The 540,447-nt window shown below is 45.7% G+C and overlaps 11 protein-coding genes, 2 long non-coding RNA genes and 1 pseudogene across 34 annotated transcripts; 10 read left to right on the top strand and 4 right to left on the bottom strand.

Moving 5' to 3' along the window:
* The first annotated feature begins 58,292 nt into the window (after positions 1–58,292).
* On the top strand, positions 58,293–169,083 carry LOC105495838 (serine palmitoyltransferase long chain base subunit 2). Its single transcript, XM_071099802.1, has 12 exons — positions 58,293–58,508; positions 77,004–77,198; positions 95,685–95,839; positions 98,238–98,386; positions 103,624–103,748; positions 111,108–111,201; positions 116,827–116,932; positions 118,745–118,964; positions 122,089–122,215; positions 153,784–153,919; positions 156,963–157,092; positions 162,707–169,083. Exons 1-12 carry the CDS (start codon positions 58,383–58,385, stop codon positions 162,824–162,826), a joined length of 1,683 nt encoding a protein of 560 aa, XP_070955903.1. The 5' UTR covers positions 58,293–58,382; the 3' UTR covers positions 162,827–169,083.
* A 6,642-nt stretch (positions 169,084–175,725) lies between these two features.
* Positions 175,726–198,416, top strand: LOC105495839 (isthmin 2). Of its 2 annotated transcripts, XM_011765691.2 has the most exons (6): positions 175,734–175,909; positions 187,374–187,616; positions 189,255–189,600; positions 193,790–193,930; positions 194,190–194,270; positions 196,704–198,416. In XM_011765691.2, exons 1-6 carry the CDS (start codon positions 175,769–175,771, stop codon positions 197,219–197,221), a joined length of 1,470 nt encoding a protein of 489 aa, XP_011763993.2. In that variant the 5' UTR covers positions 175,734–175,768; the 3' UTR covers positions 197,222–198,416. The 2 variants fall into 2 exon arrangements, with proteins under 2 accessions (XP_011763994.1, XP_011763993.2); XM_011765692.2 differs by lacking the exon at positions 193,790–193,930 and having other exon boundaries at positions 175,726–175,909.
* A 4,940-nt stretch (positions 198,417–203,356) lies between these two features.
* Positions 203,357–215,146, bottom strand: LOC105495840 (activator of HSP90 ATPase activity 1). The gene is made up of 9 exons (XM_011765693.2): positions 214,924–215,146; positions 213,397–213,587; positions 210,973–211,055; positions 210,460–210,577; positions 208,547–208,635; positions 207,256–207,384; positions 204,680–204,781; positions 204,350–204,401; positions 203,357–203,752 (listed from the first exon to the last, which is right to left on the bottom strand). Exons 1-9 carry the CDS (start codon positions 215,001–215,003, stop codon positions 203,580–203,582), a joined length of 1,017 nt encoding a protein of 338 aa, XP_011763995.2. The 5' UTR covers positions 215,004–215,146; the 3' UTR covers positions 203,357–203,579.
* A 97-nt stretch (positions 215,147–215,243) lies between these two features.
* On the top strand, positions 215,244–248,133 carry LOC105495843 (VPS33B interacting protein, apical-basolateral polarity regulator, spe-39 homolog). 2 transcript variants are annotated; one of them, XM_011765696.3, is made up of 20 exons: positions 215,244–215,698; positions 219,387–219,479; positions 220,084–220,186; positions 223,103–223,249; positions 224,697–224,735; positions 225,089–225,153; positions 225,892–225,948; positions 229,809–229,901; positions 231,027–231,060; positions 231,530–231,632; positions 233,087–233,114; positions 236,290–236,363; positions 238,246–238,321; positions 238,808–238,942; positions 239,867–239,908; positions 240,237–240,326; positions 245,037–245,123; positions 245,711–245,800; positions 246,337–246,441; positions 247,173–248,133. In XM_011765696.3, the coding sequence occupies exons 2-20, from the start codon at positions 219,387–219,389 to the stop codon at positions 247,191–247,193; spliced, it is 1,482 nt and encodes a 493-aa protein (XP_011763998.1). In that variant the 5' UTR covers positions 215,244–215,698; the 3' UTR covers positions 247,194–248,133. The 2 variants fall into 2 exon arrangements, with proteins under 2 accessions (XP_011763998.1, XP_024653059.1); XM_024797291.2 differs by lacking the exon at positions 215,244–215,698 and adding an exon at positions 215,857–215,875.
* Positions 247,299–285,595, top strand: LOC105495841 (NADP dependent oxidoreductase domain containing 1). Its single transcript, XM_024797292.2, has 7 exons — positions 247,299–247,437; positions 251,811–251,982; positions 262,648–262,841; positions 269,295–269,475; positions 270,063–270,214; positions 270,809–271,031; positions 282,082–285,595. The coding sequence occupies exons 1-7, from the start codon at positions 247,401–247,403 to the stop codon at positions 282,254–282,256; spliced, it is 1,134 nt and encodes a 377-aa protein (XP_024653060.1). The 5' UTR covers positions 247,299–247,400; the 3' UTR covers positions 282,257–285,595.
* Positions 285,590–299,694, bottom strand: LOC105495845 (sterile alpha motif domain containing 15). 2 transcript variants are annotated; one of them, XM_071099804.1, is made up of 4 exons: positions 297,874–299,694; positions 296,508–296,606; positions 290,953–291,023; positions 285,590–285,880 (listed from the first exon to the last, which is right to left on the bottom strand). In XM_071099804.1, the coding sequence occupies exons 1-4, from the start codon at positions 299,539–299,541 to the stop codon at positions 285,781–285,783; spliced, it is 1,938 nt and encodes a 645-aa protein (XP_070955905.1). In that variant the 5' UTR covers positions 299,542–299,694; the 3' UTR covers positions 285,590–285,780. The 2 variants fall into 2 exon arrangements, with proteins under 2 accessions (XP_070955905.1, XP_011764002.1); XM_011765700.3 differs by lacking the exon at positions 290,953–291,023.
* A 46-nt stretch (positions 299,695–299,740) lies between these two features.
* Positions 299,741–346,699, top strand: LOC105495844 (transmembrane p24 trafficking protein family member 8). 3 transcript variants are annotated; one of them, XM_071099805.1, is made up of 6 exons: positions 299,741–300,025; positions 326,199–326,280; positions 334,775–334,904; positions 337,661–337,802; positions 338,020–338,325; positions 339,755–346,699. In XM_071099805.1, exons 1-6 carry the CDS (start codon positions 299,908–299,910, stop codon positions 339,970–339,972), a joined length of 996 nt encoding a protein of 331 aa, XP_070955906.1. In that variant the 5' UTR covers positions 299,741–299,907; the 3' UTR covers positions 339,973–346,699. The 3 variants fall into 3 exon arrangements, with proteins under 3 accessions (XP_070955906.1, XP_070955907.1, XP_070955908.1); XM_071099806.1 differs by having other exon boundaries at positions 337,676–337,802; XM_071099807.1 differs by lacking the exon at positions 299,741–300,025 and adding an exon at positions 316,241–317,844 and having other exon boundaries at positions 334,773–334,904.
* Positions 346,700–350,169: 3,470 nt separating this feature from the next.
* LOC105495847 (glutathione S-transferase zeta 1) lies at positions 350,170–361,312 on the bottom strand. 3 transcript variants are annotated; one of them, XM_011765706.2, is made up of 9 exons: positions 361,198–361,312; positions 356,830–356,881; positions 354,859–354,926; positions 354,211–354,291; positions 353,728–353,853; positions 352,521–352,599; positions 351,909–351,961; positions 351,299–351,348; positions 350,170–350,593 (listed from the first exon to the last, which is right to left on the bottom strand). In XM_011765706.2, exons 4-9 carry the CDS (start codon positions 354,259–354,261, stop codon positions 350,467–350,469), a joined length of 486 nt encoding a protein of 161 aa, XP_011764008.2. In that variant the 5' UTR covers positions 354,262–354,291; positions 354,859–354,926; positions 356,830–356,881; positions 361,198–361,312; the 3' UTR covers positions 350,170–350,466. The 3 variants fall into 3 exon arrangements, with proteins under 3 accessions (XP_011764008.2, XP_011764004.2, XP_011764007.2); XM_011765702.2 differs by lacking the exon at positions 361,198–361,312 and adding an exon at positions 360,552–360,767; XM_011765705.3 differs by lacking the exon at positions 361,198–361,312 and adding an exon at positions 357,128–357,390.
* On the top strand, positions 360,850–408,592 carry LOC105495846 (protein O-mannosyltransferase 2). Of its 5 annotated transcripts, none has more exons than XM_011765701.3 (21): positions 360,850–361,297; positions 370,396–370,480; positions 376,318–376,422; positions 377,958–378,066; positions 379,815–379,923; positions 381,511–381,670; positions 383,200–383,306; positions 383,986–384,068; positions 386,812–386,921; positions 392,215–392,281; positions 394,771–394,840; positions 396,799–396,877; positions 397,965–398,116; positions 398,556–398,647; positions 399,717–399,793; positions 403,142–403,213; positions 403,515–403,574; positions 403,667–403,772; positions 404,732–404,872; positions 405,049–405,163; positions 406,061–408,592. In XM_011765701.3, exons 1-21 carry the CDS (start codon positions 361,050–361,052, stop codon positions 406,164–406,166), a joined length of 2,253 nt encoding a protein of 750 aa, XP_011764003.2. In that variant the 5' UTR covers positions 360,850–361,049; the 3' UTR covers positions 406,167–408,592. The 5 variants fall into 5 exon arrangements, 3 of the variants coding, with proteins under 3 accessions (XP_011764003.2, XP_024653061.2, XP_024653062.2); XR_011625681.1 differs by lacking the exon at positions 406,061–408,592 and adding an exon at positions 404,010–404,059 and having other exon boundaries at positions 360,853–361,297; XM_024797293.2 differs by having other exon boundaries at positions 360,854–361,297; positions 406,198–408,592.
* A 3,497-nt stretch (positions 408,593–412,089) lies between these two features.
* Positions 412,090–417,731, top strand: LOC105495848 (neuroglobin). The gene is made up of 4 exons (XM_011765707.2): positions 412,090–412,463; positions 413,893–414,004; positions 414,634–414,753; positions 416,549–417,731. The coding sequence occupies exons 1-4, from the start codon at positions 412,375–412,377 to the stop codon at positions 416,681–416,683; spliced, it is 456 nt and encodes a 151-aa protein (XP_011764009.1). The 5' UTR covers positions 412,090–412,374; the 3' UTR covers positions 416,684–417,731.
* Positions 417,732–423,698: 5,967 nt separating this feature from the next.
* LOC105495851 (transmembrane protein 63C) lies at positions 423,699–508,848 on the bottom strand. 11 transcript variants are annotated; one of them, XM_011765708.3, is made up of 25 exons: positions 508,700–508,848; positions 485,527–485,686; positions 467,853–467,915; positions 462,397–462,559; positions 461,775–461,854; positions 461,242–461,323; positions 455,036–455,073; positions 451,942–452,084; positions 450,178–450,226; positions 447,217–447,325; positions 445,347–445,420; positions 444,624–444,704; positions 444,390–444,513; positions 443,504–443,637; positions 441,677–441,799; positions 441,089–441,242; positions 439,384–439,490; positions 437,812–437,898; positions 437,164–437,229; positions 435,313–435,475; positions 434,952–435,057; positions 434,365–434,532; positions 431,596–431,705; positions 430,131–430,202; positions 423,699–426,658 (listed from the first exon to the last, which is right to left on the bottom strand). In XM_011765708.3, exons 4-25 carry the CDS (start codon positions 462,544–462,546, stop codon positions 426,455–426,457), a joined length of 2,424 nt encoding a protein of 807 aa, XP_011764010.1. In that variant the 5' UTR covers positions 462,547–462,559; positions 467,853–467,915; positions 485,527–485,686; positions 508,700–508,848; the 3' UTR covers positions 423,699–426,454. The 11 variants fall into 11 exon arrangements, with proteins under 11 accessions (XP_011764010.1, XP_011764012.1, XP_011764016.1 ...); XM_011765710.3 differs by lacking the exon at positions 508,700–508,848 and adding an exon at positions 501,208–501,441 and having other exon boundaries at positions 467,853–467,912; XM_011765714.3 differs by lacking the exon at positions 508,700–508,848 and adding an exon at positions 501,208–501,441 and having other exon boundaries at positions 467,712–467,912.
* Positions 439,627–443,343, top strand: LOC139364234 (uncharacterized). The gene is made up of 3 exons (XR_011625685.1): positions 439,627–439,765; positions 442,218–442,369; positions 443,218–443,343. It is a non-coding gene; the product is annotated as an uncharacterized lncRNA (long non-coding RNA).
* LOC105495849 (uncharacterized) lies at positions 504,414–506,135 on the top strand. The gene is made up of 3 exons (XR_011625684.1): positions 504,414–504,549; positions 505,598–505,680; positions 506,000–506,135. It is a non-coding gene; the product is annotated as an uncharacterized lncRNA (long non-coding RNA).
* A 1,309-nt stretch (positions 508,849–510,157) lies between the features above and the next one.
* LOC112429201 (protein FAM204A pseudogene) lies at positions 510,158–510,831 on the top strand (annotated as a pseudogene).
* Positions 510,832–540,447: the final 29,616 nt, after the last annotated feature.

Genomic DNA, 540,447 nt, shown 5'->3' on the forward strand with positions numbered 1-540,447 from the left:
AAAGAGAATTAAGTGCTCCTTTCTAGAAACATGTGCCAAAATTGTTTTATTATATGGGCTCTTTGAAACATCCTAACTTCCTTGTGTGGAGGACTGGCTGGAAGCCAGTTTGGTACCTACTGTTTGCAATGCATATTATTAAATTTACATGTCTCCTTTGTCCTGCCCCCTTTTTAAATTACTGGTATTGAATATTGAGTTCATATGGTAATAGGGTTTTTTAAATGAGTGAAAATTATGGATTGATCTCTTACATGTAAGCTAGGTTCTTTTTTTTTTCAGACAGAGTTTCACTCGTTGCCCAGGCTGGAGTGCAGTGCAATGGCACAATCTCAGTCTTAACATGACTGTCCGACAGGTCCTGGCCACAGACCAGAATTTCCCTCTAGAACCCATCGAGGATAAAAAAAGAGACATCAGTACAGAAGGTTTCTGCCATCTGGATGACCAGAATAGCCACTGCAACCTCCACCTTCCGGGTTCAAGCGATTCTCCTGCTTCAGCCTTCTGAGTAGCTGGGATTACAGGCATGCACCGCCACGCCTGGCTAATTTTGTATTTTTAGTAGATATGGGGGTTCTCCATGTTGGTCAGGCTGGTCTTGAACTCCTGACCTCAGGTGATCTGCCTGCCTTGGCCTCCCAAAGTGCTGGGATTACAGGCATGAGCCACTGTGCCCAGCCTAGGTTCTAAATTTAATGTATAATAGAAATCTTACATAATTAAAAAATACCACTGGGTAAGATTACCGCTGTTAACCTTAAATTTTCTACAATGTATGTTAAATGTGACCTACAGAAACCAACATACTGTCATTTGGTAAATCCAACAGACAGTCTAGCATTAAGACAAATTATTCTTTCTTCAGTTGCTTGTCAGATAAAGGCATTGGTCTGTGTATAGGAACCATGTTGTGCAAAAAACACATATCCAAACTGTAGACTCACACTCGATGAAGTGAGACGTTTATGCTATGAGAAGCAGGTAGGAACAGGCCAGCCAAGAGAATAGCACATTCCTGTCTCCTGGGATGGTGAACAGATCATTCTCACAATTAAATATTCACGCTCTCTCTCCCCCACCCCATCTCTCTCCTCCCTCGAGCAGTCCCCACTTCCTCTGGCTCTCTCTCTACTTTTATTTGCATATTTTTATGAAGCACATGTGATTGAAGATGTATATAATGTAACTCAGTCTCTGGCAGTAAACAGAAAATTATGTAATCCGGTAAAAAGGAAAAATTGGTTGTTTTTTTACAGGAGCGTGATTGCCTAGGGTTAATTGTCTAAAATACATTTTCTAAGTTAGAGGTCATCAAACTATGACCCACCTCCCATTTTTGTAGTGTCCATGGGCTAAGAATAGTTTTTACACTTCTGAACTGTTGTGGAGAAATCAAAAGGATATTTTGTGACACATGAAAATCATAAAATTTAAATTTCAGTGCTGATAAATAAATTTTATTAGAACACAGCTGCATTGATTGATTTCCATATCTCTGGCTGTTTTCATGCTGTATTTTAATAGCAGAGCTGAGTAGTTGCAACAGAGACATATAGCCCACAAAGCCTAAAGACATGATCTAGCCCTTTATGGAAAAAGGCTGTGGGCACCTAGAAAGGAACCTAGACCCCTAGAAAGGACTCTAGAAAAGAACCTGAAGCCAAGAACTGGGACCAAGGGAAAGATTTTCTTCCCTCTGTCCCACCCCTGTTGAGACAGGGTCTCAGTCTGTCACCTAGGCTGGAGTGCAGTGGCGCAATCACAGCTCACTGTAGCCTTGACCTGGGCTCAAACGATCCTCCCACCTCAGCCTCATGAGTAGCAGCTGGGACTATAGGCGAGCACCACTATGCTGACCTTGGCCTCCCAAAATGTTGGAATTACAGGCATAAGTGTAAGCCACTCTGCACCCAGCCTTTTTCTTTTTTTTTTTTTTTTTTTTTTTTTTGAGACGATGTTGTTCTGTCACCGAGGCTGTAGTGCAGTGGCATGATCATGGCTCACTGCAACCTCTGCCTCCTAGGCTCAAGCAGTCTTCCTGCCTCAGCCTCCCAAGGATCTGGGACTACAGGCGTGCACCACACACACAGCTAAGTTTTGTATTTTTTGTAGAGATGGGGTTTTGCCACATTGCCCAGGCTCGTCTCAAACTCCTGAACTTGAGCGATCCACCCACCTCAGCCTCCCAACATGTTTGGATTACAGGCACGAGCTACTGTGCCAGGCCTTATTATTTTATACTAAAGGAAGAAAAAATGTTAGGTTTGATCTAGGACGTATATATATATAGCGTCAAGAGTAGGCCAGGCTTGCCCGGGCACGGTGGCTTACACCTGTAATCCCAGCACTTTGCGAGGCCAAGGCGGGCGGATCACGAGGTCAGGCGATCAAGACTATCCTGGCTAACACGGTGAAACCCGTCTCTACTAAAAAATAACAAAAAAATTAGCTGGGCGTGGTGGCGGGCGCCTGTCGTCCCAACTATTTAGGAGTCTGAGGCAGGAGAATGGCGTGAACCCAGGAGGCGAAGCTTGCAATGAGCTGAGATTGCGCCACTGCACTCCAGCCTGGGCGACAGAGCAAGACTCTGTCTCAAAAAAAAAAAAAAAAAAAAAAAAGAGTAGGCCAGGCGCAGTGGCTCATGCTTACAATCGCAGCACTTTAGGAGGCTAAGACGGGAGGATCACTTGGGCCCAGAAGTTCAAGGTTACAGTGAGGTACGATTGTGCTACTGTACTCCAGCCTGGGCAACAGCAAAAACCTGCCCCTAAAAACAGGGCTGGGCACTGTGACTCATGCCTGTAATCCCAGCACTTTAGGAGGCAAAGGCGGGTGGATCACCTGAGGTCATGAGTTCAAGACTGACCTCACCAACATGGCAAAATCCAGTCTCTACTAAAAATACAAAATTGGCCGGGCGTGGTGGCTCACACCTGTAATCCCAGCACTTTGGGAGGCCGAGGTTGGCGGATCACTTGAGGTCAGGAGTTTGAGACCAGCCTGGCCAACATGGTGAAACCCCATCTCTACTAAAAATATAAAAATTAGCCAGGCATGGTGGCTGGCGCCTGCAATCCCAGTTACTCAGGAGGCTGGTGCAGGAGAATCGCTTGAAACTGGGAGGCAGAGGTTGCAGTGAACTGAGATTGTGCCATTGCACTTCAGCCTGGGTGACAACAGCAAGACTCCATCTCAAAAAAAAAAAAAAAAAAATTGCATAATTATAATTAGCTGCGCGTGGTGGTGGGCACCTGTAGTCCCTGCTACTTGGGAGGCTGAGGCAGGAGAATCACTTGAACCTGAGAGGCAGAGGTTGCAGTGAGCCAAGTCGCGCCATTGCACTCCAGCCTGTGCAACGAGCAAAACTCCATCTCAAAGTAAAGTCACAGATGTTAGGCCCGGAGAAATGGGTTCTCTTTTTTTTTTTTTTTTTTTTTGAGACGGAGTCTCGCTCTGTCGCCCAGGCTGGAGTGCAGTGGCCGGATCTCAGCTCACTGCAAGCTCCGCCTCCCGGGTTCACGCCATTCTCCTGCCTCAGCCTCCCGAGTAGCTGGGACTACAGGCGCCCACAACTGCGCCCGGCTAATTTTTTGTATTTTTAGTAGAGACGGGGTTTCACCGTGGTCTCGATCTCCTGACCTTGTGATCCGCCCGCCTCGGCCTCCCAAAGTGCTGGGATTACAGGCGTGAGCCACCGCGCCCGGCCGAGAAATGGGTTCTCTAATACTCTGTTAGTAGGGTTGTAAATTGCTATAGCCCCTAAGGCACAATTTGGCATCATGTAATGTGTGACTTTTTATCCTACTTTGACCAGGGTGGTCCTGGATCTCCTTTTCCACTCCGAAGTGGTCTCTCGTTCAATGATAATTTCTGTGGTCATCCTAATAATGTTTTCAAATGTGTACCCTTTGTCCCAGTAAATTTCACTTCTAGGAATTGAGTCTGTGGAAAGTAATCAGAGCTGTCCAGAAATCTTTTTGTGTGAGAATATTTATAATAGAGAAAATTTGAAATATGCTCAATATCCAGCAACAGGGAGTTAGTTAAATTCATGTACTTTTTCAGCACATGGCTACTAAGCACTGTTCTTTAGCTGCACAAGTACTTGCCTTTGTGGAGCTTGTATACTGGATATGCCATAACCCTATGTAGCCTTTAAAGGCCATGTTTTAGTTAGAATAGTTAGAGATAAGTGGAAATGTTTATACTGTATTTAGGTGAGAAATCCAATTATAAAACTGTCCTTAGTAACCTAATTTTGTATAGAATGTTGATATTTTTATTTTATATTTTTTTGCTCAGACCTCTCAGGGGTGAAATGTTTACATTTTTTTTTAAACTGGAATCATGTGAATACCAAAACATGAATGATGGTGGAATTACAGTTGATACTTATTTGTGCTTTTCTGTATTTCTGATTTTTAATTTTTTTTCTCTTTCTGCATGCCCCCCTCCCCCACCCCATCTACTGGGCACCAGAGTTATTTGATTTTTTTGTTTTGTTTTTTTGAGACAGGATCTGACTCTGTTGCCCAGGCTGGAGTACAGTGTACAACCACGCCAGCCTCAATCTCCTGGGCTCAAACAACCCTCCCACTTCAGCCTCCCAAGTAGCTGGGACTACCGGCACCACCAGGCCTGCCTGGCTAACTTTTCTGATTTTTTTTGTAACGACAGGATTTCCCCATGTTTCCCAGGCTGGTCTTGAACTCCTGAGCTCAAGTGATCCACCTGCCTGAGCCTCCCAAAGCTCTGCGATTACAGGCATGAGCCACCGTGCCTGTCTGATATTTTTGACATTAAAAATCTTTTTATGGCCGGGCGCGGTGGCTCAAGCCTGTAATCCCAGCACTTTGGGAGGCCGAGACCGGCGGATCACGAGGTCAGGAGATCGAGACCATCTTGGCTAACACGGTGAAACCCCGTCTCTACTAAAAAATACAAAAAACTAGCCGGGCGAGGTGGCAGGCGCCTGTAGTCCCAGCTACTCGGGAGGCTGAGGCAGGAGAATGGCGTAAACCCGGGAGGCGGAGCTTGCGGTGAGCTGAGATCCGGCCACTGCACTCCAGCCTGGGCGGCAGAAGGAGACTCCGTCTCAAAAAAAAAAAAAAAAAAAAAAAAAAAAAAAAAAATCTTTTTAAAACATTTTTTTTAAGGTTGGGCACAGTGGCTCGTACCTATAATCCTAGCACTTTGGGAGGCCGAGGCGGGCGGATTGCCTGAGCTCAGGAGTTCGAGACCAGCCTGGCCAACATGGTGAAACCCCATCTCTACTAGAATACAAAATAATTAGCCAGGCATCATGGGACGTGCCTGTAATCCCAGGTACTCGGGAGGCTGAGGCAGGAGAATCGCTTAAACCTGGGAGGTGGAGATTGCAGTGAGCAGACACCACGCCACTGCACTCCACTCCAGCTTGGGTGACAGAGTGAGGCTACGTCTCAAAAAAAAAAAAAACAAAAATCTATTTTTTTTTTTGAGACAAGAGTTTTGTTCTTGTCACCCAGGCTGAAGTGCAATGGCACAATCTCAGCTCACTGCATCCTCCACCTCCCGGGTTCAAGCGATTCTCCCTCCTCAGCCTCCCAAGTAGCTGGGATTACAGGCACCCGCCACCACACCTGGCTAATTTTTGTATTTTTAGTAGAGACAGGCTTTCACCATGTTGACCAGGCTGGTCTTAAACTCCTGACCTTGTGATCCCCCCACATCGGCCTCTCAAAGTGCTGGAATTACAGGTGTGAGCCACTGCATCCCAAAAGAAAAAGCAACTTTTTTTTTTTTTTTTTTTTTTTTTTTTTGAGACGAAGTGTCGCTCTTGTCGTCCAGGCTGGAGTGCAGTGGCGCGATCTTGGCTCACTGCAACCTCGGCTTCCCGGGTTCAAGTGATTCTCCTGCCTCAGCCTCCTGAGTAGCTGGGACTACAGGCACGTGCCATGACGCCTGGCTAATTATTTTGTATTCTAGTAGAGATGGGATTTCACCATGTTGGCCAGGCTGAAGGAAGAAGTTTCTCTGCACTTCCTCTTATTTTAAAATATGTCTGGTTAAGGTGGATCCACTCACTACTCTCTACTTATTATTTCGGTAGAGCCTCTTGCCTGTTGCCCATTTTTTGCACCCCATGTCTGGTTTTTCCTAGAAGGGTGCCAGGGCCTCAGACATAGATGTCCTGCCAGACAGGACAGACTCAACGAGACTTGGCTTTCCAGTGTTTCTCAGTTCTTTGGTCACTAAGATAAGCTGGTCTTACCCCATTTCTCTTCTCCCTTAATGTAAAATCTTGGTTTATTAGAGTAAAAAAAAAAAAAAAAAAAAAAAAAGCTACCCTAGGTGGATCCAGTAAGGCAGATTAGAATAGTAATGAGGCAGAAGGGAGCCCTTGGGGTGACTTGATCTCAACATGATTGACAGGAGGACCTAGACGAAAAGACACCTCACCTGTTTTCTCCTGTTTCCAAGGTCACAGGAGAAACGATGCAAATCTAATGCCGTAGCCTGAATGGTAAATTTCTACTGATTTTCCTTTTCATCAGCTACCTATAGAAATTTGAGCCCTCCTGGAGATGGGTTTGTTGGCTCTAATTTTATTGGTAAGACAGATTTCTGGCCGGGTGCAGTGGCTCATGCTGTAATCTCAGCACTTTGGGACTTCGAAGCAGGTGGATCACGAGGTCAGGAGTTCAAGACCAGTGTGGCCAAGATGGTGAAACCCCGTCTCTACTGAAAATACAAAAATTAGCCGGGCATGGTGGCTGGTGCCTGTAATCCTAGTTATTCAGGAAGCTGAGGCAGGAGAATCGCTTGAACCTGGGAGGCAGAGGTTGCAGTGAGCCGAGATCGGGTCACTGCACTCCAGCCTGGGCAACAAGAATGAAACTCCATCTTAAAAAAAAAAAAAAAAAAAAAGACTTCTGATTAAGATAAGATGGTACAGTAGATGGAAAGTAACATTGAGTGGTTACCAGAAAAGCTAATTCCAGTAAAAATTCCAACACTTAGCTGTGTGACCTTGACTAAATCTTCAGCTGAGCCTCAGTGAACCTTTTTGAGCCCCAGTGATCTCATCTAGAAGGAGCTTGCCAAGTAATTCTTGTGTTACCTACCACCTCTGCAATGCTGTATTTCTAAAATGAGAAGTTAATCTCACAGAGGTTGGATAAACAGCAAACAAAAGTTACCCTATGAGCAGCAAGATTTTTGGTAAGGAAATGAAGTATTTTTTTGTTTTTTTGTTTTTTGTTTTTTTTTTGAGACGGGGTCTCGTGCTCTCACCCAGTCTGGAGTGCAGGGACCGGATCTCAGCTCACTGCAAACTCCGCCTCCCGGGTTTACGCCATTCTCCTGCCTCAGCCTCCTGAGTAGATGGGACTACAGGTGCCCGGTACCACGTCCGGCTGGTTTTTTGTATTTTTTAATAGAGACGGGGTTTCACCGTGTTAGCCAGGATGGTCTCTTGATCTCCTGACCTCGTGATCCGCAGGTCTCAGCCTCCCAAAGTGCTGGGATTACAGGCTTGAGCCACCGCGCCTGGCCGGAAATGAAGTGTTAACCAGGTAAAACTAAAGGAGAACTAAGCAAAACTGGAAGTTTTCTGAAGAAAACAATACAAATAGCCAATAACCATCTAAAAAGATGCTAACCTCACTAGCAGATAGAAATGCAAATTAAAGTAATAGATGTACACTTGTTCCCATTTATTTGGCAAAATTAATTACATTATCTCTTGACTCTCACTCACATTCTACTTCTTTTTTTTTTTTTTTTTTTTTTGACTCTCGCTCTGTCACCCAGGCTGGAGTGCAGTGGTGCTATCTCTGGTCACTGGATCCTCTGCCTTCCGAGTTCGAGCAGTTCTCCTGCCTCCACCTCAAGTAGCTGGGATTACAGGCGTGTGCCACCACACCAAGCTAATTTTTGTATTTTTAGTAGAGATGGGGTTTCACCATGATGGCAAGGCTGGTCTTGAACTCCTGACCTCAAGTGACCCACCTACCTCGGCCTCCCAAAGTGCTGGGATTACAGGCGTGAGGCACGGCACCCAGCCCACTCACATCCTACTTCTAATCCCACAGGAAATGTTGGCTCTACCTTTCGAGTATCCAGAGTCTAACCACTTGTGTTTACCTCACTGTTACTGCCCTGGCCCAAGCCACTATCATCTCTCAACTGGGTTATTACAATAGCATCCTAATAGCTCCTCCTTCCATGCTTGGCCCCCTTCTCTTCCCCCATATTTTATCATCAACATAGCAGCCAGAGTGAGGCTATTAACACCTGAGACAGATCATGTCACTCTTGTGCTCAAACTCTTATGTTGCTCCTCACTCTAAGTACAAGCCAAAGTTCTGTCAATTGCCTACAAACCCCTACCCATCTGGTCCCCCATTTTCCTCTTGGTCCTCTCACCCACTCTGTCTCAGCCACAGAGTGAAACTCTGTCTTGTTTCACTTCTGAAGATGCCAAGCACATCCCTCCCTTGAGACTTTCACACTGAACTCTTTCCTTTGCCTGGAATGCTCTTCTCCCAGAGATCTGCACCCTCACTACCTTCCAGTCTTTGCTCAAATATCACCTTGGTGAGACCTTCCTTGACTACCCTCATTGAAAGTTTCAATTCCGCTGCCATTCCTAGTTTTCTTTACAGAGTATGGTAAATACTGTGTTTTTTCATAGCATTTCTGATAGAACAGTCTACATAATTTACTAAATAAGGAAATAATCCTTTTAAGGAAATAATGATAAATAATTATTGTCCCCTTCCACTAGACTGTAAGTGCCACAAGGGGGAGACGTGCCCTGGTGTGTAGTACAGTTCCTGGCACATAGTTGTTACTCAGTATATGTTGAATGAATGGATATTCACTGTAGGTGTGGATGTGTGGAAATGGGCACTCATGTACTACTGTGGGAATGTAAATTGGTAAAGCTCTTTGGAGGCTAATTATCAGTGTTCACATGAATTTTGACCTAGCAATTCTACTTTCTTAGTAACTTCCCTCTAGAAATACATGGACACAATATGTGTAAAGAGATATTTATGGCCGGGCGCGGTGGCTCAAGCCTGTAATCCCAGCACTTTGGGAGGCCGAGACGGGCGGATCACAAGGTCAGGAGATCGAGACCATCCTGGCTAATATGGTGAAACCCCATCTCTACTAAAAAATACAAAAAACTAGCCGGGCAAGGTGGCGGGCGCCTGTAGTCCCAGCTACTCGGGAGGCTGAGGCAGGAGAATGGCGTAAACCCGGGAGTCAGAGCTTGCAGTGAGCTGAGATCTGGCCACTGCACTCCAGCCTGGACAACAGAGCGAGACTCCGTCTCAAAAAAAAAAAAAAAAAAAAAAAGTTATTTATCACAGTGTTGTTCATAACAGTGAAAACCTGGAAACAACCCAAATGTTAATCAGTACTAAAAAGATTAAATTATGGTTCATACACACTATGAAATATTATGAATATGTATTCCTTCACAAGAATGTACTGACAGACATCAACAAGACTCCAGGATATTTTGGTTGGTAAAAACAAGTTGCAAAATAATAAATACAATGTAAAAACATGTAAAACTATTATATATGTAAATATATATATAAACTAATATGTAAAAACTAAACAAGTCTTTTTTTTTTTTTTGAGATGGATTTTCACGCATATCGCCCAGGCTGGAGTGCAATGGCACAGTCTCGGCTCACTGCAACCTCCACCTCCCAGGTTCAAGCGATTCTCCTGCCTCAGCCTCCCAAGTGGCTGGGATTACAGGCACCGGCCACCATGCCCAGCTAATTTTTGTGTTTTTAGTAGAGACAGGGTTTCACCATGTTGGCCAGATTGGTCTCGAACTCCTGACCTCAAGTGATCCACCCGCCTTGGCCTCCCAAAGTGCTGGGATTACAGGTGTGAGCCACCGTGCCCGGCCTAAACATATGTGCATATGTTTGTAAATGCATGGGGAGAAAGGATATGTCCAAGGGTAATAGTGGGGAGGAGAGAGATTAGAAGATTATAGAAGATACTTTCTACTATGTGATTTTTGGCTTTTGATTTTTTTAAATTTTTTAAAATTTACGTTTATTTATTATTTATGAGACAGGGTCTCACTCTTTTGCCCAGGCTGGAATGCAGTGGTGGTATGATCTTGGCTCACTGCAGCAGTTCTCTTGCCTCAGCCTCCCGAGTAGCTGGGATTACAGGTGCACACCACCATGCCCAACTAATTTTTGTGTTTTTAGTAGAGACGAGGTTTCACCTTATTGCCCAGGCTGGTCTCAAACTCCCGGGTTCAAGCAATCCTCCTGTCTCAGCTTCCCAAAGTGCTATGATTACAAGCGTGAGCCACCATGCCCAGCCCAGTGTTTATTTTTTTATGAGAATTATTCACATGTTACTTATATATTTTTAAATTATTTAAGTTATATGTAGCAAACTTTAAAGAATCATGTGCAGTAATAAAAAATTGAGGAAATTTATCTTTCTCCAAACTCTTAAAGTTTTTGTGTTGTTATAAATAAGATCTGATAGTGGCTTAAATCGTGGCTTAAATCCCGGGAAAAGCAGCTGATTTTGGCTGCGATCGTAAACATTAGTTCTGGTCTCTGAGTTGGATTTACCATGGGCTGGCCAGAGAATGTTCGATTGTACCTCTCCAGGCAAGAGAAGCAGGCCCTTACCTTGTTTTTCTATATCCTAAATTCATGTTCATTGCTGTGCTCAGAAACCCTAATAAAAATAGGAGGCCTTTGTTGCTAAGGCAATAGACAGTCAACCTTAAGGTTGAACCACTTGTGAGGGCTATAGTCCTCTGAAAAAGGTTACTGTATTCTCCTAGGGACATAGCTGAGCAGATAGCATTGATATCCACAGGGCCCTATGGTGTATTATTTCTGTTTTCTCTGTGGCGATGGCACAAGGCAGGAGTGGTGGAATCTGCTGTTTTTGGCACACTGAGAGGTGTTTGTGCAGATGTACACTGTGTATTCCCTTTTCTTATTAGGTATTAATTGTCCTATCCCCCAAAGTGAGCGCAGGCCTACAAGTGTGGTCACCAGTGGCTGTCTGCTTCTGTCTGCTCTCATCCACAATAATCAAGCACTTCCTGAGAGCCACTGGATACTGGACCTACAGGCTTCACATATTCATTTTTAACAGGTGCTCAGCAGAAGGGCTCCAAGCTCAACAACAGGAAAAGCATGAACAAATTGCGTTTCTGGCTGTGGAAGATTTTTCTCTGTCTTTTATGTCTGTGTTATTAAGCAACTCTTCTTGCCTTTGGAAGGTCACATAGCGTAAGAATTGCCTAAAGGAGTGAAATACACATCAGTATTGCTGCTGTCAGTGAGGTATCAAGCCCTTGTTATTCATTCAGCAACTACTGAGCATCTATGAAGTGAGTCACTGTGTTAGGTGAATGTAACAGGCATTGTTTCTGCCCTCGGGTCCTTCCATGAGTGGGAAAAACACCTACGTAAGTAGGGTTGCCATAAAAGTATGCTCCCTTGGGCCAAGTACAAGGTGCAGTGGGAGGGGCATTTAACCCAGATCTGGCAATGACAAGCTTCGTGTAGGAAGTGACATAAAAGCGGATGAAGAAGGAGATAGACTTAGCTTCACTACCCTCCTATTTGGATAAATCCTCTATTGTTTCATTGGTCTTGTGGGAAAAAGAGCATCTGGAAAATTTTGAAGACCTTTTTAGCCTTAATAGTTTATGATTCTGTATGACTCACATGATAAAAATTATTTATTTTGTTCATAGCCCTTAGCACTATCTGCTATTGTATCTTTTGTTTACTCTTTATTATTTGTATCCTCCAAAGAAAGGCAGGCTTTTTCCTCTTTTCTTTCTTTTTTTTTTTTTTCTGTCTTGTTCTGCACTATTTCCCTGACACTTAAAATTGTTCTTGGTACATAGTAGCTGCCCAATTAAATATTGTTGAATGAAAAACATTTCATCATACTCTTAATGTGACATATATATATCACAGAAGTCCTTTGCAAATAATTGGCTGGAGAAGGGGGACAGCATCATTTTAAGCATTTGCACGTATCTAAGCAGCCTTTTTTTCTAGGGATTCACTGTTTATCCTGAGTGGGGATGTGGCTCCAAAAGGCACTGCTAGCATCACCAGCCAAACCTAACCCAAATACTCCTAATGCCTTAATCAGGAATCATTCCACTACAAGACACAAACTCACTAAATTACAAAAAACAACCAAGGGGAGGAAGTGCAGCCAAGCCTCACTGGGAACTGAAATTGGTAAAAACATCAGGACCCACAGCAGCTGCCATATTCCACTCTCCCCCACTCTCCCCCACTCTTCCTCCCTCTCGGTCTTAGTTTTTTTCTGCCTGCATGCTTCCTTCTTATTACAACCCTCTTTGTTAATTTTACTTGCACAGGGCTGCCCCTACATGGCACCTTCAGTCCCCAGTTTTCCATGTTGCTTGCATATAGATGACCTAAATCCAGATTGCTGGAAGAAAATCAGCTTGGCATTTTTTGGATCAGTTGTCTACCCCAGATCAGTTACCTGTGGCCCTGATGATACAGAGGACTTAACTCTTCAAAACCAAACAAAGAAAAATGGATGGATGGAAAGGAAGCAATTAGTGGAAGAAATGACTGGCAACTCTAATGGCATTATTATACACATTTTCTTCTGGAATGAAGTGCTAGGTCACTGGACCAAGAGATGATAAAAGTGGAGTGTGTCGGTCGCTCTCTCCAGCCCCCTTCACCAGACACTACCCTCAGGTCCCAGCCCACCCCCAACAAACAAAATTCACCTGTGCCCCCCGTGCCATCTCCCCTGCTTATCAAGCCTCTTGGGCTTTGTCAAAAGGTTGGAGACAAGGGTGAGGCATCTGGTGCCCCCACGGTCCCATTGCTTTGGAGACCAGAGGCAATTGAGGTGCTTTCAGCCAGAAAAATATAATTTAAGGGCTTGGCATCTGGCTGGGAGCAGAGAGCTATGTTGCCATGGCAATGCCTCGCTTCATTTAACAGCAGCATATCCCCGAGTTTGGTCACATCCACACTCAGGCACATATAGCACCCTGTCAGCAGCCTCTGTGACGTGCACACACTCACCTCGGGCAGAAATCCCTCTGTAAGATGCAAAGCCCATTCCCTGCATCCTCCTCTCATCATAGACACCCACACTCCCTCATGTCCTTTCCTACAACACCTTGGCCACTCAGGTAGATTCCAAAAACACTTCCAGACAGCACACAACGCTCCAGGGAATTTTGTTTTGTTTCGTTTTGTTTTGTTTTTTCGAGATGGAGTTTTGCTCTTGTTGCCCAGGCTGGAGTGCAATGGTGGGATCTCAGCTCACCACAACCTCCGCCTCCCAGGTTCAAGCATTCACCTGCCTCAGCCTCCCAAGTAGCTGGGATTACAGGCACCTGCCACCATGCCTGGCTAATTTTTTTGTACTTTTTAGTAGAGACGGAGTTTCACCATGTTGCCCAGGCTGGTCTTGAACTCCTGACCTCAGGCGATCCACCCACCTCAGCCTTCCAAAGTGCTGGGATTACAGGTGTGAGCCACCACGCCCAGCCACTCCAGGGAATTTAGAGTGCTCTATGATTGCAAACCCTCTTAAACAGGCCCACACCACGAAGGCTGCCGGGGCCCACGTTCTTCTTCAGCATCCATAACTGCAGCTGTAGCTCCGTCTTCCTTTATAAATCGTTGTGTGTCATCTCCAGTCCTTTAATAATGCCCAAGAGGATGGTAACGAGGGAGAGGAGCAGTGGTGGCCGGTGGTGCACAAATCTCTGTTTTCTTGAGAGCAGAGGTTAGCCTCTAGGAGTCAGGTACAAGGATCAAATCCCTGCAGTAATTACCCAGAAGCCTCCAAGAGCCTACTGATATTCTGTTTCTGCCCCTCCCTTAACCCAGGCAGTGATAAACAGGATGGATTAGAGCAGAGAGTCTTGAAAGCATGAGATCATTTATTACAATGCTATTTATAGTAGTGAAAAAATAGAAATTGCCTAAATGTCCATTAACAGGAACTAGCTAAATACAGTGTGGCGCATCTGTATAATGATGGACCCTATGGGGTTTAAAAGAATTATGCAATCCATGTATATCATGTGAAAATATGTCAGTATGTAAAGTATGATCTCACTGACTATTTATTTATTTATTTATTTATTTTTCAGAGATGGAGTTTCGTTCTGTCGCCCAGGCTCGAGTGCAGTGGCGCGATCTCAGCTCACTGCAACCTCCACCTCCCGGGTTCAAGCAATTCTCCTGCCTCAGCCTCCCAAGTAGCTGGGACTACAGGCACACGCTGCCACGCCCGGCTAATTTTTTGTATTTTACTAGAGACAAGGTTTCACCATATTGCCCAGGCTGGTCACAAAACCCTGAGCTCAGGCAATCCTCCCTCCTTGGTCTCCCAAGATTTTTTTAACTTTAGTATATACACATGGATATTGATAATGTGAAGAAAAAGGTCTGAGAAGGCTGGACACAGTGAGTGGCTCACACCTGTAATCCCAACACTTTGGGAGGCCCAGGTGGGAGGATCGCTTGAGCCCAGGAGTTTGAGACCAGTCTGGGCAACATAGCAAGACCCTGTCTCTACAAAAAAAATAATAAATAATAAATTAGCCAGGTGTGGTGGCACACACCTGTGGTCCCAGCTACTTGGGAGGCTGAGGTGGGAGGATTGCTTGAGCCTGGGAGGTTGAGGCTACAGTGAACTATGATCATGCCACTGCTCTCCAGCCTGGGCAACAGAGCAAGACCCTATCTCAAAAAAAAAATTAATTAAATTTAAAAAAAGAAAAAGGTCTAAGAAGAGTGGGATCGAGAGAGGGGTGATGGTGACAATTTCAGTTGTCTTTGCTGCATGACAAACTTAGAGGATCAGAACAACAATAACTTTTTATTTTTCCTGATTCTGTGGGTTGGCTTGGTCGCTCCTCGACTCACTTCCCCCGAACTCACAGATGCAGCTGCGTTCACCTAGTGCTGGCTGCCAGCTGGGCTTCCCCAGGTGCCCACATGACCTCTCATCACCCAGGCGGCTAGAGTGGCTTCCGTGGTGTCCCAAGACAGCATTCCTTCTGAGACCACCAAAGCAGAAGCAGCAAGAGTCCTGAAGGCCGAGGCGCTAGAACTCAACAATATCATGTCTGTCATGCTCTGCTGGTCAAGGCAAGTCAGAAGTTAGCCCGGTTTCAAGGGATGAGGAAACAGACGGTACCTCCTGGTGACATGCATGGCACAGGTACGTTGCCAAAGGGCCTGTGGATTGGAATAGGGAAAATCTGTAACCATGAAACACACAACCATTGCGAGCACCTCTCACTTTTTACTCTGTGCAATTCTGTACTTTGTGTTCAGGGTTTCCTTGTGTAAATTTGAAGAAACAAAAATAAGTGGAAGAGTGAATCTAAGAGAGATAGGGAAGAATGGTGAGGACTTTGTAGACACATAATTTAGACAGAAATATCAAAGATGACCTAAAGGCTACCGGTCTGGAATACTAACTCATAGCAAGCTTTTTGTTTTTTAAATCAACCGTGAAGAAGAGAAGATTGGAATATCCAAGGCTGGAGATGTGACAACATTGACTAGTGATTCAGTGTGTGAGAAGCATGAATTTTAAAGAGCAGAAGAAGAGAGTATAGCTATTTCACTGGATTCCCATTTTACAGGAAATAAATGTAATCAGCCTTTGAAATAGCTATACATATGCAGAATATGTATATATTATCAGCAAGCTATCAAAATGGATGGCAGGTTTTTCATTTTGTGCTGGCTCACTGCCTCTGCTTACTGGACATTAAGTAAATTCCAGAACCATGTTCCCACCCATAAAACGAAAGCATCCTCCCTTAGAAAGTATTTGGTTTTTTTTTAAGTGAAGATTTCACATTTATACAATATTCTTGCAAAGTTGGTTTGTTCCATCAGCATGGATGATTTAACAAAACAGTACCTCAAAGGCTTGGACAAAGATGGCCAGGAAAAAAGAAAATGAAACCTTATTCTCAAAATAGCAAGTTCGTTGGAAGCATCGTGATTCTCCCTGTGCCCTGAGTGAGGGCCTCGTCTACATGCAGCACCATGGAAAGCCCCAAGTTAACAGAGAGCTCCCAGGACACAGTAGGGACAGGTAGAAGAATAAGACTATCAGAAAAACACCGCGGATGCCGAAGTTATCTGGGCACTGATCCCACAGGGAAGAAAGATGTCGCGGGCAGAGGACAGGACCACCGATGTAAGGAAAGGATATGATGGGGGAACCGTCTTCCTCATTTCTGATGTTTCCTTCCTGCAAAGAAAGCTTAATGAGTGGAACTTCTGGAACTGTCTCTGCCCCACTCCTCCCTCCTCCCCTGGTGGATGTGGTGGGGAGCAGTGACTGCTCCCACTGGTTTTTTGGTGGGGAGGGGAGGAAGGTTGTTTGTTTGTTTGTTTGTTTGAGAGAGGGTCTTGCTTTGTTGCCCAGGCTGCAATGCAGTGGCACCATCATGGCTCACTGCAGCCTCCGCCTCCTGGGCTCAAGCAATCCTCCCACCTCAGCCTCCCGAGTAGCTGGGACTACAGGCGTGCACCACCACACCCAGTTAATTTTTCTATTTATTGTAATGACGGGGTTTCACCATGTTGCCCAGGCTGGTCTCATACTCCTGGGCTCAAGCAATCTGCCCACGTCAGCCTCCCAAAGTGCTGGGATTACAGGTGTGAACCACCACACCCAGCCTGTTCCCACTGTTAATTTTCAGAAGAATACCTGGGTATCTTTGGCTCAGATCGATACTCTTGTCTCTGTTGGGCATGATTCCACCTGCTGAGTAGAAGTTTTTTCCCCTTCTTCATGCTTCTACTCTGCAAGAGGAGGTCTCTGCTCCACCCAGTGTTCCTTGGGTCTGTGTGGGTGTCTACCTAAATTCTGGGGTTTGGGATTGTCAGGCTCAATTGACTTAAGCCACATCCTGCAATTTGGTCTCTTATCACCAATGAAAGTGATATTTCACCTTCCACATTTGCTTTTTGTTTTATTTCTTGGCTGCAAAACCCAGGAAGAAAATAAGAGCGTGTCCTCTTGAAGCCTGTATCAGTTGTTTATTGCTGGAAATATGGCCAAATTTACTCAAAACGGTAAATCTTTATGTTCTCACACAGTGTCTCTGGGAGCAGTTTGCCTGAGTGGTTGGTGAGGCTCAGGGAGGCTCAGGAGGTTACAGGGAGGACATTGGTCCAGGCCCCAGTCGTCTGAAGCTTGATGCGGCTGGGGAATGGGCTTCCAACCTGGCTGAGGGCAGAAGGCCTCGGTTCCACACACGTGGGCATCTCCACAGAGCTGCCGCGTGTCCTCATGACATGGCAGGGGTCTTCCCTGAGCAATGATCCAAGCGAGAAAGAAGAGGAAGTTCCAGTGCCTTTTGTGACCTAGTTTCTACAGTTGCACACCATCACTTTTGCTTTGTTTTTAGAAGCCAGTCTCTGAGTCCACCCCAGGGGAGGAATTAGGCTGCCCGTCTTCAGGAGAGCAGCAAAGAACTTGCAGATCTTTCTTAAAACCACAGAGACCTCGATAAAGGAAAAGTAACTGGGCTCTCATACAGGAAGCCGGTCCAGAGTTGGAGAAAGAGAAGCCATTATTCAAACAGCTCTTACTGAAAAGCCACTAACTGCTCAGCTTTGAGTGGGACGTTGCCTGTGAAGGCAGAAATACTACAAAATTCATTTGCTTGAGGTCTAAGCAAGAGAGCACATCCTTGAGAGACACTCTCCTTTTCTCTAGCCCTCCCTATCTGCACAAGGGAAGTGCCTGCCCAGAGACCTTGGCCCCCTTGTGCTCTGAGGACCCAGGACCCCAACCTCCTCTTCCCGAGTGACCCCAAGCCTGCTTCTCAGCCTCTGCAGCCTCATCCTCCAGTTCACCTTCCAACCCGTGTACACACCCCTAGGCCCAGGGCAGCTCTTGGTGGGAATTGGCCAAAGCTTGGCCCTGCAGACTGGGCTGTGGAGTGTGCACACTCATGGTGTGGGACTGAGGCAGGGCAGAAGGAGAAGGAGGCCTCACCTCCCGGAAAGGAGATGACACATGGAGGTCTAGGTCTCCACAGGACATCGGGGTGTTCCTTTCCTTCCTCCTCTCATCTGTAATCTAGCAGGTGTGCCCAGCCTGCTGTGAGGGGCTGCATGCCCCCTCACAGCCCAAGAGTAGCAGCCCCTCAACAATAGGCGGGTGTGGCGCCACTTCTGAGCCCAGACCTCCCTCTAGTGACCAGTTGGGAGACAACAGCCAGAGGGTCTTTGCTACTCTCCTGCACCTCTTCCAGAACCTGCTTTCCAGAACACAGATCTGATCCTGTTGTTCCTGGCTTAGAAACCTCAAAGGCAAAGAGCGAAATCGCCCAAGCTCCCTGAGTTCCCACAGCCTTCAAGCCCCTTAGCCTGCTTTATGTTACCCCAAGGTCAGCCAGGAGGCCCTTCTAGGTTTAAGCCAGCCTATATCTCCAGCTCAGAGCCAGCTTCCAGCACACACACACACACACACACACCCCTCCCTCCATCACCTGTTAAACACACCCCTCCCATTACCACCTGTTACACAGATATACACACGTGCACACACCTCCCTCCACCACCTGTTACACACACACCCCACACCTCCCTCCACCACCTGTTACACACCCACCTCCCTCCACCACCTGTTACACACACACACCCCACACTCCCTCCACCACCTGTTACACACACACACCCCACACCTCCCTCCACCACCTGTTACACACCCACCTCCCTCCACCACCTGTTACACACACACGCCCACACCTCCCTCCACCACCTGTTACACACACACCCTACACCTCCCTCCACCACCTGTTACACACACACACCCCACACCTCCCTCCACCACCTGTTACACACACACCCCACACCTCCCTCCACCACCTGTTACACACCCACCTCCCTCCACCACCTGTTACACACACACACCCCACACTCCCTCCACCACCTGTTACACACACACACCCCACACCTCCCTCCACCACCTGTTACACACCCACCTCCCTCCACCACCTGTTACACACACACGCCCACACCTCCCTCCACCACCTGTTACACACACACCCTACACCTCCCTCCACCACCTGTTACACACACACACCCCACATCTCCCTCCACCACCTGTTACACACACACCCCACACCTCCCTCCACCACCTGTTACACACCCACCTCCCTCCACCACCTGTTACACACACACACGCCCACACCTCCCTCCACCACCTGTTACACACACACCCTACACCTCCCTCCACCACCTGTTACACACACACACCCCACACCTCCCTCCACAACCTGTTACACACACACATACACATCATCTCTGTTACATACAAGTGCACACACACACGTTTGAATTCTGCAACCCCTCTCCCACCTGCTCTGCTACACACACACACACAGCCATCCTCCACTGCCACACTGCTTGCTGTAGCGAACACACCATAGATTCCCTGCCTCTTTCTTTTTTCTGTTTTTGTTTTTTGTTTGTTTGTTTTTTGAGACAGAGTCTTGCTATGTCACCCAGGCTGGAGTATAATGGCATGATCTTGGCTCACTGTAACCTCCGCCTCTTGGGTTCAAGCAATTCTTGTGCCTCTCTTTTGCTGACAATAAACCACCCACCTTTGTCCGTCAATCAAACAAACCTTGACGACTCCACAAAGACTCACGTAACAGCTTCCTTGTGGCTTGCCCCAGCCCCTGTGAGAGTTAACAGCGGCTCCTTGCTGGTTCCTGAAGCACTTTTGTGCAAAACAATCACTAACATCTTTTGACCCCTTAACGCCAGCTGAAGGCTCCACAGGGATTACTTCATGTGGTCTCAGTAACCTCAACGCCAAGCGCTGCTGTCATCCTCGTTTCACAGATGTGGCAAAGGAGAAGAGAGGGGCTAAGTCATGGGCCTGAGGTGACCCGGAGAGCAAGAGCTGTGTGGTGCCCACGTGCTCCCTGGGCCAGGGCTCTTCAGCAGGCGCCTTTGCTTCCTACCCACTGAGAGCCCCTTCAGAGAGAGGCCTGTTCTCCTGCCTCTGAATGCCCAGCATGAAGCATCACAGCCCTGCGCTTGGAGCCTACTAGACCCACCACGCATTTCCTGAATTGAATGGCAGGCAGGAAGGGCTAGCTCTGCCTACTACCATCTTTCTCAGGCCCTTTAGGTCTGAACCCTGATTCTAAATCTCCCACCAACGGCCAAAAATCTTGTTTCCCTGCACAGAGCCAGTCAGATATACTTAGCAAATGAAGGCAGAAGATGTGGGCACAGTTTGCAGTGTAAGGACGGGGTATAAGTTGAGGCTAGTTATCAAAACAGATGATCCTCCATTCCCCACCTCTAACCTCATTCACCCCAAACCTGCCAGGACCATCGGAGGTGGCGCTCATCCCCAGGTGCTCCCTCAGGACTCCAGCGTGTCCCAGAGGGCTGCCTCCCTGACCCAGGTCCCTGGTCCCTGCTGCCCTTCCTCCTGCCACTGGGGGGACAGCCTACCTTCATCCCCCGTCCTTACTTCCTTTCTCGCCGCTTTCTGTCTTCTGTCTTCACTCACTTTCCTTTAACTTAGGCAACACGCATTAAATAAACTCCTTTTTGGCCCACCTGGAGTGCTCATTTGCTAAGTTGCATCTGTTTCCTCCTTTTCTTTTTATTTATTTATTTATTTACTTTTGAGATGGAGTCTCGCTGTGTCGCCCAGGCTGGAGTGCAGTGGTGTGATCTCGGCATGTCAATTCTCCTGCCTCAGCCTCCTGAATAGCTGGGACTAGAGGCGCCCACCACCACGCCTGGCTAATTTTTTTTTTTTTGGGTAGAGATGGGGTTTCATCATGTTGGCCAAGCTGGTCTTGAACTCCCGACCTCAGGTGATCCACCTGCCTCAGCCTTCAAAGTGCTGACATTACAGGCATGAGCCACTGCACCCAGCCCATTTCTTCCTTTTCTTCAAAGTGAAAATATGAGGTCTCTTTGTTCTTCCTGATTGTGAAAGTACTATGGTCCACTTGTAAAAACTTCAAACACACCGTCCATTTTCCCATCAGCCAGGAAGGACGTTGTTGTTGAGGCTGGCTTACCTATCAAGGCGCTGTTGTTGAGGCTGGTGTACCCATCAAAGACAGTAACTACCACAGCTTCTGGTGCTTTGACAAAACCCCAGATGCGTGGCCTTCTGGCCAAGCGCCTGTGCTTTCATCTTGTTTGAGAACTCATTGTATCTGTGGGGGTTGCAGCTCTCTATAAGTTTGCTGTGACTGAACCAAGAAAAAAGTCATACACAGATTTCTTTTCTTTTTTTTTTTTTTTTTTGTTTTTTGAGACGGAGTCTTGCTCTGTCGCCCAGGCTGGAGTGCAGTGGCCGGATCTCAGCTCACTGCAAGCTCCGCCTCCCGGGTTCACGCCATTCTCCTGCCTCAGCCTCCCGAGTAGCTGGGACTACAGGCGCCCGCCACCTCGCCTGGCTAGTTTTTTTGTATTTTTGTAGTAGAGACGGGGTTTCACCGTGTTAGCCAGGATGGTCTCGATCTTCTGACCTCGTGATCCGCCCGTCTCGGCCTCCCAAAGTGCTGGGATTACAGGCTTGAGCCACCGCGCCCGGCCTATACACAGATTTCTACAGTAATTGTGAGTTCAGTGAAAGATTTTGAGGCGATGAGGAAGGCTGGTATCTTTCAGAGTGTGAAGTGATTTGGAAATATAAAAAATTTATTGGGGTTGAATTACCTAGAAGTTTGTCACTGACTTGTGTTCTTGAACTAGAAACATGAATGTGTGGGCTAGGAAATAGCTTCTCTTGATAAAGAAACAATTAACATTTTTTTTAGAAATCGAAACACAGGCGAGATGCAGTGGCTTACGCTTATAATCCCAGCACTTTGGGAAGTCGAGGCGGGCGGATCACCTGAGGTCAGGAGTTTGAGACCAGCCTGATCAACATGGAGAAACCCCGTTTCTACTAAAAATATAAAATTAGCAGGGCATGGTGGCACACGCCTATAATCCCAGCTACTCAGGAGGCTGAGGCAGGAGAATCACTTGAACCTGGGAGGCGGAGATTGCAGTCAAAGAAATCGCACCATTGCACTCCAGCCTGGGCAACAAGAACGAAGCTCCGTCTCAAAACAAACAAACAAAACAAAAAAAATCCCACAAATGTTTAAAGTAGAAAGTGAAAGTGGCCAGCCCTCCCACTAGAAGATAACCAGTGTTTTCGCTTTGGTTTATAGCATTGCAAATTAGCATGTGTGTGCATGAGTTTGTCATTTTACGGTTTTTGTTGTTGTTGTTGTTGTTGTCGTTGTTGTTGGAGATAGAGTCTTGCATTGTTGCCCAGGCTGGAGTGTGGTTGCAGGATCTTAGGTCACTGCAACCTCTGCCTCCCAGATTCACACAATTCTCCTGCCTCAGCCTCCCGAGTAGCTGGAACTACAATCATGTACCACCAGGCCTGGCTAATTTTTGTATTTTGGTAGAGACAGGTTTTGCCACATTGGCCAGGCTGATCTCCAACTCTTGACCTCAAGTGATCCATCTACCTCAGCCTCCCAAAGTGCTGGGATTACAGGTGTGAGCCACCGTGCCCAGCCTAGTTTGTCGTTTTACTTTAATTTGAATCATAAATGAAGATCTGTCTCTCTCTCTCTTTTTTCTCTCTCTCAAGGTAATTTTATTCCAGCAGACCTAGATTGAAATCACAATGCCGCTACAAGGTCTTGGTCAAAAGCCACCCAGATTCATTCCGACAGAACGCTCTGGCTTCAGCTGGGGAGGAAAAAGACAAGGGAGTATTGGAACCTTTCCTTCCAGAGGGCTCCTAAGGTCCTTAGAGCAACTAGTCATAAAAGCTCTACATATAGGCCAGGCGCGGTGGCTCATGCCTGTAATCCCAGCACTTTGGGAGGCCAAGGTGGGTGGATCACCTGAGATCAGGAGTTTGAGACCAGCCTGACCAACATGGTGAAACCCCATCTCTACTAAAAATACAAAAATTAGCCAGGCATGGTGGCAGGTGCCTGTAATCCCAGCTACTCAGGAGGCTGAGGCACAAGAATCGCTTGACCAGGGAGTCAGAGGTTGCAGCGAGCCAAGATCGTGCCACTGCACTCCAGCCTGTGAGACAGAGCAAGACTCTGTCTCAAAAAAAAAAAAAAACTCTACGTATAAAATGACCTTTACTAACCCATGGGAAAGTCTTTTTACACCATTTCCCCAGAACAAAACTTCTACTTACTCATATTTACCAAAACTAAGAGATCCGCTGGCATCACGTTTCCCCCTGTAATAATGAAATATCACCACACTCAGGTAATTTGCTGGCTTCCCTTCAGGATGAAGCAGAGGATGGCAGGGAGGCAGCGGGAACTCACTTTAGCAGGCGTTCATTTATTCATTCCACAAGCATTGGCTGAGGAACAATGATAATACGCGGTTCCTGCTCACAGTCTATGGGAATAATCCGTCTCCTCCACAGAGTGCTGGCAGCATCAAGGGTAAAGTACTCAATAGAGGGTAAAATGCCAGACATGGGTAAAGCGATGATTACTGCGACACGCTTCTAGACTCATGAGAGCTTGATGCATAAAAACCGGGGGAGCAGTTACATGGTTTACTAACAAGAGATACAACTTTTTTTTTTTGTTTTTTTTTTTCCAAGATGTAGTCTCGCTCTGTCACCAGGCCTGGAGTACAGTGGCACGATCTCGGCTCACTGCAACCTCTGCCTCCTGGGTTCAAGTGATTCTCCTGCCTCAGCCTTCCGAGCAGCTGGGATCACAGGCGCCTGCCACCACGTCCAGCTAATTTTTGTATTTTTTTTTTTTTTTTTTTTGAGACGGAGTCTTGCTCTGTCGCCCAGGCTGGAGTGTAGTGGTGCGATCTGAGCTCACTGCAAACTCCGCCTCCTGGGTTCACGCCATTTTCCTGCCTCAGCCTCCCGAGCAGCTGGGACTACTACAGGCACCCACCACCATGCCTGGCTAATTTTTTTGTATTTTTAAGTAGAGACGGGGTTTCACCATGTTAGCCAGGATGGTCTCGATCTCCTGACCTTGTGATCCGCCCGCCTTGGCCTCCCAGAGTGCTGGGATTACAAGTGTGAGCCACCTCGCTCGGCATAATTTTTGTATTTTTAGTAGAAATGGGGTTTCACTATGTTGGCCAGGATGGTCTCCATCTCTTGACCTCGTGATCCACCCGCCTTGGCCTCCCAAAGTCCTGGGATTACAGGTGTGAGCCACCATGTCTGGCCTGGAGATACAACTTTATAAATGGGCCAGGCATGGTGCCTCACACCTGGAATCCCAGCATTTCAGGAGGCCAAGGCAGGAGGATCGCTTGAGGCCTGTGGTGGGCCAGCCTGGGCAACATAGTGAGATCCCAACTCTACAAAAAATTTAAAAATTGGCTGGGCATGGTGGTGCATGCCTGTAGTCCCAGCGACTTGGGAAACTGGATTGGGAGGGTCACCTGAGCCCAGGAGCTCCAGGATACAGTGAGCTATGATTGCACCACTGCACTCTGGCCCCGATGACAGAGTGAGACCTTGTCTCAAAAAAGAAAAAAAATATTGGCTGCTTTTGTTTACTGATCATATTCTCTCCCGCAGGTTTATAATTACAAGTGAGAATAAGAACGTATGTAATATAGTGATAATAAGAGTTACTTTTCATTGAGTGCACACTATGTGCTAGGTACTGGGCTGAGCCTGTTATCTTCATTTTCTTGTCCAAGTCTCTCTATAACACTATGTGGTGGGTACTGTTTCTTTTTTTTCTTCTCTTTTCTTTTTTTTAAATATTTATTTATTTATTTATTTATTTTTGAGATAGGGTCTCACTCTGTCACCCAGGCTGGAGTGCAGTGGCACAATCTCGGCTCACTGCAACCTCCATCTCCCAGGTTCAAGCAATTCTCCTACCTCAGCCTCCCAAGTAGCTGGGAGTGCAGGTGTGCACCACCACGCCCAGCAAATTTTTGTATTTTTTGGTAGAGACAGGGTTTCACTGTGTTGACCAGGCTGGGTGGGTACCGTTTCTTCCCCACTTTGCAGATGGGGTTCAGAAATGTTTAAGGCAAATAAGTTGAGATCCAGAATTCAAACTGAGTTCTGCCTGCCACCAAGACCCAAGCTCTGAATTGCTCACTTATTGTAACTCTCTTCCCTTCTGGGAAACCAGATTGTAATCTGGACTTGGAAGAAGGGACATTAAATTAGGTAGAGATTCTTAAACACAACTCAGATGTAACTGAGCCTTTTTGGAGCCAGTCTCAACACAACAATGTACCACGAACAAAGCACAAATCTGACTCCCAAAGCCTCTGTGCCAAAAGTCTATTTTCCCAAAGGTTTTATGAAAGAAAGAGCCAAGAGGTTACACATCACAAAACATCCTAAGCATTTCGTTTCAACATGTTTTCCCCCAAAGTCCTCCTTCTTCTAGCAGCTGTCCACAAGCTCTTCCTCTACTTTCTCTCTACTTCATCCCACTCATTTCTACCCTTTTTTTTTTTTTTTTTTTTTTTAAGACAAGGTCTAGCTCTGTCACCCAGGCTGGAGTACAGTGGTGTGATCCTAGCTTACTGCACCCTCAAACTCTTCGGCTCAAGCGATCCTCCCACTTCAGCCTCCTGAGTAGCTGGGACTACAGGCATGTGACACCACTCCTGGCTAATTTTCTAATTTTTGTATTTTTAGTAGAGAGAAGATTTCGTCATGTCACCCAGGCTGGTCTAGAACTCCTGGCCTCCTGTGATGCTCCCGCCTCGGCCTCCCAGTGTGCTGGTATTATAGGTGTGGGCCACTGCACCTGGCCCATTCCTTCCTTTTGAACTCTTCCTCTGCTGCACCTGAGACTTCTCCTCCCTCCTCCAGAATTTTACCCTTGTTACTATCTCAGAGATTACAGACTGATAACTCGAAACACAGCCCACAAAAGTGTTTTGTTTGGCTGTTACCGCTCTTGGAAGTGGGGCAGGTGCTTCAGTTAATCACTGGATCACTGTCCTCCCTTCCCTATAGCCTGTGGACTGTGTGGCTGAGGGTCACTTGCTCTTCGTCATCCTCCTAACCCATGTAAGTAATTGGCCTGACCTCTCGGATCTCGGATTTCCAATTATTGGCCTGACCTCTTGGATTTCCAAGCCCAAGCCCTTTTTCTTCCTCTTTCTTTTCTTTCTTTCTTTCTTTTTTTTTTTTGAGACGGAGTCTCACTCTGTCGTCCAGGCTGGAGTGCAGTGGTGCAATCTTGGCTCACTGCAAGCTCCGCCTCCCGGGTTCACACCATTCTCCTGCCTCAGCCTTCTGAGAAGCTGGGACTACAGGCGCCCGCCACCATGCCTGGCTAATTTTTTGCATTTTTAGTAGAGACGGGGTTTCACCATGTTAGCCAGGATGGTCTCGATCTCCTGACCTCGTGATCCGCCCGCCTTGGCCTCCCAAAGTGCTGGGATTACAGGCGTGAGCCACCGTGCCCGACCTCTTTTCTTTCTTTCTTTCTCTTTCTCTCTTTCTTTCTTTCTTTCTTTCTTCCTTCCTTTCTTCCTTCCTTCCTTCCTTCTCCTTTCTTTTTTGATACGAAGTCTCACTGTGTTGCCCAGGCTGTAGTGCAGTGGCACAATCTTGGCTCACTGCAACCTCTGCCACCTGAGTTCAAGCAATTCTCCTGCCTCAGCCTCCTGAGTAGTTGGGACTACAGGCATGCCCCCACCATGCCCAGCCAATTTTTGTATTTTTAGTAGGGATGAGGTTTTGCTGTGTTGGTCAGGCTTGTCTCGAACACTTGACCTCAAGTGATCCTCCTGTCTTGGCCTCCCAAAGTGCTGGGATTACAAGCATGAGCCACCATGCCCAGCTCTCTCATCTGCTTTCTTGAATAGGATCGTATTTCCTTGCTTGTTGACATCAGGCTTTGACCATGTGATTTGTTTGGGCCAAAAAATGTGAGCAGAGTGATGTGTGTTAATGTTAGAGCCAGAGCTCTAAGAGCCAGCAGTGGTTTTACATGGTTCTCTCTTCCCTCTGGCACAGCAAGGACAGCCAGGCCCTGGCAGGAGGGCGACCTGTAGCAGAGCTGTGGCTGCCCCACATGGACACAGGGCATGAGTGAGAAATAAACCTTTGTTGTTACGTGGCACTGAAATGTTGGGACCATTTGTTATAGCAGCATAACCTCACCTATCCTGACCAAGATGTATACAAGCAAACCAAAACTATTAATGCTGATGCTGAAGCTGACAGGACAGGAGATTGCGATAAACCCAGTTTCATTTTTCCCTACTCATTAACATGATCTAATTGTTCTCATTGATTGAGAAGTAAGTGTTGTAAATTTAAACTTATGAAATAATTATAGACTAACAAAATTATATATATAATATGATACATAATATATTCGTACCTACATACATATATAGTAGTCCCCCCTTACAGTTTTGCTTTCCGTGGTTTCAGTTATTCATGGTACAGTTACTCATGGTACAGCATAGTAAGATATTTTGAGAGAGAGATGAGAGAGAGAGATGGAGAGAGACCACATTCACTTCACATTCACTATAGTATATTGTTATAATTGTTCTATTTTATTATTAGTTATTGTTGTTAATCTCTCACTATATCTAATGTCAAAATTAAACATTATCAGAGCTATGTATGTATAGGAAAAAACATAGTGTATATAGAGTTTGGTACCATAAGCAGTATGAGGCATCCTCTGGGGGTCTTAGAATGTAGCTCCAGGAGATATGGGGAGGACTACTGTATACACACATATACATATATACAGTCTCTGCAAATTTTTTTTTTTTTTTTTGAGATGGAGTCTCACTCTGTCGCCCAGGCTGGAGTGCAGTGGCGCGATCTCAGCTCACTGCAACCTCCACCTCCCAGGTTCAAGAGATTCTCCAGCCTCAGCCTTCTGAGTAGCTGGGACTACAGGCATGTGCCGCTGCATACAGCTAATTTTTTTTTTTTTTTTTTTTTTGTATTTTTAGTAGAGACGGGGTTTCACCCTGTTGGCCAGGCTGATCTCCAACTCCTGACCTCAGATGATCCGCCCTCCTCAGCCTCCCAAAGTACTGGGATTACAGCATGAGCCACTGCACCCAGCCAGTCTCTGTAAATTTTTGAAAAAAAAGTTCTGCTTATAAAAATCATAAAATTCTCAGGACAAAATTCTGGTGTTTATGGGGCAGATCACCCCCAAGACAAAGCTCAGATGAGAGTTGTCAATGTTGGCTTTTTTGGTATCTCCTTTTCTAAGCATTTGTTGCCAGTCAACCCCTTGCCAATGAACTTCTTTCTTGAAGAAGGTCCATAGCGTTAATTCCCCTACCATGTCAAGTACTACAAACCTGGAAGCCATTCTACCTCTTAAACATAGATGTGTATCTCTGCTCAAATCCACTATGAGTGAAATATTTTAAAATTATTGCAGTAATACATGTACATAGCAAAAAAGGCATACCAGAGATACATGATAAGTAAATTATCTCTCCCTTCCCTAACCCGCAGTGCCACTTCTCAGAAGTAATTATGTGAGGAATTTCTTATCAGGGCCGGTTTCACAGGAGTGTTACCGATACAGTCATACAGGCGCCCCACTCAGAAGGACCGTGCGCACTTCATTTAATGCTCTGCCATATCCATCTTGAATTTTTTTTTTTTTTGAGATGGAGTCTCACTCTTGTCACCCAGGCTGGAGTGCAATGACATGATCTTGTGATCTTGGCTCGCTGCAAACTCCACTTCCCAGGTTCAAGGGATTCTCCTGCCTCAGCCTCCCAAGTAGCTGGGATTACAGGTGCCTGCCACCGTGTGCGGCTAATTTTTTTTTTTTTTTTTTTTTTTTTGAGACGGAGTCTCGCTCTGTCGCCCAGGCTGGAGTGCAGTGGCGCGATCTCGGCTCACTGCAAGCTCCGCCTCCCGGGTTCATGCCATTCTCCTGCCTCAGCCTCCCGAGTAGCTGGGACTACAGGCGCCCACAACCGCGCCCGGCTAATTTTTTGTATTTTTAGTAGAGACGGGGTTTCACCGTGGTCTCGATCTCCTGACCTTGTGATCCGCCCGCCTCGGCCTCCCAAAGTGCTGGGATTACAGGCGTGAGCCACCGCGCCCGGCTTGTATTTTTAATAGAGACGGAGTTTCACCATGTTGGCCAGGCTGGTCTCAAACTCCTGACCCCAGGTGATCCGCCCGCCTTGGCCTCCCAAAGTGCTGGGATTACAGGCATGAGCCACTGCGCCCAGCCAATTTTAGAAATGTTTTCATCATACAGATGTTGAATTCATAATTTAACTCATTGTGAGTGCTTGGTAGAAAATCCACATAGCCTGTGAGTTATGACAGCCTGAGCTATGGGTGTCACTTATAGAGCTGGAGAGCTTATTTTTTGCTTGTTTGTTTGTTTGAGACAGAGTCTCACTTTCTTGTCCAGGCTGGAGTGCAGTGGCACAATCACGGCTCACTATAGCCTTGACCTCTCAGGCTCAAGGGATCCTCCCACCTCAGCCTCAAGAGTAGCTGGAACCACAGGTGCACACCACCATGCCCGGCTAATTTTTGTATTTTTTGTACAGATGGAGTTTAACTGTGTTGCCCAGGCTGGTCTTGAACTCCTGGGCTCAAGTGATCCTCCCACCTCAGCCTCCCAAAGTGCTGGGATTACAGGCATAAGCCACCACACCTGGCCCTTCTCAACTTTTCTGTCACTAATTCACTGTATTAAATGTCCTCTGTTTCAAGTGCTCAAAGTGGTTTCTTCTTTCCTGGTTGACCCCTGAGTGATTCTCTATATCATTCTCGCAGACATTACATGCACTATGATATATCTAGCTATAGTCACTGCTAATACAGTGTGCTGCATATGAAACTCATTCTAAAAGTAGGCTGACTGGAGTTTGAATCCTGACTTCAACCATTGCCTAGCTGTGTGACATTAGTCTTTCTAAGCCTCAGTTTCCTCATCTGAAAAATCAGAATAATACTAAAATCTACCCCGTAGGGGAAATCGTGCTTGAAACATACTTAGCATAGTGCTTGACACGGAGTAAGTGTTCAGTGTTAGCTAATGTAACAGGAGAAAGATCAGAGGCCTGTGAGAAGCTGACAGTGTCAACCATAATTCCTGGACTGTCCTCATAATTTATGGTGTGTGTATCGTACCGCATTGTAAGCTCTTGTGTAGCATCCTAGAAACTTGTTTATAATCCCCCACCATGCCCAGAACAGTGATTAGAACATACGAAAGCCTCAGAAAGTTGGCTTGTTCTTGATTTTGTAATTACCACAGAACACCTTACATTAGGCCTCCCCTTTTTCTATACTGCTTAAAGCTGACCCTGATCTTTTCCTTAGTTTCTGGGCCTTTGTTTTTGAGACAGAGTCTCGCTCTGTCACCCAGGCTGGAGTGCAGTGGCACGATCGTGGCTCACTGCAACCTCTGCCTTACATGTTCAAGTGATCCTCCCGCCTCAGCCTCCTAAGTAGCTGGGAATGCAAGTGTGCACCACCACACCCAGCTAATTTTTGTTTTTTTAGTAGAGATGGGGTTTCACCATTTTGGCCAGGCTAGTCTCAAACTCCTGACCTCAAGTGATCCACCCACCTTGGCTTCCCAAAGCACTAGGATTGCAAGTGTGTAATCCCACTGCACCTGCCAGTTTCTGGGCCTTTAACCAAAAGACTCCAGTATCTGTGGAGTCCTGTCTCCTCTCCTCACTCACCCCTCACATACCCGACTCAGACCCCAGCGTTTAAAACCAAAAGAACTGCTGAGAACTCCAGACCAGAAATCCGCAAACTTTTTCTGTAGAGGGCCAGATAGTAAAGATTTTGGGTTTTGCAGGCCACTTATAGTTTCTCTTGTAACTACTCAACTCTGCCTTTGCAGTATGAAGCAGCCATTCATGCATGAATGTGGTCGTGTACCAATGACACTTTATTGCTGAATACTGACATTTGAATTTTATATAATTTTCACACTTCATGAACTATTATTATTGGTTTGACTTCTCTTTAACCATTCAAAAGTGTAAAGACCATTCTTAGCTCTCAGGCTGTATGGAAACAGGCAGCAAGCAGGATTTGGCTGGCAGGTCATAGTTTTCGGTTGGCTTTTGCTCAAGTCCCTGTCTTCTTTTTGTTCCCCTCTTTCTTTCCTTCTTTGCTGTGTGACACTAAGTTACTTAGCCTCTCTGGGCCTCGGTCCTTTGCCAGTAACTCTGGAGTGGCAGTAGATGAGTGTTTTTCAAAACCAGATCATCAGTAAGAATGGGATGGAGAGAGGAACAGGAGGGAAACTGTTGGTTTTGTAGTTTTATTGTTTTTCATCTCTTTTATCTGTTTAGGCTTACAGGTAAAATTCTGTTCTTTTTTTTTTTTTCTTTTGCCCAGGCCGGAGTGCAGTGGTGTGATCTCGGCTCACTGCAACTGCCTCCAGGGTTCAAGTGATTCTCCTGCCTCAGCCTCCTGAGTAGCTAGGATTCCAGGCACCTACCACCACACTCGGCTAACTTTTGTATTTTTAGTAGAGATGGGGTTTCACCAGGTTGGCCAGGCTGGTCTCAAACTCCTGACCTTAGGTGATCTGTCAACCTCGGCCTCCCAAAGTGTTGGAATTGCAGGTGTTAGCCACCGCACTCAGCCCAAAATTCCATTCTTACACACACACACACACACACACACACAGAGATTTATTTATTTATTTATTTATTTATTTATTTATTTATTTGAGACAGGGTGTCACTCTGTTGTCCAGGATGGAGTGCAGTGTCACAACCACAACTCACTATAGCCTCAAGTTCCTGGGATCAAGTGATCCTCCTGCCTTAGCCTCCAGAGTAGCTGGGACTACAGGTGCACACCATCACACACGGCTAATTTTTAATTTTTTTCTAGAGATGAGGTCTCCCTTTATCACCCAGGCTGGTCTCTAACTCTGGGCTCCAGCAATCCTCCAGCCTTGGCCTCCCAAAGTGCTGCGATTACAAGCGTGAGCCACCGCTGCCAGCCTTAAAATTCCATTCAAACAAAAAGTACCCTTCCTACAAATACTTTCGGAAAATTGCCAATCGGTCCGGGGGTTCAACCGTTTTTCCTGCCTCCATCAGTAACATTTCATGGGGCAGAGGTGAAACAGGTGTAAAAGTTACTGTCCTCCTTGAGCAACCCCTTCCTGACCGTCAGCGCATTTGTTTGTGTCTTGAGTCCTGTCAGCTCCAAGTTTCATTCGCTTATTCATGATGGAAACGTTTGCTGAGCGCCTCCGGTGCGCGGGGCCGGGACTGGACGTTCTGCTGCGGACGGCTCAGGCGCAGGAGTGGCTGAAGATGCCCGCCCCGAGCGCCGCGGCCTGAACCACCCAGGAGCTCGGGGAATGGGGGGAGGGAAAGCTGGATCCAGACAGACCCCAGCTCCTGGGTTCCCAGAATTGTCCGGCTATTCCTCCAAAGCCCCCGCTATCTTGCTTCCGACTTCCTTCCGGCGCTTTCTGCAAACACATCCTTCACTTTCCCGGGCTAGCCTCTCGCCAGCGCATCCTCCCCGCCCTTGGCTCTTCCCAACGCACGGGGAGCGGGGAAAGAGGGTGGAAATCACGCCCTTCCCGTGCTTACCCCGGCTCCCGCTCGCCCTTCTCGGAATGGCTCCGTGCCCACACCCTCACCTCCCTGCGATCCTCCTGCGATCCTTATCAGGGTCGGCCGCGTGGAAACCCGGCCATCCTCAGGGCAACGTTCTGGCCTCCAGTAGTTTTCTGATCCCCGTGGGGAACAAAGATCGAGGCCGACCCCAATCTATTTCAGTGACCTTTTTCTAGAGAGAAAGATTGTTGCCAGCGATTGCCGGGAACACACACCAACACAGTTCTCTTTGGGACTTCAGCCTAAAATAAAGCAGACGGCCTGATTTTCACTCTTTGGGCGGAGAGAGGAGGGAATGGGGGATGGTCTAATCCTACCCAGTGTTTCCTCAGTGACAGCTTTTCTTCTCTAGGGCCACTCCTTTCCTTCCCTATTTCTCTTCTCACCACTTCCTCATTCCTCATTCAAGAAAAAGCCTTAGGAGATTGACTTTACTTTTTTTTTCTTTTTTCTTTTGTAATGAGTTAGGGCCTCACTCTGTTGCCCAGGCTGGAGTGCAGGCGCACGATCTCGGCTCACTGCAGCCTAGAACTCCGGGGCTCAGACGATCCACCCACTTTAGCCTCCCAAGGACGAGCACAGGTGCACACCACCACGCCTGGCTACTGTTTTGTTTATTAGTTTGTTTTGCTTTTTGAGACAGGGTCTCACTCTGTCACTCAGGTTGGAGTGCAGTGGTGCTGTAACTGTCCAAGGGTTTACCTTGCGCGCTGCCTACAGCAGAGCGGATTCATCAAGACAAGGGAATTGCAATAGAGAAAGAGTAATTCATGCCGCGCGCAGGCTGTGCAGGAGACCAGAGTTTTATTATTACTCAAATCAGTCTCCTGGAGCATTCGGGGAGCAGAGTTTTTAAGGATATCTTGGTGGTGGTGGGGGCGGTTTGGAGCGGGAAGTCAGTGAGCCAGGAGTGCTGACTGGTCAGGGATGAAATCACAGGGACTGGAAGCTGTCTTCTTGCACTGAGTCAGTTCCTAGGTGGGGGAGCCACAAGATGAGATGAGCCAGTTTATTGATCTGGGTGGTGCTGGCTGATCCATTAAGTGCAGGGTCTGCAAAATATCTCAAGTACTGATCTTAGGATCAGTTTAGGGAGGGTCAGAATCCTGTAGCTTTCAGCTGCATGACTCCTAAACCATAATTTGTCTTTTTTTTTTTTTTTTTTTTTTTGAGATGGCCAGGCTGGAGTGCAGTGCTGCCATCTCAGCTCACTGCAAACTATGACTCCTGGGTTCAGGCGATTCTCCTGCCTCAGCCTCCCGAGTAGCTGGGATTACAGGTATGAGTCACCACTCTTGGCTAACTTTTTTTTTTTTTTTTTTGTATTATTAGTAAAAACGGGTTTCACCATGTTGGCCAGGCTGGTCTGGAACTCCTGACTGCAGGTGATCCATCTACCTTGGACTCTCAAAATGCTGGGATTACAGGCATGAGCCACCATGCCCGGCCTAAACCATAATTGCTAATCTTGTGGCTACTGTTAGTCCTAAAAGGGCAATCTAGTCCCCAGGCAAGAAGGAGGTCTGCTTTGGGAAAGGGCTGTTACTGTCTTTGTTTAAACTATAAACTAAGTTTCTCCCAAAGTTAGTTTGCCCGCAAATGAACAAGGACAGCTTGGATGTTAGAAGCAAGATGGAGTCAGTTAAGTTAGATCTCTTTCACTGTCTCAGTCATAATTTTGCAAAGGCAGTTTCAGTGCAGTCTTGGCTCACTGCAACCTCCACTTCCCGGGCTCAAGCAATCCTCCTGCCTCAGCCTCCGGGGAGCTGGGACCACAGCATGTGCCACCACACCCAGCTAATTTATGTATTTTTTATAGAGATGGGGTTCTGCTGTTGCCCAGGCTGGTCGCAAACTCCTGAGCTCAAGTGATCGACCCACCTCAGTCTCCCAAAGTGCTGGGATTACAGGTGTGAGCCACATGCCCAGCCTATGGCTACTGTTTTTGGTTTTGTTTTTGAGATGTAATCTTGCTCTGTCTAGCTCAGGCTGGAGTGCAGTGGCGGAGTCTCCGCTCACTGCAGCCTCCGCCCCCCGGGTTCAGGCAATTCTCCTGTCTCAGCCTCCCAAGCATCTGGGACTACAGGCATGCACCATCACATCCAGCTAATTTTGTATTTTTAGTAGAGACGGGGTTTATCATGTTGGCCAGGCTGGTCTCGAACTCCTGACAGGTGATCCACCTGCCTCTGCCTCCTGAAGCACTGGGATTTCAGGCGTGTGCCGCTGTGCCCAGCAGCCATGGTTTTTGTATTTTATTTTTTGTAGAGACAGGGTCTTACTATGTTGCCCAGACTGGTCTCGAACTCCTGAACTAAAGCAATCTGCCCACCTTGGCCTCCCAAATGGTGGGATTATAGGCTTGACAGAATCTTGACTATTTTTTTCTTTCTTTCTTTTCTTTCTTTTTTTTTTTTTTTAGATGGGAGTCTTGCTCTGTCACCCAGGCTAGAGCGCAGTAGCGCGATCTCAGCTCACTGTGCTCACTGCAACCTCCGCCTCCCGGTTCAAGCGCTTCTCCTGCCTCAGCTTCCGGAGTAGCTGGGACTACAGGCGCCTGCCACCATGCTTGGCTAATTTTTTGTGTTTTTTGTAGAGACTGGGTTTCACCATGTTAGCCAGGATGGTCTCGATCTCCTGACCTCACGATCCAACCTCGTGAACCGCCTGCCTCAGCCTCACAAAGTGCTGGAATTACAGGCATGAGCCTCTGCGCCTGGCCAGAATCTTGACTTCTTAATTGAGGAATTTCTTAGCTACCTCCTACCTACCTCTTACCTCTCTCAGCTTTCCACTTGCTGTTAGAATCAGTTCCTTCTTGCCAGGGGCAGTGGTTTACGCCTGTAATCCCAGCATTTTGGGAGGCCGAGGCAGGTGGATCACTTGAGGTTAGGAGTTCAAGACCAGCCTGGCCAACATGATGAAACCCATCTCTACTAAAAACACAAAAATTAGGCCGGGCGCGGTGGCTCAAGCCTGTAATCCCAGCACTTTGGGAGGCCAAGGCGGGTGGATCACGAGGTCAGGAGATCGAGACTATCCTGGCTAACATGGTGAAACCCCGTCTCTACTAAAAATACAAAAAACTAGCCGGGCGTGGTGGCGGGCGCCTGTAGTCTCAGCTACTTGGGAGGCTGAGGCGGGAGAATGGCGTGAACCCGGGAGGCGGAGCTTGCAGTGAGCCAAGATCACGCCACTGCACTCCAGCCTGGGAGACACAGCGAGACTCCGTCTCAAAAAAAAAAAAAAAAAAACAAAAACAAAAAAACCCACAAAAATTAGTCGGGCATGGTGGCATGCACCTATAATCCTAGCTACTTGGGAGGCCGAGGCAAGAGAATCGCTTGAGCCAGGCAGGTGGAGGTTGCAGTAAGCCAAGATCATGCCACTGCACTCCAGCCTGGATGACAGGGCAAGACTCCATCTCAGAAAAAGAGAAAAGAATCTGTTCCTTCTTCTCAAGCTTAATGTCCCCTTTCCACCCACTCCCTAGCATTCCTAACCTGACTCATCTCCCTTCCTCTCCGCCTCATGAAATATAGTAGACACTTTAGGGTTATGTTTGAGACCATGCATGCCTTTTCTCTGAGAATTTCCTACACACAGACGCATACCCTGCATGGGATGGGCCCCGGGCAGCTATGTTTGGGCGTGTGACTTTGCCCCTATGACATTAACTGGGACAGAGTATACATGACTCACAACTGGGTCAAGCATATTCTCTTTTGTGGAATTTAGAATTAGGCTTGAGAAGCTGGCTGCAGCCTGAGTTGGTTGGTCTCTTGGATGCAGGAAACGTAGATAGGGAGGGATTTGCCATGTGAATATTGGATTGGTGAAAACTGGTCTGTAGAAAGTCCAAAGGATCCAGATTCCCAGAAGCAGAGATGAGGCTGGAGGAAAGAGGAATTCCTTAGGGGTATGACTGCTTTCTAGTTACTGCCTCCTGATCTTCAGGAAGAGCTGCCCTTGGGTTCATTGAGACTCACAGTGAATGTGTTATAGTCTGTAGGAATTAAGATGTACTTGCCTGAAAGTTAGAAAATCTAAATAATAGTGACTTGAACCACTAGCACATGTTGTTTCCTTAAGAAGTCTGGGCTGGGCACAGTGGCTCACACTTGTAATCCCAGCATGTGGGGAGGCCAAAGCAGGAGGCTTACTTGAGCCCAGGAGTTCAAGACCAGCCTAGGCAACATAGAAAGAACCTGTCTCTACAAAAAATAATAATAATAGTAATAGCCAGGCGCAGTGGTGGGCACTTGTAGTCCCATCTACAAGGGAGGCTGAGGCAGGAGGATTACTTGAGCCCAGGAGGTCAAGGCTGCAGTGAGCTGTGATTGCACCTTGATTGCACCACTGCACTCCAGCCTGGGCAACAGAGCAAGATCCCATCTCAAAGAAAAAACAGTCTGGAGTTAAGTAGAGCCAGGGTTTCTTCAGCTCAGTTATGTCATCAAAGACCCAGGCTCTTTCCATCTTTTGGTCACTCAGCATGTTGACTCTTCATTCTTTTGCTTGTTGCTTCATGGTCTCAAAATAGCTGCCATGGCTCCAGACATCATGTCCTCCATTCATTGCATCAAGTCATTGGGAAAGGAGCAGGAGTAAAAGGACTCAATTTTTGCTAAAGAAAAATCCCTCATTTTCAGAGACCCCACAGACTTCCTTATCTCACTGGATAGAACTGTGTCACTTATCTACATTACCTGCAAGGGAGGTTGGAAGAGTAAGTGCCTGGCAAAGGAAAATTGGGTTTCCATGATTACCTTAGACCAATTATGATTCATGGGGCTGGCAGGACATCTGCTTCTCTGAAATCAGTGAATTTCCTCCCTGCCCCTGAACAAAATCAGGAGGGAAAGAAGGGAGAGGGGAAGGGGGAGAGGAGAGGTGATACATAGAAAACAGTATCTGCCACACCTTTCCAAAACTTTCTATTCCATTTAAGCTAGTTTACTTGTATTTGTCACTCTTAACCAAAAGAATTTTGACTAAGGATTCCGGTTAAAGAGAAATGACTCAGCCAGGCACTGTGGTTCACACCTGTAAACCCAGCACTTTGTGAGAGGCCAAGGCAGGTGGATCACTTGAGGTTAGGAGTTCAAGACCAGCCTAGCCAAAGCAGTGAAACCATATCTCTACTAAAAATACAAAAAGCAGCTGGGCATGGTGGCAGGTACCTGTAATCCCAGCTACTCAGGAGGCTGAGGCAGGAGAATCGCTTGAACCCAGAAAGGAGAGGTTGCAGTGGGCCAAGATCACACCACTGCACTCCAGCCTGTGTGATATAGTGAGACTGTCTCCAAAAAATTAAAAAAAAAAAGAGAATTCCCTCTTTCCATGTTTCTCAGGCTCACCTAATCACTCTTGACCTCTGCCCAATGCCTTTCTTCTCACCAGAGAGTTGGGTGGGGTGCCTGGTTGGTGTGGGACACATTCCTCCACTGGATAAGAATGATCTATCAATGATCCTGGATTGGAGGATCTGGTCTCTTTCTTCTTTTCTACCAGGACAAGTGGAAGAGCAGCATATGTACTTGCTGGGTTTCAAATTTTCTTTTAGATGTGCTTCATCAAGGTCTAGTCTGGAGATCAGAAAGTAACCTCACACTCAAACCACCTTCTCCCAGATCACTTATACCCATAATAAAGATGACATTTTATCAGGTGACATTTTTGTCTGCACTTAATTTGGGGAATCCAGTGCAAAATAAAAATTACAAAGAATTTCAAGATGGCAACAACAGAGCATTAAACCAAGTGCAGGGCCCTATGCAACTCACACAGGTCCCATGCCCATGAATTCAGCCGTGCAATTTAGTTCTGCATATGCTGATCCTTTTGTCTTATTTCTCTCTCTCTCTCTCTCTTTTCTTAGTTGCAGTTAAAGCCTATGTCTTATTTCTCAATTGTTTCATAACTATGGTTGTTACAGTAGGTAATTGGTCAGACATGAACAGGGCAGGAGAGGGCTTCTACCAACCAGTAATGTCAGGAGACCATTGGATGTTGGTTAGGCAGTTGTTAACTGTCTCTCTAAAATAATAATTGGTCAGAGCCAGCCCAGGGAAAGGTAGTCTCCGGATAGATAGCAACACCTGAAACTGGTGATCATCAGCTTCCCAATAAGACCTTGGGAGTTGGGTGAGCAGGCTCAAGCATGTGCACACATGTACCCAGAGGCAAAATGGTGGAATTTAACTGGTATATGACCTTCCTCTAAGAACACTTCTAGGAACAAATCAGACATCATCATCAATAGGAGAAAGCCAAGGGAAACTCCAGAGGTGGCAAGTGAAATTACAAATTTCCCTTTTGGGTTCAAAAACTTCCTACTCTATGCTAATCTCCTTCTCTGAGCAACTCTCCAAATTCTGTCGGGTAATGGGGACAAATGGCACACCCCCTCCAAAAGAAAAGATTCACATTTATTTGGAGCAAGATGGGTGCCTACTTAATACTTACCCAACTTCTGAATTCATCTTTCTCTTTAACAGCCCTATGTCTCATAGAAAAGCTACCTAAATCTTTAACCGATAACTTTAACCTTGTCAGTTCTACCTTTGGGGTTTAAAAACAGCCCATACTTACTCAAACAAGCCCGAACAATAAATCTAACTGAGCAATTACTTTAGTAGGGGATAACTTCTACCATATATAGGTAACCTCCTTATCTGCTCCCACTTCACAGGACTTGCACAGCAACAAACCATAACTTCCTAACAGAAAGAAAATGATTTTTGTCTAATTCAAAATTTATAAAGGTAAAGAGGTATTTCTGGTAAAGAGTGTTACAAGAAAAGAGATTCTGTATGAAAAAGGATCTTGTATGGTAAATTCTTGTCCTAAAATAAAATAACTGGTTGTTTAAAAAGACAGATATTTAGGACAAGTCAGAAAGTCCAAGCATGTCATAGATGGTCTGTGTAAGCCATGAAAAGATTCGTGAAAGGAATTTACAACTTGCCTTCTTTAAAGCCATTAAATTCGGCTGGGTGCAGTGGCTCATGCCTGTAATCCCAGCACTCTGGGAGACCGAGGCGGGTGGATCACAAGGTCAGGAGTTTGAGACCAGCCTGGCCAACATAGTGAAACCCTGTCTCTTCTAAAAATACAAAAAATTAGCTGAATGTGGTGGTGGGCACCTGTAATCCCAGCAACTTGGGAGGCTAAGGCAGAAGAATCACTTGAACGCTGGAGATGGCAGTTGCAGTTAGCCGAGATCGCGCTACTGCACTACAACCTGGGTGACAGTGTAAGACTCTGTCTCAAAAAAAAAAAAAAAAAAGAAAAAGAAAAAGAAAAAAGTCATTAAATTCTAGGTAAGGCCTGAGCACATACAGAGTTAGTCATGCCCCCTGACTATGCTGGAAAACGTCAGACCTTATCTGCACTTCTGTTTAGTGTCCTAGGCTCCAAATCTAGTACGTAACTAGAATTGTTTTCTTACTAGGTTTTTCAGAAAAAGTAAATGTTGCTAGGAGTTAACAATGTAGGCCAATATGATGAAACCCCGTTTCTACTAAAAATACAAAAATTAGCTGGGCCTGGTGGCATGAGCCTGTAGCCCTCGCTACTCAGGAGACTGAGGCAGGAGAATCGCTTGAACCTGGGAAGCAGAGGTTGCAATGAGCTGAGATCATGCCATGGCACTCTAGCTTGGGTGATGGAGCAAGACTCTGTCTCAAAAATAAAAGAATAAAAAAGAGTTAACTGTGTAACATTCACTTAAGACTACTGGAGAACACAGTTTTTCATGCAAGTTGTATAAGAAAAGTAGAATGTGCTTTTAGTAAAAGATTATAAGAAGGCACAAGAGCCAGGTGCAGTGGCTCACGCCTGTAATCCTAGCCTTTTGGGAGGCCAAGGCAGTTGGATCACTTGAGGTCAGGAGTTCAAGACCAACTGGGCCAAATGGTAAAACTTCATCTCTACTAAAAATACAAAAAATTAGCCAGGCATGGTGGTGCACACCTTTAATTCTAGCTACTCAGGAGGCTGAGGAAGTAGAATCACTTGAACTTGGGAAGCAGAGGTTGTAGTGAGCTGAGATGCTACTGCACTCCAGCCTGGGCAACAGAGCAAGACCCTGCCTCAAAAAAGCAAAGCAAAACAAAACAAAATAAGTAATAAAAAAAAAAAAGGAGGCATGAAATGTGGATTTTTTTTTTTTTTTTTGCCTCGTTTAGAGGGTTAAAGGATAGTTTTAAGTTGAAATAAAGCTGAAGGTTTGAGCAAGTTGTGGAAGGATTGTAAAAGATTAATCTGTATGTGAACATATTGGCTAAAATTAAAGGGGTATATTATTCAGTTTATCTGTGAATTGAACATTTGGAATAAAAGCATAGGCCAGGTGCAGTGGCTCAAGCCTGTAATCCCAGCACTTTGGGAGGCCGAGACAGGCGGATCACGAGGTCAGGAGATCGAGACCATCCTGGCTAACATGGTGAAACCCTGTCTCTACTAAAAAATACAAAAAAACTTAGCCGGGCGAGGTGGCGGGCACCTGTAGTCCCAGCTACTCAGGAGGCTGAGGTAGGAGAATGGCATAAACCCGGGAGGCGGAGTTTGCAGTGAGCTGAGATCCGGCCACTGTGCTCCAGCCTGGGTGACAGAGAGAGACTCTGTCTCAAAAAAAAAATAAAAAATTTAAAAAAAAGCATAACATAGTTTTCTTAGAGCATTGTTCTGCTCTTTAACAGAAAATTATAAAGGGTCATAAAAGTTTTATGATAATCTTATCTATGGTTAAATGGATTAAGATTGGATAGATTTGTCTACAAGGTTTTATTAAGAATTGGGTTTGGCCGGGCGCGGTGGCTCAAGCCTGTAATCCCAGCACTTTGGGAGGCCGAGACGGGCGGATCACGAGGTCAGGAGATCAAGACCATCCTGGCGAACACGGTGAAACCCCGTCTCTACTAAAAAATACAAAAAACTAGCCGGGCGAGGCGGCAGGCGCCTGTAGTCCTAGCTACTCGGGAGGCTGAGGCAGGAGAATGGCGTAAACCCGGGGGGCGGAGCTTGCAGTGAGCTGAGATCCGGCCACTGCACTCTAGCCCGGGCGACAGAGCCAGACTCCGTCTCAAAAAAAAAAAAAAAAAAAAAAAGAATCGGGTTTAACATCAATAGTACTCTAATGCAAAGGTAAATTTTGGCTTTCTTTGAACTGTATTTGTATAAGCAAGTTGTTGGTATGTGTTCCAAAACTGTGTGAAACTCCTGTAATTCTGATATAACTTAGTATATGTTATCAGTAATAATTATAATTGTTATGTTAAATTATTGTGTACCACAGAGGTAACACATTTCCTTGTCAATTGCATCTTTGACTGTGGTGGCCTTAAGACTTTTTGCCATCCACAGACAATCATCATCTTGTTTTAACCCTTTTTAAAAGGTGGGTTTACAGGCTGGGCATGGTGGCTCATGCCTGTAATCCCAGCACTTTGGGAGAAAGACTGAGGCAGGAGGATTACTTGAGTGCAGGAGCTTGAGACCATCCTGGGCAACATGGTGAAACCGTGTATCTATAAAAACATAAAAAAATTAGCTAGACGTGCTGGTGGGTGCCTGTAGTCCCAGCTACTCAGGAGGCTGAGGTGGGTGGATGGCTTGATCCTGGGAATCAGATGTTGCAGGTTGCAATGAGCTGAGATCACACCACTGCACTCCAGTGTGGGCTACAGAGTGAGACTTTATCTCAGAAAAAAAGGTGGTTTTATAATAAGCTGTGGAACAGGTGCTCTTTGGAGATTTTGACATTAAAATGAAGAGGAAAGAACTTCCAAGACTCTCTTGGAAAACTAATGTGTTCATAAATATCAAGCAAAACTGGAATTGAGTGAAGTAATCTCTTTTACCTTTTTGCTTAAAACATTGCTAATCCTTTGTTTTTCAAAGCCAAGAAAACTCTTCTTTTGAGCTATTTACAGCTTTGAAAATTGAGTACTCCTGTAAACAAAATGTGGAGCATATTTGTTTCTCTCTACCTGATTTCTCCAGAATTTGGAAATGATTTGTGAGTATTCTTAACTTATGGCAATATAATTATTTATATAAGTGCAGTAAGAATCTGTTTCTTTTGCAACAGGACACAATTGGAGAAACTAGTTATTTTATCAAGGGTTTGACTGGAATGTCATGCTTTCCTTTAAGGAATCAAAATTGACTTAGAGAACCAATAAAGCCCCTTGGTAAAACAGGCCTCATACCTTTTCTCACAGTCCTTGTACAGGATTCTTGACCTGTGGTAAGTAAAGAATGTCACTTTCTAACAGGCCCAGGAGCCCCAAATTATCTTGCAACTTCAAGAGGAGAGAAGTTCACCCAACTCACACAGGTATTTACTGTCATCAACCCATGGCTGTCTTAATGCTTTAAAAAGTCTTATCTGAAGCTGGGCACAGTGGCTCACACCTGTAATCCCAGCGTTTTGGGAGGCGAAGGCGGGCAGAGCACTTGAGGTCAGGAGTTTGAGACCAGCCTGGCCAACATGGCAAAACCCCATGTCTACTAAAAATACAAAAATTAGCTGGGCATGGTGGCGCACACCTGTAGTCCCAGATACTTGGGAGGCTGAGGCATGAGAATCACTTAAGCCCTGGAGGCAGAGGTTTCAGTTAGACAAGATCATTCCACTGCACTCCAGCCTTGGTGACAGAGTGCGATTCTGTCTCAAAAAAAACAAAAAGTCCTATCTGAGATTCCTTATGGAAGGAAATTCCATCAAAGTCAATTTAAAAAGGAGCCTATATGTCAAATAATTATTCTTGCTGTGCTTTGTGCAAATAATCTGGCTGAGTATAAAAGACTAAAGTTTATTTTGCAAACAAATCAGTCATATCATGATATGTTATTAATGAAAACAAGAACTGAAGAGAGAAAAATTATGTTTCAAGAACTATGGTACACCTGTTATTATATTCTAGTGTCATCAGTTGCTTTTGAGTTTTTGTCTGTAATTTAGTTTAACTCTGCTTATTCCTATGAACCAACCAGTGATCTCTGGCTGTAGCTCAGAAAAAAACAGAGGAATGGGTAATGTAAAAATCTTGATCAATATTCTAATTCTGGGCTGGGCACAGTGGCTCACACCTGTAATCCCAACACTTTGGGAGGCCGAGGCAGGTGGATCACCTGAGGTCAGTAGTTTGAGACCAGCTTGACCAACATGGTAAAACCCTTCTCTACTAAAAAATACAAAACTTAGCTGGGCGTGGTGGTGGATGCCTGTAATCCCAGCTACTTGGGAGGCTGAGGCAGGAGAATCACTTGAGCCTGGGAGGCAGAGGTTGCAGTGAGCTGAAGTCGTGCCATTGCACTCCAGCCTACGCAACAGAGCGAGACTGTCTCAAAAAAAAAAAAAAAAAAAAAAAAATTAGGCAAGCATGGTGGCAGGTACCTATAATTCCAGCTACTCAGGAGGCTGAGGTAGGAGAATTGCTTGAACCTGGGAGGTGGAGTTTGCTGTGAGCCGAGATCACTCTACCACTGCACTCCAGCCTGGGTGATATATATATATATATATATATATTTTTAATATATATATAAAAAATATATATATATATATAAAATTCTGAGCACATATTGGAATTTGTTAGCAGTCCCATGCAACTAAATCTTAGCAGGCATGACTATATCCTCCAGTTACCTGGGCATGTCAGCAATCCTGAGATATTTTGGAGCTGTCCACACCCCTTATTTCCATTTGACATTCTTCTAAATCTAATAACCTGATTTGTCTCCTCTGGCCTTCAAGCCACCAAGCTCCAGATGATCCTCAGTGAGGGATACCATCCTCTCAATAGTCAAGAGTCACTGTTGGCCAGACTTGGTGGCTCACGCCTGTAATTCCAACACTTTGGGAGGTTAAGGCAGGCAAATCACTGAAGGTCAGTAGTTTGAGACCAGCCTGGTCAGCATGGCAAAACCCTATATCTACTAAAAACACAAAAATTTAGCCAGTTTTGGTGGCAGGCACCTGTAATCCCAGCTACTCGGGAGGCTGAGGCAGGAGAATTGCTTGAACCTGGGAGATGGAGGTTTCAGTGAGCCAAGATGGTACCACTGCACTTCAGCCTGGGTGACAGAGTCAGATTACATCTCAAAAAAAGAGTCACCCTTCTACAGAGGACCCCTTGATTGCCCATTAGTGGGACACAACAGAGGCAAAATCCTTCCCCTGTCTCTCTTGAACCTGGATGGACACTGCTTTCATTAATCCACGGAGCCATCCTGCCCTGACAGCTAGCAAGAAGCCAAGACTCACAGAACAACCACCACCATCCCTCTGTCAGCAAGAAGCAGTTACAGAAGACTGACCTTCATTCATTTTCCTCAAATAATTGGGGTCTTGGACTCTTGAGGGGGGAAATGTTATAGTAGGTAATTAGTCAGACACGAGCAGGGTAGGAGAGGGCTCTTCCTGTGACCAGGAATGTCAGGCAACCATCAGGTAATGGTCAGGCGGTTGTTAAACTGTCTCTCTAAAATAATAATTGGCTGCAGCCAGCACCAGGGAAAGACAGTCTCCCAATAAATAGAAACACCTGAAACTGGTGATCAGCAGCTTCCTGATAAGATCTCAGGAGGTAGGCGAGTGGACTCAAGCTTGTGCGCTAAGAGGCAAAATGGCAGACTTTAACTAGTATATGACCTTCTTCTAGGAACAGCCAACTGGTAAGAGAGGAACACCTCAAGTGAGCATGTATACAACTTCAGTAAACACACCACACATTTGGCCCCTCCTAAGTGCTAGCAGGCCACTGCAATGTGGATGGCTGACCCCAAGGGAAGAATCAGGGGAGATGTAACTCAACCCTGGAAGCATGCTAATATATAAGACTCCAAGTCAAAGGTCAATTTGCGCACTTGAATCTCTCAAGTTGCCCACTTGGCCCTCTTCCAAGTGTACTTTACTTCTTTTTATTCCTGCTCTAAAACTTTTTAATAAACTTTCACTCCTGCTCTAAAACTTGCCTCAGTCTCTCCCTCTGCCTTATGCCCCTTGTTCAAATTCTTTCCTCTGAGGAGGCAAGAATTGAGGTTGCTGCAGACTCATTTGGATTTGCCGCTGCTAGCATAGTGAGGAAGGAAGTGTTATTTATTTGGTCCTTTTGAACCCCCAAAATATCATAATCATATCAATGCCTTCCTTTTTCATCCTCCTTCCCTCCTTCTATTCCTTTTGCATATCTTCTTTGGTGTAAGGTCTATTCAATTCTTTTGTCCATTTAAAAATGGGGTTATTTATCCTTTTATTATTGAGTATTGTAAGAGTTTTTGTGTATCCTGGATACAAGACTCTTTTTCTTTGAGATGGAGTCTCGCTCTGTCACCCAGGTTGGAGTGCAGTGGCGCCATCTCGGTTCACTGCAAGCTCCACCTCCCGGGTTCACACCATTCTCCTGCCTCAGCCTCCTGAGTAGCTGGGACTATAGGTGCCTGCCACCGCGGCTGGCTAATTTTTGTATTTTTAGTAAAGACTGGGTTTCGCCATGTTGGCCAGGATGGTCTCCATCTCCTGACCTTGTGATCCACCCGCCTCGGCCTTCCAAAGTGCTGGGATCACAGGTGTGAGTCACCGCACCCGGCCCCGGATACAAGACTCTTAACAGATATATGATTTGTGAAAATTTTCTCCCATTCTCTGGGTTATTGTTTCATTTTCTGATGTTGTCCCTTGAAAAACAAATTTTTTTCATTTTAATGAAGTCCCGTTTTTCTATCTTTTCTTTGGATACTTATGCACATCCAAAATTGCATTGATTGGTGAAATATCTCAAAACTATTGTCCAATCCACAGTCATGAAGATTCATACCTATGTTTTCTTCTAAGGATTTTAAAGTTTTAGCTCTTACATTTAAGTCTTTGATCCATTTTGACTTAATTTTTTTTGTGTATGGTATGAGGTAGGGGTCTAACTTTATTCTTTTGCATGTAGAGATCCAGTTTTACAAGCACCATTTGTAATTAAGATCATTCATCGTCCTCTTTAATTTTCTTGGCATTCTTGTCCAAAACCAGTTTCATATAAATCTTAGGGTTTATTTCTAGATTCTCAATTTTGTTACATTGATCTATATATCTGTCTTCATGCTAATAACATACTATCTTAATTACTTCAGCTGTGTAGTCAGTTTCGACATTGGAAATGTGAATTCTCTAACTTTATTATTTTTTTATCAAGATTCTTTTGGCTATTCTCAGTCCCACATTTCCATATAAATTTTAGGATCAGCAATGTCTCCAAAAAAGGCAGGTTGGTTTAGATAGAGATTTCATTGAATCTGTAAATCAATTTGGGTAGTATTGCCATCTTACAACATTAAGTCTTCCAATCACTGAACATGGAATGCTTTTCCATTATTTAGATCTCCTTTAATTTTTCAACATTATTTTATACTTTCCAGTATACAAATCTTGCACTTTTGTTAATTTTTTCCTATTTTATTATGTTTGATGCTATTGTTAATTGGATTGTTTTCTTACTTTCATTTTCAGAATGTTTATTGTTAGTGTATAAAAATATAACTCCTGGCTGGGCACTGTGGCTCATGCCTATAATCCTAGCACTTTTGGAGGCCAAGGCGGGTAGATCACCTGAGATTAGGAGTTCAAGACCTGCCTGGCCAACATGGTGAAACCCCTGTCTCTACTAAGAACACAAAAATGTTCTGGGCATGTTGGTGTGCACGTGTAATCCTAGCTACTCGGAGGCTGAGGCAGGAGAATTGCTTGAACCTGGGAGGCGGAGGTTGCAGTGAGCTGAGATCGTGCCATTGCACTACAGGCTGGGCAACAGGAGTAAAACTCCATCTCAAAATAAAATAAAATAAAAAATATAAATATAACTCCTTTTCGTTTATTAATCTTGTATCCTTTAACCTGTTTAATTTGATTATTAGTTCTAATCATTCTTTTAGATTCTTCGGGATAGTTCATGTATAAGATTATGTTATCTGTGAGTAGAGATCATTTCACTTCTTCTTTTTTAATCTGGAAGCTTCTTATTTTACTTTCCTCCTTACTAGCCTAGTATAATGTTGAATAGAAGTGGTCATCCTTGGCCGGGCGCGGTGGCTCAAGCCTGTAATCCCAGCACTTTGGGAGGCCGAGACGGGCGGATCACGAGGTCAGGAGATCGAGACCATCCTGGCTAACCCGGTGAAACCCCGTCTCTACTAAAAAATACAAAAAACTAGCCGGGCGAGGTGGCGGGCGCCTGTAGTCCCAGCTACTCGGGAGGCTGAGGCAGGAGAATGGCGTAAACCCGGGAGGTGGGGCTTGCGGTGAGCTGAGATCCGGCCACTGTACTCCAGCCTGGGCGACACAGCGAGACTCCGTCTCAAAAAAAAAAAAAAAAAAAAAAAAAAAAAGAAGTGGTCATCCTTGTCTTCTTCCTAATCTTAGAAGAAAGCATTCAGTCTTTCACCATTTAGAATAATGTTAGCTGTACATATTTTGTAAATGTCCTTTGTCAGGTTGAGGAACTCCTTTCCCCTCCTAGTGTGTTGAGCACTTTTATCACAAAGAAGTGTTAGATTTTTTTTATCAAATGCCTTTTTTGTGTCTGTTAAATGACTGTGTAGTTTTTGTTCTTAATTCTATTAAGATGACATATTAGGTTAATTGTTTTTGGATATTGAAACAATCTACAGTCTCACTCTGTCAATTTGAGGTTTTTAATTATTATAATTATAAACAGATACCTCATTTAAAAAACTGGGAAGTATCAAAAGGCAGGAAGACATCGAACCATTTACATCCTGAACACAAGATTTTCGGGTCTGATTCCTTGGGTTACAAATATCAGGTTCGTGCAAATGTAATTGTGGTTTTTGCAGTTGAAAGTGATGGCGATGACTGCAAACACTTTTGCATGAAACTAATACATGAAAAGAAAAGATACATAAATAACCCCACGGGAGTAACTGAGCATGTTTCACTAGTTCCTACTTAGTGTATGAGAAAACAAACACAATCAGGTACACTAACAGCTTGAATATAAAATAGCACATATTGAGTGCTATAATCTCATTATGGGACTGCAGAAAGTGGACTCCCCCTCTAGGACTCTGCTCAGGAGTGGTGTGCTGTCTGCCTACTTTTGAGGTTGTTTTATTTCTTGGTCACTGCTCATCCTGTTCGCCTTCCCTAAAATTTTCTTTTCCTTTTTTTTTTTTTTTTTTTTTTTTGAGACGGAGCCTCGCTCTGTTGCCCAGGCTGGAGTGAAGTGGCACAATCTCGGTTCACTGCAATCTCTGCCTCCTGGGTTCAAGCGATTCTTCTGCCTCAGCCTCTGGAGTAGCTGGGATTACAGGCGTGCGCCACCGCACCCAGATAATTTTTGTATTTTTAGTAGAGATGGGGTTTCACCATGTTTGGCCGGGATGGTCTCGATCTCTTGACCTCATGATTTGCCCGCCTCGGCCTCCCAAAGTGCTGGGATTACAGGCATGAGCCACTGTGCCTGGCCTACTCCTAACTATTTAACCAAGAGAAATGAAAGTTTACGTCCACAGAATGATTTGTATACACACACACACACACACACACATATATATATTTTTAAGACAGAGTCTTGCCCTGTTGCCCAGGCTGGAGTGCAGTGGTGCCATCTTGGTTCACTGCAAGCTCCATCTCCCAGGTTCACGTCATTCTCCTGCCTCAGCCTCCCCAGTAGCTGGGACTACAGGCACCTGCCACCATGCTTGGCTAATTTTTTTTTGTAATTTTAGCAGAGATGGGGTTTCACCGTGTTAACCAGGATGGTCTTGATCGCCTGACCTTGTGATCCGCCCACCTCGGCCTCCTAAAGTGCTGGAATTACAGGCATGAGCCACAGCGCCCAGCCTGTACACACATATTTATAGCAACTTTATTTGTAATAGCTCCAAACTAGAAACAATCCAAATGTCCATCAATCAGTGGATAGATAAACTGTGTGCATCCATACAATTAAAACTACTTGACAATGGCCAGGCGCGGTGGCTCACGCCTGTAGTCCCAGCACTTTGGGAGGCCAAGGCGGGTGGATCACGAGGTCAAGAGATTGAGACCATCCTGGCTAACACGGTGAAACCCGTCTCTACTAAAAATACAAAAAAATTAGCCGGGTGTGGTGACGGGTGCCTGTAGTCCTAGCTACTCAGGAGGCTGAGGCAGGAGAATGGTGTGAACCCGGGAGGCGAAGCAGGCAGTGAGCCGAGATCATGCCACTGCACTCCAGCCTGGGTGACAGAGCGAGACTCCGTCTCAAAAAACAAACAAACAAACAAACAAACAAACAACAACAAAAAAACTACTCGGCAAAAAAAGGAAGAAAGATACAAGCAACAACATGAATGAATCTCAAAATATTATGCCAAATGAAATTTTCCGGACAAAGAAAGAATATACTACATTATTTCATTTATATAACATTTTCGAGAATGTTAACTAGTCTATAAGACAGGAAGTCTGGGAGAACAGTGAAGGAGGAGAGGGATTCCAAAAGGACACCAGGAATATTTTGAGGATGATGGATATGTTCATCATTCTGATTGTAGAGATAATTTCACAGGTAGATATATATATATATATATATGTCAAAACTCATCAAATTATACACTTGAATATATGCAGTTTACTATTAATTATACTTCAATAATGCTGTGAAAAATATTGTACTGAAGGATTGTAATAGTTAAGGTGCTTTAAGTTCCAATTTTTAAAAAACACAAAACTTCAACCAGCATAAACAACTAAAGAGAATTTCTTGACTTAGCGTAATTGAAATGTCTAGTGTGGGCCTCATGCGTGGTTTGATCAGAGCACCAGCTCCGTGTGTCTGTGAGCTTCTCTGCTCACTTCCTGATGTTGCTTTTATTCTTAGTAGGGTTTTTCTCGTGGTAACCAAATGGCTGTAGCAGTTGTAGGTCTCACATTCACATACCACACCTTCTGGGAAAACAGATAGGTTTCCTTCCCCCAGTCATTGAACCAAAATCTCCAGTCGTAAGTATGATTGAATCAACTACACTCTTGTGTCTGTCCGTAAACCACTCCCTGTTGTCAGGGCCTGGGAAATAGTCAATCCTCTAATAAATGACTGCTCACCAGTGAAGGAGGAGTGGAATAGATGCTGGAGAAGCAATCACCTGAAATATGGACCAGTAGATAAGGATGGGGTGGTCAGCATGGGAAAGGCCAGTTTGGATTAAAATAAAAGGTGACTCTAAAGTTGTCATTTATGCCTTAAAATATGCTGTTGATATAATAGAGAAATGTACTATATGTTGAAATATTCAAAGGTCAGGCCTTAAAGTCGATACAAGAAAGTTCCTGGCAGGGAGGGGTGGCTCACGCCTGTAATCCTAGCACTTTGGGAGGCCGAGGCAGGTGGATTACCTGAGGTCAGGAGTTCAAGACCAGCCTGGCCAGCATGGTGAAACCCTATCTCTACTAAAAATACAAAAATCAGCCAGCCATGGTGGCAAGTGTCTGTAATCCCAGCTACCCAAGAGGCTGAGACAGGAGAATCGCTAGAACCCAGGAGGTGGAGGCTGCAGTAAGCCAAGACTGTGCCCACTGCACTCCAGCCTGAGCAACAGAGTGAGATTCTGTCTCCAAAAAAAAAAAAGTTCCTTTCCCTGTCAACTCTTTTTGGCATCCCTGTTGCATTCCCATTGCCTACTCTAATTCCCATACTTTTCAGGACATTTATTGAAAGAACCTGTCATGTGGCTTTAGAGTCATTGGGAGCATAAACATCAGAATAGTCTTCTTCTAGATATAGGTTAAAATGACCCCCCAAAATATTAGGCACCAAAAATTATTGGTTTTGGAAGTGGTACAAGATAGAGAAAAAATGTGAGAAAAAGTTAGCAAAATATTGAGGGTAGAGGAAGAACCCCAAAGACCATTTTAAAAGAAGTTATGTTGTCCATGAATATGTAACATTGCAAAGTAAATATAAAGAAAGTGATGGGAACAATAGCTAAATCTTCTAAGGGTTCTATGATGAAGTGGAAAAGAATGACAGTTTTACCTTCCACTTACTCTGTTTAAATATGCAAATTCCATTACACCATTGAATGCATATGTCACATTGCCTAGGAACATATGCAATTTCTTATTTATGTCTTCTTTTTTTTAAAAAAAAGCAATTTTTTTTTATGGAGATATACTTCACATTTGGTGCAACTCAATTTTTGCCATTCACAATATATAACATTCAGAGTTGGTGGTATATTGTCTTACGAGTCCTTTATTGCTCTTTTTTTGGGGGGGTGGGGACAAAGTCTCACTCTGTTGCCCAGGCTGGAGTGCAGTGGCACCATCACGGCTCACTGCAACCTCTGCCTCCTAGCTTCAAGTGATTTTCCTGCCTCAGCCTCCTTTGTAGCTGGGATTACAGGTATGTGCCACCATGCCTGGCTAATTCTTTGTATTTTTAGGGAGATGAGGTTTCACCGTGTTGCCCAGGCTGGTCTTGAACTCCTGACCTCAGGTGATTCACCCACCTCGGTCTCCCAAAGTTCTGGGATTACAGGCGTGAACCACTGTGGCCTGCCCTTTATTGCTCTCTTAGAGAGTTAATTCTCTGTCTGTATTTCTATTTTTCTTATACAACTACATATACAAAGAATGTTTATTAATGGCTTTAGGATAATGATTTGATGAAGATGAAGATATCAATCACTTAAATCAGTTAAGTAAACACACAGAACAGAGAGTGACCATAGGGAGGGATTAATTTGAGATACATTTTGTAGGTCGGATTTGTGGAGAGGGAGAGTTGAAATGCAGTGTTCCTAGTAATATCATCTGAAAATGTTGAGACTGTCCGAGGCATTCCTACTTCCTGCTTCTTACTGTCGTAATCATATATAACATGATCAGTGCAATGGACATCTGTGACTTATGCCTACTCAGTACCGTGTTTTCTGACAACAGCATCCATCTTCTCCCATTGGAAAACCATTGGTCTTCCCTTCTCTGAGCCTGTGGCTCAGAAATGGTGGAATGGGTGGGCACAAGATTCAGGCCTGGCCAATCAATTCAACACTCACCTGATGCATGTGGCCCAAGCTGGGCCAACAGGAGTCTATTTAGGAATCTCGAGAAGACTACAGAAAACAGGCAGTGTCTTTCGGCTGAAGTTTTAAAGCTGACTGAATGGAAGCTTGCCCACCACAAGCCATCTTTGCCATCACATGGTGGCAGCCTTTCTGGGAATAAAGCTAATTCAGAGGGACCCCAAGCTGGGGATGGAGATAGATTTCTTTCCTTTTTTTTTTTTTTTTTTGAGCTAGGTTTCTGATGATATCATTTGAGTACCTGGTCCAATCAGATCTACCCTTAGTTTTTGGTTATGTGAGTCAGTAAATCATCTTTATGCTTAATCCAATTTAAATTCGGTTTCAAAACTTGCAACTCAGAGTCTTGGCTAACACCACCACCATTACCATAATCTACATCACCATCCTCTCTCCTCCCTCTTGAAGCCAGAAGCAAAAGTCCACTTGCTTCCTGAAGCAGAACCTGAAATGACTGCAACATTCAGTCAGGTGAGTGCCCACAGGAAGTCCAGGGTGGCAGTGTGGGGTGTGGTGGAGGAAGCTCTCAGGTGCTTCTGGAGCAGAGGTAACTCAAGGCCAGAGACCTGCCATTGAGACATAGGCTCTGACTGCCTATTCCTGGAGTACTCATCTGTATTATTGCAGAACTCCCATTGCAAATGCTTTGTTGGGTACAGATTAAAATCTCTACTAAGTGCTCAGCTGGCACCCTGGAGGTGTATAATCAGAAACCATCATTCCTCTTAAAGCTTCATGTTTGCATGCAAACATTCATTTAAATAGCTCAGGCCTCAAGATCATAATGCAATTCTAAACTCTTGTCCCAGGACCTGCCCAGTTTTGTGGATGCAAATATTGCCACTGAAAATAATCCAAAAACATTATCCAAGATTTTCCAGCAAAAGTAGGGTCAGAAACCCAGGGAGAGAATTAGTCTATTTCACTTACTCTATTAGATTAGGAATAATGAAAGGGGAAAGAGCAGATGCATTTCTTGTAAATCAAGACTGAAACCTCCACAAGCGCAAAGACCAGATTTCTTTCTATTTATCATTGTATTTGTGACACCCAACATGATGGCCAGCAAAAAATACTTGTTGTGCGATTGGCCTAATAGATAAATGAATGAATGAAGCATGAAAAGTTTGAAAAGGAAAGACCAGGCCAGGTGCGGTGGCTCATGTTTGTAATCCCAACACTTTGGGAAGCCAAGGTGGGTGGATCACTTGAGGTCAGGAGTTTGAGACCAGCATGGCAAAAACCCGTCTCTACTAAAAATACAAAAATTAGCTGGGCATTGTGGCAGGTGTCTGTAATTCCAGCTACTTGGGAGACACAAGAATCACTCAAACCCAAAAGGCAGAGATTGCAGTGAGCTGAGATTGCGCCACTAAACTCTAGCCTGAGCAACAGAGTAAGGTTCCATCTCAAAAAAAAAAGAAAAAAGAAAAAGAAAAGGGAAGACCAAATGATGCTCTCAGAGTCGGGTTCAAATAATATTCTGCATTGTCTATCTCTGGTTTTTGTGCAAAAGCAGATTACTTCTGAAGGGCCCTTTCCATTCCATCTTGTGGTTCTTCTTTTTTTGTTTTTTCTTGAGATGGGGTCTTACTATGCTGCCCAGGCTGGTCTTGAACTCCTGGGCTCATGTGTTCCTCCTGCCTCAGGCCCCTAAAGAGCTAAGATTACAGGTGCATACCAAAATACGCAGCTCTATCTTGTGATTCATCTGCAGCATTAACTGATATAAAGGACATTGGCCATTTTTGCCTGCCCAGTGTCCATTCCCTTTTTCTATTAGGTCCCCCATTTCCTTTTAGGAAATCATCTCTTCTCATTTAATGTACTCTTCTTAAGAGGGTGCGTCTTGGTAGGCACCTCCCACCATGAAAGGTGAAGGAAACTTTTTTCTTCTGTTTGCACCTGTAAGGACCAATGCGACCTAAACTCAAGTGAGCAGATATTCTCTCCAGTATTTGACTCTCGACCAAGTGACCCAAGAATGGAAGGGATAGTTGGAAGTCATTTATTTTGGCAGGGGTGTTGCTAAGAGAAAAAATTCAAAGAAATTAAATTTAGGCGGGGCACAGTGGCTCGCGCCTGTAATCCTAGCACTTTGGGAGGCCAAGGTGGGTGGATCGCCTGAAATCAGGAGTTCAAGATCAGCCTGGCCAATGTGGTGAAACCACACCTCTACTAAAAATACTAAAATTAGCCGGGTGTGGTGGCAGGCACCTGTAATCCCAGCTACTTGGGAGGCTGAGGCGGGAGAATCGCTTGAACCCGGGAGGTGGAGGTTGCAGTGAGCCGAGATCGCGCCATTGCACTCCAGTCTGGGTGACAGGAGCAAAACTCCATCTAAAAAAAAAAAAAGAAAGAAAGAAAAGAAAAAAAGAAAGAAATTAAATTTAACAGAATTTAACTGAGCAAATAATAATCCTCAAATTGGGCAGCCCCCATTCAGAATCAGAACGTTCAGAGAGATTCCAGCACTGTCACATGGTCAGACAGGAATTATAAATAGAAAAAGGAAAGAAACATACAGAAAACAGAAGTGAGACACAGAAACAGTTGGAATGGTTATAGCTTGGCTTTTGCGTTATTTGAACACTGAACAGTTGGCTGTCTGTTGAGTGGCTGAAGTATGGTTTCTGTGATTGCCTGAGGCTTGGCTACTTGTTTGGGTTTTTTTTGTTTGTTTGTTTTTGTTTTTGAGACGGAGTTTTGCTCTTGTTCCCCAGGCTGGAGTGCAATGGCACGATCTCGGCTCACTGCAAGCTCTGCCTCCCGGGTTCACGCCATTCTCCTGCCTCAGCCTCCGGAGTAGCTGGGACTACAGGCGCCTGCCAGCATGCCTGGCTAATTTTCTGTATTTTTAGTAGAGACGGGGTTTCACTGTGTTAGCCAGGATGGTCTCGATCTCCTGACCTCACGATCCGCCCACCTCGGCCTCCCGAAGTGCTGCGATTACAGGCATGAGCCACCGCGCCCGGCCCTAAATGCTTTTCTTAATTCTCCAACTCTATGAGGTATATCCCATTTTACAGATGAAGGAACTGAGTCATGGAGAGGTTAGGCAGCTTTGCCTAAATCATAAGGATTCTAAGTGCCGAAACTGGTCTTCAATTATGGTATATCTGACTGCAGAGCTCTTGCTTCTAAGCATTGTGTGTAACCTCCCTCTCAAAGAATCTCAAAGCAGTGTGATATATGCTTACACAGGTGTGTATAAAGTTCACAGAGGAGAAAGCAACTAATTTTGTGGGGAGGTTGGGGTTCAAAATAGGCTTCACAGTTGAAGAGGTTTGAGTAATCTTGAAGGAAGAGAAGGGTTGTCTTCCTGGTGCCTAGCATAGAACTTTGCATATGAACACTGTAAAATGATGATTAAGCAGCTTATGCTTCTGGAAGGAGTTGTTTTCCTGTTTACATGGAGCCTGGGGTGTTTCCTACTGCCTACTGCAGCATCATTTTTGTGATTTAGCAATGGCATGTGAAGTAATCAGATCATCTGTATATCACCGATGCTCACAGAAGCCTGTAAGGTAAGTAGTACACGTATACACTTTGTAAGATGAGTGAGGAAACCAGGGCTGAGTTTGCATGATTTGTCCAAAACTATACATGGTGAGTAAGTGGTAGAACAAGACAAGGGGCCAGCCCCCTGAGGAGGGATTGGCTAACAGGATTCCTCTAATCTAGCCAGACTCCTTTACTCCTCTTAGCCTGCAGTTCAGGCTTTGCTCTTTCCAGACTCGGCATCTGAGTTTCTGAAGGTTTCCTCAGAATACCTTCCCCATCCTTCTCAGTTCCAGCTCTCCAAGTACCACTCATCTTCCAAGATCTATCTCATTGCGCATCTTCCTCGCAAGCCTTCTCCAAATTCATTCAGCTCACTCCTTAAGCTTCAGTTAAATCCCTTAGCCTTGCTTCCATCCAGATTCCTGCTCTGAAAACTTTCTACATGGTTAGACTCATCACTGCCATTCAGCTTCCCTCATCAGAACTCCTGTTGCCAAATCTCTCCAGCCTTAGGTTGGTCTTTAACTGTTGTTTTCTTGTCTCTCACTGAAATGTAAGCTCCATGAAGCACAGCCACATGCTTCTTTTTTAGCCTTATACACTCAGACGTATATTCACTTTAGGATCAATAGTGTTTGTCAACTCAAATAGGGTGTGTGGGATGCATGATCCCACCTTCTGTTAGATTATTCAGCTCCTAAGTCATGCAAAACCGATACCTTGTGGACCTCCTTTCTAAAGCTCCTGCAGGGTGGGGGAAGAATGCACGGATTCTCATAGGTGCATTTAGCAATTACTAGTAACCAGCACTTAATGAATGCTTACTAATTGCTAGGTCCTGTACAAAATACATTACATACATAAACTTATTCAATCTTCATGACAACTATTATTATCCCCACTGAACAGATGAAGACACATAGAGGTCACTCAGCTAGTAAGTGGCGCAGCTAGGATTTAAAACCCAGACCGACTCCAGAGTCCATCCTCTTAATTATGACACTAAATTCTTTATGGGTAACAGAAAGCCTCTAATTGTAATGTAGATCAATTTCTTTGCTTTCTAACCCAATGGGAAGATGCAACTAAAAGGGTGAGAAAATAATATTTATTATACTCCTACTATGAGTCAAGTATTATAAGAGGTGCATAATGGGTTAATGATATAATTCTTGCAATAAGTCTAGGAAGCAGGAAGTATTAACTCCATTTTAAAGAATTTGGCTTCTAAAGTGGTTAAATACAGTGCTCAAGTTTTAGCTTCCAGTTATGGGCAGAGCTGGAATTAGACCAGGTTTTCTAACTTTGAAGGAAAGACTTTAAAGGAGACTGTATGGAAAACCCTGCCAAGGGCAAATGTGAAGGGCACGTGAAAAGACATCTGAATTATTACTTATAATAATTCAGAAATAGTCAATGTGTGGCGCATATTGAAGAATGGTGAGAGATTGTCAAAAAATCTATTCTGTAAATACTCACAGAGGAATAAGCTAATTAAATACGAGAGCTGCGGGTCTTGGGCTAGGACATAAAGCCCAGAACTTCCCGTGAGGCAAAGGCACCGACTGCGCCACCTGTCCTGGAGAACCTGGGAACCCGCTCTAGAGACTTGGGCTCAGCCCCTTTTCTTTCCTCACACTCTAATTGGCTACTTTTCCCTGGGCTCCGCCTCCTTCTCTGTCTGGACCATTAAACAGGCAAGCCCTACCCAGGACCTGGAAGCGGCCTCCAATCAAGTGCCAGGCCCTGGAATCCCTCTAGAGAAGCCCCCTCTCCGGCGAGGCGCTTTGCTCTCGTCCGTGATTGGCCAGACAGCAGCATGGGGTCCGCCTCCTTCTCTTCCAGATAGGTCAGCGGTCTTCAGGACCACATCCCTTTCGGCCGGTCCCTGCCGCTCTTTCCCTTCGCTGCGTGGCCTTGGGCGAGCCCGGTCCTCTGCGGAGAACGCCCCGCCCTCTGTGAAGGCCCGCCCGGGAATTGGCGGCGGCGCTGCAGCCATTTCCGGTTTCGGGGAGGTGGGTGGGGTGCGGAGCGGGACTTGGAGCCGCCGCCGCTGCTGCCGCTGCCGCCGCCCACAGAGCCTGCCTTGCGCCTGCTGCTTCCAGGAAGATGCGGCCGGGGCCCGGAGGCTGCTGCTGTCGCCGCACGGTGCGGGCGAATGGCTGCGTGGCGAACGGGGAAGTACGGAACGGGTACGTGAAGACCAGCGCCGCAGCCGCAGCCGCCGCCAGCCAGGTACGAGGGGCCCGCGCGGCGGGGCCGGGGTGGCGGTGCGGGCTGGCGGAGGGGCGGCCGGGCAGGGCGAGGTCTCCTGGCCATCCGCTGGGCAATCCGCCGGGTGGGCGCCGCTCGCAGGTGTGGGCGGCAGTGTCCGGCCGCTGGCCCGACCTCCACGAGCATAGAGGCTCAAGGACGACTCGGGGGCTCCTCCACGTCCACCGCGCCTGGAGGTCTTCCTCCCTTCCCCCCGGAGCTCTGGGTTCTGCTCAGAGCCCCGGGTACCTTTCTCTGACCCATCCTGCCAGAAGTGTATGCCACCCCCAGGGGAAGCAACGAGGGACCCCTCGGACCCCAGTGGGAGCCACCCAAGGGCTCCCGAGGGTCCCTTCAAACCCCCGAGGTTGTTGCTTCCTCTTAAAGTCCTGCAGCCTTCCAAAGAAAACCACCCATGGGGTCCTTAAGAGGCAAAGAAAGTTAGGCGGTGGTGTCAGATGGAAACACACCCAGCCTCTCCCAACCACATTCTGGACTACCACGTTCGCTCCCCAAGCAGGACATTGGTCCGTAGATCTGGCAGGGAATCCAAGCTGGTCCCTCGAAAGCATTATTCTCTTAACTCTGCCCGTGGTGTGACTCTACCCCCGGCTCCAGATTGAATTGGGTGGCCCTTTCGACCCTTTTCTGAACACGAGTGCTATCACACAAGGGGATTGTTTAGCTTGGTGGTGACTTGCGATGACTCTGTACTAATTAACCATGCTGAATCATCAACCAAGTTCAGGCAGTTCTAAAATATTTTGAAAAGTTCTAAATTCAAGACAGTGCTTATTATCAACCTTACAGTGCTCTAGACTGACAAGTATTCTGTTGAAATGTGTTTTTAAAGATGAGCTGGTTAAAAAGATGCAAGATCGGTGTTCCTGGAAGAGAGTGTTGGGATAATTTCCAGTTGACTTTAATACGTTTAAGTCTTGTACAGATACTCAGGAACACTTAGAAAGTACCCTGTTCCCCTTTAGCAGGAGTGTGATAGGATGGTGATCTTCATTTGGCTTTAACAGAAATATCTGGCAGGCTCCACCCGAGATGAGTAGTTATGATGGATAGATCTGTTACTGTTTGGTGTGAAGCAGAAAATAATGCATTTTTCCAGGTCATGTGAGATATTGAGACTGAGAGTTGAGGGGAAAAATAAGTAAAACAGACGACCTCCCCTGAAGTTGTAAGTTGTCAAAGCGAAGTAATACACAGATCAAAAGATTTGTTTTCACTTTTAAAGAAATAATTGTGTGAGGGAGGAAGTGATAACAATGAGCTCATTATAAGCAGTGGAATAGTTTGTCGTTTTCCTAGCAATGTAAACGACTTATAAGACAAAATTGTTGTGATATAGAATGTAATAGGGAAATTTAACGGGTAGGAGTTAGAAAATACATTGTAGGTGAATGAGTGAGGTATGATTTTTTTTTGAGATGGAATTTCTCTCTTGTCGCCCAGGCTGGGGTGCAGTGGCACGATCTCGGTTCACTGCAGCCTCCACCCCGTGGGTTCAAGCGATTCTCCTGCCTCAGCCTCCCGAGTAGCTGGTATTACAGGCGCCCGTCACCACGCCCGGCTAATTTTTGTATTTTTAGTAGAGACCATGTTGGCCAGGCTGATCTGGAACTCCTGACCTCAGGTGATCCGCCTGCCTTGGCCTCTGAAAGTGCTGGGATTACAGGCGCGCCCGGCCGAGGTATGATTTTTTTTTTTTTTTTTTAATGAAAAAGGAAGTCAAGAGAGGTGTTCACGCTTCAGAGGTGCTTTATGTTAAAATGCTGCTTTCAATCCCTGTGAGTTATGTTCTGATTTAGTAGGAAATCAAGGACCTTTCTCCCATAATCTCTAACAATTTAGCATTTGTAGAATGATATTTCTTCAGAGCTTGTCAACTAATAAGGTGAATAAATATCAAGGTACTAACATGACATTTTAAAATCTGTATAAATAACATTTGATTGACTTTTGGGGACATGTTTTATAAAAGTTTCACTCAAGGCACATTGGTGGCATTTAAAAGAATGGTCTGTTGGAATGCTGTGAGGGCTGCAGTATCCCTTCTAGAAAACTTACTTCTCACCAGTATTTTTTAAACAGACTTCAGATCTGGAGCTTTCTACACTCTCAGATGGAGGAATATTGTCTGTGAATTTTTTTCTTTCTTTTTTTATACAAAAGAGAGATCTTGGTAACTACATGAGAGCTATACAATATCTTAACATTTTTTAAAAGTTGTTTTCATTTTAATTAAAGCGATGTGCCTGTGCTCCAACCTCTACCTGTCTTTCCCATTTTTCTGAGGGAAATGTTGCCAACTGTGCCATCAAAAATACGCATACAGCTGTGTGTCATGCTTTTACAAGAATATGAATTTAGAGTATAACATGGTTGAGATGTAAATTATTTTCCTCACATCTCCCACCATGTCTTTTAATGAGCAGGAGAGAAGTCAGAAACGTCTAAGATCACTTTACATTCTTGAGTATGTTTCTGTGCTTGAAGGGATGAATGAATGTATATAGTAAAAGAACAACTCTTGGATTTGGGTTTAGAATTTGATTAGCTAGATGCTGTGTTAAGGAGTTATGAAACAATCAGACATTGCTGTTTAGTGATGACAGTAGACACAAAGTTTTCACGATAGTAGCAGCTGAACAATAAAGCAGTAATTTTTCCTCTTTGCTATTCAGATGAGTGGGAGGAGCACAAACCTTTATTTGAGGTAAAGTGTGGCAATTTGCCCAAGGGAAACTTTTACATTAGCATTGGAAAGAACCTTTGAGAGTTTATGTAATTCAGTCCTTTATCTTTTTGTAGGACTTTATTAAAATCAGCCCTGATAGAAAATTCTATGCTGTTTTTAAAGATCTCCAGGGGATTTGCAGCAAGTTTTTCTCTATAGCAAATTGCATTATTCCGTGATCTTAATTACCAAATTTCTTCCTGTGGATTTAACATTTGATTAAGTAAATGCCATGTTTTGGTTGTCCTTGAAATACAATAGTTTGTTCGTGTGTGTTTTTTTTTTTTTTTTGAATCTCAGCTCACTGCAAGCTCCGCCTCCCGGGTTCACGCCATTCTCCTGCCTCAGCCTCCCGAGTAGCTGGGGCTACAGGCGCCCGCCACCTCGCCCGGCTGGTTTTTTGTATTTTTTAGTAGAGACGGGTTTTCACTGTGTTAGCCAGGATGGTCTCGATCTCCTGACCTCGTGATCTGCCCGTCTCGGCCTCCAAAGTGCTGGGATTACAGGCTTGAGCCACCGTGCCCGGCCTGGGTGTAGTTTTAATGAGATATTAGAAGGATGAGAGCTCTCTGGCTGTCAGAATAAGAAATTCTATCTCGAGGAATTGGGGCAAAAGTTATGTTCTTATGTTGAATAATAAGACAAGCAAAGTAGAAAGAACAAAGTGTTAGTCTTGCTTCTTAGGAGGAGGCAAATAAATAACTAATGAAAGCTGGTTTACTGAATAGCTACTAGCTTTTGTTTCCACTGAGGGGAAACAGTAACTGGGGATTTAATGTGATAGTTAAGGAAAAGGAGAAGATAGTTATGAGGCCGTAACAGTAGAAATAGTTAGAATGGTCATATACCTGTTTAGATTTAGCAGGTTCTGATAAGATACCTCAGATTCCTCAAGGCTTTTCAGAAATAATGTAATTACAACTTGCAGGACAACATTTTCGTTTCAATTTTTGCTCTGAGGGGAAGCATATCTTGATTTTTACATAACTGCAGCTGAAGAATTCCAGTTATTTGAGGTACTTAGGAATTTTCTTTAACAGGAATTCTTGGGAAATGTGTAAGCAACTATGTTCTTAAGATAGTATTTTAGAACTAGGATGTTCAGAAAAGTCAGACTTGCCCACTTTTTAGGGTTTGCCCAGGTGCCATAGAAACTTGCAGTGCTTTGAGCAAGACAGTTAATTGGTTGATTTAATTAGATTCAATTTTTGAAAGAAAGAAGCAGTGTTTATTGGTAGAATAGGCAATTCAGAGGGATGGGTAGAGGCAGTGTTTGCATTCTGAGTGGGTGTGCCACACTTGATTAAATAAATGGTTTGTGGACTCAAAGGCAGTTCCCTTCTGGGTAGTTTCTGAGAAGCTTCTGTAATATAATTCACAATTTGTGACCGATTAAAAAGTAAATCCTTTGCTCTTGACCCATTTACTGTTAGAAAATTTATCTTAAGTTTGTCTTTAAGACTACTTTTTATTACAAAGCTTGACGCGTCTATTTTTCCTTTTTTTTTAAAAAAAATCATTTTTACTTCTCATTATAGAAATAATACGTTTAATGTGGGATTGTAAAGCATTGGGATAATCTCTGTGTTAGGTTTTTTTTTTGAGACGGAGTCTCGCTCTGTCGCCCAAGCTGGAATGCAGTGGCGCCATCTCAGCTCCCTGCAACCTCCACCTCCGAGGTTCAAGTGATTCTCCAGCCTCAGCCTCCCGAGTAGCTGGGATTACAGGCATGCACCGCCAGGCCTAGCTAATTTTTGCATTTTTAGTAGAGACAAGGTGGAAGTTTCACCAGGCTGGTCTCGAATTCCTGACGTCAGGTGATCCACCTGCCTCGGCCTCCCAAAGTGCTGGGATTACAGGCGTGAGCCACCGCGCCCAGCTGGAAGTTTGTTTTTTTAATGTGGTCTATTGTAAATCGGTCTGCTGCTTTCTGATAATTTCTTTTTTGTTGTTTGTTTGTTTTCTTTGTTTGCGAGACAGGGTCTCACTCCAGCCTGGCCTGTGATGGCGCAGTCATAGCTTACTGCAGCCTCAACTTCCTGGGCTCAAGTGATCCTCCCGCCTCAGCCTCCCAAGAAGCTGAGTCCACAGGTGTGCACCACTACAGTGGGCTAATTTTTTTATTTTTATTTTTTGAGATGGAGTCTCACTCTGTCACCCAGGCGGCTCATACCTATAATCTCGCTCTGTCACCCAGGTGTCTCATATCTATAATGCCAGCTACTTGTGCAGCGGCACGATCTCGGCTTACTGCAAGCTCCACCTCCTGGATTCACACCATTCTCCTGCCTCAGCCTCCCGAGTAACTGGGACTACAGGTGCCCACCACCACACCCGGCAAATTTTTTTTTTTGTATTTTTAGTAGAGATGGGATTTCACCGTGTTAGCCAGGATGGTCTCGATCTCCTGACCTCGTGATCAGCCTGCCTCGGCCTCCCAAAGTGCTGGGATTACAGGCTTGAGCCACAGCGCCTAGCCTTTTTTTTTTTTTTTGGGAGAGATGGGTCTTGCTGTGTTCCCCAGGCTAGTTTCTTTTTTACTTAAAAAAACAAACAAAAAATAAATAAATATAAAGGAGAGGGAGACAGAGTCTCACTGTGTTGCCCAGGCTGATCCCAAACTCTTAGGCACGATCCTTCCGCCTTGGCCTCCTGAAGTGCTGGGATTATAGGTGTGAGCCACCACACCCAGCCACCCAGGCTGGTCTCAAACTCCTGACCACAAGCATCCTGCTGCTTCAGCCTACCAGAGTGCTGGGATTACAGCCACTGTGCCAGACTATTTTGTGATAATTTCTAAGTGCAGTGAAATATGCAGTTGTACAGAGACTATGGATGTGATCCAGTCTTACTCCAAAAGATACATATTAAGGGCCAGGCACAGTGGCTCACACCTGTAATCCCAGTACTAAGGGAAGCCAAGGTGTAAGGATTGCTTGAGCCCAGGAGTTCAAGATCAGCCTGGGCAACATGGCGAGACCCTATCTCTATTTAATTAAAAAATATTAAGGTATATGACCAGACACCGTGGCTCACGCCTGTAATCCCAGCACTTTGGGAAGCTGAGATGGGTGGATCACTTGAGGTCAGGAGTTTGAGACCAGCCTGGCCAACATGGTGAAACCCCGTCTCTACTAAAAATGTAAAAATTAGCCGGGTGTGGTGGCACATGCCTATAATCCCAGCTACTCTGGGAGTCTGAGGTAGTAGAATCGCTTGAACGGAAGAGGTGGAAGTTGCAGTGAGCCGAGATGGTGCCGCTGCACTCCAGCTTGGGCGACAGTGAGACTCTGTCTCAAAAATACAAAACTAAACAAAACCACAGTGAGATACTATTTCACACCACTTGGATTGCTAAAATAATAAACCAGGTATTAAGTGTTCATGAGGATATAGAGAAATTAGAATCCTAATACATTGCTGGTGGATTTATAAAATGATGCAGCCACTTTGGGAAACAGTTAAACATAGAGTTAGCATGTGGACCAGTAATTCTACTCCCAAGAAAAATGAAACATATGTTCCGACAGAAACTTTTATATTAATTCTAATAGCAGCATTATTGATTGATTGATTCAGGGTGTTGCTGTTACCCAGGCTGGCATGACATGGCTCACTGCAGCCTCCACCTCCTGGGCTCAGTCAGTCCTCCCACCTCAGCCTCCCAAGTATCTGGGACTACAGGCATATGCCACCATGAGTGGCAATTTTTTTTTTGAGACAGAGTCTCACTCTGTCGCCCAGGCTAGAGTGCAGTGTGACTCACTGCAACCTCCACCCCGCCGGTTAAAAATTCTCCTGCCTCTGCCTTCCGAGTAGCTGGGACTACAGCCACACGCTACCACGCCCAGCTAATTTTTTGTATTTTTAGTGGAGACGGGGTTTCACCATGTTGGTCAGGCTGGTCTCGAACTCCTGACCTCAAGTGATCCACCCACCTCGGCCTTCCAAAGTGCTGGAATTACAGGCGTGAACCACTGTGTCTAGCCCAGCATTATTTATAATAGCCAAAAAGTAGAAACAATCCAAATGTCTGTCAACTGATGAGTAGATAAAATATGGTATATCCATATAAAAGGATATTATTCAGCAATACTATTGAAGGAATGCAGTACTAATACATGCAGGAGAATACTACCTTGTTTATGGCCATATGTTTGTATAGTAAAAGTATTTAAAAATGCGGGAGAATGATAAACATCAAATTCCCAATTCCTCTGGGGAGGAAAGGAAATATAGTATTTCCCCAGGACAAACTTCTTAAAAGGATTGGAGAACTACTTAAACATGTCAGATCTTGACACTGTCCTGATGTCCAGGATGGCCTCCTGTCACTGATAACAAAATACAAATTAGGGTTTACAAGGCCCACCATGAACTTTCCCATCCCTCTCTGACTTCATATCCTGCCAGGTCGCTGCTTTTTCGCCAGTCTGGGCTTTCTGATGTTCCCCAAACACGTTGCCATCAAGCACACCTCCCTGGGGCCTTATTATTATTGTTATTATCATTATTATTATTATTTCGAGATGGAGCCTCAATCTGTCACCCAGGCTGGGAGCGCAGTGGTGCGATCTCAGCTCACTGCAATCTCCATCTCCTGGGTTCAAACGATTCTTCTGTCTCAGCCTCCCAAAGTGCTGGAATTACAGGTGTGAGCCACCATGCCTGGGGTCCCTGGGACTTTAGCCTTTACAGTTACCTCAGCCTGGAAAGCTTTTTTACAGAGTTCTCTTCCCTACTCCAAGTCCATCTGCTTACACCTTACCTCCACCCTGTTTAAAATGCTCTTTTTCCACGGTTTTATTCTCACTGTAGCAGTGTGACCTGATACGGTGTATCTGTTTGCTTATCTAATGTCTGCCTCTCTCACAGGAGTGTATTTCTAGTGCTCGGATCATGCCTAGCTCATAGCAGGGACTCAATAAGTGTTAAATGAATGAATGATAACTTCAATGTTTTATTTAATGGAAAAAAGATCTAAAGCATATAAGCTAAATCTTAAGTTTTGATAAAGCTAGATGTTGAGTACAGTTTTATTTCTATTTTTTGATGATAATTTTTGTGTCGTATTTCATACATACGCTCCTGGTTGACAAAAACTAGCTCCCTAAAATAATGTTATAGACATAAGAAAGAAATGAATTGTGGTGATACATAAGCCGTTAAAGAAACCCATAGCCTCATTTATGGTATATCAGGTTTGCAAGTGGTTTAAAACGATAGCGGTTTGTTGAATGTTCTTACTAGCATGAGGGGACAGCTTGTGAGAAATAGGAAGAGGCCAGAGAAGGTCCCGGGGGTCTGGCACACTCTGGTATACTTCATCACCTCTCCCTGAGCTCTCCCTACAGGGCAGTGGGGCCAGTGGTGACTTCTGCAGCACCCTCTCCACTGTCTTACCAAGGGCTTCAGCTATGAGACGCCGGCTGGTGCTACAAGGAAGGGGAAATGCGTCAGCTCTTTTCTCTGCTCTTTTCTCACATTGATTTCAAACGCCAAGAAGCTGGGCTGAGAAACCGGGCCTGTGATCCTGGTTGGACTGCAGTCCACCACGTGCTGAAGAACTCCGCGGGTTGTGCTAAAGGGTAGTGTCTTTATTGCCTCCTGTATAAGCTTGACTTTTTTATAGGCAAGCAGGTTATTTCCAGGACAACTAAATTAGTTGGTGCCAAACCTCATTTCCTAGAAACAGACATTTTCTTAGTAGAGGAAACCCATATAACCGTCTGTTTCCATCTAAGTGTAGCTAATAACATGAATAACAAAAAGAGCTAATTATTTAAATAGCAAAAATAAGTATGGAAGATGAAATGTGAAGTAAAATTCTAATATTAAGCCACTGATTATTTTAAAACAATCCGATTAAATTGTTGTACCTCTGAAATAATTAAAGGAAAATTTGATTCTTAGAACATCTCAATTCATTGGAAGGCCATGGAATTAATAAAATAAAAAAAGAAAATCTCAGGCAATATAAACTAAGGAATGGCAAATGGAATATGTATTGGTTGGTGCAAAGTAATTACGTTTTTTGCCATTGAAAGTAATTACTTTTGCCGTTACTTTTAATGGCAAAAACCGTGTAATGTCAGTTACTTTTGCACCAAACTATAAATAATTGGACTCTAGTTCCAACTTCGGTATTTAACTTTCCCACAACTGTTGACAAATTGCTTGATCTACTTTCCTTGATTTTGTCAGTCAAGTGAAGAGGAAGAGACAGCTTGAGAAACATTTGTAAGAGAAATGCTTATTACTTTGTATGTGTTTTTCATCTTGCATATTAAATATAAATTCCTTTAAGCGATATTCTTTAAAATGATTTCCTAACTCCCTTTTATATTTACGCCCATGTTCTCTTTAAAAAAAGAAATACTGCACAATTCTTGAAGACAAGGATTACCTCTTATTTGTATCATCAAATATAGAGTACAGTTTTTTTGTTTGTTTGTTTTTTTGAGATGGGTCTTGTTCTATCACCCAGGCTGGAGTGTAGTGGCGCCATCATGGCTCACTGCAGCTTCAACCTCCTGGGCTCAAGAGATCCTGCCACCTCAGCCTACCCAGTAGCTGGTACTACAGGCATGCACCACCACATCCAGCTAATTTTTAAACATTTTGTGTAGAGATAGGGTCTCACTGTGTTTCCCAGACTGGTTTTAAACTCCTGGGAGCCAAGCAGTCCTCCCGCCTTGGCCTCCCAAAGTGTTGGGATTACGGGCATGAGCCACTGTGCCCAGCCTAGAGTACGGTTCTTGACGTATAGATAGAAATTAAGTATTTGTAGAATGAGTGAAAAAAAAAAATGAAATGATTATGTTGATTTTGAGTTTCTTAGTGGAATAGGGCTTTGGGCTCCTAGAGAAACTTTAATGTCAAAAAATTATTTTGTAGTTTTGAAAATGTTAAAAAATTGAACATGAGAAATCTCCACTTCTCTGGGCACGTGAAATTAAAGGGAGGGATGATCAAGTTGTGAGAGATTGCCTAGACTAGCAGTGGTGATGCAAGAAGGTGAACGTGTAGACTGCTGTATTCTGTACCCCCCCCCCCCCCCCCGCGCACACACACAGAGTCCCCTACCTCCTGGGAAAGCGAAAGTTGTTACTGTTTTTTGAGACAGAGTCTCGCTCTGTTGCCCAGGCTGGAGTGCAGTGGCGCACAGTTTCGGCTCACTGCAACCTCTACCTCCCAGGTTCAAGTGGCTCTCCTGCCCCAGCCTCCCGAGTAGCTGGGATTATGGGCATGTGTCACCATGCCTGGCAAATTTTTGTATTTTTAGTAGAGACAGGGTTTCACCATGTTGGTCAGGCTGGTCTTGAACTCCTGACCTAGTGATCAGGAGTTCAAGGGAGCCCGCTTTGGTCTCCCAAAATGCTGGAACTGCAAGCGTGAGCTACCGCGCCCGGCAGCAGAAGTTTTTGAAGATTTCTGGACAATGTGTGTAAAGACCTTTAGACTCTAAAGTTAATGTTTTTGCCTTTTGCAGTCTTAGGCAGATACAGTGAGGTGTAAAACACCTCTATCCAAACACCTGAGTTGGACTGGGCTGAAGATTTAAGTCCTTCAGTTCAGTGTAGTATCTCAAGGGTGGGATCCATTGTATGTTTGTTACAGGCCACTCCCTCTAGCTTTATCTGCTAAGCACTGTGAGATTGTGCTTGATTTCACTTTGCCTTTCTAGTTCAGGCCTCCAGCCTCCCCAGCTGGAGGAAAATGTCCTGTGTAGAAAACTGGTCATAAATGTAGGGCTCTTACGGAATTTAGTCTGTCATACCAACCCATACAGCTGTCAAAAGTTCTGCTGGTTTTTCTTTCTCTTGGAGTTCTGCCTATGGCAAGCCCCAGTTATCATCACTCACGCTGAAGCTCTGCAACTACCACAAGGAGAGAGAAAATGGCTGGCACTTTCAGCTCACCTAGAAAGGGCTCTTCCCCTGTGGAATTTTAATTCTGCTAGTCCTCTTTGCTATGCATAGAAGACAGCTCTTCAATCTTTAAAGCCATTTATTTATTTGAATAATCTATATGGTTTATCTCGTTGTTACTGTGAAAGCAATAGCTTTCCTCTTTCTATTAAAGCTAACCTAGAAGTGGAAGTCTCATTGTTTTTTGAATTTTTGTTACCACAAACATGACATAAGAATAAGTTTGTTCTGGGCCAGGCATGGTGGCTTATGCCTGCAATTGCAGCACGTTGGAAGGCCAAACTGGGAGGATTCCTTGAGGCCAGGAGTTCAAGACCAGCCTGGGCAACATAGGGAAACCTTATCTAAAAAAAAATTACCCAGGTATGGTGGCGAGCACTTGTATAGTCGCAGCTACTCTGGAGGCTGAAGTGAGAGGACTACATGAACCCAGGAGTTTGAGGTTACGGTGAGCAATGGTTACGCCACTCTACTCCAGCTTGGGCAGCAACAGAGTGAGACCTTGTCTCAAAATGAATAAATAGGCCAGATGTTTAAAGTAGGAAGTCAAGGTGGCCAGCCATTCCACTACAAAATAACCAGTGTTTTTAATTTGGTTTGTAGCATTCCAGATTAGCATGTGTGTACATGAGTTTGTCATTTTACCTTTTTTTTGTGGGGACGGGGGAGACAGAGTCTTCCTTTGTTGCCCAGGCTGGAATGTGGTTGCAGGATCTTGGCTCACCGCAACCTCCATCTCCCAGATTCAAGCAATTCTCCTGCCTCAGCCTCCTGAGTGGCTGAGATTACAGGCATGTGCCACCACACCCGGCTAATTTTGTATTTTTAGTAGAAATGGAGTTTCTCCATGTTAGTCAGGCTGGTCTCAAACTCCCGACCTCAGGTGATCCGCCCGCCTTGGCCTCCCAAAGTGTTGGGATTACAGGCGTGAGCCACCGCATCCGCCCGGGAAATATTTTTTAAAAATTTCTTGAAGCCCTTAAAGTTGACAGGCTCTGCTAACATGACAAATACCCAATAAAAATGTAGAAAAGAAGTTCTAAGAGATTTTAATATAGAATCTCTGTCTGTTAACTTTTTTAGTTGAGAGTAACAGCAACTGACTCTGGTTAAACTAAGCAAAAAGGTGATTTATTGGAAGGACAATTGGTATGCAAAAAAGGGATGGGGGATGAAATTGAACTGGTCTCAGAAAGGCAGGAGTTGCCACAGCTCTTGGGACCTCAGCGGCAGGAGTTTGTGAACCCTTTCTTCAGGACATTGGAGACCCACTGCCCTTCAGACTCTCTCCCCACTGACATTTTAAATCCCCATAAAAGAGGGTTGTTGGATTTCTTTTGGCATAGGTGTCGGTGCTGTGTCCATCAGTTATGGTTCAGGAAATATGATCACAAAGCATACACGTGACCACCAGGGGCCCATCCCTGCATATCAGGGAGTATTTCCAGAGAAGGGAAATTGACACAAACTGGGTTGCCTCTGCAGTGGTGTGCACCACAAAACCAGATTGGAGCATGTGGAGGGGGCAGAGTGGAGGGTATGGTATTACAGGCTCAGAACATGTCAGCAGTGGAGGAGAGCTCAGATGAAGATGCAGAATTTGTGGCAGAGCTGCACTTATACTCCAGTCTTCCGGCTCTTGCATCTCTTACAGTGCGATGCTTATCTAGAGATGGAAAAGTGTTACAGCAGAGGCTTGGGTGGCCAGTGAGTGTGATAACTCCTGGGCAGACATCAGTGCCCAGTGCATACGGGATGCCACTGAACTGAAATGGAAATGTTCCACTCCATATATGCTTGAAGATCTCCTTTTGGGGGTTTTCAATAGGAAAATGATAATGTCAAAATATAAATGTGTTTCACAGCTAGTTTTGGAAACATTTTTCATTCCATTCTGCATGAGATACTTACTGACAAAAATTAAGAAATTTATGCCGATTACAAGAAAAACTGTGGACTTCCTCCTTTTCAAAATTTCCTTGCTGAAAAAAGGAGACACTTCTGAACATACACATTCAGAGCATGGTATAGCCTATGTGATTTGTGTAAAGCTCCAAACTGTTCTCTTTAATATGTGTGGTATGCAGTAGGGAGAGGCCAGTACATTTCAGTAAAATTCCAAGAAAGGACAGTTTCAGCAGAACGGATTTTAAGGAGCAACAGGAACACACCACTTGAAAATGAGTAGGGTTCGTTTAATGGACAAAGCATGATAGCAGTTCTTTGATTGCTGAAGAATAATGGGTGGTTCACATTAGACATTCAGTTTTTAAAAATAATGTTCCAAACCATTCACCAGCTAGGCAGGTTCTGTTACCCTGCTGTAGCATGCAGCTGGAATGTGCTTATTTGCTTAAGGAGATCATGCTTTTGTGATTTTGTATTCATATCAGAAATGTGTGCTTCTGTTTCCTAATAATTACTTCGCCGTTACCGCATGGTAACATAGTTACTCCCTGTCCTTTCGTGGGATTCTTGAAACCTTTACTCAGGATCATTTCTCCTAAGTCAGTTTACAGTGCACTAAAAACTTTTTTATTTTAATTGTTTAAAATAAATTTTTCCTGAGACTTGAGAAAGACAGAAGGCAACATATAATCCAGGGTTTTCTTTTGCTATAGAGGATATCATTAGGACGTCTGGCAAAATCTGAATAAAGTTGTAGACTAGGCTGGGCACAGTGGCTCATGCCTATAATCCCAGCACTTTGGGAGACCAAGGCAGGAGGATAGTTTGAGCCCAGGAGTTTGATACCAGCCTGGGCAATGTAGTGAAGCCCCATCTCTACAATAAATAAGTAAATAAATAAGCTGGGCATGGTGCCACTTGCCTGTGGTCCCAACTTCCTGGGAGGCTGAGGCTGGAGGATCACTTAAGCCTGAAAGGTAGAGGCTGCAGTGAGCCATGATTGCACCACTGCACTCCGTCCTGGGTGGCAGAGTCAGATGCTGTCAAAAACAAAAACAAAAAAACAACTTTCTACCTCCTTAAAATTCTCTTGTGCCCCACAAGAAGCTCTTGGACTGAAGCACAGAAAGTCATTACTAATTCTATCTGGAAGCCAGAAAATAAGGTGGAGCCAAAGATGACTCCAAACTTGGGAGACTGGGTAGACTGGATAGTGATGCTGTTGACCAAAATAGGTAATAGAAGAGGAGTGTCAGGTTTTCACTGAGAGGGAGGGTTAGGATGGTGAGAAGTTCAGCTTTAGATTTGTTGAGTTTGAGGTGCCCATGAAGTCTAAGTGGAGCTATATAGGAGGCAGGTAGAAATGTGAGTGTGGAGTTCTGGAAAGGAATCTGGGATTGCAGTGTAGGCTTGAGCTTACTCGTAGCATGGAAGGTCTAGCTGAGAACTCATAAGTAGATGAGAATTCACTAGAGAGGCTATCGATAGTGAGGTGACTGAGGTTGTGATAATAGGCATGTTTTGCTTTTATTAACTCTGTTTTAGTCCAAATGGTGAATTAAGTCAATGACAAAATTTAGTTTAAGCATTAAAAAAAAAGGCAAGTAAAAATTCAGTAATACATACTCGTAAAAAACAAGAAGAAGAAAAATCAAACCAGTTTAGAAGGTTATGAACAAAAAATATGCCTTCTTTTCCCACCCCACTCCTTACCCTAGTTTCTGGTGTCTCCTTCCAGACAATTTTAGTCACATGGAAATATATGTATTACGCATATGACTTATCTTTTATTATACTTCCCATTATTGCTTTGGTTAGGAGTACCTTTTCAGCTGCTTAATAAACATAGTTGACAGCCCACAGGCATGTGGACAAAATGGCTCATTAGTTTGATTTTTTTTTTTCCTTCTCTTGTTCTGTAAGGTGTTTTACGGTGGTGTGCTTGTAGTCTTGTCTGAAAAAAATTTCTTCCTTTGTGTTTGTATTTTCTTCTACAGTAATATTACCGTTCAAGCAAAGATTTCTTGATATTCCTAAATCTTTCCTTGATTAATTGTGCTAAGATAGTGTCACATTCTTCTTTGCTTAACGTGAGCAGACTGTGAACAGACTGATACGAAATGTTATTAAGTGTTAACTATTTATTAAGACTTCATAAATACTACCCCGGGTGCTAGATGTGCAATGATGAGCAAAACAGACCTGGTGTTTTTCCTCAAGGATTATTACCTATGTATAAGAGAGCAATACCATTATTATTGTTTGAATCATGTGAAAGATACGATTTAGCATCAGTTCTTAAAGGTGATTTTATTCTCTCAGAGTTTAAAGACTTTTCACCTTTGAGAGACCCGTGTGTCAGTTGGCGTGCCCATCTGCGCCCCCCCACCCCCCCCCAACATCAGTCACTCTGTTTTGACTGAAACCACATTCCAGAGTCACTTCTTTTCACAGGTTCTAAAGGTGGAAAAAAAGAAACCCCACCCACTTCCTAGTTGAACCTTAATTCTTTAAAATACATTTAATTTTGAATAAGGCTTTGGTAAAATCACACCGTTCTTCATAATGGTTTAGCATCCTCCTCCCTAGAGAGTCCAGCCTACGGTATGAATTGACTTGATCCTGCCCGTGTGAGTGTGCCTGAAATTAATGCGAATATCTTTCAGAGACCCACCCACAGCATTCCTGACCTGTAAACTCGCTGCACGTTGGTTAGAGACTGCAGGGGGGCTCTGTGATTTCCAGGCTTTTTAATGATGTGTACAGTTGAGAGTAAATAGTTTAAATAATTTCATAGTTAGGGAGAGTTTGGCACTGGTATTAAACAGAGTTCTTAAGGCAAAATATTTTCAGATACAGTTTTTAAAGAGATGATCAGAAATTTAATTTTTTTTGTCTTTTAAATTGCTTTTCATTTTGCTTTGTCTGGCTTAATAACTTTTTTATATTGTTATGTTGTTAATTTTTAAACAATTTTCTGTCTTCAGATACTGGCTCAATTTTAGCTATTCTGTTCTAAACACATTACAACCTTACTCCCACATAAATGTTTAAGTATTAAATATTGACACCAAACTTTCTCCTGTGTGGAAGAGATTGATGAAGACCTAAATAAGTTTGTGAATAGTTTTCAGAAGTTATTTAGATCATCAAGTTGAACCAGTACCAACAGATTCCATCCATCTGCTGTGCCTATCTGAGTGCCTGTCCTTTGTCACATACAACTGTGTCTTTCCAAACTGTTCCAATTTGTAACACTGAAGCAGCTTTCCAAAACTAACATTACCAGGATAGGATACTCTAAAATATCTTTACCCCTTGGATATGTATAACAATTGATTGTATAGTTATGTAAATTTCATTAATTTGTTTTTATTTGTTTATATCATATCTCTGATCAGATTGCCTGAGAGGGCAAGAAAGGATCTTTTAGTTCTTTGGGACTTTTCATGATGCTTAATTGACAATATGCCTCCAGTAAATTTTGATTAACCATCCTCACTGCAGTTGTTCCAAAGTTAAGATTAAAGTCAACACACAAACTTGTCTAGCAGATTTCTTCTATAAAGCAAGATTTCCATTAAAATTGACCAAGAAGCAAAAAGTTATCATCTATGAGATCAAAAGTAAAGTAGCTTGGTTTTTGTATATTAAAGTCCAAGTGTCCCAAAAGTTAAAACAAGGGATAATCTCACAATTTTTGGGAATGAATACTTAAGATGAAGGGGGACAGAAGAATTCACGACGGTTACTAATAGTTTTTCCCCTTGTTTTGTGTTTCACTTTCCTTTTACTTTTATATAATGCTGGACCACACTTTGTGTTTTGTTTTTTTTTTTTTTGTTTTTTTTTTTTTTTTTTGAGACAGGGTCTCACTCTGTCACTCAGGCTGCAGGGAAGTGGCACGATCATGGCTTACTGCCGCCTCGACCTTCTGGGTTCAGGTGATCCTCCCACCTGTCTCCTGAGGAGGTGGGACTACAGGCATGTGCCACCATGTCCAACTAGTTTTTTTTTTTTTTTTTTTTTGTAGAGACAGGATTTTACCATGTGCCCAGGCTGGTCTCAAACTCCTGGGCTCAGGTGATCTGCCCACCTTGGCCTCCCAAAGTGCTAGGATTACAGGCATGCGCCAGTGCACCCAGCCTAGACCACACTTATGTAATATAACATCTTAGTTTTTTGCATGATTTACTTGTGTTATCACTACCGACAAAGGTTAATTTGAACTACGTGTTTCTACAGGGGCCTACTGCTGATAATTATTTGGAATACTATGGCTGGGTGGCTTTGAGAATGTGTGGTAGTAAAACATTTACAAATATTTTACATTCTAAAGCTGAATTTACTTTTGAACTTTTGATCTCTTCGTCTGTAAGCTAATATAGTACTTTTCTTGGGATAGGCTTTCTCCTGTTGATTTACGTTTTTTGCTTTTTTTATTAGAACAAAAGAAATTACGCTAGCATTTTAGGATCTATTTAAGAAAATCAAATAATGGTAAAGATCAGTATTAGGTGGTGTTCTTACACAGCCCTTCTTGCTCCCCTTCCTTTACTGTTCATCTGAAATGCATGTAATTTATAAATTATTTCTATTGAAAACAAGGAGCCCAGCCGGGCTCAGTGGCTCACGCCTGTAATCCCAGTACTTTGGAAGGCCGAGGCGGGCAGATCACAAGGTCAGGAGATCGAGACCATCCTGGCCTTGATCCAAAAGAAAACAAGTAGCGTTTTCTTTGGGATCACCTCTTAGTGTTACATTTGACTATCACTTACAAAATTCTTTTTTTTTTTTTTTTTTTAATTTTTTTTTGAGATGGAGTGTTGCTCTTGTTTCCCAGGCTGGAGTGCGATGGCGTGATCTCGGCTCATCGAGATCTCTCCTCTCTCAGGTTCAAGCAATTCTCCTGCCTCAGCCTCCTGAATAGCTGAGATTACAGGCATGCGCCACCACACCCGCCTAGTTTAGTATTTTTAGTAGAGATGGGGTTTCTCCATGTTGGTCAGGCTGGTCTTGAACTCCCAACCTCAGGTGATCCTCCCGCCTTGGCCTCCCAAAGTACTGGGATTATAGGTGTGAGCCACTGTGCCTGGCCTAAAATTCTTTTTTTTTCCCTTGTTTCCAGTGAGGTTGGAACTTAGAAAATTCTTTTTTTTTTTTTTTTTTTTTTTGACGTGGAGTCTTGCTTTGTCGCCCATGTAGGAGTGTAGTGGTATGATCTTGGCCTATTGCAACCTCCACCTCCCAAGTTCAAGCAACTCTCCTGCCTCAGTCTCCCAAGTAGCTGGGATTACAGGTGTGTGCCACCAATCCTGGCTAATATTTGTATTTTCAGTAGAGACAGGGTTTCACCATGTTGGCCAGGTTGGTCTTGAACTCCTGACCTCAAGTGATCTGCCTGCCTCAGCCTCCCAAAGTCCTGGGATTACAGGTGTGAGCCACTGTGCCCGGTGGAACTTAGAAAATTCTTAAGGTGGCCGGGCGCGGTGGCTCAAGCCTGTAATCCCAGCACTTTGGGAGGCTGAGACGGGCAGATCACGAGGTCAGGAGATCAAGACCATCCTGGGTAACACGGTGAAACCCTGTCTCTACTAAAAAATACAAAAAACTAGCCGGGCGAGGTGGCAGGCGCCTGTAGTCCCAGCAACTCGGGAGGCTGAGGCAGGAGAATGGCGTAAACCCGGGAGGCGGAGCTTGCAGTGAGCTGAGATCCGGCCACTGCACTCCAGCCTGGGCGACAGAGCGACACTCCGTCTCAAAAAAAAAAAAAAAGAAAGAAAAGAAAATTCTTAAGGTATAATTCAGCAAATCTCTGAGGACCTAGATTTTAGGTAGGAATGTTTTTCTTACCATGATGGAAATAAACATATTTAACCTCTCTTTTAGATCCATCATGTTACACAAAATGGAGGACTATATAAAAGACCGTTTAATGAAGCTTTTGAAGAAACACCAATGCTGGTTGCTGTGCTCACATATGTGGGGTATGGCGTACTCACCCTCTTTGGATACCTTCGAGATTTCTTGAGGCATTGGAGAATTGAGAAGTGTCACCATGCAACAGAAAGAGAAGAACAAAAGGTAATTATTAGGGAGTTTTTGATTCTGTAAATGAAAACCTTTTATAGAAATCTTAGTATTTTTGCACAAAAGTTTTTTCTTGGAAATTTGGGTACACATAAAAATTAAAATATTCCAGATGTAGTTAAATGAAAACATTCTACAAAGAAAGCTGAAAACAAGGTTAAAGATATGAAAGCATTCAACATGTGTTTAATCAAGAAGAACCTAAGGAGGTAGGCAGCAGTATCCCTATTTTATGGATTAGAAATCAAAAAGTCACAAGTTAAATAATATTTCCTAAGATGCCTGGTGTCAGAGCTGCTGTGTGGACAGAGGACTGTGAAGTGAAAAAGCCATGCTCTTTCTATTCGTACCCCTGTGCTGAATCCCAGGTTGTGTTTACAATTTTCTGAAAAGGTTGTATGATTTGGAATTAATAATGTGTTTTCTCATAGATACATTATACATAGTTGGGTGATTCACACATCAACTCCTCTCCCCAGACAAACAAGCTGTAATACAGAATATGGCCAACCAATTCTATTTACAGTAAAAAACACTCTTATTTTAGGAATGGTAAACCTATGAGCATGGTTGTCTCTGGTGAAAAGGGCTTCATTCACTTCATTTTTCTCTGCATGTTCCTTTGTACCTCTGAAGGGTTTTTTGTTTTTTTAACTTGTTATTGACTTGAAGTTCACTTCTGGAGTTTTATACATTATTGTTGTGTTACTTAATCTCCAAAAATAAATAAAATGAGGGTTAACGATGCCTGATTTTACTAAAAATAAAACCTCTGTGTTGTTGGCATGTCCCCCATGGCAAAAGGTTGTCTTTTAGCCCAGGGGAATGTACCGGATTAGAGAAGGACTTAAGACATTATAGTTTTTTTGTGGTCCCTGTGTGTCTGAGGAAAAGAGGCAGGTGTGGGGTGAGCACAGTCACCGCTGAGATGAGCCAGTGAACATTGATTGTAGAAGAAACAGTTATTCAGGTAATGGATAGTGGTCATGTGGAAATGGGAAGAGTGCATCAAGAAAACATTGTCAGTTACTAGGAAGACAAAACCAGTCAGGAGATATATGGATTCAAAAGTAGCTCCTGGGAGAACTCAAGACTAGGCATTCTTCCTTTCATCTCAACCATCTTGTACTCCATCTGAGCCCCAGCACAAGTTGGCCATCCTACTCATTGCCCTGCAAGTTAATTTACAAACAAGGTAAATAAGTTTTTTGAATACCTAATGCAGGCAAAGCCCTGCATTCAGAAATTGGTCCAGTGGCCCTAACTAATTTTTATCTTTTAAAACCCAAACACATTTTTAACATTTTAAATTTTATTTTAATATTGTTATTTTTTAGACAAGAGTCTTGCTCTGTCACCCAGGCTGGAGTATAGTGGTATGATCTCGGCTCACTGCACCCTCTGCCTCCTGGGTCCAAGCAATTCTTATGCCTCAGCCTCCCAAGTAGCGGGAATTACAGGCATGTGCTACCACTCCCCAGATAATTTTTGTATTTTTGGTAGAAACAGGGTTTCACCATGTTGGCCAGGCTGGTCTCGAACTCCTGACCTCAAACGATCCACCCGCCTCGGCCTCCCAAAGTGCTGAGATTACAGATGGGAGCCACTGTTCCCAGCCCACATTTTTAACACTTTTTGATCCCCCTTCTACCCCTGAGCTTGTCCACCCAGAGTGCATCTACAGTACGTTGATTTTGTATAGCCCTCAGTGACAGCTTACCATACCCTTCCTAGGTTGTGTAGTATTACAGTTACTTGTTCACAGGCCTATATCCTCCTACTAGATTGAGTTGATGGCAGTTACGACCGATGGTAGCTGAAGTTTTATTTATATATTCAAACTAAAAACTCCATCTGCAAGGACCTCTCCTAGTGTAGATGCATAGTCGAAACTTAATAATTGACATGTATAGCTAGCTGGTGGTGAGGCAAGTGCTGATTGTGGTGCAGACAGCACATTCCTGGATGAGGGGATAGGCAAAGGCATGAAGAATGTTTGGGAGAATCTAGAATGCAGATAGAAGAGAAATTGTGTTTTGAAAATCAAAGTAAGAAGTTTGGTAGGCAATGAGTAGTTTTTTTGTGTTTTGTTTTTAAATGGAGACAGCTCTCGCCATGTTGCCCAGGCTGGTCTCAAACTCCTGTACTCAAGGGATCCTCCTGCCTTGGCCTTCCGAAGTGTTGGGATTACAGGAGTGAGCCACCATGACCCCAAGGGCAATTTTTGATCAGGGGATTGTCCATAGAGCTTGCACAGCTGGTGCTCAAAGTGTGATGAATGAATGAAACCAACAAGATGCATCTGAATTACTTTGTTTGTGAGTACATTATCTTTGGAACTTGTTTCATGTTTACAGAAAGTAAATTGGTGGTTTAAGTGTTGGGAGCTGCCTGTGTATCCTTTGTGTGAAAGAATTAGAACGCACAGATTTCATTCTTAAGTAGTTTCTAATTTTGTTGAGGAAACAAACATTTTAAAGTTACGGGCCTTTGCAAAACCATTATACAAGTAAATAATGCTTAGATTATATGAAGATATAGAACAAAAAAATATCTGAGTAGCATAGGGTTAATCAGGAAACAGTTCTTGGAGGAAGTAATACAAGGAAATGTGGGGGTGCTGAGGAGAGCATTTGCCTCTGCAGGTTATGGAGAGGATTGTATTAAATTATTCAAATTCATTTCAATAGAATATTCCCAGTAGATAACATTAGCAGTTAAAACAGCCAGCTTCTGCCATTTTCTTACAAAAATTCAGCTCGTAGAGGAAAAGGGAATGTCATTCCTTTCCTGTGACAGATCATGTTTGTTTTCTAATGCTGGATTAGGTATGGCGAAGGAGGGAGGCAAATTAAGTGTTAAACTGGAAAGAGGTGAGGGAAAGTGGTTGCTTGGGATCATAAAATGCAAATATAATGTTGCTACTTCCTCATTTCACCGAGAGAGTGGTATCCATAACCACATCCTGGTTTTCTTCCTCATTTCATTCTAAAAGAGAGCCCAGTTTAACTATGTTAATTCTTTGTTGCAGGGAAATACCGTATGTTGCTTTGAATACAACTAAATCACATGGTCATACCAATAAAGATGAGTTACCATGAGTCTGTTCTATTTTATATAAATTGCATACAATTCTTGGAATTTTTTACCCCTTAATCCTCTGTTATTCGTGGTGTTTTGGATGAGACTGTTGTTTTTCTCAGTCTATGGTTTATTTCTTTGTGATGTGAGGTGAAGCTAGTAGTTCAGAAACATGTACGTGACAGATAACAGCAAAAGCTTGAATTAATAAAAATGTTCCAGGCTGAGGTAGGAGGATCACTCAGGGCCAGGAGTTTGAGACCAGCTGACACAACATAATGAAACATCTCTATAAAATGAAAAAACTTAATTCAGAAAAAAAATTCTAATATTTAGATAGGAAATTGCTAGGAATGTAAGGAGTAAATTATGGTAAGTAGTTACCACACACTTACTACATTTTAAACTAACATTTTGCCTCCACAGCTTGTTCATGATCAGATACTTAAAAATGGGAGGACCAAATACCATGCTCTCACTTATTTTTTTATATTTATATATATGTATGTATATATTATATATGTATATATGTTATATATGTGTGTATATATTATATATATATATATATATTTTTTTTTTTGAGATGGAATCTCACTCTGTCACCCAGGCTGGAGTACAGTGGTGTGATCTCGGCTCCCTGCAGTCTCCGCCTCCACGGTTCGAGGGATTCTCTTGCCTCAGCCTCCCAAGTAGCTGGAATTACAGGCACGCACCACCACGCCCAGCTAATTTTTTGTATTTTTAGTAGAGACGAGGTTTCACCATGTTGGCCAGCCTGGTCTCGAACTCCTGACCTCAGCCTGCCTTGGCCTCCCAAAGTGCTGGGATTACAGGAGTGAGCCACCGTGTCCAGCCTGTTCTCACTTGTAAGTGGGAGCTAAATGATGAGAACACATGGATGCAAAGAGGAAAAACAACACTTGTGGTGGGTAGGAAGAGGGAGAGGATTAGAAAAAAGTAACCCATTGGATGCTAGGCTTAGTACCTGGGTGACTAAATAATCTGTACAACAAACCCTTGTGATGCGAGTTTACCTGTACAACCTGCACATGTACCCCTGAACCTAAAATAAAAGTTACAAAAAATAAGTAGATAAAAAATGGGAGAGATAGGATACAGGGAAGGGACATTATATGTCTATATCCCAATATGCTTATTTTCAAGATACAAAAGAAAGAAATTAATTGAAATACATTACTAGGAATTCCCAGAGGGATTTTATTCTTGACCTCCTTCAAAAAGTAGCATACAGCCGGGGCAGTGGCTCACACCTGTAATCTCAGCACTTTGGGAGGCCGAGGTGGGTGGATCACCTGAGGTCAGGAGTTCAGCCTGGCCAACGTGGTGAAACGTCATCTCTACTAAAAATACAAAAATTAACTGGGCATGGTGGAGGGCACCTGTAATCCCAGCTACTCAGGAGGCTGAGGCAGAAGAATCGCTTGAACCCACAGGGTGGAGGCTGCAGTGAGCTGATATCTTGCCACTGCACTCCAGTCTGGGCAACAGAGCAAGACTGTGTCTCCAAAAAAAAAAAAAAGTACTAAGAATATTCTGGTACCTGTCATTTTAGCAGCATCCTAGTAAACTATTAATGTAGTATAATTGCTTGGTGCATTAAGCTAGGGGATGGATCATTTGGTTTGTCTTCTTTAATTCTGTGTGTGATTTAACATTTAAAAAGAACACTACTGGCCGGGCATGGCGGCTCACGCCTATAATCCCAGCACTTTGGGAGGCCGAGGCAGGCAGATCACCTGAAGTCAGGAGTTCAGACCAGCCTGACCAATATGGTGAAACCCCGTCTCTACTGAAAATACAAAAATTATCTGGGGCGTGGTGGCACATGCTTGTAATCCCTGCTACTTGGGAGGCCGAGGCACGAGAATTGCTTGAACCAGGGAGGCAGAGGTTGCAGTGAGCCGAGATTGCACCATTGCACTCCAGCCTGGGCAATGGAGCAAGACTGTCTAAAAAAACATAAGAAGAATAAAAAATAAATAAAGAGCACCACATTTGTTTTGTGTCAGTTGAGCTCAGGACAGCAGTAGTGTTTTTAAGTAATTGACATATCATAAAAGTTACCTATTTAAAGCGTACAATACAATGGTTTTTAGTATATCTACAGAGTTGTGCAGCCAGCACCACAATTTAATTTTGTAATGTTTTTCTCTTCTGAAAAAGAGAGAAACCCCCTCTCTTGAGTTTTTCTCATGAACCCATTAGCGGTCACTCCTTCCTCATCCACCCTCCCCACCCTTGGCAGCCACTAATCTACTTTCTGTCTCTATAGATTTACCTATTCTGGACATTTCATGTAAATGGACGTTTCATATAAATGGGCTCATACAGGGTATGTTCTTCTGTACCTGGCTCCTTTCACTTGGTGTAATGTGTTTGAAGTTCATGTTGTAGCGTGTATTGGTACTTCATTGCTTCCTATTGTTGAATAATATTTCATCATATGGAGCAGTCATCTCTATTTACTGTAGGGATTTCTCACTGGTACGAAACGATACTCAAACCTTTCAAAGAAGTTGTGTAGTAGGTTTACCACTGTATCCATTTGGACTAGTGCCAGTGTTAGGTTTGCAAGAGTTTCCCTGTAACCTGTTTTCCCTGTTTTTCATGCCAGGAAAGTTTTTCCTTCAAATAGTCCCTGGCTAGCTCCCTCACTTGCGTTTTGTCCTCTGTTCTACCCAGGGCACCCCAGCTGATTTGCAGCATGACTCCCCCTTTCCTGCTTGCTTTTGTTTCTGTTAGTATTTGTCACTGTCTAGCATACTTTATTTATTTTTATTTTTATTTATTTTTATTTTCTTGAGACAGAGTCTTGCTCTGTTGCCCAGGCTGGAGTACAATGGCACGATCTTGGCTTACTGCAACCTCTGTCTCCCAGGTTCAAGCGATTTTCCTGCCTCAGCCTCCAGAATGGCTGGGACTACAGGCATGTGCAACCACACCTAATTTTTGTGTTTTTAGTAGAGACAGGGTTTTGCCATGTTGGCCAGGCTGGTCTTGAACTCCTGGGCTCATGTGATCTGCCCACCTCGGCCTCCCAGAGTGCTGGGATTACAGGTGTGAGCCACTGAGCCTGGACTAGCAAACTTTATATTCTATATGTTTATCTCTTCCACCAGAATACAAATTCCAAGAGGGCAAGGATTATTACCTTTTTGTTTACTACTCTATACTACAGAGTGCTTGGCACATATTAGACACTCAGTAAATGTTTAAGATATGAGGCCAGAGGCCAGGTGTGATAGTTCACACCTGTAATTTCAAGCGCTTTGGGAGGCTGAGGTGGGACGATAGCTTGAGCGCAGGAGTTTGAGACCAACCTGAGCAATGTAACAAGACCCTGTCTCAACAAGAAAATTTGAAAACTTAGCTGGGTGTGGTGGCCCACACCCATAGTCTTAGTTACTTGGGAGACTGAGGTGGGAGGATCACTTGTACCCAGGAGTTTAAGGCTGTTGCAAGCTGTGATTGTGCCACTGCACTCCAGCCTGGGTGACAGAGACCCTGTCTTTTTTTTTTTTTTTTTTTTTTTTGAGATGGGGTCTTGTTCCATTGTCCAGACTGGAGTGCAATGGCATGATCTCGGCTCACTGCAACCTTTGCCTCCCAGGTTCAAGTGATTCTCATGCCTCAGCCTGATGAGTAGCTGGGACTGCACGCATGCACCACCACACCCAGCTAATTTTGTGTGTGTGTGTGTGTGGAGACAGAGTCTCGCTTTGTTGCCCAGGATGGAGTGTAATGGAACGATCTTGGCTCACTGCAACCTCTGCCTCCTGGGCTCAAGTGATTCTTTTGCGTCAGTCTCCCAAGAAGCGGGGATTACAGGTGTCCGCCATCACTAATTTTTGTATTTTTAGTAGAGACGGGGTTTCACCATGTTGGCCAGGCTGGTCTTGAACTCTTAACCTCAGGTAATCTGCCAACCTCGGCCTCCCAAAGTGTTGGGATTACAGGCGTGAGCCACCGTGCCCGGCCATTGTCTCTTTAAAAAAAAAAAAAAATTTTTAAGATATGAATGATATTGTGAGTGGTGGTAACAATAACAATGTAAAGGATTTTGAAGTATTTGTAGTTGAGGTGGGTGTGTACGTACATACATGCACATGCAAACATGCAAATGGCTGTTTTAGATGTAGGAAAAACCATTGTTTTTTATCTTGAAATCTCATTCTACACTTTCATGGACAGCACAGAAGTAGCGAGGAAGTGGCTTCCTGTTTTTAACATTAAAAACAGGAAAAGACAGACAGTGGTATGACCAATATGAACAGTAAGGAAAGTCGTTAATTAACCATGGTTCAAGGGTTTAAAAGTTGCAGTCTGAAAACCTTTCACTGAGTATTTTACCTACTTTTCCTCATTAAGTAGAGGTAAAAACAGAATTGTTGGTTTATAAAATAAATACTTTTAGAATTTATAATGCTTTCTCTTTTCTTTTTCTTTTTCTTTTTCTTTTCTTTCTTTTTTTTTTTTTTTTTTTTTTGAGATGGAGTCTCACGCTGTTGCCCAGGCTGGAGTGCAGTGGCGCGATCTCGGCTCACTGCAAGCTCCGCCTCCCGGGTTCCCGCCATTCTCCTGCCTCAGCCTCCTGAGTAGCTGGGACTACAGGTGCCCGCCACCGCGCCCGGCTAATTTTTTGTATTTTTAGTAGAGACGGGGTTTCACTGTGGTCTCGATCTCCTGACCTTGTGATCCGCCCGCCTCGGCCTCCCAAAGTGCTGGGATTACAAGCTTGAGCCACTGCGCCCGGCCTTCTTTTCTTTCTTTCTTTTTTTTTTTTTTTTTTTTTGAGATAGGGTCTCACTCTGTCACCCAGGCTGGAGTGCAGTGGCACAATCTCAGCTCACTGCAGCCTCAACCTCCCTGTGCTCAGGTGATCCTCCCACCTCAGCCTCCGGAGTTGCTGGAACTACAGGCACGTACTACCATGCCCTGCTAATTTTTGTATTTTTTTTGTAGCGACTGGGTTTTGCCACGTTGCCCAGGCTGATCTTGAACTCCTGGGCTTAAGTGATCCGCTTGCCTCAGCCTCCCAAAGTGCCGGCATTATGGGCGTGAGCCACTGTGTCTGGGCCAGATTTTTTTTTTTTTTTCCTTTTCTGAGACAGGATCTTGTTCTGTTGCCTAGGGTGTTGTGCAGTGGCACAATCTCAGCTCACTTCAACCTTTGCCTCCCACGCTCCAGCGATTCTCCCACCTCAGCCTCCTGAGTAGTTGGGACTAGAGGCGCACACTACTGCAACTGGCTAATTTTTGTATTTTTTTTGTAGAGACAGGGTTTTGCCTTATTGCCCAGGTTGATATTGAACTCCTGAGCTCAAGCGAGCCACCTGCCTTGGCCTTCCAAAATCCTGGGATTGTAGGCATCCGCCACCACGCCCAGCTATAATGCATTTTAACCATGTGATGACTCCATTTTCAACACTTCCTCAGGTGGGGATTATTTGGGATTTTAAAATGCTTAATTTAAGTTTTGAAACAACTTTGTCATGTTTCAGTTATTTCTAAATCTATCTCATGAGGCTGTTTCCTTCTTTAGTAGAAAATACATTTTCCAGCTGGGTTGTGGTGGCTCATACCAATAATCCCAGCAGTTTGGGAGACAGAGGCAGGAGGATTGTTTGAGCTTAGGATTTTAGACTGGCATGGGCAACAGAGAGAGATCTTGTCTCTACAAAAAATTTAAAAATTAGCCAAGCATGGTGGTGTGCACCTGTATGTAGTCCTGGCTACTTGAGAGGCTGAGGTGGGGAGATAGCTTGAGTCCAAGAATTTGAGGCTGCAGTGAGCTATGATCATGCCACTCCTCCCTCTCCAGCCTGGGTTACAGAGTGAGACACTATTTCTTTTTTTTTTTTTTTTTTTTTTTTTGAGACGGAGTCTCGCTCTGTCGCCCAGGCTGGAGTGCAGTGGCCGGATCTCAGCTCACTGCAAGCTCCGCCTCCTGGGTTCACGCCATTCTCCTGCCTCAGCCTCCCGAGTAGCTGGGACTACAGGCGCCCGCCACCTCGCCTGGCTAGTTTTTTTTTGTATTTTTTAGTAGAGACGGGGTTTCACCGGGTTAGCCAGGATAGTCTCGATCTCCTGACCTCGTGATCCACCCGTCTCGGCCTCCCAAAGTGCTGGGATTACAGGCTTGAGCCACCGCGCCCGGCCGTGAGACACTATTTCTAACAACAGCAGCAACAACAACAACAACAACAACAACAAAAATAAAAATGTTGCCCAAATAAAAAATTCAAAACGTTACAGATTTTTTTTTTTTTGCTATCTTGTCTTTGGTATGCAATATTATGTTTATAATGAAATGTCTTGAAATCTTTCAGTAGTACTATAGTACCAGCAAACAGCATTAGTTGTTATTATTATTATTATTTGAGACAGAGTTTTGCTGTTGTCGCCCAGGCTGGAGTGCAATGACATCATCTCGGCTCACTGCAACCTCCACCTTCCGGGTTCAAGCGATTCTCCTGCCTCAGCTTTCTGAGTAGCTGGGATTACAGGTGCCCACCACCACACCCGGTTAATTTTTTGTATTTATAGTAGAGACGGGTTTCGCTATGTTGGCCAGGCTGGTGTCGAACTCCTGACCTCAGGTGATCCACCCGCCTCGGCCTCCCAAAGTGCTGGGATTACAGGCATGAGCCACCGTGTCTGGCCTTCCTTCATTTTTATAATAATGGATATTGAGGCTTTTTTCATTTTATGTCAGTGATGAATAAAACTACTATAAATGTTCTGATAGATGCATTTCCTGCATGTAAATATGCATTTCTCCAGGGTTGGAATTATTGGGTTACAGAGTTATAGAGTATGCATGTCTTCAGTTTCACTAGATAGTGCCAAATTGTTTTCCAAAGTGATTGTACTGGTTTGTACATCTACCAGCTGTGTTTGAGAATTCTTTTTTTTTTTTTGAAACAGTGTCTCGCTCTGTCACCCAGGCTGGAGGAGTGCAGTGATGCAATTTCAGCTCACTGCAAGCTCCGCCTCCTGGGTTCACACCATTCTCCTGCCTCAGCTCCCGAGTAGCTGGGACTACAGGTGCCTGCCACCACGCCCAGCTAATTTTGTTTTTGTACTTTTGGTAGAGATGGGTTTCACTGTGTTAGCCAGGATGGTGTCGATCTCCTGACCTCGTGATCTGCCCGCCTCAGCCTCCCAAAGTGCTGGGATTACAGGCGTGAGCCCCCACACCCAACTGAGAATTCTTGTTCCACATCTCTTTACCAACACTCAGTATTGCCAGAATTTAACATTTTTGCCAATTCCATTGGTATATATGTACTAGTATCTCATTGTGGTTTTAATTTGCAATTCTGTATTGCCCAGTGAAGCTGAACAGCTTTTTATATGTTTAATGACCATTGGAAGTGCTGATTTCATGAAGTCCCTGTTCAAATCTTTTGTCCGTTTTTCTACTGGGTTTGTGTATTTTTCTAAGTGGTTTTTAGGAAATACTTATGTATCCTAGAAGTATTTTGCATCTGCAGTCCCTCTTTTGTGACTTGTCCTTCACTTAGCGTAATGTTTTCAAGATTCATGTGCCGTTGTAGCAAGTAACAGTACTTCATTCCCTTATCACTGTATACTATTCCATTATGTGGATATACCACATTTTGTTTCCACCTTTTGGCTGTTGTGAATAGTGCTTCTATGAACATTCACACACAAGTAACTTGTTTGAGTGTCTGTTTCCAATTGGTATGTACCTAAGAATGGAATTGCCGGGTCACATGGAAAGTATATATTTACCTTTAGAAGAATTTTTTTTGGCTGGGTGAGGTGGCTCACACCTGTAATCCCAACACTTTAGGAGGCCGATGTGGGTGGATCACTTGAAGTCAGGAGTTTGAGACCAGGAGTTTTCACCAACATGGTGAAACCCTGTCTCTACTAAAAATACAAAATTTACCTGGACGTGGTGGCACATGCCTGTAATCCCAGCTACTCGGGAGGCTGAGGTATGAGAATTGCTTGAACCCAGGAGGTGGATATTGCAGTGAGTCTAGATTGCACCACTGCACTCCAGCCTGGGTGACAGAGCAAGACTCCATCTCAAAAAAAAAGAAAATTTTTTATCAGGTTCTTCATTGTCAAAGTCTACATGTACCTTTGAGAAACCAACACACTTTTCCACCTTGGCTGTGCCATTTTACATGTCCACCAGCAATGTATTAACGTTTTTCTGAGTCTTATAGTTTTATATTTTACATTTAGGTCTGTGCTCCTTTTGAGTTAATTGTATAAGGTATGAGGTTTAGGTCGGGTCATTTTTTTGGCCAGTGGATGTCCAGCTGCCTTAGTGTCTTTAAAACAAGTATAGCATTTAAAAGTAATCTGTGAAGGTTTATAGTTTTGTAGATTTTAATTTTTCTCCCACTTTTTCCTTTACTTAGCAAGTTTTGAATAGAAGTAAAGCTGAAATAAATTTGTCCCTTAAAGACTGCTAGAGTTGGTTTACTTGTCCCAGTTTTTTTTCCCTGCACCGGATGCATAAGTCAAGGGTCGAACTTTAAATCATCCTGACCTTGAGAAGACGCTGAGACAGTTCTAAGCATGTTTTCCAAGCTTTTTATCCTAACATCAAAGCAGTGATTGTTTGCCTCAAATGCTCATGTTTGAGAGAAATTTTGCCTTTTGTTATGTTGAGATTAGTGCCCCAGACTCTAAAATAAGTAAAAGTTATTAAATTAGAACTGACATTGAGAATTCTTAATGGAATTAGTAGTAGCACTACCTCTAATAGTGTTAGTTTGGAATAATACTAGAGTTTCAGTTTTGGCTTTGTCACTGTATTGTTATGTGACTTGGACAAATAATTTAAATTTTATTCAGTGAATCTGTAAAATACAGCTAATAAGTTATTAAACATCTGTTTCTCAACAATAATTACAATGACCGTGTTGTTGAAATCGTCAGATTTTTGGTAGAGTTACCAAAAACACTGTAGGTCATTCAAGCAAACAGGGAATTAGGCATTTATGGCTTTGTGGAGGGGCAAGAGCAGTGAGGTTAGGGCCTCCCTCTCCTAACTAGGCAGCTGCCCCAAACTAGGAAACTGCTCCTGCTGTGAGTACTCTGAGTGCTGGCATCACAACTGTCACACTGCCAGAGGCTGGTGAATAGGCAGTGGCACATAGAATCGCGCTGGTGCCAATCCAGCACCAAGGTCTGCGGGGGCTTGCCCTCCTACGCTGGTGCAAAGCGTGGCCCCTGCCATCCAGCTCTTGTGTGTGCTTCTCACTGGTAGACACTGCATCACATCTACAACCCGATCACAAGGGTGTCCAGGAAATACAGTTTTTAGCTTTCCAGCTCCTAAGTGTGTGTGTGTGTGTCTATGTGTCTTGTAGGGGGTTTGTAATGTGTGTGTTGGTCATATGCAGAACATAGGAAAAGAATGGGAAGGACAATAGCACAGTGGTCTTGAAGTGCTTTGAACACTATCAAAGTATTTCAGATTGATTTAGTAGCATCACCAAATGAGAGGCAGTGTGGCATTGGGGTTAGGAGCACAGAGTAAAATTAGAAGGCCTGGATTATCAGTTCCTGGCTCTACCTCTGGCTGCTTTCCTAAGTGGGAAAGCCATTTAGCCTTTCTGAAAGTGTAAGAAATGATATCTTCCGTAAGAATGTGCAGAGTATGTATATTTACATACTTACATATATAAGTATATAAATATAGGTGCATATAAAGCACTTGGCAAGTGCCTGTTATGTCATAAATACTCAGTAGATGGGCACTCTTGCTGCTGTTGTGATTATTCATCATCTTTATCATTATCATGTAAACATATTTGGCTATCTGTATTGGACCAGAATGATGCTTAGCAAAGGAACAGTTGTTAAAAAGTGGACTTCAGAAAGTGATAGCATCCAGCTTTGCCCCCTGTGTTCTTAATGCCTGTATAGGCACTAGAATAGGTGGTACTCATGTATATTATATTAAACAATATAGGATATTTTCTAGAAGGCTCACCTTAAATAGGCTTAACTAGTAAAGAATATTTATTGGCTTGTGATTGAGATGTCCCTAGACTACTTTTGGTGAGGTCTTCATCAGTCTCTAAGCAGCAAATCCAAGAGTTGGAATTGTTCTCTTCAGTTGAGAAGGCTCTTAAGTGAGGAGTGTTTCAAGCCCAGTGATACAGCATTTAGTCGTAAGTAGGTGTTGTTTTTCCTCCACTTACATGTGCTAGGATATGGGAGTTGTGAGGATCTTCAGGAAGAATGTTTATGAGTATATCCTTAAGGCTGCTTGAACTTGACTTTATCGTTGTCACTCCCTTATCAGTTAGGTATTTGCTCCTTCTCTGGACAAACACCCTTTTATAGTACTTACTATATTGTATTTATTTGTGTGTTTCTCCACTACACTTAAGAGTTCTTAGGGAGTGTAGAGGTTGTTCTTACTCATTTTTATTCCCAGTGCCCAGTTTAGTGCCTGGAAGGTACTGCTCAGTAAATGTTTGTTCAGCGACTGAGTATTAGGTCAATGATGATGAGTAAGCCTTAACTAAAGTCACTTCACAGTGACCAAACTGAGGAGGAGGAAAAGAGTGGTGGAGATGGGGGAATGAGGGTTGGAATCGTGGGGGTATTACTCTGCGGAGAGAACTGTCTTATTCTTTAATGTATCCTGAAAGTCTAGCATACAATCCGGTATGTATCAAGTACTTAGTAAAATATATTTGAATGAATGAATGAAAAGATACCTGCGCGCCCCCTCCCCCCCCCCCCCCCCCCCCCCCAGTTTAACTGTGGTCTTAGAATATTTGAAGTTAACCTGATCTTTTTGGAAATACACTCCCATTGCCTAGAACTGGAACTGCAAGTAGTGACGCCTCCCCTCCTTTTTCTCATGGCTAAGCTGCGGGGAGTTTGGTTTGCTGCCCTTCGCGTCTTTTTTTAAATTATTTATTTATTTATTTATTATTGAGACAGCTTTTCACTCTGTTACCCAGGCTAAAGTGCAGTGGTCCGATCTTGGCTCACTGCAACCCCAACCTCCTGAGCTCAAGTGATCCGTCCACCTCAGCATCCTGAGTTGCTGGGCCTACAGGCACGTGCCACCACACCTGGCTAATTTTTGTATTTTTTGTAGTGACAGAATTTCGCTACATTGCCCAGGCTGGTCTCAAACTCCTAGGCTCAAGCGATCCATCTGCCTTGGCCTCCCAGAGTGCTGGGATTACAGCATGAGCCACTGCACCCAGCCATGCCCATCAGATCTTTCTGCTGAACCTACTGACTGAGATCAGAGCTACCACCCTGGAGCTTAGCTAAGGAGTAAAGGGGAGCGGAGACTTCGGCCATGAGTCCCTCTCTCCTACCATTCTATGCCACCTGCTTTTGGTCTCTAACATCCCTCATTGTGACAGCTTCTCCTCCTTTACCCTGTGCTAATGTGACTTAAATCATTTGTTAAGGAGAGATGGAAATGCGTGACCATGACAGGCACAATTCTTTGTTCAGGAAATTGGAACCCATTGCTTCCTTCCTAACCTCAGACAACTGTGCCTCTGGTTTTCTTTGTTTAGCTCAAGGCTGAGGGGTGAAGCTCTACTTCATTCGGTCCTGCAGCCTTTTCTTTATCTTGGGGTTTGATAACCCCTCTGGCATTTGGAGCAGACTCTAAGATTTTTCTGTTTTGTATAGTAAAAACAAAAAAATACTGCTTTTGTTGCTAAATAGAAATTTGTCTGTAAGGAAATATTTCTCTTAATATTGGAGTTAATACTTCGAACATTAATGTGCAGTGTTTAGAAAGGTTATAAAGAAATGAGATCAGCCACACGCCGTAGCTCACGCCCGTAATCCCAACACTTTGGGAGGCTGAGGCAGGCAGATCCTTTGAGGTCAGGAGTTCAAGACCAGCCTGACCAACATGGGAAGCCCTGTCTCTACTAAAAAATACAAAAATTAGCCGGGTGTGGTGGTGGGCACTTGTAATCTCAGCTACTTGGGAGGCTGAGACAGGAGAATCACTTGAACCCAGGAGGCGGAGGTTGCAGTGAGCCGAGATCACACCATTGCACTTCCAGCCTGGGTGACAGAGAGCGACTCTGTCTCAAAAAAAAAAAATTAAAAAAAAAAAAAAAAGAGAGATGAGATAATCAGTACTGTCATTTCCTTCGTTAGAAGGATTACTACTGTTATCCTTTTTGATGTGAATGAAAAGGATTGAAGACTACTTTTTGGTTTTCCTTTGGGAAATAAATGCATGGGTAATAACAGCCAAATAAAAAGTTTTAATTAGAATTGGATGTCTCTATTCCTATTTTAATTCAACCAGTATACTTGTTGGAAGGCTATCAAAACAGACATACCATTTAAATGAAAAATTTCCAATTGTGATAGACATGTTATTTATGGATATTTTCTGTCCTGAGGAAAATTAACTATTAGAACCAGTTGTAAGAGAGATGGCGGCTGGGCGCGGTGGCTCACATCTGTAATCCCAGCACTTTGGGAGGCTGAGGTGGGTAGATCGCCTGAGGTCAGGAGTTTGAGAGTGTCCTGGCCAACATAGTGAAACCCCGTCTTTACTAAAAATACAAAAAATTAGCTGGGCGTGGTGGCGGGCACCTATAATCCCAGCTACTCAGGAAGCTGAGGCAGGAGAATAGCTTGAATCTGGGAGGCAGAGGTTGCAGTGAGCCGAGATCCCACCATTACACTCCAGCCTGGGCAACAAGAGCGAAACTCTGCCTCAAAAAAAAAAAAAAAAAAAAAAAAAAAAGAGAGATGGTATCAGGTACTGCAGATTCTTAGAGTAGCTTCTGACTTTGCTCAGCCTTATTTATAAGATTTATCTACTGGGAGGCTCATTTAGTAGGCGCTTGAGAGTCTGGTGTCATAGAAAGTGGTTAATTTCAGAGTTATATGTAGCTTTCTTTAGCAATGAAAATCTTTTACAGAATAAGACTTAAGCTTTTTCAATGTTTTTGACTAATTTAGTTAACAGGTTAATTTATATTGGCACCAAGCCTAGATCTGATGGCTGTAAACTCAGTAGTTGGCTGATATAGTAAAACTGTAGTTTCGTTTTCTTGTTTGGTTTCCCCTTTACATTCAAGAGTTTAAGTAGATCTCGTGTGGTCTGGTCACATGTGTTCTGAGTAGTGGTCATACCACACCAGGCATAGCATTTCTTCTCCACTGTGACTTGATTTTTTACAGACTTAAGTTTTATTTTAGTACAACTTAATCTCTCAGAGCCTTTAAGTTCCTGAGCATAGGAATTCATTTTGGGAATGTGTTTTCTTTTCTTTCTTTTTAAAATTTTTTTTGTAGAGACAGGGTCCCACTATGTTGCCCAGGCTGATCTTGAACTCTTGGACTCAAGTGATCCTCCTGCCTTAGCCTTCCAAGTGTTGGGATTATAGGTGTGAGCCACTGTGTCCTGCCTTCTTTTCTTTTTGAGACAGGCTCTCGCTCAGTTGCACAGACGGAGTGCAGTGGTATAGTCACAGCTCACTGTCACTTCAGATTCCGGGCCACAAGCGATCCTTCCATCTTAGCTTCCCGAAGTGTTGGGATTACAGGCATGAACCATTGTACCTGGCCTCTTTTTTTTCCTTTCTTTCTTTTTAAAAAAATTTCTTTCTGAAGAGAAAAGAGCCTAAAGTGGGTGGCTTCCTATAACCCTTTTTTTTTTTTTGAGATGGAGTCTCACTCTGTTGCCCAGGCTAGAGTACAGTGACCACGGCCCACTGCAACTTCCGCCTCCCGGGTTCAAGCGATTCTCCTGCCTCAAGCCTCCCGAGTATTTGGAATTACAGGCCCACGCCACCATGCCCAGCTAATTTTTGTATTTTTAGTGGGGACGGGGTTTCGCCATGTTGGTCAGGCTGGTCTTGAACTCCTTAGACTTCAGATGATCCGCCCGCCCACCTGCCTCAGCCTCCCAAAGTGCTGGGATTACAGGCGTGAGCCACCACACCTGGCCCCTATATCCTATTTTATAGTGTTTCTTGTTTATTATTTTCTCTTTGGATTTGTTTCATTTTGATCCTTGACGATATGCAAAGGATGGAATCTTAATTTGGGAATTATTTTTCTTGGTTGAAATTGGAATTATAGTGGTTTTTAGGGCATTTCTCCTAATCTTTTAATGTGGGGGGAGGCTTGTGGGGAGGGAGGAGTGGTCTTTTTGAGATTGTTAGGAAGGGAAACCATTTAATGACAGAATGGTACATCTACATTTTATTTTTATGAGGACTACTTTGTTAATTTACATTCATTTGCTCTACATTCATGAAGTCAGTTGTTTGAAACCATGTAATGTATGTCAGCTATCAAAGTTAAGTGACTTTTATCTGATAAGAGTTGTGTTAAAGTAAACAGAATTGATGCCTTTCCAGATGTTTTCGTGATACATCAGGGTTTTTGTTGTTGTTGTTTTTGTTTTGAGATGGGGTCTCTGTTATCCAGCCTGTAGTACAGAGGTGCCATCATAGCTCACTGCAGCCCCAACCTGCTGGGCTCAAGGGATCCTCAGGCCTCAACCTCTCTAGTAGCTGGGACTACAGGTGCACTGCACCTGGCTAATTTTTGTTGTTGTTGTTGTTGTTGTTGTTGTTTTTTTGAGACAGAGTCTTGCTCTGTCGCCCAGGCTGGAGTGCAGTGGCCGGATCTCGGCTCACTACAAGCTCCGCCTCCCGGGTTCATGCCATTCTCCTGCCTCAGCCTCCCGAGTAGCTGGGACTACAGGCGCCCGCCACCTCGCCCGGCTAGTTTTTTGTATTTTTTAGTAGAGACGGGGTTTCACCAGGTTAGCCAGGATGGTCTCGATCTCCTGACCTCGTGATCCACCCGTCTCGGCCTCCCAAAGTGCTGGGATTACAGGCTTGAGCCACTGCGCCCGGCCACCTGGCTAATTTTTAAAATGATTTTGTTGAGACAGGGTCTTGCTATGTTGCTTAGGCTTGTCCCAAACTCCAGAGCTCAAGCAATCCTCCTGCATTGGCTTTCTAAAGTCCTGGGATTACAGGTGTGAGCCACCAAGCCTATCCTGATTTAGGAGTTAATTACCTATAAGTGGCCTCTCATTCTCAGGTGCTCTTACAGTATGAAAGTGGAAGTTGTAAAGATTGTTTTTAAAGTAACTCAGTGGAATGATAGACAGTGGAGACTCAGAAGGGTGAGGGAGTGAGGGTGGATGATGAGAAATTACTTAATGGGTACCATGTGTGTTATTTGAGTGATTGATACTCTAAAAGCCCTGACTTGTCCATTACACAATCTTGAACATAATGAAATTGCTCTTGTGCCCCATAAATTTACATAAAGAAAAAGTCATGTCATCTGTTAAAAATTTTTAATAAAGTAACTCAGGTAAATTTATGGTATGTCAACATTTCTTGGCAGGACTTTGTGTCATTGTATCAAGATTTTGAAAACTTTTATACAAGGAACCTGTACATGAGAATAAGAGACAACTGGAATCGGCCAATCTGTAGTGTGCCTGGAGCCAGGGTGGACATCATGGAGAGACAGTCTCATGATTATAACTGGTCCTTCAAGTGAGTCTTGGTTGGGAAATTATTTCTTGACAACAACTACAAAAGGGTTTCTTCATTTGAGAAAATATGTTATTGTAAATTGAGTATTCTCTCAAAATAGGAGTAGCAGCTGAAGATACAGTACGATTGGTTTCCTTATTCTTCATTGTTGAGCTTTTAAAGATACATCTTTCTATTACATTTGATACTGTGTTGGATTATAGTTCAGAACAAAATTTGGCTTATTTATGTATGTATGTATGTATGTATATTTTGAGACGGAGTTTTGTTCTGTCGCCCAGGCTGGATGGAGTGCAGTGGTGTGATCTCATCTCACTGCAACCTCCGCCTCCCAGGTTCAAGCAATTCTCATGCCTCAGCCTCCCAAGTAGCTGGGACTACAGGCACACATCATCACACCTGGCTAATTTTTGTATTTTTTTTAGTAGAGATGGGGTTTCACTATGTTGGCCAGGCTGGTCTCGAACGCCTGACCTCAAGTGATCCGTTCCCCTCAGCCTCCCAAAGTGCTGGGATTACAGGTGTGAGCCACCGCGCCTTTCCTGGCTTATTTATTTTTAAAAATAACTCCTGTTGATAATAAATAGTGTACAAAAGCTTAGTCTGTTTTATTTTTGGTCTTATTTTTTTTTTAAAAAAGGAAGAAAAGCTCTCCTTTCCATTATGCCACTTATCAGAATTAAGTATCTGAATTTATTTCTGGATATTTTGATTTTTCAAATGATTAAGGATGATATGTGGAGTGTTTTTACTTAAATGGATTGAATGGTTTGGAAAACTTTTTGTATTTTTAACATTGTATTGGTTTGTTTGTTTATTTATTTGAGTCGGAGTCTCACTTTGTTGCCCAGGCCAGAGTGCAGTGTCATGATCTCAGCTCACTGCAACCTCCACCTCCCAAGTTCAAGTGATTCTCCCACCTCAGCCTCCCTAGTAGCTGGGACTACAGAGATGCACCACCACGCTCAGCTACTTTTTGTATTTTTAGTAGAGACGAGGTTTCACCATGTTGGCCAGGCTGGTCTCGAACTCCTGGCCTCAAGTGCTCTGTCCACCTTGGCCTCCCAAAGTGCTGGGATTACAGGTGTGAGGCACTGTGTCTGGCCTTAACATTGTATTGTTTAGATTGCACAAGTATTACATGATTGAATTGCCATTATAAAAAAAAGATAAATAATACAGATAAACTGTTAGTTCCCATGACAGCTAACCCCATTTCCTCTGCACGTCCACCCCCTTGCAGATCCTCCTTCACTCCCCAGAGGTGACTGTTGTTATCACTTTATTTTGTATTGTTTTTTGTATTGTTTTTCAAGATCTTTTCTGTGGGGATAGAGTGACACTCTATGTCAAAAAACAAAAATTTATTTTACAGCTTGCCTTCTTTTTTTTTTTTTTTTTTTGAGACAGAGTCTCGCTCTGTCGCCCAGGCTGGAGTGCAGTGGCGCCATCTCAGCTCACTGCAAGCTCTGCCTCCTGGGTTCATGCCATTCTCCTGCCTCAGCCTCCCGACTAGCTGGGACTACAGGCGCCCATCACCACGCCCAGCTAATTTTTTGTGTTTTTTTAGTAGAGACAGGGTTTCCCCATGTTAGCCAGGATGGTCTCAATCTCCTGACCGCATGATCCGCCCGCCTTGGCTTCCCAAAGTGCTGGGATTACAGGCGTGAGCCACCGTGCCCGGCCTACACCTTGCCTTCTTAGCTTGGTCACATATTGGTGACACCCCTTCTCATGTGTATATTCACAGCACGTTTACTATTTGTAATGACTACATCGTATTTTACAGTATAGATGTGCCATGGTGCGACAGGTTGGGCTGTATTAATAATCTCAGAATCTCAGGGAATTAAAACAGTGACAGTTTATCCTTGTCCATACTTCATGTTCATCCTAGATCGGTGGGGCCCCTGAACCATTTAGTCCTTAGGGGCCCAGGCTGCCTCAGCTTCCATTGTATGAAATGTCACTGGTCCCTGTACCTGGGGAACAGATGTGGCAAATTGTGCAGTGACTCTCAAAGGATCCTCATGTGTATATATGATCATGTACGGGAGTCACTGAGCCAGAGTATGTATATCTTTTAATGGATAAGTACTGCCAGACTGCCCTCCAAAGAATGAACAAGAGAAAACCTGATATTCTTATGTACAGTGTCCTGTAAGATAAGTGATTGTCCTGGCCAACACTGGATATCATTAGTATTAAAATCTTTATCACTATTAATAAATGAAAATTGGTTATTTTAACTTCCATTTCCATAATTGGTAGTGTATTTGAGATTTTTTTATATAGACTTTGTTCTCTCTGCTTCCTTTTGTGTTACCAGTGGATTTGCTATTACATTTAAGTATTTTTTTGCTCATGAGTTTCATTGTTTTATGCCGTTGATACACAGGTATACAGGGAATATAATAAAAGGTGTTATAAACATGGGTTCCTATAACTATCTTGGATTTGCACGGAATACTGGATCATGTCAAGAAGCAGCCGCCAAAATCCTAGAGGAATATGGAGTTGGAGTGTGCAGTACTCGGCAGGAAATTGGTAAGTGAAAGCTATATTTGGCCAGCTGCTGTTTTTGACCTTGTTTTAGTCAGGGACAAATAATAGTGATATTTACCTAAAGTATTAAGTATCCACACTTTGTCATGTCATTTAGATAAGGTGAAGAATGCTTTGTTTTTCTGAAGTGTGATGGATGATTTTAATGCTTTCAACACATTTTGAGATGTGTTTATCTTTCCCAATGTGTTATACATATAGATTGTCCCTTGAAAAGTCCTGCCACTGTTTGTTTCATTTATAACTTTGATGTTGATTTCATTGGCTTTTGCAAATGTTAGTGGTTGAGTGCCACTTATTAGGATGTTGGGCATATGAGAGTTAATCTGCTTTCATACTGGTAAATTGGGGCTAATAATAATTGCTGCCTGATAGAGCTCTTTTAAGACTTACGTAAGCTAATCCATGTAGAGCACTTGGCACATAGTAGACAATAAATATAAACTCTTTTTATTATTGTTTTAAATTTATAAAATATAGAGTAATAGCTTTATATAAAGAGATTCAATTTATTTTACTTCAGAGGAAGATTTCAGATTTTTCTAATTTGTTTCAGAGAACTGATAACCCTAGAAGTTACGAAAACTTTCCAAATGCCTATTACTGTGAATATCCCTAAGCACAGTAGATTAAAAGGACAGTTCATTGTTAGTTATTTCTCAGGGTTCTAGGGATTGGCAAGCATAGTTGGGTGGTTCTTACCCAAGGTTCCTCTCACGGTTCACTCAGTGGTGGCTGTATGGCTGGAGACATATGAAGCCTTCTTCATTCACTTGTTTCACCTAGGCTGGGGTGGCTGGAGCTCTGTGTGGCCTCTCCATGTTTCTTACTTGGGCTTCTTCATACCATGGTGGTCTTGGAGAGTTGTTCATCATGCATGGCAGCAGCCCTCTAGAGCAAGCATGCAAAGATACCTGACTGAGGCCAGGCACGGAGGCTCATGCCTATAATCCCAGCACTTTGTGAGGCCAAGATAGGAAGATCAGCTGAGGCCAGGAGTCTGAGACCAGTCTGAGCAACATAGTGAGACCTGGTCTTTACAAAAAATAAAGATAAAGTAGCTGAACATAGTGGCCCACGCCTGTGATCCTAGCCACTCAGGAGGCTGAGGCTGGAGCATCCCTTGAGCCAAGGAGTTTGAGGCTGCAGTGAGCTGTGATCGTGCCACTGCACCCTAGCCTGTGACAGAGTGAAACATTGTGTCAAAACAACAAAAACAAGGAGACCTAGTTGAAAGCTGGAAGGCTTTTTAGGCACTAGCTGTACAGGTCCAGAATATCGCTTATGCCTCCTCCTGTTGGTCAAAGTGTCACTAAGGTCAGCCCAGATTCAACGGTTGTGGGGATTGCCCTCCTCCAACTCCGAATGGGAAGAGTAACAAAGCATTTGCATCCTTATTTAATCTTCCACGGCAACTCTGTCAACTCAGGAAATTTAAAACAAAATGAAGAAAGGAAAAAGGAAAAATAAAATTGTGCAGATTTTTATATCTATTTATTTAGATAGATGGATACATGGATTTATAGATAGATAGATGCAGGGTCTCTGTTGCCCAGGCTGGAGTGCAGTGGTGCAATCATAGCTCACTTCAGCCTCAAACTTCTGTACTCCAGCCATCCTCCCACCTCAGCCTCCTAAGTAGTTAGGACTATAGGTGCACGCCACCGTGCCCAGCTGATTTTTTAAATGTAATTTTTGTAGAGCTGGGGATCTCTTTCAAGAGGCTGTGTTCCCCAGGGTATTCTTGAAATCCTGGCCTCAGGTGATTCTCCTAACTCAGCCTTCCAAAGCACTGGGATTATAAGTGAGTCACCATGCCTGGCCCCACCATCTAATTTTAAATATTTTCATTCCTCCTAAAAGAAACCCTATACTCAGTAGCATTCATTGGATACTGTTTCCCTTCCCCCTACAAGTCCTTGGCAACCAGTAGTCTACTTTTTGTCTATGTAGATTTGCCTATTTTGGACATTAAATATAAAAGGAATTCTATAACATTTGGTCTTTTCTGTCTGGCTTCCTTCACTAGCACAGTATTTTCAAATTCATCCATGTTGTAGCATCTAACAGCACTCCATTCTTTTCTATGACTGAATAATAATCCTTTGTGTGAGGGTGCCACATCTTGTTTATCCACTTATCACTTGATGGTCATTTGAGTTGTTTCTGCTTTTTGGCTATTGTCAACATTGCTGCTGTGAACGTGGGTGTACAAGTTTTTGTATGATGTATTTTTGTTTCTCTTGGGTTTATACTTACTAGCGGAATTGCTAGGTCGTATGGTAACTCTGTGTTTGACCTTTTGAGGAATTGCTAAACTGTTTTCCAAAGAGACTACAGTGTTTTACAATCTCTCCATCAATGCGTGAGGGTTCCTGCTCATTTTTATATCGTCTTCCAGTCATCTTGTATGTAGCCCAACTTTAACCCTTGCTTACTTTGCTGCCTGTTCCCTCCAGTTTTTAAACTTCTCTAGGGTTCCATACAGTGAATTTGCTTGGTTTTCAAAGAATTCCACTCTATAAGGGCATAGATATGACCTTCTTCTAACTCTGTCATTTTCCAGTTGTATTAGTTTCCTGTGGCTGCTGTAACAAAATATCAGAAACAGAGTGACTTAAAACAAAAAAAAGTCTTGTCTCATAATTCTGTGGGTTATAGGTTTGGGGTCTAGGTGTCAGTAGGGCCATGCTCTCTGACACTCTGGAGAATCCTTCCTAGCTTCTGGTGTTGCCAGCAATCGATGACGTTCCCTGGCTTATAGTGCATCACCCCACCATATGGCTGTCTTCCTGTGTGTCAAACATTGTTGTCTTCTGGTTGGGCACAGTGGCTCATGCCTGTCATCCCGGCACTTTGGGAGGCCGAGGCGGGCGGATCACTTGAGGTCAGGAGTTCAAGACCAGCCTAGCCAACGTGGTGAAACCCTGTCTTTAGTAAAAATACAAACATTAGCCGGGCATGATGGAAGGTGCACGCCTGTAATTCCAGCTACTTGGGAGGCTGAGGCACGAGAATCACTTGAACTTGTAAGGCAGAGGTTGCAATGAGCCGAGATCACACCACTGCACTCCACCTGGGCAACAGAGTGAGACTGTCTCAAGAAAAAAAAACAAAAAAGCAGCATTGTCGTCTTCTGTGTTCCTTCTGTGCATGTCTATCTCTGTGTCCAAATTTCCCCTTTCTATAAAGACATTAGCATCCCCCTAATGGCCTCATTTTAATTTGATTACCGCTGGAATGTCCCAGTTTCCAAAGAAGGTCACATTCTTCTGGGAATGAGGACTTCAAAATATCTTTCTGGTGGGACACAATTGAACCCATAACACTATCCTTCTATATATTTTCCATTTTCATTAATTGTGTTCAGAATTATAGATGTCTACTAATTAATAAAAAATTGAGCTTTTTGCTTTTATTTCTTGGTTATCCAGCTGTTTTGTGATGATTTTCAAGAGGAAGATGGGAGTAGAACATTTTTATTTCCCCCATCTTTAAAACAGAGTTTCTAACTGGCACTCCAGAAATGACAAGCCTTTTGATCTAATCCTGTGGTTAAAGGAGCATTGTGCAGTGATGACATATAGTAAGAATACCTTATACCTTTATGGCATTTTATATTTTATAAAGTACTCGGCTGGGTGCAGTGGCTCACGCCTGTAATCCCAACACTTTGGGAGGCCGAGGTGGGTAGATCTCTTGAGGTCAGGAGTTCGAGACCAGCCTGGCCAACATGGTGAAACCCTGTCTCTACTAAAAATACAAAATAGCCGGGCATGGTGGCGTGCACCTGTAATCCCAGCTACTTGGGAGGCTGAGGCAGGAGAATCGCTTGAACCCAGGAGGCAGAGGTTGCAGTGAGCTGAGATTGCCACTGCACTCCAGCCTGGGCAACAGAGTGAGACTCTGTCTCAAAAAAAAAAAAAAAAGCTCAAACATATTATCTCTTTTGATCCTCACAACAATGTCATTAGGTAGATAGGGCAAATTATTACTGCTATTTAGAAGTATTTAGCCCAGAGACTTCCTAAGGGCTTTGATTAAGCAAGCCGTAAGGGCACATAGCATCCAAGTTTAGCAGTCTTCTTTCCCAGCGTCTTTTCTCTCTGTAATATCATTTAGTCCTTAAAGATTTGAGTACCAATATAAAATTGCAGTACAAATTTACCAGTCGGTTCACAGTGAGGGAAGAAACTTTTTTTTTTTTTTTTTTTTTTGAGTCAGAGTCTCTCTCTTTTGCCTAGGCTGGAGTGCAGTGGCACAATGTCAGCTCACTGCAGCCTCTGCCTCCCAGGTTCAAGTGATGCTCCTGCCTCAGCCCCCGAGTAGCTGGGATTACAGGCACCAGCACCACGCCCAGCTAATTTTTGTATTTTGAGTAGAGACAAGGTTTCGCCATGTTGACCAGGCTGGTCTTGAACTCCTGACCTTAGGCAGTCCGCCCTCCTTGACATCCCAAAGTGCTGGAATTGCAGGCGTGAGCCACTGCACCCTGCCGGGAAGAAACGTTTTTACCTATCTCTTGCTGTATAAAAGCCATCTCAAAACTTAGTTGTTTAAAACAGCAGCAGATTTATTTGCTCATGATTCTGCAATTTAGGGAGGGCTTAATGTTATCTTAGCTCCATGTGGTATTGGGTAGGCAGTTATGACTGTGTACAGAGGATCCAAGATGTCTTAACTCACATGTTTGACACCTCAGCTGGGTGGCAGGAGGGGCTAAAGGCTGGCTGGGCATCTCTGTTTCTCTTTCTCTCTCTGTCTCCCCCTCTCCTTACGTCTTTCTCTCCTCCTTCCATAGTCTCTTATCCTCCAGTTCCCACCCCCCGCCCATGTTCTGTTTTTGCAACAGGCCAGTTAGATTGTTTTATGTAGCAGCTGACTTCAAAAGTATAAAAGCAGATTTTGCTAGGCCTCCTGAGGCCTAAACCTGGAACTAGTATGCACAAACAGGAATGGGAGAAATTACTGGCAACCCCCTTTGGGGAAATTCCACTGCAGGTGCTGAATCAGATTTTATTCAACTATTGTGTTCTTTATGAGCGCATATTACTCTTCACAATATTTTGAAGAATATTACTCTTCATAATATTGACTCCTTCATAGATCTTAGTCTGAAAAGGACACAACACATACACTATGATTTCTTTCAATAAAGTGATGAGTAATTCTTAAATTCAGGATTTTGTGATACTGACTTTCTTAACTTCTTCACACAGGAAACCTGGACAAGCATGAAGAACTAGAGGAGCTTGTAGCAAGGTTCTTAGGAGTAGAAGCTGCTATGGCGTATGGCATGGGATTTGCAACGAATTCAATGAACATTCCTGCTCTTGTTGGCAAAGTAAGAACTCTGTGATTTATGAAAACTCACTCATGTATATCTTCTTTTGTTTTGAAAAGCATTCAGAGTGAGCTAAAAGCTGTTGTAAACTTTAGACTAAACATAGTTGAGCCAAAGATATCTCTACCACAAATTGTTTTTTTTCTTTTTTTTTTTTTTTTTTTTTTTGAGATAGAGTCTTGTTTTTTTGCCCAGGCTGGAGTGCAGTGGTGCCATCTCAGCTCACTGCAACCTCAGTCTCTCAGGTTCAAGCGATTCTCCTGCCTCAGCCTCCCAAGTAGCTGGGACTACAGGTGTGTGCCATCACGCCTGGCTAATTTTTTGTATTTTTAGCAGAGGCGGCGTTTCACCACGTTGGCAAGCCTGGGCAACATAATGAGGCCTCATCTCTATTTTATTTTTTAAATGAAAAACAATTTGTGGCTGGGCGTGGTGGCTCACACCTGTCATCCCAGTGCTTTGGGAAGCCGAGGTGGGCGGATCAACTGAGGTCAGGAGTTTGAGACCAGCCTGTGTTTATATATTTATATATACGTATAATATACATATTATATATACGTATAATATACATATTATATATGATATATATAATATACATATATGTGATATACATATTATATATGATATACGTATTACATATACATATTTTATATATATATCCCCAAGTGGGTAGCGTGTGTGAGAGGGCACAATCTGTATGTAAATGTAAATTATGTCTCAGCAGATTGGTGCTCTCATCCTGAAAGGCCCTTTGAGGTTATTTATTTTCATGTTTAACATGACATCTAGGAATGGTATATTGAAAATACGGTGGATTAACTCGAGCAGGAGAATTGAGTTTTTGTTTCTTGGTTGTTTATATGGTCACTCTTAGCTGTGTGACTGTGAGCATGTCAAATAATCTTTCTGATCCTCCACATTTCTTTTGTAAAATGAGGTGGTTGAGCTAGATTAACTCTAAAGTCCTTTTTAGTTATGCAATGTATGGGTCTGTAAAGTAGAGGTGGGACAAATAGAAAACAAACAGCAAGATAGGAGATTTAAACCCATCTGTATTGATAAACATTAAATATAAATGGTTTATACATTCCAGGGAGAATGGACAAAGATTGTCAGATAAAATTAAGTAGGTTTCCTAATATAAAATAGCAACTTATGTTAAATATGAAGACACAGGTTAAAAGGAAAAGGATAGTAAAATATACAGCATGCAAATAGTAATCAGAAGAAATTTGAAGTGCCTGTATTAATATAAACAAAGATTTCAGAGCAAGAACTATTTCTGGTGATAAAGAGGAACATTGTGTAATGATTAAGGTTTTAATTCATCAAGAGAATGTAATTTTAAATGTATGGGTGCTTATCCCGTTTATGCCTAATGTTCCATTATTGGAACACTAAGCATGTGGGAGTTATTTATATCCTACTGCTCAAGGTCATCGCCAAGGTCTGATTTTGCAATTCAAAAAATTGTAACCTCTGGCATAAATGGTTTATGAACAGAGCTTCAAAGTACATGAAGCAGAAATTGATGAAACTAAAAGAAGTAGACAAATAGAAAGTTGTAATTACAGACATTAACCCCTCTCTCTCTTTTATTTTTATTTTTATTTTTGAGACAGAGTCTTGCTCTGTTACCCAGGCTGGAGTGCAGTGGCGTGATTTCGGCTCACTGCAAGCTCCGCCTCCTGGGTTCACGCCATTCTCCTGCCTCAGTCTCCCAAGTAGCTGGGACTACAGGCGCCCACCACCACACCTGGCTAATTTTTTGTATTTTTAGTAGAGACGGGGTTTCACCGTGTTAGCCAGGATGGTCTCAATCTCCTGACCTCATGATCTGCCCACGTCGGCCTCCCAAAGTGCCGGGATTACAGGTGTGAGCCACTGCGCCCGGCCCTAACCCCTCTCTCTTAATTGACAGAGGAATGAAACAGAAAATCAGTAATGATATAGAACATTTGGAAAACACTGTCAACCAGTTGACCTAGTTGAGAGTCTTGAAACACTTCACTCAACAACAGCAAAACATTTACTACCAAAGACCATATTCTAGGCCATTAAGCCAGTTTTAGTAAATTTTAAAGTATTAAAATTATTCAAAGTATGTTCTGTGATCACAGTGGAATTTAAATGAGAAATTAATAACTCAAAGATACCTGGAAAATCTTTGAATATTTGAAAATTAAACAACATACTTGTAAATAACCCATGGGCCAGAGAAGAAGAAACAAGGGAGAATAAAAATATTTTGAACTAAATGGAAATGTAACCTGTTACAATTTGTTGGATGAAGCTAAAGCAGTGCTCAGATGGAAATGTATAGCATTAAATGTTTATACAGGTTGAGCATCCCTAATCCCAAAATCTGAAATCTAAAATGTTTCAAACTCATAAATATTTTGAGTGTCATCATGACAGCTCAAAGAAAATGCTTAGGGGTGCTAAAGCAGTAAATATAATGCAAATAATCCAAAATCCACAAAAATCTGAACTGAAACACATCTGATCCCAAGCATTTTGAATAAGGGATATTCAACCTGTATTAGAAAAAAGTAAAGCTTGTAGCTTAAAAAATTAGGAAAAGAAGAACAAATTGAACCCAAACTAAGCAGAAAGAAGAATATAATGAAGATAAATGTAAAATCCAGTAAATTAGAAAATAGGTAATAGGGAAATTAGTGAAACCAAAGCTAATTCTTTGAGAAAATGAATACAGTTGATAAATCTCTAGCCAGAATGGTCAGGATAAGAAGAGAGAAGATTCATATTACCAGCAACAGGAATGAGAGAGGGGGACATCACTACACGTCCTATGGACATTAAAGGATAATAAGGGAATATTAAGAACAACTTCATGCCAATAAATTCAACAACTTAGATAAAATACACAAAATTCCTTGTAAGACATAAATGTATGGCTCCGTGACTTCACATTATAATACGTTGCTGTCCTGCATTTTGAAGTACAAACCTGAGATTCTTTTTTGTTAGAATTTTTAACACTAGAGGATTAGAAGATCTCATCTTGCTCTTCTCTCTGTATGCCTACAAACTCTAACAAAGGATTATCTATAATTAGATGTTTTCTACACAGACCTGAAAGATACAACCATAAAGATTTATATTCCAAATCAGACTATAGTTGAAATATTATTAAATATCATTTAATCTGTTAAAGACAGTAACTTATCCAGTTTAAATGATCCTTTGAATCTGATACTGAATTTCCATGTGAGGTGGTTAATTGCTCAGTTTAATGGCAGGATGGGGCAGTATATTGATTAAAAGCAGACACTTGTCTTATTTAATAATTATTTTGTGGCCGGGTACAGTGGCTCACTTTGGGAGGCCGAGGCGGGCGGATCACGAGGTCAAGAGATCAAGATCATCCTGGCTAACATGGTGAAACCCCATCTCTACTGAAAATACAAAAAATTAGCTGGGCGTGGTGGCAGGCGCCTGTAGTCCCAGCTGCTCAGGAGACTGAGGCAGGAGAATGGTGTGAACCCGGGAGGTGGAGCTTGCGGTGAGCAGAGATCGCACCACTGCACTCCAGCCTGGGTGGCAGACCAAGACTCCATCTCAAAATAATAATAATAATAATAATAATAATAATAATATAAGTATTATTATTTTGTTACTGTGCTTGTGACCTAGAGCAAGATTTTAAACTCCTGAACAAGAGTTTCCTCATATGTGAAGTGGGAGTGATAATAGGGTCTATTACATAGAGTTGTTGTGAGGATTACAAGTAATAATGCTTTTAAATCTTTTAACATCATACCTGAAACATTTAAGCACTTAGATGTTAACTACTAGTGTGAATATCTATTTTATTTTTGAACCAAATATTTAATAAAGCTTTTCAGAATAAGTTCTAAAGGAAAAAGACAGATTGATACATTGAAATGGTGAATAAGGCTGTCTAAAAGAGACTGTCTAAAAAGAGTTCCTTTTTGCCAGAAGAAAAGAACATAATGCTTTTGCAGGTTTGCCAGAAAAATATTTAGCTGGAAAGAGGAGAAAATAAAATTTTGTGTGGAGGGGAAGGGAAGGGAGGATACCTTTTCAGATAGAGTTGATTGCCAAGAGTGGTAAGTAAAGAATTTGAAGACTTGCTGAAGAGAAATCTGACCTCTCCTTATTTCCTCCCCCAGTTTCACTTTTTCAATTTTAACACGTTTTTTGAAACTTAAATTTAGACTTACAAAAAGAGTTACAAAAGAGTACAGAGAGTTCCTGTATACCATTCATTCAGCTTCCCTTTATGTTAACATCTTGAATAACAGTGGAACCATTTCTTACAGCTTAGAAATTAACTGTGATACAATACTATAACTAAAGTACAGGACGTATTTGGTTTTCACTGGTTTTTCACTGATGTCCTTTTTCCGCTTCAGGATCCAGGTGAGGATCCACATTGCCTTTAGCTGTTGTAGCTCCTTGGTCTCCTCCAATCTGGAATAGTTCCTGTCTTTCTTTGTCTTTCATGACCTTGATACTTCTGAAGGGTACTGGTCCCTTATTTTGCAGAATGTCTCCAATTTGGGTCTGTCTGCTGTGTTGTTATGGTTTGATTGAGCCCATGCATTATTGAGAAAGCTACCACGGAGGTGGTACCCTTCTCAGTGAATCATGCGAGAGACTGTGGTTTCAATATGTATTACTGATGATGTAAATCTTAATCACTTGGCTCAGGTGTCAGCAGGGATTTTCTGCTACCAACGTACTGCTTTTCCCTTTGTAATCACCATATATTGTGGCAGAGATACTTTGGGACTGTATATAGCATTTTGGATTAAACTTTCACCCACTAACTTTAGTAGGCGTCTCTGATCTTGCCTGTGGCAGTTATTACCTTGGTGTTCTAATGGTGGTTTTTCTATTTTTCTCATTCCTTCTGTACTTACTAGTTAGAATTTTTGTGTAAGGAAGAGTTCTTGCTTCTCCGTTATTTATTTGTGTAATTATGGGTTTGTGAATATTTTTATTATTTGGCTTATAATTCAACACAATTGCTTCTTTTTTGTTGCTGGACTTTTAGTTTTGGCCATTGGGAGCTCCTTCAGGTGGGTACCTGTGTCCTTGGACTATATAATAACTTTTTTTTTTTTTTTAAGCATTCTCATACTTTCTGACATAATAAAATGCTCCAGGATCATCTTATGTTTTCCCTATCCCAGTTTTGGAATTAACCAGTTCTCCAAGAAGCCCTGATTCTTTTTATTGGAGAATGGTATTTAGAAACCAAGGTCTGGGAACTAGGTGTGTGTATTGCTGCAGGAGTGTCACTGCTTCTCACCTCTCAGTGACTAGAGCTAGAAAATGTATGTATGTATGTATGTATGCTAACTCATGCATACACGTGTGCGTGTGTGTGTGTGTGTGCACGCATAAAGATTTGAAAGCCAGGAGTCTATATTGATACTGCCAACTCTGCTTTTCTTTTCCTCCTTCTCCTCCTCTTCCTTCTTCTCCTCCCATCTTCTGTCTTCTCCTCCTGCTCCTCCTGCTCCTCCTCCTCTTTTTTTTTTTTTTCAGACAGAGTCTCCCTCTGTAACCCAGGTTGGAGTGCAGCAGCACAGTTTTGGCTCACTGAAACCTCCGCCTCCTGGGTTCAAACGATTATCGTGCCTCAGCCTTTTGAGTAGTTGAGATTACAGGTGCCCGTCACCAAGCCCAGCTAATTTTTGGGGGGTTTTCTTTTTGTTGTTTTTTTTTTTTTTTTTTTTTTTAGTAGAGATGGGGTTTTGCCGTGTTGGCCAGTCTGGTCTCAAACTCCTGACCTCAAGTGATCCACCCACCTTGGCCTCCCAAATTGCCAGGATTACAGGCATGAGCCACCATGCCTGGCAACTTCATTTTTAATCTGTATATTTTTAACCAGGGTAGCTTTTTTATCTTAATAAATACTATGTGCTTAATAAAAATTTCAAACACAACTACTGTTACAAGTTTCTTAAGTATTCCTTTAAGAATATTCTGTAATAAATAAGCATATATATATATATATATATATAGTTGACCCTTGAACAACGTGGTTTGAACTATGCAGGTCCACTTATACGTGGATTTTTTTCAACCAAATATGGATCAGAAATACAGTATTCAGCCAGGCACAGTGACTCACGCCTGTAATCTTGGCACTTTGGGAGGCCGAGGCGGGTGGATTACCTGAGGTCAGGAGTTCAAGACCAGCCTGGCCAACATGGTGAAACCCCATCTGTACTGAAAATACAAAACTTAGCCAGGCGTGGTGTCAGGCACCTGTAATCCCAGCTACTTGGGAGGCTGAGGCAGGAGAATTGCTTGAACCTGGGAGGCAGAGGTTGCAGTGAGCCAAGATTGCACCCACTGCACTCCAGCAACAAGAGTGAGACTCCGTCTCTCACACACACACACAAAACATAGTATTTATGGAACACAAACTCCAAGTATATGGAGGGCCTACTTTTCCTATAAGCAGGTCCCGCGGGGCTAACTGCAGGACATGAGCATGTATGGATTTGGATAAGTGTGGGGTGAGGCAGTTCTGGAACCGAGTCCTCCTGTAGACTGAGGGATGACTGTGTGTCTGTGTATCTTCTCTTCTTTTTATTCTTATGGGAGCATGCTAGATGCTTTCTGCACCTTGTTCATCTAATTGGACATTTTGAGGCCATTTTTGACAGAGAAAAACCTGTTTCTGGGTTCCGATCTGACAGGTTGAAGGGCCCCCTGAGAGATGGAAGAGTAAGAACTGCAGTGAAAAAAAAAAAGCTGAGACCTTCAGCCTTGTTGCCTTAGCAGAAACTGATGTTTGTGTGTTAAAGCAAAGCTTGTTTGGAGATTTTTAAGATAAAACTGAAGCCTACAGTCCGTGTTATGTGGGGAAAAGGTTAATAAGTAGGATCTTCCAAGTAAGTTCTTCCCTGGACTCTGGATATGAGTAGTAGTGAGAGAATGCCCCATTTCCACAGACATGACCCCATCAGCTGCCATTTCCCACAGATGAACAGAACATCATACTAAAACTACATGGAATTCTCTCACGTAAAGAAACCAAAACATTTTAGAGACTGATGTGTCATGTTTTAAATATGAATAAAGACCTGTTGCCATATATCTGACTATTTACCTCAGTCATGGGACTGAAGATATTAAATTAAAAGGCTAGAATTTTGCATCTACTTTTAAGGTGTCTTTACAAAAAGCAAATGATCATGTATACTTTTTTCCTCTTCTTAAAATTGATCACTGTGCTGTTGTGCACGATTTCCTTATTAAGATACAGCTATTAGTGCGTGTGGCATTTTGTGATTTGTGTAACTAACCCTTTCCCTCCCAGCTTCTTACCTTTCTGTTCCTGTGATATTGCAGGGTTGCCTGATTCTGAGTGATGAGCTGAACCATGCATCACTGGTTCTAGGAGCCAGACTGTCAGGAGCAACCATTCGAATCTTCAAACACAACAGTGAGTTTGCTGCGGAATTCACTGCTGGCCTTGGTGTTTATTATTCTTTGGATCCATGGTGGGAATTAACATGAGTTATATTAGCAGTTGAAAATATAAATGAAGCCAAAGTAGCAACTTTTAAAATGTTCTTCTGGTCCAGTCTTTTAAAATTAGAGGTTGAAGGAAGCCTCTTGTACAAATATAATACCATTCTTTTATTTGACCATTAAGTTTTCCATCCCATTTCGTTGTTTACAAATCCCTTACTCAAATACATTTACTCGATGTCTATAGTGTATCTTGCCATAAGACTAGCGGTGTTTAGATGAATAAATCAAGGTCTCTGACTGGTTAATGAAGAGACTTAATAGATAAGCCAGTGTTTACAGTACAGCAGACAGGTGCTGAAGTACAGCCATGAATAGATGCTGTGGGAGCACGGAGGAGGGTGCCCCTGAGCCAGACCTTTCCTCCCTAAGTGGAAATATCTTTGCGTGTTATCAAAATGATTATTTAGAATAAAAATGTATAACTTTCATAGTTAAAACACACACAAAGGCAGAAAAGATAACCCAACAGTATGTTTAATATCATCTTTTCCCAGAATGGTGTGCAGGCACAGACAGGTTTGGAAGAATGTATACCAAAATGTTAGGTGTGTACCCCTGGATGGAAGGATCATAGATGATAACATCATTTTTGCTTTTGTTTTTGTTTTTATCTTGTCTAAAATGTTTTACAGTGAGAAATGAGATCTTATTAAATATCCCTATGTAACCTGTTATTTTCTTTCTTTCTTTCTTTCTTTCTTTCTTTCTTTCTTTCTTTCCTTCCTTCCTTCCTTCCTTCCTTCCTTCCTTCCTTCCTTCCTTCCTTCCTTCCTTCCTTCCTTCCTTCCTTCCTTCCTTCCTTCCTTCCTTCCTTCCTTCCTTCCTTCCTTCCTTCCTTCCTTCCTTCCTTCCTTCCTTCCTTCCTTCCTTCCTTCCTTCCTTCCTTCCTTCCTTCCTTCCTTCCTTCCTTCCTTCCTTCCTTCCTTCCTTCCTTCCTTCCTTCCTTCCTTCCTTCCTTCCTTCCTTCCTTCCTTCCTTCCTTCCTTCCTTCCTTCCTTCCTTCCTTCCTTCCTTCCTTCCTTTCTTTCTTTCTTTCTTTCTTTTTCTTTTGTGACAAGAGTCTCGCTCTGTCACCGAGGCTGGAGGGCAGTGGCTCAGCCTTGGCTCACTGCAACCTCCGCCTCCCGAGTTCAAGCGATTCTCCTGCCTCCACCTCCTGAGTAGCTGGATTACAGGGGCACGCCACCACACCTGGCTAATTTTTAGTATTTTAGTAGCGACGGAGTTTCACTGTGTTGGCCAGACTGGTCTTGAACTGACTTCAGTTGATCCTCCCGCCTTGGCCTCCGAAAGTGCTGGGACTACAAGTGTGAGCCATCACGGCTGGCCCCTTTTTACAATACACTGTGATTGTTGTTTGTCATTACATGTGACTCTACCTCATTCTTAAATGCCAGTGTGGCAGTCAGTGCCTGCATGTGCCTTCATTTAATTGCTCCCTCAATTGGACATCAGGGTGTTTCTAAGTTTTTCTACTGGGAATAGCACTACACTTACAGTTTTGTACAGTCATCTGGTTAGTGCCTTAGGATAAATTTTTAGTAGTCTCAGAATGCGTGGTTAAAAGAGTATACATTTTTAATAGTTTTCCGAATTGCCTCTAAGCATTATATGAACTCTTTTTTTCACTTTTATTTTAGGTTCAGGGGTACATGTACAGGATTGTTATATAGGTAAATTGCATGTCTCGGGGGTTTGTGTACAGATTATTTTGTCACCCAGGTAATCAGCATAGTACCTGATAGGTAGTTTTTCAAACCTTACCCTCCTCCTCCCCTGCCTCATCCTCAGGTAGGCCCCAGTGTCTGTTGTTCCCTTCTTCGTGTCTGTATGTACTCAGTGTTTAGCTCCCACTTACAAGTGAGAACATGTGGTATTTTGTTTTCTGTTCCTGTGTTAGTTTGCTTAGGATAATGGCTTCTAGCTGCATCCTTGTTGCTGCAAAGGACATTATCTCATTCTTTTTTATAGCTACATAGTATTCGATGGTATATGTGTATGTGTGTGTGTGTGTGTGTGTGTGTGTATATATATATATATATATTTTTTTTTTTTTTTTTTTTTGAGACAGAGTCTTGCTCTGTCACCCAGGCTGGCATGCGTTGGCATGAACTGAGCTCACTGCAACCTCCACCTCCCCAGCTCAACCGATCCTCCCATCTCAGCCACCGTAACAGCTGGGATTACAGGTGTATTCCACCATGCCTGGCCAGGGTTGGTTGGTTTGTTTTTTTTCTTCTGTATTTTTTGTGAAGATGGGGTTTCACCATGTTGCCCAGGCTGGTCTTGAATTCCTAGGCTCAAGCAATCCATCCACCTTGGACTCCCAGTGCTGGGATTATAGGCATGAGCCACTGCACCTGGCCCCACATTTTTTTAATCCAGTTTACTGTTGATGGACATTTAGGATGATTCTGTGTCTTTGCTGTTGTGAATAGTGCTACAATGAACATACACATGCTTGCATCCTGTATGAATTTTACTCAACAGTGTGAGATTGACTGTTCCTGCTCACTGGCCATTCACTCAGTGAATCATTTTAAATCTTTCCAAATCTAATGAGGAAATATTATGTTAGTTTTTATTTCATTGCTTATTAGGTATAGAGCAACTTTTTACATTTTTATTGTATTTTTATATCTGTTTTTTAAACCCTACTTGTAAGTTAATGTGTTTGTATTTCCTTATAAATTGGCCATTTTCAAATTGTTTCTATTTTTTACTGATTATAAGAGCCCTTTATATGAATTAGCTTTTCCTTTATGTTGCATTATTTTATTAATTTTTTTTTGAGACAGGGTCTCGTTCTGTCACCCAGGCTGGAGTGCAGTAGCACAACCACAACTCACCACAGCCTTGACCTCCTGGGCCCAAAGGATTCTCCTGCTTCAGCATCCCAAGTAGCTGGGACTATAGGCATGCACCACCATGCCGGGCTAGTGTTTTTTATTTTTTATAGAGACAAAGTCCCTCTGTGTTGCCCAGGTTGGTCTTGAACTCTTAGGCTCAAACGATCCTCCTGTCTCAACCTCCCAAAATTCTGGGATTACAGGAGTGATTCACCATGCCCAGACTGCACTATTTTTATATTTTTGACTTTGTTTTCAGTGTCTTCTCGTGCAGACTCATTAAAATGCTTTTGTTGCCACACTTACTGTCTTACAACTTTTGGATTTTACACAGTACCCTCCTCATTCTCAGATCACAAGATGATTCTTTCATGTTTTCTTCTGGAAATTTTGCGATATATTTTTTATTTAAATTTATGTGGAATTTGGGGGCATAACATTGGAGAGAGGTTGAATTTTTTTTTTTTTCTGAGTAGATAATACGGTTAAGCATTCTGCTGTAGATATTTCTTTTTTTTTTTTTTCCTGATACAGAGTCTTGCTCTGTCACCCAGGCTGGAGTACAGTGGTATAATCTCAGCTCACTGCAACCTCTGCCTGCTGGGTTTAAGCGATTCTCATGTCTCAGCCTCCCAAGTAGCTAGGATTACAGGGGCCCACCACCACACCCGGCTAAGTTTTTTTGTATTTTTAGTAGAGACGGGATTTTGCCATGTTGGTCAGTCTGGTCTCGAACTCCTGACTTTAAGTGATCCACCCACCTCGGTCTCCCAGAGTGCTGAGATTATAGGCGTGAGCCACCACACCTGGCTGATATTTCTTTTATCTAAAATTTTGACCAGTATTATTTTTCTCCTCCTTCTGTATATAAGCATAGAAAACTAAAATAATTCATATGTTTTTACTTGTCTTTAACTGATTGCCATACATTGCTCTCTGCCTAAGAACTGGAGGCTTTGCAGGACTTGGGGAGGCCGAGGTGGGTGAATCACCTGAGGTCAGGAGTTAGAGACCAGCCTGGCCAAAATGATGAAACCCCGCCTCTACTAAAAATAAAAAAATTAGCTGGATGTGGTGGCACACACCTGTGATCCCAGCTACTCAGGAGGCTGAGGCCGGAGAATCACTTGAATCCGGGAGGCAGAGGTTTCAGTGAGCAGAGATCACGCCACTGCACTCCACCTTGGCAACTCTGTCTCAAAAAAAAAAAAAAATAGAAGTTTTGAGTCAGAACATAATTTACTTCTGTAGGGTACATGTGCTGAATCTTGATTAGGTCATATGCAGATTTTTTTCTTAAAAATTACTGAATGCGTAAGCACAATCACAACCATAGGCTATCTTATTTGTGTTTGTGTTCTTTGTTTTTATTACCTTATTTCTTTTTCTGTCAAAATTGTTTTCTGCAAAGAGCAAAATCATATGCTTTTATAACCCCTTCCTCCAGTGACAAGCAATACAGAATACAAAATCAGATTTTATGATGGGGCCCGGCTTGGTGGCTCACGCCTGTAATCCCAGCACTTTGGGGGGCTGAGGCAGGCGGATCACTTGAGGTCAGGAGTTCAAGACCAACCTGGCCAACATGGTGAAACCCATCTCTACAAAAATACAAAAATTAGCCTGCATGATGGCGGGTGCCGGTAATCCCAGCTACTTGGGAGGCTGAGGCAGGCAAATCGCTTGAACCTTGGAGGTGGAGGCTTCAGTGAGCCGAGATTGCGCCATTTTACTCCAGCTTGGATGACAGAGGGAGACTCCATCTCAAAAAAAAAAAAAAAAAAAAGATTTTATGATAGGATGTCTCCCATCCCTATTAAGTATTCCCCAGACTTAATGTTGCTTAAATTTTGGGGAGTTTTTTTTAAGGACTTCATTTCAGGGCAGGTAGTTTAAGTATGAAATCTGTAGTGTGGCAACAATGGTCTTCAAAGCAGTTGTCTTTAACAGGGAAATTGTGATCATCATTAATGGCAGTAGCAGCCAAGTTGTTTCCAGGCCCATTAACCACCATGAGAACCACAAGAACTTGGTTGTTAATAGACAACTGATGAAGTCAAACATGGAACAATTTCAACCAATTGTCAGGCTTGCTTAACACTATAGACTTAAACATGCCCCAGACGGGTGTATTTGTAACCCAGTACCAAAACAGAGCTCTTTAACAAGCATTTATTGAGTACGTCCTAGGTGAAAGGAAATGGAGCATACACTGTGAAGTTTTTTTTACCCCTTGCATTTGTTTTTTTAGGAGGTGTATGTATCTGTGATGGTTTATTCACACTCTCACTCTGTCTTTTTTACGCATTTATTTCCGAATGACTCACTAGGATTAGAGATACAGTTTGATTCTATATTTTTCGATAAACACAGAGAAGCTAACTTAATGGCAGGGTACTTAACATGAGACACCGGTCATTTCATAAGCAAGCTAACGAACTGAATCAACCACCACAGTCCTTCAGTCACGTTTCGATGGTTTTGAACATTTGTCACGTTTTGGATTTCAATTCAAGGTGGCAATAATGCACAAATTTTGCCCTGATTTTTTCTGCCTAACTCTAATTATGTCCTTTGCTATCTGAGGAATACTTTCCAAATGAGAAATATATCTCTGCATTTCCAGAATAAAGTTAGGAAAGAGGAAGATGTGGTATGACTCTGTTCTTTTTTGTGTGTCATAGATATGCAAAGCCTAGAGAAGCTATTGAAAGATGCCATTGTTTATGGTCAGCCTCGGACACGAAGGCCCTGGAAGAAAATTCTCATCCTTGTGGAAGGAATATATAGGTAATCCTACTTTATTATTCTTACCTTTATGACTTGGCCCCATGAAGTCATAGAATTTTTTAACTGAAGGCAACATTAGTCTGTCCCCCTCTGGAAACTAAGGAGACAGTGTTTATAAATCGCTAAAATACCTGGAAACAGAGTCAGTATTAAAACAGAAGTCTTTGTGTCTGGTTCTTCATTCTTCTTTCCATTATACTACATGGTCACCAAATTCCCTTTCTATTTGGGTCTTTTATTTTTCTAGTTTGTAGAGGGAACGTATACGTAAGGGCAAGAATTGGAATATATATTTTAATATGTCAAAACAAATTATACATCATTTAATTTTAATAAATATTTTGTTTTAGGCTGAGTGCAGTGTGTCACGCCTGTAATCCCAACACTTTGGGAGGCCAAAGTGGGAGGTCGCCTGAGGCCAGGAATTTGAGACCAGCTTGGGCAACATAGTGAGAGCCTGTCTCTATAAAAAATAAATAAAAATTAAAAAGAAATATTTTATTTTGGTTAACATTTACAGCTTTTGCACGTATTTTTACCACCTAATTTTTTTTGTTCTTTTGTGTCATTCTCATTGCCTGTGCAATGTGATGCAAAGTCTCTTGTTGCCTGTAATTACAAGCTTTAGAAGAATCTGCTGTGATCTTAATTCTTTTTGTTGTGAATTAAGATCGCTTGTGTTTGGTGCTTGTTTTTTGTTTTTTGGTGGTTTTGGTGGGCTTTTTTTTTTTTTTTTTTTTTTTTTTTTTGAGACGGAGTCTTGCTCTGTCGCCCAGGCTGGAGTGCAGTGGCCGGATCTCAGCTCACTGCAAGCTCCGCCTCCTGGGTTTACGCCATTCTCCTGCCTCAGCCTCTGGAGTAGCTGGGACTACAGGCGCCCACCACCTCGCCCGGCTAGTTTTTTTGTATTTTTTAGTAGAGACGGGGTTTCACCGTGTTAGCCAGGATGGTCTCGATCTCCTGACCTCATGATCCGCCCGTCTCAGCCTCCCAAAGTGCTGGGATTACAGGCTTGAGCCACCGTGCCCGGCCGGTGGGCTTTTTTTTAAGATGGAATCTCGCTCTGTCGCCCAGGCGGGAGTGCAGTGGCATGATCTCGGCTCACTGCAACCTCTGCCTCCTGATTCTCCTGCCTCAGCCTCCTGAGTAGCTGGGATTACAGGTGTGCGCCACCACGCCCAGCTGATTTTTGTATTTTTAGTAGAGACAGGGTTTCGCTGTGTTGGCCAGGCTGGTCTCGAACTCCTGACCTCAAGTGATCTGCCTACCTCAGCCCCCACAAAGTGCTGGGATTACAGGTGTGAACCACCGTGCCCAGCCAGTGCTCATTTTTAAAGTCCAGTTTTCTTTCCCCTAGTCTTTTGCCTTACCATGGCTTCCTCTGCCTTTGTCAGTTTAAACCACAGATAAACTCGGCCGGGCATTTTGGCTTATGCCTGTAACCCCCAGAACTTTGGGAGGTCAAGGCGGTGTATCACTTGAGGCTGGGAGTTCGAGACTAGCCTGGGAAACATGGTGAAACCCTATCTCTACCAGAAATACAAACGTTAGCTGGACGTGGTGGTGGCAGGCACCTGTAGTCCCAGCTACTTGGGAGGCTGAGGCACAGGAATCGCTTGAACCCAGGAGTCAGGGATTGTAGTAAGCCGAGATTACGCCACTGCACTCCAACTTGGACAACGGAGCAAAACTCTGTCTCAAGAAAAAAAAAAAAACCAGTAAACTCAATAATAACGAAATGCCAAACTCCTAATTTTGATTTAAAAAGTCTCAGTGTACATGCGTATATATATTTGTTTCATGTTTTGCCAGCATGGAGGGATCTATTGTTCGTCTTCCTGAAGTGATTGCCCTCAAGAAGAAGTACAAGGCATACTTGTATCTGGATGAGGCTCACAGCATCGGCGCCTTGGGCCCCACAGGCCGGGGCGTGGTGGATTACTTCGGCCTGGATCCTGAGGATGTGGATGTTATGATGGGAACATTCACAAAGAGTTTTGGTGCTTCTGGAGGATATATTGGAGGCAAGAAGGTAAACGAGCCGTGAGAATGAGCGATTAGAGATAAAATCACTGGCAACTAGATTTGGTACCTCAAGCCTAGCAGATGGGGCCCTGAACTGGGATGTCCCCAAATTTGCCTGTGGTTTAGGCTCTAATACCAGTGAGTGATTCTGATGTCTCCTCACTGAACTAAAGGCTGGTTCTGTTCATTGTTTGTTGTTTTCTTATTTGAGCTTCTTTCTAAGCTACATGCTGATCTGAGATATAGAATACCCTCTTGTGTGAAAGAACACACAGTGGTGCTCCCTGCCTGCCCCAGCCTTCTGTTGGGTTTGCATTGTGCTCACAATTTCAAAAACAGTGGGGTTGTCATGGGAGCGCATGGGAATAGCAGGTCACCTTGCTCTTGGACACAAACGTATCATGAGTGAACATGGAGACAGGAAGGAAAAAAGTTGTGCCAGCGGTGGGGTACTACAAAGCATTGTATTTTCAATTTTTTAACGACGTAATTGCCTTTGCTGGGTCTTTGTAGTCAGAAAAAAATCATATGGTGAATTTTGATGTAGGTAAGAATCTGTGGTGTGGTGGAAGTGGTCAACCATAAGGACACAGGCCTGGGTCTGAATATTTCTCTGCTTACTTTGTTAGACCTCAGGGAAAACATTTAACCTCCCAGTTTCCTTGTCAGTAAAGTAGAAGTAAATATGCCTAGCTTGTAAGATTGTAGTAAGGGTTTAAAAAGTAATATATGTCCATGCTACAACGTGGGTGCACCTTAAAAATATTATGGTAAGTGAAAAAAGTTAGTCACAAAAAGTCACATATTGCATGTTTTAAAATATGTGATATCTAGAATAAGCATAGAAACAGAAAGTAGATTAGTAGTTGCCGGAGGCGGAGGGGATGGGGAAATAGAAAGTGAATGCTAATGGGTATGAGGTTTCTTTTCAGGGTTATGGAAATGTTCTAAAATTAGTAGTCAAAGTGGCACAACTCTGGATATACTGAAAACCACTGAATTGTACTTTAAAACGGTGAATTCTGTGATGTGTGGCTTATATCTCAACGAAGCTGTTATTTTTGAACACTGCAGTGTTAGGGAAAAAATAATGTATGTATGTCAGGTGTTTGTATATGACACAGAGGAGGTGCTCATAAATGTTCTTAATTTTGCTTCAAAACTCAATATTGGGAGTCTTAAAGAATGTTTATGCTGGGCACAGTGGCTCACACCTGTAATCCCAGCACTTTGAGAGTCTGAAGTGGGAGGATTACTTGAGCCCAGGAGTTCAAGACCAGCCTAGGCAACATAGTGGGATTTCATCTCTACAAAAAAGTAAAAAAATTAGCTGGGTGTTGTGGCACATGCCTGTAGTCCCAAGTAGGCTGAGATGAGAGGATTGCTTGAGCCAGGGAGATCAAGGATGCAGCAAGCCGTGAGTATTTATACCACTGCATTCCAGCCTGGGCAACAGAAAAAGACCCTATTTCAGAAAAAAAAGGTCATTCGTTTAATAATTGATTGTCTTTTAGAGAGAACTCATTTTCAGTAACTTTTAATCAGTTTTGATAGAGTTTTTTTTTGTTGTTTTTTTTGTTTTGTTTTTTGTTTTTTTTTGAGACCAAGCCTGACTCCATTGCCAGGCCAGAGTTCAGTGGCGCAATCTTGGCTCACTGCAACCTCCACCTCCCGGGATCAAGGGATTCTCCGGCCTCAGCCTCCCAAGTAGCTGGGACTACAGGTGCGTGCCACCACACCCAGCTAATTTTTTGTATTTTTAGTAGAGACAGGGTTTCACCGCCGTGTTGGCCAGGGTGGTCTCGATCTCTTGACCTCGTGATCCGCCCACCTTGGCCTTCCAAAGTGCTGGGATTACAGGCATGAGCCACACCGCCCGGCCAGGTTTGATAGATTTTTTTATCTCAAATTTTCCTTTTTGTTAATGAGACAAGGCTCACTTTGGAGAGTTTGTTGTTTTTTAGTAAACTTTGTGACTGTGAACCAAAGGATAGAAAAATAATACTCTGGGAGATCATTTAAGTACAATATATTTGTGCTTTTGGTTTTTTTAGTACAATTTTTAATGTTTTTGAGATAAAACTGTTTTATATCCAAATTTGCGTCTCCCTAATTTGTTCTGGTACATAAGCTTCTTGTACGTACATTTTAAAGATTTGGTGAAATAAAAAGATATCAGAGAATAGGGATATACAATTAATTTTTTTTTGAAATCCTTGTAAATGACAGTTTTACTTTATTCGTGAGATGTCATTGGCATTTTAATGAAAGACTTTATACATTTCTGTTTTATTTCACATTTGTATCATTTTGTACATTTCTGCATATCTGGAGGAAGTTCTAATGCTCTTAAAGTTGATGTTAGAGAACTGTTACTTAGAGTTGGAAGGATGGGCTTTACAGGCACAGAGAGCTGCAGATGACATTTTCTATGATACTTGGAATTAAATCATTATATGTAAAAAGCAATCCAAACACATCAGCAATCCAAACAAAGGCTGTTTAACTCAGCCTTGTTCATTTATTTTTAACTTTTTTTTTTTTTTTTAAGATGGAGCCTCACTCTGTCCCCCAGGCTGGAGTGCAATGGCGCCATCTCAGCTCACGGCAACCTCTGCCTCCTGGGTTCAAGTGATTTTCCTGCCTCAACCTCCTGAGTAGCTGGGATTATAGGTGCCCGCCTCCACGCACAGCTGATTTTTGTATTTTTAGTAGAGATGGGGTTTCACCATGTTGTTCAGGCCAGTCTTGAACTCCTGACCTCAGGAGATCCACCCACCTTGGCCTCCCAAAGTGCTGGAATTACAGGCATGAGCCACCATGCCCGGCCATATTTCTAACTTTAAATGATACATTCTCCAAATTTAGAAGGATTGTTTTAAAACTAGTTTTTTTCCTATGTTGTTCCATGTTTAAAAAACAAAACCAAACCTAAGAACTTTGCCATGTCTCTGACCCAGTTGTTGCCAGCGGTATGCTTCGACCATGTTGGTTGACCTTGCATCTCAGATTAGTGTCCCTGTTCCAGTGCCATTGAAACAAGGAGTCCTCTAGAACTTAGAAGGAAAGCACTGACATTGCCAGTGAATGCAAGAATTGTCTTTATTTATCTGCCTCTGTGAACTTCCCAGGAGCTGATAGACTACCTGCGCACACATTCTCATAGTGCAGTGTATGCCACGTCATTGTCACCTCCTGTAGTGGAGCAGATCATCACCTCCATGAAGTGCATCATGGGGCAGGATGGCACCAGCCTTGGTAAGTCTTTCTTTTCTTGAAACATTGCATAAGTCCACCTAGCGGCCAAACATGCTGTTTTTCTTGAGCTTTTTTCCTAAAATAAATAGTCAGGTTTACTGATAGGCAGAGCTGGCTGGTATGTGGTTTCTGTGGACACTTTTTTTTTTTTTTGAGACCAAGTCTCGCTCTGTCGCCCAGGCTGGAGTGCAGCAGCACGAGGATCTCGGCTCACTGCAAGCTCCGCCTCCCGGGTTCATGCTGTTCTTCTGGCTCAGCCTCCCGAGTAGCTGGGACTACAGGCGCCTCCCACCTCGCCTGGCTAATTTTTTGTATTTTTAGTAGAGATGGGGTTTCACCGTGTTAGCCAAGATGGTCTCGATCTCCTGACTTCATGATCCGCCCACCTCGGCCTCTCAAAGTGCTGGGATTACAGGCATGAGCCACCGCACCCGGCCTCCGTGGACACTTTTTTAGTGCGTTTGATACATATGCCATGAGAACGACCCTGGCTCACTTCCTGTGGAATTTTCTTGTTTATAGATGGGAGGCTTTACTCTTACTATCCTACATACCCTCTTAACTCAGAGGTAATATGCCTTTGGGGTTTTTCTTGAATTGCATAATTTTATGTGATGGTGTAATTCACTGTTAGTGATGTTTCATTAACAGCATGGTTTAGAGCTGCTGTTTTCATAAATTAGTATTCCTGATTTAATGCCTTTATAAAGAGTTTCTAATTTCATATACGGGAGATAATAAATGACATCCTGAATCTGTTTATTTTGTCTTTGATGGGATTTGTAGTCCCAACTAGATGCCTTGATTTAAACATACTACTGTGAACAATAAAGTGCAGTGTTCACTTTCTGACATTTGACTTTTATTCTGCAACACCAGAGGGCAGTATTGACTGCAGAACAGTGATACTAAAAGGGGAGCAAGTGGGTGTCTGTTTTTACTTTAAAAAATATTTTCATTGCATGTATAAGACAATAATTTCACTTGTTGCTTTTTTAATGCTTATAAAGTCAGTTTGGCATTTGTAAAAGATTTCACATTATCAGCCATGAGCTCTCCACTCTACAGTTATGTAATACTTTATTGTAAGATTGATTTGGCTTGCATCGAATAAAGTGGCATGTCTGATTTTGATTGGTCTAAGACTGTTTTCTTTGTTTTTTTGGTTTTTTGGTTTTTTGGTTTTTGTTTTTGAGACAGAGTCTTGCTCTGTCTCCCAGGCTGGAGTATAGTGGTATGATCTCAGCTCACGGCAGCCTCCACTTCCCAGGTTCACATGATTCTCGTGTTTCAGCCTCCCGAGTAGCTGGGACCACAGGAGTCTGCCACCACACCTGGCCATTTTTTTTTGTATTTTTTGTAGAGATGGGATTTCACCATGTTGCCCAGGCTGGTCTTGAACCCCTGGGCTCAAGCAATCTGCCTGCCTTGGCCTTCCAAAGTGTTGGGATTATAGGTGTGAGCCACCGTGCCCAGCTAACTGTTTTCTTTTTTTTTGAGACGGAGTTTTGCTCTTGTTGCTCAGGCTGGAGTGCAATGGTGTGATCTCGGCTCACCACAATCTCTGCCTCCCAGGTTCAAGCAATTCTCCTGCCTCAGCCTTCCCGAGTAGCTGGGATTACAGGCATGTGCCACCATGCCCGGCTAATTTTGTATGTTTAGTAGAGACCGAGTTTCTCCATGTTGGTCAGGCTGGTCTCAAACTGCTGACCTCAGGTGACCCACCTGCCTCAACCTCCCAAAGTGCTGGGATTACAGGCGTGAGCCACCACCCCCAGTCGACTGTTTTCTTAAATCAGAATTTTACGTTAACATTTTTTCTGATCTGTGCTAGATCCTTGTTATCTCTAATGAGAGATTTTTGGAAGTAGTGAAATGTGATCATTTTCAGTTTTGCGAATTAATTTCTTGAAGAAGTTGTCTTATTAATGTTGCAAACACATTGTGGAGCCTGCGAGTAGCTCCCTGTTGATAACAGCTATAACTATATCTGCTCTCCTTCTGTTGTGGTGTTAGTGGAAACTGTGTGTGTGAATCTGAGAGACAGACATATACACACACATATGTATACATATAGCTATCATTTCTCTAGGTACTTCACATAGGCACACTTACCTTAACTGATTCAGCACACAGGTTTAGGTGACTAAGAAATGGCTAAGAGCTATCAAAGTTAACACTGGATAATTTATTTGCCCTGTTCTAGAACATGGATCTGTGTGACACATTACCCCCAGATAAATGACTTACCTGTACTAAATGATAAAATCTGGGCTGTGCTGGTAGTGAGGAAATGAAACATGGTGATTATATATAGACTTTGGATCAGCACCCGTTTTCTAGTTTTTGCCTCTAGCCACCCCCCAAGCTTAGTGGTGTGACACAACAGCCATCTGATTATGCTCACAGGTGCCACAGGTCAGGAATTCGGTCAGGGCACAACAGGGATGACCTGTCTTTGCTCCGTTGTCTGGGGCTGGCCTGGAAGACTCAAGTGTCTGGAAAGATTGAGATAGCTGATGGTTGGGATCACCTGGAGGCTTCTCCACTCGTCACCTGGGCTGGAGTGACTTGGAGCCAGCCTCAGCTGAGGCTGTTGACCAGAGCACCTTCATGCATGTATCTTTTCCATGTGGCTTAGGCTCCTCATAACATCGTGACTGGGTACCCAGAAAGAACGCTTCAGAGAGCAAGCATTCCAAAGAACCTGGCGGAAGCCGCATGACCTTTTCTGACCTGTTGTTAACAAGCAGGTCACTAAGGCCATCCCAGATTGAAGGGGTGGGGAACTAGATTCCACCTCCCCAGTGGAGGCATGTCAAAGAATTTGTAGCCTTTTTTGTTTTTTTTGAGATGGAGTCTCATAAAAGGGGGAAGTACCATGCTCTTTTAAACAACCAGATCTTGGGAGAACTCAGAGCGAGAACTCACTCATTACCCAAGAATGGCAGCAAGGCCTTCATGAGGGATCCTTCCCCTGACCCACACACACACCTCCCACCAGGCCCCACCTCCATCACTGGGGATCACATTCCATCCTGAGATGTGGAGAGGACAAACATCCAGACCGTGTCAGTGAATGTATTACTTTTATCATGAAAACTTTGTTATTGTTGGGATTCCAGAGTACATTAAGCACCTGGTATTGAAAGTAAGGCTTAAACACATACATAGACAGTATGTGGTTGCTTATTGTTAAATGTTTTCATCTTTTTGTGTGAAGAAATGTTGCTCTTTGGTGAGAGTACAGAGCCTTCAGAAAAGCTGCAGCATGCAAGGGAAGGTGAGAGCCAGTTTCCACGCGACTTTGTGAGCGGAGACTCCTTTCCCCTTCCTCCCAACTTTTTCCACATTTCTCCTCCAGTTTCTATCCTTTTCTCAAGGAAGAACAGGACATATGACTAGGTTGACCAATATTGCAAGGCAACTTCAATAGGATTCCAGGTGAGGTAATAATGAATGGGAATTGTGCTGCCCGGTTGCCTGTACCTGGAGTGGGAATACTGAGTTAGCATAGGCCAGGGAGTAGAAATAATGAGGCCTAGGAAATTCTGGTAAATTCCACTAGACATTTGAAATTCTGACTTTTACTTTACACATCACTAATCCATATCCACTAACGGAAATTTAGCTGTAATATCTACGTACGAGTCAAGGCAAAATGTTTGACCAAATCAACTAAAATTTTGCTTTTCCATTTTCCAGAGCTGTGCTTTGATGCATTTTATTTCTGTCCAAAGGTGTAGTTAATAATAACATGCATAGCACCCAGCTTAGTGTGTGACATCTGGGATCCTTTCAGTAAATTTATTGAATGACTGAATGAATGCACGCATGATTGGAAATACCAGAAAATCAGTGGGTTCTTCAAGTACTTTATTGTAACATTGCTTGAATAGTTGAATGTTGAGCCAGAATGACCAAATTACGGAACCAAATTAACTAGATAGGTATATTTTAATAGATAAATTTTTAAATAATGTCAGGACACTTTTATAGAGTTTTATACTTCCTTGTTTTGAAAGGAACTGGGCCCATGCAGGCAGCTACTGATACAGGAGAAAAAAGACTACCCTGAGCAGATTGAGGTTTAATTAAAACTAGGTTTGGCTCATTTGAACTAATTCCAGTAATAGACTTGTTAATGAAGTGTTAAATGATCACCTTGAGAATACCAGGGAACTGTCAAAAACTAAGAGAACTGAGATACTTAAAAAAGACATTCCAGGACAGTGCGGTGGCACATGCCTGGAGTCCCAGCTACTCGGGAGGCTGAGGCGGGAGGATCGCTTGAGCCCAAGAGTCCTGGGCTATAGCACACTCTGCCAGAGACATGTCTGCACCAAGTTCAGCCATCAGTATGATGACCTCCCGAAAGTAGGGTACCACCAGCTTGCCTGAGGAGGGGTGAATTGGCCCGGATTGGAAATGGAACAGGTTAAAACCTCCCCTGCTGATCACTAGGGGGATTACGCCTGTGAATAGCCACTGCACTCCAGCCTGGGCAACATAGTGAGACCTTGTCTCTTTGGGGAAAAAAGAAAAAAGCTTTCCAAGATTCCCGTGCCGAAGGGTTAGAAGTGTTGAGAAAACGCAGCCTTTCCAGGAGGGGGTCATAGAGACTTCCCTGCCTGTCTTCGGGCTGACAGCTTTTAACTCTCCCATCAAGCACCATGCTTCCTGAGCCTAGGAAGTTTTGGGTATTGACTTTCTTCTTTGTTGTGCTTTAAAGTAATTTATTTCACTATTAGAAATTCATCGGAATGAAAATTAAGTTTTCTGGTAAGCACTGTTTTGTTCTTACCCACAGTACAGTTTAGCAGTTTATCTGATGCCATGAATCAGACTAGATTCCTCCTGTTTTGTGACTTTCTGCTTAGAATGCTGTTGTTTGGGGAAAAAAAAGAAAATACTTGTTTTAGCCTGGCGCAATGGCTCACACCTGTAATCCCAGCACTTTGGGAGGCCAAGGCGGGTGGATCACCTGAGGTCGGGCTTTCAAGACCAGCCTAACCAACATGGAGAAACCCCATCTCTACTAAAAATACAATAATTAGCCAGGCATGGTGGCGCATGCCTGTAATCCCAGCTACTCAGGAGGCTGAGGCAGGAGAATCGCTTGAACCCAGGAGGTTGCGGTGAGCTGATGTGCCACTGCACTCCAGCCTGGGCAACAAGAGCCAAACTCCATCTCAAAAAAAAAAAGTGTGTCACCATTTGTTAAACATTTATCAAGCAACTACTATACGTAGTGGTAGATATGCTGTGTGGGAGATGCAGAGTTGAACAATAGTTGTTCTCTGCCTTTGAAAAAACAGTCCAGTAGTAGAGGTAAGATTCCTGGGAAGAACTAGTCTCAGAGCCACAGATAAATTCTTCCTTTGTTCAGCTTGTCTTTTCTCAGTTTCCTCTTCCATTCCCTTCTACAGCCTCCTCCTTCACTCACTCCCACTCCCCTAAAACCTTCAACTTCCTTAAAACCAGCTAATTTTTTGAAGCAAACTCATATTTTAGGTTTCTTATATAATAACTTTCTATATAAATGAAATTTTTCTGTGGATACTGTCACTCTAGTAAATTATCAGCAATCAAAGAAAAAAAAAAAGATTTTCCTTTTGTGAAGTAGCTGCTTCATTATTGAGCACAAAAGGCCTTTTAACCAATGGCTTAAGCCTTCTGAAATCAGCAAGCAATATGACCACTTTACAAGTGGAGAAGTTTGGGCTCACGTATGGGACACGTTTCCTCAATATCTTGTCTCCAACTAGAATGTAGCTTTTCTAACTCCATCTGCTTCTTCTGAGGTTGCATGATGATAGTTAGCATTTTGTTGAAACAAGACTATTTTATAATCTCTAATTTTTGCTAATTTTCCAAATCTGCTAATTTTCCAAAGTTTAATTGTGAGTAATCAGCCCAAAAAATGAAAGCCCTTTTGGGCATTTGCCTCCAGGTTTTCTCTCCATGGATCAGAAATCGATTCCGAATACTCAAGAGCTTTTGCAACATAGGTATGTCTATTTTTTCTTCCACTGCTGTCTCTTTCTTCCAGATCCAAATGCTATTAAAAGTTTCTTGCAACAAGAGCATTCTCTCCTTTTGTGTCTTGTTTCAGAGTTAGTTTGAAGCTAGCTATTAGGATGCCCAGCATCTATTGTTTGTTGAAGAATAATTCTAACTTTCTAAACCTTCACATGATTGGAATTGCTTCCCCCCCTCCCCCCAGAATTATGTCTGAGGGCTTTATTTTTCATCAGATAGACTTGATCCTAGCTGTTCCCCAACTTTATAGCAGGTAGTTAATATGTATAAACAAGTGACCTAATAGATGGAATCTGCTCTCAGTAAGAACGTGATACCCCACCGGGCGCGATGGCTCACGCTGTAATCCCAGCACCCTGGGAAGCTGAGGCGGGTGGATCACCTGAGGTCAGGAATTTGAGACCAGCCTGACCAACATGGCGAAACCCCGTCTGTACTAAAAATACAAAAAAATTTAGCCAGGCTTGGTGGTGCCTGCCTGTAATCCTAGCTACTTGGGAGGCTGATGCAGGAGACTGGCTTGAAGCTGGGAGGTGGAGATTGCAGCGAGCCAAGATCATGCCATTGCACTGCAGCCTGGGAGAAAAGAGCGAAACTCCATCTTAAAAGAAAAGAAAAGAAAAGAGCCTGATCCTTCTAAGAGCTTGCCAGATTAGAAAGCTTTCCAAAAAGGAATTGATTTTTTAAAATTGTCACCTATGGTTTTTCTAATTATCTAAATATTTTATTTGTATCTATCTCCCTGCCATCTACTTTGGCAGTAGAGTGAGGTGTTAAAGAAAAAATTATTCCTGGCACTTGTGAAACATGATAAGACAGACTTCCTTCAAGAGGGCCATGATAATAAGCATAGGGACCACTGCAGTGGGGTCTTCCAGTGGGGGAGAGGGTGGGCTGTAGTCTGACTCCAGTAAGGACAGGTGAGAATTTACAGCCAGGGAACAGGGTGTGAGTGAGTGGATAGAAAAATACTCAGACAAAACATCAGGGTAAGGGGGATGGTTGCCTTCAGCATTCTTGTTGAAGGTAGGCCAGGGTGATAAGATACCAGGGGTAGTCATACAGGGGATTTTCTCTAATCTGACTTGGAAGGATTATTGCTCAAACTGGATTCTACAAGAATGGAGAAGGAGGCCCAAGGTCTCCTTCTGATAAGGAGCCCTTACCAGAAAGGACTCCAAGAGGAGCCTGACTCAAGTTTGGTCAACGGAGAGAGTCTTTGTCAGAGGTTCAGAAGGACCTCATTAACATGAACTCTTTGAAGCCCTGGTTCTCAAACTTTGTCCATGGACCACCTGCATCAGCGGTACTTTTAGTACAGTGGTTCGTACCTTGCTTACACATAGGAAAGCTTAAAAAAATAGTGCCAATGTTAGAGACCTTCTGCAAACCCATCGAATATCTCAAGGCGAGGCCTCCCTGCCATGGCATGGTATTATTTAAAAGCACCTCGGATGCTTCTAATGTAAGGCCCCAGTTCAGAACCATTGCTGCTTGTTAAAAATGAAGATTCTAGTTTGTTCCACCCACACTACTGAGTCTTGGTGGATGAGGCCCTAGAATATGCATTGAAAAGAAAACCTTAGGCTGGATGTAGTAATCCTAACATTTTGGGATGTAATCCTAACATTTTGGGAGGCTGAAGCTGGAGGATCACTTGAGGTCAGGAGTTTGAGACCAGTCTGGATGACATAGTGTGAGACTCTGTCTCTACAAAAAAATTCTAAAAATTAGCCAAGCATGGTGGTGCATGTCTGGAATCATAGCTACTTGGGAGGCCAAGGCGGGGGGATTGCACAAGCCCAGCTATGATCACGCCACTGCATTCCAGCTTGGATGAGGACTAGAAGAAGAAAAAGAGGATTGTCTTTTTGACAACTCTTTTTTTTCTTTTGTTTACCTCAGAGAGAACCAAAGCAACTCTACTGATTGATGGTAATTGAAAAAGGAAAATAAATTGGATGTCAAGATATAAATGAGGGAAATGTTTGGCTTGTAAGACAGGCATTTGGTGGCAGAGCTAAGTTGCTGGTTGTTTCTGGAACTCTAAATGCCTGGGATGCTGACACTCCCTTCCGAACAACTGATGATTCTTGCTGATTGAATCAGTGGCATAGGTGGAGAAGTTAGAAACCAGTTAGGTGCAGGAAGAAAACAGAACTAAGGATTCAGAGATCTGTGGTCATGGTTCCTAAGGCTAGTTGGAATATAACTAACAAAATAATTATTTTGTTTTACTTGTTTTTTTTTTTTTTTTTTGGCTACTTGTATTTTTATAACCTATTAATCCTCAAATTCTTTAGTACATAACCTACAAATGGCCCTGCCCACTATAAAGTTGTTAAAATGTTTAGTATTAATCGTTTTGTGAAACTCTGATTGTCTTATTGTCTTGCCTTCTACCTCTAAAACTGTTCATTTAAATCCAAGCCAAGCCTTTACCAGAGATTACGTTTATTTGCTAGCTGTCTTCATCTGTGGGTAGATACATTACTACAGTGTTCACATTCCTTATCTCTTTGTCTCAGAGTAGCCTGTGATATGTTCCGGCCCCAACAGAGGACAGTAGAATAGTCTATTAAGACTTTCTGAGGCCAAGATGGGCAGATCACTTGAGATCAAGAGTTGGAGACCAGCCTGGCCAACATAGTGAAACCCCGTCTCTACTAAAAATACAAAAATTAGCCGGGCGTGGTGGCGCACGCCTGTAATCCCAGCTACTCAGGCGGCTGAGGCAGGAAAATCACTTGAACTCGGGAGGTGGAGGTTGCGGTGAGCCGAGATTGTGCCACTGCACTCCAGCTCGGGCGACAGAGTGGGACTTGGTTTCAAAAACAATCAAAAGACTTTCTGTCCTGCCTGTGGGTTGGCACCCGTTAAAACTCAGTTCCTTGATCTTTCACAGGCACTTGGTCTCTTTTCTGCCCTTTATAGAGGGCGCTCTGTTTCTGGCTGTGCATTAGCAACCGTTCTTTTAAACTTCTGATTATATTGAACCAGCAGCTTTAAGCTTGGCCCCTGCTGCTTGTTGTACATCCTGTGGCAGTCCTCAGGAAATCCTAGTTTTTGGCATTGAAATGAATTAAAGGATTAAGCCACAAGAGGGTGGGGGTGATAAACCGTGCTTTTGAGAGGAATTTACTGTGCAGTACTTGGTGTTAGCAAAAGCAGTTCTAGTTCTTACAGGGAGATAGGAAACCAGGGGCTGCTTTAGAACAGTATCCCTAGGATATGAAGAGGCAGATCTGTCGGCTTTGATGTTCTTTAGCTTGACAGTGGCCCTGGCTGAGCACTTTGATATTTGTCGCCAGTCTAGCAAAATAGGGGTTGTGTCTTGGAGATGGTAAACCTAGTTCCCATTATTTTGCTTCAGTGTTAGAAAATTACTGAACTCTTGCTTCCTGGAAGTCCCTTATAAATCTCCCTTTTACAAGACTGTTCACTGGGTCACGAAAATGCCTTCGCTTGTAAAGAGCCCGTTGAAGGTCCATTTATTCTCCTTTTCTTAACAGAAAGATTTTCCAGTGCCTTTTAATTAGGACTTACGGGAAATGTGTTGTTAAAATCAATCTGTCCTGTCTTTAACTAATATTTCTTTTATTTTCATTTTGAGCTTTTAGATAAGATTATCTTTCTCTGAGATAATGTGAGAAAAAAAAAAAAAAAGAAGAAATAAATTCAAATACCAGTATACTCTGGTTTTTAAAATATCTTCATTGACTTTTTTTTTCTTTACATGCTCTACTCTCCCTCTTACCCTACTTCCTTCTTCACTTTTCACTTGGTACTTTAAGATATTCTTTGTGGGGTGTTTTTTTTTTTTTTTTTTTTTTTTGGACACAGAGTCTGTCTCGCTCTGTTGCCCAGGCTGGAGTGCAGTGGCACAATCTTGGCTCACTGCAACTTCCGCCTCCCGGGTTCAAACTATTCTCATGCCTCAGCCTCCTGAGTAGCTGGAACTACAGGCGCGTGCCACCATGCCTGGCTACTTTTTGTATTTTTGGTAGAGATAGGGTTTCTCCATGTTGGCCAGTCTGGTGTCAAACTCCTGACTTCAGGTGATCCACCCGCCTTGGCCTCCCAAAGTGCTGGGATTACAGTCATGAACCACTGCACCTGGCCTAGATATTCTTGGATATATTCATGATACATCCCATCTAGATACTTGCGACGAGTATATAATTTACTGATCTGGAAAGTATAATGACAAGAGTTTAAAGTGTTATCTACTGCCTTCTCCCCCCACTTTAGAGCTGTTCAAAGAAAGTGACAATTGATCATTTTAAAAGATGATCAAAGGAAAGACTGCTTCTTTTTTAAAAAAGAAAATTTGGCGGCCAGGTGCAGTGGCTCATGCCTATAATCCCAGCACTTTGGGAGGCCAAGGCGGGTGGATCACCTGAGGTCAGGAGTTCAAGACCAGCCTCAACATGGAGAAATCCCGTCTCTACTAAAAATACAAAATTAGCCAGACATGATGGTGCATGCCTGTAATCCCAGCTACTCGGGAGGCTGAGGCAGGAGAATTGCTTGAACCTGGGAGGCGGAGGTTGCGGTGAGCTGAGATCGCGCCCCTTTACTCCATCCTGGGCAACAAGAGCAAAACTCCATCTCAAAAAAAGAAAATTTGATTACTTAGTGTTAGAACACATTTCCACATGGACCCCACCCCTTCTAAATGGGTGGATATCCAGATCATCCAGTCTGTGTACATAGAGTCCTTGCATTTCTAAGTTCAAAACTGTAATTTAAATGAAAGTAGGCCATCATAAGGCATTGTTAAGAAGAGGTTACTGTTGATAGATGAATGTGCTGCTTTTGGTAAGAATTAGTTTGTTACTTATATTTAAACTGTTTTGTAGGCCGGGCCTGGTGGCTTACGCCTGTAATCCTAGCGTTTTGGAAGGCCAAGGCGGTTGGATCACTTGAGCCCAGGAGTTGAGACCAGCCTGGGCAACATGGTGAAACCCTGCCTCTACGAAAAAATAAAATAAAATAAAATACAAAAATTAGCCGGGCGCGGTGGCTCATGCCTATAGTCCCAGCTACTTGAGGTGCTGAGACAGGAGGATCACTTGAGCCTGGCAGGTGGAGATTGCAGTGAGCTGAGGTCGCACCACTGCACTCCAGCCTGGGGGACAAAGTGAATAAAAAAATATATATAATGTTTTGCAAACATACCGTCTCAGTACAGTTACACTTTGCCTTATTCTTAGATTTTATATGCTACACATATTTTTGGTTCTGTGAACAGATTATCTATGGCCCATTTGTAATTCTAAACTGCTTCTGCAACTAAACATGCGTTATCACTCATTTCCCCTCTCAGTGGAACTGGTTTATATGGACTTGTGCCAGAATTAAATGTTAGCAATGAGAGAACTCTACCTTTAAAATAATAAAGTGTGCTGGGTGTGGTGGCTTACGCCTATAATCCCAGCACTTTGGGAGTCTAAAGCGGGCGGATCGCTTGAGGTCAGGAGTTCGAGACCAGCCTGGACAACATAGCGAAACCGCATCTCTACTAAAAATACAAAAAGTAGCCAGGTGTGGTGGCGGCTGTCTGTGGTCCCAGCTACTCGGGAGGCTGAGGCACGAGAATCGCTTGAACCCGGGAGACAGAGGTTACAGTGAGCCAAGATCGCACCACTGCACTCCAGCCTGGGCAACAGAGCAAGACTCCGTCTCAAAAAATTTAAAAAATTTAAAAATAAAAAATAAATAAAATGTATTTCAAAATCAAATGGAGACCATTTCTTGATGATCTGGGCTGCTGTGCCTTCCTCTTCCCACATATGCACAGCTAATTGAGAATGTAGTATTAAATTTGTTTTAGTAGCAGATAAGAACTCTGCCCATTAATTTTTTTTTTGTATGTTTGAGACCTTTTAAGGTATATTATTCCTTTATTGCTATCTGATCTTCAAAACATATCCAGAGGGACCTTCTTATTACTTTCATTTGATTCTGGTTTGTTTTTTCGTTTGTTTGTTTGTTTTGTTTTGTTTTGTTTTTGAAACAAGAGTTTCACTCTTGTTGCCCAGGCTAGAGTGCGATGACATGATCTCAGCTCACTGCAACCTCCGCATCCCGGGTTCAAGCGATTCTCCTGCCTCAGCCTCCCAAGTAGCTGGGATTACAGGCATACATCACCATGCCTGGCTAATTTTGTATTTTTAGTAGAGACAGGGTTTCTTCATGTTGGTCAGGCTGGTCTCGAACTCCTAGCCTCAGGTGATCCGCCTGCCTCAGCCACCCATAGTGCTGGGATTGTAGGCATGAGCCACCTTGCCTGGCTTGATTCTGTTCTTTTATTAGTTCAAGCCACAATTAAGAAGTTTCTTCAACCAGCAATCTTTGACTACTTACCATGTGCTAGCTACAAAAAAATGACACAGCTTCAAAAGCCTCTTAAGGGGCTGGGCTCGTTCCTGTAATCCCAGCACTTTGGGAGACCGAGGCTGGCAGATCACTTGAGGTTAGGAGTTTGAGACCAGCCTGGCCAACATGACAAAACCCCATCTCTACTAAAAATACAAAAATTAGCCAGGCATGGTGGCGGGCGCCTGTAATCCCAGCTACTTGAGAGGCTGTGGCCAGAGGATCACTTGAGCCCAGGAGCCAGAGGTTGCAATGAGCCGAGATCACACCACTGTACTCCAGGTTGGGTGACACAGAGAGACCCCGTCTCAAAAAAAAAAAAAGCTTCTTAAGGTAAAATGTTCATTTTTTTGAATTCTCAGAGTAAACGAGTTTCTTAGTGCTAGATTCCAATTATTTCTTAATACCACTTAGATCCTTCTATGTTTTTTATTCATTTTTTCTCTTTCCTTTTTGGTATCTGAGTGGGCCTTAGAGTTAGAAAAAAACTGTCTCCTGTTGGCTTGCCTTTTCTCTTTTTCCTCAACGTCTTTAATATCTCCCTAGAAGATAAAAAGGATATATGCCCATTTAGTTCTGTTTTTTCCCAATTTGATGATAGAAGAATAGGCCTTAAAATAGATAGGTCTTGTTATAGGTAAAATAACAAAAATAGAAAATAAAAATAATAATATAAATGATCTTACATATGTAAATATAAAATAATGAGTTTTTAAAGACCATGTGTTTAAACATTTCAATAAGTGCTTTAATGGAGTATCCCATTTTCTTAAAACAACCTTGTCAAGTAGGTAGTTATCATCGTCATCGTCATCATCCCCATTGCCATTCCCATTTTATAGATGAAGAAACCAAACTCAGAGGTTAAGTGACTTGTCCATAGCCATACAGTTACTAGATGCTCAAGCCAGGATACAAACCTGGATAGTCTGACTTCGGAAGTTTATATACCACAGGCTGGGCACGGTGGCTTATGCCTGCAATCCCAGCACTTTGGGAGGCTGAGGCGGATGGATCACGTGAGGTCAGGAGTTTGAGACCAGCCTGACTAATGTGGCAAAACCCCATCTCTACTAAAAATACAGAAATTAGCCAGACGTGGTGACACATGCCTGTAATCCCAGCTACTTGGGAGGCTGAGGCACAAAATCGTTTGAACCCGGGAGGCAGAGGTTGCAGTGAGCCAAGATCAAGCCACTGCAGTCCAGCCTGGGCAACAGAGCAAGACTCTGTCTCAAAAATAAATAAATAAATAAAAGTTTATATACCACCAAAGAACCAAATTAAAGTTAATAATAAGTGAAATCCAGGAAGATAGTGGAATTATTAGTTCTCTCTTTCTTTCTGAGAACTGCCTTACTGCTTTGATGTATGACATCCAGAATGACTGTCTTATTGTTTCAAGTTAAAAATGTCCTCCGTGCAAGCATATCTCTATGCCTATTCTAGATTATTAGATGTGAAAATAAAATTAGCTCAGGTAGAGATGGGGTTCCATCCCTGTTATGATGGGGTGTGCATGAGTGGTAGTTTTCAGAAAAGGAGGATGTCTGCTTTCCATCTTGAACCCTCAGATTTGCAAAGGTAATTTGCCTCACCTGGGTGATAATTACTGGGAGATGTGATGGTAGAGATATTCTAAATTGGAGAATAAAGGAAAACCTCAAAAGCTTTGGAAAGTTCGTAGCATTGTAGAGGGTAAAATATATGAAGCTTGTTTATAAACTGTAAATCAGAGCGTTAGAGAATGAAGTGATTATATGTTAGTAAAGTTAGCTGTGTCCTTGTGTTACGTGTTAAAATTAATAAGAGTGCACAGGAAATAGAAAATGGAGAACTAGAAACAACAAGGGAAGTAAGATAGTTGTTCATTTCGTTTTTCAAAGTTAAAGCTAAGCCAAAGGGTCAGAACATGTTGTATGGAAGATACGAATAGCTTGATTTTAAGGGAAGAATACATAAACAAGTGAAATAACAGTGGCCATTTATTATCTGCTTACCATGTAGTTAGCACTGTTCTAACTGCTTTTCATTAAATTCTCAGAGCAAATATTAAACATTGGGCCGGGCGCGGTGGCTCAAGCCTGTAATCCCAGCACTTTGGGAGGCCAAGACGGCTGGATCACGAGGTCAGGAGATCGAGACCATCCTGGCTAACACGGTGAAACCCCGTCTCTACTAAAAAATACAAAAAAACTAGCCGGGCGAGGTGGCGGGCGCCTGTAGTCCCAGCTACTCGGGAGGCTGAGGCAGGAGAATGGCGTGAACCCGGGAGGCGGAGCTTGCAGTGAGCTGAGATCCGGCCACTGCACTCCAGCCTGGGCGACAGAGCGAGACTCCGTCTCAAAAAAAAAAAAAAAATATTAAACGTTGAACATTATTTTCCTTCTTTTACAAAAGGAGGAAACTGAGAGGTTAAGGAAACAAAGAGGTTAAGTTGCTTACCCAAGGACACATAGTTACTAGTGGTGGAAACAGTTTGAACTCTTGGATCCAGTTCCAGAATGCTTTTTGTGTACTTGATATTTACTAATGTATTAGATGATTGTTTGCCTTAATGTAATTGAATATATAGGTCATTTTGCTTTGTAATTTAAATTAGTTTGAATACATAAAGTGTTTTCATTTTCCCAGCATATTTCAACTTGGCTTATCTGCTCAGTATTCTTGGGGGAGGTACTAGGGAAAAAAATATAACAGTATTTGTCCTCAGAGTTTGCAGTTTGTTCTGGCAACACTAGACCACACATAAACGGCATAAGTACAGTAACAGGAACTTATAAACAAGAGCAAGTTAATGAATTACAAAGTAGAGACATGTCTTAAAATGTGCCATAGGGAATCTTTCCATAACTTTTTTTTTAAACTTGTGCCCTTTGTCTTTCACAGTGCTCTTTGGTTGCTTTGGGGTTTTTAAAGATAAGAATTACATAGGCCAGGTGCAGTGGCTCACGTCTGTAATCCCAGCACTTTGGGAGGCTGAGGCGGGTGGATCACGAGGTCAGGAGTTCATCACCCTGGCCAACATGGTGAAACCCCATCTCTACTAAAATTACAAAAATTAGCTGGGTGTGGTGGCAGGTGCCTGTAGTCCCAGCTACTCAGGAGGCTAAGGCAGGAGAATCACTTGAACCGGGAGGCAGAGGTCACAGTGAGCTGAGATTGTGTCATTGCATTCCAGTCTGGGCAACAGAGTGAGACTTTGTCTCAAAAAAAAAAAAAGGAAATACATAGACATTGGTAGAAAATAACAAAAACAAAATTAAAATTTAAAAATTGCTTGTGCTTACTGATTTGCATGATTTTAATCTAAACTGCAGAAAATTGTCCACAGGAGTTTTTACTAGTAGTATTTTATCTTTACCACTGATCTAATGGTAGAAAAATAAATAGAGCTCTAAGAGAAGTTTTTTTTTTTTTTAAAGTTATCACTTGTCTTTTGTTTACACAGAAAAGTGTGGCTTTGCAATAAATTATTTTACTCGCCCTGCCTCCCACAAAAGTTTTGCTTAAACCCGGCCTATAGGCTAGAAGGACTGGGGTGAAAAGGGGGATTGCTAATGGGTACTGGTTTCTTTTTGGGTAATGAAAATATTCTAACATTTATTGTCATGAGGGGTGCAGAACTCTATACTAAAAAACATTTAACTGTATGCTTTAAATGGGTGAATTTTATGGCGTGTAATATATATCTCAATAAAGCTATTTAAAAAAAAACACCTGGTGACATGAATCCATTGGTCAAAAATAAAGAGAAAAAAAGCTACCTGACTTACAGTGAGCAAACAGTGTCACCTATAATAGATAACTTTAAAACTTTTTTATTGTGGTAAACATATATAACAAAATTAACAATTTTTATGTACATACAATTCAGTGGCATTACATACATCCAATGTTGGGCAGCCATCATCACTATCCTTTTATAGACCCTTTTCATCATCTCAGAAAATAATTTTTAATATTCTAGTTCAAGTTTGGAAGCAGTAGTCTTGACCTACTGCATTTCAAATTCTAGGCTCTAGAAATACTTGCTCCACCAAAATTGAGTTGTGTCTCCACAGTTTTTAGCCTTTCTGCTTGTTTCCCCTCAAACCAACTTTTTCTTTCGTGTTTCCTATCTCAGGTAATGGCATTACTATTCATGAAGTTGTCCAAACAAGAAATCCCTGTCATCTTTTCTCTCTTTTATCCCCTGTATTTAGTCACCAGTGCCTATGGATCATGCCTCCTTAGTCTCTTTGAACCTGTCTACTTCTCAGTATCTCATTGTTATTTGCTTGACTTAGATTTCTGTCTACTTTCACCTGGTTTTAATAGCCAGCCAATCATAATAGTAGAGGAATCAGTCAAGCAAAAATGCTTTGAAAGATTTAAATAAGCAATGCTGAAAATCCAGAACTGTAGATATCCATGCAGAGAGTTCCAGTAAAATTTTATGAGTCCACGACCCCTTTCCTAAGCAGTCTGATCCATGTTGGTCTCATCCCTCATATGCAGGATTCATTCACTCATTAAATATTTATTTCATACCTTGTTTGTAACACTTCTGTCTGCCTTCTAAATGTATCCTCAGTCCACTTTCTATCACTTGCTACCATGTTCATCCAAGCTACCATCTTTCCTCCTGTGGTATCTCTGCTTCCCTCTTTGCATCTATTCTAAATATAGATAGCTCTCAGTGTGATCCTGATGGGAGATCCTGTCTATCTTCTGTTTAAGAACCCTCCCAGAGGCCTTCTTACCTATGGGCCCTTGTTGACCTCCTCTGTCCCACTCTTCCCCTCACTCACTGTTTCATATTTCTTGCATATGCTGGGTGTGCTTATTGCTTAGATATGCTTGAGTGTGCTTTTTGCTTCTGGGCCTTGGCACTTTATAGAAATAGCACTTGGGGCTGGGTGTGGTGGCTCATGGCTGTACTCCCAGCACTTTAGAAGGCTGAGGCGGGCAGATCACCTGAGATTGGGAGTTCGAGACTAGCCTGACCAACATGGAGAAACCCTGTCTCTACTGAAAATACAAAATTAGCCGGGCGTGGTGGCACATGCCTGTAATCCCAGCTACTTGGGAGGCTGAGTCAGGAGAATCGCTTGAACCCAGGAGGCGGAGGTTGCAGTGAGCCAAGATGGCGCCACTGCACTCTAGCTTGGGCAACAAGAGTGAAACTCCATCTCAAAAAAAAAAAAAAAAAAGAAAGAAATAGCACTTGGCTGCATCAGGTCTTTCCTGAAACATTTCTTTAGTGAGTATTAATTTTGTTTGTTGTCCGTCTCCCACACTGGAATGTAAGCTGCGTTAAGTCAGGAGTTTTGTCTGTTTCATTTGCTGCAGTATGTCCAGGGCCTGGAGTAATATCTGGTGCATCGTGAGTACTCAGCAAAGGTTTTTTTGTTTTTTGTTTTTTGTTTTTTTTTTGAGACGGAGTCTCGCTCTGTCGCCAAGGCTGGAGTGCAGTGGCCGGATCTCAGCTCACTGCAAGCTCCGCCTCCCGGGTTCACGCCATTCTCCTGCCTCAGCCTCCCGAGTAGCTGGGACTACAGGCGCCCGCCACCTCGCCCGGCTAGTTTTTTGTATTTTTTAGTAGAGACGGGGTTTCACCGTGTTAGCCAGGATGGTCTCGATTTCCTGACCTCGTGATCCGCCCGTCTCGGCCTCCCAAAGTGCTGGGCATGAACCACCGCGCCCGGCCCTCCGGAGAGGGGTCGGAAGGTTTCACTTCCACGGAGAGACGTGCGTGCTGCCCACGACGGGGCGAGCGCGGACACCCCACAGGCGCCTGGCTAATTCTTGTATTTTTTGTAAAGATGGGGTTTCGCCGTGTTGCCCAGGCTGGTCTTGAACTCCTGGGCTCAAGCGATCCTCCCGCCTCGGCCTCCCAAAAATGCTGGGATTACAGGCATGAGCCACTGTGCGTAGCCTATATTTATTCTGAAAGAAAGTAGAGGTTATAATGGGAATTTAAAATTCAGTTGGCACCAGCAAACCCCAGAGACTTAGGAATATTTTTTGTTACTTTTGGTATCAAATCTAAACGTTCATTTGCCCAACCCACTTCCCCTTTCTTGAAAGAAGTAAAAATTACTTTTGGAAATCTGATTTCCTCAATAAATGGAGTCGGGAATCCCAGCAGTTCTTACTGTTAAAGGACATGCTTGCACACGTAAAGAATGGTCTGTTTACCTAAGGTTTATTTAGCTCAGGAACACCGTAAGCCCTGGTACAAGTCCAGCCTTCCCAAAACTGTCTGCTTGCATGTACACTCCCTGCTCAGCTTCGCCCCTTTTAAAATGAAAGTCAAACATTCTAATTTGGTAAAGGTGTTAGGTCCTGAGAAATTATTACTTTGTTAATATTACCATATTTGCTTTTCAGAATTTCAGATTCCAGTCATCCTAGAGAGCATATTATTTCTACAAAAACTGTTTTAGGAGGACTTTGTTATACGTTGCTATTATACTCACCCAGAGACATTTGCTTTTCTTTTTTGTGTGTGTGTGACAGAGTTTCGCCCTTGTCCCCCATGCTGGAGTGCAATGGCACAGTCTTGGCTTACTGCAACCTCCGCCTCCCGGGTTCAAGCAGTTCTTCTGACTAAGCCTCCCAAGTAGCTGGAGCTCCAGGCGCATACCACCATGCCCGGCTAACTTTTGTGTTTTTTTAGTAGAGACGGGGTTTCACCATGTGTCACGCTGGTCTCAAACTCCAAACCTCAGGTAATCTACCCACTTCGGCCTCCCAAAGTGCTGGGATTGCAGGCGTGAGCCACTGTGCCCAGCTGACATTTACATTTTTTAATCTGAAATCGACCTTTTCTGTTAACACGAAGCATTTGTTCATGCTTTGCTACTATGGTGGTGTCATTTTAACGTTTTCTTTGCTGAATAATTTTGTACTCCATTGTACCCTCATAATTTCAGTTGTCCCGTAGCCCTCCAAAAAAGGCAGTCAAAATCAGATTTTTATATTAAGTTGCTAATTTTTTGTGCCAGCCGTCCATCAGCCTCCCCATCTTGGCAGGGTATACAGAAGAAAAATCTAATAGCAAAATATCTAGGGAAAATGTCTTCGTGGGAATTAAAGCAAATGCACAGATAAAAAATGGATATTTTTATTACCAGGATTTTCTATTCTGTGTATTCATTCACATGAGCATTTAAAGAGAGAAGGGAAAAGAAAGGAAGGCCAGCTTTCATTTCTCGCCTCAGGACATTTAAGTTTGAAGTGCTGTTTTCCTAACACTTACCCCATCTTACAAATTCCTGAAATACCCAGCACCGAAAATTTCAGTATTTTTCCAGATTTGTCTTAAAACCGAAGGCTAAGAGGAGAGTTCCCGAGCCCACACCTGTACTATTTAGATGGTTCTGTTTTGTTGTTGTTTTTTAGTAAAAGCAGTATTATTAAGTAGTAGTTGGCTCTATTTAAAATCTTGAATAGAGAGATGAGAAATTTAACCTCAATTCCATTTTTGTTTAACTTTGGGTGATTTTCCAAGTATTTTAAATTTTATTTTTATTCTTATTGAAGTATTGACATTCATACAATGAAGTGTACAGATCTTAGACTTACAATTTTCATAAATAAATATACTCATCTAATCACCACCCAGATTGCAGTATAAAACATTCCAGGCTAGGTGCAGTGGCTCATGCCTATAATCCCAGCACTTTGGGAGGCCAAGGTGGGTGGATCACCTGAGATCAGGAGTTCAAGACCAGCCTGACCAACATGGAGAAACCCCGTCTCTACTAAAAATACAAAATTAGCTGGGCATGGTGGCGCATGCCTTAATCCTAGCTACTCAGGAGGCTGAGGGAGGAGAATCGTTTGAACCCAGGAGGTGGAGGTTGTGGTGGGCTGAGATCGCGCCATTGCACTCTAGCGTGGGCAACAAGAGCAAAACTCCATCATCAAAAAAAGAAGAAGAAGAAGAAGAAAAAGTCATAGCCCCTGTGAGGAAATAACTTTCAGGGCCTATGGTAGTTCTCAGTCAACCAGGAAGACTACCGCCTTCCTGAGAAGCATGTGGAACAGGCTAGAGGTATTTTTGGTCACAGACTAGATTGCTGTAGCACTATTGGCATGCACAGCCCAGAGGCCAATGATGCGAAATGTTGTGCAAGGCACTAAACAGCCTAAACAACCAAGAACTGTCCCGCCCCAAATGCCAACAACAACCTTACTGAGAAACACTGGAAATGGTTGACTGAAATTTTGCAGGGTGCCCTCTTTTGAACATGCAGGATGGAAGGAAATCTGTGGGCACCACCTCTTTCCCTGGAATGTTGCACGATGTAGTAGAGCCGGAGAGTGAAGGAGAAGCAGTGTGATGTGGCGGAGGCAGTGTTAGGAAAGAATTCACAGTAGGTAGATGAGTCTCAACAGGGTGAGCCAACATGCATTGTCGATTATTTGTAATGAAACAGTTTCTCACTTGTTCCTCTTCTAAATTCCTATGTTAAGTACTTAACATCCCCTTTTAGTCAATCCTAGCAATACAGGAGCTAGAGTACATCATTGAGTCATGGTTAAGAGTCCAGTCTTTGAAACCAGAAGAACCAGGGAGTCAAGTCTTGGTTTCTCTACTTTAAGATATGTAACCTCACTGGGCATCAGTTTAGTTTCTTAGCTGTAACATAACTCTGAAATATGCCTTGTTTCTAAAAGGGAGAGGTGGAAAAGCCTACTAAGTCTGTTCTTCCTCTCAGAAGTTACTTATATGGTGTATTGAAAGATCTTGCGGTTTAGGCCTGGTGGCTCACACCTGTAATCCCAGCACTTTGGGAGCCCGAGGTAGGTGGATCACTTGAGGTCAGGAGTTCGAGACCAGCCTGGCCAATGTGGCAAAACCCTGCCTCTACTAAAACTACAAAAATTAGCCAAGCCTGGTGGCGTGCACCTGTAATCCCAGCTACTCAGGAGGCTGAGGCACGAGAATCACTTGAACCCGGGAGGTGGAGGTTGCAGTGAACTGAAATCATGCCACTGCACTCCAGTCTGGGCAACAGAGCAAGACTCCATCTCAAAATAAATAAATAAATAAAATTAGAAAAAAAAAAAAAAAGGATCCTGTGGTTTAAATGTTGAGCGTGATAGAAATTTGAAATGTTTTTAGCCTAGGTTTGGTTATCTTTTTTTGAAAGTGTTACTTGATTTCATCTGAGATTTTCTACTATGCACACTATTTGGAGTTCTTGGAAATGATGTAGTAACAACAGTCACTCCTGTCTCCTCCTGCACGTAAGTCCAAGATACCTCCAGTTAAGATGAGATTAAGCTGTTGTTCTAACTTGTGGAGTTAGCTGTAGCAGCATAAATACAAAAGAATGCTTAGTTAATTTAAATTTAATATAAATCAACATATTCTTTCTTTTGTTTATGATAGACTATAAAGTACCATCTTATCAGGAGATAAGGCAGGCTAGTAGTTGACTTAGTAATATTTAGAGATGTAGTAACCAAAGCAAAATGTAATAGTCCCCTGTTTAGAAATTGCTTTATTGGGCCGGGCAAGGTGGCTCATGCCTGTAATCCCAGAACTTTGGGAGGCCAAGACAGATGGATAACATTAGCCCAGGAGTTTGAGACCAGCCTGGCCAACATGGTGAAAACCCATCTCTACCAAAAATAAAAAATTAGCCAGGCATGGTGGTACACATCTGTAATCCCAGCTATTTGGGAGGCTGAGGCACGAGAATCTCTTGAATCCAAGAGATGGAGGTTGTGGTGGGTGAACATTGCACCACTGCACTCCAGCCTGGGCGACAGAGTGACTCTGTCGCAAAAAAAAAAAAAGAAAATAAATTGCTTTCCTGGAAAAAGTGAAAAGAACAAACATTAATGGGGACTAGCACTGTGCTTTCTATTTTCTTTACTCACTTTGCTTAAAGGGAGTCAGTACTAAGACCTTCCATAATTACTTTGGTAATAGCCTTTGAAAATATAGTTTGCTTTGACTTATCTGATGTTATAAACACTTGTATAAGAGGTCTTTAAGATACAAGTTCCAGTTTTAGATTTCAATATGGACACACTCACAACACAGGCGAAGTTAAACATCAAGGTTATGTAAGTGTATTTCTACATACTTTGTCATGTCCTGGTTTCAACTGTCCTAGAAAAGGCATATTTGTTAAAAAAAAAAAAGTTTTCAAAGAGAAACATCACAGGAATGAAATGTGTTCCTTTTCTCTCTATAGTATAATCCAACCAAAGTAAAATATGAGAAAAGGTATAGAATTCTAAATAACAAAAATAAGTCTGGGCATGGTGACTCATGCCTGTAATCCCAGCATTTTGGGAGGCTGAGGCAGGCGGATCACTTGAGTTCAAGACCAGCCTGGCCAACATGGTGAAACCCTGTCTCTACTAAAAATACAAAAAAATTAGCCAGGCGTGGTGGCAGGCACCTGTAATCTCAACTACTCAGGAGGCTGAGGCAGGAGAATCTCTTGAACCCGGGAGGCAGAGGTTGCAGTGAGCCAAGATGGCACCATTGCACACCTGCCTGGGCGACAAGAGTGAGACTCTGTCTCAAAAAGCAAACAAAAAAACAACAAAAATAAGACCTTTGAAACAGATGGTTAAAGTAAAATGTTGACAGTTAGCTTCAATTCTTATAATAAATTATTAAATGAGAGAGATATGAAACAGCCTCGGTTTGCTATTATATATTAGAGCTAGATGATGGGTAATATTTTTCCATATTTTATCCTGCTTTATATCTGTAATTCCTAGTTAATGCTGAAAACTAATCGAAACCATTCTTGGAGCTATCTGTTTGTGGGACGCTGAACTGGTATAGAAAACTTTTACCTGCTTTGAGAATATAACCTTTAAGAAGAAAAGGGGGGTGCTGAGTGTCATGGCTCACGCCTGTAATCCCAGCACTTTGGGAGGCTGAGGCGGGCAGATCACCTGAGGTCAGGAGTTTGAGACCAGCCTGACCAACATGGAGAAACCCCGTCTCTACTAAAAATACAAAATTAGCCAGGCGTGGTGGTGCATGCCTGTAATCCCAGCTACTTGGGAGGCTGAGGCAGGAGAATTGCCTGAACCCGGGAGGCGGAGGTTGCAGTGAGCCGAGATTGCACCATTGCACTCCTATCTGGGCAACAAGAGCAAAACTCCATCTCAAAAAAAAAAGGAAGAAAAGAGGGACGGGGAAGTTCTTCAATTTCTAACTCTTTCAGTGCACCGTAATTAATTGGAAAGTATAAGTTGGAGGAGTAGCAGTGATTTTATTTTCCCCTGGAAGACAGATGATATCAGCATATTCAGAAAATCTAAGATTAGAAGCGTGTAATGAAGTATAATATGAGTTAGGGGATCAGCTCTGGCCTACATCCTTAATATTTGTGTCCTTTATTTTGAAAGATTTCAGTTAACACCAGAAATGTTATTTTTGAAGCTGCAGGCTCAAACATGTTTTTGTTGGTTATGGTATAAGTTGTATAAAAGCTCATCAGCTAAACTGGAAATCATATTACTACTTAAGCAGGTGAGTACACGCTCTATTCTTTGAAGTATAATGCTAAATAGTACTAGTTTAAGACAAAAATGTCTGCTGCCTTTATATCTCTTACTTTATTACATGGATCTTTTCCTGGTTTCCAAAAAAAAAAAAACAAACAGTTTTGAGCATACAGAAAATTTATAGAACACTGTCTGTTCTAAGTGATACCTATCTAGGAGGGCGTATGGAGTTTATTTCAGTAATACTGTAGTAGTTCCTTCTAACTTTAAGATTATATGCATGGCTGAGAATCTTGAGAAATTTGGATTAAGACTTGATAAAGTATTCCTTTTAAAAATAACTGAAATGCAATGGCTACACCTTAAATCTGTTTGGCAGTGATTAATAAAGATAGTTCTCTAAATCTAACTCTGTTTTGTAAACGTGATTGAAGGTTATCAATATCTAGTGGTGACAAGTAGGTAGATAATTGTGGTGCTCCTTCAACCTTTACCCTCCATCCTTTTTAAGGCCTTCTAGTTCCTTAAAAGAACTAAATCTAGGCCAGGAGTTCAAGACCAGCCTGGACAACAAAGTGAAGCCCTGTCTCTACTAAAAATACAAAAAATTAGCCAGGCATGGTGCTGTGTGCCTGTAATTCCACCTACTCAGGAAGCTGAGGCAGGAGAATCGCTTGAGCCTGGGAGGCAGAGATTGCAGTGAGCTGAGATGACACCACTGCACTCCAGCCTGGGCAACAGAGTGACACTCCGTCTCAATTAAAAAAAAAAAAGAGGCCGGGTGCGGTGGCTCACGCCTGTAATCTCAGCACTTTGGGAGGCCGAGGTGGGTGGATCATGAGGTCAGGAGATTGAGACCATCCTGGCTAACACGGTGAAACCCCATCTCTACTAAAAATACAGAAAATTAGCCGGGTGTGGTGGTGGATTCCTGTAGTCCCAGCTACTCGGGAGGCTGAGGCAGGAGCATGACATGAACCCGGGAGGTGGAGCTGGCAGTAAGCCAAGAGCGCACCACAGCACTCCAGCCTGGGTGACAGAGTGAGACTCTGTCGGAAAAAAAAAAAAAAGAAATAATCTAATGATGCTGTTACAGCCTATTGATCTTTTATATCTGTTCTTTCCTTCCTGAGAATAAAATTTATTGTAAAGAGGTTGAAGACTAAAAATGACCTATTAAGGTTATCTGCATTTTCCAAGAAATTAACTACATATTTACTTTTCTCTCTCTCTTGCATGCCAAGCTGTATATTTTTTACAGTAGAGTTCCTAAAAATAGTTGTATTCTAACAAACCATATTGAAGAAGTCCAAAAGGACAGCCACACAGTAAGTTTATTTGTAAAGTTCAAGAGTCAGTACAGATTTTTCTCCTCCAAATTGCTTTTATGCTTTTTATCACCCTTAAAAGTAAAGATTTATGTTTGAAAAGTAGGAAAGAATTCTGACCTCTTATATTTCCATCTGTGTTCTTTCTGAGCCAAAGATAAAAACCTTTTAAGAGTTAGTATTTTTTTAAACAATGCGAAACTTTCTTCTTTGTTTCAAGTCTGTATTAGACCAGATACTTGCTGAAACTCTGCAGTGAAAAATCGTTAGGACTGAGCTACTAGATTGGCATTAAATAGCAATTGGTCTTCTTGCATAAATATTAACTGGTATTTTATACGATATTCAAGTCAAAGTGGGTAACTGTGTTGTCTGTTAAGATTCAGTTTCACTTCAAGAGCAAGGGATAACTATTTTCTAACATGTGTAAATGCCAGGGTTTACTGATTTGTCTATATTTATTTTACTACTTTTATTTTCCTGTTACTCTCTTTGAAATTAATAGGTTAAACTGTAAGAAATTGCCTGTTTTAAGGTCAAAAATGGTAACATATTGGCAGTTTGATGGTTCAGCCTAGCAATTTTAAAGGATAACAGACCACTTTATTTATTTATTTATTTACTTACTTACTTACTTACTTACTTACTTAAGAGGGAGTCACACTCTGTCACCCAGGCTGGAGTGCAGTGGCATAATCTCGGCTCACTGCAAGCTCCGCCTCCCGGGTTCACGCCATTCTCTCGCCTCAGCCTCCCGAGTAGCTGGGACTACAGGCACCCGCCACCGCGCCCACCTAATTTTGTTTTTGTATTTTTAGTAGAGCCGGAGTTTCACCATGTTAGCCAGGATGGTCTCAATCTCCTGACCTCGTGATCTGCCCGCCTCAGCCTCCCAAAGTGCTGGGATTACAGGCGTGAGCCACCGAGCCCAGCCCTTTTTACATTTTTTTAAATTTTTCTTTTTTTTTTTTTTCGAGATGGAGTTTCGCTCTTATTGCCCAGGCTGGAGTACAGTGGCGCGATCTCGGCTCTCAGCAACCTTTGCCTACCAGGTTCAAGCGATTCTCCTGCCTCAGCCTCCTGAGTAGCTGGGATTACAAGCATGTGCCACCATGCCTGGCTAACTCTGTATTTTTAGTAGAGATGGAACTTCTCCATTTGGTCAGGCTAGTCTCAAACTCCTGACCTCAGGTGATCCACCCACCTTGGCCTCCCAAAGTACTGGGATTACAGACATGAGCCACTGTGCCTGGCTAATTTTTCGTAAGTGACAAGAGTCTCACTATGTTACCAAGGCTGGAGTGCAGTGGCTGTTTACAGGTGCAATCATAGCTCACTACAGCACCGAACTGCTGACTCCAGAGATCCTCCTGCCTCAGCCACCCAAGTAGCCAGAATCACACCACTGTGCCTGGCTTTCCTTTTTGTAAAAATTGATACATAATAATATTTATGGGGTACGTATGATATTTTGATACATGCATACAGTATCAAATACTCTGATCAAATCTAGTATTTAGGATATGCATCACCTCAAACATTTGTTATTTCTTTGTGTTTAGAACATTTCAGCTCTTCTAGCTATTTTGAAATACACGATAAACTACTGTTAACTGTAGTCATCCTGTGCTATCAAATGCTATAATTTATTCCTCCTATTTAACTATATGTTTGTACCCATTAACCAACCTCTCTTCAATCCTCCTTTCCCTACCCTTCCCAGACTCTGGTAACCACTGTTCTACTCTCTACCTCCGTGAGATCAACTTTCTTAGCTCCCACATGAGTCAGAACATGCGACATGTGTCTTTCGGTGCCTGGCTCATTTCACTTAACATCATGACCTTCAGTGCCATCCATGTTGCGCAAATGGCAGCATTTCTTTTTTTTTTTTTTTTTTTTTTTTTTTTTTTTTTGAGACGGAGTCTTGCTCTGTCGCCTAGGCTGGAGTGCAGTGGCCAGATCTCGGCTCACTGCAAGCTCCTCCTCCCGGGTTCACGCCATTCTACTGCCTCAGCCTCCCGAGTAGCTGGGACTACAGGCGCCTGCCACCTCGCCTGGCTAATTTTTTTTTGTAGAGACGGGGTTCCACCGTGTTAGCCAGGATGGTCTCGATCTCCTGACCTTGTGATCCGCCCGTCTCGGCCTCCCAAAGTGCTGGGATTACAGGCTTGAGCCACCGCGCCCGGCCAAATGGCAGCATTTCATTCTTTTCATGGCTGGATAGTATTCCATTGTGTGTATCTGCCACATTTTCTTTATCCATTCATCTGCTGATACTTAGATTGATTCCGTATCGTGGCTATTGTGAATAGTGTTGCAGTAAATACAGCTGTGCACATATCCTTTTGATACACTGATTTCCTTTTATTTGGATAAACAGCAGTAGTGGGATTGCTGGATTGTATGGTAGTTCCATTTTTAGTTTGAAAAAACTTTTTTTTTTTTTTTTTTAACAGAGGCTAGTTAATTTGTGATTAGATAGCTAAAAGGTTTGTGATTTTTTTAAAAGGTGATGGCTGGGCGGCATGGTGGCTCACACCTGTAATCCCAGCACTTTGGGAGGTCAGGCAGGTGGATCACTTGAGCCCAGGACATCCAGACCAGCCTGGGTAACAATGGTGAAATTTCATCTCTACAAAAAATAAAACAAAAAATTAGCCGGGCGTGTTGATACATACCTGTAGTCTTAGCTTCGGGAGAATAAAGCAGAAGGATCCCTTGAGCCCGGGAGACAGAGGTTGCAGTGAGTCAAGATTGTGCCACTGCCCTCCAGCCTGGGTGACATGGTAAGACCCTGTCTCAAAAAAGAAAAGGAAAAAAAAAAAAGGGTGGTGAGTTGTAAAATGGTAAATTGGATGCAGAAAAAATTAATGTACACTCAACTAATAAATTCCCTGAGTTTTGACATATATCCAGTCTTTTTATATTTTATTTTATTTTAGTTATGTTATGTTATGTTATGTTATGTTATGTTATGTTATGTTAGAGACAGAGTCTCCCTCTGTCACCCAGACTGGAGTGCAGTGGGGCGATCTCAGCTTACTGCAACCTCCACCTCCCAGGTTCAAGCAATTCTCCTGCCTCAACCTCCCTGGTAGCTGGGATTACAGACGCCCGCCACCACGCCTGGCTAATTTTTGTATTTTAAGTAGAGATGGGGTTTCGCCACGTTGGCCAGGCTGGTCTCGAAGTCCTGAGCTCAGATGATCCACCTGCCTCGGCCTCCCAAAGTGCTGGGACTACAGGCGTGAGCCACCACGCCCAGCCCCATGTATCCAATCTTATAACCATGCCACAATCAAAGTTAGAATATTTTCATCGCCTCTCCTGAAAGTTCCCTCCTGCCCCTTTGCTATTAGCCCCCTTCCCATACTTTCTGGCAACCATGAATCTGTTTTCTGTCATTATAGTATGTCTTTTTAGAGTTTCATACAAACAAATTCATACAGTATGCAGTCTCATGTCTGAGTTATTTCAATGAACGTTATATAAGTTTTGAGATTCATCAGCATTATTGCCTTAGTAATCATTTGTTCCTTTTTATATATTTCTCTCCTCATGTTTCTTCTACCTTTTTGAACATATAGATCATATTTATAATGGCCTTTAACATCCATATCTGCTAACACTCTGTTATTTCTGGTCAGTTTTTATTAACTGACTTTTCCGCTGGTTGTACATCGTATTTTCCTGTTTCTTTGAATGCCTAGAATTTTAAAATTATATGTTGGACATTGTTAATTTTACATTGGTAGGTTCTATATCTTGTTGTTTCCCTTTAGGTAATGTTGGACTTTGTTCCTGGAATCAACAGGATCCTTGCAAGGCTTGCTTTTAAGGTTAGGGTGGGTTCAGACCAATTTTTAGTCTAGGGTTAATTTGTCTCCACTACTAAGGTGATAGGAGTGGAGTTCCCTTCTGAGGACTCTGTTAGATAACCCACATATTATAAGATCTTTACATTTTGGTGGATAAAAATACAAACTATTCCCAGCTCCATGTGAGTGCAGGATTGTTTGGCCTATTGCTTTCTGATGGATCTTTTCCCCAGCCTCTGCTAGCTTCCCTTCGTGTGTATACAAATCAGTACTCTTCCCAAAGTTCAAAGGGACCCCTCTGCAGATCCCTAAAGTGCTCTCATCACACCCCCGCTCCCTGCTCCTGTACACTGCCCAGCAAATTCTAGCCCCCGCAGCCTCCCCAGCTCTGATCTCAACGGACAGCTCTCCACTCCAATCTCCGATGTCCTCAGTTGGCAAGACTGGGCCCTCCTTCCCTGTGCAGCAGCCTGTGGCCTGCCTTCAGGCAACGCAGTCTGGCACTCCCCGTGGCTCAGTGTCTAAAAGTCATTGTTTATGTACTTTGTCCAGTTTCCTATTGTTTACAGCAGGAAGGTAAATCCAGTCTCTAGTACTCCATGACTGAAAGAAGTCTCATCTTCTAAATGTAGATTAAGCAGGTATTGATATTTCTAGGGGGAAATTAGGGTACTTGGCTCATCAGTTCCCAACGTACTTAAATATAACACACTTTAATATCTGCTTTCTTCTTTGTAACTTAAACGATGACATAAATGATGCTCTTCAGTGTTCACACGAGGCTAATCTAAGCTTGAGTGTTTTTCTCTGATCAACTTGAAATTATCTGCATAAAGAGTATTAATTTTGACTTATTTGTGGCCAACTTACCTAGAGTAGCTTCCCATGAATGATGGATATGTTAGTATTCCAATTCTAAGGACATTTGTTAGCTATCTGTATGTCTGGCTAATTTGTCATAAGAACTTATGTATCATGTTTGGATTTTTAAAAATAAGAACTTTGGCTGGGCATGGTGGCTCGTGCCTGTAATCCTAGCACTTTGGGAGGCCGAGGTGGGCAGATCACAAGGTCAGGAGATCGAGACCATCCTGGCTAACACGGTAAAACCCCGTCTCTACTAAAAATACAAAAAATTAGCCGGGCGAGGTGGTGGGCGCCTGTAGTCCCAGCTACTTGGGAGGCTGAGGCAGGAGAATGGCGTGAACCCGGGAGGCGGAGCTTGCAGTGAGCCAAGATTGCGCCACTGCACTCCAGCCTGGGCGACAGAGCAAGACTCCATCTCAAAAAAAAGAAAAAAGAAAAAAAAATTGCTGATTTTATAATCTATATATGAAAATTACTGCAGCCTTTTTTATTCATGAGTATTTATGGTTGAGAAGATTCTAAAATAGTTCTTAGCCTTTTACAAGTGGATCTTTTAAATTTATTGCATTGCTCTGTATAACAGAACAATTATTTGGATATCTTTTCAAAGATCAATTTACCATAATGTCAAAACCTGCCCAATTATTTAGTCAGTTCGCAGTTACAGAAATGTGCGTTTTAATCCATTTGTGTTTTAGGGAAGATGAGCACAATAGGATTAAAGATACGACTTTATACTGTTACAAATATGCTACTGCTGTCTGATAAGAGTTTTACGGAAACAGGCAGGGTGCAGTGGCTCACGTCTGTAATCCCAGCACTTTGGGAGGCCAAGGTGGGCGGATCACTTGAGGTTAAGCGTTCGAGACCAGCCTGGCCAACATGGCGTAACCCTGTCTCTACTAAAAATACAAAAATTAGCTGGAAGTGGTGGTGTGCGCCTGTAACCCCAGCTATTCAGGAAGCTGAGACAGGAGAATTGCTTGAAGCCGGGAAGCAGAGATTGCAGTGAGCTGAGATCGTGTCGTTGCACTCCAGCCTGGGCAACAGAGCGAGATGCCGTCTCAAAAAAAAAAAAAAAAAATTGTAAGGAAACAACAAAATGAAACTCAGAAGATGAAAATTTGAGGGACTAAATTGCTTCATCTCTGGTCTCGTGTGTAAAATTTATTTGCATCACAGTTGATTGGAATGAATCTTAAAGTTAGAAGATGTAAATTCTAGTTGAAGCTGTGCCACTTGCTACTTGTAATGTGGCACCTACTGTTGTGCAACTGTAGGCATGTCACCACCTTGGTGAGAGTCTCCTGACCTATCATATGAAGATAATCATAAATACCCTGCCTACTGTCAAGGGATTTGTGGAGTGCTCAGTGAGGGGGTATGGCTGAAATTCTTTGAGGATGCTAACGCTCCATTAAACGTTTTTTACATTATTATAACTTCTGTTAACAGGTAGAATGACAGAATACAAAATGAGACATTTTACATTTATAGTCCTTTCAGTTTACTGTGTAAAATATTTTATGGTGAAATGGGAAAAAACGAAACAGAACTGATTAGGTAGAATGGAGATAGAGGAGATTGCTGTCTTTTTTTCCATTCCTTTTTACTTAATATTATTTTGTTTTCTCTCACCACGACTTTGCAGGTAAAGAGTGTGTACAGCAGTTAGCTGAAAACACCAGGTATTTCAGGAGGCGCCTGAAAGAGATGGGCTTCATCATCTATGGAAATGAAGACTCTCCAGTAGTGCCTTTGATGCTCTACATGCCTGCCAAAATTGGGTATGTTTTGTTGCAGATCACAGACTAGTCTGTCCTTATACTTATCTGTGATGTGAGACTAGGGCTTATGTATTTCGTTAGGGAAAACGGTCTTGTCCTTATTGTGTTAACCTTCATTTGGTACATATGCCATAGATCAAATAGTGAATTCCAAATTGTTAGGTATGTTAATTTGTTGTTCTTTCATTAAACATTTGAGTTTCATGTACTCTCTAGGGGCCTGGGATAGATCAGTGAATAAAATACAAACATCTCTGTCCTTGTGGAGCTTACAGTCTAGTAGGGGCAACAGTCAGACAGACGTAATAAATGAACTGTGTACTATGTTAGAAGGTGTCAAGTGCTATGGAAAAAAATAGAGCAGGACCTATATGGGGAGTTGAGAGTGCCCTGTGGGCGGGCAGATAACACTATTAAATAGCGTGGTCAGGGTAAGTAAGCCTCCATGGGAAGGAAAAATGATTTGAAGGAGCTGACATTAACCATTGGAGAAAGAAGCATCTGTGCAAAGGCCACAGTGCAGGAGCGCGCTTGCTTAGGTGACCTAAGAGTAGCAGAGAGGTCCCTAGAATTGCAGCACAGTGTCCCAGGGGGAGCAATGGGCCATGAGGTCAGAGAGATTTTATCAGAGTGTGTTTGTTACTGGATACTTGCCAGGTGTGCAGATTACACCAGCTTCTTTGGTTTGTACGAGGCATACATAATGGAAAGTCTTGCCCTACGATAGCTTTCAATGTATTTGAGAAGTCCAGATATATAATGAAACCAGAAGACATTTGAAAAGCAAATGAACAGTAATTATACTGAACAAATTTTATTATATGCAAAGTGGCCCTGCAGATGTAGAATAAAGGAGTGACCTGCTGAGTACAGGCTCAGTAAGAAAGGCACATCTCGTTGGATGGGTGAGTTTTGAGCTGGATCTTAAAGCATTTCTCCAGTTTGAACTCATTGAAGGAGCAATTTTTTAAAATTTTTTAATCCCCCGTGTCCACCACAGTCTCCAACACTCAGTAAGTGTTTACTGAAATGAAAAGGGGGAGGAAATTAAATCAGGGAGCCTGGAAGTAATGTGATTCAAAGAAAATGAAAGGGAAGTAAGGAAAAGGTCCTCCCTGAGAGAAAAAGAGGAATTTGGGTTTCAACATGAAGTCATATGGGTAGTTAGTATTATGGCTTCAGAGGGGATATGGGGAAGGATTTTCTTCATTCTTCTTTAAGTGGAATTCTCATAAACAAACACGAAGAGTTATCAGATCCAAAGGACTCAGTCTGGAGCTCTCTCTTTAAAGAAGGCTGTGTCTCCTTTATTCTATATAGGTGCAACTGACTGTGTATACTTTAATTAGGAAAGATTTAGAGAAGGTGAAGAAGAATTAGAATAAGGCACTAGACAGTTTGGGAGCCTGTGCTGAAGTTACAGGGCACCCAGGTTCATGCTGACACAACGGAGGTATGTTGAGGAAGATGTACTGGTACTACAGAGAGTGGGAAAAGGCTGAAAAGGCTGGCATTAATGTAATGCCAAATGTGCAGGATCTATATTGCCCAGGCTGGAGTGCAATGGCGCGATCTCGGCTTCCTGTAACTTCCACCTCCTGGGTTCAAGCAAATCTTGTGCTTCAGCCTCCCCAGTAGCTGGGTTACAGATGTGTGCCACCACACCTGGCTAATCTTTGTATTTTTTAGTGGAGATGGAGTTTCACCATGTTGGCCAGGCCAGTCTCCAACTCCTGACCTCAGGTGATCTGCCCAGCTCGGCCTCCCAAAATGCTGGGATTACAGGTATGAGCCACTGGCCCGGCCAGATTTTTTAATTCTCAAACAAATGCTGTAAATAGCTTAAAGGAGAAGTTAAAACATAAGGGAGGTCAACAAGAGGAAAAGACAAAGAACAACGTAATTTGGGCCTGGTGCAGTGGCTCACAAGGTCAGGAGATCAAGAGCATCTTGGCCAACATGGTGAAACCCCGTCTCTACTAAAAATACAAAAATTATCTGGGTGTGGTGGCGCACACCTGTAATCCCAGCTACTCGGGAAGCTGAGGCAGGAGAATTGCTAGAACCCGGGAGGTGGAGGTTGTGGTGAGCCAAGATCGCACCATTGCACTCCAGCCTGGCGACAGTGAGAGACTAAAAAAAAAATAATAAAATAAAATAATTTAGTAGACAAAATTAAATAAAAGTTAGAATGTGTTATTTAGACAAGACACAGATGTGGAGTAAGGCCACAGGCCTCCAGTTTGGCTTCTGGTAGGGGTGGGGGATTGTGAAACACGAATTGTGTGGTCTGAGTAATCGGTTGAAGCCAGCAGGTGAACTGGCCTTACAGACACCAAAGGAAGCCCTGAATTCTGAAGCAGTGTTATTCCCAAGACAATCAAAGAAGTGCGTGATCTGGAGAGCTCATGCCAGTCAGCCATTCTGCTAGAAGAAAAGATGTGCCATGTTATAGCAGATCCCCCACAGCTGCAGAATCCTCAGAATTTGAGGACTCATGTTAAACTGCCAAGCTTAACATTTCAAGGACCAGATTTTAATTAAATACAGGTTCATTTTGAAGCCTCTGAACCACTATTATATATATCAGGGATACTTTTTTTTTTTTGAGACAGAATCTTGCTCTGTTGCTCAGGCTATCGCTCAGGCTCAGTGGTGTGATCATGGCTCACTACAGCTTCCGCCTCCTGGCTTCAAGAGATTCTCATGCCTCAGCCTCCTGAGTAGCTGGGACTACAGGTGCATGCCACCGCACTCAGCTAATTTTTGTATTTTTGGTAGAGACGGGATTTCGCCATGTTGCCCAGGCTGGTTATTTCAGTTTTGTGAAGGACACCATATAGGAGAAGACTGCCTCAGGATTGACTTTAAACGTATTTGTGAGCTATCCATTTTAACTTTAAAAGAAGTTAAAAGAAGCTCTTATTAGAAGTCTCCAATGCCTGCATCACCAAAAAGTTGAAATCATTGGGGACAGCAAGTCGTCTGCAATGAGTACTTTCTTACTCCTCCTGGCTTCTGTTTCTCGTTTTCCCCTTTGCAGCGCCTTTGGACGGGAGATGCTGAAGCGGAACATCGGTGTCGTTGTGGTTGGATTTCCTGCCACCCCGATTATTGAGTCCAGAGCCAGGTTTTGCCTGTCAGCAGCTCACACCAAAGAAATACTTGATACTGTAAGTAGGCACTTTCACCTTGATAGAAATATGCCTTTTATTAAAAGGGCCTGTATATTAGATGAAATTCATAATATATTGACCTTGATGTTCTTGTGAGCACCTAAGATATTTACTAGTAAGACAAAGGAGGTGACAGTGCTACTGAAAACGTTGGCATTTACAAAAACACTGTCACCGGAATCATCAGAGCTCTGGAGAATTTTCCGGCTGTGTCTTGCTCCACTGTCTCCCCCACTGTGGACTCCACAGTTCTCTTTCCACTCTACCTATTTCTACACGAAGCTTTCTCGTATGTTGTTCTGTCTAAAATTTTCTCTCTTGAGCTTTCTCTCCCCTCTGCCTGGCTGACTGCCACTCATTCTTCAATCTCCACGTAAAGGAAAATTGCTCAGGGATGCCCCACACTTCTTGCTCTGTGTTCCCTTGGAATCCTGAGAGTCTCCCTTACTAAATTCTTCATACCTATAATGACTTAATAGCAGTCTTCTCCATTAGATAAATATTGAGGATAGGAACAAATCTGTTTTACTCATTCTATATCCCAGCACCCACCACACTGCCAGGCATCTAGTTGGGGATCATTATTAGTGAGCTTAATTATTTATGATCTCAATATATTCTCATCGCTATATATTCTCTTAATATGTTATTGTTTCAAATCTAAGATTGCAGAGTTTAAATCAGTATTGCCCTCTGGGAGTTTACAAAGTTTTAGAACATGACATTTGCATAAAATTGGTTGCTAGAAATATCTATTAATGAGTTAGAAAACTACTACTTTTTTTTTCTTTTTTTTTCTTTTTTGAGACAAAGTTTCACTCTTGTTGCCCAGGCTGGAGTACAATGGTGCGATTTCAGCTCACTACATCCTCCACCTCCTGGGTTCAAGCAATTCTCCTGCCTCAGCCTCCCGAGTAGCTGGGATTACAGGCATGTGCCACCACACCCAGCTAGTTTTGTATTTTTAGTACAGACAGGGTTTCTCTGTGTTGGTCAGGCTGGTCTCGAACTCCCGACCGCAGGTGATCAGCCTGCCTCGGCCTCCCAAAGTGCTGGGATTGCAGGCGTGAGCCACCGCATGGCAAGAGCTACTAATAAAGAACATTATGAATGCTTCTTTATAAAAGTTCATTATAACAGTTTGATGGACATTTTATATTCCTGAATAGCCGAAGACTTTTGACTTTTTCTCTATTTCTACACAGCAAAATTTCTACGACTATAAGTGTATTCCCTTTTAAAAAACAAAATTGTGCTAAGAACACTTAACATGAGATCTATCCTCTTACCAAATTTTTCCATGTAGAATACAGTATTGTTAACTATAGGCACAGTGTTGTCAGCCTATTCTTAATCACATTCTGACAATATCCAATTAGATTTGGCTTTTTGATATCGTTTCTTTTTTTCTTTATTTTGATTATGCCTGTCAGATTTTTCCAATAGATTTTTCTCATTTCTCAGAAATGTTACTGGTGAATTTCTGCTTTTTTTTTTTTTTTAACCTAGAGGTTTCAGCTTTTCTTTCCCTCCTACTCTATTGATGTTTTAAGAGTTTTCTTTTTTCTTTCTCATGTTCACCTGTTAACTCAGAGTTTCAACGTGCCTTTAAAAAAAAAGTTCATGTAACTATGAGCAGCGTCTATGGCAGTAATCCATGCCTTCTGACAACAACTTTGACTCCTGAGAACTGTACACATTCATAAAGGAATTTAGATGGAACCAGGATATCTCCTTAGGATATCTAAGGAGATTTCTGTTGCCAACAAATATGTTTGCCAACTGAGAGTTCTAATCCTTTTCGTAAGATTCACTTGAGGGATTGTTGGGCTTTGCCTCCCATTTAGTTTTTAAAGCATAAAGTGCATTTTTTGAAACCATGGATTTGTTAAAGTTATTTTGTCTTATGATGTTTCATGGAACTAACATGAACTAGACCATTATGAAATACAAATTAATTTTCATTTAATAATGGGCCCCATGACATGATTCTGTATATAGAAAGTGCTATAAAATACACACGCACGCGCGCACACACACGCACGCACAGCTAGAGCTAATAAATGAATTCAGCAAAGTTGCATGGTAAAAGATCAGCACACAAATAGTGATTTTGTGCACCAGCAATGAAGAAATGAAAATTTCTTTTACAGTAACACTCAAAAGAATAAAATACCTAGTAATAAACTTAATCAAGAAAGCCTTTCCGGGCTGGGTGCTGTGGCTCACGCCTGTGATCCCAGCACTTTGGGAGGTCAGGCATTTGAGTTCAGCCTGGCCAACGTAGTGAAACCTCATCTCTACTAAAAATACAAAAAATTAGCCGGGCGTGGTGGCAGGCGCCTGTAATTCCAGCTACTCGGGAGGCTGAGGCAGAAGAACTGCTTGAACCTGGGAGGCGGAGGTTGCAGTGAGCCAAGATTGTGCCATTGCACTATAGCCCGGGCAACAGTGCGAGACTCTGTCTCAAAAAAGAAAAAGAAAAAGAAAGCCCTTCCCTTGTCCACTGGCTAATTTACACTTGCACACTGTATGTTTAGATGTGTATATTGAAAACTATAAAACTTTGCTGAAAGAAATTAAAGAAGACTTAAAGAAATGGAATGACATCCTGTGTTCATGGATTGGAAGATTTAATATTGTTAAGATGGCAGTATAGCAACCTGCAGATCCAGTGTTCAGCATTTCTCAGAAAAAAATGGACTGGGAGACCCTAAGCCACTGGCCCTTTTTTGCAGAAATTAAAAGGCTGATCCTCAAATTCATATGGAACTGGGAGGGAATAGCTAAAATAGTATTGAAAAGGGAAACCAAAGTGGGAGGTCTCACACTTCTTAATTTTAAAACAAAGCTAATTACTACAAAGCTACAGTAATTACAACAGTCGAGTACTAGCATAAGGATGGACATATAGACCAGTGAAGTAGAATTGAGATTTCAGAAATAAAGTACAAGCATCTATGGCCATCTCCCTTTATTTTCAACAAGGGAGCCAAGACCAGTCAATGAGAAAAGAACAGTCTCTTCAACAAACAGTACTAGGTCAGCTGGATGCAGAAGAAGGAAGCTTTGACCTTATAGCATGGATAAACCTTGAAAACATTAGGCCAAATGAAAGAAGCCAAAACAAAGACCACGTAACTTACGATTCCATTTATGAGAGATGTCCAGAACAGGCAAATCCATAGGGTCAGACAATAGATTGGTGGCAGCCAGCCTGAGAGGAGGGAGGAGTGAGTATGGGGTTGCTTTTTAGGGTGATAAAAATACTCTAAAACTAGATAGTGACAAAAGTTGCACAACTCTCGGAATATACTTAGAAGCAATGAATCGTATACTTTAAAAGTGAATTTTGTTGAATGTAAATTGTATCTCAAAGCTGTAATTTTGTTATTTTTTAAAATGGGAAGTGCAAGGATATTGGCTCAGGGGAGCGGCAGGATGGCTATCCTAGAGGATTGGGTTACTCAGCTCTATAATGAATACATGTTTTTCTCCTAGGAACCCACCTTACCTGTGATCTAGAGGTTCTGTATAGATTATTTGTTAATGAATGGTGATGCATGTACAGGCTCCCTGTCCCTAACATACCCACACACCCCACACAAGAGTCAGCACTTAAGAATGGCATCTTTTATTCACATGATACTGATTTGTCTGAAATATTTGGTGTGGGATCAGAGGAAATCTTGTAATCTAGATCCCCTTGGGCTACTGAGGAATTATTTTTTCTAATGATTACTTTTCTACATTGATGAAAAAATTCTAGATTCTTCTGAAGTCAGAGTTTATAAATGCCCATTCCTTTGTGATCTTAGTCATGTGCACTTTTGTCTTATTATGATTTTGAGGTAGGGTCTCGCTCAGTCACCCAGACTGGAGTACAGTGATAATGATCTTGGCTCACTGCAGCCTCCACCTCCCGGCCTCAAGGTATCTTCCCACCTCAGCCTCCAGAGTAGCTGGGACTATGCCTGGCTTTTTTTTTTTTAATAGATGGGGTCTTGCTATGTTGCCCAGGCTAGTCTCAAACTCCTGGGCTCAAGCGATCTGCCTGCCTTGGCCTCCCAAAGTGCTGTGATTACAGGCTTGAGTCAGTGTGTTCAGCCTTGCCTTTTTTTTTTTTTTTTTTTTTTTACAGAGTTTTGCTCTTGTTGCCCAGGCTGGAGTGCAATGGCATGATCTCGGCTCACTGCAACCTCCGCCTCCTGAGTTCAAGCGATTCTCCTGCCTCAGCCTCCTGAGTAGCTGGGATTACAGGCATGCGCCACCACACCCAGCTAATTTTGTATTTTTAGTAGAGACGGGGTTTCTCCATGTTGGTCAGGCTGGTCTCAAACTCCCGACCTCAGGTGATCCGCCCACATGGGCCTCCCAAAGTGCTGGGTACTGACATAAGCCACTAGGCCCGGCCAGCTTTGACTTTTGTCTTAAATTAATAAATCTTATCACAGAGGTCAGGTGAATAAATGGTCAGTGGGTTTTCCCAGCTTAATTTCAGACTTAAATTGTTTCCATATGGAGCTTTCACTTACACCTCTTCTCAGTGGTGCCGCTGTTGTGATAGCGCATTGAAGTTCAGCTCTTATTTGCTTTATATTTTTCACATTTCGAAATGAAGAATATTTTTTCTTGTGCTGGAATATATCAGTAATACTGTTGGTGGTTTTCTCTCTCCAAATACTGATTTTTTAAAAAAATGAAGTTTAAGACGCCCAGTGTAGTGACTTATGCCTGTAATCCTAACACCTTGGGAGGCAGAGGTGGGTGGGTAACTTGATGCCAGGAGTTCGAGTCTAGCCTGGCCAACAAGGCAAAACCCTGTCTCTACAAAAATTAGCTGGGCGTGATAGCACATGCCTATAGTCCCAGCTACTCAGGAGGCTGAGGCAGAGAATCTCTTGAACGCAGGAGGCAGAGGTTGCAGTGAGCTGAGATGGTGCCACTGTATTCCAGCCCAGGTAATAGAGCAAGACTCTGTCTCAAAAAGAAAAAAAAGTTGCTGGGCTCATTTGCTCACACCTGTAATCTCAGCACTTTGGGAGGCCAAGGTGGTGGATCACTTGAGGTTGGGAGTTTGAGACCGGCCCAGTCAACATGGTGAAACCCCATCTCTACTAAAAATACAAAATTTATCTGAGCATGGTGGTGGGCACCTGTAGTCCTGGCTACTTTGGAGGCTGAGGCAGGAGAATCACTTGAACGTGGGAAGTGGAGGTTGCAGTGAGCTCGGATGATGCCACAGCACTCCAGCCTGAGCAACAGAGCGAGACTCCATCTCAAAAACAAAAGGGAGAGATGACAAATTTTAGTCGGTTTTGTGTGTTCGGAGTGCATATAACTTTTTCTACCAAGCATATCATACTTTGAATTATAGCCTTTATTCTGCATACCTGGCTATTCACAACCCATTATTCATGGTGAGCTTGAAAGCCTTGTTCAGAAAGCAGGTCCTTCCACAGCTGTATTGTAGTCTGATCGTGTAAATGCACTAGACCTAAGTCCTGCTGAAGGATAATCTTGCCATGATTGTTTTTAGCAAAGTAAAACACCAGGCATGCCTGCATCCTACTGGCTCTGACAGACCTCTACTTTGTCTTGCATATTTTAGGCTTTAAAGGAGATAGATGAAGTTGGGGACCTTTTGCAGCTGAAGTATTCCCGCCATCGGTTGGTACCTCTACTGGACAGGCCCTTTGACGAGACAACATATGAAGAAACAGAAGACTGAGCCTTTTTGGTGCTCCCTCAGAGGAACTCTTCCTCACCCAGGACAGCCTGTGGCCTTTGTGAGCCAGCTCCAGGAACCACACTTCTATGGCCATCTCATGTGAAAGACATTGCCTCAACTACTGAAGGTGGCCACCTCCACTCTAAATGACATTTTGTAAATAGTAAAAAACTGCTTCAAATCCTTCCTTTGCTAAGTCTCACCTTTAAAAACGAAGGTGACTCACTTTGCTTTTTCGGTCCATTAAAAAAACATTTTATTTTGTAACCATTCTACTTGTGAAATCACACTGACCCTAGCCTGTCTCTGGCTAACCACACAGGCCACTCTCCCCTCCCAGCACCTCGCAGACTTGGGCCCATCAAGAGCTACTGCTGGCGCTGTCTCCACAGCCTGGAGACTTACTTGGCCCTCCTCCCTAGGGAGCAAGTGCCTTCCACTTACTTCCCATCCAGGTCTCAGAGGTGGCCAGCCTTGAAATCCTTATTTAACCATTCAAGTAATCAATAGAAGTATTCACCCTTTAATCTTAAGTTTAGCCTTTTAAGAAAAACAGTAAGCGATGACTGCTGAAAGGCTTATTGTGTAATCTCCCAAGGGTTTGGTCTTAATCCATTTTGTTCTGGTCACCAGATGATTTCTTCCTTTACCATCAAATATTTCTTCATAATGGTCACAGTCTGAGGATGTGTGCAAATTCTGGTTCTTGCCAAGCTCCAGCCATAACACGTCCCACCCCGTTTTTTTTAAAGCACTTACTGTTTTCAAAGCATCCACATGCCGCGCTGGTTAGAAGGCCACTCTCACATCTGAGTGTTGGGTACAAAGCCGCTCCGTAGAGTGATGTGCACTCCCGGTGGGTGAGGGGCAGGGGCAGTGTGGAAAGAATTGATTACTCCTTGCAGAGTCTGTGGCTTGCATTTCCTACTGATTTCTACGTTTGAAAATTATGACAGTCTCTGGCTGGGTCTGGGTGCAGATTAGGATTTAAACTGATAAAGGAAAATGGTGGTAAATCCTCTGCTCAGAAATCATTTATCATGTTCCTATTTAAGGATTAGATTTATTAATTTAGGCCTTTTGGAAGCTAACCCACTTAAATATTACTCTTCTGAATGCTAGTTCTCTTTTATTCTTGATGCCCTAAGACAATTGAATCTGGCATCTGGGGCTAGGGTCTGCCTGTCTACATTTTTTTTCTTTTTTTTCTGAGCAATTCTGAACACATAGATCTCTTTCCTAAACTGACATTTTCTATTTTGACTGTTTTCATACTATAACCAGGTAAAGGGACTTTTTTCAGAGAGCTTTATACTGCCTGACCAAAGAACAAATCTGAAAATCACCATTTTAAAGTTCTTTTTTAGTTGAACCAAAGTGTAAGTGAAGCGGACTTTTGGCATGGTTATACCCAGGATCCGCTTGTCCTTTTGTATCCATCAAGTGTTACAGGAGAAGGATTGGGAACAGAATGGAAAAGCAGTGTATGAAAGTCATGTTACATACAGGCTGGGTGCGGTGGCTCACGCCTGTAATCCTAGCACTTTGGGAGGCTGAGGCAGGTGGCTCACTTGAGGTCAGGAGAATCGAGACCAGCCTGGCCAACATGGTGAAACCCCGTCTCTACTAAAAATACAAAAAAATTAGCCAGGCATGGTGGCAGGCGCCTATAATCCCAGCTACTCGGTAGGCTGAGGCAGGAGAATCGCTTGAACCCAGTAGGCGGAGATTGCAGTGAGATGAGATCATGCCACTGCACTCTAGCCTGGGTGACAGAGTGAAACTGTCTCAAAAAAAAAAGTCATGTTACACATTTTAGTTTTTGAAATTGCTCCTTTTATTGGTAAAGATTATCAATCCAAATTCTCCTGGGTGTCTTGTCATCAGCTGTGGTATGTTTGTGTACATTACATGTAGCAGAGGATGTAAGCAATATTATTGTTTGTGAAGTTTTGTTTTTAATGTCTTGAGTATAAATTTATTCACTGTCAGCATCCGCGAGCTTTAATAAGCCCCTGAGATATTCCAAAGTTTTATTTTACTTTTTTAAAGAACAGAAAAAGATGAATGAAAGAACCAAGGAGAGATGCAGAGACTATATTTAGCATGTATAGGTTAAAGTAAGAAGGAGGTCGTGGTAACTAAATAAGGAGTACTATAAAATCAAATACATTGTCAACCGTTCCTGCACATCTAATTTCCTAGCATAGAATCCCACTGGAATACCAGATAGCCTTTGCACTGCAGTTACTATTTAATAATGTAAATGTAGGGTTTTTAAAAGTCACAGAACTTATAAGCAATGAACTTACCTGCTGGTCTTTTTATTTTGGCTTGCATGAAGTCACTGCAAAACTTTGTTGGTACAAAGTTACTTCAAGATAAGTGTGATTTTGTTACAAGTTTATTTTGAAGAGACAAACCTCCTGTGATCTATCCAGGATCTCTGTACTTTCTAAAGAACAAAATGTTATGTATACATTATACATGGTTGGTTGTCTTTTCTTGAAACTGTAATATAAATCTAGGGTCCAGTCATATCCTAGGTATCATCGTTTATCCAAGTACTTGGAGGAATACAAGTGTATATATAAATACAGTCATTGAGAATAAGTCGAGATTTGGGGCATACAAGAATAGTTTCATACACAGTTTAACATGGCCTGATTCAAGACTCTGGTAGGATTCAAACAGATGTCTGTTAACCATAACTACCAAAACCGATCATCTGAGTCGATTATAGAGGTGTGACTAGTTCTTAGCACTTTTTCTCATTCCTCTTTTAATTCAGCATTGCTGTTACCTATTTCAGGTTTATAAGACCTCTTTCAGCAGATCACATCAGAAGCCAGGAAATGTATAGCTAGGAGACATCAAAAGCCCACATGAAGAGTGGGCCAAGCAGCAGTGGCGGTTTCTTCTTGCATCTTTTTTTTAAAAAGCTTTAACTTAGCAGGGGAATGGACTTTATAGCACTTTTTCAACTTTTTGCTTTGCTTTGGATAAGACATCCTTACCTTTAAAAAAAAGCTTCTAGTCTCCAGAACCCCCAAAGTACTGCTCATTTGTTTGAAGAATCCAGCCATCATAGTGCTTTAGTCACTATCTTAAACATTCATGATAGGCCGAGGATTTTAAAACAGGATTCTTGCTTCTGTAGTCAAGGTGAACAGAAGCATCCTACACAACTACTAAGGGCTCTATGTTTGTGTCATGCCTCTTCAGACACCAAGGAGTTGAACATGTTTCCAGTGATTTGTCTCCGTAATGCCTTCCTCCTTTACTTGGCCTTTCATTCTTTCTGTACCTTCAAGTTCTTGATTTTTAAAATTCCAACTCTAGAGAAAACCAATATATGGTGGTGCTGGGCTTTGAAGATAGCATATCAGACGCCTTGGTTCTGTTTGTACACTTAGCCTTACATTTCAGGAGGAGGCTTTTCATTAGGGGCTTAAGCTAGCTCCTTTGGCTTTAAAAAAAAAATTTTTTTTTTTTTTTCAAATTTCTTCATTACCTGAGGGAGCCTGCATCTAAATTCCTCAACTAGTTCAGCCTAGCTGAATGTTCTAGTGTGTAATACCCTTTGCTTCCTTCTTATTGGTGAAAACCAGGGGCATGAGTGGCTTCCATGGAGAGATTTCCTGATTTCTCAGGGAGGAAAAAGTGATGACATTTACCACTACTTTTCTGTTTTTCCCCTTTTTCCAAATTGATAAGGATTTCCGGTTCCTAGTGATCCAGGATTGGGTAACAGTGCAGAACTGCCGGTCATGCCGTAGGCCATGGAGAAAGAATATGGGTAACTGTTGAATAAGGGTAACTGTTGTTTTGCAAGAATTTGTAGGGTTATGGGCAGTTGTTGTCTTGTTTGAAGCATTGCTATGACCTAATTCCCAAGGTGTCTTTCCTCTCTTGGTGTTCTCAGTAAGCCAATGAGTTTTAATCTCTACTTGCTGTAATCTCTACTTGTGCTTAGAAAAAGAGATGAGAGTAGTGGTTTTCCTTCAAACTGTCCACATTCATGAAGATTATGAATCTTCATGATAGACCTTGTCTCTACAAACATTTTTTTCTAAATTAACCGGGCACGGTGGTGCCTGCCTATAGTCCCACCTATGTGGGAGAATCACTTGAGCCTGGGAAAGTCAAGGCTGCAGTGAGCCATGATTGCACCGCTGCATTCCAGCCTGGGTGACAGAGTGAGACCCTGGCTCAATAAGAGGGGGAAAAAAGAAGAAGAAGAATTGTTAGGAGCTGGGTGCACATGCAGCCTGCAATCCCAGCTACTCGAGAGGCTGAGGCAGGAGGCTTGCTTAAGCCCAGGAATTTGAGCCTAGCCTGGGCAACATAGCAAGACCCCATCTCAAAAAAAAATGTTTTTAAAATCAGCTTAGCCCAAAGGGGTTGTGAATGGGGGAGGTATAAAAAGCAAAGATTATTTTTTGGCTACTAAGCCAAAAAGAACTTAAAGGGATTTTTTTTTTTCAGTCCCAGAACCTACAGATACACTGCTATTTGCTTCATGTGGATGCTCAGTGCCCAGCAGCCATCTTAATCCATTAAGCCAGTTTAAAAAATACCTTCTACGTGGAGAAAAGCATGTCTTTCTTGCCTCGACTTTATCCACATGAAATATGTGCCCGTGGCTGGGCGCAGTGGCTCATGCCTGTAATCCCAACACTTTGGGAGGCTGAGGCGGGCAGATTGCTTGAGGCCAGGAGTTCAAGAACAGTCTGGCCAACATGGCGAGACCTCATCTCTACTAAAATTACAAAAATTAGCCGGGCGTGGTGGCACATGCCTGTAATCCCAGCTATGTCGGCAGGCTGAGGCACAGGAATTGCTTGAACCCAAGAGGCAGAGGATGCAATGAGCCAAGATCGTGCCACTGCACTCCAGCCTTGGTGACAGAGGGAGAATCTGTCTCAAAAAAAAAAAAAAAAAAAAAAAATGTGTGCCCAGGCCCCTAGCCATTGCCATGTGCCCAGCCAGAGAGCCAAATTAGAGGGCTGGCTTCCCTTATCACACAGAAGAAATGCTAGTGCTAGCCAATGATCCCTTTGCTTTTAATTGTATAGAAAATGCTGTTGTTCCTTTTGTCATTTCCAGTGACATCTGTTTTCCAAGCAGCTCTTTTCTAGGGAGGAAACCAAGGGGCTAGTTTCAGCCCCTAATAGAAATGTTTTTTCTAATATCTGGTGAGTGTGGAAGTGTCACATTCACAGTCCACCCTTGGGAGTGGCTTGGTGGTGGAACTGTGGACAAGGTTTTGTTTACTACATAGTACACATGATAAATGGCCTTAAACTGTGATTCTTTCTGGTAGGATAGGTTATAATAAACTGACCCTAAAGAATGCAATGGCTTTTAAACTGCAGTTACTGTATTCTTAATGAAGCAATACCCAAAGCTCTGTTCTTTTGGAGCACTTGAGGGGAAGTTAAATGAAAGGTGCACGTAAGAGCAGTACCTTGATCTTACGCTTTCTGAGTGTCCTGCCTTGTTGCCATCTGCATGGATGAGTGAATGCTTCCATGCACGAGGAGACTTTTTCCAACACTATTCCCAGGTTTCTTGTGCAAAACTTGTCATTTGGCCCAGGTCTTCCTGGAAAGTGGAGTACACGTCACTGACTAGGGTGGCGTGGTGTCTTTACCCTTAAGTCTTGTTATCTCAGTGATGTGAAGTCGATGATTGGAGTTATAAAAAGCATCCTTGCTGGTTCTTCACAGGACACTGGAAGCCACCCTGTCGCTTCAGCCAGTAGGCCCACACAGTCTTGATGATCCCTCTCTGTAATAGCCAGCTAACATTAAGAGAAGGGGGAAAGAGAAGAGAGCAGTAGCTTATAGGAGAGCTGAGATCTTATTTCATTGGCCCATATTTTCCCCTGACCAAGTTACCTGTAAACGGGAATTTGCAAGGGGGTGCTGTGATGATAACCGCTTTCTATTGCTGTAATGTTCATATAACCTGGGAAACTGAGAGAAGGGGATGTGTAAATAAAAGCTTAAACATTTTAGTAATGTGTTAAAATGCCACTCTCTCCCTTTTCTCTTTTTTGCCAGATGATGATTTTTTTTATTTTTATTTTGTACTTTATTGGATGACTGAAGCGATGAGTATTGGGTTGGGGTAGGTGTGTTGATTTTGAGAGTGCATGTTAAGAACTGAAGGGGAACTAACTACTTGAGATGACTTAAGAAGCATCCCATGCAAATATCTTGTTTTGCCCTAATAAAATATTCAGAAAGATACATCTGCCTTTATTCATTCAACCAATACATATTGAGTGCTCTCTCTCTGCCGGGCAGCACACTGTGCTTTGTGGTTCCTACTTGCTAGTAAACAAGCACATGAACATACATGTCATTTTACAAACTGTTAAGTGCTGTGGAGGAAAAGTAAAGAGCTTGGTAAAAGTAACCAGGCTGGGCGCGGTGGTTCACGCCTATAATCCTAGCACTTTGTGAGGCTGAGACGGGTGGATCACTTGTGGTCAGGAGTTTGAGACCAGCCTGGCCAACATGGCGAAATCCCATCTCTACTAAAAATACAAAAATTAACCAGGCATGGTGGTGCGTACCTATAATTCCAGTTATTTGGGAGGTTGAGGCACGAGAATCGCTTGAACCTGGAGGCAGAGTTGTAGTGAGCCAAGATTGCACCACTGCACTCCAGCCTGGGCAACAGAGCAAGACTGTCTCAAAAAAAAAAAAAAAAAAAAAACAGTAACCACTATCTGGTTTAGACAGGGATGAGAGAGAAACCATCAGTGGAGGATCTGAAATAAAGTATAGTTGGAGCTTAATTAAAAACTCTATGGTGAGGTGAGGTAGTGGGAAGGGTGTAGAGGCAGACTCACTGGGCTTTGTAGGTCTTGGTGAGGTCTTTCTCTTATGCAGGGGGTGGGGGTCAGACCAGTGAAAGGGTTGGGTTTTTAAAATTTTTTTTCATTATTACTTAAAAGTGGAGACAGGATTTCACTGTGTTGCTCAGGCTGGTCTCAAATTCCTGGCCTCAAACAATCCTCCCATCTCAGCTTCCTGACATGCTGGGATTACAGGCATGAACTGCCATACCCAGCCCAGTGAGGAATTTAAAGTATGGAAACGGGTAACTCTTAGCATCTTTTTTTGTAGACATGGACAATTTGATAAAGTTTATATGGAAATCTAAAGGACCTAGAATAGTCAAAACAATTTTGAAAAAGAATTTACACAGCCTGATTTGAAGACTTTCTGTAAAGCTGCAGTGATCAAGACACTGTCAATGGCATTAGGATAGTCGTGTAGACAGTAAAACATACTAGAGTCCAGAAATAGACCCACACATAGAAGGCTGGTTGATTTTCAACAGAGTTGCCAAAGTAGTTCCAGTGAGGAAAGTACAGTTACTTCAACTAATGGTCCCAGAACAACTAAATATCCATATGGGCAGAAATGAATTTCAACCCTTAACTCACAGATATACAATAATTCAAAATAAATGATACATCTGAACACAAAAATTAAAACTATAAAACCTCTAGAAGAAAACAGAAAAGAAAATCTGTGACTTTAGGAATGATTTCTGAGGAAAAAAAAGCATTATTATTGATAAGTTGGACTTGATCAAAATGAAAATTTCAAAAGACTGAAAATGAAAAGCAAACGCCAGGCTGGAATAAGATATTCAGAATACAGGTATTCCATAAAGGCTTTCTATACAGAACATCTAAAGAACCCTTAACACTTAGTAATCTATTCATAAAAATAGGTAAAAGATGGAAACGACATTTCACAAAAGAGGTATACTAAAGTCCCATAAGCACATGAAAAAATGCTTAACATAATTAGTCGTCAGGGAAGTGCAAATAAAAACTACAATAAGATTCTACCACCCCAGTCTGGGCAACATAGCAAGACCCCATCTCTACTAAAAATTTGAAAAATTAGCCGAGCATGGTGGTGCATGCCTGGAGTCCTAGTTACTCGGGAGTCTGAGGTGGGAGGATCCCTTGAACCCAAGAGTTGAAGGCTACAGTGAGATATGCTCACACCACTGCACTCCAACCTGGGAGACAGCAAGACACTGTCTCAAAAAAAAAAAAAAAAAAGGCCAGGTGCAGTGACTCACGCCTGTAATCTCAGCACTTTGGAAGGCCGAGGCGGGCAGATCATGAGGTCAGGAGATCGAGACCATCCTGACTAACACAGTGAAACTCCATCTCTATGAAAAAAATACAAAAAATTAGCCGGGCCTGGTGGCGGGCGCCTGTCGTCCCAGCTGCTTGGAAGGCTGAGGCAGGAGAATGGCATGAACCCAGGAGGTGGAGCTTGCAGTGAGCCAAGATTGCGCCCACTGCACTCCAGCCTGGGCAACAGAGTGAGACTCCGTCTCAAAAAAAAAAAAAAAATTCTGCTACCACTCCCACCAGAATGGCTAAAATTGAATTACAATATCAAGTGTTGGCAAAGATGTAGAGCAACTGGAGCTCTCACCGGTTGCTGGTGGGAATGCAAATGGTACATCCACGTAAGAAAATAATTTGGCAGGTTTGAGACAGCAATTCCACTCATAGATAAATTTAAATTTTTTATTTTAAAATATTTATTTATTTTGAGACTGAGTTATGAGACTGGCTAATTTTTGTATTTTTGGTAGAGACAGGGTTTCACCATGTTGGCCATGCTGCTCTTGAACTACCAGGCTCAAGCAGTCTGCCTGCCTCAGCCTCCAAAAGTGCTGGGATTACAGGCGTGAGCCACCACACCCAGCCCACTTATAGATAGTTAAGAGAAATGAAAGCATGTCTGCATGAGGACTTACACTTGAATATAGTCACTAGTCATAACCAGAAACAATTCAAAAATCACAATGGTGAATGGATAAACACATTGTAGTATGTGCATATAATGGATATTACTCAGCAATGAAAAGGAACAAATTACTGATACCTACGAGATGGACGAATCTCAGCCACATGCTGATGCTAGTGCACGTGGTGTAAGGGGGAAAGAAACAAGAGAAAGAAGCCAAAGAAAAGAATACATAAATATTACTCCATTGATACGAAATTCTACAAAAGGCAAAAATATTCTATGGTAACAGCAGCATCAGTGGTTGCCAGGAGCCAAGGATAGAAGGAGGTAGGGATTAACTATACAAAGGGACTATTAAAACGTAATTTTCCAAAAAGCATGAAGTCGGCAGGGCACAGTGGCTCACACCTGTAATGTCAGTGCTTTGGCAGGCCGAGGCAGGTGAGTCACCTGAGTTCAGGAGTTCAAGACCAGCCTGACCAATATGGTGAAACTAAATCTACTAAAAATAATAAAAATTAGCTAGGCATGGTGACGTGTGCCTATAGTCCCAGCTACCTGGGAGGCTGAGACAGGAGAATCACTTGAACCCTGGAGGTGGAGGTTGTAGTTAGCCGAGATCGAGTCACTGCACTCCAGCATGGATGACAGAGCAAGAATCAGTCTCGAAAAAATAAAAATAAAAAAATAAGCATGAAGTCATGTCTCTCATGGATATAAAAATGAACACGTTTTAGGCCAGGCCCTGTAGCTCACTCCTGTAACCCCAGCTTCTCAGGAGGCTGAGGCAGGAGAATCACTTGAACTCAGGAGCCGGAGGTTGCAGTGAGCAGAGATTGTGCCATTGCACTCCAGCCTGGGCAACAGAGCAAGAATCCATCTCGAGGGAAAAAAAAAAAAAAATGAACACCTGTTAAAGATTTTACTTATTAATGAGGAAACTGGCATTAAAACCAGTTCAAAGGAGATATTGAAAAACCAACATGTATAAATCAGGAATATTGAAATTAATGTCCAAATGAAGGCAAACTTGTTTCTTCCATACTGGGAGAAGGAAGTCAATCGAACTTCTACAGGACAGGCAGACTGCATGTTTCTCTGGACAAGAATTTTGTTTTTACTACCAGTTACCTACAACCTATAGAGCAGTAGCTCAAAGGCAATGAAAGACTAGACTCAAACAGCCTAGAAGTATCTGCACTATGTACACAATGCAGTTTTCCACTGATGCACAATTTTTTTCTACAGCACACAGAAGGAAGTTGGAATGGTGGGAAAGTTCTACATCATGATTGTGGTGGTGATTACACAGATGTACACGTTTATGAAAACTAAATGGCTCAATTAAAATGGGCATGTTTTATTATATGTAAATTATATCTCAGTGAAGGTTATTTTCAAAAGGAAAAATAAGCCGGCCAGGCACAGCGGCTTACGCCTGTAATCCCAGCACTTTGGGAGGCCGAGGTGGGCAGATCACCTGAGATCAGGAGTTCAAGACCAGCCTGGCCAACATGGTGAAACCTTGTCTCTACTAAAAATACAAAATTAGCCAAGCATGGTGGGGCACGCCTGTAATCCCAGCTAGCTCAGGAGGCTGAGGCAGGAGAATTGCTTGAACCCCAGGAGGTGGAGGTTTCAGTGAGCCGAGATTGCGCCATTGCACTCCAGCCTAGGCGACAACAGCAAAACTCCATCTCAAAAAATATATATAAATAAATAAACATACAAATAAACTAGCTGGGCGTGGTGATGAGTGCCTGTAATCCCAGCTACTAGAGAGGCTGAAGGCAGGAGAATCGCTTGAACCCGGGAGGTGTAGGTTGCAGTGAGCCGAGATTACTCCACTGCACTCCAGCCCGGGGTGACAGAACAAGACTCCATCTTAAAGAAAAAGAGAAAAGACAATCAGCTTCATGGAGAGTTGGGGAGGGTAAAAACAAGAGTGGCTGCAGCAGGACCAATTAGGCTATCTGTAGTTGGGGGCGTGGCTTGAAGTCCAGTGGTGACTGCTGGTCATGGAGATAGGTGCTCATGAATGAAAGAACTCATTGTCTTCCAAGTCTCCTTTGATCTGGTGGAAGGTGCAGGAGTGTGATAAAAAGACAAAATAATCAGCAGGATGTAAAAATATTTATAGCCCCCCCAAAAAATCCTGAAAAAGAACAAGGTGGCCTTGCATTTAGTCTAGTAAATGCAATATGGTCTAGCAGGTGGTCATAAACAGGGTTTCTTTAGGCTAACATTTGAGTATTTACCATGTACCAGGCACACTATTAGGTTGCACCATATGAAATTGCCAATATTCGACCTTTTGAACAAAACATGGCAACTTCATATGGTTCATTCTAATACAAATTCTCAACATGGAAACATGGCTTCTCATTTACTCACATTTACTTCTCATTTACTCACACTTCTCACACTTGGTGCCCAGGTGAGATGGGTAACCCCTCCTGCTCCCGGGCCCCCACACCTTTACAGAGGACAAGAGCACGAAGACGTCAAATAATTTGTCCAATAATATCCCCTACTTGGTAAATGGTGAAAGACTCCAATCCCCATGGCCGAATTCAGACCCAGGTTGTCATCCCTGTGAGGCCCCATTCAAAACCCTGCAGCTGTGCCCCTGGAAACAGCAGTAGTTCCAGAAAAGCACAGTCCCGCCCCCAGTCTTACTCTAACTTGACCCAGACCCAGCAGTTTACGCCAGTAGCTGGGCTTGCTGTTCATCCTCTCTAACACTCCTGGGGATCCACTAATCCTGCCCTGAAACTTGAGTCATCCTTCGTGCGCCCTGCTATGGCCCCTGGGTGGGCATGTCCCCAATGCCTTGTGACTGCTTCTTCACCGACCTGTCCCAACCCCTCCCCCTACCTGGCGTCGCTTCGTTCACATTCCCTAGCTGCCCCATGCAGGCTGTAAGATTGGCACTGCCTCTCAGAGTTCCTGATCTTTGCCATAAGCTAAGGTTTTGTGTCGGTTGCTCAGAGGCAGGCCATCTTGGTGACCCTGCTGGCCTACGTGAGGATCCCTGCACCAAGGGTCCCACTGGAGGAAGTGGGCAGTTTCACTCTTTCACCCAGGATACCACTAGGCGACCCCAGACTCCTGGCTGTCCTTTTGGGACTTTATCCTCACATCTGAGTCTCAACTTTCTCCTGTTTTGTTTTCTGAGACAGGGTCTCACTCTGTCGCCTAGGTTGGAGTGCAATGGTGCAACCTCGGCTCACTGCAGCCTCGCAGATTCAAGCGATTCTTCCACCTGTGTATGGGCCAGGGGCCCCACCCGCTGGGACAACGAGTGCGCGCCGCCACGTCCGGCTAACTTTTGTATTTTTAGTAGAGACGGGGTTTCAACATGTTGGCCAGGCTGGTCTCAACTCCTGACCTCAAGTGATCTTCGTGCCTCGGCCTCCCAAAGTGCGGGGATGACAGGCGTGAGCCACCGGCCGGCTCTCCGGTTTTCAAAAATGCTCTGAGAACATTCCGAGGACACTGGGCGCAGAGTGGCAGGTGCTGGCTTGTGCCTCTGCTCTGGTCTCCACCTCCGGCAGTAGACTGGGAAGAGCCCTGGCTTCCCCCCAGCAATCCTTCCTCGTGGCGCAACCAAACATCTGCCCGGCATCCGAAGACGCGCACCACTCTCGCGTCCGGCTGCGCCTCCCTCGCCCGCGCGGCACCGCCAGTCCAGGTCGCAGTCGGAGCGCGGTAGGGGAGGGCAGAGGTGGCGTCGGACCCTCAGGGCCCCGCAGGTCGCAGGGAGGGGCCGGAGCGCGCCGGGCCGCAGCTTCTCGCCAACAGGAATTCGCTGGGGGCTGCGACCGCGACAGCAGCGGGGACTGAGGGCGGGGAGGCGGCCAGATCAAAGACAGCCGCCCGCAGGGCCCAGATGGGTCGGGGAGCGCCGAGGGTCCCCTCCGAGGACAGCAGGGGACGTCCAGGTGGGCTGACCCCAGAGCTGTGCGGACGCCCACGCGAGGTGCAGGGGCCGGAGAGGCTGTGCGAGCTGCGCGTCCCCCGCCCCGCGCGCCCCTCAGGATCCCCAGGTCCCGCCCCCGGAGGAGGCGAGGCGGGGCGCGACTGGGTTCGCGGCCGCGGGCAGAGGCGCAGGCAGAGCGGCCTCGGGACCGAGACGATGCGTGCGCTCCGCGACCGAGCCGGGCTGCTCCTCTGCGTGCTGCTGCTGGTGGCGCTGCTGGCCGTGGCGCGAGGGCTCCCCGCGAGGAAGCCGGGGCGCGGCGGACCCGGGCCTGGGAACCGTACGAGGCTGGCGGAGGTGAGGGGCGGCGGCACCGGGCTGCGGCGCGGGCGGTCCCTCCTCCCCGACCCGCCGGCTCTAGCCGTGCGGGAAGCGGGACCGGGACATACACAGGCTGCGACCCCCCGAGGGAGAGAGAGGGGCCAGGGCCGGCCGGAAGCTCCCGGACACCGAGCGCTGGCCAGGTGCGCCGGACCTCGGGGCTCCCACTCCCTGCGCATGGCCGCGAGACCGGCTGCTGCGGACCAGCCGGGGGACAAGTTTGACTTCTGTGCGGAGTGAGGTGGCCGACCCTCCGCGGTGGCCAGGCTTCCTCGTCCTGAGCGAACCTTGCCTGCAGCCTCCTGTCCAGGTGCTCGCTGGCTTGGAGGGGAGTCCCGCCGGTGCGAGGAAGCTGGCGCTTTGCGGAGTGGCGGGCGGGCCGGGGCCGCTGAGGTTCAGACGGTCAGGTGAGCCCCTTCCATGAGACAAGCGGAGGCACAGTGGGGCTCTCCAGCTACTGGCAGGGGTGGCCAGCCCGAGACTGGCGCTGTCGTCGTGGACTGTGGGTGGGCGTTGGGGTATAAAACAGTAATGAGATGGAAGAGTGGTGTTGGCCATGGAGAGGAGCCATGGTCTGTCAAACCCCGTGTCTTCCAGTCACTGAGGGGTCTACAGTCCAGCTTATTGTCCCCTGGAATGCAGCGGACGTTCATTCCCATGGGCACAAAGACAGCCAGACTTGTATTAGGGTCTGCAGGAGCAGGCCTGTGTGGCAGGTGGCCTTCGGTCTTGGGTCCTGGGTCCTTCCATCTACTGAGCTGTGGGAGGCCAGAATAGTTCTTCCCATCTTGCCATTTTTCCTTCCTTCCTTCCTTCCTTCCTTCCTTCCTTCCTTCCTTCCTTCCTTCCTTCCTTCCTTCCTTCCCTTGTTTCCCTTCCTTCCCTTCCTTCCTTCCTTTTCTTTCTCTCTCTCTCTCTCTCTCTCTCTTTTTTTTTTTTTTTCCAGACAGGGTCTGTCTTTGTCACCCAGGCTGGAGTGCGGTGATGTGATCATAGCTCACTGTAGCCTCAACCTCCCAGACTCAATCGATCCTGCAGCTTCAGCCTCTTAGGTACCTGGGACTAGAGGCATGCACCACCACACCTGGCTAATCTTTTTGGTTTTTATTTTGTAGAGATGATGTCTCACTCTGTCTCCCAGGCTGGTCTTGAACTTCTGGGCTCAAGCAATCCTCCTGCCTCAGCCTCCCAAAGTGCTGGTATTTCTGGCGTGAGCCATGGTGCCCGGCTATTCTTCCTTTTTTTTTTTTTTTTTTTTTTTGAGACAGAACCTCACTCTATCACCCAGGCTGGAGTGCAGTGGCACGATCTTGGCTCACTGCAACTTCTGTCACCCGTGTTCAAGCTATTCTCCTGCCTCAGTCTCCTGAGTAGCTGAGATAACAGGCGCCTGCCCCCGTGCCTGGCTAATTTTTGTATTTTTAGTAGAGATGGGGTTTCACATCTTGGCCAGGCTGGTCTTGAGCTCCTGACCTCATGATCCACCTGCCTCAGCCTCCCAAAGTCTGGAATTACAGGCGTGAGCCACCATGCCCGGCCGAATTTTTTTTTTTTTTTTTTTGACATGGAGTCTTGCTTGATCTTGGCTCACTGCATCCTCCACTTCCCAAGTTCAAGTGATTTTCCTGTCTCAGCCTCCCAAGTAGCAGGGATTATGGATGCCTGCCACCACGCCCAGCTAATTTTTGTATTTTTTCAGTAGAGATGGGGTTTCACCGTGTTGACCAGGCTGGTCTGAAACTCCTGACCTCAAGTGATTCATCTGCCTTGGCCTCCCAAAGTGCTGGGCTTACAGGCATGAGCCACCACGCCTGACTTCCCCATGACATTTTAATACCACAGATATATTGTCTGTTTATGTATTATGGCCCTTTGGAATGTCACAAACCATTGTAATATCTTAAGACTTTTTGGTCTCTCACAAGATCTGCTTATTGCCCCTATTGAAAATGCATCCTTTAGGCCGGGCGCAGTGGCTCAAGCCTGTAATCCCAGCGCTTTGGGAGGCCGAGACGGGCGGATCATGAGGTCAGGAGATCGAGACCATCCTGGCTAACCCAGTGAAACCCCGTCTCTACTAAAAAAATACAAAAAACCAGCCGGGCGAGGTGGCGGGCGCCTGTAGTCCCAGCTACTTGGGAGGATGAGGCAGGGGAATGGCATAAACCCAGGAGGCGGAGCTTGCAGTGAGCTAAGATCCGGCCACTGCACTCCAGCCTGGGCGACAGAGCGAGACTCTGTCTCAAAAAAAAAAAAAAAAGAAAGAAAATGCATCCTTTAGACCGGCTCTTCTCAGCCTCAGCACCCTTGTCATTTTGGGCCATATAATTCTTTGTGGTAGGGGCTGTTGTCTTACGCATTATAGAATGTTTAGAAGCATTCCTGGCCTCTACCCACTAGGTGCCTGTAGCACTCGCTTCCCCACCAGGACCAGACACTCCATGTGCTTCCTGTAGGACACCCCATCCCCACTGCCCATAGTGGAGAATGACTGTTGTAGACAGATGAGGCCTCTCGCCAGTCCCTCCTCCCACAGAGAGATGACAGTGATAATAAAATTAACTAAATTGGCATTGTTTCTGCTCACTTGGCATGAATACTTTCTATTTTAGTACTTACTGCTTTGTATTGTAATTATTTTTAGCATGTTTGCCAAATCTTCCCCTAACAAGAACACCCTAGAGGATGAGTTATTTCAGAGCCAAAATCATCTCCTCAACTCCAGTACAAAGCCTGGCAGAGTCATCAAAAACATGTGAAAACAAATTAGTGTCACAATGAAAAAGCAGAGCTTGGAGTCTAGGGCTTGGAGTTCTGATCCCAGTGGGTCATGAATGCACGTGTGACTCACCTCGGATGATTTCTCACATTTAAAAAGAGGGGCCTGCGCGGTGGCTCACACCTGTAATCCCAGCACTTTGGGAGGCCAAGGGGGGAGAATTGCTTGAGCCCAGGAGTTCAAGACCAGCCTGAGCAACATGGCGAAAACCCATCTCTACCCCCACAAAAATACAAAAATTAGCCGAGCGTGATGGTGCGCCCCTGTAGTCTCAGCTACTCAGGAGGCTGAGGTGGGAGGATCTCCTGAGCCCAGGAGGCGGAGGTTGCAGTGAGCTGAGATGGTGCCACTGCACTCCAGCCTGGGTGACAAAGCAAGACCCTTTTTCAAAAATAAATAAATAAAATGAAAAAAGAGAGCCAAGAGAGCCTAAGTCGTCGTTGTGGTCCTGTCCAGTTCTGACATCGTTCCATGAGTCTGCATGATTTGTGTTAAAGCTGTCTGTGGCAAAGGTGTTAGTTTAAGGAGTCATGTTGAGAGAATGCAGATTGCTATTCTAGGGACTTGGGTGGTGTGTCACAAATAACTGACCAGGCTGGGCGCAGTGGCTCACACGTGTAATCTCAGCACTTTGGGAGGCTGAGGAGGGTGGATCACTTGAGATCAGGAGTTCAAGACCAGCCTGGCCAACATGGTGAAACCCCGTCTCTACTAAAAATACAAAAATTAGCCGGGCATGGTTGAGGGCACCTGTAATCCCAGGTAATTGGGAGGCTGAGGCAGGAGAATTGCTTGAACCCAGGAGGCAGAGGTCACAGTGAGCTGAGATTGTGCCACTGCACTCCAGCCTGGGAGACAGAGTGAGTCTCCGTCTCAAAAATAAAAAAAAAATTAAACAAAGAAAAAGAAATAACTGACCAGCCCAAAGACCTTAATGAAGAAGCTAAAGAACATCAGACCCCTGGATCTAAAAGTAAAGGTTGCTGAAAGGGTAGTGAGCATTCTCTGGGCCTTACAGAGTCCATATGAATTTCTTAACATGAGAATATTTCATTGTTACACCACTTTGACATGGGCATTATCTCCATTTTCCAGATGAAAAAATTGAGGCACAGAAAAGTTAAGCCTAGCCAGGAGCCAGGTCTGTCATTAGAAGGAGCTACGCCGGGGACCTTATTGTACAGCTTTGCATGTCATGCTCCAGTCTGCTCATCTGAAGTCTTGAAAAGAATCATTAGGCTGGGTGCCGTGGCTCACGCCTATAATCCCAGCACTTTGGGAGGCCGAGGTGGGTGGATCACCTGAGGTCAGCAGTTCGAGACCAGCCTGGCCAACATGGAGAAACCCCATCTCTACTAAAAATACAAAAATTAGCCAGGCGTGGTGGTGGGTGCCTGTAATCCCAGCTACTTGGGAGGCTGAGGCAGGATATCACTTGAACCCAGGGGGCGGAGGTTGCAGTAAGCTGAGATCATGCCACTGCACTCCAGCCTGGGCGACAGAGCGAGACTCCCTCTCAAAAAAAAAAAAAAATCATTAGCCTTGTGAACAAAATGTGGCCCTCGCCTCTCTGGGCAGGTCTGTTGCTGAGCCTCAGTTTACTCCCACAGTAAAATAAGAACCCGTTCTGTCAGATGCAGTACTGGATGAAAAAGCACCAGACATGTGGATAGTGACAAAAAGAGGCTGGGGGCCAGGCACGGTGTTTCATAACTGTAATCTCAGCACTTTGGGAAGCCAGCGCAGGTGGATCACTTGAGCTCAGGAGTTCAAGATCAGCCTGGGCAACATGGAGAAACCCTGTCTCTACTAAAAATACAAAAATTAGCCAAACATGATGGCACGCACCTGTATTCCCAGCTACTGGGGGCTGAGGTGGGAGAATCGCTTAAGCCCAGGAGTTTGAGTCTGCAGTGAGCCATGATTGATTGTACCACTACACTCCAGCCTGGGTGACAGAGTGAGACCCTGTCTTCTTTGTTGAGATGAAATTTCGCTCTTGTTGCCCCGGCTGGAGAGCAATGGCGCAGTCTTGGCTCACTGCAACCTCTGCCTCCCAGGTTCAAGCAATTCTCCTGCCTCAGCCTTGCTGAGTAGCTGGGATTACAGGCATGTGCCACCATGCCTGGCTAATTTTGTACTTTTAGTAGCCATGTTGGTCAGGCTGGTCTTGAACTCCCGACCTCAGATGATCTGTCCCCTTCGGCCTCCCAAAGTTCTGGGATTACAGGTGCGAGCCACCGCGTCTGGCCAACCCCGTCTTCAAATACATAAATTAATTAAATTAAAGATGCTGGGCCAAGCCAGGCATGGTGGTGCATGCCTATAGTGCTAGCTAGTTGGAGGGTGGGTGGGAGGATCACTAGGAGTTTGAGGCTGCACTGAGCTATGAACGCACCACTGTACTCATCCTGGGCAACAGAGCAAGACCCTGTCTTAAAAAAAAAAAAAAAAAAAAAAAGGCTGGGGCCAGTTTGTTGAGTGCTGGTCAGGCACAGAGTGACCCAGCTCTGTCCTGGGTATTTTCTGTTCTAGTTAGGATGAGAACACCACTCAAACAGCCGCCATGTGTGTTCCTTGTCTTGTTATCATTTTAGAGATGAGGAAACTGACAGCAGGCCCAATAACTAACCCAAGGTTAGTATGTGGTGAACCGGGATCCCCAGTCAGTTTTGCTTAATTCCAGAGCCCCTGGGCACCTAAACCTGGCACCCACCACGTCCCTGGCAGGCAAGGGAAGACCTTGGCATGGGAGAAAGAAGAGCTGGGGACTTGGTGCCACAAAGGGGTTGAGGGGGTAGAATTAGGCAAGAGAGGCTAGGCGTGGTGGCTCACGCCTGTAATCCCAGCACTTTGGAAGGCCCAGGTAGGAGGATTACTTGAGACCAGGAGGTCACAGCTCCTGTAACCTATGATTGCACCAGTGCTCTCCAGCCTGGGCTACAGAGTGAGACTCTGTCTTTATTTAAAAAAAAAAAAAAAAAAAGGCTGGGCGGTGGATCACACCTGTACTAGCACTTTAGGAGGCCAAGGCAGGTGGATCACCTGAGGTTAGGAGTTCGAGACCAGCCTGGCCAACATGGTGAAACCCCCATCTCTACTAAAAATAAAAAAAATTAGCAGGGCTTAGTGGCAGGTGCCTGTGATCCCAGCTACTTGGGAGGCTGAGGCATGAGAATCACTTGAACCCAGGAGGTGAGGTTGCAGTGAGCCGAGATTGTGCCACTGCAACCCCAGCCTGGGTGACAGAGTGAGACTCCATCTCAAAAAAAAAAAAAAGCCAGGCGCGGTGGCTTATGCCTGTAATCCCAGCACTTTGGGAAGCCAAGGTGGAGGTCAGGAGTTGGAGACCAGCCTAGCCAACATAGTGAAACCCTGTCTCTACTAAAAATACAAAAAAAAAAAAAAATTAGCTGGGCATGGTGGCAGCCACCTGTAATCCCAGCTACTTGGGAGGCTAAAACAGGAGAATTGCTTGAGCTGGGGAGGCAGAGGTTGCAGTGAGCCGAGGTCGTGCCACTGCACTCCAGCCTGAGCTGCAGAGTGAGACCCTATCTCTATTTAAAAATAAACAAGCAAACAAACAAACAGAGGAGAACTGAGAGAGGACTGCTGTTCCAGTCTGCAAGGACTGGCCCACCTGGGGCGGGATGGGGGTGGTTCATGCTGCCGCAGCAGGGGTTAAATGGCCGTGAAAGAAGCAATTGTTGAGGGTATGGGCTGAGACAGAACTAAGGGCAGAGGAAGGAGCCTGGGGTCCCTGAGAAAGCTGAGGCAGTGTCATGCACATGGTGGGCGTGCCTGCCCAGCACTTCAGTCCTGGTCCGTTGTCCAGCCAGTTGCCTGGAAGCAGGGGCTGGATTGTAGGAGAGGTACAAGGTCTCACCTGCCAGGTGGGTGGCAATGAGAAGGATGTATTTCCTAAAGGCTGACTTTATTTGGTTGCAGGGTCTTTCTAGCCCAATCAGTGAGTGAGTGCCCGGGAGAACTAGAACCTAGGTCTGCGTGGTGCCAAGCCTGTGGCCTCAACTGCTAGCCTTCTCCTGCAGCTGACCGCCTCCCTGGACCTCAACTATGGCCTTCCTTATACCTCCAGACCATTCTGTCTCTAAAGGGTTGGAAACCCCAGGGAGGGAGAGAGGGAAAGACAGGAATGGGGCCTGGAAGCTTGGCTGCTCAGAGGCCCCAGGCAATTCTCCAGCCTCTCCAATCTCAGTCTCAGGTTGTTATGAGGATTAAAGGGAAGGATGGATGTGGAGAGTTGAACATCTGTATAGTGTTTTGTTCATCCAGCACATTCAGCACTGCAAAGCAGCAGGCAGCAAACCAGAAGGTGCAGCCACTGCCTGGAGTTAGCAAAGCACAAGGCTTAAGAGCACAGACTCCAGCCAGACCACTGACATCAAATCCCACTCTGCCAGCCCCTAGCTGTGTGACTCCAGGCAAGTTACTTTACCTCTCTGATCCTTGGCTGTATTGTCTATGAAGTGATGATGATGCTCATAGCTACCTAAAGTGTTGTTGTGAGAATCCAGTGAGTCTGTACATATAGGGTGATCGGCAAAACTGGCTACTTTTTTTTGGTTTACTTTTCTTTCTCTTTCTTTTTTTATTGCCTTTACCTTGGAAAGCCAACTGGCCTTGTTTTTTGTGGGGCCCAGTACCGAATGAAAACATGGGGTTTCTTGGCTGGGCACGGTGGCTCACACCTGTAATCCCAGCACTCTGGGAGGCTGAGGCGGGCAGATCATGAAATCAGGAGATCGAGACCAGCCTGGCTAACACGGTGAAACCCCGTCTCTACTAGAAATACAAAAAATTAACTGGGCGTGGTGGTGGGCGCCTGTAGTCCCAGCTACTCAGGAGGCTGAGGCAGGAGAATGGCATGAACCCGGGAGGTGGAGCTTGCAGTGAGCCGAGATCACGCCACTGCACTCCAGCCTGGGCTACTCAGTGGGACTCCGTCTCCAAAAAAAAAAAAAGAATAGTACTTACCAATCAGGAAGGTAGTTGAGGGAGAATGAAATCCAGCCCTATTCCTCTGCCTGTGGCTGAAGAGGCCTGACTACAGAGGCAATTGCTGTTGTATGCGGGGTCTCAGGCCTGGCTAAAGAGGCAATTGCTGTTGTGTGCTGGGTCTCCAGCACCTCCCGCCAGCATGACTTAATGTGCAGCCTGGCTGTCTGTGGCTGGCCCCGGGCTTCAGCAGCTAGGGCTACGGGACCTGCATTTGGTGACTGAATTTAATTATCCAAAACAAGTTTCTGGCCCCTGAGGCACAAAGGAGAAGGGAGAACGGGGAACTGTGAAGGGGCTGAAACAGGTTGGCAGGCGGGCTCGTGCAATGCAGTAAGGGTCTGTGGGGATCGGGACTCTGTCGTGTTAACTGGAAACATATGGGTCAGGGGCTGCCTGGCCAAGCCTGGGAAAGTAAGCTTAGGGGTGAGAGAGAGAGAGAGAACTGGTGAAGATGTGCCTCAGGATGTATCTCTATTTGGGCAGTGACACCACCACCCAAAAGAATGGCCTTGTGTGTTTGGACATGCATGCAACTCCACATGTAAGCTTAGAAGATGGAGAGAGGTGATCTTGTGAGATAGGGCTAGAGTTCTTCAGCAACCTGGAGCCTCAGAATTCCCCTCAGAATGTCGTGAGAATACACCTGCCGAGTGATTTTGCAGCAGTGTTCGGGGGATCTGAATGAGGTGTAAAGAACTGGCACATTGCCTGGCAAGGGGGGTGCCCCCGATGGCTCCTGTCTGCCTTCTGAGTACCATCTATTGCCACCTCTGGGTAACGTTCTTTGCGTGCTCACTACCTACAAGATACTATTCTAATTCAACAAGCCTATGAGACAGGCGCTGGTGTTTCCCTAAATCACAAAGGAAGGAACTAAGGCAGATTCAGTAACCTGCCTGAGGCCACGCAGCTAGTAGGTGTATACGTTGGGATTGAACCCGGTCATGTGGACTCCAGCCTGAACTCATTTCCACCACATTCAGCTGAGATGATGAAAGTGGAACTGCTCTGTGAAGACAGAAGGTGGTGGCCCACGAGGGGTTACTGTCCCCAGTGTCTGTCCACGCATGCATGGTGTGTACCAGTGCGCAGGTGTTGAGATCAGGCCAGGCTGAGCTGAATCCTAGTTCTCTTATTGTAACCTTTAAGACCTTACGTAAGTCCCCTACCCTCCCTGAGCCTCCATAGCCTCATTTTTAACATAAAGATGATCACACTCGCCCCTCAGGGTTGCTGGTGTTCATTTGTTTACGTGGCAGTGATTTCTTGAGCTCCTATAATGTATCAGGCACAGTGCTCAGCACAGTATCCCACAGTGAACAAAGCAGACAAAATTCGTATCTGCACAGAACTTACCTTCGAGTTGGAAAAAGTGACAGATGGTACAGAAATTGCGTAGGAAGGCCTGGTGTGTAAGATGTGCCCGGAGGTTGGCTATGGGCTGGGCCTCTGGATGCCGGGCCCTGATCCCTCAGCCCTGCTGGGAGCTGTACGTGGCTCACTTGAAGTGCCTGGAGAGCAGATCCTCCCTTCTAGCCCCAGAGCCTTTAACCCAGGACTGCTGGAGTTGCCAGATAAATCCCCAGCTCTGTCCCTGCTCGAGGGGTATCAGAGGAGCCTGGGGGAATTGGCTGCAGATGCCCATCAAGGTCGCTGCTTGACTGCATCCTTGACTGTCACCTCCCCTTCCCTGTCTCGCTTCCCTACCCTCTTCTGGCATCTCCTGGGGCCACTTTCCAATGTCCCCAGATGAGAACCACTGCATAACCACTGTACCACCTGCCACAGGCAGGCCCAGCCACCATCAGGCTAGGGTGTCCCGATCAGCCAAAAGGCTGCACAACCCTGAACACCTGCTGCTCTGAGACTGCCTGTCTCTATGCCCCAGAGACTGCAGACAGTGGAGATGCCGAACAAAGTCACAGGCACAGTTAGGGCTTTGGTGGAATTGTGGGTGGGAGCTGCCAAGAAGCCAGCACTCGGGGATGCTCCAGGCCTCCCTCATTGGTCAGTGAAGGGGCTGAGTTGTTCCATTACTCACCGTTCCACCTTCCACTCATCCACCCTGCTGTCTAGACTAGAGGGCTTTGACTCAGCAAGAGACTCCAGGCTGGGGCTGAGATGGGCCCACGGCTGCCCTGGGACCAGGCGTTTATTGCAGGGTCCCTGGAGCCAGATGTTTGGACACCGCAGAAGGGGAGGTGAGAGAGGGAGAGACAGAGGATTCTGAATCTCTTTCCAAACTTTCAAGAAGAAAAAGTCAGTGACAGTGAGAAACTAGGCTGATTAAGCCCCTGATTTTTGAAGGGGATGCAATACTATCACTTTATAGCACGCAGGTTAAGGGAATGGGCTTTAGGCCCAGACTGCCTGGTTTAAATCCTGGCTTTATTGCTAAATGTCTGTGCAACCTCAGGCAGGTTACTTGCCCTCTCTGTGCCTTAGTTTCCATTGTAAGACAGGCATGACCATGAGGATGTAAGACAGGGAGGATGAAATGAGTGACGAAGTGTTTAGAATAGTACCTGGTGTGCAGTAAATGCTGTGGAAATGTTTGATAAATAAAATTCTCACAGTCCTTGCAGGGAAGAATGATTATCCTCAATCTGCAGACGAGGATATTGTCAAGTTGAAGAAGTTAGTAACAGGCAGAGCTGGGATTTGAACCCAAGCTTTTCTGGCTCTCAGAACCAGTGTTTGTCAGCCATACCATACTGCCCAGGTATGAGACGGGAGGGGTGGCAATGGTGTGGCCTGAGTGAAGCAGGGTCCACAGGTGCCAGGCCCCGGAGACTTATAAGGCAGCTCTGGGAGGTGCTCCTTCTGCCCTGGCATAGAGACCTGGGCAGTGGCTATAGCCTGGAGGCAAGTGGCAGCCACTGAGCCCCTAGTGCTCCACTGTCTGGGCAGATGAATGCTGGAACAGGAGTCAGAGATGACATGGATCTGCTTTTCCCTTACCATCTGATCTGAAGCAAGGACTGTCCCGGTGAGGACACCATGGCCAGTGGCTGTTGGAAGGGATGAACTGGCTGAGTCAGCCATGCCAGTAGCCTGGAGTATAAACAGGAGCCAGGCCCCAGGCAGGCAGGCGGAGGAAGGTAACTGTGGTCAGAGGCACCGAGGAACGCAGCCCTCATGTGGATGGCCTGGGCGGGGCTGAGTGGATAGGAGCGGGCTGAAGGGAAAGGCCAAGGCCTGCTGCCCACTCCCCGATAGGACCAGGCGCATCCCTGAGGGCCTTTCTGCTCTGGCCTGTGAGGGCCCTGGGGAGTGGGAGGCACATTGTCTGCAAAGGGCACCATTCTCTGAAACAACTGTCTCCCCTTCTTGGGCCTCCGTTTCTTCATCTGTGAAATGACCCTCCTTTTCTTGCCTCACACTGGCATCTGCTATGGAAGTGCTTTGTGGACATGGTCCACTGTCTGACCAGCTACACCCTCACTTACCCATTGAGGGCCTTAAGGCAGGTGGTGTGAAGATTTTACATGACAGAGACACACTCCAGAGACGTGTAAATCACAGGGTGAGTTTATGACCCAGTCAGACCCCAGGGCTCCTGGGTCTGCCTGGCCAGCCTTTTCTGGGTCCCCATGGGGTGAGCCCTGACCTGTTACCTCACCTTCCCCTTCTCTCCCTCAGGCCTCAGCCTCCCCAGATCCTAGGCCTCTGAGGGAAGAGGAGGAGGCACCACTGCTCCCCAGAACCCGCCTGCAGGCAGAGCCACACCAACATGGACACCGGACTGTCACTGAGCCAGCAGCCCTGACCCCAGGCAATGCCACCCCTCCCAGGACCCCAGAGGTTACTCCCTTGCTGCTGGAACTGCAGACACTGCCGGGATCGGCCAACACAACCTTGAGTACCCCTAACCCTGATATCCAGGTGAGAACTGCAGAAGGGCCAGCAGCTCCTGCAGACACCCAGAGAGGAGCAGGGCTGATAAGGTGGGCTCAGGGTACCCTGCATCCTGGACTCTGTGGAGGGTGGGGCTGCTGTGTGGGGTGAGGGCAGGCTCCCCATGCTCTCCCTGTGGTGTAGGGGACAGAGTACCTGCCCCTCTAGTTTCTAGCTGTGGGCCTTGGGCAAGTCTTTTGACTCTTTGAGCCTTTGTTCTCTAGACCATGGCAAGAGACAAACAGTACCAACCTAGCAGGGCTGTGTGAGCACCAGTGAGTGGGAAATGCTTTGTAGGCTACAAGGGATCCCAGGAATCTAAGGAGGCCTCCTGGAAAAGACCTGCATGTCTGATCCCCTAAAGAAGGGGTTCAGTATGGAATGGAGTGGGCTGGTGGCATGGGGTACAGCCACCTGAAGGGCTTTATAGGAGAGGAAATGAGAGCAGCTGGCAGAATTATAGTTTCAGGCTCCACTGCCTGGGGTGAGTCCTTCATGATAATAATCCTGCATGTTTGTGTAGCAGCTACGGTTTACAAAACACTTTCGTCAGAAGGGGAAAAAAGTATAAAACACAATTCTAAAATTATTTGAAAGTGTCTGTCTTCTTTTCTCTACTTACCTACACATACACACACACACATACAGACACACAAAAAAAAAAAAACTGGAAGGTTTTCTGCCAGTGATAGAATATAGGTGACTTTCTTTTTTCTTTGTTTTTTTTTTTTTTTTTTTTTTGAGATGGAGTCTCACTCTGTTACACAGGCTGGAATGCAATGGCATGATCTCAGCTCACTGCAACCTCTGCCTCCTGGGTTCAAGAAGTTTTCCTGCCTCAGGCTCCCAAGTAGCTGGGTGCACCACCACACCCGGCTAATTATTGTATTTTTAGTAGAGACGGGGTTTCACCATGTTGGCCAGGCTGGTCTCGAACTCTTGACCTCGTCATCTGCCCACCTCGGCCTCCCAAAGTGCTGGGATTACAGGCATGAGCCACCGAGCCCAGCCAGAATATAGGCGATTTTCATTTTCTTCTTTCTAGTTTGCTGGTTTTTTCCAAATTTTGTTCAGTGAACCTGATGTTACTTTATTGAATAGCCAAAAATAATGTTTCCGAAGTTCAGTTTCACATAAATGATTTTATTTTACTTATTTCCCATCCATAATGTGGTGCAAGAGAGCTCCTCCGAGGGCTGCTGTGTCGGCAGCGCTCAGCTTCCAGCCCTACCATGACGAATTGGAGGCTCAGAACTGCCCAGGCCCAGCAGCTGCATGCTGGCAGAGCCGGGATTCAAAGCCAGCTTCTCTTAAGCTAGTGAGTGTCAACCCTGGCACTTGTTAGAACCACCATACCTGGCCCCAGCCCAGACCAGTTCAGTCCATACCTGGTGTCTGGGAATTAGGAGTCCCCAGGTGATTCTAATGCACCTCCAGGCCGTAAGCTGTGATTCTTGTGCCCTAAGAGGCCAGGAAGGTTAGCCAAGAATGTCAGCCAGTAGAAGACAGCTGGTTTGAAGGAAAGATTGGGCCTCTCGCCTCTGACCCTGACCCCATCATCCCCCCTCTCCTTGGAATGCAGCTTTAAGACCTCCCTCACTGGCCGGCCTGGCCTGTCTCCTGCAGGTGACCATCGAGGTGGTGGAAGACCCCCAGGCCCAGGTGGAGATAGACCTGTTGGCTGAGCCCAGCGATACCCCGCCCAAGGATACCCTTAGCTGGCTGCCCGACCTCTGGTCCTTCCTCTGGGGAGACTACAAAGAAGATAAAAAAGACAGGGCCCCAGGGGAGAAGAGGGAGGAAAAGGAGGAAGACGAGGATTATCCTTCAGAGGAAATCGAGGGTGAGGACCAAGAGGACAAAGAGGCAGATGAGGAAGAGGAGGTGTTCTGGTTCAATGGAACTACAGACAACTGGGACCAGGGCTGGCTGGCCCCCAGGAATTGGGTCCTCAAGGATTCTGTCAGCTACGGTGAGCACCCCCATCTTGGCATCCCCAGGTACTGAGTGGAAATGGGGGTGGGGGAGAGGGTGGAGGCTTCCCAGGCAAGACCATCTGAGGAAGCCAGGAGCCTAGGCCTTGTTCAAACACCATCATCAACTCAGAAGTAACATTGCCAATAGCTTGCAGAGTTTTTCCTTTTTTTTTTTTTTTTTTTTTTTTAATTTTTTTATTTGAGATCAAGTCTTGCTCTGTTACCCAGGCTGGAGTGCAGTGGCATGATCATGGTTCACTGCAGCCTCAAACTCCTGGGCTCAAGCGATCCTCCCACCTTAGCCCCGGAATAGCTGGAACCACAGGTGCCTACCACCAGGGCAGCCTAATTTTTAAATTTTTAGTAGAGATGAGGTCTCCCTACGTTGCACAGGCTGGTCTCAAACTCCTGGGCTCAAGCAGTTCTCCCACCTCGACCGCCCAAAGTACTGGGATTACAGGCATGAGCCACTGTGCCCAGCCTGTTTTTTTTTCTTTTTTTCTAAACAACATTTGACTGTCACAAAAATCCCTGATATCCTCTAAGCAAAAGACATATGTTACTATTATATTTATTTACATCTGTGAGTTTCCAAGGATTGAGAAATTATAAATTCCATCACTCACGACTGACCTTATTTTCAGATTGTGTGTGTGACTTTGACTCCTAGCTGTGTTGCTTACCAGCTGAGTGACCTTGGGAAACATTCTTCAACTCTCTGTGCCTCAGATCCTTCCTCTATAGAATGGGGAATGGTATAATCTTTTTTTTTTTTTTTTTTTTTTGAGACAGAGTCTTGCTCTGTTGCCCAGGTTGGAGTGCCGTGGCACAATCTCAGCTCACTGCAATCTCCGCCTCCCAGGTTCAAGCAATTCTCCTGCCTCAGCCTTCTAAGTAGCTGGGATTACAGGTGTGTGCCACCACGCCCAGTTAATTTTTGTATTTTTAGTAGAGACGGGGTTTCACCATGTTGATCAGGCTGGCTCAAACTCCTGACCTCGTGATCCACCTGCCTTGGCCTCCCAGAGTGCTGGGATGACAGGCGTGAGCCACTGTGCCCTGCTGGTATAATTTTTTTTTTTTTTTTTTTTTTTTTTTGAGACAGAGTCTCACTCTGTCACCCAGGCTGGAGTGCAGTGGCCGGATCTCAACTCACCGCAAGCTCCGCCTCCCGGGTTTATGCCATTCTCCTGCCTCAGCCTCCCGAGTAGCTGGCACTACAGGTGCCCGCCACCTCGCCCGGCTAGTTTTTTGTATTTTTTTAGTAGAGACGGGGTTTCACCATGTTAGCCAGGATGGTCTCGATCTCCTGACCTCGTGATCCGGCTGGTATAATCTTTACTACATGGAGTTGGCTGTAGAGAGTACTGAGTTAAGACATATACAGTACCACCATGGAGTAAAGAATGTATTGACTATTTTTATTATTTTTGTTAGAAAAAGACGTAACAACAGCACAAACTGTTCAGAAAATATTACCTTAAGCCTACCAGCCTCTCATGATGACAGATTTTTTTTTTTTTAATTTTTTCGAGGTGGAGTCTCACTCTGTTGCCCAGGTTGGAGTGCAGTGGCACAATCTCGGCACACTGCAACCTCTGCCTCCCTGGTTCAAACGATTCTGGTGCCTCAGCCTCCCAAGTAGCTGGGATTACAGGTGTGGACCACCATGCCTGGCTAATTTTTGTAGTTTTAGTAGGGACAGGGTTTCACCAACTTGGCCAGGCTGGTCTCGAACTCCTGACCTCAAGTGATCTGCCCACCTCAGCCTCCCAAAGTGCTGGAATTACAGGTGTGAGCCACCCTGCACCCGGCCATGATGATGATTTTTATTTTTGCATGTTGTGGTTCAGGTTTCCTCTGGGTGCAGACGTGTTTTATGCATAGTTGCAGCCATTTCCCTTGGAGTCCTGGTATCTTGTCAACGGACAGAGGTGCCTATGATTAAGACTAGGTTGTGACAGGCTCTTCCCAGTTCACTAAAATAATGTAAACTCACAGAAAATTTCCATGATTGGCCGGGCACGGTGGCTTATGCCTTGTAATCCCAGCACTTTGGGAGGCCAAGGCAGGTGGACTGCTTGAGCTCAGGAGTTCATGACCAGCCTGGGCAACATGTTGAAACCCTGTCTCTACAAAAAGCACAAAAATTAGTTGGGCATAGTGGCGCCTGCCTGTAGGCCCAGCTACTCTGGAGGCTGAAGCAGAAGGATCACTTTTACCTGGGAGGTCAAGGTTGTGGTGAGCCGTGATTACACCACTGCACTCCAGCCTGGGTGACAGAGTGAGACCCTGTCTCTAAAAAAAACAACAACAGGCCGGGCGCGGTGGCTCACGCCTGTAATCCCAGCACTTTGGGAGGCCGAGACGGGCGGATCACGAGGTCAGGAGATCGAGACCATCCTGGCTAACACGGTGAAACCCCGTCTCTACTAAAAAATACAAAAAACTAGCCGGGCGAGGTGGCGGGTGCCTATAGTCCCAGCTACTCGGGAGGCTGAGGCAGGAGAATGGCGTGAACCCGGGAGGCGGAGCTTGCAGTGAGCTGAGATCCGGCCACCGCACTCCAGCCTGGGTGACAGAGCGAGACTCCGTCTCAAAAAAACAAGAAAAACAAAAAAAACAAAAAAAAAAAACAACAAAAAAGGAAAAATTTCCATGTTTTTCAGCTTTTCTCCCATTAATTTTCCTTAAACTCTTGGCGCCAGTGCTGGCCTGTCTGTGAAGTGTGGAACCAGCTCTCAGTATTTTGGGGGTTTCACAGAAAGCACTGGGTCTCAGGCCCTGCACAGCCTGAGGATATGGGCCCAGCCACAGTGTATTTCAGCTCCCTCAGATCAGAAGTGGGTCCCTATTATGGGTAACAGGGAAATTCTTTTTTTTTTTTTTTTTTTTGAGACAGAGTCTCACTGTGTGTGGAGTGAGACACAGTGGCTGTGGCTGGAGTGCAGTGGCATGATCACAGCTCACTGCTGCCTCAACCTCCCTGGCTCAGATGATCCTCCTGCCTCAGCCTCAGCAGCTTTTTAAAAATTTTTTGTAGAAGTGGAGTTTTGCCATATTTCCCAGGCTGGTCTCGAGCTCCTGAGTTTAAGCGATCTGTCTGCCTCAGCCTCCTGAAGTGCTGGGATTACAGGCATGAGCCACCATGCCCAGCCTGGAAAATTATTAAATATCTCCAGTTCAAGGGAAATATTGTCATCCTTGGTTTTGATTGACATAAAAACTATAGCTCAGGCCAGGTGGGTGGCTCACACCTGTAATCCCAGCATTTTGGAAGGCTGAGGCTGGAGGATCGCTTGAGCCCAGAAGTTCAAGACCAGCCTGGGCAACATGGCGAAACCCTGTCTCTACAAAAAATTTAAAAATTAGCCAGGCTTAGCCGGGTGCAGTGGCTCACACCTGTAATCCCAGTACTTTGGGAGGCGGAGGCAGGCGGATCACTTGAGGTCAGGAGTTTGAGACCAGCCTGGCCAACACGGTGAAACTCCATCTCTACTAAAAATTAGCTGGGCATGGTGGTGCACGCCTGTAATTTCAGCTACATGGGAGGCTGAGGCAGGAGAATCACTTGACCCTGGGAGGCAGAAGTACAGTGAGCTAAAATTGCGCCACTGCACTCCAGCCTGGGTGACAGAGTGAGACTCTGTCTCAAAAAAAGAAAAAATTAGCGAGGCTTAGTGGCACGTGCCTGTAGTCTCAGTTACTAGGGAGGCTGAGGTGGGAGGATTGCTTGAGCCCAGGAAGTCAAGGCTGCAGTGAGCTATGATCCCACCATTACACTCCAGCCTGGGCAACAGGGTAAGACCCTGACACAAGAAACAAGTAAAAAATCTATAGCTCAGAGATGTAGAGGGACTTGCCCAAGGTCACACCAATAGTGGTCAGATGGCTCCCAGCCCGAGGTATCCTTTCCTGTTTATTGCTGTGTTGGCACAGAATAGGTGACTAGGGCTTATACTGTCTCTTCAGGGCCACCTGATACATTTGCACAGATTGTTCATGGCAGAAGGGTACCCAGTCGAGGGAGCAGGTGGAAGCTGAAATCCAGCCCAGCTTCATTCGTGAGGCTGGAAGCCCTGGCGTGGGCTGCATCCACCTGAGGAAAGGGTGCCCTGTGCTGATTTGTACCGATTTGCCCTGTGGGCTGTGTGCACTCACTCCCAGCTCCCTGTCTTCACCCAGACTATGAGCCTCAGGAGGAGTGGGGTCCCTGGTCCCCCTGCAGAGGGAACTGTAGCATTGGCAACCAGCAGAGGACTCGGCCCTGTGGCTTAGGCTGTGTTGTCACCCAGACCCGTACCTGTGACCTGCCCAACTGTCCTGGTGAGAGGAGCCCCTACCCCTGCATAGGAGTGGCTGGTGTGGCTTAGGCTGGAGGCTTGGTCCCCTGGGAATGTGAGTGGGCTTGGGAGACGGGATGCAGGAAGCTCACAAGCATGGTGGTCCTGCCTTGTCCCAGGCCTATTTTGGCTGCTGTGGGTACCGAGAGCCTTCTGAGGTGGGGGGGGGGGGGGCGGTTTCCCCCATCGGGGCACTGAGGTGCCCTGCGGAGCCACCAGCCTGGCCTCCTTTCTTCCCAAAGGCACTGAGGACAAGGACACCTTGGGCCTCCTTGAGGAGTGGCAGCTCCTAGCCCGCAATGCTTCGGACATGCCTGACCAAGGTGAGTGGGGAGCGAGGCTTGCCCCCTGGTGGTCTGGAGGACATGCTCTCAGGGGAGGGTGGGGTATTATTCCACGGCAGGAACCTGGCCTCTCTCGACGAGGCGGAGAGCACAGCTTCCATCTGGAAGGCTTGCTTCCCCAACAGGGGGCCCTGGCATTTCTGAGCCAGCCCATTGGCCTTTCCTAGGCTGGTATTTCTACTGGGAAGGTCTTAATGGGAGCAGCAGAGCTTAGAGATCATCTGGTGGGGCATATCCTGTCCTCCCTGGCAGCAGGATGGGGTGGGTACGTTCTGACTTCCATTCCTTGGTCACCCTTGGAGGCTCCTGGGCAGACTCTGTCTGGGGAGGAGGATACAGTGCAGTCAGAAATGGGTCAGCGTTCAGAACTCCAGCACTGCTCCTCCAGGCAGCTGGGTGTGGGCCAGGCTTCCAGCTGCACACTCTGAGTCTGTGTCTCTTGGTCTCACTTGCACCCTACAAGGAAGGCAGGGAGACCCACCTTGCAGATAAGGCTTGCACTCAGCACAGCAAGAGCCTACTGAGCCCGCATCATGTGCCTGGCCACGGTGCTGGGGCAGGGGATGTCAGCAGCCTGAGGCCTAGTCCCTGTTCTCAAGGAGCTCAGGTCCCGGCCGGGCGCGGTGGCTCAAGCCTGTAATCCCAGCACTTTGGGAGGCCGAGACGGGCGGATCACGAGGTCAGGAGATCGAGACCATCCTGGCTAACACCGTGAAACCCCGTCTCTACTAAAAAATACAAAAAACTAGCCGGGCGCGGTGGCGGGCGCCTGTAGTCCCAACTACTCGGGAGGCTGAGGCAGGAGAATGGCGTGAACCCGGGAGGCGGAGCTTGCAGTGAGCTGAGATCCGGCCACTGCACTCCAGCCTGGGCGGCAGAGCGAGACTCCGTCTCAAAAAAAAAAAAAAAAAAAAAAAAAAAAGGAGCTCAGGTCCCATGAGGGAAAGACACACATAACCCATGTGAGCACTGCACTGCAAAGAAGGCCGTAAAGATTTGGGAGCAGAAAGAAAGGAGCAATTTGTTTCCCAGAGCAGGGGTGGGCCTGGGAAATGCGTGTCTCTTCCCCTCTCCCGTGGTCCCGTTTCCCAGGCTCCTCTTTCACTTCCAGTCAAAACCCAAATCCCAGCATCTGGATCCTGGGCAAGGTTGCAGTTCCTTGGGGATGTCCAGGGCCTCAAACTATCAAAATCAGTGCCCCAGTGTCCGGGGCTGGACAGCTCATCCCATTAGGTTGAGGGCACAGAAGGGAAACGAGAAACAAGACCCAGCAGTTAACAGCACCCACTCAGGCAGATTCTGGGGAGTGGGAGCAAGGTTCTGCGCATTCCCTCATGGCCAGCTCCCCAAGGCCGTTTTTCTTCTGTCTGCTGTTCCTTGGTGACTGCAGTGTTTTCCCCTTCCCTGCTCGCTGCAGGGCTCTGGTGAGCGTGGGGGGCATCTCTTTCTGGTTTATGAAGGCTCCTGGCCTCTGCTGTGCTGTGCCATGGGGACCAGGTGAAACGGTGAGACAGAGTCTTGCTCTGTCACCCAGGCTGGAGTGCAGTGGTGCGATCACGGCTCACCGCAACCTCCACTTCCTGGGTTCAAGTGATTCTCGTGTCTCTGCCTCCCAAGTAGCTGGGATTGCGGGCATGCACCACCACGCCTGGCTAATTTTTGTATTTTTTTGTAGAGACGGGACTTCACCATGTTGGCCAGGCTGGTCTCGAACTCCTACCTCCTGCCTTGGCCTCCCAAAGTGCTGAGATTACAGGCGTGAGCCATCGTGCCTGGCTCCTCAGCTCTTCTATTTAAGAGAACTTCAGACAGTTGTACTTTAGCCTCAGATTTTTGTTGAGGGATATAATTTATTTTAAAATTAAATAAAAATATAGTTTTTTTTAAAAAGGCCACATTTCCCGAGGTGGAGATGGGGAGGATAGCAGCATAGACAGAGGGGGCCACAGGAGGCCAAAGCAGCCAAGTGACTCACCCCAGGCCAGATCGCCTGAGAAAGGCAGCGTTCAGAACAAGAATGGGCCAGTGTCTAAAATACTGAAACCTTCTTACCAGTTGGTTAAAAGTTGCTGTCCCTGTCTCCACCCACCCCAGATCCTTTTCCAAGATCTCAGGATCTTTCCCATCATTCAGCACCTAAAGATGTGACACTGGCACTGCAGAGGACCTCTGGGTCACTGCTCCAGCCCCTTGGCCCGTGTCTGTTCTGAGCAAGAGCTTTTTGCTTCAGGTTGTCTGGGTGGTGTGGGGTAGCCTCTCTCTGTCCCCAAGGCCCTACCAAGCCACACCTTTGCACCAGCTGGAGCCTGGGCCTTCTCTCCCCATGCACTGGCCCTTAATCAGTCCCCACCCAACACCGGCCTAGCTAGCTCTCTCACCGGCTTCCCTCTTGCACTTTGTGGCCCTCTGCAGATGTGGACTACTGTGAGAAGTGGCTGAACTGCAAGAGCGACTTCCTAACCAAATACCTGAGCCAGATGCTGCGGGACCTGCCCAGCTGCCCGTGTGCCTACCCACTGGAGGCCAGGGACAGCCCTGTGAGCCTGCAGGACGAGCATCAGGGCCGCAGCTTCCGGTGGAGGGACGCCAGCAGCCCTCGCGAGCGCCTGGACATCTACCAGCCCACGGCGCGCTTCTGCCTGCGCTCCATGCTGTCTAGGAACAGCAGCACGCTGGCCGCCCAGCACTGCTGCTATGATGACGACAGCCGGCTGCTGACCCGTGGCAAGGGCGCCGGCATGCCCGACCTCATCAGTACCGACTTCTCACCTGAGCTGCACTTCAAGTTTGATACGACGCCCTGGATCCTGTGCAAGGGGGACTGGAGCCGCCTCCACGCTATGCTCCCCCCCAACAACGGCCGGGCCTGCACCAACAACCCCCCGGAGGAGGAGTACCTGGCACAGTTGCAGGAGGCCAAGGAGTACTAGTAACGGGGCTGCTGAACAGACATTGCAGGCAGAGGGCAGGCGGCTGCTGCTGCTGCTGCTGCACGGGAGAACTTTCCTGGGAGGGCCCTCACCCCGCCCCTGCCCAGACAGGGTGAGGAAAGGGCTCCCTCAGCGAGGTCGGTCCGAGGCTGCGTGCCTTCTGCAAGTGACCCCGAGGCAGATATCTCAGTGGGGTTAGTGAGAAGGTTGAAGGGTATGTAGGGCCCAGGGTGGGTGTCCCTGGGAGTCCTGGAAATGTGCATACGTGCCTGTGTCTGCCAGGGCCTCCCTCTGCTGCCTGCTGGGAGCCTGGCCACTCATTTTTCTCCTCCTTGGGAGCTGGACTCTTCTGCCCTGGCTCTGCACATAGGTGTAAGCCAGCAGCTCCAGAAACATCCCGATTCTCAGGATCTGCCATGAGTGTCTCACACCCGCCCCTGGTGGCCAGCAGAGGAAGTGCCACTCTTCTCATGGGCATAGCCACCCTTTGCCAGGGGGGCATCCAGCCCGGGTGGCCACTCCTCCTTATCTCTGGGTGGTGCACATGCCCTTCTTTCCCCACTCCCTGACACGAGCCACTGCACAGGAGGCTATCTGTAGCCCCAAGCTGCCTTTCTGTTGGACACCACTTTAGTCTCGGGCTGCAAGCCATCCCAGCTGAGGTGAAGTGGACTCCAGGCAGGAAATGGCTTGCCCAGTTCCAGTCCCTTTCCTTTGCTCAGCCCTCTCTGTTCTGCTGATCGTAGGGATGTGCAGGGCTGGGAGCTGGCACTCCCAGAGTGGGGAGGTGACAGCTTGTCACAGTAGCCAGGCTTGGGTGGGTTCAGCACTGGCTCAGGACCGTGTGTCACACATCTATAGTAAACCAGTTCTCTGGGAGGGAAAAAAAAGCCCTGATTTGTTGCATTTGGGCAGTTTCTATGGTGTAAATTCTCCCAGCAGTGGCCCATGTCGTACTCCCAGCATCGCTGAATGCACTGAACTCAGAGTTGGGAAGAGATGCACATAATCACTCTCCTGGTACACCTCATACCTCTTCCCTGCCTCCCCATCCCTGTAGCTACACTTGCTTGCCTTCTATGGGGTTGAAATGTTGAAGTCTCAACTGTCTCTGTTCACAAGAGCCACCAAAAGGTAGGGGACTTCAGTCCTAGCCCCTAGATGGCCGCCCTGAAGCTCTCTGGGATCCTCAACAATAAAGCACCTTATTTTCAAATTCTGCCTGATGAAGATTTTTGGGCCCTGGCAGAGCGGAGGAGTGTAAGGAACCCTTGCTTATGGTCCAAGTCAAGCTCCCTTGGGTGTGCTTGTAATTTACCTAACCCACAGCAGGCTTCTTTTCATTTCCTGGACCAGCTGGGCAGGCAGAGCTTGTGGCATGTAGGGGTTAGACTGTAAATATCAGTTATCCTTATTCACACTGCCTTGGAGATGGGCGAGGAGCTGGCTGGACCTCAGGGGCACATTCACTCTGAGCTTTGTCAGAGAGGTAAATCACGTTTACTGCACCAGGAAGTCATTTGCTGTGAGGGGATCCAACAAAGACTTGCCCAAAGAACTACAGCTGTAAGATGAGACGTGGATCTGTGCTCTGCCTCAGTTGGCACCCCAACTAGACACTCCACTGTCACTCCTGACATGTGGGGAAGGACAGGGATGTGTCAGGAAGCACAGTAAAGGAAGATGTGTCCAGAGCCGCCACTGGAGACAATCGGAGAGTCAGACATTTCCAATGACGATCACTCCCAGAGGTGAGTATATTAGCCTGTCCTGAACCATAGTCTAAAAATACTGTATCTGCAACTAGAAATACGAGAGGGTTAGAGAGGGCAGTGTTTCGGGCCACCAGATGGGAGCCATGCTCACTCCCTTTCTCTTGTCTAAGGAATTCAATAAGATTAATTATTATTATTATTATTTTGAGACAGAGCCTCCATCTGTTGCCCAGGCTGGAGTGCAGTCGCGATCTCGGCTCACTGTAACCTCCGCCTCCCAGTCTCAAGTGATCCTCTCACCTCAGCCTCCTAAGTAGCTGGGACCACAGGCCCACACCAGCACACCTGGCTATTTTTTTTTTTTTTTTGTATTTTTGGTAGAGACGGGGTTTCTCCCTGTTCCCCAGGCTGGTCTCAAACACCTGAGCTCAAGCAGCCCACTTGCCTTGGCCTCCTAAAGTGCTGGGATTACAGGCATGAGCCACTGCACCCAGCTTGAGGCTAATTATTTTTCAGCAGAAACTTTTAAAAGTAACAAGACAGAGTAATCCCAGAGTCTGCTTTCTAAGGAAACTGCTAATTCCCCTCCTTTCTAATATAACTCACCTTGCCTCTTAAACATACTGTCTTAATCTGTATCTAATGGTTTTCTATCACTCATACTGAATTTAGCCAACCCCATTTTAAATCTGTACGTTTAAAGTGGCATGCTAAATTGCTACCATGTCAGGCCACAGATGAGAGAAGCTAAACAAAAGGGGCTGGGGAGTGGGTCGGCTATGAAATTATGTTTATTCAAGCAATGCAAAGGAGAAAGACACTGCACAGGTGGTGACTGGCTTTAGGAGCACCTGTGTGTGAGGAGCAGCGCCAACGGCGGGAGCAGTGAGCCTGATGAAGGGAGGGTTTCCAGAGCAGCTGGTATCAGAGCCCAGAGGAAGCCCATGAAACCAGAGAGGGTCCCTCCACTCCGTTCTTTTCTGGTGTCAGTCACATCACTGGCTTGACTAGCTGTTCTTCCTGTCCCCAACACCAGGAGTTCATCCGTGGTCATGAATCCAGCATGAATACCACTGACTATTTCTACCTTAACAGCTACCCCAGCAACCAAGATGGTTTTGCCCAATTTTTCCCCCTCTGGTTTGCCTCACAAACGGCCCTAGGCTAGGCAAGGCTGGTCAGATTGAATTCTTCCTAGAGTTTTAGGTAACCAACAGTAGGAGTCTGCTGACCTCTGTCTCTTGGAAGACAGAATGATTAGATCCTTAGTCGCAAAAGGGACACAAATGTGCTGCTGTGCCTCCCTCTTTACAATGAAGTTTACTTCACATGTTGAGGTGCTTCTCAAAGTGCATCCCTGATATTAGAATCACCTGGGATATTTATTAAACTCTGTTTATGAGCCACACCCCACACCCACTGAGCAAGAATCTCTAGGAGTGGAGTCGACTTTTGTGCATTGTTCTTCCTCTCAGGCAGGCAGAGCTCTTAGCCCAAGATATGCAATTTGGACTAAATTAGCCAGCTTTTCAAAATAGCATTCTGGCTTAAGGGAAAACACTTGGGCTTTTGAATGGACTCAGCAGGGACTATTTGCTAAATGACACCAGGTGCCAGTGTTTCCACATGTATCATCTCGAACACTCTCACAAGGCACCTATTATATGCATTCTACAGATAAGGATGTTCACCCAATTTGTTAGGAAGTGGGGAACTTTTACTATTCAAACACAAGTCAAAGTCCACAGTTTTATTTCTAGCTATACCATCTGCTAAAAAGGTTCAGATGGCTAACCAAAATGTTATCAGTAAAATGGCAATGGTAAGAATTGAATAGCCATCAATACTGGCATGTAATGGCAATTGCACATGTCACATGGCAGGCACTTAGCCTGGTGCCTTGGGTTTAACGAACGTATTGGTCATCTCTACTTGATTAATTCTAAGTGTTCTGGAACTGGTAACTTTCCATCCAGATGTGTATGAAAAGCCTTATTTTTTCTTTCTCTTTTTCTTTTTTTTTTTTCATTCATATGGAGTCTTGCTCAGTCGCCTAGACTGGAATGCAATCAATGGCATGATCTTGGCTCACTGCAACCTCCGTGTCCTGGGTTCAAGCAATTCTCCCACTCAGCCTCCTGAGTAGCTGGGATTACAGGCACCTGCCACCGCACCTGGCTAATTTTTGTATTTTTAGTAGAGATGGGGTTTCACCATGTTGGCCAGGCTGGTCTCGAATCCCTGACCTCAGGTAATCTACCCACCTTGGCCTCCCAAAGTGCTGGGATTACAGGCGTGAGCCACCACGCCTGGCCGAAAGGGCTCTTTTTTGTTGTTGTTTTTGTTTTGAGACAGAATCTTCATCTGTCGCCCAGGCTGGAGTGCAGTGGCTTGGTCTCAGTTCACTGAAACCTCTGCCTCCCAGGTTCAAGCAATTCTCCTGCCTCAGCCAGTAACTGGGATTACAAGTGCCTGCCACTACGCCTGGCTAATTTTTGTATTTTTAGTAGAGATGGGGTTTCGCCATGTTGGCCAGGCTGGTCTCGAACTCCTGACCTTGTGATCTGCCTGCCTCGGCCTCCCAAAGTGCTGGGATTACAAGCGTGAGTCGCCGCGCCCAGCCAAAGGCTCATTTTTTAATGGTCTCTGTGTTAGGAGGGGTCTGTTAGGAAGGGCCTATTGATTTGATTCAAGCTAGAGTCCAGGTTCTTCAGCAAAAGGTGTCATTTTGGACCCCTAGGAGGCAGATGTAATGTCAAACTAGATGTAGATTAGTTCAGCCCAGCACTCCTATAATTCAAGCCAAAGATGGCTTTGGGAAATGTAAATGAACCAGATCTTGAACTCTGCTTTAACCAGTTTTAGCCTGCAAGGTCTTGCTGCCACCCAATAAAACAGGCAAAAAATAGACGAAGGAAATAGCTGTAGCTGTAGGAGGTAGTGTCTGGCTTAGAGGGCACTGACTCACGCTGGGCTGCAGGAAGTCAGGGCGAGGCTTGTCCAGGAGTGACTCTCCCTGTTCAGGTACTGTTACCTCTTCCTGCAATGTGGCAGTCTGAATCCACTATATCCCCAACACTTGGCTCATGGTCAGTGCCTAGCAAACTTAATGGTACCACATATTGTTAAATAAACAACTTCCTGAATATGGGCTCTGCAGTTACAGTCCTTGTTGCAGTTACAGTCCTTGTTGCAAATCTCAACTCTGCTTAATTGTTCAGTCTGGGTGTTAAGAAATCCAAGGCTCGGCCGGGCACGGTGGCTCAAGCCTGTAATCCCAGCACTTTGGGAGGCCGAGGCGGGCACATCACGAGGTCAGGAGATCAAGACCATCCTGGCTAACACGGTGAAAACCCGTCTCTACTAAAAAAAATACAAAAAACTAGCCGGGCGAGGTGGCGGGCGCCTGTAGTCCCAGCTACTCCGGAGGCTGAGGCAGGAGAATGGCGTGAACCCGGGAGGCGGAGCTTGCAGTGAGCCGAGATCCTGCCACTGCACTCCAGCTCGGGCGGCAGAGCGAGACTCCATCTCAAAAAAAAAAACAAAAAAAACACAGAAATCCAAGGCTCACCTGTAGCAAGTATGTATGTAAACTATTTATTTTTTTAATTTTTTGAGACTGTCTTACTCTGTCACCCAGGCTTGAGTGCAGTGGTGCAATCTTGGCTCACACCTTCTGGGCTCAAGCAATTCTCGTGCCTCAGCCTCTAGAGTAGCTGGGATTACAGGCGTGCGCCACCACATTGGTTAATTTTGGTATTTTTAGTAGAGATGGGGTTTCGCCATGTTGGCCAGGCTGGTCTCAAACTCCTGGCCTCAAGTGATCTACCTGCCTCAGCCTCCCGAAGTGCTGGGACTATAGGCCTGAGCCACTACACCTGGCTATATGTCAAATACATGTATTTAAAAGCCAAGACTTAAGTTCTTGTAAAACAAATGACCAGAGTACCTACTTCATATCATGGAGATCAAATGAGTTAATACAAGTAAACAGTGTAGTGTCTGGTACTCAGTAACTATGCAACGTAACAGAAGCTGCCACAAGTTAGGAATCTCCCACCTTTCCATATCCCAAAGCAGCATCTGGTGATCACTAATCCTTTCAAGAGGGTAAGAGGCTATGGGCAGTGCAAAGTGAGAAGTCAGCTGCACTGGCAGTAGAGGTATAGTGTTTGTTAGCACTCTCTACCCAGGTACCAACCCTCCCCTACTTTTACGGGTAAAAAGGCAGGAACTATTTACCAGTAAGAAAGACTAGCTCAGGAATGCCTGGTAGTGAGAAGCAGGTGCTGTGCCTCTTAATTACCCACACTTATCCAGAATAGAGACAAGGCCATCCACCCCATCCTTTACTGAATTCAGAACCTTTGAGGGAGCTCTCAATACCAGCCACTCAATCAACACAGGTTCCACACACGCATGTTTTTTAAATTATGTTTATTTAGCATATGTACACATAAAAGAGAAATTGCCCTCTGAACCCACCCAGAAGAAAACATGCACAAACCCAAGGTATATGTGGAGGGGAGGGGCCCTGGCCCCAAGTTAGCGGCTGGGACGATGCAATCCTGTGAGTCGCAAGTCCCAGTCAGGAGAGGGCTGGACTGAAGTATCCAGGAGGCTGAAGTCCCCTGCCGCTGGCCCTAAAATAAGCGTGCGCCATAGCCAAAGGTCTGTTTAATGCCCTCAAAGTAGTACCGCTGCCAGCCCTGCCGCGTCCGCTCTTCCTCAGGAGCAGGGATGCCTCGACCTTCCATGCACAGCTCAGTCTCTCCATTCTTGTCGATGAAGGTCAAGGTGATGGTGGCAAAGTGCCCTGGGAAAGGCAGAGGGGATGGGGTTTCATATCTAGGGTTTCCATCTGAGTTTAAGACTGGGGCAACCTGGCTGGGTGTGGTGGTTCACACCTGTAATCTCAGCAGTTTGGGAGGCTGAGATGGGCGGATCACCAGAGGCCAGGAGTTCCAGACCAGCCTGGCTAACATGGTGAAACCCCATCTCTACTAAAATTACAAAACTTAGCTGGGTGTAGTGGCATGCGCCTGTAATCCCAGCTACTTGGGCAACCTGTAATCCCAGTACTTTGGGAGGCTGAGGCAGGAGGATCACTTGAGCCCAGGAGTTCGAGACTAGCCTGGGCAATGTAGTGGGACCCCATCTCTACAAAAAAAGTAATTAAAAAAAAAAAAGCTGGTGTGGTGGTACACGTAGTCTCAGCTACTTGGGAAGCTGAAGCAGGAGGATCGTTTGGGTCTGGGAGGTTAAGGCTGCAGTTAGCTGTGATTATGCCACTGCACTCTAGCCTGGGTGACAGTGAGACCCTGTTTCCAAAAAACAAAGCAAAAAAAAAAAAAAAAAACTACAGCAAAGAGAAAAAGTTCTGGGGGTAATGGCAATATATATGTTTACTTACCCTCTGGCCAAGATTTAAACCTCCACTTCATCACAATATGTTTCTCAGGGACCTAAAATAATCAAACAGCTCAGTCTACATTATATACTACAACGGACCCAGTCCTAGCTAGGATCAGTCATCTGCCCTTCATACGGAGTCCACCGTCTGTGCAACTGTATTACTTGCAAGAGAGTTCAAATCACAGCCTTTTTTTGAAAAACAAAATGTTTTATTAACCAAAGAGATTAAAGCCTTAAACTTTACCTATAGAGTTGAGAAACAAGAGAAATGTCACTCAGCTGACCAGACAGACGCAACAACCCAAGTCTAGGGCCAGCAGGTACTCACCAGATCAGTAAATTCCCCAGAAACGTTGCCATCTACCATGTGGAACTTTCCACCTCTGTCTGCTTCTAATGTTGCGGGAGCATGGGTAAAGGCCTGCACCAGCTGCAGGAAAAAAAAAAAGAGGCAGAAGATACATGGCTCTCAGTGGGACCCAGGGACAAATGCCAGCTGAAGGCTGCATGTCTCAACTCTCATTTCCGCCAGTCTGCCCCACAGGCGGGTCCAAGGTGTCCCTCTATTCTGTTCTACTACCAGCCAGGACTTGACTTCGGGAATTCTTTCTGATCCGATGATGCCATTACTTTGGACCCATTTACTTTTATTTATTTGAAATAGTAGGCCGGGCGCGGTGGCTCAAGCCTGTAATCCCAGCACTTTGGGAGGCTGAGACGGGTGGATCACGAAGTCAGGAAATCGAGACCATCCTGGCGAACACAGTGAAACCCCATCTCTACTAAAACTACAAAAAACTAGCCAGGCGAGGTGGCGGCGCCTGTAGTCCCAGCTACTCGGGAGGCTGAGGCAGGAGAATGGCGTAAACCCGGGAGGTGGAGCTTGCAGTGAGCTGAGATCCGGCCACTGCACTCCAGCCTGGGCGACAGAGCGAGACTCCGTCTCAAAAAAAAAAAAAAAAAAAAAAAAAAAAAAAAAAAAAAAGAAAGAGTATATGGTTCAGAAAGATATGAGAATGAGCTTATGAAAGAAAATTCTCAAGTAAATGTTTGAGACTTCTATTTTCATTTCTGAGAACGTGTCCCAAAGTAGATCTATGCCATACATCTTTTTTTTTTTTTTTTTTGAGACGGAGTCTCACTCTGTCATCCAGGCTGGAGTGCAGTGGCATGATCTCAGCTCACTGCAACCTCCGCCTGTCCAGGTTTTAAGCAATTCTCTGCCTCAGCCTCCGGAGTAGCCGGGATTACAGGCATGTGCCACCACGCCGGCTAATTTTTTGTTTTTTTAGTACAGACAGGGTTTCACCATCTTGGCCAGACTGGTCTTGAACTCCTGACCTCCAGATCCACTGGCCTCGACCTCCCAAAGTGCTGGGATTATAGGCGTGAGCCACCGTGCCCAGCCCTTTTATTTTGTTTTTGAGATGGGTCTCGCTCTGTTGCCCAGGCCAAAGTGCAGTGGCATGATCATGGCTCACTGTAGCCCCAACCTCCTAAGTTTAGGTGATCCTTCCACCTCAGCCTCCTGAGGAGCTGGGACTATAGGTGTGTACCACCACACCAGCTAATTTCTGTATTTTTTGTATAGATGGCTTCACCATGTTGGCCAGACAAGTCTCAAACTCCTGGGCTCAAGCAATTCATCGGCCTCAGCCTCCCAAAGTGCTGGGATTAGAGGTGTGAGCCACTGTGCCTGGCCTACTCCATATATATCAAATCAGTATCATTTTGCTGTGTTCGATTACTCAACAGTGCCACTTTTACTTTTAAAAAGGCTTTACTATTTTTTTAAGTAGGTAATACAAATACATGGTAAAAAATTAAAAAGGAACAGAAGGTTAAAAATGTCAGGAATCCTCCCATACAAAAGTATTTTAAAACTCTGAAAACTTTAGCTAGTTTGGAAGAAGAGATTCAACTGAAGTCTGTGTCCATTTAACTGCTTCTCCAGTTCTTGGTTTTCTAAGGGGGACAGAACTATCATGAGAGTATTTTGAGTGCAGGCACACAGACATACTAACACCCATATACTACATGGTACCTCTTAATTTATGGCTGTATTTGCATTTTTGTTTAAAAAATAAGATCTTGGAATTTTGTCCTAGAGTATGTGAGAACTTCCACGTATCCTAACCACCTTTACTATCAGATAATAAAGCTGAATACAGTCATGTTTCTCAACTCCACACTATAGCAGCAGAATGGTACAAGTCAGCTGTGCAACAGAAAGAAGCCAGGAATTCTTCTGTGCTACAGAGTAACCAAGAATGGCCATTCACTTTTCTGATAAGATTCACTCAGTGATTTCTACTTATATGACCCAAAACTAGGACAGGCATGGTAATGTGCACCTGTAATCCCAGTTACTCAGGAGGCTGAGGAAGGAGGATCGCTTGAGCCCAGGAGTTCAAGGCTAGTCTGGGCAACATAGCAAGACCAGGTCTTTTGTTTTTAAAATAAATAAATATGGCTGGGCACAGTGGTTTGCATCTGTAATCCCAGCACTTTGGGAGGCTGAGGTGTGGGCAGATCACTTGAGGTCAGGAGTTTGAGATCAGCCCATCTCTACTAAAAAACATGGTGAAACCCCATCTCTACTAAAAAATACAAAAATTAGCTGGGCATGATGGCGTGTGCCTATAGTACCAGCTGTTTGGGATGCTGAGGCAGGAGAATCGCTTGAACCCGGCAGGCAGAGGTTGCAGTGAGCCGAGATCGCACCACTGCACTCCAGCTTGGGCGGGTGACAGAGCGAGACTTCGTCTCAAAAAAAAAAAAAAAAAAAAAGAATAGAGGGAGGGAAACTTCACTTTGATGAAGGCCTCATGGCTCCAGCTGTGAGCACCTTTTCTGCACACTCAGGGCAGATGGCACGAGGCCTGAAGGACAAGACTGACTTACCTCTTGGGTGGTAAACACTCTATAGAGCTCCTCTGGTGACGTCAGGAAGGTTTCCTTAAGAGTGATCTTACAAGTGGGGATTTTGACTCCAACAGGTCTGGCCTGGGTTTTTGAAGGAGCAGGCTTAGCCTGTGAAAGTGGCAGTGAAAACGGTCAGTACAGAGTAATGATACAACCTCAATCAGCGTGGCTTCAGAGACAGTTGTACCATTCATTCTCATAAAAATTTTCACCTCCGAGGCTAATTATTCCAAGGGGTTTGAAGGGAATTTGAGTGTGTAGGTGTTTTAGTCATGAGGGTCATGTTTCTGGAAACATCCTCAATTCCCAGTAAAAATAACCACTCTACAAGGAAGACCCTGATAGTCAAATAACAAATCAAATCATTGAGATATTTTTTAAGAGCTCAGTGTAATTCTCAAACAATTTCTATGCTTAAATAGCTGGAAGCAGTTTTCTCCCCACTTCCAGAGTATCCACTCTACTATGCTGACAAAAGAGCAACAGGGCTCTAAACCAAGTGCTGAGCTTGAACCACAAACGTCCATCTCCAGATAAAGTACTTGCTCGCCCTGTAAACCGGAGAGACTGGGTGAAGACAGGGATGTAACTCCATTTCCTGATGGGACCTCTAAAATCAACGTCTGAGATATCAACATACCAATTAGGCTGAAGACTTATATAGATGAAGACCATCCTTTGTTCATAACCTCCTAATTGGTGCTAAATGCAATCAAGAGTCAGACTTTTAATTGTCTGATAGCTTCTACTTGCTCTAGGGGTCTGCGATAAACAAATTAAAACCAGGTTAAAGATGGGTGAATGAATGCATATTGCAGGGACTCTAAAAAAGTACCATGGGCCGGGCGCGGTGGCTCAAGCCTGTAATCCCAGTACTTTGGGAGGCCGAGACGGGCGGATCACGAGGTCAGGAGATCGAGACCATCCTGGCTAACACGGTGAAACCCCGTCTCTACTAAAAAATACAAAAAACTAGCCGGGCGAGGTGGCGGGCGCCTGTAGTCCCAGCTACTCGGGAGGCTGAGGCAGGAGAATGGTCTAAACCCGGGAGGCGGAGCTTGCAGTGAGCTGAGATCCGGCCACTGCACCCCAGCCTGGGCGACAGAGCAAGACTCTGTCTCAAAAAAAAAAAAAAAAAAAGTACCATGAGCAGATCACAGCTGCTCTGGCTTAGAGGTTAGGGACACAAAGAGCTGACATGTGGAATTAAGAAGGCAGTCTCTCAAGTTCCTTTGCAGACAGTCTCCCACCCCGGGGGAAATCCATTTACCTTGCGCTCCTCAGTTTTCAGTGCTGGCTGCCCCACTGGGTCTACTGACTCTCCATTCACTGTAGGTAAGATCATGCCCTGGGTGAACTCTGAAAAGATAAAATTCCAGCTCATGGAAGTTATTTCTTAGTAGCTGAGATCTGGAGTTTCATTACAGCTTGACAAACATAGCCATCCTACTACAGAATGAGGTTTTGACCAGAAAAGGAAGAGGCTATTTTTACATCTTTACTTTTGGTCTATGCCAGACTGGTATCAGGGTATATGCTATAGAATATAGTATGTTCACTGGGATTATCTTTTTTTTTTTAGATGGGAGTCTTGCTCTGTTGCCAGGCTGGAGTGCAGTGGCGCAATCTCAGCTCACTGCAATCTCCAACTCCCTGGTTCAAGCTATTTTCCTGCCTCAGCCTCCTGAGTAGCTGGGATTATAGGCAAGCGCCACCATGCCCGGCTAATTTTTGTATTTTTAGTAGAGATGGGGTTTCACCATGTTGGCGAGGATGGTCTCGATCTCCTGACCTCGTGATCCACTGGCCTTAGCCTCCCAAAGTGCTGGGATTACAGGCATGAGCCACCGGCACCCGGCCACTGGGATTATTTTTAAAAGCTTATCCTCCTGACTCAACTGGAAACATTATAACATATTAAGTGCATGTGAGGTCTACTATGGAAGGATGGCATGAACGCTGTGGCACTTTGATGACTTCAAGAGTAGGTAATCTACCCAGCACCCATGGATGCATGGTTAGTATCTTTCCTCCACTCTGCCTTGCCTCTGTAGAAAAGCCACAACTAGTTATGGCACTGGAGTACTGGTCCTCCCCCAAAAAGGTGTCTATCACCTTCTATCATCTTCTTTGATGGTTATTATACATATTCCAACACCAAGATCAGAACACACTGGCAGAAATGGAATCCCAGGGGAAAGCTGAGCTGACTTCTATTCTAACCATCTAAATATCCCTGGAGAATGCATATCAAAGATAGTCCAGACTGTATTTAAGTAATGAGTCCCGCGATGCCAAGTCTTTAGATTAGCGCTGTCTATTAGAAATATAATGTGAGCCTCAAATATAATTTTTTTTTTGAGACGGAGTCTCACTCTGTCGCCCAGGCTGGAGTGCAATGGTATGTTCTTGACTCATCGCCACCTCCATCTCCCAGGTTCAAGCGATTCTCCTGCCTCAGCCTCTTGAGTAGCTGGGATTACAGGCATGCGCCACCACACCCAGCTAATTTTGTATTTTTAGTAGAGATTGGGTTTCTCCATGTTGGTCAGGCTGGTCTTGAACTCCCGACCTCAAGTGATCCGCCCAACTTGGCCTCCCAAAGTGCTGAGATTATAGGCGTGAGCCACCGTACCCAGCCCATAGTGTAATTTATACTCACAGCACGTCTCTTGTGTTTTTTGGTCATCCAGGCTGGAGTGCAGAGGCATGATCTCAGCTAGCTCAATGCAACCTCCCTGCCTCCTGGGCTCAAGCCACTCTCCCACCTCAGCCTCCCCAGTAGCTGGGACTACAGGCGCCAACCACCGCATCCAGCTAATTTTTGTATTTTTTGTAGGACGGCATGTTGCCCAGGCTGGTCTCAAATTCCTGAGCTCAGGCAATCAGCCCACCTCAGCCTCCAACAGTGCTGGGATTACAAGTGTGAGCCACTGTGCCTGGCCCTCGCAGCACATCTCGGTTTGGTCTAACCACATCTCAAATGCTCAACTGTCAGTATTGGACAACACAGCTCCAGATCTTTCCCTTACTCCAAGCTTATGGACTGACTTTAAGATGAAATAAGCCCCCTCCCCACAAATCTTTACCCATCTGCCAAAGAAAGGACTGTCCAGGCCCTTAACCACAGTCTAACAGGTGGAAACTACCTCCTTAAGGCATATAGAACTACTCAAGGGATACCTGTTTTGAGGGTGCTGATGTAAATTCCCATTGCTTCTCTGAGAAGTTTCACCCCTTCTTCCTTCATTAAGGCCACGAGATTTGTGTCAGGCTCATCTTTGGCAAGGCTCACACTAATCTGAGTGAAAGATGAGAAGTAGGTGGTAAATAACTTGAGGGGCACCCTCATTATGGAATGTGGGGGCTGAGCAATCACGTAACTGCTGACATTTCCAAAGGAAATGCATGAGTACTGCGATATTTGTACAATCCCCATTAGTGTTCCTTCTTGAGTCCTCTCTGTCAAATGGCTCATGTTAGTTAGAACCCATGTCACTAGCTAAAGTGAAGAATTAAAGTGCAAATTGCTCTGGAAGTTTCCAGTGGCACCACACGCCTAGCAAAGTATCTGCAGACTCGGGTTCTGAATGCTTGGACCAAGCCTGCACTATGAATCCTCAATGACAGGTCACTTTTCTCATCTGAGAGTAAGAGGATATAGAGGACTCGGATTAGGAGTTAGGAAGCACGAACCTCTACTTCATCCACGCTGTTTTCATCAGACAAATTGGGGATCTCCACATGTCCTTTGTACTGTACTCCTGACTTAGAAGTACCTGTCAAAACCAATGCAATGTTATTAGTCCACTCCTAGGCAGGAAAGGTCTCTGCTCCAGGGTCCTAACTGCGACCTCACTTCTGCTGCTTTTGGATGGCTGAACCGATCCTCTTTATTCTGAGAATGCCACATGCCAGATGCAATCAATACCCGCACCCCCAAAAGAAATGTCTTTTCCTCACCAGGTTACTGGAAACCAACTATGTTATTGGTACTAGCATGAGTTATACCATGAGAACTTGGGTCAAAAGCCAGTAGTTCTGCTAGAAACTTCTTTTGAAAATATCAATTTATTTCAGTGCAACTGAGATATTAGGGAGCAATTTGATTATAATGAGAAGTTCACATTTGCTTATATGTGACTCCATCCATGAGAAACACTAGGTGAATACGGAAAGCCTCACCCAACTACACAGGATACATAAAACACACATATCTCAAACACCTATCTGCCAATGACCTCGGTTTACAGCGTGTATTGTGAGCCATACCCATCCTCATCTAGTGTAATGTTCCTTCTGATTGTAGATGACTCTCCTTCTACCATTCCAAAGTAGTCCTCAAGCTGCAACCCTTCTGATGCCCACTTTTTTCCCCCCAAGACAGCTCTGTCACTCAGGCTGGAGTGCAGTGGCGCGATCTCGGCTCACTGTAACCTCCACCTCCCAGGTTCAAGCAATTCTTCTGCCTCAGCCTCCCAAGTAGCTGGGATTACAGGCACGTGCCACCATGCCCGGCTAATTCTTGTATTTTTTAGTAGAGACGGGGTTTCACCATGTTGGCCAGGTGTGTCTCCAATTCCTGACCTTGATCCACTTGCCTCAGTCTCCCAAAGTGCTGAGATTACAGGCGTGAGCCACCGTGCCTGGCTCTGATGCCCACTTTCACAAGTAACCTTCAGGTCTTTTTAATGGTAAAGCACCATATTTACTGTAGTATTTATTTATTTATTTATTTTCTTTCGAGATGGAGTCTCAGTCTGTTGCCCAGGCTGGAGTGCAATGGTGCGATCTCAGCTCACTGCAACCTCCACCTCCTAGGTTCAAGCAGCTCTCCTGCCTCCGCCTCCCGGGTAGCTGGGACTATAAGCACGCGCCACCACGCCCGGCTAATTTTTTGTATTTTTAGTAGAGACGGGGTTTCACTGTGTCAGCCAGGATGGTCTCAATCTCCTGACCTCATGATCTGCCCGCCCTGGCCTCCCAAAGTGCTGGGATTACATGCATGAACCACCGCGCCTGGCCTGTATTTATCTATTTCTTACCATTTAATGTGCACAAAACTATGCTACCAATTTTTAGTGCCTATATTTTAAAAAAAAGTGTCGGCCAGACACAGTTCGAGACCAGCCTGACTAACATGGTGAAACCTGTCTCTAATAAAAATACAAAATTAGCCGGGCGTGGTGGCAGGCACCTATAATCCTACTTGGGAGGCTGAGGCAGGAGAATTGGTTGAACCCAGGAAGTGGAGGTTGCAGTGAGCAGAGATCGCGCCACTGCACTCCAGCCTGGGCGACAAGAGTGAAACTCCGTCTCAAAAAAAAAAAAAAAAAAGGGGGGGTCTGGGCAAAATGACACCAAAGATTCCTTCCATACTACTATGCTTCAAGTGTACTTTAAAAACAAATTAACAAAAATCAAGGACAGATAAATCTACTTTCACCCTTTTTTATGATATGACTATTCACTTTAGAAATGTTTATCAAAGCACAAATTTCATGCCTTGCCTCATACCCAGACAGTAGCTATCTCATACTCCTTTAACTTTATTGTCTTTTTACATTCAGGCTCTCGACAGTCAGGACTGTCCAAAACGGGCATACGCATGACCTCAATTTTTTCCTAATGTCATACAGAAGGGAAACAAAACTAGAAGAGAGATAAAACAGCCCCAAATTACTGTCACACACAAGCTTCTTTTTAATTTGTTAGAGTCACACTGAGGAGAGTAAAAAAAAAAGATCAAGACCAAAAAAACAAAAACAAAAACAAAACAAAAAAAACCCTCCTTCCTCCTTTTAAATCACTCACGAGATACATGTAGCTAGTCTGAAGAAATATCACCTTAGGTGTTCCAACAAAGACCAAGGCCCAAACATGCAGTGGCCCAGCCACTTCATGGGTGGGACTGATGAGACCCGGAGAGAGGAAATCCATTTAGCATCCCACAATGGCAAAGAAATTTCAGTACCCAATACTGCTTTACATAGGACTCCAAAGCAGCAACATCTGCCTTCTCCCTTCAACGTTTGTAACTCCTCAAAACTGTTCTCTCCAGCTACTTAACAGGTTAAACAAAACACAGTTAATCTCTCTGACAGCCCAGCTTAGACTTACCTGTCCAGTTTAGTTTGACGCTCCATTCGTAAAAGAAGATAAGTTTCCCTTTGCGATTGTTAATGGACGCCTCTCCATCAAGCTTACTCACTTCTGTCACCTCACATTTGCCTTCTTCATTTTGAACCTGCACTGCCAGGAACAGTGTTTTCAGCTTATCCGTGGACCAATTTGAAGCATCTCTCTCCGTCCTGCAAAGCAGAAACAAAGCTATGAACTAGCAGTCAAATGGAGGATATACTGCTCTATGCAAGAGAATACGAGGTTAAAGGAGGCCTGACAAATAGTTTGAAAGGAACACAAAAACTCCCAGTCCCACTCCAGTATGTCCACAAACATGTCACCCTTTTCTAGGAAGACAAGGGGTTGCACACTGTCAACAAAGACAGCTGCTGTAGAGAATGGTATAAACTCAATGGAAAATTATGCTCTCCTTTCTCGGCATGATGGTGCTGGAGAATACTTGATACTTTAACATGGCGCCCCCATTTGACCAAGTGGAAAACTGCACATATTGCTCTGATCAGGAACACAGACTGGACCATGGAAGAATAGTACTTAGCTAAAAGGCCCAGAAAGGATTCAACCAATAACCCTGACCTCACTGGCACAGTGTTCTGACCTATCAGATTCGCACTTGTATTATAAACTTCCTACACATTCACTGCCCCCTAGATGGCCACAAAAACGTTAAGACAAGGGCTTCGAAACAACAAAAATTAGCTCAAGTACTCTGCATGTTAGAAGAGAGAACACAAAGTGAGATATGGAAAAGAAACATCACTATCTGCCCTCCTGCTTATCAACTATTAGAGAAAACAACAGCAAAGAAAGCTGCAACAAAGTAACGGTACAATACAAACATTATGAACAGAATTCAGTGGAATTCAAAAGTAAGGAAACATTACTTTGGGAAGATTTCATGAAGCGGGGCAGTATTTTAAGAAAGGACAGGTTATAAAACCACGGCTGCTCGGCAACCTGGAGTTCCAACACACCTGACCTGACAGTTCCGGGTGAGAGGCCGCAGCTATCTGAGCTCTGAGCACCTGCACAACACGTTCTCAATCTCCCGCGGGACTGCTGCAGCGGTCCCCTATGAATGACTTTTAATTTTACTGCAAGCCGCCAAACAGGAATTACAGACCCCTGGCCTTAGGCCTTTCACAGCTGTCTCCCAACACAATCAAAAGAGGTTCCAGTCTCAGTGACTCCTCTGGCCACGTGTAGTAAGCACCTCCCTGCTCGGGCTGGATGCAGCAACCAGGGCGTTATCTCCCAGTCTCTCTGACAACCCTCCTCTGGGGCGCTGCCCTCCACGTCCATCTCCCTCCCCTCAAGCACTGAGAAGGTGGCCGGGGAGTGGAGAGGCCTGGGGCTACGGACCCCTGCCACAGGAAGGACCCGCCCCCATCTCCGGACAGGGTTACTTCAGCCCCAGCTCTGTCCGGTCCGAGGTTCCAGGAACCCTGGAACCCTGGCCCGGCCGCAGGTCTCCCAAGGCCGGCCTGCTTTGCTGGCCCTCACCAGTGCCAGTTGTTGACGTTGGTGGCGTCCGCCCGCTCCTCCACGATCCAGCGTGGGTCTCCCTCACCCCACTTGGCCATCGGCTCTCCTATCGCGGCGCCACCAGCTCCGGAGCTGCCGCAGCCACAGCCTCAGGACCGCTTAGTGCCAGCCGCCCGGCAGCGCCTGGAAACTACTAGAAGCGGCCGCAAGCACCTCCTGGCTTGCTTTTCCCTCCACCCCCTCCCCTTCTTAACTTCCGGCTCCTCCCCACTTCCACCGGCTACTTCCGTCCCAACTCGCCGCACCGTGGGTTCCATCTGATTTAGTGTTCCTTCGGACTCCCTCAGGTTCTCCCCAAAAAGGGTCCCGAAACCCAACTGCTCATACAACCATTCCTCACCCATAGGAAAACAAAGAACACGTCTCATTGTTTCCCTGGACCCTAAATCGGCCTTGCTGAGCCTCATGGGACTTGTAGTCTTCTTACGTGACCCGCTGGATAACCGCGGAAGGTCGCCCTGAAGGGAGAGGAAATGACCTAGCACAGTGCGTGGGGTTTCTGGGGGCTGTAGTCAAGAAGCCTTGTGGTTCATCGGGACGGCGCCTGACAGCAGAGGCAGAAGAAACTACAACTTCCAGCATGCCCTGCGGCCTCTTTATTCGCGTTTTCTCCCCGCCCCGCGATTATTCCTTTCTGCCCCCTTCTCTAAGCTGCACAGCCTGAAAAGAGAGGCTGTTCCAGCGGCGGCGGAGGCTGACGCAGTCCTGAGAGGGAGGGCTCTGTGCGTAAGAGGTGAGGGTGTCCCAAGCCCCTTGGGTCGCTTATCTGGCTGAGTCCAGCCTCTCCGCATCTTGATCTTTTCCCCTCTTCTAGGAGGCATCCCTACATCCTACGACCACAGGCCTGATTCTCTTCTTTCAGTCAGGGCGACCCTTGGGCGCTGGAGTACGCTTGGGAATGGGGCTGCGAGTAAGCACCAACGATTGGTTCGGAAGCGGACATTTGGTTCAGAAAGAGCATTTAACTCTGCCAGGGATCCGCTGGGCTCTGACGACTGCGGTAGATCCATGGCTTCCTGGACGTTCACCCGTAGAGTCATCCTAGCTTAACTCATGTTCCCTGGTCTCAGTTCACAAGCCTCACCTGTATCTTCCTGGCTCGGAAGATAATTGAAACCAAGTCTGACTTTCTCAGAAGCTGGTTTTTGGAGTTTTCTGAGGCAGGGAGGATGTTGTGGTTTTCTTGCTGATCCTTCTGTTTTCTTTTGTAAAGTTCCTGTTCTCCCCTGAGATCCCTCACCCTGCCTTGTGGTCTGTCAGTAAACAGGAGACGACAAAGATAAACCTCTGAAGTGTTTTAAATCATGTTGAAGCACCTGTCACTCTTAAGATTGTACCTGATTACTTATAACTCTGGAGCTATTAGATCATTATCTATACTTGTCAAGTAAACCTAGCTTCTCATTTGGCGTTATAAATACAAATTGATGGCAGGTGTCTACTGCCATTGCATGGTTTAAAAGATTTCCAGAAATCCTCTGGCAGGTTATTGTGTTTGTTAGACATATTCTGTGTCTATTTGTAGATAACTACTATAGTGAAGGAATGATCTCTAGTTTTCCAGAGAGTGAAAAATAGATAGAAGGACCATGCAGGACACTAGAAATGGTCTAGAAGCCAGAAAGCCTGGATTGTAATTTGAAATAGCACGTAACAAGGTGGCTTTGATACTGAACTCTTTTGTGCCTCCCTTTCCCCGTGAGTAACATGGAAATGGAATTTCCCAGACCTACCTTACAAGATTGTTCTGAGGATCAAATGAATGACAGTTTTATGAACTGACATGTGTGCCAGAGACATTTATATGTTCTGTGCACATCTTCAGCATTTGTGGCCACTCAGAATTTTTGTATTTTTTTTAATTTTTAGGATTGCTAAAACATATTTTCTTTTTTAGCTTTTCCCAAGGTACTATGATGATGTATTAATAATAAAAGTTACTACTGAGTGTTAATTTTGGGTCGGGCACTAAGCACTTTATATGTATTAACTGGTTTACTCCTCATAACCATTTCTAAGGTAGGTCATCTGTTATGCCTATTTTACAGATGGGGAAACCAAGACAGAAAAATGTCCGTATGATATTCCATATTAAAAGGAATTAACATTTAGTATTTACTTTCCGCTAGACACTTTTATAGGTGTTCCTGCAACCCTGTGAGATAGGATATAATTTTCTCCAAGGCTTAAAAGTAAAGTCATTTATCCAGTTTGCTCAGAATTAAGAGAAACCAGGATTTGAACTCAAGGTTGCCTGACTACAATGTCTGTGTGGGATGATTTCATGGTGTCTGCCAGCATTTTTGGTTTATCTCCCTAAAATTAAATACAGAAAAGGATTTTAAAGCAACACTTCCAGTAGAAATCAATTAGCAATGTCTGCTGTGGGAAGGAACAAGATAGAAAATTCCCACAATACCCTTGCTATCCTTCTATCCCCTGAGTTGAAAACAGAGTCAGGAAGTAACAGTAGAATATCTTTAAGGGCCATCAAAAGCCTCAACAGGACTACCATGATGAGGCTTTTCTCAAGCTCTTATTGATGAAGGTGCTATTAAAAGGAAAAGCAAATGGTTCTTTTAGAACTTGATGCTGTTTAGCCTTTACAATTATTTTTGGTGCTGTGGGAGTTTTAGTACCTAGTCCTTGGCTTAAATCATAGTTTTCATTCTAATCCAGTTGGCATGATAGTTTAGTTTGTAATTCTGTTTCCTTATTTAGAGACAGGAAGGGTCTCACTCTGTCACCCAGGCTGGAGTGCAGTTGTGTGACCTCAACTCATGGCAGCCTCAACCTCCCGAGCTCAGGTGATCCTCCACCTCAGCCTCCCAAGTAGTTGGGACTACGTCACCATGTCCAGCTGGTTTTTTGTTTGGTTTTTAAATTTTTTTTTGTAGAGACAGTTTTACTGTGTTGCCCAGGCTAGTCTTGAACTTGGACCCAGGCAATCCTCCCACCTCAGTGTCCCAAAGTGCTGGGATTACAGATGTGAGCCACTGTACCCTGCCTAGTTTGTAATTCTAGGGCAAAACTTGTTTTTGCAGGGCAAAATTGAATTTTATAGTAGTTATAACAGGGACTTGTGGTCTTTTGACTACTTCTTTATATACTTGGTTTTCTTGGCCATGCCCTCATTTCCCAAATTTTGGCCAACAGTTGTTAATCAAATAGTCATAATTTGAAGATTTAGGTGAAATAGTTCTACTTCTTTTAATTACTTTGCTTTCCATTCTTTCAGGCATTTATGAGAGTGGAATATTTGTCAATTTTATTCACTGTAGTATTCCCAGAACCTAGAACAGTGCCCCAGAGATGGTGCTCAATAAATATTTGTTGAAAATGCGAATGCAATTTTTGTCTGTTTTGTGCATGTTTTGATTGCTCTTCCTTGTGTATTCAGCAAAGTTTTGTGATGGATTCTTTTTTTTTTTTTTTTTTTGAGACGGAGTCTCGCTCTGTCACCCAGGCTGGAGTACAGTGGCCGGATCTCAGCTCACTGCAAGCTCTGTCTCCCAGGTTTATGCCATTCTCCTGCCTCAGCCTCCCGAGTAGCTGGGACTACAGGCGCCCGCCACCTCGCCCGGCTAGTTTTTTGTATTTTTAGTAGAGACGGGGTTTCACCGTGTTAGCCAGGATGGTCTCGATCTCCTGACCTCGTGATCCGCCCGTCTCGGCCTCCCAAAGTGCTGGGATTACAGGCTTGAGCCACCGCGCCCGGCTGTGATGGATTCTTAAAGCATCTGCCCGCCTTGCACTGTTGCCTGTTGCTTTTAATATATACCTATGCTGAATGCCCTGGCTGTGTTGTAGGGTCCTTCAGAAGTGGGACCGTGTCTGACCCTTTTTTTTTTTTTTTTTTTTTTTTTTGAGATGGAGTTTTGCTCTTGTTGCCCAGGCTGAAGTGCAATGGTGCAATCTCGGCTCACCGCAACCTCCGCCTCCCGGGTTCAAGCGATTCTCCTGCCTCAGCCTCCTGAGTAGCTGGGATTACAGGCATGCACCACCATGCCCGGCTAATTTTGTATTTTTAGTAGAGACGGGGTTTCTCCATGTTGATCAGGCTGGTCTTGAACTCCTGACCTCAGGCGATCTGCCCACCTCGGCCTCCCAAATTGCTGGGATTAAAAGCCTGAGCCACTGCACCCAGTCTCTGGCACTTTTTAATATACCTTACAACACCTGAGAGAGTGCCCTGGACAAAGTGGATGCTCTAAGAATGGATGACTACTTCTGGGTAATTAGAAGATTAGAAGTATGATTTGATCAGTTGGAGACCCAAGAATGTGGTTTTATATGGCAGGTTCAATATTTGTTTTACCAGATCCTTTTCTGCATCCTTGATTTTTGGGAGCAGTTAAAGCTTTGGAACTCTTTAGGGAGAGACCCAGAAAGAGACGATGTATGTCTTCCTGTCACTGTAGATGAATCGGACAAAGGGTGATGAGGAGGAGTATTGGAACAGCTCCAAGTTCAAGGCTTTCACCTTTGACGATGAAGATGATGAGCTTTCACAGGTAGGTCAACTGCTGAAGTTTGTACTCTTTTCCACAGTGCCACTCTAAAATTCCTTCCTCTTGCAGTCTGGGTAACTTGGCTTTTGACCATGTCTTCATTAGGCTCAGGAAAGAGCCAGAAGGATTGTAAAATCCAGCTCACTGCCTTTTTTACTTTACCTTTTTAAGATGATTTCTTCCTTTCAGTTTTTTTTTCTTTTTAAAGAACCTCAAGTCTTTTATTCATGTGATATATATTTTTTTATTTTTGAAAGATGAACTGGATTGGAGGATTTATTTTTGTTGTGTCTATTTTGCAATTGGGGAAACATTTATTTTTAGAGAGGTGAATAAATTCACTCAGGTTTACATAGCAAGTCACTGCCAGGAATATGATGAGAATTCAAAAGTGACTTTGATTCCTCCTAATTCTTTTACCACTGGACTGTAGTGTTGGCTAAAAATCAGTTTGTTTTCTTGGCAGGTATCTAGTATGCTAGGCTTTCGATTGCACAGGGTGAGCGTTGGCCACCTTCAGGCCCCAATTCCTCAGCCTTCTTGATTGTCAGAAGAGAGGTGGGGAATGATGATTGCCTGAGCGCCCTGGCCTTGTGTCCCTCTGCAGTTAAAGGAGTCCAAGCGGGCGGTGAACAGCCTCCGAGACTTCGTGGATGATGATGATGATGATGACCTGGAGCGAGTCAGCTGGAGTGGGGAACCTGTGGGAAGTAAGTAGAAGAGGCGGGGATAGATGTCCAGGATTCTTATCACTAATGAAGGCTGTACTTGTTTGTCTCTTCAGTGCCGGTTTGGAGAGGGAATGAGGTAAGACTATTTTCAGATGAGCATACATCTGGAAACTGAACTCCAGGAGAAGATACTTGGGAAATCCAGCAGGCGTTCCCACATGGCCATATAGGTCTGCTCTTCAGGGGTTGAGGCTCGGCTGGCTATTTCATTCTCATTTGGGGTGCTTGTTAAAATGACATACTCCTAGGCTTTATCCCAGAGATTCTGTTCATTAGGTCTTCTGCGGAGTAGGGGGGGGCTCTCAAGTTTTAATAAACACTGCAGGTGATTCTAATTTGTAGCCATATTTGGGAACTACTGACTTAACTCAGTATACTCATAACTGATTGACAGAACAGACTTCCTTACCCACCCAGTCTCACTGCTTAGCTGTGTACTTAATACTTTCTCAAAGTCCATTTGATTTTTTTTTTTTTTTTTTTTTTTTTTTAGATGGAGTCTTACTCTATTACCTAATCTGGAGTGCAATGGTGCGATCTTGGCTTACTGCAACCTCCGCCTCCGAGGTTCAAGCGATTCTCATGCTTCATCCTCCCTAGTATCTGGGATTAAAGGCACCAACCACCATGCCTGGCTAATTTTTGTATTTTTAGTAGAGATGGAGTTTTACCCTGTTGGCCAGGCTGGTCTCGAACTCCTGACCTCAAGTGATCCGCCTGCCTTGGCCTCCTAAAGTGCTGGGATTATAGGTATGAGCCACCGTCCCTGGCCCACATCTGATTTTTTTTTTTTTTTTTTTTTTTTTGAGATGGAATCTCGCTCTGTCACCCAGACTGCAGTGCAATGACATGATCTTGGCTCACTGCAACCTCCGCCTCCCGGGTTCAAGTGATTCTCTTGCCCCAGCCTCCCGAGTAGCTGGGATTACAGGCGCGCACCACTACACCAAGCTAAGTTTCTGTATTTTTAGTAGAAACGGGGTTTCACCATGTTAGCCAGGATGGTCTCGATCTCCTGACCTTGTGATCCACCCGCCTTGGCCTCCCAGAGTGCTGGGATTACAGGCATGAGCCACCGTGCCCGGCCTACCACATCTGATTTTTTTTTTTTTTTTTTTTTTTTTTGAGACGGAGTCTCGCTCTGTCGCCCAGGCTGGAGTGCAGTGGCCAGATCTCAGCTCACTGCAAGCTCCGCCTCCCGGGTTCCCGCCATTCTCCTGCCTCAGCCTCCCGAGTAGCTGGGACCACAGGCGCCGCCACCTCGCCCGGCTAATTTTTTGTGTTTTTAGTAGAGACGGGGTTTCGCCGTGTTAGCCAGGATGGTCTCGATCTCCTGACCTTGTGATCCGCCCGTCTCGGCCTCCCAAAGTGCTGGGATTACTTTGGGAGCCACCGCGCCCGGCCACCACATCTGATTTTTAAGAAATATTTTTAATTAAAAGTTTTTTAAAAATAGGCCATACTATAACATGACTAAAAATTTTTAAAAATTAAAGGTATACAGTGAAAAGTTTCCGTTCCATATTGTTATGTATCTTCTCAGTTTTCAGTTCCTGTCCTCCCAAAAAACAATCGTTGTTGCTTGGTTCCTGTGTATTCATCTAAAGACTCTTTTTGCATTTGGAAATGTATATGGAAACATGTATTCTTATCCCTTTTTTATGCAAGCAGTAGCATACTTCATACCTTGCTCTTTTTATGTGTTAATATAGCTTGGAGATCTTTCTATGTCAGTATATAAAGGGTGTTCTCATTTTCTCTTTCTTTTTTTAAATAGCAGCATAGTATTGTATGGATTTACCATCATTTATTTAGCCAGCCCACTGTTGAATTTTAGATTTTTCAGTCTTTTGCTCTTTATATTTCTATCAGTGACTTTGTATTCTGACCCTAGATGAATAAACGACAGAGCAATTCTTAGAGTGGAATTACTCACATAGGATGTTTGCATCTGTATTGGGTAGATATTGCCAAATTGACCTCCACAGAGGTTGTACCAATTTGTACTACCACCAGCAATGGAGGAGGGTTCCAGTTTCCCTATAGCCTGGCAACACAGGGTATTATCAAGCTTTTGGATCTTTCCCCATCTTGGAGGGGACTAATGGTTTCTCATTATATTTTTAATTTGTAGTACTCTTAGCAAAGCTGGGGGCAGGTGGTGTGTGCCTCTGGAGGTGGTGGCGATGAATTGCTTGAGGCCAGGAGTTGAGGCTGACGTGAGACGTGATTGTGAGATATGATTGTGAATAGTCACTGTACTCCAGAGATCTGGCAACGTAGTGAGACCCTGTCTCAAAAAAAAAAAAAAAAAAAGAAAAGAAAAAGGAAAAAAAAGAGTGAGGTTGAGCATCTTTTCATATGTTTAAGAGCCATTTGAGGCCGGGCGCGGTGGCTCAAGCCTGTAATCCCAGCACTTTGGGAGGCCGAGACGGGCGGATCACGAGGTCAGGAGATCGAGACCATCTGGCTAACACCGTGAAACCCCGTCTCTACTAAAAATACAAAAAACTAGCCGGGCGAGGTGGCGGGCGCCTGTGGTCCCAGCTACTCCGGAGGCTGAGGCAGGAGAATGGCGTAAACCCGGGAGGCGGAGCTTGCAGTGAGCTGAGATCCGGCCACTGCACTCCAGCCCGGGCTACAGAGCCAGACTCCGTCTCAAAAAAAAAAAAAAAAAAAAAGAGCCATTTGAATTTTCTTTTCTGTGATCCACTTATTCATGTCCTTGATCCATTTTTCTGCTGATTATTCTATTTGATTCTATCTTTTCTCCTTGCCCCAACTTGGCCAAGGGACCAGGGCTTCTGGTGAAAAGCTTTTAGAGTTCGTTGAATGTTGGATGTCAAGGATTTATTATGGATGAGAATTGCTGATGTAGTTCTTACTATCTCACAGGTATCTCATGGTCCATCAAAGAGACTGCTGGTAATAGTGGCTCCAGCCATGAGGGGCGTGAACAGCTAAAGAGCCGAAACAGCTTCTCCTCCTATGCACAACTACCCAAGCCTACTTCTACCTACTCCCTGAGCAGCTTTTTTAGAGGTAAAGAGATATGCTTAAAGAGACAGGGAAGTCCTCCTCTTTTTTCAGAAAAATCTTAGGCCATAATTTTCATCTACTTTGTAAGAAAAAGATTATTAAAGGATAAAGCATTCTCATTGGAGCTGGCAGCTGGGGTCAGGAGCAAGAGAAATGAGAGAAATGCAGAGGGGTTGGACTGGTTTTCTAGAACACGATGAATGAAATTGACATTAACCATGTGACTGGTACTGAAGAAATTTGCCTGGATCAAAATTCCTCCCTACTCCTTGTGCATTGCTGTTAGAACACCTTGTTGGTAGGAATGCCAAATGGTGCAGCCACCGTGGAAGACAGTATGGCGGGTTTTTAAAAAAAAATTAAACATAGAATTAACATATAACTGGCCAGGCATGGTGGCTCACACCTGTAATCCCAGCACTTTTGGGAGACCGAGACGGGTGGATCACCTGAGGTCAGGAGTTCTAGACCAGCCTACCAATATGGTGAAACCCCGTTTCTACTAAAAATAAAAAATTAGCCGGGCGTGGTGAGGGGGCGTCTGTAATCCCAGCTGCTCAGGAGGCTGAGGGAGGCAGATTACTAGAACCTGGGAGGCAAAGGTTGTAGTGAATCAAGATTGCATGACTGCAGTCTAGCCTGGGTGACAGAGCAAAACTCCATCTCAATAAATAAATAAATAAATAACATATGATCTAGCAATTTTACTTGTAGATATATATCAAAAAGAATGGAAAGCAGGGACTTGAATAGGTATTTGTACCTCCATGTTGATAGAAGCATTATTCACAATAGTCAAAAGATGGAAACAACCCAAATGTCCATTGATGGATGAATGGATAAACAAAATGTGCCATATACATGCAGTGGAATGTTACTCAGCATTAAAGAAGAATGACATTCCGATACATGCTACAACATCGATGATCCTTGAGGACATGATGCTAAATAAAATAAAGAAGGCACTAAGGGACAAATATTATATGACTCCATTTATGTATGACCTAGAATAGTCAGATTCCTCGAGACAGAAAGTAGAATGGTGGTTACCAAGAGCTGGGGCAGAGGAATGGAGAGTTATTGTTTAAAGGGTATAGAGTTGCTTAAAGGGTAGAGAGTCTCAGTTTGGGATGATGAAAAAGTTCTGGAGATGGATAGTGGTGATGGTTGTACAACAGCGTGAATGTACTTAATGCTACTGACTTATACACTTAAAAATGGTTAAAATGGTAAATTTTGTTACGTGTATTTTACCATAATTAAAAAAAAATTTTCTCCCTGCTCAATTTTTTAATGGCACTTCAGATTTCTACAGATGAATAAAACATTTTTTACGGCTTAAGTTCCTATATTGCATTATAGAGCTCTGTATACATTGTGTCTTTAACCAAGTCTGGATGGCTCTGACTTAAACTGTTGACCTTTTCCCTCTTGTGTTCTTTACCTTTAGGTAGAACTAGACCTGGAAGTTTCCAGTCCCTTTCTGATGGTATGCATTGAACCCTCTTTTAATTGCTGTGGGAAATGTTACTGATCTGGTACAGTCTGGGGAGTTATGGGGACAGGTAGTAATTAGATGACAAGATGAACTTTCTTCTGCATCTACTGTCATTATTAGAGGAACTTTCTGATACTGACTAAGGAGGTAGAAATCATTCTGGCTACAGGGGCAAAGGTGACTTCTAGGGATGCTGCCTTTGGGGAAGAACGGAGATCTGCTTTTGGCCACAAAGTTAACATTGGGAGCCCAGAAGTCAAACAAATGTGAGAAGGAAGCAGTAGAGAGAAGGAACGACAAGCAGGATTCATGGTGCCCTTCTGAACCAGCTGCTTCTTTTTCAGCTCTGTCAGACACACCTGCCAAAAGCTATGCTCCAGAGCTGGGGAGACCCAAAGGGGAGTATAGGGTGAGTTACAGCATACACTGGTGTGACAGTTTCCACAGTATAAAGTACCTTGACATATGTTACCTTGCTTGATTTTCCCAACTATTTGAGCAGAAATTTTTTTAACCCTCTTTTATAGATAAGAAAACTGGGTTTCTAAACATTAGGGCTTACCTGGGGTCTCACAGCTAGGAAAGGGTGCAACTTAGACTTATAATCTCTATATTCTGACTCAGCCCTGCCATACTTTGCTTACTCATGCTCCCACTTGAAGGCTGTACTTTGAAACCCAGTGATCATCACTGCAGTCTGGAAGCTTGGTAGAGCTCATATTCCCATGAAGCAAATAAAAAAGCAAATGGATTCATAAGGAAGAAACCATATATCCTAAGGTCAGAAAAGGAACATGTCTCCAACGTCTCTCTTTCCTTCTGTTGGCCAAAGGCATTAATTGTTAGAATCCTAAAACGTGATTCTAATTGCATCTAGAGGTTGCGGTCCTGAACCAGTAGGCATGGGCCACTGGCTTTGTCAATTGGCTCCTCCCTCTTTGATCCATCTCCTCCTACCTATATTGCCCCTGCTCTAGTTCCTTCAGAAACTCAGAACAAAACTGTCCCGTTTCTTCATTTTTTTTCACATCCATTCCCTCCCACAAAGTATTTCCCCCTTAGACACTAAGACTTGAGTTGAGGAGTTGGTACACTGATAACTTTGATTCCTTAACTTCCTGGGATTCATGTATTGCTAATATTCCAGGATTACAGCAATGACTGGAGCCCCAGTGATACAGTGCGACGCCTCCGGAAGGGAAAAGTAAGGACAGAGAATTTTTGTGAGGTTCTTTGGGAAGCTGGGCAGCTTGTTCACACAGGGAAGATTTTTTGACCTCTCTTCAGTTCTCATTTGTTCAATTAATTTCAGGGGGAAAATAAGTCCACTAAGGTTGAAAGTCAGCGGCAAAATTTCTGATTCTCCGTTACTGTTGCTTTGATGGGATAGTGGGGAAAGAGTGATGGATGAGAGGGAAAAGTACATTTAAGAGTGAGAGGCCTGGGCTGGGGGCGGTGGCTCACGCCTGTAATCCCAGTACTTTGGGAGGCTGAGGCAGGTAGATCACGAGGTCAAGAGATCAAGACCATCCTGGCCAACATGGTGAAACCCCGTTTCTACTAAAAATATGAAAAACTAGCCGGGCATGGTGGCAGGCACCCGTAGTCCCAGCTACTCAGGAGGCTGAGGCAGGAGAATCACTTGAACCGGGGAGGTGGAGGTTGCAGTGAACTGAGATCGCGTCACTGCATTCCAGCCTGGCGAGCGAGACTCCGTCTCAAAAAAAAAAAAAAAAAAAGTGAGAGGCTGGGCGCGGTGGCTCACTCCTGTAATCCCAGCACTTTGGGAGGCCAAGGCAGGTGGATCACCTGAGGTTAGGAGTTCTAGACCAGCCTGGCCAACATGGTGAAACCCCATCTCTACTAAAAATACAAAAAATTATCTGGGCATGGTGGCATGCACCTGTAATCCCAGCTACTCGGGAGGCTGAGGCAGGAGAATCACTTGAACCTGGGAGGCAGAGGTTGTAGTAAGCTGAGATCGTGCCACTGCTCTCCAACCTGGGTGACAAAAGTGAAACTCCACTTCCCGCACCCCCCAAAAAAAGAGTGAGAACAATCTTTTATGTTGGATCTGTGATTCATTGAGTTCATGTTTGCATATGGTGTGATGTAAGGGTTTGAGTTTCATTGTTTTCCCCATATAGATCTCCATTTGTTCCAGCACTATTTGTTGAAAAAACTATCCTTTCCCCTTTGAATTATCCTGCTGATGCCTTTGTTGAAAATCGGGCCAGTCGCAGTGGCTCACGCCTGTAATCCCAGAACTTGGGGAGGCCAAGGCGGGAGGATCTGTTGAGCCCAGAAGTTCAAGACTAGCCTGGACAACATAGTGAGACCATGTCTCTACAAAAGATAAAAAAAAAATTAGCCAGGTATGTGGCCGGGCGTGGTGGCTCACGCCTGTAATCCCAGCACTTTGGGAGGCCAAGGCAGTCGGATCACCTGAGATTGGGAGTTTGAGACCGGCCTGACCAACATGGAGAAACCCTGTCTCTACTAGAAATACAAAATTAGCCGGGCATGGTGGCACATGCCTGTAATCCCAGCTTCTCAGGAGGCAGAGGCAGGAGAATCGCTTGAACCCAGGAGGTCGAGGTTGTGGTGAGCTGAGATTGTGCCATTGCACTCCAGCCTGGGCAACAAGAGCAAAACTCCGTCTCAAAAAAACCCAAAAAAACCCAGGTGTGACTAATTTATAATATAAATGTATAATTTATAATTATAAATATATAAATATAATTTGTAATTATAAATATATAAATATAATTTATCATTTTATAGCAGGATATGTTTTTAGTCACAGTTACTTGATGAAAGGATTGCTTGAGCCCTGACGGTCGAGGCTGCAATGTGCTGAGATTGTGCCACTCCATTCCAGCTTAGGCGACAGAGCAAGACCCTGTCTCAAGAAGAAAAAAATAAGAAAATTAATGATCATATATATGTAGTCCTATTTCTGGACTATTTATTCTAGTTCATTGGATTATTCTTAAGCTAATACTACAGTCTTGATTATTGTCTAAATCTTGAAATCAAGACACTTCAACTTTGTTGAAGCTCTCAACTGTCAACTTTTTTCTTCTCTTGTTTTGGCTATTCTAGATCCCTTATACTTCCATATCGATTTTAGCAGCAGCTTGGCAGTGTCTACAAAAGAGTTGCTGAGATTTTGATTGGGATTGCCTTGAATGTACAGATCAATTTTGGTAGAATTGGCAATGATCATAATAATGGATCAAAATGGATCATAGTGCCAGGTGTGGTGGCTTGCGCCTGTAATCCCAGCTACTCAGGAGGCTGAGGCAGGAAGATCAATTGAGCCCAGGAGGTTGAGGCTGCAGTGAACTATGATTGCATCACTGTGCTCCAACCTGGGCGAGAGAGCGGAACCCTGTCTCTCAAAAAGAACGGAAAAAATGGATCATACTTCACAGGTTCTAAGGATTGGGAATGAAAAAATAAATTTAAAAAATGGATCATAGACCTAAATGTAAATTAAGTGTTAAAACTATAAAACTTCTAGAAGAAAATATAGATGAAAATCTTTATGATCTTGGCTTAGGCAAAGATTTATTACGTAGGACACAAAAAGCATGAACTATAAATGAAAAAATTGATGAAATGAACTTCATCGAAATTTAAAACTTTTATTTTTTAGAAACCACTGTTAAAACCATGAAAAGACCACCATAGCTCAGAGAAAGTAGTTTCAAAACACATGTATTATAAGGGACTTTCATCCAGAATATATATAAAACTTTTCTTTTTTTTTTTTTTTGAGATGGGGTCTCCCTCTTTCACCCAGACTGGAGTGCAGTGGCATGATCTCAGCTCACTGCAACCTCTGCCTCCCAGGTTCAAGTGATTCTCCTGCCTCAGCCTCCTGAGTAGCTGGGATTACAGTTGTGTGCCACCATGCCCAGCTAATTTTTGTATTTTTAGTAGAGATGAGGTTTCACCATGTTGGCCAGACTGGTCTCAAACTCCTGACCTTAGGTGATCTGCCTGCCTTGGCCTCCAAAAGTGTGGGATTATAGGCCTGAGCCACTGCACTTGGCCAGAATATATATAAAACTTTTATTAAACCTGGCAATATAGCAAGGTCCCATCATTACAAAATAAAAATTAGCCAGGTGTGGTGGTACTCACCTATGGTCCCAGCTACTTAGGAGGCTTGAGGTGGAAGGATTGCTTGAGCCCAGGAAGTTGAGGCTGCACTGAGCCATGATCATACCACTGCCCTCCAGCCTGGGCAATACAGTGAGACCCTGTCTCAAAAAAAAAGAAAAAAAAGATAAAACTCTTAGCTCCGTGGTAAGTAGACAGTCTGATAAAAAATTGGCACAAGAGTTGACCAGACACATCACAAAAGAAGATTCATGAATGACCAATAATCATTTAAAAATATACTTAAAATTATAGTTATCAAGAAAATGTGAGTTGAAACTATGAGATACTGGCCGGGCACGGTGGCTCACACCTGTAATCCCAGCACTTTGGGAGGCCAAGGCTGTCGGATCACAAGGTCAGGAGATCCATGGTGAAACCCCATCTCTACTAAAAATACAAAAAAATTAGCTGGATATGGTGATGGGCGCCTGTAGTCCCAGCTACTTGGGAGGCTGAGGCAGGAGAATGGGTGAACCCAGAAGTGGGGCTTGCAGTGAGCTGAGATCCGGCCACTGCACTCCAGCCTGGGCGACAGAGCGAGACTCTGTCTCAAAAAAAAAAAAAAAAAAATCACTGAACTATATACTTACATAGGGTACATTCTACTGTATGCAAATTATGATGTAAGGGTTCTTTAAAAAGAACAAGTGATTTCTGTTGACTTTATCAAGACTTCGGGACATTAGCTTCTTGTAGGGCAGCAGGCTGAACTAGAACTAGAGAGGGTGGTGGGAACCTACTGTTTTATAAGTTATGGGGACCCTAGTGTAAAAATAAAGAGACTCTCCTTGGGGACATTTTGTTTCATTATTGCTCATTCTTTAGTGTCCAGCGACAAAGGAATAAGGAAAACTGTCTTCTTTTGTGCTAATTCTAGTGTTATTCTGCCAGGTCTGCTCACTAGAGAGATTCCGCTCCTTACAGGACAAACTACAACTCCTAGAAGAGGCAGTAAGCATGCATGACGGAAACGTCATTACGGCCGTGAGTTGTCAAATTTGTTGTTGTTTGTTTAATTATTGTTTTCACTAGTTTCTGAAAATCCAATCAAACAGACTAATATTTTGTGTTAAATGTTAAGTAAAGATCCTGGATTCCCCTTGGAGGTGTAGGATTCTAAGTAATCTGTGCTTTAAGGGCTTAGCTGGTGACACATGCACTAAGTGTGGAACCCTGTGTTTTTTTGTTTGTTTGTTTTGCTTTTTTTTTTTGGAGACAGGGTCTTGCTCTGTCGCCCAGGTTGAAGTGCAGTGGTGTGATCATGGCTTGCTGTAGCCTTGACCTCCTGAGCTCAAGTGATCCTCTCACCTCAGCTCCCCGAGTAGCTGGGACCACAGGTGCATACCACCATGGCTGGCTAGTTTTTTGTGTGTTTTTTTTTTTTTTTTTGAGACGGAGTGTCACTCTGTCACCCAGGCTAGTGTGCAGTGGCACAATCTCAGCTCACTGCGTGATACTCCTGCCTCAGCCTCCCAAGTAGCTAGGATTACAGGCGTGGGCCACCACGCCAGGCTAATTTTTGTATTTTTAGTAGATACCGGGTTTCACCACGCTGGCTGGGCTGGTCTCAAGCTCCTGACCTCAGGTGATCCACCAGCCTCGGCCTCCCAAAGAGCTGGGATTATAGGCGTGAGCCACCGCGCTTGGCCTTGCCTGGCTAATTTTTAATTGTTTTTATAGAGACAGGGTCTCGCTATGTTGCCCAAGCTGATCTCACACTCCTGGGCTCAAGTAATCTCCCTGCCTCAGCCTCCCAAAGTGTTGGAACTATGGGCATGAGTCACCATGCCCAGCCTATGTGAAACCCTGGATTGTAACCAAGACACAGAAGGTTGGCTACTGTGTGTTATATGAAACAGTCTCAGGGAGGAGAGGTGTGAGCATATCCTCTTTCAGAGGGAGGTGTCTCTCAGCAGCATGGGCACGGGCATGTGGTCTCCCAAGACACAGCTCAGTTCCAGATATCCATTGGCTTTCCTTCCGTCACATACAGAGCTGGTGGCTGTACCTGCAGAGATTGCTAATGAGTTGCTGGCCCTGTGTCTGTAGTGCTCGGGGCACAACTCTGTGTTGGAAAGTTTGCACAGTCTTTGTTCTTTTCTCCCGTAGGTTCTGATTTTCCTGAAGAGGACACTGAGCAAAGGTGAGAATGGCTTGCAGGAAATCTTCAGTCAGCAAGGTGTCTGCCACATTCGAGGGGAGAATGCCATGTGCCTTTCATACCAGAATTCATTAGTCAAGTCTATTTCAGAGACAACTGGGGTGGCCTGAGACTTCAGAGCACACATCACATCTCTGAGGGCATCCGTTAGGGTGATGACTACATTAACCACAGAGCCCCCTCAGATGGCTGTGTTGGTTTGAAGAAGTCAGAATCCATGCTAAGTGCCTGCTGTTTGGGTTGGTGTGAAATGCAAAGCTGACTCAATGGCTGTGAGCTGCCCAAGACCATAGAGTGTGTTGATGGTGAATTAAGACGTAGGGGTAAACCATTCTTAGCTTTTGTTAGGCTTTGATGAGATATTGTTTGGAATGTGTGAGTAGGGAGACCAATTTCACACTTGACTAATAGGCTTTAATCTTTCTCAACCTAAATCCTGACTGTCTGACAGAGATCCTCTTCCGAGAGCTGGAGGTGCGACAGGTTGCCCTGAGACATCTTATTCACTTCCTTAAGGAAATAGGGGATCAAAAGCTGCTTTTAGACCTCTTCAGGTAAGAACCGATCGTCTGGTCTATAAAGTTGAGTAAGTACTTGTTTCAAAGCACTCTGAGGGATACAAAGGAACAGAAGACACCAACTGCCCGACAAGCGATTGAAGTGTGAGGAGATAACTAGCAGTACAGCACAGCTTATGAGAAGGTGCAAGCTGGTTAAGAACCAGGCTTTGGAGTCACACGCACTTGGGTTGAATGCTATTACAGATCTCCCACATCATTCATAGAGTGACCTTGGCCAAGTTATCAGCCCTCTTCGTGAGGTTTTCACATCTCTCACATGGAGATGATGACACCGACCCACAGGGTTATTATGAAGATGAAGGGGTAGTGTGTGAGCCAGCACTTAGCCTAATACCTAGTTTGTAGTATTAATATCTATTTTTTTATTTAAAAAGATGTAGAATAAAGGTATCTTTTATTACTGATTTCTAAGTGATACCAGTGGGAAGTACAGTAGAAGAGAAGAAGGAAATATTTTCAGTCAGGATACCCAAGTGAAGCCTCATGGAAGTGATTAGATTTGCATGGGCCTATAAAACTAGGTAGGATTCTGATTGGTGAGAGAAAGGCATATCTGCTGGGGGTAAAGAGGTCTAAGGTCTTTTATCATATTTTTCTTCCCTCTAATTCCAGTCAGTAGGGACTATTTCCCACCTTTGGATTAAAATATGTGCACATGATGTCCTTTCTTCAGTGTCAGGGAAATGGTTAGAACCTCTGTTTAGACTGACATGTGGCCCAAGGTGACTGTGATTACCCAGTGACTCCAGCACAGCAATGAGCTCCCCAGAAGACTGAGGTGGGGAAAAGCAGGTTACCTGGTTAGGGTCAAGATTACAGGTGTTAGCCAGAAATTTGTAAAAGAAGACATGGTCACAGAGGCTGGCTGCTTCCTCCCTTCCTCCTTCCCTCCTTTCCTCTTTCCCAACGAACAAGGCTTTATCAGGCATCACCTCCAAGCCAAAATGGTAATGTTAATTATGGTGGTCTATTCAGAGTAAAGAAGAATCAGAAGACAAAAGTCCTGGTGCTCCAAGGTTTTACCTAAGCCTTTGGAGGAGGCAAAACACATTGTACTCTGTCCGTGAAAACAGTAAAGAACAATATAGAAAATATGTTTTCAAGATTGTATGAACAGAGAATAGTGCTTTAATCTTAGGGGAAAAAAAAAACAACCAAGTTTTCTGTGGGCCCGAGTAGGTGGCTCTGAGCTTCACTGTCAGACCTGTTAACAAAGTTATTAGTTCCTTGCAATACCTTCTTGTCCTTGCTTTTTGATCAGCCAGAGAGACCAGGGGAACAATGATACCTGATCAACCATTTATCTTGTGTATAGAGGGAAATGAGTCTGAACTGTGTTTCTCCTAGAGGAGGCACTCTATTTTGTGAGGTTATACTGCCACACATAAATAGATACAAATGCCCTGCTCCCTTCTGCTTCTTCCCAGGTTCCTAGATAGAACAGAAGAGCTGGCGGTAAGTGTGGCCTTTGTTTCAGTTGGGGACCAGTTTAACAGAAATCTAGGCTGGGCACGGTGGCTCACGCCCGTAATCCCAGCATTTTGGGAGGCTGAGGTGGTCGAATCACCTGAGGTCAGGAGTTCAAGACCAGCCTGGCCAATATGGCGAAACCCTGTCTCTACTAAAAATATAAAAATCAGCCGGGTGTGGTGGCGCACGCCTGTAATCCCAGCTGCTTGGGAGGCTGAGGCAGGAGAATTTCTATAACCTGGGATGGGGAGGTTGCAGTGAGCTGAGATCATGCCATTGCACTTCAGCCTGGGTGATAGAGCGACACTCTGTCTCAGAAAAGAAACAAACCCAGAAATCGAAGCCAAACCTCAGCCTCCAAGATCCCAGACTGATTGAGCTATTTTCTTTGATATTGATTATATACAGAAGAGAGAGGCACCTGGAAAACCTGAAAACTTAATCTGAATGATGTATTTTTCTTTTTATATGCTCTTTTGGTTGGGCTTATGAATAAGTTTTAAAAAATAAATATGTGAAAATTGGCCTGGTCAATTTGTAATTTGTTTTTCAGTTGTTTTCAGGTCCTGGTTGGTAGGAGTTTTGGGGTTTTGGCTTCTCACAAAGAAAATGTTGAAGGCTAAGAGGCTAAGAAATCAGATATGGGTCAAGAAGGAAGATAGGTCAATTTGATGAAACACTTAACATGTTTTGGCTGAGAATTCAATGGCCAAGTGTTAAGATTGAATTTTGGCAGATTTTCACAATCACAGAATGAACTCCTGGAATATAAGAATAAATCTGAAATTTTACCAAAAACTCAATTGTATTATTAAAACTTCAGCAATTCATGTTAAAAAAAAAAAACAAAAAAACTTGTCATTATAATGCAGCTATAAGAATTTCTAGCCAAGCATGGTGGCTTATGCCTGTAATGCCAGCACTTGGGAGGCTGAGGTGGGAGGAACACTAGAGTCCAGGAGTTGGAGACTAGCCTGGGCAACATAGTGAGATCCCATCTCTAAAAAAATTGTAAAAATTAGTAAAGCATGGTGGCGCATGCTTGTAGTTCCAGCTACCTGGGAAGCTGAGGTGGGAGGATTGCTTAAGTCTGGGAGGTCATGTCTGGGTGAAAGAATGAGACCTTGTCTCAAAAAAAGGATTTCTCAGCACTGTTGATGGCAGGATTGCTTTTTTAGTTACTGTACAACACATTCAGTTGGCACATTAAGTATTGTTAACCTTTGAACAGCATAATTACAATATAATACTGAAAATGCTTTTCAGAAACATGGGGTTTTTTTTGTTTTTGTTTTTGTTTTTGTTTTGAGACAGGCTGGAGTACAGTGGTGCATGATCATGTATTTTACATATAGTTTACTGCAGACTCCCAATTCCTGGTTCAAGCCTCAGGCTCCCAAGTAGCTGAGATTACAGGTGCACATGACCACACCTGACTAATTTTTAAAAATCTTTTTGTAGAGATGGGGGTCTCCGTTTGTTTGCCAGGCTGGTCTCAAACTCCTAACTTCAAGCTGTCCTCCCACCTTGGCCTTCCAAAGTTTTAGGATTATAGATGTGAACCATCTCACCTGGCTCAGTAACATGTTTTCTGAAAGGAACTTGTACTTCATATTCAAAGCATGAGACAATCTGAAAAATCCTTTTTCTTAATCAACTGAAAATGATTGGTAGCCTGTAGTAATCACTGAAAAGCTGTTTATATTTTTAAATCTCTGTAAGTTCAAAACTATAAGGATTTTTCTTCTTACAGCATTCTTATAAACTTTTTTGTTTTGAATTTGATTAGTGAGAATAAATGTGTTTTGGGTAACTCATTTTAATCTAAAACTTTATTTTCTTTATACTCATGTTTGAATTGAAGATGATTTATCATGCATGTTGTTGTATATAGATTTTGAATTTTTCAACCTTGTAAACTTTGGAAGTGGCAAGGCTGATAGTACACTTTTAGTGTATGTCCACAGAATATGAAGGTTTCCCAAGAAGAACTTTTCTTGAAAGACCTAAGGCTGAAATGGAATTGAATAACAAAAAATTAACTATACCTCTTAAAGATTACTTTCTTTAATATTAGGAATGATTGTACACCAACTATTTTATATGAAATGTTTTACAAAGATTGGATTATGATATATAATTTCTGTTATTCTGTCTTATGTTATTTACATTTTTACATTTACATTTTTATATACAGCTGTTGGCTCAATCTGTGAATATTTATGAACAGTGAGTCAGAATGACATGCCCTATTTATATTACTGATGATAATTGTTAGATGTTGACATGATCATACTACCATTGATCATGCACATGATCAAGGGTGCCAAAAATAACACTGAAATACGCATTTAACTCTTTGACTTTTCAAAATCTAAATTTGAAGCCAAATATTCATTTTCGGTTAAATACTGAGGCTAAAGTGAAACTTAAAGGTAAAGCTCAGTACTGTATCTACTCAGTGCTTCATTATATAGATCAGCACTGGCCAATAGAACTTTCTACGATGATAGAAATATTCCATATTTGGGTCGGGCGCGGTGGCTCACATCTGTAATCCCAGCACATTGGGAGATCAAGGTGGGGCAGGTCACCTGAGGTCAGGAGTTCGAGACCATGATGGTGAAACTGTGCCTCTACTAAAAATACAAAAATTAGCCAGGCATGGTGGTGGGTGCTTGTAATCCCAGCTACTCGGGAGGCTGAGGCAGGAGAATCACTTGAACCCGGGAGGCAGAGGTTGCAAGAAGCTGAGATTGTGCCATTGCACTCCAGCCTGGGCAACAAAAGCGAGACTCCATCTCAAAAAAATATATATACATATTTATGTTGTCCAATATAGTAGCCCTGGTCACATGTAGCTATTGAGTTCTTTAAAAGTAGCTAGTGTTAACTAAGGAGGTGAATTTCTACTTTAATTAATTTAAATTTAAAGAAACAGTTGTAGCTAGTGGCTATTGTATTGTACAGTGCAGTTATAGATAAACCTACTAATGATATGTAGTCACTCTTTGCCTATCCCCCCGCCCGCCCTCCATAACCATTTATACCAAGAAATGAAGAATTTGGTTTTTTTTTAAGCATGGGAAGTTCAGTTATTTAGCTGTCTCCCTCATCTAAGGAGACAAAATACCTCAAAGCCTTTTTCTGCTTTTTGTAGCTATCTCATTATCGAGAGCATTTGAACATTCAGGACCCTGACAAACGAAAAGAATTTCTTAAGACCTGTATTGGGTAAGTATGGGGGAGAAATGATTTTAAGTATCAATACCTTTACCCAGAAGGAATGAAGAAAATTAAAAAGGGTGGAATGGATAGGCAGGAAGGGAAGGGCTAACAATGAATCACACCAGCATCATTCAGGGTCACCTCATGCAGTGGTGTTCACACACTTGTCCCCAGCAGAGTTTCCACTGCTTAGTGGTAAACCAAGAAAAAAAAAAGACAAATGTAAAGAGATTTTTTTCCCAAAGCCAAATTTATTTAATTTGAAATGTTATCTTTTATTGTCCTCACTTTTCTCCTCTTATTTAGTACCAAAATGCATTGTACCTTTTTTTTTGTGACCTTAGGTAATAAAAAGATAGCAATACTTTAGGGACCTGATGCATTTTTTTCAGTGTTACTGGTCCTTGAAACCCCAAAGTCCAAGAACCACTGATCCAGGGCAAGCTTTCATCCAGAATTTAAATTATTACAAAACCCAGCTCTGCATATTCCTGTGACAGGGTGCCTGTTGCTCTTGAAACAGCTCAGTTTGTTTTTGAACAACCTTCATTGTTGGAAAGTGCTTCCTTATGTTAAGCTGAAACTTGCTTCCTGTATCTTTCGAGACAGGTGTAGCATCTCCCAAGTAGTCCTTGCTTCTTTAGGTTCAGCACTCATGGTTGTTTCAACCATTCCTCGTGTGACATGATTTCCTGGCTTCAAGTTTAGAAATTCGATTATATCAGTGAAATCCATTTAATGTTACCAAATACTGAGATATGTTATATGGCCTCTGGAAAACAAGGGGAAAAGTTAAAATAGTGAAGTAACTAGAATTTAAAGCATCTCTCTAATTTATCTCTTCTAAAAATTCACTGTGGCTAAAACTTATCTGGAATAGTGCAATTAAAACTCAGAGTTCTTCCTGGAGTGCGCAGAGTACGGGGAATGATGCAGTATTTTTTAAAAGATAGACCTGTGAACTGGGCATTTAAAACCTGACTTCTGTTCCTGGCCTTCCCCATTGACTGACCACATAACTTTTTGGCAAGATGCTATCCCTTAGCATCTTCATGTATAACAATAATGCGGCCGGGTGTGGCGGCTCACGCCTGTAATCCCAGCACTTTGGGAGGTTGAGGTGGGTAGATCACAAGGTTAGGAGATCAAGACCATCCTGGCCAACATGGTGAAACCCCGTCTCTACTAAAAATACAAAAATTAGCTGGGTGTGGCAGCATGCGCCTGTAGTCCCAGCTACTCAGGAGGCTGAGGCAGGTGAATTGCTTGAACCCAGGAGGTGGAGATTATAGTGAGCCAAGATCACTCCACGGCACTCCAGCCTGGGCGACACAGAGAGACTCCGTCTCAAAACAAACAAAAAGCATAATGCAGTGTTGAAGATAGGACCCTTGACATTTGTGATATTTGTCGATCTATAAGCATACCACCATGCCATGTAATTTAATTTGCCTTTTGTACTCTGCAATAAAATAATGGCTAACAAATCTAGGTGTCCCCTCAGTAAGTTAAGCACAAGCCACAGAATTTCACTGGGTTGTGGATGATGGGCAGTTGCCTAGGCTCACTCATTAGCTTTGTGACTGGTTCACCAAATATTCCAGCTTCCAAAATGAGAAGATCCTAATTCATTTATCAGCAAAATTATGAGTGACTATAAGTATTTTGTGGACTTTCAGGATCCCTCTTGAATTGGCAAAACCTTTAATACGAAATTCATGCCATTCATGCTATGTCTTTCTTCCTCTAAGGGACGCTCTAAAGGTGAACTGAGATCAGACTTGTGAGGCACCATGAACCTCTTATACTTATGCTGGTGATTTGGTTTAGTTGGGTTTGTTTCCTTTTTCGAATAGAGAAAAATACTAACCTTCTGGCACTCTACCAGCTTGCCATTTTCATCAGAAGATTCTGCACACATACAGGACCATTACACGCTCCTGGAACGCCAGATCATTATTGAGGTTAGACTCCTCATCTCCACATCTTCTGCGTCAGTGCCAAGGCTCAGTGCCATTCAGCATCTAGGAGATTTCTATACTCTGCATGTGGGTCATTTCTTGTTGGTTTCTAAAAGCCTTTCATTTTCTGCCTCTATACAATAGCCCCCTTCCTCCATTGTTTTTAGGATCCTTTTTCCTCTTACCAGCTGTTAACCTGGAAGTATTTCTTCTTCATCCCAAATCTCCCATGTCATCACCACTTCTATTTGTTTCCATCCAACGTGGATCCATGATCACTTTATGGATTTTAAACTACCCTGGGGATCTCCTAGGCAATTTCTTTCTTTTTCTCTTCTTTGTTTTCACTCCTTGGGTGGGAAACACAACTGCTGTAATATTAAAAGACTTTTCTCCTGCCTCTACTCATGGACATTGTTTTTTGTTGTTGTTGTTTTTGTTTTTTTGTTTTGTTTTGTTTTGTTTTTTACTTGGCTCACTCTACCATAGGCAAATGATCGCCATCTAGAATCAGCAGGACAGACTGAGATCTTCCGAAAGCACCCCCGCAAAGCTTCCATCCTCAACATGCCACTAGTGACAACGCTTTTCTACTCCTGCTTCTATCACTACACGGAGGCTGAGGTACAGGCAAAATATGGAAGATTCCACAAAAAACAGTTCAAATCCAGTACTTTTATGTACTCTATTAATAATGGGTATGTATAGTTCTCAGAAATCCACCTGGAAGCTTTCCTGGCCCTCACCAGGGATAAGAGGGTCTCATCTGGCCAGGAGGGAAGAGGTTTGTAAGGTTTGTGGCTTCAAGTGAGCTGGCATGCTAGCATAGCAAGTTCTATCCCTGGTGCTGTTACCTGTAGAAGTCTCTGTTCAAAGGTCCGTGATTTCAAATGGATTAGCATGGTGTGGAGAAGAGCAGCAGGGTAGCAAGTAGCTGTGGATACTTTTTTTTTTTTTTCCTGAGATGGAGTCTTGCTCTGTCACCCAGGCTGGAGCACAGTGGTGTGATCTTGGCTCACTGTAACCTCCGCCTCCCAGGTTCAAGCAATTCTCCTGCCTCAGCCTCCTGAGTAGCTGGGATTACAGGTGTGTGCCACTACTCCTGGCTAATTTTTTTTTGTATTTTTAGTACAGATGGGGTTTCACCATGTTGGCCAAGCTGGTCTTGAACTGACCTCGTGATCCACCTGCCTCGGCCTCCCAAAGTGCTGGGATTATAGGCGTGAGCCACCGCGCCCGGCCGTTCCTTTTTCTTTCTAAATTTTTCGAAGAAGTTTGGATTCCATGATAACAGGCAGACATTTTCCCCTTATTTGGATTAGCAGAAAATGGGAAAAAGCACCGTACTTATTAATCCAGTTCCCGATAAGCCAGCTTATAGTGGTATCTGACTATTCCCAATGGAGCTTTTCTCTGAAATTAACTTCTGTGTTTAAATGGCAACAGAGTAAGATGTAGAAAGTCTCTGTAGTGGGAGAGAAAATGAGAGCTTGGGTGGTACATGGGAAAGTCAATATCACTAAAGTTCCTTTTTCGCTTTCATCCTAGGGGACATTCAGCAGTCCCATCAACCTGAAGAAGACATTTAAGGTAGATACAAATTGGTCAGTGTTATGAAAGGAGTGATCAGGGTAACTACATGGAGTGGATGTTGCTTTGTAACCCTGTGCAGTATGTCCTTTGATATTCAAGGTTGAAGGTGGAAAGGAATGAGTTTGGGAAAGTGAGAGAAGACTGAATGCCCTATAGCAGTGGTGGGGCTTGGGAATTAAGAAGTTCTTGAACTGAGAAATGTTTTGATTTTAAGAGCAGAGTCAATATCAGGAAATATTTAATGTCTGTCTTTTCTAAAATTCTCAAGCACCCCCATTGATGTATTTCTACTTCCCCTTAATTTTTCTTGGTCTCTGCTTTTCAGATCCCAGACAAACAGTATGTGCTGACAGCCCTGGCTGCTCGTGCCAAGCTTCGAGCCTGGAATGATGTAGATGCCCTATTCACCACAAAGGTGTGTGCCCTGGAACTGTTTAATGCTGCTGAGGCCTTGGGAGACAGAAGGGTTCTATCATGTTACAAGTTCTGCTTACTGGTGTACATTTTTCCTCCAACTTTTTATTTTCCAAAATTTCAAACCTAAAGAAAAGTTGAAAGAATGAATTTTATAGTTCATATAATAATCAAATACATACTATAATAGTATAATAGTCTTTATCCACATCACTAATTTATTAACAATTTTGGCCGGGTGCGGTGGCTCATGCCTGTGATCCCAGCACTTTGGGAGGCCAAGGAGGGTGGATCACGAGGTCAGGAGATTGAGACCATCCTAGCTAAAACAGTGAAACCCCATCTCTACTAAAAGTACAGAAAATTAACCGGGCATGGTGGCGGGTGCCTGTAGTCCCAGCTACTCGGGAGGCCGAGGCAGGAGAATGACGTGAACCTGGGAGGTGGAACTTGCAAGGAGCCAAGATTGCGCCACTGTACTCCAGCCTGGGCGACAGAGTGAGACTCCTCCGTCTCAAAAAAAAAAAAAAAAAAATTTTGCTATGTATGCTTTCTCTTTTTCTATACCTATGTGTTTTTCTTTTCTGAATCATTTGAAAGCTGTAGGCATCTTAACACCTCTTCTTTAATACTTCATAAGCACAATATTGGACCGGGCATGGTGGCTCACGCCTATAATCCCAGTACTTTGGGAGGCCAAGGTGGATGGATCACCTGAGGTCAGGAGTTTGAGACCATCCTGGCCAACATGGTGAAACCCCATCTCTACTAAAAATACAAAAATTAGCTGGGCTTGGTGGTGTACGCCTGTAATCCCAGCTACTTGGGAGGCTGAGGCGAGAGAATTGCTTGAACCCAGAAGGTAGAGGTTGCAGTGAGCCAAGATTGTGCCATTGCACTCCAGCCTGGGCAACAAGAGTAAAATCCTGTCTCAAAAAAAAAAAAAAATTACATATATATAGATATATAATTATCACTAAAAAAATTTAACATTAATATAATAATATATATTTAATCATGGTCCATATTTAAATTAGTTCTTTATAGCTGGTTTTGGTTTGCTTCTGTATTTTTTTCTATCAGGATCCAATCAAAGACCTTGCATTGAGTTTGGTTGTCAGTCATGTCTCTACTGATTTGCCTTTTTTTTTTTTTTTTTTTTTTGAGACGGAGTCTCGCTGTGTCGCCCAGGCTGGAGTGCAGTGGCCGGATCTCAGCTCACTGCAAGCTCTGCCTCCCGGGTTTTTATGCCATTCTCCTGCCTCAGCCTCCCGAGTAGCCGGGACTACAGGCGCCCGCCACCTCGCCCGGCTAGTTTTTTGTATTTTTTAGTAGAGACGGGGTTTCACCGTGTTAGCCAGGATGGTCTCGAACTCCTGACCTCGTGATCTGCCCGTCTCGGCCTCCCAAAGTGCTGGGATTACAGGCTTGAGCCACCGCGCCCGGCCTGATTTGCCTTTTTTCAAATTAATTTTTATTGTATATATTTAAGGTATAACGTAATGTTTTGATCTACATATACATAGTGAAATGATTATACAGTCACACCAATTAACATCCATCATCTCACAGTTAGCCATTTTTTGTGAGTGTGGTAAGAGCCCCTAAAATTCACTCTCTCAGCAAATTTCCAGTATACACCACACTATTATTAACTGTTGTCCTTGTGCTGTACATTAGATTTCTAAATTTATTCATCCTGCACAACTACAACTTTGACCTACATTTTCCCCTATCTGGAAACTACTTTCTATGTGTCTGACTTTTGTAGATCCTACGTATGAGTGAGATCAGGAAGTTATTTTCCTTTCTGTGTCTGGCTTGTTTCACTTAGCATAATGTCCTCCGGGTTCATCCATGCTGTCACATGTCAGGATCTCCTTATTAAGTTCTGAATACATTCCATTGTATATGTGTACCACAATTGGTTTATCGATTCATCCATCAGTAGACACTGAAGTTATTTCCATATCTTCGCTCTTGTGAATAATGCCACAATAAACATAGGAGTGTAGATGTCTCTGTGAGATGCTGATTGCATTTCCTTTGGATATATACCCAGTAGTGGGATTTCTGGATAATATTTTAGTTCTGTTTAAACATTTTTGAGGAACGCCTATACTGTTTTTCATGATGGCTGCACTAATTTACATTCCCACCGACAACAGTATACTGGGGTCTCTTTTTGCTACACCCTTGCCAGCACTTGTTATCTTTCTTCTTTTTTTTTTAAAGATAAATGTTATTATATATTGTATATATTTAAGTTATACAATAAGATGTTATGAGTTACACGTAGATAGTAAAATGGTTACTACAGTGAATCAAATCAACATATCTATCATCTCAAATTATTTTTTGTGGCAAAAGCAGCTAAAATCTACTCATTTAGCAAAACTCCTGATTACAGTACAATATTATTAACTATAGTCCTCATCTTGTAGTTAGATCTCTAAAGCTAATGTTCCAGCATGTATGTATATATATACCATAGTTCCATAGTTTCTGTATCCATTTGTCTGTCAATGAACACTTAAATTGTTTCCTTATCTTGGCTATTTTTTTGGGGGGAGGGAATTATTTATTTGTTTATTATTTTTGTAAGTTATAGACATTTAAATTCTCAGCAATAACTTATAATAGTTACATTTCATGAATAGTTAACATCTCATGAATAGTGTTACAATGAATGTGGAAATGCAAGTATCTTTATGAGATGATGATTTCATTTCTTTTGGATATATACCCAAAAGAAGGATTGATTACTGGGTCATATGGTAGTTCTATTTTTATTTTTATTTTTATTTTTATTTTTATTTTTTTGAGAGAGGCTCTCACTCTCACCCAGGCTGAAGTGCAGTGGCATGACCGTAGCTCACAGCAGGCTGTTATCCACATTGGCTACCCCAATCTACATTCCCACCAACAGGGTACAAGAGTTCTGTTTCCCCGCACCCTTGCTAACACATCATTTGTCTTTTTGATAACAGCCATCTTAACAGGTGTGATGTGATGTCTTATTGTAGTTTTGATTTGCATTTCCTTGATGATTAGTGATATTGATCACCTTTTCATATACCTCTTGGCCATTTTCATGTTTTCTTTGGAGAAATGTCCATTCAGGTCTTTTGCCCATTTTTTAAATTTGGTAATTTTTATTTCTGCTATTGACTTGTGCGAGTTCTTTATATGTTTTAGATATTGATCCCTTATCAGATATGTGATTTACAAATATTTTCTTCTAACCCATAGGCTGCCTTTCATTTTGATTGTTTCTTTTGCCACGTGCAGCTTTTTAATTTGATGTAATCCAATTTACTTTTTGCTTTGGTAGTCTGAGCCTCTGGTGTGATATCCAAAAAATCATTGCCAAGGCCAATGTCAAGGAGCTGTTTCCCATGTTTTCTTCTAGGAGTTTTATCGCTTCAGGTCTTATGCTTAGATCTATTATCCATTTTGAGTTGATTTTTGTGTATGGTGTAAGATAAAGGTCTAATTTCATTGTTTTACATGTGGAAATCCAGTTTTCCCAGCACCACTTGTTGAAGAGACTATCCTTTCCCCATTGGGTCCACTTGGTGCTTTTGTTGAAAATTAGCTGACCATGTATGCTTGGGTTTATTTCTAGGCTCTCTATTCTATTCCACTGGTCTATGTGTTTGTTTTTATGCCAGCACTGTACTGTTTTGATTACTATATATAACTTTGTAATATAATTTGAAATCATGAAGCATGTTGCCTCCTACCCCTACCCACCCCCCTTTTTTTTTGTTTTGAGATGGAGACTTGCTCTGTCACCCAGGCTGGAGTGAAGTGGCGCAATCTCGGCTCACTGCAACCTCTGCCTCCTAGGTTCCAGCTAATCTCCTGCCTTAGCCTCCCAAGTAGCTGGGATTAAAGGCATGCGCCACCATGCCCAGCTGATTTTTGTATTTTTAGTAAAGATGGGGTTTCACTGTGTTGGCCAGGCTGGTCTCGAACTCCTAGCCTCAAGTGATCCTCCCACCTAGGCCTCCCAAAGTGCTGGGATTACAGGCATGAACCACCGCACCCGGCCTTCATTTTTGTTTTTCTTTAACATTGATTGCTTTGGCTATGCGGGATCTTTGGTGATTCCATATGAATTGGTTTACATTTTTAATATCTGTTTTTCCATTGTAGGTTTGAAATTTTTTCTGTTTTTCCCATTTGTTAATTATGTAATTAGTTGTATTAACAAAGCAATACATTTCTGTTGTCAAAATCAAACACTGTATTAAAGTATAGAAAGAGTGAAGTTCCTTTTTCATTTTCTACCTACTCCTATCTCACCCCCTTTCTCAAGGCAAACACTGTTAAAAGTTTAGACCTTCCCTCATGAATTTGCAAATAAACATCTATACTTATAAAGATATGGAAGATGGAATTATTTTCTACATTGATAAGTTCATACTACAAATATTAAGTAAGTTACTTACCCCATTTAGTAGTATTTCAAGACTTTTCCCTGCATTCATTTCTATAGATCTAAGAAGTTATTTCAAACCTGATTCATTTCTACTTTCTCAAATCGCTTGATTTTTCTGAAAAATTCATTTCTCATTATTTCTGTATCCTTCAGCACCTCCACCCACCCACCACATTATTCTGGTCTGATCATAAAACATAGACTAGCCTAGAATGTGTTGAGTGTGCCTGGCCTACCTACCGCTGCCCCATCTTCCTCTTTCAGAACTGGCTGGGCTATACCAAGAAGAGAGCACCCATTGGCTTCCATCGGGTTGTCGAAATTTTGCACAAGAACAATGCCCCTGTGCAGGTAATGGTTCCTAAAGAGAGTTGGGTACAGGATATTCTCGGATACCTAACTTTAAGCCTCTTACTGGTCAGTGATGGGAAACCCGATCTGCCCTTGTTTTCCTTTAAAGGCAGCACAATGGTTGCAATAGGCCTCAAGATAGAAAAGGCCAGGGATTGAAATTCTCTCCCTTTCTCCCCTTTAGAAACAATTCCAAACTGTCCTCTCTGAGTAGCATCTACTATGTTAGCCCAAGTGGAATATTGAGGTACCGTTCAAATGATAGAGAAGCAGAACTCGTGGAGAAAAGACATCAGGGAAAAAGGAGCAGAGCACTGGATCAGATCTAGAGCCCTGTCATTGCTGGCGTGTGTATCTGGCTCTAGGATCAGGAGAAGTGCGCTCTTTCCTGCTTACTGAGGCAGCATGGAAGTACTGTGTAGCATTACCTCATTCCCATTGCAGAACTAGTCCTTTGGTTGATGACGGGAATTGTAAACATTCGCTGTTGAACTCTTTTGCCGTCTTCAGGACTTTCTTTTGTACCTTGTATAGCTCTGTGCCTTATGGGTCTTTGAATCATTAATCGGAAGTACCTCTTCGCACAGATATTACAGGAGTATGTCAATCTGGTGGAAGATGTGGACACAAAGTTGAACTTAGCCACTAAGTTCAAGTGCCATGATGTCGTCATTGATGTGAGTCCCCAAGAAATGGGAGTCCTCCATTAGATCCTCAGTGGCGGGGGTGCAGTGGTGGGGATTATAATATTCTCTGTCCAAGATCCTGAGGTGCTACCACCAGTTTTGACTGAATGAACAGAATAATCTGGCAAGAGTTCGTTTGGAGACCAGCATTCCTGTGTTATTTTCCCAGCCCTCTGACTAGTTTCTCTGTGTTTTTATAAACTTGTCATACTTAGAGAATTCATAGAACTAAATCAAGCTACATAAGCTGTGTAGTCTTCTCTCCAACATGGAGTTCTGTAGGCATTGGACCCCACTGTCATCCCACTATAGCCTCTCAGCCTCTCTTTGAGCCTTGGGTCAAAGTGATAATGACAAAAAGAAATAAGCCCTCATGTGGGCAGAGTAGCACACACCTGTAGTTCCAGCTACTCAGGAGCCTGAGGAGAGAGGATTGCTTGAGCCCAGGAGTTTGAGACCATCCTGGGCAAAAAGAACCCTGTACAGAAGGCTGATTGGAGGTTCGTATTGTTTGTTTTGATGCACAGACCTGCCGGGACCTGAAGGATCGTCAACAGTTGCTAGCATACAGGAGTAAGGTAGATAAAGGATCAGCAGAGGAGGAGAAGATTGATGCTCTTCTCAGCAGCTCGGTGAGCAGCTACAGTTTATCCCTCCAGCAGGCTCAGGAGACAGTTCACAAAACAGTACCAAGTATATGTTCCCAAGGCCTGGAAGGATTGCAGTTGGCTAATCCACATGGATGTAAGGCTCTCCTCTGGCCACAATGTCAAAAGCACTGCTTTGAATAGCAGAAATTACTCCTAAGATGCGGTATGATAGGGGGGTAATCTGGGGACCTCAAGCTAAGACTCAACTGTAATACTCTGATAGTAGTTAAACCTAGCAGGTAGGAGAAACTAAATATTGAAAGTATGAAAACATGTTTCAGATTCAGAATATCCAAACTGTATGGTCTCATGGGGATGGATGGGACCTACCTGTTGAAAATAAGAAGTGGGTGAAATAGATGTTAACTATCTGGGGAGCACAGCTGGTTCATCTCTCACAGCATGAAATTACTGAGCTTTTTGTTAATATGAAAGTTAGTTCCCTGTTAGGTATTTTGGGACCTACCTTAGAGTCAAATGACCAAAATTAGGCTTGTAAAATACAAAATAGGTGTTTAATGCATCTTTGAATAAATGAACTCCCCCACATATTTTTAAAAATTTCTCAACATCCCCTACCTCCCGATCTGATTCTACTTTTTCTTTTCCTTACATTATCTAGCTATGGGCCTTGTTTTGTTGCATTTTCTCTGCCTTGCTATAGGGATAAGTGAAAACTGATCATACACCTTCATTGTTTCCTCTTTCCACAGCAAATTCGATGGAAGAATTAAGTGGCATTGACTACCCTGAAACCTGCCTCATTTCCTCCTTTCCTGCCTGTGAAAGTAGAGAGAGCTCCTCTTTGAGAGAGCTGCAGCATCACATCGCTTGAGCCCATTATCAACAGGCAGTGCCAGCTACTCTTGACACAGATAACTTCTGACTGAACTTCTGTCCAAGGAACATCATCTGAGGATTGAGATCTAAAGCTTTGACTCATGAGAATGATTCTCTTCACCTGGTGCTCATATGAAGGTGGGAGTGATTTCTAGATTGGGCCCCTACTGGGTAAGATCTCACTTGGTCTGAGAAAAGTGACTGCTCCAGAAAGGAAGAAGTACAGGTGTCATAGGGTGACCACTCCATTCCACTCAGCTAATTATGATCCAGGACTTGGTGCTGGACATTGGCAGTTCTGCTCTGAATGAAGTCAGAACAGAACCAAAATGGCCTCAGGAAGGAATGCCAGTGTTTCCCAAGACCTGCTGGAGATGCACTCACACCAGACTGCACAGACCCCTCCACATTATGCCACACATTGCCTAGACGTTGTGTTTCCTCAGCCATTTCCCCTCTGCTGCCCAGTTTACTCTGTCCAAAACCCTAAGGTTCTTCTCTCACTTGAACACAGATGACCTTGCTTGGGTGATGAGACATCCCCTTTATCTCTTCCTCTACTGCTAGCCCAGACCTGTCACTTTCTAAGAAGCTCAGATGCAGCAGTGCTGGAGAGCTCTCTCTTTATGCAAAAATCTCATTTCACCAGGAGCTTTCAGAAGTTCCACCTGGGCTAAACTCAGCAGCATTTCTGTTAGGATATTTAGATAGAGGTTTTATTTTCACACTTGGATTCTTCCTTTGTACCAATATTTGCCTCCTTTTCTGTGACTGAACTGGGTTTTTCTGACATGCGTAGACTCCTAATAAAAGTATTTCTTCCTTGGTGCCTTCTCTCCTGCTCCTGGTGGTTTTGTGCAGAATTATGAAATAATTGCTCGGGATCTTAGGATTATTACAAGTCTTCCTCAATGACTGCATTCAGCAGCCTGTCAGCACATGTCAGGTTATAGGGTAACAGTGCTATGGCAAAGCAGGGCTATGTGGTTAACAGAAGCCTGACTTTTTCCAACTCTACCACTAACTAGTTATGTGATGCTGGGTGAGTCCCTTTCTTTCTCTGGATTCATTAGATAATCTAAAATTTTATAGAGTTTGTTTGTTTGTGAGACGGAGTCTCGCTCTGTCACCCAGGCTGGAGTGCAGTGGCGCTCTCAGCTCACTGCAACCTCCACCTCCCAGGTTCAGATGATTCTCCTGCCTCAGCCTCCCGAGTAGCTGGGATTACAGGTGCCTGCCACCACGCCCAACTAATTTTTGTATTTTTAGTAGAGACGGGGTTTCACCATGTTGGCCAGGCTGGTATTGAACTCCTGACCTCAGGTGATCCTCCTGCCTTGGCCTCCCAAAGTGTTGGGATTACAGGCATGAGCCACCACACCCGGCCTGTTTTTAAATAGACATGGTCTTGCTCTGTCACCCTCATGGCTCACTGCAGCCTTGACATCCCAGATTCAAGCAATCTTCCTGCTTCAGCCTCCTGAGTAGCTGGGACTACAGGCATGTGCCACCACACCCAGCTAACATTTTGTAGAGTTCTGTGCTCCTGTGACTGTGGAGTGGGTGAAGTCACAGAAAGAAAAGAGAAGATGCTCTTACAGAGGCGCATACCATGCTTTAAGGCAATATGGTTCTCAACTGGAGGCAGTTTTGCCCCTCAAGAGACATTTGGCAATGTTCGAAGTTGCTTTCTGTTGCCACACTAGGAGTGCTACTGGCATCCAGTGGGTAGAGGTCAGGGATGCTGCTAAATGTCCTACAATCCACGGGACACCCCACAACAAAGAATTATCCTGCCCAAATGTTAGTAACACCAGTGTTAAGAAACTCTGCTTTAAGGGGATCAGACTCCAGCTTTTGCTTCTCCACTTTGCAATTCCAGGTAACCTCATGTTTAGTTCCTTTCTTGATCATCCTTCTTGCTATTGAAGAAACAAGAGTTTAATTTACTAGATTGTACTAAAATTATTGGTTCATCTTCAAACAAATAGTGGTTACTTTATTACCTAGTATATTGATTAGGGTTCATTTAGAGAAGCAGAACCATTGGGCATATATATGCATTATCTAATCTAATCTATATATGCAGTTTGTTAGAGACATTTGACCTTTCTCTGACCTGTTAGAGAAATTGGATGAGAAGTACTGAGGAGTAGAGCCTGTCTTTTCTGTTTGAGTACTTCCACTCAAGTATGGCAGCTGGAGGGTCTGATTAAGGTAGTTGTCTTCATGTCCAGTGGTAGAGCTTGAAATCCATAGGGAAGGCCGTGAACAAGGGAAGATCATTATAAAGTGAGTGAGCAGGGACTAGGACCCATGTCAGTTCTCACAGCCCCCAACCTTCATGAAGTGGGTGTCCTGCTGCTGGAAAAGCTAGTGGCCTTTGTCATGGAACCGAAAAACACCCAGCCCAGGAGTGAGCAACTGAAGGAGGAACCAGGGAAGATGTAGCAGTTACAGGTCCAACTGTTGCCCCTCACCAGCAAGGTACCCAGCAGATAAACAGCAACATGTGTGAACTACAAAAGTACTTCCTCTGATTATGCACACTGAAACACAAGTTGGTTACTGTTCATTTCCACCCTCCTGGTCTTGCACAGAAATATCTCCGGTGGTCCACCTTAACCAGAAACATACAGGGAAGGGAATTCTGGAAATTGCAGTTCAGCCTAGCCAAGGTGACATGATACAAAACAGTAACAACTGATGCCTACTTTTGAGAATGCATAAGTAAAGGATAGGCCTAGAATTCATGTCTGTACAACTTGTATGCTGCATTGGTCATACTGATCTAGGAGGTTTTGAGCTTCTTTTTCCTTTGGAGCAGGAAGCATTACTTGGCAACATTAGGATGACCTACTGACTGTTTTGGTGTAAGGAAGTGTTTCTTGGGTTTGATGAGAACTTCCATGCCCCACATTTCAAGTGTAGAGGCTTTGCTTTTGTTTTATGTTACTTTTTTTTTTTTGAGATGGTGTCTCGTTCTGTCGCTGAGGCTGGAGTGCCGTGGCACAATCTCTGCTCAGTGCAACCAACCTCCACCTCCTAGGTTCAAGCAGTTCTCCTGCCGCAGCCTCCTGAGTAGCCAAGATTACAGGCATGTGCTATCACACCTGGCTAATTTTTGTATTTTTAGTAGAGACGGGGTTTCACCGTGTTGACCAGGCTGGTCTCGAACTCCTGACCTCAAGTGATCCACCTCTTTCAGTCTCCCAAAGTACTGGGATTATAGGCATGAGCCACTGTGCCGGGGTGAGACTTTGCTTTTAAAGAGATTATGTCACATAACAGCCTTCCTATAAAAGGGATTAGAGAAGCCAGACACAAAAGGTCACATACTGTATGATTCCATTTATATAAAATATCTGGAATAGGTAAATCCATCCAGACAGAAAGCAGACTGGTGGTTCCAGAGGCTGAGGGTGGGGAGGGATATGGAGTAACTGCTTGATGGGTGTAGGCTTTCCTTTTGGGAATATGAAAGTATTTTGGAACTACATAGAGGTGGTGGCACAACATTCTGAATGTATTGATGAATTGTTCACTTTAAAATGGCTAATTTTATGTTATGTGGGTTTCACCTGAAAAAATTTTTATTGGTTTCTTGAACACAAAAAGGAGTTGTAAACTAACTCAAGTAGTGCTAAGATCTGTAGGATATTCTAGTCTGCAAAAAAAAACCTAGAAATCCAGAATCTTCTTTTGGGAAAAGGAGGGTCTCATACTGCTCTAGTGTGGTACTCCTAGAAGTAGTGGAAGGGACTCATGTCCTGATATTCAGCTCAGGAAAACCTCTAAGTGGGGCTGGCCCCTTTAAGACTCAGAGACTGTAATCTGGTAGTTAAGGAGTCATAATCACAAGTTTCTTGGGTAATTCTCCTTAGAAATGTAGTTCTTACCTTCCAGGATCAGAAGTACTGAGGAGCAGAGCCAATCTTCTCTGTTTGGTGATAGATATATGTAGATGGGTTTATATGACTTTGAGTTTAGTTTATAAAATCTAGATGTCCCTGTCCTAGACAGAGGACAGTGATATTTAGTTTGGGTTCTTTTCTACCCTGTGGAGAACAGAGTTCAGTGAAAGGGAAGCATTTCTTTGAAATGTGGTTCTATGTGTTCAGTCCTATTTCCAAAACGCAGGAGGGAATGGAAGGGAAAACGTCCTGGCTCAAGAATACCTGTAAAACTCAATTGCTGTTGTAAATTCATCTGCCAAAAACAGTGCCTGTAACCCATGTGGAGAAACAACACTTTGGGTTTCTGTACAGATTTTTCATGAGTCCAGGATTCATGGGCAGCCAGTGATTAGGAATCCTCAAACACTCACACTCTAGAGTGTGAATTCAAGAGAGGTGAATTCCAAGTTCAGAATTTGGGAGTAGAGAGTTGCTGAAGCCCACCAGCGTGAGTGCTTGTGACCTGGGCACACATACCATCATACACACACCTCCTACATAGACCCTTCTTCTACCAGGACAGGGAGCCAAACTGATTAGTATCTATCACTGCAGGAAATAGTGGCTTGGAAATGGACATGCTCCAGGACCTTGAGTCCCTGCAGTTTGAGTATGGGGTTCCAGAGGAAGATCGTATCTGGCTGTATTTGCAGGGCCGTTCTCGGGGACTGATGATAGAAGCTTGTGCCCATGCAACCTTCTTCTGCAAACTATTATATAATTTGAGGTAAGCTGAGTATCCAAATTGAGGAAGTTGGACAAGAATCTCACTGCTGAGAATTCAAATGTCTTACATTTTTTTTATATCGGAGGGTAAGTTTGGCTGGTGGATTGTCGTCCTATCTTTTCCAACCCAGAGTCAATGACTCCTGGTCTGAAAGGACAGGAAAATCTATTCCAGGGTCCCCTAGCTGTGGTTACATAATAAAGCATGGACTAGTAGTGATTACCTTTTAGTGGATGGATTGATTAAATGATCATTTGTTCATCCATTCACTCACTCATCATTACCACCAGCTTGCCCTCCACAGTTGCTAATGTCTAGCCATTCCTTATCTATTGGCAAGGAGTGCAAGTGGAATCAGTTCTTTCTTTTGGGGCTGAGGTAATAGTGGAATGCTCCCTTACAGGAAGGCTACCCAGGCCTTCACAGGTCCTGTGCCAATGACTTCCTTGAAACCAGGAATATTGATTTGCAGAAAAGCTCTCAGTCCAGTCTTGATTCTGATATCAATATGGCTTCAGACACTTAAATAGGAAATGTGTGTGAAGCATGTACCTATAATTAGGCTCCAGAATTCTGCAACTCCAGGTCACTCTGGGAGCATATGTCACCTCCTCACTCTACTTCTTAGTTTTTTTCTGAAGTTAGATTAATTCCTGGATGGTGGGACCAGATTTGAATTAAACATGTTTATAGATACAGCATATGTCCAAGGAGGCAGGCTGCTCAGTGAATTTATGGATTGGCTTACTGATAAGGATGCATAAACCTATTGGTGGTACTCAATATGACTGGTGAGGAAACAATACATGAAACTTGCAGGTGGCATTTTATATTTCGAAGGATCAGGCACTAAGAGAAAGTGCTCTTTCAACCAGGAGAGAAGGCTTAAATAGAGTGTGACTTGTGTTGCTTAGAAGCAAAATCCAGAGCTTTAAGACACTGGTTTTTACAGAAATACAGAACAAATATAAGGCTCTCATATAGCAATGAAAGTATACCTTATGTATTCAGAAGTCTGACTTTGTTAATCTTGGGCCAAGGAAACACATCCAGCACCAACAGTAAGTGGACCTCTGAAAATAGTGGTCTGAAATCTTCATCCTTAGTTTCTCAGTTCTGTTCCTTTTTGTTTTATTGTTTAAATTTGTACCCTGAATGAACAGTTTTGTTTTTGTAAACCATTTATGTTTATAAGTCATAACCTTCTTAAAAAGCCAAGTTATCTGGTTTCTCAAGTCTGCAGATTTGAAATAGCAAACTAGAAAGAGTGGGTGTATCATAGGAAAGGAATGCACTCACATCTAATAGCAATAAAAATTGACAGCTGTCTCAGACAGTGGTATCATTGACAGTGGCATCAGTAAGATGAAGAAATAGGAAGCTCCAGACTTTGTAACCTTGAGACACTAACTTAACAATATATGGTCCAAAAGCCTTTATGAGAACTCCAGCAAGCACTTAAGAAATTGTAGTGCCCCGGAGAGGTACAAATCCAAGAATAGCTGCATTTACAGGGGTAAGAAAAGCCATTGCAGTTCACCTAAGATACTCCTTTCCTCAAGCCAGCCTCAGGTGAGCAGGAGAAAATGCCTAATTTGTGGCTTCTCCCTTGGAGGGAAAAAGAAAAATGGAATGTTTGTCCACTGTTCTACCTTTTGGGGGGCTGTCTAAGGGATTGGTTTCTGTCTCACATGACTTGGAGCATCGATGAGGAACCAACATATTTTGGATGAAAACAAAGGATCACTCAGTGACTTGTTGCAGTACAGAGAACCTGCAGTACTGCAGATAGATACCAGAGTGAGGAAAAGATTATGAGTCCCTGCAATAGAAACAGGCAAAACTCTTTAATTGGGAAATTCCAAACCCCAGCCCAGAGAAGACTCATTCCTGGAAAGATTTGACAGGCCCCAGAATCTCTAGTTGGGCTGATTGGGAAAGATCTTCCCCTGTATGGTGCCAGTCTGTAAAGATTGGGAGAGACCTGACTGTTCTTTCAAAAGCCCAAATCCAGCAAAAAATAAAAAGGCAATATTGCTCAAACATAGAAACAAACTACTGCAGAAACCAGCCCTAAAGAAACAGATCTATGAGATGCCTAACACAGAATTCAAAATAATAATCTTAAAGAGGCTCAGTGAGCTACAAGACACAGAAAAACAACTAGGCCAGGCACAGTTTACAGATTAATTTGTAATTACAGGCCTGTAATCCCAGCAATTTGGGATGCTGAGGTGGGAGGGTTATTTGAGCCCAGGAGTTTGAGACCAGCCTGGGCAACATAGTGAGACCCTGTCTCTATGAAAAAAAAAAAAAAGTGATGAAATCAGGAAAACAATACATGAATAAAATAATATCATAAAGAGAAACAACCAAAATTTGGAGCTGGAGAGCACAATAATTGAATTGAAACAACTCACTAGAGTGGTTCAACATTAGACTTGATCACACAGAAGAAAGAATCCGCAAACTTGAAGAGCAATTATTTGAAATTATCAAATCAGAAGAGCAAAAGGAAAATTAAGAAAAGTGAAGAAAATCTAGAGGACTTACGGGATACTATCAAGTGGGTCAATATATGCCTTATGGGAATGTCAGAAGGAGAAGAGAGACAGAGCAAGGTGCAAAGAGCTTATTTGAAGGAATAATGGCCAAAAACATCCCAGATCTGAGGAAGGAAATGGACATCCAAATTCAAGAAGTTCAGAGGACTCCAATTTGGATGAACCCAAGGAGGACTACACAGAGACACATTATAATCAAACCATCAAAAGTCAAAGGCAAAGAATACTGAAAACTGCAAAGAAAAAGCAACTTATCACACACAAGGGAGTTCCCAGAAGACTATCAGTGGCTTCTCAGCAGAAACATTACAGGCCAGAGGGAGCGCTTGATATATTCAAAGTGCTAAAAGGGGAAAGAAAAAAAAAAAACCTGTCAACCAAGAATACTATATCTGGCAAACCTGTGCTTCAAAAATTAAGGAGAAGCTGGGCACGGTGGCTCATGGCTGTAATCCCAGTACTTTGGGAGGCCGAGGTGGGCAGATCACCTGAGGTCAGGAGTTCAAGGCCAGCCTGGCCAACATGGTGAAACTCTATCTCTACTAAAAATACAAAAATTAGCTGGGCGTGGTGGTGGGCACCTGTAATCCCAGATACTTGGGAGGGTGAGGCAGGAGTATTGCTTGAACCCAGGGAGGCAGAGGTTGCAGTGAGCTGAGATTGCACCACTACACTTCAGCCTGGGTGACAAGAGCAAAACTCCATCTCAAGGGAAAAAAAAAAAAAAGAGAAAGAAAGAGCTTCCCAGATAAACAATAACAACAAAAAACCTCATCACTTCTGGACCTGCCTTACAACTAATGCTGAAGGGAATCCTTAAGTTGAAATGAAAACATGCTAGTCAACAACACAAAAGTATACAAAAATAAAAAGCTCTCTGGCAAAGGTGAATATATAGCCATATACATAATACTGTGATGGGTGGTACATAAATCATTTTTAATTGTGGTATAGGATTTAAAGATAAAATCTGGCCAACTGTGATGGCTCACACCTATAATCCCAGCACTTTGGGAGGCCAAGGCAGGAGAATTGCTTGGGCTTAGGTGTTTGAGACTAGCCTGGGCAACACAGGGAGACAACATCTCTTAAAAAAAAAAATTAGCTGGGCATAGTGGCACACACCTGTGGTCTCAGGTATTTGGTAGTCTGATGTGGGAGGATCACTTGAGCCTCGAAAGTTGAGGCTGCAGTGAGCCATGATCATGTCACTGTACTCCAACCTGGGTGACAGAGTGAGACCCTGTCTCATAAAAAGATAAATAAAAAATATATATGTAAATAATATAGAAATAATAAAATGTAGAAAGTAAAATTATAACTATCAATAAGTATAAATATAAATAAATAATAAAAATTAAAAATAGGCTTGGCACGGTAGCTTACGCCTGTAATCCAGCACTTTGGGAGGCTGAGGCAGGCAGATCGCTTGATTCCAGAAGTTCGAGACCAACCTAGGCAATGTAGTAAAATCCTGTCTCTACTAGAAATAACAAAATTAGCCAAGTATGGTGGTGTGTGCCTGTACTCCCAGCTACCTGGCAGGCTGAGGCGGGAGGATCACCTGAGCCCAGGAGATCAAGGCTGAAGTGAGCTGTGTTCACGCCACTGCACTCTAGCTTGGGCCACAGGGTGAGACCCTGTCTCAAAAATAAAAATACTGAAAAAAAACTATTACTATAAAACCATGCTAATGGATAAAAAATATCCAAAAGATATAATTCGTGAGATAAATAACAAAAAGCAGAGGCAGGAAAAGATGAAGTAGAGTTTTTGTATATGATTGATGTTATCTTAAAATAGGTTGTTACAACTATTTTTATGATTTTTATGCAATTTCCTATGGTAACTACAAAGAAAATATCAACAGAAAAAAAGAAAATAATATAATTACAAAAAAAAATCAGTGAAACACAAAAGAAAGCAGCAGGAGAGGAAAAGAGGAACAAAACTGCAACACATGGAGAAAAAACAAAATGGCAGTGATAAGTCTGTCTCTGTCAGTAATTATTTTAAATGTAAATGGATTAAGCCCATTAATCAAAAGATACCAAGTGACTGAATGGATTTAAAAAAAAAAAAAAAAGATTCAATACATATCTTATCTTCAAGAGACTCACTTTAGATGTTAGGACACAGACTGAAAGAGCATAGAGAAAGATAATTCCATGTAAATGGTAACCAAAAAAGAATAGGAGTGGTCATACCTGTATCAGACAAAATAGATTTTCAAAAACTGTCATGAGAGACAAAGAATGACATGATGATAAAAAGATCAATTCACCAGGAAGATACAACAATTATACATGTACCTAACATCAGAACATCCACATATATGAGGCAAATATTGACAGAACTGAAGGTAAACAATTATAGCAGAAGATTTTAATACCCAACTTTCAATAGTGGATAGAACAACCAGACAAAAGGTTAATAAGAAAACAGAAGACTTGAACAACACAATACACCAATTAGAACCTAACAGACAAGTGCATAACACTCCACTCAACAGCAGCAGAATACACGTTCTTTTCAAGTGCACATGGAACATTTTCCAGGATAGATCAACGTTAGGTCACAAAACAAGTCCTAACAAATTTAAATAGATTCAAATCATACCAACCGTCTTTTTTTTCTTTTTTACCATGATAGAATGATACTAGAAACGCAGAAGAAAAACTAGAAAATTCACAAATATGTGGAAGTTAACACAACTCTTGAACAACCAATTGATCAAACAGGAAATCACAAGGAAAATTTGAAAATATCTTAACTGAAAATGAAAACGACATACCAAAACGTATGGATTGCAACAAAAGCAGTACCATGAGCAAACTTTATAGGAGTAAATGCCTACATTAAAAATAAGAAAGATCTCAAATCAACAGTGTAACTTTTTATACTTCAAAGAACTAGAAAAAGAACAAACTAAACCCAAAGTAAGCAAAAGGAAGCACATAATTAGATTAGAAATAAACAAAATAAGACTATAAAAACAATGGGGAAAAAAAAGTCAATGAAAATAAGAGCTAACAGCCCTTTCCTAGACTAAATGGCAGAGAAGAGAGAAGAATCAAATAACAAAATCAGAAATGAAAGAGGAAACATTAAAATTGATGCCACAGGCCAGGTGTGGTGGCTCACGCCTGTAATCCCAGCCTGGGAAACAAAGCAACGCCCTGTTTCTATAAACACAAACAAACTGATGCTGTCGAAGTAAAAAGGATCTTAAGAGTAAGAGTCTACTATGAACAATTACATGCCAACAAATCGGATAACTTCAAAGAAATAGAAAAACTCCTAGAAACATACAGCCTACAAAGACTAAATCATGAAAAAATTTTTAAAATCTGAACAGAACTATAACTAGTAAGATTGACTCAAAAATAATAATACACTCCCAAGAAAAGCCGCAGGCCTGATGACTTGACTGGAAAATTCTACCAAACATTTATTTTTATTTTTTATATATTTTTAGACAGAGTCTCGCTCTCTCACCCAGGCTGGAGTGCAGTGGCGTGATCTCGGCTCACTCCAACCTCTACCTCCCGGGTTCATGCGAGTCTCCTGAGCTGGGATTACATGCGCCTGCCACGCCTGGCTAATTTTTGTATTTTTCATAGACACGGGGTTTCACCATATTGGCCAGGGTGATTTCGAACTCGTGACCTCAGGTGTTCTGCCTGCCTTGGCCTCCCAAAGTGCTGGGATTATAGGCATGAGCCACCACACCTGGCCTTACCAAACATTTAAAGAAGAATGAACAATCCTTCTCAAACTCTTTCAAAAAAAATTGAAGATGAAGGAACACTTCTGAACTCATTTTATGAGGCCAGCATTACCCTGATACCAAAACCAGACAAAAATAATGGAACTACAGACCAATACCCATAGTGAATACAGATGCAAAATTCCTCAATAAAATACTACCAAACTGAGTCCAATAGTTTATTAAAAGATTTATATGGCAAGTGCAATGGTTCATACCTGTTGAATTCCAACAATTTGGGACGGTGAGATGGGAGAATCACTTGAGCCCAGGAGTTTGAAACCAGTCTGGGCAACAATATGATGAGATTTTGTCTCTACAAAAAATTTTTAAACATTAGCTAAGTGTGGTAGCATACACCAGTAATCCCAGCTACTTGGGAGGTTGGGGTGGGTGGATTGCTTGAGCCTGGGAGGTCAAGGCTGCAGTGAGCTGTGATTGTGCCACCACACTCCAGCCTCGGTGACCAGGCGAGACCCTGTCCCAGAAAAAAAGAGAAAAGATTATACACCATGACCCAGTGGGATTTATTTCTGGAATACAACAGTGATTCAACATGCAAAATCAATCAATATAATGCATCACATTAACAAAATGAAGAACAAAAATCACATGATCATTTTAATTGATGCAGAAAAGGTATTTGACAAAATTCAACACCTTTTCATGATAAGAACCCTCAGCAAACTAGGAATAGAAGGAAATTATCCCAATATAATAAAGGCTATATATGAAAGGCCCACAAGTAACATCATATTCAATGGTAAAAACTAAAAGCTTGCCAGGCGTGGTGGCTCATGCCTGTAGTCCCAGCACTTTGGGAGGCCGAGGAAGGTGGATCACGAGGTCAGGAGATCGAGACCATCCTGCCTAACACGGTGAAACCCCATCTCTAATAAAAATATAAAAAGTTAGATGGGCATGGTGGCGGGCACCTGAAGTCCCAGCTACTCAGGAGGCTGAGGCAGGAGAATGGCATGAACCCGGGAAGCGGAGGTTGCAGTGAGCCGAGATCACGCCACCGCACTCCAGCCTGGATGATAGAGCGAGACTCCGTCTCAAAAAAAAAAAAAAAAAAAAAATCAAAACTCAAAGCTTTTCCTCTAAGATCAGAAACACGGCAAAAATGCCTACTTTTACCACTTCTGTTGAAGTACTGGAAATCCTAGTCAGAGCAATTAGGCAAGAAAAAGAAATAAAAGACATCCAAACTGGAAAGCAAGAAATAAAATGGGGCCGGGCGCGGTGGCTCACGCCTGTAATCCCAGCACTTTGGGAGGCCGAGACGGGCGGATCACGAGGTCAGGAGATCGAGACCATCCTGGCTAACACGGTGAAACCCCGTCTCTACTAAAAAATACAAAAAACTAGCCGGGCGAGGTGGCGGGCGCCTATAGTCCCAGCTACTCGGGAGGCTGAGGCAGGAGAATGGCGTGAACCCGGGAGGCGGAGCTTGCAGTGAGCGGAGATCCGGCCACTGCACTCCAGCCTGGGCGACAGAGCGAGACTCCGTCTCAAAAAAAAAAAAAAAAAAAAAAAAAAAAGAAATAAAATGGTCTCTGTTCACAGATGACATGTTTTGTTTGTTTGTTTTTGAGACAAAATCTTGCTCTGTCCACCAGGCTGGAGTGCAATGGCATGAGCATAACTCACTATAACCTTGAACTCCTGGGCTCAAGTGACTCTCCTGCCTTAGCCTCCTGAGTAGCTACACTACAGATGCACACCACCACACCCAGTTAACTTAATTTTTTTGTAGAGACAGTGTCCTGCTATGTTGCCCAGACTAATCTCTAACTCCTGCCTTCAAGCAATCCTCCCACCATGGCTTCTCAAAGTACTGGGATTGCGGGCATGAGTCACTGTGCTCAGGCTGACATGATCTTACATGTAGAAAACCCTAAAGATTCCATTAAGAAAAAAACTGTTAGAAGTAGTAAACAAATTCAGCAAAGTTGCAGGATACAAAATCAACATACTAAAAAAAAATTAGTTGCATTTGTGTACACTAATGAACAACCTGAAAAAGAAATTATGAAATTCACATTTACAATAGCCTCCAGTAGAATAAAATACTTAGTAATAAACTTAGTAAGGGCATGAAAGATTTGTACACTGAAAACTACAAAACATTGTTAAAAGAAATTAAGGAAGACACAAATAAACTGAAAGACATCCCATGTTTATGGATTGGAAGACTTAGTTTTAAAATGTCCATACTACCTAAAGCCATCTACAGATGCACTGCAATCCTTATCAAAATCCCAATGACATTTTTCATGAAGATAGAAAAAAAATCCAAAAATTCATATGGATGAGGCTTGAGGACATTATGATAAGTGAAATTAACCATGTATAAAAAGACAATACCACATAATTCTACTTATATGAGGTATCTAAAGTAGTGAAACAGAAAATAGAATGGTAGTTTCCAGGGGCTGGGGAGAGAGAAAAATTGTATAGAGTTTCAGGTTGGGTGCAGTGGCTCACACCTATAATCCCAGCACTTTGGGAGGTGGAGGTGGGCGGATCACTTGAGGTGGGGAGTTTGAGACCAGCCTGGCCAACATGGAGAACCTCATCTCTACTAAAAATACAAAAATTAGCTGGGCATGGGGTGTGGTGGCATGCACCTGTAATCCCAGCTAGTTAGTAGGCTGAGGCAGAGAACTGCTTGAATGTGAGAGGTGGAGGCTGCAGTGAGCTGAGATTGTGCCACTGCACTCCAGCTCAAGCAATGGAGGCAGACTCTGTCTTGGAAAAAAAAAAAAAAAAAAAGCATATAGAGTTCCAGTTTTGCAAGATGGAAAGGTTCTAAAGATCTGTTGCACAACTATATCTGTATCTATATCTGTCTGTCTATCTATCTATTTTTTTCTTTTTTTTGAGATGGAGTCTCGCTCTGTTGCCCAGGCTGGAGTGCAGTAGTGGATCTCGGCTCACTGCAACCTCCACCTCCCAGGTTCAAGAGATTCTCCTGCCTTAGCCTCCTGAGTAGCTGAGACTACAGATTTACACCATCATGCTGGGCTAATTTTTATATTTTTAGTAGAGACAGGGTTTCACCATGTTGGCCAGGCCAGTCTTAAACTTCTGACCTCAAGTGATCCACCCACTTGGCCTCCTGAAGTGCTGGGGTTACAGGCATCAGCCACCATGCCTAGCGACAATGTGCGTATAATTAACACAACTGTACTGTGCACTTTAAAAATGGTTATGATAGTAAAGTTCATGCTGTGTGTGTGTGTGTGTGTGTGTGTGTGTGTGCTTTTCCTGAGACAGGGTCTTGCTCTGTCATTCAGGCTGGAGTACAGCGGCACGAGCACAGCTCACTGCAGCTTCAAACTCCTGAGTTCAAGCAATCCTCCCGCCTCAGCCTCTGGAGTAACTGGGACTACAGGTGTGCGCCACCATGCCTCACTAATTCTTGTATTTTTTGTAGAGACGAGGTCTCACCATGTTGCCCAGGCTGGTCTCAAACTCCTGAGCTCAAGTGATCTACCTGCCTTGGCCTCTCAACGTACTGGGATTACAGATGGGAGCCACCGTACCCAGCCTGTGTTTTTTAACCATGATTTAAAAAAAAAAAAAAAAATTGACAGATGTCTGCACAGAAACAAACAAAACATGAGGGGACTGGCCCACAATGTGTTATAGACATTACAGTATGCTGTATGATAGTGACTGTTCACAATGGTGTACTGAGCCAGTGAAATGATTAAATATTCAGACTGTTTAACCAGACAAGCATAATACATGTAACAAAGTATGTTCATTTAAAACATTTTAAATTTTGGTCCCTTGAAAAGGGTTATACTTTTGTTTCTGGAAAATTAACTCAGGAGGAACATTTCATTCCCTAGTGAGGCTGGATAAATGACACACAGTTGAAATGCCTTATCTCCGAAGTACTTAAGGTGCCACCAAGCACCTTAAATGACAAAGCAGAAATCATCAGAGATTGACAGTTAAGAAGAACTAGGCTGGGTACGGTGGCTCACGGCTGTAATCCCAGCACTTTGGGAGGCCAACGTGGGCAGATCACGAGGTCAGGAGATGGAGACCATCCTGGCTAACATGGTGAAACTCCGTCTCTACTAAAAATACAAAAAATTAGCCAGGCGTGGTGGCGGGCACCTGTAGTCCCAGCTACTGGGGAGACTGAGGCAGGAGAATGGCATGAACCTGGGAGGCGGAGTTTGCAGTGAGCCGAGATCACCCCATTGCACTCCAGCCTGGGTGACAGAGCGAGACTCTGTCTCAAAAAAAAAAAAGAACTACAGTGTGTGCACGTATTTATGTTATGTATGTGTCTGTGTGTTCATTCTCCAGAGCATCATTAAATGAGAATCAAAGTTCCAGACATCTCTCAATTGACTCCCTTAATTCAGCCACTCCTGAAGAGTTTAAGGTGGGCATCATTGGAGGTGGCCACCTTGGGAAGCAGCTGGCTGGCACACTGCTGCAGCTCGTCCCCATCCCTGCTGAAAGCCTGCGGATCTCCACTCGGAGGCCAGAGGCTCTGGGTGAGCAGCGGTGTGTGGGAGAAAGGGGGCTTGGTTGTGCTGTGTAGGTGTCAACAAAGCCATTTTGAAAGGGTCCTCCAAAGAGGAGTCCTTGCATACAGCGTGTGGAGTTCTCAGCTTGCTAGACCTAAGAAAGGTTAGAAGCATAACTTTCTCTCTTGTTCTTTAAAGCAACTTTTTTTCTCCATGTATATGTTTTATATCCATCTCTCCTCCCTGTGCCCTTGGTGGTGAATTATCTTTCTGGATCTTTGATAGAGGGAAGCTTTCCATACAGAGTTCAGATCTTCTGACTGAATCAGTTAGGGTCTGGTTGGGTGTTATACAGTTCCAGGCATTTGCAGTTGGCCTTATGTTTTTAAAAATGACATTTACTGGCTTTTAAAAAATGTTTTGTGGTCAGGCGCAGTGGGCACACCTGTAATCCCAGCACTTTGGGAGGCCGAGGTGCATAGATGACGAGGTCAAGAGTTTGAGACCATCTTGGCCAACATGGTAAAACCCTGTCTCTACTAGAAATACAAAAATTATCTGGGCGGGGTGGCGCGTGCCTGTAGTCCCAGCTGCTCAGGAGGCTGAGGCAGGAGAATTGCTTGAAGCCAGGAGGCAGAGGTTGCAGTGAGCTGAGATCACACCACTGCACTCCAGCCTGGCGACAGAGCGAGACTCCGTCTCAAAAAAAAAAAAAAAAAAAAAAGTTTTGTAATGATTCCATTTATGGTGATAGAAATCAGAACAATGAGGCCGGGCGCGGTGGCTCACGCCTGTAATCCCAGCACTTTGGGAGGCCGAGGCGGGCGGATCACAAGGTCAGGAGATCGAGACCACGGTGAAACCCTGTCTCTACTAAAAATACAAAAAATTAGCCGGGTGCGGTTGTGGGCGCCTGTAGTCCCAGCTACTCGGGAGGCTGAGGCAGGAGAATGGCGTGAACCCGGGAGGCGGAGCTTGCAGTGAGCTGAGATCACGTCACTGCACTCCAGCCTGGGCGACAGAGCGAGACTCCGTCTCAAAAAAAAAAAAAAAAAAAAAAAAAAAAAGAAATCAGAACAATGATTTCTTCTGGGGAGATGGACTGAGAAAGTCCCAAAGGAACTTTTTCTGGGGAGATGAAAATGTTCTATATCTTGAGAGAGGTATGGGTTAAATGGGTGTATGCTTTTGTCAAAACTGATCAAACTATATACTTCATATCTGTGTGTTGCATTATATGTAAATTATACTTCAATAATAAAAAATGTAAAATAATATGCATATTATAGAAAATTTGTCTATAAGGAAGGGTACAACTACCTATAATCAGGTTATCATTTCCTTCCCATGTTTTCTTTTCTCTATATCAGTAATTGACACTATATATAGTTGTTTGTATTCTGCTTGTTTTACATAATGTATCATGAGCATATTCTCATATTGTTTTAACATTTTTTGAAATAATGATTTGCCCACGTCTGTAAGCCCAGCACTCTGGGAGGCCGAGGTGGGCAGATCACCTGAGGTCAGGAGTTTGAGACCAGCCTGGCTAACATGTTGAAACCCAGTCTCTACTAAAAATACAAAAATTAGCCAGGTGTTATGGTGGGTGCCTTTAGTCTCAGCTACTCAGGAGGCTGAACCCAGGAGGCGGAGGTTGCAGTGACCTGAGATCGCGTCATTGCACTCCAGCCTGGGCGACAGAGTGAGACTCTGTCTCCAATCAATCAATAAGAAATAATGATTTTAAGCCCCTCCACTTTCCCACAGTAGAAGGTTACCCCAGCAGGCTTTGAGCACACTCCCTTGCTTCTCCCTAGCAGGGTGTGCTTGCTGTATCTGGTGTTTGGATGCACAGACTCTGTAGTTGTGCCCAGCAGTGGCTGAGACCACCAGACACCCTACACCATTCTTCCTTGCTCTGTTTTCATCTCAGGATTTAAAATGTTAATTATATTAGTAAGAGATTAATGTAAAAAAAAAAGATTTTAAGGTTGTGTAGTATCCCAAAGTATGGATGTACTATAATTTATGTTAACTGTACCTTATTTAGTTGAACTTCCTTGTACATAATTTTCCAAATAAAGTTATTAGGTCAAAGAATTGGTACAGCTTTATTAATATTTTTTTTTTTTTTTTTTTTTTTTTTTTTGAGACTGAGTCTCGCTCTGCCACCAAGGCTGGAGTGCAGATTGTGGAGAGCACAGTCTTAGCTCACTGCAACCTCTGCCTCCCAGGTTCAAGCAATTCTCTTGCCTCAGCCACCCCAGTAGCTGGAATTACAGGCATACACCACCATGACTAGCTAAATTTTTTTTTGTATTTTTAGTAGAGACAGGGTTTCACCATGTTAGCCAGGCTGGTCTGGAACTCCTGACCTCAGGTGATCTGCCCACCTCAGTCTCCCAAAATGCTGGGATTACAGGCGTGAGCCACCGCGCCCGGCCCTAAAATATTTCTATACAATAAATGGCACACAGTTAAAAGTGTACAATTTGATGTTTTCGCACGTATACTCCTGTGAAACCATCACAAGGTAATGAACGTATCCCATCACCCCTAAAAGTTGCCCCTTGTCTTTGGTAATCCCTTTCTGTCCACTTCCCTGTAGCTCTCCACCCAGGAAACCAACAATCTGATTTCTGTCACCATAGATTAGTTTGCATTTTCTAGAGTTTTATATAAATGGAATCATACAGTTTATAGTGTTTTTTTAGTCTAACTTCTTTCACACTGCATAATTTGTTTGAAATATATCTAAGGTTTTTTTTTTTTTTTTTTTTTTTTTTTTTTTTTTTTTTTTTTTTTTAGACAGAGTCTCACTCTTGTCGCCCAGGCTGGAGTGCAGCGGCACAATCTCGGCTCACTGCAACCTCCGCCTCCCAGGTTCAAGCGATTCTTCTGCCCCAGCCTCCCAAGTTGTTGGGATTACAGGCACGTACCACCATGCCCAGCTAATTTTTTGTATTTTTAATAGAGACGGGGTTTCATCATGTTGGCCAGGTTTGGTCTCCAACTCCTGACCTCAAGTGATCCTCCCTCCTCAGCCTCCCAAAGTGCTGGGATTACAGGTGTGAGCCACCATGCCCAGCTGAAATATATCCAAGTTTTTTTATATATCAATATCCTTTTTTATTTCTGAGTAGTATTTCCTTGCATGATTATTCCACAGTTTATTCATTTGGTTTACTTAAGCTGTTTCCAGTTTCGGCTATTACAAATAAAGCTGCCATGAATACGTGTATATGAGTGTTCATGTGGGCAACTACTTTCATTTTTCTTGGGTAAATACCAGGCAGTGAAATGGCTGGGTCATGTGGTAGGTATCTGTAATTTTTAAAGAAACTTCTAATGTATTTTTTCAAATTGACCTCCCAAAAGGTTTTCAGGTATACTTTTTTACCAACATTGCATAAGAATACCCATTTCACTACACCCTGGTCAGTGCTGGGATCATTTTTAACATCACCATTTTAATATGCTTTACGTTATTTTCTTGTTTTAATATGTCTTTCATTAATCACTAGAAGAGTTTTATTTTCTTAGGTTTTATTACTATGTCATATTTTCTTGAGGTGCTTTTGACCATATTTTCTGTTGAAGTACCCATATTTTTCTTACTTTATTTATGTATTTATTTATTTTGAGACACAATCTCACTTTGTCACCCAGGCTGGAGTATAGTGGCATGATCCCGGCTCACTACAACCTCCCTGCCTCCCAAGCTCAAGTGATTCTCATGCCTCAGCCCCTCACGTACCTGGGATTACAGGCACACACCACCATGCTCAGCTAATTTTTGTATAATATTTTAGTAGAGATGGGGTTTTGCCATGTTGGCCAGGCTGGTCTCAAACTCCTGGCCTCAAGTGATCCACTCACCTTAGCCTCCCAAAGTACTGGGGTATAGGTGTGAGCCACCATGCCAAGGTTTATTTTTCTTATTGATTTGTAATGTTTTTTTCTTTTTTGGTTTTATAAATAGAGACAGGCTATCACTGTAATGCTGAAGCTAGTCTTAAACTGCTAGGCTCAACCAGTCTCCCCCGCCTCACCCTCTGAAAGTGCTGGTATTACAGGAGTGAGTCACCACACCTGGCCATTTTTTTTTCCCCTATATTCCTAAGGAAACTAGAAAAAAATCTTACCAACTGGGCATGGTGGCTCACGCTGGTAATCCCAGCACTTTGAGAGGCTGAGTCAGGTGGATCACTTGAGGCCAGGAGTTTGAGACCAGCCTGGCCAACATGACCAAACCCCATCTCTTCTAAAAATACAAAAATTACCCGGGCATGATGGCACATACTTTCAAATCCCAGCTACAGGGGAGGAATGAGAATTGCTTGAACCCAGGAGGCAGAGGTTGCAACGAGCCAAAATCGCACCATGCACTCCACCCTGGATGACAGCAAGACTCTGCCTTATAAAAAAAACAAACAAAAAAATCTTACCAGTCAAGGTATATTTATCCCATCAATAGGACTAATATATGTGATATTTCAACAAAGTACATATATTCTTTGCAAAGCAATGTATTTATTAGAATAAAATTATAGTTGTAAAATGTCAGTGTGTGTTGTGTAAGGAAACAAGAATTCAAAATGCTCAACATCAGCTTCTATGCACGTGAAAAGAATGAGAACAACACATGAGAGAATGATAGATATGCCTGTTTTGTAAACTTTGTCCTGTTGTATTAGTCTGTTTTCACACTGCTATAAAGATACTGTCTGAGACTGGGTAATTTATAAACAAAAGAGGTTTAATTGACTCACAGTTCTGCATGGCTGTGGAGGCCTCAGGAAACTTACAATCATGGTGGAAGGTGAAGGAGAAGCAAGTACCTTCTTCACAAGGCGGGAGGAGAAAGCACACAGGGGAAACTGCCATGTTTAAACCATTAGCTCTCGTGAGAACTCCCTCCCTATCATGAGAACAGCATGGTGGAAACTGCCTCCATGATCCAATCACCTCACACCAGGTCCCTCCCTCGACACATGGGGATTACAATTCCAAGATGAGATTTGGGTGGGGGCACAGAGCCAAACCAAATCATCTTTCTTCCAGGTTTATCAGTATCTAGATAACTGCAGCATTACATTTGCCATGTACTCTCAGTGGTTAACATAAGAAGTCACTCGCCAATGTCTGTTATATTCTGTTTTCCAATGACATTTACGACATATCACCAGATGTGAATGTACACTTTAGGTTTATACTTTTGAAAATCCATATTGCCTCACACCCATAATCCCAGCACTTTGGGAGGCTAAGGCAGGGGGATTGCTTGAAGCCAGAAGTTGGAAACCAGCCTGGATAACATAGTGAGATCCCATCTCTAGCCTAAACAAAAAAAAAAAAAAAAAAAAATGAACTACCAGTAAGTGTTTTTATGCAACTACATGAGTTGCCAGTCTTTCTTCTTTTATAAATATCCTAATAAAATTAATTTGTATATACTTTACAGAAACTGTTAAATATTTGCAAACTCCTCTCAGCCTCTGATTTATACCTTCCACACTCCTAGTCTTTTCCACCACCTCAAGCCAGCAGCTCTGTAACTTTGGAAAAGTCATATGATTTCTTGAATCCTCAGTCTCCTCATCTGTAAAATGAGACTGCTACTCATTTCTGCTTCATAAGGTCCTTGTGAGGGTTACACCTTAGACACTGTAAAGTACTTTGTATATTATCTGACACATGGTTATCCTGCAGTACATTGGAGTAAAAGGCTTCTCTGAGATTTTTTTTTCTTCCTAAAGAAAAAAAGTCTGGGCAGCACATGGTGGCTTATGCCTGTAATCCCAGAACTTTGGGAGGTGGAGGTGGGAGGATCATTTGAGTCCTGGGGTTTGAGGCCAGCCTAGGCAACATAGTGAGACCTTGTCTCTACACAAAATAAAAAACTTAGCTGGGCATGGTCACACTCACCAGTGGTCCCAGCTACTTGGGAGGCTGAGGTGGGAGGATCCCTTGAGCTCAGGAAGTTGAGGCTATAGTAAGCCGTAATCACACCACAGGTGACAGAGCAAGACCCTGTCTTAAAAAAAAAAAATCGGAAATATTCTAGCACTTGATCTAAAAGTAAGATAAAGATGAATTGTAGGCCAGGTGTGGTGGCTCACACCTGTAATCCCGGCACTTTGGGCAGCCGAGATGGGCAGATCATCTGAGGATGGGAGTTCGAGACCAGCCTGGCCAACATAGTGAAACCCCAGCTCTACTAAAAATACAAAAATTAACTGGGCGTGGTGGCACGTGCCTGTAGTCTCAGCTACTACTGCTGCTTTAGTACTAGAGTTAGGGCATTGCTGCATGGCTTTTAGAAGTCCTGTAGGAAGGAATATCTTCTGATTTATGGAGCAACAAGACTTGGGTTGATTTACTGAGCTAAAATAATGATCACCCTCTCCCCATAGTTGATGTTCAGGTCAAACTCCTTAGTACTGTGCTCTTTCTGTCTTCCTTTTTCCCTCCCAGGTGAGCTCCAGAAGCTGGGAATCAAATGCTTTTACCATAACGCTGATCTGGTGAGTTGGGCCGACGTGATATTCCTCTGCTGCTTGCCATCTCAGCTGCCTAATATCTGCGTAGAAATTCACACCAGCCTTGAGAAGACCAGCATTGTGTACAGCTTTGTAGCTGCCGTCCCACTACCTAGGTATCTTATTAGGGTGAGAACGGAACTGGCACAACTGTTCTGTCTCCCTATCTCTGACTTCTGCCTCCCACCTCCACTGTAGCCCCTACCTCTTAGAGCTGGTCATTTCCAGTAATAAGGGGAAGCAACTTTATCTGTAGAAGAACATAGTTAGCCAATCTTCTTTGTAACTTCCCTGCTTACCCACAAATAGTACCCACAAACCATTTTTTTTGCTGTACAAAGGTTTACAATTGCAATAGAACATTTATTCCCATTACTTGAACACTGAAGTATTCTCCTTATGCATCAATGAGAAGAGAAATCATCAGTCAATAACATGAAAAGTTACTGAAAGTATGTGTCAAGTATTATTTCTGCACACTTAGTTTCTAGCCCAGTGCCTGGCACATAACATTCAATAAGGAAGGATTTGTTAGGTGGATGAACAGTCCAATTAATTAGTGTTCTCAGCACAGACCCAGACCCGCATTTATCTCTGAGCTGTGTGGGGGAGTCTGTTTATGGGTTGGATGTAAACACAGTGGGTTATGTGGTCATTTATTCCAGTCCTGGCATTGCACTCCCTGTCTTGGCTTTACTTCCAGGCTGAAACTACTGTTGAACCACACCAATATCTTGCGGCCTCAGTATCAGTATGGTGAAGATTCTGTCAGCATCTGGGGGGCCAATAAGAAAGTCATAGCTGCTCTCCAAGATCCTACGATTCTTCAAGCTACCTGTCCCTACAGTCCTGCTGGTCATGGCTCAGCATATTTCTGGCATTCTTTTGAAAATTACTTTCCTTTTGGCCCATTGCTGTCTTATTAAATCTCTCTCTCTCTCTCTCTCTCTGTGTGTGTGTGTGTGTGTGTGTGTGTGTGTGCAAGGCACAAGGTACTGCAGGAGAGCTACTTGGGAAGAGCTGAGAAGCTTGATCATTTGGACTTGTTAAAGACAAACTAAAAACCAAAAGAGGAGATAGCTTATTTCAATAGGAGGATGTAATGTTGGACTAAAATGGCTTTTCCCTGTTCTAATCTTGCAGTTTTCTCCAGTTCCTTCTCCTTATTAGCAACGACTATTCTAGAGACACTTTTTACCATTAGCAATGTCTACATTAGTCGTATCTGTCCGCCTTTGGGATGGTCAACACATGATGTGTTATAAAGGGCACAAGTAGGGCTTATGGCTCAGGAAGGAGTGTTTATCTTGTGGTTCATATTACCAACCTGTCTTGAAAAAAAGGTGGCTATTCAAAAAGGTGGCTATTCACGGTCAGGGGTTTATTCTAGGTTCTCTGCAACCATTTTTGGTGGTGCTAACTGGTATTTACCTTCTCATTGATGTGTAGGGGGAATAATCCTCAAGATCAAGTGGTTGGAGGGAGTGTTTTATGCGGCCCTAAACATATGCACAGCAAGAAACATGGCCCACTCCCAAGTGCTGCAGCTTCTGAGTGAACTCTTTCTCTCCGTGCACTTTGAAGACTGTGGGAAAGACACAGCATCTTGCCCAAAGTTTCAAATAACAGATTTTGTCAGCAAAGCCTATGGCAAGAACTTGTCTCAGGAAAGGTAAGGGCATCAGACAGCTGGCCATTCTCATTTCTCCCAGACTCTGCTTAGTTAATACTTTTTTCTTTTATCCTTTCGTGTTCTCTTTAAACACTGATAAAAATCATACCTTTCTGTAAAGAATTTCAAAGAGTGGAAAAGTAAATGTCGTCCTTTGCCTTCCAAATCCTGTTTCATAGATTTCACCTCTAACAGTTTATATATTTATATCTATGCATTTACAAAGATTTATATTGTTATAATGTATATGCACATCTATTCCTATATATACAGTGTTATACACATGGGAACTATGCATTCTGCTTTTGTACTTACTGTATCACAGCTACCATTCTATGTTAGTACAATCATAGCTACTTCACTTATGAGCAGCTACCTAGGTGTCCACCAGACACATTTATTTCATTAAATTTATTCACCCTGTCTCACTTGATAGAGATGTAGTTCCTCGTCCTATCCCCAATTTTGCATTACGGGCTACTTTTACTTTTTTTTTTTTTTTGAGACAGTCTTGCTCTGTCACCCAGGCTGGAGTGCAGTGGTGCAATCTCGGCTCACTGCAACCTCTGCCTCCCGAGTTTAAGTGATTCAAGTGCCTCAGCCTCCCGAGTAGTTGGGATTACAGGATTGTGCCATCACGCCCGGCTAATTTTTGTATTTTTAGTAGAGACAGGGTTTCGCCATGTTGGCCAGGCTGGTCTCCAACTCCTGACCTCAAGTGATCCGCCCGCCTTGGCCTACCAAAGTGCTGGGATTATAGGCGTGAGCCACTGCGCCCGGCCTGCTTTGAACATTCCTGTACTTTGCGCACTTGGACCAGTATTTTGGTGGCATATGTGAAAGAATCTCTGGGTCAAAGGTTATACATATTTATATTTGATATTTGATAGGTATTCCCAAATTGCTTATAAAAAATGTGGTACTTGTTTACATTTCTACCAACAACATATGAGGGTGCCGCTTCTCTATTTGATAACTATCAAATAAATATTTTTGATCTTTGATAATCTAATATGCAAAGATTATTGCTCTTATTACTAGTGACTTCCATGTCACTAGATCCACTGGATGCTTTAAACTCTTTTTCTTCCTTAATTATTGAACATGCCATCCTTCCTGAAGCAGCCTCTTCTCTAGGCTGACGTGATCCCTCCCGTTCTCATTTTCTTCCTGACTCCCCGGCCCCTCCTTTGCTAGCTCCTCCTCTGCCTCACCCTTAAATCTGGGTGTTTTCAGGGCTCTATCCTAGGCCTTTTTCTTTTCACGCTGTACTTCTTTTCATTCCATACTTTGTTCCTGGTGATCTTTTCCACTTTGGGGACTTAAGTTGCCATCTTTACACTGACCATCTCTAGCCTAAATGTCAGTGCTATGCCTAGGTAACTGTGTATTCACCATCTCCACTCAAACTCACCACATCCAAAAACATACCTGCTCTTATACCTGCTCTTCTAATGTTTCTTACCTAATTATATGCTGCTTCACCAAGTTGTTCAAGTCAGAACCCTAGAAGTAATCCTAGATTCTTCTTCCCCTCTTATCTTTTGTATTCCAATCAATCATCAATGGACAGTTTATTTTCTATGCCTGTGATTCACTTTTGACTTGGAGATTTTTCTTTTTCATTATCCCAGGGATTCCCCTCACTTTTCTGTTGTATTGGATTTCTTGTTTCCTGTCATGGAAACATCTCTTATTTCTCTCTCATGAATTACTTCTTAATTTGGGGGAAACATATCCTGCAGTACCTTCCTGAGAAAGGGTGCATTGAAATAATTTTCATACTCTTTGAGATGCTTTTATTCTAAACTCCTATTTTATCGAGAACATAGCCAGGTATAGAATTGTAGGTTGGAAATAATTTTCCCTTAGAATTTTGAGGCATTGCATCTACAGCCATACCACCCTGAACGTGCCTGATATCATCTGATCTCGGAAGCTAAGCAGGGTCAGGCCCGGTTAGTACTTGGATGGGGGAATTTTGAAGCATTGTTTCATTGTCTTTCAGCTTCTAGAGTTGCTGCTGAGAGTCACAGTGCCATTCTAATTCTTAATCTTTTGTCTGAAACCTGTTTCTTTCCTTTCTGGAAGCTTATAAGATCTTTTGACCTCAGTATCTTGAAATTTTATGATGTGCCATGATGTAGGTCTATTTTAATTAAATGTTGAGCACTTGGTGGGCCTTTTTTTTCCATTAACTTTTTTTTTTTTTTTTTTTTTTTTTTGAGACGGAGTCTCGCTGTGTCGCCCAGGCTGGAGTACAGTGGCCGGATCTCAGCTCACCGCAAGCCCCACCTCCCGGGTTTACGCCATTCTCCTGCCTCAGCCTCCCGAGTAGCTGGGACTACAGGCGCCCGCCACCTCGCCCGGCTAGTTTTTTGTATTTTTTAGTAGAGACGGGGTTTCACCGTGTTAGCCAGGATGGTCTCGATCTCCTGACCTCGTGATCCGCCCGTCTCGGCCTCCCAAAGTGCTGGGATTACAGGCTTGAGCCACCGCGCCCGGCCTCCATTAACTTTTTTGTTTTTATTTTTATTTTTTTGAGACAGGGTCTTACTCTGCTGCCCAGGCTGGAATGCAGTGGTGTGTAATGTTGGCTCACTGCAACCTCCACCTCCTGGGCTCACATGATCTTCCCACCTCAGCCTCCCGAGTAGCTGGGACTACAGGCACACACCACCACGCCTGGCTAATTTTTGTATTTTTAGTGATAAATCTATCAAGTGATATAGTGTCTGGGATTGCCTTCAAAATAATCCAGCAGATGGGGGTAAAGGAGTAGAGGTGGGGTTTTGGATGAGACAAGATTAGCTATAAATTGATAATTGTTAAATCTGAGTGATAGGCACCCAGAGTTTCGTTATACTATTTTTTGTTAAATTCTTTTTTACTTAATACTATTCTATGTTTCATTCTATTTTTGTTTTAAAATTTCCATAATAAAAACAAAAAGTTTCCTTCTATTAGTTTGTCAGCCCTAATTTACTCATTCTAATTTTACTCTTCTCAAGTTTTAAGAAAACCTATTTCAAATTTTATCAGTTTCCCTTTTAAGCATTTAATGAGATTTTTGTTTCTCCTCTCCTTTAAGATTGTAATATTTAATTAATGTTGTAAACTATATAGTTTTCCTGTCAAATTTTCCTTGTATTTTTTTTTTTTTTTTTTTCTGAGATGGAGTTTCACTTTTGTTGCCCAAACTGGAGTGCAATGGTACGATCTTGGCTCACTGCAATCTCTGCCTGCTGGGTTCAAGCGATTCTCCTGCCTCAGCCTCCCGAGTAGCTGGGATTACAGGTGTCCACCACCACACCCAGCTAATTTTTTGTATTTTTAGTAGAAATGGGGTTTCACCATGTTAGCAGGCTAGTCTTGAACTCTTGACCTCAGGTGATGCCTGCCTTGGCCTCCCAAAATACTAGGATTATAGGCATAAGCCACCATGCCTGGCCTGATGTGTAGCATCTTTTCATATGCTTACTGACCATTTGTATATTGTGTTTGGTGAGGTGTCTGTTAAGGTCTCCAGCCCATTTTTAAATTGGGTTGTGTTCCTATTGTTGAATTTTAAGAATTCTTTGTATGTTTTGGAAAACAGTCCTTTATCTGTCTTCTGCAAATATTTTCTCTAGTCTGTGGCTTGTGTTTTCATTCTCTTGACAGTGTCTTTCACAAAGCAGGGGCTTTTAGTTTTAGTTATTTAATTTAAATTATTTAATTATGTTCAGCTTGTCAATTATTTTTTTCATGGATCATGCCTTTGGTGTTAACAACTATAAAGTCATTGCCAAACCCAAGTTCAGCTAGATTTTTTCCTATGTTATCTTCCAGGAGTTTTATAGTGCTGAATGTGACAAATTTTGACTTCACTTCTGTGAAGGGTGTAAGGTTTGTGTCTAGATTCATTTTTTCTTTTTTGCACGTGGATGTCCAAGTGCTTCAGTACCATTTGTGAAGAGACTGTCTTTTCTCCATTATATTGCTTGTGGTCCTTTGTCAAAGAGCAGTTAACTATATTTATGTGGGTCTATTTCTGGGCTTTCTATTCTGTTCCACTCTATTTGTCTTTCACCAATACCACACTGTCTTGATTATTGTAGCTTTAATGTATGTCTTGAAGTTGAGTAGTGTTACTCCTCTGACTTTGTTCTTCTATTTCAATACTGAGTTGGCTATTCTGAGTCTTTTTTGTCATTGAGACAAGGTCTTGCTCTGTTGCCCAGGTTGGGGTGCAGTGGCACAATCATGGCTCACTGTAGCCTCAACCTTCTGGGCTCAAGCAATCCTCCCACTTCAGCTTCCTGAGTAGCTAGAACTACAGAACTACAAGTACACACCATTTTGCCCAGCTAATTTTTTATATTTTTTTGTAGAGATGGGAGCTTGCTATGTTGCCCAAGCTGGTCTCAAGCTCCTGGCCTCAAGTGATCCTCCTGCCTCAGCCTCCCAAAGTGCTGGAATTACAGGCATGAGCCATCACACCCAGCCTGTTCTGAGTCTTTTGCTCTTCCATTTAAACTTTTTTTTTTTTTTTTTTTTTGAGACAGAGTCTCGTTCTGTTGCCCATGCTCCATGCAGTGGCACCATCTTGGCTCACTGCAACCTCTGCTTTCTGGGTTTAAGCAATTCTCCTGCCTCAGCCTCCCTAGTAGCTGGGATTATAGGCACCTGCCACTATGCCCAGCTAATTTTTGTATTTTAGTAGAGATGGGGTTTCACCATGTTGGCCAGGCTGGTCTCGAACTCCTGACCTCAAGTGATCCACCCACCTCAGCCTCCCAAAGTGCTGGGATTACAGTTGTGAGCCACTGCACCTGGCCCCATTTAAACTAGAGAGTCAATTTTTCAATATCCACAAAATAATTTCCTGAGATTTTGATTGGGACTGCATTGAATGTGTAATTCAGTTGGGAAGAACTGACATCTTTATAGTATTGAGTCTTCTCCAAGAACACGAAATCTCTATATTTATTTCGTTGTTTTTTGATTCCTCTTATCAGTTTTGTAGTTTTCCTTATATAGATCTTGTACATATTTTGTTTGATTTATACCTAAGTATTTCATTTTGGGGGGTGCTAATATAAATGGTAATGTGTTTTTAATTTCAAATTCCACTTGTTCATTGCTGGTATATAGAAAAGAGACTTACTTTTGCATATTAATCTTGTATCCTACAACTTTGCAACATACATTTAAACATTTGCCCTATTGTTTCACTAAGCCATTCTAAGGCATAACAGACTGTTCCTATAAATTGTGTATTCAGTAAAGGGCTTATCAAAAACTCAAAAGAATAAAACCATTTGTCTCTTATCTACCTATGACCTGGAAACCCCACCCCACTTCAAGTTGTCCCATCTTTCCAGACCAAACCAATGTACATCTTACATATAGTGATTGATGTCTCCTGTATTCCTAAAATGTATAAAACCATGCTGTGCCCCGACTACCTTGAGTACATGTCATCAGAACCTCCTGAGGCTCTGTCACAGGCACATAGCCACAACCTTGGCAAAATAAACTTTCTAAATTGACTGACACTTGTCTCAGATACTTTCTGGTTTACAGTGTTATCTGTTAGATCAATTAGAAGTAAGAAAAACTAAAGTTATCTTCACTTGTTCCTTCTTCAGTGCTCTGCTTTTCTTTATGTAGATCCGTGTTTCTGACCTATATCATTCTCCTCCTCTCTAAGGAACTTCTTTGAGCATTTCTTGCAAGACAGGTCTACTGGCAACAAATTCCCTCCATTTTTGTTTGGTAAAGTCTTTATTTCTCCTTCACTTTTGAAGGATAACTTTGCACAGAGTTCTAGGTTAGTGATTTTTTTTTCCTCCTGCACTTTAAATGTTTCACTGCACTCTCTCCTTGCTCACATGATTCTCAAAATCAGCTTTCTTCTCTTTGTTTTTCTATGGGTACGGTGTTTTTTTCCCTCTGGCTTATCTCAAGATTTTTTATTTTTGTTTTTCGGTAGTCTCAAAATGATATGTTTAGGTATAGTTTTTTGTTTGTTTTTGTTATTTATCCTGCTTGGTGTCTTCTTGAGCTTCCTAGATCTGTGGTTTGGTGTCTGACATTAATTTGGGGGAAATTCTCAGTCACTATTGTTTCAAATATTTCTTGTGTTCCTTTCTCTCCTCCTCCTAGTCTCATTATATGCATGTTACATCTTTTGTAGTTGTCCCACAGCCCTTGGATATTTTGTTCGGTATTTTTCAGTCTTTGTTTTCTTTGCTTTTCAGTTTTGGAGGTTTCTGTTGAAATATCCTCAAATTCAGAGATTATTTCCTCGGCCATGTACAGTCTACTAATAGGGGCCTCAAAGACATTCTTCATATCTGTCACAGTGTTTTTGATGAGTAGTATTTATTTTTGGTTCCTGGAACTTCCTTCTTTCTGCTTCCGTAGTCTGGCTGTTCTTGCCGTCTACTTTATCCATTAGATCCTTTCACATATTAGTCATATTTTATTTTTTGAGACACGGTTTTGCTCTGTTACCTAGGCCAGAGTGCAGTGGCATGATCACTGCTCACTGCAGCTACAATCTCCCAAGCTCAAGTGATCCTCCCACCTCTCCCGAGTAGCTGAACCACAGGCACATGCCACCATGCCTGGCTAGGTTTTTTATTTGTGGAGACTGGGGTCTCACTTTGTTGCCCAAGCTTGAATTCCTGGGCTTAAGCAATCCTTCCACCTCGGCCTCCCAGATTGCTGGGATTACAGGAGCGAGTCAGCTTGCTTGGTCTCATAGTTATTTTAAATTCCCAGTCTGATTATTCCAATATTCCTCCTATATGTGGTTCTGATGCTTGTTCTACCTTTTCAAAGTGTGGGTTTTGGTGTTTTTTTGTTTTTTGGCTTTTACTATGCCTGTTAACTTTTTCTTGATAGTCAGACATGATGTACCAGGTAAAAAGAACTGGTGTAAATAGGCCTTTTTTTTTCTTTTTTTTGAGACGGGGGGAGTCTTGCCCGCCACCCAGGCTGGAGTGCAATGGCGCAATCTCGGCTCACTGCAACCGCCGCCTCCTGAGTTCAAACGATTCTCCTGCCTCACCCTCCTGAGTAGCTGGGATTACAGGTGCCCGCCACCACACCCAGCCAATTTTTGTATTTTTAGTAGAGATGGGGTTTCTCCATGTTGGCCAGGCTGGTCTCAAACTCCTGACACTGTGATCTGCCTGCCTCGGCCTCCCAAAATGCTGGGATTACAGGTGTAAGCCATTGCACCTGGCCTGTAAATAGGACTTTAATAATGTAGTAAGGAGTCGAGGAGGGGAGGTGTTCTATAGTCCTATGAGTAGGTCTCAGTCTTTGAGTGAGCCTGTGCTCTGGACACTTCACACATGTTTCTCAGGTTTTTTTTCCTTCTTCAGTGGAACAGGATGGCTAAAGTGGGCTGGAGTTGAGGAGCCCACTCCTTCCACGTGGAAGGGCAGACCTGACTGGAACTGGCTATTTCTCTTCCCCCAGGTCAGTCAGGCTCAGACAAAACCCCAGAAGGTTTGGCTCTGGTTAAATAGTTTCTCCCAAGGGCAAACCTTGCTAAGATGGCATATTTCAAAATGGTTCCTTTTCCTCTCCCTCTGACGGAAGCACAAGGGGCTTCTTCTCACATATCACTGAGAACATGGCTGAACTCCTAGAAGTAAAAATCATGTGTGAGGGTCCCCAATAATTGGGTCCCCCTGACATTTTTATTCTCAGACTTGTCCACTCTGAACCTCCAGCAACTTGTCAGTTACAGTTCCGGGTTCCCTATCTTGGCACTGGGTTCCCCTAGAGGTTTCAGCCCATGAGCTTCTCCTCTAGCAAGCTAATTCTGAGCATTTGCGTTCTGGTCCCTGCAGTCTTAGGGAGAGTAGTTTGCTCTTGACCCTACCTTTCTTACACATCTAGAAGAGTTATTGATTTTTTAGTTCAGCTTTTTAATTATTGTTAGGATAGAGTGGCAACTTCTAGCTTTTTACATGTTGGACCAGAAACTGGAATTCAAGATTTTTTTTTTTGAGATGGAGTTGAGCTCTGTCACCCAGGCAGTGGTGCAGTCTCGGCTAACTGCAACCTCTGCTTCCCAGGTTCAAACGATTCTCCTGCCTCAGCCTCCTGAGTAGCTGGGATTCAGCCAGTAAGCCTGGCTGATTTTATTGTATTTTTAGTAGAGACAGGGTTTCACCATGTTGTCCAGGCTGGTCTTGAACTCCTGACCTCAAATGATCCGCCTGCCTCAGCCTCCGAAGTGCTGGGATTACAGATGTGAGCCACTGCACCCAGCCAAGATAATTTTTTTTTTTTGAGATAAATACAGAGTCACATGAAATTGTTAAGAAATAATAGTGAAATCCCATGTACCCATTTACCCATTTTCCATCCATGGAAATAGATATTGCAAAACTGTAGCACAATATCACAGCCAGGATATTGACATTGATACAGTTACGATATAGAACAGTTTCTTTCACTAACAAATTCTTCATGTTGCCTCCTCACAGCTGCAAACCTGGTAACCACTAATATGTTCTTCATTCCTATAATTTTGTCATTTCAAGAATGTTATATAAATGGAATCATATGTATGCCACCTTTTGAGACTGGCTTTTTTCGTTCAGCATAAGTCCCTGGAGATTCATCCAAGTTGTTATGTGTATTAATAGTGGCTTTTATGGCTGAATAATATTCCATGGCATGGCTGTATCACAATTTGTTTAACCATTCACCTGTTGAAGGACATCTGGGTTGATTCCAGTTTTTGGCTATTATGAATAAGGGTGTTATGAATATGCATATACAGGCTTTTGTGTGAACATAAGTGTCCGCTTACCTGGAATGAATGACCAGGAGTGTAATTATTGTCATTTGGTAGTTGAATATTTACTTTTTTAAGACACTGCCAAATTGTTTTTCATAGTAGTACCAGTGTATATTATCACTAGCAATGTATAATCCAGTTTCTTTGCATCCTTACCAGCAACTGGTGTTGTCAATAATTTTTATTTTATGATTACATCTATAGATCAATTTTTGGAAAACTGTCATTTTGTTGAGTTTTCCCAAGCATTAATATAGTATGTCTCTCTATCTAGATATTCTTTGATTTCATCAGCATTTTATAGTTTTTATTATGCAAGTCTTGTACATGTTTTATTGGATTTACATTTAAGTATATCATTTTTTGGAGTGACAATAAATGAAATAACATTTTCAATTTTGGTGTCCACATGTTTGTCACTATTATATATAAATACAATTGATATTTATATGTTTATTTTATATCCTGCAACCTTGCTGAATTCATTAGTTCTAGGAGGTTTTAAAAATAGATTCCTTGGGCTGAGTGCAGTGGCTCATGCCTGTAATCCCAGCACTTTGGGAGGCCAAGGCAGGTGGGTCACCTGAGGTCAGGAGTTCCAGACTAGCCTGACGAACATGGAGAAACCCTGTCTCTATTAAAAATACAAAATTAGCCAGGCGTGGTGATGCATGCCTGTAATCCCAGCTACTTGGGAGGCTGAGGCAGAAGAATCACTTGAACCCAGGAGGCAGAGGTTGCGGTGAGCTGAGATCGCACCATTGCACTCCAGCCTGGGCAACAAGAATGAAACTCATCTCAAAAAAAAAAAAAAAAAAAAAAAAAGATTCCTTGGAGTTTTCTGCATAGATAATAATGTCATGTATGAATAGAGACAGTTTCATTTCTTCCTTTCCAATGTCCATGCCTTCTAATTTCCTTTTATTGCCTTATTGCATTGCCTAGAACTTCTGTCTAGTACTGTGTTGTATAAGACTGGTAAGAGCAGGTATCTTTGCCTTAGCCTTACTCTTGATCTTTTTTTTTTTTTTAAGAGACAGGGTCCCACTATGTTGCCCAGGCTGGCCTTGAACTCCTGGGCTCAAGAAATTCTCTTCTCTCAGCCTCCTGAGTAGCTGGGACTACAGGTGCGCACCATCGTGCCTGGCTTTCCTGATCTTTTGAAAAATATCGAAACCCTATGTCTTAATGCTTTTTTTTTTTTTTTTTTTTTTGAGATGGAGTCTCGCTCTGCCACCCAGGCTGGAGTACAGTGGCTGGATCTCAGCTCACTGCAAGCTCCGCCTCCCGGGTTCACGCCATTCTCCTGCCTCAGCTTCCCGAGTAGCTGGGACTACAGGCGCCCGCCACCGCGCCCGGCTAATTTTTTGTATTTTTAGTATCACAGGTTTCACCGTGATAGCCAGGATGGTCTCGATCTCCTGACCTCGTGATCCGCCTCCCAAAGTGCTGGGATTACAGGCTTGAGCCACCGCACCCGGCCGTCTTAAGGCTTTTTACCTTGAATTACACTATAGACTAATATTTAACGTTGCCCCGTTAAGTATTCATTTGCATATTAACTTTCCTCTCTCTCTGTTTTTTTAGAGATGGGGGTCTCACTCTGTAGCCCACGCTAGAGTGCAGTGGTGTGATCATAGCTCACTGCAGCCTTGACCTGCTGGGCTCAGGCAATTTCCCACCTCAGCCTCCTGAGTAGCTGGGACTACAGGTGTGTCCCTCCACATCCAGCTAATTTTTTTTTTTGTTTTAATTTGTACAGATGGGGTCTCACTGTGTTGTCCAGGCTGGTCTCAAACTCCTGACTTCAAGTGATCCTGCTGTCTTGGCCTCCCAAAGTGCTAGGATTACAGGCATGAGCCACTGCACCCAGCCTACTTTTTAATCTATACAGCTAAAGAGGCTATCTTAAAAGCAATAAGACTTCTTCCTTGCTTAATGTCCACGATCTTCTTATGTTATGTTCTTTCTAAATTCAAGAAAAATATTCTGCAAAGGGTGTCAATGTCAATATTACAATAATTCTCTATGAATTCCTCTCAAACACACTTAGAGAAATGTACATAAGTGTGATAAATCACCATTAAGTACACTTAAATCTACACATTGACTAGTTCTAGCTGAATTTCTAGTTTATGAAAAGGTTATGAGGAAAACTTCCTTTAAAAGATGTGTTTGACAGCCAAATCAGATATACTGAACAGACATAAAAAAGTAACAATTTTTCTTTCACCTCAGGCCTTTCCCCTGGTTTGATCTGACCGCTGTGCAACTCAAGGAAACTCCGTTTAGCCAGCATCTCTCAAGCAGTCCTGTTCTCCAAGACCACCTTACCCATCTGTACTGTGCTTCATTTGGCATCTCCCTAACCAAAGAACAGCCAGTCGTTTCCACAGGCTCTCCATCCCAATAAGAGAACTCGGGAATCAGGATTTTTTCCCACTCACAGATTTTCCCTACAATATCATGCCCTGATTATCACAATTGACTGTGGGAGTCTTGTGACTGTATTGTGTTTGCCACATGATAGACATCAGGAATTAGAAAACTGTACTGATGAGGAAAACGTAGAATAAAACAAGTGGTCCTATCCATCAATATGTATCTGGCTTTCAGAAGCAACTAGTGAAACTATACAACCTAACTTAAGTAAGCTGCTCCCGCAGAAAAGCCTTATTAATACAAATTATTTCTCTTCTAAAATCCAAGAAGTTATAATGTTATAAGTTTTAGACAATTACATACTGCAACTTCTTTTCCAATAAATCAAATTTCAATCCATTTGCCAGCAGTGGGTAGCTGGAAAAAGATATAGTTTGATTTTCTCACAATTTTGGATAGGGAAGTGAAGGTATGGTAAACCATCTTAATTGAATTATGGCTTCTCTCATGATTATTTTGACTATATATGACTGTTCTTGTACTATCTTATTTACAGCTGTTCCCATTTAAATCATTTTAAAAACTGGTATTTAATGGCTAAAACTAACTTTGCAAAATATAGATCTGTATTGCAAATTTGTTGATTTCCTTTATGTTTTGCAAATACTTTTTGTCAATTATAACAGTTGAAAACAACAGGGATGTCACTATGCTCTGTCATAGAACATAACTGCTGTTTGCTAAATGCTAAACGGCTTTTGAACAAAACCTTTCGCTATATATGTAAATCGCCATGGTCTTAGGTTAATCATTTACATTTCATTTTTTTACATAATCGTGAGCCAGGCAAATGCAATGGTATGGTGTTAGAATGGTTTCTGATAAAATTTTGTTAGTCCAATTTGGGAAAATATTAGGTTCATCATCAAATATTAACACTTGGCATGAACGTTCATTTGAGGCACTCTTGCTTCTGTCAGTGGAAAAACAGACAAATATATCTTTTACTATTCATTCAGGTGTAGGGAACTGGAGGTTCATCACTGTCCTTCAGGACTGTTGTTAGCCCACAGTTGTTTTCAGGATTAAAATGTGAGTTCAGGAAGAGAATGAGCAGTTAAATCTGTAAAACTAGAGGGGAACTGGAGCCATTCAGGTAATGAGAAATATTTTATAATTTCTTTTTTATTTTTATTTATTTATTTATTTTGAGATGGAGTCTCGCTCTGTTGCCAAGGCTGGAGTGCAATGGCGCAATCTTGGCTCACTGCAGCCTCCACCTCCCGGGTTCAAGTGATTCTTCTGCCTCAGCCTCCTGAGTAGCTAGGATTACAGGCACATACCACCACTCCTGGCTAAATTTTGTATTTTTAGTAGAGACGGGGTTTCACCATGTTGGCCAGGCTGGTCTCAAACTCCTGACCTCAGGTGATCCACCTGCCTCGGCCTCCCAAAGTGCTGGGATTACAGGCATGAGCCACTGCGCCCAGCCTATAATTTCTTTTGAGAAGTGCAGTCATGGGTAGACTCTAGCCTAAATTTTATATTATAAAGACCTGGAAAGTACCACATGAAAGAGTCTGTAAGCAAACCACAGAACCTATTTCATAGTGGTAAGCCATGTTTAGATATTTACATATTTAGATACATACATAGCTAAAAAATTTTTTTTCTTTTAAATTTTCCCTGATGCCAAAAGGAAGAGAGAACTTCCCCACTTCTTTTTCGTAAAACGTTTCCTTTAGGCCGGGCGCAGTGGCTCATGCTTGTAATCCCCACACTTTGGGAAGCCGAGGCAGGCAGATCTCTTGAGGCCAGGAGTTTGAGACCAGCCTGGCCAACATGGTGAAACCCCGTCTCTACTAAAAATACAAAAAAATTAGCTGGGTGTGGTGGCTCATTCCTGTGATACCAGCTACTCAGGAGGCTGAGGCAGGAGAGTCACTTGAACCCAGGAGGTGGAGGTTGCAGTGAGCTAAGATCACACCATTGTACTCCAGCCTGGGCAACAGAGTGAGACTCCATCTCAAAAAAATAAACAAAAAACAACCATTTCCTTTAAAGAACTTGTCACCATAAATCCTTTTACTATGCCCTGGAGATGTATGTAAATCTTTTTAAAAAGCTGAATAAGTCTCTAGCATTTTATACTTCAGGACATACTCTTTTGGGATGCCATGGCGACATCTCTTTGAAATGTGAGCACTGAGGAGGTTGGTGCTTTGTCTCCCTGTCTCTGTGGGAGTTTAGCCTAGGTACCTGGCTCCAAATAGTAACTTCTGCTTGTTGTCAAGACAGAAGTTTTATTTTTCCTTTGGACACAGATAATTAACATGTATGTCATGGATTGTATCTGCTCTGCCATCTAAAAGGGTGAGATTTGTCTTTGCAATCTCTTTAGCAGCTTGCCTGTGATGTGCATCATAGTTTAATGCTTATTCAAGAATAAAAATGTTTCTTTTCTGCATTTGTGGAGAGAATTCTCTCTCTGGAGTTGGCAGGAGATTTTATTTTTAATTATATTTCCCCAACGTGTTCCTACTACAAGGTGCATTACTAGAATTTTCAGGAATTTTGTTTTGCTTTGTTTTCTTTGTTTGTTTTAGAGTCTTGCTCTGTCACCTAGCTTGGAGTGCAGTGGCACGATCTCAGCTCACTACAACCTCTGCTTCCTGGGTTCAAATGATTCTCCTGCCTCAGCCTCCTGAGTAGCTGGGACTACAGGCATGTGCCACCATGCCCAGCTAATTTTTGTATTTTTAGTAGAGATGGGTTTTCACCTTGTTGGCCAGGCTGGTCTTGAACTCCTGACCTCAGGTGATCTGCCCGCCTCAGCCACCCAAAGTGCTACGATTACAGATGTGAGCCACCTTGTCCAGCTCAGGAATTCTTATAATTACCCAGAAAGATAAGCGTGACTATCTTTGTTTTAACAAGGGGTTAAATTGCAAAAACAAAGGGAAGGTAACATAAGTCAGAGACACAACTAGGAATGGAGCCAGCAGTTCTAACTCTGATCTTAATGAAAAGGAGAAAAAGGGCCAGGTGCAGTAGGTCACGCTTGTAATTCCAGCACTTTGGGAGGCCATGGCGGGCAGATCAACTGTCAGGAGTTTGAGACCAGCCTGGCCAACATGGTGAAACATCATCTCTACTAAAAATACAAAAATTAGCTGGGTGTGGTGGTGGGTGCCTGTAATCCCAGCTACTCAGGAGGCTGAGGCAGGAGAATTGCTTGAACCTGGAAGTTGCAGTGAGCTGAGACTGCACCATTGCACTCCAGCCTGGGCGACAGAGCAAGACTCTGTCTCAAAAAAAAAAAAAAAAAAAAATGGAGAAAAAGAAAACCAAAAAAGACCATACCTCTTCCCGCAAGTAATTTAGTTTGATCTTTCAAGCTCTGTGAAGCGGCTTTCTCCTATGGTTCAGTGCAAGGTAATTCCTCATTCTCTTCAGGGGCAGTTATTTCTGGTGCATAATCCTGTAATCCTGCTGCTTTGACAAATTCAGATAAAGTCAAGGCATCAGATTTTATCCCCGTATGACCTTTTTGCTCTAAATACAAGCCGATAATATCCCTATGGGGAAGTCTGATGGAGCGTTTGAATAATGGTTCTTCAATTTCCAGGAGCTCCCGCGTATGTCGAGAAATTGCCTGAAATGCAAGGATAATTTTTTAATTAGACTAACCTGAAAACACAACCAGATCAAAGAAGATTTATTTCGTTTTCTAAGCCTCTTGAATGTGATCTCCTTATTTCTTTCTTTCTTTTTTTTTTTTTGAGATGGAGTCTTGCTGTGTCTCCCAGGCTGGAGTGCAGTGGCGCGATCTCGGCTCACTGCAACCTCTGCCTCCTAGGTTCAAGCAATTCTCCTGCCTCAGCCTCCTGAGTAGCTGGGACTACAGGTGTGCACCACCACGCCTGGCTAATTTTTGTATTTTTAGTAGAGATGGGGTTTCACAATGTTGGCCAGGCTGGTCTCGAACTTTTGACTTCAGGTGATCTGCCCACCTCAGCCTCCCAAAGTGTTGGGATTACAGGCGTGAGCCACCGCACCCCACCAACTCCTTATTTCTATGGGGAAATAAAACAAATTCACAGACTTACTAGCCTAACCTTACCAAAACCAATTTCTTAAATGTCACATGATTTATTATCCTTTTCAAATTACCATTTAAGATATTTCTAGGCCCTTGCATCAGATGGCCATGGATGGGTTCATTTCTTTGTTTTTGCTGAGCAATTTGACTAAGCATAAGAGCAGATAATATGTTGAGATTAGAAGTCATGACTATCTCTGGGAAGGTTATTAAATAACTTGTCTATAAGGGGCTCATTTAGTGTGTAACTAAGAAAAAAAATTATAACTCAGAGCCGAGCGTGGTGGCTATATAAATACTATATAAATATATATAAATATATTTAATACTATATAAACACTATATAAATATATATAAATAAATATATATATTTATATAGTGATTGCCTTTCAAATTCTAGTTTTAATCCTAGGTCAGTTATAACACCACTGTTTGAATTCATAGTCTGCCTCTGGATGAGAAGTCCATGAAATTGCTGCTAGATCACAGCCAAAGGGTATTTAGAATGGACTTTTTTTTTTTTTTTTAATGTAAAGCTACTGGTCAGAGTTAAAAGACTGTAAAATTCATGCCACATACAATGCTAAACCTGATATAAAACTGCCCATTAGCAGTGCCTTTTAGATAGGCAAGATACCATGTTTCTCAGATCTTACTTGAACTGGTTTTGTTGACTCTAGAGATGGTTTATGGGTACAGTTGCCTTGGCATTCCCAGTAAGGATTGTGTTTTTGTTTTTTTTTTTTTTTGAGATGGGGTCTTGCTGTGTTACCCAGGCTGGAGTGCAGTGGATATACACAAGCACAATTATAGTGTACTACAGCCTTGAACAACAGGGCTCAAGCCATCCTCAAGCCTCAGCCTCCTGAGTTGTCCAGTGAGAATTCTAATTGAGATCTTTATCAGTTGGGGCTTCTAAGAACTAAGATCCAAATTACTACAAAGGCCAGGTGAGGTGGCTCATGCCTTTGGGAGGCCGAGGCAGGTGGATCACCTGAGGTCAGGAGTTCGAGACCAACCTGGCCAACATGGCAAAATCCTGTCTCTACTAAAAATACAAAAATTAGCTCGGTATCGTGGCACACACCTGTAGTCCCAGCTACTCGGGAGGCTGAAGCAGGAGAGTCGCTTGAACCTGGGAGGCAGAGGTTGCAGTGAGCTGAGATCGCACCACTGCACTCCAGCCTGGGTGATGCAGAGAGATTCCATCTCAAAAAACAAACAAACAAACAAAAGCAAATTGCTACAGGAAAAAAAAAAAAAAAAAGCCCGTTGTGAAGTTGCATGCCTGTAGTCCCAGCTACTTGGGAGGCTGAAGTAGGAGGACCCTTTGAGCCCAGGAGTTTTGAGGCTGCAATGAGGAGCCATGATCATGCCACTGCACTGCAGCCTGGGTAACAGAGCAAGACCCTGTCTCCAAAAGCAAACAAAAACACACACACACACGAACAGGTGGCTTCTAAAACTTCTTGTTTGTGATGCATGCTTCTACATGTGCACCTTTTTTGGTAAGCATCTCACCCTGATTCTCTTTTAGTATATGTGCCGCCAAAGCAAGTACCCTGATTCTCCTTTCCAATGCCCCGAACAGAAAAGGTTATTTCACAAATTCCCTGAGGTTCACAGATGGTGTTCCCAGGAGGTACACTGCAGTCATATACACATGATTAACAAAAAGAGCTATGTGCCCACTGTGGGCTGAGAGGGTTCACTACTGTTTTGTACAATATTGTAATGCAGAAATTAAAAGTGTCCTCGACACATTCTTTATCTATCAAGACAGGTAGGTCTTGCTCTGTCATGCAGGCTGGAGTACAGTGGTGTGATCATGGTTCTCTGTAGCCTTGAACTAGACTCAAGCCATTTTCCTGCCTCAGCCTCTCAAGTAGCTGGGACTACAGAGGCAATGACACCATACCCCTGCTTTTTTTTGTTTGTTTGTTTCTGTTTTTGGTAGAGATGGGGTTTTGCCATGTTCCCCAGCTGGTCTTAAACTCCTGGATTCAAGTGATCCTCCTACCTCAGCCTCCAAAGTGCTAAGATTACAGGTGTGAGCCAGCCGCTCAGCCACATTCATGTGTTTTTGGAATTTTTCTTTGTTTTGGGAAGGGAGTATATATATAATCTACTCATATTCCCTTTGTGGGCTATAACAGCAAATGATATAGGTTTTTTATGGCTCTTGGTGCTTAGGGTTTCCTAAAAAAAAATAATTTCATAAAAAAGTGTTAGAAAGCTGTTCATTGCACAGCACTGAAATCAATAAATACAATCTGACTATCCCTCTTCCTATTCAGTGATTTTTAAGCGTGTCTGAAGTTCATCAGTGAAACAAGAAGTTCCTCTGACAAGTGACAGATTGAACTAAAACTGCAATTTCTTTCTTCAGTTATTTATTTATTTTTTTTGAGACAGGGTCTTGTTCTGTCACTCAGGCTGGTGTGAAGTGGCACGATCATAGCTCACTGCAGCCTTGACCTCCTGGGCTCAAGTGATCCTCCCACCTCAGCGTAGCTGGGACTACAAGCATGTGCTACCACACCTGGCTAACTTTTAAAATATTTTTTATAGAGCTGGGATTTCACTATATTGCCCAGGCTGGTCTCGAATTCCTAGGCTCAAGCGATCCTCCTACCTCAGCCTCCCAAAGTGCAGGGATTATAGGCGTGAGCTACTGTGCCCAGCCTCTTTAGTTCTGATGAACAAGTAGTAGAGTTTATTTTTGCCTAAGACTTAGAGCAACTTACTGGTAAATTACTTGAGTTAGTAAGGATTATTGGAAATAGGTATTTGTGAGGATGATTAGTTTTCTAAGGATTCGTAATTCTACATTCTAAGGTGGCACGGCAGAACACCTACTTCACATGGCCTCAACCAGTTACCTGCAATGCCTGCAGTTTTCAAGAAGATTATTACTACTATATTATACTTATGTTGATCATTGTTTTCAAAGGCTGCTGTTCTTTTATTTGTAAACTACTGATGGTTTTGCTTCATCACCAATTTATTGTGTATTGTTTATTACCTCATAGTATGTAACTTTGCATATTTGTATAATTGGAACCTATAATTTATATGATCTAAACCTAAGGACAAAGACATAATTGTTGTGGTTAAAATATGAACCATCTATACCACTATTATTATTATTATTATTATTATTATTATTTCAGAGATGAGGTCTCCCTCTGTTGCCCAGGCTGGAGTGTAGTGGTATGACCATAGCTCACTGCAGCCTCAAACTCCTGGGCTCAGGCATTCCTCCCACCTCAGCCTCTGGAGTAGCTAAGATTACAGGTCTGAGCTGCTGCAGCCAGCCTATACCAGCATTATTAAAGCAGATGTGTAGTCTCCTTAAACTCTGCTTGTTGATTCATCTAACAACATGGATTAATCTTAAACGCATTTTGCTAAGGGAAGGAAACCGGACCCAAAGAATATGCATTATTTGATTCCACTTATGTGACATCAAAAACAGATTGGGGATTAGGGTAAAGGGATGGGCTGACTACAGAGGGAAATTCTAGAGTAACAGAATTGTTCTGTATGGTTCTTTGGTGGTGGATACATGACTGCATGCATTTGTCAAAACCCACAGAACTACACACAACAAATAATGGTTTTACTGCATGCAAACTTTTAAAAAGCCAGGAAGTGAGGGTGCAGTGGCTCATGCCTGTAATCCCAGCACTTTGAGAGGCCAAGACAGATGGATTGCTTGAGCGCAGGAGTTTAAGATCAGCCTGGGCAACATGGCAAAACCCCATCTCTACCCCCTCAAAAAAGTACGAAAAGTTAGACGGGTGTGGTGGCATGTGGCTGTAGTCCCAGCTACCTGGGAGGCTGAAGTGGGAGGATTATTTGAGCCCGGGAGGTGGAGGTTGCACTGAGCTGAGATTGCACCACTGCATGCCATCCTGGGTGACAGAGCAAGACCTTGCCTTAAAAAAAAAAAAAAATCCAGGATGTTGGGATGGAGTAAAGGCTGTGGACAAATGAATCTGACTGTATTATAGAGTAAGACATAATCTCACTGAAGGGGGTGAGGAGGAAAGGAGCTGACCTGTAACTTTAAGAAAACAGTGCTCTGTCTAGATACCGTAAGGCTAAAGACAGAAACAGTTGTACGCAAACACTGAACTCTATTTGGTAAATCTGTTTTTCACAGGGAAACATATTTACATATAAGGAGAGCCAAGTTTCTCAATGTCAGAAAAAGTAGTTATAAACAGACAAGGGGGTATAATCCCAACACTTTGGGAGGCCAACGCGGGCGGATCACCTGAGGTCAGGAGTTTGAAACCAGCCTAGCCAACATGGTGAAACCCTGTCTCTACTAAAAATACAAAAAAATTGGCCAGGTGCGGTGGTGGGCGCCTGTAATCCCAGCTACTCGGGAGGCCGAGGCAGAATTGCTTGAACTTGGGAGGCGGAGGTTGCAGTGAGCCGAGATCGTGCCATTGTACTCCAGCCTGGGTGACAGAGTGAGATCCATCTCAAAAAAAATGAGCAGAATTTGTAAAGGGAAACACAGTAACTTTATAATGAGGAAACCTGACAGACAGCACCTTAACCAAGTGATGAGGTTAATGTTTCCAGCAGTAAATCATGTTGCTATCATGTACCTCCTGATATGATGAGATGGGAGGGGCTCATCACCTCTGTGACTGGTTTCCCCCAAATCCATAACTTCAGTCTAATAATAGGAAAGATGAGACAAGGTAAAATTGAGGGGAATTTACAAAATACTTGATCACTACTCTTCAAGAAAAGTGTCAAGGTCATGAAAGACAAAAATAAAAAAACTGCTACCTTTTGGAGGAGACCCAGGAAATATGACAGCTAAGTGCAAATCCTGGATTAGATACTGGAACAAAATACCATTTATCAGTGGGAAATCTGCAGAAATCTGAATAACGTCTATAGTTTAATAATACTAATAATACTGATATTAATTTATTAGCTTTGATAAATGTACTATTGTTAACTAAGATGTTAACATAGAGGAAACTGGGTTAAGAGTATACCAGAATTCAGCTGGGCGTGGTGGCTCACGCCTGTAATCCCAGCACTTTGGGAGGCCGAGGTGGGCGGATCACGATGTCAGGAGTTCAAGACCAGCCTAGCCAACATAGTGTTTAATGTCTCTATTAAAAATACAAAAAATTAGCCAGGCGTGGTGGCGGGCACCTGTAATCCCAGCTACTAGGGAGGCTGAGGCAGGAGAATCGCTTGAACCTGGGAGGCGGAGGTTGTGGTGAGCCGAGATCATGCCATTGCACTCCAGCCTAGGCAACAGTACAAGACTCTGTCTCAAAAAAAAAAAAAAAAAAAACCAGAATTCTCTGTACTATCTTTGTAACTCTTCTGTAACACTGAAATTATTTGAAAATTAAAAGGATTTTTAAAAAGAAAAAATTTTAGTCTAATGATACTCAACTGCTGACTGGTTATTATGAATCTGTGCTATTTAAATAGTTTGCAACAATGCAAGTGTAGTAAAACTGTTGAGATATTGTAAAGCATATAAGGCTATACCTTATACTATAAAATCATGCATACAACAGGAATAAGTAACTCATCAAGGTTCTTCAGATATTTATCACAAAATCCTTTTGTTCATCTGATACGGTGAAGAGTTAAAGTATTTTAAGAATTATTTTCTAAGAGAAAAATGAAGCAAGTGTAATGCTAGCTTGTCTAGCTTGTCCTTAGAATAACTGAGATTGACTTTCTCTCTCCTTTTACCAAGCTAAACGTATCACTATGAATGGGAAAGACAGGACAGTGGATTCAAGCGCTTCCTTGGCTGGTGGGGAAAGGAGAATTAGTGCTTCTTTTCTCCTGCAGTCCTCACCAGTCTCACACACATATTTTGCTCTTCTCTGGTCATCTTAATATGTTGCACTAAGGACAAAGGGACAAGTAAGTTATTTCTAGAGGTGAAGCATGAGTAATTCAAAAATTAAGGAAGTAAATGCGGGCTTTGAAGGTAACAGAAAATGGCCATAAATTAGCTGCAAGGCTTGTATAGGAGGTACACAGTGGCAATGTTGTTCAAATTCTTAGCAGCATGTCCAGAATTCCGTACTCTCAAGCAATCTGCTCTTTCTTCCTTCCTTCTATTCTCCCAAAAGTCCATAAATGATGATATGGGAGAGTCAGCATGAAAAAGATAACTATACTATTTAACTGTTGTCATGGGATAAATTGTGGGTGTACTAGGTGCTATAAGTACAACGGAGACATTTTAAAAGCTTTCTATATCAGTAAGTCTAAAAGACTTAGACTATGCTTAGTCTATGAACTAAGCATACTTGAGTTCATGTATGACCTCCTAGAAGTTATGTGTCTTAGAGCATAATCAGTTGTTTGTTTGTTTGTTTGTTTGTTTTTGAGATTGAGTCTTGCTGTCACCCAGGCTGGAATGCAGTTCATGGAGAGCACGATCTCAGCTCACTATAACCTCCGCCTCCCGGGTTCAAGCTATTCTCCTGCCTCAGCCTCCCGAGTAGCTAGGACTACAGGCACGCAACATGCCTAGCTAATTTTTGTATTTTGTATTTTGAGTAGAGAAGAAGTTTCGCCATGTTGGCCAGGCGACCTTCTGACCTCGGGTGAGCCACCTGCCTTGGCCTCCCAAAGTGCTGGGATTACAGGCGTGGGCCACCAGGCCTGGCCATAATCAGCTTTTTCATATGGGTCTAAGTGTCAAGCAAAGCTTATCTAACATACTTTGAATGTCTTGGTCTTTATGTTACTCTAGTGACCTCAAGGGAAGGCCACATTTGTCTGAGGTGACTGTGATAATAAGTATCTCAAAGTTGGCTTATTCAAATTTCTTTTTTTTTTTTTTTTTGAGAGGGAGTCTCGCGCTGTCGCCCAGGCTGGAGTGCAGTGGCCGGATCTCAGCTCACTGCAAGCTCCACCTCCCGGGTTTACACCATTCTCCTGCCTCAGCCTCCCAAATCGCTGGGACTACAGGTGCCCGCCACCTCGCCCAGCTATTTTTTTGTATTTTTTAGTAGAGACGGGGTTTCACTGTGTTAGCCAAGATGGTCTCGATCTCCTGACCTCGTGATCCGCCGGTCTCGGCCTCCCAAAGTGCTGGGATTACAGGCTTGAGCCACCGCGCCCGGCCTCAAATTTCTTAGATATAAGGACAGACCACTGGGTTAATCATTTACTCTTGAGGATTTCACAAGATTTTTTAAAAAATCTTGCAAGATAAGAAAAAGCATAATTAGAGTTTTTATTATTGCATGTTGATATTGTACTTTTGGAATTAGAAAGCCAAGGGAGCTGAATGAATTGTCTGACTCTTAAAAATGCCTTCTCATGATAAAAAGCTGAAATTCTTGGTACTTAAATGTTCCAGGAATTTGACAGGTTACTATTTTGCTAATTCTGTTCCTTATTATTACTTTTAAGCGAAAGCAAGTTTATTAAGAAAGTCAAGGGCTATGGCTGCTCCATAGGCAGAGCAGCCTGTTCCTTATTTTTATCTAGAAAATTCATTATACCTTAAGTAGAAATTAGAGTTCATAAACACAGCTGTGTCATCTTTGAACATAAAAAGAACACAATATTTATCTGGCAGTAGTTGGTAGTTAAGTGAGGGCATGGTTGGAAATACAAATATATAATAAATGATCCAGGCCAGGCATGGTGGCTCATGCCTATAATCCCAGCACTTTGGGAGGCCTAGGTGGGTGGATCACCTGAGGTCAGGAGGTCAAGACCAGCATAGCCAACATGGTGAAACCCTATCTCCACTAAAAATACAAAAATTAGCCAGACATGGTGGCACGTGCCTGTAATCCCAGCTACTTGGGAGGCTGAGGCAGGAGGATTATTTGAACCTGGGAGGCGGAGGTTGCCATGAGCTGAAATCGAGCCACTGCACTCCAGCCCAGGTGATAGAGCAAGACTGTCTCAAAAATAAATAAATAAATGATCATTTCCACATCATAATGTTTATAGTACATAGAAGTTTATGGTAACAAAAATGTGCACTTAGAGAGGCAACACAGTATAGTGGTTTAAATAGAACATGGATTGGGAAGTCACACAAGATGGACTTAAATCCTGGCTCTTAAACTTATTATCTGAATATAAGTCAGGCGTAGTGGCTCACGCCTGTAATCCCAGCACTTTCGGGAGGCCACGGCTGGCAGATCACTTAAGGTCAGGAGTTTGAGACCAGCCTGGCCAATATCATGAAACCCTGTCTCTATTAAAAATACAAAAATTAAGCTAGGCACAGTGGCTCATCCTAGCACTTTGAGAGGCCAAGGCAGGCAGATCATGAGGTCAAGAGATCAAGACCATCCTGGCTAACATGGTGAAACCCCATCTCTATTAAAAACAGAAAAAATTAGCCGGGCATGGTGGCATGCACCTGTAGTCCCAGCTACTTGGGAGGCTGAGGCAGGAAAATCGCTTGAACCTGGGAGGCAGAGGTTGCAATAAGCTGAGATCGTGCCACTGCACTCCAGCCTGGGCAACAGGGCAACAGAGCGAGACTCCGTCTCAAAAAAAAAAAAAACAAGAAAAAAAAAATTAGCTGGGCATGGTGGCACACACCCATAGTCCCAGCTACTTGGGAGGCTGAGGCAGGAGAATCGCTTAAACCCAGGAGGTGGAGGTTGAAGTGAGCCAAGGTCACACTGCACTCCAGCCTGGGTGACACAGTGAGACCCTGTCTCAAAAAAAAAACAAAACCAAAACAAAACAAAACAGAAAAATCGTATTATCTGAATAGCTTGTTTCACCTTTCAGGGCCCCAGTTTTCTCTTCTGTAAAATGAGAATTAGTGAAATAATACATATAAGAGGCCACAGTAAGCTCTCAGCAAAGGATAGCTATTAGCAGAATTCAAGAAAGTAAACGCTCAGTTAGGACTATATGTTTAATAATTTAAAAAGCTTCCTTATATCTTGTTGCTAGTAAAAGGACTCGGGTATTCACAAGTGTAGTTTTCTTATTTCTAAACCATATGACTTATGGAATTACAAGATTATAAAGCCAGTTGAAGAGTCATCTAGGGAAGAGATTCCAGGGCCTACCCAGCCCTAATGAATCCAAATTTCTGCAGGATGAAGGCTAGGAATGTATCTTTTTCAAAAAATCTCATTTGATTCTGAAGACGACCCAAGTTTGGAAACCACTGAGGTGGAGCATTTCTGGGCATGGGTGTGCTGAGAAAAACCATGGTTATGCCAAGAACTGTTCATTCTTGGAGGGTTAGTGGGGTGGGGTGCTAAAGGAGAAGTTACCGGTGAGATTGTTTGTGATGCTTTGTAAATTGCAAAGCACTACAAATGGAGGGTACTGTTATGCAAAGGAGTATAATCATGAACTGTTGGTGCTGGAGATTTTAGAAAATTGAGGCTCAGAGTGGTTAATGTAGCTTGTTTCAAAGTTAGGCAGCAAAGCAGGCAAAATACATATGGTGTTATATAAGTGCCAAATGGGTGTCAGAGACACGAAATGTCATGAGAACTCGGGATGGGGGCTACTGTGGGCTGGGAATATTACGAAAGACTTCTTGGGGAGATGCAAATGAGGAATTGGTCTTGAAGGATGATTAAGATTCATATTAGTAATACAGAGGATGGGGGAACTGAGCAAAGACATAGAGAGAAGAATGCATCAGGCAGGTTTGCGAAGGTGTGAGTTAGACCTGGTGGTAGGCTGGAGCACAAAATTCATGTGGAGGAGTGGTAGGGGAAAGAACTTGTGGAGGGCCTTAAATTCTAAACTAGGGAACTGAGACTATCTTGGTAAGCAGAAGGGATCCAAAGAAGGTTTCTGAATAGTACATAAGTAGGTGGAAAGTGAGAGCATAAAAGCAGGGCCCTTGAATCCAAAGGGCCCACGGAGAAAGGCTAAAAGCAGGAGGCCACTGCGGTGTTCTAGGCATGAGGCCATAAGGTTTGAAAAGTGGGAAAGAAGAAAGCCAGATGGTGTAAGTGCCACAGGAGCAATGGACAGTTCTTGGAATATTTATGGGGATCAAAGGAGAAAGAGGAGGCAACCGCTGTGAACCTGAGGGACTGGAATTATGATGACACCATTGACAGAAATGGGAGCCCAGGCTGGAGGCAAAAAAGGTTGGTTTGAGACAGATGGTGGCACTGTTACAGTGCTCTGTAGGGAAACTTTGGACACAACTCACCTTCATGTCCTCGAAGTTTGTTATCCCCATCTGAGGGAGGTTTGAGCAGTTGACGTGAATGAGTTTTCGGCCACTGATGAAGTTTGTGATAAAACATTCCTGTCAATACAAGGACATCACTTAAAAAATGCACTGCAAATAGAAGGAAGAAAGCGGGGGAAGAGAGAGGAAGGGAAGAAATCATGTTTGTTCTATCCTGAGAAAAAAACATTTTTTCTTTTCTTTTTTTAGAGACAGGGTCTTGCTCTGTCATCCAGGCCGGAGTGCAGTGCCGCAGTCATAGCTCACTGCGGCCTCAAAGTCCTGGGCTCAAGCAGTCCTCCCGCCCGAGCCTCCTGAGTAGCTTAAATTTATTTTCTATCCCAATAATGGCACAATTTGTCCATGTAAGCTCTTTATTAAATTTTACACTGCTCTTTAACCTTTTTTTTGGCATGGTACAACCAGTGCTTCTTCATGTCTCAATTACATTTGTAAGTATAGTAGGTACAAAAGGTTTCAGATCTTGTTGTTTTGTGGTAGCCTTAAACCTAGTTGGCATCAGTGAAATAAGAGGTTTACACTGTCTTTTTATTAAAACTATTTTTGGTTAACTGGCTGACTTGAATTAATACACTTATGTGCTCATGATACAAGTGACATTATTTGGGGCTGACACTTGAAAGAGTAATGGCACAAGTTCAAAGTAAGGGAGCTGCCACTAAAACAACTTGACAAAGTACCAAAAAGCCTACCTTGAACAAAATCTACTTAAAAATACAGTTTTCCATGAAAGGAGGTCTAAGGCGGGAAACGGTGGCCCACGCCTGTAATTCCAGCACTTTGGGAGGCTGAGGCTGGCGGATCATGAGGTCAGGAGATCGAGACCATCCGGGCTAACACAGTGAAACCCCGTCTCTACTAAAAATACAAAAAATTAGCTGGGCGTGGTGGCGGGCGCCTGTAGTCCCAGCTACTTGGGAGGTACTGAGCAGGAGAATGGCATGAACCCAGGGGAGGTGGAGCTTGCAGTAAGCCAAGATCGTGCCACTGCACTCCAGCCTGGGCGACAGAGTAAGACTCTGTCTCAAAAAAAAAAAAAAAGAAAGGAGGTCTATATACTCTTCTCGGTCTTTTATTCAAGGATTGCAGAGAAGTGTAATCACTGGAAGAGGAAAAACAAACAGATGTGACCCTCCCTTCCTCTCCCAAAATACAAATATACATCAGTGGCAAGGCCAAAATTAAAATCCAAGTTACCTCTACCACAGTCCAGGACTTTTTGATACTCCTTCCGGTAAAGAGGTAAGAGCTCAAGCCAGGTTAGAAGGAATAAGAGGTAGACAGATGAGAGCATGTGATTTCAAAAAATCTTATTTTTGTATACCTTGTATTGAGGGAAGCCTAGCTGGCTAATCCACTCTGCAACTTTCTCTGGATCCCAATTAAGATGCTCAAATTGTAACTCAGTCCCTTGTTTTGACTGGGTTTCATCATCTTCAGAGACCAGTTCCTTCAAGTCTTGGGACAAATCTACAACTTCCTTTTCATGAACAAACTCGCTTAATTCTGTCAGAGACTCTGAGGGATCTGAGTATGAGCATACTTCACTGACATCAAACGATTTTTGGAGTGGTTGTGAAAACTCGTAATGTGTACCAATTGATTCTTCACTTTCTCTGATAGATCCTAATGCATAGTATTCTTTTTTAAATTCGTCACTTAGTGACCACTTTCCTTTTTTAGGCTCACGGAGCCCTAGCTCATCCTTTCCTACAGAATACTTAGACTTGATTGGTTCCGGCCTGTCTTCCTTGGGAAATTCTACATGTGTCTCTCTTGGTTTGGTTTCATCTGGTAACTCTAGATTTTTCTCCTCAGTTGGCTTTGTTTGTGTTTTCTCTTCAACTTGTGGGTTGATTTCCTGTGGTAGCACTAGACCAGTCTCCTCTGGTGGTTGTGGATTTTTTTCCTCATTTGATTTTCTTATCTCTTCTGGACTTTCTGGTTTCATCATTTCTGATTGTTCTAGAATTGTTTCCTCATTTGGTTTTCTTGATTCTTCCTCGGGAAACTCTAATTTGATCTCTTCTAGTGGCTCAGGGACGTTCTCATCAGTAGAGTTTCTTGACTTGTGGTCTGGAAGGTCTGGTTTAGTCCGCTCAGGTAGTTCTGTCCCTTTCTCCTCAGTTGCCTTTCTTTGCATCTCCCCTGGAACCTCTGGTTGAGTCTCTTCTGGAGGCTCTAGACCTGCCTCCTCACTAGACTTTCTTGGTTCCTTCTCTGGAAATTCTGGTCTCGCTTGCTCAGGTGGCTCTGTCCTTTTCTTCTCAGTTGACTCTCTTTGTGTCTCCTCTGGAATCTCTGGTTTGGTCATCTTTGGTGGCTGAAGATCTGTCTCTTCAAGTGATTCTCCTGGTTTCTCACTTGGAAAATCTAGTTGGGTCTGCTCTGGAGGCTCTACACCTGTCTCTTCATGTTGCACTCTAAGTGATTCCTCTGGAACCCCCAGTTCCGTCCCCTCCTCTAGTAATTCTAAATTTCTCTCTCTTACTGTGGCCCCTGAAACCTCAGACATGGTTTCCGTTGGTGGCACTGGATCTGTTTCCATAGCTGACTCTAGGAACACATCCTCTGTAACATTTAGTTTAGCCTCCTCTGGTGGTTCTAGGTCTGACTCATGCGTTTCATCCATAGGGGCCTCCAAATCTTTGAAAAACTCTCCCATCTCTCTTTCCGACTTTACCTCTTGGGGAATCCCTGGTTCAGTTTCGCTTGGTACGTCTCTCTTGGACTCCTTGGCAATGCCTTCCAGGGCCGTCCCGCCAGGTTTCAGCTGCACGTTCTTAGCACTCTTTGGCTCCCCCTCTCTGAAGTCCTCTTCCTCGGTCTCTGGCTGTGGCTCGTGATAAATCTCTGCTGGTAACTTCGAGTCTGCCTCTGCCATGGTGTCTCGTTCGGCATTTTCATATGATTTATGAAGTTCAGGCCTCTCAGACTCCGGCTCTCCATCTTCATCTGGGCCGGAATCGTAATCCTCCGGGACTTCAGCCATTTGCAGCTTAGCGGACGCGCCGCGGCTTCCTAGCAACCCCAACTTCCGATAGCGTCTCTATGGATACCACGATTTCCGGCAGTGTATTCCTGACTCTTCCCCAGATTTTGTTTGTTCTTTCAAGCCCTGACTTTAAAAATCGGCTATCAGAAAGCACGCGGTAACCTTCCCCGTGGCCGCATCGCCAGCCTCCGCGGGCCGGAGCTACTGCGGCCGCCCCTGGGTCAGCTAAATTTTCAAGCGGCCGCCGCACCGCTTCTTCCGGCCTGCAGGCTGCGCTCGGCTGTGCCCGGCGCTCGCTCGGCCTTCGGCTGTTTCCGGAGCCACTCGCGACTGGCAGAGGAGAGCTCCGCGCGCGGGCTGCAGATGTCTGACCTGCAGGCGGCTGAGGGGCCGGGCTCCTGGAGCCCCACAGCCCGCCGAGGGTCGGCTGGCGGCGTCGGGGACTGCCAGGGAGTGGAGGGGAGCCAGGCGGCCGCCTCAGGTACGCAAGGCCGTGGCGCTGGCGGGTGGGTACTGCCCGGCCTCAGGGCCCCGCGCCACGGCGCGAGCCTCCGCGGCGCTCTGTCCTGGGCTTCCCCGCGGAGCGGACCCATCTCGGCAGCCCCTTCGCGCGCGGGGCCCCTTCCCCGCCGCTGCCACCACCCGGGCCCAGGGCTCGAGGTTATTCTCTGCTCCTGTTTCGAAATGCCTTGATTCCTGCCCCGCTTCCTTTCTGAGATCTGCCCAAATGGTAGTGACAGGGTGGCTCTGCCCCTGGCGCCTCTTCAGCTTCAGTTTCAGCTTCAGCCGGGGTTCGGGTCCCACCTCCGTCTGCTGATCACATCCAGACTGCCGATCTGAACCCTGTTGGCCTCGCCGCCCCCTGCTTCCAGCTCCCCACCCGATCCCCACCTCAGTCCTCTGTCCCAGCCTTCTCACGCGCCTCACTGCCCCCATCCGGGTTGGCAGCCTTGCCTTCCTCTGCCAGAAGCCCACTTCGCCCTAGCCTCCCTGCACATAGGCCCCCTGGCCTTGCTGCCATCCTCTCCATCGCTCAGAGGCAAAAATGAAAAGCAGAGTTGAAATAGGTAGTCTTTGGGGTCTTTTGATTGAACACAGTAACCAAAGCAAGAGCAGGAATTAAAAATTGGGGCGACCTCCCTCATTCTCAAGACCCTCATCCTCTTCTTGTCCAGGACGACGTCTCCATTTCTACCCACGCGAGTTCCTCCGTGTGTATGATTTCAGTGTCCAAAGACAAAAGAGTCCATCCGTCACACTCTCTTCTTTCAGCCTCCTGAACACCACACACGATGCAACTGAAAGGATGCTCTTTTGAAATACGAAAGGGTAGAGGGGAGAGAACTGGTCTTATTAAGTAGCAAATATAAATTAATTTTCTAGGTCTGAAATTAAAATAGACACCATAAAGTAGAGTGGTTGAGGCACTACCGTGGAGTCAGGGTGCCTGGATTGGAGTCTGAAACCTCAGTTTCCTCATCTGTAAAATGTGATTACTAAAAGATACCTGCCTCGTAGGATTATTGTGAGGATTACTTGAGCCGCTTTGTCTAAGGCATTTGGTGTGGAGCCCATGGTACACACTATACGCGTCTCATCCATTGTGACAGTGAGGTCTGTTTTTGTTCAGTTGAACTTCCTGTGTTGCCAGAGGTGTTCCTGGATGTACGGCTTCCAACATGGTGCCTTTTTCTCTCTCCTACTCCGATCCCAAGTATCTTCCCTCTCATAATGCTGCTTTACTCAAACACACACAACTCACCCAGCTCTTTCCCATGGCTTTATATTGTCTTACTTTAAAGCATCTAACAAAATTTGCCTTTTTTTCTTACAAACTCTGCTTTGTATTACATTAAAAATCGCTGGCATGTATTTAAGATTATAGCAGTAGAAATTCTAAGCATAATTTCTAAAAGACTAAGCAAATAAACAGAAAGGTGTGTAAGTCTGATAACACTTGTCCCTTGCATGCGCCAGTATTTATTAAAAAAAGGCATGTTTTTACTTCCCCTTTAGGTTCTCATGTGTTTATGGCAAACATACCCACGCGTTTTAGATAGATGAGTGTTTTTTTCTTTTCCCCCAGACAGCTAATTCATTCCTGCATTGAATTCCTCCCAGGACACTGGTAGAGATGCTTACTTTCCTTCCTCTTACCCTCAGAATGCAGGGTGATAGTTTTTTTGTTTTTGTTTAAATGTCATGTAGGAGTTTATTATAGTAGCCCAGAGCAAGCTCTTCCTCTTGAGGTAGGATTCGTTGCTAATAAAATAATAGTAATGATAACCTACAGGTATTGAATGCTTATTCTGTGCCAGAGGTGGAAAAAAATTTACTTATATTTTCTGATTTAGTCATGTCAACAATCATTTTCTCCCCGTTTTACAGAGGAACAAACTACAGCTGAGAAAGGTTAACTTACCTGTTCGAGTTAGCGCAAGTTTTTACTGTCTATATGAAATTGTCATCTTGTTATGATGAAGTCTATAATTGATTGTTTTTATTGGCCATGAATCAAGTATTGGTACTCACAGACAGGTTATGGTCTTTGTCCTCAAGGTGTTTTCAGTTTGATGAGATGAGAGATCCAGTTCAGGGGAAAACAATTAACAATTCAAAACATTATATAATTGGGCGTCTTTTATTACAATTCTTTATCTAAGAAACCTCCTTGAAGGTAGGAACGGAATCTCTCTTGCTTGTTTATCTAGAGCCCTTGATGTTGTGTTTTAGAGGTTTCACAAATAGTTGCTGAGTTTGATGGTGAGAGAAAGTCTATATGCAGAGATTTGGATGAGCATCTAATGAATGTGAAGAATTAGGGTTGAGATAACCAAGAATGTTCCTTGGTTGAGAGCAGTGGTTCTCAACCAGGTACGATTTTGTATCCCCAGGGCATGGCAATGTCTGGAAACATCTTTGCTTGTCACAACTGGTTGCAGCTATTGCTGACATCTAGCGAGGATAGGCGAGGGATGTTTGCTAAACATCCTGCAATGCACAGGGCAATCCCCATGACAAAGAGGCATCTGGCTCCAGATGTCAGTAGTGCTGCTTTTGGGAACCTTGTGTTAGAGTTAAGCTGGGCTTCCAAAGCAGTGTGAAAATATTATATTTGGCCTGGACCAGAGGCTTGGGAGTAAACCCCTAAAAACTGCTTTAAACTTGGAATTTGTTTGATTGGATCCTTGTGCCATCTTTCTCTAGAAAATGATACAATGAGTAAGCAATAGAGTTCTAAGAAAGAATGAAATTGAATGAGATTTCTCTCACCCTCTCAGAGAGAAAACAGCAGTAAGAAATGGAATTGGATATTCAGGTGTTCTATTTGTCCATTGGAATACCTGAGACTGAGTAATTTATAAGAAAAGAGTTTTAATTGGCTCATGGTATTGCAGGGTGTACAGGAAGTGTGGTGTTGGTAGCTGTTTCTGGTGAGGGTCTCAAGAAGCTTACAGTCATGCTGAAAGGGGGAACAGGTACCTCACATGGCAAGAGTCAGGAGAGAGAGAGAGAGAAACCAGAGGAGGTCCCAGACTCTTTAAACAACCATATCTCAGGTGAACTAGCTGAGCGATAACTCACTTATCATCAAGAGAATGATGCCAAATCATTCATGAGGGATTCATCTCCACGATCCAGTCACCTCCCACCAGCCCTCACCTAACATTGGAAATCACATTTCAGTGTGACATTTGGAGGGGACAAACATCCAAGCCATATCAGGTATTATTGGATTAAAGGTTTTGGTTTTTCACTGTATCTTATTCCTTCAAAGCAGGAATGTGTCATTCTCCAGAATAACCATAACTTGTTTTTTAAAAATGTTCTCTGCCGAGAATACCTATTGAGTGTCTTCATGTTTGTTAGCTGAGGTTTTGGTGAAAAGGAAGAAAAGAATTTATGTTCTTATGAACTAAGCTCTCCAGTGGTCATGGTGTTCTTATTGTTTTATACATTGTAATTGTTTTTAATAGTCTTTTATTTGAGGCACCTGGGTTCTTCAGTGCCCAAGAGGAGAGATGAATCGTTCTTTAATTATGAAACTCTCTGAGGCATACTTGTTGCATCACTTAAAGGCAGGTTTTTTTTGTTTTTGTTTTTTGAGGTTTAAAGGAAAATAAAGCTCTATAGTGATCCTGAAGTCAGCAGTAGAACTTAGTTTGGTGTGTATGTCCCCCAGAGCTATCAATCCATTTAGATGCTGAGGATGGAAACAGGTCAGGTAGATTTGTTCATGGTTCTAAGTTAGGAGTTAGAATATTACAATAAGTCTTTTTGCGGTGATGAAAATATTTCATATCTGTCCCAGCTACTCAGGAGACTGATGCAGGAAAATCGCTTGAACCCGAGAGGCGGAGGTTGCAGTGAGCCGAGATAGCACCACTACAGTCCAACCTGGGCGACAGAGGGAGACTCTGTCTCCAAAAAAAAAAAAAAATTCTGTGGCTATTTCAATTTACGTGAATTAAAGTTCAAAATTTGGTGGCTACCATGTTGAATGGTAAGAATCATTGTGAGTCTATGACAAACAGCCTTGATGTTTTTTGGTTTTCTATTGTGGTTTTATGTCATAACGTTAACATTTTGTCTGCCTGTGGCTTTCTTTTTTACAGTCGTTGTGTTTTTAGTGTCCAGATAGTCAATTAGTCAGAGAGTTGATTAATCATGTCGTGATTCAGTCTAAACAGTATAACCAAAGGTGCACAATCTGAGTGGCCACTCAGGAGCATGTCCCACTCAAGAGCTGAAGAGAAATTGGATCACATGGTCATTAGATTTGGTTGGAACATAAGCTCACTTAATTTGTTTTCATTTAAGCCTCTTGAGTCTGTAACCACATAGCCTGCTTTTAGTTCCTCTGCACTGGAATCTAAAATGACAGGCTAATTATCTCTTTGCAGCCTGTTTACTGAGGGGGAAATCCTCTGAGGCCTGTTCTAAAGAACCCTGACCTGATATTCAAATGCTTTTGAAAAAAACCTGCTTTTTGGTTCTCCTTGTAGGGAAAGTACGACGTACACAGTAAGTTTGAATCCCTAGCATGATCAGAATGTCTGAAACTAGACCCTTTGGTAACATAGAAAGAAAATGCACATTTAAAAATTGTCAAATATAAAATAAGTTATTTTAAGGAAGTTCCTTTTTTCTCTCTCACCTTCACTTTAGTGGCCATCAATGATAAATTAAGTTATTGTTAAGCTTCCATTTTCCCTCCTTCGTTCATTGTTTCCGAGATTTTGGCCACTGAGGAACCATGGTAATGACTTTGCCACACTAGAGAATACCGTTACAGTATTAGTTATTTACTGTTTTTTCTTGACATTGACATTTAATTGACATTTTAATTGACACTTAAAAGTTTCATTCTAAATAATTCTTATGATATTACTAGTTTGGTGTATCCATTTTTCTTAATATATACTAGAATACGTATTTTTAAAAATAAAAAACATTTCCCCACATACCATCTAAATTTGCAAAGTCTGGCCTGATTTCTCAGATCTCTTCTAGGAATACTTTCAGAATTGGCTTATATTTGGCTAATATAATAAAAGCTATACTGTAGGAAAATTGGCTTTTTCTTCTTCATAGTGGCTTAAATTTCACTGAATAACTTCAGGAAACCTAAAAGGCTGTGCTCATAATTCTCTCTCACTGAAACAGGGCTGCATCTCCCACACTTTATACTTCTAGAAATAAAGTTATGTTTTTCTTTCTCCTTTTCTTACTTCCTGCCGCTCTGAATCCAATTATAAGTTGTTTTACCAGTAGTTCTTACGTAATTTAGGGCATTCTTTAAAATTAAAAATAATTTAGGGCATTCCTTTAAAATTAAAAATCAAAAACTCAACTCCTTATGGGATGGAAACAAAAAAATCAAAAGCTTATTTTTTTTCTAGTATACATTAAGTCGTTAAAATGCTAGGAGAAGGGGTGCTTACCATGTGAAAAATGCTCAACCTAACTCATAATAAGGGAATTGGAAATCCTAACTACACTTGGTAGTTTGCTAACTCACTTTGTTGGTCGGTGTGCCGAAGCAGACACTCTCATGCATTGCTGAGATTGTAAATTGGTACAGATTCTATGGAGGGCAATTTGTCGATATCCATCAAAATTACAATATATGCCCCTTTGACTCATTCTTTCCAGGAATTTATCCCATAGATTTATTTATTCTCCTGTTTAATGACATAGATAAAAGGTTATTATGGCATTGTTTGTAATGGTAACAGATTAGAACAAACATGAATGAGTATCAGTAGAAAACTGGGTAAATACATTATGGAATATTCACTCAATGAAATATAATATTAATCAGCTGTAGAAAAGAATAAGGAAGTTTTTCATGTGCAGTTATGGAAAGGTCTTTGAGATATAAGTGGAAAGAACAAAGTACACAGTATTATGTCCAGCATGTCCCCCCCGCCTTGTTTTGAGACAGAGTCTCGCTCTGTTGCCCAAACTGGAGTGCAGTGGTGCGATCTCGACTCACTGCAAGCTCCGCCTCCCAGGTTCAAGCGATTCTCCTGCATCAGCCTCCCAAGTAGCTGCGATTACAGGCATGCGCCACCACGCCCAAGCATGCCCATTTTTTGTGTAAAAAAGTGAAAAAGTATGTGTGTGTATGTACACACACACACACATACTTTTTATATGCATAAAACATGTTTCGAAGACCACAAAACTGAATAACATTGATTGCTCTTGGGGGTAGGAACTGACATGGGACGAAATTTTCACTGTATACTTGTATGCTTTTTGAATTCTGAATAATGTAGATAAATTAACTATTCAGAAATAGTTAATAAAAATAGTCTTTAAAATATATAAATATATGTGTACATAGATATACATACACACAAGCTTAGCATGAGACTTCACTATGTTTATATTCTAAATAAGAGCCTTTCTATAGGTCTGTTTTCTGTTTCTGCTCCTCAGGAACTGACATTTTCTAGACCTTTTTCTCTCAGTGAATTTTTTATAAAATAAAGGTTATAAGTCTCCTTAGAGATTAATTTTATGTTATTCTTTAAATCCATTACTGTCTTTCATTATTTTTGTGCTAGTTTCATTTCTGTCTAAAAATTTAACCTTTTTGAAGTCTTCATTATGATCCAAAGGACAGGATAAGCCGAAGGGGGATAGACATACTACTTAGACAAACTGATATTAATAATATCATTATTATATTGATATTAATAATATCAATTAATAACAGAGAGAGGGCAGAATTTTTTTTTTTTTTTTTTTTTTTTTTTTTTTTGGAGACAGAGTCTTACTCTGTCACCTAGACTGGAGCGCAGTGGCATGATCTCGGCTCACTGCAACCTCCGCCTTCTGGGTTCAAGCGATTCTCCTGCCTCAGCCTCGCAAGTAGCTGGGATTACAGGCACACGCCACCACGTCTGGCTAATTTTTGTATTTTTAGTAGAGATGGGGTTTCACCATGCTGGCCAGGTTGGTCTTGAACTCCTGACCTTGTGATCTGCCTGCCTCGGCCCTCCCGCCTCAGCCCTCCCGCCTCAGCCTCCCTTACAGGCATGAGCCACTATGCCTGGCAGAGGGCAGAATTTTAAAACTTCTATTTTTGTTTCTATTTTATTCACTAAGGTATATTCAGATTGATACGGGTAAATAGGCAATATGGATTTCTGTTGTCAGTAATGGCAGACTAGGTAATTATCTCTCATCAGGGACAATTAGAAAATATGGGTGAAATATAAACATCTGCTGGAAAATACTGGAGAGATAGAAAGATAATGAAGAATTACCTAGCTGTGATCCATGTGAAAGCTATAGAGATTCAAGGACAAGAGTCTATTTTGGGGCTCCTTTGTCCCCTGGGGGTACATGCTGGATTCCTGAGTGGGGATGCTGAGTGACAAGGTCATGAAAAGTGCCTCTTTGAACTAAAGTAATAGGAAATGGATTAGTGTTCAGGACCCATCATGTAAGGGGGAGTCTGGTGAACTCCATTTCCTTTGGGTTAGGGCCATGAAAGGCCATGCCCTAAAAGTAGGTCGTTGCAGGGAGTGCAACTCAGCTTCAGAAACAGCTAAGTTCACGAATTGGGATTTTTGGGTGGCTTTGACAAGCTGGTTCTAAAATACATATAGAAATGGAAGGCCACAAATAGCAAGGACACTCTTGAATAAGAACAACAACATGGAAAGATTTGTTCCATCCAACATCAAGACTTATTTTAAAGTTTTTAAAGAGTAGTCAGGCTCTAGGAATAGAATCAAAAGCTTAGAAACATGGTTATATGGACACTTGCTTTGTAACAAAGATTGTTAACATAGAGCAGTGGGTAAGAGAAGGTAAATGTTTCTGGGACAATTGAATATTCTAAGAGAAAGGAAAGTAAAGAAACTTAATCTTTACCTCACACATGATACACAAAAAATCAACTCGGTAGATTATAGAACAATATGTGAAAGGCAGTACATAAGCACCTATAGGATACGGGAGAATATTTTTGGATCTCAGTATAGTGAAAGACATCTTAGACAGGACACACAAAGACTAAGGAAGGAAAATTTGATAAATTTTGAATACACGAAAGTACTTTGGTTTATCAAAGGCCACCATTAAAAGGGAAAAGTCATGTCACAGAGTGGAAGCAGGTAATTATAATACATATACCTGACAAAAGGTTTGTATCGAAAACTGTAAATAATAAAAAGAGGCTGGGCGTGAATGGCTCATGCCTGTAATCCTAGCACTTTGGGAGGCTGAGGTGGGTGGATCATGAGGTCAGGAGTTCGAGACCAGCCTGGCCAATATGGTGAAACCCTGTCTCTACTAAAAATACAAAAATTAGCCAGGTGTGGTGGCGCATGCTTGTAGTCCCAGTTATTGGGGAGGCTGAGGCCGAAGAATCTCTTGAACCCAGGAGGTGGAGGTTGCAGTGAGCCAAGACCATGCCACTGTACTCCAACTTGGGCAACAGAGCGTGACTCCGTCTCTAAATAATATAAATAAATAAGTAATAAAAAAGACAAACCAGTAATAAAATTGGCAAGAGACTTGGACAGGCACTTCAAAAAAGAAGATTTTTTTAATGGCCAAGAAATACAAATCATCAGTGAAATACGAACTAAATTAGCATATATCTACCAGAATGGCCCAGATAAAAAATGTTAACATGACCAAGTGTCAGAGAAGGTCCAGAGTAATGGAAATGATGCTACAATGCTGGCAGCATTATATTTGGTACAACCCCTTTAGAAAATAGTTCAGCATTATCTACTGAAATTTAACATTCAAATTTCTATGACTTAACCGTTATATTCTGACATTTATATCCAACATAAATGCATGCACCGTAGCCAAGAGACAAGAATATTCATAGCAGCATTATTCATTATAGCCCCAAACTGGGGTTAACCTAAGTATCATCAACAATAGATAGGTAGCTCATGGTGGATTCATGGAATAGTGTACGGCAATGAACGTGAACAAACTGGCTGGGCACGGTGGCTCATGCCTGTAATCCCAGTACTTTGGGAGGCCGAGGCAGGCGGGTCACCTGAGGTCAAGAGTTCGAGACCAGCCTGGCCAACATGGTGAAACCCCGTCTGTACTGAAAATACAGAAATTAGCTGGACGTGGTGGCGGGTGCCTGTAATCCTAGTTGCTCAGGAGGCTGAGGCAGGAGAATCTCTTGAAGCCGGGAGGTGGAGGTTGCAGTGAGCCGAGATTGCGCCATTGCATTCCAGCCTGGGGAACAAGAGTGAGACTCTGTCTCAAAAGAAGAAGAAGAAGAAGAAAGTTAACAAACCTACATACAATTACATGGATGCATCTTTTGATGGATGCATCAAAATAATGACTGAAATAAGCCAGACCCAAAAGAAAATATTCTGTATCATTTTCCTTTCTATAGAATTAAAAAAACAGGCCCAGTGAAGCAACACTGTTTAGGAATGCTTACTTAGGTGGCCCAGCTATAAAGAAAGTGAGGAAATAATGTCCATAGTTGGGATAATGATTTTCTTACCTTAAGGAGGAAAGGATCAGGTGATGATTGGGAAGATCATGAGTGGGGCTTCTGGAGTGTTAGAAATGTTCTATTTCTTGGCCTGGGTAGTGTTTGTGATAATTTATTGAGGTATACACTTTTGTGTACTCTTCTACATTTGCGTTATTATTGCACAATAGAAAAGATTTACATTTTTTTTTTTTTTTTTTTTTTAGAGAGTCTTGCTCTGTCACCCAGGCTGGAGTGCAGTGGTGTGATCTCGGCTCACTGCAACCTCTGCCTCCGAGGTTCAAGCGATTCTCCTGCCCCAGCCTCCCATGTATCTGGGATTACAGACACACCACCACGCCCGGCTGATTTTTAGTAGAGATGGGGTTTCACCATGTTGGCCAGGCTGCTCTGGAACTCCTGACCTCAAGCCATCTGCCTGCCTCGGGCTCCCAAAGTGCAGCAGTTACAGGCAGGAGCCACCGCGCCCAGCCTAGAAAAGATTTTTAAAAGAGTCAGTATATAATGTAGTTAATAAGAGTGCTGGCTTTGGTCTTGGATTGCCTGAGTGCATATCACTTCTATTTGTATTTGCTGTTCATCTTGGGCATCTTGATTTCTCCGAGCTTCAATTTCTTAAACTATAGAAAGGGAGTAATAATAGTATCAACTTCAGTGGTTCTATAATTCCGTGCAATTCAGTGACTATTCAGTATAATGATGCCTACAAAAAGCTTAGAAAATAATTGACATATAGTAAGTGACCACTGATTCTTGATTATAATAACAAAGATGATCAGAATAAACATAGAATAGCTAGGTACTTTAATTAAGTTCAGATTTCTGGACCCAGTGAAATTCTATCCAGGAATTTTGGTCAGAGTTCTTTTTAAAAGCCATATAAGTTAATTCTGGCTTCCTGAAGCAGAAAGAGGATTTATTAGAAGGATAAAGGAGGCTCACTCAATTGTTAGAAGGCTGGAGGACTCCAGAGGCTAAGCAGCAAGAACAACTTGGCTGTTTGGCTGCCACTAGATGGATTCTGTCTCTCCTTTGTCCCACTCCTGTTTCACCTGTTAAAGGTGGAAATATTTTAGATTGTGTGCTTGTTCCCTGACTTCCTGGTGCTGAGAAGAGAAGGATCTTCCATTTTGACTTCCACTGAGTACTATTGTCAGTGACAGTTCTCCCCACGGAGGAAAAGGTTGAGTATTTTTGAAAGCCAGAAGATTGACAGATGACTGCTATGTCTGGGGTCCTGAAATAACCTGCAAATATAATTGTGCACCATCTTTGAGGGATGTCTGGGACTAGAAATGGACATATATACTAGTTATTCTGAAGGGAAAGAGTGTAATCCAGAATCTGGAGACCATTAAAATTGATCCAGATTTTCAGTGGAATATGTCATTTGAATGTAAAGAAAATATGTGTTGCTAGGAGCCAGCATGGGCAAACTAAAAGCACATTTGACTGCCTAATTATTTTCTAATTGTAGCCTTTCTAGTCTTTCATTACTAGTTAGGTCCTTTCTCTCTCTCATGGACTTCTGCAGAGGCCTCCTATCTGATCTTGTAAAATCCATCTTACCTATGGCTGCCATAGAATTGTACCAAAAAAATACAGATTTGACTATGTCATTTCCTAGCTTAAAATTATTAATCACCTTTGGGATAAAGGACCTTCACACACTTTTTCCTGCTAGATGGAAAACTTCATGAGAGCCAGAACTATGTCTGCTTTTGATATTCTCTCCAGTACCTAGGATGTGGCCAGGCACTTACTAGGAATTTGGTAGTATGGAGTTAAATCACTGGGACCTGTGGCTCTCAGTTCATCTCTCTGCATTTGTGCAATGGCCTCCAGCCACACTGAACTGCCATGGTGGTATTTTTTTGTGTTCTTCGTTTTGTTCATTCAGCTTCCTCTGCCTGCAGTGCCCTTTTTCACTTGACTTGGCCAAGTCCTGGTCATTCTTGAAGGCAGTGCAATTGTCATCGCTTTTAGGAAACCTCCTTTAACACCTTTATTCCCTAAATTAGTTAACTATATGTGTATCTGTGACATCTAGTGCATAATTCTATCCTAAAGGATACCACATTTATATTACAACTGTCTGTTTATGAGTTTATGTTCCTCACTAGGCTGAGGCCCTTGAGGGCACAAATCATGTCTAATTTAACTGTATATTCCCTGCATGGAATGCACTGCCTGACATATAGCAGGGGCCCAGTAAAGTTCTGTTGAATTTAGGCAAAGTCATTAACTCAAATTTCCCTTTTTCATGTGGTTGCTATATATATAGTATATTTTGATTTTGGCAAAATATGTGGCAGAGTGATATTTGAAGGAGATTCAGTGGGCTGCTTTAAATGCATAAATATCATTGTTGAGTTGAAAAGGTAGGTTAAGTAGTATGTGGGGTCAGAATTCATTTATTAAACAACAAAGAAGGCAACTGATTTTTATGCATAAAAGAGCTTATTTCAGCCATATGAGCTATTAAAGGATGACAAATTAAAACAGTGTTTCATCATGTTCTATCTATAGAATGGCAGCAGTTGTAAGGAATGATTATACCTAGTGTTAGTGAGAATGTGGGGAAATGGTTACACTCAGATATCCACTCCCAGTAGAAGTGAATTTTGGAGAGAAATTGGGCAATGTGTATAAAATTGTTTATGTGTATACCTTGACAAAGTTTTTCAGTCCTGGGGACCTGTCCTATAGAAATGAAGTAAAAAAAGGCTTAGATAACAAAATGCAAGCTGGGGGTGGCGAGGGTGGCTGTATTCTCAACTACTTGGGAGGCTGAGGCAGGAAGATCACTTGAGCCCAAGAGTTTGAGGCTGCAGTGAGCTATGATTATGCCACCAGACTCCAGCCTGGGCAACACAGTGAGACCCCATCTTTATAAAAAAATCATGGCTCATGCTTGTAATCCTAACACTTTGGATGGCCCATGTGGAAGGATTGCTTGAGCCCAGGAGTTTGAGACCAGCCTGGGCATCATAGGGAAACCCTGTCTCTACAAAAATATTTTAAAATTAGCCAGATGTGGTGATGCACACCTGTGGTCCTAGCCTCAGTCTCCTGAGTAGCTAGGAGCTACTCAAGAGGTTAAGGCTGCAGTGAGCTGTGATCGCAAAATACACTTGAGCCCTAGAGGTCAAGGCTGCAGTGAGCTGTGATCGCAACACTACACTCCAGCCTGGGTGGTAGAACAAGATCCTGTCTCAGAAAAAAAAAAAAAGTACCCTAATGCATTAAAAGATAAGAGAAGTGCAAATTAAAATTATTATACCATTCTTCACATATCAAGTTCTGCCAATTTTCCAACAGTTTGACAACATACTCTGATGTGCCAGGTGTGGGGAAAGAGGTACTCATATATTGATGCAGTGAATGTAAAATAGATGATCCTTGTGGAGAATGTGGTTCAGAAATTCCACTCCCAGGAATCTATCCCAAAGATACACTGGCGAAAATATGAAATATGCACAAGGCATTGTAGCACAGTTTGCAATAGTAATAGACTGGAAATAACCCTAATGTCTGTCAGTAGGGACATGAGTATGGTGTACATCCACACAGTCAAGTATGCCAGTTTAAAAAGTAATGAGCCAGCTCTGGTGGCATGCACCTGAATCCTAGCAACTCAGGAGGCTGAGGCAGGAGGAATGCTTGAGCCCAGGAGTTTGAGTACAGCCTAGGCAACATTAAAAAAAAAAAAAAGAGGAATAATGTTAGGCTATTTATTTGAGATATTATTATTATTATTATTTTAGAGACTGAGTCTGACTCTGTCACCCAGGCTGGAGTGCAGTGGCATGATTATGGCTCACTGGACCCTGGAACTCAAGTGATCCTCCTGTCTCAGCTTCCCAAAGTACTGGGATTACAGGCCTGAGCCACCATGCCTGGCCTCTTCTTTTTTAATGTAGGAATTTATTGCTATAAACATCCTTCTTAGAATTGCTTTTGCTTTTGCTGCATCCCGTAGGTTTTAGTATGTTATATTTCCATTCTCTTTTGTCTCAAGATACGTTTTCTCTTTTGATTTCTTCTCTAATATATTGGTTGTTCAGGAGCAGGTTGTTTAATTTCCACATCTTTGTGATTTTCCCTGAATTCCCTCTGCTATTGATTTCTGGTGTTTTACCATTGTGGTTGGAAATAATACTTGTATGATTTCAGTTATAAATTTGTTAAGACTTGTTTTGTGGCCTAACGTCTGATCTGTTCTGGAGAATGTTACGTATGCAGTGGAGAAGAATGTGTATTCTGCTACTGTTGTATGGAAAGTTCTGTGTATGTCTGTTGGGCCCATTTGGTCCCAAGTGTAGTTCAAGTCTAATATTTCCTTATTACTTTTCTGTCTAGTTGATCTATCCATTGTTGAAAATGGGATATTGAGGCCCCCCACTATTTTTGTATTGCTATCTATTTTCCCCCTTCACGTCTATTAAAATTTGGGTTATACCTTTAGGTGCTCTGATGTTGAGTGCATATATATTCATAATTGTTATGTCCTCTTGATGGCTTGATCCCTTTATCATCAAATAATGGCCTTCTTTGTTTCGTGTGACAGTTTTTAGACTTTATGTTGTCTCAGTACAGCCACCTCTGCTCTTTCTTGGTTACTGTTTACATGGAATATCTTTTTCAGTTCTTTCACTTTCAGCCTGAATGTGTTCTTAAAGCTAAAATGAGTCTCTTGTGGGCAGCATATAGGTTGGGTCTTAGTTTTTAAAAATCCATTCACCCACTCAGTGTCTTCTAATTGGAGAACTTAATCCATTTACATTCAAACTTATTGTTGATAGGTAAGGATTTACTTCTGCTGTTTTGTTAATTGTTTTCTGGTTGTTTTGTAGAGCCTTTGTTCCTTTCTTCCTCTGTTATTTTCCTTTGTGATTTGGTGATTTTCTATAATGCTGAGCTTTGATTCCTTTCTCTTTATTATTTGTTTATCTGGGGTGGTTTTTTGCTTTGTGCTTACCATGAGGTTTACATAGAACATCATCTTATAGTTAGAATAGCTTATTTTGAACTGGCAACAACTTTAGATATAGAAGGAAATTTACTCGACATAATAAAGACTACTTGTGAAAAACCCAAAGCCAGTGTCATAGTCAATGTGGAAAAATGAAAACTTTTTCTCTATGATCTGGCACAAGGCAAGGATGACCACTCTCACCACTTCTATTCAACATAGTAATGGAAGTGCTAGCAAGAGCAAGCAGACAAGAAAAAAAAAAAAAGGCATACAGTTAGCTGAATGGTAGAAGTTATATCCATTTGCAGATGACATGATCTTATATGTAAATAACCCCAAAGACTCTACAAAAAAAACTTAGAATTAATAAATGACATCAGTAAAGTTGCAGGATAAAAAATCAATTACGCCTGTAATCCCAGCACTTTGGGAGGCTGAGACGGGCGGATCACGGGGTCAGGAGATCGAGACCATCCTGGCTAACACGGTGAAACCCCGTCTCTACTAAAAATACAAAAAAAATTAACCGGGCAAGGTGGCGGGTGCCTGTAATCCTAGCTACTCGGGAGGCTGAGGTAGGAGAATGGCGTGAACCCGGGAGGCAGAGCTTGCAGTGAGCTGAGATCCGGCCACTGCACTCCAGCCTGGGCGACAGAGTGAGACTCCGTCTCCAAAAAAAAAAAAAAAAATCAGTGTACAAGAATCAGTTGCATTTCTGTACACAGTAACAACCTATCCAAAAAAGAAATCAAGAAAAGAATACCAATTTACAGTAGCATAAAAATACTTAATAAGTTAGCCTAGCATGGTGGCCCATGCCTGTTGTCCCAGCTACTCGGGAGGCTGAGGTGGGAGGATCGCTTGAGCCCTGGAGGTCGAGGCTGCAGTGAGCCGTGATTGTGCCACTGCACTCCAGCATGGGTTACAGAGGCCCTGTCTCAAGAAAAAAATAGTTAAGAATAAACTTAAACAGAAAGATCTGGACACTTAAGACTATAAAACACTGATGAAAGAAACTAAGAAGACACAAATGGGAAGACATCCTGTGTTCATGATTTGGAAAAATTAATATTGTTCAAATGTTCATACTACCCAAAGCAATATGCAGATTTAACGCAATCCCAATCCAAATTCTAATGACATTCTTCACAGAAATAGAAAAAAACAATTCTAAAATTTGTATGTAACCACAAATACCCTGAATATACACGCAATCCTAAGAAAGAAAAAGTTGGAGGCATCACACTTTCTGATTTCAAATTCTGTTACAAGCTATAGTAATCAAAACAGTATGGTGCTGGTATAAAAACAGACACACAGACCAGCGGATCAGAATTGAGAGCCTAGAAATAAACCCAAGCATATATGACCAACTAATTTTTTTTTTTTTTTTTTTTTTTTTTTTTGAGACAGAGTCTCGCTCTGTCGCCCAGGCTGGGGTGCAGTGGCCGGATCTCAGCTCACTGCAAGCTCCGCCTCCCGGGTTTAGACCATTCTCCTGCCTCAGCCTCCCCAGTAGCTGGGACTACAGGCGCCCGCCACCTCGCCCGGCTAGTTTTTTGTATTTTTTAGTAGAGACGGGGTTTCACCGTGTTAGCCAGGATGGTCTCGATCTCCTGACCTCGTGATCCGCCCGTCTCGGCCTCCCAAAGTGCTGGGATTACAGGCTTGAGCCACCGCGCCCGGCCAGACCAACTAATTTTTAACAAAGGTACTAAGAGGACACAGTGGGGAAAAGGCAGTCTCTTCAATAAATTGTTCTGGGAAAACTGGATTTCCACATGCAAAAGAATGGAAATGGTCTGGGCATGGTGGCTCATGCCTGTTATCCCAGCACTTTGGGAGGCCAAAGTGGGTAGGTCTCTTGAAGTCAGAAGTTTGAGACCAGCCTGGTCAACATGGTGAAACCCCGTCTCTACGAAAATACAAAAAAATTAGCTGGGCATGGTGGCATGCACCTGTATTCCCAGTTACCTGGCAGCCTGAGGCAGGAGAATCACTTGAACCTGGGAGACAGAGGTTACAGTGAGCTGAGACTGTGTCACTGCACTCCAGCCTGGGCGACAGAGTCAGACACCGTCTGAAAAAAAAAAAAAAAAAAAAAAGGCAAAGGATCTGAATGGATGTTTTTCCAAAGAAGATGTAAAAATGACTAACAGGTACATGAAAAGATGTTCAACATCAGTAGTCACCAGGGAAATGCAAATTAAAACCACAATGAGATATATCACCTCATGCCTGTTAAGATGACTTATCTTTGGTAAGAGATAGCAACTGTTAGTACAAATGTAGATGATGCAGCCATTGTGAAAAATAGTATGGAAATTCCTAAATAAAAGTAGAACTACCACATGACCCCGTAATCCCTCTTCTGAGTACATACCCAAAGGAAGTGAAATCACCACCTCAGATATCTGTTCATTGTAGCATTATTCACAATAGCCAAGATATGAAAACAATCTACGTGTCCGTTGACAGACAAATGAATAAAGAAGCTGTGGTGTGCATACATACACACAGAGGAATATTATTTAGCCTTATAAAAGAAAGAGATCTTGCCATTTGCCATACATGGATGAGCCTAGATGACATTGTATTAAGTAAAATAAGCCAAACACAAAAAGAAAAATACTGCACGATCTCACTTATATATGTAATCTAAAAAAAAAAAAAAAAAAAAAAAAAGTCAAGTACACAGAAACAGAAGAAAATAGTGGTTACTAGAGGTGGTGGTAGTGATGGTAGAGGAAAGTGAGAGGTGTAGGTCAAAGGATACAAAGTAGAGATACATAGGATGAACAAGTCTAGAGATATAATGTACAATATGAGACCTTTGGTTAATATTATGCTTGGGATTTTTGCTAAAAGTAAAGTTTAGGTGCTCTTGCCACACACAATGGCCAACAGGTATATAAAAAGGTGTTCAACATCACAAAAAGAGAGGATATCTGTGGGATGCTGGATTTATTGATTTGCTTGATATGGTAACCATTTCACCATCTATATATACATCAAAACATTATGTTGTACACCTTAAACATATACAATAAAAAATTTAAAGTAATGAGGAAGATCTGTGTAATCTTTTCCAGACACACCATGAATGGAGTTCCAATCTTGGAATGCCACTTTTTCTGGAACTAACTCTTGAATGACCATGTTAATTCATTCTTTTTTTTTTTTCTATTATTTGTCATAGTTGTTGAAAGCCAAAGAGCTGCTGCTGAGAGCTGTAAATTTTTTCTCACTGTCAGAATGCCCATGATGATATCATCCTGTACCACAGAACCTGAATTACATTTGAAATTGGCAGATTGAGGTACTCCATTTATCAAAACATCTCCAGATAATCATGTGGATCTTTTCTTTGCAGCTCAGACATCTAACAACAAAGGTTTGCCTCCACCTGTGTGTACCAGAGTGGCATTGAAGCCAGGTTTCATTATTCCTTTGATATTCATTAATATTTCTTTTTAAACTGTTTTTTGATCAAGTAGAAAGCCACTCTTCACTTTTACTTGATAGTGGATATTATGAAAACAACACAGCTCCCCAGTAAATGTCTTCAGGTCATTGTAGGTTGTCCTGGGTAGGTCATGTTGTTTCATCATTGATCTTTCTTTGTGACACTGGGATAAAAACTTGGACATTACTGGGAGACATCTGGAGAATTTCTGCCTGTGTTTACTGGTTTATTGTAAAAGATAAACAGCCAGATGAAGAGGTACACAGGGCAAGGCCTGGAAGGGTCCTGAGTGCAGGAGCTTCCGTCTGCATGGAGTTGGGTTGCACCACTGCTCTGGAATGTGGGTAAATTCACCAACTTGAAAGCTCTTCTAGGCTATGTTGTTAAGTGATAAAAACAAGTTGCAGCCGGGCGCAGTGGCTCATGCCTCTAATCCTAGCACTTTGGGAGTCCGAGGTGGGCATATTGCTTGAGCTCAGGAGTTTGAGACCAGCCTGGGCTACATGGCAAAACCCCATCTCTGCAAAAAATTTAAAAAAATAGCCAGGTGTGGTGACGTGGGACTGTGGTTCCAGTTACTCGGAAGGCTGAGGCAGGAGAATCACTTAAGCTGGGAAGGTTGAGACTGCAGTGAGCTGTGATGGCACCACTGTACTCCAGCCTGGGGGACACAGCAAGACCCTTTCCCCCCCGCCAAAAAAAAAAAGTTGCAGAAGAAGAATGTGTATTTTTTTCTAAGATGGGGGCAACATACAACTATATGTATATGTATTTCCTTATGTTTTCAAAAACAAATAATGGAAGATTAAAAGCTAAGGAGAAGAGTGTTATAACATCCATATCTTTAGTTATATTGTTATTCTTAATTAAAACTATTATATTTACATTGTATAATAAAGCAAATATGTATATATGTGAATATTATTAAGATCCAGGATGTTCCACAACAAGACCGAAAAATACAAATATAGAATTAAAGTTAGGTTAAAATCCTGTAATCTGGGCTGGGTGTGGTGGCTCCCAGGACTTTGGGAGTCCAAGGCGGATGGATCATGAGGTCAGGAGATCGAGACCAGCCTGACCAACATGGTGAAACCCTGTCTCTACTAAAAATACAAAAATTAGCTGGGCGTGGTGGCATGCACCTGTAATCCTAGCTTCTCAGGAGGCTGAGGCAGGAGAATGGCGTGAACCCAGGAGGCAGAGCTTACAGTGAACCAAGATTGCGCCACTGCACTCCAGCCTGGGCGACAGAGTGAGACTCCGTCTCAAAAAAAAATATATATATATATATATATATAATATATATAAATATAAATAAATAAAAAATATATATATATAAATATATATACACACACACGTAAAATGAATTCATGCAAATCCTTCTAATTCAGATTACTGGATGTTTTTTCTTTTTTTTCGAGATGGAGTCTTGCTGTGTCACCCAGGCTAGAGTGCAGTGGCACAATCTCAGCTCACTGCAACCTCTGGGCAACCACGCCCAGCTAATTTTTGTGTTTTTAGTAGAGACGGGGTTTTACCATGTTGGTCAGGATGGTCTCGATCTCCTGACCTCGTGATCCGCCTGCCTTGTGGATCTCGATCTCCTACCTCGTGATCCACTCCCAAAGTGCTGCGATTACAGGCATGAGCCACCGTGCCCAGCCTTACATGTATATTTTTATATATGATATTAATATATGACATTTAGGGTATATATATGTGTGTGTGTGTATATATATATATTCGTGTGTGTATGTGTAACATACGTGTAATGTTTTACCTTGATTGTGGTCTTTAAATACAATTTCTTTTTTTTTTTTCCTGAGACAGAGTCTTACTCCAACACCTAGGCTGGAGTGCATTGGCACAATCTCAGCTCACTGCAACTTCTGCCTCCTAGGTTCCAGAGATTCTCTTGCCTCAGCCTCCCAAATACCTGGGATTACAGACGTGTGCCACCATGCCCAGCTAATTTCTGTATTTTCAGTAGAGATGGGGTTTCACCATGTTGGCCAGGCTGGTCTCCAACTCACCCGCCTCAGCCTCCCAAAGTTCTGGGATTACAGGTGTGAGCTACCATGCCCAGCCTTTAAATACAATTTCTAATGAAAAAGAACCAGGGCTCCTTAGAGAAATAGTTGATTCCAAGTGTAGGACAGGCATTTATAAGATTTTAAAGCTCGGGACTTATGCTATAAGCAAGACCACTGGTATCATCTTAAAAGGACACAAGAGCCAACTTTAAGGAGCTCCCACAGGCCAAAATTAGGAAAACTCGAAGCACATAAAATATGTTAAAATTCGTGTGTTTCTAACAATACTTCAAAAAACAAATCATTGGTTACCTTTGGAGGTTGTTATGATTCTAACTCAGTTGGTGAAGGATCAAGTCTTTATCCTTCTTTTCTCTTATGCCTGTGTCAGAGTAGCCAAATAGTTGGTGAGGGGAAGTTTTGTTTTGTTTTGTTTTTAGTAGAATTCCAACTAAGAACAACTGTAGAAAGTGCTGGAATTGGAAAAGTCATTTTCTAGTTTTTAATGAAATCCTGTATCTATTTTAGACAAGGATCATCAATGCCTGCTAAAGCCACTAGGTGCAGGGTTAATGAGGAGCTGGATGGTGGATTAGGCTGAAAGCATGAAACTAATCTTTATCATTAAACTTGTGATAACCATAGATTATGTGCCTCTTAGTGTAATACAATAGGAATTACAAATGTTATTTCTGGAGTATTCTTTCAAGAACAAAACTGAATCTGAATTGAGTCGAGCCTCTAGATCAGCACAGTCCAGTAGAATTGCTTTGACGGTGAAAACATGCTCCTTGGCAACAGTAATCACTAGCAACTCATGGCTATTGAGTATTTGAAATGTGGCTGGTTGAGATGGGTGGACCGAATTTTAAATTATTTTACGTTTTAAATTTAGCCGCGTGTACTAGTAAGTACTATCCTGGACAGTGAAGCTCTACATCTATGACTGGTTTATAGGAATAGAGTGCATAAAATAATCTGTTAAGTGATACCATGGAAAGGCAATCAGCCAAATTCAGAATGTTTGAGAAGTCTGCAGATCAGCTTTTAAAAATTTCAACAAATATATTGTATACAGACCCACGGTGGTGAAGATTAATGTAGATTAAGAGATTAATAAGGTAAATTTCATGTGTGAACCTTATTTGGATTCTGATTCAAACAAACCAGCTCCTAAAAAGAAATTCTGGGAGCCAACTTGGAGAAGTTTGAGCATGGGCTGGGTATGAGATGATATTAAGGAACTGCCAATTTTGTAGGAATGATAATGTTGTTGTACCTGTGTTGAAAGTCTTTTTCTTTAGAGATTTGTTGTAAATGAATGTAGTGGTAGATACAATGACGTCTGGGCTTTGTTTGAAGTAATCCACTGTTGGTGGGCCAAGAAGGTAGGGCATGGAGGAAAAAAGGCCAAATAAAATCTTGTTGAGAAGATAGGTAGGGTGCATGAGTCTTCGTTCTACTGTTATATAATTTTGTGATTTTGTATATGTTTAACATTTTCTACAATAAAAAAGGTTTTTAAACAGCAGTAATTAATTAAAATACATAAAGAATAACAAGGAATAATTTACTCAGAATTTGGAACAGGGAATATAGGATAGGAAGGGGCATTGGGCAGGGGAATTCTAAAGTACTAATAATTCACCTAGTTAGTAGGTATGCAGGTATTTGTATTATTAATATTTTAGCTCTGTATCTTCTTTCCATGCAGTCTTTCATATATGTGGTTTATTTCACAATAAAAAGAAGAAAAGAGCTCATTGTTAGTATGTAAGGCTTCTTACAGACTCCAATTGGAGGAACACACTTGAACTTCATGGGGTTACAAAGTAGCCTCTCTGGTCTGTTTCTCTCCTAAAGCCAGAGGTCCCCTTGTTTCTCTTTCCCTTTACTTGAATGCATCATTGTACTCTCTTTGAAAATTATCTTCTCTGCTTAGTCATCTGCTTTTACATGGCCTGTGAAGGCTTCTCCCAAAAGGCAGGCTCAGCTCCTAAACTCACAAAGGTTCTCCCCAGCCTGTTTCTGTCTTGGATACCAACTCCAGATTTTACGGAAGAGAATTGGACTGACTTTTGGTCGGGTGCTCACCCAAAACCAATGAACTATGGCCAACATAATGTACCTTCATCATAGGAACTACCACTTCCAAGGCTGTTGACAGGGGAGGTTCTCAAGAAAGCGTTGTAGATACTGCTAATAGACCATCATTATCTCTAACAGTGAAAGATACAGCATCATTGTCTATAACAATGAAAGATTTGGAATAAGCACTAGCTCTACCAGTAGAAGATTAAGAATTGGTTAAAGAAATAATGGGACAACATATGGGATAATATGTAGCCATTTAAAATTATGATACAGCCCTATCTTTATTGACTCTGAAATATGTTCATTAAAAGTGTTTATTGGCCACGGTGGGTCACACCTGTAATCCCAGCACTTTGGGAGGCTGAGGCGGGTGGATCACCTGAGGTCAGGAGTTTGAGACCAGCCTGGCCAACATGGTGAAAACCCGTCTCTACTAAAAATACAAAAAGTTAACTGGGCATGGTGACGTGTACCTGTAATTACATCTACTCAGGAGGCTGAGGCAGGAGAATCGCTTGAACACGGAGGCAGAGGCTGCAGTGAGCTGAGATCATGCCATTGCACTCCAGCCTGGGCAACAGAGCAAAACTATGTCTCAAAAAAAAAAAAAAAAAAAAAAAAACAGTGTTTAGTGCATGTCCTTTCAGAAACGCACAAACACACACACAATACATATACATACGTATTTGTATGTATAAATGTATAAATGTATTTCTCAAGGGATATACATCAAAATGTTAACAGTTGGCTAGGTGCTGTGCTGTAACCCCAGCAGTTTGGGAGGGGAAGGTGAGAGGACCCCTTGAGCCCAAGAGGTGGAGACTAGCTTGGGTACCATAGAGAAACCTTGTGTGGTTTTTTGTTTTGTTTTGTTTTGTTTTGTTTTTGAGACAGAGTCTTCCTGTGTCTCCCAGGCTGGAGTGCAGTGGTGCAATCTCAGCTCACTGCAACCTCTTCCTCCAGGGTTCAAGTGATTGTCCTGCCTCAGCCTCCTGAGTAGCTGGGGTTACAGGCGCCTGCCACCACACCCGGCTAATTTTCTGTATTTTTAGTAGAAACGGGGTTTCACTGTGTTAGCCAGAATGGTCTCGATCTCCTGACCTCGTGATCCGCCCGTCTTGGCCTCCCAAAGTGCTGGGATTACAGGCGTGAGCCACCGCGCCCGGCCCTCTTTTGTCTTTTTTTAAAAAAGTTAACAGTGGTAATCTTTGGTTGGTGGGGTTATGGTTAGTTTGTTGTTGTTTTGCTCATCTGTGTTTCCTGATATTTTTTTTTACAGTGAACAATGGATTATCTGTATATTAAAAATTTATTTTAAAGGAAATAAAGTGCAAAATGTTTTCTTATCTGTACTTACTTTTTTCTACAATGAACAAATTATTAGTGTAATTTCAAAAAGTTAATTTGAAATAAGTAATAGGGTATGTAAAGTCCTGGTTTTAAGTTAAAAAGTCAATTATTTTCCAAAAGTCTGTTTTAAAAATAGAGCATAGGAGAGAGTGGGCTTGGAAAAAGTTTATTTTTATAAGCCCTGGAGATCTTGACTGACTTATTTAGGCCAACAGTAAGTTTGCAGTTAAGAAATCTAGTGCCTGGTTAGGGTATTATGTCAAGAAATATTGTGTCCTTTTTAAGAGGTTATTGTCAGTGTAGTCTGCACGGATTGGAACACACCTGGAAAAGTTGTTCATTTTGGCTCCTTTCTTTAAATGGAACAAACTAAGTGGAGCAGCTATAGGGGGCCAGCATGGTCACAGGCTGTGTGGTATGAAGATGACCAGCCTGAGAAAGAACTTGTGGAAATGTGACAGCCAGCTGTCAATATGGGAAAGGATATTGTGGGGAGTAGTGGTCAAAGAATAGAATTTATTAGAAAGCACATTTCACTTATGTCAACATAAGGGAGAACTTTCTCTTTGCATTTTCCCTCAGTTCATGGGCCTCTTTACAGAGTGGCAGAGACTGGGGAACAGTGTCTTAGACTCAGTTTCTTTGTTGGGAGAACAATTGGGTGGCAGGAGCTCTAAGGTCTTTCTGCCTATGAGACTGAATTGACCAAAAGAAAAATAGATCTTGGATGGGCACAGTGGCTTACGCCTGTAATCTCAGCACTTTGGGAGACTGAGGTGGGAGGATCACTTGAACCCAGGGATTCAAGACCAGCCTGCCTGGGCAACATAGTGAGACCCCCATCTCTACAAAAAAAAAAAAAAAAATTAGTCTGGCGTGTTGGGATGTGCCTGTGGTCCTAGCTACTCAGGAGGCTGAGGTGAGAGGGTCGCTTGAACCCAGAAGGTTGAGGTTGCTGAGAAGCTGAGAGTCGTAATTGTATCACTGCACTCCAGCCTGGGTGATAGAGGGAGACCCTGTCTCAAAAAAAAAAAAAAAAAGAAAGAAAGAAAAGAAAAATAGATCTCGCTCACATATAAAACATGAGACTAGATTAGGCTTGGATTAAAAATTTTGCCAGCCATTTTCACTTTGACTTTGCTACCAAACTCTGAAACTTTCAATGTTTGAAGTTTACTTAATTAAGTTGCATTTTGTATTGAGAAGTAAACTTCAGTCTTCAGTGTCTTGCTGTCTTACACAGAGGGAGTTAAATGAGGGGCTGTCTGAATGCACTAAACCATATGCTCTCTGAGTATTCAAGGAAAGACTAAATGAATAACCCAGAAAACTAAGTAGCATCTGATGTTAAGAGCACAACTGCCTGGATTTGAATCCTGTCTCTATGCCTTAAGTTCTTTACTGCAAAAATGGCTGTGATAATACCCGCCAATCATAGGCTTGTTTTGAGCTTGTAGAACATGGCCTTCATTATGCATTTCACCTATATATTCCTTGAGGGCACCTAGTTATTCAATAAATCATTGGTAAATGAGTGATTGAATAAATAAATTACAAAAGTCCTTTACCTGACCTTGGGTGCATTGATCTGAGCTTATTGAATGTAGAAGTGACACTTTATACTTTGACTCTAAATTCAGTTTATCTTACATCCCACTCTACCCTCTATGTTCTGCCTAATTTAGCCATCTGCTTTCTGAGAAATATGATTGATTTCTTTTTATTAATTTTTTTTTAATTGAGATGGAGTCTCGCTCTGTCACCCAGGCTGGAGTGCAGTGGTGTGATCTCAGCTCACTGCAACCTCCACCTCCCGGGTTCAAGTGATTTTCCTGCCTCAGCCTCCTGAGTAGCTGGGATTACAGGCGCATGCCACCATGCCCAGCTAATTTTTGTATTTTTAAGTAGAGACATGGTTTCGCCATGTTGGCCAGGCTGGTCTCGAACTCCTGACCTCAAGTGATCCACCCGCCTCGGCCTCCCAAAGTGCTGGGATTACAAGTGTGAGCCACTGCACCTGGCCCTATTTTTTTAAAATTTATTTTTATTATTTATTATTTTTTTTGAAACAGAGTTTTGCTTTTGTTGCCCAGGCTAGAGTGCAATGGTGTGATCTCAGCTCACTGCAACCTCTGCCTCCCAGGTTCAAGTGATTCTTCTGCCTCAGCCTCCCAAGTAGCTGGGATTACAGGTGTGCACCATCATGCCTGACTAATTTTGTATTTTTAGTAGAGATGGGGTTTCACTCTGTTGATCAGGCTGGTCTCAAACTCCTGACTCACCTCAGCCTCCCAAAGTGCTGGGATTACAGGCTTGAACCACTGCACCTGGCCTTAATTTTTTTTAGAGACAGGGTCTTGCTCTGTTGCCCAGGCTGGTTTTGAACTCCTGGTCTCAAGCGATCCTCCTGCCTTGGCCTCCCAAAGTGTTGGGGTTATAGGTGTGAGCCACTTCACCTAGCAGAAATATGATTCTTAAATTAGGATTAACTTTTTGGAGACTTGTTTTAGAAATGACTTATTTTTTATGAATGAGTTATGACTGAGAATACTTGGATGTGATGACTTGAATAATTTATGTGTTGGGCCTCCCAGAGGATAAAGTTCATACCAGAATATTTTTGGGAAGAATTTGGTTGAAATTGCTAGATTTTATTTTAAAGGTACAAGATAATTATGATTGTGTTCCCTCTCAGATATTGAATTCTTTCTCTCTATGGTTTTCTAGAGAATGAAGATCTGGAAAACTACAAGGATACCTCTCTATTGGCTTCTGCCACTGATCCAGAACCCCGTTCCTCACCCCACAGGTAACCACTTTGAATAGAATGCTTTCCGAGGTTTTATATTCCGAGGAATTGGTGAAAGCAATAGGTAGTGACTTTAAGGGGGAAGACAAGTTAAAGAATGTGGGCCATGCGCGGTGGCGCACACCTGTCATCCCAGCACTTTGGGAGGCCGAGGCGGGTGGATCATGAGGTCAGGAGATGGAGACCATCCTGGACAACATAGTGAAACCCTGTCTCTACTAAAAATACAAAAAAAAAAAAAATTTAGCCAGATGTGGTGGCGGGCGCCTGTAGTCCCAGCTACTTGGGAGGCTGAGGCAGGAGAATGGTGTGAACCTAGGAGGCGGAGCTTGCAGTGAGCTGAGATTGCGCCATTACACTCCAGCCTGGGTGACAGAGTGTGACTCTGTCTCAAAAAAAAAAAAATAGTGGATAGTTGGCCAGACACTGGCTCACGCCTGTAATCCCAGCACTTTGGGAGGCTGAGGCGGGCAGATTACGAGGTCAGGAGTTTGAGACCAGGCTGGACAACATGGTGAAACCCCGTCTCTGCTAAAAATACAAAAATTAGCCAGGCATGGTGGCGCATGCCTGTAATCCCAGCTGCTCAGAAGGCTGAGGGAGAGGAATCGCTTGAACCCAGGAGGCAGAGGTTGCGGTGAGCCGAGATCATGTTATTGCACTCCAGCCTGGATGACAGAGCGAGAGTCTGTCTCAAAAACAAACAAACAAACAAACAAAAAAACAAAAAATTGTGGATAGTTTTGTCATGAATCAACCCTCAAGTGTGTTTAGGGACAATGTCAGGTCTATTTCAGGTTGTACATTTTTCCTTTACTCTCAGAGAATAAAACTATAACAAATAGTCTAGGCCGGGCGCGGTGGCTCAAGCCTGTAATCCCAGCACTTTGGGAGGCCGAGACGGGCGGATCACGAGGTCAGGAGATTGAGACCATCCTGGCTGACACGGTGAAACCCCATCTCTACTAAAAAATACAAAAACTTAGCCGGGCGAGGTGGTGGGCGCCTGTAGTCCCAGCTACTCGGGAGGCTGAGGCAGGAGAATGGCGTAAACCCGGGAGGTGGAGCTTGCAGTGAGCTGAGATCCGGCCACTGCACTCCAGCCTGGGCGACAGAGCGAGACTCTGTCTCAAAAAAAAAAAAAAAAAAAAAAAAAAAATAGTCTAGTGTAGTGTCCTCATTTATTTTCTCCTGAAGATCATGTTCAAATGTTAAAATAGTTGAAGGAGATTCCAAGTGGACTTGCAAGAGAATGCACGTTTGGTTTTATAAAATGCATACACACATGCATATGCCCTCACAAAAGCAGTTGGAATTTTTTTATTCTGTAATTTTCAGATTAAACCATTTTGATGGCCTTTAGGTTGTCTTTCTTAATTTCCTTCTCTGCCTATCTCATCCAACCACCATCGTTGACACCAGAATGTATAACAGAAAGAGAAGAGGTGTACTGAGCCCTGGAAAGAGTAGAAACCATGAAGCACTAATAGAATAACTAATGAAAACCTGTATATTGGAGAACCCTGAGCTAGTGAGTATTGTAGTCCAACTGATCAGTTCATGGGACAGTGTTGCCCAGTAATCCTGTGGTCTCCACACAAAATTGATGTCTGGAAGTGGTGGCAGATGTCAAGGTATTTCAAAAATCCGTTATTTCTTGAGTTCCATTTAGAAGCTCTTTCCTCTTACTTTTGCATGTGAAATAATTTGTATGATTAGTAAGTATAATTATAGTTGGTTATAATAGCCTTTTTTTTTTTAATGTTCCTCTGTAATAATGGTAATGAGGCCGGGAGCACTGGCTCACGCCTGTAATCCCAGCACTTTGGGAGGCCGAGGCGGGTGGATCACAAGGTCAGGAGATCGAGACCACGGTGAAACCCCGTCTCTACTAAAAATACAAAAAATTAGCCAGGCGCGGTGGCGGGCCCCTGTAGTCCCAGCAACTCGGGAGGCTGAGGCAGGAGAATGGCGTGAACCTGGGAGGCGGAGCTTTCAGTTAGCCGAGATCGCGCCACTGCACTCCAGCCTGGGCGACAGAGCGAGACTCCGTCTCAAAATAAATAAATAAAAATAATAATAATGTAATGAAATAGTTACTTTGTCAGACATTTCTTTTTGCCAAATACTGTACTAGGTGTATTTATTATCTCATTTAATTCTCATAACAGCCCTCATGAAATAAATATACCTGCTTTTTTTTTTTTAAGATGAAGCAAATGGACCGGGTGCGGTGGCTCACGCCTGTAATCCGAGCACTTTGGGAGGCCGAGACGGGCGGATCAGGAGGTCAGGAGATCAAGACCATCCTGGCTAACACAGTGAAACCCAGTCTCTACTAAAAAATACAAAAAATTAGCCGGGTGTGGTGGCGGGCGCCTGTAGTCCCAGCTACTCGGGAGGCTGAGGCAGGAGAATGGCGTAAACCCGGGAGGCGGAGCTTGCAGTGAGCCGAGATCGCGCGACTGCACTCCAGCCTGGGCGACAGAGCGAGACTCCGCCTCAAAAAAAAAAAAAAAAAAAAAAAAAAAAAAAAAGATGAAGCAAATGAAACAGTGAGTTCAAGAATTTGCTCAAGTTCACATAGCTTTAGTTTTGTTCAGCTATATAGCTGATTCTCATAACCAGCCAGAGAGTTTTGAGTTCTATGCCTGGAGCTACTCAGCTAATATACATAATAATCCTATAGAAGATGTAGCCTCCTCAAGGCTTTGATTGTTTGAGACCAGTCATGTTTTCATCAAATCTCCTGAGGAGAACTCCTTTCCATCTTCTTGCCATCATCCCTTTTCTGTACCTGCTGATTTGAAGGATCTTTGGGTGATGAGTTTGGCACAAAGGTGTTGTTTTGTTTTGTTTTTAAATTTGTGCAAATTCATGGGGTCTGTGATACATTTTTTATGTGTATATAATGCACGGTGATCAAGTCAAGGTGTTTATGGTGTCCATCACCAAAGTACACAGAACTGTTTTGTACTTCGGAGGGTCAATAAATTTTTTAAAATAAGAAACAGAACATCCTTGGACACAAAGGTATTTAATTTTGTTGTTGTTGTTGTTGTTGTTTTGAGACGGAGTCTCGCTCTGTCACCCAGTCTGGAGTGCAGTGGCGCAATCTCTGCTCACTGCAAGCTCCGCCTCCCCGGTTCTCGCCATTTTCCTGCCTCAGGCTCCGGAGTAGCTGGGACTACAGGTGCCCACCACCACGCCTGGCTAATTTCTTGTATTTTTAGTAGAGATGGGATTTCACCGTGTTAGCCAGGATGGTGTTGATCTCCTGATCTTGTGATTTGCCCGCCTCAGCCTCCCAAAGTGCTGGAATTACAGGCGTGAGCCACTGCTCCTGGCCTTAATTTTTTTTTTTTTTTTTTGAGATGGATTCTCACTCCATCCTCAGGCTGAAGTGCAGTGATGTGATCTCAGCTCACTGCATCCTCCACTTCCCGGGTTCAAACGATTCTCCTGCCTCAGCCTCCCGAGTAGCTGGGACTACAGGTGCGCACCACCACCCCCGGCTAATTTTTGTATTTTTTAGTAGAGACAGGGTTTCATCATATTGGATAGGCTGGTCTCAAACTCCTGACCTCGTGATCTGCCCGCCTTAGCCTCCCAAAGTGATGAGATTACAGGCATGAGCCACTGCACAGGGCCAGGGATTTAATTTTTAATTTTTGTTTCTAACATTTGCTGAGCAAAGATAAAAATCCAGTGAGTGTGATGCCTAAGGCTCACTTCTTAGTGCTTATGTGTCTATTGGAAATGGAAACGGCACAACTTTCTATCTTTTCTAGTGAGGCTGGCTGGCTGGCCAGGCTCTCCCCTCCATTGAGATGGCCTCCCTGCTCCAGGTCAGTACAAACCAGAAGCTTAAAGCAGAGACTTTTCCTTTACGTGGCTTATCACCAGCATTAAGTGATTTGAAATTCATCTTTCCCCAAATACCCTTTTCTAATTCTCCAGAGCATAAAATGCTAATGTGAATATTCAATTTACATGGGTGGCACATATCCTGTTTAACATAATCTTATTATTTAATTAGTTCTTGAGACATAGTCTTGCTCTGTTGCCTAGGCTGGAGCACGGTGAGCAGTCATAACTGCCTGCAGCCTCAAGCTCCTGGACCCATGCAACCCTCCCACTTCTGCCTTGTGAGTAGCTAGGACCACAGGCATGAGCCCCCACAGCGAGCCGTAAAATATGTTTTTTAAATAAGCAGAACCATGTTTTTTCAGAGTAGCATGCACAAAGACAAAGAGACTAAATTTTAGATGTCACACACAGTACGTCAGGCTAATGATTCAGATAGCCTGTTGTAGTCTCACCTTTCCAATATTTTGTTTTTTTTTTTTTGTTTTTTTTTTTTTTTTTTGAGACGGAGTCTCGCTCTGTCGCCCAGGCTGGAGTGCAGTGACCGGATCTCAGCTCACTGCAAGCTCTGCCTCCCGGGTTGACACCATTCTCCTGCCTCAGCATCCCAAGTAGCTGGGACTACAGGTGCCCGCCACCTCGCTTGGCTAGTTTTTTGTATTTTTTAGTAGAGACGGGGTTTCACCGTGTTAACCAGGATGGTCTCGATCTCCTGACCTCGTGATCCGCCCGTCTTGGCCTCCCAAAGTGCTGGCATTACAGGCTTGAGCCACCGTGCCTGGCCTCACCTTTCCAATATTATAAATGATAGTCTGATCCAGAATTTCTCTTTTATTCCCAAGCAAAAATTAACTTGTTCATTTTTTTTATTCAACATACATTTTGGGGCTAATATTTATTTATTCAACAGATGTTTGTTGGGAGCCTACCATGTACCTGATACCGTTCTGGGTACTAAAGATACCACAAATGAACAAAAGAGTCTGTCACTGCTCTCAGGGAGCTTACGTTCTAGTGGGGGAAGTAGACAGTAAACAATTACACATCATACTTCATAGACTCTTAAGTTGCCATCAACTGTAAGATGTACTTCCATGTACCACCAAGAAAGGAAGAAACGCTTAAGATGGATCGTCTAATAGACACCCCCATATGGAGCTGGGATACCAAAAGCCTGGACCTTCAGTGAAAATATAAAGAAAAAAATCCCCACACAGAAAAGGACAGCAAGGAAACTTGATTGTCTCCAACTTGACACTGTGTCATAGGAGGAAAAAATCTCCCCTGAGAATAGGAACCACAAGTTGGTATTAGCCAGTGTCTTGTCTAAATTCACTCTGCCAGGATGATCTAAACAAAACCCTCAACAGAGAACTTAATTTCAAGGCGTCTTAGATTGGTAGCATTCCTAAGTACTGGCAGAAGCAAATGCAAATCTCTTGCGGAAAGACTTGACGTCAGTCCAGGCCCACGGCACTTTTAAGATATCATTAATTTTTAAGACATCCTGTCTTTCAGTTGTGTTAAAATCTAAAAGCCGGTGTGCATCTTGCAATCAACAAAATATGCTCCACATCATGTCAGGCAGTAATAGTTGCAGTGAAGAAAAACGACAGTGACAAGGCCAGGAAGCGGTAGCCATTTTATAGACAGACCTCTGAGAAACCTCTCAGCAGAAAACCTGCCGGAAGGAAGTCTTCAGTTAACTAAAGAAGAGTTAATGGCCTAGAAGAGTATTCTAGGCAGAGGTTACAGCAAATGCAAAAGCTCTCAAGTGGGAGAGTACTTGGGGTGTTTGAGGACTATCAAGGATTGAAGAGGCTGTTGTGGCTGGAGGGACCAGGGTAGAATGAGGATTCTGGGAGGTGAGGTCAGAGTGCAAAGGGCCTTAGAGCTGGGCGAGGTGGCTCAGGCCTGTAATCCCAGCACTTTGGGAGGCTGAGGTGGGTGGATCACCTGAGGTCAGAAGTCTGAGACCAGCCTGGCCAACATGGTGAAACCCTGTGTCTATTAAAAATACAAAAAATTAGCCAGGTGTGGTGGTGCATACCTGTAGTCCCAGCTACTTGGGAGGCTGAGGCAGGAGAATTGCTTGAACCAGGGAGGCAGAGTTGCAGTGAGCCAAGATCCGAGATCATGCCACTACACCCCAGTGAGCGAGACTGTCTCAAAAAAAAAAAAAAAAAAAAAAAAAAAAAAAAAAAAAAAATTGGCGTTAGAGTTCCAGGTGGCAGGCTTGGTTTGTGGTGCTGTGCATACAGAGGCAGTGAGACCCAGTGCCTGCCACCAAGCTTACTTTCTAGTAGAGGAGGCAGATGATACAGTGTCAAGAAACAGAAATGGACTATAATTTCTGGGTTGAAGAGTGTTAAAATAGGTCCACAGCCTAGGCCAGTTTACAGCTCACATTGAATTACCCAAGTGAACCTATAAAGATCAACAGGATCCCACAGCTCTGATTCTTGGAGTGACCTCCTCTTGTCTGTCCTGAGGTAGGCTGGAGTCATTTTAGATATTCCGAAACAAGGCTGTTTTATCTGAAGAGGTAACTTGTAAAATAGGAGTGATTTTTCTTGTTTATCTTGTTTTTCTTATTTTTCTTGTTTCTTGTTAAAAAAGGAAAGAAACAAACTAATAAACTCTAAAATAAAGCCTCCTTCTGTTTCCCCCATGAGGTGTATACTACCATTTTCCAGACATTTACTCAGCCTCTTCAAGGAAATGATGCCCTCAAGGAGGGATTCTCAGACCTTTATACTCTTACAAATGATTGAGGACCCAAAGAATTTTTGTTTGTGTGGGTTATCCCTATCAATATTTACTATATTAGAAATTAAAACTGAAAAATTAGAATATGGTTATTTGTTCATTTAAAAATAATGAACTCATTACATGCTATATATAAAACATGTTTTTACTTAAAAACAACTAATTTTCAAAGCAAAGAATGTAGTACAAAGAGAGACATTGTAAATCTCTTTAATGTTTGGCTTAATAAAAGACAGTTGGATTCTCAGCTCTGCTTCTGAGTTCATTCCATTGCAATATCACATGTCATATAGTCTCTGGAAAATTCCACTGCACACTCTTGAGAAAATGAGAATAAAAAAGGGGAAATAACATTTTAGTGTTATTATGAAACACTTTGAACTTCGCAGACTCCCCTGAAGGGTCCCCAGACCATACTTTGATAATTGTCATTCAGAAAAAATCCATGTCACCTTTTATCGGCAACAGATTTCCAAAAGGCCTGGGTTATTGTCCTACAGACCTGGCACTAATTTTCTAGTTTTTGTGAAGCCAGGGGAAATGGAAGAGAGTATAAATCATTCTCTTGCATCTTTAAAATCAACTATTCACGGCCAAGCACAGTGGCTCAAGCCGGTAATCCCAGCACTTTGGGAGGCCGAGGCGGGTGGATCACCTGAGGTCGAAAGTTCGAGACCAGCTTGACCAACAACATGGAGAAACACCGTCTCTACTAAAAATACAAAATTAGCTGGGTGTGGTGGCACATGCCTGTAATCCCAGCTACTCGGGAGGCTGAGGCCGGAGAATTGCTTGAACCCGGGAGGCTGAGGTTGTGGTGAGCCACGATCACCCCGTTGCTCTCCAGCCTGGTTAACTCCGTCAAAAAACAATCAATCAATCAACTATTGACATAGCTGTGTTTGAAGCCTTTGGGATTGTTGATTAATGTGCTTTAAAAAGGAGAGAAAGTGATGACCGCTAGCACTGACGGGGACAGGGTATGAAATAGACCTGCTGAAAGACTGCCTCATGGATAACTGCACAGAGAGTTGCCTCGACCATCAGTTTGTAGTTTGTTTTGGTGCATACAGAGGCAGTGAGACCCAGTGCCTGCCACCAGGCAGGCCTCCTTAGGCAGGCCTCCTCCTTTTGCTTCTAGCCAGTGGCTTTGTGTGTAGAACTGAACTGAGATCCTAACAATTCTTTGGTTAAAATTTTGTGGGTCCCAGAGTGAGGAATAACATTGGAACTCATAGAAGCCGAGGGCAGAATGGTGGTTAATAGGGGTTGGGGCCAGGGGGTCGGATGGGGAGATGTTGGTCAAGTGGTATAAAGTGTTAGAAGAAGGAACAAGTTCTGGAGACCTTTGTACAACATGGTGACAATAGTTAATAACAATGTATACTTGAAAATTGCTAAGACAGTAGATTTTAAATGTTCTTGCCACAAAAAGGAGATGTGAGGGGATGGATATGGTAATTAGCTCAATTTAATCATTTTACAATGCATACATATATCAAAACAGCACATTTTACGTCATAAATATATACACTTTGTCAACTAAAATAAATAAATAAAAGAAACAACAATGACAAAAAAAACCAAACCAGCAGTCCATCTCAGATGATGGAGCTGTGTGTTTTCTATGGTTCTCCTGGCTTCTGACCTGGCCTTAGTCTTTGTTTTCACACTGTCAACACTTTACTGTGGACCAATTCAGCGCTGGGCAGTGGTCGGCTAAAGTGACAGTAGAGCTAAACACCAGGGGCAGGTGGGGCTGGGGGTGTTTTGAATGTTGTTTTATTTCAAAGTTTCTCCAGGATGATTGCGTCTTTTCAAAGAGCCCTTGAATTGACATGCTCTCTTCCTCTGAGAGGCCACAGATGGTATCTCCAGTGAGTAAGGATGCCACGGAAGATCTGCGGAAAGCAACTGGTGCCTTGGAGGCTCAGGCTTTGGTGAAACAGGATTTGCTGCCTGCAGACCAGGCCCAGGTCCTCAATGAGGTAGGGGGAGGATTCTGGCTCTTTCTTATGAAGGGAGGCACCAGAATGTGGACACATAGTGGATGGGTTGGAATTAGATAGCACTGCGAGGGTGGTTCCCGGAATTCTCTCTTTGCCCTCTAATGTAGGGCATCTTGGTTTTCATTATTATTTGGAGAATGATTATTTGTATCTTCCACAGGGCCCATCATTGTACTGGCACCCAGTAGGCACCTATTCAGAAAACGAAGTGTTAGAATGAATGTTCATGTGTTCTCTAAAATCCTCTTCATTGAGGAGCCCGAAGTCATTTTGGACTATTTTGCTCTTGCTTTTTTTGTGGTAGATCTATTCAGTATTTATGATAAAGTTCCATAGAAGCTTTTTTTCTTTTTTTTTTTTTTGAGACAGGGTCTCCCTCTGTTGCCCAGGCTGGAGTGCAGTGGCACGATCTCGGCTCACTGCAACCTCCGCCTCCTGGGTTCAAGCGTTTCTCCTACCTTAGCCTCCCGAGTAACTGGGATTACAGGCGCCTGCCACCACGCCCGGATAATTTTTGTACTTTTAGTAGAGGCAGGGCTTCACCATGTTGGCCAGGCTAGTCTGGAACACCTGACCTCAGGTGAACCACCCGTCTCGGCCTCCCAAAGTGCTGTGATTACAGACGTGAGCCATTGCACCTGGCCTTGTTGTTTTTTTTTTGAGACAGAGGTCTCACTCTGTCACTCAGCTTCAGTGCAGTGGTGCAGTCATGGCTCACTGCAGCCTCAAACTCCTGGGCTCAAGTGATCCTCCTGCCCCAGCCCTTCAGGTAGCTGTATGGAAGTGATAGTGTAGCAGCACCCCTGCCGTGGAGGTAGGGGGTGGGGTTGTTTTATCATTTATTAGCATATGTATTAGAATAATGGTTGGTATTAATGTCAATGAAGGCAACACCAGGCGTGATAATTAGATCGTATAATACTTCACAGTTTACAAGCATTTGTATCTGTAACACTTCATTTACTCCTGAGAACAACCTTGTGAGATAGGTGCCATTGTGTCTCCATTTAATAGATGAGGAAACTGGCTGGGCACGGTGGCTCATGCCTATAATCCCAGCACTTTGGGAGGCCTAGGTGGGCAGATCACCTGAGGTCAGGAGTTCAAGACCAGCCTGACCAACATGGAGATACCCTGTCTCTACTAAAAATACAAAATTAGCTGGGCGTGTTGGCAGGTGCCTGTAATCCCAGCTACTCAGGAGGCTGAGGCAGGAAAATTGCTTGAACGTGGGAGGCGGAGGTTGCGGTAAGCCGAGATGGCACCATTGCACTTTAGCCTGGGCAATAAGAGCAAAACTCTGTCTCAAAAAAAAAAAAAAAAAAAAAAGGAAAGAAAGAAATGAGGCCGGGCACGGTGGCTCACGCCTGTAATCCCAGCACTTTGGGAGGCCGAGGCAGGCAAATCACGAGGTCAGGAGATCGAGGCCATCCTGGCTAACACTGTGAAGCCCCGTCTCTACTAAAAAATATAAAACAAAAGTAGCCGGGCATGGTGGCGGGTGCCTGTAGTCCCAGCTACTTGGGAGGCTGAGGCAGGAGAATGCCGTGAACCTGGGAGGCGGAGCTTGCAGTGAGCCGAGATCGCGCCACCGCACTCCAGCCTGGGCGACAGAGCGAGACTCTGTCTCAAAAAAAAAAAAAGAAAGAAATGAGGAAACTGAGACTGAGGGCTGTTAGAGAGTTTACTACGGCTGTGGAGCTAATATGTTGCAACCTAATCCTTTATTTAGCATTTTAGAAAAGGAAGGATTTGTTCAAGCACACTAGCCAAAGTCTGATTCACTTCAGTTAGCCTGGGAGGATTACAAAGTTGATTTATTTATTTCTCACAAACACAATTCCAACCTCTTAACTGGATTGCTGACTCACTGATGTGCTCTCCCCTGTGGGCAATAGGTATAGATTTCTTGTTGAATTGCCTGCCAACTGTTTGGAGAAGGGGCAGGAAATTAAGGTATAATAGCATGAAACCAGGAACACTAATCTGAGTGATTTGAAGGGAAACTCACCAGGGAGACATTGTAAGCTCCTGCATGGGTTAGCAAGGGCTTTGAGTATCAAATGCCATTTGCATTCTTCCATGTAAGTCAGACGTCTGGCAGCAAATGTACCATTTAAATGCAAGTCCTGGGGCTGGTCTAAGGTGAAATTGTAACTATTGATAGAACACTGTTAGTGACTTCAAGACTGAGACAACCTGTAGCCTGAGATGGGCTTTGGATGAGAGAAAGACTATAAACCAGATTCTGTCTCCGCAGTGCTTTGGAGAGCTGATTGACAGTAATGTAGAAGTAACCCTTGAGTGGGAACTGTAGCAGGAGGCTGTGTGGCAGAGTGGGAGTCAGACTAAACCCTAGGAGCAAGAGCTGTTAATGAGAGGAGCCACAGGGAAGTACTGTGCAGGTGAGGTAAGACCAAGGCATGGCCCAGAATCATGGTCGATGCAAATACTGTCAACAATCTGCAAGGGTGTTGGCAGGCAAGGACCTTATAAAAGGTTTGGAGCAGGAAAGTTGCAAAAGGTAGGAAACAGTCTTTAAACAATGGAATATTTTGGTGACTTTAAAAAATTAGTAGAATTTATTAGCAACTCCTATTTGGAAGAAAGAGAAGGAACATTGACTAGTACATTAAGCTTTGAGTGGGGATAGTGGAGATAATAGAGCAGGGGTGGGGCAGCCTTCATGCAAAAAGATTAATTAGAATCTGCCACTCTAATACTCCTTTAACCAGAGTTCTGTTGTGCAGATGGCCAAGTATCAAGTTCCACAGAGGTCTGGGGACATCGTTATGATCCAATCTGAACATACAGGAGCTATAGATGTTCTTTCAGCTGATTTGGAATCTGCAGATCTTCTGGGGGACCACAGGAAAGGTGAGACCTTTGGGAGTATAGGAGGTGGTTTGTTTCCAGTAGATACTTAAAGAAAGGCAGGCAGACAGACAAATGGAAGGAAAGGAAATGACTTGTGAAAGGAAGTCAAAGAAGCCAGTAGAAAGAATGTCTGACTGTGCCAACCTCTCTTAGCAAAATGCCGGGGGTACTCATGTTTCCTCATGGTTTCTCAGTGCTAAGCCGCCTGTCCTTTCAGTCTCCCCACCTCTGATGGCTCCTCCATGCATCTGGACCTTCGCCAAGGTGAAGGAATTCAAAAGCAAGCTGGGCAAAGAGAAGAACAGCCGTCTGGTGGTGAAGCGTGGTGAGGTGGTGACCATCCGGGTACCTACTCATCCAGAGGGGAAGCGTGTCTGCTGGGAGTTTGCGACTGATGACTATGACATTGGTTTTGGAGTTTATTTTGACTGGACCCCTGTAACCAGCACTGACATAACTGTGCAGGTCAGTGATTCCAGTGATGATGAGGATGAAGAAGAGGAAGAGGAGGAAGAGATTGAAGGTAAATTTAATGTTAACATAATTTGCAGTTTTCTGGCTTAACCTAATTTCTGGTGACCATTTCCTGTGTTGTACCAGTCTTCCTCTTCCTTCAAAAGCAGTTGAGGAACTCAGCATTACAAGCTAAGCTGAGTGGTACAGGCCAAAGAGAACGTTGTGATAAGGTTGATACTGCTGCCTTAGTTGAAAGCAAGCCTCTTTTCCTTTCATCAGTACCTCATTGTTTTCCCAACACCTTCCTGAGGGCAGGGATGGGGCGGGAGCAGAGAGAGGGGGAGTCATGCTGCAGTTTAGAGGGATGGTCTTTCAGGTTGCATGTAAGCCAGAGATTATTTTACATCTCTCTTTTACTTTGGAGATATTCTTGGCCTGGAACCAAAGTGAGTGATTACAGTTTGCTACAGGTACCCATTCTCTCCCTACTCCAGACTCTCATAGCTGGCTAACTATTGGCTACTTCTTTACTTCACGCCCAGAGAAGTTTTATAAGGGTCTCTGGGCTCCATTCCAGTTTCTATCTGTAGTGTCTACTAAGGATGGCCCAGAGGCATTTTTTCAGGTAATTTAAGATTAGGTCCTAAGCATTAGTCCTATTCCTCTTATTCCCTGATTTTCTTATATAATCTTACAATCAATCCCTTAACGTGCTTCTTCATAGAAAGCTAACACGGTGAAACCCCGTCTCTACTAAAAAAACAAAAAAATTAGCTGGGCATGGTGGTGGGCGCCTGTAGTCCCAGCTAATCGGGAGTCTGAGGCAGGAGAATGGCGTCAACCCGGGAGGTGGAGCTTGCAGTGAGCCAGAGATCGGGCCACACTACACTCCAGCCTGGGTGACAGAGTGAGACTCCGTCTCAAAAAAAAAAAAAAAAAAAAAAGGCAAGCTGCAGGGAAATCTACAGGTCTTTGGGAAAGAGGAGAACCTTGTATCTTATTTGCTGCTTTTCAGGAAGCCAAGTGAAGGTGCTAGGGTCACTTTACAGCATGTTTATTTGCAATTCCTATCTCCATTAGCTAGTCCTTTCACCTATTAAATGAAAGAATGTCAGGATCTTTCCTTCTAAACATCTCTTTCTCCCTCTCAGAAATGTCCAGACACTTCTGAAGCTAGGAAGGCTCCTATCAGGCTAAATCATTGTTTCTCAGTGGAGACATTATTGGCATTTGGGATAGGACACTTCTTTGCTGTGTAGGTGCGATCCTGATTTTAGCATTCCTGGACCCTTGGGTACTAAATGCAGGTATCACCTAGTAGTCACTGTGATGACCAAAAGATCACCAGACATTTCCAGATGTCTGTCTGTAGGACGGCAATAACCTCCCCGCACTGTGAAAGTCACTGGGTCACCTGGTCCTTCCGCTCACCTTCAGGCAGGACTTACGCAGTCTCTGAACACATATCCAAACACTCTGCCATTTTGCTCATGCAGAACCCGTTCCAGCTGGAGATGTGGAGAGAGGCTCCAGGAGCTCCTTGCGGGGTCGCTATGGGGAGGTCATGCCTGTGTACCGGCGGGACAGCCACCGAGACGTGCAGGCTGGCAGCCATGACTACCCTGGTGAGGGCATCTACCTGCTCAAGTTTGACAACTCCTACTCCCTGCTGCGCAACAAGACTCTCTACTTCCACATCTACTACACCAGCTGAAGGACTGCTGGGACGGGGGCAGGCTGTATTTGCTGGCTGAAGCAGGCTGCCAGCTGGTGCCTCTTGTTTGGGATAGGCAAGAGCCAAAGGTTCATGTGGGGCTCCTGAGCCTCACACCCTGTCTGGCGTGCCTGACTCTTGGCCCATGTAGCTTTTTCCCCTTCTTGGCTTCTGCAGGTGGTGGTGTAGTGCCCCTGTTCTGTGGTCCCTGACTCATACTCTTCTTGCTTCAGACTCCAGCAGATTCCCTCTTGAAGGCACCCATTGGGCACAAGCCTGAAAGGAAGCAGGGCGTTGTTTTTTAAAAATAGATTCATCTTGGCACAGGTTTATCATTCAGATTGCTGCCCTCTCCTCTCCCAGAGCCCTTATAACCAGTGCATTAAGTGGCACCCACTCTCTTTAACTTTTTGAGGTGCCAGAAGAGGGAAAAGCACATTGTCCATGAAGGAGCCCAATCTTTTGGTTGGAGAAAGCTCTATCCAGCCTGTCACCACTGCCATATTCCTGCCTGCTGGTTATTCTTGGTCTCTGCATAGCTGGGAGACCACACTGCCTTTGGAGGGCTGTTACTATTCCTGATGGTAGACACCTCCTCCTTTCTCTTTCCTAAGTCTATGTTTTTGCCATTACAGCAAGAACTTTCATGCAATCTAAAGTGATGATCAATGTAACCTAAGATCTTGTGGGAAGAAAAACTGCCTCCATTATTTCCTGTTCCAAGAGCTGGTTTCCCTTACCATGGGCACCGGCAGTCAAAGTGGAGAGAGTGGAAATTAGGTACTGAACTGATGTCAGAACCCACATATTTGAAAGTCAAGTGTTACTTTTTTTTTTTTTTTGTATAATCAAAGAAGGAATGGTATCATCTGAGAGAGAAGATGAAAAACAGAAAACCACTGCAGAGTCCTCACCACTATTTTTTGTCTTTAGAGTAGGAGTGCTATTTAGAAATGTTGCTTTGAAATCAAATGCAGTGAAACCCAATCAGGTTTCCAAAGTTTCTGCATTTAGGTTTCTTGCATTGAGGGCTTAAAGCTTTTGGTGTTCAGAGTCCCTTAGTTTAGGTGATCATGAAGCTTCACTATTGCTGCTGATTGTATTTGTTCTTTACCTGACCAAAGCTTGCATTTCCCTGGTGACAGCATTTCCTACTCTGTCACTCCTGAGGCTCAGCAGTGCCACAGAGTGCAGGTGGTGCTGCAGCCAGTGGTCACCGGAGCACCAGATGCCCGGCCCCCAGGCGGAGGAGGAGTCAGAGGTGAGATGGGAGCTGAGCAGTCTCTGTGTTTGTACCTCCCTGTCTCTTACTCCTTGTGTTATGTCTGTTACTGCCTGTGAATTCTGAAGAATAATTAGATTTATTTATTACTATATTTTTTTTTTTTTTTAGCACATTTCATTTTGCCTTTGAAACAGTTTCCATCTGTTTCTCAGAAGGCTTCCCATCTGTTCTGAGCCACTGAAGCCCCCTCTTTTATGGAGTTAAAGATGATATTTTTAGGATAATTTGGGAAGCGATGAGGTTTTATTTCTGCAGGTCAGTCCTGTGACAGCTTTGCAAGGAGTGTGGCCCTTCAGAGATGGATGATGCCACCTTACTCCATGTTTGGGGTACAGTCCAGCACTCCCCCAAGTTGTGAGGGAATCTGACCATTTGCTGGGGATTGAGTGCAGAGGAATTGCCTAGCCAATCAGAGATATCCTGTGATTCCAGGATTTCAGAGTCCTTTGTCTCCTCTGAGGAGTCACCTTCTTTGTGATGTTTCCTTTGACTCACTCCTTCATTGTTGGATTCCTCACACCAAGTGTCTGTCCCTACAGTAGCATAACTCAAGGAACAGGACTCTTCCCAGTGGGTCCCTAGTAGCATCTACATCACATCAAAGGGCAATATATCCTGCACCTGCTCTTCCCCTCGGAGCAAAGCCCCCAGCGGGATGGGATGTTGGGGACTGCCAACCATTCCCATTCTCTGAGCAGCATCATACCTCCATTATTTTATATTTGCAAATGTGTTTTGTAGAGGATTACACTGGCCAAAATTTATATACCTTTAAAGAAATTATTTTAGTGACTGTCTGTTGAGGCAGTGAAGAGCAGATTTGCTGTGTGTCATCCCGTTGGATAGCTGAGTGACCGCTCTTGCATCATTGAAGCTGAATCATGCCTTAGCTAACTGAATATAATCTTTGTAAAATAATTTTCTACTGAGCTGTTTTCTAGTCAGCAAAAGCCTTGCTTATTTTTCCTGTTTATTATTAACTTCTGCCTTTCTCTCAAATTGAAACTGTCAGGCCATACACAGCAAGTTCCCAAGGATAACACTTGTTATTATTGATTTTCACCATGAGATTCTCTGCTTATTTTCTTTGGAATCCTAGTTCTGTTGCATCAGGGAAGCCTAAGGGACTTGTTCCCCTCGCCTCTGTGTGCCTGTTAGTGTCTGGTCACTTTTGATGTCCTGGGCATGGTTACATTTCATTCCATACTGGTTTTTCACCAACAGTCGGGGTTTCTGTGTTCCATTAGCACAAAATAGCTAAAGAAGATATTTTCACCGTCTAATTCACTATTCTCACGTTACATTTCTGAAATAATTGAACTTTAGGGGCAAGATATTGTTTACTGAAGCACAGGTAATTACTGAGAACCCACAGCCCAGCAAATTCTAAGAGACAGTCATTTTCTCAGCCCCTCCCAGTCCAAATGTATAGACCCAAACAATGAAACAAAAATCGTTTGCTTTGATCCTGATCTTGTTCCCTAGAGCACAAATAAATATTAACAAACAATTGAAAGAAAGTGCTTCATAGTAGGAGATTGGAATTCTCTATGCAGAGTGACTGAGTTCTTAAATTTCTTTAGTTTTAGTTCTGCCACTTTGTTGAGAGATGGGGCTTTTAGAAAGGAAGACATGTTTAAAGTATTGATTTTTCCTTCAATGTTTTATTGTGAAAAGATTCAGCAAACAGCTTAAGAGAAATATAAATATATTATAAACCAAAAAGTATCTGAGACAGGTCTCAATATTTTTAGAGGTTTATTTTGCCAAGGTTAAGAGTCTGTGCCGGGGCCTCAGGAGGTTCTGAGAACACGTGCCTAAGGAGTCGGGTAACAGCTTTATACATTTGAGGGAGACAGAAGTTCCAGGCAAAGCCATAAATCAATACATGTAAGGCATACACTGGTTTGGCCTGGAAAGGCAGGACATCTTGAAGATGGGGGTTTCCAGGTCAGAGGTAGATCAAAGAGTACCTGACTGGCAGTTGGTTGAAAGAGTTAAGCTCTACCTGAAAAGATGAAGTCAGCTTAAGTTAAAGTAAGCGGGGCTTGTGGAAGCCAAGGTTCTTGTCATGTAGATGAAGCCTCCAGGTAACAGGCTTCAGAGAGAACAGATGATGAGTATTTCTTTTTAGACCTTAAAAGGTGTCAGACTCTCCAGAAAAGACCTAATAGATTCTCTACAGAATGCAATTTCCCCTACAAGAGACAGCTTTGTAGGGCCATTTCAAAATATGTCAAATAAATATATTGGGGGGTAAATTTCCTTTGGGGCCTGCTGTCATGTGATGCTACACCAGAGTCAGGTTGGGATTTGATATTTTATTGCCACAAAGAGTCTGTTTGGTTAGTCTTAAGATCTCTGTTTTAATGTTAATGCTGGTCAGTTGTATTTAAATTCCAAAGGGAAGAGGGTAATATGAGGCACGTCCGACCCCCTTCTTCCCACCAGGGACTAGTTTTTCAGGTTCCTTTGATATCCCCTGGGCTAAGAGAGGGGTCCATTCAGCCAGTTGAGGGGCTTAGAATTTTATTTTTGGTTTTCTGTATATATATGTATACATACACTCCCCACATAAATGTAAAAATTTTAAACTACCAATTCTTAAGCAAAGATGACTCTAACATTCTGTTCCTTTTGATAAGTGTCCAATTAGAGAATGTTGAGAATGTCCCCTGCACAGACAACCTCAGCTCTGTCAGAGAGCCCCGGATTTTTAGCAGACCTGTTTCATTCAACAGGGGTTACCCAGGAGGTGGTCTTCATAAAAATGTTTCTTGGAGGCCAGGCACTGTGGCTCATGCCTGTAATCCCAGCACTTTGGGAGGCCAAGGTGGGCAGATCACTTGAAGCCAGGAGTTCGAGACCAGCCTGGCCAACGTAGTGAAACCCCATCTCTACAAAATACAAAAAGTTAGCTGGGCGTAGTGGCAGGCACCTATAATCCCAGCTACTCTGGAGGCAGAGGCAGGGAGAATTTCTTGAGCCCAGGAGGCGGAGGTTGCAGTGAGCCAAGATCATGCCACTGCACTCCAGACTGGGCAACAGAGCAAGACTCCATCTCAAAAAAAAAAAAAAAGGTTGTTTCTTGGTCTCCATCTTCCAAAACCTGTGCTATATTTCCCCTTTCCCTCAGGCCATGATCTCTGCTGTTTTCCTTACTAACTGGCATGTCAGTACAGGCGTGATTGTGAAGCTGCTCCGGAAGGGCTTTATGCTAACCTCTGCTGCTTGATGACATGTCCTCAGGACTCTGATATTAAAACTCGATCCTCAGATAACAGGTAGCTTTATCATGGAAGTGGGTAGCAATTTGGAATTAGACCATTCTTAGTTTTTTTTCTTAATGAATTGATACATGCACTTTAAAAGAATATTTTTGTTATTTTGGAAAGAAAAACTCAGGCTTTTAAAAAAGTGTATGTTGTCCCATTATAATATGTATATGGAAGAGTGAAATCTGAACACTGTCTTATATTAAGCAGTGGGATTAGGTATTATCATAAAATGTCTTAATCTATAGGAAGTATGTTTATGTTTGAGTCCTGCTCAGTCCCTCTTTGAGAGAATTGAAACCCAGACTCTAAAGTCTGCTTTTGTATTTGTTAAGACCACTTATCTGCAGAAGGTTGCCTTTTAACCCCAATGGTTCTAAGGTGTGGAGTTGAGTGACCCTAATATTTACATAAGATACTTGTTTTAGTGGAGCATAAGGGAGGGGCGTAAGTTACACCGTTTTGTGCTGCTTGATAACTGTCTTTTAAAATTGATCACAAGGAGTGAAAACAAAATAAAATGAGGGGGCAAAGGGTAGGAGTATCGGGGGAGGGGAGAGCAAAGCTATCGAATGCATCTTAGAATTTTGCTCAGAAGTCACTGCTCCCTCTCAAGTGTTGCATTGTCCCTGCCTAAACCAAGAAGGCCCAACAAAGCCCCTCCTGTTTGAATTCTTAAGGTAAGAAATTTCTAAGCTAGGAAAACACTATAGACTAAAGCCAGTGATAGTGGAGCTCATTTACAAATAGGCATGCCTCACACACTGAGTCCAAAGGCAAGACACTGGCTTTGAAATGAGGCTCATGATCTGATTCCTATTTTATGTACCTGATTTCTTTTAGGCCCCAGGTATGTGGACCAGAGTTAATGTCATGGCTCTTCATTCTAAGATATGATGAAAAGTTGCCCTAGAAATCTAGAGATGCATGTTTATTTAAGTCCATAGTTAAAAAAAAATTTTTTAAGCAGGTAGTTGTGGCTTATCTGGGGGTAAAATAATATATGTGAAATTACTTCCAGAGGACAAGTATATTTTCTAAAGTTCTGAAATAGGATCATGAACCATTTTGAAGTTTTGGTTTGAAATATTATAGTATATGATATTACCAAAGAGCCCTTAATTCAGAGTTTAAGGGGCTCTCTTCCTGAACTCTCTTCGTCACTCAGGGTTGAATGTGTAATGTTCCTTGCTATTGATTGTTATTGTTGATTCTTAGGATCAGGCCAAGAATCATCTGGAAAACATTATCTTAATTCCTTCTCTTATATCCTAAACAGTACATTTTACTAAGAAATTCCACATGAAAAACTCCACTCATGTCTCCTGAGATTATCCCGTTAAGTGAAATAGCTTTCATTTAACCAAGCTAAATTATTTCCATTTAGCCATGTTAAAGAGAAGTCAAGTCTGGAGAAAGCAATCCTGTACCCCATGACTCTGGCATAGCCATTTTCCCTTAACATAACGGGAAGTGTTTTGAAATTCCCAGAAGAGAGCTGTTTTGTAATCAAAGTGATGGATTATAAGAAAGCCAGACTTTGGAAAAGGATAATTGGAATAAAGGGAGGTGCTTGAAGATTTTCTAAACTACTTTATGCCATTTAGCTTCTATTTCTGAAGGGCTTTCTTTGGTGCCATGTACTCAGATCAATCAGTTGACTGAAAGATGATCATGTTTTCTTTGTAAAGATTTAAGCAATTGGCAACCACAAAGACCTTATTTCCTTACTGTTCTGTATCATGTACTGTTGCTGACATTACAAAAAGGGTCTGGAAGAGAAACTGTGTCACTGTTTTATCTTTTTCCTTTAAAATACAAAAGTATCCCAACTAATCATTTTTTATGGTCAGCTTGTTTTACATGTCCCCTGTCATGAGAAATGCTATCAACATCTGTGATTTCTAAGAGCTCTTACCAAATTGTTACTTAATTCTTGTGTCCTGCTGAGTGGTTTTTCTTTTAAAATACCATTTTTGTCACCTTGTGGCACTGGGTGTGTGTTACTGCAATTACACTGATGATTCTGAGCTGTGCTTCTTTAAATAGCTCAGTTCTTGTGTTTTATATTATGTAACAGTTTTGTGATGCTTTTGTGCATTCTTTGTCATCTCTTCCGAGTTTTCAAATCTGTCATAAATAAACTTTTTCACTATGCACCTGGTAACATCTGAGTTGTATTTTAATGAACCTGATTTACATTTTAAATTCTTTGTCTTTCATGTATCTTCCTTAAGAAAGGTATTCTATAAACCCATAGGAATTATTTCATAATCTATTAAGATTGTAAAAGTAAAGAAAGACTAAAAAGAAAAAAATTGAGAATAAGATTAATAATAGATCTTTCATCTGCATTTAAATTCATGGCAGAGTATCATGAACTGGGAACTGGGATTGGAAAAACTGGGTTTATAGTGATGATTAGTGAGTTCTGAGTTTTATGTCAGCATTTGGTCCCAGTGAGGCCCGTTTCCCCATGAACATACTCTGTTCAAATTTGGAACCTCCACTTTGGATACCAGACCAATCATTAACGTAATCTGGGTGATATGAATTCAGCCTGTTTTCATTTACAAAAGTGACACCATAATATATCTTTGCTATCTTTTAAACCACTGCCTCTCCACATCCCTGGTGTCTGTTGCAGAATAAGGACTCACATTTGAGCAGGGAAGGGTAGCATTTAAATATTTCCTTCGGTGATATCTGTGATCCTAAAATGAACCTGTTAGATCATTCTCTGCTTTCTGTTGCAACATATTTTAGAGGTTGAAGCATAAAAGAGGAAGGGATCTGAAACAACTGAGGTAAATGAATGTAATCACGAAACTACCCTACAACTAACAAAAAGCCCAGGCAGATTCCGTGTAGCTGGAGATCATTAATGATTCATGTTTGGGTACGCTGGATGTAATATGTCACTGTCAACACATAATATATTTAAGATTATTATTATTTTTTGAGATGGAGTCTCGCTCTGTCGCCAGGCTGGAGTACAGTGGCGCGATCTCAGCTCACTGCAACCTCCACCTCCCAGGTTCAAGCAATTCTCCTGCCTCAGCCTCTCCCATAGCTGGGATTACAGGCACATGCCACCACGCCCAGCTAATTTTTTGTATTTTAGTAGAGACAAGGTTTCACCATGTTGCTGAGGCTGTTCTCAAACTCTTGAGCTCAGGCAATCCACCCTCCTCAGCCTCTCAAAGTGCTAGGATTACAGGTATGAGCCACCGCACCTGGCCTTAAGATTATTTTTTAACTTTTAAAAGCATTCATGTTTCATATCATTGACCTTGACATAGCTCAAGATTACAAAAGGCAGCTCACATATTACAGCTCTTGACATTCAGCCTTGATGTTCTTTAACCTGTGCAGTTGTGACTTAAACTCAGCAGCTATCCTTAGTTCAAAGTATTCTCCGAAAGTAGAATTGCTTGTGACCTTGGAAGCAAGAGCTAAATAAGTTATGTTTAGAAGTAAGAGCCGGCCCAGCTACTCGGGAGGCTGAGGCGGGAGGATCAAGATCAGCCTGGGCAACACGGTGAGACTCTATCTCTAAGAAAAATTTTTTTAAATAAAGAAAAAAATCTAGGCCGGCATGGTGGCTCATACCGGTAATCCCAGCACTTTGGGAGACCAAGGCAGGTGGATCACAAGGTCAAGAGATCAAGACCATCCTGGCCAACATGGTGAAACCCTGTCTCTACTACAAATACAAAAATTAGCTGGGCGTGGTGGCGTGGGCCTGCAGTCCTAGCTACTTGGGAAGCTGAGGCAGGAGAATCGCTTGAACCTGGGAGGCGGAGGTTGCAGTGAACCAAGATTGCTCCACTGCACTCCAGCCTGGCAACAGAGTGAGACTCTTCAAAAAAAAAAAAAAAATCTAAAAGTTAAAAGGAGCCGTATCTTGGCCGGGCGTGGTGACTCACGCCTGTAATTCCAGCACTTTGGGACGCCAAGGTGGGCAGATCACCTAAGGTCAGGAGTTTGAGACCAGCCTGACCAATGTGCCTGTAATCCCAGCTACTCGGGAGGCTGAAGCAGGAGAATCACTTGAACCCAGGAGGTGGAAGTTGCAGTGAACCTGAGCTCTCACCACTGCACTCCAGCCTGGGCATGACAAAGCGGGACTCCATCATTAAAAAAAAAATTAGTATCTTATGAATATGTGTATCACCTGTTTATCCAATAAGTTTGCCACTTTCCTTAATGGATATGTAAAATTTCTGAGGAACACAAGCCTATAATTTTTGCTTTCTTCTCAGGTATTTCCTGACAGCACCTCCCTATTGCTTTCCTCCTTCTGAAGTATTTCTGGGAACTTGTTACTTCCTTAGAGTTGGAATTACCAGTATCAGGCCACTCCACTGTTCTTCCTTCACTGTGGCCATTCCCGCTCCGGGAAGACCGCGTATCCAGTCTCCCTGTGGCCTCTAGCATATCAGGATCAGGTGTCTGCTGAGTGTGATATGGAAAGGAAGGACTTGACTTACCACTCAGCCGTTTGAGAGAAGCCCCTACTGGAAAACATTCTGTAAAAAGGTGATGGTCTTTGCTACGATTTAAATGTTTATGTCCCCTCCAAAATTCATGTTGAAACTTAATCTCCAATACAACAGTATTCAGAGGTGGGGCCTTCAGGAGGTAAAGGTCCTAAAAAGTTCATCTCATTTCATCCCCAGAAGCTACCCCAATCTCCCTATGGCATCTCTGCCCGGAGATGGTCCTGGTTCTGCCTGAACACTGCCAAGCATGGGAACTTGCTCCCTCCCAGGCAGCCCGTGGTACACTGGTACCTGCTTTGTCTCCTGAGCTGGCCTGGTCACACTGCTCCCAGCACCATTTGTGACTGGATTTACCTCGAGTCCCTAATCCTGGGACTGGTCTGGAGAATGCTGGCCCTGAAGATGAGGGACTGGGTTGAGAGGGCCAAATGGCCTCTCAGTACTGGAGTGGAATTTTTTTTTTATTTTAGATGAAGTCTCACTCTGTCGCCCAAGTTGGAGTGCACTGGCACGACCTTGGCTCACTGCAACCTCCACCTCCCAGGTTCAAGTCATTCTCCCACTTTAGCCTCCTGAGTAGCTGGGACTACAGGCACCTGCCACCACACCCGGCTAATTTTTGTATTTTTAGTAGACGGGGTTTCACCATGTTGGCCAGGCTGGTCTCGAACTCCTGACCTCAAGTAATCCACCTGACTCGGCCTCCCAAAGTGCAGGGATTATAGGCATGAGCCACTGCGCCCAGCCTGGAGTGGAACATTTAACAACAGTACCATTCCTACCCCTGAGAACTAAGCCGGTCACTAGATGCTTTCCTGCTTCTATCTGTTATCTCCCTGGATCTTGTCTGATTCTTTCAGGCAGGCTTTTGGGCGTATTTCTCTTCATTGCCCTTAGGTCCCATGGGCCAGGCCTGCCACAGGGTAGGCGAACAGCTGACTAACTTCCTCTACTGGTCCCGGCACAGGGGATTCCAGCTAGGGACAGTGTTCGTCTTCTGGAACCTCGCTCAGTCTTAGACAAACAAGGTAGAGGCCTGGGCTTCAGTTTAATTCACGCCAAATTTCAGCGTGGGCATTCTTGGGAGTCAGACACAACAAAAGCAGATGAGAAAAGGCACACAGGCTTCCCATGGTGTTATGGTGAGCACGCCAGGCATTTTAATCCACATTCTCATCTCAGCTTCACGACTGCCCCGTCACATAGATAACAGTATTCCTGCCCCGCTGCTCCCAGCATCTTCCTACCCAACCCCACATGCATTTGACAGATGAGGGGACTGAGGGGGAACAAGTTTCAGCAGGAAGGCAGATCCAGGGCTAGAGTTGGCGTCTCCTGTCTCCTCAATTAACTCACTTGTTTCCAGGCCTCTTCAGCCCACCCAGCTTCTGCTCCTGTGGCCCTGTGCCAACGGGGCAGGATTTGGGAGCTAGGCCCTCAGCTCGGTGGGTGTATCCGGCTGCCGGCAGGGGTGAGTCACCTGGAAGGCCTCCAGGACCAGCAGCCTCTTGTTTATGGAGCTGATGGTAGGGTAGGGGGTGCAATCCACCTTGAATCTGTAGTAGAGAAACACCTGCTAAGCCACGGTTTTCAGGGACACAGGGAGACTGCCCTGATGCAGCAGGGGGAGCAGAAGGCAGGGCTGGACGAGGTCCAGGGAGCTGTCCAGGGAAGGACGATGGGGCAGCCCTTATTCATAGGAGATGGGTAGGTCTTGTGCAGTTTGGCATCTGTTACCTACTATTCCCATTTCTTTGAGAACCTACTATGTGTAAGGCCCAGTGCTAGGCATTTATATATACAGACTCTCTCTTCCCCCTTGTTGTAAGCTTCCTGGGGGCAGGGAATGTGCCAGACATTTCCATTTCCCTAATGCCTAGCATGATGCCTTCCAGAGAGGTGCTCATTCGTGCCCTACTGAAGGGTTGATGGAGGGATGCAGAGGTAGAGCTCACTTCTGGGCACAGACACACCACATCTGAGGACATCAGGCAGGTGCTCTTGGGGGTCCACCAGGTGAGCCACCTCCCCTTAGGAGCAGGGGCTATCTATACAGTATCATCTGGGCTGTGGTGGGTGTGGTAGGAGCACTGCCCCAATTTCTTCTGCCCGCTTCCAGGCCAAAGTGACTGTGTGGCCTGGCATGGTGGGCCCCTTGGCTGGTTGGTGAAGAGTCTGCATGAGATGCTACCTCACCAGCTGAGTGGTAACTGACTGTGGGCAGAGCCAGGAGAAGGGAGGGTGGCAGGGCTCTCTCTTACCTTTCAGCATTTGCCACCTGAGGCACCAAGCACAGATCAGCCATGGTCACCTGAAAAAGGGTTGGGTGGGTTCCCATCAGGGTGAGTACCCCAGACTCACTGGCTGGACTCGGTATGTCCACTGCAACTCTACTGGGGGTACCAACGATCTGCTTTGGCTCTTTCACCCATCCCGCCCCCAATTCTTGTCTGCCCTAGGCCTGTATGTGTGTCTGTCCCCCAGAGCTGAAGTGCCCTCCCAGGCCGTGCTCCAGTTGCCCTGACAACCAACTCTGTGGGTTGAGAAGGCCAGAGACGATGGATTGCCTGGACTGCACAGACATCATCTAGTGCAATCCCTCAACTGACGCCTGGCCTGCCTCATCCTCTCACAGCCAGTCTTCTACCTTGAGTAACTCCCTCTTGAGATGGTTTAGTGTACTGGGAGTGAGCTGAAGAGCGCCCCACAGCAGAGATCCCCCTGCAGATGCCTCCTCAGGAAGCTCTGAGCCCCACCTGCCTCAGGGTGTGAGAGATGGCTGAGTCTAAGGGGAAGAGAGTGACAGCCTGGGGTCAGCATGAGGGAGGCGGCCGCTGTGGCTGGGCCTGGGGAGGCCTGGGGACAGCTTACCTCATCTCCTACACAGTATGTGCCTGCTGTGCTCTGTAGGATCTGCTCCAGGGCTGTGGGGAGGCCACATAAACATCTTATGCTAGGTGCAGGAAGGGGACACCAAGCTTTCTGGGCCTTGGCCTCCATAGTTATGAAATGAGCGCCCAACTGAGTGACAGACTGAGCACGGCTGCTGGCGAGAACTGGCAGCCAGGTCTGAAGAGAGCTGCTAGGGACAAGCTTCTGTCTCCTTAGGCTCCGCAGAGCCAGCCACCATTTCCCCCACTAGAGTGGACAAGCCCTGCCATTGGCCGCCGTGGCAGCTCTCACTCTGGTGGCTGGCACTGTGCTGGCCTTGGCTTCCTGGCTGGAGTGGGCAGTGAAGCTGAAGTTGGGCCACCCAGCTATGAAGGGCTGTGGGCTGTGGGTGCAGGGACCAAGGTTCCTGGAAGCACTGGAGCTAAGGTCTGGAGGCCCACCCAGCCCTTCGCTTCCCGAGTCCTGCCCTCACCCATGCAACTGTCAGGACCAAAGCAGCCTGGGAGGGTGGTTCAGATACCCAGGCCCCTGTGTGCGAGGGCCATACCTCTAAGAGGCCACTGTGGGGCAGCTCACAGGGTGAGGACTCACCGTTAAATCCAGAAATGATGGCGTTCTGGGCCCAGGTCAGCTGGAACTCCTCTCCCACTTGCTTCAGGACAGACAGGTTCTATGCAGCCCAAAGAAAGTCTGTGATTGCTCTGAGAGCTGGGTGGGGACTGCCCCTTGGCCAAACCCCTTCAGCGAAGTTCACTTCCCATCTGCCCCTGGCTGGACATATCTATCCCTTCTCCCCCCAGGCTCCATGAGCCCCTTCCTTCTACCAGGGCCCTGAGGCTGGAGGGAGGTAGCCAGCCCAGCAGCCACCTTCACAGGCTGCCCCAGTGGCCTCAAAAAGCCACGTAATTCCGTCAGAGATGTGCATGAATCCCTATTCATGTGACACAAGACGCGGCCATGGCTGTGGCAGGTGCGCCTACAACTCAGGCCTGTCTCCCTCACTTCTCCCTTGTGTGGTCCCTTGTGAGCAGACGGAGTGTGATAGAGGGTGGGGCTGGGATGAGGGAGGTCCACAGGACTGGCTTTCAGAGATTTCCAGCCTGGCTCCATCTTGGCACTCCTGGAGCCATTTTACCTGTTTCCTCATTATGGAGGAATATTATTTCCTCAAAATGGAGATGTCTGTTTGCTCCAACATCCTTTGTTAAAATGACATGGGAGTGGGGGGCACAGGCATGCAGGGGTCCTGACTTAGTCCCCACTTTGCTAGGACCTACCTGTGGGACTCAGCATAAGTCACTTCACCTTTCTGGGGCTATTTCCTCATTCAGAGTAGAAGCTGGTACAGATAAACTGTTTTTAATACTTACTTGTCTAACAGTGACACTTACAAAATAAAATCCTACGTGTATCCCAGTGTATGACCGAGATAGCACAGATGAAAGGCAAGCCCCTCTGGTTAAAGGCGGGAGGCCTGGCCTGGGGCCTGCTCAGAGTCTCCCCTGCCATCCTGGCCCTTTCCCCACCTCAAGCACCTGTACATGCGTCCTTAGAAACTAGAGCTTCTCGGAACGCAGTGGGGGACCAGCTGGGACGGCTGATTTCTGAGATTGAGATCTTAGCCCCCTTCTTTCACATGGTCCAGGTCAAAGCCCCTGAGAATCCAATCCCCCTCCCTCCCTTGACGCCCCCGCCCCCATACTGGGCACCCGCCCCCACAATGGGCAGCTCACACAGCCAATGTGTGAATGTAAGAGTGTGTGAGGTGTGCAAGGGTGCAAGTGTACAAGTGCCACACCTGCAGGGGCTGGATGCCACCAGCAATGAGGTCAGAAATCATACGCACGCTGGCCCTCTTCTTTGGGTCCTGAGGCAGAAGTCGCGGAGTGGGATGCGTCTCCTCTAGATACTCAATGATGGCCAGCTGTCCAGAGGGAAGCAGTGAGGCAGGGACAGGGCCCAGGAACCCTAGGCCAGAGGGGACAGGGCCAGCAAACTCCTCCTCCTCCTCTTCCAGCACCATCACTACACCTCTTCCCTCCACCTCCTCAGCTCAAGCCCTATAAAGCCATTTTGGACCTTATCCTGCAGAACTTGGTTCTCCATGTGCTTGAATCTTCCCTTATTTTCCTAAACAACCTCCCACCCTCCCCATGAGCCTTGTATTGAGCCTCTCCTATGTGCTAGGCACCCTGACCATACACAGGCGAGGAAGACATGTCAGGCGCTCTCATTCAGGACACTGCTCTCACGAGGGCCCTCCCCTAGGCCCTGCACTCACTGACTGGTGAATGGTGATTCCATCAATCTTCAGGGCTGGCACCTGCTTCATGGGATTCAGTGCCTGGAAGTCCTTAGAGAACTGTGGAGACAAGGCCCTGGTGGGCTGGGTGGCCTGGACTGTGTTGGCCAGAGGAGAACCAAGCAAGCCGGAGAACCCCAGGCCTGCCGCCCACCCCCCTCTCCCTTCCCTGGGAAGGCCCTAAATCCTAGGCCCAGGGTAATCCCTGGGGGATCCATGAAGTATCCCAAACCCCAGCGGCTGCTGAGCCATAGGCTTCATCCTAACAGCCTGGCTATGGGCTTTTCCCTGCATCTCACACCACGGCCACCAAGGCGGCTCCTACCCTAGTCAGCCATCCAGAGGGCCCAGTATGGGGTGGGGACCCACTCGCCACCCACCCCCCCAGGGTCAGGCATTGGAGAACTCAGGCTGGGGTACACAGCCTGGACCTGGGCCCTTCCCAGGCCTCCTGCTACTGCACAGCGTGCCACCCTGTCCCACAAGGGAGAGCCAGCAGCCTCTTGCAGTGACAGTCCACAAGACACAGGTTCACTTCTCTGGGGCAGAGCCTCCCCTTCTTCCCCTGCCTAGTGCCTCTTCAAGGCCTCCAATTCCCACTTTGTGGTCTGGGAACAGCTTTCTTACCTGTTGGCCCCCATCCTTTATGAGATTGATGGGCACCGTCTCATAGTCAATGCCTTTCAAGGCCAGAGCTAGGAGAGACCACAGATAGCAGAGTCAGGGAACAGCCTCTGGCCATACTCTTAAAGAAAAGAGCCCTTCTAGGGTGACATAAGGCCAAAGAGGGGGAGGCTTCTCTACACTTCTGGGTGGTCAAGGCTCACCTTGGCACTATCCCCTTCTCTCCAGCTTTCCTTGTTACCACCTGCTCCCTACCCCAGATGCATGATGTTCTGCCTCGCTCACCCCTGAACTCTTAGAGACCTCATGATCTGGACCCCCCAATGGGGCCCTCATGCCCGCTGGGTGGTGATAAAGGTGTGTGCCCCGCCACTCCGTGGGCTCCTGGAGGACAGCAAGGGTGTGTCGTGTTTACCTCTGCTCCCCCAGGGCCTTACACAGTGATGACCAGTGTCTTGGTTGGAGACATGCAATTACTCCCTCAAGAAGGCAACTAAGCGCCAAGTGAAGGAGCTCAGGTGGCCACACAGAGCACACACAGATGGCACTCTTGTTCTGTTGGAAAAGGATCTCTTCCAATCTATTCTCTCTGTTCTCAGGGCTGTTTACTAGAGATTCCAGACAGGCATTGGGCTCCTTGGTGGCCTTGGAGCGCATTTGCTGTGACTCCAGTCACCAGATTTCCTCTCCATCCCTTTTGATAATTTCCCCTGGCAAGCTGAGGGTAAAAAAACTTGGGTGGGTCAGCACTGGTGGAGAAGACTGCGTGCGTGTGCATGCGTGAGTGTATTATGCGCACTTGGGCATTCAAGTATGGTGATGGCCAATCTCAGGGAAGGGCAAAGGAATGAGGGGAGAAGGACCAGACATGTCATGGTGTAGAGACAGCCTGGGCAACACCAGGCTACTCCTAGTGCCGGTCAACTCCAGTCTGGGGAGTGACAGTGTTTGGGGCTGGAGGAGACACCTGGAGGAGGGAAGGCCAAAGCACACAGGCCCTACAGACAGCACCTATATTGCTCTGGCTTCTGGCTTCTGGCTCAGCCAGGGCAGAGGCACTAGCACCCAGGGATGGGTTCATCTTCCTGGAGGAAAGTTTCTCCTGGCACCCAGTGCTCTTGCTTACTGATCCCAGCAAATACCAAGTGACTGCGGGATGGAGGAGGGGTCATGGAGGATAGCTTTGCCTCCACACTCTGGAGGCAAGCTTCTTGGGTTCAAATTTCAACACAGTCACTTGCTAACTGTGTGGCCTTGGGCAAGTAACTTAATAGGCCTCTGGAGCCAGACTATATGGTTTGAATTCCAGTTCTGCCTCTTAGTCGCTGAATGATCTTGGGCAAGTTACTTAATGTTGCCTCAGTTTTTTGTGCCTCAGCTTCCTCCTCTATACAATGGGGACAGTAATAGTACCTCCCTCCTACGGTTGTTGAGGTTTAAATGGAATCAGGCACACAAAAGCACTCGGCACAGAGCTTTTCCTCAGTACAGTACAGCCTTTGTCAAGTGCTGTGTTAAGCCGAGGGAGGGAAGGGTCAAAAAAGGATGAGCCACAGGGCCCTTGTTTCTGCTTTTCTGAAGCCTTCAAGGCTGACGCTGGCCCGCTGGTCCATTCTGTTTGCTTTGCCAGTTCAAATAAGATAAGAACTGAGGGAGGCCAGCTGTTCCCCTGCTAGTTACCAGGGGCATATGGATTTTGTGACCCTGCTTTAAACACGGTTGCCAAGGGGCTTTGGAGAGCAGTGTTGGGAGAAGTGTCAGTCCCAAGAAAAAAAACAACCCCCTTCCTCCCACCCTCACCCTGCGTTTCCGGGGTGGAGATGCCATGAAGGGACGGGGGTTCTAGGAGTCGGGGGATGCTGGTTGCTGGGGGTGAGGTCCTTTCTGACAGAGCACCCCTTCCATCCCAGGCCAGCTTCTCCACCCCAGTCCACCCCACTCCAGCACTCAGTCTGGAGGAGGCACAGCTCTTACCAATTCGAACTCTCCATGAGCAGGAGCTTCGGAAATAGGAATAGAGGATGGGCTGAGGAGAGAGGATGAAGGCGCGTGTTAACACATGCTGGGTGGGCTCCAGCTCGGGAGGAGTCAACCGTTTCTTCCTATCCTGCCAGGCCTCCTCTCTCAGGCCTGCATCTGGGCAACTCAGGTCAAGACTCGGAGCTCTCTGAGAGGCTCGTGAAGTCCCTTGGCTCCAAAATTGTGCTGGTTTGAGCTCCTGAGGTCCAAGAGGCCCCCAAAGGGGCAGCCAGTCTGCGAGTGCCTTCCTTACCTTGCCAGACTCTGTCATGGTATCGTGGTGACCCTCAGCCTCCCAGGGAATGTCCCCTCTGGCAGAGCTTCTGAGCAGGGAAAGGAAACCTAAAGGGGTGGATTTCAGGAGCCAATGGGGAAGCTGGGCTACCCAGGCATTGGGGGAACTTTGACTCTGGTCAGAAAGGGCATTTCTGGCCAGGCACAGTGGCTCACGCCTGTAATCCTAGCACTTTGGGAGCCAAGGTGGGCGGATCATTTGAGGTCAGGAGTTTGAGACCATCCTGGCCAACATGGTGAAACCCTGCTTCTACTGAAAACACAAAAAAAATCAGCCAGGTATGGTAGTGGGTGCCTGTAATCTCAGCTACTCAGGAGGCTGAGGCAAGAGAATAGCTTGAACCCGGGAGGTGGAGGTCGCAGTGGGCTAAGACCGAGCCACTGTACTCTAGAGCGAGACTGCATCTCAAAAAAAAAAAAAAAAAAAAAAAGGAAAGGGCATTTTTTTCCAACTTGCTGGAAGTTTCTTACGCTCCTGCTGGGGCCAGGTTTGGTGTCCCCCCACAGAGCATGGCCTGGTTGTGATGCAGTAGTTTGAGTGGTAGAGCAGGCTGGGAGCTGGCATCTGGTCTGGACCTGGTGCAGGAACCAGCTCTGCATGACCTTGGACAAACCTCGGCCTTCTTTAATCTTCGGTTCCCTCATTTGTAAAACGAAGGGTTGCCCTAAAATGATAGCAGGGATTCCTTCTAGCAATGCAGAAAGACGAGGAATTCTAACTTTTTGATGCTTTGGTGCCTGTCTCCTTCAACCCCACCTCCCAGCAGTCCAGGTTCTCAGCTGTCCCCATAAAAACAGCTGGCAGATATGCTCACTCACCCCAAAGGTGAGGTCAAAAGCTGGCAGCCCACTGGGGCCCTATCTGGCCCTCAGAATTTCTGTTTGCTCAACACAGTAGTTTAAAATGTTTCAGGTAGTTGCCAATGTTTAAAAATCAGGACATTTCGTTCTATTGTGGTGGGTCATGCCTGTAATGCCAGCACTTTGGGAGGCTGAGGCCAGCAGATTACCTGAGGTCAGGAGTCCGAGACCAGCCTGACCACTATGGCGAAACTCATCTCTACTGAAAATACAAAAATTAGCCAGGTGTAGTGGTGTGCATCTGTAATCACAGCTACTCGGGAGGCTGAGGTATGAGAATTGCTTGAACCCAGGAGGCGGAGGATACAGTGAGCCAAGATAGTGCCACTGCCCTCCAGCCTAGGGGACAGAGCAAGACTCCATCTCAAAATAAAGTAAAATAAAAAATAAAAATCATGATATTTTATATACAACACCTGTTTTTTTCTTTAAAAAATCTGGAGACAGTAGATTTGGGCTCCTAAATACCAACAATTGATGGGAACAGACTGATGGCCCCCATCAACCAGGGTATGCCCTCTAAGGTCTGCCATGGCCTGTATCTGGCCCACTTTCCTCATTTTTGTTACCTTTGGGCCCTTGGGGGCAGCTGGGTGTGTGATCTCTACTCCAAAGTTTAAGGGGCTCAAAGTTAATTTCTCTGCTACTTCTTGGGGAGCCAGCATTTCAAAGTGGAACCCAGGAAAGACTCGCCAGTGATTAGCACTCATGAACCTTCCCACCAACACGTGTATCCCTATGGATGGGGGAGAACTTGACAGAACTTCTCAGATACCCTGTTTACTACCCCTCTGACTAGAGACATTTCACCAAAGCTCCCTCTCCCCTCTGCCACCCCCAGAATATTAAGCTGCTCCCTGAACCTGCTTTCACCATCCCTGTACTACCAACTCAGTCTGCTAGATGGCAAGGGTACAAGTGGGAACCTAGGCCCTTCCAAGGTGGTTCCCAAGCCCAGGAGTCCCAGCCTGTCCTGAAGGTACCTTTTGTGGGGAAAGTAAAGATGGTCCTGGCACAGAAAGCAGGCGATGGGCAGAAAGTGCCTTTCGAAGAGGAGGAATTGGGTGGCCACAACTGGATCTTTCTTATTTGGAGATGCAGTCCCCTTTCCTTACTTAGCCAGGCTACAGGGGCCCTGGGGCCAAGGGACAGGGACTGCTGGTGACCACTAGAGAGTGGCAGATATTAATTGGCTTAGAATCCCTGAAGAAATGCCTTACCTAATGGTTAAATGCCTTTGGATTACACCTTTGGATCTGTACTACGAATGACCAAAAGCATGGTAAACGCTGCTCCCCTCCATCACGACCCACAAGCAGGAAACCTGAAATCTCTTAAGCATTTTCTGCTTTCTCTTACCAGTGATACCTATGCAAACCATCCCCCATTCCTTTCTGCACTTGTAGAACTAAATTTTAAGCCCAAGTATCCATCTCATCAGCACTCCTGGAAGACTTCTGTTTCCAATTCAAATATGCATTCTGATTACTTTAGCAGATTTTATTTTTAAACCATGTCTTACACATGATTTGAGAAAAAGACTCCTAAAATCCCATTTGGAAGAGGGAGGACTATACCTTATTAACGTGACACAAAGTCCCATCTAACGTGCCACCTTCCTTAGTGCCATAAAAGTGGTTCTCAAACTTTACGGCGCGTTAAGACCCATCAGGACCGCTTACAAAAACATGCAGATTCTTGGGCCCGTTCCACCAGAGATGAAGAGTGGCTTTGGAGCGGCCCCCGGGGAAGAACATGTGAAAGCCGTGAAGCTCCCCAGGTGATTGTCATGACTGCCTCTCCTCGCTCGGGGACTTTTTTTTTTTGAGATGGAGTCTCGCTCTGTTGCCCAGGCTGGAGTGCACTGGCCGATCTTGGCTCATTGTAAGCTCCGCCTCCCGGGTTCACGCCATTCTCCTGCATCAGCCTCCCGAGTAGCTGGTACTACAGCCGCCCGCCACCACGCCCGACTAATTTTTGTATTTTTAGTAGAGACGGGGGTTTCACCGTGTTAGCCAGGGTGGTCTCGATCTCCTGGCCTTGTGATCCGCACGCCTCGGCCTCCCAAAGTGCTGGGATTACAGGCGTGAGCCACCGCGCCCTGCCCAGGGACTCTTACAATACAAACATTACTGGAAGGCCATCTCCTGCTAGGGCCAAGAGAGGAGCATGAAGGGCTGCGAGAAACTGGGAAGCTTGGGGCGACGTTTGGAAGCCCTAGTGGAGGGGTCTGTTAAGGGGAGCAGGGAGGGCGGGGCAGAAATGAAGCGCGTCCGGACAGCGACTCCACCTGGCTACGAACTCCCCACCAGGACCGCCTCCTCCCCCAGCCCAACCCTCCGGGGAATTCGAGACCCAGCGGGCAGGGTGCAGCACGCAGGCGCAGAGCGTGCCCGGCGCAACGCACGGCACGCCGGGAGTCTTTGTCTGCTGGGCGGGCGGAGCAGCTCACCTCTGACCCCGCCCCCCAGGGTCTCCAAGTGTCTAACCAGTTTCCCTCCACCCGGGTGCGCGGCACAGACCTTCCCCGCCTGCATGTGGCACTTCGCGCGACCCCTCCTCTAGGCCGAGAAACTTCGCGCCTGGGACTCGCCAACAACTAAGGCCCAGTGAAACTCGACGAGTCAGGCCCGTAGCTTTCGTCCGGGTAAAGCGAGGGTCTAGATGGACTACAATGATCCTTCCGGTCGCCTCTGGCACGCCCAGCCCTCCTGCCACGCCCCGTACCCGGGGGCTGCTGGGAGTTGCAGTTCCCTGAGCCCGACCCCTCCTGCACAGTCCCCCTTCGGGCCGGCCGGCCCTCCCGGTCCCGACATGCTCTGCGCCTCCTGCCGCCTCCTAGCGGCCCGGGCCGCGACCACGCTGCCCGCCCCGCCCCGAGCCCGGGGCCCCGCACTCCGCTGCCGTGGAAGGGAGTTGCATTTCCCAGGGTACCCCGAGCTGCCCTCCTGTGACTCCCTGGCGGGGCGGCTGGTCAGAGTGTGCCTCTGGGCCGGTGGGCGACCCGGAGGAGGGGGAAGATGCCGCCGGCCACGGGCGGAGGCCTGGCGGAGTCCGAACTGCGTCCCCGGAGGGGCCGCTGTGGGCCCCAGGCTGCTAGGGCCGCAGGCCGGGACGTGGCCACCGAGGCTGCGGCGCGAAGCCCCAAACGGCCTGCCCGGGGCTCACAGCGCTTCGAGGCGGCCGGCCGGTGGGCCCTGCTGGCCTTGGTGACGCTGCTGTCCTTCGCCACCCGTTTCCACCGCCTGGCCGAGCCGCGGCACATCTGGTGAGTGATGGGAGGGACTCGGTGGCCACCATGGCAACCGCGAGGGGACGCCGCCCTCTGATTGGCCCGAGGGTACGGAGGAGGCGGGATCTACAGGAGGAGGGGCGGGGCCGTGGTGGAGGGGAACTTGAGGTACCGGGTGGGTTGGCCTCTGGCAAGGTGCATTCTCTGGGAGGGGGATCGTTTTGCTCTGGTAGTGGGGCAATGGGATTGTTAGGATCTGAGGAAGCAGCCCTCATGTCTTCCGCGTTATGTTACAGTGCATCACTTGGCTTGCAAATTGTGGCTTTTAAAGGTGCTTTCAACTTTCCAAAGAGAATTGCAAATTCTTGGGTACAGAATTTTCTAAGGCCTGAGTTCCGATATCTGCAGGATTTTCAGGCATCAACAGAGGGGAAAATACCTAACTGTGTACCTTTATCTTATAGGGCAAGGACAGTTTGGGTGTTCAGGTATGGTGACAAAAGGATTTTAAGAGGCAGAACTCTTCCTGTGAGAAGAGATTTATTTTCTTAAAGGTTTAAGCTTGTACTATCCAGATACTGGGTGTCAGAAATGGAACTCTTTTTTTCTTTTTCTTTTTTTTTTTTTTTTTGAGACGGAGTCTTGCTCTGTCGGCCAGGCTGGAGTACAGTGGCGCGATCTCGGCTCACTGCAAGCTCTGCCTCCCGAGTTCATGCCATTCTCCTGCCTCAGCCTCCAGAGTAGCTGGGACTACAGGCGCCCACCACCACACCCGGCTATTTTTTTCTGTATTTTTAGTAGAGACGGGTTTCACCGTGTTAGCCAGGATGGTCTTGATCTCCTCGTGATCTGCCCGCCTTGGCCTCCCAAAGTGCTGAGATTACAGGCGTGAGCCACCGCGCCTGGCCCAGAAATGGAGCTCTTTAAGCAAAAAGTAGGCAAGAAAACAGACTGTCAGGGTTGCTTTATTTAGAAATTAATAAATTAGCCTGTTATTGTGTCGTGACTGCTGGCAGAAGATGAGACTCCTGGGTTAGAGACAAAGGACCTTATTACGGGAAAGAGGATGCATGTTAGAAGCAGTTTCTCTTGCCATCCAAGTCCCACAGGGTGACGCTATGGGTTTAAATGGATGACTGCACAGGCAGTGGGTTGCATCCAAGTGAAGGAACGACAAGCTTGGAAAATCTGCTGTTTTATAGACGGCAGTACGCAGACCTCCTCTTTGCCCTGGAGGGAGACACTGCCTCTTTTCTCAAGGTTGCTTGCTGCAAACACAACCCTGAGAAATGGCCCAAGTGCGATGCAGTCAGGGCCTTGCATTCTTGGTATACCCAGAATGATGTGTAGAGGCACGAGCAATCTGACAGCCTCTCTCACTCCTCGATTCTGCAGTCTTGGCTTCTAGCAGATTTTCACATGAATATGCAACTCCCCTGGCTACTCTGATTAACCTGGCTGACAGAGGCAGGGACCAAATCTTTTCAGTTTGTCCCTTACAGCATTTAATTAAGGTTGTTGTCAATGGGACTCTAAGCAGCAGAATAAGGCCAGCTTACAGGATTTACCTCAACCATGCCCTCCAGAGTCCTGAATTCAGCCACATGTGAATAAGTCCTGGGGGCACCAAGGAATCTTATTTCAGACATCTGGTCTATTAACCACTGTGACCTGTGCACAGGAGTTCAGATTGATCTCTGATCTTTGTAATTACAGTAATTACAATAGCCCTCTACCCTTGTAAAAAAAATTGTAAGAAAGTAACTACCAGGCCAGGCACGGTGGCTCACGCCTATAATCCTGGCACTTTGGGAGGCCGAGGTGGGTGGATCACCTGAGGTCAGGAGTTCAAGACCAACCTGGCCAACATGGTGAAACCCCGTTTCAACTGAAAATACAAAACTTAGCCGGGCCTGATGGCGGGTGCCTGTAATCCCAGCTACTCAGGAGGCTGAGGTGGGAGAATCACTTGAATCCGGGAGGCAGAAGTTGCAGTGAGCAACTTTGCATTCCAGCCTGGGCAACAAAGTGAGACTCCATCTCAAAAAAAAAAAAAAAAAAGGAACTACCATGATTAATGGAAAGATATTTTGTGACCCATTCTTCCTTACACTAACATATTACTTGAAGGAGTGCAGGCCACTCCAGGATTTTTGTTAGATTTTTATTTGGATCACCATCAAATTCGATTACCATTACAGTGGTTTAAACCACATGGGCAGTGTCACTGAATAGTTGCAGCCTCAATCACTAGACAAGGCATAACCTAAGGAAGGCCCCTAGGATCTCAGGAGAAGCATGTGATTTGTATCAGCCGGTTTGATAGAAGGTTGTGCTGATCTGTGTGTTTGCACACCTGTGAGGGAGGTCTGTGTTTGGGAGTTGGTGTTGATGTCATCAGGCACGTGGGAATAGTTCAAGACTGGCCATGTCCATGTGAGTTTTTTTTTTTCTTTTTTTATTTTCTTTTTTCTTTTCTATACTGACCTACTAGATAAAGTTTTTTGTTTTCATAGTGAGATGACAAACTCAGCCACAGGTCGGATTGCCAGCCACAGTTGCTGCTTGACTTAGGTGGACCATATGAATGTTTGCCAGGCTTTGGTGCCTGGCAAACAAAGAGAACATTGTTTCCCTTCTCTTTACATCTCCAGGGGCCTAAGGTGTTCCTTCCCCAGATGCCAGGATTGTTTCTTTCCTTCCATTGCTACATAATTAGTGTGTCCTACCCTAGTACCTATAACTTCACCTTTTCTCCATTTATTCAATATCCAGACCTTTTAATACCCAAGGGCATTGTTAGAAAATTGACAGAGGCCCATTATGTCTTCTACCTTGACACATGTGGGCCACTGTAGGGGGACTTTAAAACCACTGTACCCAACCAAATGATCATTAACTTTATGCTGTAGCACCAGGCCATTCCAACAAGGCAATCTAGTGACTGAACTAGAATTAAGTCCGAATTACATAGATAGCCTCCTCCTCCCAGCTGATCTGGGCTTTCTGTAAGGCAAAAGATGAACCATGGCCAGAAATGGTCAGGGAAGAATCTTAAATTTTCAAAATAGGTTTATATAACCCTCCACCCCTTCTTCCTGATCATTACCCAGTTGGTAGGCAAAAGGAGATGAACCCTTTCTGAGAATGGCTGCCTTAGGTGACCAAACTGCTTCACTAAGGTGTGCAGACCGGGAGGAGGTTAAAAACAGAGTCAAAAATCTTTTTGAGTTGATCTTTGAGGGAACTATTCAGTACTTGACAATATCATGCCTGTGGATGGTAGGGAATGTGGGAGGTCCATCGAAATACCTTGGCTATTGACTGTTGACACTGTTGGGTGGCCGTTGTGACAAAAAGATATGCCACCGTCAGACTGTAGATGGTTTGGAAAGCAGAAAACCTGGCAGAGCTTAGTTCCAAGGGCCACAGTGGTATACACAGCGTCAGATGATTGAACTGGAAAAGCAACATCAGCACTGTAACCTGAAAAAGTATCAGCAGTAGCAAGGTACTGATGAGAGCCTGGGAGAAGGGAACAAAGTCCTAATGTCAGTCTCCCAGGAGCAGGTGGGGTCAGTGCCCCTTGCAACGTGGTTTCCTTTACTGCAAGACAAGCAGGCCAACTTTTGGCAGGAGTCACAAGTCTGGCACGCAGTAGTGGCTTCTGCCTCAGAAACATGTCGTCCCTTACATTGTGCCTGGTCCACGATGGTAGATGTTTCCATACCTGTTGCATGAATCCAGGTGGCTATGGCCGCAGTCTTGGTGGTGCAGGCTGGATCAGCAGCTTGATCCCAGTCAGTCTTGTGAGAGTACCTGCCCTTAGTGTGGGCACCTACATGAGTGATCCAGTCTGTCCTCATGGCAGGCAGCCATGATGTGTTCACAGTTCTCACTTTCATCTCTCAGTATTTAGTCTTCCAAGTGGCATACCAAGTGCTTCAATCCTTACTGCCGTCAGCCATCCAGAGTTGTCATTGGGGCTAAGTGCCTGGTGGGTAACATCAGTTTTTAACTCAGCCTAATCATTGGTGAGCCAGGCCTAAGCATTTAGAGGAACCCTTGTGAATCAGGGCCCTACTGAACCAGCAGCTCGGCTTCAGGCAGTGGAGAAGGTTGTTTCTCCCAAAGTGGGAGCTGACACTTCTTCACGGAAAACCAAGATGCCTCTAGGGCCAGCCTGGCTATACTCTTTTTTTTTTTTCCCAAAGAGATGAGGTCTGACTTTGTTGCCCAGGCTAGAGTGGAGTGGTACAATCATAGCTCACTGCAGCCTCAAACTCCTGGGCTCCTCCTGCCTCAGCCTCCTGAGTAGCTGGCACTACAGGCACGCGCCACCACATCCAGCTAATTGAAACAAATTTTTTAAGAGATAAGTTCTCACTATGCTGCTAAGGCTGGTCTTGAACTCCTGGCCTCAAGCCATCCTCCTGCCTCAGCCTCCTGAATAGATGGGATTACCAGCTCTATTCTTGAATGTACTATTTCCATGGGATCAGTGAGGCTTGTAAACCCTTCCCTTGTTATCAGTAGATTCCCACTGACCCACTCCAAAGTGGGAATACTAGGCCAGGGAGTCCTGAGGCCTCTATGGGTCTGGCAATCAATTTCAAAGCGTTGAGTAGTTAACTAAGAGGTTAATAGCTGCCCTTTTAGAAAGGGTGTGCTTGGTACCTATGTCCAGCAGGTGGCACTGTGATTCTGGTGCATGGCTCTCAGTACGCCAACAGCCAGGAAGTTTTATTTATTTATTTATTTATTTATTTATTTATTTATTTATTTATTTGAGACGGAGGAGTCTCAGTCGCCCAGGCTGGAGTGCAGTGGCTTGATCTTGGCTCACTGCAACCTCTGCCTCCTGGGTTCAAGCAATTCTCTGCCTTAGCCTCTCGAGTAGCTGGGATTACAGGCGCCCGCTGTCACGCCTGGCTAACTTTTTGTATTTTTAGTAGAGACAGGGTTTCACTATGTTGGCCAGGCTGGTCTCAAACTCCTGACCTCAGGTGATCTGCCCGCCTTGGCCTCCCAAAGTGTTGGGATTACAGGTGTGAGCCACCGTGCCCAGCTGCCATGAAGTTTTTAAACCTGTGATTTATTTCCTTTCCCTTCCAGGGATGTGGATTTTTATCTTCTGGACCACCAGGAGAGGACAGGATGACCTGTCTACACACAGCAGCCCTTGCACAGGATAATCCTCTTTGACACTTATGGGATCAGTATCAGCTATACATTTAACACTAGAAGCCACAGGAATAGTACACTGAAGAGGCCCAAAGAGCTCTGCCTGGAATGTCACTTTAACTTCCCTTCCCTACAGGGAGCATGGCTCAAACGTTCCCAGTTTAATCTGGACACTTTTTCCCCTTGAACTAATGCGTCTAGAAGGCCTGCATCAGGGGCTATGGTGACAGCAAGCCAGAGATTTTGCCATTTCCCAGTTGGAGAGTGTGGCGGTGCTGGATGCAGGAAGTGAGGAGAAACCTTTTCTCCTCCTTTAGCTGTTCGCTAGGCTCAGCAGCATGACCTCCCCAGTGTTGTTCCCCCAGGGTTAAGACTAAAGCGCTCCCTTTAGTCCTTGTGCACACTGCTACAGCTCTCCCTGCAGTTCTGAGTGTCTGCAGTAACCTCTGTGCCTAGCACATCCTCCCCGCCATGAGACACGGTAGAGTGGAGATGTGGGACCTCATATCCAGCAGAGCCCTGAGTTTGCCCCTCTCCTCCCTGGGGCTCTCCAGCATTGGGGCTCTCCAGCATACTAGGATGGGTGTGTATGACCTTCAGTCCCCTTTAATCATCTCAGTCTTTTTTTTTTTTTTTTTTTTTGAGACGGAGTCTCGCTCTGTCGCCCAGGCTGGAGTGCAGTGGCGCAATCTCGGCTCACTGCAAGCTCCGCCTCCTGGGTTCACGCCATTCTCCTGCCTCAGCCTCCCGAGTAGCTGGGACTACAGGCGCCTGCTACCACGTCCGGCTAATTTTTTGTATTTTTTTAGTAAAGACGGGGTTTCACCATGTTAGCCAGATGATCTCGATCTCCTGGCCTCGTGATCCACCCGCCTCGGCCTCCCAAAGTGGTAGGATTACAGGCGTGAGCCACCGCGCGCGGCCCATCTCAGCCTTCAAAGCAGCTGCGGTTGTGGTAGAGTGGGAGGGATCGTGGGACATAAACTGAGAGAGTGGCTCCGAGCCAGAAAGCAAGGCATATTTGTATTTACTTTTGGCTTGAGTACACAGCTCCCCCAAGGATCTTTCAGTGTTTTCATTTTACTCAAAGTTCTGTCTTATATAGCAGGGTCCTATTGCCGCACCATTTGTTGAAGCGTTGGAGACTTGTTGATTGAGCAGCTGCATCCATATTGCCTTTTGGCAGGGGCTGCTGAGCTTGCTGCCATTGTCATGATAACTCCTCTTCCTCCTTTTGCCCAGACCACAGGGCAATAACCAGGGTGACATTCAATGGCTTGTTTCAATCCTAGCTCTTTCCATCAGTCTCTGTAATAGTGGGACAGTGGGGGACTCTCACTACCCCATTGCCGGCCCATGGAGGCCCTCATTCTTTCTCTTACGGAAGACTATGTCTCTCCTCCTCCTATGCTTGTCTCCACATTGTCAGGGGCTGGGGATTTTATCTTAGCTACTTATAAGCCAATAAGTTAGCCTGTCACTGTCACTGTTGTTTGCATGCCGAAAGAAGACAAAGTCTTGGGTCAGAGACAAAGGACTTTATTTCTCATGGCACAGCAAGTGGGATGTGCATCAGCATGTTGGCATCAGTTTCTTTTGCCCCTAAGTCCCACGTGGTGCTGAGGGACGGGATAAATGCTTGCACATGCAGAAGGTTGCATCACAGCTGAGTAATATTAAGCTTGGGAAATCTGCTGTTTTATGGCAAGCAATAAACAAGACAGCCCTCTGTCTCAGAGGGAGATACTAACTCTTCCCTCAAGGTTGTTTACTGCAAACATAACCTTAGAAATGACCTCGGGAAAGATGGATCGGGACATTGCATTCTTGGCATACCCTGAAAGGCCTGGAGGAGCACAAGAGAGCCATGGAGGACTGTCTCTGCTAACACAAGCAATAAAAGCCAGGAGGAAATATGAATGTTACAACTGGTTTTACTTGGGAAACTTTTGAAGTAAAAATCTGGAGCCCAGGCCGGGTGCAGTGGTTCACACCTGTAATCCCAGCACTTTGGGGCGCTGAGGCAGGTGGATTACCTGAGGTCAGGAGTTCGAGACCAGCCTGGCCAACATGGTGAAACCCCATCTCTACTAAAAATACAAAAATTAACCAGGGGCATGGTGGTGGGCACCTGTAGTCCTAGCTACTTGGAAGACTGAGGCAGGAGAATCGCTTGAACCCGGGAGGTGAAAGGTGCAGTGAGCCAAGATTGCGTCACTCTACTCCAGCCTGGGCAACAAGAGTGAAACTCTGTCTCAAAAAACAAACAAAAAACAAAACAACAACACAAAACTGGAATCCTTTTGTTAGTATGTTCCCAAACAGATTTAAAAACTAGGACAGTTTAAATAGGGTCCAGCAGGGATGGTACTGTATAGTCTATAGAATTCTCTCACATGTGTTACCTGAGTTGAGCTCTAAGGCCTCCCTGGGAGGTGGGCAGGGCAGATAATATTATTGTCTTAGTTTTGTAGATGAGATAAGAGGAGTAGAGAGAATGAGTGATTTTGCCAGGTTGTGCCATTAGTTAGCAGTGGAGCTGGGACTGGATCTCTCTTTCTGCAAATCAATTTTGTTCTGCCGCTTTGAAGTTATTTCTCTCTTTGACCTTACCATGCCAGTGTCCTCATCGCATGTCAAGCAATGTGTTTAGCAGGTGCTGACATAGACCTATTCTTTTGCCTATCTTGGACCCACCGAGTAAGATATAGAAAGAACCCTAGATTTTTAGGTAAAGCATGTTTTCCCTTTATGTAGTAGGTCACTAATGACTGCTCATGACCTGGGGAATTGATGACTACTGGAAAGTAACTCTTCTTTTGAGCTGCAGGGAGAAAATAACAAATAGAAAAGGCCAGGCTCTGCTGGATGACTTGGCTGCCTTCCCAAAGCCCTCATGTATGGTGTAGAAAGGTGTATGTGCTTGTATAAAAGAGGACTTTGCATTGTGTTTGAAAGCCTGTTTATTCAAATCGCTTATTTACTTGCAAAATAACTTAAGCAGTGAGGATAGGTTTTAGATGTGGTCTTAATTTAGTAAGAAAACCTTCAACTTTTATATACTAGTTAGTATAAGATCAGCCAGATCACAGTTAGCACCTTACTTGTCACAGGGTTGCTGAGCAAAGTGAGACTCCTGTGACAATCATGGTTTATAGTCTCAACCCTGACCAATAGCCCGACAATGTCGTAATGGACCTTGTAATAGCAAATGTTGTCTCAGAAGTCAACAGACTTGGAAGAAACTTTTTTAATTTAAATTTTTGTTTACACTGGCTACTTGGAGACAAGAAAACTCTTTCTTTTTTTTAATTTTGTTGAGATGGAGTCTTGCTCTGTCGCCCAGGTTGGAGTGCAGTAGCGCCATCCTGGCTCACTGCAAGCTCCGCCTCCCCGGTTCACGCCATTCTCCTGCCTCAGCCTCCTGAGTAGCTGGGACTACAGGCACATGTCACCACTCCCGGCTCATTTTTTGTATTTTTAGTAGAGACGGGATTTCACCGTGTTAGCCAGGATGGTGTCGATCTCCTGACCTCGTGATCTGCCCGCCTCAGCCTCCCAAAGTGCTGGGATTACAGTTGTGAGCCACTGCGCCCGGCCAGAAGAAAACTCTTACTACAAACCTTTCCATATTATCAGAAAACTTCTTGTCCTTTTAAAATAAATAGAAACTCAAGATACAGAGTAAGTATATGTATATTTAACTCAATTGGTAACTGGCTGGTGAATATTTGCTCACCTTTCTCGTCTATCTAAATGAAGACCGGTGGCTAGCTTGATGTCTTTCTTCCTCAAATCACTTGTGTCAAAAGATTTTTTTTTTTTAAATCCAAACTTTTGCATTAATTGTTTGAAATGCACAGCCTTTAATTTTAACCATGCTTTATTAAGGCCATTTGGATTTTATGATAATTTTAAAATTCTTGTTTTTCTTTCTGTGTTTCCTTTAGTTGGGATGAGACTCACTTTGGAAAAATGGGAAGTTACTATATCAACCGTACGTTTTTCTTTGACGTGCACCCACCTCTGGGAAAGGTGAGCAGTGTGGTGAACAGCAGCTCTCTGGTCCTGGAGGATCGTTCCTAAGGGCTGGAGCCACATCTTGATTTTGGATTTGGGGCTTGTAGAAAGAGTTTGGGACTTGTAGAAAGAATTTTCTGATGTTTCAGACCGGCTACTTTCATGGAAAATCTTTGGTGTTTTTTAAAGGGTCCTCTGGGCTCGGAAATGGAAAGAGGGCCCATCAGCTGAGGGAGGGATGAACAAAAGTGTGGCACAGCCATACAGTGGAATACTATTTGGCCATATAAAGGGATGAAGTTCTGATACGTGCTACAACATGGATGAACCTAGAAAACATGCTAAATGGAAGAAGCCAGACACAAAAGGTTACATACCCTGTGATTCCACTTTTATGAAATATCTAGAACTGATAAATCCACAGAGACACAAAGTAGATTAGTGGTTGCCAGGATCTTGGGGAGGGAGGATTAGGCAGTGACTGCAAATGGGCGTGGGGATTCTTTATGGGGTGATGACATGTTATGGAATTAGGTAGTGGTGATGATTGCACAATCTTGTGAATATACTTAAAACCATCCATTGCGCACTTTAAACTGGTGGATGTTATGTTATGTGAATTTGTCTCAATTTTAAAAAAGAAAAAAGAAATAGGAATACACTGCATGAAGCAGAAATAGCTCAGGAGGCTGATGTCCACGTGGGGCTGACTTCTTTCTCCCTTCCCATGCCCAGCATACACATTGATCTGTTTCTCTCACATGTTTTGCCATTAGAAATTCCACCAATTAGAATTCACTTTACTCTTTTTGTGTTTGTTTGTTTGTTTTGAGACAGCCAGTTTGTTTCGTGCCACCCAAGCTGGAGTTCAATGGCACAATCTTGGCTCACTGCAACTTCCGCCTCCCAAGTTTAAGTGATTCTCTTGCCTCAGCCTCCTGAGTATCTGGGATTACAGGCGCCTGCCACCATGCCCGGCTAATTTTTGTATTTTTAGTAGAGACAGGGTTTCACCGTGTTGGCCAGGCTGGTCTTGAACTTCCAACCTCAGGAGGTCCACCCACCTTGGCCTCCCAAAGTGTTGGGATTACAGGCATGAGCCACCGCGCCTGGCCCATTTTAGTCTTTTAAAAACAAAAATCTCTGAGAAAGCTCTCAGATTAGCTCTGGAATTCACGCAAGGCTTTCTTCCTAACTGGAGACTGAAATCTTGGGCACCAAGGGGACAGGAATTTTCCTGTGAGGAAGTGAGGAGGGATTTTGGAGCATATAGTACTTGGGGGATAAAGGTGGGAGCAGGAAAGCCAGGAGGAGGCAGGGATAGTAATCTTTTATCAAAGATCACAAAGATCACCTATGGTTGGGCTTAAGGAAGCATGAGAGCAAGGGCCCAACAGGGCGGAGGGGTGGAGAGGGAGGTAGAACAGGTAGCCTATTTCAAAACTGGCTCTGAGCCCAAGAAAAGTGTAGAAAGTATTATGCCTCTTCCTATCTCTTTTATACTATAACAACAATAACTATACTATAACAACAATAACAAGAACAATTAAAAACATTTATTCTGTTCTGGTCACCTTAGAGGCATTATCTCATGTAAGCCTCAGAACAACCTTATAAAGTAGGTATTGTTGCATCCCCATTACACAGATGGGGAACTGAAGGCAGATAAGTAGTTTGCCATAGGGAACCAAGCTAGGAAGTGGCAGAATCAAGATTCAGACTGGCGTAGAGCCTGCTCTCTTAATCGTGACACCACACTACCTCGCAAACTTGCCTTGGCTCTCTCCTCAGACTACATCTGTTACTACCATAGAATTAAGCAACAGACGTGTTGAGTATTTGCATGGAGCTCGCCTGGGAACGAGACTTCTGATGAAGATTTTTCATAGGAAACCCAGCCCGGTGTTTCTGTGGGGACTGCTTATTCTTTTTTGGAGTTTTCCTGGTGCTCAGCGCACTGTGGACATGTGCACAGGACTGGCTGATTTGTTTAATTTACCTAAGCCTTAGGCCAGGCACGGTGGCTTACGCCTGTAATCCCAGCACTTTGGGAGGCTAAGATGGGCAGATCACCTGAGGTCAGGAGTTCGAGACCAGCCTGGCCAACAGGGTGAAACTCCATCCCTACTAAAAATACAAAAATTAGCTGGACATGGTGGCACATGTCTGTAGTCCCAGATGTTTGGGAGACTGAGGCAGGAAAACAGCTTGAACCTGGCAGGTGGAGGTTGCAGTGAACCAAGATCATGCCACTGCACTCAAGCCTGGGCGACTGAGCGAGACTCCATCTCAAAAAAAATAATAAAATAAAATAAAATAAAATAATAATATACCTAAGCCATGCCTTCCTCACATCTCCTTGCCCGTGTGAAGGGAGAAGTGTGAGGGTTCTCAGGCTGCCCTCAGGGAGTGCATCTGCACCCCTAATTTATCTCGTGTTCTGTCTGGTTGAAAGAGAGTGATGAGCAAACTGGAAACCTGTGAAAGGGCACAGTAGCTTCTGCAGGTTCTGAGGCCAAGCCAGTCAAGGAATCAAAACCCCTCCAAGTGGCAAGCAGGAATTTTTTTCCTTCGCTACTGAGGCCGAGACCCGTTGCTTCACATTGGCCCCCAGCCCTGGGCATCTGGCAGCTCCAGTCCTACAGGAACTTAAAACATAAAAAAGCCTGCACATAGCAGAAAATGCAGTCAGCACAGAAGGAAGTATGAGGTCAGAAGCCTCCTTCAGAAGGTGTCAGAAGCCACCACATTTCTAGTCCACAGAGGTAACCACAGTCATCTTTGTCAATAGTTTCTTATATTTCTCTAACAATTTTTTATGCAAATAAAAGCGTGTATGTTTTTATATATGTACATATGAACAACACATTATATATACACACAATTCTTTTTAAAAACTCAAATGGGATAAGACTACAATTGTTCAGCAACTTGTGTTTGAAACATGATATATCTTCTTTCCACATTAGCATATGAAGATGTGCTTCATTCTTTTTAATGGTCGTGTGTCATTCTGTTATGTAGATGTGCCATAAGTATTTACGCCTCTTCAGTTGGTGGGCGGCATGTAGGTTATTTCCAGTTTTTAGCCATTACAAAAGATATTGCAGTGAACATCCTTGTACATATATCGTTGTATAGTTGTGAAGGTATATATGAAAAATTCCCAGCAGCCAAGCTAAAAAATCAAAGAATATACACATTTAAAATTGAGTTAGATATTGCTAAGTTTTCCCGCAAAGATGTTGTAATCATATATATTCCCACCAACAGTGTATGACAGTGTTTTCTTCCCCACATCATTGCCAGCACTGGTATGATCATACTTTAAAAACTTTGTTGGCTGGGTGCGGTGGCTCATGCATGTAGTCCCAACATGGGATTTGGGAGGCCGAGGCGGGTGGATCACCTGAGGTCAGGAGTTTTTGAGACCAGCCTAGCCAACATGGTAAAACCCCGTCTCTACTAAAAATACAAAAATTAGCCGGGCATGGTGGCAGGTGCCTGTAATCCCAGCTACTTGGGAGGCTGAGGCAGGAGAATCGCTTGAACCCGGGAGGCAGAGGTTGTGGTGAGCCGAGATCGCGCCACTGTACTCCAGCCTGGGTGACAAGAGCGAGACTTTGTTTCAAAAAAAAAACTTTGCCAATTAGAGAGTAAAAAATGACATGTCACTGTTTTTATTTGCATGGCTGTATGAGTTAGGTTGAACATTTTTTCATATGTTTATTAGCCATTTGTATTTTGTTTTCTATGAATTTGCCATATTTTCTAGTAAGTTATTCATTTTTTTTCTGTTGATTTGAAAGAGTTGTTTAGTTAAGAAATTAACTTGGGGCCAGGCGCCTTGGCTTACGCCTGTAATCTCAGCACTGTGGGAGGCTGAGGTGGGTGGATGATAAGGTCAGGAGTTCAAGACCAGCCTGGCCCACATGGTGAAACACCGTCTCTACTAAAAATACAAAAATTAGCTGGGCATGTTGGTGGGTGCCTCTAATCCCAGCTACTCGGGAGGCTGAGGCAGGAGAATCACTTGAACCTGGGAGATGGAGGTTGCAGTGAGCCAAGATTGTGCCATTGCACTCCAGCCTGGACAACAAGAACAAAACTTCTATAAAAAATAAAAAAACAGCTGGGCGCGGTGGCTCATGCCTGTAAGCCCAGCACTTTGGGAGGCTGAGGTGGGTGGATCACCTGAGGTCAGGAGTTCAAGACTAGCCTGATCAACATGGTGGAACCACGTCTCTACTAAAAATACAAACAAAAAATTAGCTGGGCATGGTGGCAAGTGCCTGTAATCCCAGCTACTCTGGAGGCTGAGGCAGGAGAATTGCTTGAACCAGAGAGGGAGAGGTTGCGGTGAGCTGAGATCGTGCCATTGCACTCCATCCTGGGGGACAGAGCGAGACTCCATCTCAAAAAAAAGAAAAAAAAGAAGAAATTAACTTGGAGCTACTTTGAACCGTAAGGGAACTGAGAGAGAACTGAATTTTGAGTGTCTGCTAAGTGGTTGGTGTAGTGTTAGGTGTTTACTTAATGGCATCACCTCTAATCCTCACGCCCCCGGGAGGAAGTTTTTATTACCTATAGCTCAGAGATATTAAGTATTGTCCGTGATCAAAGAGCTAGAATATAGGGCACTGAGGTCCAAACCATCTGTGCATTTCTTTACCCCAGACCAGCCAAGCAGTCTGGAAATGTATGGTCAGCACCAGGCAAGCTTGTCCTTCGAGATCCCAGGTGAGAAGAGGCATCCATTTGTTGCCACTTGGCAGCTTTAGTTCATCTAGGTATTTGGATGACCCTGTCCGGACCCTGGGGTCCCCGCCTTCCTTTTTAAAAGCAAGTCTTTGTTGTCTTTTTCGGCCAAACTTTGGCTTCTGTACCTTGACCTGGAGCTGTAGCGTGGCTCTGTTTAGAACTACTTACAGAAAATAGTGGGTTAGTTAGTAGTCTAAATCCAAGTCCCACAAGTGTAGCTAAGAGAGACTTTCCCCACACAGTCAGTGTATTCCCTCCTGCAACCCAGCCCGCCAGAGCCCGGGGGGTCAGACTGGAGCAGCCTGGGGCTGTCCCAGATGGTTGGCATTTGCCAGCAGTTTTTATACTTCAGCTGCTTCTGATTGCTTATGCGAAAAATAGAATTTTACAATGTTGATGGCCAAGGAAATATACAAAAGACACAGCCGATCTTGTCAAAGGTTTTGAATGGTTCATGACTCACAGTCTCAATGTCTAGTTGATTTGTTCTGGTTTGGGAGGTACCAACGTTGCCCTCCTTTGGAATATTAGGAATGGGAGAAACCAGCCTCTGGTCTTTGGCAGTTTTTCTCTTCCCCTCTGGGCAAATACATCTGTCTTTGCATTCCTCTTTCTGGTTTTCTTCCCTTGTCTTTATTCCTGGTATGTAGCTCCTTGGTCCCTTTTCTCCCTCACCGTGACTTGGAACCTCACTTTCCTTTCAAGAGGCCAGTTCCCCAGCCTCTGCCCATGACCCAAGAGCTGCCCTGTTTTATTTTACACTATCTGAAGGGAAGCGGAATAAGAGGGCCCCTTACTGACTCTGCCCTTCAAATCGTGGGGCTCTTTTTCCTTCCTAAGTGTTTAGGTTGTGCTGTTCCCAGAACTCAGCCATAATACAAGAGAGGTTTTGTTTCAAGCAGTGAGCTCTATAGACAAAAGATTCTTTGCTCTGTGGCAGCTGCAGGAGAAAATGTCGCATCGGCAACATTTTCTATGGACAGTTGTCAAGGGAACCCAAAGTCTGTGGGTGCAGCTGGAGGGAAGTTCAGAGGACAGAGGAATCTTCTCCTAAAGGCTTCTCATCTTTTTGTTTGTTCTTCTCTCCTTAGATGCTGATAGGTCTTGCTGGCTACCTGAGTGGATATGATGGTACCTTTTTGTTCCAGAAGCCTGGGGATAAATATGAGCATCACAGCTACATGGGAATGAGAGGAGTAAGGCTTCCTGACTTGATATGGACTGACTGAACCCTGGGGCCACACTAAATCAGAAATGTTAATAGTTAACAGCCCTGGAGTGGTGGCAGGTGTAAATAAAGGGACTCTGGGTGGTGACGAGAGGGGAGGATGATCAGACCCTCCCTTGTGGTGTAGATAGTCAGAACTGAGGTGAGAAAGAAGGGAAGAGGAGGCCGCAGATAATACAGAGATGACATAGATAGGAGCAAGCACGCATTGTCACCTGCTGCCCTGCCCCGGTGTACTGTCAGACCTCAGATTGGAGAACAGCCTGGAACCCGGGCAGTCAGGAGTCTCCTGCAGCCCCAGTGGTGCCTCCATGCACTGGCACGCTGCCTGCTCCTCCCCTCACAGGCACAGCTGCTGGAGTGTTATCTACATCTCGGAGCCTTTTCTGAAGATTTCAGCATGCCCACACCCTGTCACCATGTTCCTGTGTCTTTCCCAGTGAAGGTTTCAGGCACACAGAATTTTCCAGCCTTATTTGAAGGGAGGCCAAATGTCTGCTCCAGTCCCTGTGTGTCCTAATTCACAGCACCAGCCTTGGTGGAACATGGCAGGGCCTTAACACCCAACTCTTTGGGAACCCCGAACGTGTGGCTGAATGAAGCCAGCAGAAGCTGACCTCCAGTGTGGACCTCTCAGAGAAGTTTGCATTTACAAGCCCCTTTCCTTGAGGATTTCATAGCATTTTAAATAAATGACTGTGTGCTTATTTGGCCTCATCGTTAGATGATTTGCACGGCCATATTGCGGTATATTAAACAAGGAGTATGTCCTACCCTCAAGTTCATGTTCTTAAGTGATTCTGTGTCTTCCTAATAACTTTTGAACACCACGTGCCATATGTAATTGGATGTAACAACCAGACATAAGAATTTCCCATTATTCTGGCTTGTCTGTTTATTCTGATGGACAGGTAGGGGATGGAAGAGGGCTGGCAGCTTAAAAAAACAAAAAACCAAACAGGCATCCAGGTACTGAAGTATCAAGCAATCCCTTTTTCCAAAATCAAAATATGTACATTGTGTAGATTAAAGACTGGTTTCTGGTGTAAATGAAGAAAAGAACTAGGGGTTCCTTAAAATTCTCTGAAATACCTTCAGAGGGGTCTTTCTCAACTTGTACCTACAGTTGTGTAATAGAAGCTAATGGCTGTCAATTCCTATCTCTGTGTTAATAACAATCATTTTCTTCCCTTCTCTCTCTTCCTGGTGTGTAGCTACTTGGTTGCTTTTCTCCCTCTCTCCTACCCACACCTTCCTGGCTGAACTCTGCTGATTTCATGTCAGTGTACAAGTTGCTGCTTAATGGGAACATACATATTGCTTGATTTGGCTCTTCACTATTACAATACTCTTTTCTTAGTTATAGATATCCTAGGTGACTTTAGGTCACCAAAGTCATGCCTTCATCAGGTCCCCTGTCTTAAATGTTAGGTTGTACTGAGTCCAGTAGGTCCCTGACCTAGCTCAGCTTGTTACTTGACAGCTTCTCTATTTCTCCCACAGTTCTGTGCATTCCTTGGCTCCTGGCTGGTCCCCTTTGCCTACCTCACTGTACTGGATCTGTCTAAGTCCCTCTCAGCAGCATTGCTCACCGCTGCCCTCCTCACCTTTGGTAAGTTGTCTTAGCCATGCCATGGCTTTTGGGAAATGGACTGCCACTTGCCACTCTGTAAATGTAGCTGAAAATCAGTACGTTCAAGGGTCCTATCTGTGGGTCCAGTTCAGTTAATTTTAGGATTGGGTAAAATGTACTACAAAGCTCATTCACTACTTGTATATCAATAGTTATATATATAACAAGCCTTTATATTTTTGGAGGGGAGAATCGGTATGAGTAATCCCAAGGAATAGATTTACCTCCACGTTATTCACAATTGAGTTTGGAATGGGTAATAAGATAGATTTGTGAGTATGTTTGTTTTTGAAGGAAGCTTATAATTCTAATTTTGCTTCTCTTAGGTTAATATTAGTTTGCATTCCTAAACTAGTTTCAACTAAATGTAAAGGTAAATGCAGAAATAGCTGGGTGGCAAGAGATAGCAAAATGGGAACTTGGATAATAATCCTCATGTGGATAAATGAGAGTTCGTCGTAGAAGTTGATCCTGTTGCTAGCTTTGTTCCTATGAAAGTGAATTCATGACCTCGGGGAGCTTAACATTTAAAGAAATCTAGACCAATTTAAATGGGGTACTTTATGGGTTTGCTTTGACAGATATGTTGCTTTGTTTTGACAGATAGATTGCAAGATTATTGGCTTTCTCTATAACGACTGGTGGCTTTTTCCTTGTATCTTGAATTTCCATCTTCAGTTATTCATTCATTTAGTCATTTATGCACTTTTCATTCAATAGTAATTTCTCAAGCACCTACCCTGCTCCCGGCCACTTTTCTCGGTCTCAGAGGGTACACCAATGAGGCACTCTGGTCTCATTGAGTTTACCCCATCATGGGCAGACAGTAAATAAACAAGTAAATGAATAAGTCTGTCATGTGATGTCCTAAGCCACAAGTGCAAGGTAGAAAATAAAGCAGGGTAAGGGATGGAATAATGGAGATCGTACTATTTTAGACAGGGTAGTCAGGAAAGAGCTTCTGAGAGGGGAGCTTTGAGCAGAGACCTGAGTGAGACAAAGGATCAAGCCCTGCAGAGATCTGAGGGAAGAGCATTCAGGCAGAGGGAAGTGCATGTACTGTAGTTCCGGTGCAGAGCTCTGTGGGTTCAAATCACAGTAAGAAGGCTGGCATGGCGAGGACAGAGTGAGTGAGGCAGAGGGTGCTGGGAGATGAGGTTGGATGGGTAGGGAGACCACACAGACTCTGGCAGTTGTCATGAGAACTTTTTACTTTGAGTGAGATTGGAAGACATTGGAGGGTTTAAGCAGGAGCATGACATAATCAGATTTAAGGATTTAAGTTAAAAAAGAAGATCATTCTGCCATCTGTCTGGAGAATCAACCACCAAGAGAGACTTCATGTAAAATGATAAGATTCTATCATAGGTGTAGATAGTTTGTGGTTACATGAGCAGTGGCAGGACTCCCTTTTTGATGGTGGAAATGAGGAAGAGAACTCGTCTCAGGGCTGGTCTGAGTGAGTGAATGACATGATCTTCTCTTGGGTTGAGGGCCTAGAGGCAGTGTGAGATACTGCTTCTTGTCATTGGGCTTTGATGTCTCCCAGAGCTGTGGCCTTCCACCTCCCCGATGACTCAGTGTTGATGTTGACTGTAGTCCTGACTGTACAAGTGCTTACACTCAATTAACTGGCAAGAGGGACTGTTTCCTACTGCTGGGGTGTTTGGTTTTCAGGTGGCCCTTCTCTTACCTCGCCTTTTCACCAGGGAGCTCATGTTTTTCAGACACGGGATGCCTCACTCTGTCCCAGTACATCCTCCTTGACCCCATCCTGATGTTCTTCATCATGGCTGCCATGCTGAGCATGGTCAAGTACAACTCCTGCGCCAACAGGTCAGAAACTCTATCCCCGGGAGGGGAGGGTCGGAAGCTGTGGCAGCTCCAGAACTTCTGTAATGGCCAGGGCCAGGGCGGATGCCCAGAGACTTGTCTTGAAGCTGAGCTTGAGGCAAGCATACGTTTTGTTTGTTTGCTTTTTTAACTTAGATTGTCCATTTTAGATCATAAAAATAGATTTTAAGAAGTTTTCTACAGATGATTTTATTTTTGCCATATTCAAGACTGAGAAAATGTCAGTTGTCTTTTTCAAGCGTATTTTTATCATGTTTACAATGGAGTACAATTGGGTAGGGGTTTTGGGATGTTACGGAGGGATCCTAATGCTTTCCCCACCCGCCTCTCGTAACCAGTGCTGGTTAGGAGATGCCAGGACAGGCCTGTCCTTCACATACTCTGTCCTAGAAGGGAGGGCACCAGGGTAGACACTGCCTGGAAACTCTCTCCCTGCCCTCAGTGGTTGCATCCAGTCCTGACCTAATGATGGGAATAGCGTATATAAAGGTTGGTTTGAATGGCCCATACCAGCCAAGAGGATCCTTCCAGGTCCTGGTCAGTTCTAAAGCTGACCTGGACGGTCCAGTCTACTTCCAGAATAGTCTTTTCCAGATCATCCTTCTACTTCTGAGAAAGTAGAATAAGTCATTCATTCTATTCAAACCAAAAGAGTTGGCCCCTCCTAGGCTTTTCTGGACGTTAACTTGGCACAGCCAGGCTCATTAAGCTCCATTGTGCTAATCAAACCCGATCAGTGACTCTCAGCCCACTCTGGCTTTGGGTGTTCTGGTTATGCCACATCCACTTCCATCTACCATTTCTTGAGTATACATACTGTGTGCCAGGTACTATGCTAGGAGCTGGGTGTACAGAGCTCTGTTGGGCTTGGCTGTTAAGGAATATTCGCTCTGGCAGAGAAGGCAGCCAGAGAGCCAGAGAATCACAGCGTAGAGTACTAGGTGCTATACAAACAGCAAAATGGTCAGGAGCACTAACTTTGACCCAACTGCCTGGGTTAAAACTGTGCCCCACTGCCTGCTAGCTGTATTACTCCACCTCTTTGTCTCTTGATTTCCTCCTGTGCAAAAAGAGGACCTAGTGACATACGATCTGCTGTGGGCTATAGTGACGGCTAGAAGAATTAATGTATGTGTTATACTTGGAATGGTGCCTGACACATAGTAAGCACTCAGTAAATGCTGCCTTCGACAGGGGCAGAGGTGACACAAAGGAGAGGGCTGCCTGAGTCCAGGAGCACCTAAGGATTCTCCTTTCACTCCTGCGTGACTGGTCACTCGTGAAGAAGGAGCCCCCGCTTACCCTGAGCCCTGTACTTAGCCAGGAGCACTATGGACACTCTCCCCAGAAAAATACCCTGCGCGCTCAGACTGTGGTTTGCCTGCCGTTCCAGAGCTTTCACAGACCGCCTCCTCCCTGGAGCCACGCCATGGTCCCTTGAGGCTAAGAGCCCCCAAGACAGGGCACAGCACAGCCTCTCCAAGTCTGAGAACTGCCCTGTGCCCTGCTGCGCTTGCGTTTTCCTTTGGTTCCAGCTGCCAAATTGAACTCTGTCTTGTTGATTTTCAGGCCCTTCTCTGCCCCCTGGTGGTTCTGGCTCAGCCTGACTGGTGTTAGTCTTGCTGGTGCTTTAGGGGTCAAGTTTGTTGGCCTCTTTATCATCCTTCAAGTGGGGCTGAACACCATTGCAGACCTTTGGCACCTGTTCGGAGACCTCAGTCTTTCATTGGTGAGCACCCAAGCGTTTGCCGTGGAAATGTTTTTGCTCCCTGATGTTGCTGAGTAGGGCCAGTGGCCTTCTCTGTCTCTGCTGCAGGCGGCAGAGTGGCTGTGTTCTGGGCCCCAGGTGGGCTGGACGCCCAACCCTCCGCAGACAGCAGGGCATCAAGGAGTGGGCCTGGCTGAGGATTGGATAGGGTGCAAGGGAGAGGATGGATTAACATTCTTGGAAGTCTCCTTTTGCATTTGTTTTGTAATGTCTGCCTTTTTTTTTTTTTTTTCTCTCTTTTTGAGATGGAGTTTTGCTCTGTTACCCAGACTGGAGTGCAGTGGCTGATCTCGGCTCACTGCAACCTCCGCCTCCTGGGCTCAAGTGATTCTCTTGCCTCAGCCTCCCAAGTAGCTGGGATTACAGGCACATGCCACCATGCCCAGCTAATTTTTGTAGTTTTAGTAGAGATGGGGTTCTACTGTGTTGGCCAGGTTGTTCTCAAACTCCTGACCTCAAGGGATCCACCCGCCTCGGCCTCCCAAAGTGCGGGGATTACACGCGTGAGCCACCGAGCCTGGTCTGAACTCACAATTTTCATTTCCTGACCCACAGCCTCCATATTTGGAGGCCAGTAAGGACCTTTATGGTTTATTATTTATTAAGGGCTGATTCTGTGCCAGGCACTATGTGAAATGCTTTACCTCCATTATCTCATTTACCCCTCATAATAGTCCTCTGAGGTGGGGAGTTATTACCCTGATTTTCAAATGAAGAAATGAACACCTACAGAGGTAATGACTTCCCCAAGGCCATGGGGAGTGAGAGGTGTATCTAGGAGTCACACCCAGATTAGGTTGGCCCCGGGCCATCACTCTGCTGTGGTGCTGCTCCATCACCTCCGAACCAACTCCTAACAAGTTTATTCACTTATTCATTCATTCATTCAGACAATATGTGAAGACCATCCACTGTGTGTGAGGCGCTGGAATACACAGATGAATACAATGTAGTCCCCATCCTCTGGGGTCAATGGAGAGAGAGAAATAAGGAAGCAGGCAGTTACAGTCAGCCAGGTGTGCTGGGAGAGCACAGAAAAGGGCACTAGGCCAGTCCCAGGCAATCCAGGAAGGCCTCTGGGAGGAAGCTGGGAAGATAAGGAGCCATTAGCCATGTGATGGGTTGGGCTGGGACAGCAGAGGAAGCACTGGGAAAGTACAAGGAGGTCAGTGTCCCTGGAACATGGAGGGGACTGGTGAGCAGCTATGTTGCAGATGCAGGCAGTGCCTTGTCCTTGGCACAGTGACAGGCTAGGGTCTTGGGTGTAGAGCCTGGAGAAGTAGCAGAGGGCTGGCCCATGTTTATCTTGTGTAGTGCTTGGGTGGTGGGTGTTATAGAAAGGCTTAGGGTTTCCACATATTCTCCTCTCCTCTTGGCCATTTTTTATGATTATGACTTACACATTAAAATCTATATATAATGCATGCATAGTGCATAAGGAATAATGAGGTCTCACGTGCCTGGCACCCCCCGCTGGCCTCTGTTTGCAGGTGACTGTGGGAAAACACCTGACTGCTCGTGTCCTGTGCCTCATAGTGCTGCCCCTGGCTCTCTACACAGCCACCTTTGCTGTTCACTTCATGGTGCTGAGTAAAAGGTACGGACAGAGCCTTTGCAGCGTCTTGCTTCTGGTTTTCCTTTTGCCCTTAAGCCTGTGGAGGGGCTGGGTGATATTCTGGGTCTGTGGTTAAAATGATAGGAGAGGGACCCAGGGGCTTTTTCCTGTTTCTTTCCTGCTATATTCTATCCTTTTGGTATGCTAAGGGCTCAGAAAGGCAGCACCCTAACCTGAAGGAAGAAGCTATTTTCCTTATAGCCAAATTGTCCCTTATCTCTAAACAGAGTCCCCTGTACTTAGCAGGGATGGGCAACAATAAGATGCGCAGTAGGAGTGAGGGTAACAATAGCAATAACACCAGCAGCAACAGCTCCCACTTCATGAGTAGCTACTGAGAATTAGGAACTGTGTTCTGCATTTTGTGTACATTATCTCATTTAATCACAATCACTTGCGACTTCTCTGGGTTTCTTTAAATCTCTAGTTTATAAATGAGGAACTAAGGCTAAACAGGGTTATCTTGCCCAAGGTCACACAGCTAGTAAGTGGCTGAGTTGGGATTTGGACCCCAATTTCTCCAACTCCATCACCCACCTCTGTCCCATGATCTGATTCTAATTCCCTTAAACTAACGGAGCAGAGCTCTTCCCAGCGCTCCTGGGAAATCACATTTTCACTCCTTTAACTTGGCTCTGTTCTGCTCTTTCTCTTCCCACAGTGGCCCTGGTGACGGTTTCTTCAGTTCTGCCTTCCAGGCCCGGCTTTCAGGGAACAACCTGCACAATGCTTCCATCCCTGAACGTGAGTGTCTCTGGGCCTTTACAAAGGTAGATGGCAGAGGGGCTTCCTGGGAGTTGAATTGGAAAAGACGAATGTGATGGCTTGGGTTATTTTAGCCTGTGATGGCACGGTGGGAGAGAGACCCAGTTAGATCTAGTAAAAATACTCAAGAGTGAATCAGGACAGAGGAGAGGAAGACATCCTGAGCAGCGAGCTCTGTAACCCTAAAGAATGACTTCTCCTTTGTGGCTCTCCAAGCCAGCTCTGAGGGAAGGTCACTCAGAGAGAATCTGGTAACAGCACCAGGCCCTTCAGAGCCAGTTGTCAGTTTCCCGCACCGCTTTCTGAGTGTCGCGTCCATTCGCCTACGACAGATGGTAGTGGAGTGTGTGCTCACCCTCCAGAGATGGAGCCTGGTGTAGGGGAGCTCCACACGGTGTGACTGGAGGCGTTAAGTACCTAAAGAGGGAGCACAGCTCTGGGGATTCACAGGCGTGAAGGAGCACGGCTGCTGGGTGGTTGAGGGCATCAGAGGCACATGATGTGGGTTGCCTTGGAGTCAGGCCCTGGAAGGATGTGTGGCTTTCAACAGATAGAGGAGAGGGCATCTCAGACAGGAGGGATGACATGATCAAAGCCGAGGACAGAGTAAAACTCAAGGCACAGGTTATATGCAGAAAACTACTGGAAGATAAATGTGAAAAGTTAGGTTGGGCCCAGACTATGAGGGTTTGAGGTGTCTGGATGAAGTATTTGACTTCCTTAAACAGGCCGTGGAGACCTAGTGGAGGTCTTTGAGCAGCCAGGAGGCCCGGAAGGCTGTGCTGTAGGGAGATGACATGGGTGGGAGAGTCGAGGCTGGCTGGGGAGGGGACAGGATTGCAGGCAGGAGAAGCCCTCTGGGAAACTATTGCAGGGACCTGAGCTGGACATGGTGGGGCAGTCACAGGGTAAGGCAGATGGGCGTATGTAAGGGAGATCTGGACATAGCAAGGGAGGAAGAAAGATGTCACTAAGGACTTGAGTGCAGGTGATTGCTTCCTGGAGGCAGAGACTACGTCTTACTCATTTTAGTCTTTCCAGGGCTTTGCACAGTGCCTAAAATACAGCAGACTCTCCCAGGCTGGGAAGAATGAGAAATAGGGAAGCAGGAGAAGAAGTTGGGTTGGAAGAGCAGATACTGAATTCCACACTAGAGGGCTTGACAATGAGCTGCTTGGGGAAATTGGTGCCATGGGGCCAGTGGGCTTTGGGGCTGATGCTTTCAAAGGAGGAATCAGCCAAGTAAAAGGGTAATTGATGCTGTAGCAGTAGCTGTGATTTGTAAGGAAACTGTAGAAAGAGGAAAAGAAGAGGGCTGAGGTCAGATCACTGGGGAATGCAAGCAGAGGAGGAATTAGGAGAGGAGGCTGCGGAGGGTCAGCCCTCGAGGGAGCGTGTGGTCGAGAAGTGGGAACAGAGAGCATTTCAAGAAATAAAGGTGGTCAGCCGTGTGTAGGGCTGCTGAGGTTGGCCTGCCTGAGAACTCAGAAGAACACAACTGTGGAGTTTAGCAAATTCCTGCTCATTATTTAAAGGCCTAGCTCAGCTGTCATCTCTTCGATCGAGTCGTCCTCTCTTTACTCCCCGGGAGAGAATTTGTCCTGTTCCGAGTTCCCACCACTCCCACTGTGTGACACATCGTCATGCCTTTGTGGGGCACTTGCCCACCGTCCTGTACTTGTCAGTGTGTGAAGCCTTGTAGACAGGGCTCTTCCAGGGCCACAGGCAGGCCTCCTCCACCTTTGGATCCACTGTGTAATCAATACATTCTTCTAGTCCACTGAATGAACCAAGAAAAACAGGAGCGGGTCATTCCAGCGGATTGGAAGAGGGGCAATATTAAGGAAAAGAGGCTTCTCAATAACTCAGGACCTATAGGAGGAGGGGATGCTCTTGGGAAGTGGTTTTCTGTGTTTTTTGTTTTTTATTATTTATTTATTTATTTATTTATTTTGAGACAGAGTCTGGCTCTGTCGCCCGGGCTGGAGTGCAGTGGCCGGATCTCAGCTCACTGCAAGCTCCGCCTCCCGGGTTTACGCCATTCTCCTGCCTCAGCCTCCCGAGTAGCTGGGACTACAGGCGCCCGCCACCTCGCCCGGCTAGTTTTTTGTATTTTTTTTTAGTAGAGACGGGGTTTCACCGTGTTAGCCAGGATGGTCTCGATCTCCTGACCTCGTGATCCGCCCGTCTCGGCCTCCCAAAGTGCTAGGATTACAGGCTTGAGCCACCACGCCCGGCCTGTTTTTTGTTTTTTAATTCAGAGTAAAACAAAACACCATTGAACCATATGGTACTAGATTCAAAAGGCACAAAAGAATATAGAGTGAAAAAAACGGTTTGTCAAAATGTTGTATCTTGGAGAATGTTCCAGGCAAAGACAGAAAATGCTTCTTCCTTCTTTATTCCATTGAATCCATGTAGAGACCTTGAGAAGGACAAGTTGTTTTTCATCTTTTGCTGTTACACATGGTGCTTTGATAATGACAGTGTTAACACCAGCTGCTTCTGAAGTCCTCATGAGGGAGGGGAGTAAGTGGGCCCTGTGGTGAACTCTGTCTTGAGTCGGCTCCGTGGGAGTGAGAAGGCAGCTGGGCTTCAGTCCGGGGCCCAGGGGAGTCTCGCAGAGGGTTAGTGAGCCCTGTGGCTTCCGAGGCTCCTCGCAGGCAGGGGCAGCCTCTAGCACTGTGGCAGCTCACCCCTCTGCTGTCTCTCTTCCTCCCAGACCTGGCCTATGGCTCTGTGATTACTGTGAAGAACCTCCGAATGGCCATTGGCTATCTGCACTCCCACAGGCACCTCTACCCCGAGGGCATTGGTGCCCGTCAGCAGCAGGTCAGTGAACCTTTTGTGCACTTGTGTGGCAGCAATGCTGTTCACCATAACAGTTCACTCTCTTGCCTCCTGTCCTTTGCTTATCCCATTCCTCCAGCTTGAAACATTCTTCCTAGCCCTGCACCCTTCTCTTTCTTCTGGCTAACCCCAGGCATCAGCATAGGTGATCTTCAGTGACCACCGTGTCCCACCTCTCTGTGGTACTGGGTGGGGTGCCCCTCTGATGAGAGGCTTGATGGCACCTTCCACATGCCTACGTGGTAAACCTTCTCATATTGAACTGCGCAGGCTTACTTCCTGCCGTCTCTTTGGTACTTGATTGCTCCTGGAAGGCTCAGTTGCCTAGCACAGTGCCTGCAATGGGATGGGTGATGAGTAAAGTGTGGTAGTTATGAACACAGACCTGGGAACCAGACTAGGTGATCTGGGTGTGAAGCCTGCTTTCATATAGAGTGTCACTTTGGACAAATTCATCTTCTTGTGCTTCAGTATCCTCTTCTCTTTTTTTTGAGACAGAGTTTCGCTCTGTCACCCAGGCTGGAGTGCGGTGGCGCGATCTCGGCTTACTGCAAACTCCGCCTCCCGGGTTCACGCCATTCTTCTGCCTCAGCCTCCTGAGTAGCTGGGACTACAGGCGCCCGCCACCATGCCCGGCTAATTTTTTTGTATTTTTAGTAGAGATGGGGTTTCACCGTATTAGCCAGGGTGATCTTGATCTCCTGACCTTGTGATCTGCCTGCGTTGGCCTCCCAAAGTACTGGGATTACAGGCGTGAGCCACCGCACCCGGCCTGTATCCTCTTCTTTAAGTTGGGGAAAATAAGTAGTACCTCTCTCCATCATAGGGCAGTTGTGGGGATTAAATGAGATAACAATGTGAAGTGCTTATGAGAGATTAGCCATGTGAGTATCATCTGAATGAGTGAACAACGCTGTGAAGGAGTGTTCGTGTGGCTGCAGTGTATGGTGCCTGAGAGGGAGAAGCAGGATGCTGAAGAGGTTGGTGGAGCCATCCTGGGGAGAGGCCTGTGTTATAGTAGATTTGACTTTGCTCTGTAGACATTAGGGAGGCAATAAAAATTATTATGATTATGATTAGATCTCTAGTTTAGAAAGGTAACTTCAGTGGGAATGTGATAGCTCACAAGGAACCAGTTTGGAGGCAATAATTATGACAAAGGACAGTGAACAGAGGCAAAAAGCATGGAATCTTTACAAAAATTTGTACTTCGCAAAAAGTTGTGCCTCTCCAAATGCTTTGTTTTTATTTCCCTTTTAGTTGCTAGAAAGTGACCCAGGGTGTAGTAGTTCGATTTCACGCTGCTGATAAAGACATACCTGAGACTGGGCAATTTACAAAAAAGAGGTCTAATTGGACTTACAGTTCCACGTGGCTAGGGAGGCCTCACAACCCTGGTGGAAGGCAAGGAGGAGCAAGTCACATCTTATGTGGATGGCGGCAGCCAAAGAGAGAGCTTGTGCAGAGAAAATCCTGTTTTTAAAACCATCAGATCTCTGGCCAGGTGCAGTGGCTTATGCCTGTAATCACAGCACTTTGGGAGGCTGAGGTGGGCAGATCACATTAGGTCAGGAGTTTGAGACCAGCCTGGCCAATATGGTGAAACCCCATCTCTCCTGAAAATACAAAAAAATTACCCGGGCTTGGTGGCACCCGCCAGTAATGCCAGCTACTCAGGAGACTGAGGCAGGAGAATCACTTGAACCGGGCAGGTGGAGGTTGCAGTGATCTGAGATTGCGCCACTGCATTCTAGCCCAGGTGAAAGAGTGAGACTGTGTCTCAAAAAAATAAAAAAAATAAAACCATCAGATCTCGTGAGATCCATTCACTACCACGAGAACAGCACAGAAAAGACCCGGCCTCATGATTCAGTCATCTCCCACCGGGTCCCTCCCACAACACGTGGGAATTATGGGAGCTACAAGATGAAAATTGGGTGGGGACATAGAGCCAAACCATATTACAGGGTATTGGGTTTTAGTGTCAGTTTCTTATCCTTAATTCTCCATTCATGTCTGACCCGGTGGTTTTCAGCCCTGGCTGCACTTAGAATCAACGGAGAGATTTTTAAAAATTCTGATGCCTAGGCTCCACTGCAGAGATGATGATTTCATTGATCTAGGATGAGGCCCATGCATTATGCATTTTTGGTTTGGTTTTAAGCTGTCCAGATGATTCTAAGTCATGTACCCCCAGGGCAGAGACAACTAGCTGTACTGTGTTCTCATGTGGTGATAAATTGCTGCAGGTGTCATGTAGAAGACACTACAGTTACAGACGTGGTGACCAGAACATCTACACTGTGCAAAGGGAGAGAAAGGCCAAACTCCGAAAGGCTCTGTTAAGCTAGTGTTACGTACTTAGAGCCCATGTGTGGAGGTGTGAGACGTGATGGTGGTATAGGGAAAGTGCATAGGACCAAGGGACAAAAGTGTCTGGCTTTGTCATTGACCAGATCACTTAGCCTTTCAGTCTGTTTCCTCATCTGTAAATTGAGGGGATTGGACTAAATAATTACCTCCAGTGGCCCTTCCTGCCCTGCAGTTTAATGTCTTGTTAACAGGTCTAGATCTCTATTTTAGAATGTTTTTAAAGCATAGCATTTATAAAATTGGAAAATATAGAAAAGTATGAAAAAGAAAACAAAAACGACATGTAATCCCAGAAGATTAAGTGTTTATCTAAATGTTTTAACGTACAACATTCCGCTATAATTGGATACCTGTGGTCTTAGGAAATCTCATGGTATAAAAATCTCCATTGTCAAAACAAACATTTCAATGGGAAAAGGGGCCATGGACTGTACTCATGATAAAGAAATAATTTTTCTTATAGGAATTTTAATCGTAATTGCTGTTGTAAAACAGACACACAAAGACTGCTCTGCTACCACACATCTACACATTGTAAAACAGACACTGAAACACTACTCTCCTACCACACATCTACACAGAGTACACACATGAGCATCATAGAACCTTAACTTCCTTGAGCAAATCCAGGCTGGATGGATGATATCGAACTTTTTCTCAGGAATGTAGAATTCATTTTAATTTCTTTATGAGCACCAAAACTTTTTAGCTTCTTGTGTATCCTTAATACCATTATCCCTAAGTTTTGTTTTTTTTTTTTTCCTGAGGAATGAAGCAAATACCACTCAAAAGAAGCAGCCATAATGCAGGCAAAATAATTTTTCCCCTCAATGCTAATTCTGAATCTCGTTGTAAGTACAGTCATGCATCGGGGGGATACTGTCTGAGAAATAGGTCATTAGGTGATTTGATCGTTAGGTCAACATCCTAGTATGTACTTACACAAACCTAGGTGGTACAGCCTACCACACACTTAAGCTACGTGGTGTAGCTAATTGCTCCTAGACTACAAACCTGTATAGCATGTTACTGTACTGAACACTGCAGGCAGCTGGAACACAGTGGAACACAATGGTAAGTATTTGTATTAACTTAAACATATCTAAACATGGAAATGGTGTAGTAAAAATATGGTATTATAATCTTATGGGACAACCATCATATATGCAGTTGGTTGTTGACCAAAATGTCTTTATGTGGCATATGACTATAAATTGGTCATATTTTGTCCAGTTGGGGTTATAAAAACTCATTTGTAAGAGTTCTCTACTTGTTTACATAATTGGCATAATTGGATGTATCTAGTCTCTATCCTGGGAGCATTTATTTAGCTGCCCTGGTTTGAATTCTGTCTCCCCAACTCATGAGCTGTGTGACCTTGAGCAAATTACTTAACGTCAGTTTCCTTGTAAGTAATGTGGGGATAACCGTACTACGGCATAGAGCTGTAATGATGGTTAAATGAGAGAAGACTTGCCCAGGCAGGAGCGGTGGCTCACGCCTGTAGTCCCAGCACTGTGGGAGGCCAAGGTGGGCAGATCTTGTACAAGGTCAGGAGATCGAGGCCATCCTGGCTAACACGGCAAAACCCCATCTCTACTAAAAAAAAAAAAAAAAATCAGCCCAGCGCAGTGCCTCGTGCCTGTAATCCCAGCACTTTGGGAGGCCAAGGCGGGCAGATCACAAGGTCAGGAGATCGAGACCATCCTGGCTAACACGGTGAAACCCCGTCTCTACTAAAAGTACAAAAAATTAGCCAGGCGTGGTGGCAGGCGCCTGTAGTCCCAGCTACTCAGGAGGCTGAGGCAGGAGAATGACATGAACCCAGGAGGCAGAGCTTGCAGTGAGCCAAGATTGTGCCACTGTACTCCAGCCTGGGCAACAGGGTGAGACTCCATCTCAAAAAAAAAAAAAGACTTGCCCAATGCTTAGAACAGTGCCTGGTAATAAATGGTAGCCATTTTCAGCATCAGCATTTCATGAGTCTTCTCCCATGTTGCTAAAAAAATGCTCTGAAACATTTTTTATGGCTGTATAATGTTCTATCCCAGGACATACTATCATGTTAACTATTTTTCTGTTACTAGACAATCATACTGTTTCCAGATTTTTTGTATAAAATGTGAGTTAAATTCTAGGAGAGGATATCTGTGGAGCTTTTTAGTTTCATTTGGCCACATTATAGAAAATATAATAGCATGAATTTTTCATTTAGAAAGTTTGAGGCATGATCTTAATTACTTTTTTTTTTTCTAGATGGAGTCTTGCTCTGTTGCCCAGGCTGTAGTGCAGTGGTGTGATCTTGGCTCACTGCAACCTCCACCTCCTGGGTTCAAGCGATTCTCTTGCCTTAACCTCCCGAGTAGTAGGGATTACAGGCATATACCACACCCAGCTAATTTTTGTATTTTTAGTGAAGACGGTGTTTTACCATGTTGGCCAGGCTGATCTCAAACTCCTGACCTCAGGTGATATGCCCACCCCGGCTTCTCAAAGTGCTGGGATTACAGGCATGAGCCACCACGCCCGGCTTTAATTACTTTGAAAATGCACTTAAATACTCATTTTGTTTTTGTGCTGAAGTCGATTATATAAGGCCTCATGGTTCCTCCCTCTAGAAGGCTGGATAGAACTTTTAGGACAAGATGCAGAAAGATACAAAGAGACAAAAAGGCTCTTGTGAGACAAGGCCTCTAAATGCAGAAGGAAGGAGAGAATTTCACTCACCAATGCTACATCTCAGCCCCATTGGGAAACATGACCCCTCAGGTTGGTGGCTAGGGATTCTGAAATTGGCTTAAGCAATGTTGGTTTGATGTTGATTGTTCTTGGCCAGCTGTGCTGATAGTGATGGTATTCTCCCTCCTGCCTCCTCTTCCCTCCGCTCCCACTCCCTACCCAGGTCACCACCTATTTGCACAAGGACTACAACAACCTGTGGATTATCAAGAAACATAACACAAATTCAGGTAATGTGGTCAGAGACTGATGCTTCTTGTGCTGTTACTCTCTCTGAGCCCTCCTTAAGATTTCTCATGCCTGCAAAAGAATGATCCTGAGATGAGCTTTGCTAACCATCTTTGACACCTTTACTTATCTCAATTATCCTTTTGATTATTATTTATTAAGCACCTACTGTGTTCCAAGCACTGTTGTTGGCATAGGGGATAAGCATTGAACAAAACAGGTAAGAACTTGCTCTTAGAGCTGTCATTTTGAAGACAGATAGCAGAGCCCAGATTTAATCCAAGTAGAGGTTACTTGAGCATGCCACTGGGGGCTGGTGAGTGGCCCCAGCTGAGGGCACCTGGCTGCTGCTCTCATTTCTGACATAGAGCACACCAAACATTGCACACTGTAGCATGTGGTGCGGCTTAGGTTGTCTTGATAAGATAGAATTCTGCCCACCGCTCAGCCCTGGCCTGAGTCAGTCAGTTGGAGATCTGAGGGGCTACTAGTCCTGTGACTGGAATTTGTCTAGACTAATTCCTGGGATGTGACTCAATGCCTGCTGATCTGTTCCCAACTGGCCTGGGTGAAGTAACTCTGCAGCACACCTATCGGGCTCTCAGGGCTTTATGACAAGAGTAAGACTGGAGCCAGATCTTCCTTTCTTTGGTCAGACAGCTAGCTACCTGCAGGCTGTGCCTCTGCTGCAGCTGAGGAGAGAACAGAGGGCATCTAACACTCACCTTCTGAGCCTGTCATCTCTGCTGACGGTCTTGTGCCACAGGTATCTCTGTGACTCCTCAGCAAATCCCACCTGGCTTAGACTATCCCAGCTTAGCTGCTCCTGGGCCTTTGTGGAGAAATGGGCAGCTACTCACCTAAATCCACCTCCTGTTATTGCCATGTAGGCTAGAAATGTGGTGTATACAACCACTTTGCATTCTGCTCCTTAGTAGGATAAATTATGACACCATTGGGCAGAGTCTGTTTCTATACCTTTATAATGGATATTGATTGTTTCAGCAGGCCAAATGTGAGTGTTCTATCGCAGTGAGGAGTTACGAGGGAAGACCAGTTTTACTTCCATCGTGTGGTCATGAACCGAGTCTTTGACATTCCTAGTCTGTTATTCTATTGTGACTTCTGAGTTAAGATGGTTGCATTTCATCGAAATGATTAAGGATTTTGTGGGAGCTTTATAGACTAGGGTCTTTGTGTTCTTGACGGCTATAAATGCCCCTCCCCACCAAATGCATATGAAATAAAGCCTCACTCCCTATTGACTTATTTGATTTGTCATCTTGCTAATTAATGCTTTTAAGAGACCCTAACAGGCAGCATGGAAATGGGCATCTCTTCAGTTGAGTTATCTGATTCTCTCGAGAGCCAGTGATTTGCACTGGCAAATTTATCTTTCCTGACCTTGATCTATTTATAGTGTGTTGGTATCTCACTGTTTGGGACAGAAATTTGCAAGGATCCATTCTGTGTTGCTATGATTACTGCCAGCTCCTTTTCCATGTCATCACCTTTCTAGATCCTGATTGGTCTTGACTTTGAGATGATACAGAAGTAGTCCCTTAATCATTTCGTCATTCTTCGCCTCACATTTAGCAAGTTTATTGCCAAAGACAAGATACTCGCTGGCACAATTGTCAGGGTTTATTTGATTTTGAGGAGAGTTGGGCAAGTGGTCATTTGTATGGAATTACTTTTTAGAAGACTATTATTACTACTAAAGTCTTATTATTCCCAGCTTAAGCTCCAGTGGGGCTTCAGTGCCTATTGAGTAAAGGCCACATTCCCGCCTGGAATATGCAGTCTGGCCACACTCGTTCATAGCCTCATCTGTTCCCACTCTCCCCCACCCCACCCACCCTTACAGTATGAAACCCATTTGCTATTCATCAAAGGAGTTTTTCTTCTTCTTCTTCTTCTTTTTTTTTTTTTGGAGACAAAGTCTTGCTCTGTCACCCAGGCTGGAATGTAGTGGCACAATCTTGGCTCACTGCAACCTCCGCCTCCCGGGTTCAAGCAATTCTCCTGCCTCAGCCTCTCGAGTGGCTGGGACTACAGGTGTGCGCCACCACGCCTGGCTATTTTTTGTATTTTTAGTAGAGATGGTGTTTCACCATGTTGGCCAGGCTTGTCTCAAATTCCTGACCTCAGGTGATCTGCCCGCCTCAGTCTCCCAAAGGGCTAGGATTACAGGCGTGAGCCACTGTGCCCGGCCAGAAGTTTTCTTCTTTCACACTTCTAGTGCCTTTTCCCCGCTTGTCCACCTGACAAAATCCTCCCTTTCCTTTAGGAGACTTTTGAAGCATTGTCTCTGGGACAGCCTTCTCTAGTCCCCCAAGACAATTTAGGGGTCCTTCCTGTCTGGTCTGAGAGTACCTGGTTATACCTCTAGCAGACACCACATGGTACTGTAACCCTTTACCAGTCAGCCCTTGATTAATACTAGCCTGGTAAGTGATTTTGGATATCAATGCTTGTTTATTTTTGGCAGATCCCCTAGACCCTTCCTTCCCAGTGGAGTTTGTAAGACATGGAGACATTATTCGACTAGAACACAAAGAGTAAGTCTATTTGCAGTTTGGATAAATAAATGGTATGGGCACCAAGGGGAGGCAGTTATTTTAAGAAGTAAACAGAAGTTAGATTTTGATAAGTCTCTGGTCAATGGAGCAAGGCTGCAGTGCGAGAATAGGAGAAGCATTTCATGAAGGTGATGAAATTGCAGGCCAGCCTTTGCCCCTGCCTACTGGGGACCTTTCAGTTTCCCATTTCCTAGAGGAAAATTTGAGTTGCCCAAGGCTGCTGCTGCTTTTTTTTTTTTTTTTTTTTTTTTTTTTTTTTTTTTTTTTGAGACACAGTCTCACTATGTTACCCAGGCTGGCCTCAGAGTCCTGGGCTCAAGCGATCCTCCCGCTTCAGCCTCCCAAATGGTTGCTATTACAGGCATGAGCCATCACACCCAGCTCCCAAAGCTGCTTCTTAAGTGGCTGCCTTTAGAAAGACGTAGGAGTCTGTTTCTGAGAATATGGCAAGCTAGCTTATTTAACCAGTGTTCTCACTGAAAATGACTAAAAATGCTGGAATAATATAAAGACTTCTTAAGAGCATAAAAAGGCTGACAAGATATTAAAGAGTTACCAGGCCAAAACCTAAGTGAAATGAGGAATCCAGAGAAATAAGTGAGACACTGAAGCCACTTTTGCTTTGATCCCACAATCTTGACTTTTGGCTGCCTCCTGAGAGAAGAGGTTTTAAAGTCAAACCTCTAGGCTCACCCAAAGTGGCAAATTTATTAAGTTATCCTTCCCCGTATTTGGAACCCCCAAAGGCTTAGGGTAAGGCTAAATCTGCCCTATGCACCTGTGCCCAGGAAAAATTACTTTAGGACCCAGCTAAGTGTTGGGGGTTGGGTAGTGAACTGTCCTTAGTTCCTGAGAAGTTGGAACTACCATTTGATCCTCACATGAACTTGGGGCTCAAATTCATGTCACCCGGATGATCTCAGAATCTCCAAGCCATGAATTTAAATGAACATGATCCTAGATTGGTCATGTCTCCTAGGTACATGGCTAAAAGCAAATGTAAGCCCTCTTTGGAGAAAGACATTGTCATTCATTCCCATAAATAGTTTTTTAGTGACAATAGTACATGCCCAAAAGTAACAAAGCACACAAGAAAATAGGGCACTGTGTGCAAGAACAAGCTGAAATGACAGAGAGCAGGAGCAGACCCGTAAACATTTCATAGACTGGAATTATCGGATACAAATTTTTAAATATCAAGGGTGTGTGTGTGTGTGTGTGTGTGTGTGTGTGTGTGTAGAGAGAGAGAGAGAAGCAATTAGCTGTGGTTTTTTTCCGAGTCAGCTGGATTTTGAATACTTAAAATTTTTATTTTATTAAATAAATTTCATTTTGTCATTAATAAAAATTTATTGTAATTAAATTTTACTTTTGCAAATTTTCACAAATTTTATAATGAACATTTATTACTCGTTCCAGATAAAAGTGAGAGTTGTTACATAAAACTAAATAAATAAAAGCTAAATTAAACCCCTCTCATCCTCCACAGAAGTCTACTTTAAAAACCTGGTGATGGGAGCAGAAAGAGTAAGTGGCAGTGAGGAGGTTACCTAGATCAGGCCATGCAGATTACAAGTTTTAATTTTTCCTCTCCTCAAACCTGCCTCCTAAGTCAGGCAAGCTGAGTGCTTCAAAGCTACTAAATGTGTGAAAGTCGCCCCCCACCTCCCTGCCAGCACCTAAAGTTAGCCCCTTTCTTGGCATGCCGTCCAGTGCTCCTACCATCTGTCTCTCCTGGTTTGGGCTCATCTCTTCTCCAGTTCTCATGATATTTCTTGAGAGTAAATAGGAAAAAAGTTCCTGATATGTTGGATTTAATAGTTCAGATTCTAATTTTTCTTATCCTGACAGATGACTCTGAACATCCTTGGTAAAAGAAGAAATGTTGCACATCTTCTTTCTATAGGATAATGACACTTCTCTCTTCTAACTTCTAGAACTTCCCGGAACTTGCACAGTCACTATCATGAGGCCCCCCTGACCCGGAAGCACTATCAGGTCACCGGCTATGGCATAGTAAGTAAGCAACGGGGGTGTGAGCAGGATGTAAAAAGTTATGGGCCTTGGCTCAGGGTTGTGTGGTGGGATATCTCCTCCCCAGAATTCTGGAATGTTCCTGAGGATAAGAGGCTGCACAGGGAGTCTCTTAACATTTGGGAGCTTTTTGGCTAGGCTTGTTGTGGGAAAAGCAGCCTATGATGTCTGTTTGTCTCCATCTCTCTCCTCACATAATAACCATGCCATTTACATGTTTTGATACTTAATAAATATCAAATATGAATACTATTTGGATCTCTTTTAAAATCACCTTGGACATAGAAAACAAGGACCCACAGTATGGCCCCCGATGAACATGTATGTTTATCTTTTGCCAGATCCCAAGTTCTCATTGGCTTTATTTTAAGTATCACTTCCGTGTTCTGCAGCTTTTGTATTTTACTACCTCAAAGAGATGCAGCTAATAGAGTAAAAGCTCTATGAGTACTTATGGCTTTGGGAGTAACTGAAGACAAAAACTACTAGTGGAAAACTGTATACAGATTCTGGCCTTCAGGTGGATTTCCCAGCCCTCTTTCTGTTTGCTTATCCCACATTTGTGCTAGGTCAAGACTGTGAATGTTCTGATCTTCTTAGTGGGCATCTTCTGAGAAGAATTAGACATACACGTCTTAATTTCCAAAGTGCGACAGCCAGGCCAGACCTTTCTGGCTTAGATGAGTGAGTACCTAGATGGCCAAGGTAATGGATGCAAATGGCCCAGATCTGTTTCTGTTGGCTCAGAGTGATGTCTTGAGTTTGATTGAAGGGCAAAGACATCTATTTAGAACTTGAACTCCAGTTCTATGAAGTAAAGAGTTGGACTTCTGGTTCCAGGGGTCATACTACTGTGTTTTGGTTGTAATAGTGAGTTTTGGGACAATGCCAGTCACCTGGGATATTTCTTTGGCCTTCTTGTAACCTCGCCCATCTCTATCATTGAGCCCGATTTGGTCTTTGACCTTCATAACATGGTGGCATCTGAAGGTGGCCATTTCCCTTTCTGACATATTTTCTCTAAAGTCCCCTCACTTTCTTTGTATTTTTTTCTTGGTTTTTGTGGCAGAATGGAACAGGGGACTCAAATGATTTCTGGCGGATTGAGGTTGTAAACAGAAAATTTGGAAACCGGATCAAAGTGCTGAGAAGTCGAATTCGCCTCATCCATTTGGTCACAGGTTGTGTCCTGGGCTCCTCGGGAAAGGTTCTGCCCAAGTGGTAAGTCTCTAGGGTTTTGCTGTCCCAATCAAGGGTCCTGATTTTCCTTTCACTCTACAAGGAGTATGCCAGAAGCTTTCATTTTCCCGTGTTCGCCTCCTGTCTGCTTGTTCTTAGTGGCAGATGGAGGGAGAGTAGGCATCGGGTGTATTATGGAGCACAGAACTCCAGGGCAGCTTTGGTGTTTTATGTGTTCTGATAGTTCAACATTTTCACATCTGGCTGGTGCTAATAACTCTCTGGGTCTAGGTCTCTTTCAAAAATGGGATTACTGTATGCTGGACTATCCTAGAATAGTTGTCCAACATGGAACATGAAGAAATAATGGCCACCAGGTGGAAAAGAGAAGGAGCCTGTGGATTTAAGAGCAGAAGACAGTGCTGCTCTCTGGTGGATTTCAGGTCTTCTGAGAGACATCTGTGACTTCTGCTTTTCACAGGGGCTGGGAGCAGTTGGAAGTTACTTGCACCCCATACCTGAAAGAAACCCTCAACTCCATCTGGAATGTGGAGGACCATATCAATCCCAAGTGTGAGTGAGGTCACTTTCTGGGCTGGCTCTGGAGGGAAACATGTATAAGAAACCCTTATCTTAGAAAAGTAAGCGTTTGTAGACTCTGCTCTCCCTTCAACTTGCTGCTGTTTGTTCCTTGTTAACACTCTCTTTCTGGAGTTGTCTGTACCTACATAGCATACTCCTTTCCTTCTCATCTACTCCCTCCGTAAACTCCTCTCTGTAAAGTGGCCAGTGGCCATCTGCAGGTCCATCTGTCTCGTCTGCCTCTGGGCTCCTCTCTCCCCTGCACCATGGGCACCTCCCCAGCCTCCAGGCTTGGAGCAAGCTGGTACTTTCCCTTTATGCCTCAGTGTAGAGTCGCTTCCCCGTCCCCCACATATCCAGCCAACGCTTTTATAGAAAGTGACAAGCACAACCCTAATCTGTGCCCCACTCTCTACACCCAAGCTCCAATTTGATATTTCCACTGCATTGTCAGCTTCAACTCAGAAAGTATTTGGATTCATCATCTGTTTTCCTAAACTACCCACCTCAAGCTTATGTGTGCCTTCATTTTGTTCTTCCCACCCAATCTAGCCAAACCCACTAATCAACTAATTCAACAACTCTTGTATCAAGTATGCCAGGAACCATGTGGGGCCCTGTGGACATATTGGTGAGGAGACAGACTTGGTCCTTGTCCCGACAGCAACTGCTCCAGTGGTCCAGAATGATTCATTCCTCATTCCCAGGCCCTTCAAAAGGCCACAGTGACCGGGGGCTGTGCAGCTGTCCCTTATGCCTAATAGGAGAGCAGCATTTGAGCCAGTACCACAGTGAAAAGTGATGGTGCTGAGAGCTGTCGGAGTACCAAGCAGGTGAAGCCTCCTGGTCTGTTTCCTTTGCATTTCTCAGAATGCCTGATGAGTTCTTCATACAGCTAAGTAGATGATCAAGAATTGGGCCAAGCTTTCTTCTGTCTCTTCAACAGTTGTCAACTTGTCAGCAAGGTTGCACTTGTATTCTGGTGGGAATGTGGGTACCATGGACAGACTGAGGAGAGAATGTATGACAAAGGCTTTTCTCCTGCCTTTTTTTCCCCTAGTGCCAAACATCAGCCTGAATGTGCTGCAGCCCAGTTTTCCTGAGATCTTGCTAGAATCCCACATGGTCATGATCCGGGTATGTGTCCCCTTCTCATTTCATGGCATCTCTAAGAGCTTTTGGGCAGCCATGACTTTGGATCACAAGTCAATGCCATGCTACAGATCCATTCCCCCTTGTGGAGGAATTTGAAAGCGTCTTCACTATGGCTTTCCGTGATCCTCAAAGGCATTTCCCTCACCACAGAATGAGGATGGTGGTGATGTTGATGATACCAGTGAATGCTTGTACAGCTCATGCCAGGCACTACGTGAAGCACTGTACATTTATCAACTCATCTGATACTTATTACAATCATGTGGAGGTTGCTGTCATTCCCAGTTACAGGAGAGGGAACTGAGGTACAGAGAGGTCGGGGAACTTGCCCAGGATCACACAGCTAAGTGTAGGAGGGAGATCCAGCCCTCAGAGCCAGGCTGGTAGGCTTTTAGTGTTACTGCTAGTTACCACTACACTCCTCCACCTCTAAGTGATCTGTAAATCTGTCCAAGTGGCAGAGCCCCTGAAAATCATAGTGCTCTTAGTTGAAGATCATGAGATACTGATAGTTCATTCCATCATACGAAATCAGGATCAGTTAGGATGGATAGCTAATTTGAGTGTGTTGTTTATACGCAGCATGAAATCCCAGCCACAAGCCCACTCATATTCCTGGACAGAAACTGCTTAGGCGGGGCATGGTTGATTCTTTTTTAAGATTTTCAAAGACATTGTTTGCGCTGTCTATCATTAGTGGCTGACAGCAGTTGTAGCATCAAAGGTTTAAGAAAAATTCAGAGAAGAAATCTTTAAATTGAGAAAATTCTACTCACTAGCTTAAATTTTCCCCGGCTGTCATCCTGCTGTTTAGTGGAAGAGCCCCTTATTCTGGCTTATGGAAAACCTGTGTTCTGCAGGAATAATGTTTAAGAATCACTATCTCAAGCCAGCTCTGTGATTATCCCTCTACCCACAGCACTGCAGGGAGGTGGAGCGCTTGTTATTTTTCCCCTGGTAAGCCACTGTCGAGTGGACTTTCCTGGAAGTGATTATGTAAGCAGTACTCAGGAAATATAGTTGACTTATTTCACCAGATTAAATTTTTAAAATTGAAATTTTGTCATTTTTGCACATTGGGAGGTGATGAGTTGACATTAAGCATCTCTGGGTCACTTCCTCTCTGACTCTCTGCTTGTAGCTGTCACTGTGGCCTGACGGCTTAGCTCTTTTGAACATGTGCCTGTCAGTCAGAATATCATTCTGGGCCTGGGTCAAATTTTAAGACTAAATCTAGGAATTTCATTTTGTCTTTCATCATCTAAGAAGTAGAGTCAGAGAAGAAAAGGGAAATAGGAGAGCTTTCTTATTCGGCCAACAAAGAGTCAGGGAGGGGAAAGAGACGAGAACACTGAGTCCAGACTACAGAAACTGCAGGGGCAGGGCTCTTCTGCCGGCTGAGTAGTGGCCCGGGACCTGGAGGAGAAGGCTGCCTTGCCTGGTGCAGTTGCAGGAATGAGCCCATCCAGATTTCAGCCATAGAGAACAACTTACAAGTACATATGCCTGTGAAGGTTGCAGATTTTTCTTTCCTCTCTCTCTTAGTTTAGCAACAGAGCAGGATTTCTCAGAGTTTAATGTAGTGAATAAGATTCCCTTGGCTTGGTACAGTTCTGACTGGAGTCCTTGGGTTTGGGACCAAACTGTACAATGTGAAGGAACTGGTTTCCCTCAGCAGCTGCTCCAGGGGTCCAGAATGATTCATTCCTCATTCCCAGGTCCTTCAAAGGGCCACAGTGACTCAGGGACTGTGCAGCTGTCCCCTTTGTGTCTGATGCCCCCAGTGCACTTTTGACCTTGGAGGCACAACCTCTCCACCATGCAGAGGCCTGTAAACTCTTCCCATCCCCTTGACAAACTGGATTCCTAAGGCACTGGGTGGCAGTCCACTGAACTTTCTGGATCTTTCTTAGGCTATCCCAGTGGTTCTCAGTTGAGGGCAATTTTGCCTCTTGGGACTTTTGGCTATGTCTGGAGAAATTTTTGGCTGGGAAACCGAGGGGCTGAGGGTAGGAGTGCTACTGGCATTCAGTGAGTGGAGGCCAGGAATGCTAAACACTCTACAATGCACAGGACAGTCCTCACAACAAAGACTCTTCAGCTCGAAATGTCGGGAGTGCTGAGGCGGAGAAGCTCCGGCCTAAGTCATGGCAGCTGACTCCCCTTCCGGGGAAAGGCCTTTCCAGTCTGTCCCAGTGATGAGGCTCACCCCAGTCCTAGTGGTTAAAATCCCGGATCCTGACCCTACTCCTTCCTGTTTTAGCAAAGACCTGGTTTGCCCTGTAGAGACAGGTTAGCAGATGTTCTTGGCTGCTGGATTAGGGAGGCTGTGTCTGGGTCCTTCAAAGCATGCATTGGGGTTGATTTCTCTCCCAGTAGATGAAATGTGTTCTTGGAGGGGAAAAAAAAACCAAACTTATTTTTTATGTATATAGCACAAGTGAGATGTACAGTATAAAGTATTAAAATGTCATGGAGGATGTTTAGGGAAACACTTGTCTAGAAGCGCTCCTGGTAGAGGGGCAGTGGTGGGAAAAAATGGTGGAGAAACACTAGGCTAAAGTAACCTCTTCCAAGTCTAGGCATGCATGAGAGTTTCCACTTTTCTATTTGAAATTGGCCCCTGAAGGGAACAAATAAGTAAGCCTTATTTTTAAAAAAATTTTTTAAATTTTTTTTGAGACTGAGTCTTGGTCTTTTTGCCCAGGTTGGAGTGCAATGGTGTGATCTCGGCTCACTGCAACCTCCACCTCTCGGGTTCAAGTGATTCTCCTGCCTCAGCCTCCCAGGTGGCTGGGATTACAGGCACCCACCACTACGCTCAGCTAATTTTTTGTATATTTTAGTAAAGATGGGGTTTCACCATGTTGGCCAGGCTGGTCTCGAACTCCTGACCTCAGGTGATCCACCCACCTCGGCTTCCCAAAGTGCTGGGATTACAGGCATGAGCCACTGCACCTGGCAGTAAGCCTCATTTTATATCCCCTTTCCCATCATTTTCACACCTTGTCCTTGGCTTGGCAGATGGGTATATATTTTGTGCCCATTGGAACAATTTCCTCATTCCCCTTTCCCTTCTTTTTCCCTAGCGTAGAGGGTTGGAATGGACCCCTTATGGGAAATGGAGGCTTGTTTGGCAGAAGTAAAGCAATTGTTGTAGGCAGGCAGACAGTGGCTGCAAATGATCCCTGATTCTTCTCTGCAAGGGAAGGGAAGAAGAGAAGGTTGTGCTCGGCGCTTGGCCCTGTATCAGAGAAACCTGGGCCTCACATTTCTGTCAACTCTCCAGATCTCCGTCTTGACTAGCTTTTCTTTGCTACCTTCATGCAGGGGAACAGTGGCCTCAAACCCAAGGACAATGAGTTCACATCCAAACCCTGGCACTGGCCTATCAACTATCAGGTAGGATCTGAGGCTGGGGCTCCTCCCAGGAAATGGAGCCAAGAACGAGACCAGGGAGACGGTGGAGGTGGGGGTGGGTGTGCTAGGGCAGGCAGATCCTGGGATGGGTTGGCCAGAGGCAGGGCTCTGTTTTCTGCCCTAATTCTGACCCTGCCTTCCCAGAGAGCTCATGTAGAATTTGCATAGCCTGAGCCTCATGTCCAGCCTCCCTATCTGTGAAGGAAGACCATCTTCCTCCCCCTAATGGGTGTGGCCAGGGATGGGCTGGACCTGGGTCAGCAGGGTGATCTCCGTTCCACAGGGCCTACGCTTCTCAGGGATCAATGACACAGACTTCCGAGTCTATCTGCTTGGCAACCCGGTGAGTGCCTAAACATTCCTGGCTCAGGCCCTGGAGCACTTGCCCATGGAGAGTGGCTGTGTTCTCATCTGCCCGTTCCCATTTCTGCACAGGTGGTTTGGTGGCTGAATCTGTTGAGCATCGCCCTCTACCTCCTCTCAGGGAGCATCATTGCTATAGCCATACAGAGAGGGGCACAGCTGCCAGCGGAGGTTGCAGGTCAGGTCCCCTGGGGCTCTCCCTCCCCTGACCTGGTGGTGGCAGAGTGCCTGCACCCCTGGGGAGGGCCGGCTGCCTGCTGATGGGCCATCCTTTATGTTTACCACCCCACACCTTCCCTTATCCTTTGCTTTTGAAAGCTAACGACCCCCAAGTACCCAGTGCTGTGTTAAACACTTTACTTCCTCCCAACAACCCTAGAGCGTTGGCAATTATGACCCCCATTTTATGGATTAGGAAACCAAGGAACCAAGAGATTAAGAAACTTGTCCCAGGATATACAGCTAGTAAGTGATAGAGCTGAGGCTCAAACCCATGCAGTCTGACTCCACCGCCCTCACTTTTAGCCCCATGCTATGTACACAGCTGCCCATCTTTTCTCTTCTGTCACCTCCTTGTTTCATGGCCCTGTCCTCTCTGGGCTAGAGAGGAGCCTCCAGGGTTATTGGGTTCCCATCCCAGTGCTGTTCTTGGTAACTTTGGCTGCCAGACCATGGGCCATAGCACCTGAGACAGTCACACAGGCCCTTTTGCCTCTGCAGCTGTCTGTCTGAACAGTCATAGTCCCAGACACCCCCTCACTCCATCCTCACCTGTGACCTCACCTTAGCACTTGTCTGCCGCTGCAAAGATCTGTGTGGCAGCAAAGATGTGGGAGGTGGAAGTAGGGAGTGAAGCTGTCTGCAGGTGTAGAGGGGTTTCTTTAGAGGCTGGGCTGCCTCCTGCTGGTGCTTGGTGTACCTGCCATTGGTGCCCAGGCCTCACTAGGCTGGACCCTGACCAGAGTTCTCGAGCTCCAGCTTCTCTTCTTCCAGTTTCTGTAGCGTGGTTTGGGTTGGTCCAATGAGGTGATGTGACATATTCAAGGTCACACAGCAAGGAAGGGGCAGAGCTGGACCAGAGCCTGGAATCTCTGCCCACTCCTTGTCTTCTGACCGGGCTGTGCTGCTTGGGCCCAGGGTTGTCCCAGGTCCTGCTGCGAGGAGGCGGCCAGGTCCTGCTCGGCTGGACACTCCATTACTTCCCGTTCTTCCTGATGGGCCGGGTCCTCTACTTCCACCACTACTTCCCAGCCATGCTCTTCTCAAGCATGTTGACAGGTCAGTGCCACCCACCTGGACTTGGGAGACAGAGCAGGTGGAGGGGGGGCCACTGTGGGGCAGCAGTGCTGGGAGTGACTCTCTGCTCCTTGACTTGGAGTGGCTCCTTCTTCTGTAGCCCGGAAGTCATCCCCTGCCTGGCTGACTCCAGGTTTCTCTCCTCTCTTCTGCTCTAGGCATTCTGTGGGACACCCTCCTGCGGCTCTGTGCCTGGGGCTTGGCCTCTTGGCCCCTGGCAAGAGGCATCCACGTGGTGGGAATCCTGAGCCTGCTCCTGGGAACCGCCTACAGGTGAGCATCCCTGCACCTCACGTGCCCTCCCAGTGCGGGCTCAGTGGTGCCTCAGCCCTGATGCATTCGAGAATCCCCTGTGGTGCTTTTAACACCACCAGTGCCCATGCCCAGAGGTTCCGCTTCACCCCGGCCCAGGGGGGGCCATGGCTTCCAGAGTCCCCTAGGTGATCCTAATGTGCAGCCAGGTAGGAGAAGCAGGGCTTAATCTGCCTTTTCCCCTTTTGCTGGTGGTTCAGCTTTTGTGCCATCCCAGCACACCTGGAAGGGTACCCCTCTAGTCACAGTGACTCCCTGCCAAAACAGCTCCCAGAGGGGGAGGGTGGGAATGGGGGGCAGGGTACCCCTCTTTAGTCACCATGGCCCCCTGTCAGAACAGCTCTTGGGGTGGGGGGGGGACTGAGTGGCAATGGGAGACAGGGTACCCCTCTTTAGTCACTGTGGCCCCCTGCTGGAACAGCTCTTGGTGGGTGGGGTGGGAAGGGTGGGAATGGGGAGTGTGGGGCTGAGGGGCTGGAAGGGAGAGTTGTTTGGAAGTCTCCCCGGTTCCCCACTTGGTGTTGGGCCTGTGACCTGTGAGCACATGCCTGCCTAAGAGGGCTACATTTACATGTTGACAAACACTCCGGGCCAAATAGCCCATAACGAGACCCCTAGAAGGGTTGCCCTCCTGGGCCTCTTGGGAAGAGCCCTTTCCACGATTATCACTGAGTCAGCATCTACTAAGCTGTCCAGCTACAGTGTGCCCAGCGGGACTCAGACAGACAAGGCCATGAAAGAGAACCGGGCTTGGCGATGGGGAATTTCTCCGGAGCTCCAGCAGGAGGAATGGAATTCAAAGCCCCTCAGCTGAGGCACTGGGGGTGCCAACTGCTTCCTGCTGGTTCTCTCTCACAGCTTCTACCTCTTCCACCCTCTGGCTTACGGGATGGTTGGTCCCCTGGCCCAGGACCCCCAAAGTCCGATGGCAGGACTAAGGTGGCTAGACTCATGGGACTTTTGAGGCCACTGCAAAGATTCCATCCTGGGTCCAGGACTTCCTAGGAGAGCCAGCTGGGGAGCAGTACTGGACCCTTCCAGCTGTAAGGAAGCTGCCTAAGGAGCCTGAAGAATTCTGCCCACCAGGACCCAGCTCTGGCAGTGCAGCGGGAATGGAACCCAGCATTGGAGAGAGCCGGGAGAGAGCCGCAGCTCCGTCCACAGCACCACAGAACCACAGCACCACAGAACCACAGAGAGGATGGCACCTCTCAGGCTGCTCCCTCGTGCACAGCGTGGGGGAGGACGGGTGCCAGAGGGTGGGTGTGGGGGTGTGTGTGTGTATGTGAGGGCACATTGTCCATATCCCTGTGGAATACAGGCCATGTAACTGTGGACAGCTGAGTGTCATAAACTAAAATAGTCCAGGCTACAGTATTTTCTGGTATTTTTTTCATGTTGGATTTCTTTGGTTTTAGTTTGTAAGATCCATAAAAAATTCTCAGACCTCTAAGAGGGCCTTGAGGGCAGAGAATACTGACCTCACCTTGGGATGTCACCAAAGGCAGAGCAGATGGGACTGTCAAAGTTGTGCTCCCACAAACAGATGAATCCAGCGTGGAGAAAGGCGCACCGCCCCGAGCTGGAGGGCCTGGCTCCCACCACGCCCCCCAGTGGCTGCAGGTAGCTGGACTTCCTGCCCGTGACGCACAGAGAGCACCGGACTCCGGAGCGTCGGCCTGCCTTAGTCCTTGGTTCCTCGTTTTTTGGGATTGTCACACTGTGAGATGCAGGGGAGGAATGATGTCCTATCCTGGGCTGCTCAGTGTTTCCAGGCCCCGTGTGCCAGAGGCCGGGTCTCTCCAAGTGCATCTGGCCTGGCCTGGAGGGCAAGGCAGATGCATTCTCCTGGCTGCTGGGAGAGCCCTTGGGAACCTTGCTTAGTGCCCAGAGAGACAGGACAGGGAATCTGCGTGGTGCTGGGGTATGGGGACTCTGGCCTCTCCAGACTAATGTTCCTGTCACCTGCTGAGCTTTCCCAGTGTCACTTCTACAGTCCTCTTCTGCTCACCCCTCCCTCACTCTGTGGGCAATTCCCTTTCTCTCTGTCACTGCTGCAGCAATGAAGACCCACGGCACCTAGAAATGCATCCCAGCTTCCTGCGTCTACCACTCTGCAGCTCGAACAAGAAGCTCAGAGCTGCCCCTTCCACTTCCTCCCCGAAAGGGATGAAGAAAACGCTGTGGTAGAACCAAACCACCCAAGGCCAGCCCTTCAGCCTGCCTCCTCCTTCCTGGTGCATGACAAAATATTTCTTTTGTCTCAGAGGACTTTGATGCTTCAAGATTTAATGATGAATCTGCCACACTCCATTTTCCCCCCTCTGTAGCTCCCAACAACTCTGACAGGGTCAGATCTCTTTAAAGCATCTTCAGGAGATGGTTGCCACGGAGACTGGATATTGGTCCCAGGGACAGGCTGTGCTACCTACTGGGTGGTGGGGAGGGAAGCTTCTGGCCATGCTTGGACATTCAAACCAACCATCATTAATGTTAATAGAGGAAATGCAGCAACATCAAAAGCAAGGCAGGTTGGTTAATTAGATATGGGACCTGATGACCTCCCTCTCCCACCGCTACAGCCCTTTTGACTTCCCCCAGCAGGAAGCGCTGTCTGTGCGGCTGAGTCTGGGCTGCTTGCTTAATTGCATTTCTGGCAGGGAAGGAGAGGAGGGATGCAGAAGCTCTGCTCCCTGCTTCCACCTCACCATGTTTCCTCCCCTCCCCTCCCTTCCTCTCCTCCCCACAGGCAGAATTGCTTTCTTCTGAGCCGGGTGGGCTCTCCTGCAGGTAGAATGCAGGGATCTGTGCTTGGCTCTTAGCAAAGCAGGTGGCCCACAGTGACCTCCAGGAGGTGGCTGATTTTCCTTTGTGCCTTCTTGTTTCTCAGTAGGAACTTGGAAGGGAGGAGCTCTGAAGGAGCCAGAGGGGCAGCCACCCCGCATGAGGGTGAGGAAGGAGAAGCCCAGCAGCCTCTACCCATCCCTCCCTCCCAGTTAGGCTGCACTGGGGCCGAACGCTTCCCTGGGCTCCCACTGCCTTCTAAGGAGCCAAGGAGAATTTCCTGCCCACTTTCTCTTCCTCCATGCCCAAACTGGCAGGTGCTTCTCTGGGGGCAAGGTCACATGGGTTGATGTAGCTTTGAGTGCTGAGGTTCTGTTTTCTGCAAGATGCTGGAGAAAGGCTGTCAGGGTGCCTCTCTGAATATGGGCTTTAGCCTTAGCACTGGCAGAAACGTGATGTGTCCCACAAACCGCTGGTAGAGGAAGATGTTCGTCAGTCAGTTCAACCTCCATCCAGCTTCTTGAGCCTATTTGGTTTTAAAAAAAAAAAAAAAAGGCTTCTAATCAGAAGCCACTGACTTTTATAATAAATAGCAGTTGTTTTGAATGCCTTGTTGTCCTTGTACTTAATTGAATCTGACTTGCCCTCTGGCTCCCAGAAAGGCCTCCCTGAGAAGAATGTTTTGAGTGCAGGAACCACCCTGTGTGTCATGTCTGAGGCTGATCTAATTCCAGCAGAGGCCCTGGGCTGGGCAGGGGAGCCTGATTACTCCAGGGGGCATTTGGACCTCCCCATGTATACAGTTATTTGAGTAATATTGGTTGTCATTTTGGTATATTTAAACTGACTCCAAAATAAATAGGAAGCTGGACCTCTGATTTGTCCTCTTTCAACCTGCTCACACGGCATAGAAAGGAGTGCAAGAAGAGGTACAGTTGTCCCCTTCCCAGACAGCCGAGTGTCCCAGCACTGGAGCAACTTGCCATTCTGCCTAACAGAGTCCTGCATCTTGACAGGGGTCTCCTGTTATGAGGAGTGATGCTAAGGATCTAAAGGCAGCAGGAGCTGACCTGAGTGTTGGACAGAGAGTGGGGGAGGGGAGTAGCACTGTGCTGTGGAACTGGGGGGCTTCTGGACTGCCTAGCCACCCTCTGGTGGGGGCTGGTGGGGAGAGAGGGGCATGTGGGTCTTCAGGAGGTGGAACATGCCTACGACAGGCAGGTTAGGAAGGGGCCAAGTCGCTCTTCCTTGAGTGGCACAGCTTCGTTTACAAAGTCTCAACACATCTCTGACATTGAATCCTCATAAAGGCCCAGTGAAGTCGATGATGTTTCTGTGCCCGTTCTACCCATGAGAGATTAAGTGACTTGCCTTAAGGTCTCGCGATGGGTAAATAGTAGAGCCAGGACTCAGTGCCAAGTTGGGGTTTTTCTGCCTCTCTAGTCTGGTCCTGGGACTAGAAACACCTTCCCAGAACAGCCTGGCAGCCCTAGATACCCGGGAGAGAAGGCCTGAGCACTCAGCCCGAGGTCCCTGAGCAGCACCTTCCCATGGGCCTTCTGCTTAATGCATCGGCAGCCGCTCATCTAGGGCCCAGGTTTTCCAGGCTCTCCCAGTGCACCCAGATCAGTGTGTGCTGGTAGATGTTTAACAACAGGTGTTCTGGGAGGAAAAACTGGTGTGTATAGCATTTGCCAATTTCCATGGTGTAAATATTCCCAGTATGTTCTTTTTTAAGCTACCAACTTGATGCCACTGAATGAGAAGTTGGAAAAAGATGCGTACAGTTGGTTCTTGAAAGCCATATAAATGCTGGCTCCAGCACACTGCTGACCCAGACCTGGTGACCATGGCTTGGTCCGAACTATGGTGGGGCTCTTGGCCACAGCCCATTAAAGCAAGGGAGGCATGGAGGCCTACAGGATGGGCCAGAGAGACCTGAGGTCAAATCCTGGCCCCACTGCTTATTACCTATGTGACCTTGGGCTAGTTATTTAACCTCTTTGCCTCTGTTTCCTGAGCTGTAAAACGAGGGTATGATAAATAGCACCTACTTCGTAGAGTTATTGTGAGGATGAAAAGAGGAAATGAAGTAAGGTGCCCAGAACAGTGTCTAGACATAAATGCCAGCTCTGTATTATTAATGATACATGGACCTCAGTGACCAGCACTGGCTCTGGGACAGTACTTGAACTCTCCTCTAGGTTCTTACCTCCTGGGCGGATGACCCACAGGGAGGAGACTCCTGTGACTTTTACCGAGCCCCTCAAATGTGGGCTCAGACCCTTGGTCTCCTGGTGGGGGGAATACATCACTCTCGTCGCTTAGGCCCATTCAGATTCTCAGGCCTTTCTTGAAGGAACCAGGGATAGAGTGCACTTACCTTGGCGTGTCTTACTTAGCACGTATCTCCTGGCTCTAGGAAGACAAAGAGTGAAGCCATGGTTTGAGTGCTGACTCCACTTACTAGCTAGGTCCATTAACCCCCACTACCTCATCAGACTCCAGACCGTGGCCAGAGGAGAGAGGAAACAAGATGGGTCCTAAGTGTAGACTGCTGGCAAGAAGCGCAAGCTGGGTAGAGTGGAGTATCTTAGACCAGCCAGGTGGCCTGCACAGAGCACTGAGCATCTGGGCACTGAAGAGTGAAGCTCACCAGTGACACATGGCCTTGCCCTGTGACCTGTTGCACCTGGCTGCAGGTCCACAAGACCCCAAGCTGGAAGTCTAATCATGTCTTGTCCCTTCAACCCCCATCCCTTTGTGCTCTTGCTTGGAGACCTCCTGGACCTTAGGACACCAGCATTTCCAGGCTGCCTTACAGCCTTGCTCTCCTGCTCCAGCCCAGAGATTTGTGAGGAAATGGGAAATAGAATAGGGGATACCACAAACTCCTGAGTCCTTGGAAGAGGGAGAACAGCTACGTGGTTTCCTGGGGCATGGCTGGGAGCAGGAAAGAAGAGTTCTGCTGAGGCACTCAGTTCTGATTCAGGGCCAGAAGGAGACATTTTCAAGACCAGGACTCACCACTCCATGTCTAACACAGGGCTGGGCATGGAGCCCCAGCTGTTCATAACCGGGGACTCAGGAATACCCACCTTCTATCCATGGACCCAAAGGAGGTGGACTAAAAGGCCCCAGAGGCCTCGCCACCCAACCCCCTTGCTGCACAACTGAGGAAACAGGCCCAGAGAGGTGTGGACAGACAGAGGAGATAGGCTTGGAGACCCCTGAGGGAATAATGAGAGAGAAATAAAGGCGAAATGGGCTTGCCCTCCCTAACCTGGGTCACCAGCACTGGGCTGGGGTCTGAGGAACTTCTGCTTTGAAACAGAAAAGTTTAGTTCTAATTGACAGTTGGCCAACTGCACACCCTGAGTGAGGAGCATGGATTCTATCATCTGAACTTCTACTGAAAAATTAAACAGTACTTCCATTAAAAAAAAAAAAAAAAAAATCATGGAAGTGGGGAGGGCCCAGGGAGGGGAGAGGTGAAAAATTAAAATTAAAATTAAATCATGGAATGGTAGAATGTTGGAGCTGAACTCCCTCAAGATTCCACCCTGGCCAAGCAGAGCTAGAATTAAGTTTCCACCCTGGCCAAGCAGAGCTGGGATTAGAACTTGATCTCAGGGATTTCTAAAGATGGAGTCTCAGAAAAACCCAGGCCTGGCTGGGAATGGCTGTGGTCTTGGCCCTGTCCCTACGGCTGAAAGCCCTGGTGGTCCCCAACGTGTGCTGGTGCCCTAGTCAGACCGAGAACTAGGCCCCTAGGCCGCCTCCCAGGCCTGACCTGCAGGCCAGGTGGGTGGCAAACTCAAATGCCTCCAGCAATGCGTGAGTTGAGGGGCCTGGGGAGAGGGGGCGCACGCAGCGCCTACCTGAGGCGACCAAATTCAACACAGTGCCCTCGGGGCTCGGGAGGAGAAACTGAGGCCTGGAGAGCCTCAGCGATGTCTGTTACGTTCTGCAGGCCGGGCCTTTCGCAGGCCACCAGGTCGTCGCTGGCCAGAGCGGCTGGCGGAGGGAGCGCGCGCCTTGCTGGCCTGGAGGGGGCGGGGGCCGCGGCGGCTTTAAAGCGCCCAGCCCGGGCGTCGCGGGGCGGGGCGGCTCTCGCGGCTGCGGGGCGCCGGGCGCAGCGGCCGAGCGGGGTCCCCGGAAGCACAGCTGGGGTGCCTCCACCTACGGCTGGCCGTGCGCCTCTTCTCTCCCGCGCCAGGGAAGGAGCGGCTGCGGCCCCCGCCGGGCGGAGGCACGGGGGGCGTACGGGGGGCGTACGGGGGGCGGAGGGGCCCGTCGCGGAGGAGACGGCGCGGCATGTGAGGTGACGGCGCCCGACCCCCGAGGGTCCCAGCCCCGCGCCCCGCGCCCCGCGTCCCCGGGACAGCATGGAGCGCCCAGAGCCCGAGCTGATCCGGCAGAGCTGGCGGGCGGTGAGCCGCAGCCCGCTGGAGCACGGCACCGTCCTGTTCGCCAGGTGAGGGCGGCCCAAGCGCCCGGGGGTGCGGGTGGAGGCTGCCTCGGCGGGAAAGGGGTCACGCGGCAGGACCGGCCCCGAAGGAGGGAAAGCTGGCCGCTGCCGGGGCTCTGGGGCGGCTGCCAGATGTGCGCCAGAGGAGCGGGGCGCGGCGACGGATGGCACAGCCCCTCTGCCTCTCTCTCAACCGTGGGCGCCTGTTGCCAACCAGCTCCGCACACCCGGCTCCCAGCGGGGCTCACCGGGCCGGGCGGGGTCTCCTCCCGCGGATCTCCACACATCTGGGCGGGTGGACCTCCGTCCCCGCGCGGGGCCTCCACCCCGCCTTGTGCCTCCTGCGTGTGACTGCAGGGGTGCACCCCGCTGCAGGTATCAGGGTACTGGGGTGCCCCGAGGGCCGGGGTGCCCCGAGGGCCGGGGAGGGGAGGTGTGCGGGGCGAGCTCCTGCGCCCATGTGTGAGCTGTCTGGCTCCAGGTGTGTGGATTCCTGACAATCAACAAGACAAACCTTTCCGAGGAAAGAGCCAGAGAGCCGCCGGGGAAGGGGTGACAGATGCGGGAGCCTCACCGCAGGGGAGAAGGGTTGGGGGGTGCACAGGCGGGTGCACAGGCCCCGGGGGGAAGGGAAGGCCAGTCTCCAACCTCAGCTCGCCGTCTCGGTAACCCCTCCGCCATCAACAACCTAGCACTGCTTTCCTCACCGTGGTGTTCCCAATCCTTGGCACCCTCGGGCAGCCCAGAACTTCTGCCCAGGTTTCCGCAAAACCGCCCCCAATACAAAAGGGGAAAAAATTCAGTTACCCGGTGAGACTTCCCAAATGCCAAGGAGAGCCTCTGCTTCTGCCTCCAGACTCCCCCAGCTCACTTTTTTCTCGGGCACCCGCTGTGGCTCCACTACATCCAAGCTGTGTGACTTTAGACGAGTTCTAGCCTCGCCGGGCTTCTGTTTTCTCCTCTGTAAAACTGGGGTAACAGTTGTACCCACTGCTTAGGATGGTGAGGAATACAGTTAAAAGTTAAGCACACGGAAAGTACTCAGCACGGGGGTGGGGTGGGGGGGTGGGGGTGGGGGGGAGAGAGAGAGAGCCAGCGAGCGAGCGCTCTCCACACAATGTAACTCCAGGTTTCCTGTTTGGGGACATCTTCCTGTCCCAAATCACACCCTTCAGCTATTCATCGAGGGGCTCCTGCGTGCCAGAGGCCCTGGGACACATTTGCCCTTTCTAGGATGCTGCCCAGAGCCAGTAGGTGTGAGGAGGAGGGCACTACCAAAGCTGGCTAGGGAGCAGTGCCAGGTGGGAGAGTCTGCTGTGGTTTGCAGCTGAGACCCGGCTCGGCACCCCCGCTCTCTGATTGCAGGACAGCCAGGCTTGCTCGGGCTTGCAGGGGCTCACACCTCAGGGCTAACACCTGGGCCTCACCCCCACAGGCTGTTTGCCCTGGAGCCTGACCTGCTGCCCCTCTTCCAGTACAACTGCCGCCAGTTCTCCAGCCCAGAGGACTGTCTCTCCTCACCTGAGTTCCTGGACCACATCAGGAAGGTGAGAGGGAGGCAGAGCTTCTGTGACCTCTGGGATCCAGCAAAGCACCTCCCTGGTGGAGAATGGGGAAAATGACTTTCTGCCCCAGGCCTAGTTTTACTCCCCTCCTGTTCCCCCAAGCAGGGTATCAGCTCCTTTCCCTCTGGACTGGATTGGTCTGGGACATCAAAATCAGCCTCTTTCCCTACCCTGTGTTCAGAGAGCTGGTCCCAGCCTCTGTCATTGCCTTTGTCCCCTGGCTCCCATAGGTTGTGTTAGCACAGATCCTCGTCATTGGGAACCATCTGCCTATGAAAACCAGGCTGAGATTTTCTTAGAATCTCATGATTCTCAAAGGGCCTCAGTTTCTCCTTGTCCCGGCAGACAACACTCTCCAGTAGGCGTGTTTAGAGACGTGAATTCCTCAGAGGAGAGAGGCTTCCTTCATGGGTGTAACATTAGTAGTTTGGCCACCATGTATCATGTGCCCCCTATATGTAGTAGACACAGGCTGCCTTTGACCCCTGATCCTGGAAACTGAGGGTCCTGCTGGCCTCTCTTGCTTTGGGACCCTCATGCCTTGGGCTGTGATTGTGAGAAGATGTGGCTGCTTTAGCCTCTCTGTTTCACTGCTGCCTTGGCCTTGGCAGGTGATGCTCGTGATTGATGCTGCGGTGACCAATGTGGAAGACCTGTCCTCACTGGAGGAGTACCTTGCCAGCCTGGGCAGGAAGCACCGGGCAGTGGGTGTGAAGCTCAGCTCCTTCTCGGTGGGTAAAGGAGCTCTGACTCTCTCCAGAGCTCCTGGCCTGGGGCCACTTCTCTCTCCCAGACTTCCCCTAGCCACCTGTTCTGTCTCCCATTCCCATATCCTTAGATAACCAGGGCTGTGGGCCTGCATCTGTTACCTGCTGTGTGGCCCTGACATGGGCTTGACCTCTCTGAGCTTCCAAGTTCTCTTTTCTGATGTGGCTTCTTTTAAAACCATAAAAGTTAAGGAGCCTTTGGGATTAGCTGGTCTGCTCAATTTCCTAGTGCTATGTATCAAACAACCCTAGAACTATGACAATGCTTTCCGATTTCTCATGGCTGGGCTCAGCTGGGCAGCTCTTCTGCTCTGCATGGTGTAACTGGAGTTACTTGTGTGTTGTGTTTAGCTGGGAGTTCAACTGAGGCTAGAATGTCCAAGGCCTGTCAGCCTTTGAGCTCTGTCCCTGCGGTTTGTTGTCATTCACTAGTCTAGCTGAGCTTCTTTATAGAATGGAAGCTGAGTTCTGAGAGGGAGTTTTTAGAGGACAGGCCCCAGTGTGCAAGCGCCTATAAAGCCTCTGCTTGCGTCACTCTTGCTAATGTCCCACTGACCAAAGCCACTCACATGGATAAGCCCAGTGTCAATGTGAGAGGACCCTAGTCAAGGGCATGAATCCTTGAGGTGTGGCCCATTGGGGGCAACTGATATGACAGTCTACCAAACAGTCCAGTCACCTTGCCAGATGGTGAGCACCTTGAGGAAGGAGCTGTGTTGGTCTTGTCCTCCTCTCCATCCCCAGCACCAGCACAATGCCTGATCTACCAGGGCTACTGTGGATATTCAGTTAATATTTGTGAGATAAATAAACCTTATTTTATTATGAGTAATAATAGCAAATGAAAGCCATTATCTTTATTTATTTATTTATTTACTTATTTATTTTGGGGACAGAATCTTGCTCTGTCACCCAGGCTGGAGTGCAGTGATGTGATCATAGCTCACTGCAGCCTCAACTTCCCAGGCTCAAGTGATCCTCCCACCTCAGCCTCCCTCATAGCTGGGACTACAGGCATGCACTACCATGCCCAGCTAATTTTTGTAGTTTTTGGTAGAAATGGAGTTTTGCCATGTTTCCCAGGCTGGTCTCAAACTCCTGGGCTCAAGTGGTCTGCCCACCTCGGCCTCCTAAACTGCTGGGATTATAGGTGTGAGCCACTGTGCCTGGCCTGTTATCGTTGTAGGCTTCCTGTGCTAAGATGCTGTGCTAAGAGCTTTTTCTGGATTATCGCATTTAATCATCCCAACAGACCCAGGAGGTGGAGCTTCTACTTTCCCTATATCACTGATGAAGCAGCTGAGGCTCAGAGAGGTTACATAACTTGCTCAAGGTCACCCAGCTGATGAAGAGTGGAGTCAGAATCTGCACTCAGGTCTATCTGGCTCCAGAGCCCAGACTCTTAACCCCATCATTGCTGCCTTTCAGATGAGGAAACTCAAGTCTGGGGGCAATGACTTGGTTTGGTCTAAGCTGGGAGGTCCCAGGCAATGTCTTGACCCCACTCATGGGGTGTTTGCAAGACCAAGAGTGGGGTGAAAAATGTGAGGATATAAAGCCTCACATTTAGAGGGAAAGGTGGGCACAATGTGATACCCAAGGATTTGGGTAGGACCCTGCTCAGGAAGCATGGACTCCGTGCAGGAGGAAAAAAAGGCCCAAGAGCCCTAATCAACCCTAGGCCTCAGTTTTCTCACCTGTGGAATGGACCAGTGCCTTCCTGCCTTTGGAAGTGACAAGGTGCCTCTTGCCTCTGCAGACAGTGGGTGAATCTCTGCTCTACATGCTGGAGAAGTGTCTGGGCCCTGCCTTCACACCAGCCACACGGGCCGCCTGGAGCCAGCTCTACGGGGCTGTGGTGCAGGCCATGAGTCGAGGCTGGGACAGCGAGTAAGAGGCGACCCTGCCCAGTGGCCCCCATCTGTTTGTGTCTGTCTGTTGGTCTGTATCTGTTGTAGCCCAGGCTCTCCAAGCTTCCCTGCATCTTGGTCCTTGTCCCCTTGGCCACACTGGAGAGGTGCTGGGGCAGGGCTGGGTCTCAGTCTCCCAGAGTCCAACTGCAGGAGTGGCTTTTCCTCCAGGAAGGGGCTTCTGGGTGTCCCCTCATCCCCAATAGCCTCTTTCCTGCCTTTTTTTTTTTTATTTTTTACTTTTTTGGCACTCCCTCTGGCCCTGTGAGGAATGTTTTGGTGGCAGAGGTGGGATGGAGCTGGAAAGGTATGGGGGTGGGAGGGGATGGGGCTCTTCTGTCTGTCCTGCTTCTTCAGGTGAGTGCAGGCCAAGGCAGGGGTGAGATGGCTGAGCTTCCAGCGCTTTCTATCTTACTTGCCCAGTCCCTTCACTGCTTTCCTGCCCCAAGATGGCTTGCTTTTCACAAATAAAGAGAAAGGCAGCTTTAGCCTTCTTGGTGGAATCCCAGGCGTGGGAGCAGAATCAGAACTGCCAGGGAAGGGAAGGGGGACCTGGGTCTCAATAGGGCTCATCTGAGTCGCGCGGGCTGTGCAGATGCCCTGACAGGGTTGGTTTCCTTTGGCATCATTCCCTTTCCCTCATTCAGTACTTCTGCCAGGAACTCCCTATTCCGCTGCTGCAGGAACCCAGCTAGCTGGCCAGGTGGGGAGGGGCTGGGGACTGGCCAGGAAGGAGGGGTGTCTTCATCCCAGAGAGACCCAAGTTCCCCCAGCCCTTCATCACCAACCCGCTCCTGCAGGAGTGAGTCTTACCTCCCCAGCCCTCCTTTCTGGCTCAGCCTGCAGCGACTGTGAGGCCACAGCTTCTCAGATTCACTGCCCGCTGTGTGCCGGTACTCAGGCAGCTGGAGAGAAGGCAGCTGCGGAGGCCCTCGCCCTCACCCCAGCCGTCTGCACTTTTACCGTTTGCTCTGTGCTGTCTGTGATCCTATAAACTCATGAGAAATAAACTGGTACTGTGTGCCTCTCTGACCCTCGGGCCTGGTCTTTTCTTGGGTCTTGGCTTGTGCCAGATGAAGCTGCAGGGCAGCGGATCTCAAGGCGGGATGGGAGGATGGAGTCAAGGAGGCCAAGGCCTGGGAGGAAGCTCTGGGAAGCCAGTGGCAGACATCTGTGGGGTCTGTGGCCCAAACTGGCTGGCCGGTCACAAACCCAGCTCTTCTTCCTCCTGGGCACACAGCTGGATGTCATGCAGCCACCCTTGCAATTAGATGGGGTGTGTGACTGGGCTCTGGCCGCTGGACCATGCAGATGTGTGTGCCACTCCCAGGCCTGGTCCCCCAAAACTCCTGCATGCTCCTCCATGCTCTGTCATCCTTCTGCTGGTGTGATACAGACCTCACAGAGACCATGAGGGCTACGTGTTAAACATGGCAGAGCCACAGGTGAAAGGAGTCCCAACCCTGAATCGCTGCTTGGAGGAAGGTGCCCATTAATCAGAATCACCCATTTTATATTTTATATGAAATTTATATGACAAATTTCTCTTGTGCTTATGCCATTATACATTTTGGGGTTAGTTAAACCCATACCCAGACTGATCCATGGTCTGAAGCAGGTCATTGGTCATGGGCTTGGGACCCCACAGGCTGTGGGCTAGAAAGCCAGCCAGGGATGTAGGGAGGAGGAACTGCGTTGAGTGGGCATGATAGGAGCAGGTTTAGGGTTACCTCCACGTGTTCCAGCCTCAGCAGCGGATCCAGAGCCCACGCATGGCTGCAAGGCCTGTGCCTGAGCTGGCTGTCCTCGCCCTAGGCTTCCAGTTTCTCAGTTGACACTGAATGTAGCAGATGCCCATGGGGCCTTGCCAGCTCCCAGATGGGGCCTCGTTTTCTTTAAGCTCAGATGCCAGGCCTGCCAGGCTATGTGATGGCAGGCACTGGGTCTGCAGCGTGTTAGGAACGCCTTGCCCTCTGTGGTGCCCAAAGCATTTTCTGGAGCCCTACAGGCTCCAATGAGGCAGGGCCTCATCTGCTGCGTGACCTATTAATGGGTCAGGCTCAGGTGTCCATGTCTGGCCCACAGCTCTTGAGGTGGCCTGGCTTTGGAAAGATCTAATGCCCTCCTCTGACTTGTGTCTGAGTCATCCTAAGCATGGGTGCTTTCACCTTTTTTGAAAGCCACTCTTCTACTTAGGCGTGAGTGCGTGTGTGCATGGGCATGCACTGGTATGTGTGCATGTGTGTGTGTGTATGTGTGTGTATGCACACACGTGTCTGTATCAGGGGAGAATATCCCTTACCTCCTCCTCTGCTCAAGGGCTCAGCCCTCTCTCTCTCCTGCATCCCTCCTCTGTCAGCTCACATCTCCCCTCCTATACAAAGAACAGCCCCTCACTTCCTTTCCTCTCCAGCTACCCTTTTGGTTCTTTACTTCCTTCAGTAGCAAAACCCTTCTAAAGAGTAGTCTTTCCTTGCTATTTTCATCTCCTCACTTCTTATGGGAGGATGGGAACCTGCTTCAACCAGGCTTTGTCCCTACTTTCAATCTACTACAGTCAAGGTCACCAACCACCCCCATCTTGCCAAATGTAGGGTCACATCTTAGTCCTTATCTTCCTCTCCTGCTCAGCGGCACTTGAAAAAGTTGGTCATGCCTTTAGTTTTACACTTTTTATTATGGAAAAATGTTAACATACACAAGAATCAAGAGATGAGGGCATCTCTGTGTACCCCAACTGCACCCCCCCACCACCATTTTTTGTGTTTTTTTGTTTTTGCTGGAGAGTTTTTAAGCAAATTCAAGACTTCATGTTCTTTTACCTGTAAATTATTCCATATGAATTTCTAGCTGGCACTTTATTTCACATATGAACCCACGCCACCAATATATCTAACAAGACGAACAGTATCTCCTCCTCACCACCTAATTCCAATTCCCTGATGGCCCACATTCATCCACATGTAGATTTCCCAGACGTCTCTCTGCAGTTGGTTTGTTCAACTCAGGATGCACACTTTGCATTTGATTGTGTCTCTTCACTCATTCACTTTGGCCCAGCCCCTCTTGCCATTTCCCCTCACCATTGCTGTGTGGGAGAAGCGGGTCATTTGTCTAATGGTCTATCCAGCATTCTCCACTTGGCTGAAGCTGCTTCGTGGCATCTTTTGACTTTACTCCTCTTTACGCCACATTTACTCTCAAGCGTGGTTAGAGCTGGGGACGCCGTCCTTCCTTTTTGAGTCCCTCCTGGTTTTCCTTGCCGGTTCTCCTCCTGTATCTTTGTGCTGGCTCAGCCCTCAGACCTCCTCACCTGCACCTGCTCCCATCAAAGTCTCAGCCAGTCCCATGCTTTAATCACCACCCAGGTGCTGATGACTGAAATGAACACCTCCAGCCTGACTCCTGTATCCAGCCACCTCCTTGACATCCCCACATGGCACCTCAACCGGAACACACTCAAGATGGAACTCTTGGGGTTTCCCTTGGCCTTTTTCTTCCCAGCTTTCTCCACCTCAGAAATCAGTGTTTGTTGAGTTCTTCACACTAAAGAACTGGGAGTCATCCTTGCATTCCTGCTTTCCCTCAGACCCCACATCTAATCATCCATGAATCCTTGACCTGTGTTCCAAATTTAACTGCTTCTTTATTCACTCCCTATCCTGGTGCAAGCTACCATATTCTCTCTCCTGCATGCCTCCGACACAGTCCCAACTAGGCTTTTTTTTTTTTTTTTTTTGAGACAGGATCTCACTCTGTTGCCCAGGCTGAAGTGTGGTGGCATGATCATTGCTCACTGCAGCCTTGAACTCCTGGGTTCAAGGAATCCTCCTGCCTCAGTCTCCCGAGTAGCTGGGACTCCAGGTGCATGCCACTATGCCCCAGCTAATTTTTAAAATTTTTGTGGGGATAGGGTCTTGCTTTGTTGCCCAGGCTGGTCTCAAGCTCCTGGCCCCAAGTAATCCTCTCACCTCAGCCTCCCAAAGTGCTGGGATTACAGGTGTGCACCACCACACCTGTCCCCAGCTGGGCTTTCTGCTTCTACTTGTCCCACCCTCGTGACAGTGACCATTTCAGCACAAGGGTTACATGAGTGGTTGCCAGGGACTGATGGGGAGGAGAGAATGAGGAATTATTGTTTATGAGTATACAGTCTCAGTTTTGCAAGATAAAGAGTTGTGGAGGATGGCTGGTGGTGATGGTTGCACATTATGAATGTATTTCATGCCACTGAACAGGACAGTTACAAATGGTTAAGATGGTGGATGGGTGCGGTGGCTCACGCCTGTAATCCTAGCACTTTGGGAGGCCAAGGTGGGTGGATTGCTTGAAGCCAGGAGTTCGAGACCAGCCTGGCCAATATGGTGAAACCCCGTCTCTACTAAAAATACAAAAATGGTGGTGGCGTGTGCCTGTAATCCCAGCTACTCGGGAGGCTGAGGCAGGAGAATTGCTTGAACCTGGGAAGCGGAGGTTGCAGTGCAATGAGATCATGCCATTGCACTCCAGCCTGGGCAACAGAGCAAGACTCTGTCTCAACAACAACAACAACAAAAAAAAAAACAAACAAAAAACCCATCAATGGTTAAGAGGGTGAATACGATTATGTGTACTTTACCACCACCACCACCACAACAAAAAAACCTGGAAAACAAATACCTAAGGGGGTCATCCTCCTCCCCAGAATCCTCCCGGAGTTTCTCGGGTGATGAGTGACACTTGGGAGTCCCAGCGTAGCCTGCACAGCCCGTTGCCCACTCAAACCTCGCCCCACCCTCTCCTCCCCTCGCTCACTCTGCCCGGTTCTTTGGGCCCTGCATGTGTGCCCACAGACCCTTTGCTGGCTCTCATGTCTCACTCCCACAGAGCTTGTGCTGGCCCCCCTAGTGCAAAGCATCCCCTCCCCGCCTCCAGGCACCCCCCGCCCTTATCCAGCTTTGTCTCTCCCTGACACCCCATTATGTCGGCCTATTTGTTGACTGCAGTTGTCATGTTCTATTGCACAGAAATGGGCAGGCGGTCATGGAAACCACTTGGGCTCTGTGTTTGGAGGGGAGGGAAGAGGGACTGTCTTCGAACCCTCGCTGAAGGTGACAAGGTAGCCAGAAGCCCCCTGACACCTGGTGTGTGGCCCTCGGGCCCACACGGTAGTCATACTTATTGCAAAAGAAGATAATGATGGCAGAAGCGTACCTGAGCTAGGGAGTTGTCATTTCTAAGCTGGCAATGGTGAGATGCTGCGGCCACCCCGGGCATGCGGTGCCTGAGGCTGGGACTATTTTCCTTATCCACTCACCCCTCCCTGCACACTGGAATCACCTGGGGGACTTTTGTAAAATACAGGGTACTGGGCCCCACCCGAGAAATTGTGGTTTGTTTAGGGATGGGGCCTGGACATTGAGAGTGACTCCCATTTGTGGCTGAGATGGAGAACCTTGGAAATTGAGGCTGAGAGCTGCCGGGCTGCCACTTGTCCAGGCCAAGGGCCTGGCAGATGTTCTGAAAGCAGCCTCTGTTGAGAAAGCCTAGGAACCTGTCTCCCCATAGACCAGGCTCTCCTCGCCTCCCCAAGGCCTTCCACAGAGCAGACCTAGAAACCTGGAATCGGCCAGCAAGGAGGTTCCTCAGGACAGAAGTGAGCTGCCCCAGGCTTCCCTGGCAGGGCCCCATGCGGCCCCAGGCTTGGTTTCTGGGCAGAGGCACGGGGCACTCTCAGGCCCCGCTGCTTCCTCCCTGCACAGCGCTCGGTCACGTGCTCCAGTCCTATCTTGGGCACAGCCCAGTGGCGCCACCTCCTGGGGCTCCCTCTTGCCTTGCCCCAGTCCCGTCCCCAGCCCAAGTAAATCCACCTGCAGGCCTCCAGTCCCTCCTTGCCTGCTGAGTGGAGAGAGGATCGACCAATGCTAACCTCCCTGGAGGACGTTCCATCCCTGGGGCAACCGCCCTCCCTCTTCAGCTTCTTTTTCTGTCTCTTTCTCAGTCTCTGCCTGAGAAAGGCCCCTGACAGGTCTGCTGAACCACAGAGTGTCCCAGGCCTGCCATCTGGGGACCCTGGAGCTGCCGGCCCCTGGGAGGGGACCATGAGAGGCCGCAGCAGGGCGCAGCCCCTCCCGTCCAGTCAGGGAGTCTTCATGGCTTCTCTCCTGAGAAGCAGCCCTTGTGGATTTCAAGGGCTGACTTGACTTGGAAAATAATTGTTTTGAGGGGGAGAGGGGACAAGTGGACAGGTCTTGATCCCATGCCCAGGCCCACATCATGGTGGACTTTGAGTCAATGGCCACTGATGGACTGTGGAAGCTTGCGGAGAGGACCCAGCAAGGGAGATGCGAGAAACAGTCCTTAGGCAGCCACCCCGAGACTGTCATCCTCTGTCCCCATAGGAAGCACTATGGGAGGAAGTCTCCCCCTACCCAACACCCACACAAGATTCCCATCCTCTGCCCCCAAATCTGCTCTGCTCAGTCATGAAGCAGAACAGTCCGCCTCATGTCCTCCCAGCCCTACTGTCTGGATGAGGTGGCCAGCCTGGGTGATGCAGCTGCTGGAGGGAGGGACAGAACGGTCTCCTGACCCTGAGATGTGTCTCCCAGGGCAGGGAACTGTTGTCTCCTTGCCACAGCTGTAACAGCCTTTGCTAACGGGTGTTTCTTATCCCACCTGGCTGCGCCGCACACTTCCCTCGTGCCAACCTCTCCCCCACCCAACCTCTCCTCTGCCTCCCCCATCCCCGAAGTCCCCCACCCTCATCCTCTTGCAGACCTGAGCCCTGTCTGCCGCTCTTCCTGGGGTCTGAGCTGAAATCTGTGTGTTTTGAAGTCTGGCCGCTAGCCTAGCCCATGGGCCCACTCATGGGGCTCAGCACTCACCAGGGACTTCTACTGCCTCTCGGGGCTACTCTGCTGGCTTCCTGGGTAGCTCAAGGACCAGAAAGTTCTCCCCACTGCACAGCGGAGCAAGGCCAGGCTGGCCCAGATGCAGAGGCAGAGGCAGGGGCCGGGAGAGGCTGGGAGGACTTGTTTATTCAAGGCACGGTCATAGCATTAACAAGAAGGTTCAGCATTCTGGCACATTCCTTTAGTGGTGGTGGCCAAGGTTAGCCCACACCCCCCCACCCCACTGGGGGCCCCAGATGACGCAACGCTGCTGATAGGCACTTTGCTTCCGGGGCAGTGGAGGGTCAGGCAGGTGGGCATGGGGCCACTGGAGGCCTGAGGAGGGCCCCTCCTGGAGGCTCTAGGCAATACCGGTTCCCGGGCGGCAGCTCCTTCCAGAAAGGATTAAGTTGGGGGGTGATTTGGAGGACAGAGTGGGGTGGGGCGGCTGGGAAGTGGCTGGCGGAGGAGTGGGATGGCAGTAGGTGGAGGGAGGGGGGCAATGGACGAGGCAGGTGTGGGCTGAGGCAGGAGGTGCCTGAGAGGGCCTGGATGTGGTGGTGGGGAGGCTAAAGGATGCCCCGCTCCACCGCCCTGCAGTGACCATGGGAGGTCCAGATGGAGCCAACTGCCATGAGGCTTTGCTGGTTCCCCTAAGAGTGGACTATGGAACCTTCTCCTTCTCCACATGCTCACCACCTTCTCTCAGAGCCAGGCTACACTGGACCCAGGTTCAGAGGGAGAAGCCCCCAGCCATCCCGCCACATTGTCTGCCAGCACCTTTCCCATATGTGGCTTCCACAGTCTGGCAGGGGCTTCAGGGGCTGGGGGCAGGCTCCAGCAAGCTGTGTCCAGTGAAGGAGAGACCCCAGGCCAGCTTCTGGCATGTCCCACGCCCCATATACCAAATACACATGATGAGGTCGGGCAGGGTCTGAGCTGGCCACCTCCCGACCATGTGCCAAGCTCCTGCTGGGCCTGACTGCTGTGCTGTAACAGTGTCCTTTCCCCTTGTTGGTTGGTGAAATGCCAGTGGGGAGGGGCCTGTGGGACCTGGGTGTGTAGGGGCTGGGCTAGGATCATTTCCCCCTTATTCCTAGCTGGACAAGGAATGGGAAAGACAGCCTCTCTCCAGCCAACCCAAGCTCTCTGGAAAGACAGCCCCATGCCAAAATGTGGGCCACACTCTGGGGGTGCAGCAGTTTCTGCCCATCGAGCACAATTTCTCACCTGCGGTGAAGCTTGGAGCGTCTGGGGCTGGGATGGGGAAAAGGTGGGGCAGGGACAAGGCCTAGGTGATCTGAGTTCAGGGCAGCCCTGTGACTGGGGCCTGGTGCAGGTGCTCAGGTGAGATGAGCCCACCTTCAGTAGGTTGGTGCAGGGACCCAGACCTTTGGAGGAGGGGGCTGAAGAGGGCCCTGGAGAGCACACAGACCCCATTCAGCTTGGCTTGTTCTGGTTCACTGAGGCCCCCACTGGTCCTTCTCATGTCCTCCCTGGCTGGGCTACATGGTGGTCCCAATGAGAGCCCATCCCAGAGGCAGAGGCCGGTTCCCCCCAGCTATGGCAAAGGTGCTGAATGTCGCCATCACTGTTTGGAATTCAGCTCCCCCAGGTCTCAGGTGGTGGCAGCCCTGGGAGGGCAGCCTTGCTTCTCCAGAAAGGGCTTCTCCCTGGAGCACGTGACCCTCCCCTCCACCCCACCCCTGGCAGGCCTGGGGCGACATCATGATTGAAGCATCTGCAGTGTCTGGACCAGGCCCACACTGGAGGTCGCTTGGGTGGTCTTCAAGGCAGGGTGCAGGGGCAGTCCCGAGAAGGGAGGAAGGGTCCTACTTGGGACTCAGGTGAAGGTCAGTCCTTCAGTTTGAAGCATGGGGTTCTTACCCTAATGTACTGCCCATCTTGACCAAGCTGGGGGCCCAGGCACTCAGTTGGGTAGGAGGCAGGAGACTCTTTTAAGTGGCCACATCTTTGGCTTTGGGGGGTCTTCTCTTTAGACCCTGGGGCTTGGGGAGGTATAGCTGGTTTCCCACCACCCAGAGTTTTAGGGAGAAAGCCCCCTTCCATGAATTCGGCCTCTGTCTCTCCCCACTTTGTGTTACCCAGCAAGGACTAACCAAGGTTTCCTTCTGAAAAATGCACACAAGTCTCATTTGATGAGCCCTGAGTGGTCGCGCTCTAGCTACCCTTGTAAGAATAGAAAGGAGAAGGGCCTCTGCCCTGCTGCTCCTGGGGACATCTGATGAGGGCAGAGGAGCAGGAAGGGGCTGAGTTACCTCTTCTCAGGTCTGCGCTTTCAGTTGGTTCTTCCTCGGGTGGGTGCAGAAACTTTCTGTTTACAGATCCCCATGCAGGGAACCCCGTGATGAGGTGGTCCTCTGTGTCCTGTCAATGTGCCCCGTGCACGTACCTTTGCCTCCTCAGACTGCAGGGGAGGAATGGGCCGGGGCTGGGAGAAGGAGCAGCAGCAGAAGCTCCTTGGAAGGGCAGCTGATGCAGAGTGGTGATGACCCCAGAGAGCCTTCGGCGGCCTCTTTCTGCCTCCTCCCTTAGGAACACCTTCTCCATCTTGGTCCCAGGAAGGGACCCCAGCGTTCAGTCTCTGTGCTGGCGCTCCAGCCACCTCTTTCAAGACATGGGCTTCCCTGTATCCTCCATCCCTTCCCAGGTTCCCTCAGCACTGCCGATTACCCCCAGTTCCAGCTGGGCAGCAGGTCAGGACGCCCGTATGGCCCATGGCTGGGGTGGCAGATGTCTCCACTGGGGGCTTCTCAAAGTCTGCAGGAGGTAGTGAGGAGGTCCAGGCCACCCTCCTGCCTCCCCTTGCCAGGCCCTCCCCTGGCTCCTCAACAAGTCGCCAGTGGAGGCCTCAGGTCCCAGTCAGTGGTACTGGTTCTGGCCCTCCAGTTCCAGCCCTTCCTGGAACTGGGCCGAGTCTAGCTCCCTTGCAAAGCCCCTCAGACCACTCTCTTCTTCTCCCTCTTCCGGCTGGTTGTTCATGGTGCCATAGGTGTGCCTGGCTGGGGAGGAGGCGGGGGTCAGGTTCAACTCCGGTTCTTGCAGCACGGTGGCCACATATAGCTGCTTGGGATAGAGACAGGGGACAGGAGCAAGGTCACGTCCGGAGCAAGGCCCTGGGCACACCCTCTCCCCTCATGCCCCACCCCATCGCCTCTGTCTCCTCCAAACCTTGGAGCCTGCCTTCTTCCCCAGCAGCCTGGGTCCTGTCTGCCCCACCTACCTAATTTTTCTTGATCATTTAATGAGCATCCAGGTGCTCCCAGGGCTGGTTTAGTGGCAGGACTCCCCACTCCTAGTCCACTGCTCCTTTAGAACATGTTCCATTCACTCTCGGTTCCAAGTCAAGCCGCATCCAGGGAAGGTGACATGAGGCTCCCCTCAGCTGGGGTCGGAGAGACCCCCTTTCCTGAGCTAGTGTACTTTCTAATACAGCTTCAGCGGCACATTCAGAACACCCCTGGGGTCTGTCACTGGTTGGCCTGTCCTCAAGATGTGGAACTGCAGCCGGGCTCGGTGGCTCACGCCTGTAATCCCAGCACTTTGGGAGGCCGAGGTGGGTGGATCATGAGGTCAGGAGATCAAGACCATCCTGGCTAACACAGTGAAACCCCGTCTCTACTAAAAATACAAAAAATTAACCAGGCGTGATGGCGGCACCTGTAGTCCCAGCTACTCGGGAGGCTGAGGCAGGAGAATGGCGTGAACCTGGGAGGCAGAGGTTGCAGTGAGCCAAGACTGCGCCACTGTACTCCAACCTGGGCGACAGAGCAAGACTCTGTCTCAAAAAAAAAAAAAAAGAAAAAAGAAAAAAGAAAAAAAGAAGAAAAAGATGTGGAACTGCTAGCAGAGACTTTGGTCATATGACCTGTCACACCCAGGAATGATCCCCATGCCTGGGACGGCAGCAGACTAGAAAAACACAGGACATACTAGGAAAAAGAGCAATTGTCATCCTCTGAAGTGGCTCTTAAACCATCTCTTTACTTTGAAAACAGGTAATTAGGGAATGGAATGAAACCTTCCCCGTAGGAGTTTATTTCAGTGAAACCAAACAGCCCTGGTCGAAGGAATGGTTTTCCTACAGAAGAATCTAGACATTTGCATGGCACCCAGGTAAACCATCTAGATGACCTTTTGGTCATGAAGGGGAAAATGTCAACTGAACCATGGAAAAATCCTTCTGTCATTTCCCTAATTAGAGGGTCATGATGGCATCATTAATGAATGGGAATTAACAGGATGTTACATCTTGAGTATACATTGCAACACTACCTGCAATGTGTTCTAGCCCCATGTTGAACTTGAATCTATCAAGCCATCAGATCTAAATTCCAGTGTTCAGGGAATACAGGAGATCAGGGAACCTGTCCTAAGACATCATGAACAGCCAGAAAAATCCAGGTGGAATATTCTGCAGGACTGCTGGCTTGGTCTCTCCAGTCATTTAAAAGCACTATGCTAAAATAAAAGGGACATGAAAACCTGATCATGCTAGATTTGATATTGGGTTGGACAAGTTCTAAAAGATACTTCTGGCACAATTAGGGAAATTTGAATATGGGCTGGGTGCTCAAAGAGATAAAAAATTGATATATATGGAAAGGGATTGTTAACTAAAAATGCAGGTTATAAGCCAGGCGCGGTGGCTCACGCCTGTAATCCCAGCATTCTGGGAGGCCGAGGCAGGTGGATCAGCTGAGGTCAGGAGTTCGAGACCAGCCTGGCCAACATGGTAAAACCCCGTCTCTACTAAAAATACAAAATTAGCTAGGTGTGGTGGTGTATGCCTGTAATCCCAGCGACTTGGGAGGCTGAGACAGGAGAATCGCATTAACCTGGGAGACGGAGGTTGCAGTGAGCCAAGATGGTGCCACTTCACTCCAGCCTGAGCAACACAGCAAGACTGTCCCCCCTCAACAAAAAAAGGTTATAAAACAGTATGTGCAGTACTATTTCATTTTAGCAAAACTATGTAAATCATACATAATTATCTGGAAGAGATACATAGTATATAAATATCTGGAAGAATATACACTACCAGTGGTCATCTCTGGGTGGTGGGAATATGGACTTTTTATTTTCTTATTTCTGCTTATCCTTTCCCCCTATAACGATGTGCAATGTTCACATAGCCCTGTTGTAATAAGGCAGGATTTAAAAAATAAATCCTAGTCGTGTTTTTTAAAAGCATAAGCTTTAGAGTCAGATGGACCTGGTTCGAACTTCGTCCTGACACTTCCTCGCTTGGTGCCCTGGAGTCTATATTGATGGAACTTCTGAGCCTCCATTTTGGGATGAAAACCCCTACTGTGTGGGTTTATGAAAAGATTAAGAGCGAAAACAGCAAAGCACCAGGCTCATGAGAAGATTTCAAAAACTTATTGCCAACAATATTCCAAGAGGGGTCCTTTCGGAAGGGTCCCAAGAAAAGAGAGACTTTCTTGCTTTGAAATCCTTGTCGTCTCTTCATGACCGAAGCACCCTCTCCTGTCCCCGCTCAGAGATAATCTGTGCCTGTATACGGCGTTTTTCAAAGCGAGGCAAATCTGGCACCCCAGTGACTTCTGTCCATTTGCTGGTGTTTTGTCTGTGCTTGTGTCACTGTGCACTCACACCCAGCTCTGCCCACAACTAAAGAAAGCCTTGTCTCCCATAGGGCCCTGCCGCCCACGCCGTGTTCCCACTGTGCCGAAAACTGTCTTGAGTCCCCCAAGCTCTGGTCTGTCTTCCAGGCCTTTGCACAGGCTGCTCCTCTTCCTTGAAAACTCTTGCCCCACACCCTATTTCACCTGGCACCCCGTATGCCCATTCCTGGGGTCAGATTCGATGCTGCCTCCTCTGGGATGCTTTCGCCAAGTGCCAGCCTGGCACCCTTCTTCAGAGCTCCTCCCAGGAGCCCTGGCCTTGGGGCACGGGCTGACCCCAGTACCCACCTCAGTGCGTTCATTGGTGGCTCTGCAGCTGAATTTGTGGCAGAGATGTGGGTGGGTGCTCATGCCCATTCCCCTCCAGGCTGAGCCACCGTGTGAGAGCCAGCACCCAGCCTGCGGGCCCTGCACTCTGAGCCAGCCCCTCTGCATGCAGACAGGCTCGCTCATTCGGCGTCCCTGCCTTACCAGCAGTGCAGACTTCTAATAGTTCCCTGAAGCTCTGTCTGTGTCGCTTTGCCTGCCCCTGTGCCTCAGGGGCAGCCTTTGGTCCTGAGGCCAATCCTCAGCAGGCCCCCCTGTGTCTACATGACTGAGGTCGCTGTGGTCTTGGCCTCCCTGACCAAGTACTTCCTCTCTGGTTGCCTTCTAGACAATGACGAGTACATGGTGGCTCTTCTCTTTTTCTCACTCTTCATCCAGGGCCACGGCAGCATTTGGACCTGGACCAAGTCCTGCTCCATTAGAGGAGGGAGCCCAGGGGTCCCCTATCTCCTCCCCCGTACCCAGAGTGGGCAGCAAATGCTGGCATCCCCCACGATGCCACTGGAGTAGACCACCCCTGCAAGCACTGCCCTCCCGACCTGTCCCTGGGACTCAGGACTCACGAGGGAGGTGGGCGTGGAGGAGGTGCTGCTTGGCTCCATGTCAAACACCGTCTGGATCTCCTCCTCCTCGGGCTGCAGCAGGGAGAGATGGTGGGTTACAGGATGGAGGCCTGCTCTTTGCCCCTCCCCCCACACCCAGAGGAGCCTCAACCCCACACCTGGGCTTCTCGCCACCTTGGAACTCAACTCATCTTCTGTCTTTCCAGACCTTCAGTCTGGCAAGACTGAGGCCCAGGGGGACAGAGAGAGGGCTGGAATGCAAGGGAGTCCCTTCTGGAATGTTCTATTCCCAAGGGCTATTATGGGAGGAAGTAAGCAGAGCTGGAATTGAAGTTCAAAGACAAGCCTGCTTTGACTCCAAGAGAAGTCTTGACTTCAGCACTGTCGTCTTTCCTCCTGGGGCTTCCCCTCTAATTTGGAAAGTGTCCTACACCAACACAGCCTAGGTTCCTGGCCATCCTCCTTCTCTAGCATGGACACCTGGCCAACCCAATCACATAATGCTGCTGTATTAGAAAGACAGAGCCAGCGGGGTCATTCACAAGACCCTTCACTAGTGCGGTGCTCCAGCCAGGCGTGGAAAAGGAAGGCTGGGCAGAGAGGACAGTGGGCGCCTGTGCCCAGAGCCCTGGACACAGAGACACCAGCAGCAAAGAGATCCTTCTCCGAGTCCCTCCTCAGGCTCGGCAGGGTGTCAGTCCTTAAAATCAGCTTTCTTTTCTTTATATACATTCATTTAAAAAGGAAATGATTCACTTTTATAAACAGAAAACTGTATTTCAGTTGCCATAAGCAGAAAGTTAATGTTAAATACGTAACCATGAAAAATGAAAAATTATGTTGTGATCCACTGGAAATCATTCCAGTGCCCCAGGATAGATATCCATTCTGGGAAATGCTGAGCTAGAACACACAGTTGTTGGCATGGCTCTAAAAGGGCACGGATTGGCTCCCTTCTCCTAATGATTAGGCTGGACCCACTGCCAACAACCAAAGGAATCATGTGGGGCAGGGGCCACCTCCAAACATGGCCGCCTCAAGTTCAATAGCCTGGGGTCTTAAAGGAGAGAAAATGACAATCCCCCCTTTTTTGAATCATCATCAACTCCCCCGCCAACCTCCTTTGCTCCATCCTGTCTCTTGACTTCCAGTCCTTGGAGGCTCACAGCTCAGTGACTGCACTGGACCCACATCACAGCTTGAAGGAGGGGCCAGCAGCTTGCAGTTTGGAGGTGTCAGAGGGCAGAAAAGGAGAGGATAGCTGTCTTCTGGATGGGGGCCAGAGCCTAAGCTAGTGCAAGGCATGCACGCATGCACACTGGGCTCCACGCTCTACGGTCAGAGAGAAAGGCGAGACCCTTTCGTCCTGTGGTGCTATGGGAGCCCAGGCATGGAGGGTATCCTACAGCTGTGTCCCCCAAGGCACCAGGAGAACCAGTGGAGGAGGGGCAGGCTGGCAACTCACCTCGTAGTCGGCAACCATCCGAAGCTTCCCCAGAAAAATGCCAGCAAAGGCAATTAACATGGCAATGAGGAGGGTGGACAGGGAAAACATGGTGATGGCATGGAGAGAACCTGCCAAGGAGAAGAAAAGGCCATGGGCAGAAGTCTGCCAGCTGAAATGCCACCCCAACTGGCAGATGCCCAGGGACCGTCACAGCACCACTGCAAGGGCTTTGACCTTGCCAGTCCTCCTCTGATAACAACTGGCATCAAGGAGTCTGACACAATAACATCATCCCTTTGTTCTGTTTGATTTGAGCAGTTTAGAATTTGGCATCTAAGGAGTCCATGAAAAAATGTTTTAATTGACTTCAGTACCCACTTCAGTGCCCATAAAAATGTGTCCTTCCTGATCTGCTGGTCACCTCCAACACCACGGTCCCTGGGAAGTACCTTGGAGTGACCATTTCTGCCAGTGCCCCCAACACCATCTCTGACCTACACCTTTCCCTGCAAGCCCTTTTGAAGTGAGCATGCTCAGTTATCTGTGCTGATGGCACAGAGAGGGAATCTAGAAGGTAAAAGTCATCTACATTGCATTTGGGAATATTTGGTTCCTTTTTTACGGCAGCAGTTTTCTAACTAGGTAAATATTTTTTTAATTATGCGTTACAGCCAAAAATCACTGCTTAATGATGCTTACTGCAGTGTTTTTATAGTAGCAAAAAGTGGCAAACCTCAATATCCAATCGTGGAGAACTGACTAAAACTGGTCGACTTTCATGCAACCGCTGAAAGGCACCTACGTGTTCAGTCTTTTAACAACCTATAGGGAATTGCTCAGAACATCATGTTCAGTACAAAACCTCAGGGTACAGGACTGAATGTTACAATATGGACGATCGCAGTTATATAAAGTAACAATAGACCAACAGCTCCCTCTCTACCATCCCGCGCCCAAAGCGCATGCCTGAAAGTGGGGGCTGGGAACAATAGACATCAGGTTCTGGGTGAGATGATGGGTCATTTGCATGTTGGTCTTTGTATTTTTTCTGTTTTTGATAATAAACATGCAGTCCTTTATTCTTAGAAAAAAAACATTATGGAAAAAAATGAAGTCTTTGAGGTGGCAGGGAAAGGTTAGCCGGATAAGCAACTGGGGGTGACGGCAAATGGGTAAACCACATAAATGACTGAGAGTCGACCGTACAGATGCCACCATGACAGGGAAAGAAAGGAAAACACCACCTCGGATTGCCTGAGCTCAGGAGTTTGAGACCAGCCTGGGCAACATGGTGAAACCCTGTCTCTACTAAAATACAAAAAATTAGTGGGGCGTGGTGGCGGGCGCCTGTAGTCCCAGCTACTCAGGAGGCTGAGGCAGGAGAATAGCTTGAACCCAGGAGGTGGAGGTTACAGTAGATCGAGATCAGGCCACTGTACTACAGCCTGGGCGACAGAGCAAGACTCTGTCTCTAAAAAAAAAAAAAAAAAAAAATGGAACAAAACACCGCGTTTCCCTTCTCCCACCACTGAGAAGGTTAAGGTCAAGTGTCTGAGGGAAGGGCAGTGGGGCTGGGGGTTGCTGGGGGGCACAGGTGCCTCTGACGGGAGAAAGCTGAGGGATTTCTAATCTGTGGCCTGCAGGGACTGCTTCTGGGAGGGTGTCTCTGAGCTCCCCTGGGCAGGAACAGTAGCTGTGTATAGCTAAAGAGTGAGGAAAAAGCTAGCCCCTACTGCAGGCTCGGGTTCCTCTTCCAGGTTTTTGGCAACTCATAAAGTCAGGCATCTACCACTGGGCGCCAGTGGCTCACACTTACAATCCCAGCACTTTGGGAGGCCTAGGCGGGTAGATCGCTTGAGCCCAGGAATTCGAGACCAGACTGGGCAACATAGTGAGACCTCATCTCTACAAAATTAAAATTAGCCAGTCATGATGGCTCATGCCTGTAGTCCCAGCTACTGGGGAAGTGGCAGAATTGCTTGAGCCCAGGAGGTCAAAGCTGTAGTGAGCCATGATCGCGCCACTGCACTTCAGCCTAGACAACAGAGCAAGATTCTGATTCAAAAAAAAATTAAGGCCGGACGCGGTACCTCAAGCCTGTAATCCCAGCACTTTGGGAGGCCGAGGCGGGTGGATCACGAGGTCAGGAGATCGAGACTATCCTGGCTAACACAGTGAAACCCCGTCTCTACTAAAAATTAAAAAAAACTAGCCGGGCAAGGTGGCGGGTGCCTGTAGTCCCAGCTACTCGGGAGGCTGAGGCAGGAGAATGACGTGAACCTGGGAGACGGAGCTTGCAGTGAGCTGAGATCCGGCCACTGCACTCCAGCCTGGGCAACAGAGCGAGGCTCCATCTCAAAAAAGAAAATAAATAAGTTAATTAATTAATTAATTAATTTAATTTAATTTAATTAAAAAACAAAACAAAAAACCAGGCATCTTATGGGATCCCAGAGGAAATGTCATGGGAACTGAACTGAGCCACCCAATAGCTGATATTCTATTTCCTGCCCGTCTGGACTTAGAAAAAAGGAATATGAGGTTTCCTGCCCTGAGCCCTGGAAACCCAAATCCACACATGGGGACCATGTTGGCCCAGGGCCTCCTCTTAGCCTTGAAGCTCTGCTGAGACTCTAATGCAGGCCCTTTAGGCCCAGAGAAGTCACTGGGTGTGGCCAGGTCTGGCGAGCAGTATCTTGCTTTTCTCCTGAACAGGGTCAGTGTTAAGGGACTCGCAGAGCAGTGGCGCAGGCGGAGGTGGGGTCTCCAGGCAGGCTCCGTACCTACCTAACCGCAGGAGAGAGAAGAACAGCATCCAGAACAGACCCAAGAGTGGCGCAAAGATGGCCTGGGAGACGGCAGCCATGTGGATCTGCTCATTCAGTTTGGTGGGTGCGAAGGAGTAGTACATGTTATAGCGATCCGTCAAGTGCTTCATGCACAGGTAGAGCAGCCCTGGGGGGCCAAAGGTGGAAACTTATTCAGTGGCCCCTTCGAGTTTGGACCTTTGCAGCTCCAGTGTCTCCATAGGCCTGAGAAGCCAGATCCAGGGCTGTCAGAGTCAGAACAGCCCAGGATGGATTGGGGGAGCTCTGTGGTGCTGACCTCCGGGGCCAGCAGCTTCCCTTGAGCCCCCAGAACTGATTCTTTCAGCTAGGTGAAGAGTCATTCACTCATGCATTCATTCAACAAACATCCCTCATCGGCAGCCATCCAACCTCAGCTCCTCCGTACCCCCGGCTTGGCCCTGGTCCTGACACCTCCCCCCAACAGGTCTCCTCATGCTTCAGGAGGTGGACTGATGTTGTGGGGCTCAATTCCTCCTCCCCATCTGCGGGTGTGCAGCCCTTGGGCATGCCTTGGAGATAACTCACCAAAAGGCACAATGATGGGGCAAGTGATGCTGTACGCCATCACCACGCTGAACACGTTCATCATCCACGCGTACTCACGCCCAAACTGGAAGTCTATGGCCTGGTTCTGGGGCAGAAGGCAGGCGTCACTCAGGTGGCCCAGTCCCCTTGGCTTCACTACTTCTGTGGCTCCTCATCAGCCTGCTGGCAGCTCAGGCCTGGAGGTAGCCTCCTTTCCAACCCTGTAGACCAAGGTGCCCCACCGCCACCCATTCACACCGTCCCTCCCACCTCAGCCCCCTTGGTGCTTCTAGCAGGCTCTATCCCTGACACCCTCCCAAAGGAAACTGAGGGCTGTGCTCAGCAAAGGGCCAGCCTGTACCTTTCTGATGTTGACTCTCTCTGGCTCTGATCTAGAGAAGAAGAGGCGGGTGCTGTAGCAGAAGAGTGACCCCAGACGCAGCAGCTCCATGCCTGTGCCAAGTAAAGCTGCCGTGATCACGTAGTTGACAAAGAAGGCGCCGTTGTCTGGCAGGAACACACACCTGGGCAGTGAGGGAGAGGGAAGGCAGCAACGGAAGCCATGGGGAGAGGGAGAGATGTTAAAAGGGAAGAGAGAGAGGAGAGCAGCAGAGGAAATGGGAGTCAGGATGGAGATACAGATACAGACAAGGAGAATAACATTTGCTCTCTTTCTTTTTCTCTGCCTCTCTCCTATAATATATATTCCCCCAACCCAATTAAGTTAACAAGCAGTCCTCTGAGCAGGGAGGGGCAGGGACCACATAAAGCATGGGTGTGTTAGGGGATTGCATTGACCTGATCCAAAGCAAGGGTGTCTGAGCCAGGTCCAAAGACTCTGGAGAATCCATGAGTGGGTTTCTGGGGGGTCTGTAAACTAGGATGGGAAAGAATAACATCTTTATTTTCACTAATCTCTAACTGAAATTTAGCAGTTTCTTGCATTAAGAATGTGGGCAATATGGCAGGGCATGGTGGCTCACACCTGTAATCCCAGCACTTTGGGAGGCTGAGGTGGGCAGATCACCTGAGGTCAGGAGTTTGAGACTAGCCCAGCCAACATGGTGAAACCTCATCTCTACTAAAAAATACCCTGAAGGATTCTGGTCCTTGCCTTATAGAGCAAGTTATGGAAGTTTGCATGTCATTTGCAACATATCTTTGAAAACTGGGATTCTCAACACTTCTTACCACTAAAACAAAAAAATTGAAATTGGCAGAATGTCCCACATGGTCTGCATGTTGCTTTGTCAACGATCCCCCCTAGTTTAATGTTCTTCTTCCAATAAGTAATATCAGTTTTAATACTGATGTTTTTAAGACAGTAAAATGTAACTTTAGCTTTCTTATATAAAAAATGCAATATTGGTTGGGCGTGGTGGCTCAAGCCTGTAATCCAGCATTTTAGGAGGTTGAGGCGGGCAGATCACTTGAGGCCAGGAGTTTGAGACCAGCCTGGCCAACATGGTAAAACCCCATCTCTACTAAAAATACAAAAATTAGCTGGGCATGGTGGCATGCACCTGTAATCCCAGCTACTCAGCAGGCTGAGGTGGGAGAATCGCTTGAACCCGAGAGGTGGAGGTTGTAGTGAGCCGAGATTGCGCCACTGCACTCTAGCCTGGGTGACAGAATGAGACTTGGTCTCAAAAAAAAAAAAAAAAAAGGGGGGGGGGGGCAATATCTTGTTATTGACGTGTTTATAAAGACTATGTCAAAATTTTGATTTTTAAAATATCTTGATAACTATAATTCAGTATAATCGGTTTTCTTTGTAATCCATGTATTTTGTGCACATAAAGACATCATTCAGAGTACATGTAAAACTGGCAGAATCAGAATAAGCCCTGTGGATTGGACCAGTGTCAATTTCCTGGTTTTGATATTGCACTATAGTTATGCACAACGCTTCCATTGGGGGAAACTGGATAAAGGGCTCATGGAACACCCACCCCCATACAGTTTTGGGGCAACTTCCTGCGAATATACAGTTATTTCAAAGATATCATTCTGAGAAGGGGTCCCTGGGCTTAACTAGATTGCCAGAGGGATCCCAGCACAGGAAAGATAACGAGTCTGCCCAGTGAGGGTGTTCACAAGCATTTGTCTACACTTCTGTGAGCAAATTCAGGTGGTGGACTCAGGGAAGAGCACATATACCCACTCCAGTTTGCATACACAGCAGCCCTGGTGGACATGTGGGAGTACTCACTGGAACCTGATGGAGGCCTGCTCTAGATAGTAGATGTCAAAGAGCCAGCGGAGAAAGACATCCAAACTAGAAGCAAAAACAAGGCAAGTCTGTTAGTTAGCAAACCTGTGAGCTAAGGCTGAGGGTTCAACCATCCTCCCTTGCCCAGTCTCCAAAGAAAGACTCTTGCTTTATTCCAGCTGGCCAGTCCACACTTCCCCTCTTCCTTCTTAGTGCTGGGCTGTCCTGGCCCTGAACCCTTTGGCCTTTCAGCTCCAGGCCACGTTCTCCAGCCAACCTGGGCCAGTTTGCAAAACTGTGAGCAAACATTTCTCTCACAGTATTCACTCACTTCTCTCATAGTACTCTCTCCCTCTTCTGAATTTCTACTGCTCTTTGGCTGTGTTGTTCCCATGTGGGGCTGTCAGGCAGCTGGTAAGCACGCCTGTGTCCCCAGCCAGATGATAAGCTCTATGTGGGCCAAGCTCACGGCTGACACGTTAGTGTTTGCAGGAAGCCTGGCTCGTGCTACACCCATGACAGGCACGGGGCTATCATTTGAGGAGTGGGTTTGCAGCAACCACGGGCAGGTCTACAGTATCTGAAAGAGGAGGTCTTAACTCTAAGACAGCCTGGCTAATAGAAGAGGGATAATTGGAATTAAGGTACCTGGTCAGTCCCATAGAGGGCAGAATGACCACCATGAACACCAGAAAGATGTAGCACTTGTGCACCATGACCAGATTCTGACTTGATCTAGAAGGAAACAGACAGATATTCATCAATGGACATGGCCTAATAAGAACCAAAGGCCTAACTATGTAATAGAGAGGAAGAGAAACACTGATATGGTTTGACTCTGTGTCCCCACCCAAATCTCATCGTGCAGCTCCCATAATTCCCACGTGTTGTGGGAGGGACTCACTGGGAGAAGATTGAATTATGGGGGGTGGGTCTTTCCCTTGCTGTTCTCATGATAGCAAATAAGTCTTGTGAGATCTGATGGTATTAGAAGGAGGAGTTTCCCTGCCTAAGCTCTCTTTGTCTGCTGCCATCCACGTAACACGTGCTTGCTCCTCCTTGCCTGCCGCCATGATTGTGAGGCTTCCCCAGCCACATGGAACTGTAAGTCCAATAAACCCTTTTTCCTATATTAATTACCCAGTCTCGGGTATGTCTTTATCAGCAGACTGCAAATGGACTAATACGGAGTCCAATGAAACCTCTTTCTTTTATAAATTGTCCAGTCTCGGGTATGTCTTTATCAGCAGTGTGAAAACTGACTAATACAGACATATGCAGAGTAGAGATCTGGGCTGGGAAACTGGTTTAATCGTGCATACTGATGCCATCTCCATATACCACTGTGAGCTGTGCTGCATCTGGGGGCAGCCGGAAAGAACAGCATGATCAACTAGTGATGTCTGTGCTGGGTACAGGAAGGGATGGGAAGGCACAGATCGGCCATATAGTTGATGTCTCTGTGTTAAAGAGACATTACCAAGAATACTCAAAATCCCTGCAGAGTTTCAGTCATCAATGTAAGTCTTGTTCTCGGCCAGAGGAAAAGGCCAGGAAGGATTTCCCTTAGGACACACCTTTTGGCTGCTGCCTGGTGGAATGGTAGGAACTTTTGGTGTGGAAAGTAACTTTTGAGATGCATGCAGCTTTCAAGCCAAAGTACTGCCACCTGCCCAGGGCATGGCAAATACTTTCTACCCAGTGAGCTGCCACCATAGAACCATCAAGGCTAACAAATGGGAAAGCTCCTGATTGGGTAAAAGGTTGGCATGGTGTGGGTCATATGTGATGACAGTCACAGTGAGTGTGTGGGCCCCTCTGTGTGGCCACAGCATTCTACTGACATTCCCACACAAGTCTTTCCTCCTATGCCTTCTGCGTGGAATGCCTGGGACTGCCTAGCTCATGCCTACAGCTCCATGCTTTCAGGATATGGCTGGGGGCTGAGGGAGAAGCCCAAGGAGGGCTTGGTTTTGGCCCCACGCTCTTAGACAGTGGCTCTATCTCAGCATCCCAGGGGCCCAGAGACAACCCAGAACCTGCTTCCAAAGACAGAACATCTGTTGGTCTTTGGGGATGGTTTCAGGTATCAAAATCATCCCTTATCAATCATCCTTCTTAGGCTAGAGGGGAGGCCCAAGCGCCAGACTAGCGGGGAAGCTAAGGCAGGGGAAGAGGCTGCAGAACCCACAGGGCTAGGAGAGGAGGCCCCCAGGTCACCTGGTCCAGTGGGCCTCCAGGAAGGCGGAGAAGTAGACAATCAGAGGCAGTATCACTGTGAAGCCCCAGAGCATCACAGAGGGGAAGAACTGGGTCACAATTGGGCTCTGCAGGGGGAGAGGGGAGGATAGCAGGAGAGACGTCAATGCAAGCATCCCCTTCCCCCTGCCTCTTCTCCTCTCACTCACTCCCAGGGCTGGCTTGCTCTCCTGGAGGCTGCAAGGGGCCTGGCCCTTCTCACTGGCCTTCCTGGCCAGGCAGAGGCTGACACCCAAGGTCAAGTGGTCTAGGTCACTGGAGGAGCAGCCTGAGCTTTCCTGAGTGACTTCCTCCTAAGGCCAGAGCTAGCCGGGAGATGACATTGCCTTTGCTGTGATGACATGTGAGTGGGTGAGGAGGGGAGGATGGAGGAGTCCCCAGGGAGAACTGTGGTCCTGGGGTTGGATGGGGTCTGGGGCCTATTACAAAGTTTGCAAAGGAGAACAAAAATCAGCAGCAGAAGTGGTGCGGCTTGACTTGTGTGCGTATGTGCGCGTGTGCGTGCATGTGTGCATGTATGCATACACACGTGTTTTTTTGTTTGTTTTTGTTTTTTTTCAAGACGGAGTCTCGCTCTGTTGCCCAGGCTGGAGTGCAGTGGCGCAATCTCGGCTCACTGCAAGCTCCGCCTCCCGGGTTCACGCCATTCTCCTGCCTCAGCCTCCTGAGTAGCTGGGCCTACAGGCGCCCGCCACCACGCCCGGCTAATTTTTTTTGTATTTTTAGTAGAGACGGGGTTTCACCGTGTTGTCCAGGATGGTCTCGATCTCCTGACTTCGTGATCCGCCTGTCTCAGCCTCCCAAAGTGCTGGGATTACAGACGTGAGCCACCGTACCCGGCCTCACATGTGTTGACTGTATGTGCATGTGGGCATGCACACGTGTGTTGACTCTGTGAGTGTGTGCATGTGTGCGTGTGTGCATGCACGTGTGTTGACTTTGTGTGTGTGTGCATGTGCACGTGCACATGTGTGTTGTTGGAAATGAGGATGGGGAGAATATGGAAGAAGAGACCTTCCAGGCTCATCTTCACAGTCTTGAGCCTAAAGAATTTGGAAATAGGCTAGGCTCCCTCTGACCTGCACCATCAGTAGAAGGTATCCCCTAACTTCAGAGATGGTTCCTCCAGGGCTGAGCGATCCCAGCCTAGAGTGCAGGTGTCTGGAGATGAGGGAGGTGGAGGCAGATCTGGAGTTCCCACTTCTCTGAGAGGGCTGCGTTGGGACTTACCTCACTCTTCCTCACCCTCAACCATACTACACAAACCAGGAGACTGCTGCCCTGAACAACTTGTGGAAAGCAGAGCCACTCACATTTGCCACACCCTCTGGACTCCACGCTGGCCTGGGATGACCCCGTTCATGAAGACCTCTGAGCCCATGTTGACAGGACGACACCCACTCCAACTCACCCCAGGACCTGCCTGTGGACTCTCCACTCTCCCTCCCTGTTCTAGCCCTGGTCCCTAAGACTGGCAGTCACCCACCTTCATCCCTTTAGAACAAATCAAGCCCTACCCCACCATTTGCACCACGGCCACCTCCACAATGTTCCCACTGTATGGGCTCCACAGCCGCATCCCAGGGGGCCCCCCCATTCCATCCTCGCCTGAATTCTTCCTTGATCTCCCTGGGGCCCCCAGGCCTGGCCTGAGCAGAGGAGGCACCTGCAGCTTCTCGATGGGGCGGGTGACGTTGTACATGTCGATAGTGTTCATGATGATGGCAGGCGTGGTGAGGAAGAAGAAGAGGAAGAAGAGGAAGGTGTTGATTGCGATAAAGCGGGCCCACCAAAAGAAGCGGCGGACAGACAGGTGTTTCCTGGGGAGGGATGAAAGAAGGAGGCACACTTAGAGACATCAGTTCTTAGAGGCCACGTGCTGTTTGCTGCAGGCCAGCTGTGGACCCAGGCTGGCCTGGTCTAATCCAGCCTCCTGGGCCCAGACCTGCATGCAGTGGGCCCCTGGACCGCCCCCTGTCACACTGTTTATAAAGGATCCGGTGCATATAGCCAAAAAAAAAATGGACCTGAGTTCCTTCTGCAGGAAAAACCTTTTTGCTAAGGGTTGGATGCCTCCCACATTTGTGGGAATGAATCTAGTGGTACACACAGGTTGTGGTGCTTAGGAAAGCATGGAACTTAGTCCCCTTGGAGTCTCTGTTGGGCAATGACATGGGGAGAGAAGGCCCTGTCCTGCTGCCTTCTTCAGTCTCAGAGGAGCTCAGAGGAGAGGGGAGGGATGGAAAAGGCTTACCAAATAATGTCTTTGGGGTGTGGAGCCATAGTGACCCTCCAGTAATAGGATTTGACGATGGTGGTCACTGAGGACTGCTGGGGTTGCACACCACAATGGATATATTTGTAATCCTTACGGACGCTGCAGAGAGGGGAGAAGAGGAGGAGACGTGGGTCTGGGGGTGGGGGATGGGCTTAGGAGGGTCTCATGCCAGGGGCTCAGGGTCACTATGGTGGTCCTACAGATGGGGGCTCACCCCCTTCCTAGGGATTCTTGAAGCCTTGGCTATGTCTTCAGGACCTTACAGGTGGACAGTTCCTAAGGCCCAGTGTCTGGAGGAAAGGGCTTCTGAGGGTGCCTTGACTGCCCAGGAAGGGCAGGGGTGCCATGTGGTTCTGTTTCTGCCTTTCCCCTTAACAGCAGTGACAGCACATAGACACACTCTTTCTTTGAGATTTGATAAGGGAGGTACTACTTTTAGCCTCATCTTAATATCAATAGCTACTAATTATTGAGTTCTGTGTGCTAATTGATGACCAGTATTATTTCCAATGCACAGATGACTAAATCAAGGTGCCTAGAGATGTGACCAAAGAGGAGCAGGTGCTGGAGCCCCACCTCTGGCTTGCTAGCTCATATTCCGCTGTAATTAAGCCTCGGATCCTCTCTACCAAATGATGATGTCTCAAAGAATGAACAATGTTACCTTAGGTAGGTGTATTGCTTTAAACAACACGGAAATGGAATAGAAGGCATATCACTTGTCAACCTTCCGGGAGGTGAACAGGGCCGATATCAGTAACCAAATTTTCCAGATAACAAGTTGAGAGCGTAAGGAACTTGCAAAATTGTGCACCATTGTTTGTGAGCAAAATCTAGGCAGTTCTCTTCCTTTGTAGGGGTGGGGTGGGTGGGAACAATGTGCTGTACAGGATCAGTCTCCCCCGGAAAGAAGATCCCACCCGCCCCCGACAATTCTTAAGAGATAAATTCTGGAGCTCCTTTAGGACTTTGGCCCAGTCCTAAGGATCCTTCTGGAACATTCCAGAGTGGACTGAATTCATTCCTTGTCAATGCATGGGCTGCCAGAGGCTGGGGCGGAAAAGAGAGGGGACTGTAGAGCTATGAATTAGGGGAGGCCTGCAGCAGCAGAAGGGCAAGCAGAGCTTCTCTATCCTGATGCTCTCTTATGGTGAGGAGGGAGTGACGTGTGTGTCGGTTGGGCGTGGTGGCTCACACCTGTAATCCCAGCACTTTGGGAGACTGAGGTAGGCAGATCACCTGAGGTCAGGAGTTCGAGACCAGCCCAGCCAACATGGTGAAACCCCATCTCTACTAAAAATACAAAAATTAGCTGGGCTTGGTGGCGGGCACCTGTAATCCCAGCGACTTGGGAGGCTGAGGCGGGAGAATCGCTTGAACCTGGGAGGCAGAGGTTGCAGTGAGCCAAGATTGTGCCACTGCTCTCCAGCCAGGGTGACAGAGCAAGACTCTGTCTCAAAAAAAAAAAAAACGAAAGAAAGAAAAAGAAAAAGGGATGTCATTCTTGTCAAGGACAGAAGAGGAACCATGAGGTCAAAGGCTTCTGGGGCCACCTCTGTGCTGAAGCAAGGACAGGGAGTGAGGAGCCCCGGCCTGGGCACCCCTGGAGACCGGCTGGGCCCCAGCAGCTAGGAGAAGCAGGTATGGCCATCTCATCCTACTGGAGAGCCAGAGGGCAGCTGCCTGTGAGGAGCATGGAGGGCCCAGGGGAGGCAGAAGGGGAAACTGGAGGGGGAGAGGGACGAGAGTGCCGAGAAGCAGGGGTGTTCTTGGGGCTGAGTGGGGTGCCTGCCTGGTGCTCACCGCTTGGCCATCCTGGAGTCCTGGAAGGTGACGAAGATCAGGTCCAGGCGCTTGAGCGGCACGCGGTTGAGCTCGGCGTTGAACTCGTCCGTTAGCTGCTCCTCTAGCTCGCTGTAATACTGCTCTGCATCCACCTGGGGTGGCAGGCAGCCCTCAGGGCTGGGGCCAGAGCCCCAGTAAGGCCTCCCTGGTCACGAGGTTCCTCCCCACTCAAGCCTCCCTGGATTGTGGTGGCCTTGAAGCACCTCAAGGAGCCCAGGACCCTGGCTGGCCTCCAAAGTCCCACCTCTAGAACAAGAAGAGGCGATGACTGCCTTTCACCCCTGCCCTTAGATCTGAGGAAAGTGAGGCATAGCTAGGGGTACCCAGGGGCTTTCAGGCTTGGGGTGGACCCCAGAGAGGTGAGATAATGTGTTTGCCGCATTTCCACAAGAGGGGGTGATTCTTTTCCTGGGATGGCAGAAGTTCGGTGTGGTCCTGAAGCAGGTGTCTGAGTCTTGACGCCTTCTTTGAGCCACAGTGGTCAGGTGATAAGACAGGCTGCTGCCTTCAAATGTTTCTGTCCTATCTCTTTGGGAGCCTGAGGCCTGGCAGCCTCGTGTAGCCTGCTGTGTTTTCTCTGGTCCTTCTCTCTCATTCTCCCATCCAAGACCAGAAAGGAGACAAGAGCAAGCTTCCCTGCATTGTTCTGAAGGTGGCCTCCAGAAAGGCTCCCATCTCAACAGAGAGGCAGGACATGGTGGATGGGGAGGGAGGAGCTGGGTGGGGAGCACTGGAGCAGACCTGAATGGGGCCTGGGGTCCAACAGTGCGGGTGAAGGCACAGATCCTAGAGCCCCAGGACCCTACCGCTCCCTTGCTGTGCTCCCGATGCTCAAGCCAGTTACCTCCTTGAAGCAGGTCCAGCACTTGCAGAAGCACAGGCGGGCGCAGGGGTGGATCCTGATCATCACCTTCCCAGTCTTCTTGGCCTTGGCTGTGTAGAAGAGCCGGCCCCGCATGGCGTGGCGCCTGCCAGCGGTGGGCAACAGGAGAAGGACCTGCAGGTCAGGGACCAGCAGAGCCCCATCCTCCCCTTTTACCCCAACCCCGGGCGCCGAAAGGCCCCGCTGCAGCCTCACCTCTGATCGTCCAAGTCGATCAGGTTCCTGACGTCGTAGCAGAAGTGGACTCTGGTCACGACACTGCCTGGATAGGCCTCGCTGCGGCCACAAACATGGGTGCTGAGTTGGCCTGTGGGGTGGGGATGTGCTGCCCCTAGCCCCTGCCCAGCATGTCGGCCCCCAGGGCTGGGGGGCTCAGCTGCCTGGTGTTCCTGGATGGGAGACTCCATCTCTGCTCCTAAAGCTGAACCTCAGGGTTTGAACCTTGGTGATCTGAGAGCTGTCAAATCCTTCCTACATAACTCAGAACAGGGCCAAAGGGTGGAGCTCCACCCGAGGGGAACCCAGGAGAGAGCTGTTCACGAAGAGAGAGTCAGCTCAGTGAACAGTGTCCTTGGGGTTAGGAACTTGGGGTCACAAAAGATGTCTCCAGATGATCTGCTCTAAATAGCTGTGATCCAGGGTTCCCTGTGCCCAGTAGTTGGAGCAACAGCAGAAAGGAAAACTCCCATCACCCCTATCACAGCCATGCAGGAAGTCCCTGACTTCAGAAACCCTGCTCCAGCTCCAGTGGCCCTCCCCATTCTGCAAAGCTTTTCAGATCCTGAGCTCAGTCCAGGGAGAGCCACCCTGGGGTGTCCCAGTCCCACCATCCTGCACCAACTCACTACCCACTTGAGGACCCAGGCAGGGTTACGGGGAGGAAGCCATCCACGCCTCGGCCCACCCCAACCCACTTACTGAAAATGCTTAATGATGATTTCTGGGTCTTCAATGTCCTTGGGCACATAGGTGATCATTAGCGTCCTTGTGACCTGGGTGGGAATAATCAATGAAGAAAGAAGACTGTGCTTGCATAGGAATTCCAGACACCTGAGTCTTTTGGTGGCCCGGAGTCTCCTGGGAGCAGGCCTGCTCCCAGCAGGCTGCTGATGCCAGTGTCTCCTTGCTGAGACAGCCAAGAAAGCCAAAGCCAAGCTGGGACACTGTGGGCCAAAACAGTGCCAGCTTCCTTAACCCACAGTGGCCCAGCTGAGCCAGGCAGCTCTGAGGTTGGTCCATTGTGCTTCTGTTCTCCTCTGTGCCCAGCTGTGGGTGCCCTGCCACAGACCACTGTGGTGAAGGGAGGAAGGGCTGGAAGCCGCCATCAGGCTGGGGTGGAGGATCAGAGCTCCATGATTGGAAAGAGCTGCCCGAGCGACCCCACAGTGATTTCTGCTCTCCCTGTAGCTTCCACTACTCCAGCATAAAGCCTCACATTGCTAGAGAAATCCCTCACATGAGACTGGGTGGGGGAGCTGGGAAGTAACCAAGACTCTGGGGAGAGGATAGGGAAGCTTCTCACAAACTTCACATTTTATTCTGTGAATGGGAAATATCTTCCTGGGTCGTCACCGTTAAGACGACAGTCTGATAAACTGCGCTGCAAGAATCAGGGGTCTTGAAAGAGGCTTCTGGTAACAATAAGGAAAGCTGAAGTAGCAGACACCAGACTGGTCAAGGGTGACCAAGCCTCCACGCCTGGCAGGCTGAAGCATTTGGGTTCACTTTTCAGGGAATGTGGATTTGCACTCTGGGGTGGGTTCAAGTGAATCAGGCCTTTTGAATGGATGGCTTGGAAGGAGCTGACTCCACACCACTGAACCATTGAAAGGCTGAGGACAGGAGCCAAGGACGCTCATCCTTGCTGTTGCCCCTCCCCACCCGTGGCCCCCCATCAGTCATCTCTGCACACCAAAGCCTGTGGCATGCTGCAAACACAGCGACTGTTCTTTCCCGGCCTTGGGGCATGTTCTGCTTTTGTGCAGGGCAAGCATTCATTGAGGTTTAAAGCCCCCAAGTGCAACCCTCAATGAATGGTGGACAGGGAGCTGGTGGAAAAATACCCCGATTGCTCACCTCCAGGAAAATTCTGGGGCATGTGTTCTACACCAACTCCCAGAATTCCCAGGTCATAAAGCTCCAGCTGCCTCCAGTGGTAAGCTGCCCCTCTATGCTCCCTTTTTTTTGGTTGCCTTTGCATCCTCACTCCCTTACTGGCGTTTCCTGGGATCACCTCCCATAAACAAGTGCTACTCAATCCAAGTCTCAGGGTCTGCTTGGATGGGGTCACCCAAACTGAGACGGTGGGGAAACACAGGGGGTCTCTGACCTCAGAGAGATTGCAGAAGGGCAAGGCATGGCCCTAGCAGGAGTGGGCAGGGCCAGGTACACTAAGTAGCAGCAGTTCAGCAGGGCCCTGACCACTTAGCATGGAGGCCCCCGCTGGTCCACTGGGCCTTGTTAATCCTTTAGTTTTCGGATGGTGGGAAGTCCAAGAGTCCCTGGGGAGGGGCGGGGCAGCAGAGGGGCAGGGATAGGAGGTACCTGGGCAGCAGCTATTTACCAACCAGTCTGAAAGTTCATTGGGGGTGATAGGGTGGAGGAGGGTGGAGGAGGGTGAGAGGTGGGGGCCAGATAATTGTTACTAGGGCTGAAGGGAGGAAGCTTGGCCCCTGCTCAGGTGAAACCGCCCCCTCCCATCTGCCACAGTCTCCCTGGACCCTCTGAGGGCTTCTCTGAGGGCTGGGAGTGGTTGGCCCAGTGGGGAGCAGCTTTGTAGGCCACTTACCTTTTGGCTATTCCTGGGCGCAAACCTCAGGCAGTGATGAGCCATGAACACAAAGTTGGTGATGAAGTAGAAGAAGGACAGCAGGCTGTGCAGCCACAGGAGCTTGCTCCTACAGGGAGGCAGGCAGCAGCAGTGAGGTCAGCCTGCGAGCTCCCCAGAGCCCACTGCACACAGACCCCTGGGCCTCCTCCTGCCATCAGTCTCCTGGGGCCTCCCGACCTCTCACAGTCTCCTCAGACCCCAACCCATCGCAGTCTCCCGGGACTACCCCCATCCATCACATTCTCCCCACACCCCCATGCATCACAGTCTCCCCACACCCCCATGCATCACAGTCTCCCCAGACCCCATCCATCACAGTCTCCCCATATACCCCCACCCATCACAGTCTCCCCAGACCCCCCACCCATCACAGTCTCTCCACACCTCCACCCATCACAGTCTCCCCAGACCCCCCACCCATCACAGTCTCCCCATACCCCCACCCATCACAGTCTCCCCAGACCCCCCACCCATCACTGTCTCCCCACACCTCCACCCATCACAGTCTCCCCAGACCCCCCACCCATCACAGTCTCCCCAGACCCTCCACCCATCACAGTCTCCCCACACCTCCACCCATCACAGTCTCCCCAGACCCCCCACCCATCACAGTCTCCCAAGACCTCCACCCATCACAGTCTCCCCAGACCCCCCACCCATCACAGTCTCCCCACACCTCCACCCATCACAGTCTCCCCACACCTCCACCCATCACAGTCTCCCTAGACCCCCCACCCATCACAGTCTCCCCAGACCTCCACCCATCACAGTCTCCCCAGACCCCCACCCATCACTGTCTCCCCAGATCCCCCCACCCATCACAGTCTCCCCAGACCCCCACCCATTGCAGTCCCCCTGGACACCTCCCCCACCCATCGCAGTCTCCTAGGGCTCCCTGCTCCCTCCCACCCATCACAGTTTCCCCGGACCCCCCCATCCCACCCATTGCAGTCTCCCTGGACCCCCTAGCCAGTCATGGTCACAGTCTCCTTGGACCCGTTCCACCAGTCGCAGTCTCCTGGGACAGCCCCACCCATCTCAGGCTCCCTGGACACCTCCCCCGACCCATCACAGTCTCCCAGGTCTCCCTCCCAGCCATCACAGTCTCCCCAAATATCTCCCCATCCATTGCAGTCTTCTCAGACCCTCCCCTCCCACCGATCACAATCTCCCAGGACCCCCCTCTCCCAGCCCACATGCAGTCTCTCCAGGAACACCTTCTTGGAGTCCAGACACTCAGGTGCCTTGGAAGGGGCATCAGTGGTGAGAAGGGGTCTTGCTCCAGCTCATGAGGGGGATGTGTATTGAGTGTTTACTCTGAGCCAGATCCAGGTGGGACTTAGTGCATGGTGTGCATTTTCTCACTAGACTCAACCACACACATAGCCATGCATGTGGTTATCTTCACTTCACTCAAAGGGAAATGAGGGTGAGAGAGGGTTGGTGACCCACCCAAGGTCACCGTAGCAGTGGTGCACTGGGAGGTGAGCCCAGAGCTGCTGAAGAACTTAAGATTCATCACTGTAACACCATCCTGCCAGCTGCTGTGGCTCAGGCCCCCATGGTTGCCCAGCAGACCAAGTGAGGAAGAACCTGGGTTACCTGCAGGCCTTGAGGAAGGAGAGCCAGATGGTTTGCAGCACCGCCCCTGGGGTAGGAGAGTCATGGCACTTGGGCCATGTTTGCCATCCCTGCTTTCAACTCACGTGATGCCATCCCAAAGCATCTGGCTAGGATTGCTACTCAGAAATAGGGCCCACCTTATTCCACATGGTTAGAGGGGAGAAAGGTCACCTTGCTTCAAAAGGTGCCTGGCACCTCACACGCCATTGCCATCTGCTAGATGCCTCCACCCTCAGTTTTCATAGAGGGGCAAGGCTACATGGTCTCTACAGAACGCTCCAGCTCTCTGCCAGGATGGATTCATGGAGACTGATGGCTTTTTGCTGTACTACTAGAATTCACTTTTTGTTGGGAAGATGTAGGTACCTCGGGCCAGCAATGGGCCTTGGGAAGGAGCCGATATCCCTGCTCTGGTTGGCATCCCCAGGGGAGGATATGGTGAAAGCAGAGATGAGAGGATGTCATAGCCCCTTTCTGCTGATTTCAGAGCTTGGGTTAAGCCAGTCTGCTCCAAGGTGTATTGCAGGAGAGCAGGGGCAGAGGGACAGGGGTGGGAGGAGGCGAGATGGGGCAGGGGTGTGTGAGCCCCACTCACACTGGCTGGAACTGCTTCTGCAGCTTTGTCAGGAATCAGCCAAGCTGGCCTAGACACCTAGGCCATGGCATGGCCCAACAGGGCCGCATTTGCCTCGGGGTAAATTGATATGCCACCAGCCAGGTCGGCTGATGTTGGAATCCCCAGGTTCCTGGCCTGTGAGGGGAAGGAGCTGAGAGAGTATATTCACCAGCCCTTCCCCAGTGATGGACATGGAGAAGGACTGAAGCTCAGTGTTGGGGGCACACTGCTTCAGACCCAGGGCCAGTTAATGGCAGAGGGGGGACATGAGTCTGCTGTGGGACTCTGAGGGGGACTGTGATTCACTCAGGTGTATGATGGCTGACTGGAGCCTATTGGTGGCAGGAAAACAATCTTCAATCTCTTTCAGCACAGGGCCTCTGCCTCTTGGGATCTGGCTACACGAAGCAAATAGGACCATTTCTCCACGTCTTCATGAGTGGCCAGTTTGGGCAGCTCCACTCATGACAGATGAGGACACAGGGTCTCATCTCACACCAAGAGCCCTGCCCCACCGAGAGGATGCAGCTTCCGGCATCTCACTCAGGACCCGGTTCCCAGGGAAACCAGGCCGTTCTTATCAGCAAAACGGTGCCCATGTTACAAACTGACATGTGAGACCTCCTCTCCACACCAACACCCCCAGCCAATGGAATGGGAGCTTCAGATCAGGTACCTACTCTGTGGAGACATTGACAATGGTGGTCCGAGCAAAGTGACTGCTCCAGTCTGAAAGAGAAAGAAGTTGCTGGCTCCTCAGTTGCTGTGGGGCACCAGAGTTCAAGGTTCCTGGACGAATGCCTGGGGTCTGGAGATGCTTGCCTTTGTCCTCCTCTTCCTTCCGGTTCCCCAGAGCTTGTCCCCAACTTTTAACAAAAACATCAGAGGCCTCTTTTCCCTGGCACTGCTGACTGGGGCTCTTGGGAGGAAAGCGTGCACACTTCTTTGTGTGGTATCTCCAGGGCACGATTGGCGCATAATGGACACCCAGTGAATGCTTGTTGAAGGTACCAGCCATCCAGCCATGAGCAGAATGATGACATTAGCAACACTATTACCACTGGCAATGTCCAGAAAAGGCAACACTGCCTTATTCAGAGGAAATCCTTCTGGCTAGGTGTATTAGTTTGACGGTTCGGACACTCCCTTGTAAAATGTGTCTAAAAATCCTGCATGATATGATCACTGCCAACATACCAGCTCTTAGGATAAGACAAGACAAGGACTCAGATGTTACTCTAGTAGTGGAATTTGGTGGTATGGACACTGTGTGCTAAACTGAATTCAGGTCTACCTCTGGCCAAGGACAAACAGGTAGAAACCTGAGGAATCAAGGTAAAGCTGGTTTCCACTGGGGCATTTAAGGTGCTATTCTGCACCACCCAGTTGTGCAGTCTTCACACAGCTCCGTTCAGCTTCATGATTCTAAGTGAAATACTACCTGCTATTCATTGAGCATCTACTACGTCTATCAAGCACTGTGTAGGTATGTGATCTCCCAATCCCTAAGACAGCTGAGGAAAGTGAAGCTCAGGAGACTGATTTGCCATATACTAGGTTAAATCACATGTTAGCGGCCAGGCTTGGTGGCTCATGCCTGTAATCTCAGCACTTTGGGAGGCTGAGGCGGGCGGATCACTGGAGGTCAGGAGTTTGAGACCAGCCTGACCAACATGGTGAAACCCCGTCTCTACTAAAAATACAAAAATTAGCCAGGTGTGCGGGCAAGTGCCTGTAATCCCAGCTACTCGGGAGGCTGAGGCAGGAGAATCACTTGAACCCAGGAGGCAGAGGTTGCAGTGAGCTGAGATTATGCCATTGCACTCCAGCCTGGGCGACAATAGCAAAACTCTGTCTCAATAAATAAATAAATAAATAAATAAATAAATAAATAAATAAATAAAATAAAATAACATATTAACTAGGCAAAGGTATTTTCTGGGGTGCAGGTGTGGGTAAACATTGTGGAGTCCTGATTGTTCTGTTTTGGAAGCCCAGGTCTCATCCACAATGCTGTTCTGTCCGAAGGGCTTACCCTCTTCCAGTGAGTGGGAGCAGAGGTCCCACAAGACAAATTCTGCACTTACAGTGTTATGTCCAACAGAATGGGTTCAGGGATCTTTGCAGTGGGTCACATGTCACAAAAGGGTCCCCAGGAACACCCAGCCAGAGTGGGGCCGTGAATGAACACTCAATTCCCAAATGAATTAATACTATGTGCCTGCTGTGTGCCAGGCCCTGGGCCAAACCTGTAACAAAGGAGGAATCGTCTCCAGTCTCCACCTGAGAGAAGTGAAGCATGGCTTGTCCAGGTTCACACAACAACAAACTCCAAGAGGCAGGATTAAAATAGATGTCTAGACCCTCAACCCCAGCCCTGACTGGCTTGCCTGGCTGCCTCTCAGGTCCAGCGGCTGCCCTGGGGCCCACTGAGCTCTGCCTACCCAGAACGGATCCAGTATAGTTGATGGGCAAAATGATGCCCAGGGAGGGGATGCAGATGATGAGCACGAAGATGATGAGGTGGTACTGGAACACGATGTAGATGCGTGCGTCGTCCCCACACTTGTTAATCAGATCCTCATCCCTGGAAGAGACACATAGACAAGGACATGCCTCGGGAGCCAGCGTGGCCACCACTTGTTGCAGGGAGGCAGAGGGAAGGACAGCAAATGATCACCGCCTCCCCAAGTTTTTTTTTTGTTTTTGTTTTTTTAAATATTGCCCTATATCTCAAAGCCTCTGTTATCCCTGAAGTATACCTTAACTGAATTTCACAGACATATCAAAGATAGGGGCTCTGTTACAGATACACACTCAGGAATCCAGAAACGCTCTTGAAATAGAGCGTTCATTCATCCTTTTATTACTTCTTCAAACATTTTGAGTGGTTGCTATGGTGCAGCCATACCACCAGACAAAGCATTCGTGGTATTGAGAGGCAGCCTATTAGGAAAAAAGGAACACCTGAAACCCATGATGAGATAACGAGCTATCACTCCACACTGCCAGATTTGCCAAAGTTGGAAAGTTGGACAACAGTAAGTGTTGGTGAGAGTGTGGGGCATTGGGAGCTCTCCTGTTCTCACGGGTGTATACACTGGCCCAGTTACACTGGAGAACAGTTGGTATTATCTACTGAAATGGAAATCATGCACATTCTATGACCTAGCGATTCTACTCCTAGGTTTACACCCAACAGAAATGCATGACATGTGTACCCAGAGACATGTATAAAAATTTCATAGATGCATTACTTGTAACATCCTCAAACTGGAAACAACTTACATGTCTATCAAGGTGAAATGGACACAAGAACTGTGATATATAAATCATGAAATACTATACAGCAGTGGTCCCCAACTTTTTTGGCACCAGGGACCAGTTTTGTGGAAGACAATTTTTTCCGTTGTTTCTGTAGTCACTGCCCCAGTTCAGGTCACCAGCACCTCCCACCTCGACCATTGGAATAGCCTCCTTAACTGCTCACCTTGACTTTGGACTTTCTCTAAGGCCATTCACTCTCCACACTTCTGCCTAAACACATATATCGTTTTGACTTTCCTGCTTGAAAATACTAATTGACTCCCTACTGTCTCTAGATGAAAGCCCAAGATTCTCAGTATGCCAGTCAAGATCCCAGCTGAGGCCCAATGTGGTGGCTCATGCCTGTAATCCCAGCGCTTTGAAAGAGTGAGGCAGGTGGCCCACCTCAGGTCAGGAGTTCGAGGCCAGCCTGGCCAACATGGTGAAACCCCGTCTTTACTAAAAATACAAAAATTAGCAGGGCATGGTGGCATGTGCCTGTAATCCCAGCTACTCAGGAGGCTGAGGTAGGAGAATTGCTTGAACCCAGGAGGCGGAGGTTGCAGTGAACTGAGACTGTGCTACTGCACTCCAACCTGGGCGACAAAGAGAGACTCTGCCTCAAAAAAAAAAAACCCCAACTGATCCTTCCAGCCCAATCTTTTACCCTCCCCTGCCACACTTACCATGAAATCTTGCTTCTAACCACACCAGATTTACCATGTCTGGGTACACCCCACTCATCTCTGCAACAAACTGGCTCACACAGTCCTTTACTTCTTTTCTTTTTTCTGAGACAGAGTCTTGCTCTGTCACCTGGGCTGGAATGCAGTGGCATGATCTCAGCTCACTGCAAGCTCCGCCTCCCAGGTTCACACGATTCTCCTGCCTCAGCCTCCCGAGTAGCTGGGACTACAGGTGCCTGCTACCACGCCCAGCTAATTTTTTGTATTTTTAATAGAGATGGGGTTTCACCGTGTTAGTCAGGATGGTCTCGATCTCCTGACCTCGTGATCCGCCCACTTCGACCTCCCAAAGTGCTGGAATTACAGGCGTGAGCCACCGCGCCCGGCCACAGTCCTTTACTTGTGATGTGCCCTCCACATCCCACATTGCGCCTGTTGAAACTCTTCCTGTCCTCTAATGCCTAGCTCAAAACTGTACTTTTCCAGTTGGAATTCCTTTATCTCTTCCCCAGATGCCCTCTGCACGGCAATTATAACCCTCCCATTCTGAATTCTACGAAGGGAGTCTTGTTCACCTTTATTTCTCCAACCAGATCGCGTGCGTTTGTGCATGGGGACTCTGCTTGACTTATTGCTGCTCAGTAAACTCATTAAACTGTCTTCAATGACACTGCTCTCAAGGGGTGCTGGATGCACGGTGCAATGCGCTGCCTTCCTGCTTTCCCAGATGTTGAGTCCCTGACAGAGGGGTCTCCATGATAGGAGTCTTTGGGTAAGGGTGGGGTGGAGGGGTTTTAAGGATGGGCAGGACAGGACAGATGGAGCACACTGAGGGAGAGCCCATGAGTATGTGGGGTCTGAGGTGGAGGAAGAGCTGTGTGCACACATGCTCGTGTGTGTGCGTGTATGTATGAGTGTGCACGCGTGTATGCCTATGCAGTGGGAACACAGAGCTCTGGTAAGTGTCTGCGCTGCTGAAGCGTCTGGCTGGTGTTGAGGAATCAGGAGAAAATAGGTAACTTGAGGTCGGCTTGCAGGAGAAAACGGGTGACTTGGGATCTGCTGTTTTGCAAAGTGGGATCTGGCATTCAAGAAACCCAGAAGGTGAGATGGGCAAGGGCTGCCCCTCTGCTCTCCAGGCACCGAGGCCGAGAGAGGCCTGCCCTTCCGCCAGATGTGTTTGCTTGGGCAGAAGGGCGAACACATGATATGCTGAATGATGTTCACAGAAATAAAGCAGATAGCACAAAGGAAGGATTTCTTTTTCCTCGTGTGGAGTTCACAGAAGCATTTCTATAAGCATGTGAGTAATGATTCAGCTATTAAAAGTGGTCCTTCCCTGAGGGGCAGTGGGCTGTGCCCAGTTCCCGCTTCACCAATTGTCACCCAGGAAAGCATCCTTCACCGGTGATGGGCCGAGGTGGTGGGGAGGGTGTGGAGCTCAGGCCCTGTCATCCCAGGCTGGGGGCTGCTAACTTTTCCAGGAGCCTCCACCCCCGATCCCCAAGGCAACACAGTCACAAGCGCACAGAGCCCGGGCACTTACTTCATGGTTATGCTGTTGAAGAACCAGGAACAGAAGCCCTGGGGGGAAAGGAGAGAAACTGTGAGAAAACTCAGGCCCTGGCCCGCCCTGCCCAGCTCTGGGAACCCAGGCGGCCGGGTCATCTGAGGCAGCTGCGGCAGTGTCCGGGGCCTCCTTCCCAGGAAAAAGACTCTGAAGGCTCAGTTGGGAACCAGTGACTGTGGAGGGAGAAGCTTCCTTGGAAATGAGGGGACATCTCTGCCTTCCTGTTACAGGAAATGGGGTTCAGAAGGTGACTCTTGAACTGGAGGGGGAGAAGTGACTCCTTCCGGGGTGAACATCTGTCGCTCTCTGTCCGTCCTTCATGCTTCCTTCCGGAGATGCCCTTCCCTGGATGCGTGTGGTCCAGTGGGCTCCTACTCTTACTCTGTCCAAGTGGGAATTTGCCTCCAGTGACTGACTGGCCAATGGGAACTTTACCCAAGTGGGGCCAATTAAAATTTCCTTAAGGAAGCCAGGCATGGTGGCTCACACTCTTAATCTCAGCAGCTCAAGAGGCTGAGGCAGGTGGATCACTTGAGCCCAGGAGTTTGAGTCCAGCCTGGGCAACACAGCAAGACCCCACTTATTAAAATTAAAAAAAAAAAAATCCCTTAAGGAGATTGATGTGGGTGTTGCAAGGGAGAAGGTCTCTTTCCCTCTGAATTCCTGCACCTCGGTAAACATCATGAAGCCTGGAGTGGTTTGGTGGTATCTTTGATGCCATGTGCTGAGGGTACTGTCCTGTTGATACCTTTCTCTTGGGGTCTTGCTGTCTTGAGTTTCTGGGTGGTGGGGAAAGGTGGCCTCAGCCATGGGGAGACTGGTGGGGGACTAGAGAGAGTCGTCTTTGGAATGGTGTGTAAGAGCGGGGGCTAGGGCCTGCAACTCTAGAAGCTGCCAGCTCTGGTAGCTGGTGAAGTTATCCTGGTGCCTGCTTCTTTCTGGGATCCCAGAGGACTTAGCAAAGCCTTGCACAAGGTTACAGCTCTAGAATGGCTCCGTTTGGGTCATGTGCACTTCTGTGAACTGGGCAGACCTCTTGATTGATGGTCCTCTGGAACCACACGGACTGGGGAAGAGGTGTTTCCCAAAAGGAAGCAACTATCAGCCAACCTGACACAGGGAAGGAGACTTAGAAGGTGGGCCTTATGCCAAGGGGAGCAAAGGACATCTGTTTCTTTTTTGTCTTTCCTCGTTGCTTCCTTTTGAGAAGGCACAAAAGAAACAGCGGTCCCTTGCTCCCCTTGGCATAAGTCCCACTTTCTAAGGCCCCTTCCCTGTATTGGGTTGGCTGATGGTGACAATGGCCAATCGGTGGGTGTTCACGGCAGGATATTCCTCCAGCTATATCCTGGGGAGCTAAATTAAGGATAAAGGTTCAGGTGTGAGTCAGAGCAATGAAGGGGAATAGCATGCTGGTGGCAGCAGCAGTGAGGAGCATCCCCAGAAAGGGGTAACTAGCAAGGCAGAGCTGGGCCAAGAGAGGTCCAGTCACCCGTCCTGCATGGAGAGTCTGTCTCCACGGCCCAGCTGGGCAAACAGGGTGCGACTGACTAAGGGAACAAGTAGCTTTCTTTTTTTTTTTTTTTTTTTTTTGAGACGGAGTCTTGCTCTGTCGCCCAGGCTGGAGTGCAGTGGCGTGATCTCCGTTCACTGCAAGTTCCGCCGCCTCCCGGGTTCCCGCCATTCTCCTGCCTCAGCCTCCCGAGCAGCTGGGACTACAGGCGCCCGCCACCATGCCCGGCTAATTTTTTTGTATTTTTTAGTAGAGACAGGGTTTCACCATGTTTACCAGGATGGTCTCGATCTCCTGACCTCGTGATCCACCCACCTCGGCCTCCCAAAGTGCTGGGATTACAGGTGTGAGCCACCACGCCCGGCCACAAGTAGCTTTCTTGATGGTCCCTCATGATTAGGCACCACTGGGGACACACCTTCCTGGGAATGTGTTTCTGCCCCTTCCACTACAGGTGCACAGGTGTATACTAGAATAGACACAGGATGGGTCATCCACCAAAGGGCAGAGGTCATGAGTAGAAGCATGGCCATGAATATCCTGTATGGGTATTTCTCTCTGTGTGTGTCTGTCTTGTGTGTGTATGCGCGTGCGCACACACACACACACACACACTCCCTCCCCTGAGTACCCACTGTGGCTCTGAAGGCATAAACCATTCAGAAAGTTCAGCAGCTGAACAGCCACATGAGAGGCAGACACAGGGCCACAGTTCCCAGGAGCCAGCTCAGCTGACGTGACAGAGTGACAGCTGTCAGTTCACTTCGCCTATCTGAGCTCCCGCCACCTGGGGGTAACAATGCCTGACCCAAATTGCTCAGGGAACCATGGTGAGACCCATTTTCTTCACCCACGCCACCTGGCCCTGGCTGACGTCTCCCCATCCTGGCTGGACACTGTGCGGGCCACCTCACTGAACTCTCTTTCCCCATTTAATTTATGCCCTCTTCAGTTTGTCCCCCTCACTGCTGCCATAGGGATTTATCTTCTAGACTTTTAAAAATAAAACTTTTTTTTTGTCATTGTAATAAGAAAAAAAATCAAAGTGATGTTTCTAAAAGTAAAGCTGCGAGCCACATTGCAAGGTAGGTGTTGCTGCCCTTTTTCTACCTAGGAAGCCTCCAAGAGATGAAGTCACTTGTCTGAGGCTCTGCACTTTGGAGAGGGCAGATCCTAGCAAGTGAAGGACCCAGCGTCTCGAGGATGACAATGGAAGGAACGTGGCTCCGCTTACTTAGCACAGCTGACAAATACTCATCAGATAGGCCGGGCGCGGTGGCTCAAGCCTGTAATCCCAGCACTTTGGGAGGCCGAGGCGGGCGGATCACAAGGTCAGGAGATCGAGACCACAGTAAAACCCCGTCTCTACTAAAAATACAAAAAATTAGCCGGGCGCGGTGGCGGGCGCCTGTAGTCCCAGCTACTCAGGAGGCTGAGGCAGGAGAATGGCGGGAACCCGGGAGGCGGAGCTTGCAGTGAGCCGAGATCGCGCCACTGCACTCCAGCCTGGGCAACAGCGTGAGACTCCGTCTCAAAAAAAAAAAAAAATACTCATCAGATGCTAAGTACACGGCAGGCTGGATTGGACGTGGGGTGCAGTGATGAGCAAATCCAAGTTCAGGGCCTGTGGAAAGCAGACACACTAGACTGATCTCGCAGATGAGGGATCGTTACAGACAGGTTAAAAATGTTAAACAAAAGGAATGCATTTTCTGTGGCTATATAACAAGAGATCTGGACCCAGGAAGGGTGGTCAGGGCTCCCTGGGGAAGTATGCTTCAGCTGAAATCTCAACAACAGGTGAGCAACTCCGAGAAGGGCCACTGGGGAAGGGGGAGAGGGAAGAGCCTGGGAAAGGACTGGTGGAGGGAAGCAGGGGGCTCTATTGAGAAACTAAAAGGTGGAACCATGTGGCGGGGATAGGGGAGTTGGGAGGAGTAAGGGAGGATGGACCAAACTACCAGGTCACAGCACAGCATCTATAATTGATTCCACGGGCCCTGGGAAGACAGTGAAGGTCTCTGCAGAAGAAAATATGTCCCCAGACAGGGGAATCTCTCTGGATGCAGGTGGAAAATGGATAAGGGCCCTAGAGTGTGGACTTAAAGGGATCAGTTAGAGCTACTGCAGTTGTCCAGGCAAAAGGCTGATGGAGGCCTGGACCAGGGAATGGTAGGAGGGAAGGAGAGAAAGTAATTGGGGAAAGTCAAAGCAACACAATGTGGAGACACATTGGCCATGCTTGGGGGCCTGGGTAAGAGGGAGAGGAGGCCCTGGGGAGGATGGTAGGAGGTCTGAGACCAAGGTCACAGGAACAGGTGGTTGTGGTGGGATATCATGAAATGTTTTGGACAAATGGAACCCCAAATGACCACAATATCCATGTGGACGTATTTTGAAAGACATTGAATAAATCAGGCTGGGGCCCAGTAAGAGGATTAGCTGGAGACAGGAATTTAAAAGTTTAGAGCAGACAGAAGCACATAGACTGGTGATAAGGCACAGTGGAGAACGAGGGGGATCTGTGGCATAGGGGAGGTCAGGGATCGTCTAGGGCAGTGGTGACATTTCAGTGGGATGGCACTGAAGTTGGCACAGTAGAGATGGCAAAGGAAGTTGTCAGTGTGGGCGTCACTGCCCAGGAGTCAGGGCGAGGGGAAGCGTATGGGGTCAGCTTGTTGGGGAGACTCCCAGTGTGGAAGAGAAGCCTGCAAAGGAGACACAGTAGGAGCAGACCGAGAGCTAGAAGGAAAACCCAAAGAATGTGACATCACCTATGCGAGGGAGAACACCTGTGCAAGAGAGAAAGACAGTCTACGGGGTCGGACGTTTCGGAGAACGCAGGCAAGATGTGAACTGAGAAAAGTACATTGGATTTAGTGGCGGGGCAAACCACTGCTAACCTTCAAGGTTGTCTTGGTGGAGTGATGCACAGGAGCTCACATTTGAGGAGGTTGAGGCGTGAGTGGGAGAGGAGGCGTGGGTGGGAGGGGAGATGTGAGAGGGTAGGGAGGTGAGAGTGGGAGGCGTGAGTGGGAGGCATGAGTGGGACAGGAGGCGTGAGTGGGAGAGGAGGCGTGAGTGGGAGAGGAGGCGTGAGTGGGAGGGGGGCGTGAGTGGGAGGGGAGGCATGAGTGGGAGACGAGAGGGGGAGGGGAGGCGTGAGTGGGAGGCATGAGTGGGAGGGGAGGCTTGAGTGGGAGGCGAGAGGGGGAGGGGAGGCGTGAGTGGGAGGTGAGGCGTGATTGGGAGGCGAGAGGGGGAGGGGAGGCGGGACATAAGTGGGAGGCAGGGCTCCTGAGTGGCAGGGGAGGCGTGAGTGGGAGGTGAGACATGAGTGGGAGGCGGGGCGTGAGTGGCGGGGAGGCAAGAGTGGGAGGTGGGGTGTGAGTGAGAGAGGAGGCGTGAGTGGGAGGCGGGGTGTGAGTGGGAGGGGAGGGGTGAGTGGGAGGGGGCATGAGTGGGTGGGGAGGCCAGAGTGGGAGGGGAGGCGTGAGTGGGAGGCATGAGTGGGAGAGGAGGTGTGAGTGGGAGGTGAGGCGTGATTGGGAGGTGAGAGAGGGAGGGGAGGTGGGACATAAGTGGGAGGCAGGGCTCGTGAGTGGCAGCGGAGGCGTGAGTGGGAGGGGACATGAGTGGGAGGCGGGGCGTGAGTGGCAGGGAGGCATGAGTGGGAGGTGGGGTGTGAGTGAGAGAGGAGGCGTGAGTGGGAGGGGAGGGGTGAGTGGGAGGGGGCGTGAGTGGGTTGGGAGGCCAGAGTGGGAGGGGAGGCATGAGTGGGAAGGGAGGCGAGAGCGGGAGGGGAGGTGTGAATGGGAGGCGGGGCGTGAGTGGGAGGCGGGGCGTGAGTGAGAGGCCGGGTGTGAGTGAGAGGTGAGGAAGTGGTGACAGCAGCATGGGCCACTGTCAGAAGTTCAGCTGTGTGTGGGGGTGGGGAGGGAGGCCGTTCTCAGGGTGCCCTCTCAAAGTATTCAGGGCCCCACTGAAATGTCACCACTGCCCTAGACGATCCCTGACCTCCCCTATGCCACAGATCCCCCTCGTTCTCCACTGTGCCTTATCACCAGTCTATGTGCTTCTGTCTGCTCGTCTCCCCCGCCCGGGCAGACAGCGCCATGAGGCAGGACTTGGCCCCCAGCTCCCAGTCCAGTGGCTGGCAGACAGCCGGTGCTTCCCAGCAAGTGGCTGAAGGGATGCATGAGTCGGGTGGAGGGCTGGTCTTCGCCAGGGAAGGGGAGGAAGCATCAGACTGCGCTCCACTAAACAAGGCTGGGGAGCCTGAGGCTGAGGGAATCCCTGCCAGATGACTAGAATCTTCTATGTGAAATGGGAGGTGAGGCCTTGACTCAGAGTCAGAGGCGGGGACATGGGCAGGACAGGACTGTGAGAAGGGTTGGAGATTTGAGCAGAGAAGACAAATTAATGTTAAAAATCTCTCTAAGATGTTTTAGTTAGTTAACACTTACTTGGCACCCTAGTAGTAGGTATGGTCAATATCTCCATCTTTCAGGTGGGGAAACTGAGTCTGGGGGAGGCTGAGGAATTTGGAAGTGGTTGAGCCCGGCTGATTGCAAAGCCCCAGGGTCTGAGCCGTACTTCTCCCTGTGCACACCACGCCTACCTGCCCAGCGCCGGGACTCCCCCGGCCTAGATCGCTACCAGCACTCACCTTGTCTCTGCGTTCCATCTCCAAGGAGGTCTCCGAGGGAGACGTCTTCTCGCTCTGCTCCCCATAGATCAGCGAGGTCAGGCTGCCAGCCAGGGACGGGGCAGGGAGGTAAGAAAGGAAAGAAAAGGTCCCAGCTGCCTGCCCTGCTCCCTCTCCACTCCCTGGCTGAGGGCTGCCCTCTGCTCTGCAAGGGGCAGGCATGCCTCAGCTCCTTTGCTGAGCACACAGCGCTGGGCATAGACAGCAATCGCCCCTGTGCCAGGTGCACCAGGCATCCTGGGAATCCAGTCACGTGATCCAGAAAGTCTAAGACCAGAGAAAAACATGGCCTTGTGCCCAGGGATGGCTGCCCTCCAGGTCCCCTTCTTGCAGGGAGGGCAGAGCAGGGGCAGAGGCCACCTGCTGGCGAGACACCTGCTGCAGCTTGGGCACTGGGCAGAGCTGCGTCCTGACCATGGCAGCAGGTTCTCCCCAAGGGGGCAGCAGGTTCTCCCCAAGGGGGCAACAGCTCACCTATCTCGACCCCTCCTCACCTGTCATTGTGTATCAGCAGAGCCAGGCGCCCATAGTCCCACGCAGCTTTCCGGAGGAAGGAGTAAACCACAAGGACGAGCTACAGGCCAGGAAAAGCAATGTGGGGTGGGAGAGTTCATGGATCCCTTCCCCTTGGCTGGCCCCCTGCATTCCCTTGGGGGAGACTCTGTCCCTAAGGTCCCCAGGGAGCTCCTCCACTAGAAGGTGAGCTCTGTTGGAGTAGGGGCCATTCCTTTCAACTCTGGGTTGCCAGCGCCCAGCAGCTGCTGGGTACAGAGTGGATGCTCAGAGTTCGTTGAATAAAGGAGCTGGTGGTATGTTCAGAACTATGGGACCAGAATGTGCCTTGAAGACCTCAGCAGTGAGAAACAGGCGGGAGGCCAGGTGGACCTTTGGACAATGATGCATGGAAGAGAATCCCAGGAATTCTGCCTGTTCTTCCAGCCTCTTCTCTCCGAGGCCCACCTACCCGGGCCACCCTAGGCAGGACTGACATTCAGGTAGTTCGTATCACTGTGGCTGTTGTCCATTTGGACAACTGGGTCCCCCACTGTATCACCTGTGAAAGTTCAACCCTGTCTGAGGCTTTACTGTCTGCCTCCTGCAGTGCCCAGGACTCACCACCCACAGGGCGATGTTGAGGCACAGCACGGTGGGGACACCCCCGAAGGGCTGCCCCTGGAGGACGGTGCTCCGAGACTGGAAGCATTCGTCCACTGTCATGTTCTTTAACCTTCCCCCTGTACTCAGTTCCTCCGGTGAGGCAGACATCCTGGGAGGTTCCCTGGGGAACAGAGGGCGTCCAGGTCAGACACAAAGATTCCATTGCATTTTGCAAAACACAGAAGCCTGATGGGGAGTTGTGGATGGGCACTGAGTGCCTTGGCCAGGCTGGGCCACTCCATACCCAAGACAGGAAGGTGAACCCACGAGACGGCACACAGCCCTGTCCTGCAAGAGAACAGCTGCCTCACACCCAGGGCCGGATGACAGACTGGCTCCGGTTTCCTGGGAGAGTTCTTATTTTGTACCACTGGATCTCTGGAATGAGAGCTGTAAAGTGCACATCCAAATGGATCTTTCCAGTTCTACCTTGGGAAGTTTTTCTTGTATATAAATGAACAAATCTCACAAAGGTGGGTCAGACCCCAGCATGGAAATGTTCATGTTGGAAGTCAAAACCGCTGTGTTCACGGAACGCCCGTGCAGATAGGGCTCAGTGACAACCATCTCTGCATTCAACAATCTCTGATCCAGTCACCATCCAGCCATGGTAAGGGCCATAGCTCTGAGGGGATGCAGTGCCTGGCACGTGCAGTGACTCAAGAAAGGCCCCTGTCTTTTTTTTTTTTTTTTAACTTCTGTGGGTACATAGTAGTTGTATATATTTACGGAGTACCTGAGATGTTTGATACATGCATGCAATGAGATATAAGCACATCAGGATAAATGAGGTATCCATCCTTTTGAGCATTTATCCTTTGGGTTACAAACAATCCAATTATACTCTGTTAATTGCTTTAAAGTGTACAATTAAATTATTTTTGACTATAGTCACCCTGCTGTGCTAGTAAATACTAAGTCTTATTCATTCTGTTTTTTGGTACATATTAAGCATCCCCACTCCCCACCACCCCCATACCCTTCTTAGCGTCTGGTAACCATCCTTCTACTCTCTATCGCCATGAATTCAATTGTTTTAATTTTTTGCTCCCACAAATAATTGGGAATATGTGGAGTTTGTTATTTCTATGCCTGGCTTAGAAAGGTCTCTGTCTTGCAGGCATTTGAACTAGGGAGACCAGCACCTGCCCAGGGACCTGAGCCAACTCCGCGAGCCTGAACATTCTGGTGAGACATCAGTGCAGAGCCTGCCATCCCTGGCATCCCATTCCTCAGGCATGGATAAGAGTGGGAAGGGCGAGTGAAAATGGGAGGTGTTCGGTAGCTACTTGAACTTATCTGCAAGGTGGTTCTTCTCTCAAAAGACCGTTCATTTTGCCTTCAGACCTCACCTCTACCTGGAAACCCCTCACTTCCATTCAAGCAAAGTAGACTCATTCATCCATTCATTGATGCACTTGAGTATTTGGTGAGCAACTGCTTTATGCTAGACAAATGCACCAGTGAACAAGATAAATAAAAACCCCTCCCTTGTGGGATTCCACAGGGGAGACAAAGTGGAGGGATGCAGGTGAGGTTAGAATTGTAAAGGGGTGATTAGGGAAGGCCTCGCTGAGAAAATGACATTTGAGCAAGGACTTGAGGGAGTGAAGCATGCAGTTGAGGGGGAAGAGCACTTTAAGCGGAGGAGAGGCCCTGGGCTTGGAGCTTGCCCGGAGAGCTGGGGAAGCAAGCAGATCAGTGGGCTGCACAGGGCAGGGTGAAGGGCATGGGGAGTGAGCCATGGAGTGAATTAAAACGACTTTTTTTTTTTTTTAAAGAGAGAGAGAGACTTGCTCTGTCACCCAGGCTGGAGTGCGGTGGCACGGTCCTAGCTCACTGTAGCCCCCAATTCCTGGGCTCAAGCAATATTAAAGAGTAGCTGGGACTACAGGTGCATGCCACCACACCAGGCTAATTCTTAACATTTTTTGATAGAAACAAGGGTCTCACTGTGTTGCCCAGGCTGGTCTCAAACTCCTGACCTCAAGTGATTCTCCTGCCTGGCCTCCCAAAGTGCTGGGATTACAGGCATGAGCCGCTGAACCTAGCCCACAATAACTTGCTTTAATGAGAACTCTTTGATCCTCATATGGAGACTAGGTGAGGGAGCAGGAGGGGTGAACAAGCAGAGAAGCAGACGTGGAGAGCTCAGCCAGGGTCCGAGCAGGAGACAATGGTAGCCTGGACTGGGATGGGTGCAGTGGAGGTGGGAGATGTGCTCAGATTTTGGAAATATTCTGAATGTGGAGCCAACAAGATTTGCCAGCAGATTAGACAGGGGATGTAAAAGAGTGAAAGGAGTCGAGGATGACTCTCAGGTTTTTGGCCTGAGTCACTGGAAGACAGAGTTGCTGTTATGGAATGGGAGAGGCAGAAAGTGCAGGATGGAAATGGACAGTGGAGGGGGAGTGGGTGCAGGGGTGCGACCAGGAGTTGAGTTTGGAACATACTAAGGGGAGATGGGGAACAGAGAGTTGGAGAGGTGAGTCTGCAGTTCAGAAGAGACGGGAGACACAAATTTGAGACAAAAGCCACCAGCATAGCGACAACTCTTCAAGGCAAAGCCCTGAATTACAGAAGAGAATGTAGCGGGAGGAGAGATCCAAGGTGGGAGCCTCGGGTGCGCCAATATCTACAGGGCAGGGGAGGAGAAAACAGAAGGACACTGAGAAGCAGCAGCCAGGGAGGAAGGAGGAAAAGCAGGAGAGGGTGGTGTCCTGGGTTGAATGAAGACAATGTTTCCAGGAGGAGGGAGGAACCAGTGTTGATGTGGTCAAGAAAGATGACAACTGTGAATGATCCATGGTGTCTCTCTCTCTCTCTCTCTCTCCTTCCTCTCTCTCTCTCTTTCCTTTCTCTATCTCCTTCTTTCTCTCTCTCTCTCTTTCACTTGAGGCACGAGCCACTGCGCCTGGCCAAATTAGCCATGGTTTAAGCCATGTGCAAGTGGCTAGACTGGAATAGGCTCCAGAGAGAATGACAGGAGAGGAACTGGAGCCAGTGAGCAAAAACAGCTCTCTGGAAGAGTAATTGGAGGTGAAAGTGGTTAAGATGGGAGAAATAACACATTGTATAGTGGTGGGAGTGATTCAGTAGAAGAAGTAGGAGGAGGGGGGGACTGCTGGAGCAAAGTGAGACTGTGAGAGGGTTGGGAACTAGTGCACAGTGGAGATGTTTGCTGAGAGCCAGGCTGTTGGCTGGGTGAGCGTGAGGGAAGGCAGCACACATGCCCAGGTGCTGGCTGGTCCCAGGGGTGCAGCAGGAGCCAGTGAGTGTTCTGTCCTTACTGCTTCTAGTTTCTTTTCTTTTCTTTTTTTTTTTTTTTGAGACAGAGTCTCACTCTGTTGCTCAGGCTGCAGTGCAGTGGTGCCATCTTGGCTCACGGCAACCTCTGCCTCTAGGGTTCAAGCAATTCTGCTACCTCAGCCTCCTGAGTAGCTAGGACTACAGGTGCCCACCACCACACCTGGCTAAATTTTGTATCTTTAGTAGAAATGGGATTTCGCCATATTGGCCAGGCTGGTCTTGAACTCCTGATCTCAGGTGACCCACCCACCTCGGCCTCCCAAAGAGCTGGGATTACAGGCATGGGCCCCCATGCCCAGCTTTGCTTCAAGTTTCTCAGTAAAAGAAGGAATGAGGTCTCAGCACAGTGTGAGGTGGTGGTGGTGGGCGGATGTTGGATGTTTGGGGACAGGAAAAAAAGGTAGAAATAGAAGTCTAGGGGAACGAGAGAGGATTTATTAGGGAAATGGAGCAGGATTGCCAGGCAACAGTGGGGCCCATGGAGGCTTATGATCTTGAACTGATGAGGGCAATCAGACTTGCTATGCTGGATTCACCCGTATGGTTGCAGGTGTGGAAGACTTAGCTGGGGTAGAGGTTTCCCCAAGCAAGTATGAGCATAAGACAAGAGGGCTGATGGTGTAGCACGTGAATAATTGTAATGATTTGCCATGGAATTTGAGCCAGGAGAGAAATAAGATGCAAGATGGGTGAGGACCAGGGAAAGGTACTGGAGTTCCAAGGGGAGATAGAATTGTGGACGACTAGTGGGTGCACAGCAGAGGGAGTTGCACTCAGAAAGTGGGATGTTGGGATGTTTGGTGCTGAGATGAAAGAGATTCCAGCTATTGGTGGTGATCGGGTCTCGGGCATGACCATGGGAGCGAGCAGTTGAGTATCAGAAGGATCATCTTTGTGGAGATGTGGACATAGACATCAGCAAGAATGAAGACAGGAAAAGCACTGGGGAGACAGTCAGGGGGGAAGGGGAGAGTAGCCTGGGGGACTCCTTAATGACTAACAAGATGTCTAGGCTGACATCTGTGGGTCCAAGACAGGGGGCTTTAGAAAGCAGGGAGGAAGAGTCTCAATGTTGCCAAGGGGAACAAGAAAGACATGTCTCCATCCCCAGACCAGTGGTGTTGGTGGGGAAGCAGGAACCACCCTCTGAGAGGGTGGTAAGGGAAGCTGGGCTGGGGAGTCTCCCAGTCAGAAGGTGAGGAGACTGAGGAGCTGGGGATGCTTCTGAGGATTATGGGTCTGCGACCCCGAATCTCAGCTCTAACGCTCGCTCATCGCTCATCGGGTGACCTTGAGCAAGGCACTTATGGTCTCCATGCCTCACTTTACTCCTCTGTAAAGTGGAAATGGCAACAGCCATTAGTCCCCACTTCACAGGGCTCTTAAGAGGAGTGAGTTAGGATGTGTTCATCTTGTAGAACAATGCCTGGAACACGGAGCATCACATAAATATTTGCAAAATGAAGAATGGAGATCCAGGGGGCACCATGGAAAGGTTCCAGGAGTTGGAGAGGGCGGAGAGATGGGGATGGAGCAGGAATGAAGGTAAAGGGATTGAAGCAGGGGATGGGAGGTGGCCTGGGAGTCTGGGCTGCTTGCGCTCACTCACAGAACCTGCGACGGAGGGCCTGAGAGTAGTCCTGGAAAAGGAAGGGGTGCACAGAACTCTTCCCACTCCCACCCTCTAGATTAGCATCTAGCAGGATCCGGGAGTCTCTTGCTTGTCTTTCTCAGTTTCCCTAATTCCTGCTCCATCGAGCTCTGCCTAGGCCACCCATGGTTTCCTTGTTTCTACCCCAGCTGGCTAATTAACTCACTCACTAGCACGTTTAGCCAAATGCAAACTCGTAATAGTTACATCGAACACAGTACACTTTAATGGCATGCCTTCTGCCAAAGCATCAGAGTAGCGGCCAATGGCATTTCTAGGGTCTCTTGGAGGAAGGAGCTGGCATCTGAGCTACCTCGGGCTCTAGGTCAGCTACGGCAGGAGGCTGCAGTTCTGCTGGTGGTCACTGGGAGGAGCCCGCGCTAAGGAAGCGGGCAGGGGAAGGTGAAGGAAAGGCGATCCTGCAGGTGGAGAGGTCTGGGGAGACTTTTCCCACCTGAGTCACTTCTCCAGTGAAGGTCCACGTCAGGCCCAGAGGCTCCACTCAGCTACGGGGCTGCTGCAAAAGAACAAAATGCGGTGGAGAGACTACAAGACTTACAGACCCAGGAACTCCCTTGCCGGCAGCACCCTCCTTCAGGGCCCCTTTGGTCCTCTTTATGCTCAAATGCACACCCTTTATTAGAGCTCTGCTTTGCAAATAGTTTCTCCTGGTCTATTGCTTTTCTTTTCATTTTCTTGATGGTATCTTTTGAAGTACAGAAGTTTTGAATTTTGACAAAGTGACCAAGCTGAGATGTGAAGGGGGTGTAGGAGTTAGTCCTGTGCAATGGGAAAGCCTGGGCAGAGGCACCCATATTGGCAAAGACCCAGAGGGAAGGCCGAACATAATGTTTTGAGGAAGTGAAAATGAATGGCAGTGGCTACAGTGCAGAATAGATCACTATTGGCCCATTCATTCATTCACTCAACAAGAATACATTGAATATCTATTTCCGCTGGAAGTACAAACATGAGGTCCTCTCTAGGGAGCTCACATCCCAGCCTTTGGGGTTAGGGAGAGGACTGCTGTTGGGCGGCTTGGACCAGGTGGCCCTTCTACCTGGGAGGACCCCTAGTTACAAGGCCCCAGCCACTAAGCTTGGAGTGGGGCAGAAGGTGGGGAATTCCATCAAGCAGGTTGGTCAGATGCAGGTTTTCAGCTCAACCTGACTGTTCAACCTGCAGGGCAGTGAGGGAGGAAAAGAAAGGAGACAAGATCCTCACCCTCTCCCACCTCACCACCCTCCTCAGCTTTCCCAGGCAGCAAGCAGAGGCAGTAATGAGGGAGGCTGTTGCTGTGGAAACCTAGAGCAGCACCAAGCCTTTTCTCCTCATCCCTTCACCCTCCCTGGACCTTACTTCTTTCTGGAGGGAAACCTAGCTCTTGGGTGCAAAGAAGGCAGGCAGAAAATCCAGATTTTGGCTTACTGGAGACTAAAGCATCAGCACTGGAAAGAATGAAGCTAGAAACTCTGGGATGCCAACAGAAAACACAGCAGGGCCACCAGCTTAGACATCACTTTCACAGCATGGGACAAAGGCTGCCTGAGGCAATGGGAAGGATCAGGCTCTCTGAAGCCACTGACTGTACTTAATCCCAGATCCACATTTGCTAGCTTTGTGACCAGGGGCAGTGACTTCATCTCTCTCAGCCTCAGTTCCCATATCTGGAAAATGGGTATAATAACAGTATTGCCTCGCAGGGTTATTGCAAAGGGGAAGGAAGATAGTTCACACAAATCCACTTGTACAATGCTTGAGAAATATGACTGCTTAATTAGCCAGCGCTGCTGTCCCCTTCATCATCAGCTTATTTGTCAGGCTATGGTGAGAGGCCCAGACTGCACAGTCCCCACACTCCTCCTTCCAGCCTCTCTGTTCTGGGGCAGGCAAGAGGAGAGATGTGAGGATGGAAAGGTCCATCCACTATCCCTCAGACTGCAGCTGGTAGGTGGTGGTTGTTTCTGTCCTTCCTGTGCATAAGAAACAAATGTCAGCCTTGCTTTGTGGGCCAAAGAGGGGCAGTGGGAGATGATGTGAATGCTGGTTGATGAGGCAGGGTTTCAGGTCCCCTCCTAGCTGCACATCTTATCTGATGGGAAAGTGTGTGGCTCTCTTCCTGTCCCATTTCTCTTCCATCCTGGGTTCCTATGCCAAAAGCTGGCAGCTCAGCTGTTCTAGGCTTGGGCAAAGTTGTCCTTGGCAACTGGGCAAAGGCTTCAAAAAGAGCTAGCTTTGCCTTTCTGTCTGCCCCATCCTACTGCTCACTCCCAGGCCTCCAGACCTAGCCTGCTTTCATCCACTGCTGCCCTAACTAGCAAGGCCAGCACTTTGCTTCCCACTTCCCCTTCCAGATGAGTTAGACATCTCAAGGCCAAAGCCAAATCTCAGGGATGACCCCAGAGTTAGGATGGTCCAGGAGAGCCTAGGGAGGGATGAATTTTATTAATAGCTATCATTTACAGAGCAAGTAATATGGGCTAAATATTTTCTATTTAAGTACTAGCTCATTTAATTCTCATAAGTACCCTAGGGTATGAGAATCACCCCTAAAGGCAAGATAAAATTAAGGCCCAGAGAGGTTAAACAACTGGCTCAAGGTCATGGCCCAGAGAGGTTAACTGGCCCGAGGTCACAGTGCTAGTGAGTGGCAGAGCTGGCCCTGAAGCCAGACCATTTGTAACCCTCTGCTTTGCTGGCCCTGAGCCTCTGCTGCTCTGGACATGCTGAGCAGGGGGCAGAGGAAGGGGATGACCTTGCTCAGACTTTAGTCCAGGGACAGCAGCTTCCCTAGCCTTTAGGGTGATGCAGCGGAGAGCAGAGTGGGCTGAGCCAGGAACCCAGGCTGGATCTGCAGCCACTGAGCCTGCATTTCCCAGCACAGCCCAGGGCCCAGTCTGCTCCACCATCCCCATGAGTTCTCAGGAACTGGTCCATAGGGCATGTGTTTTGGTTTGGATTAGAGAATCACTATAGCCACAAGCTATGTCCTAGGAAAAGATGCTACGGATGGGGAGCCACCCCCACCTTCTCCCCTGACCCCATGACCCCCAGAGTGCACAAAGCCACAGCTCCTGCCCTGCCCTCTTACCATTTAGCCTTCCCAGTAGTTTCAATAATTAATCACCTTTTTGTAAACAACAGGTAAGATTATCTCCCATGGTTCTGGACTTAAACAAACAAGCTGGGATTCCTGGTCCTGGGCATCACCTCCCACCTCCCCTTCTTCCTTCTTCTCCAGGTCTCCTGTCCTGCCCCCATCACCTCTTGCCCCTTCTCACTGAGGGCCCCCCTCTCAGCGAGGTTCACTCTCACAGCTAGGGGGCTGGGTACTATTGGAGGAGGTGTGGAGAGAGGGAGGGTGTGTCACTGGAATGAAGGGCTCTGGTTCACATCCTTTACCACTGACATGTCCACTGGCCATAAATCTTTCCCTAAATATCAGTAAGCCCTTCCCTGCTCCATACCATCCTCAAACTCCTCAAATCTTCACGACAAAGAGTGGTTTGCTCAGCTTTACACATGGAGAAATTGAGTCTCCAGCAGACATGGAGATTTGCTTAAGGCTGGGGAAAATGGTGGATTGGGGATAGAACTGGGGTTTTTGGCTCCCCACTCACTGCTTTCAGTGACTCCTTAGCCTGGGAGGGGGTCACTGGAATCACCTAGAAGGTGTTTAGTAAATCTAGATACTCATGTTCCACCCCAGACATTAAGCATGAGGATCTCCAGTCAATTATTGTGTGCAGCCAAGACATAAAAGCACCAGACTGAGATTTCCAGGGTTATTTGCACCTAGAGAAGGAGTTCTTGATGACCCCAAAAGTTTTCTCACTCTTCCTAAATAAGGAGAGAGGGTGGGGAGATGTGGGGGTAAAGGATGATACCTCACTGCCTCTTAAACCATGTCACAGCGTGGCAGTTCATGAGGCTGGTCCTTATATTCTCCTCCCATGCAATCTCTTCCCCCTCCCCAAGCTGGTCGCAAATCTGTGGAGAGTTGGCTGAAAATCTACAGAGGCCCACACCACCTCTTCACTGGAAGTTCCAGGCTCTGGTATTCCTCCCGTTACCCCAGAGGCCACTGGCCTGGCTACTTCTTCAGGGTACTCTCTGTTCTGCCCCACCAGCCCCCTTATTCAGAGTTGCTTGCCCCACCCCTACACAGCTTGAGGCACTTCTTCCTGGACTTTGGTGAGCCTTGGTCTCATCAGCATTTAAAGCCCCTGAGTCCAGCTTATATTCTACTCCTCTGAACCTTCTTTCAGATGACCAGCCCTGTCTGCACCTTGTTCCCACCCTCTTCACACAGCTGGCCTTGCAACCACTGCCTGGGACTATCCTCTCACTTTTCCACGCACATGAGCAGCCAGCTCCCCAACAAACCCATGGGCTCTTTGATAGTAGGACCATGTCTTTCTCTTATATTTTCCATGGTTCTCCCAAAGACCATCACATAGTCGGCCTCAATGAGACAGAAGGCCCTTTACCCAGAGACACACTCAGGGGTAGGAAAGAATAAAATGTAGGTGGTTTGCACACATTTGCACAGTGCACAGAGTACATGAGTCCCAAATTTTTGCCCCCACATAGCGCACATTGGTTACCAAGTTTCCCTCCCCAAGTCACTGCAGGGAGCGGAAAGAGCATACAGCTGCAGGTAAGGAGACTGGGTGTGAATCTGGCTCTACTGTTTAGCAGCTGCTATTTGACCTCTTGCTATTCAGTTTTTTTCTTGAAGATCATATCTGTCCTGCATATACCAGGGTGGTTATGAGGGTTAGTTAAAGGAGATAGTGCATGGAGACTCTTTCTGTAAACTGTGCCACAAACATAAGTTGTTGATTTTGCTGTCCTCTTCATAGGATCGAAGCCAGCCTTCCCTTAGAGGTCCCCAAACGTCCCCTCCGCCACAGTGGCTCCTGAAGCCTCAGCACGTGGTGAGAGGATTGGAGTTCCACCTTGCCATTGGGCCCATGATGTAAGCAGGGCAATGATACCATCGCTCCGGGCTGGGTCCAGCAGGGCTCTCAGTACCATGGACAGCACCATGCTGGGCAAAGGCATTTCCGCTTCTGCTGCTCTCTGCCAGGGCTCGTGGGCAGGGCCAGGCAATTCTTGCTGGTGCCTCAGCCCAAGAATAAGAATAACAGCTAACACTTATTGAGTGAGTTCTATGTGCCAGGCCCTGTGCCAAGTCTCTTCAGGTGTCGACTGGGTTAAACCTATCAGGTTGCATGTGGGACACAGTTGATGCCCTCAGCATCCATTCCCACCACTGTGCCTTCCTATCTTGCAGAAGCTGGAAATGCCACATTACCTTGCAGCTGGGGTTCTGGATATAGATTAGAGCCCATCAATTAGACATGCTGGAGATAGATTTACAAGGCTGAAGGGAGGAGAGGGAGGAAGAGGCCATCTCCCTGATACTCAGGCGGCGTTCTGCTGACAAGCCATGTCAAGGACAGGAAGGGAGTCTCTGCAGGAAGTTCAATGCCCAGTCTCTGGCTCCCAGGGAGGGGGTGGTGTGAGAGGCAATTGTGGTAAAAGCTGCAGCAGTTTTCTTATCCCTGGGTAGCAGGTGAAAGGACGTGAACTCCATGGCTCCAGTAATGGCCCTCCTGACTTGGAGAGAAGTAATTTGTCTGGAAGGACAGTTCTGCTCTGTTCTGAAGACCCAGTTTCTAATTTTTCCAGTGACTTCAACACCCTGCGGTTCCCTGTGTGAATCAAGCTGACTACAGCCTCATGTCCCAGTCCTGGTTTTACTTGAGATTCCTAGAGTGTTTTTTGTTTCCTATACAAAGACCAGGCAGGTTATATTATTATCCCATCTTATGAATGAGGAGTTTCAGGCCCAGAGAGGTTAAGAGACTTGCCCAGATCAGGGAGCTAGTACTGTGAAGTTAGGGCCTGAGCTGGGGGGCTGGTTCCCCAGCCCCCTCCTGATCACTTTGCTGTGTGCCACCCTCAAGGCAGAGAACACTGATTCCAACAAGCAGGAATGAAGCTGCTAGGCTCAAGACGGAAGTACATCGAAAAAGGGAAAGGCTGACAGGGAATACTGGGACCACACTCCAGGCTCACGTGGGTGTAGCCCCTGAGGGGCCTCAGGAGGAGAAAGGGGCAGGAGAGGATATGGGCATTTGTGATGGGCCAGGCCTTCTTATGACTATCCCACTGAACATCGTTTATTCCTCACAAGCAACCTGAGAGGTAGCAGCCTAAGAAGTAAAAATCAGTATCCCCATTTTATATATAGAGAAACTGAGGCTCATAGAGGTTAAGTAACGGCCTAAAGTTACACAGCTGGAGAGAGACAGAGGCAGGATTGGAATCTAAGTGTCTGGCTCCACTACATCATGCAGCCTCTGAAGGCACAATTCCAGGAGGACTGTATTTCTGGGGTACAGGAGGATGGCCTCCCACATCTGTACTACATTTAAGGGACTCTCAACTAAAGAGAAGGACCAGGCAGCTTCTATTATTATCCCATCTTATAAATGAGGAATTTCAGGCCCAGAAGGTTAAGAAACTTATCCTCTTAACACCTCTGCGGGTGGCAGAGGGAGCTGGGATGCCGTCGGGAGAGAAGGTGGCCACTTGGACCCAGGCTGGAAGCTGAGAGTGTTGGCTTCCCCACCCCATCCATCTCACCTCTGGTACCCCCCCAGAGATGCCTCTCCTTGGCAGGAAGTTTCTTTTCCTTGTCCTCCAGACCCTGGACCACAACCCATGTCTTTCTGCCCATGCCCCTGAGTCCATGAGCAGCCATGACAGTGCCCCTGTGGGGCTGGAGACAGAAGGCAGAGGCAGCTGTGGGGATGTCACAGTCACCCAGCTCCCTGGGAACTGGGCAGTGACTCAGGGAGACACGGGGAGGAGGACAGGTGACTCCGTGCCTATGTTAAAAAGGTAAAATAGGAAATAAAAACAGCAGGACACAATGCTGCTAAATGAAATGGTCTGGATTCTAAAAAGAAAAATAAAAGAAAAAAACTAAATTATATCACATTCTTTTAATAGTCCTTAACATTTTTTTCTGAGTTTGAAAAACTATTTAATATGAATATGTATTGTTGTTTCTAATTAGAAAAAGATCATATATTAAAAGGAAGGCTTGAGATTGACAGGCATCCATGTGACCAGCTTTCCTCCCGCATCAAATCCCTCTTCCCTTCCTCAAATGCCCTCATTCTGATCAGCTCCCACTCAGACTTGTTGACGGGGAGGAGAGGGTGGAGGGACTGAGCTCTCACGGTGACATGGAGCCCAGTGGTTCCTGTGCAGGCTGCCTACTCAGAAGAGTCAAAGCCTGAATCCAATGCCATCTCCTCTCCCTCCCCTGTCAGGATCTGGCTGGGCCACATGCAGGCAGATCAAGACTTGACTTTGCACCATCGAAGCCAAGGTGGCCACCAGGTCCCTGGGCGTCTGCCTGGAAGCCAGAGGCAAGCCCCCATCCCTGCTCCACCCCAGGTCAGTGGCTCCTCCTGACAGCAGTGGTACTGTGCTGACTACAGCATCAAGTCCCAGGGGCAGAGACCAGGAAGGGGACTTGGAGGCCTCCCCAGCACAGCTCTTACTAGGGCAGGCAGGAGCAGCCTCCCCAGCCCCCTGCCCCAGCCCTCCCACCTCCCTACCCCAACTCAGTGGATCAGTGGAAGATGGTGGCCACTGTGGCCCCTCTAGTCATTTTTTGGGGTGGTCTAAACCTAGACTCCTATAGGGAAGGGAACAAAAGAGAAATGGTAGCCTCCAGGAGGTGGGGGGTGGGGTCCTGAATGGGCCTGGTCTCTAGACTACCTCTGAGCCTGACGGAGGGCCTATGTGCACTCTCCTCCAGGTGACAAAGTATGTTTACAAAGTCATCATCTCACCTGGCCCCCACAGTCCTGCCAGAGGAGAGGTACCAACTGTCCCCATTTACAAAGGAGGATGCTGAGGCCCAGAGTGGGTGCACAGCCTGCCCAGGCTCACACAACTAGCAGCTGAGCAGCAGGAGTGGAGATCTAAAGCCAAGGCCCGAGCTTTTGCACAGCTCCCTGCTCCTTCTGACATCTGAGCTCTCGGGTCCTGTCCTGCTCCAGGGCAGAGGCTGGGACTAGGGGAGGCCCTCTTGGTCCCAGGAGCCTCTCCAGTCTCACCTCCCCCAGTTCCCCACGAGGAGTCTCAGCTCCAGCCAAAGGAAGGCCCCTTGCCCATCAAAGGCCTTGGTTGTCTCTGCCCCCTCCATTCCTCCCCTCTGTGGAGGACCTTGATTCTTGCCCAACAGGAGTGCTCCATTGGCAAGGCCCAGTTCAACTTGCTTTCTTCAGGCAGCCTTCTGGGTACACCCCCAGGTCTTAGTGATCTCACCCTCCCTTCCATCCTACTGTTCTCACTTACTCTTTCCTGAGTTCTCACCCGGGTAGGGGTTGCTAAAGAGGATGAGATGTGTTCCTACCCTCCTCAAGCTCATTCTAGAAGGGGAATGAGAAAGGCCTTGGCTGAAAGGCAGTGACAACGCGGTGTGAGAAGGGCTGGCAAATGCACCGAACCCAGTCTGCAGTGCCCAGGGAGGCCTCTGGACCAAGCTGTTATGGAACCAGCTAGAAAGGCTTTCTTCACTCTCCTTAACTTTGCCACCAAGGCCTGGGTGTGCTGCCCTTCTAGTGTTCTGGCTTCATCGTGTCAAACTTCCCCCTCACTTCCATCTCTAGCCTCCTAGGTTGTTCCCTCCGTGTCTGGAGCATTGCCATCTTCCCTCCTGCCACAAGGCCTTTGTATATGCCAGTCCCACCACCTGGAAGGTTCTCCCTCCCATTACTTGACTCATTCTCCTCCTGGTTAATCTCAGCTCCATTTTTGCTTCCTTAGGGAAGAGCTCAGGCCAGGCCCAGCTCCCCAAGTCCCATGCCTCCGAGCATCTTGGGAGGCAGGCATCATGCGTGCAGTAAATGTGGCTTTCTAGTACTAGACTCTCTGGGCCCAAGTTCTGCCTCTGCTACTTACTAGCCCCATGTCTTTGGGCAAGCTTCTTAACCTCCCTGTGCCTCAGTTTCCTGATCTGTAAAATGGAGATGTTAATAGCACATGCCTTATTGGGTGGATGTGAGGTTTAAGAGAGCCAACTCACATGAAACATTAGAGCAGTGCCTAGCACACTGCAATGGCTCAATAAAGTTAAGTGTAATTTTCCTTGTTGTACCTAGTACATTCGATGTTGTTTACGGGATGACGTAACAGATGGCTGACTCCCCACACCTCCCCGCAAAGGGAAGCTCCTTGACAACAGAGCCCTTGGCTGTGTTTGCTGATTATTTCCTCTGCTGTGCTGGATAGGGTTGAGTGCTTTACAAATATTTGCAGAAGAAAGGAAAGATCGGCAGTGGGTTGGGGTAGGACTCATTTGGTAGGACCCCCATGATGTCAAACCCAGAGTGTTTTGGCTGGAGGAGATCTTACAAATCATCTAACTTAAGCCCTCCTTCCACAGAGGGACAAAAGGAGCATTTCCCTGGTCTAGTCCCAGAGGGCTGAGCAGCCCTTGCCCACCTCTGTCTCCCCCTAGGGCTTTGCTCAAAGACTGTCATGGCAAATCTCAGACTGGGGCATCTGTTTCTGTTTTGATTTTTTAAAAAATGTGGTGCATCTCATATTTGAGTGTTGTGGAGCAAATACATTCACCACAACTGGGTGAAGCTGCAGGATCCAGTTCAACCCTGAGTTACTGCTGCAATTCTCGTCTCTGTGGCAACAAGTCCCCACTGAGTCTTCAGCCAGCAAGGCTGGGCAATGGCTCAGCTCAGCTCCTGCAGGGCCCCTGGGCTAAGATGCCGGCAGGCAGGCAGCATGGTTCACCCTCCAGCCTCTCCCCTGACTGCTTCCTCCGTAGGAGTCTGGAGGGGGCAGGGAGGAGCAGAGGGAGGTGAAGCAGCCATAGGGATACAGCAGCAGAGGCCCCAACCCGAGTCAGCTCCAGCTAGAGCTGGGTTGAAGGCTGCCAGTGGGGAGGTGCCCACCAGCAGGAGCAGCCTATTGGGGCCACCCACCCCACCTCCTGCTGCTGCCAGGATGGGCTCTGATCAACCAAAGCTCTGCAGCCAGTCCCACTCAGATCCAACCAGCTGTTGACAATTTATTACTGTCTAGACAGAGCCAGCCTTCACTGAACACTTGCTCTGGGCCAACCCCGAGCTAGGCGCTGAAGAGGCAGGGATCCATAACATATGGCCTGTCCTCAGCAAGCACACAGTCAGGTGGAGGAGACCCAAGTGGTGTGAAAGCAGCCAGAATAAACGACAAGTGGTGCGTGGCCAGGCAGGAAAAGCAAGATGCAGACGGCACATGGAGAATGCTGCCTCCTGCATGTCTCTGTTTCCTCTAGAAGGATGCACAAGAAACTGTTGCCAGTGCTTGTCTTCCAGGCGGGGAACTAGGTGGCGAGGAAGCAGGGTGAGCAAGCCTTACCTTTCACTCTGTTCTCTTTATTGCTTTTTTTTTTTTCCCCCCGAGATGGAGTTTCACTCTTTTGCCCAGGCTGGAGTGAAGTGGCAGGATCTCAGCTCACTGCAACCTCCACTCCCCCGTTTCAAGCGATTCTCCTGCCTCAGCCTCCTGAGTAGCTGGGACTACAGGCGTGCACCACCACGCCTGGCTAATTTTTGTAATTTTAGTAGAGACAGGGTTTCACTATGTTGGCCGGGCTGGTCTCTAACTCCTGACCTCAGGTGATCCACCCACCTCGGCCTCCCAAAGAGCTGGGATTACAGGCATGAGCCACCACACCCAGCGTCTTTACTGCTTTTTGAATTTTGTACTATATGCATACCTAACTGTTTCGAACAAAACAACAAAACCAAACTGAAAAGCAGCATCACCAGGTAAATGTTGTAATAAGGATGTAGGCTTCTCAGTGCTGGACACCCAGAGTGGAGGAGTGGATAGCTCTGACACTCAGGGACTCTCTCTCCTCTCAGGAGCTCAGCGCTCCATGTGCCAGGTAGAGGAGTGCGTGTGTGTGTGTGTGTGTGTGTGTGCGCGCGCGTGCCTGTCTGCCTCTGTAGCTATGTGTTTGGGATGTGTAGAGCTACTGGGCTGAACAGTTTCCTTCCAAAATGCATGTCCACGTGGAATCACAGAATGTGACCTTGTTTGGAAGCAGGGTCTTTGCAGATGTAATTAGTTAAAATGAGGTCATACATGATGAGGTTGGCCCCTGAATCCAACAACTGCTGTCCTTAGACGAAGCCATGAGAAGACAAAGGGAGAGACTGGCGTGAGGCAGCTACAAGCCAAGGAATGCCAAGAACTGCTGACAACCCCCAGGAGCTAGGAAGAGGCAAGTAAGGATCCTCCCCTAGGTCCTGCAGAGGGAGCATGGCCCTGCTGACCCCTTGATTTCAGACTTCTGGCCTCTAGGACTGGAAGAGAATAACTTTCTGTGGTTCTCTTCTGTGGTAATTTGTTGCAGAGTCCTAGGAAGCCAATACAGTGGGTCTAGAATTGGTGCTTGTGTGTTTTGAGGTGTGTGTGTCCATGTGTTTGTGTGTGTATCTGAGTATGTTTTGAGGGGTATTTGGTTGTGCTTGGGAATGTGTTTGTGATTATAATCTGGGTTTTAGATGCTTGTGTTTTGGGTTGCATGCATATTTATGTGTTCATAGGTGTGCATATTGAGTTGTATACACTTGTGTGTTTTGGGGCTTGTGTGAATGTATGTGATTTTAGCCAATGATCTCTAGGGTCTCCCTTAGCTGTGTCTGCCCTGGGGCCCCGCTGCAGGCAGCACGTAGAAGGGATGCTGGGCAATGGCAGCGGGGATGGAATGAACTCAAGGCCAGGTGGGAGCAGCATCCTGTCTGGTCTAGGACCACCTGGGAGAGGACAGGGGCATCTCAACTGTCCCCATCGCACCTGCCCTGTCAGTACAATGATCTCAGCCTCGGGATTGGGGGTCCAGTAGGAGCCATGTCCTGGGGGCCCAGCCCCAGGGGCCTTCTTGGAAGCCTTCAGCAGGCGAGAGAACCCCTCACCCCCAGAGACACACTACCTCCTCTCCTCTTTGGTGTTAGTTTACGGGAAAGTGAACGCACACCCTTGAAACATTACAGCAATGGGTCTCACACTTTGGTGGGTCACAACCAGCAGCAGGGCTTGTTACACCACAGATCGCTGGGCTCCACCCCAGGGTTTCTGCTACAGCAGGTCTCGGGTAGCGCCTGAGAATGTGTATCTCCAACAAGTCCCTGAAGGATGCTGATACCGCCGGGCCAGGGACCTCACATTGAGAGTCACTATCCTAGACCACAGAACAGGAGAGGGGGGCTCCTCTTCAGCCTCCTCATTCGACCCCCAAGACTTTGGTGTGGGCAACCTCGAGTTTGAGGACAGGCCCTGGGAAAGTCAGGCTCCAGCTGATTCTTTCAGTCTCACTGCCTCTGCCAGCTGCCCACCCATCACTCACAAAATAATTTATTCAGCAAATTACGGTCCAGACTCTGTTCCCTGAACTCGAGGTGCCTACAGGCAAGACACAAGGCTCTAGTGGGTACACAGACCCCTAAGGAGACCATAACAAGACCACATAGCTGTACTCTGGAGCTCTGTTCAAGGAGTACTGGGAGCACAGCGGAGGAGCTCCTGCCTCAGAACTGGAGAATCCCGGAAGGCTGCCTGGAGGTGCCAGCCGAGGCAGCTCTTAAAATATGGATACCTTCTCTTTGCTGTGGATGTGACCACAGAACACTTCCCACTTGGTTTTCTCTCGGCTACCTTGCTCTTAGCCAGCCTACTGGGAACATTTTATGAACGCTTTATTAAACTGTCACCAAAAAAAAAACCAAAAAAAAACAACAAAAAACAAAAACAGCACTAGATCAATTGAACTGAGTACTTATTACCCTTATTACCTGCCAGGGGCTGTGCTAAGACTCTAGAAGCACAAGAGCACCTCTATCCTCACATCACCACCAAGATGGGAACCACTGTTCTTAGTGAGATTTGAACCTAGCCAGTTGGCCTCAAGGCATCACATTCCTAGCCTGAGGACACATGGGCCTCCTACCCTGTGGAGAACAGGGCAGAACGGTCCAGGAGGAGACCTTGGCACGCATAAAAGCCAGCCGAGAGGCAGATGGGGAGCGGGGGCAGGACAAGATGTGAGCCTAGTTCAGGTCCCCTGGATGGAAATGCACCACCCCTCAGGGGCAGCAGAGCCGGGACGGGGACCAGGTTGAAGCCTGTTTCTGGGCTCTGGCACCATCTGTTTAAATAGGGCTGGAGTCACATTGGCTGCCTCGTGTGCTCTCTGAGTACAGCTGGTCCAGTGATGGGTGGGAGGCAGATAGCAGAGGATGTGGGTCTGGCTCACAGGGCCTCACAGGGCCTGGGGGCCATGAGGGGCCTGAGAATCCCTGCTACACTAGTGGGAGCTCTCTATTCACAGGTTTGTTTGTGATGAAGGTTAGCCCTGCAGGGAGGCTGTGCTGAGAGGCTGAGGGGTGGTGGCTGGCACAACCTCCATGACTCACGGTGGCCCCACATCTTAGCTCCCTAGCAGTCTCCATGTGGCTCTGGGGATCACCATAGCCTCCTTAACTAGAGTACAAGCTCCAGGGCAGGAGCCAGCCTCCTCTGACCTTGCTCCTGCCCTTTGGGTAGGGGATCAGGAAAGCCACAATGATCCAGGCTGAATGAGGACTTGAATGGTGACCTGAAGCCAGATGATGGAAAAAGAGAAAGTGAACTGCAGCTGCAACAAGAGGTATTTCAGTTAGACACAAGGAAGCACTGCCCTGGGAGACTGAAGGGAGTACTAGCTATTTCTGGGGGAAGAGAGGGATCCCTCCTTCTGTCTGCGACAATCTGCCTCTCTGGAAAAAGTACAGTGGGGATTTCTCTCTCCTCGTCCCTCACCAGCTCCTCCATCATCTCTCACCTACATTTTAGTCTCCTCTCTCCTTTCCTGCCTGCCTCCACTTCTGCCTTCATTGCCTGAGTGGGCCTGGCTTGTCACAGTGTCGCTGGAAGCCTTTGAGCAGGGACACAGTTCAGCCAGCGTTCACTGAGTCCCACACTTGCTGGAGGTGAAGGAGCCCAGGCCCTGCCCAGAGCACTTCCAGCCAGGTAGAGACACAAGACAGGAAAACCAGTGCCTACACCCAAGGCAGAGTAAGAGCCACACGCTGAGAAAGGAACAAGCCAAGTTGTAGGGCTCAGAGACCACAGCTCCAGGGGTCAGGGAAGGCCTCGGAGAGGTGGCATTTGGAGGGTGGGTGAGATATCTATACTGACAGAAACCAGTGGGATCAAGGATAGTCCGAGCAGAGGGACAAATGAGAGGAAGAGGGAAACAGACAGCGGACTGTTCCAGAAATGACAGGCAGACTAGCTTGGCTGAAGAAGTGGGGTGAGAAGGGTCTGGTGAGATAACAGGCAAGTTGGGACCAGATCATGAGGCCCTGAATCTCAGTTGAATGATTTGCACTTGATTGTATAGGCAGTGGGGAGCTATTGAAGGTCTCGGAGAAAGGGCATGACATTATCTGGGCTGGGACTAGAAGAGCTTCTAGATTTTGCTCCTATCCCAGGATCTCATGAAAGGCACTTGGCCTTGATTCTGAGCCCCCGGGCCTCTCAGGAATCCCCAAGGGGAGCAAACAATCTGTGTGTCTCAAATGTTGCCTTTCCAGTGAGGTCTGTCCTGACCATCCTATTTAATAACGCAGCTCCTCTGGCACTGCTGATTGCTTTCCCTTTCCTTCTCTGTGTTTTTCCCCCCATTGCATTTATCTCCTTCTAACATACATCATCCATAATACGCTGTTTATTATCTGCTCCATTTGAATGAAAGCCCCCTGAGGGCAGGGTCATGTCTGTTTTACTTGCTGCTGCCTAGTCCAGTACCTGGAATCCCAATAGATTCGTTCATTTTGCAAGTGGATAAAGAGAAAAATACCATCTTGCAGGAACCAGCATGCTCTGATTTGCCCCCTTCCTGTCCCTTCACTGCTGGCTTCCTGGGCTTGGCAGCACTGAGCCTCCAAGTGGAAAAATCTCTGAGAACACCAGGCAGAGCTGCGCTGCTTCCCTCCCGCACTTCCCACCCTTGCCAGGAGTCTGGAAACATTTGAACTGTTTCCTGCTTCTGCCAAAACCACCACTATTTTCCTTTATCTCAGCGTGGAGGCCAGGCGAGGACAATTTCCCCACCTAAGGAAAGCTGGAAGTCAGGACTGAAACAGCTCCACTCGGCAACCTGGAGAACAACTTTGACGGTCTGATCAGAATCGCTGCAAATTCCCAAGTGCCCACTCCATGCATGCAGTGGCTCTGGGCAGTCTGCACCATTTTGCCGTCACCCCGACTCTACGAAGCGGGTGTTATCCTCCCCATTTCACAGATGGGAAAATAGAGAAGTTCATTGACACGGTTGAGGTCTCTCCACCAGATGAGGAGGCTGGTCTCAAACGCTGTTCTGTCCTGCCCCAGCCCAGGGCTTGTTCCTCCATAGTGTGTGGCCTCTCTTCCACCACAGGGGCTGAGATGCAGGATGGAGCTAGCTGAGTTCTCTGTCCAAGATGCCAGATCATAGGCAGTCTCTGCTGGCCTCAGGCTTCCCACTTGAGCCATGGGAGCCAAGGTTTTGGCCACAGCCCCACGATGAATGAGGACCATGATGTCAAGTCTGCTGCCTGGCCTGAACTCATCAGAGAGTACACATTATAACTGCGGTCACTGTCTGTCTGGGCAATGGCCAAATGTCCTCTCTTGACCCTGATGTGGACCAAGGCTGGAGCCCAAAATAGGGCTCACTGCATTTGCAGACCCAGTGGATCCAAGGGAAACTATCCCTAGCCTTGTGTGTGGATCCAGGGCCCCATATCCAGGTCTGCTCCTGGCCAGGCTATGGTTGGGGAGGTAGAAGAGCTTGGATCAAACCCCCAGATGTTGGCTGTAGGTGACTGCACTTCCATTCCTTAGGGACTCAGTTCACCCACCCTGAGGATAGAAACCCTCTCCCAACAAACATTACTGATTCCTTATTACATGCAAGGCAAACAATATCTGTCTCTGCCTTCAAGCCCTTAAAGTGAAGTTAGAGCATAGTCATTAACTAGGCAATGGGGAGCCACGGATGGTTGTAGAGCCAGGGACTTGGATGTCTGCACTGTGCCTTAGGGAGGTTGACCAGGCAGCAGACTATGGCTGGGAGAGAACAGACTTTTGCAATGATCAGATCTAATGTGTTAAGCACTTATTGGGTGCTAGATGTTGTTTCAAGCACTTTACACATATTACCATAGTTAATCTTCACCCTAGCGTATTATTGTTAACCCTATTTTGCAGATGAAGAGACAGAAATACATAGAGATGATGAAGCCAGTAGGTGATTGAGCTGGGATGTGAACCCATCTGGCTCCACTGCTGCCTCTTCTAGTAATCTTTTTTTTTTTTTTTTTTTTTTTTTTTGAGATGGAGTCTCCCTCTGTCGCCCAGGCTGGAGTGCAGTGGCGTGATCTCCGCTCACTGCAAGCTCCGCCTCCCGGCGATCTCCGCTCACTGCAAGCTCCCCCTCCCGGCGATCTCCGCTCACTGCAAGCTCCCCCTCCCGGCGATCTCCGCTCACTGCAAGCTCCGCCTCCCGGCGATCTCCGCTCACTGCAAGCTCCCCCTCCCGGCGATCTCCGTTCACTGCAAGCTCCCCCTCCCGGCGATCTCCGCTCACTGCAAGCTCCGCCTCCCGGGTTCACGCCATTCTCCTGCCTCAGCTTCTCAAGTAGCTGGGACTATAGGCGCCCACCACCGCGCCCGGCTAATTTTTTGTATTTTTAGTAGAGACGGGGTTTCACTGTGTTAGCCAGGATGGTCTTGATCTCCTGACCTCGTGATCTGCCCGCCTCGGCCTCCCAAAGTGCTGGGATTACAGGCATGAGCCACCACGCCCGGCCCCTCTTCTAGTAATCTTGAACAACAGTCTGGCATAGGGCTGGGGCCTGGGAATGGCCAGAGGAACAGAAGTGACACACTGCCTGTAGCTAAGGTTCCCTGCGCTGGAGGGCTCTCCCAAAAAAGGACTAGGAAATTATAAAGGGGACGTAAAGAACTATATCTAAGATTACTTTTGTCAATAACAGCAACAATCACGATGTTCTTGGCCAACACCCCATGCAGGATAATATCTTCTTTCATGTAAGAGAGATTTGAGACACTCTCAAATAGAGAAGTCTTATCACAGTTAGAGCTTCCTCTGGAAAGCTTCCCGGACTCTCTAATCCTTCCTCAAAGATTTATTTATTAATGTATTTACTTACTTAAATAAGGAAGAAAGCCTCACTTAGATGCTAACCTAGCTTCAATACCTTCTAGCTTGGAATGTCCAGCCACTGTCAATGTTCCTTTTGCAAAGGGGGAAGGAGTTGCTGGAGGTAACTGGGAAGGTGGAAGGAGAGGAAGAGGAGCGTGGGGCACAGGCTGGACTGAGGGGCAAAGGGAGGCCAATGAGCCCAGGAAGGGCTGTCCAGAGCCAAAGGGCTTCCCGTGCTGTTTTGACAAGATTACACCTGATTCCTCTGAGATGTTCAACCACAACATTGGAAACTACACTATTGATATAAGTAATGCTTGAGAAGTAAAAAGAGATTGCAGTTGGATTCTACCTCTAAGATCCCCAGCTCTAGTAGTCTATGAAGATACCATCTGTCTTAATCCTTTCCTAGAGGAAAAAGTGTCAAGAGTCAGGGAACTCTTGGAAGAGCCATGCCTGGCCGGATTCTGGGCTTGCCCCAAACCAGAGTCAGCTGGGCAAGAACCACCGGGGGCCCAGCTAGCAGCTCAGCCCCAGGGGAATTTCTAGGGGACAGAGGACATCCTAACCAAAACCAGAGCATCTTCCGCCCCTTCCCAGGCCTCATGGGCAGGGTCACCTGGGACAGTGCCCTTCGGAATGGGGTTAGGCCGTTCCTGCCCCTCTCTTGGCAGGTTGTGGGTTTAGGAGGGCTTAGGGAGGGCCTTTGCCCAAGTGCTGGCTGGAGAGCTGCAGGCCATGGGGCGGCCAGGATGGCCACATTTCCTAGGCTCAAGGTGGGGAGCTGGTGCTAGGGCTTAGCCCTGATGGGTGATGGGATGATGCCAGGGGCACCTACCTGGAACAGCAGCTGAGGTTTGGGGCTCAGGCCCCCCGTGGCCCCTGGGCTGTTATAGGACCTTCCCTCCTCTTGATCAGTCCCCAGGAAAAGGTGCTTCTGAGTGGCTCAGCCGTGTCCCCGCTTGATTCCTGACCCTGAGGGAGGCTCCTCCAAGGATCTATGGCACAGGGACAACAGAACCCTTTCAGGGCAGGCGGGCGTACATCCCAGTCCTCCCTGGCCTCCTTGCAGCTCCTCCCCAAGCCCAAGCTGGCCAAGCCCCTCCCAGCTCCAATGTGCTTGTCAGTATCTCCCACAAGGCCTGCCTTGGGGAGCTCCAATGGGGTGAGGGGTACTCCGGAAGCATCCACGACCCCCAGCCTGCCCCAGTTCCAAATCCAGGCCAGCCAGTGCCCAAGCCTGGGTGGGTGAGCTAGGGGCTACCATTCAACCCAGCAGAGCATGAGCTGTGAGGAGGGGGCCATGGGGAGAGCACTGCACTGGGAGCCCAGGCACCAGCTGTCACTTCCCCTGCTAAGCTAGAGCACCCCATTTTCCCTTGCTGGTGTGGGGGTGTTCAGCCTAGATGCACAGACAACGCCAGCAGGGCTGAGCTGGGGGAGGTCAAAGGGGTCATAGACATCACCCACTTCAGAATCATCTGCGGGAGGAGGGGGAGGCCTTGCTGAAACGCAGGTGGAAGGGCCCTGCCTTGACCCACTGAACCTGAATCTCCAGGAAGGTGTTTGGGAACCTACATTTTAACAAGTTCCCCACATGGGTACCCATGAAGTAAGACTCAGTGGACGATACACTGGGAAAGGGCAGACAAGTCCAAGGATGATTTTATAATCCACATAAAGGGATCATTGGTCCGTTTCCTGAAAGCAGCATCACAGGAGCCTGGTCTCTGCAGTCAGGCTAGCCAGGGAGCCCCAGCAGCTTGCTAAACCCTCTCTAGCTCTCATTTTCCTCACGGACAAAATAAAGATTGGCGGTGATCTCTTGGGCCCGCCCACATCTGAAATTGTGAATGCAATAAGAAGTGAACCACTGAGAAACGAATTTAAAAACAAAGCTCAGGGTGAGACATTTTAACTGGTATTCTCCCCCTTATAATTTGTTTCTTCTTTTTTTTTTTTTTTTTTTTTTTTTTTTTTTTTTTTTTGAGACGGAGTCTCGCTCTGCCGCCCAGGCTGGAGTGCAGTGGCCGGATCTCAGCTCACTGCAAGCTCCGCCTCCCGGGTTTACGCCATTCTCCTGCCTCAGCCTCCCCAGTAGCTGGGACTATAGGCGCCCGCCACCTCGCCCGGCTAGTTTTTTGTATTTTTTAGTAGAGACGGGGTTTCACCATGTTAGCCAGGATGGTCTCGATCTCCCGACCTCGTGATCCGCCCGTCTCGGCCTCCCAAAGTGCTGGGATTACAGGCTTGAGCCACCGCGCCCGGCCTGTTTCTTCTTAAATATTCTTGTTTTGTTTTGTTTGAGATGGGGTCTCACTCTGTTGCCCAGGCTGGTCTTCAATGCCTGGGCTCAAATGGTCCTCCTGCCTCCTCCTCCTAGGTAGTTAGGATTACAGGCACATGCCACCCTGCCCGGCTTTAAGTATGCTTTTTAAATTCTGAAAATAACATGCTTAGGGGAAAAAAATCAAACCATTCAAAATAATACACAATGAAAACGAAATCTAGGCTGGGTATGGTGGCTCACACCTGTAATCCTGGCACTTTGGGAGGCCAAGGTGGGAGGTTCACTTGAGCCTGCAAGTTAGAGACCAGCCTTGGAAACACGGCAAAAACCCAGTTCCACAAAAAGTACAAAAAAAAAAAAAAACCAAATTAGCTGGGTGTGGTGATGTCCGCCTGTAGTCCCAGCTACTCGGGAAGCTGAGGTGGGAGGATTGCTTAAACCCAGCAGGTCGAGGCTGCAGTGAGTCATGATAGCACCACTGCACCCCAGCATGTGTGACAGAGCAAGACCCTATCTCCAAAAACAAAAAAAAGAAAGAAAGGAAAAAGAAACATGGCATGGATGGATGAAGGGACATCTCAGACCTATATCCCACTCTCCAACATAAATATCGTCATTTCCTAAATTTTCCTGAGAAGTTTTTCCAGAAATATGAACATACATACACACACACACAGACACACACACGTCTATCTATGCCTGCATCTTTATTTTAAACCCAACCAGGAACATATTCCCTGTACTTACATTTGCTTTGCTAATTAACATACATCACACATCTCTGCATACCACACAGACAGATTCCTCCATTCTTTTAATAGCTCCTAGTGTTCCACTGAACCAATGCACTACAATTTCTGTGAATCTGTCCTTGTTGATTGATATTTAGGTTATTTCTACATTTTTTGCTGCACAAGCAAAGCTGTAATGAACATCTTTGTTTTTTCTTGTTTGTTTTGAGACAGCATCATACTCTGTAATGAATATCTTTGTTTTTTCTTGTTTGTTTGTTTTGAGACAGCGTCATACTCTGTTGCCCAGGCTGGAGTGCAGTGGTACAACCCCAGCTCACTGCAGCCTCAACTTCCTGGGCTCAAGCGATCCTTCTACCTCCGCCTCTCAAGTAGCTGGAACCACAGGCACCCACCATCATGCCCGGCTAATTTTTTTTTTTTTTTTTAATGGAGTTTCACTCTTGTTCCTCAGGCTGGAGTGCAATGGCGCGATCTCAGCTCACTGCCACCTCTGCCTCCAGGTTCAAGCGATTCTCCTGCCTCAGCTTCCCAAGTAGCTGGGATTACAGGGATGCGCCACCAAGCCCGGCTAATTTTGTATTTTCAGTAGAGATGGGGTTTCTCCATGTTGGTCACGCTGCTCTAGAACTCCCAACCTCAGGTGATCCGCTCGCCTTGACCTCCCAAAGTGCTGGGATTACAGGCATGAGCCACCGCACCCAGCCTAAATTTTTTTTTTAAATTTTTGTAGAGATGAAGTCTCACTTTGTTGCCTAGGCTGGTCTTAAACTCCTGGGCTCAGGTGATCTGCCTGCCTCAGCCTCCCAAAGTGCTGGGATTACAGCCGTGAGCCATCTCGCCCAGCCTACCTCTTTGACTCTATATCTTTGTGCACATGTATGATGCCAGCTAGAGGATATCCCTGGGTCAAAACTTACGTGAACCTAACATTCTGACAGATATTGCCAAATTGTCCTCCAATGAGGGTGAACCAGTTTTCTCTGCCCCAGCAACTCATGAGTGCCTGTTTTTCTCCACCCTCACACAGTGTGCATGATCAGATTGTTGGATTTTTACAGTGAGTTTAAAAATGGTATCTTGTTTCAATTTGTAATTCAGTTGTCAAAAAAGACAGACATGTTTTCATGTTTATTGACTGATCGGCCTTTGCACTTATTTTTCTGTGACTTGTCTGCATCCATCCTTTCTAATTTCTTATTGATTTTTTAAGAAGTTTTTCTAAATTAAGGCAACTGACTTCTTGTCATGTGTATTGCAAATTGTCATTCATCTCTTTTTTACTTTATTTATGGCATCCTTGGGACTTGCTTAAAAAGCCTTTCCCATTTGAGAATCATGAAAGTATTTGCCCATATTTTCCACTTGTATTCTTGAAGGTTTCTTTTTTTTTCATTTTTTTTCTAAAGTTCAGCTTTTTATTGAACACGTTATAAAAGAGATTTAGTCAAAAAGACCAAAGGCCATGTCATCATCAGAGTCCTCGGATTCTTCTTTCTTTGCTTCTACTTTCTTCTCCTCAGCTGGAGCAGCAGCAGTGGAGGGGGCAGGACCTCCTGCCAGTGCAGCACCAGCTGCTGGAGCAGGTCCACCAGCCCCTACATTGCAGATGAGGCTCCCAATGTTGACATTGGCCAGGGCCTTTGCAAACAAGCCAGGCCTAAAAGGTTCAACATTTACACCGGCTGCTTTAATGAGGGCCTTGATCTTATACTCCGTGACAGACACCTCATCGTCGTGCAGAATGAGGGCCGAGTAGATGCAGGCGAGCTCGGAGACGGAGGCCACAGCGCGGGCAAGTGTGGGGCTGGCGCTGCCGGACGCAGTGCTAGTCACCGGATGAAGTGAGGGCCTCACCCCAACGCGGCCTTAACTTCCTCGGAAGGACGGAGCACCTTCGCGGCAGCTGAGGAAAGGGACTTGAAGGTTTCTTTCTCCTTTTCTTCTTCTTCTCCTTCCTCCTGTTGTTGTTGTTGTTGTTTTTCCTCCTCCTCGTCCTCCTCCTCCTCCTCTTCCTCTTCTTCCTCCTCTTCCTCCTCTTCTTCCTCCTCCTTCGTCTTTGTCTTATTCTTTTTTGAGGCAGGGCCTCACTCTGTTGCCCAGGCTAGAGTACTTATGTGACACAATCATAGCTCACTGCAGCCTTGAACTCCTGGACTCAAGTGATTCTCCTGCCTCAGCCTCCCAAGTAGCTGCGACTGCAGGCACGCACCACCACACCTGGCTTTCTTCTTTCTTTTTAAAATATATTTGCCACTTCCAGAATTTATTTTGATGCAGGGATTGTGGTAGGGCTCAACTTTATTATTTTTTTCAAGGGGCTACACAGTTGTCCCAAAGTCATGTTTGAATAATCCATTTCCTGCTCCCCTACCCAACAATCCTCCCTCTAAATTCAAAGTTCCAATTTGACTATGAAGGAGGATGGATACAAAGAGCATAAACTCAGAGTCGAGTGCTTGGTTCAAATTTCCACTCTACTGGACCTGGGATAAGCTGCCTACCCTTTCTGTGCCTCAGGTTCCTCATCTAAAAATGGAGATAACAATAACGCCATCTGCATGGAGTTATTGTGAGGATTAAATGAGTTATTACAGGTAAGGGGTGTAGAAAGATGCAGCTAATATATGCTGCCCACAAGAGGTTCAACCTTAGATGTAAAGGCTCACATAAGTGGATCGTGAAAGGATGGAAAAAGTCATTCCATGCACATGGTAACCAAAAGAGAGCAAGGATGGCAGTATTTGTATCCGTCAAAAGCTGCCACAAAAGACAAAGGAGGCTATTACATAATGATAAAGGGTCAATTCACCAGGAAGATATAACAATTACAAATACATATGCACCTAACAGCAGAGCACCCAAATATATGAAGCAATATTAACAAAACTGAAGGGAGAAATAGACAACACTGCAATAATAATTGGAGATTTCAGTACTCCTTTCAATAATGGATAGAACAACCAGACAGAAGATCAATAAGAAAATGGAGAACTAGGCAGGACACGGTGGCTCACACCTGTAATCCCAGCACTGTGGGAGGCTGAGGCAGGTGGATCACCTGAGGTCGGGAGTTCAAGACCAGCCTGACCAACATGGAGAAACCCCATCTCTACTAAAAATACAAAATTAGCCAGGTGTGGTGGCGCATGCCTGTAATCCCAGCTACTCGGGAGGCTGAGGCAGGAGAATCACTTGAACCCAAGAGGTGGAGGTTGCGGTAAGCTGAGATCGTGCCATTGCACTCCAGTCTGGGAAATAAGAGCGAAACAAGAAAGAAATAAAAAGAGAAAGAGAGAAAGAGAGAGAGAGAGAGAGAGAGAGAAAGACAGAAAGAGAGGAAGGAAGGAAGGAAGGAAGGAAGGAAGGAAGGAAGGAAGGAAGGAAGGAAGGAAGGAAGGAAGGAAAAAGAAAAAGAAAGAAAGAAAGAAGGAAGGAAGGAAGGAAGGAAGGAAGGAAGGAAGGAAGGAAGGAAAGAAAGAAAGAGAAAGAAAGGAAGGAAGGAAGGAAGGAAGGAAGGAAGGAAGGAAGGAAGGAAGGAAGGAGAGAAGAGAAAATGGAGAACTTGAACAACACTATAGACCAATTGGACCTACCAGACATATGCAAAAAACTCCTCCAAACAGCAGCAGAATATACATTATCTCAAGCACATACGGAACATTCTCCAGGACAGATCACCCCTTAGGCTACAGGTAAAGAACAGGACAGCGGCCACTACTATATGGTGGTGGTTACTATTATTATTATTGCATATTAAGTGTGCTTTGTTTATCAATCTGGGAAGCAGTTCCATCATTTGACAAATGTCTACTACTATGTGTCAGGCCCTGTTCCAAGTGCCAGGGAACCAAGAATGAAGTAGTCTTAAGAGCTGCTCCTGCCACCTCTGGTTAGACTTAGTACTGGTTATTTTAGCACTTTTTCTGATATTTTAAATTTCTTCCATTATATTTAAAAAGTTAAAGTCTGTTTATATACAGACAAGCTATATATTTTTGTTTCTAATAGTTATTACCAATCATGTTTGTATATTCTTTTATTATTTGTAATTTTTTTTCAGTTGACAATCTTGTTCCTTTTTCTCCAGGTCATCAATCTTATCGTCTACAATTTTGATACATTTAGCACTTTTTTAACTTATATTTTCAAAATTTGTGTTGGCTTGTACTCCTAGAGTAGTATTAAAGAATTACAGTCATGGGGGTCATTCTTTCCTTGTGTGTTTATGTCTGAATACACACACACACACACAAGCACACACAGGCATACACAAAATCATGTTAAGCAATATCCATCTATTCCTATGACATAGGAGTTAAAATCAGAGACATGTTGAATTTTATCGAATGCATTTTAGACATTTTTAGCACTTATGAAGTTGCTTGTATGATTTTTTATTTCTTTCGAGCTATTAGTTTGTTCAATTACATTAACAGTTTTTCTACTATGGAATCTACATTTCTGGAATATAGCCCCACTTGCTTGTGGTATGTTCATTTTTGTAACATAATGCTGTGTGAGTCCATTTGTTGCTATTTATGAATTTTGCACTACTATTCATAAGATTGTTCAGTCATTTTTCTCCTTTTGTGCTGTCTTTGACAAGATTTGGTATCCATGCTGTTCGTACTTCATAGAATAATTTAGAATGTCTCCTTCTCTGTGATTTGGTGTAGTTGGTGCAGTTTAAATAACATTGGCATTATCTGTGCCTTGGAGATTTGATAGAAACTAGAAGTAATCTGAACCTTAATTTTCTTGGAGGAGAATTTTATGAAAACTCAGTTTCTTCAGTGATTATTGGTCTGTTGGGATTTTCTACCTCTCCTGATGTCAAAATGATGATTTACATTTTCCCAGAAAATCATCAGTTTCGCTGGTTTTCAAGTGGATTTACATATGGCCAAACACAGTACCAATAATGATAATAATAATAATAATAATAACAATAATTCTTTCTATTTTCTCTGTATTAGCGGCTATTTCCCCATTTTAATGTTCAATTTTGTATATTTGCCTCAATCCTCTCCTAACCCCCATTAGATTATCTCATCTCTAAAAAATCATAAAATGACACATGATTTTTCCCCCAGGACTCTATTTACTATGTACACAACTCAGAAATAGAACAGCTGAAATCAGAGAAGGGGATGAGAGGGCAGCCGAGGCACAGCTTGATACAAAGTCAGTCAACAAACATTTCAGACGTGCAAAGAGCCGGCACAGGTATTCCCTGGCTTTAAGCCCCCACGGCTGCTTTTCCCAACTCTCCCACCCCAGTGAAACCTGCCAGTTCCCCAAGTCCTTCACACCCAGCTATCACCTCCTCTTGGACCCTTTCCTGACTCCCCAGGGAGATGTCGGCACCTTTCCATAGACATCTTAGATTACTTTTCTTCAACTTCGAACAATTCATTTAAACCAATTGAATTAACAAATGTAAACATTCTGTCATTTTTGCTTCAGCTATTCTTTGTTAAATGAAGTGTTACTGACAGGTTAGAAGCCCTTCCTTTTCCTCTTTCAGTCTCAGCTCCTACTCTCTCCAAAGCACTACAAGCATCAGCTTGGTAGGCATTGCAAGAGAAATTAGTAAATCCATAAATCATAGCTAGTACTGTTTTGTGATTTTTATGAAAATTAAATTTTCAGCCAGGCACTGTGGCTCACACCTGTAATCCCAGCATGTTTGGAGGCCCACGTGGGTGGATCACTTGAGCCCAGGAATTTGAGACCAGGCTGGGAAACGTAGCAAAAACCCATCTCTACAAAAATACAAAAAAAAAAAAAAAATTAGCCGGGTGTGGTGGTGTGCACCTACAGTCCCAGCTACTCGGGAGGCTGAGGTGGAAGGATCGCTTGAGGCTGAGAGGTGGAGGCATCAATGAGTCAAGATCGCACCACTCCACTCTGGGCAACAGAGTAAGACCCTGTCTCAAAAAAAAAAAAAAGAAAGAAAATTAAAGTTTCACTAATGGTATTATTTTGAAATTTCCTTTCTTTGCAACACTGTTTTTGAAATTTATTCATGTTAATACAGAATGTATCCGTATGTGTATGTACATATATATCAGCTTTGCTAAGGTATAATTTATACAAAATAAAATTCCCCAATTACACATAGTTTAACTGCTGCATAGTATCACAGTTTTTTTTTGTTTGTTTGTTTTTTGAGACGGAGTCGCGCTCTGTCGCCCAGGCTGGAATGCAGTGGCCGGATCTCAGCTCACTGCAAGCTCCGCCTGCCGGGTTTACGCCATTCTCCTGCCTCAGCCTCCCGAGTAGCTGGGACTACAGGCGCCCGCCACCTGGCCCGGCTAGTTTTTTGTATTTTTTAGTAGAGACGGGGTTTCACCATGTTAGCCAGGATGGTCTCGATCTCCTGACCTCGTGATCCGCCCGTCTCGGCCTCCCAAAGTGCTGGGATTACAGGCTTGAGCCACCGCGCCCGGCCACAGTATCACAGTTTTATTCATTATTCTATTATTGCAGATATTGAGGTTGAGGTCTCTCTTTTTTTTTTTTCTGTTTGGTTGCCCATGCTGTAGTGCAGTGGCATGATCATGGCTCACTGAAACCTCAAACTCCTGGGCTCAAGCAATCCTCCCACCTCAGCCTCCCAAGTAGCTGGGTCTACAGGTATACACCACCCCACCTGGCTAATTTTTTTTTAGTAGATACAGGGTCTTGCTATGTTGCCAGGGCTGGTCTTAAACTCCTGGGCTCAAGCAATCCTCCCACCTGGGCCTCCCAAAGTGCTGGGATTACAGGTGTGAGCCACAGAGTCCAGCCAAGACCTCTTCTTTTTGCATTTCAAGCATTGCTGCCCTAGATACCCTTAGAGCTGTTTCCTTGAACACATGTGTGAGTTTCTCTAGGTAATGTATACCTAGATGTGAAACCATTGGTCATAAAGCATATACACATTCAGCTTTACTAGCATTCTTGCCAGAATGTCTCATGGAGCTTTGTATTGCTATTTTCACAGAATGTTATGATGTTTTTCAAGCTATTGTCATTAAGCCATTTCCTTGTTTACCCATCCCCTTCCCCATGAATTACTGAAGGGTCTCTGTGTGACTGGCACTCAAGGAACACTAGAAAAGTGAAAGGATGAGCTCACTCTCTAGCAGAAGAGAGAGACAATGTGTTAAGGGCATTCAAGGCTGTTAAGATCTCATCTGGCTGAGATCCAGGGAGGGCTTCATCAAGGAGGTAGCATTTGAATTGGGCTTTGAAGGGCAGGAAGATGAACAGATGAGGATAGAGATAAGGACTAGGACTGGGATGGGGAGAGGCAGTGGCTCAGACAGTCCAGGGCATGTTTGATTTGCCACAGCAATGGTTCTTAGCCGAGCTGGGGTGAGATGGGGCAGAAAAGCCAGGCATGTGTATTTTGTAAAAACTTCAAGGGCATCTGACACATCTCCCCTCCCCACACACAAATAACCCCTGAGTGGGAGCAGAGCATGTGGGAAGGGAGCCTCACTGGAAAAGACAGGTTGGGCTTAGTCCAAGATGAGCCTTCAATGGCAGCCTCTGGGTCAGAGCTGGGTTCAAAGGTCACTCCCAGGGGAAGTGGGGAGAGTCACGGGGACACCAGGACCTGGGATAGGACTGAGTCGGAAAGCCTGCCCTTCCCACTCACTGCCCCTCCTCTGTCCCTGTCTCTGGGAACAGATCACGGCTGTGATGGTCTGGGTTCCCTCCCCAGCCACACAAGAGGGCACTGGGACTGGGGCTCCTTCTGCTCCTCCACTTGGTAGCTCTGTGATCCAGGCCAGGGGCTTCCTGTCCCTTCCTCCCTGGCTGCTCCATGCAGCACAAGCTGTATGCATGTGCCTGGGCCAGGGCCCCAAGGAGCCCCTCCATGGAGTGTGAGGCCTGGGCCTGGCTAGGCCAAGTCCCCTTCCTTTGCCTTGGCTCAGCCCCTTGGAATCTAGGTGGGGGCCGGGTGGGAATCCTAGCCTTCCACCTTCCCTGCTCCCGTGACACGAGATGTCCTTCAGCAGAACCTGGTTCTGGGCTCCCTGCCCAGAGTGGAGGGGAAGGGGAGAAATGCACGACCTTCTCTTCCAAGTCCTTTTGTCTCAAGCAACTTCAGCAAAACCACCAGCCCCAGCAGTAAGAGGTGAGCTCAGGATGTGTCAGCTGTGCTTGGGAGGACAGCGCACAGATGGCTCCCCTGGACACAGACTGGCCACGGCCCCAGTTTGGGTTCTGCTGCTTTGGTGTGTGAGTGTGGTTGTGGCTGTCACAACCTGTCAAGCCACAGCTTTCAAATCTACTGAGCGGGTGACTCAGATTTGCTTTCTCTCCTAAGGCGTGGAGAGGATTAAGGAGTAATGACAGGGAATGTGAGGCCGCTGAGTGGCTCCAGGGCCTCAAGCCAGGCTCATCGTTCAGGCTGTTGTTCTGCTGCCTGAGAAGGTCTCCCCAAACCAGGCCTAGCTGACACTCCTGGGCACATGAGGCCCCAGCCAAGGAGGGGTCCCTCGTCCAGCAACAGCTTGTTCATTGTATGGAAGGACACTCCCTGCCCACACCACACAGACAGACAGACACACACACACACACACACACACACACACACACACACACCCCTTTGGTTCTAAGAAGATTCCCCCTCTGCCAGGTCCTCAGGGATGTGAGAAGCCTTTTTGTTTTTTTGTTTTGTTTTGTTTTGTTTTTTGAGACAGGGTCTTGCTCTGTCATCTGGGCTGGAGTGCAGTGGTGCGATCAGAGCTCACTGCAGCCTCAACCTCCTGGCCTCAAGTTATCCTCCCACCTCAGCCTCCTGAGTAGCTGGGACTACAGGCCTGGCTAATTTTTTCACTTGTTTGTAGAGACAGGGTCTTTCTATATTGCCCAGGCTGGTCTTGAACTGCTGGGCTCAAGCAATCCTCCCTCCTAGGCCTCCCAAAGTCTGGGATTATAGGCATGAGCCACCATGCATGGCCTGAAGCCTTTTTGAAGGAGACAGTTCAGTTTTAACAGTGCCTGGAGCAGTCGACATTGTTGGACATTGTTTGGTGTCATCGAAAAAGCATGGTCTGGCTGGGCATGTTGGCTCACTCCTGTAATCCCAGCACTTTGGGAGGCTGAGATGGGCGGATCACCTGAGGTCAGGAGTTCGAGACCAGCCTGGCCAACATGGTGAAACCCTGTCTCTACCAAAAATACAAAGAAATTAGCCGGATGTGTTGGTGCACACCTGTAATCCCAGCTACTCGGGAGGCTGAGACAGGAGAATCGCTTGAACCTGGGAGGCGGAGGTTGCAGTGAGCCGAGATAGTGCCACTGCACTCCAGAGTGGGCAACAGAATGAGACTCTGTTTCAGAAAAAAACAACAACAAAAAAAACATGGTTGCCATCCCAGAGGTCCCTGGACAGCTGGCCACTCAGCAGGCAGAGGGATGAACAAATGAAAAGAAGGGGACTCCCGGTTACCAAGCACCATGCTGGGCACCTTTCCGCTTCCTCCCATTCATCCTCCCAATGGCTCTGTGTGGAGGGAATTGCTTCACCATGTTGCAAATGGAAGACTCACGGAAGTGAAGTGAGCAGGTAATGAAACAGGTGGGAATGCAGCTCCCAAGTGCTCCCCCAGACAGTGAGTCCATATGTGACAGGTCCTCTGTGCTTCCATGCCCCCCCATCAAAGCAGGATTGATTTCCCCACAGGGCCCTGTGTCTATGTTCCATTGCCCTCTGTAGCGTTTCTAGCCTATGGCCAAATCACTGCCACTCAGACACCCCAAGGCAATGAGGCCTCAACACCCAAAACCCAACAGACAGCCAGTATCCCAGCGGACCACGCACAGCTTCATCTTGCCCACCTATCTCTCCAAAGACCTTAGGGTCACTTTCTCTTCTGCCGCGACTCCATGACCTGAGGCCAGCATGCCCCTGGCTGGGCACAACTCTGAGAAGACCCAGCCAGAGTGAGGAGAAGGCTTCTGTCTTCAGGACCTTGCTTGGCCAGGCCACTTAGTAATGGGGAGGGGACAGTTTGGTTTCCTGTTGGAAGCCGGCCTGGTCTTTCTGCCTCTGATCCTCTAAGGACACCAGAGGCCCTGGCTTGGCAGGAATGAAGGTCTACAGGCACAGGGCTGGGCATGACTCACTCACCGCCAGCCCAGCTCTTCCCATCTCATCTTCAGGGTGCTCGTGTCAAACGGCAGAGTGGAAGGCTGTGAAAAGCAGAAGGTGGGAGCCCAGGACACTTGGGTCCTAGTCCCGCCTTTCTAAGCAGATCTAGGCTTTGGTTTCCCTTTGGGAAGCATTCCTAATGACTAGAAGGAGGGAGGAGGTGACAATGAGGCACCCCTTCCCCGCCCACTCTGCCTCTGCATGTCTCAGCACCAGTCCCAGGGGTGCTGGCAAGGAATGTGGCAGCTTGAGTACATATCCTGCCCTAGAAACACAGAACATGGAGTACTGGCCACACGTTGTTCTTCTTAAGAGCCACCCTCGGTTGGGCCTGAGCAATGCAGACAGATCTAGAGCAAGGACACACCATACTTCATGAGCTGCCCACATTCTCATCTCAGCTCCTGCTGTAACCCTACCTTGCAGGAGTTGCACCAGCCAACTCATGGGCAAGAATGTGGAGTTCCATTTACACCACCCATGCTGATGTGTAAGCTGTGAAAACCACTGCTCTCCCATGAGAGGAAAGAAGAGTGAGCATCGGGGCCCCACCTCAGGCAAAACAGGGCACTAAAAGCTGCTGATCTCACTGGAAGCTGAGCACTTCCACTGAGCACTTTCATTACAGCCTTTCCCAGTGTGAGCCTGCCCATGGCCTGAGCACCACGTGGGTTCCTGCAAACTGGACGCTCTGTGCAAACAGCTCCCAGCACTTTATGCCCATTATCTTTATGGTTCTTCCACCCGCCACTCCCCGGGAAGAATCAGAGCAGAGTTCGTGGGATTTGAGAGTCGAGGCAGTGGAGAAGGTACAGGCCTGTAGGAAGCTCCACTGTTCCACTAGACACCCTCATTTTACAGAGGTGAACATCCTGTTAAATATGTTAAATGTAATGGGCAGCTGGGGATAGGGGAAGGAAACTCCTCAAGACCCCAAGCACTACTTGAAGTGGGCTGGGGAGGGCTGACCTGCCTTCCCAGCCTAGAAGGGTGCTCTAGGCTGGCCACAGAGGGAGAGGGCATCCTCTGAAGGAGAAACAACCATGTTTCCGCCATTGAGGCAGGAAACAGATGGCTTCCACCTAGACCAGAGACTCCAGGAATAATACTTCCCATCGTAACAAACACTTGACAAGTTTCCAAAGCCCTCCCACCCGTCTGGAGAAGGTGTTTTCATGTCTAGCTATCAGGTAGAGAAGTTGAGGGCAGAGTGCCAGCCAATAGAGGCGCTTGGTCCAGGCTCTCTGCTCTTTAAGTCTGGTTCTCACCAGGGGGCCTCTCTGAGGCCTGACCCTTTCTCTGCTAGCTGGGAGGGACACATATTGTGTAGTTTCCCTCCAGTATGGTAGGCCCTCTCCTCTCTGGCACTATACAGTCATCCCACAAGCAGCTGGCTCCCATCTGGTTTACTGGGAACCCCATTCCTTCCCACAGGGTCACCCCAGCAGCTCCTGGTGGTCATCATGCAACCCAAGGCTCCTGTGAAGCCAGCAGGGGCCAGCTTCAGGGGTGCTGTGCTCAGAGGGTATCTGAAAAGGAGGAATTCATGAGCCAGGCACATGGCAACTCCTTTCACTTGGGGCAAACAGGTGCTGGCCCAAACCCCCCATCCGGAGATGCTGTCAGGGAGATAACTGAAGTCCCTCTACCTGTGGATCCCCACTCCCCAGCCAGCTATGCTCACAGCTGCTGGCACTTGGGCAGGAGGGATGCCTGTTTTTGGCTCCGACAGGCCTACAGAAATTGTGTACCCCTGTGGGGGCATGATGGGAAGGTAACCAAGGGACTTCATTTCCCCTCTTCAAGCTGCTTCCTTCCCAAGAAACTAAAAAACATATCTTGAAGAAGGAGAAAATGCCGGTGCTGTCCCCTGTCATCGACCTCCACACCCGTCAGGAGGCCCATCGCAGCCTCAGCTTCTCAGTGCTGGGACTGTGGGGTGCAAAGAGAAGACAGGAAGAGGCCCCTCCAGTCTGCCCTTTGGTGGCTGGGGAGTCAGGAGACCTGCATGTAGGTAAGAGACCTGCAGAACTCACTCCACCCTCCGTGTCTCAGTTTCCTCATCTGGCTCCAGCTCTAAAATGTCACTCTCTCCTTGCCTCAGTTTCCCTCCAGGGAAAGTCATCTGTCCCAGGGAGAAGAAAAAGGTGAATTCACTTCTAAGGGGAAAGTTCACTTCTGAGGGCAGTAGATGGAATGTAGCCCATTTCTCCCAGGGACAGGGGCCAGAGAGAGAACGAGGATGAGGTGATCACAGAGGGTGGTGCTAAGAGATGGACCCTTTTTGAAGGAAACCACGCCTTCCTGGAGTGCTGCAGGCTGTTGAAAGAGAAAGTTCATCTCCTTGTCCCCCTCAGCACGGGCATTCTCCTCAAAGCCAACTCTCATTCTTTCCTTGAACCCAGAAGAACAGCACAGGCTCACACCCCCTCTGCTCAGATGAGTGTTTTTCATGAGCAATTTTCTCCTGTCCCAGACAATCTAATTCCTGCTTACACCCATGATACCCTGGAGCCCCATGCAGAAGTTGCAACTCCTGGCATTCTCAGGAATGAGGAAATGTGGTGCTGGGGTGGGGGGAGGCCCCAGGGTCTAGAGAGGAAGAAGGGCCCCTGCCCCTCCAGAGAGCATTCGGTGAAGGCAGTGCCTGGGAGGCCAGCTCTGTAGGGCCTGCTCAGTGACCTTGGTCAAGCCACAACACCCCTGGGCCTCAGTTTCCCCAAGGCCTTCATCCAAACACAATGTTTCTCTCTCAAGGCCAGGGCGAGTAGGGAGGCAAGAGCCTTTCTTTGGAAGCACATGGGGAAAGGGTGGCATTGTTCCCCTGGGGGACCAGGAGCCCAGCCAGCCCGGCAGCAGCGCAGCAGTGACGTTGTCATAACCCATAACGGCGGAGCAGACTGCCCCCTCCCGTCCCAGCCCAGAGAGTGGGCGGCAGAGCCCCGGGGAATCCCTGGGTGGGGGAGAGGGTAGCCCAGAGCGGTAACTCCCACCTGGCTGTCAGGCAGGAGGCCGGGGACCCCGCAAGCAAACCTCCTACCAACCTCCATCCCCCCACCCAGTGAAGACCGGTCTACTAACGCCACGCCCTCCCGGGTGGGCGGCTCAGGCCACCCTTTCCTAGGTACAAGCTAGAGACAGCCAGCGTGGCAAGGGATTGTGGCGCAGTCTCCCCTACCCCCATCCCTCCCAATGCAAGGTCTCAGAAAGCACAGAAACAAGCAATCCTTCCCCGCCCCCTCCCCGTGCGGGACCTGGATCCTGCGCCCCTTCTTCCCGGCCCGACCAGCCCGGGTCACTGCACCCGCGTCGCGTGCTCACCACATCTGCGTCCTCAGCACCGCGGCCCCAGCCCCAGGCGCGGCGCTCAGGCCGCCAGGCTGCGGTGACAAGCTCCACGCTCCCCACCTGGGAGGAGACTGCCAGCGGGTCCTCCTCTTCGCCGGCCGGGCGAAGCCAGCCCCACCTGGCAAGGGAGTGTCAGCAAATTCCCTTCTGCATCACCACGAGAGAGACATCCCGGCTCCTCCCAAGCAGGGGCCAACCTTGGCCCCGCCCCAAGGCTCCTCTGACCTGCGGGGGAACCCGGGCTGGCGGATCCTACGCGAAGACCCAGGCTCCGCCTCAGAGACCCTGTAGCTACCAGGAACCATCTGCAAATTACCATCTTAAACGCACAAGGCTGCCGGTCCCTGGTTCCAGCTTGCTTCAGCTCCCCTGATGCACTGGGCCTGGGCAGCTCCTTTGCCACCTCCCCTCGCCCTCCCTGAGGCCTGTCCCCTTTCCCAGTCTCCTTAGTCCCATCAGCCAGAAGCAAGAAAAGCCACCCCACTCCCACAAAGGTAGCCCTCTGCCCCGCCCAAGGACCCGGTCCTGGCACCAGCCCAGTGGCTGGTACCCAGCTGCTACCCAGACTCCTTCTTCCCCAACAAAGGAGCCATCTACAGTTGGCCACAGCCCCACCCGGGAGGCCCAAGGGAGTGGGCTGGGTCATTTCCAGTTTGCGGTGGGCCACACTCCTGCAGGTCTCAGAGTTCATCAAAGTCCTGACCACTCTGCTATGTAGACACTGGTTTTGACCCTGAGGACAGGTGCCAGCGTTTGCAACCCCCAAAGATCAGTGTGCAAAACAAGGGGCAGTAGTAAACAGCCTCTCCCTCCCAGGCAGGAGCCTAGGCACATTCATGTCGTAGACATTATCTGCACTCGCAGTACCAGATAATGGGAGACAGCTAGTGGGAGAGGAGCCACTGCCCAGCGCTCTCTGAAAGTGACGCCCTTTCACCAGTTAGCGCTGTTAGCAATATGATAAGAAGGCCACAGAGGAAGCCGTGTGAACACAAGGTCATGAGGTGCCAGAGGATGGGCTCAAAGTCTGGTTATGCTTTCATGGGTTGATTTCCCCATAACCATCAGCAGAGCACCCCCTTCCACACAACCCTGCCAGACTGGCACACCCTGGTCATCTCCCTCTTCCTCTGACCCCCTGGTTCTCATGACCCAGCCACCCCAGGAAGACCCAAGGGTGAGCCACATAGACACATTCCGTCAAAGTCTATCCATTATGCAGTCACTCACCCACTCATTCCATTTTTTTTTTTCTTCGAGACAGAGTCTCGTTCTGTCACCCAGGCTGGAGTGCAGTGGCTCGATCTCGGCTCACTGCAAGCTCCGCCTCCCAGGTTCACGCCATTCTCCTGCCTCAGCCTCCCGAGTAGCTGGGACTACGCCCGCCACCACGCCTGGCTAATTTTTTGTGCTTTTAGTAGAGATGGGGTTTCACCGTGTTAGCCAGAATCGTCTTGATCTCCTGACCTCGTGATCTGCCCACCTCAGCCTCCCAAAGTGCTGGGATTACAGGCGTGAGCCACCGTGCCCGGCCCACTCATTCTTTTATCTTTTTCATTCACGGGACAGGAAGGCTTTTGACCTTCCTATTCTTCAGTGGCAACAGGGCATCAGGGTCTAGGTTCCAGCCCTTGCTTAGCGGCTATCATGCTGTGCAACCTTGGGTAGCTCACTTGATCTCTCTGTTTTTCCCTCTCATCTGTAATTCTGAGAGGGCTGGGCTAGTTGGGGTCTCAGACCCCTCTGCCGTGACATTTGTATTCTCCTCTTCTAGGATAAAGACTGGCGGGTACAAAGACAAACCAGATCAATACAAGAATAGTGCTGGGAATGCTAGCTGCCTGCGTTTCAGTCCCAGCTGGGCCACCTAAATATGGGACTTAACCTCTCTGTGCTTCTTTTTTTTTTTTTTTTTGCATATGGAAAATGGGAAAAAACAATAATCATAAGCTTAAAGGGTGATTGTGAGAATTAAATGAAATATCGTATACAAAATAAATGCTCTGCAAAGATTCATTGTTGTTGCTGTAGTTATGCTATTCATAGTCTGGTGGGACAGCATAAATTCTCAACAGAAGCGGTTTGTCTGTTCCTTCTCTGCTTCATCATCACAGCAGCTGTTAAACCCATACCCAACCCCATCCACGTCCTAGAGGAGAAACCTGATAAACATCAACGACATGCCATAAAGAGAGGCCAGGTGCGGTGGCTCATGCCTGTAATCCTAACAGTTTGGGAGGCTGAGGTGGGCAGATGACTTGAGGTCGGGAGTTCGAGACCAGCCTGGCCAACATGATGAAACCCAGTCTCAACTATAAGTACAAAAATTAGCCAGGCGTGGTGGCAGGCACCTGTAATCCCAGCTACTTAGGAGGCTGAGGCAGGAGAATCACTTGAACCCAGGAGGCGGAGGTTGCAGCTAGCTGAGATCGCACCACTGCACTCCAGCCTGGGTGACAGAGTGAGACTCCGTCTTGGAAAAAAAAAAAGAAAGATACAGTAAAGGGGAACAGAAGCCAGGTGTGGTGGCTCACACCTGTAAACCCAGCTACTTGGGAGGCTGAGGCAGTAGGATTTCTTGAGGCCAGGAGGTTGGGATCAGCCTGGGCAATATAGGGAGACCTACATCACAAAGGAGAGGAGATGAGAAGAGAGGAGAGGGAGGAGAGGAGAGGAGAGGGGAGAGGAGGGGAGGAGAGGGGAGAGGAGAGAGAGGGGAGGGGAGGGGAGGGGAGAGGGGAGGGAAAGGAAGGGGAGAGGAGAGGGGAGGGGAGAGGGGAGGGGAGGAGAGGGAAGGGGAGAGGGGAGGGGAGGGAAGGGGAGAGGGGAGGGGAGGGAAGAGGAGAGAGGAGGGGAGGGAAGGGGAGAGGGGAGGGGAGGGAAGGGGGGAGGGGAGGGAAGGGGAGAGGGGAGGGGAGGGAAGGGGAGAGGGGAGGGGAGGAGAGAGGGGAGGGGAGGGAAGGGGAGAGGGGAGGGAGGGGAGAGGGGAGGGAAGGGGAGAGGGGAGGGAAGGGGAGAGGGGAGGGGAGGAGAGAGGGGAGGGGAGGGAAGGGGAGAGGGGAGGGGAGGAGAGAGGGGAGGGGAGGGAAGGGGAGAGGGGAGGGAGGGGAGAGGGGAGGGGAGGAGAGGGGAGGGAAGGGGAGAGGGGAGGGGACGGGAGGGAAGGAGAGAGGGGAGGAGACGGGAAAAGAAAGAAAGAAAGAGAGAAGGAAGGAAGGAAGGAAAGAAGAAAAGAAAGAAAGGAAGGAGGGAAGGAAGGAAGGAAGGAAGAGAAGAAGAACCCATGGAAGGGAGGAGAACCCATGAAGATGCCAGGTGGGCTGTGTGGTGGGGAAAGAGATGACCCCATTGTCCCAACCAACCACCTAGATGAGTGTCAGGCTTGTAGAAGGTTCTCAGTAAAAGTGTATGGGTATGAATAACTGAGGCTTTCGAAAGAAAGGCCCTTCTGGCCTGTGACACTGAAAACACTTATCATGCTTTTACTTGTGTATTGGGGTGGGAGTGCCTTTGGCCTGAGTTGTCAAATCTGAAAGATGATGCCTGTTATTGTCTTCATGACTGCATTGTTAACCTCCAATGTCTGGTCTGGGAACATAATCCAGAACAATATAAAATAAACAAAAGGACTCTGAGTAACCCTCACAGTGAGCTGAGATCACACAACTGCACTCCAGCCTGGGCGACAGAGCGAGACTCCGTCTCAAAAAAAAAATAAGAGAGAGAGAGAGAGGTACAGAAAAGGGGAATGGAAGCCAGATGCGGAGGCTCACACCTGTAATCCCAGCTACTCGGGAGGCTGAGGCAGGAGGATTTATTGAGGCCAGGAGGTTAAGACCAGCCTGGGCAATATAGAGAGATCTACATCAGAAAGGAGAGGAGAGGAGGGGAGGGGAGGGAAGGGAAGAGGAGGGGAGGGGAGGGAAGAGGAGGGGAGGGGAGGGAAGAGGAGGAGAGGGAAGAGGAGGGGAGGGAAGGGGAGGGGAGGGAAGAGGAGGGGAGGGGAGGGAAGAGGAGGAGAGGGAAGAGGATGGGAAGGGAGGGAAGAGGAGGGGAGGGAAGGGGAGGGGAGGGAAGAGGAGGGGAGGGGAGGGAAGAGGAGGAGAGGGAAGAGGAGGGGAGGGGAGGGAAGAGGAGGAGAGGGAAGAGGAGGGGTGGGGAGGGAAGAGGAGGGGAGGGAAGGGGAGGGGAGGGAAGAGGAGGGGAGGGAAGAGGAGGGGAGGGGAGGGGCGGGGCTTTTTCTGCATATCGCCTTGTGTCTTCAATCGGAGCCCACCTTTACTTACTCCACACAAAATTTCAACAGATCCAGTGTGCCAGAGACTGCTAAGAGCCCCTTTTCTTTCCCTCTTCCTTTTTGCAGTAGAGCTCCCAAGGGTAAAACCTGGATTTACGGCTTCCCTACTAGAGACCACATATCCCAGAACCCCTCGCAGCCAGGTGGAGGTATGAACTAAGTCCTAGCCAGTGAGATATGAGTGGAAGTAATAGGTTTAATTTCTGGGCCACATCCTTAAAAGGAAGCTGGCTGTTCTCTACTTCCTCTTTCCCCTTTATGAAGACTGGGATGTGGACATGGGGTGGAGGAGAGGGCAGCTTTGATGATGCTGACCAGGACAACCCCCTAGAGACAGGGCATCAAGGCAGGAAGAACTTGAGTCACCAGATGACCTGGAGAAGTGCCCTAGAATGCTGACCACCTTGCATTTTTCCCATGGGAGAGCAATAACCTTGTAAAGTCACTATTATCTGGTCTCTGTTGCAGCAGCTGAACCAATAGCCTAAAGGAGAAGCCACTTTCCTGATTTTCCACAGCAGATGAGCAGGAGCATGTTAGAAGGAAAAAGGACTAATAAGAAAGCAAGTACAGTGAAAAGGGCAAAAGTCAAGAGCAAGAGAAGAGAGAACAATGATAAACAAACAAACAAACAAACAAAAAAACAAACTTGACCAGGCGTGGTGGCTCACGCCTGTAATCCCAGCACTTTGGGAGGCTGAGGCAGGCGGATCACAAGGTCAAGAGATCAAGACCATCCTGGCCTACATGATGAAACCCTGTCTCTGCTAAAAATACAAAAATTAGCTAGGCATGGTGGCGTGCACCTGTAGTCTCAGCTACTCGGGAGGCTGAGGCGGGAGAATCGCTTGAACCCGGGAGGCAGAGGTTGCGGTGAACCGAGATGACGCCACTGCACTCCAGCCTGGTGACAGAGTGAGACTCCGTCTAAAACAAAACAAAACAAAACAAACAAACAAAAACCCCACAAAACTTAGGAGTTTGGAGTCATTTAGCATAAGGTCATTCCAATAGACCTTGAAGGCATCATTGTATCATAAGGTAGTAGTGGAAACATGCTCAGAACAACCATCCTGCATCACTAGGAGAAGTCATTGACCAAATCCTTTATTTTAAAGGAAAGCAACTGTGTATTTAGAAAGCATTCCCAATCAAAAGTGGTTAAAATGGAATAAAGCTTGTATATTTGGGGGAGAAACCTTCAGCATCTGGAAAACTCAGTCATCCAAAATTACACCTTTCCTCAATGATGAGAAATCAGAGATTTAGATTAATTTATATTTACCTTCTCACTCATTAGATTATGAATCCTTTTAAGGTCAGATTATGTCTCCTTTTTCTTTTAATTTTTAATATTGAACACTGTGCCTTGACTCAATAAATACTTTCTAATGGCTTTGGGGGTGAAGTCTATGTTACCTCGGATGACAGAGCCTAGGATGGTCCCACTAGCTGATTTGGAACACAGATGCTCCTTGACTTAGGACGATGACATTACATCCTGATGAACCCATCATAATTGGAGAATAGCATAAGTTGAAAATGCATTTAACCCACCTGATAGGGTTTGGCTGTGTCCCCACTCAAATATCTTGAATTGTAATTCCCATAATCCCCAAGTGTCATGGGAGGGACCTGGTGAGAGGTAATTGAGTCATGCCGTTCTCGTGATAATGAGAGTTCTCACGAGATCTGATGGTTTTATAAGGGGCTTTTCCCCTTTTGCTCAGCACTTCTCTTTCTGCTGCCATGTGAAGAAGGATGCGTTTGCTTCCCCTTTCACCATGATTGTAAGTTTCCTGAAACCTCCCCAGCCATGTGGAACTATGAGTCAATTAAACCTCTTTTCTTTACAAATTATCGGGTCTCAGGTATGTCTTTATTAGCAGCATGAGGACGGACTAACACACCATCTAATCTACCAAACATCATAGCTTAAGCTAACCTACCTTAAATGCGCTCAGAATACTGATATTAGCCTATAGTTGGGCAAAATCATCTATCACAAACCCTATTGTATAATAAAATGTTGAATATTTCAACACTTTGTTATAAAATGGGCTTTGTGTTAGATGATTTTATTTATTGAATACTGAAAGTGAAAAACATAATGGTTGTATGGATACTTGAAGTATGATTTCTGCTGAATGCATATTGCTTTTGCACCATTTTAAAGTCAAAAAATTGTAAGTAGAGTCGTTGTAAGTTGGACTGCCTGTATTGATCAGTGAAATTGTCTGAGATCTTAAACTAGCCCAGTGAACAACTGCAGGGACCCAACCCTCATAGTTTTATTGAGCCTATGGTGGGCCTGGGAACTTGCCTCTGTTATCTAGAAATAATTTCATCATACACACTCAAGCTCACAAAGACCTACACACACAAGAATGCTCATTGCAGAATTGTTTGTAATTGCAAAAACAACAATAACAAAAAAAACCTCATAACTCTGCACAGCCTACACAAATGTACATGGGTTTTCTGTAGCACCCAGGTGAGATGTTCAGGAAAAATCAAAATGAGAGAGAAGAGGCAGGAAGTGAAAGCCACACACCAGTGTCCCTATCACCCTAAGGCCTGATGTTGGGTGACGCTGCTAGGCAGAGGGTAAGCAGGGGGCCATGGGCTTGGAGATGATGGGAGTCAGACCACAGATTTTACTACAGGACCCAGAATATAAACATATGCCATTGACAGGGACAGTATTTTCAAGGCAGAGCCAATACACTGTTTATACTTTAGTAGCAAGCCGCATACTCTAGGGTGTCCCTGATCCCAAGAGCCAAATAAAAACTCTCTAAGAAAGTGGATTCATTTTGGGAGCTCAGCTCCTATCACACACTCTAATCTGCCTTTCCAGATGGAAGGGAATTTGATTTCCTGTGCAGAAAGTAGCGGGGAAATGTATTGGAATGGAAAACCATTTTTCCAGTGTCCTCTGCCTAACCAGACACAGGGTTGTGGTTTTCTAGAGAGAAGAAGACTTCAGGCTTAGGTCTAGACACACAGCACTGTCCCTACTTGGAAGCTGGTGTTCCCCAGTGGAGGCGTCAGGCCCTAGGATCACTCAGCCCTGCCACAGAAGAGAACCCAGGCCTCCCTTCTTCTGGGACAACCCTGGCCTCTCTGCCCTCTCTTACCCCTGGCCTCAGACTGGGCCCCACTCACCAAGGCCCTGGTGGGTAATCTTAGCCAGCAGCAATCTCTTTTACTAGTACTTCTCCCCTGGAAGAAGAGAAATTCACAGCTGGTAGCAGGTCATTGTTATCCACCGCCACTATCACTTAATGATATTGGAAACTTCTGGGCAGGTGAGGTCAGAAGCAGGTGTTGATGACATCACAAAAGAAACACCACTGTGTTGTACTGGAACTCTGGGGTTCTGGTATCATTTCTTCACCCAGGATTGAGCTCAACTGAACATTTTCAGACAGATCTGGGGGTTGAAGCCTGCATAGCCTCACCTCAATTCTATCTTGAGCCTAGCTGATGCCCTGCAGAATTAGATCCTTAAAGAATAACTGCCGGCCGGGCGCGCTGGCTCACACCTGTTAAGTTTTGTATTTTTAGTAGAGACGGGGTTTCACCATGTTGGCCAGGCTGGTCTCAAACTCCTGACCTTAGGTGATCCGCCTGCCTCAGCCTCCCACAGTGCTGGGATTATAGGCATGAGTCACCACGCCCGGCTTCAACATTGTATTTTTAAGATTTATCCACACTGTGGTATGCAGTTGGCGTTTATCCATTTTCATTACTCTATTGTTTGACTATGTCATAAACTAATCCTTCCTGGTTTGTTTGGCATTTGTTTTTATTTCCAGTTTTTTATTAGTGAGTGCTATGATTTGAATGTTTTTTGTGTCCTCCAAAATTAATTAATTAATTGAAAAATATAGGCTGGGTGTGGTGGCTCACTCCTATAATCCCAGCAGCTTGAGAAGCTGAGGCCAGCAGATTGCTTGAACCTAGGAGTTTGAGATCAGCCTGGGCAACATAGTGAGACTCCATCTGTTAAAAAATACAAAAATTAGCTGGGCATGGTGGTGTGCACCTGCAGTCCTAGCTACTCTGGAAGCTGAGGTGAGAGGATTGCTTGAGCCTGGGAGGCAGTGGTTGTAGTGAGCCAAGATTATGCCACTGCACTCTAGCCTGGGTGACAGAGTGACACCCTGTCTCAAAAAAAAAGAAAGGAAAGAAAAAGATGGTAAAGCAAGAAATCAATCATTTTAAACTGTTACAGAGCATAGAAATAGAAGTAAAATGTCCATTTTTTTTTTTTTTTTTTTTTTGGAGACGGAGTCTTGCTCTGTGGCCCAGGCTGGAGTGCAGTGGCCGGATCTCAGCTCACTGCAAGCTCCGCCTCCCGGGTTCACGCCATTCTCCTGCCTCAGCCTCCGGAATAGCTGGGACTACAGGCGCCCGCCACCACGCCCGGCTAGTTTTTTTGTATTTTTAGTAGAGACGGGGTTTCACCGTGTTAGCCAGGATGGTCTCGATATCCTGACCTCGTGATCAGCCCGTCTCGGCCTCCCAAAGTGCTGGGATTACAGGCTTGAGCCACCGTGCCCGGCCTATGTCCATATTATTTTATATAAAGCCCACATAACACTGAAATAATACACGACAATGACTTCACACAAAAATTATTTCTTAAAAAATTATTTGGTTGACAGGGTCTCAAGATGGCTGCCAGGCGGCTGCTTCCTGACAGAAGAAAAGATATCGAGTGGGCTGGTACCTCCTGGCCTAAATGAAAGTGATGTTGAGTCAAACTCTTAAGATGAAGCTACATTGGAGAGCTCTAGGCTTAACTTACAGGAAGATAAAGAGGATGGGAACCTCAGAAAAGCAGAAATCATAGACTTCACAACAGATGAAGCAAAAAGTGAAACAGAGTCAAATGTAAATGCCTAAGAGGAGTGTCCTTCTGGAATTCCCTTAGATATGTGGAATTGAACAGTCCTCAAATGCAGTCCAGTGGAAGGAGCTTCCTCAGTATTTTGGAGTCAATGATAGGTTTGACCCCTCTGTTAAAAGGAAAACGGTTGAGAAGGCCTCAAAAAGAGGATAGAGCAGGCTGTGGAGGAGTGGAATATTGAGAAGGCTGAAGATCTCAGCAACCAGCTAGCTACTCGAGAGCTTGGTGTAAAAATTGCCAAAGCAGTTGTCTGCCACAATTTTGTAAAAGCCAAAAATGGAGACTAAAAATTCACAGGACTGCCCGAAAAAAGAAGAAACTCACGTGGGGGTTTGAAGCAAAGAAGAGATGGGCAACCAAAAGCAACGTGGGATATATGTAACTTGCCAGAATGCTTGAAGACATTTGTAGACTCAAATGCTCAATTTACCGAGAATGTTTTCCTGCCTATGTTAAATGTCAGAAAATTGATAGCACTAGAAAAGAAATAAGCATAAAATTTGGGAGTTTGATTATCAGCTCTTTTCAATCTTTCTCTAAGGACTTTGTTTGTCCTATTGAAGTGAATAAAATGAAGCATTCTGTTATTTTTATAAGAAATGTAAGAAAAAATATAGAAAAACAGAAAGGATTTTGTTTATTTGTATAAACCCAAAGTATAAAATCAGTTTTTCGGCCAGTTGCTGTGGCTAATGTCTGTAATTCCAGCACTTTGGGAAGCCGAGGTGGGCGGATCACTTGAGTCCAGGAGTTCGAGACCAGCCTGGCCGGCATGGTGAAACCTCATCAGCCGGGTGTGGTGCCACATGCCTATAGTCTCAGCTACCTGGGAAGCTGAGGCAGCAGAATGACTTGAACGCGGAAGGTGGAGGTTGCAGTAAGCTGAGATCGCGCCCTTGCACTCCAGCCTGGGCGACAGACCAGACAGACTCTGTCTCAAAAAAAAAAAAAAAAAAAAAAAATCAGTTTTGCTGCTTTTCATTTATTTAGTTTAGCATAACCAGTGAGCTTCTTGTACTTTCTTTTTTTTTGAGACACAGTCTCACTCCCTGTGTCACCCAGGCTAGAGTGCGGTAGCATGGTCTTGGCTCACTGCAACCACTGTCCCCTGGGTTCAAGTGATTCTCTGATTCTCATGCCTCAGCCTCCCGAGAAGCTGGGATTACAGGCAAGCACTACCAAGCCTGGCTAATTTATTTTTGTATTTTTAGTAGAGTCAGGGTTTTGCCATGTGGGTTAGGCTGGTCTTGAACTCCTGGCCTTATATGATCCACCTGCCTCGGCCTCCCAAAGTGCTGTAATTACAGGCATATGCGATCATGCCGGCCTTGTACTTCCTTATCTGTACCCAGCATAACTACATATTTACTGGAGCTGTGTTTTTAAGATTGATAATTGTTTATAACGGATTAGTCATAAGTGCCAAAAAGTCTCAGTTGATACTGTCTTTACAAATGATGACTTGACCTTAATGTCATAAAAGTAGTTACTAATTTTTTTACTGAAGGCAGTAGACTTGATATTTCAGAATTGCATGGTAAAAGCAGTTTATTAATTTTTGTGTACTTTCAGATAAACTATTACAATAAAGAAAGGTGACAAATGTTAAAAAAAAAAAAAAAAATTCCATCATGGTTACTGCCTGAGCAAGTTGGAGCTGTGGGTGAGGGTTTCCTGGAATGGGGACAAGTTGGTTCCAGATGGTTTTGATACACCTCATTCTGCAACCCTCCTTTTCATACTCCAGCCCTATAAGAAACACATGGTTTGGAAGTGGTACTAGGAAAACTTCCTCTTCTCTTCTTCAGACTTGTTTCCTTACTTCTTTACTACTTTGGTCAGTATAACGTGGCAGCTGCCTCTGAGGGGTCAGTCATTCTCCTTCAGTTCACTCACAGATTATGAGCCAGGTAATCTATTAAAACCCTCTAAATGTTCTTTTTTCATCCAGAATCCCTTTCCAGGAAGATGTCTCTTCTTGCACTTTGTGAGATTCTATTCAAAATAAGGATTTTGAAAAGCTCTGACATATTCATGGGAATCTAGAGAACAAGTGCATGCTCAAGAAAAATATGAGAAAACCCTAAGCTCTCACCTCTGCATGACCTTCAGTCTCTATGCAAGAAGAAATTGAAGACAAAGGCAGAGTTGTAAACTGCCTAACTGAACTCTGAAGGCATGTCCCAACAGCACACACAGGCTTATCTATAAAGACTGGGAAATTTTACTGTTTTTTTGTCCCAGGTGTTTAAGGAAATCTCTTGTCCAATCACTAGCTGATCATTAAGCTAATGGAACAGAGTCTTCTGTGACCATACACACAGACACACACACACACACACGCACACACAAAGAGTTTTCAAAATTAGTTCAGAAAAGACACTAAACAAACAAACAGCAACAATTACAACAGGCAGGAACAACGAACCCAAGAAAAATCTGATTTCCAGAGTTGCCAAATTATAATATTCAAAATGTCCAGTTTTCTACAAAAATTACGAGGCATGGAAAAAACACAAGAAAGTATGGCCCCTACAGAAGAAAACTGACAATTGATAGAAATTATTCCTGAGGAAGCCCAGACATTGGGCTTACTTTTAAGAGACTTTAATTCAGCCATTTAAAATATGCTCAAAAAGCTAAAGGAAACCATGTACAAAGAACTAAAGAAAACCATGAGAATATCTCACAAATAGAGAATATCAATAAAAATATCAAACTTATAAAAAAGAGCCAAATATAAATTCTAGTGCTTAAAAGTATTACTGAAAGGACAATTTTATTAGAGAGACTCAACAGCAGATTTGAGGAGGCAGAAGAAAGAATCAGTGAACTTGAAGATAAGTCACTGAGATTACTCAGTCGGAGGAGCATAAAAAAGAAAGATATAGAATAACGAGCAGACTTTTAAAAGACATCACCAAGTATACCACAACATATGCATAATGGGAGTTCCAGAGGAGGTAGGGGAGTCTAATAGAAAGAATACTTGAAAGAAATAATGGGCAAAAACTTTCCAAATTTGATGGAAAACATTAGTCTATACATCTAAGAAACTCCAAGTAGTATAAACTCAAAGAGGTCCACATTGAAACATGTTATAATTAAACTGTTCAAAGATAAAGACAAAGATAGAATCTTGAAAGCAGCAAAAGAGAAGCAGTTTAACACAGAGAAGTAATGCTTAATAAGATTAGCAGCTTATTTCTCACTAGAAACCATGGAGGTAAGGAGGCAATGGGATAGACCATTAAAAGGACTGAAAGAAAAATAGCTGTCAGCCAAGAATGCTATATCCAGCGAAACTATCCCTCTGGAATGAAATAGAAATTAAGAAATTTCCAAATAGAAACAGAGAGTTTGTCAATAGTGCCCTATAAGAAATGTTAAAAGGAGTCTCTCATGCTGAAATGAAAGGACAGTAGGCAGTAATTTGATTCCACATAAAGAAATAGAGAATACTGGTAAAGGTAAATATAAAAGTCAATATTAATGTATTTTTGGTCTGTACCTCTTATTTTTTTCCCATATTATTTGAAAGGCAACTATATAAGTAAAAATTGATGATATATATCTATGATAGGCACAAATGTGTAAAGATGGAATTTGTGACAAGAGCAACATAAAGATGGGGGTAGAACTATATAGTAATGAAGTTCTTATACTGAAACAGTATTAATCTAAACTAGATTGTTATAAATTAAATGTTAATTTTAATCCTCAGGACAACCACTATGAAAATAACTTAAAAATATATAGTAAAAGAAAAGATGAGGAAATTAAGTAGTTTATTAGAAAATATTAGCCAGGCATGGTAGCTCATGCCTGTAATCCCAGTACTTTGGGAGGCTGAGGCGGGTGAATCATTTGAGCCCAGGAATTCAAGACCTGCCTAGGCAATAAGGCAAAATTCCATCTCTACAAAAATACAGAAATTAAGCTGGCATGGTGGTGTGCACCTGTAGTCTCAGCTACTTGGGAGGTTGAAGCAGGAGGATCACCTGAGCCTGGGAAGTGGAGGTGTCAGTGAGCCAAGATTGTGCCACTGCACTTTAGCCTGGGTGACAGAGCAAGACCCTATTGCAAATAAAGTAAAATAAAATAAAATAAAAAATATATTTAACACTAAAGAAGGCAGTAATAAGGAAATAGGGAACAAAAATGGTATGAAACACAGAAAACAAATAGCAAAACAGCAGAAGTAAGTACTTCCTTAATTACTTTAAATGTAAATGAATTAAACTTTCCAATCAAAAGGCAGATATTAGCAGATGAGTTTTTTAAAATGATGTAACTATGTGCTATCTACAGGTGATTCACTTTACATTCAAAGATACAAATAGGCTGAAAATGAAAGGATGGAAAAAAAGTATACCACGAAAACAGTAACCAAAGGGAGTGGGGGTGGCTATACTAATATTGGAAGCAATAGACTTTAAGACAAAAATTGTTACAAGAGACAAAGAATGACATTATATAATGGTAACAGGGATACTCCATCAAGAAACATAACAATTATAAAGATATATGCACCCAACAACAGAGCCCCAAAATATATGAAGCAAAACCTGAAATAATTAGAGAAATAGATAATTAATAACAGTTGTAGATTTTAATATTCCACTTTAAATAATAGATAGAACAACTACACAGAAGATCATCAAGGAGGCCGAGTGTGGTGGCTTACACCTGTAATCTTAGCACTTTGGGAGGCCGAGGCAGGCAGAGACCTGAGGTCAGGAGTTCAAGACCAGCCTAGCCAACATGGTGAAACCCTGTCTCTACTAAAAATACAAAAATTAACTGGGTGTGGTGGCAGGTGCCTGTAATCCAGCTACTCGGGAGGCTGAGGCAGGAGAATCACTTGAACCCAGGAAGTAAGGGTTGCAGTGAGATGAGATTGTGCCATTGCACCTCAGCCTGGGCAACAAGAGTGAAAACTCCATCTCAAAAAGAAAAATTTAAAAAAAAAATCATAAGGATATAGAAGACTTGAAGAGTACTATAAACAAACTAGACCTAACAGATATTTATGGAGCACTCCACTCAACAATGACAAAATACACATTCTTCTCAAGTGCACATAGAACATTCTCCAGTATAAATCAGAACACAAAATAAGTCTCAATAAATTTTAAAAGGTTAAAATCATAACAAAGTATGTTTTCTGACCACAATGGAATAAAACTAGAAATCAATAACAGAAAGAAACCTGAGAAACTCATAAATATGTGGAAATTAAATAACACACCCTTAAATAACCAATGGGTCAAAGAATAAATTGCAAGGTAAATTAGAAAATATTTTGAGATCTATGAAAACTATAATACAACATGCAAAAACTTATGGGATTTAGTAAAAGCAGTGCTTAGAGGGAAATTTATAGTTGTAAATGTCAACATAAAAAAAAACAAAGGTTGCAAGTGAATAACATATCCTTCTACCTTAAGAAACTGGAAAAAGAAGAACAAACTGAATCCAAAACAAGAAGAAAGAAGGAAATAATAAAGATTAGGGTGGAGACAAATGAAATAGAGAACAGAAAACAATAGAGAGAATGAGCAAAACCAAAAGTTAGTGTTTTGAAAACATCAACAAAATTTTTAAAAATCAACAAAATTGATGAATCTTTATCTGGACTGAATAAGAAAAAAAAAGAGAAGACCCAAATTACTAAAATTAGGAATGAAAGTACAAACATTAATAATGACCTTATAAAAATAATAATTTTAAAAGATTATAAGAGAATACTATGAACAACTGTATCCCAACAAATTACACAACCTAGATGAAATGGACAAATTCCTAGACAAATAAGCTACCAAAACTTATTTAAGAAGAAATAGAAAACATAAATAGATCAATAACAAGAAAGGAGATTGAATCAGTAACTAAAATTTTAAAAGAAAACTTCAAACAAAGAAAAACACAGGATCAGATGGCTTCACTAGCAAATTCTACCAAGTGTTTAAACAGTTAACACTATTTTTTCCTCAAACGCCTCCCCTAAAAAGAAAAGGATGGAACCCTTCTGAACTCATTCTGTGAGGCCAGTATTATCCTAGTACCAAAGCCAAAGATATCACAAGACAAGAAAACAAGAAACCAACATCCCTTATGAATATAGATGCAAAAATTCTTAACAAAATACTAGAAAACCAAATCCAGCAGCATATTTAAAGGATTATATACCATGACCAAGTGGGATTTATCTCCAGAATGCAAGGATGGTTCAACAGACGAAAATCAATCAGTGTACTACACTATATTAAAAGATTAAAAGAAAAAACACATAATCATCTCAATTGATGCAGAAAAAACATTTAACAAAATCCAATACTCTTTCCTGATTAAAAAAAAAAAAACCCATAACACTCAACAAACTAGAAGAGAACTTCTCCAACCTTATAAAGGGCATTATATTAGCCTGTGTGGGCTGCCATAAGAAAACACTACACACTGGTTGACTTAAACAATAGACATTTATTTTATTCCAGTTCTATAGGCTAGAAGTCCAAAATCAAAGTCAGGGTTTATTTCTGGTGAGGGCTTTCTGGCTTGTAGATGGCTGCCTTCCCACTGTGTCCTCACATGGCCTTTTCTTTGTGCTCATGTGAAGACAGAGATATCTCTAGTGTCTCCTCCTCTTCTTTCTTTTTCTTTTTTTTTTTAAGACAAGGTCTCATTCTGTTGCCCAGGCCAGAATGCAGTGGTGTGATCATGGCTCATTGTAGCCTCAACCTCTTGGGTTCAAATGACCCTCCCACTTAAGCCTTCTGAGCAGCTGGGACTACAGGTGCATGCCACCACACATGGCTAATTATTTTTAAAATTTCACTCTGTCATCCAGGCTAGCGTGCAGTGGTGTGATCTTGGCTCACTGCAACCTCTGCCTTCTGGGTTCAGGGGATTCTCATGCCTCAACCTCCCGAGTAGCTGGAACTATAGGTGCATGCCACTATGCCCAGCTAATTTTTTGTATTTTTAGTAGAGACATGGTTTCACATGTTGGCCAGACTGGTCTTGAACTCCTGACCTCAGGTGATCGGCCCACCTTGGCATCCCAAAGTGCTGGGATTGCAGGAGTGAGCCACTGAGCCAGGCCAAGGCCCTCTCTTTATGATCTCATTTAACCTTTATTACCTCCTAAATATGTCCTGTCTCCAAATACAATCACGTTGTGGGTTAGAGCTTCAATATGTGAATTTGGGAGGGATACAGTTCAGTCGAAAACAGGCATCTATGAAAAACCCACAGCTCACATCCTACTTAATTATAAAAGATTGAAAACCTTCCCTCTACAGTTAGGAATAAGGTAAGGATGTCAGCTCTTGTCACTTCTGTTCAACAATGCATTGACAATTCTTCTAGGGTAATTAGTCAATAAATAAATAAAAGACAATCAGATTGGAAAGGAAAAAGTAAACCTGTCTCTATTTGCAGATCACATACTCTTATATATAGAAACCCTTAAAGAATCTACAAGAAAACACTATTAGAGCTAATAAACAAGTTTAGTGAAGTTTTAGTGTACACGAATCAGTTGTAATTCCATACACTAGCAATTAACAATCTAAAAATAAAATTAAGAATTTCATTAACAGTAGCATTGAAAAACATAAAATAATTGGGAACAAATTTTACCAAGTAAGTATAAGATTTGTACACTGAGGCTGGGCGTGGTGGCTCATGCCTGTAGTCCCGGCACTTTGGGAGGCCGAGGCGGGAGGATCACCTGAGGTCAGCTACTCAGGAGGCTGAGGCAGGAGAATTGCTTGAACCCAGGAGGCAGAAATTGCAGTGAGCCGAGATTGCACCACTGCGCTCCAGCCTGGGCAACAAGAGCGAGACTCCATCTAAAAAAAAAAAAAGGAAAAAAAAAGATTTGTACACTGGAAACTACAGTTGAAAAAAATTTTTTAACAAAAATAAATAAAACACATCCCATATTCATGAATTGGAAGACTTTCTCTGTTTTTCTTGTTTGTTTATTTTGTTTTTTTTGAGACAAGGTCTCTCTCTGTTGCCTAAGTTGGAGTACAATGGCTTGGTCCTGTCTCACTTCAGCCTCAACCTCCTGAGCACAAGTGATCCTCCTACCTCAGCCTCCCAAGTAGCTGGGACCACCACACCTGGCTAATTTTTGTATTTTTTATAGAGATGGGGTTTCACTATGTTTCCTAGTCTGAATCTTAGTATTTTTAAGATGACAATACTCAAAATGATTTACAGATTCAGTGCAACCTCTATCAGAATTCCAGCTGACTTCTTTGTAGATATATACAAGCTAATTCTAAAATTTATATGGAATTATAAGACATCTGAATGCTGATCACAGTCTTGAACAAAACAAAAAAAACAGCGTTGAAGGACTGACATTTCTCAATTTCAAAATGTACCGCAAAGCTTCAGTAATCGGAACAATGTGGTACTGGTATAATCTCAATTCTGTTTCTATTTGAAACAGAATTGAGAACCCAGAAATAAACCCATACATCTATGGTCAGTTAGTTTTCAACAAAGGTGACAAGATCATTTGATGGTGGAAAGAATGGTCTTGTCAACAAATAGTCCTGAAATAATTCAATATTTATATGCAAAAGAAATAATTAATTTGGATCCCCTACTTCATACCATATCAAAAAATTAACTCAGAGCCTATCAGAGTCCTAAATGTAAGAGACCTAAAACACTGAGACTTTTAGAAGGAAACACAGGTGTAAATCTTTGTGACTTTGAATTAGACAAGGTTTCTTAAATATGACACCAGAAGTACAGGAAATGAAAGAAAAGTTGATATATTGAATTTCACCAAAATTTAAAACTTTTTGCATCAAAGGACACTCTCAGGAGAGACAACCCACAGAATGGAATAAAATATTTGCAGATCACATATTAGATACGGGACTAGTATTCAGAAAAAAATACATGTATATATATTTTTTCTTTTTCTTTCTTTTTTTTTTTTTTGAGACGGAGCCTCTCTCTGTCGCCCAGGCTGGAATGCAGTGGCGCCACTTCGGTCACTACAAGCTCCACCTCCCAAGTTCACGCCATTCTCTTGCCTCAGCCTCCTGAGTAGCTGGGACTACAGGCGCCCACCACCATGCCCAGCTAATTTTTTGTATTTTTAGTAGAGATGGGGTTTCACTGTGTTAGCCAGGATGGTCTCGATCTCTTGACCTCGTGATCCGCCCGCCTCGGCCTCCCAAAGTGCTGGGATTACAGGCAAGAGCCACCGTGCCCGGCCGTATCCAGAATATATTTTTTTAAAACTCTTACAATTCAGCAATAAAAAAAGACAACCCAGTTTTTAAAAACAAGCAAAGGACTTGAATAAATGTTTTCCCAAAGAAGATACATAAGTGGCTAATAAGCACATGAAGATATGCTCAGCATCGTTAGTCATTAGGGAAACAGAAATCAAAACCACAATGAGATGCTACTTCACACCCTCTAGGATGGACACAAAATGGAAAATAACAGGCATTGGTGAGGATGTAAAGAAATTGAAACCTTCATACATTGCTGATAGGAATGTAAAATGGTGCAGCCACTGTAGAAAATAGTTTCGCGGTTCTCCAAAGAGTTAAATATAGCAGTACATATGTCCCAGCAATTTCACTCCTAGATATATATGCGAGAAAATTGAAAACATGTTCAAACAAAATGTGTACATGAATGTTCACAGCAACGTTATTCATAACAGCCAAAAAGCGGAAACAACTCAAATATCTATCAACGAATCAATGAATAAACAAAATGTGATGTATCTATACAATGAACTATTATTCAGCCATAAAAACGAATGAAGTACTGATATGTTCTATGACATGGATGAATCTTGAAAACATTCTAAGTGAAAGAGGCCAGATACAACAGGCCCCATATTGTATGATTCTGTCTATACAAAATGTCCAGAATAGGTAAATCCATAGAGGTAGAAAGTAGGTTGTTCACTAGCAGGAGCGGAGTGTTGGGGGGTGGTCATGGTGGCGGTGAGACTGATGGAGGGACTGAACTGACTGCTTCATGGGTATACGGTTTTCTTTTTGGGGTGATGAAAGCGTTCTGTAATTATTGGTGATGGTTGCACAACTCTGTGCACACAAAAAAACACTGAATTTTTAAAAAATGGTTTAAGGCCAGGCGCGGTGTCTCACGCCTATAATCCCAGCAATTTGGGAGGCCGAGGTGGGCAGATCACCTGAGGCCAGGAGTTTGAGACCAGCCTGGTCAACATGGCGAAACCCCATCTCTACTAAAATACAAAAAAATTAGCCGGGTGTGGTGGCACGTGCCTGTAATCCCAACTACTTGGGAGGCTGAGGCAGGAGAATCGTTTGAACTCAGGAGGCAGAGGTTGCAGTGAGCCAAGATCATGCCATTGCACTCCAGTCTGGGTGACAAGGGCAAGACGCCGTCTCAAAAAAAAAAAAAAAAAAAGTGGTTTAAATGGTGACTTTTATGTTAATTTTGTCTGAACAACAACAACAACAACAAAACACACCTGGAGCGGATTTCTGTGTATATGGGCAATAGGAATCCAATTTCAATTTTTACCTGCAGAACTCCATTAACATTTATTTAAAAGACTGTCCTTTCCTGACTGCTCTGCAGCGCCACCTCTGTCACAAGTCAAGTGTCTGAATAAGTGGGGTCTGTTTCTGGGCTCTCTGTTCTTCTGGCCTATTTGTCTATGCCTGAAACCACCATTACTGTAAGTTTACTGTAAACTTAAAATCTGAGAGAGCAAGTTCTCCTACCTTATTCAACTTCTAGAGTATCTTGTCCTTTTTTAACTCTTTGTATTTAGAATCGGCTTGTCCAGTTCTAAAAACAAACCTGATGATACCTTGGCTCAGATTGGATTAAATCTATAAATAATTTGGGGTGAATTGATATCCTTAAATTATTAAATCTTCCCGTTCAAGAATACGGTGTATTGGTATACCAAGAATATGGTAACGTTTTATAATTTTTTTTTTTTTTTTTTTTTTTTTTTTTTTGAGACGGAGTCTCACTCTGTCGCCCAGGCTGGAGTGCAGTGGCCGGATCTCAGCTCACTGCAAGCTCCGCCTCCCGGGTTTGGGCCATTCTCCTGTCTCAGCCTCCTGAGTAGCTGGGACTACAGGCGCCCGCCACCTCGCCCGGCTAGTTTTTTGTATTTTTTAGTAGAGACGGGGTTTCACCGTGTTAGCCAGGATGGTCTCGATCTCCTGACCTCGTGATCCGCCCGTCTCGGCCTCCCAAAGTGCTGGGATTACAGGCTTGAGCCACCGCGCCCGGCCAATTTTTTCTATGAAGGTCTTGCATAGCCCTTAAAAAAACTATTTCTAAATTCAAATATGTTTATATTATATAAACTATACACTGAATTTTTTTTCATTTTCAAATTATTTGTTGCTGCTGTATAAGATGTAATTGATTTTTATTTTTATTAATTTATTTTATTGATTTATTTGAGACAGGGTCTCACTCCCATTGCCCAGTCTGGAGTACAGTGGTGCGATCTTGGCTCACTGTAGCCTCAACTTCCCAGGCTCAAGTGATCCTCCCACCTCAGCCTCTCAAGCAGCTGGGACAACAGCTGCATGCCACCTTGCCCAGCTAATTTTTTTGTATTTTTTTGTAGAGACTGGGTCTTACTATGTTGCCCGGGCTGGTTGGTTTTCATACACTGATTGTTTAATTCAGCAACTTTGCTAAACTCTCTTATTAATTCTTAGTAATACTAATAATTCTTAGATTATTTTGGATTAAAAGAATTTAGCCATTATTTTAAAAAAAAGTTCATGCTCCCCAAGTCTAATTACATGTGTATTATTCCAGTTGATATTGTCACCCATTATGTAGGCTCTGTTCCTTTCATCAGGCTTTTTTCTCTCTGGTTTCCTTGAAGCCTCTTCAGACATCATCTACACCCTGGCAGAGTACCCAAAAGCCCTTCAAGGGGACTCAAATCGCTGTAAAGTAATTCAACTTTCCTATCAGATTTATTTATATATTTAAAAAATTAAAAAGAGTGCCCGTGCATAGTCAATGCCAGGGTTCAGGAGAGTGGTTACCTCTTGAAGGAAGGTAGGAGGAGGGGATTAGGAAGTACATCAAAGATAATTTAATGTTTTCTTTCTTACGCTGGTGGCAAGAGCATGGATTTTATTTTTATTTTTATAACCGTGAGCCATAAGAACATGGATTTTTGGTGTGTTATTGTTTATATATTTTTGTTTGTTTTAAATATTTCATTTTTCAAAAGACACAAAGACATGAATCTCTACATGTTGGAATCTCTGAAAGTAAAAATGAAGGAACTGAAATAGGATGTTTGGGAATTGAAATAGGATATCAGGAAACCATCAGGATCTAGCCTTGGGCTCCCTGACACCGCTTCCGCTTCTCCTGTCCTTCCAAGATACTCCCTTGGTCCTTGCATGCTCCTCCGTATACTGGAACAGCCTAAGGGGCTCTTGGTGGAGTGGGCAGGAATAGAGGCTGTGGACACCCATGGGTCTGATGCCTCTAAGTTGGCCCTACCCACTTTTGAGCATATATGACTTTACTGTCAGCATATTATTAGTTGTAGGAAAATACAGCTAACTACTAAGTGCCTTTAGGCTACAGTGAGACGACTTTTTCCTTGCCTTCAATTCCCTTTTGGCCGAGCAATGCTTAATATTCTCAGGTCTGTCCACTGTTTCCTTTCAGATCTTTCTTTCTTAAGCAGGAATCCTCCCTCTCTCCAATGCCTCACATTGTGATGAGCTGGAGAGCCAGCTACCTCCTTGCCCCAGCAACTTCCTTACTAGCCTAGCCCCTTGCCAAGGCATTCCAAATAATAACAACAGTAACAGTAATCGCTAACATTTGTTATACCTCACACACATTAACGCGTGTATCTATCTACGTGGATAGATAGACACAGGTCGATACTATTATTATAGTTCTCAGTTAATCTTCAAAATATCACAGGTAAGGGAGACATCATTATTATAATTTGTAACACTGTATAGATGAGGAAACCGAGGTTCAATAACTTGGCCAAGACCACATGCGCAGGAAGAGGCTTGGCAAAGACTGGAACCCAGTCTTTCTCTCTCTAGATGCTGTATTTCTTGTGGATGGTCAGAAGTGCCTGGCCAATCCATAGAAGAGTGAGAAACAATAAATCATCATTGATTTAAGCCATTGGTTTCTTGGGTGGTTTGTTACAAGGCAGTATGTACCTGAAACAGATGCTGAATATTAGATTGTAGATTAATATTTTCAACATGAAGATATGTTTACAACATATTAAGTGAAAAAGAGGAGGTTATAAAACAGTGCATGCAACACGAGTTCATTGTTGCAAAAAACAAAAGCAGATGATCTGAATCTATTCAATTCCCATTTGGGGATAGTGAGTGTTTAGATGTTGAGGGATGCTTGTATTTGCAGGAGGATGCTGATTCATTTCGATCCTATTGCCTGGAAGCTGATGACCGGAACCTAAAGCGGGTTAATGTGTGTGGAGCATCTTCCACTCTAAAGAGAGGTGAAAACCACCGTGCACCTCCTGGGGCCTCGACAGGCTCCAGAACCAGCTCTCCACTCCCACCATCGCCAGAAACCCTCCTCCTCTTTATGAGCAGATGAGGTCAGAGCAGTCACTCAAAGGCAAGACCGCCTAAATAATTTTTGGACCCCAGTGTGAAATGAAAACAAGTTGCCCCTAATTCAAAAATTATAAAACTTCAAGACAGAAGAGCATTGAACCAACTGCCAGCACTTCTGGCCTGAGGCCTCATGGAAGTGCACAGACCGCACGCCCCTGAAACTGCCCTTGTTCCCAAGCTAGGGTAGGGGCTCTGCTTCCCCCTCCGCTTTCTGGAAGTAGGGGTGAGCTCCTGGAGACTTGCTCACAGAAAGTGGGGTACCTGTAAAGGAAGGGGCTGGCATCCCATGGTCCAAGGGAGGCAGGAAAGGGAAGGAGAGTGGACAGAGGCAGCCGCACAGAGCCAGCAGCAGTGGAGGGGCTTGCATGCCCTGTTCGGTCAGGTAAGGGTGCATGAGTTTCTCCATGAACACTGGGGAGGTGGCTGGGGAGGAATCTCAGTGGTGGACCTCTGGAGGGTAGAGCTGAGAGGGAAGACATCTAGCCACAGTAACCCTCTCCCTAGACAACTCCACCACATACCCCACTTGGAAGCCTGCCGGCAGAAGGCATTGCCCATCAGGCAGTGGTGGCCAAGAGAACAAGATCTGTGGCTGCTCCACTGCACCTCTCATCCCCCAACCCATCACACACCAACCTCAAATCCTGGAAATGAAAGGACTCCATGCGGGAGGGGAAGAAGAGAAACCCCTGCCCCCTGTTCCTAGCCTTGCTTGACGCTGGTGGACATGGGGTGGGGGCAGTCATCCTATAATTGCACATGATTTTCTTTTAATTTTTAGAGATAGGGTCTTGCCCTGTCGCTCAGGTTGGAGTGCAGTGGCGCAATCAAAACTCACTGAAGCCTGGAATTCCTGGGCTCATGCAATCCTCCTGCCTCAGCCTACCAAGTAGTTGGGACTACAGGCTACACACCACGACACCTGGCTAATGTTTTATTTTGATTTTCTTGTAGAGACGGAGTCTCACTATGTTGCTTAGGCTGGTCTCAAACTCCTGGCCTTAAGAAATACTCTGTGTTGGGCTCCCAAAGTGCTGGATTTACAGGTGTGAGCCACCGTGCCTAGCCGAACATGATATTTAACTTTTATTCTATTTTATTTTATTTTATTTGAGACAGGGTCTCACTCTGCTGCCTAGGCTGGAGTACAATGGCACAATCATGGCTCACTGCAGCCTCAACCTCCTGGGCTCAAGCAATCTTCCAACCTCAGCCTGTAGCTGGGACTACAGGTGCATGCCACCACACCTGGTAAATTTTTTTATTTTTTGATGAGATGGGGTTTCACCATGTTGCTCAGGCTGGTCTCAAACTCCTGAGCTCAAGCGATCCACCGGCCTTGGCCTCCCAAAGTGCTGGAATTATAGGCATGAGCAACTGCACCTGACCTTAACTGTTTTTTATTGTTGTTGAGACGGAGTCTCCCACTGTAGCCCAGGTTGGAGTGCAGTGGCATGATCTCAGCTCACCGCAACCTCTGCCTCCCGGGTTCAAGCAGTTCTCCTACCTCAGCTCCCTGAGTTTCTGGGATTATAGGTGGGTGCCACCACGCTCAGCTAATATTTTTATTTATTTATTTATTTATTTATTTATTTTCAATTATTTGTTTATTTTTTAGACGGACTGTCACTCTGTCACCCAGGCTGGAATGCAATGGTGCGATCTTGGCTCACTGCAACCTCTGCCTTCCAGGTTCAAGCGATTCTTCTGCCTCAGCCTCCCGAGTAGTTGGGACTCAGGCCTGTGCCACCATGCCTGGCTAAATTGTTTTTGTATTTTTAGTAAAGACGGGGTTTCACCATATTGGCTAGGCTGGTCTCGAACTCCTGACCTTGTGATTCGCCTGCCTCAGCCTCCCAAAGTGCTGGGATTACAGACATGAGCCACCATGCCCGGCCAATATTTTTATTTTTAGTAGACACGGGGGGTTCACCATGTTGGCCAGGCTGGTCTCGAACTGACCTCAGGTGATCTGCCCGCCTCGGCCTAATACTGGGATTAAAGACACGAGCCACCGCGTCCCTGGCCTTAACTTTTAAATTGAACTAGACTCACCCAGGTTTTTAGTAACTGGAGGTGACCAGAAAGCTAGAAATCTGCCAGGAATATTGTTCAGGGTCAGAAAAGGAGATTTGACAAAGCGTGGTTGAAGGCCGTGATTAGAGACGAAGCAGAAATGTTTCTTGTTTGAATCCTGTTAAATTCAGACTTTTCCAAAAGCCAGGTCCATGTGAATAGAAATACATTCAGAAGGGATTAGAGCAGGGCATTAGGCACCCATTGGGTGTTGGGATTTTGTACTAAGACAAAAAGTGGCTTTTGATGAAAGAAGATGTGCTACCCTCCATCCAGCCTGTCCCCTGAGTCTCCATCTCCTCTGGACCCCTGCCAGTGATGGGCAGCCCCTACCCAGTGGCATGCAGCCTCACTCATGCCTGTTCCGTGCAGCTCAGGAACCAGTCTCATAAATGTCTGTTGCATCAAAACATCACTGCAGAGTCGGGAAAGCTTTTGTGTCTCCCTGGAGAAGCCGGGTGGGGGTGATCTGCAGGGATCTGCTGCCAGCAGGGTGGTGAGTGTGCAGGTGGAGTTGGAGAGGGGCAGACAGGGTGCCCAGCTCGTCCTCGTGTTGTTTGGGGAAACCCCTCCTTCCTGGGTCATCCGGGAGGGTTGGTCACCCTGTCAGCGGGATTCGGACTGACAGAGGAGAGGCATGGGGTGAGGACAGAGTGAGGCTGGAGAGACCACAGCTGGGGACGGCCTCGAAGGAGAGAGTGCCGCCTCTCCTTTGTCTCCACGGCTTTCACATCTTGTGGGGAACAAAGCCTCTCTCTGCTGGGAGGGGCTCCTTTTCCCTAAACCAGGAGGTGTGTGAGCATGTGAGCATATGTGAGTGTGTACGTGTGGTGTGAGTGTGTGTGATATATGTGATGTGTGTGTGCATGTGTGATGTGTGTGTGATGTGTGATATGTGTATGATGTGTGATGTGTGTGATGTGTGATGTGTATGTGTGATGTGTGTGATATGTGATGAGTGTGTGTATGTGATGTATGTGTGATATGTGATGTGTGTGTGTGAGATGTGTGATGTGTGTGTGTGATGTGTGTGTGCATGTGTGCATGTGTGTGATGTGCGGTGCTGGAGCACACCCTCCCTCCCTCACTTCCTCACTTCCTCCCTCTCTCGCTCCAGCGGGGATGACTCAGCAGGGAAGCCGGGCCTGCTCCTCACTCTGGCTCTGGTGCAGCTGCTGCCCACTCCCTGTCCCCTGCTTTCCCTCCTGGTGGCAGCCACACTGGCTGGTCCCAATTGCAAGAGCCAGGGACTTCCTGGGCTGAGGCCCCTGTGATCTCTCCTTGGTGGCCTTGAGGAGGGGGCTGACCAGCCTCCCCTGGTCGCACAGGCCCCTCACTCCCTCCCTCCCCATTCCAGCTGCTTTTCCCCTCCCCAGCTAACACTGATGGGGGTTCCCGTGTGCCAGGCACTGTGGCAGGACGTCATTTATCCTCACCCTGTGAAGCCAGCGCTCTGTTGTCATCCACAGACTGAGAACGCGAGGGATGAGAGGCCAAGTCACTGGGCCAGCCACTCATTCACATGCAGTTCGGACAGATATGCACACCCACGTGGGTTAAAGAGTACAGGCAGGGACACTCATGAAAGAACCCCAGGGAGCAAGCTGGGCGTGGGGGCTCACGCCTGTCATCCCAGCCACTTTGGGAGGCTGAGGTGGCTGGACCGCTTGAGGTCAGGAGTTCGAGACCAGACTGACCAACATGGTGAAACCCTGTCTCTACTAAAAATACAAAAATTAGCTGGACGTGGTGGTGCATGCCATAATCCCAGCTACTCAGGAGGCTGAGGCAGGAGAATCGCTTGAATCCAGGAGGCGGAGATTGCAGTGAGCTGAGATTGTGCCACTGCACTCCAGCCTGGGCTACGGAATGAGACTCCATCTCAAAAAAAAAAGAAGTATCCAGGGCATGGTGGTTGGTGCCTGTAATCCCAGCTACTCGGGAGGCTGAAGCAGGAGACTCTCTTGAACCCAGGAAATGGAGGTTGTAGTGAGCCAAGATTGTGCTGCTGCATTCCAGCCGAGGTGACAGAATGAGACTCCTCAAAAAAAAAAAGACGCCAGGTAGCAGCAACAAAGTGAAGTGAACAGCTGGAAACAATCTGGTCAGTCAGTAGGACACATCACAGGAGTTATAGCGCATCTGCATGATGGGGGACCACACACTCATTAAAAAGGACCAGGAAGCTGGGCAGGTGGCACACACCTGTAGTCCCAGCTACACAGGAGGCTGAGGTGGGAGGATGGCTGGAGCCTGAGCTGGAAACTGCAGGGCTTGAGGATTGGGCCTGTTGATAGCCACTGTACTCCAGCCTGGGCAACATAGTGAGAGCCTGTCTCTACAAAATAATAATAAATCAATAAAAGGGAGGAGCTCTATGTGTGCATGCATATCGAGCAATTGCCAAGGTATATCATCAACAAAGAAAGAAGAATGTTCACGCCTATAATCCCAGCACTTTGGGAGGCCAAGGCGGGTGGATCACTTGAGCCCAGGAGTTCAAGACCAGCCCGGCAACATGGCGAAATTCTGTCTCTACTAAAAATACAAAAAAATTAGCCAGGTGTGGTAGCACGCATCTGTAGTCCCAGCTACTCAGGAGGCTGAGGTGGGAGAATTGCTTCAGCTCAGGAGCTAGAGGTTGCTGGGAGTCAAGACGGCGCCCCTGTACTCCAGTCTGGGTGACAGAGTGAGACACTATCTCAGAAAAATAAAAAGAAAGCAGAGTGCAAAGCAGTGTGCTAGTGTAGCTAGGGGGCTACTGTGTATGTGTGTGTCTGTGCACCCACGCACATACATGCCTGCTTATATCGCTACAGAGGCTCTTATCTGCAGACCAACTCTGGAGGAGGATACTAGTAATCAGTGGCAATGGTTGTCCCTGGGAAGGGGAACAAGAGACTGGGAACTGGGGTGGTAGTGGAGGAACTGCACTTATAACACCTTTATATGGTTCTAATATCAGATAGTGCCTTTTGAAAATGAGAAACCATTGTTTAAAAACTGTAATGCAGCTGGGCGCAGTGGCTCATGCCTTTCATCCCAGCACTTTGGGAGGCCAAGGTCCATGAATCACTTGAGGTCAGAAGTTCGAGACCAGTCTGGTTAACATGGTGAAACTCCGTCTCTACTCAAAATACAAAACTTAGCGGGGCTTGGTGGTGTGTGCCTGTAATCCCAGCTACTCGAGAGGCTGAGGCATGCGAATCACTTGAATCTGGGAGGCAGAGATTGCAGTGAGCTGAGATTGTGTCACTGCACTCCAGCCTGGGCAACAAGAGCGAAACTCCGTCTATAAAAAAGAAAACCTATAATGCAATATGTAAAAGAAAACTCCACGTTTGCCTGACTTCAAAGTCCAAACCCTTAACCTTAAGAGTGGACTGCCAGAGGAATTTGGACTAAGGTGTGCAGGTGAGTGCTTGTGTGCAGGTGCATGCATGTGTCTGTGTGAGTGTGCATCTGTGCATGTGTCGGTACAGGTGTGCTTGTGTGTATGAGTGGGCACGTAGGAGCAAGTGTATGCATATAAACTTTCAGGAATCCAGCTTCTGTTCCCCAAGTCCTCTTTCCAGGAGGTGAGCCATGACAAACTTACCCCCAAACTGTCCTCCCACGCTCTGCCCTTCTCTCTGTCTCGGACAGATTGCTGAATGGAACCACAGGGGAGGGGAGCGAGGGAAGTGTGAGTGGGCTGCCCAGACAGGCCTCCTAGCATAGGACTCCACTCCGTGCAGCCAGCTCTGTTAGGGAAGAAGATGCCCTTCCCCTTTCCCTTTCTCTTTCTCTCCCCTCCTCGCCACTCCCACCCAGGCCCCAAAAGTTCTCAGCACTACCCTGATCTAGCAGACTGTGGGCGGGATGGGGGAAGACAGGACTGGAGCTGAGCAGGCCGGGCACCAAGGGGAGGAGGTGGGGAACTAAAGGCTGCCTTTGCTGAGTAAAGGGATGATTTTTCTGGACTTGGAGAGATTGGAGAGCGAGCAGAGCCAGGGTGCCTGGAGATCAAGTTTGGGGGTGATGGGGAAACTGCCTGGGGAGTATGGGGACAGACAGGGCAAGTGGAGCAGGTGGTGGTGCCTATAGCTCTTGGTCTCACATGAGCCCCTTAAAACACAGGCCAGGGTATATGGTTTGCTGCTAATTTTACCAGCAGGGTCAGATTTTCCCTCCCTGCTCCAAAATTATCCCTGAAAAGATGGCGGGGACAGCCAATGCCGTGCACATTCTCTTGCCCCCAAATTTATCCTCCCACATCTGGTAGCCTGCTTGAAATTCCACCCTCAGAATCCCGCATGGGGTTCCAGTCCCAGGTCTGCCACCTACAAGCTGGGTGACCTGGACCAACTACCAACTACCAACTACTTAGCAGCTCTCAGGCTCAGGGCTTGCTCTGTCAAATGCAGATGAGGTTGCAGGGCTGGTGGGAGGTTCCGTGGAAAAACACCTGCAAGACTTGATCAGTGTTAATGCCCCATTCCCTCTCCACACCTATTGTGTCTGCGGGCTCCAGACCCAATCTTACAGGAAGAGGTAATGAGCAGGGAAATGAGTATTTTAAAGGGTGGGAGCAGAGAACAAGTTGAGAGGCCTCAGCTCCTGAAAGGTGTCTCCTAAGCAGGAAAGAGAAGGCGGTGGCAGGTCAGGAAAATACATTTAGCAGCATCATAGAAATCTCTGCCCAGCTCACCAAGGCAACCGCCGCCTGTCCCTGCTGTGCAGCTGCCGCCGTCGCGGGGCCTCCCCCTCATTTCTCCCCTAGCTTTAACTTTAGCCAGATTCCACTCTAGGAAGGGAGGAGGCAGGGATGGGCGCACGGGGGACTTTGTCTCGGTGCTGTGGGAGGGGATGCTATAGATGGACCGGGAGGGATAGGACTGGAGGCAGCTGAGCACATCAGGGGTTATAGGATGAGGGTTGGCAATGATGATAAGTACGAGAGAACACAAATGTCATTTATATGCAGAGAGGAAATTACCCCATTACGGTATTTGTATAATTCTTGTTCTGTGGTGTTATGGTTATTAGGTTATTTTCCTTTAATTCATGCTGGGGAGCCTGCTAGGTAGAGATGTTCCCTGTAGGAAGGAGATATCCCCGCATAGGCAAGATGTAGTAGAGAATTCTCATGGTTCCTCAATTCCCATTCTCCTCTTATTCTCTAGGAATTGGACCTACAATTTTTAGCTAAGCACAGGGCCACCTGGAGTAAAGACTCATCTGCTGACCTTCTTTGCATCTAGATATGGTCATGTTGCTAAATTCTAACCAATGGGAGACAAAGAGAAGTATCGCAAGTAATTTCCAGGGGGTATCCTATGAGGAAGAAGGTATGCCCTTGCTCATACCTTTTTTCCTACTTCCTGGTAGTGGAATGTTGAATCAATGGCTGGAGCATGAGAAGCTATTTTGGGCCATGAGGTAAAGGCTGCATACTAAGAATTGAGGACGAAATTATATAAAAGGAGGCTGGGCCCTCATGTGATGAAGGACTTTGCCAGCCCTGAGCTGACACCTCCATCATGAAGATGAAGACCACATCTGAGGGATGACCGAACAGGGAACTGGAAAGAATCTGGGTCCCTCCTGGCACTGTAGAGTGGCCATATTAGCTCTGGAATGCCTGTCTCTGAACTTCATTTACATTAGAAGGAACTGCATGTCTAGCTCATTTAAGCCACTGCTATTTTGGAGTTCTTGTTCCCTCACAGCTGTATCAAATCGTAAGTGAAATCCACAATAAGTTTGTTCTAGGCTTCCCTGACCCACATGAGAGAGGCAACGAAGAGCCCAGCTAAGCTGCTCTTCTGCACCTTGGAGTGATCTACAATAGTGGGGGCCAAGGATAGTCTCCAGTCATTAAATGTCCTAGGAACTAGGAAGGGAGGAACTGGGTAAGGCCTCTTCCTCCCCAGGGTCCCAGAGGAATGGGATAAAGTCTGGCTTTATCAAGAACCAAGAAACAAGATGGCAACTACACTAACTTTATTGCCCCCATGGGACTGTAAGCAACTCTAGGCTAGAGATTAGCATAGACCCCAGCACATAGTAGATGCTTACTAAATATGTATAAACTGGCTAAATATGTATTAACTATACTAAGGAGCTTGGATCAGAGCCTGAAGGGGTCAAAGCAACCCGTTGGGATAGAGTAGCAGCGGAGAGCCAGGAGAGAGATCCCTTATGGGAAGGTGACTCTGGGGGGTGTTGTGACAAGGCGGCGCTATGTGGTCTGTGGCACACCCTTCCCACAATAATGCAGCATATCCTCTCTGGGTAAGGAGGACACTCATGGACGCAGTGCTTTATAGCTAGCCATGCGTGGTCGTGTTCAGAATAGCATTTGTTCCTTGCAACCCCAAGGGCAGGGATTATTACTGCACTCTTTTCAGAAACCAAAACTAGGGCCCAGAACTTTGAGGTCACTTGCATAAGACCATTCATAAGAAATGCAGGAGCGGCTGGGCGTGGTGGCTCACACCTGTAATCCCAGCACTTTGAGAGGCTGAGGCAGGCGGATCACCTCAGGTCAGGAGTTCAAGACCAGCCTGGCTAATATGGTGAAGCCCCATTTCTACTAAAAATACAAAAAAATTAGTCGGGTGTGGTGGTGTATGCCTGTAATCCCAGTTACTCAGGAGGCTGAGACAGGAGAATCACTCGAACCCAGGAGGTGAAGGTTGCAGTGAGCCGAGATCGCACCATTGCGCTCCAGCTTGGGCAACAAGAGTGAAACTCTGTCTCAAAAAAAAAAAAAAAAAAAAATATGCAGGAGCTGGGACTTGAACCCAGGATTTCCCATTACAAACATCACCTTTGTTGGAATAAAGGATGCAGCTGGGGCTTTCTGGTGCTAATGACACTCTCCTCTGAACTCCCCAGCCCAACTCTGAGACTCTGAGGCAATCGATGAAGGGGTGAGACAAGGGAGGGAAGGGGTGTCAGGCAACCTCCCAGCAGTTTGGAGGCTGGTAGAGAGATGCAGCCAGCACTGCAAATAGCCCAAACAGTATATTTGTACAGAAAAGGGGTGTCCTTAACTCAAGATACTTTACTGCCATCTACTGGAAAATTCTTATAATAATCATCCAAATATACATGTGTGAAAATGAGGCCCCTGGAATTGTAAAGTGTAGAACCTGAACAATTGTACAAGGCAGCCCTCGATGCAACTTCTCTTGCCTGAAAGAATGAAAAAAGAGAGGACCCTTGCCACCAGAGTGGCTCAAATCCTGCCCTCTTCTTTCCTGCCTGGCAGTACCTGGTTTACACAGAGGGTCTGTAGTAGTCTAGCTCCTGTAGTTTCACCATCTAGGGCCCTGTAGAATCTATTCATCCTTCCATCCACTCTATGAACGTACCCTGAGTGTGTCCTCTGGTCTAGGTCCTTATCTGCATTCTCTGCCATTTCCTAGCTGCGAGCTCTTGGATATTTTCCTGAGCCACTGTCTCCTCCTGTATAAGATAAAGGTATCTCTCCTGGCCATTTGAGACTTACGTGAGACAATGTACAGAAAGTCCCTCCTGGAACATGATCAAAACTTGCCCCTTTACCCCCAAAGCGGTCAACTGTCAACTTACTGTGCTGAGGGACTCCGTGACCAACAATCTTGACCTGCTCCTTGCACTGTTGGATCTGACTTACACACACCAGGAGGTTCACTCAGAGAGGACAGGCTCTAGCATGTTTTCCTTCAGAAACCACCAAGAAGCTATGGATGTGAACATGTGAAGGTAAAGTGCACAGCACAGAGCTGAGCCCACCGGGTGGTCACCCTCTTTTCCACCTTTAGGCCCTGGCTAGAAACTATGCTGGCTGGGAGGGCACAGGGATCCCTGATCCTGAGAGGGGCTGAACAGTTGGGGTCGTGGGGACTGGGCCTTACAGGTTTCATTTACCTGCAGGAATAGGCTTGCAGACTGTTGCTTGAACAGGCCCCTGGAGATTTCCATTAGGGCTAAAAGCAGGGCCATCCAACTCTTTGAGTTTCAGTTTCCTCATCTATAAGATGAAGCCAGCCATATTTACTTTGAACCATCCTTGAGGGGATTAAAAAGCAGGAAGTAAATGGTCTACCACAATGACAGAAAGAAGTAAACACAAAATAAATTATAGCTACAATTGCAGTCGTGGGCTCCAGGGGGCGTCTGGGCTAGCTAAAGGATGCTATTCTCTGCCGTCCAACTCCCAGCCTCCGTGGGGGATTGGAAAAGCAGGTCCCAGAGCTGGTGAGAAGGCAGATTACAAGCCCCCCACTCCTTGTGTGGGAAGGAAGCTGGCACAAACTTTCTGGAGGATGGTTTGGTGATAGGGATCCTTTTGACCCAGACACTCTACTTCTTGGAATTCAGCCAAGGAAATAATCACAGGGTCCCATAGAGTTGTTTGTGTTAGGACGTTCATTGCAATGTTGCTAATAATAGTGAGAAATTGGAAATAATCTAAAGTTAGAGATACACTCAACACACATTTTGGCTGAACACCAGATGGTCAATTGTTACAATCAGTATTCAGCCGAAGCCCAAGCCAATGCCTTTGATAAAGGAGTACATCTAACATTTTATCAGAGATTCTCTGTGATGACAGTTTCCTTATTGGTGCATTTCACTGTCAGTGTTTAATAGCTAAACATTATAGTGCAAGAACAACATTTTCTTAGTGCTAGCAGTAGCGAGATTGCTCCTGTATTATGTATTATGTAATGTTTGTGTTAATAAATTGGTGCTTACTTCTGACTGATAATGGCAGAGGAGTGTGATGCCTCACTTGTTCTAATAATTTTTTCTTGGCCAGGCGCGGTGGCTCACGCCTGTAATTCCAACACTGTGGGAGGCCGAGGTGGGTGGATCACCTGAGGTCAGGAGTTCGAGACCAGCCTGGGAAACACGGTGAAACCCCCTCTCTACTAAAAATACAAAAAATTAGCTGGGCGTGGTGGTGGGCATCTATAGTCCCAGCTATTTGGGAGGCTGAGGCAGGAGAATCGCTTGAACCTGGGAAGCAGAGGTTGCAGTGAGCTGAGATCATGCCACTGCCCTCCAGCCTGGGCAACAGAGAGAGACTCTGTCTCAAATAATAATAACGATAATATTTCTTTTTTTCAAATTCTTTATAATCCATATTGAGTTAAATGTAATTTACCATAGATATTGTTATTAATATATGTGATTTTAGAGGTTTCCCTCCTGATGAAATTATGAGGTTGGTTAAGCTGACATTCTATTTTTATTTTATCTTTACAAGATATAAAGAACTACAAATAGGGCTTTAAAAAAAAAGACTCATGGCCTAAATAGAATAAAGTAACTAAAAATGGAATACAGTTTAAAAGGTTGTTTTGCTTACTGCCATGAATATTAGTATCCCAAACAATTCTACAAAGATTAGAACTCTGATGTAATCTAATCTCTATTATTCTCCTTCATATTATTAATTTTTTTGTTGTTGTTGCCTCAAAAAGTATCTTTAAGCCAGATGTAGTGACTCAAGACTGTAATCTCAGCTACTTGGGAGGCTGAGGCAGGAGGATTCCTTGAGCTCAGGAGTTCTAGGCTTCAGTGAGCTATGATAGTGCCACTATACTTTAGCCTGGCGGTGACAGAGTGAGACCCTGTCTCTAAAAAATTTAAAAATTTTTTCAAGTCTTTAAAAAGTATCTTTTAAAAGTATCTAGCTGACATATTTTTCAAAATTTGTATTAGCTATGTGTTTCCTTCTAAATCTGAACACTTAAAAGCTCTCAATAATTATTTCCATACATAAAAGGGACAATGTTTACAATCATAAATGATTACAGCATTTTACTCTTGCAATAATAAATGTACATTTATACATCGATAGAATTTCAACACAGAGAGCACAAAAGAAGATATTCATTACAGTTTACACATAGAAGGTCATCCATATTTGAAAGTGTTTATTACAGTACATCCAAATGATATGCCAGTATAACAGGTTGTTACGCTTATTGCATGCAAAGTCCGTGTAACACAGCCACGGGAGAGCGGATCATGCCCCAGTCTAGGAAACCCAGAAATGATGCTCAAGTCTGAACTTGTCAATTCAGCCTTTCAGGGGCCAAAGTTGAAGATGGAGCTCTAAAGCAAAATTTGATACTAAGATCAAAGGCAAATTTTGGTGCACCCCTATTAAATTGTGTCACTTCTGTAAGAGGGACATACTCGCTGTCCATTAAAAATTATGTTGGGGAAATGTATTTATCAACATGGAAAGATTGTCTTGTTAATGCTGAATTTTAAAAGCTAGTTATAAAAGATAATGAAGATGTGAGCCCAGATTTGTAATCAAGGGGAAGCAAATCTGAGTAGATGAAAGATTGCGAGACACATACAAGATGTTCACGATAATTAGCTCAGGGCTTAAGATGAAAGGTTTTGTTTTGCTTTTAATTAAAAAAAAACTATATTTTCTTACAAAACATATTACTCATATGGTTTTTAAGAGTAAAAAATATTTAAAGTGCATCTTTTCTGTCTCCCCTTCTCTTTCATCTGGAGCCAGATTTTGAGCTTATGGAAGCAGCCAGATGGCCTGCGACACTGACCATAGCCACCTCCAGGCCTCACCGTCCATATTCATCTGAGGGCCAAGGCTTTGGCAGGCTGCAGCTGCCTTTCCTGCACCTGTTCTGCAAGGAGAAGGAGACGTGCCAAGAGGAAGGCAGAGATCAGGTGGAGGGCAGAAAAGGGCAGTGGGCAATAGCCCCACTTGACCAATGACAAACCGGAATCTCAGAGGCTAGAAGTCCCAGAAAAATCCATCTTCAGTCCTGAGGCCCAGGGAATGGCTAAACTGCAGGTCTAAACTTTTTCACAGTAGAAGAAAAAGCTGCAAGTCATTCTCCAAATCCATTTCCCTCTTCTTCTTTCTCAATACAACTCACAAATCTTAGCTGGTTACATACTGACTAGTAGCTAGGTATGGCCATGTGACCAAGTTCTGGCCAATGAGAGAGGTAAGTGCATGTAAAGTGTGCGACTTCCAGGAAATTCAGGAGAAACCTCAATCTACGCTGCAGAAAGAGCAAATCTGAGACTCAGAGAAGCTAAGGAACTTGCTCAAGGTCACATAGCCAGTGAATGGCAAAGCTGGGATACAAGCTCAGGTCAACAGACACCAAAAACTTGTGATTTTTTTTTTGGTCACACCACACTGCCTCTCTCCTGGGTCCTGGGCCATCTCTGCTGGGGTAGGGGGAGGGAGAAAGGTGCAGGGGGTGGTCAGGAGTGTGAGGTTTGTGCTGCCTGCTGTGTTGTTACCTCTGTGATGGTAACAACAAATCTAAGAGGCCTCCAAACAGCCAAGGGCACTGCGGGGACCTCACTCCCCTCCTCCTGTAATTGAGATGTCAACCTTCTGCCTCATTCCTTCCCATCCTGGACACCTGGCATTGCAGGGCTCTCAATGGAGACAGCTGATTTCACCCTGCTTCTCCTGAGCCTCCTCCATCATGAAGACATGAACTTGGTGTGTCAGACTGATAAGTGAGCACTCTCTCACTACCCCCCTTTCTTCTCTTTCCTCTCTCCTTTTCTGTCTTCTCCTCTCTGCCCTCTCCCTCCCTTCTCTTTTCCCTCCCTATGCCCCCTCTTTCTCCTCCCTCTGCCTCCTACACACTCTGAGATGAAAGGGCCAGTTAATCTTGCTGCCACCGCTTCCATGGGGCTGCATACTCACTTGCTTGTCCATAGGCACAGGCGTCCCTACCAGGACTGCCTAAGCGGTCCCTGGAAACCATGGCTAATTGGTGAAAGAGCCCATTCGTTCATTCTTCCACAGCCTGGATACTGCAAAAGAGGTTCTCTCAAGCTAAGCCAAGATTTCCACCCTGATGCACCAATCACCCGGGAGACCACTGGGTTTACTTGTCACCCAGACCTCTAGTTTCCACCTTGACATGTGAGCTTGGAGGTTGAGCATCCCTGCCCCTAATCACACACACTCCCTCCAGCACAACACACAGCAGAGTGCCTGAGGGCATTTGATTAATGTGCTGCAGGCTTACAAGTTTATGAATATTATATTTATTCATTGAACCAATGTTTACTGAGCACCTACTATGTGCCAGACTCTGTTATAGGCACTGGGGATACAGTAGTGAATAAAGCAGTTCAAATCCTGCTCTCTTGGAGTTGAGAATTCAGTGGGGAGAGACAGACAGTAAACAGACAAATATATACCTGTCAAGTGGTGATAAATGTTGTTGAAGACAAAGCAGAGTAGATGGAGACGCAGAGTGCAGAGCACAGCAGTTTTAGGTAAAGGGAGATCCTTTAGGTCTGTTACTCTGGAGAAGTAAGTTACATACCTGCTTCCTTTATGTAACTGACATGTTCCAGAAAAGTTAGATATCAATGAGATTTGCATATTAAGTCATATTTCAAATCAAACATAGTCAAGCCTTGCAAATTAACATGCAGCAAATCTCTGAACCTCAGTTTCCCCATAAGGAAAATGGGTTTGATAATTCTCGCCCCAGCTAGTTTATGCTATTGAGAGAGATTCATGGGGTGAAATTTTAATTTTGTGGATGTACTTTGTAGCCTGCAAAGCACTTTATTACATCAAACTAATGTTATCGTTGTTAAAATGAAGACATAGTTAGCAAAATAAATTACTACTTCCAAATAGAAATTCTGTGATAATCCAATTTTCATGTATTTAGTTGGCTAAAATGAAGATTACACTTGCATGTTTTCCAAATCTGGGCAGGCAGGGATGGCATCTTTGTAAGCCTTCTGAGGCTTGGGAAGCACTCTGAGTTTATCCCTGGCTATGACCTGCTGTCAGCACCAAAGAGCATCCTGACCCAAGCCTATCTTCACCTTGATCTATCTGAAATAAGAGCATGAGACTGAAGAAAACCCCCACCAGCCTTCTTAGGTGCAGCTCCTTGCATCTTGGAATAGTCTCCATCCAAAACATTTGGGGCATTATAGGCCTGACAGACATGGAGGCGGGGTTACTCACTCAAGGCAGAAGCTGCTTGCTACATGGATTTCTCTCCTTGTAATACAACACTCTGAGGCAAAGTGGAATAATTTCCACTTGAAAGGGAATTCATTTTATTCAAATAACACCACCAAATAGCTAAGATTGAGGGTGCATATCTCCAGGAAAGGGCTGGACAGCAATTAGATGCTTATCTGTGTCCCTGCCCCCATCGTACTGCCTGAAGGTACAGTCATGGCTTAACTATAGGAATCTACAACAAGAACAATGGAGAGTGTGGTTTATAAATTATTTCTGTCATTGTTTATGGAGGATGAGATTAGACTTAGGGTGGGTGGTGGCAGGTTGCAAGATCAATGGCAAATGTGTCCTCACCAGACATTTCTTTTTGAGACAGAGTCTTGCTCTGTCACCCAAGCTGGAGTGCAATGGCGTGGTCTTGGCTCGCAGCAACCTCTGCCTCCTGGGTTCAAGAGATTCTCCTGCCTCAGCCTCTTGAGTAGCTGGGACTACAGGCACCGGCCACCATGCCTGGCTAATTTTTATATTTTTAGTAGGGACGGGGTTTCCCCATATTGGCTAGGCTGGTCTCAAACTCCTGACCTCAGGTGATCCGCCTGCCTCAGCCTCCCGGAATGTTGGGATTACAGGTGTGAGCCACTGCATCTGGTCCTCACCAGACATTTCAAAGATCTCAGAATGTAGCTCTTCCTTTCAGAGACAGACCAGTAGCAATTCATCCATCAAGAGACTTTTACTCAGTGTCGACTCTGGGCAAATCATCCTATTAGGAAATATGGAAGAAACCCCAAAACATTTCCAACATAAGCAAGGAGCTCTCATTTTAGTTGGAAAGAGAACAGAGTTCTGTGGATGAAAAGAGGAGCCCTAAAGAGGATGTGGGAGACACTAAGGCACTTAAATTACATGATCCCATTTGATCATCATCACCACAAAGTAACAGCAGCATTCTTATTCCCATTATATGGAGGAGAATACTGAGAGCTGAGAGGTTAAATGACTTGCTCATGGTCACACAGCTGGTAAATGGCAATAAAATGCTCATTCTTAGTCTGCTTGACTCTCATGGGGCCAGAATCCAAGTGAAGTTTTCATATTGATTTTGCCTCCCTATTGATTTTGTCAGGGATAAGCATATGTTTTAGAAAAACAAAATGACATTTGCCGTGCTTCCCTTCACTCCATTCCTTAAGGGGAGCTGAGGAACCACTAGCTTTAGATCTGAAGCTTTAATGTCCTTTTCTGCTGATAAATGATATTTCTAAATAAATAA

The sequence above is a fragment of the Macaca nemestrina genome, chromosome 7 (genome assembly GCF_043159975.1).
Source record: "Macaca nemestrina isolate mMacNem1 chromosome 7, mMacNem.hap1, whole genome shotgun sequence".
NCBI lineage: Eukaryota > Metazoa > Chordata > Mammalia > Primates > Cercopithecidae > Macaca > Macaca nemestrina.

Coding starts and splice junctions, on each gene's coding strand:
- LOC105495851 (XM_011765708.3), bottom strand. CDS start 462,546: ATGTCTGCCTCACCGGAGGAACTGAGTACAGGGGGAAGGTTAAAGAAC. Junction 444,705..445,346: donor ATCATCATTAAGCATTTTCA/GTAAGTGGGTTG, acceptor TTGTGGCCGCAG/CGAGGCCTATCCAGGCAGTG. Junction 439,491..441,088: donor GCCCCATCGAGAAGCTGCAG/GTGCCTCCTCTG, acceptor CTCCCCCTGCAG/AGCCCAATTGTGACCCAGTT.
- LOC105495841 (XM_024797292.2), top strand. CDS start 247,401: ATGAGAATGATTCTCTTCACCTGGTGCTCATATGAAG. Junction 251,983..262,647: donor AAACTATTATATAATTTGAG/GTAAGCTGAGTA, acceptor TTCATTCTCCAG/AGCATCATTAAATGAGAATC. Junction 270,215..270,808: donor CTGTCCCTACAGTCCTGCTG/GTCATGGCTCAG, acceptor ATTGATGTGTAG/GGGGAATAATCCTCAAGATC.
- LOC105495847 (XM_011765705.3), bottom strand. Junction 351,962..352,520: donor CATCATTTCTGGATTTAACG/GTGAGTCCTCAC, acceptor GCCTCCCCACAG/CCCTGGAGCAGATCCTACAG. Junction 351,349..351,908: donor CATACTGTGTAGGAGATGAG/GTAAGCTGTCCC, acceptor ACCCTTTTTCAG/GTGACCATGGCTGATCTGTG.
- LOC105495848 (XM_011765707.2), top strand. CDS start 412,375: ATGGAGCGCCCAGAGCCCGAGCTGATCCGGCAGAGCTGGCGGGCGGTG. Junction 412,464..413,892: donor GGCACCGTCCTGTTCGCCAG/GTGAGGGCGGCC, acceptor TCACCCCCACAG/GCTGTTTGCCCTGGAGCCTG. Junction 414,005..414,633: donor TCCTGGACCACATCAGGAAG/GTGAGAGGGAGG, acceptor TGGCCTTGGCAG/GTGATGCTCGTGATTGATGC.
- LOC105495845 (XM_011765700.3), bottom strand. CDS start 299,541: ATGGCTGAAGTCCCGGAGGATTACGATTCCGGCCCAGATGAAGATGGA. Junction 296,607..297,873: donor TAGGCTTCCCTCAATACAAG/GTATACAAAAAT, acceptor TTGTATTGACAG/GAATGTTTTATCACAAACTT. Junction 285,881..296,507: donor CAAACTTCGAGGACATGAAG/GTGAGTTGTGTC, acceptor CTTGCATTTCAG/GCAATTTCTCGACATACGCG.
- LOC105495844 (XM_071099805.1), top strand. CDS start 299,908: ATGTCTGACCTGCAGGCGGCTGAGGGGCCGGGCTCCTGGAGCCCCACA. Junction 300,026..326,198: donor GAGCCAGGCGGCCGCCTCAG/GTACGCAAGGCC, acceptor ATGGTTTTCTAG/AGAATGAAGATCTGGAAAAC. Junction 338,326..339,754: donor AGAGGAGGAAGAGATTGAAG/GTAAATTTAATG, acceptor TTGCTCATGCAG/AACCCGTTCCAGCTGGAGAT.
- LOC105495839 (XM_011765691.2), top strand. CDS start 175,769: ATGCGTGCGCTCCGCGACCGAGCCGGGCTGCTCCTCTGCGTGCTGCTG. Junction 193,931..194,189: donor TGACCTGCCCAACTGTCCTG/GTGAGAGGAGCC, acceptor TTCTTCCCAAAG/GCACTGAGGACAAGGACACC. Junction 194,271..196,703: donor TTCGGACATGCCTGACCAAG/GTGAGTGGGGAG, acceptor GGCCCTCTGCAG/ATGTGGACTACTGTGAGAAG.
- LOC105495840 (XM_011765693.2), bottom strand. CDS start 215,003: ATGGCCAAGTGGGGTGAGGGAGACCCACGCTGGATCGTGGAGGAGCGG. Junction 210,578..210,972: donor ACAGCGTGGATGAAGTAGAG/GTTCGTGCTTCC, acceptor TCTTTCACTCAG/ATTAGTGTGAGCCTTGCCAA. Junction 204,402..204,679: donor CTGGGGAATTTACTGATCTG/GTGAGTACCTGC, acceptor TGATTATTTTAG/GTCCCTGAGAAACATATTGT.
- LOC105495838 (XM_071099802.1), top strand. CDS start 58,383: ATGCGGCCGGGGCCCGGAGGCTGCTGCTGTCGCCGCACGGTGCGGGCG. Junction 116,933..118,744: donor CTTGTGGAAGGAATATATAG/GTAATCCTACTT, acceptor ATGTTTTGCCAG/CATGGAGGGATCTATTGTTC. Junction 153,920..156,962: donor TACATGCCTGCCAAAATTGG/GTATGTTTTGTT, acceptor TCCCCTTTGCAG/CGCCTTTGGACGGGAGATGC.
- LOC105495843 (XM_024797291.2), top strand. Junction 236,364..238,245: donor TTTCTTAAGACCTGTATTGG/GTAAGTATGGGG, acceptor GCACTCTACCAG/CTTGCCATTTTCATCAGAAG. Junction 245,801..246,336: donor GCCATGATGTCGTCATTGAT/GTGAGTCCCCAA, acceptor TTTGATGCACAG/ACCTGCCGGGACCTGAAGGA.
- LOC105495846 (XM_011765701.3), top strand. CDS start 361,050: ATGCCGCCGGCCACGGGCGGAGGCCTGGCGGAGTCCGAACTGCGTCCC. Junction 398,648..399,716: donor GGACCATATCAATCCCAAGT/GTGAGTGAGGTC, acceptor TTTTTCCCCTAG/TGCCAAACATCAGCCTGAAT. Junction 399,794..403,141: donor CCCACATGGTCATGATCCGG/GTATGTGTCCCC, acceptor ACCTTCATGCAG/GGGAACAGTGGCCTCAAACC.